At 44.0% G+C, this 576,716-nt stretch overlaps 2 protein-coding genes and 1 pseudogene across 13 annotated transcripts; all 3 read right to left on the bottom strand.

Moving 5' to 3' along the window:
• Positions 1-6,347: 6,347 nt before the first annotated feature.
• On the bottom strand, positions 6,348-473,843 carry FOXN3 (forkhead box N3). Of its 12 annotated transcripts, none has more exons than XM_012453090.2 (8): positions 473,791-473,843; positions 347,995-348,097; positions 269,511-270,067; positions 207,580-207,716; positions 133,297-133,361; positions 41,824-41,889; positions 31,902-32,007; positions 6,348-13,201 (listed from the first exon to the last, which is right to left on the bottom strand). In XM_012453090.2, the coding sequence occupies exons 3-8, from the start codon at positions 270,051-270,053 to the stop codon at positions 12,646-12,648; spliced, it is 1,473 nt and encodes a 490-aa protein (XP_012308513.1). In that variant the 5' UTR covers positions 270,054-270,067; positions 347,995-348,097; positions 473,791-473,843; the 3' UTR covers positions 6,348-12,645. The 12 variants fall into 12 exon arrangements, with proteins under 12 accessions (XP_012308513.1, XP_012308516.1, XP_012308512.1 ...); XM_012453093.2 differs by lacking the exon at positions 473,791-473,843 and adding an exon at positions 434,016-434,035 and having other exon boundaries at positions 347,995-348,094; XM_012453089.3 differs by lacking the exon at positions 473,791-473,843 and adding an exon at positions 355,328-355,498.
• Positions 141,977-144,071, bottom strand: LOC135274187 (adenylyl cyclase-associated protein 2-like; annotated as a pseudogene).
• On the bottom strand, positions 391,160-391,990 carry LOC135274188 (transcription factor BTF3). Its single transcript, XM_064374499.1, has one exon. The coding sequence runs from the start codon at positions 391,903-391,905 to the stop codon at positions 391,417-391,419; it is 489 nt and encodes a 162-aa protein (XP_064230569.1). The 5' UTR covers positions 391,906-391,990; the 3' UTR covers positions 391,160-391,416.
• Positions 473,844-576,716: the final 102,873 nt, after the last annotated feature.

The raw sequence follows: 576,716 nt of genomic DNA on the forward strand, positions 1-576,716 counted from the left end.
GATGAACAGGTTGGCTTCTTGACAGCACCTTGTAAACATGAAAGACGAATGTTATATACAGTGTGTTTATGTTAATATTAAGTTACAAGTCCTTAGATATAGAATTTCTGCTGTTGCAGTGTAAAAAAGTTAACTCAGATGTGAAATATATATCCCTCCTTCTAAATTTTCTTAGTTGCCAATTGACATTTTTACTCCCAAGGGGATTAGTTACTGCCAATAAAGATGGAAAAATATAGAGTTGTTTCCCTGCTAATGGATCTGATGGGTTAGATGAAATTTTTAGTCTAAGAGTAATGGTCTAGGCTGGGCATGGTGGCTCATTCCTGTAATTCCCACAATCTGGGAGGCTGAGGTGGGAGGATAACTTGATGCCAGGAGTTCAAGACCAGCCTGGGCAACACTGTAAAATCCCATCTCTCCAGAAGAAGAAGAAGAAAAGCCAGGTGTGGTGGCGCACACCTGTAGTCCCAGCTACTTGGGGACTGAGGTGGAGAAATTATCTATGTCCAGGTGGTCAAGGCTGTAGTGAGCTACAATCAGGCACTGCAGCACTCCAGCCAGGTGACCAGGTGACAGAGCAAGACTCTGTCTCGAACACACACACACACACACACACACACACACACACAGAGAGAGAGAGAGAGAGAGAGAAAGGATAAAAAGAGAAATGGCCTAGTAGAAAGGATTAAGCATCAAAAAGTCATGCTTTTTGTATTATAGAACTCCTGTGAATCAGCATGCATGAACACATTCCCTCTTAGCTCAGAGCAGAATTTGCTGCCATGGTCCACTTTCAGGTAGAAGGCTGAACGTGATGAGCCCTTCCAGGTCTATGCAGCATGTTCAGTGAATAAGAGTTTTGGAGGAAAAGCTAGCCTGATAATCACCAGAATGCTTCATGCATCTCTCTGCACACCCTTGTTTGCCCATGATAGTGGCAGGAGGGTTATTAAGATAAAGTAAGAGGATCCTCTACCATTCAGCTCCTCCAATCTTTTGCTCTTAGAGCAATTTTGAGAAAGGAGTGATAAAGGGGAGGTGGTGGGGAGAAAAAGCAGGGAGCAGGGCAGGGATGGGAGACAAATGTTTGTTTATAAGCCAAGAACATCAAGCATCGTGCAGAAGAAATGTCCCAGATTCTTCTTATTACAGAGCTGGTGCCAGGGGGCAAGGATTAGTTCATTAAGAAATAATCCACCCATTGAAGGGATGGCTAAGTTTGCAGATATTGAACAGTCTCTTATTCAACGTATCAGCTAACAGAGGTGAGAAGAGGAGAGACTGGCAGGAGAAGAAGACAACAGCTAATTCACCTTTGAAACGAACACACTTATGTCTAGAAAAGACAACTACTGAAAAGTTTGGGGAAGGATATACCAGCTGCTGGTGAGAAGCCCATTAATCAGCACAGCTGGATTTTTGGACATGATCATGCTTGAAGAGCCAAATTTTTTTATCTGCATCCCCAGCACCTGTCAGGATTGTCACATAATAACTGATAAAAAACAAGTGTGAATTGACTATGACAATGAAGGAGAGAATCTATTTTAAAACTTTCCAAACTATTTCTTTATTTATTCTTTTGTGTTTTTGGACAGCCTTTTTAGTCTACTGAAGTTCTGAATGTTTAAATATATATGCCATGTTGGGTAAAGGGCCAACTATCTAAAAATAAATAGGTGCCAGAAGTTACCAAACTCCTAATGATTTTTTAAAGGAGGACAATTATACAAATTCATTTAGCTATAGTTAGAGACTAAGTACTTGCTAAATAGGTCAGTCCCCTAAATAGGCATGTACAGAGTGAAGAAATACTACTAGGCATTATACTGAAACTTCCGAGTTGTAAACAGAAGACAATGTCTACACACTACAGATCCATGTATTAGTTTGTTTTCACACTGCTATAAAGAACTACCTGAGACTGGGTAATTTATGTAGAAAAGACGGTTGACTCACAGTTCTTCAGGCCGTACAGGAAGTATGGCTGGGAGGCCTCTGGAAACTTACAATCATGGCGGAAGGGCAAAGGGAAAGCAAGCACTTCTTCACACAGCAGCGGGGGAGACAGGGAGAGCAAAGGGAAGTGCCACACACTTTTAAACCATCAGCTCTCATGAGGATGCACTTACTATCATGGGAACAGCAAGGGGGAAGTCTGTCCCCATGATTCAGTCACCTCCCACTAGGTCCCTCCTCCAACACTGGAAATTACAATTCAACATCAGATTTGGGTGGAGACACAGAGCCAGATCATATCAATCCATAGCCTCAATGTCGCCCTCTGGGTGATCATCTCGGGTGGATTATTATAAGAATAGTTTGTAAGCTCCTGGCAAGGAAGCCAGTTGGGGCCAAGACAGAGTAAAGGAATGAATGAATTGTGGCTTCTTTTCATGTAAGGGGTATGCTACTCAAGACTTCATATAATACCTACATAAATCAAAGCTAACTCCCCCATAGGAATAAAGTAAAATTTACATTATTTCAATTTTTATACAAGAAGTGAAATTTTATTCCTTTTCATTGCCTTATTTCAAATTTGCATACTTTATATTAGCATACAGTGTGACTTTATTTTCTTTCTTATTAAGGAAGGCTACAGACTTATAGCTGGAGAATGAGGATGTACTTGACAAACTTTTGATTGGATGGAGACATGTAGGCTGCATCTTCAGAAAGGTGCCTGTGTAACTAGTTCAATGATGACTGACTGACAATGAAGGGTGCTGACTGAGATGAAAGTTGACCTACCAGGAGGGCTCCAGACCCATGCCACAGAGCTCCAGCTTTGTCCTAATCAATATACAAAAGACATTTTCAAATTTGTGATCAAATGATACCTGGAAGGAAAGCAAATGTTTTTGATGACAAAATCTGAATCCTAATACCCCCAGCCCACTGCCAATCTGAACTGACTTAATATACCAAATCCAGGGAGATTTGACAGAGAAAATGTAGTCCTACTCTGTGATTCGAAATGGATATCTGGAGAAGAACATCAATAGCCAGGACTTAGTTGTTTTAGTCAACAGCAACTTCAATGTGAATCAGTGGTTTGGTTACAGTAATAGAAATGTAGGATCTAGAATTTGGTGGGGACAGTTTCTCATCATTGAACTGTACCTGGAATTCTGTCATCAGTTCTTCATTCTGATCACAAATGGGAGCATGTTCAGAAGAAGGAAACAGGAGGAAGAATTTGGAATATTTATTCTGAAAAAGACTTAGAAATTATTGTTGTTTGCAACAATATTATTGTTGCCTGTGCAAGATAATTTAAGTTAACATGTTTGTGGCCTTTTAGGATCGTCTAGGCACCTTCAGGTAAAAGTCTTAGGGAGCCAGATTTTGTCTTAATATAAGAACAATTAGAAGTGTCTGAATATGGTAAACACTCTGTAGGCAGCCGATGTGTTTGGGCATCTTGACACCATTGAATGGCGGACTGGGGACATTGTAGCAAGGACTTTATAACTACGAATTCTCTCTTTTAAACTCTTGGAGAGTCAGTCACAGATGATTCTACCAAGATAAATAATAAATGGTCAGCAAACATATAGAAAGTAATGTAATTTTGCTAGAAATTAAATTAAAATTAAAATGGCAACAAAGTACTATTTTTGTCTGCTTGCAAAAATTAAAGTAAAATCATATCCAATACTGGTGAGAGTGCCATGAAACTGGATTTACATTCATTGCTGTTGGCATTGGTGCCTTTTAGAAAGCCTGTGTATAAACAGCTACATCATCGGTATACTTCTGTTTCAATAGTCCAATAGGCAATCTAACTGAAAGACAAGTGGAAAAGACTGTAAATTGCTACACGCCTGAAGATGCTCCTTGCAGTGTTACTTATAATAGAGAAATTGAAACCAATATAAACATTGAAAAGTAAGGCAACAGTAGAAGATGGTAGGACACCCACTCAACAGGATGTTATGCATTATTTCAAAAGATAATCATTTTTCACTACAGCTATATGGAAAATGCATAGGATATGTTAAGTGTGTATGTGTGGGGAATTGCCAGCTATGAAATCCTACCAATCCGATGATTATAATTACATGCCAAACAAATGGATACAAGAGTTAAGACAAAAAAACTTCCTCTCTTTAAGTCCAGCTCTGTGACTAGCCAGGTGTGTTATCCTGGACAAAAATTCTCCTGTGTCTCAGCTGCCTGGTACATAAAGTAGGGAGTTTGGACCAATGGTCTCTGATATTCCTTCCTGTTTTATAATGTGAATAGACTGGACTCATTTAATGAAGAAACTGAATCCTCAGGGGTTAGAAATCAGCCACTATCTTGGTTTTCAGACTTTCCCCACCAGTTATAACATGAACTTCCTCCATATTATATCTTTTTAGAAGTCAGTTTGAAACGTGTAGCAGATGAGAAAAAGCAGAATTCCTGACCTCTCTCAAACAAGTTGCTGTATTTGAAGGAGATTTAGCCATATATACTCCAAATTACTTTATTATGGAGTAACATAAAACAATTCTCATAAAACAGTTACTGAGTCCAAAAATGCCCAAGAATGATTTCAAATTAAGGTAAGACTGCTATGAGCATTATTCAGACACACTACACTAGAAAGGTCTGTTGATACAAAGGGCCAAATTTAGGGCCAAATTTTTAAAAGACTCGAGTACAAGGGAATAAACATATATTTAATAATATTTAATAAATATGTTTATTCCCTTGCACTCGAGTCTTTTAAAAAAATTATCCATAGCTAGCTCACAAACCTTGGCTTTGTATTCTTATCAATGGAAAAAAAAGAGTCAAAACACATTTCTGCTGTGCATATGTAGAACCATTTAATTTGGTGATCTGGAAGTAGGGTAACTAGAACATGAACTTTTAGCTCATAAACAAAAACCTCCTAGTCCTATCAGGCTCCTGGAATTGCCCTCATCTGTTCAGAACTTTCTCGAAAGAGGGTGACTTCCTAGTTCATACTTTCATCAGGCAGTGCAGTCAAAAGGTAAGGAGAAACTGCTTAGGGTCAGCATCACCCCTCACTGGCACGCATCCAGACTCAGCTTCAAGCCCAAAGGAGCCTTCCCAGTCCCTGACACCATGGGGAGAAGTTCCCTGCTCTGAGAACCCACAGGACTTTGAAGACAGTGTTGCCTGATCAGAATTCTGCAGGTGTGATCATTTTGACAGGGCTCCCTCAGATATTCTGATCATCCACGTGGGGTCTCTCCTCTAGTCCCCTTGAAAGTCACTTATTGAAAATAGTTGTTATAGGTGCTGTTTTAAGGCGGTCCCACCTTATATTTGGCCTAAAGCACGACCCAATTTGGATGATTACTTGATTCATCAGATTTAGCTCCCAATAATTTCAGCTCTTCCCCCCAATCAAGTCTCCTTGAATATTGACTTGTACCCCGGGAGGACACATCACAGCTTTGAAAGTGATTCCAACAGTGGAATCAGATAAGGCAGCAACAAGGGCCAAACTCACAGGTGACCACCTTGAGATGTGTAATGGGGAGGAATTTATCCCAGTAGGCTCACCAGGACAGATGGGCCTATGACCTTAAAGTGGCATCATGACCGCAGGAGGACGGGAGACATAGCCCAAGCATTTTGGAGGACAAAGACACCAGTGCACGTGGGGGCCCAGCAGAAGGGTGGTGATAAAGGCCAACTCTACACTAAGGTTACTGTTGATGGCGAGATCTGCAGACACGGCATGCCCTTTTGAAAACAAACCCACCACAAAAGGAACCAGAGAGATGCATGAGAACATCCTCTTCTACTTCTCCAGCACGGTGACTGGTGCCCTGTGATCCATTCCTTGTTCCCACTCCCCTCTCCCATCAGCTTGTTAGCTTCTGGGGGATGTGTGTGCAAGGGTCTGGGGTGGGCACTTAAGTGATGATGTAATAAATCCTGGTAGATGCAGGTCTTAGGGCTAGGAATGTCATCACAAGAAACCCTCAGCATCTGGGATGGGCTGGCAGGTTCCAGTCCTAAAGTACAATTTCAGTTTATTGTTTGACAACTTCCAAACAAAAGGCAAGCTCCGTCTAAACCGCAAGTCTTAAGGCTCATGATGGGAGGCTGGCCAGCCAGCAGCTCTCTACACCAGAGCTGGAATTCTCTTGAGATCCTGGGTAAGCCCAGCTTCCAAATGTGCATTTGTGTTTGCAGAGCAGTGTGTGATGCCCACCCAAACCTAAGCATGCGTGAGGATGGGTACTATAAATGCAGCTGAGAACCCTAAAACCAGACTGCAAAAACGGCACGCACCTGACTGCAGGTAAGAAACAGAAATGTTACGGCCCAGCATCTGTGCAGGGAGACGCAGCATACACAACACTACGTGGTGTTTTTCTTCAATTGATGCAACTCAGTAATTTTTATTGCAACTGGAAGACAATACATCACAGAAACTTTATGATAGGTCTGGGGAAAAGTGTTATTTACAATAAATGATGAAATAGTTTGTCTTTGGCAATATGATTACATACGAAGAATGCAAAATGCAGGTATGGATGCCTTCCAAGCAACACCATCAAGTCCCTAGAGTTCGGCTGATTGCGCCTGCCTCCACATTGTTTCTTTAGGTTCACACGAACATAACTGAACATCACGTTCTTTCTCCTTTATGGTTCTCCCTTTCTATTCATGATATTGGCAGTTTCATACAGAAAATACAGAAAAAAAACTTGGCTTTTGAAAAATTATTACTCTTGCAAATTAATTTGGCCATGTAGGTCTATTGGCCAGCCAAGGTCAGATGACCCTAAGCATCAATAGTAAACCTCTGGGTCTTCTGATTGCTTTATCACTTTTTTTTTTCTGTAAAACAAAACACAACTCAGAAATGTTATAGAATCAGAGTATTAAAAAATGTACAAGTGTATATGCTTCCCAGACACACGTGGATACATTTTTCCTCCACATTTTCACCATGGCAGTATTAAGTAGTGAGTGTGAATGACACAGCATGAAACTGGTTACTGAATCAGCTATGAGCTCAGATGGCCTCAACATACATACTCAAGAAATGTTGCATGTTTAAATAACTGAGAGTGTGCTAAATCTCATCTAAAAAAAAGGAGGAGGGGGCTGGGGAACTCAGGCCACAGTCATAAAAGGATGAATACAATTTCTAGGTTTAATAGGTTCACCATATCGAAGTCTTTGAGAATCCAATATGGAATATCAATTATTTTGCAAAAGGTAGAGAAAGCATTTCTCAACTTTTGCAAATGAAATACAGTGGAAAAACACTGTTGTATATATTCCAAATAAATAGTCTTGATTCCAACGCTAACAAAAAAACAGGAAGGGTACTCGTGAGCATCTCATGGTTAAGTCAGAAATGATCGTTCACACAGGTCTGATTTCAGAAGTACGACAGCAAGATGCAGCACCATAGACACATCGGTTTCGGCTGTTAAAAGATGGATCGTTTTAAAAATTGTGTTTTCCTTCCTTAATTTTTGGTCAGTGAAGCTAGCACTTGTTTGCTGAACTGTGGAAGAACTGCAAGGTCACACACATTATTCATGATAAAGCAACCGAGCTGACGAATCTGTGCTTAATTCAAGAATAACCAGTAGGAGAGAGAGAAAACACAAGGAGTTAACCACCATGGCCGGTGTTCTCTCAAAGGAAGAGGGGTTAACAGATGAATTCACAAAGGTAGGCAGATCTATACAGAACACTGAATGCCATGTGTAAATCCTCATGAAACTCCAGAAACAGGAACACCACACAATGTATATACTTTTACACATTCCGTTACAAAGGAAAAAAAGACACCATTACAACTTTGTAACTGTGTTAACTGCAATATAAACCAAGTCCAGAGTTTGGCAGGTAACTAAAAGAGGGTTATCACTTAGGTTATATAGCAAAAGTGTTGATGTATATTATATATAGTAGTATAAATAATAAAAAAGTATTATTTAAATTAGATCACAGTGCTGCATTATGTGCATAACAGTGTTTGATATAGTATTGGTGGGCTGGGACCTACGACACTAAGGACTTAACTGTCAACACTGGGAAGTCACAATCAAGAGGAAACACAGAGTTCCAATGTTTTCTTTTGGTGGAAAAAAAAAATTCCTGAAGGTGAAAGAAAAATACTTCTCTACAGAAACATAAAAATCAATTGCAACATCTGGGCAGCTGTGATCCACCAGAAAGAAACGAGTCCCAACCTGAATTAAGTTTAAAGGGAAAGAGAAATCACATGGAATTTAATTCAATCTCATCTACAAAACCTTCCCATTTACGTCACTTGTACATAACTCCAATTCCTTCTCCAAGAGCCCTTCCAGTAGAGGCGAAAGGCTCCTGCACACAGAGTGGAGTGAGTAGAGCTTGCATCAGGAGCCCTCGGGTTGGGCAGTCCTGGCGTGGTGCAGGACTCTGGGCTGGACACAGAAGTCATCCTCCTGGTTCTTAGTCTACAGAGCCCACTGCCTGATGCTGTTCCCTCCAGCAGAAACCTCCTTTAACACAACAGCCCCTCCCAGAAGGCTCCGTGGTAGTAACTGCTGTGGCCAGCAAACACTAGACACATTGAGTGCCTCTGCAAAACAAAACAAAAACAACAAAACTCTGTTCTTGGGAAAGGCCTCTGGCACATTCCTTCTTAAAAACTCCCAAGATTGAGACCTGCAACAATCATTTTGGCTATGGTTTTCTCCAACCACCAGTGAAATATGGGTTTGGTTCATTTTAGTTTCAGATAGATGGCTTCACCAAAGAACTCTTGCAAAGAATACTGATTAGAGAGGGGAAGGAAAGTAGGAGCTTATGGCAGATTATAGGCTGGGAAAAATCTATGATGCAAACCCTTTTCACATAGTACTAGATAAAGATAAAAGACAATTATAACAGAATAAAAATAACTATGTGTATATCATTTAAGAAAAAAAGAGTGACTGTCTCTTTCTCTTAAATGTGTCCGAGGGCCAATAGCAAGTAATCGTAGATGTCATGGTGCTGATGTGTTCACGGTTGGTTTCCAAAGCATCTTTAAATATTGCTATAGTTCCCCATTGCCCCCTCCCCCCTGCCCCGTGTGAGTATGTGAGATACTGGAATGACACATGAACCGCCACTTCTCCCAGCAGGAGAAATGAAAGCAAAAACACCACACCTCTTGACGGTGTTCAGGTGATCTGTCAGACTAATGGATACATAGGCTAGTTTGGAAGCTAAAAGAACACCTGGCATTTGGGAAGGAATTCAAGACGAAAGTGAATAACACTTAAGCAAAATATTCTTTCACAAATAGGCTTGTGCTTAAATTCTCTACTGCTCTTGGAGGAGGGGATGAGAGAGGGTGCCTCCTGCCCCTTGGCTTGTTAAGGACACGGACAACCTCATTCTGCAATGAATTCACTAAGAACAGCCACATACACATTGATAACTTTTTGTTTTTGTTCTCAACAATCAAAATACGAAGTCAAACACAATTGAGCCACTGTTTTGGTTATGCATAATGTGTATGCCTCCAAAAACAGAAGAAAAATAGGAAGAAGTACCCTCACTAAAGGTTCCCCGACAAGTCTTCCAGCAGATCCAACGGAGGGAGACTCAGGAAAATCACACTTAGAAAGCTGCCCGATGAGGTATTTATGCAAAAAGAGTGGTTCTGGAGTTAAGAACACACTTTTATAAGATATTTCTCTATTTCTCAAAGAGATCAGAAAAGTAAATCACACACATTGCATTTTATTATTTTCTAAAAGAGGCCTCTGCCCCTTTAGAAAAATGAAATGAGGGGAGACAGCCCACTGTGGCGGGGTGAGGTGGGGGTTAATTGGAAGAAGTCCACGGCCAGAAACAGTCCTGAATGTTATTAACCTCTGCCTTTCAGGAGAGAGGTCTGAACTTTATTGTCTGGGGGGTGGGATGAAGGTGGGAGATTGAGCTGGAGGTCTTTAGGCTTGGTCAGGTGACAACACAAATCAAGGTGCCACTCAGGCTCCATAGCTGTGGATGGCTTTAAGGGTGTCAGATGTTTGGGGAGACGGAGGGAACAGAGCACTGCAAAAAATACTTGATTCCCATCTAGACCCTGAAAAAAGATGCTGGAAGTATTATTCAGCTTCAGGTCATGAATTGGACCTGCTGTATAGAGGTGTAGGTTTTTCTTCAGGTTCTCTCATCAGCAACCCACCAGAAGGTTAAGTGTGGGGAATGCACCAGTTAGTTCCCACTGTCTGGGCTGGTGGAGCTTCTGACACTACCTGACCCTGGCAGATGGGCTTGGCTTTGACCCACAGCAGTCCCCTTTTTCAAAGTTAAGGTCATCTCCGTTCCCTCCCTCTCCTCACGCATTGTATCCTGAGCCACAGTAGTGGGTGTTTGTGTTTTAAAATTTCCCTCCACTTGGATGGAAGATCATATTCTTTTAGAGATTTCTCTTTGGACCGCCCCCAAGAAAATTTCTTAGGCAAAGGTAACAACAGGAGTTTCTGGGCTGCATGACATCGTCTGGTTTCTAGACTCAGCTCTTACAATCTAGGTGGTCTTAATTCCAGGTTGGTCAGTGTGCTGAAGTGGTAGCGACAGCCGGCCCCTGCTTCCTACACGGCATCCTGGCGACAGGACGTCTGGGGCTGGCCTTTCCTACCTCGGCATCGTTTCCTCCTTCACGCGAACCCCGTCTCGTCCCCTCACCCAATAAGGCCCATTAGCACGGTTCCCCTTCTTCTGGCTAATTTGCATAATTATTCACTGCCTTTTTCCTAGAACCAAATCATGGTAATGATTTTCTCAAGTAAGCGTCCCATAATTCTCTTGATTCTATCATACACACTCACTACTAAGTTTGCCCTCAAATTATTGCGTCATGTTAAACATGTACAGACAGAGAAAAAGGACACACTTTTCAACAGAGAATCAGAGGGGGTCGGGGCTGGAGTGCACACAAGGCAGTACAGAGTTCAACCATCCAAGCCCTACCAGAGCGTGAAGATATTTTTATATTGCAGAGTAAGTTCCCCAACAGTCAGAATTTGTCCCTGAAGAAGGTTAAACCTTAAACACCTGCTTCAAAAAACCAAAACAAAATAACCCGAAAAAAAACCAAAACAACAACAACAAAAAAAACCAAAAAAAAAAAAAAAAAAAGGAGAAAAAGAAAGCAAAGAAAAGGAAAGAAAAAAAGAAGAAAACCAAAAGAACCTCTAAGCGTAAGGGCTTAAAAATTAGAGGCATCACCTTTTCTCTATTTTCTATATTTATATGAAAATAATTCATGCTTCATGCTAAATACATTATTTACCTTACAAGAACTTTGTTACTTTTGAATAAAAAAAGTTTGTTTTTGTGATTTTTTTTCTTTTTCTTTTTTTTCTTCAAAGGAATCCATGCATTGTGGATCAGAAATTTCTGCTGGCTACACTGGCTGAATGTGGAAATCACTGATTTTTGCAAAGATGAATCCTGACTGACATTAATTGCAAACTCCATTTTGAGGGCAGTATAGGAGTTATTTTATTTTTTGCGCCATGTTTTACGTTTTCTTTTCTTTTTTTTTTTGTCCGTCAATGTGCCTTTAATCTTTTAAAAATACACCACAATACACATGGCAGGTTCTATAGCTTTCTGTTTATGGTTTTCTTTTCACTTGGATCGGATAGTTTTGACAGAAAAAGATTTATACCATTATTTCCTTTCCTTAACGGCTACTGTAATTTCCTGGACTTGGTTGCTTTTCACTTGGGCAGTTAAGAAGACACAGCTTGTTTTCTGTACCAGTTTTCTCTCACTCTCCTTCTTGTGTGTGGTATGTTGTGTGTGTGTGTTGTGGGGTGTGTGTGTGTGTGTGTGTGTGTGTGTGTGCACAGGGCCAACCTTCAGGCTTATGGCTTTTGGAACATTTTCTTAATTTAATAGAGAACAGAATTCAATGATTAGCAACATCACTAAAAATTTACCCCATTTCTTCTCCATGAGTCACTGACACCCGATGTACATGAACAGTCCAACGTCCACCTCGTAAGACGTCATCGGGCTTCAGGGTTTGGAAGCACGGAGGACTGGTGGCCGGCCCTCTGTGCTTGCCGTGTGACAATTCCAGCGGCTTTCCTGGCACCATCAGATGCCTGGAGCCACAGGCTTGGGTCTGCTCCTAGGGAGACGAGGGGTTCCTCCTTCTCCTCAATTGCTTTATGTGCCTTCACTCAGTGAACCCAATGGGATGGACAACCTGATATTTTAAACCTAAGGGTTGGACCTGGACGATGACTACTTTGCACAGGTGCCTTCTAGGTGCCGAATGTGTGTTCCTGCGACACTGACGTTGACGTCCCTGCGGATTCAGCCACAGGTTTCTGACAAGCTGGAGGAAGCAATGGTAATTTTGGCTTTTTCGGTTTTTGTCTTCAGATAATGAAAAGCTTTTGTAAAACAGCTGAGTGTCAATATGAGTTCTATGGCTTCAATCTCCTTTAAAAATAAAATTCTTAAGGGTCCAAAACAAAGAAGAGGGGGCAAATTAAAAAAATAAAAGGAAAAGAAAGAAAACCAAACCAGAAACAAAACAAGAAAAAAGAAAAATAATTGCTGATATTGCCACAAATCATTAGAAATCTCCTGACATGCTGAAACCAAATGGCCGTAAGTTCAAAACAAATCAGTGACTTGTTTTTAATTTTTTGTGGTTTCCTTTTGCTCTTTCTGCCCCTTTGCCGTCCGATTGGTGATGTTATTCAAACAGGACCGGATCCCTGCTAAGTGCAGGAGCGACCCCGCCGCCTCTTTCATCTCCTCATCGTCGCTCTCGGGGGGCTTTTCGGTGCGTCTCTTTTTGAGGGGCAGTGTGTCGCTGGGGACCCTTCTGGCCTTGGCGAAGTGCTGGCGCTTCTTGTGCTGGGATGCGTACCCGCTGTCCCCCAGAGCATCCTTGGGCTCCTTCTGGCTGTGCTTCCTGTCGTCCTCTTCGGTGTCGCTGTGGCTCTCGTGGCTCCGGAAGCTCCCCTCGCTGCCCTCGCTGCCCTCCTGGCTCCCCTTGGTGGCAAACTCGTAGTGGTCGTCAGCCGAGGAGGAGGAGGAGGAGATGGAGTCGCTGGTGGGCGAGGTGCTCCGGGCATTGGAGGACTTGGCACTGCTGTAGTTGTGATCCTCCTTGGGGTCTCCGCTGACCACGGGGGAGCCGCACGACGGCTCGCTCTCAGTCCGCATCCGGCAGCTGGTGATGCCGTTCCTGCAGAGCGAGGACATTGGGGAAGGACGGGAGACAAAGAGGGGACACAGTCAGACCTCCTCAGATGGGGGCACCCGGCAGCCCACCTGCATTCAAACATCAGCCCCTTTGCATTCAACGGAGCCACTCACAAACCGTGGGGCAACAGGTAGCTCTGCTTTGAAGGCAAGGTCCTAAATCCTGACACCTCAGTCTCCCCTGCTTATCTCCTATCATTGCCAGTTTCACTCCATTTGTGTGGCTGAGACATCAAAACAACAGTCTTCTCAAGTGACAGTGGTGGAGGCTCCGTCTCTTACATTAAACCATAAAAATCAAGCTGTGCTCGGTTCGTGTCCCCGCCAACACCGTGGAGTCAGCCACCGCCAGACGATGTTGGCTGGGTACTTCAGAGAAAAAAGCCTGCTCTTGTCTGAAGCTGCTACATTTGGAGGCTTTTGTCAGAAGACTAAACCAGTGTTCAGCAAAGATACCTGCCATGTGGTGACAGCTACTCACTCACGCATTCCCTCCCTTGTTCATGCAATCTACAAATATTCACTGAGCACCTAATAGAAATGCAATGACCTTAGGGAGGGTCCTGGGGGAGGGACACGGGGTTGGATCAGATATAGACACCGCCACAGCAATGCCGCAGCTGAACAGAAAGGCAAGTCAGAGTCACATCACAGACGAGAGAGCAATAAGCTATGATTTTCCGAACTCAACACCTGCCAGGCACTCTGCTAAGTCTGCGCAGAGGACCGTGTTTAACTCCGTGGAGTGGATATTAGCATCCTTATTTTACAGTGTCTTGAAGTGAAGCCTGGACAGGTTCAGTGATTTACTTAAAGTCACACGGCTAATCACTTGCAGAGTAGGGACTGGAATCAAAGTCTGACTCTCAAACTTGAGGTCTTAGCTACATCACCAGACTCCCACTCCTTTGTGACTTCCTTATAGCCAGGTCCCTGCTACTCATGCCTATCAAGCCTCTGTAGCGCTCATCACACCTCTGATAATTTCTTCGTGCCTTTACATCTGAGTGATGCACTTACATCCCTTGTGCTTCCTTATCGGCAAAGAGGGAATAATAGTAACTACACCTGCTCCCCGTGGCTGCTGGGCTGTGGACACGAGTTAATGCCTGCAGGTGCCTGGACCAGGGCTTGGCCTGAGAGCAACGGCTGTGAAGCTTATTCCTGGTTAGGGCCCACGCTCCTCGGGTCTGGGAGGCAGCTGCCTGACTGGTAGTACCTGGCACCCAGCCTTCAGAGGGGTTAATACTTGCAGGAGAGAAGAGTCACTTATAGCTGAAGGGGACGAAGGGGAGATACCAGGGAACATTCTGTGGAAGACATGGCATCCGACCTCGGATACAGGGCTGAAGATTTGGCAGGGATGAGAACTGTTCCACTGCACCACACTGGTCCGGTTTCCTGTAAGCTCATCTACCTTGTGATCCATTTCGAAGCGTTCTGGGGAACATGACCATACTTTTCCTGCTTAGGTGACCCCAACTGTAAGCACTCTTACTTTCCCTCCATAGAGGGCACTCCCTACCATCATCATGAACTGCGTGGTGATGATGTCCATTGACGTGTCCCATTAGAGAGTTGGATCCACAAGACAGGGTGTGGTTACTACTAGGTCCCCAGTAGCTATCGTTGTGCCAGTACAGTGGACACAACAGATATACTGAGAAGTGCAGCAGCAGGTGGAATTGTATGGCCACGAGTATGAAGCTTGGGAAGTGACTGTGGGTCTCCACCACCATGACTCACTGGTCACTGCCTGAGGATACAGCACTGGTAGAAGGACTGTGGGGTCAGGACCACCAATGAGATAACAGTAGTGATAATCTCTACCCTGGCTTTTCTCCTGTCACCCTCATGGGCCTTGAGGCTCAGGGACACTTCAGTTGTGTCCCATATAGAAAGTGAAAGGGGAAGGGAAAGAGTCCCTGATAAAAGGGGGCGGTAGGGAGCGAGGCGAAGGAGTTGCTCTCCTGGGGTCCCAGGGCCAGTGTCACTCTGCTAAATTTAGACTCCATACCGTTGTGTCCACCAGCAAAACGCATGAGGGTCATTATCAAAACTCAGCCTTTGCAAGATGTCCAAGAGCCTCATGATGAACCTCAGCACTTATAACGTACGCAATTGTAGACTGAAGTCCCAGTGAGTCCCAGAAGGGTCCCAGCTTGCGTCCTGTGCTCTGTGATCCCAGATGCACACCACCTCCCCCAAATCCTTATGGATAGAGCATGGCTTGCAAGCCACACATGCCTGTGCTCATATCTGAGCAGGCCATTTTACTTCCTGAAGGCTCAGCTTCCTCATCTAGCTTATGGGGCTGTGTGAGGATTAAATGGACCGTCCTGAGCACAGAGGAAGGTTCTTTGTGCTGCCTGATCATGTTGACTTGCCGTCCGAATCCTGTGACTTCCTGCTGCTGTGACTTGTTCACTCTGAGCAGTCTTGTTTTCTCTTTCTATTCCGGGCCAGGAGGCGTATGGGAACCCAGCACCAAGTCAGAGGAAACAGGTCCTTCCAGAGGAGTTCCTCAAGGGCTTTTGCCTGTGAACACAGCCGCTGAGCTTGGGGTCTGGCCTCCTCCATATCTGTTTTCTGCAGACTTCCTATTTCTTGGCTGTGTCTTGGGTGCATAAAGATGGCTGAGATAAGATTACTTTGAGGTGTTACCAAATATGAAACTTGGTAAATGTAATTAATCATACAGCTAGCTATTAACAGTTATTAAAGCAAATGAAAACGAAAGTCTCCTAGGGTTCTCTTGATCTTTGTCATTTGAGGGAACTACTGTAAAATACAAAAATAATTCACCCACTGAACATCAAAAAGTTTCATAGTAGATCTAAGTATACTTGAATGAGAAAAGTGGGCTATGTTTAGCTTTTAATAAATCAGTTCAGTTCTGAATGCTTCGTTAAAAAAATAACTTGGGGCTTACAACTCACATCACTACCAGTTAAGCAGAACGAGATCCCCCTCTGAACACAGAGGGGGAGAATCATGAGTGAGAAATGAAGCAAGTGCTCCCCAGTGCTGATTCCTGGTGAATCTAGGTAAATAATCTGTACTATTCATTGTGATTTTCTTTCCCTTTTTTCATAAGTTTGAATATTTTTTAAAATACATAGTTTTAGGGAGGGGGAGAAATACACTAGAACCAAAGCAGTGATGTTCAGCTGAGCTCCACACTATCACAAGAGGAGTGGCTTCCAGCCTGGGGTGTCTCTCTCTTTCTTAAACGGGGACATTAGCAGCATTAAAGAAGTGCTAAAATACATGGTGGATCCAAATGGAAACTTTCTTCTTACAGAGATCCCATGGATTAAAGGGAGAGTAGAAAAAAGAATGCTTCAACAGCCCCTGATGTGATGTTGTGTGGGGCAGAGTCCCTGGTACCACCTAGAATCACGCTGCATGCCAACAGAGGGTCCATGGCCCACCTCTTAGAACGCCGGCCTACCCCACTCATTTCACAGAAATACAAGCTCAGAGAGCCTCATGGTTGTGGAGTGAGGTGGCCCAGACAGTCTCAAATATGCTTCAAGCAGGAATTTTAAATATCTCCCTGTCACTCTCGAAGAAGGAAGTTTACTGTGATGAAGACAGAAAACTAATACATCCACCGACAATATTTCCGGATGAAAACAGGTATACAGACATAACTTCAGGGAGTGAGAAGTAAAATATAAATGTCTCTCTTGCTTCATCTGATGAAATTAACCCTTCCCTGAGATTTTAGCATGGGTTTACATAATCCACAAGTTACGCACAAAACTCAGCAGGAAGTGACAAGCTCCTTCAATTATCAATAACTTGGTGCAATGTTATTCACGATGGTGCAAGCCAGCTGCAGTGACTTGGTGTCAAATGCTTCCCACCACAGGTTCGCCATTATAGGGCGACAAATGCTTACAAGAAACTAGCCATTCTGAACACACTGGAAGGTGAATTTCTAGCCACTTTCTTAAAAATCCTCCATTAAAATGAACGTGATACATCTGAAATGCCTGCAATTTTTCAGTTTTAGCCGAATTTATGTGTAATGATATCACGATTAGCATAAATTAGCATACACCAGAGCCACCTGATTTTAAAAGTTTAAAGCACATGGCTCAGCAAAACCACGTGCTGTTCATCTCAAATAAAACCTGGTATTCATTCTCTTGTCAAATAGTTGGAAAACATCAAACTTTTAGTGAGAAATCACATGAGTTCAGACCCAGAATGAGCAATGCTTGCAACTAACAAGTCAAGGTGTAGGTTTACGACATGGCCATCTGCTGGTTTTTGTCTGTTTGCTTAACCAATTAATCAGGTGTTCCACTACGGTATAACGAGCATGCGTCGTCTCCGCCTCTTACCTGGTGCACTAGGGGTCTCTCTGGAACTAACGGCTCTAAATCTAGAGGATATCATGTAGGGTAGTTGTCCTCCCCAGGGATTTACTCAAGGACTTTGATCTTTTGCCAAATGTGAAAAGCAGATGGAATTAATGGGGTTGTAGAAGTAGGGGACTGGAGCAAGTTCAAAGCTTCTTTTGAAAATCAACTGCGAGCAGACATGGAAGAGAAGAGATGACCAGAGACTTCTACTTCCAGCCAGGTGGCAGAAGAGACGTTTGGAAGGTACTCTTCTGACTATAATACACAAGATCCTAGATCAAGTACAGTAACTTTTTTTTTTGGAGAAGGAGTCTTGCTCTGTCGCCCAGGCTAGAGTGCAGTGGTGTGCAATCTCAGCTCACTGCAGTCTCTGCCCTCTGGGTTCCAGTAATTCTCCTGCCTCAGCCTCTTGGGTAGCTGGGATGACAGGCATACACCACCACGCCCTGCTAATTTTTGTGTTTTTAATAGAGACAGGGTTTCACCATGTTGGCCAGGCTGGTCTCAAACTCCTGACCTCAGGTGATCTGCCCCCTTTGGCTTCCCAAAGTGCTGGGATTACAGGCATGAGACACTGCGCCCGGCCAGTGACACATTTTAAAGACATTGCTGAGTTCACTAGAAAATAAGGGATATTCAGAGACCCACACAGACAAACACGCAAATAAAACATTTAAAAATAACCTGCAGTGTGAGCAATAAGGCAACTAGGCAACCAAGAAAGCCAAGGTTTCTCTACAACAAACGTCTGTCCTTGCAGTGGAACGAGAACCGAAACTCACTCAGTGGGAGGTGGGAAGGGAACAGCAGGAAGATTGATTCTGGCTGCTCCTGGTTACCGTGGATCCTCTAAGAGCGTTAAAGTGGCCTCAGGTATACTGGTTCCCCAGGCTCCCAACCGAGGTTTTAAAAGGAAATCCTCTCTGGAAGAACATACTTTAAACTCAAGACACAAGAGATTTCCATGGATAAGATTTCAAGAACATAGGTTCGTAAAAAACAAAAACAAAAACAAACATTAAACACAACAGGAATAAGCCACCATAAGCAAGAGACAACAGAACAAAGAAATGACAGAATCTGACCAGCAAAGACTACAAATGTTGAAATAATTAGTTAAAGAATGTAAAGTTAGTATGTTTAAAGAAATAAAGGAGGGAATTGGAAAATATTAGGAAGATGAGACTATATTGGAAAGCACTAAACAGAACTTCTAGAGATAAAACCTATATAGAATCTTTGAAATTAAAAACATCAATGCAAAGCGTGGTGGCTCACATCTGTAATCCCAGCTACTCAAGAGGCTGAGGCAGATGAACTGCTTGTGCCCAAGAGATCAAGACTAGCCTGGGCAAATTAGCGAGACCCTGCCTCAAAAATAAATTAATTAATCTACACTGAAGGTGCTCCTAAAAAACTCAATGTAACTGAAGAGAAAAGTTAGTGAATTGTTAGATGGACCTGAAGATACCGCATAAAATGCAGCAGAAAGAGACAATGATAGAGAAAATGGAAGAAAGGCTGGATGAGACGGAACACAGAAAGACGAACCAATGTAAATCTAATTAGAGTTCCAGTGAAAAGAAAAAATGGGGAAGATTCAAACACTTGAATAGAAAATGGCTAGAACTTTCTAGTTTTGATGACAGTACTAATCTTCAGACTCAGAAAGCCAACAAGTCCCATGCGGGGCAAAGAAAATAAAGTCTGCACTTAGAAACATCACAGTCAAACTTTAGAGCACACAAAAAAAGACAAAAAGAAGATTTTAAAAAAGTAGAAAGAAAATGTATCACCTGAAGTACTGATTAAGATAAAATAAGTGAAGCAGAAGAAAGTGGAACAGTATTCTCAAGAGAGAAAGTAACTGTCAATCTAGAATTTTATATCCAGTAACACTATCTTCTAAGGACAAGGCCAGAACATATCTTTACAGGTAAAAATTCAGGGCTTTAACTACAAATAAACCCTCACCATAGGAACTTCTTAAGAATGTATTTCAGGAAAAAGAAAAATGATCCAAAATGGAAGATCTGAGATGTAAGAAGAAATGATCAGTAAAGAAAATGTACACTGGGTGCTGTAGCTCACACCTGTAATCCCAGCACTTAGGGAGGCCAAGGCAAGTGAATCTCTAGAGCCCAGGTGCTCCTAGACCAGCCTGGGTAACATGGCAAAACCCCACCTCTACTAAAAATACAAAAAATTAGCTGAACATGGTGGTGTGTGCTTGTAGTCCCACGTACTCGGAAGGCTGAGGTGGTAGGAACATCTGAAACTGGGAGGTTGAGGCTGCAGTGAGCTGTACTCATGCCACTGCACTCCAGTCTGGGCAACAGGAGTGAGACCCTATCTCAAAAAAGACAAGAAAATGTGGGCAGGTATTGATTGTACAATACAATAATAATAATGACTAAGTGGTTTAAAAAAAAAAAGAACAAAAGTACTGGACAAATGTAGCATATCCATTGGGAGGTGGACAGAACTGAAGTTAAAGCATTCCCAGAGCCCTGTATTGATCAGGAGGTTAAAGCTATTGATTAACTTTAAACAGTTTAAAATATTCATGCTAAAAGTTCTAGATCAACACCAAATGAAGAAAAACAGAATGGGTAACTTCCAAACCATTAGAAGGGGGAAAGAAATGGAATGAGGAGTGGGAGAATCAATTTAAAAAAAGAATCTGAAAAAAGTGGGGCAGACATGAATGTAAAATCAGATAATAGGAACAAACTCAAAAATGTCAATAAAAATGGGCTAAAAATCTTCAGCTAAAAGGTACAGATGAGCTCAAATTTGAAAAAGAAAAAAGAAGCCATAGGCTGTTTGCAAGAGACAATCCTAAACAACAGGACAAAGAAAGGTTAAAAGTAAAAGAATGGAACAAGTTGTGCTATGCTGGTAGAGCAATATTAAAATGAGATCAGATAGATTTCAAGGCAAAAATCATTACTTCAGATAAAGAGTCATTAAGCATTCTAAGGATTTAACCCATGAGGAAGATAAAACAATTCTAAACATGCATAGTGCCAATAAAATACCTTCAAAATATATATGCCTCAAATTGAAAGAGCTACAAGAAGAAATAGTTAAATCCACATTGGAATTTGAGATTTTTAATACATCCCTTTCAGTATACAATTGATCAAGCTGTCTCTCTCTCTCTCTCTCTCTCTCTCTCTCACACACACACACACACACACACACCCCACATAGACACACACATAAAAGTTTAGTATGGAGAAGATTTCACCTAGTGGACATAAACATAGAACATGTGCTAATAATGGAAAAGATATTTTTTGATGCACACATGACATCTTTTTAAGTTTTTATCTACTTATTTATTTAGTTTTCATTTATAACTGATAGAGACGGGGTCTCTCTATGTTGGCCAGGCTGGTCTTGAACTCGTGGCCTAAAGCAATCTCCCACCTCAGCCTCCCAAAGTGCTGGGATTATAGTTGTGAGCCACCACCCCTGGCTGAAATATTTTTAAAAAACTGATATATTCTAGATCATATAGCACGTGTCAACAAATTTCAAAGAAGCAATATTGTACAGATAAATTATCTGACCACATGTATTGAAATTCATAGTCAATGTTGAGAGATAACTAAAAACAAAATTAAAAACAACCAGCTTCTCTTCAGTTTGGAAATTCAGAAAACACACTTTTAAAAATCCTGAGGGGTCAAAGAAGAAATCAAAATGTAATCACAAATAATTATAGCTTGACAATAATTTAAAAATAACAAAGCTTATAGGATGCAATAAGCAGTAGGGTGAGGAAGATGATAACCTTACACTTTTATGAAAAAAGAAGAAAGGCTTGACACAAAAATACCCAATCTAGACAAAGAAAAACAGAATAAATCCAAAAAAGGAATTATAAATAGCAGAAATCAACGGAATAGAGAATAAATGCAAAGTATAGCTAATTTAAAAAGTCAATCCTTTGAAAAAAACATCTGTGTTGAGATTAAGCAAAAAAGAAATGATACAAATGAAATAAGGAATAAAAAAGAGGCATAGTTACAAAAGATGTTTTAAAAGGTGACAAGGTATAGTATGAATAACTCTTTGCCAACGTATTGGAAAACTGAGGTGACGTGGACAAATTCCTAGAGTTGCGAAAAGAAATTCAAAAGGAAATTTAAAAATACAAGTCATCCTCTTATCATTACATAAAATAAATCAATAGTTAAAAATCAACCCAAAAGGAAAACACCAGTGCCAGACTATTTTGCAAGCAAGTTCCAATGAACATTAAGCAATAGGTATTTCCAGTCTTACATAAACTCTTTTGGAGTTTATCTAAAAGAGTGAATACGCCTCAACTCCTTTTCTGAGGCTAATGTAATCTTGGCACTAAACTAAGTAAGACAGAAGTAGAGAAACATGGGTTATAAACAAAGACACAAAATTCATAAATAAAACATTAGTTTGACAACTCTAGTAATACGTAAAAAAAATGTATCATGAGCAAGTATATTCAGAAATGCAAGTTTTGCTCAAAACGACAAATTTATAGTGTAATTCACCACAGTAAAAAAAAGAAAGAAAAATTTTATAGTTATCTTTATGCAAACTTTCTTTGATGAAAGTCAGTAACCACACATGATAAAATATCATAGCAAACTATGAATAGAATAACTTTTTGTTACGATAAAGCATGTTTCATAAGAAACCTTTAACTAATGTCCTATCAACTGTGAATCAGTAACATGTCCATTTAAAATATGAAATAACACAAAGATGCCTGTTATCATCACTTCTATTCAGAGGTCCTGGACTGTGCACTAGGACAGGAAAAAGAAAAGATACAATAATTAGGGGAAAAGCCCCATCAGTATTTACAGAAGATATGATTTGTACACAGAAGAATCTATAAACCGTCAGAGTTACTAATGCACACACTGGGGTCTGTCGGGGGGAAATAGGGGAGGGACAGTGGTGGGTGGGGAGTTGGGGAGAGATAGCATGGGGAGAAATGACAGATATAGGTGATGGGAAGAAAGGCAGCACATCACACTGTCATGTGTGTACCTATGCAACAATCTTGCATGTTCTTCACATGTACCACAAAACCTAAAATGCAATAAAGAAAGAAAGAAAGAAAGAAAAAACAAACAATTGTCTTGGACCACACATAAAATACACTAACACTAATGATAGCTGATATGCTTTAAAAAAAAAAAAAAAGAATTACTAACGCAGTTTATTTTTAGCAAGGTTGCTAGAAAAAAAATAATGTGAGATAAATTGCATTTCCATATATTAGCAGCAAATAGAAAATAATTTGTAAAATTTATAACAGCATGAAAAAGAATCTAGACTGTAAAATAAATCTAATTGAAAAGAACTTTAGGGAAAAGATCATAAAGGTATAATGAGAGGCACTGAAGATTTAAATAAATGGACAACTATACATGCTCATGAATTGAAAGATGCAAAAAGGAGCTGTTTGTTGTTGTTTTAAGAGTCAGAGCCTCACTATGTTCAGGCTGGCCTCAAACTCCTGGGCTTAAGCAATCCTCCCGCCTCAGCCTCCTGAGTAGCTGGGACTACAGATGCACACCACTGCACCTGGCTTTCAATATAGGAGTATTAATCCCCACCAAACTGACCTACAGATTCAATACAATTCTAGTCAGAAATCATAATAGGATGTCTTTTCTTTGTTTTTCTTGTTTGCACCCCGCTTGCAATGTATCAAGCTGATTAAAACATTTATATGCAACTGCGAAGAGCCAAGAACAGCAAAGACACTTTAAAAAGAACAAGGTGAGAGAACATGTGCTCCCAGACTTAAGACTTACAAAGGAATAATAGTTCAGACACTGTGGTATTGCCATGGTACAGGAAAATATGAAATAGGACCAACAGCCCCCAAAATAAACCCACAAATATAAAGAAACCTGACATATATCAGAGCTAGCACTTCGTATCAGTGGGAAAAAGAGGGGCTACTTAATAAGTGATGCTGGGATAACTGATTATTATTTGAAAAAATATTTAAATGTATCTCTGTCTCACACCATAAACTCCAGATGGATTACAGACTCAAATAGTAAGACTTAAATGTGAAACCATAAAAACTTGAAATCTTTTAGAAAAAACTATAGAAGACTATACGACCACAGAGTAGGGAGATAAATTTTTAAGACGCAGATTTCGCCAAAAGTATTGACAGGGCCGGGTGCGGTGGCTCACCCCTGTAATCCCAGCACTTTAGGAGGCTGAGATGGGTGGATCACCTGAGATCAGGAGTTCAAGACTAGCCTGGCCAACATGGCGAAACCCTGTCTCTACCAAAATTAAAAAAACAAGCTGGGCATGGTGGTGCATGCCTGTAATCCCAGCTACTTGGGAGGTTGAGGCATAAGAATCTCTTGAATTTTAGAGGCACAGGCTGCAGTGAGCCGAGATTGCACCATTGCACTCCAGTCTGGGTGACAGAGTGAGACTTCGTCTCAAAAAAAAAAAAAAAGGATTGATAAATGTGATTAATAAGAATGGAAATTGAAGGAGAGTGAAAAGACCATTCACAAACTTAGACAATCTACAACATACGTAACGAATGCCAGATTGATATGTAGACTATATCAAGAACTTCTATGAAGAGAAGGAAAAAAAGAACCCAATAGAAAAATGAGCAAAATTTTAAACAGGAAATTCATAAAATAACATATTCAAAGAGTCCATTAAATATGTGAAAAACTGTGCAACATCTTTAGTAACAAGGGAATACAAATTAAACTACAACGAGATACCATTACGTACCTACTAGATTGGTTGAAATGACAAAGCGTGACAACTCTAAATGTGTGTGATGACGGGGAGGACTAGGGACTATCACACTCTGCTGGTGGCAGTGTAACTGGATAAAGCACTTTACTAAACAATGTGGTATTACCTTGTAAAGCTGAGCATGTACATACCCTATAAACCAACAATTTCACTCCCAGACATCTTAAATCTGAAGACATGTACAAGAATTTCCACAGCAGCACTGTTTGTAATAGCAGAGAGCTACTAATGATCCAAATGTCTTTTTTAAAAAAATGATGGTATAGTCACATAATGGAGTATTATATAGCAGTGAAAATGACTCAGTTACAGCTATATAAAACAAATAAACCTAATAGGACTTTTTTAAAAAGTTAAAAAGGACATAGTATCATTCTAATTATTTAAAAAACTCAGCTGGGCACTGTGGCTCACACCTGTAATCCTAGCACTTTGGGAGGCTGAGGTGTGTGAATTGTTTGAGCCCAGGAGTTCAAGACCAGCCTGGGCAACATGGCAAGGTGCCTTCTCTACAAAAAATATAAAAATTAGACAGGAGCAGAGGTGAGTTCCTGTGGTCCCAACTACTTAGGAGGCTGAGAGGTGGGAAGATCACTTGAGCCTGGGAGGACAAGGCTGCAGTGAGCTGTGACAGTGCCACTGTACTCTGGCATGGGTGACAGAGAAAGACCCCTGTCTCAGAGAGAGAAAGGGGGGGGGGTGGAGAGAGAGAGAGAAAGAGAAAGAGAAAGAGAGAGAGAGAGAGAGAGAAGCCCCTTCAAACTGTAAAGAAGATGAACACTACAAAGAATGATAGGAAATACTAAGGAGCATGCAGAGAATCATTTAATACAAGTTGCATAAAATACTCCTCACCAGGTATCAAATTCTACCTAGGAGAGAGATGCCATTTAGGTCATTAGTTCAACTGATTTAACTTGTTGTTTCCAGTTCTTCCCTACCTTTTCCACAAAATCCTGTCTGATTCTACCTGTGCCTCAGCTGTAAAATCAAGGTGAGGTTTAAGATCCCTTCCATCAGCCCTCAAATTCTGCAGTCTGGCAGATGCATGGCAGAAAAGGTGAAGGATGTCCAGGGACCCGGTGGTTAGCCCTTCCTGGAAGCATCCAGGATCAACAACTCTAAGAGTTCTAACTCAGTAGCAGGGGGACCACAGTTTCCTCCCACGAACTGCAAACTGCTCCCCTAAACCACTGAGATAAACATGATTTCCTTTTTGCGAGAGATCACAGAACACAAATAGGAGTGATCCTAAAACTCTCCTCCATGGATTGTTTTGCATTTAAAACAGTCCAGAATCATTGGGAGTTTGGAGGATTTTTCTATACAACATGAAAAAGAGCCACCAGTACTTTCAAAGGCATTAACCCATGTCATTGATATGAAATATGAGGAGCACCTCTGGAATGTTGATCAAATTTCACAGTTTGCTGGTCGTTGTTTAAATTTCTGGACCAGAAGGTCCCAAAGCAAACACTATGCTTGCTGAAACAGTGGTCCAGGAAGGAATTCAGTGCATGCTGCATGTGACCTGGGATTCTTTTTCCCTTTTCCCTTAAACCTAGCTCTTTCGTATTTTCTCCTCTCCTCCCACTACAAAGCAAAATCTAATACTGAGTTTTGTAATTGCCTTCAAAGACCATGATTTCAAAGACAAAGGCAAACAGGGGCTTGGTCTTTAAATACAGAACAAAATACAACACCAGAAAAGATCAGCAGCCAATTTACCCTCAAGATACATAATTGGACTACAACCCTATCTTAATACCAAAGGTTGCCACCTTCCTAAACTGATACAAACATGTTCTCGAGGGAGGAGACAAGGCAGTTGACCTGGAGCAGAACTTAGGCTGAGATGGGTTTTCCTGATGATTATACGTTGACATGACCTTAAGAATTAATGTTTTCTACCATAGTAAGACCATTAATGCCTGACTTGCTTCACGTTTCACGGGAAGTACAGTTGTCACTTAAGGTTGTTGGAGATCCAAATGAAACGAAGCAGCCTTAGATGGTGATTGCATGAACTCTCATGTAATTTGATAACAAGCGGGGTGGTCAAGACTTGTAGTGCAGATTATGGCCAGCACTCTTCAAAGCCAATGGCTTTGCCAACAAATGTACACTGCGCTGAAGGTGGCATGAGTTCAATCTAAGCCTTCTCCTAAGGTTCCAGTGCTCAGCAAGGAAACCCGGAAGGTCTGTGGGAGACAGGCTAGGTGAATCCATGAGGCTTTCCATGTTCCTAATTTATCGAACACCTACATAATGCTGACTACATGCCAGGCACATAGCTGTTTGTTAATCCTAATAATGCATGAGGCAGACACAGGTTTCCTCTTGAGAAGCCCATGGGTACTTGCTCGAGGTCACATAGCTGCAGGACATGGACCCAGGAAATGTGGTTCCTGAGTTCATGTGTATATTTTGTTGACTGAGTTGCTATAAAACGGGCCTTCCATCAGCTTTCTCCCAATCCTCTAGCAAGCCCTGGACATTTTTTTTCTGCCACCTGATTAGGCACGTAGGGATCAAAAAGAGCCCTAAAGGTTAAAAGCAAGGTGGCCGAGATCCAGGGGGGTTGCTGTGGTCCAACCTGGAGTGAGGGGCAGCCCACGATGCTGTGAATGTAAGAAGCCTGGGGACTCCTCCTTCCCATGAAGGCCAGCAACAGCTCTCCCAGGGCTATAATCATGTATTCCATTCAATGCAATCTCTGCAAGGGATTTCCCTGGGAAAGCAGCCGAAGACACAGGCATAAAACTTTAAGATGTGTGGGTAGTTATTATGAGGATGATGTGTCTTGAGGACTCAACGCCCAGGCAAATTTAAAAATAAGCAGGTTTCTGATGTCTAAGGATGGGCCAATCTTGGAGGTTATTGAGTAAAAAGTCAACACCGTAAAGTCAATTACATTATTGACAGATACTCTTACAAGGAGATTTCACATCATAATTATATGCAAAGGAACCCAGCAAATAGAAGCTGTGTAATGAGCAGCTAATAAAAGTAACACTTCATCTATGTCAATAACAGTTTCAGAGTTAAGACAAACAAACATGGCCTTTGCCACTCAGTGGAGGAAAAAAAAAATCCCTGAAAGACAAATATTTTCACTTAAGGAGAAGTCGCTTAGACTCACAAGGAAAACCTGTCACACAAAGGAAAGTAGGAAACTGGTCTTTAGTGGGTGCTAATGACTCTTCTGCCTGCCCTGGGCCCCAGCTGAAAAGACCGGGGCAGCAACCCCTGTAAACATCTGAGCACACACAGAACACGTGGGCACTGCCACGCCATCTGGGAGATAATATTCTGTGTTGTTCTTGTCTCTGCTGGACTCCTTTCCTTTCAGCCTTGGCTGAGTTTAGGTTCCACTGACATGTGGCCAAATTAAAAAATGTTAAAAGTATGATGAATGTGAAAACGCAAAACAAGATTTTTTTCCTCAAGCACTTACTTCTTAATGGGTTTTACAGACACTGATTAGGCAAATGCCTCCATAGCTATGTTCGCGTTCCTTCTTTCCAAAAGCAGTGTCTACTACTTGCCCTACAAAAAGAGGGCAAAGACATTACAAGCAAGTGCCCCTAATGTTCTAGCGCTTACTACCCCTCTTCCCCTAATTTCCCTTAAAACTGAGGGGGGCAGGTTCAGAATTGGTATTTGGACAACTAACTGCTAATGCACAACGGGGTTCTTTACTGGTTATCTCTATTTTGGGTGGGGATGGACAAAGTTACGCTCTGTCACCCAGGCTGCAGTGCAATGGCACAATTTCGGCTCACTGCAACCTCCACCTCCTGGGTTCAGGCGATTCTCCCATCTCATCCTCTTGAATAGCTGGGACTACAAGCACATACCACCATGCCCAGCTAATTTTTGTAGTTTTAGTAGAGATGGTGTTTCACCATGTTGGCCAGGCTGGTCTTGAACTCCTGACCTCAGGTGATCCGCCCTCCTTTACCTCCCAAAGTGCTGGGATTACAGGCGTGAGCCACCGTGCCCGGGATCTTTACTGATTATCTCTATTTATGCAAATGTAAGTGTTGCATATTTCACCAAAATGATTTTGCTAAAAACTCCTAATGATGCTCAGGAAAGTCACTCTCTAATTAGACTCTACATGCTTGTGTAGTGGTCAGACATGAAGCGAGCTGTGCCATTACAAAGCTATTGCCACTCAGTCTCAAACCCACCCTTCAACTCAGTTTCCCACGCTGGGGCTGGGGCTGGGGCTGGACTTTACCACCGGGCTCCATGTGAGGCTCTGCCACCAGGGGGTGCCATAGAGAGACCAAGAGGGTGGTGGAGAAAGATGGAACTGGCTCCTGCCTGTTTCTTGTTCCTGCACCACCCCAGCAATGCCTCTGCACCTCAGCAGCAGCATCCATTCTTGTAGTTGCCAGACCCAGTTTGAGTTCTTCCAGCACTTGCAGAACTATATTCCATTAGAGGCCACCAGCACCATCAGAGGCTGCTTCCTTCGAGGTCTGGTTCCAAGCCCCCGCCCCCTGTGCAAAGGTGAGTTTCAGCTTCATGGGCAATCATTCCAACCTCTTCCCTTTGTTCCCTCAGCCCTAGAGGCGGTTAGCTGCCTCCTGCAATTACTCTGTCTATGACACCCTGAGTTCTCTTTACCCTTTCTGTTACCTGGTTAATAACTTCCTACTCGGTTCATAGGTTTGTTTTCTTTTTAATCATTTTCATTTTTACATGATCTCACTCTGTTGCCCAGACTGGAGTGCAGTGGAGCAATGTCGGCTCACTGCAGTCTTGACCTCCCAGGCTCAAGGGATCCTCCCACCTCAGCCTCCCGAGTAGCTAGGACCACAGGTGTGTGCCACCACAACCAGGTAATTTTTTAAAAAAGTAGAGACAGGGTTTCACCGTGTTGCCCAGGCTGGTCTCAAGCTCCTGAGCCCAAATGATCCACCTGCCTCAGCCTCCCAAATGTTGGGATTACAGGTGTGAGCCACTGTGCCCGGCCTCAGCTAATTTTTAAAACTTTGTAGAGCTGGGGTCTCCCTATGTTGCTCAGGCTGGTCTTGAACTCCTGGCCTCAAGTGATCTTCCCACCTCAGCCCCTCAAAGTGCTGAGATTACAGGCATGAGCTACCACACCCAGTGCTGGTTAACAGAAAGGCATTAAAATCTCTCTGTTCAAATACCTGGTGTAGTTTCTGTCTCCCTACTGGACCTATCTGATACACAAGTTGGCTCAGAGGCTGTTTTGTTTTCTTTTACTTTGGAAGGAGCCCAGCTGAGGCACTCACTTGACTAGCTGAGTAGCAACTTTCAACAGAAACAAGACTGTGAGGCTCTGCCACCAGGGGGTGCCATAGAGACTGAGAGCGTGGTGGGGAAAGGGCACTGGCTCCTGTGCAGCACTTTGTTATTTTCTAACCAAAAAGAAACCATCAGTTTCTTTTTGGTTAGAGAAACACCTCAAGGGGGTACTAACCAGTAAACTTTGTCATAACAAATGCCATGAGTAAGAATGAAAACAAGAAGGCAGCTCCTGTGGAAGGTCAGCCTGTTTTCTGCCTGGCTTTTCCATGCCCTTCTACAAGGCGTGGCTGGCCCCATAATGAAAACTACTCTTGAAGGCACTAAAAAAAAAGGGGGTCAAGAGGATAAACTGTAAGTCTATATTTAGAATCTGCTAATAAAAATACATTGTTGCTCCAAGCAAAAATAGCCTACAGTCTCCGAGTCTTCTCAACCAAAAAGGTAAACTATGAGGCAAGATGGGAAAGATTTCAAGAAAGAATGAAAAACAGAGTGTGTCTTTTTCAGAGACGTGAGGCAAGAGCATCGGTATTTTGGCTTCATGGGAAGACACTTACCACTTAGGAACTCAAGAATGACTAAGCTAGTAGCCAGGGAAGATGCCAGAGAGGTACGAGAGAAAGATCCTATCCATGTAGTTTTGGAAAATATTCCCTGGTCAGATGAGTAGAAATAAGTGGTTTTATGATCGGTTATTATTCTAATTGCTAACAACTTCCTGCCTTATCAGAAGCTATAGCCTTTGGTCTGCTCTCAAGATGATGCGACTTGGTCCTGATAACAGCAGGAGGAGTTAAAAGGCAAGTTCATGGAGAAGCTGCACACGGCAGGGGAGTTTGACCTTGCTTCTCTCACAGGCCCAGCTAAACAGACTTTCTGAGCTGGTTTCCTTTGGGACATAAGACACTATGAAAGCAAAATGGTCTTCAGTTGCAAACTTGATCCATAAATGTAGAAGGAGAGGGATGGTACCTTCAAGGTTACAGTTCAGTGAGACAGGCTTTTTCTAAACAAGCAACCAGGGCCTGGCACCTGCAATAGTGATGAGGCATCAGCCAACTGGGTGAGACCTAGCCCTCATCCAGGAAACAAAGCGCCCAGGACAGAAAGGGACACACAGAGCAACTGCTACCATACAGGATCACTGACTGAAGGGCTACACCAGAGCCTAGGGCTAATGGGTTCACAGCAAAGAGAAGTTTCTCTGATGCTGGCTCCCAGACCACATTCAAAAAAGCGTTGGGAAGGGATCAACTTTGTGCCAGGTCTTGAAGGACGCGCTGTCGTGCATATGAGGGTGAGGGGCATCTACACCGAGAAAACTGTACGAATAAGATGGGCCAATACTGGGCATATTTGGGGGAACACATTTGGCTTGAGGAGAAGGAAAGACTGGGGGGAATGTCAGGGTGATGCAGGGGCAGTCACAGAAGGTGCTTCTGCAGACGACTGGCAGGGCATCGTGTTGGGAAACTGGTCTGACAGTGGTGGATAGATGGGCAGGGGTGGGCGGAGAAGCAGCTGGCGGATGGGAAGAGGCTCCAGCAATGGTGCCTGTGAGGGCCCCAGCTGTCGGCGGACCCTGATCCGGGGCTGGCAGCGGAGATGGAGAGCATGGAGGAGAGAAATGTCCCAAGGAAGGGTGCGTGCGGTTTGGCAGCTGACCTCATTCTTGGAAGCAGGGGAATGATGCCACTTGCTATTTATAGACCACGTACCAAAGCTCGCCTCACATGTGATTTTGCATTTGATTTTCCCTGCAACCCCTGGTAGGAGGCAGGAGTTTCGCAGATGAGGGAACTGAGGCCCAACAGAGGTTGGACACCAGCCCAGAATCACAGGACAGGGGAGGGACAGGGCTGGGTCTAACGCTAGACCCGTTAGCCTAAAATCCAAGGAACATCTTGACTTCCATTTCCTTCTACCCACCTCTTACTCTGCTTTCTTAGAATAAAAAACTTAATTTAACTTGATCCCATCTCCTCATCTGTAAAGAGACCAGGATCATCGGTGGCCCGAGAAATAGACGGTGGCATTTGGACTGGGAGTTCTTGGGGTTACTTCCATATTTCTGAGCACCCGAACCAGGTTTATTGCTGTCACTAGTTCAAAGTAGAGCCTTTCTGTCTCCAGAAGAGGACCCGTGGACAGAACACTGCCCTTCCCACTCCCAGGCTGGCTCTGCCCAGCACACTCCCCTCTTACCTCATGGCCGCCGTCACCCCAATGGGAGTGATGGGCAGCGGCCGCACGCCAGGAAACAGCCCTCGGCTCAGGACTCGCGCTCCGTTTTGGATCACTCCTGGAGGAACTGCAAAAGCAAAAGGGAGAAAGACACCACCCGTGAATTCAACTGTGAAGACTTCTGTTCTAAGTCAGAAATTCTGGATAGACCAATGAGAGAGAGAGAGAGAGAGACAGGAGAGCAGAGAACATGTGCATGGAGCAGAGACAGAGAGAAATATACATATGTGTGTGCACACAGAGACACAATGTGTGCACACATGCACATACAGACACGCACACAAAGATACACACAAAGATTCATGTGCACACAGACATGAACACACGCACAGTCACAGGTGCACACACACACACGTGCGTATGCCCGCACATACAGGCATACACACACAAGTACACACAGACACAGTCACACACAGACTCCTACACAGACACACCTGCACACACACATGAGGAAAGAGAGACAGAAAGATACACAGAGAGTAAGACAGACAGAAAGATAATCCGGTAAGTAAAAATCAGACTAGTAGCTCACAACCAAAGGATTGATCCCTAGGTTTAAAAAAAAAAAAAGTCTTCAAAAGTAGGCTTCAGATACTGTTTTCTCACATTTATTAAACATAACCTTTTACCTTGTGTCAGACCCTAGCAACATCTCAAAAACCCCAGCACTGTAGGACAGACACCAGGTCACCAAACAAAAGCACCTCCCCATACTTCACGTGGTCAGAAGCTGAGAACACCTTCCCATTTGTCCTTAATCCAACAAGGAGAAAATATGACCAAACTGTCTCTTATAAAAGCCGATTTTACAAGCTACTTGGTACCTCAGCACGCACCACACAGTTCGTCCCCAAGGGGATTTTCGTGGCCTGAGAAAAGGCCCCTCCCCGGGGTATCCCTCTCAAGCAAATCTCCTGAAACAATCTCTCCTCATTCCACCTTCTCCTAAACACACGCATCCCCCAAGCAACCCTAAGTCCCTGCTTTCACCAGAGACTGAGATTTTGTCCATTCTCCATACAAACTCCAAGGATCTCTATACCAATCTAATTTTGTCTGAGGGTTACCTAAGAGGAGAACCGCAGGGAATCCCTGATGTAACGTTTTCTGACCTCCCAAACAGCAGTTTCTTTTGGTTCAAGCTACTATTCTGTCTTCTGCTACATCTACCAAAAATCCTCCCTGCATCTGAGGGTCCAGGGAGCATCACTGAGAACATGGGCGAGCTTTAATCTGAGTTCTCCTTGCATGACTCTGTGCAGGTCTCTGGATCTGTTTCCCTCTCTGAACACTGTTCTCCCAAGACCCTGTCTGCCATCATGGGTTCAAGACTCCCCAGAGCCCTGGCTGTGGCCATGTATTCCCTGGCACAGTCTCAGATAGCGGCAAGGTAGATAAATAGCGCTTTTTCAAACAAAGACCACCGAAAAGGCTCTAGAAAATTCTGCATTCAAAAATGAAAACCACTTTGGACATTAGGTGTGAAAGCCAGTATTATGTAGGTAGAGTAAATGCTTTTCATAAAACACATTGTCATACATACTTTTTACTTACATAATTTTTAGGTGTCTAAGAACATGTTTTCAAATCTTTAATCGAACATCACGTAGGACGAACGTCCACTCTTGAGTATGGGGTAATTTTACAGACTGCCAATTCCTTGGGCATTCTGCACCTCTTGCTAATAATTTTTGCCATTTATTTTCCCGCTTTGTGTAAGGTCTTTGTTTCTAGGTCTTACAAAAGGTGGGATGGGTGACAGAATGGAAACTCTCGTCTAAGTCGGTTCTACTATTACCGTCCAGTGTTCCATAATCTCCCCCGTTACTTACCCTAATTAATTGTGAGAGCAGGCAGACCCAGATTGGTAACTCCTGCCATTCCTGATGATCGGCCTGATTTCTGCTAACAGACCACCTTATCTGAGGCAGTGTCTTTAAATCATGGAACTGTTATAATGTGGTATGCAGTGAATTATCATGCCTTACACAGTTGATGAATTCTCTATAAGGAAGAATGTCTAAAGTTTATATTACCTAATTTATCTTATCTGATTTCAAGACTCCCTATAAAGTTACAGGAACCAAGACACGGTGGTACTGGCGTTAAGTCTAGACATACAGACCAATGGAACAGAACAGAATTCGGAAATAGACTCACACATATGTGGCCAAGTGATTTCTGACAAGGGTACCAAGACAATGCAAAGAGGGAGAAGCGAGTGTTAGAACAACCAGAGATCCATTTGGGGGAAAAAATGAACCTTGAGCCTTACACCTCATGCCACGTATAAAAATTAGAAACGGATCATAAACCTCAAAGTAGGAACTAAAATTATAAAACTTCCAGAAGAAAACACAGGAGGAAAAATAGCAGTAATTCTCAAGGACAGACATATGTAGAAGACAGCAAAACCCTTGTAGAAAGATGCTTTGGATGAAATGTATGTATGTTGCCTAAAACGACAGACTTTTTGTTTGCCTGTTTTGGGGACTGTGGGAGAGGGTTTCCATGATTTCGGTGTACGGCAGTCTCCTAGAAATGGTCGGATAGCCACAGGTTAAGCAGAATTCTGATCTAACATATCTGTCGCTAAGGATCTCAAGTAGAGCAGCAACTTAGTCTGATATAATGAAACAGGCTGATAAACAAATATTTAAAATCTCTAATACAGTTGTAATTCTTGTCAGTAAAAATTATTACAGTCCCATATACAGACACAAAAACGTGTACCAAGTACTTTTCTACATATTAGATGATGGGGATATAAGGTAACTACCAGCAAGAGGGAAGGGGAGGGAGGGAGAGAGAGAGAGAGGGAGAGAGAGAGCGAGCAAGACAGAGAGAGAGAGAGAGAGAGAGAGAGAGAGAGAGAGAGAGAGGAGGCAATGAAAACATACTATGGTAAGTGCTAGGACAGGGGGCCTAGGAAGACATTTTTTTCCCCCAAGACAGAGTCTTGCTTTGTAGCCCACGCTGGAGTACAGTGACACGAACCCAGCCTCCACCTCCCCGTTCCCAGTTCAAGCAATTCTCCTGCCTCAGCCTCCCGAGTAGCTGGGATTATAGGTGTGTGCCACCATGCCCAGCTGAGATTTTTTAACAATGCACAATGTGCTCAAGGAACTAAAACGTTGCTTTGCTACAGCATACAATCCTAGCAGAAATGAGATGTGTTTGGGCTGTATCCCATGGGTATTGGGAAAGCCATTAAGGGGCTTTGAGCAGAGAAGTGCCCCGCGCTGCAGCAGCTGACAGCCAGGCTCTGGAAACCAATCCAGGTCTACATCCCATCTCTGTCAATTACTGACCGTGTCCCCTGAGCGAGCTACTTAAACTCCGTAAGTAAAATGGGGGACAAAAATGATATTTACCCAGGGTCTCTGGAGGCTTCACTGAGTTAATGAAGGCACAAGTCTTTGGAAAATGCATGTTAGCTATCAATATCGTCATCATCGACGTGACCAACATCCACAGAGGAATCCTGAGGCGGCCCAGCCCATGCTTTCTACATTTCAGATGAGCTTAAACCCGTAAGAAACAGAATGAGACAAAAGCCAGACCAGGCTGGAAGAACGTAGCCATCTTCCTGGTGACAGAGTTGCTGGAAGAGCAACAGCTGCTGCTATGGCGCTTCCGTTCCCTTTGTGCATAGCGAGCGTATCGTATCAGAGCCACCCTTGCAGCAAAAACACCCAAGACACTTAAAGTTGGACAAAGATGAGGGAAGCCCTGGAACGGAAACAGAGCAAATGCAAGTTATGGAGCCCATGTTCGTCTTAACCCTGGCACGGCCGTCAAGTCATCTGCCAATCGAGGAAAAATGCAGTTTTGGGGACAGTGTGGCATGACAGAGTCCTCTGCCCAAATACTCAGAACCTGTAAGAACCAGGGGTATGCCCACCATAGAGGAATACTAGGAGAGGAAGCCAGTCCTCACCAAGTTCCTACTGGAGACCATGTGCTTTGGACGCTCCTCGTCTCACAGAACCCTCGGGGAAGAGGTATATTGCAGCGGTTAAGAGTGTGAGCTCTGAGCAACACAGCTTCAGTCCAGCCTTGCCTGGTCACTGGCTCTGTGGCCTTGGCCTAGTGCCTTCACCTTCCTGTGTCTCCATTTCCTCACTGGTGAAGCAGGCTTAAACATACCTTGTAAGATTGCTTTGAGGATGAAATAAGATAAGCTACGTCAATTGCTTAGCTCAGTGGCTGACCCGTTATGTAAGCTCATCATCATCTTCGTCATCGTCACCCTTCCGGCGCCCCACGTCACCTCTCTGGCATCCTCTTACTAATGATCTACAAGGCATAGGGCTGAATGGGGTCAGGACATGGGGAAATACTTTCAGCCCATTATGCTTTTTGTAGTTACTCCTAACTTTGCATTTATCTATTAAAACATCTTCCTGATTAATGAACTGTGTTCATTTCAAAGAGAATGTGATGGACAAAGCTATCTTGCAGCATTAACAGGCTTTCCCTGAGCTATTTCCTGAACCTCACAAGACTTCTGGCACGTAGACTCAGCTCTACCTCTGAATCCTGCAGCTCCTTCTCAAATGAGCTGCAACTAAATGTTGCCTCTGCCAACCCTGGCACCTCTCCATCCTCATCATTGGCAGTGTTCTCCATGGAGAGATGGCGGATGTGCTCGCATTTGCTCACCAGCTGCCAGAAGCCAGCTGTGACACTTAACTGTACCCCTGTCTTTTCTCCTTTCAGTCCCCATTCCCGTTTCAGGAACGTGGCTTCTGAAGAACAAGTCACAGCCAGTCCAAAATGGCTGTGTTGGAGAAAGGCATTCTGAGGTCCCCAGTTCACTACTCTGCATTAGGAAGCTCGGTGGGAATGCGAGTCCATTCTTCAGCCCTTTCTCTCTTTTTTTTTTTTAATTGCATTTTCGGTTTTGGGGTACATGTGAAGATCATGCAAGATTGTTGCATAGGTACACGTGGCAGTGCGATTTGCTGCCTTCCTCCCCTTCACCTACCAGCACATCTACTCCTTCCCTTCCTTTTACTCTCTGTTTTCCTCAAAGCACATCAAGACACAGAAAGACCGAAACCTTTGCAGCCAATCTGCCGCACCTGATGTACTGAAATGCACTGGCCTCCAGCTACGTAAGACATCAAAAGGGCTGGACGTTCAAAGTCAACTTCTCCCTTGGATTTGTGGCTCTCTCCAGATAAGCCCCAGGCCTCCAGCATCATCCTTGTAGGTTAGGCCAGTTATGTATTCATCTTTTAGAGGAGAGGATGTCCACCTCTGAGGCTCTCAGGATGCAGGGACATCAGTGGCAGACTTCCCCACACTTGCCATCAGCCACGTTCTCTGCCATTAGAGAGGAGCTCTAAGCTTTCTGGTTTTAACTAGCAAGAAGGCAACCTTCACACATAAGAAGAGAGCCAAACAGAGCGGCACTGCTCATGGTAGATACTGTGATCTAAATGGGATAACGCAATCCTGAGAATCTTAAAAAAAAAAACAAAGTCTAAGGTCCAAGACAAACTCCTCCTGCTACATTGTCCCTCAGCACTTCCCCGGCTCCCCTACCGAGGCTTGGCTTCCTTGGTTTTTCCCAACTTCTAAAATTAACCTCTGAGCTCCTGCCGAGGGCAGCCCTGGCTAACTCTCAGAGGCCATAAGCTGAGCAGCAGGTGATTCCGCTAATCCTTCCCTTTCCTGAAGTCGGCCATTCCACCTGCTTACTTGGAGGCACACTGGGGAGGGGGCTGGCATGGAGGGACACAGCCTATTTCCTGGTTGTCTTCGTTCTGCTGTGCCCGAGATGTCTGACATATATCCCAGTTCCAGGCAGGGGGAGGAATGCCTGCCCCCAATTCCTCCCCGTCCCTCGTTCCATTTTGTTATTTTGTCTAGTATCTAGAGTTCGTCTCCGGGAACCTTCTAACTAGGGATTATATAAGCCTTTGAAGATGAGTAATGGTGATCTGGCTTCTCCTGACTTAATAACAAGTCCTCCATTGGGGTTAAAGCTGACTCACAGGGCTTGTCAAAGGGGAACTGCAAAGCAGGTACTTGAGGAGATACTAGAAGCTGGAATTAGTCTACATAGCCATTTTGTGTGTGTGTGGGGAGGATGGGGTGGGTGGGTGGGTGGATTTGACTGGTGCATAATCCAAAGTCCAGGAGGTCATGAGCCAGCCGTGCCCCACACTGTTCTGGAAGTCACATCCTATAGAACTCGTGAGACGTGGTGGCTCTCCTTGAAGAATGTTTCCTGTGCTACAAACGGGCAAAGTCTAAAGAGGCTAATGTCACATGCACAGCGGATGCTGCCAGGGGGACACAGTGTTGTAGCCCGAGGTGTTTATTAGGTGCACACTGCCGCTGCACTGCAAGTCAAGCATTCGACTGAAATGAGAGGTGGAGGGACCCACAGGGACTCCAGCCCAAGCAAGATATGGTGTGCTGAGCAAGCTTGGGGCAACACGGACCCTCCAGTGATAAAGGGGCTTGCTCTGCCTGGGGCTCTCACCAGGTCTGAGCCATTTCCTTTGTGCAACCTACTCAGCTTCGACCCTGGACTGTGGCCAGTCTGCGGGCCTCGAGCTAGCTTTACAGATGCTGAGCAAGGGTGGAAGGAAGAGAAAAGATCTAAGTGGCTGCCATCTGGTGACCTGGAGTGGCTATGAAGGGCGAGGACAAAGGAAAAGCCTTCCAGCCATCCAGGCCAGCCTCTATCTGCTGAGAGCGGACAGCAGCAGAGAGACTAGGTTGGTGGCCCCCATGCAAGCAGGGGCATCTAGCAGCCCAAGAGGTGAAAACAAGGGGCTATAAATAGCAGGAGGATGCTCTATAAACAGAGCCCAGCCACAGCAGCAGCCCACGGGGGAATACAGGCAGGCTCTGCACAGACAGGAAATGTGTCGCTCTCGGAAGCCACACTCCCTACTCGTGGGCAGTGGCAGAACCCCTCCACCTAGAGAAGACCTGGGATAGATCCACATGGGACACAGGCACACAAACACCCCTATGCAGGCCACCCACACGCCATCACCGTGGCTGGCTGGCTGTTGCCTTTAACCATTTTTGTGCAGGAATCACCTCTCATTTTTTCCAGGCCTTGGGCAATGCTGGCAGGGCAGGGGATGACAGCCTAATCATTCTGTCCGTAATGCTTCTCCCTTAAGAAGGCAAAGGACTGCCTCAAATCCCAAGGCAAATAATGCTATGCAAGGTAAAATGAAAAGAAAGGTGGCAGGGGCTAGGGACATGGAGAAAGAGTGAAGCCAGAAAGAGCTAACTGCAAGCTGCAGATACAGTTCTCTGGCTGGGTTTATTAGGAGGATCGGCCAGCTGGCTTCCCAAGTGCAGAGAAGACACTCCATGCCTCTTCACTCCCTTGCTAAGGTACTGCTCCAATCCTTGGGGTCTTTACAATCTGCCCCTTGACCATGCTTGCCCTTGACCTCTAGGGGATTGAACCAGGGCTGGTGGGAAGATGGGATGGTGACTCCACATGCAAAGGTGGTGTCCCTCTCCTCTGCCCAGTCTTCCCATTTACTTCTCTGTTACTCCTGTCCATGAGCGGTTCCTTCCGTGACCTTTGTAGGCACCCCGGTTGTTTCCCGCTTCTGTCCTGGAGCCCCGTTCTTGGCTTGGGGCTTTCATGAAGGCTGTGGCTGGATTTCTCACAGAGTGATAATAGCCTTCTAAAAAAAACCTTCTAAAAATGAACCTACAGCTTCAAAACATGAACACTGAGCTTGTAAAACTCAAATTCAGCATTTCAATGTAAACAGGACTATGGCTACCCTGGAAAAAGAAGCATTTACAGTTTGAGTGTTACAGAGATGGAGACGGGAGGCGAACAATGAAAACAACTCACTTGTCTACTCATCAGGAGAAGCCTTTTCCTTTCCTACCTATGGTCAAGAATCCAGTAATCATGGACGTTTATGGAAGCTGCTGAGGATCTGTGAATGATCAATCAGTCCCCATGCCTGGCTTGGTTTCATTTCAAAGATATTCCACGCTCCAGCAGGCCTGCATCACCAGATCATTCTCCAAAATGGCAGCCTGGTGATGAAGTCCCAGAAGAGAAAGAAATTTCTAAAAATGGGTCCTGCTCAGGTCCATTATGGCTAAGCTGGCCCCATGTAGCCTCTTCCAGCGGAAGTCCATAATCCCATTTTCCCTCTCAACTTCAGCAACCAGTTGGAAGTATTTTTGTTAAACTAATGATCACCGTGTAGTGGCTAGCTGCAAAGGAAGGTGCTCGAATCTTACATGGCTCTGATGAAATCAGTATGTTTCCACTGGGTTGAGTTATGCAACTTAATTTTAGAAATCTTTGCAGCCTGGAACTTGATTACAATCTGGTCTGTACTTTTCCTGCAATGCCATCTAAGAATGGAAGTTTATTTAAAATTTTTTAAAAAAACATATATATTTCTCTGAAATATAAAACATCATTTAAAAACCACACTCCAGGTTGACTGCTAGTTACAGAGCTAGGCCAGTGACACATCTGCTTAGCAGGGGTGTTTGCATGTCAGAGGTGCAGGCAGTCCGACATTCCAATCGCTGGAGGCCTGAGTTTAGAAAGAGAGAATCAGAAGTTTAGACCGTTCGGAACAGGTAATGGCAGCTCCAGGCAGAGGAACAAGTCTCCCTGAGAATGTTTAGCTGAATTTCTTGGGTCTTTTAAAGTAGGAATAAGTAAGAGGGGTTGGAGTCAAATATCCTAAAGCTGTCAGGAAGGCTGGGACAAGCAATGGGCTATGAAGGATGGCCTGGAACTCCACACAGTCCACTACTAACAAATGGCACCTGTGTGGGTCTGAGGATGGAGGCTTTCCTGTGGGAAATACCATCCACTCCAAAGGCAGGGACTTCCCACTGCTCAGCAGGCCGTGCAGCACTCAGAGAGGCAGAACCCAAAATGAGCTGAAGGCCTAGCCATAAGAAGGAGACTGGTGGGTGCCAGCCCCTAAGCGGTGGTGTTGTAATGGCATCTGCTGCTTCATGCCACCATTTCCACACCAGTGTGTTTCATCAGTAAGAGGCTATAATGCAGTAATGTCCTGACAACAAGCTGAGCAGACCCTGGGAAATCAGCTGTCTGTGTGTTCAACAGGGTTCTGCCTGTGGCATGTGAGCACAGGTACTGACCTCGAGTTGGGAGGAGGAAGGGACAGATCTCTTTGTTAGAAGTCATTCTTCATCCCTTGGGAAGAGAGCTTTCTAAAACCATGGTAGACTAGCTCCAGAGATGGGAAAAAACCTCAGGTGGTGAAGAGTTGTCTCAAAGTTGACATTGCTCAAGGCCAACAGAAGGTGATGGTGGGAGTCCTGCTGAGCTAAACAGCCCTGCCCTGCTATCTGGGGCAGCCTGGGAAGCTGGGTGGAAACGGTCCAAGCAGGTAGTGTGGTTTCATTTCAAAGATATTCCAGGCACCAGCAGGCCTATTTCACTAGATTCTTTTCCAAAATGGCAGCCTGGTGATGAGGTCCCAGAAGAGAAAGAAATTTCTAAAAATGGGTCCTGCTCAGGTCCATTATGGTTAAGCTGGCCCCAAGCAGAAACTACAAACTCACAGGAGCAATTCCTGCAGGAGCAAGGAAGGCCTCTCCACTGGGACTCATTAAAGGATCTGTTTCCTTTTCCCCAAGTCTTAAGCCCTGAAATCCTACGAGAACTTTCTCATCTTGGAAACACACCTATGCATTCATTCATACATATGCACGGCTACACGTTTATATGCATATGCATGTAATCATGCACGTATGTAGCTTTTAAAGTGACTCTATAAGGGAAGTTCTACTTTAGCATTAGTTCTTCCTATGACCTGGTATATAAATGAGAAGGTTAAATTCACATACTATGGTGCTGTAGGCTATAGAAATATCTACTCACAACCTGCTTGTATCTCAGGGGGAGTATTCAAAAGCATCATGGCACTGGCAGCATCAATGTCAGGATCTGGAAAAATCAACCAATAAATAACATTATTTACAACGGGGCCGGTGTGTGTGTGTGTTTTTCCCCCTGCAAGTTACAGTTTATGAATGCAACAGAGAAAAAAAAATATCCGGGAACTAGATGAGCTAGCCCAAAGGCGACTTTCTTCCCAGTGGGGTTTGAGAAGAAGGACAGGTATTCTAGAATGAGATTTAAGGATCATGTTAGCAAATTTTTTATCAGACAAGCATGGTCTCTTCTCATTTTGTTAATTTTGTAATTTGCACTGTATGTTCCTGATAAACTGCTGATCTATGCACCCTCACAGCTTCTACCCTGGAGTGAGGAGCAGAAGAGTCAGTGACAATAGGAAGTTCAGCCATAGGAATCTTTAATGAACTGGGGAAAGCTCGTAGCATCAAGAAAGCATTAAAAACACCTGCATCTAGTGAGATACAAACAAGACATTTGGTCATTTCCATTTGTCAGCAGAATGTACATTGTGTTTCACGAGGTTATGTTTGTAACAGTGGTGTGGAGGTGGTGAAGGCATTAAAAAACAGCACTTAAAATATAAAGAAAAAATTAAAGTTCTCATGTTGAGAGTACAATGTTTGCTTCTACTTCTATTATTGCTTTTAATATGTGTAAAAAAAAATACTCATCACTTCATTGCCATAATTCTTAATAGGTTTCTGAATCCTTACTGATCCACCGGTTGACAGATGGCAGGTTATATAGAGACAGAGAAAAATATTATCCTTTTATAACTAAATTCATTTTCCTCTGAGAAACAGCAGCTCTGCTGCTATGGAAATGAAGGTCACCATGGCAACAGTAAACAACCCCCAAGAATGGTCACTGAATAGGCTGAAAAGAACATCTGCCCCAGCCCAGCGTCCCAGCTGCCCTGGGGCGAAATTCACTAATAGTGCGATGATGCCGTGTGACAGAAGCTGCCGCCTGTGCCCTGTCCAAATAAATGAAGTGTGCAATTGAAGTCGACATCAAAATGCCTTCCCTTGCAGATTACTGCCTCTGTGTCCGCTAAACTCAGTGACTAATGATGGGGGAGAAGGGGCTCACACTTGTCGGTTTTTGTACAAATTACATACCGAAAAATTCAATTTACTACTAATGGCTCCATGGCACTTTATTTTGGGTATTATGCTAGAAAATTACATTTTTAATGTTAAAAAAAAGTACATTTTTCATACTTTATATGCGTGGTTTAATTCCAAGAGAGTAATACGATGTGGTAAAAAGAGGCCCACAAGCGATTAATGATATGGGCGATGCTGGTTCCAGAAGACAGGGTCTCAAAAAAAAAAGGAAAAGAAGTTGACTCTGAAGAATTTTTTTTTTTTTATTTTGCCTGCAGGAGGCCTGTTACTTACACTCCATAATGGACTAAAAGTTTATTTCATAAGTACATTATATGAGAAACAAGTAAATTCACTTATTTAGCAACTCCAGGAGTGAAATTCCTAAAACAGTCACCATTTCCCACTGAAATTAGTATATATATTATATATGTAAACTTTATATATAATATACTTATTATATTAACTAATATCATTAATCACCAAATAATACATATTAGCTATTATATATAATAATATACATAGTTTATATATTTGGCAACTCTAGGGGTGAAATTCCTAAAACAATCACCACTTCCCACTGATATTTATATTTATATTAATATAATAATTATAATTCACATTATAGTATGTATATTAATATATCTTAAGAAATATATTAACCATTATATACAATAGTATACATATTAACTATTAATATTTACTATTAACTATTATATATAAACTATGTATACTATTATATATAATCATTAACACAATATATATTATAAAACATTATATTATATAAGAGCATAGTTTATATATACTATTATGTGTAATATTATAAACTATATATAAAATATTAGTTTGTAATAGTTGTATATAATAGTATATACTATATATCATAAACTATATAGTTTATATATAATATTATATATAATAGTTAATATAATATGTATACTATTATGTAATAGTTTATATATAAGTTGATTGATTAGTCAAATGATTATATACATTTGTATATAAAATCATTCAACTAAAAAACTAAAAGTTCTCCCCACTGCCCCTGTGGCTCCCTCTGCCCCTGGTTCCTTGGTCCCCCACAGGACCTGCTGCCCAGAAGCAGCACTCACAGCCCCAGCATTCCTGCTGGCTTCTCACAAGTCATGAGAGACACGCAGTTCCTGAGGGGGGCTGTCAAGGACTCAGGCCTTTCCCTCTTGCCCCTCCTTTTAGAAAGGGCCTTTTCCTTTCTCATGGGGTAGCCAAGAAAACACACGACTTTTTCCTGCCAATTAAGCTCTTTGCCATTTCTGAGAAAGCAAGTGCTATAGGTGACCATGGTTGGCCTGGCTACATGGTCCCCACCTCCACGGGTGACTCATACCCAGAGTTTTTCTGAGTGGCCAAGAGGTTTGCTGGGCTCAGAACAAGAGGAAACACAGGGAGGAAGTCTGGAGTCTTTTTCTACCTATACGGCCAGAAAATTAAAGAAAGTATTTCCGTATTCTTCAAAAACACATTAAAGGAAACTGTAGAGGGCTACAAATGAAAAGATAACATAGTAAAAGAAAGAAACAGAAAGAGGAAAAGAAAACATTAAAGGAAAAGTATTCCATCAATAATCACACATGTGGGAGAATCTAAGTGGGGCATTCCCAAGGCACAGCTTGCGGGAGTGCTTTGGATCTGCAGGGCATCCACTTGTGACCCCCACCCCCACCCAGCCAAGCTAAATAAGACACATAAACTCTGAAAAATAAAAGCAGCATGCTGAGGGACATGTCCCCCATCTTCCATCTAACCAGATGTGCCATGCCTGATGCCTCCACAGATAAAAATTCTGATGTGATCATGGAACTCGTGCTGGTCTCCAGGCATTCGGGGCAGGTGCAACACCCAGCCTTCACATGATCTCATTCGTAAAGCATTTCTACAGCTCCACTCTCCCTTCTCAAAGGATCAGGTCCTGAATAAGTAGCGCTATGAGCAGAATGGAGCAGAGAGCAAGGCTTGGGATTCTCCTCTCTTAATATCTTGGCAAGCAAACTGGCAAACACAAGAACTGCAAATGGTGGGAGAAAATGTAAAATGTAATTATGTGTTTATGCACACTGGCATACTACAGTGCCAGCCCTTCCCCAAGGGGATACAGTGAGTGCCATCCTTTCAAAAATCAACTTTACTGAGGAATGATTCAGATATAAGAACATGTGCCCATTTTCAGTGCAGAGTTTTATAAGTTCTGACACCACCATTACCACTATAATCAAGATAAAGAGCATAGCCAAGATACAGATTTCCATCACCCCAAAGTTTACCTGCACCCCTTTGCAGACATCTCTATCCCTGGTCTGGACAATCACTGGTTTGCCTTCTGTTATTCATCAAAGATGTGGTGTCAGTAGTTCACTCCTTATAGCTATCACTGAGTAGTAGTCACTGAATGGATATACCACAATCCATTCATCAGTAGGTTGACACTGGATTGTTTCCAGTTTGGAATATCATGAAAAAGCTGCTGTGAACTTTTATACCTCTTGGAAAATTGTTTTCATTTCTCTTGGAAAATTGCTGGTAAATGTATGTTTGGCTTATAGAGAATTGCTGCATTGTTTCCCAAAGAGGGTGTACCACATAGGAGAGTTCCAGTTGCTCCATATTTTTTTTGCCAGTACTTGAAATTGTCAATCTTCAAAAACATTAGCCATCTAGAGGATATGGAGTGATATTTCACTGTTGTTTTCATTTGTATTTTCCTAATGACAAATAACCTTAAGAATCTTTTCATGTGCTTAATGACCATTCGTGTATCTTACATGAAAAACCTGTTAAAATCTGTTACCCATTTTTAATTAGGTAGTTCAACTCATTATTCAGTTGTAAGATTTTAAAAAATATTCTGAATATAAGTCCTCTGTGAGATACATGTCTTTTCTTAGTTCATGGTTTACTATTCAGCTTCTTAAGAGTGTCTTTTAATAAGCAGAAGTCTTTCATTTTTATTTAGTCTAGTTTATCATTTTGTTCTTTCATAGCTTAGTGTCTTTTGTGTCCTAAGAAATCTTAGCCTACCTTAAAATTGCAAAGATTTCCCAAGTGTCATCTTTTTTGTTTTCGTTTGTGAGGTACTAGATATAACACTTTCTTAGTTCAATATCCAGGTTTACAGGTAAACGAAAATAGAAGTAATCACTCAGACCTCTTTCCTTATCCAGCAAGGAATAAGCAAGACCTAGCACTGTGTAGATCAATGCCAGAAGAACCCTTTTTGGCTCCTGGAGTGAACACCATGCAGCCTAATGAGCCTGACATTCTTCTGTGGAGAAGTGTCCTGCACTCTCTGCTAGAACATCTCATATGCCTTTCTCCTTGTCACACCCTGACAGCCTGTGAGTGCTTCTGTCTTCAGAGCCAACAACCTCCTGTCTCTCCTCTCCAAAGACAAGAGATGCTATAATGCTTATGCTTATCTATTATTAAAATACTTGTTTTTCCCTCTTTTTAAAAATCATGAAAGTAATGTGTGCTCACTGTAAAAAAAAAACAAACCACTAGATAAATATAATTTGACAGATAAATATAATTTGCCTTCCCTATAGACCTACCTTCAAACTCATAGTTTCTTGAATCTATGTCCAGAAATTATTTATGTGAAAATAAGCATATATGTATATATTCATTGGAATACTAACACACACACATACACACACTCTCATGCACACAAATCTATTTTTTAAAAAATAGCTTTATATGGAAAAGAGTTTCTGCAACTTAATTTTTTTTCACTTAACATATTTCATCAGCCTTTTATATTAGTACATGCTATCAAAAGCTTTTCTACAGAGAGATTTTTATGCATAAAAACACTGCACTGTTTGTACAGGCATTCCCTTTTTCTTTAGATTACAGACTACCAGAAGGCAGAAAGAAAGTGTTTGAGCTGATTATATAACTTGTGCTCAGCACGCTACTCCAACCTACAGATTCTGGGGCCCTAAGGGCACTGCCTCTGCACACTTCTCCCAGTCCCCTCACCCAAACACCCCTCCCTTTAATCTCTCTATCCCACCCCTTCTGATGAGGACACAGTGCTGCTCCACTCGCTCCCTCCTGTGCCTCTCTCTGGGGCTCCCTCCCATTCTCTACCTTGAGTAATATGCTGCTTCTCATCAGCACACTCAGGGTCGCTATAGAAATGTCTAAATGTTCTGTGGTCAGGAGAGACTACTGGTAGTTTACCTCTTTAGATAGCAGAGGAACTTTCTGATGAAGGCATGCTATTGTGGTAAGATGCTTCTGACCAAAGACATTGGAGCTTTGTTGCTGGAAGTATTTCAGGGGACTGGGTAGCTGTTTAGGGGGTAGTGGGTGCTTCTGCTTCAGAGGCTTAGCTGATTGTGAAGGATAAAGAGCCCAGGACAAGATCTCTAGGAGGGGAGCAGTGGATTGGCTTTATAGGATCTTCTCTAGATGGTCTAACCCAGTTTATCAACATAAGAAAAGAGTTTTGGGTAGGAACTCTTTCTAGGAATGAAGACCCACTTGGCAGGAGTGCTTCATGTTGTATCTCAGGGGAATGAAGTGAGACAGAAGGGTACAAGAGAATAAGAAGTGCCACCCTTTTAATTTTGGAATGGGGAGGGTCCTCCCATCAGTACGTAATTCAGCATCTTAATTCAGGAACCAAATCATTTATTGCTGGTTAATTCAGTATCACACCAAGCATGCTGTCATGGCTGCTTAACAGAGTTATGACCAACAGAGCCAATCTCAAATCCCATATTAAAAAAAATTCCCCCTTCGCCCATGCTTCTATAACAAATGTTACTTCTCCTCTGGACCGGATCCCGGCAGCCCATTTCAATTCTCATCTGTAATGCAGTTGTCTTATCACATTGCCTCTTCTCTGCAGTACGAGACTGGAAAACGGTCACACATCTTAAAGATGTTTTCAAATTCTCTTCTTTTGAATGTACACATGCAATTATATTATGCTGCAGGGAGACAAACAGGTAACACAGTTTCCAGAACCAACGGTCTAGCTATTTGGGTGAAGAAAAATGTTGAGCCTCAGTTTCTTAAACTGTTGAGATGGTTCCTTCGGTTGTGGAAGAGGCTTCTCCTCGGTGGATAGGACAGGAAAAGCACTGCACTAGACATGAGGATTCTTGGGCTTAAGTCCTGGGTCTGCTGACTTTCATTTTGCTGTGCCTGAGTTCATTCATTTCAACATGATGGGTGGGTGGCTGCAGACTTGGAAAGGGCTGATTTGGTTTTTCATCCCTTTCTACATAGTTCCTGCTCTGTAATGTCCCTTGACTTACTCCTCCCTTTGTGACTTGTGGTTGCCAGAGCTATGGATTCCAAGGAAAGCCTACCAAATGGAGCATCTACTCCAAAGACCTTAGGGGTAGCTAACAGCCTTAGTAAGGTTGGGAGAATACACTATTGCCTCCAGAAAGCCATGGCCTGTCCTGATGGGTCCCTGCCAGGTCTACTTCACAGCAATCCATCAAGCCCGGTGTGGGTATTCTGTGGGTTCCTGGTGTGGTTTCTACCCATGTTTACTCCCCTTCCTCTGGGATTTAGTTTCCAAGAGAAGTGACTTGAAGAGGCCATCTGCTTTAACAAACTAAGAATACAAGGCCAGCAGGAAGCCCCTGGTTCAATCCGCACTGCAATATACACCTGCTGTACACAATTCCTCCTTTGCCCATGCTTCAGTAACAAATGTGAGCACTGCCTTCAGCACCTCTGAGCTGACCGACCTAACAAAATGATGACAATGAAACATTTCCCATAGAAAAAGCCTAAGAATCATAACCATTACCTTCTCAGAAACCATGTGGTTTTCTACAGGGCTAATGTGTTTGTCCAGTTCTCCCTGCTCCCCCTCACACCTGATGGGTCTTATAGGATGATGACATCTCTTTAACTGAATAAAAGAAATTCAAGAAACAAACGAAAATACCAAATAATAGATGACACACACTCAGACAGAAAATGATCAGATATAAGAACATGGGTAGGCTAGGCGTGGTGACTTGCGCCTGTAATCCCAGCACTTTGGGAGGCTGATGTGGCAGATTGCTTGAGGTCAGGAGTTCAAGATCAGCCTGGACAACCTGGTGAAACCCCATCCCTATGACAAATACAAAAATTAGCTGGATGTCCCAGCTACTCGGGAGGCTGAAGCATAAGAATCACTTGAACCCAGGAAGCAGAGGTTGCAGTAAGCCAAGATGGCACCACTGCACTCCAGTCTGGGCAAGAGAGCATGGGTACATGCTCTGATACATACACTAGGGTGTTCCCTGGCACCTAGAACAGTGTCTGAAACATCATGAGTGCTGGATAGTGAACAAGTGAATGGATGGCTTGTCCAATCTGCTGCTGGGTGAAGCCAGCTGGCCGAGGGCCAGCACCCAGCTTGGGGGAGAAGTATTGGATGCTCCTCAGGGCATAAGCCTCCAGATGTGCACTGAAATTCCATGGGAACCCCAGAAAACCAAACATCAGGCCCCATCCTAGCAGACGTCAAGCTTTGTAAAAATCCCTCAGGGAATTCTGAAGTGTGTGAAAGGTGAAGAATGACTGTAGCAGCACAACAAGGATGCCATCCAAAGAAGCCATCAAGGAAGACAAGCGCTCCCGGGTCTGCCGTAACTTTACTTGACTTCTTCACTTTGAAATATCTTTATCAATTTTCTCTAACTCTGCATGAGAATGACACAACTGAAAGCATTCACTAACCCCCAAAATGGAGAAAAAATACAGTCAGCCCTCCATATCCATATCCATATCCGTGGGTTCTGTATCTATGGGTTCCATATCCACAGATTTCATCAGCAAAGGATCAAAAATATTAGGAAAAAATAATTCCAGAAAATGTTACACTGTTGCTGACATGTATGCTATGCAGTTAGATGATGGCTGCATGTGTATTGAACATGTTCAGGCTTTTTTCTTGTCATATTCCCCAAACAATGCAGTCTAACGGTTATTTATATAGTATTTACATTGTATGAGGTATTATAAGTAACCTACAGATGATTTAGAGTATAGAGGAGGATGGGCATAGATTACATACAAATACTACACTATTTTCTACGAAGGACTTGAACACCCTCAGATTTTGGTATCTTACGGGGTCCTGGAATCAATTCCCCATGGATACCAAGGGATGATTGTGCTTGGATAACTTTTAGGGCCAAACAAACAAAACTCCAAGTAAGCTGTGCATTTCGTGGGGAAATGCTAAGTAGATCCACATTTATGTGCACCTTGTATACTAAGCCAGTGTTTTCAACTGTGGGAAATTTTGCACTTCCTTCTTCCAAGGATGTGTGGCAATATCTGAAAATGTTTTTGATTGTCATGACGGGGAGGGAGCTGGAGGGTGCTACTGGCATCTAATGGGTCAAGACCAGGGAGGCTGCTCAACATTCCACAATGTACAGGACAGCCCCCACCACAAAGACTGATCCAGTCCAAAAGGTGAATAGTGCTGAGGCTGAAAAACCTCACACTAAGCTCACATATACATGTGCTATGGTCAAGAAAAGCAGCTCTTCAAACCAAACTATCTCAAACAGAACAAATCAAAAGTAAACAGATACACAATTCACTTTGTTGTTGACGTCTTTCTTTTCCTCCTTTTTGTAAAATCCCTAGGCATCGGTTAAGACAGATAGGATATCTACATTTGTTGCTTTGAAATCACTGCAGTAAGACAGAGCCATACCCTTTGGCTTCTGTTGCAATCAATCAAGATATCTATAAAAGCCGCCTCTGATCCTGAAGGCAGCAGAACACGGGGTGCCGTCAGCTCTACTGACGTCATCTGCCACGAATATTTCTTCCACTTCCCTTCTGGCTGAAGGTTATCAAGAAAGAAGTTGCCCCAGTGAGCAGGAGGGATGAAGTGGGAAAACAGGAGATGGGAATCTCTGTGGACATGACCTGCAAACACCTTAGGGGTTCTTGTCACAGTGAGATAGGAGACAAAGTGACACCAGTGAGCCCGGTGCATAAGCTTCTGATGGACAGGATTTTAGGGAACAAAAATCTCACACTAACTTCGACACCAAGTTGTGATTTTATGCATCATCTTTAGGATGGAAGTTGGAGACAGAGCACACCAAGAGGGGCCTTTCTTCTCCAAAAAATGAATCAAAGAGTACCCCAAACTCTTGCTGCTCTGAAGACATGAGGCAAGCTCAAAGCAATGATTAAGCAAATGAAAACTAACAGCTGTTGGTTAGAATGAAAGATAATCTAATTAAGTTGGTAGGTGAAAGTGGGGTAGGGGGTAAGGAGAAAGGATGAATAATCTATACAAATACTACACTATTTGGCTGAGTGTGGTGGCTCACACCTGTAATCCCAGCACTTTGGGAGGCCAAGGCAGGTGGATCACTTGAGGTTAGGAGTTCAAGACCAGCCTAGCCAACATGGTGAAATCCCATCTTAACTAAAAATACAAAAAGTTAGCCAGGCATGCTCAGGCACCCCGAATTCTAACATGGTGTTAGGATGGCCGGGCTGGAAGCTCTTCGGGCCTCTCACTTCATCTGAGTCAACCACTGTCCCTGCTGCTTCTCTGCTTGAGAAATGAAAGGAGTACCTCGATACTCCCCAGGGAGATGCTTCCATGTTTCTGTTTTCTCTGGGCAACAAGAAATGCTTTAACTTTGATGTCTTCTGAGTCCCTTAATTCTAATGTCCTTTTTGCCTCAGCAGCGAGGTCTGCGTCACATTGCCGTCACATTTCCGAATCTGTGATTCCAAAGCAAGTGAATGCATCGCCACCAGCCCTTTGAAAAAACACTGCCACCTCAGACACCCCTTTTATCTGGCGCTCTAAATTTTCCTACCGATGAGTATTTACTTCTTTAATATCTTTGACCAGTTGATCAAAATCTTTCTAGCAGCAGCCTAGGAGAAAACAGAACCGTGTGGACGGAAACTGAGAGTACAAAAAAAAATCTAAAATTCTAGATTTGAAGCCCAGGGCAAAGGTGACAAGTGACCCAGAACAAGTTATGATCCTGTCCCATGGGTAATAAGACAGAGCCATTATTGAAGAGGCACGGGGTTTTGATTTGCTTCTGTTTGGCTTGTTAAACTGTGCTGGGCTTGTCTGGGGTCAGTTTATGGTTTATTTAAAATTTTTAAAACTTCCTATAGATGAATGAGAAACTACACACTCCTCTTAAGTTCTTTCCCCCTCTGCATCTCACTCACTTGTGAATCTCTGCTTACTGCATTCTCTGATTTCTGCCTCCTGGGTCACCCCTCTCTGGGGATGCTGTAACTCACAGCCATGTGCAGAGGGAACATTCGGGGATGCTGTGGAGGGGATTCTGACCCTGCAGGGGCCGGGGGGCGGATTAATGCCAAAGCCCTTTAGACTCTGGCATTCTTTGCTTTGAAAACGTCCTGCTTGCTCCTGGCTTCTTCATCCAGTGTTACAGCTGGAGGTCACTGCCCAGGAGGGGACTGGAGCCAGCCTCGGGTGTGAGACTTCTACGGGGCAGGAACAGGAATGGAAACTCCCAAGACAGCCCTGAGCACCTCAGACCCTGGCCACACCGGTGTCCAAGAGAAAGGATGTGCCAAGACCAGAAGCCAGAGGTGGGACCAGGAAGCCCCTTGAGACCAGAGCCAAAGGCCCAGGGAGATGCTCAGAGCATAGAGGCCTGGGCACGGCCAGCTGGGGAACACCAGTGCATCTTTCTTGAGTTGGTTTTTCTCCCTCTCTATGCTATAAGGTCATCTTCCCCAATGACTGGCTTTCCCCAACCATCACTTCTCTCCACTTACTGAAGATAGCTCCTGACCAGTTCCCATTCCAGAAGCCACTTCCTCCTCCAGTAAAGGGGTCTGTGGTTGCTGGTAAGCCCTGCATCAACTTTCCCACAGCTGTGGGGGTGCTTGGCTCCGAGCAGGCATGGCAGCGCTTGTCAGTGCTAAGAACTGAATATGTCCATGTGCATGGCATCTTCATTAGCTCTGTCTTCAGCTGGTCAATGTGCAAATAATCTTTTAGAGAAAAGAGTCTATCTCAGAGTGACACTGGCAGGTGTGTTAATGAGAATAAATAGCACTCAGAACCTGCCATCAGTGCTTCAAGGCACACACGAGCTGCATGCCCTCCTCTCCACTGTCTTCCTCCCTAACACTCCAGCACTGAAGAACTGGAGGGTGACTGAACACAGGTTCACTTTGCCTGGGGATGTATGTCTTCTACGAACTGAAAAGAATTTAAAAAGGAACTAAAGAACCAGTGATGTTCCCAGGCCTGACACCTGACTCTCATTATAGAGATACAGGAAGTAGTCTGAGAACAAAACCTCACCTTGTTCTTTCTGGGTAGACTTCTACCATATTGAATCACACACCCGGTCCCACTATGCCATCAACCACTGGTCTGCTGAGATGATCTCTTTGTTACAAAAGGTTTTGCCTTTTGATTTCCTTACTAGAAAGCTGCTTCTCAAACATCTGGAAGGGGATGTTTAATGTGCTACAGTTTAATGTGCTTGACCTCTCTAAAGCTCATGCTGATGTCTGATCCCCAGCACTGGAGGTGGGGCCTGATCGGAAGTGTTTGGTTCACAGGGGAGGGTCCCTCATGAATGGCTCAGAGCTGTCCTGTGGTCATGAGTGAGTTCTTGCTCTATGTATTCCCATGAGAGCCGGTTATTTTTTTAAAAAAAGCCCGGCCCCTCCCTTCCCCCATCTCTCTCATGCTTCCTGTCTCGTCTGTGATTTCGCCCCTCCGCCTTTCACACGAGTGGGAGTAGTCTCGGGTCCTCACCAGAAGCTGCTGCTGGTGCCATGAAGTTGTACAGCCTGTAGAACCATGAACCAGATAAACCTCTTTTCTTTACAAATTACCCAGCCTCAGGTATTCTGTTCTAGTAATACAAAAAAAAAAAAAAACCCACAGGACTTTGGAGCCTAACTCTCTAAGATCATGCTAATTCTGCAGCTGTGAGATGCTACAGCTCTAGGGCAGTGGTTCTTCCCTACAACCAGGGGTGACGCCACCGTTTCCCTTTAACTTCCAGACAGGTCCAGCGGTGCTCTAAGAAACCATCTGCAACCAAGGAATGTGTGTGTGTGTGTGTGTGTGTGTTGGGGTTGGTGGTGAGGAGAACACATTAAAAATAAAATAATTCACCTGTTTATAGCCTATCAAGTAATCAGTTACAGATCCCCAGCAAAAGGGGCACTAGGAGGCTGAAACTCAAGAATGCAATGGTGGAGATGTCAAGGGGAGGGGACTTCAGAGGGATGTGCAGTTTCTCACCTCGACTCTTCCTGCCTGCACCACAGGACTTAAGAACAGTTCAAGCACACATCGCAGAATTCCCTCACCCCGCTACAGCAGACTCCCATATGAAAGTCTAGGATGTTCTTCGGAGAGAGGCCCTGGATATCCAGTCACGACCCAGATCTGTTCTCCCTCCCAAATAGACCGGCAAGCCTCGCAGTGCCCTGTGTCTATGGTACACGAGGGAGGCTGTCTGTCAGGCCACATGTGCCAAGAGCCTGTCCCTCCTCTGGGAAGGGGGGCATGGAGGGCATAAAAACCAGTCCTGACCAGGCTGCCCCACCGCAGCCATGTATTGAGGGGTCAGAATGTTTCAGGAAGGGGTTGCCTGTGGTATGGACAGTTGGATCACGGCACTGGCACAGGGCAGGAAGGTATGCTGCTGGGCTGGGGTTGGACAAGGTGAAGGGCAAGGAAGAGTCGGCAAATGTCACACATTTCTTCAGCTCCTGGGGCTCCTTACTTTAACCCAAGACTCATAATCCCCTACGGTTTTCCTCCAGCCTGTCTTGACAATCCTCATCTACTCTGAGCACCCCACAGAAGGGAAGCTGGCAACTAGCCAACACGGCAGGGATGTCTGCAAGCCTTTAGTGCTAAGAAAGCCAGCGGCAGTGCTCTCTGGCCACTCTGCTTCCAGATTAAAAGTCACAAGGTCACAAGAATAATGTACGACTAAAGCTTGGTTATTTACATCCTGTTTGGACCATCTTATTGCAAGGTCAGAAGTAAATACAGGTATAACCAGGCATCCTCCCTTACACACACATACACACACACCTACTACAACCATCCACAGGAACAATCTCTTTCTCCCTTCAGCCAGGCGCGGTGGCTCACGCCTGTAATCCCAGCACTTTGGGAGGCCGAGGCGGGTGGATCAGGAGGTCAAGAGATTGAGACCATACTGGTCAACAAGATGAAATCCCATCTCTACTAAAACTACAAAAATTAGCTGGCGTTGGTGGCACGCGCCTGTAGTCCCAGCTACTCGGGAGGCTGAGGCAGAACTGCTTGAACCCAGGAGGCGGAGGTTGCGGTGAGGCGAGATCGCGCCATTGCACTCCAGCCTGGGTAACAAGAGCAAAACTCCGTCTCAAAAAAAGAAAAGAAAAGAAAAGAAAAGAAACCTGAGCTTCATACACAAAGGAGAACCAAAGGAGCTGAAAGCACATTTCCCAGTGAAGACTGGGGATACCTATTCTGGCTCCAGTCCGTCCACACTAGGAGCCACACCCATCTTGGGGTAGCTATGGTGCACTCTCCATTGGGAATGATGGTGAGCGACTGGGCTGCCCTCCTCAGCTATTCTTCTAAAGTGAATTCGGGGCTGCTGATTCTCGCAGCAGGTCTCATGGGCACTGAGCTCTGTCCAGGCCTCAGTTTTAACGTTTAGCCTTTTATTCTCTCTACTCAAATTCTTCCTCCAAAAAATAGAGCAAGACAAAAATAGAAAAGCAAATCAAACACTTGTGGTTTTTTTGTAAAAACAAACAAACAAACAAAAAAAAACAACTTTTTTTATAGTTCTCTGAGATGCGTTGATTCAGAAACAACCCTCACATAGTTGAAAAAGCGCAAAAAAAGCATTTACATTTTCCTTTATTTCACATGGGCCCTTCACCCACCGTCTGCCTCACACCTAAAGCAGAGAGCGTGGTTCCTGCGAAGTCCTGTATCAGTACAATGAGAAGGCTATGATAACTAACTGCTATAGCTTTTGCTTTCACTGAATAGTGCATATTCCATTTGATATAAAGAGGCATTGGCACCATCCATCCATCCATCCATCCATCCATCAATCCATCACAGAGAACAAAAAATATGGTGCTGTTAATGAGTATTTCATTGGAGACAATTAAGTATGGAAATGTAGATTCTGGATTAAGACTATTCATAAAGGTATCATGGAAATAAAAGGATTAAGTTTTCCACACAACAACATTTAAGTGCAACACCAAACTACTGAGAGAGGAACAAGAAGGCGCCCACACTGCCCCAGACCTGCAGGAGCTACTGTTTCATCTCAAAGGGCGGGGAAGATCCCTGAACTCAGGCAAGGAAGTTGAGAACAATTAGTTTGGGTTTGAAATTTAGTCTAAACCATAACGCAAGAACTGATTCTCGGGTGAGTGAATGGGAAATGGGTTCTAAAGAAAATCTCCACAGAATTTTCTAGAATGGTTAAGAATGGCTACATACTGGAACAAGTATTCCGCATGTCAGGAGTCTATTTTGAAGGATCCTGCTTTTTTGAATGTGTTTGATTAACAAAAAAGTCAAGCTCCTCACTTTCTAGCCACATGGTCTATGTGGGTGCTATGATCAGAATGTGTGTGTCCCCCAAAATTCATATGTGGAAACTGAATCACCACGGTGAAAGTATGAGGAGATGAGGCTTTTGGGAGGTGATGAAGTCATGAGGGTGGAGCTCTCATGATGATGAGGGGGGCAGGGAAGTGCAGGGTGCAGAAAGTCAGGGTCCCTGCCAAGGGCTCCACCCTTGGGCCTGTGCCCACAGACCTAAATGAGGACAGGCATTTCTGTTTCATGCCCAAAAAGTTGCCTTTTGGCCTGCCACACCCCCATCCTGTGCCCACAAAAACCCAAGACCCTAGTGGGCACAGACACAAGTGGCTGGACGTTAGGAGGAGCAGAACGACACATCGACATGCATCAGCAGGCATCAGCCGGCCCTCGACGATGGGATGATGTAGAATTTGGCTAGGGGTGGTTGGAGGAGAGCCTGGTTGCTGGGCAGCCTGACCCCATGGAAAGACCACCATCTGGGTCCCCATCCACCTCGCTGAGAGCTACCTCCACCACTCAATAAAACCCTGCACCCATCTTCCAAGCCCACATGTGATCTGATTTTTCCAGTACACTAAGGCAAAAACCCTGGATACAAAAAGTCCTCTGTCCTCGCGATAAGGCAGAGGGTCTAACTGAGCGGATTAACACAAGCCGCCTGCAGATGGCAAAACTGAAAGAGCACCCTGTAACACACATGCACCAGGGCTTTGGGAGCTGTAAACACTCAAACCTAGATGCTGCTGTGGGGTCGGAGCCCAGAAATGCTCCCCACGACCTGCCCGTCTGCATGCTCCCCCTAGGTTTTTCAGCAGCGGGCACTGAAGAAGCAAGCCACATCCTTGTCACATGCCCTGGGAGCAGGATAAGGAAACTTCTCCTGTTTCAATGAATGGGATAAGTGCCCTCATAAAAGAGGCCCTAGAGAGCTGCCTGTCCCCTCCACTACAGGAGGACACAGCGAGAAGATGCCCTCTATGAAGCAGAGAGCAAGCCATCATCCGACGCGGAATCTGCTGGCACCTTGATCTTGGACTTCCCAGCCTCCAGAACTGTGAGAAATACATTTCTGTTGCTTACAAGCTACCCATTTTATGGTATTTTATTAGAGCAGCCTGAATGGACTAACACAGTGGGTAAAACACCCAGGACATGAGCACAAATACTAAGTAAGTGCCATGCGGAATAACGGAGGAACAAGCGCTGAGGACCAGAGCCTGGCCAGGGAAACACGCTTTTAAAGGAGGTGAGCTCGGGCCAAACGTGGTCTCCTCTTGTGGATGCTGCATATTCATTCCAGACAGAACTGTAAACGCTAAGCCAAATAAAGCTCTGCAGTTTGTATCTGGGGCATACTTGTTTTTGGAAAAACCAAGAGGGCTCGATGATCGCCAGAAAATATCAGGAACAGACCCAGGCAGATTGGAAGGGCAAGACTGACAGAAGGTGATGGCGTGGACGGGGGCGGTTTCCATTCCCAGTGGGGCGGAAGCAAGGACAAAAACATCTGCAGGAGCTCGGCAGGCGCGCCCCGCAGGCTGGGGGATCGGGTTACTTCATGGCGGCAACGGACTCGTTCTGTACCATGAAAACCATATTTCATCTTTCAATAGGAAAAGAATTATAGCTAGTGTTATACAAGCAAAACTAAACCAAAAAACCCTGGAAAACAGAGAAGGAAAAATCAACCACTGCAACTGCCACCATGCCTGCGGTGTTCTCTCATCCTTTCAACATACTTCTAGAAAGAGTTTCGACTTCTTTATTATTTTTTTTAACTAAGCTTGCTTCAAGCCTAAGCCCTGCCTGGGAGCCTTCAGACTTCGTGCCAGAGGACAGTGTTGGCCACAAAACTTTTAGGGGAAGGGATCTGGAAGGGAGCAGAGGGGAAATAAAAATGAGTATCTGTTTTTAAGCAAACAATTCAATCTCTTCTTTAACAATAAGAACAATAGTCATAGCAGCGGCAAGAAAAAAAGACAGTGGTATATAAATATGGAAGGAGCACTCGTGGTGGTGGGCACCTGTAATCCCAGCCACTGGGGAGGCTGAGGCAGGAGAATCACTTGAATCTAGGAGGTGGAGGTTGCAGTGAGCCGAGATCGCACCGTTGCACTCCAGTCTGGGCAACAAGAGCAAAAATCTATCTAAACCAAACCAGACCAAACCAGACCAGCTCATCCAGCGTAAAAGATACTTAAGGGGCACATCCATCAATTACAACATATGGAACTTTCAGTCTGGATTTTTCAAAAAATGGTTAAAAAATATAAACTTTTGGGGAAATATAACCACTGATGGGATAAATACTAAGGAACTGTTAACACTGTAAGGTATGCTATTGATATTATGGCTCTATGTTTAAGAATCTGCAAATTTTTGAAATACATAATGAAATACAGAAGTAATTATAGGAAATCTGAGGATCTGCTCCAAAATCCTCATTACTTGGGGGTGGGGGAGGTGGTGGAAAGTGGGAGAGATGCAGGTGAAATAAGCTTCGCCAGGATTGATGACTATTGGGTGAAAGGTATACAAGGGTTCATGAGTCTATTTTTTGTGACATATTTGAAATATTCTACAGTAAAAAGCTTTAATGGGGGAAAAAATGGTAGTAAAATATACTAAACCAACTGTACCAGGTGTGGAATGTACCCTTTGTCAACAAAGACAGGGCCCATGACAAGGAGGTCCAGGTGACACTGCGCGCCAAGAATGCCATCAGGGAGACAGGCTAGGTCTAGGCTCACTGAAGTTTTATTTCCCTCTTGCAGATGAGTTAAACTTGACCTTCCACTATAATCAGTGTTAAACAGTGGTTAAACCTGGTGCTTAAACGGCGTGAGAAGCACAGCAGGCCCCAGTCTGTCTGTCTTCAGTGCGTGCCTGGTTGGGTTTGGGGGAGTCGATAGGGAGGGGACAGACATGGGCACCCTTCTGACCCCTGCAGGCAATTAACCGATACTTTCGAGCAGGGAGTGCCATTATCTTTAACTCAGCAGGCATCACTGTACATAATGAGAGGTCATAATTACAGTTCTCTTTTTAAAATGTGACCACAGTATCCAAATTGACCTCTTGTGGCAGCCTGGCTTACATGCTGGGAAGTACAAAAAAAGGCGGGTATGGGCCCTACCCATTGGCGTGACAATGATGGGCAGCCAGGGCCCCTTTGCAACTTCTGAGGTCAGGCATCCGCGCTTATTCCCTGGGGAACTTCAATCTGTTTGGGCTTTACTAATTATCATTTCTCACTGAGTAGCATTTTACTTCTTTAAATAGACACAGACTACCCAGAACTTTATGCGGTTTTTTAAACCATGGAGAAAGGGCAAAAAGCAACGACTCAAATTAACACGCCCGTGATTATGTGCATGTGCTGTCTATCCACAGAATCACCAAGTTGAAAAGATCAATTTCTGATCATTTTTCCACTTTAGTATTTTGTAAAGTTGCTGGAGACTCTGTTACTTTAAAAACGCTGACTTATCATACTATTATACCTTATAATTGGCCCCACCTAGCAATATTTCTAGCTCCTATAGCCTAAACCATTATATAGACTGAATTGTCTGTGGGGAAATCCAACCTACCTGGATTTTCATATAGACAGACTCTCTCAGTTCTAAGCACAGAATAATAGTTTTTGAGCTAAAAGAGACCCTCTGAAATCATCTTACTGATCAACAGTGTGAAAGAGATCTGCTTGAATTAGCGGGCTGGATGCGGCCAACCAGGAGACAGGTTCAGCCAAGGTCTTGAGCCACAATCAGCTCAACCCCTCCACCTGTCTCTTCCACATCAAAGAAGCTGCATCCCAGTGATGCCTTCCAGAGGAAGACAGAAGACCTCTCAGTTTTTCTTTTTTAAGAACATTAAACAAGTCCTCTTAAAGTCCTCATTTCCTGACCACACAATGACAAACACCTAAAATAAAATGAGGTATGCACCTACCTTCCATGGATATGTGGAAGAACAAACTTTTTGTTACTCTAAAACACTCTGGACTCACTGGATATTCCATACATACAAATGATATGAACAAATGTGATGATGAAATCACAGAGGTGAGGAACTCACAGAACCAGCTGTGGTTATCACCTCATTTGGTGGCCATGTTAATTCCAGTTCTTGCTTCCAACACAAAGCCCAGACAGTGAATCCGTGCCTCTCCCATTCCTTTACATATTAGGAGCTTCTGCTACTTAACCTTTCCCCAGTAGCCATTCAGTAACCCTGATGAATGGCCAATGTCTTTCCAATGGTATTTCGAACCCTCAGCCAACACTAGAAAAATTAGAAAAAGAGATATTAGGGCACCAGCTAATTCCTTCCTGGCTGAAAAGAGGGACAGAAAATTCCAAAGTGTGATATAAACAGTTTCAGATAAATAGCAGACAATGTGACACCACAACATTTACACAGCGGAGTGACAATTCCTGCTTGCAGGCATGAGCTTTGAATAAATGGCCCTGAGAAATACGGTTTTTGCCAAAATGCTTTTCTTGAATAGAACAACCTGGGAGTGAATAATGTTCTCTATATTTGTAAAAACTTCTTTATTCAGAAAAGCAAAACTTACCCACTATTCAGAGGTGTCCAAAACTAGAGTTTATAGAAAAGAATAATTGCTTTACTCCTTTTCTAGGCATGTCACTACTAAGAAATATGACTATTTTCTTTTGGTTCAGTAAAACAACACAAAGGAACAAGTCTAAATACATCACAACAAAGGTATTTAATTGAGCCTAGTGCATTTGCATCTCAATGTAAAGTCACTGCATGATATACCAGTGTGGATGCATTGATAAAGTTCATTCCACCATTGTTAATAGATAAGGGGAAACTTTTCAGTGGGAAATTCTTCAAGTTTTACATTATTTATTGGAACATATCATGTAGTTACTTGGCTGAGAAACTCCAATTCCATGCTACACAAGTATTTTACAAAATATGTGCCTATTTTTCACAGTTCCAGAATGGTGGCTGGACACAGAACCTAGCATACTGCCATGGTTTGGATCGGTTGCCCCAAAAATTCTCATGTTCAATTGTAATCCCCAATGGCAGAGGTGGGGCCTGGCGGGAAGTCATTGGATCCTGGCAGTGGATCCTCCAGGAATGGTTTAGCACCATTCCTTAGGTGCTGCTCTCGCGATGGAGTTCTCACAAGATCTGGTTGTTTAAAAGTGTGTGGCACCTGCCCCCTCTCTAATGCCAGCTCCCCCATCACCTTCTTCCATGATTGTAAGTTTCCTGTGGTCTCACCAGAAGCTGAGCAGGTGCCTCCATGCTTCCTGTAAGGCCTGCAGAACCGTGAGCCAATAAAACTTCTTTTCTTTGTAAGTTTCCCAGTCTCAGGTATTTCTTTATGGTAAAGCGAAAATGGACTACTCAAATATTCTACTCAAATAAAAGCATTGATTCTCTAGTGTTCTGCTTTGCTGCTCAGTTAATCAGCTTCTACCATATTTATCCCTAAGTGTCATTTGCAGCATTAATTAACACAAACAAGTCACATATTAAAAGACCATCATTTCCTATTTCAGTTACATTTTGGTTGTGGACTGCACATTTCATTTAGTTACTTGTTGGCATAAGGACAACCTCAGCATCTAGTAATGGAAAGGGTTAAAAACAGGGGTGCTACAGAGTCAGCCCCTTCCTTTGGTGGTTCATCAGACAGGTTATCAAAAGTTTACTTTGATAAGTAAATTCCATCAACATGGTAATATCCTGGCATCTGCTGAGTGGCAAATTTGGCTCACTCCATTTTGCTTTATTTTATTCTCCAAATCAGTTTGGACTAGATAATACAATTAATTTTTACAATTCTCCACTCTCCAGCAGCTTATTTTCTCCATATAGACACGTTGCAAAAACCAAAAACCAAAAGAGAATAGCTAACGAATCCAAAGTGGATTTATTGTATTGATTTCATGTCACATAAAAATGTTAATGTATTCAATTCTTTAAAAAGTTTCACTACTTTCATGTGGAATATACTGTGTCCCTCCCAAGCCAGCTGATGTCACTCTACACATTTCACTCTGTAGTTTTCACTTCTGGAGGGACCAGAGCCCAAACTCGAAGCAATTTTGGAGATTAAGCTTTGCGAGTAAATTCATTTTTATCACAATCTTCATGTTCCAAAGTGGCCAAGTCATCTTGGTCATGTTTATTAACTAAAGGTAATAGGAAAGATTCTAATCAGAGCTTCGGTGTATGCAATTGCACAAACCAATTCTCTCTCTGGATGTGGACAGAAAGTTCTCAGCTCCGACCACTGAATCTCATTAGTGCCCTGGGACTTGATCAACAGTACCGTGGCTTGCTGATGACCACTCAAACAAAAGCCGTTTCTGGAGAAGCAAAGAGTCGCTCGTACTGAAGAACGAGCAGAAAACAGACTAGAAGGATAGACACTTATGGAAGCAGCAGAAAGTACACACAGACACGGGGTTTTTGTTCATGTTTCTGGAAAGGGTCTGTATCCAATTCTTTTAGGAATGGGTTATACAGAAAGGGGTATCACTGGCTTAAGACTCACTCATTATAGGTTGAGTCTCACCCCAGAGTGCATCAACAGAACAGAATGAAATTCTTTCCCCTTGCTAAAAGGAAGCGTGATGATTCTGCGGTCTGGGATGATCCTGAAATCTTTGCTATAATAGGAAAGATGTGTTCTGCTATAAACTGAATGTTTGTATCTCCCTAAAATTCATACATCGAATCCTTGGCCTCCAATTTGATGGTATTTGAAGATAGGGTCCTTTGAGAGGTGACAGAATTAGATGAGGTCATAATCTTCATGATGGGATTAGTGGCTATAAGAGTGGCGTAAGTAGTGACCATATAAGAGAGATCTCCTCCTCCCTCTCCACACAAGCACAGGAAAAAAGGGTAGGATGCAACCAGAGGTAAAAGTCTGTAAACCAGAAAGAGCCCTCACCAGAAACCATCCCCTGCTGGACCTTAACCCGGACTTTCAGCCTCCGGAACGGCGAGAAAATACATTGCTGTTGTTTAAGCCACCTAGTCCGTGGTATTTTGTTATCAATATCACGGCTGGAACAGACTAAGACGTGTTCTTTGGCGAGTGTTAATGTTACCAGAAGCTCATGATTCACAAAGATCGTGTGGGGGGTCACTGTGGATTGTTCCTTCAACCTGCGGAGGTTGCGAAGCTACAGCCTTCATCTTCCAGACTTCCTTGCAGCTGGGGTTCTGCGTGTAAATTTGGTTCTGCCAATTAGATGAAGTCAGGCTGAGGTGAGGCGAGGCCCCCTGTGGCCGTGTGAGTGGCCCGCGATACCGTGACAGGCTGGGTTTTCCTGCTGCGACCTCCCAGTGTCCATTCTCCAGTGCCTAGATGTCGAGAGGCACCTGCAGGGGTGGCAGTGGGCTCTGGATCACAGTCATGAGGCGTGTTCCTGACCACAGAGACCTAGCAACAGCAGCCTCCCTAGTGGCTGGCTCCTTTGGATTCTGGAAATCATTTCTGAAGGGCCGGCCTGGGTTCCCCTCCTTTGGCCCTTGCAACAACTCCATAAATACTTAATTCCGTGTATTGCCTCCCTTTTCTGCCTCAATCCCTTAAACTACTCGTCACTTCTGTATCCCAGACCGCAGAACCAGGCACATCATTATAATCCTCCACGTCTGGAGGGCCCAAAGGGGCGTCTGCCTTCAGGTGGGCTCTGCTGGTTTAATGAGGATCGGATTTGAAACAGCTAAGGAGCAGTTACTTTCTGCAGCTGTTTCTAAAGAGATAAATTTAAAAACTTGGGTCTTTAAGTTGACAGTTTCAAGAAGAAACTCAAAGGTGGACCAGGCCTCTGCAGTTTTACAAGGTTAGTGAAGGGAGGGGGAAATCATCTTTTTTTTTTTTTCCTGGACATAGAAATGCCATGTGGGCATGCTCCTGGCTGCCAGGTAAGGCCTCCCCATTCAACATCCATCTCAGGCACAGGGAAGTGTCAGAGCAGATGGACAGAATGTTACCACACACCTGCTGCCCATCCCTCCCCACCTTCCTTATAGCATTGCCTTGAGACAACCTCAGCTCAGCTCTAAATCCTTGCCTTTCACCAAGGGCCTCAGAAGAAAAGGGTATCTATGGAAACTTCATAACTGTCATTAAATTCTGTTAAAGACATATTTTACCTTACTCATTGGAAGCCCCAAGACAGGGGCTCATTCTTAGCGGCAGGCACTTCACTGGTATGCATGCTTATACTAGAAACAAGAGCTGTGTGTACCACATTTCTCTTTTTGCCTTTGCTGCTAGGAAACTCAAAGATGGGTTTTGAATCAGTCACTATAGTTTCCTTATACCCTGCAGAGTGACTGTCCCTCTATCCCCTTTTTCCCATATAGCTACTGTCTCAAAACCCTACATTAAGGACAGTTGATACCATTGTTTCTTATACTTCTATCATTGTAAGTCACTTCTCTTTTTTGGGAGATAGGTGAAGTCTATAGATAAGTAAGACTTAAATATTTGTTTTGGCTAGCCACTGGTTTGAGAATCCTGCATGGAAAATACTGGAAAACGTAATAAAAAGGTAATAAAGGTAAAGGTAATACAAAAGGTAATAAATAAGGCCCTGTCCCATTTGTCCTGGGGGAGGCAGTAAGACTGACCTTGCCCCAGAGGAAATTTGACGACTATGTTTCTTAAGGAAGGCATGCAATATCAAAAATTGTGGTGCAGTTGCATAAGGGTATACCTAATAATTTATTAAGCTATTGTTTCTTCTAAATTTTATACTCACTGTAACAGTAACACAGACAATACTACCATGTACATTGTTGACACATGGGTCTTTACTCAATGAGTTTTCTCAAGGATCTTTAAAGAGTTTAAAATCTAAGTCTCTTGGGCCAATATGCAAACAAAAAAAAAAGTGGCAAAATGTTCTGGAAGAAGTTAGAAAGTTCCCAAAGATGAACAAATAATTCAGTGTGCATTCTCTCTTAACTTTAATGATACATCTTTTTTTTTCTTTTTTTCTTTTTTTTTTTTGAGACGGAGTCTCGCTCTTGTTACCCAGGCTGGAGTGCAATGGCGCGATCTCGGCTCACCGCAACCTCCGCCTCCTGGGTTCAGGCAATTCTCCTGCCTCAGCCTCCTGAGTAGCTGGGATTACAGGCACGCGCCACCGTGCCCAGCTAATTTTTTTGTATTAATAGAGACGGGGTTTCACAATGTTGACCAGGATGGTCTCGATCTCTCGACCTCGTGATCCACCCGCCTCGGCCTCCCAAAGTGCTGGGATTACAGGCTTGAGCCACCGCGCCCGGCCTTTTTTTCTTTTTAAATACCTACCGACCAGTCTGGGCAGGTTTCCTAGCACGGATGGCCACTGTTTCCTTATCTATTAAATGAGGGAGTTTCCTTAACTGTAAAAGAAGGGGGTTGGACTAAATCTCTAAAATGGATTCTGTCATCTGTGAAGCAGCTCTGACGCCCTCGGCCCCACCTGATGTTGAAAGAGGACCAGATTTGTGTGTGCAAGTCCCTACTAGACACCGGGTCCCTCCTTCCACACCGTGCGGGTGACTGCACTCCCCTGGCTGGACAGAAAGGGCCACCCTTGCCGGGCCTCCTTGTTTGGTTAATCTCTTCACATCTATTTGCTCCGCTGCCTGGACAACTTCACAGCAAACAAAGGCCTAGGCTCCCTGCCGCTCACTCCAAGTTGGGAACCTGCCTATTTTGTTTACTTTGGGGCACAAGGAGGGAGCAAACAGCAGCTTTTGTAAGTCAAGTTGGTGATATTCTTCACTCAGTTACAGCTGTGAAAAGGGAGAGATGGAAAGGACCCTTTCCAGGGCAGGCACTTCATGCTGACCCACCTACCCAAGTTTCCTTTCACTGGCGTCGACCCTGGCGGTGGTTCAACTTTGATGGGAGCTAACCGTATTTTCTGCACTTTGTCAGATTGTTTTTTTTCTCTGCCCAGTGGGGACCAAGTAATGTGACTGCCTTCTATCTAAGCAGAGTATTTTCTTGAAAGAAAAAACACAGGCTACCACTAGCTCCTTGGGAGTAATACAATTCCATTTTCTGATTCTTATCATCAGGCCAGGCCAGATGCTGCTTGACTGTAAAACTATTATTGGGTAAGGTGAGGCAAGCCAAGTGCTTTAAATAAGCAGAATTAAAAGAATTTATCATCAGATGGTTAACAAGAAAAGGGGGAAGTTACATGAGGTAAGGGCAATATATTCTATGGAAAATATTTTGCAAGGCATCTAAACCAGATAAAAACAGGATTGGTTGGTTTATTACATAATTAGACTGCAGTCAGCAATGGGCAGGGTCTCCTGTTTTTCAAAATCCAAACCAGTTATTCAAGCTTTCATTAGATACAGTTTAGAGATTCTATTTGGGAAAGGAACCCAATTTTTTGTTTTTTTTTTTTTTGGTCTGGGTTAGAGTTAAAAAAAAAAAGAAGTGCTGCTTTGCAAATCTGGCTTCTAGTCTCAATAAAACAATCAAAATCCCCTCTTCCTTCCTCAAATATCTTTTTTGCTTCATTTCTTCAGAGTTAGGAGAATAGAGAATTTGGTGGGGGGGGGGGGGGGGCGGGTAGAAAGTCAAAGTAATATCCCAGCAAGATATCTGACTTCTTTACAGAGAGACATACTGTTTCATGTTTGATTTTGATTTTCAAAAGCAGAACAATTTTCACATCATTATATAAAAGGCTTCCACTATTTAAAATGTCATTTCTAAATTAATTTTACGCCCAGAGGCAAAATGCATCTGACCACACTGAATTCTAGCCGTTTAAAGAAGGTGGGAACTTACTGAAAGTGGCAGAAAAACTTTCAGGCTTTAGAACAAGAAGTCAAAGTCAGTTGCTTCTGGAAGCTGGTTTTGTTTTTCATATGGCGTGTCTCCAGTTGTGTATCCCTATCAGATGAAATGCAGAAGAAAAGTGGCTTTTCTGTGCAATTTCTGCAGGGTGGCAGTCAGGAAAATTTGTTGGACCAAGAGACCTACAGCAACATTCCTGCGTCTGGCGGCGGCGGCACGACAGCTGAAAAATTTGATGACTTGCTGTCTTAAAATCTTAACAGCTGGGCAGATGATGGAATAACGAAACGGCTCCTTGTATCTAAAACTCTTCATCTCACCTCAAAGACAAGCCAGCATATTCTTAAGAAAAGAACCTCAGTGACCTCTTGATAAAGTTTATTAATTTGCTGAGTGCTGTTCTAGAGGAATGCCTGTCTTTTCTCATCAAAAGTCAGAAGTAATCAGTTGTGCTGAGGAGCAAAGAGGTAAGGTGAGCAGTCTAATGCCCTACGGGGCCACAGGTGCCTAGGCTGATGTATCCCAGTGATAGAAAAGCTGGTTAACAGGCATTTACAGAGGACTTCCTGTGGACAGGCACACAGGTAGGGCAGGGCGTGGGGAGGGAGGAGGTAGCTCAAGGAGGAATCATTCCAGCAATAAAAGGCTTCTTGCAATAATTGGGTACAAATTTCCCACCACCCCTGCTTGATAAAAAATAAAAAAGCAGATAAACACAAAAACCCAAACGTTTACCCAAGGCAGAATCATCTGCAAGGGATAGGTCAAAGGGGAAAGCATCTCAGTGGGTAAGGAGTTTGTAACACAGTCATCGTACAGATGCATTTAGAATGCATCTAAGCCATTGCCCCACGCTCTAACCCGGGTGCCCAACATTCAGTACCAAAACCTCTGGAGCTACCTTCCAACAGGTCTCCCTGCCTCAGTTTCCCTCCTTTCTATCCCACTCTCCTCATGGGACCACACTCAGGCCCCGCTTTCCTTCTAAGCTTCTGTGGTCCCTTCTCCATTCTTCAAGATGGTCCAACTCTGCTCTCCGGCATCCAAAGGCCACTGGCTTATGGTCCTCCCTGAGCCAAATGTCCCCCAGCCAGGGTCTCACTGACCTCAAGCCAGTTTTGGTCTTAGATGGTTTTATCTATGATGTCACTCATGTAGAATCACTTCCCAGACTTTCTAAGAAAACTGTTCCCAACCCTTAATGAAAATCCACCTTCCACAACCCACAATCCCCATAGTTCCCTGCTGTGTGTGGCCATCATCAAAACCTTCCACAGCTATCTGATTTTCATTTTTATTACCCCACAACGAGGCCAGATGCTTCTTGAGGGCAAGGAGTGTTGGAAATAGCATCTTGTTATTCCCTGTATCTGCCCTTCCCCGAGCCTGGCCCTGTGCCGTGCTGATTCTGTTGAAGATAACTCTAATTTCTCTTTTAGGAGGATCCTGGGTAAGTGGGGTATGTAAATCTGGAAGCTGCTTAAAAAAGAAACAGTTGTGTTAGGAAAATGACAGGAGTGTGAGACCTCAAAATGTTTGTTTTGTTTGTTTTTGAGACAGGGTCTCACTCTGTCATCCAGGCTGGAGTGCAGTGGTGCAATCATAACTCACTGCAGCCTCAACTTCCTGGGCACAAGCAATCCTCCTGTCTCAGCCTCCCAAGTAGCTGGGACTACAGGCACCTGCCACCATGCCTAATTTTTTCGTTTTTATAGAGATGGGGTCTCTCTATGTTGCCCAGGCTGGTCTTGAACTCCTGGGCTCAAGCAATCCTTCTGCCTTGGCCTCCCAAAGTGCTGGGATTACAGGCATGAGTCACTGCGCCTGACTTCAAAGTGTTTTTATGTGTTCTTTGCCTCCGCCACACCTAGCTGCTAGTAAGAAGACTGCCAAAGACTCAGAGTCCTGGAGCCAACACATCTGGGTTCTAACTGGCCATTTCATTCAGTTGTTGTGTGCCTTTGGGCAAGCCACTTCACTTCTCTGAGCTTCAGTTTCCTCTCTAAAGGGGACCATGCATCCCAGTTCATAGGGAGGTGGTAAAGAACTAAATCTTCTTTAAAAGTACAATTAAAAATTATATTTAAAATGATCTTGGTAGTTCCTTTGGAAACGTTAGCTTCCCATGCCCACCAATGGGTCCCAACAGATGACCAAAGGGAAGGAGCAAAGTCCAGTACCCGCCAGCTTTGCAGTGACCCACTTCCCTCCTCTTTGCGCGAGTCCTCCCCAGTGCTGAGCCTGCAGCACTACTGCCGGGCCTGGCTGGCTACGCTGGTGGCTCCCCGAGGTGCTGGTGCACTCAGGCAAAATGAACTGAACATCTGTATTCTATTTGCTAATGAGCAATCATCATTTGTACCTTTCTCCAGCCTGGGATTCAGCTGCTTGGAATACTAATGCCATTAGAAATCGGAATGTTTTTTGAAAAACACATACTAATTTAGCAAAACCCTGTTCCACTCACTGACATTTTTACGGTTCCTGGGTTTCCTTGGCAATTCACTGCTGGTTACAAAGCCCTTAATTCCCCTGGACCCCTCTCCACGTGCCTGCACCTATCTGTGTAATATCTGGGTGTTTGGGTGGGTCTTGGGAGCCCGAAGACTTGACTGGTCCTGGACTTGCCTTTTCAACCAATTCAATGGCTACAATCAGACAGGTCAATGGAACATTCCTTTTTAATCATGTGACTTTTAATTAATCACAAGATTAATACAAGATTACAACTGCTTATTTTAAAATTTAGGCCATCACAAGAGAGGTCACCCAATCCTATTCCCTTGCCCTTTCCCTAAAGGTAACCTTACCTACAAGCTTGGTGTGTACCTGTCCAGAGCTTTTTCTATGCAGATGAAGCATCTGTGTCTTTCAAAATGATACAGTGTTGAGTTTGTGTGTGTTTTACATATGTGAAGACAAACGTACACATTGTTCTACAACTTGTTTTTCTCATTCAGTGATAAGTTTTGTCTTCTATTCATCTGGGGAACAGGATGTGGCTCACGGCTTTCCATTGCTGAAATTCAATCTATTTCAGCATTTCCCTGGTCATGAACATTTTAGGTTGTTTCCAATCTTTGGCTTTCATACAGAATGCTGTAGTGAGCTTCCCTGTACATGTCTGGCTGTGTACATGTGGGGCTGCTTGTCTAGGGAAAGTGACTCAAAAGAGCCTTTCTGGGTCTTGCTTTCCTGATCTGTGAACGAGAAGTCTGGACGGAACAGTCGGCATCATGACCCTACTTCTATTGTACGTTTTGTGGCATCAGGAACCAATGTAGGGAGCCTTTGTTTCTATTCCCAATTCAGCACCTGCTAAGACTTTCCCTAAGCTTCTAAGGTCTTCCACAAACAAAGCTCATTTATTCTTATTTTCTCCTTTTATTGAACAGATTCAGTTATTCTCAATCCTGGGTCTTTGTAAACTCCCTTCTTCCCCTAAGAAATTCCTGCTTAATACTTGACAGGCACCGATATGGTCTGTTTTCCCACCCAATCTCATGTCGAATTGTAATCCCCACGTGTCAGGGGAAGGATGCGGTGGGAGGTGATTGATCATGGGGGTCCCCATCTCATGACAGGGAGTTCTCATGAGATCTGTTGGTTTAAAAGTGTGGCACGTCCACTTCTCTCTCTCCTGCCTCCATGTAAGACATGCCTTGCTTCCCCTTCACCTTCTGCCACCTATGTAAGTTTCCTGAGACCTCCCCAGCCGTGTGGAACTGTGAGTCAATTAAACCTCTTTTCTTTAAAAATTACCAGTCTTTCTAGCCGTGTGAAAACGGACTGATACAGGCATTACTGGAGATGCTCAGAGCTTCTAACTTTGTGCTTGCATACATGTTCTCATGAATGTCAGCCCCATGAGGAAAGGGCCTTGTCTTTCCTTAGCCCATGTTCCCTGGGAAGATGGCAGCACTTGCAGTGGACTCTGGTGAGCAGATGGCTGCTACTCTGACCATATACTGGGAGTACAGCTTGGGGCAAGTTGACATAACCACTCTGTGACTCAGTTTCCTCACCTGGGAAATGTGGTAACAGCACGCTTTTCCCTTACAAACAAGTTGGTACATACAAACAGCGCCTGGTGTGTAGGCATTGTCAATGGACGTTAGCTACTATTACAGTTGTCATTAAAGCTGAGATGGTTGGATATTCCGTTTGACCAAAAGGATACGTTCCCAGCAGCACCCCTGAGATTGCTGGGATGTGGCACTGAGGTATCACTGGGCTAGGTTTGCCAGAAGCTGTAAGAAAGAAGTCTCAGGCAGGATCCTTGCCACTTACAGAACTAATCATCGGTCTGCAGTTTACTATTATTTTTATTATAATGATGTATATATAATTCCATATTGATATCAACTAATGAGCAGAACTTTCTGTTTGCTTTGCTCCGTTCTGCTATGCTTTTTGCAAGCCACACCTTCCTTCTCCTTTCTTCTCATCACATTTTTCTTCTTCCTCTTGCATTAAGGGAGGCCCAGCAGTTCTCCCAGAGAAGCCACATGCTTTGGATTCATTTGCGGCCTCCCTCGGTTCCAGTTCAGATCATGGAAAGTGGCAGGGCAGTTGAGGACGCAGCCTCTGGATTCAGGTGGCACCGGTTCAAAGCCCAGCTCCAGTACTTACCAGCAGTGTGACCACAGTCAAGATACTTAACCTTTTTGTGCTCCAGTTTTCTTATCTGTAAAATGGGTTGAGGATTAAAGGAGCTGGTGTGTAGAATGCATGTAGGAGAATACCTGGCACACAGCACTGAGTAGTGCTGCACCATCCTCAGATCTAAATGACACAACTAAAGCACCGCCATCTTCAGGACCTGCGATGCAAGCTGTGTGCTGGTGATATCACTGGTTCGTCTAAGCTGCGAATATACACACGGCTCTTTCCATACTACCTACTTGATATTACCTACTGTACACCACACTGGGTCAAGAACGTGTATTCACAGGCTAGATTTACAGGAAGAGAGGTGTGGCCGTGACTGTGGCAAAGATGTCTGATCTGGACCCAAATGGAACCCTGTCCTTGGTCCCCCAGCATGTCTCTGCCTGCCAGGCAACTGAGCATCCGTGGTCCTATCAGAAGAATGTCTCAATTGTATCCAAGTATTAATACGTGCTTTGAAAGATGGCCAGAAGGATGCCCTGAGTACCATCAGAAAGCAAAGATTAGCTCCAGGTGAGGCAGTTCTACTACACAGGCTAACGTGATACAGAACAATGTCTGAAAAATGGCCAAGGGAAGCCAACCTTGACAGCAAGGAAAAACAGAAAAATTAATTACAGCACTCTCTGGAGAAGGTGCTCAAAGCCTGAAGCTTATGGAATCAGACCGGTGACTGAAAGTGAGTTTTGGGATGCATTAAAAACAGAGCCTATTTCTACACCAACAAGCAGCAGAAACAATAGTTACAAAACTCTCAAACTAGGCAGAAGCCTGTGTGTGTAATACAAGCCCTAGTATGGTATCAGGGCTACTCGGAATTACCAGTAAATGTAGCGTGGATTTTATTCTTTGACAGTAAACACAGTGGTAACAATGATCATTTTGTTATAATGGTAGTTCTATTCCAGCGAAGTATCTTAGGCTAACGTTTCCTCCCTTCTCTGGGATGGTTTTCTATTGCTATGACAACCAATAACATTTTGCACACCACAGAGCACTATATCATGTATCACCATGGCAGAAAAGGAAATGCCATTCTGTACTTAAAAGCCACCTACTTCTCTTTCTCTCTTTTAAAGTCTGTTATCACTCTCCATGCATTATTCACCACGCCATATTATATATAACCTTTGCTTACAGTCAGATTTGTGATATATGAAGCAAAAAGCCAGAAAGCCTTGAAAATCCCTTAACATTTTCTAACAAATAAAGGATAAGCAAACTGTATTATTCTGATTTTTCTTCAACACAGTCATAAAGAACTTGATTTTACTAACTTCTTCCCCGGATCAAAGACCTTTGTCAGACTTTTGCCACTGTTGTCTTGTGCAGCAAGATCTCTCTCAGTGACACGGCTGGGAAATAAAGTATCCCCTCTAAGAGAACTTTCCAATACAAGAAACATCGCCCCTTAAAATATCTTCTTATTCATTTTAAACATTTTAACAAAATTTTAAAAATCACATCACACACCAACTTCCCCGTCTACACGATCTTTTCTTGAGAACTTAGTTGTCACCATGGAAACCCATCACTGGGCATTGCTGTGGCGCACGGAACTCTCCAGCACTGATGTCACTTGGGAGGTAAGCTGAGTGTACCCACTGAGGGGCTTGGGAGTTCTGGCCAGAGTCAACCAAAGCTGAGACTAAACCAGCTCATTTAAACATCTGTCGGCATTGCCTGGTCCCACAAGACAGGAAATATATGAAAAGCATGCACAATCCCACAGAGTTTCAAGGTCTTTGGACTCTAATGGAAAGGCACTTACATATATTAAGATACAAAACAATATAAAATCCAGTCTAGTGACAGTCTGAGCGCAGGGGACATGGACTAATGCAAGTGGATAGAGAAATGCAGTAATGTTTACCATGAATCTAAGGAACGTAGGCCACATGAAATCTGCCTCTTTATTTTGTGGCCTCATTTGGAAAATGACTATAAAAAGGAGCTCAGCCTAGGAGTCAGGGGCACAGATACCTAGCCAAGCTCAGGAGGACATCTGTTGGTCACCAAGACATCTCAGTAAGCCAGGAAGGCAGCCCCATCTTCCCTCCCAAATTCACCTAGGACGGCAATGCCCCAAACTACCTGGGATGACACAATTGATGGTTTCTTTAGTGAAATAAACAGCATGTTCTTTGCTCTTCTCTCCTACCTCCTTATACCTTTCCTTTAAAAAAAAAAAAAAGAAGAAGAATATAATTGGGTAATTGGGAGCCAAAGTTTTGCTGAGAGTATCTGAGCCATGGAATTTGCCTTTAGTGATTCTGTAGGATTATAAACAATGTGGCCTCAATTTTTTTTTTCTTTTTTTCTTTTTTTAAATAGAGACAGTGTCTCACTATGTGGCCCAGGCTGGTCTTGAACTCCTGGGCTCAAGCAATCCTCCTGCCTTGGCTTCCCAAAAGTCCTGGGAATGGAGGTGTGAGCCACCACACCTGGCCTGGGCTTGGTTTTTTAAAAACATGAATTGGAGAGCCGGGTCTACTTGCTGGTCTCACATTTTCTGCAATCTGACTGTGAGGCTTGTGACTGAGGCACATGCCGAGTTCAGCCGCTCATCTACGAGGATGGGAGGCCGAGGGTGGAAGGGAAGCTGGCGAGGCTGTGTGGGGTGGTCCTGATGTTGGCCTCCAGTGGGAAAAGCACTAGTCCCTGGGAGGGCAGGTGCAGACCACAGGCCGTGGTTCCAGGGCCAGACCCCATGGCCTCCTACCTTCCATTTCCCACAGCAAAGGTCGCCACAAAGACCGGGGGCAGGTTCTCCTGGGAGACTGCTCAGGGTGCAGGTTGCTGATGGCTTCCCACATTTCAGTGGGGCGTGGGGCAGGGGGCGCCTGGTTGTCCATCTTTGTGAGCTTCCTCAGGGTAAAGAAGACTTAGAAATCCCCAGGACTGAACTGCACTCCTGGGAGGCCCCTCCAGGAGCCTCCAATTGCTCAGACTTTCCTTCCCAAAGCTGCCAGAAGTCCCTGTTAGGTCCCTTTCAGAAAGCACCTGATTTGAAATTTCAGGCAATTCTCCCACTGGGAAGTCGAGGGTGAGAAGCAGGCCGGGTGCGGCGCTGGTTGCTGGTGAAAAGAAATTTCCAAAGATCCCTGAGGTGTGGAAGTTAGGGGAGAGGCGTCCTCATGGGAAGCAGGTCTTTCCACGCTTTAGACAATTTGTGTGAGCATCTTTTAACCTCAGGAACATTTAGAATAAAGCAGAGAAATGCTTAAGGAAATCAGGTCTGTAGAATGAATTCCTTAAATAAGAAATCAATGCAGATCTAGTATTTCAAATATCTATAACAATTAAGGGACTCTGCCTATAATATTCTAAGAATAACAGACCAGCCTTGAGACCTAACTTAAAATATGGCATTAAATCATCAACTTAGACTTTGATTTGAAGTCAACATCTCAGTAAGGTAATATATAGTATACAAGAAAACTTAGAAGACCATAAGGTGTGACATACTTATAAGCTTAATTAGACTTACAAGAATTGCTTAAGTGCTCTGAGAGGCTTGTTTGTTGAGTCAGGCAATTGAGTACTTATAAATTTAATAAGTTCGATTTCCTTTACAAATGCAGCTTAAAATGTCTAAAGGAGTTTAATTAACTAAGTTTGCAAATCAGACCAAACATTAATAAAACGGCTCCTTAAAAGTGATTATTAAAAACTGATAGGCTTCTAAATAAATAATGAGATCTGTAATCGCCTGTCAAAAGCCTAAGGAGAGGTGAGATTTTTAGATTTCATAACTTTCATAAAAATTAATTGTAAAGAGTAAATATCAGAATTATCTTTTCTGCCTCAAATGCTGTGGAACCCCACCTTGCCCATATGATGTGATACGTCTTAATTTTCCATCTTCAATAACAACTTACTGATGCACCCACTGTGTGGCAGGAACTGTACTAGGCACAACTGGGCATGTTCTGGCTCTAACAATCCTCTGCAGGGGAGATGTAAATATGTGCTGCATGAAGAACTGCTGCATTAGAAAACGGGTGACAAGGCCGGGCGCGGTGGCTCATGCCTGTAATCCCAACACTTTGAGAGGCCGAGGCGGGCGGATCACAAGGTCAGGAGATCAAGACCAACCTGGCTAACATGGTGAAACGCCGTCTCTACTAAAAATACAAAAAATTAGCCAGGCATGGTGGCGCGCACCCATAGTCCCAGGTACTCAGGAGGCTGAGGCAGGAGAATTGCTTGAACCCAGGAGGCGGAGGTTGCAGTAAGCTGAGATCGCACCACTGCACTCCAGCCTGGGAGACAAAGACAGACTCCATCTCAACAACAACAACAACAAAAGTGGGGTGCCAACTAACTAAAGAAGACTAAATGCTACAGAAATTCAAAGAATATCAGTGAAGGCATCATAATAAAGTCATATTTGGAGGCCAAGGCAGGAGGATTGCTTGAGGCCAGGAGCTCCAGACTGGCTTGGGTAACATAGCAAAACCCTGTCTCTATTATAACAACAACAACAAAACAAAACAAAACAAAAACTTAAAAAACAGCCAGGTGTGGTGGTGTGTGCCTACAGTCCCAGCTACTTGGGAGGCTGAGGTGGGAGGATTACCAGGGCCCAGGAGTTCAAGGCTGCCAGTGAGCTACGATCATGTCACTGCATACCAGCCTGGGTAACAGTGAGACCATCTCTAAAAAATATAAAATACATAAATAAAATAATATTTGAACTGGATCTAGTCTGAAATTTACTTTTTGAGTTGTTCCCCTCCTCCACTGTCGTCCAGCATCATCTGCTGACCTGAGTTTGCCTTACACACAGGTTCATACTTCCGCTCTTTTAATAACTGGAAACTCAGCCTTTAAAACTCTGTTAGGATCATGTGTAACATAAAGGTTAACAGGATGTGATTGAAGGCCCATCAGGCTCTGTGAAAAAGTTTATTTCACGAATCTTTTAACGTCTTTGCTTAGAACTCTTTCTGATTCCTTTGAGACCTTGATTCTCCACTCTCCACCCATCTTACGGGTGAGGTTGTCAGATAATTGGCCTCTGGACAAGTATTCTTCTATAGAAATAGATTTATCCCTGACCAATCTTAAATGAAGAGTAAGAGCAGCTTTATTTCTAAACTTAAGTCCAAAAGGCAAGAATGCCATTCTGGTGAGAAAACAGTAAATTCCCAAGTGATGGCGGTGGGGGAGGGGAAGGAAATCTAGTTGTTGCTGACCATGAATCTACCAAGGAAACTCAAAAGAAGAAAAAAAAAGAAGAAGAGGAAGAGAGAAAGAGTATCTCACTCTGTCAACCACATGGGAGTGTATTTGGTGTGGTCATAGCTCACCGTATCCTCAAGTTCCTGGGCTCAAGTGATCCTCATACCTCAGTTCTCTAGTAGCTGGGACTACAGGCGTGTACCACCATGCCCAGGCAAGCTATAAATTTTTTGTACAGATGAGATCTCACACCACCACACCCAGGCTGATCTTGAACTCCTGGCCTCAAGCGATTACAGGCATGCACCACTGTGCCTGGCCAGTGAGACTTTTATTGACTTGCTATAGTAGTATGACTACTGGGAAAATTTCAAATTATTCTTCATTAAGTATTATTGGTTGACCTGTGCCTCCCCCCTCAACCCCAATTCACATGTTCAGGTCCTAACCAGTAACCCCAGAACCTGGTCTTATTTGGAATCAGGTTGCTGCTGACATAAATAGTTAAGATGGTCATACTCGAGGATGGGCCCTTAATCCAGTATGACCAGTGTCCTTAGGAAAAAGGGAGATTTGGATGTAGACAGAAACACGAGGAAAACACCGTCTGAAGGCTGGAGCTCTGTGGCCACAAGCCAAGGAACTACCGAAAGTTCAGAGAGAGTCCTGGAACAAACAGATTCTTCCCTGGAGCCTTCAGAGCGGGGCGCGGCCCTGCCCACATCTTGATTTCAGACTTCTGATCTCTGGAACTGAGAGACAATAAATCTCTGTTGTTGAAGCCGCCCCATGCCGGGTACTTTGTTACGGCAGCCCTAGCAAACTAACATGCTAAGTAAACAGAGCCAAAAGAAAAAAGCAATTTCAGGAATAGCCTATTACATTATACAAAGACCAACTCCTTCCATTTCAGACTTTTTTATATACCCTGAATTAGACTCCAAGAAAAACAAGAATGATCTCAGTCAACATGCTAGTACCCCTCAGCACCCACGAATGAGGAATTTTAAGCTGTTCTGGGGTCTGGCTGACTTCCATTTGTCCAAACCAGGATTTTTTTATGGCTCAAAAACATAGAGTGAATGAGGCTGCAATATTGACATAAACCATAACACATGTTCGCAGCGGATCTCCTTTCCAACCAACAGCTCGGAATAAGCTCTTTGCACTCATTTAATTCTTCATCAATTGGACTCCCTTCATGGCTTCTGCTCCACCTAGACAAAATAAGACCGATCAATTTTTTCCATTTGGTCATGTTGGGTTTCTTCCTATGGATGTATATAACAGTCCGTGAACTCACGAAATGTGTGCAGAAGGTCAGTCGGGTTGTTTTCAAAGGTTCTAGACCAGTGGTTCTTCTGAACTTTTAGGGGGTGATTGTGGCAGGTGAACATTAAGGTGACCCCCCATGAGTCATGACCTTGTATCATCTCTCTCCCCTTAATGCAACTGGGACCCGTAACTGTCTTCTGGTAATAAAATCTGGCACGATAATACACAGTCACTCTGAGATTACCTTGCATCACAGAAAGCTCCATCTTAGCAGACTGCAACAAAAGAGTCTCCTATGGCCTTGAAGGAATTGAAGGGCTGGTGAGGGCAGGTGCCCCAGCAGCTAAGAACAGCTCCCAGCTGACAGCCACCAAAAAACAGGAACCTCAGTCCTAACAACTACAAGGTATTGAATGTGGCCAATGACCTTATGAACTTAAAGGAAAACCCAAACTTTTATAGAGATGGGGTCTCACTATGTTACCCAGGGTGGTCTTGAACTCCTGGCCTTAAGCAATCTTCCCACCTCAGCCTCTCAAAGTGCTAGGATTACAGTCATGCACCAGCACCGTGCCTGGCCAGGGGACTGTTATTTACTGGTTTCAGCCTGGTGAGACGCTGAGTGAAGGACACTGCAAAGCCGCGCCCAGACTCCTAAGCCACAGAATCTGTTATCATTAAAGTACTGTATTATTTTAAGTTGTTTGCGGTAACTGTTATACAACAAAAGAAACTAATGCAGTGAGGATGTCCTTTGATAGTCTGATAAAAAAGAGGGGATCTCTCATTAGCAAAGCTCAGGAAGGCACATGTTTTGAATATGATTTTAGGGATTTGTCAGACCTTGTAAAACTCATCAATGTACTCTCAAGATGTTCTTCAATGTTCTGGGTAATGAACGTTTCTTTTTGTTTAGTCGATAAAACCTACTGCAAAACTTGGCGATGTCTGGGAAACTAACAAGGTCACAGTCCATAAGAACGGCTTGCTGGGCCATTTCAACAGTTTTCAAATGTAAATTTAAATAATTTGTTTCATTCTTAACCTGAAAGATAGGGCCATATTTTAATATCAGATCATCTTCAACTTGGGTAGAGCAATGAAAGAAAGCATAGGTTTGAAGAGAAGGCAATTTCTTATTTTATTAGAAAGTATCTTCAATCCTGCCTCTTCCAGATTAATTATAGGAACAAAAAAGCCATGGTTTGTAGAAACCATGCGTGTTTTAGAAAGGACATGTTTAGGAAGATAGGCTCAGTTCATTTCCCGACAAAAGAGGACTTGTTCAGAACGAATATAACACCTGGAATAAACTGATTTCCTAATCCAAATGTCTTTTGGGTGATATATTAGAAAAAAAGCAAACAAATAAAAAACTGTAGATTTAAGTCCTTGTTCTATTACTTCCCAGCTGTGTATCTGGGGAGGAAGTTACTTTATTTCTCTGATTCTGTGTTTTCTTAACCATAAAATGAGTTGTCGCTTCCCCGCTCCTGCCCCATTCCAAAGCATGTTGGCTATAAAAATGGGCTGTTTTGAGGACCAGATGAAATAGCAGTCATTGAGAGAGCCTCACATGATGCCAGGCCTCGTAATAAGTAATCAGAACAACCACTGCAGCCCTAACAAATGGGGTTTATTCAACCGCCCCAGAGAGGGAGAAGGGAACAGAGGAGGTGAGGATGGCCACTCTCTGGCACTCATATGTCTAAGGAAAAAGAGGTCTGAGTGGTAGCTGCAGGAACTAAAACAGATAAGAGCGTCACCCATGACAAAATTCATCACACAGATTGCCGGGCCAACACCAAACACAACTGAGACTTAGTCAAAGATTGTGTTGTACAAAAGAACTAGAGAAACAAACAGAACCCTAAAGCAAACAAGCAAAAAGAATCCTATTGCACAAAGTGTTTATTAAGCTCTTGCCACTCCGACCATAGGATTAAAGTAGCTCAGCTGCAAGAACACTCTTCCATCCTGGTGGCTGTGGGATCACATGAGGGAGAGAAAAATACAAAGTTTGCTACAAGACAGTTGGGATCCATATTCACCCAAGTGCACACTGTACTGACACCCTAGTTGCAGAAGTTAGATGAGCTGTGAGGATAAATGTGTTGCTGTTTGGGCAGGAACCAAATGCTACTGACCCTTCCCTCGCAGAAAATACAGTTCCAGTGGCTTTTCTTTAGTAGGCATGCGTCTCCCCAGCCAATCATCTGGGGAGATCATATATCCCTACTCCCTTGGAGTGGAAGACCGTGTGCGGGCCTGGCTACAGGTGGTAGGAGGCAGAGTTTTGTCCCTCTGGTGACACTTGCTGAGGCCAATGAGAGATGAAAGGAGGTAGTGTGACACTCAAAAGAGCAAAGAAGAGCTATAGTACAGGCACTGACCAAACCAAAGGATGTCAACAGGACGTGGGCCAGCCCGGCCGGTGCAGATGGAGGAGGCCAGCTCAGGACAGCAGAAGTCTCTGGCTCCATGGCCCAGAATCTAACCAAAGCAGTGAATGGACCCATTGGCCTCTTGCCCTCGAAGCTCTGCAGTGAGAGACAGGATATACCAGCACTGATCGATGGCCTTCCAAAAAAGGTAAGGCACTCAGTGCCATGAATTCACTAGTCCAAAACCAAAGTGTCATGGAAACCAATGCTTTTCCAATATGGTATCTCCACAGGAAACCGGGGAGGAAGGTATATCCCACCATGCTATCATGTGATTTGCTAATAGGTCTGTGAACCCGAATACTGTAAATACCTCTACGGAGGGACAACACACACCCCTTTCACTTCCGTATCCCAGGAAACTAACTAATGCCAGATCCAGAGCACTCAGAAAACGTCTGCTGAATGCACGATCTCTCTTACCTCCCTCTGTTTCTCTTCCCACATTCTCACCACCTGTACCATCCTCTGCTGAGCATCTGCTCTGATGAAAGCCAGGCTGTGTGAAATGGAATTCCAGCTCCAGCACTCACTAGCTGTGTGGCTTTGGACAAGTCACCTCATCTCTGTGGGGATCACTTTCTCCCAATGGGTAATTTTCTACCTTCTCAGGTGTATGGGATTAATATACATAAAGGGCTTAGACCTGTGCCTGGCACTAAGTAGGCACTATTTAAGCGCTAGCTACTGTTATTATTTTGACGACTTGCTTTTTATTTATGATATTGATTGTTTCTCGTGTATCTCATGCAAAGTTCCACATGAGCAAAGATTTGTGTCTGTTTCTTTATCACTGATGAATCCCAAGTATCAAGAACTGCACCCAGCACATGACAGGCACCACACACTATGTATCAAATAAATTGATGAACTTACGTTCTTAGACAGTAGAAGTCACATCTGCTTTAGGTTACGTTCTGCAACCATCCTCACAGTGTTCAGTCTTCTTTCTCAATGTAGATGAAGGTTTTCATTTTTTGTTGAAAATAATAGCTTTCATTTATAAAGTACTTCATCTGTTTTCTCACTGGAGCCTCACAGCAACCCTGTGATAAATTCCCATGGTGTCTACTGGAGTAGCACATACCCACTAGCTCTGCAGGAACATCAGGACTTGAGGTTGATGATAATGATAACATCCCACCCATCTCACCTGTGACAGGCCATTTATTACTTGATGAGGAGAAGCATGCCTGCCTAATATTTTTGCATTGATTTACCTGGGGTGATTTTGTTGTTCTACTGAAATGAAAAGATGATGTGTTTTTATTTTCCTTATCCAAAACTGCTCTTTTAAAATATACTCTTTTCTTTCTAATGAAAAAAACAGTATTTGTTCACCATGGAAAACTTGAGCAAAAACAGTAAGAGATAAAGAAGAAAATCAAAATCACCCACATCCCGTATGAGGTTAGAACTTGCTTTGCAGGAAATGTTTGCAACAAACAATTCCTGTTTGGCCAAAAGAGACACTAGCTGGCCTGTTGGAGACACAGCATTCTGGGAGTCAAGAGCAGGCCAGGCCTCAGGAGGGGAGAGGGCTGGCAGGAGATAAGCCAGGGTACACAAGAGGGAGGGTGGCTGAGGCTGAAAAGGAATGCAGGGGTCTCAGTCCACTATGGTGGGAAGGGCAGAGTAGGGATATGATCTGATCTGCCAGGCACTATGACAGAGGAATGTGGTTCTGTTGCCTGGATTTCTGTTACAGCAGGACGTGGGCACCAGCAGCTATTCAGAAGGTCTCAGCCAGGGACCTTGAGAACCCACTGAGAGACACACACAGAACTTTCGCATCTGGAGAAACAAGGAGGAGAAGCAAGGGCACGGCTGCCCCATGCGACATCGTGTTCCGAATTGAACCTGCCTACCTTGCAGTGCCTCTGTGCTGGGCCCAAGGCAGATGTGCTCATGGTTCAATCCTTCCAAGACCAAGCAGATGGAAGCAGGTGGGGGCAGGGAACACAGGGGTAATTAATCTCTAGGTCTGCTCAAAGCAATTGGCTGGGAGCATGGCAGGGCAGCAAATTATGGCCACTGAGATGACATTTGCAAGAACTGGGAGGGGCCCCAATGGGAGCAGGTGCCAGCAGCCACTTGCTTCAAGGACAGGTAAGCTCAGTGTTGCAGGAAGGCGTGAAACTAAGCCCCAAGGATACTATCGGCCTTCAGGGTGTCACGTTTCCTAACTGAAACTGGGCCAAGACTAGAAAAAGCCACAGGAGCTGCCTCATGGCAGATGTAGAACTCACTACTTTATTGCACTTTTCTGCCTGCCCCAGGATTATGACCTGCTAGTAACCTGGGCAGAAACCAGAAGGTTCCTATAAGTCAGACTCCAAAGGCCAGTTCTTTCAAATGGCTCATATGTAGGAGGATATATGTGTCTGAAACTTATTAAATTTTCTACATAGACCGTTCGCATATACATGGTTCATTCTGCAGATAGTGTAACTGATGACCAATAGACCCCAAATGCTTTAATCAATGAAATTACTGCCTCGGCGATTTCAGGAGACTATGAACTGTTATGATCTTCTATCCACATTTCAATCGATGTAAACCAGGGCAAGAAAAAACAGGACCCTTAATTACATAACTGGAAAGGATTATATAACAAGGTCCTGATGCAGCTTTAACTGTCTCTGTGCCTGCGCAGGCTGAAACAGCACATGTTTTCAGAGGGAACAGGGGCAGCCCGGAGTTGTGCAAACCATTTTTCAATATTGGTCTAACTAAACCCACTTACTCACCATCAACAAGTCCTCTGCTCTTCTAACCTTGTTTTTCCACAGCCCTGGATGGAGCAACCCCATTTCAGGGTGATAGTTTGTTACAAAGTGACAGCGCGCCAGCCCTTGCGAGACATAATTCGAAGAAAGCTGGCGAGAGCGTCAATTTCTCTGAGAGGCTAGTCGCAGCTATCCAGCATGGCGATGATAATTTCATAATGCTGCTAAAGCCACTTCTGCCATTTCAAAATGGCAGGACACTGATCACTTGTGACAGGAAGCATTTGCACTGAGAGACACTTGAAAGCCACACAGCACTTCTTTGTTGGCGGAACCCAAGAAACAGTAATAGTAACAACAAAAAATAACCACCTCCCCTTCTTCCTTTCAGCCTGTGCTGCCAAGCAAAATGATCCCTCTCCATGTGTCCTTTATGTCTTACTGACAGAAATTACATTCGAGGGCATCCGACACAAAGGACACTTGTGCAAGCATTGTACCTTGTATGTGACATTTCTTCTGAACCCTTAGGAGAGATATTGATTTAAAGCTACCAAGATGCTGTATATGCAATGCTGCTACCATAACGAACCTACCCAGCAGCCCACTCTTGTGATTTAAAGCAAGCCTGGAAAGCTGAAATCTAATTGAAATAACATTAGTTGCTCTACTTCACCCTGCAGAAGGACAGGAAAATCAGAAAAAGGCAAAGAGTGGTTAACGTGGTGGTGTCTGAGGTCATATAATGGCTGTTGATTTTGTAAATTCTACACTCTGTAATACCTAGGAGTCCATGAATGAAGAAGCTAGGAGCTGGAATTTCCCATCCCCTGGGTAAAAAATTGTTTTGCAGTGACACATAATAAAACTAAGTATGTATGAATTTTTTTAGGTTATGTAAACTTGATCATTCTTTCAAATCCCTTTCCTGAGGGTCAACATGTTCCCTTACTTCTTTTTCTTTTTTATAATCTCTGTCATCCTCCTCCACTTCCAGTAAACACAGTCTAATGGTTTACGTTAAAATTCTGTGCCTAAGAAAATTTTTAGAAGTGAGAAACACAGCATTTGGAGTCTCTAGAAATCTCAGGTCTAGATGCGAGATTCAGGATCCAAGTTCAAGTTCTCATTCTGCTATTAGCATAGTGACCTCGGGTAGGTCCCAAGATACTTCCTGGGATAGTTTATCATCTGTCAAAAGGAGGATCTGCAATAAATGAACAAGGCCCTTGGCCTAAACCTCGTGATGCCAGTCTAGCTCACCATTTTCTAATGGGAACCATGTCACAGTTGGGTGGTCCAGGGAGTCCCTGGAGGAATCAGAAAGAGTCGGTGCCTGTTCCCTCCGTCCTCTCCTCACTAGATCACTCTGTCCCTCCTGTAGATCCCAGAGACCTCAACCTACAGGTCAGAAAGCCACAGTGCCCCTCTGATCATCGGATTCTCCCCAGAGGCCACCTAAAGCCACTGGTTGATCTCAACAGGTACATCTAAACTACTCTGAAATACTAAGGGAACCCGATCAAATTCCCCTAGTACCGGGGTACAAGCTACATGTATTTATTCCTAGGGTCACTGCAGCAAGTGCCACAAACGGGGGGGGGGGGGGGGGTGGTGCTGAAAACAACAGAATGTTAATGGCCATAGTTCTGGAGGCTAGAAGTCCAAAATCAAGGTGTTGGCAGGGCCACGCGTGCCTGGAAGCCTGCACCGGGGAATCCTTCCCTGCCTCCTCTGAGGGTCATCCTCAAGCCTTGGCATTCCTTGGCTGGTGACTGCCTCACTCTAATCTCTGCCTCTGCTGTTGATAGGGTTTGAATTTGCACCTCCACCCAAATCTCATGTCGAATTGAAATCCCCAGTGTTGTGAGTGGGGCCGGTGGGAGGTGACTGGATTAATCATGGGGGCAGATCCCTCGTGAATGGTTTAACGCCATCCCCTTGGTGCTGTCCTTGTGATAGTAAGTGAATTCTCATGATACCCGGTTGTTTAAAAGCATGTGGTATCTTCTCTTTCTCTCTCTCACTCTCGTTATCACTCCCCACTCCTGCTTTTGCCACGCAACACGTACACTCCTCCTTCACCTTCCACCGTGAGCGAAACCTCCTGAGGCCTCCCCAGAAGCAGATGCCGCTATGCTCCCTGTACAGCCTGCAGAACCATAAGCCAATTAAACCGCTTTTCTTACAAATGACCCCAGGTATTTCTTTAAAGCAGCATGAGAACGGCCCGATATAAGTGTCACATGCCCTTCTTCTCACGCATATCTCTGTCCAAATATCATTCTTTTTATGAAGATTCCAGTCCTACTGGATTACTGTCTACCCTAACGGCCTCATCTGAACATGATTATATCCACAAAGACCCTATTTGCAAATAAGGTCACCTTCACAGGAGGTGGGTTAGGACTTCAACCTATTTTTTTTTTGTTTTTTTGGTGGGGGCAGGAGAGATCCAATTTAATTCACAAGACTGGCAATTCCATTCCGAAGGTCAACCTCAAGGACACAAATGGATGAAGGAATGGCCCAAGCCCACTTCAGGTAAAGGCAAACAGAAAAACTTCAGCGGAGAGGCATTACGGCTCCAGGGAGAAGACACTGATTTTTCAAGGGTTGGGCAGGTGTGAGCTGGCGAGGAGACTGGAGTTCTCTCGCCAGTCGAGCCCTACACGTCCCTGCATTGTGCTTACCCTGAATACGCTTCTGTTTTCCTGTCTTGGCCCACCCAGTCCTTGCTGCCAGCAGTGCCACCCCATGCCCAGCTGTTGAAGTCTTACTCACCCTATAAGTGCCAGCTCAAATCTGCCTCCTCCTTGCAACCTCCCCAATTCCCCCAGCAAGAAATGAAGTCACCTGCCTCTGACCTTTCCTCGCTTTTGTCTGCTCCTTGATGATACTTGGAACTTCATGCCTTGGACTGTGGTCACTTCTGGCCACTCTCTGGCAACCGCCCCCTGAGAGCTTGGGCTATTTCTTATTCAATCTCTATGCCCACAGGAGGTGGCTGGAAATATGTGCTAAAGTAAACTTGCAGGAAGAGAAGAGGAGGATGGAGAGTAATGTCTGCTGTTTGAAAGACTTCCCCATGGAGAGGGCCCTTTGGAAGCAGGGCCTGTTAGAATCTTGGGGCTTACTGATTCCCTCACTGACTCCTTGAGACCTCCTTCCTCATGCCATGTTGCTTTGAAATAAAAAAAAAAGCTCAGAAGATAAGCTAATCACACAAAGTAAAGAACAAGAGTGTGCCTGTGTGAGGGGCTTATGACGACCCCAATCAGCACCAGCGGCTCTTGGAAACTGTCAGTCATTGTGACCCTGGAGGTTTCCAACAAAGAGGACGACACCTGAACACCCAGCAGGCCTTTGGAACTGTGAAATGTTTCACTGGTGGGGTCTTTCCCAAAGCATGTCCACATCCTGATCTCTGGCACCTGTTAGGTTTCAGGCACGGGGGAATTAAGGTTGCAGCTGGAATTAAGATGGGGACATTATCCTGGATTATCTGGGTGGGCCCAGTATAATCACAAAGGTCCTCACAAGTGAAAGGGGGAGGTTAGAGTGATTTCATGTGAGAAGAACCTTACCTGCTCTGGCTGTCTGTGAAGATGGAGGATGGGGCCATGAGCCAAGGAATGCTGGCAGCCTCTAGAAGCTGCAATAGGAAAGAAAGCAGCTTCTCTTCTAGAGCCTGCAGATGGGATGCAGGCCTGCTGATTCCTTGATTGTAGTCCCAAAAGACCCATTTTGGAGTTTTGATCTCCAGAATTATATTTCTGTTGTTTGAAGCCACTAGGTTTGAGGTGATTTGTTATAGCAGCAGGAGGAATTGAATACAGAGATCATCAACTCCTCCTCCAGATGGAGAAACCGAAGCCCAGGCAGGTTAAAGAGTCTTTGGCTTGAGGCTGCACAACTAAGGAGCAGCAGAGCTGGCATTCACGGCTGGGTCTATGGCTCCAAGTTGAGCAAGCTTTGCTCTACGAAAAATGCATTCCTTTCTTGGGTGTAGTCACTAGGCCCCTGGCTCTCAGCTAAGGAGAAACACATCTCCCTAGAGGCCCATGTTATCAAAGTCTGGTCAGGGTCACAAGAGTGACTGGAAGCCAGAAGGAGCCTTTGAGAGTAGCACGCGGCCAGCACCTCCTCTACCACTGAGGACCCTGGAGCTTTAGAGAGAGCCAGCATCTTGGCAAGGGGCTATGGGAGCTAACAGTAAGCTAGAAGAAGGTTTCTGCTCATTTGTCCCCAGTTTGCACATGCTGATTATAAGCTGAGCCTTTCATTGTCCTGATAGGGAGACCTAATGTTCTCTCTCCCACCATTAAAAATGCTCTGGCCACGGGGATACTCAAAGCCTTTGGTTTTCTGGCCTGGAGGCATGAGTTCCAAGCCTTTAAGATGTTCTACCCTCTGATAAATTCCACCAAGCATTGCATCCTGATTCCAGGAGTGGATCTGGAGAAATTCCAGTCACATGTACCCCACCACTTATCAGCTCTTTTAGCCCAGAAAGAGATTCTCATTGGTCTTCTAAGAACCTATCTCTTCCGTCAGTCACCATCATCTGTCTACATATAACAGAAGACAAATTCCCCCTTTACCTAAGTTTTAGGCCCCCTCTGACACATCATCATTTGGCAAACAACCAAAATAGGCAACTGAGAGCATGTGGCAGGGCAATACTGAATATATACAAAACTCTCATCATTTCAGGGAGAAAAAACAAACATCCAACTAGAAAGTGGGCAAAAGACACAAACAGACATTTTGCCAAACAAGATTTACAGATGGCAAATAAGCACATGGAGATACCTAACCATTCAGGAAATTCACATTAAAGCCACAATGAGATATCATTAAATACCTCCAGAATGGCTACGAAAAAAATAGTGACAATACCAAATGCTGGCAAGGATGCAGAGAAACGGGATCACTCACCCACTGCTCGTGAGAATGTAAAATGGCATAGATACTCTGGAAAATAGTTTTGCGGATTTTTAAAAACTAAACATACAACTAACTTATGAACTAGTGATTGTATTCCTAAGCATTTATCCTCATAAATGATAGAAATGTCCTGTATCTTGACTGTATCAATGTTAGTATGCTGATTGTAATATTGCACTCATGTTTTGCAAGACGTTAGCACTGGGAGAAACTGGGTAATGGGTACACAGGCTCTGTCTGTATCATTTCTTGGATGTGAAACTAGGATCATCTCAAAGTAAAAGGCTTAATCGAAAACCAAAAACTGACCACCCTGCCCCAATTTTTCTTATCACATTGAGAAGTACAAAATAGCACTAGCAAGGATTAACAAAGTAGTACCTCAGCCGTGCTTTATCTTTACTGTGCTGCGTAATTCTTTGTAGCACTCATAGCTGGACGATATTATATTGCATTATATTATATGACATCACATCTGGCTATCTGTCCATGCTGTGCCTTGTTTCTCCCATAGAACTGTATGCTATACAATGGCAGAGCTGTCTAGTTCACACTCTAGCACATTACAGGAACGAAAAAAGTTGTTGAATGAATATGAGGAAGTCAGTAACGTTCCTCCCGCCTTTTAAGTAAGGGTATTTCCACTACCTAAGTTCCCTTAAATCCGATCTCCTCTAAAGAGTTGCTCTTCTGGGGTCTGTTTGGTGGGGGTGGGGGAGGCACTAGGGGAGGGACAGCAGTGGGTGGCGAGGGATAACATGGGGAGAAATAGCAGATATAGGTGATGGGGGGATGGAGGCAACAAACCACCTTGCCATGTATGTACCTACGCAACAATCCTGCATGACCTGCACATGTACCCCAGAACCTAAAGAACAATTTAAAAAAAAAAAAAAAAAAAAGAGTTGCTCTTCAGCACCCTCTACCTCTAAAGCTGGAACCTTTAGTCTTCAGCTCTGCTCTGCACCCTTTTGGAGTTCCCATCCTCATATACTCACAGCACCAGAACTGAGCCCGCCACTGGGAATCCCCACAGGTCAGTTGTAGTCTAGGTTGCTGGAACCTCCCTTTGAGGCACTGCGGCTTCAGGGAAAATCAATGGTCACTGTGTTTAGCTGGTCCCTACAGCACAAACAAGTCTCCCAGTCCCACTGTTTCTTGACCGGATCAATCTGATGTATCTCCAATTTAATTTGCACACAGATCCCAGGGATGTCTGGAGCGAAACTGATAATCTTTAAATTATGTTTTCCAAGTCTGTCTTAGTTGCCATTATCATACAGGAGGACTTAAATGTAAAATAAGAACTTTAATTGCCACTGACTTCTAACTTCTTATTCCTCACAATTACAGTGCTGGTAATAGAGGAGTGTTTAGCAGCCTACAGGACACACAATCAATGTCACTAGCCAGACAGTGGCTTTAGGGGTCACCTGAGAAGTCCCTTTAGTTACACAGAGAAATACAGAATATTTTGTATTTTTATCTGGCTCATTTAGAGATATGTCCTAAGCACCTAGTACATACTGGATGCTCAAGAAATGGTTGTGGGTTTAACGAATTAGCCAATATCCTGAGTGCCTTTCAGTTAGTATACAGTGGCATTTTTGAGCTTAAAACCTCATAATGAATATCAGTAACAATGCATTTACTCAACTACCTCAAGAGTGTAAGTGAAATGTATCCATTTCTAAATGGTTTTGGGGGGAGATTATAAATTACAATTCTTGCTATTGGAAGAATTCTAGCTTACCACCCTTGCCGCCACGGAAATGACAAACAGACAACATAATTGCAGACTGCCAGTAATTAACATTCACCCAGTTATAGCACACACGAACATTTAAAATGAACAATTATATACTAAAAAAGAGACTGTGAATGATCAACTGGGGGGAAAAGGCAGAAATCTATGAATGAGATGGTGTTAAACAGTTAGATGTAATTCACTCCACTCCCCTCCTCCCTCAGAGTTTTTTCAGCAAGGAGCAGAGTGTTTCCTGTCAAGCCAGCGGAACCACAAGAGCTGAATTGGTATCTCCAAGCAGGCAATTTTCCTAGTTGTAAATAACCAGCAGTTTTGTGGGAATCAATTAGGAGGTTCCCATCTCTTCTTTGGAAGTCTTATTTCAGCCATCCATCTTCCTTTGTTAATTTCGTAAGCGGGGTTTAAGAGATCCAGAGAGAAAGATCTATTTTCTGTCCCTCAGATTTCTTGGCGGTGGGAGGAGGAGTTTTTACATCTTTCCCATTTAGAATTCAAGAAGAGCACTTTCAAGTCACTCTCCCTTTTCAAGGCCAGGAAACTGCAGGGGATTTATGTACTATGTCTAGCAACAGAGGCACTAGGCCTGAAAGAAAATTATAGAGTCGCAAGGCAAATGAAATAGACATAGGTGTAAAGAAGCTTTTATTGCAAAGATGCAGATGGCCTGCACATCAAATGGTATCCTCTGGAGCAGGTTCATGAAGTCAAAGTCCAGTATAACATGGTTGCCTCATTAACCAATTGTTCAGTCTTAGCCCAAGTCTCTGCTGTCAATTGTTTTATTTATGGTAATGATAATGACAGTAATAATAGCAACGATAATAACAATGATACTAATATCAGAAGCTACCAATTATTGAAAACCGATCATGTGCTAGCTACTTTAAATACATGGTCCTTCTATTGCTCACAACCACCTTGCAATACCAGTCTTACGATCCTATTTTCTTAATGAGGAGACTGAGACCCAGAGAAGGTCACATGGCCCATAAATTCTGGAGCCAAGAGGATATGCACCCGGGTTTATATCTGGAAGACCAGTGGTTACAAAGACAATCTTGTCCCACAAGGCCATGTTCTCCCTCTTGTTCATCCAGCAGTGACTGGTCAAGGTTCCATTATGTGTAGAGCAGACACATCCCTTTACTACGTATCAAAAGGATAAGCACAGAATGAGCCTTGCTGAAAACTTGCCATGTCACACCTCAAAAACATGGGGAAGGGCCTCTTACTGGGTACCCTGACTTCTTGATGGACACACGATGATTCTCAGCAAACATCTTATCAGATCACTCTCCCCAGATGGGAAAGCAGAACTGGCTAGCACTAGCATCATTATTTCTTTGGAAAATAAGATGCAATAAGAAAAAGCAATTTGATAGGAAGAAAATGAGCATGAGGCATGAACAGAAAATGCACATAAAAAGAAATACAAATGGCCTTCCAGCTCACCCAGTTAAGGAAATAAATAACAACAGAATATCACTTTTAACCAGTGGTGAAGACATTCGTGCAGACACATGCAGGAGTGTTCACTGCAACACTGTCTGTATAATGCCCACCACCAGGGGTGGCTAGAATACATCTGGTATATCCATACGGTGAAATACCATGACACCAATAACAAGGATGAATAAGTCTGTATGCACTGATATAGAGAAATCTACATGATTAAAAAAAAAGTCAGGATAATGCACATGGCCTGTGCCCATCTGTGTAAACATGTACACACATTCAGGACTGTGTAAAGGCATCAGCTGTCAAATGATACAGAGGAAACTGGTCATGGGGGTTACCTCTTGGGAGGAGGTTAGGAAGCTGTACTTCCTTGATAAGACAATGCCTTACTTTTCACTATATATCTTTTTGTACTCTACGTTTATTATTATTATTATTTTCTTTGAGACAGTCTTGCTCTGTCACCAGGCTGGAGCACAGTGGTGCGATCGCCACTCACTGCAACCTCCGTCTCCTGGGTTCAAGCGATTCTCCTGCCTCAGCCTCCTGATTAGCTGGGACTACAGGTGCATGCCACCACGCCCAGCTAATTTTTGTATTTTTAGTAGAGACGAGGTTTCACCATGTTGGCCAGGATGGTCTCAATCTCTTGACCTCGATATTATTATTTTCTTAAACAACATACTGAAAAGAACAGGAGAAAGGGCTTGAGTGGAGCAGTAACCTGCCTGGGGCCCCATGAATGGCCAGGGGTAGGGCTGCGCCTGGCTTTTGGGACCCCCGACTCCCAGCCCAGTGTTCTTTCCACTGCAGCAGCACGTGTATAGACAGTTTGATTTTCTTCCCTCTAAGACTCACTCAATACTTGCCACCCACAACAATCACTCTTGGAAAAACTGCACCCACTTCCCAGTCATTTTATTAGTTAGCAGTGACTGATAAGCCTCAATTTTCCAATTAGCACTACCCACCATATCACTGACACTGGCATCCTCTGAGTGATGCATAGTGGCTGATCCAGACACTCTCTACCCAAAGTGACACAATGGCATTGCTCTTTGATGGCCTATGGCTCCAAGTCCAACCCAAATGTTTAGACCGATTTTAGGTTTCTGTTATAGATGGCTCATGCCAAGCTTAAGTTCACATGAATGTTCACAAATATTATTTAGTCTGTAAATTATTCCCTGCAACGTTTCCATTTCAGGCCAACTTCTTTCTACTCAGCCACTTCCCTATTAGCTACCTACTGCTCTCTGTGCATGTTCATAAGGTGGCTGCCGTGAGCTTGTGAAAATTCAACCCAAAGCCACCATGCTGGCTGAAGGAGACAGACACACGTGGGTTCTGCATTTTGGGGTCAGCCAGCATCAGTGACCCAGCTTCCTCCCTTCTGGCTGTGTGGCCTCAGATGATACACTTACCTTCCAACCTCAGTTTCCTCCTATGTAAAGTGGAGACATCAGTGCCTCCAGAAAGAACCAGAAAGCCTGCTGGTTCTGCAGAAACAGTAACTGGAATTGTTCATACCAATGATTCCTTTTCTTCCACTAGGCAACAGACAGTGATTATAAATAGTTTTTTGGGATTCTCTTCAGAATCCCACACCCTTGCCCTCAGAGTCAACGCTCTGGGATACATCAATGTGGAACCCTGGAGAAGCGTGAGAAGTTACCACTGGACGCTGGATAAGAATCTGGAGTCTCTATCTCTCTCATAAGGACAGAATACGGGGGTCTGTTTGGGGTGTCTACCCTACTCATGATGGGCCTCTTCCCCTTGGAGCTCTGCCTCTTCCCGTCCATGGAGAAAGCCCCTGGCTACTATTTTTTCTCTGTATGCTGCTGTTCCCCTGGACAAGGCATCAGGACCAGGTGGGTCGCATGACTTTAGAGACTCTAGTCACAGAATTTCCGCTGCTCCTGGGAACTGGGCACTGGAACTGGAAGACAGCCAGGCCACCTGAGCTACTATCTTCCATAGAGGATATTTGGCTTGAATGCCACAAGGTGACCAGTGGTCACCCTGCACGCAGCATTAGAGAAAACAAAGAAGACGCAGAAAGTGGCAGAGAGAAGAAGGTATTAGTGGTGCCCGCATTTCTGGCAGCCTTCTGGTTTCCAGTCTTGATGACTGCCAGCTATTATACATGCCTGGTCTTGGGGTCTTGAGACCCACGGTACTTCTGCCAATAGATTCCCCATGCCCATATATATGTATGCATTTCTTCTTAAGCTAGTTGCTTTCTGTTACTTGCAACCAAAAGAAACCTAAAATATTCTGATTCCCATCTGTATAGATCTCCATCAGCATTTGAGAATGGCCTGAAGGTGGCACTTTCTATTCTGAGACAAAGAATTATAAAAATGCCAAATTTGTGGCGTTACCTTTATTTTGCCTGATTGCATTACTCAAACAGAAAGAGCTATGAATAATAATAATAATAACGATACCATTAAAGTAAAATATTTGACACTCACAAGATTAAAAGCTGAATACAGTAATCTTCTCATAATCATCGCAGGCTATGCAGCACTTCATCAACAATTACACTGGGAAAATGCCCGAGACTTGATGCTCAAGTACCGGGAAAAGGCAAAGGAGAAAAGCAGGAAATCAGTGCAAGGGGAGCGAGAAGTGCATCCAATCTAAATACTGCATGTATTACGATAAGAGAGTTCCACGTTTTCCTATCAAGACTCTGCAGAAAAATAATAAAAACAATCCAAGAATACACACCCCAAACCAAAACACTCTCGTGAAAGAGCTATTTTTAAAAATCACTTAGAACAGTCACCTAATGGTGACACAGTCCATTAATCAGGGTGCTTATTTTTTCTTAACAGCTTTATTAAGGTGTATATACTTTATGCCCAAGTTTCTTCCCCCGGTCCTGTCCCCTGAAGGGAGACGGAAGTGGAATGGTCCATGCAGGAAACCAGAGCCTGGTGGAAAAAGAGGCAGCAGTGTGGCAGACTCAGGGAGGAGAGAAGACAGACCCTCTCTCCTAGGAGGGCGGCAGGGGCGCTTATCCCCAAAGGGCCTGCCAAGTGATTATTAGGAAGTAGGTATGTATATTCCTATTCAGAACATTTAAATTTTTTTTTTTTTTTTAAAGCAAAGCCTACACACTAGAGCAAAATATTTCATGACCCAGAGAAAGTATCTCAGCAACCCTGGGAAGTAAGCAACCATTTACAACAGCCCGCAATCTCCTTTGGCTGTCAGATTTTTACAACATGAGTTTTATTTTTAATGTTCTTTTTAAAGAGCTAATTCTTCATTCAGGATGCACCCAATGCAAGCAGCACAAACACCCGCGTTGTATTATAAACAGCTCTTTTAAGGAGGGCCAGGTGGACAGCAACATTTTTTAACCTAGATCCAGTTGTGACAACCCATGACCTCCACACAGCAGCCTTATTGTGTTATTTTATAAAGAATGTATCCTTGATGACTGCAATGATAGCCAATGAGGCCACAGTATGACTTCATGAACACACAATAATGCTGCCCTTTTATTTCCTGAGAGGGTTTATCTTCATTCTGCTACAGGTAAATACAGTAAATCTGACATCATGGAACACAATTGAAGTAGCAAATGATCAATGTCAACCACAATAACAGTGCTTCAAAAAATTACCTCAACAATCCTATTTTACCATTTTCCACGACCTCTGGAAGAGAAGGAGTGCCATGAATGGGCACCCGGTAACTGAGAGGGAAGAATCTAAACATAGCTGCGTCTGCATCGCGCCCGCCAATGGAACCACGTGGGCGCTCTCTCTGGGATACATCAGTTCACATAAGGGCTCCCCTAAGCTCCGTCTCGCAGGAGAACGAAAACAATAGAAAGCTATATTCAGCCCTGGCTACACAAGAAAAGCTCACTGCACTGATGCTAAGGTGGCTTTGCAGAAGAAATATTTATAGACACACCAACCCCCAAAGCCAACTCCTAGTCACCTAATCAAGATATGCATTCAATCTTAACACTAGGGATCTGGGAATCCTCTTTATACAGAACTGAGGTGAAAGCGCCCCAGAGAAAACCAAGCAAAATGAAATCAAGTTTCTGCAAAAGACAAAATATTTCCTTAGACATACATATATTATATTGGTAGTGGCCTTCCCTGCCTTTAAATTTGACCTTATAGTACAAATGCAACCCCAGGCAAGTTCCCAAAATAATGCAGGAGCCTTCAAATATGTCCCCGTCTAAGCCATACCTACAAATGTCATCTATAAGCCCTTCTATCGTGTCGTCAGTAAGCAAAGAGACACAGGAATCCGCTTCTGGCCAAATATGCTCAGAGTTCACCTACCAACTGTCGAAAACCTTGCAAAGTGCAGAGTATGAAAAAGCAAAGCTATTAGACTTTTTCCAGGTCTGTTGACAGATTTCCTATAGGCTCTGGGCATATGCTAATATCGAAGCTGAAATACAAAAAGAAATTGGCCCTTCAGGATAAGACGAGTGTAAGAATTTCACTTCAAACGAGATGAAAGAAAAACCACTTACCTTGTCTTATAGCTACAAGAATGAAGATTCCCCAAACTTAACATGCTTAAGATTACAGAGAAGAGAAACATACCAAAAGTTAAGATCGGGGAATGTGAAAATCCAGTTACCCTTCAGACACATACAAAAAAGTGTCAGTTTCTGGAGAGAGGCTACAGCGGGATGATAAAATGTCAAAGCTAGAGGGCTTCTTAGGAAACATCGAACTTTCTTTCTGCACTGGGCACCTGTGCATTCATTTCCTTCAACTCATATTAACCAAGAAGCTACCAGATGCCAAGCACTGTTCTAAATGCTGGGGATAGCACAATGAACAAAGAAGAAAGTCCCTGTCCTCAGAGCTTTGATTCTAGGGGTATGGTGGGAAGATGGAAAATAACAGAGACACACACTGTCAGGTGGAGGGGAAGAGCTACAGAACACACAGTGGGTGCAGCTGAATGAATTTTACAGATGAGCAAAGTGAAACTTCAAATCACAAAGCTAGTTTGAAGACAGCAGTGGGACTGCACAACCCGTTTTGGGCTTTAAATGTTTTTTTATGCAGAAAAAAAATGCTAAAACATGAATAAAAACAGAGGAAAAATTGAGTACGATGAACGGACTTATATTTTTGGAAGCACATGCAAAAGATATGCAGGCAGGTCATTATGGGTCTTTTCCTCTTTCCATCTTCCTGATGCACCACGGATCTACTGACTGAGAGGATCATTCTCACCTTTAAATATGATACATCAAAAAAGTGTTTCTGCGCACAAAATATCCAGGAATAAGAAATGTTTCTTGGTTTGAACATGAGAAACAACATTTTACTGTAGATTTCTCGGCCTTTTGATGCTTCAAAAAGGCACTGGAGGAAAAAAAAAAAGAAACGGGAGTTTGGTTTCTTCAGTTTTCTTTTCTTTAATTGGTATTTCCTGTAGGTAGTTCTTTTCCCCTCATTTATAGCTTCTCAGCCTCAGGGTTATAAAGTTTACTTCATTACTTATGAAATGAAGTAAAGAGGGAGCCTGTTCCATCTATCAGGATCAGCATTTGGAAAAGTTGCTCAGTGAGAAAGAAGAAATTTTCAGGTAAAAGTGGAGAGAATGCTTCAAAATTCACGTTTTTCCTTTTTCTCCAAAAAAGTGGAGCTTTTTCTATGTGTGCTAAGTGACTTGCAGCCAGAGAGGCGGCCTCATGAGATATTCCAAGCAGGGAGTAGATCAGCGCCCCACCCGCATTCCAGAGCCCCCAGACCCCAACCTGCATCCCCGGCGACACTTGCTGGAAAGCCACTTGGTACTCAGTGAGAATCACAGCTCACTTTCCAGCAGGGCACGACTTGCAAACTTGATTTAATAAGTCATCATTTGGTGTGAGGAGGAGTGATGGCTTAAGGGTACAGGGTTTTCCCTCCCATATTGAGTGATGAAAATATTCTAAAGCTGCTTGTGGTGATAGCTGCACAACTCTGTGACTATATTAAAAAAACAACTGAACTGTACTTTAAATGGGTGAATTGTTTGGTATGTGAACTATATTTCAATAAAACCCATGTTACCCCTAAAAGTTACCATTTTCATCAACTCCAAAATGTCAATGGCCTTTCTTATTACATCATCCTCAAGGTAGAGGGCTAAAGCTGAGAGCTGCTGTTCACATTTTAATTGTGTGACACCTTTAAGTTAAAAGATGTATTTTCCCAGGGCATGATTCCCTCCAGGCCTGGGAAAGTCAAAGGTCAATCAGGAAATGCAGCCTAGGGTAGAGGTCTCTCACCCCGAAACCATGGTTTTCAGCCACAGTGCAGAGCAATTCTACAGTGTGGGCAGAGAATCTCATCTTAGTGCCCGCACCCCGACCTCCTTTCTCATCGTATTTGCAGGGTACAGCTTTATGGCTGAAGAAAAGAGAACGCGTGACATGGTTAGAAGTTCAGATCTGGATTACTAAGAGAATCCAATTAAATGAATAATAACCCCTCTCTCAATTCATCTTTCCAATTTGGGGAAGAGGAGAAAGAGACTTCCCTTCCTCCCTTCTCTCACTCTCTCCTTTCTTTCTTCCATCAAACATTCATCCACCCAAGTCTGTCTGTCCATCTGTCCACTCATCCATCCATCCATCCACCCACCAACCCAACAGTCTGTCCATCCATCTGAACACTCATCTGTCTGTCCATCCACCCGTCCATCCATCCACCCATCCATCCATCCATCCATCCATCCTCCATAATTTCTCAAGATTCTCCTGTGCAAAAACAGTGATACAAATAAAATACTTTCTATAAATTGCAAAGTGTAACCCAAAGCTTAAGTAAAATTATTGTATAAAACATGACAATTATCCTTTTTCCCTCTCTTCTCCATCCCTAGCTTAAAACCAGTCAAAGGTTATTACATACCCAAACCTCGGGACTGAGAAAACTTTGACCAATAAAACTGGGTTGCTAGTGGAGCTTTCTGGAACCTGGGAGAGATATGAGAGGCCAGGGAAGAATTAGTAGAAGATGTTAAACTTAATCTTACTTCTAGCCTCGATTAAATAGACAATTCGTTATGTTTCTATCATTGGCCAGAATTATGATAAGGGGACAGGAAAAAATGTCTAGTGCAAGGTCTTGAATCTCAAAGATAGGACCTTAGAGGTCTAGTGCATGGTCAACTATACCTCACCACTGCAACCACCAGAGTCCTGGTCAAATCATGACCATCCTCACCTAGATGATGATTATAGCCCTGTAACTGGATTCCACACATACCCTGTCCCCTGTCAACCTACTCTGTTTTCCACCCTCCAGAGTCATCTTTATAAAAAGTACACCAGATTAGGTTTTGCCCTTCCTCAAACCCTTCCAGAGGTTTCCCATCACAATTAGAATAAAATCCAGTCTTTTCTTCATGACTTACAATGATGTGGCCTCTGCTAATCATTCCCAATTCCTGTCCTACCACTGTTCCTCTTGCTCTTTCCTCCAACATTACTGTTCTTTCAACAAGTCATGTTTGTTCCCACCACCTTTGCACCTGCTCTCTACCTAGAAAGCTCTTCTTCGTAGTCGCACAATTTCACCTTCTCATCATTTTAGAATTGGTATCAACTCTTCAAAAGGTCTTCCCTGACCACTTTACCTAAAATAACACCCTCCCTCTGCACCAACCCCTCTACCTTCACCTTACTTTTTTCTTCTGTATGGCGCTTCGCTGGACCTGAGGTCACATTACATATTTGTTTCTCTGCCTGTTTGCTTTCTCTCTTCTCACTACAATATAAAATGCCACAAGGGCAAAGACTTCACCGCTTAGCCACTGCTGTCTCTAGGGGCCTAATACAATGACTGATGTGAAATATGCAGTTTACAAATCTGTGAGCTGATAATTTCAGTCTTAGTTCTGCCTTCCACACTTTTGCATCTTAGTATAATTTCGCTTTCCACCAACAGGAGCAAATGATTTTAAAAAATGTCCAGCAGAACAACTTTGTGACTTCATTATTAATACTCTTCCCATCCCTGTCTCCTCTCTTCCCTGGGGACTGGCTTTAGTCAAATTCAGCTGTGAGCTGACATGGGCCAGAGATCCTGAAAATGTAAAAGCTGCTATATTTACAGAAATGATGCCCTGGGGGAAAAAGTCAGAGTTTAAGGATTTTTCTGGAAGAAAAGAATACGCGCGTGCCTACGTGTGCTATGCTACATGAGCCAGTGGAAAACTGCCTGCTTTCACCTGGCAGGGAACAGTCTGAGCTATGAAATCAACTCTACCCACAGGAATAAAATTAGAACTTCCTTCGCTATAGACATGATTTTGATTTGAAGTAAAATGAAAAGGCAAAAACTTCAATTAAGTAAATCTCAAGAGCAAATGATCCAAGAAACAGGTGAATTTTTTAAAAAGCCATTCTAATGGTTTAAACAGCTTATTCAAGTGGAATACTTTAAAATGTCAGGAATTCAACCTCTTGATTTAAGAGCTCTGGAATTCAAGTGCTTCAAATTGAGAAAATAATACACAAGTAAATGGTTGTAATTTCTTGTTTGTGCATCTTGGCATTATACCCTCCACGTATAAAACTCTGTGCCCGCACAAACCAGGCTACTTGAATGCCAAACATCATTCCTGAGTTGAAATTATAAAGAAAGCTCTTGCTTTAAAATTATAAACAAGGTGTAAAATAAGTATTTCAAGGGCTCATTCAAATGAGTCTCTTGAGAGTCTGGACTCAACAGATATGCTGTACTCACTAAAGCTTGCCAACAGTGGAAAGGAACATTCTAGAAATTCCTGCAGAGCTACACAGTGAATTTACAGGCCACCTGTAGCAGGAAAGACTTCTACTGCTGTTGTACCTGTCTCTTCTCCGTCCTCCTTCCCAAAGCCCTTTCCCCTTTCCTCTGACAGTCTTCGCTTACTCACACTCACAGGCACTCAGAGCTTCTCAGCTGAGTAACTCTTAAGAGCAGCGGCTGTCAGGTAAGGAGAATTTATTTACAAGCATCACAGCCTTTGAAATGCTGAGAGGGCAAGTCAGCCACACAGACGCCCTGATACTGCTAAATACCTTCCAGCATGGATCTCTCCAAACAGATGTTGCATTCTAGGAATGAAACAATAACTTCCAAATTTTTCATGTAGACACAGCCATGCTGCAAGTGGGGTAATTACTACACCATTCATTTGGAAGGCATTCAGCAAGCACCTATGTGACGCCAGGGACTCTGGCTGTAGAGGAAGGTCTCATAGTCCCTGTTCATTCAGGAGAGAGAAACACAAATCCAACTGTGGGACAATGCCATAAAAGACGCGGTGGTGTGTAGGACTACAATAGGAACTTGGAGGAAATCCTGTGACTGCAGAGAAGGGACAGGCTCTTCAGCCCACGGGCCAAATCCACCTGTTTCGCATGGCTTGAGAGGTAACAGCAGTTCTATACATTTTTTAATGATTGAAAAAAAGCTCATGACTATTATATGAAATTCAAATTTCAATGGCCATCAGTAAAACTTTTTTTTGGACACAGCCATACCCATAGGTTTACATGCAACCTGTGGCTGCCTGGGCAGATCTGAGAAGTGGAGACAGGCTGTGTGGCCTGCAAAGTCTATCAGACTTACCATAAGACCTTTTCAGGAAAAGTGTGCCAAACCCTGAACCAATTTGATTGAACATGATGGGGGTGTTTTGGTTTTGCTTGTTTGAGATAGGGTCTTGCTCTGTTGTCCAGGCTGAAGGGCAGAGGCGCAATCACAGCTCACTGTAGCCTTGACTTCCTGGGCTCAGGGGATCCTCTTGCCTCAGTCTTCTGAGTAGCTGGGACCACAAGTGTGCACCGCCATGCCTGGCTGATTTTTTAATTTTTTGTAGAGACAGCGTCTTCCAGTGTTGCCCAGGGTAGTCTTGAACTCCTGAGCTCAAGCAGTTCTCCTGCCTCAGTCTCCAAAGTGTTATGCTTACAGGTGTGAGCCACTGCATCCAGTCTGGTTTTGTTTTTGAAAGTTGAAGATAAACATAAGAATAGACAACTCTAGTTGGCCATGTGATAGCCATGGAACAATTCTGAGAGAATTGCAAAAACACCTGTTGGTTATAAAGAAAAGCAGCCTCTGATGGCTCCCAGACCAACTCACATGTTACAGATGAGGAAGCACATACAGAGAAGTCAAGTTATTCTGCCAGGGTCAGGAGGAATGGCATAATCTAGAAGAAAATGTCTCTGCTGTCCCCAAACTCTCATATGTTCTTGATACGGTTTGGCTGTGTCCCTACCCAAATCTCAAATTGTAGCTCACATAATTCCCATGTGTCATGGGGGACCTGGTGGGAGGCAACTGAATCATGAGAGTGGGTCTTTCCAATGCTGTTCTTGTGACAGTAAGTCTCATGAGATCTGATGGTTTTATAAAGGGGAGTTCCCCACACATGCTCTCTCTCGCCTGCCACCATGTAAGACGTGACTTTGCTCCTCCTTTGCCTTCTGCCATAATTGTGAGGCCTCTCCAGCCACGTGGAACTGTGAGTCCATTAATCCTCTTTATAAATTACCCAGTCTCAGGTACGTCTTTATTAGTAGTGTGAGAAGAGACTAATACAGTTCCATAGCACTGACTGAAAAAATTATCTTGGCCAAGAAATGGCTGAAGAAACGGATTAGTGCTGGGTTTATGTTCTGTGTTTTTTCCAACAAAATGCCCCTACTCGTGAGCCACTGTTGCCTTAGAAGGCAGCGTTTCCTCCTTATCCAGCCTCCAGCCTTCTTCCCACATAGCCTACATTTCCCAGACGCCTTCTACAGGCAAGCACTGTCCAGGAAGCACTGTCCCGGAATTCACCCTAGGCACCTGACCTGACTCACAAGACTGCCCCTTCTGCCTGGAATCCTTTACCAAGTTGTTTGACCACCAGGTCCCCTAATTCTGGTGCTTGGGCCTCCAAACCTTCTGCAACCTGTGAAAATTGGTGAGCTCAAAACACAAAATTCACTGGAGAAGCACCTTGCAAATTTGAAATAAATGCTCAGTTAAACGTCTATAAACGTATGTTAACCAATCAAGAGCAACTAAATTCAGCTCTTACATCACTTACATATAATGATATTTAATGTGGGTGTATTTTAGTTAGTTTACTGGCATAAAACAACGCCTCCAAATATTAAGAGTATGTAGACCTAATCAAGTACTTAAAATGTCTGTTTTCCTTCTACATAAAGATCCCACTCAACTGCCATCTCCTTTATGAAATATTTCATTTTAAATTTATTTTCTTTGTACAGTAATACAACATGCTGCTTTGGATTCATAAAATCATTACTATATACAAACAACTTGGCATATTTACAGAATATCAATGATATGCTATGGGAAATGGAAAGTTGTATTTACAGGTGGTCCCCGACCTCAAAGCACTTACAAGCAAGAAGACAAATGACACATCATGAAAAAGCTCAACCTTATCTAACAAATCCAAAGGTTTAAAGAATTCAAAGGCATTAGCTTTGCGATACACTAGCTACAACTGCAGACAGTAAGGTTTGGTTGAAACAGTCGGGGACAGTTTTTTGGAAGAACTGTGTCTTGAATAACAACCATTCATTGTCTACTAGGTACCACTTTTACACTTAGGCATTTAAATGATCATCTTTCATTCTCACGAAAACCCTATGAAGTAGTGATTCTTATGCCCGTTTAACAGTTAAAGAAACAGAGATTAACTTGACAAAGGTTACTCAGCTAACTTGCTAAACTACAAGCCAAATCCAGACCACAGAGCCAAGGATTATTAATACTTTTAATATGTGAGCTTCTCAAGGTGGGCCATATACTGCCCCTGGTACACAGCCAAGGATTATCAATACTTTTTTTTTTTTTTAGATGGAGTCTCACACTGTTGCCGGGCTGGAGTGCAGCGGCGCTATCTCGGCTCACTGCAACCTCCGCCTCCCAGGTTCAAGCAATTCTCCTGCCTCAGCCTCCCAAGTAGCTGGGATTACAGGTGCCTACCACCACGCCAGGCTAATTTTTTTTTTTTTTGTATTTTTAGTAGAGACGGGGTTTTACTATTTTGGCCAGACTGATCTCGAACTCCTGACCTTGTGATCCGCCTGCCTTGGTCTCCTAAAGTGCTGGGATTACAGGCATGAGCCACCATGCCTGGCCAGATTATTAATACTTTTAATATGTGAGCTTCTCAAAGTGGGCCACATACTACCCCTGCTACACAGATGGGTTTTTTGTTGTTCTTGTTGGACAGGGTGATCTTGAAAATTTGAATTCATTGCTAGTACTTAAAAATCAGGAAATTTTACATAACTATCTGAAGGTTCTGGAGTGGAAGAGGTGTGTGAAGATACCTCAGAACTCAAAATGCAAATGGGATATTTTACCTAGGTCTTGGTTTTATATGAAAATCTGGGAAAATAGTTAAAGTATGAAAAGATACTATTATCTTTACAGAAACAGAGATGCAGTGTGAAACAGGACATAAAACTGGCATGTGTTTTCAACTGCATGTGTGGACTACACGGTGGTGCAGGTACTGTCCCTACGGCTGCGTAGATTCGGGACTGCAGGAACCAACTGATTTACCTGGGAAGCACAGTCACTTTAGAGAAAGATAGGAGAGAAGTTGGAGAGCTTAGAAGGGGGTTGTCAAGGGCACTAAGTGTCTGGTGTTTTGCCTCCGTGCTGATCTCGGTGGACTGTGCCAGGGAGAAGAATGCTGCCTCATGATGGTCAGCCTGCAGCCACCACAGTTTAGCTATAAATGGCTCCCTCCTGCCCCAGGTTGTCAGGGCTCATTAAGGCCTGATGCGAGATAGCCTGCGCCTGGGGAGGGGAGCGGGGAACCAAAAATGGAGGGAACGTGCGTTTGGAAACGTCCTTATTCGGGGAGTGCTCACAGGCACTGCGGAAAAGAGCCTCTGGCAGGGATATGGCATCTGCTCTAGGGCATGAAGGTTCTGGAAGAGTGAATTCAAGGAGCTCCCCAGGGAGAGCTGCCCAGAGCTGCACAGGGCCAGCATGTCTTTGCACTGCCTCAAGGTAGAGATTCGGTTCTAGTTTTCACCATTCCGCGTGGCTTGGTCCATCCTGTTTGCCCTGATGCTGCTCACATGGGAGATCAAAAGGCTCTTCCCAACAAATAGTCTGGACTGAAGGAACCTTAGTTGTGAGCACAGAGAAGATCAGGTCTCATTTCACTCCTGGAGTCATTTGTTAAGGGAGAAGTCTGGCTGGGGGGAGCTCATTTCTTTGGGCTAGAGCACCAAGAAAACATATACAAAATTAAAAGAAGAGAAGCAAAATTCAATCCTGTTTCAAAAAAAGGGAATGCACAGACATGTCTGTCTAGGGCCTTCTAATAAATGTTTGGCCTCCTCGTCCTCCCTCTGTAGTCAATCTGTACCCTTCTCACCAGCCGTCACTGGGTTTTTCAAGCCCCCAATCGCCTTCCTGAAATTCCCCAGGACTTCCCAATTCTGCTGCCCTGATGGATTCAGGACTCCAGCTATTGCCTGAGCAGATTCCTCATCTTTCCAAGTCTTTGTTTCCTCGTCTGCACATGGTACCTGTCCCGATGGCTGCTGCAGGGATCTACGGCCACGGCCCATCAAACCACCCAGCACCATCCCTGGCCTCTATCTGCACCCTGTAAGGGTTTTTTTTTTTTTTTTTGGAGACGAAGTTTCACTCTTGTCCGGACTGGAATGCAATGGCACGATCTTGGCTCACCACAACCTCCGCCTCCTGGGTTCCAGTGATTCTTCTGCCTCAGCCTCCTGGGTAGCTGGGATTACAGGCATGCGTCACCATGCACAGCTAATTTTGTATTTTTAGTAGAGATGAGGTTTCCCCATGTTGGTCAGGCTGGTCTCAAACTCTCGACTTCAGGTAATCCACCCACCTTGGCCTCCCAAAGTGCTGGGATTACAGGCATGAGCCACCGTATCTGGCTAATTGTAATTTTTTTTAAATCCCTGGTCAAGAGCACCAGTCCTGGAGCGGCCTGCCTGGATGGAAATCCCAGCTATGTCACATGCTAACAACATGACATGGAGCAGATACTTATCCCTACGAAACTTACACTTCAGTCTCCCCATCTGTACAGCAGGATTGTAACAGCCCCTTCCTCACATGTTTCTGTGGGATGAATGAGTTAAAGCAAGGAGAGTGCTCAGAAGGGGCTCTGTGCATATTAGAAAGGTTCATGTTTTAGCTGCTTAATCACCACCATCATCATCGCCATCGCCACCATGCTCTCCTGCTTTCTGCAAGGCTGCTTGAATTGCCTGAGCCTGGAACGTTTCTCCAACAGAAGTCAGCAAGCTTGACACTCAAATGGCTGAGTGTCTGTAAGGGGGTGGGGGCAAGGGGTGGTGCAGGGAAATGAGCGAGTGGTCAGAACAGCATGCCCAGACAGCTCAGGGTGCGGCTGCTCAGGTCCGGCCAGTTGCTGCCCCGTGGCCAGGCATGCCGATGGCTGCTGCATCTCCCAGTTGTCAAGGGAAGCTAGGGATCCAGATATTTATGCAAAATTTCCTGATTTTTAAAGAGTGGCAATGAATTCAAATTCTCAAAATCACTCTGTCCAACAACAGCAAAAACCCCATCTGTGTACCAGTGCGCTGGCTCTGCGCCCGGGGTCACCAATCTGTGTCCTCTGTCTGGTGCAGCGGGATCACCTACAAGTTCTGCCTCTGAACACTCGTCTCCTCCATGAGGCCTTCCTCGGTGGCCTGAGAAGAGATGCTTGTCCTATTCACCTTTTCAGACCCAGAGCGCTCAAGGCCACCTTTTCTGACCACACCTTTGCCACTGCGGCCCAAGCGTGGACCTTCTGCTGTCCACTCCTCCACTAATGATGCACTTAGAAGCACTTAGCAGAGATCTGCAGGAGAGCTAAGTGCTTTAACGACACTTGTGTATCGATTTAGAGGTTTTTTTTATTCCCCGCAAGGGGACTTCCTGTACACGGCCCATCTGGGGCAGTGTAAATTCTTAGAGGCTAAGTTCCCAGAGGCCAGGGACTACTTTATGAAGCTCTCTCTGGACCCTGGAGCACAGGCCTCAGCATCAGTGAGTCCTTCTTTTGATGAAGGCCAAGAATGCTAAGGACACAATGCATTGTGAAATGTCTTTTAGAAGAAATTCACACATTAACACTTCTTTCAACACCAGCCAGGAGCCCACGTTGCCACTTTCCGGTCTCATTTTCACAAATGCAGCATTTCAACTGATGCCCAAATTTCCAACTGTGTACACTTGAGTCAAACACAAGGAAACTGGTTCTCGTATTTAAATCAGGCACAGGCTGCCCATGAAGATGAATTACTGTTGGTCTGTATTCATTCATTCACTTGTTCACTCATTCATTCAAAAAGCACTGGCTCTGTCAGTGTCAGATGCAACAGTACTGGGCTCTAGGAATGGCAAGAACAATTAGGTACAAAAAATCCTATGGGGCTGGGCTCGGTAGCTCATGCCTGTAATCCCCCGCACTTTGGGAGGCTGAGGCGGATGGATCACAAGGTTAGGAGATCGAGACCATCCTGGCTAACATGGTGAAAAACTCATCTCTACTAAAAATACAAAAAATTAGCCAGGCGTTGTGGCATGTGCCTATAGTCTCAGCTACTTGGGAGGCTGAGGCAGGAGAATTGCTTGAACCCAGAAGGCGGAGGTTGCAGTGAGCTGAGATCATGCCACTGCACTCCAGCCTGGGCGACAGAGTGAGCTGAGGCTGAGGCAGGTGGACCATGAGGTCAGGAGATCGAGACCATCCTGGCCAACATGGTGAAACCCCATCTCTACTAAAATACAAAAATTAGGCGGGCATGGTGGCAGGCACCTGTAGTCCCAGCTACTTGGGAGGATGAGGCAGGAGAATCGCTTGAACCCAGGAGGCAGAGATAGCACCACTACACTCTAGCTTGGCGACAGAGTAAGACTCCGTCTGGGAAAAAAAAAAAAGTCCTATTATAAAAGTCTTTTCTCTCACATCCAGAATACCAGAGGCTAGATGGGATCTTAAGAAATGGCCTCATCCAACACTCTTGCCCTGATGAGGATCTGAGGCCCAGGGAGTTGACTATAAACTGCACACGTCTGTTTGGCTATGAAAGGGTGGTACAAAAGGTGCAAAGATCAAACCCAAAGTCCTTGCTCCTGGCCCAATGCGCTTATCAAAGCAGCATGCAGAACATTCCAAGGGGGATCTAACTAAACCACTAACAAGGCCTGGGGTCAGCAAACCGTGACCTTCCAGGAGAAACCACTGGGCATGCCATTCATCACTGTCCTCGAGAAAAAAGGTCTTCATGGGAGTAAGAAGCAGGAGTGCCACTCCACTCTGCACAGAGACCCCTCCCATTCATCACCCTTCTACAACCAGCCTCCAGTGGTTCTCACACTTGCTTTTTTTTTTTTTTAATGTCCCAAGGCACCTAAGGAACAAGATACCTCCCCATGAGTGCCAGAGGCTCACAGTAAGTCTAGAGGCCAGGACGGAGGCATGTCCGACACTCGGCCCAGGGGCACATCTAACATGCCCTAGTCAAAGAGCTCATGGTGCCAGCAGGGCAGAATGAGTGTGCTGGCACCACCCTTCCCTGCCCGCCACCCTCCTCACACTGCTCTGTCCCCTCAAGGACACCTGTTTTCATTTTCAAGGCGGAAATCGAGTTTTTCATGGAATAACTGGCATAAAAAAGGCTCTCCACACAATGTGCTTCAATTTCTCTCACATGAAAACCAATCAATCAATCAATCAATCAATCAATCAGACCATATCACCGGCAATCAGAGGGGAGAGTTAGGCTTGGACAGATGGTTAATGAATGGCTTAGCACTGAGGGAAGCAGGGACAGGAATCACAGATGTCTCTGAGGACCTACGGTCACACCACTTTCCACGAGGCCAGGACAAACAGGCTGGGTGGACATCTATTTTGGTCACACAGCTGCAAACCTATGATTTATGAAGATGTTTGGCGCCGGCTCCCAGGAGCTTTGCACGTCATGCTATTGGTGTCCCGGCTCTGATGGTTTGCCCGTCCTTCCTCTTCCGACTGAGCAAGGTGTATTCTCAAGCTCTGATCCCTTCTGACTCTTCCTAAGACACTGGCTTTCGTTTCTGCTTTCCCCCATCCGTGAGAGTTTAAGGATCTGCATTATGGAGTTTGGCATCCATTGGCTTCAATGTTCTCTATCATTCTACTGCAAAGCTGCCTCTTCTTGGTGAAATTTAGCTTTATTGATTTCTATTTCTGACTTGCTCGACACTGGCTCATTCATTATTCAGGGAAAATCTGGCTATGAGACCACGGTTTGATACCCTGCCAACAGGAGCCTGAGCAGGTGGGACCTATGCAAGTCTACTTTTCAAAGAATCAGAAGACGCTATAAAAAGCAGTATGGTTTAGATCCCTCAAGATATTCATTGAAGCCCTGGTCATTCTGAAAAGCAAATTATTTTCTGTGTGAGGGGAAGGTCAGCTAGTACAGTGGCATCATTACAGCTCACTGCAACCTCTGCCTCCTGAGTTTAGACGATTCTCCTGCCTCAGCCTCCCGAGTAGCTGGGACTACAGTGCCCCCCACCATGCCCAGCTCATTTTTGTATTTTTAGTAGAGATGGGGTTTTGCCATGCTGGCCAGGCTGGTCTTGAACTCCCTGCCTCAAGTGATCCACCTGCCTCGGCCTCCCAAAGTGCTGGGATTATAGGCATGAGCCACTGGGCCTGGCCCTGAGAAACACTCTATTGTTTAGCCGGAAAATAAACCCCTCCTTGGCCACCTATCCTGCAGGTTGCGGTGAGAGTCCCCCAGGGACAGGGCAGGAAGAGGTGGTCCTATCCACTACCATCAACAACTCATAGGAACACATGGACCTATCCATTCCACCGTGAGGGGCTGAGTCCAGCACTTTCCACGAGGCCCATGGTGTTTGTGGGCCAGGTGACATTTTCAAGGTGTTCCAATAAGATTCAGGTTATGGTGCCATTTGGTTGTTTATTTTCCTCATCACAGAGGACAGAAGTAAAGGAAATTGTATGCAAACCATAAGAAGAGAGGTTCAAATTAGAGAGTGGGAAGAAATTCCTTCCACGAAGTTAGGCTGAAACATACTATTGAAGAAAGTAGTCGAATTACCCTCTAGAGAAATCTTCTAAGAACAGAACTAATTACCACCTGTAAGTACCAATTCGTGTATAATCCAATCCTGTGGGAAGATACTAGATTAGAAAATCTCTCAAAATTCTCTCTGGGCTTCCCCACCAGGTGAATTTCCACCATAAAAAGTCTGGATTATGTCTAGTGGGGTATGGTGGCAACATGCCTGTAGTCCTAGCTTCTTGGAGGCTGAGGTAGGAGGATCGTTTGAGCCCAGGAGGTCAAGGCTGCAGTGAGCTATGGTCATGCCATTGTACTCCGGCTTGGGTGACAGTGAGATCTCGTCTCTAAAGAAGAAAAAATCAAAGTTTCAAGGACTTTGGCTAATTTCCATTTAAGGTCTTGGTGTGAGACTGGCTTGGTCCTAGCTGTCCAGTGGATTTTGATTTTAACCTCAGAGCAATGCAAAGCCAAGTGGCATGGGTGCCTGTGAGCACCCTCTATAGGGTGACATTTCCTCAGACTACACCGATGAGAAGACAATGGTGTGAGCGTTTTTACCAAGGCTTGGGGATGGCATCCTAACAGCAGAGTAGAGCCTTCACGGTTGTTTTTCTGCTTTGTAAAAGTAAAGGAGACATCATAAAGAATGAAACAGGGAATGACAGATCATCCTTGAGTGCGTGCGTGGAGTGCGTGCGCGCACACACACACATAAGCACGCACGCACACACACATGAGCCATGACAAATGCATCACAAAATAATGGCAGGCCACTGCTGTGAGAGGCAGCAAGACCCTGGAGCAGTGGTGTTTGTCTGGCTTTTCTGTGGGGGTTGAGGAAGAAGCTGAGCCAGGGGACCGTCAGCCCCTCACCTCCCTTAGTTTACCCACAATGGAAAACAGTATTTCATGTTCTATATTATTTCAGTTCTATGAAGGGAGGAGAGGAAAGGGGACAGAAAGCTTCACAACCACAAACGGAGTGCCAAGCTTATGAATTCTCTTGGAATGAGTAAATCTGAGTGAGTCCTTGTCATTGATAGGGAGATGATAATCATGACCATGATGATGATGCCACGTTTTTTCCACAGATCCTGGTGAGGCTCAAGTGAAGGCATACAGGTATGTGCCAAGCTCCATGCCTGGAACACAACAGGTTAATAAATGGTAGTCACCTGGACCACTGAAGCTCCAGAAAACACCTCAATCTTATTTTCCAAAATGTAAGCAGCTTTTTTTTTTTTTTCAGAAAATAAATGTAACTAATAGTTACAGAGGTCCCAATTACAGACACATTCAATGTGCTTTACCTTCAAATATCTTCTTCACATGACAGTATGCCTTTCCTATCTATGCAGCTCCTTCTTCTAAACCACACTTGTGAAAGGGATTAAAACAAATATGAAGGTTCTCCCTTGAGAATGTGCCCAGGTTTATTCCTCTTCTGGGGTCCTATCTGGCTCATTCGTCCACACCCCTCTTCCTGTCTAGGCTCACTTCCTCAGTGAGCTTTGCCTCTCACATGCTTGGTTATTCCCCCGTCACGAACAACTCACCAACTCCATGTTTCCAGCTCTGGCCACCTGCCTGGCTTAGTTACCTGTTTCTCACTATCTGAAACAAGCCTGTCTATACAAAAGAATCACCTGGTGGTTTTGAAGACTACAGATTCTGGGCCAGATCTCAGACCCAGTCACTCAGAGCCAGGAAGGCAAAGTCCTGGAACTATCACTGAATAACTGGCTTCTCCTTGTCTGTTGCATTGCTTTGCCTAGAGAGATGTTATAGGAAACTGCCTATGAAACGAGACACATTCTTAAGGATCTGCCTTGTTATATGACTGAGGATCTCTCTCTATAAGAATCTAATGGACGAACATCTCTCAGGTCTTAGTATTAGGGACCTCTGTGTTTCTCTTGGGTAATGAGTCAGTTTTAATCTTCTGAACATTTAAACCACACAGATGATCATGTTTCCCTCTTTGCTCTGGTCACTAGGAAGCTCAGAGCGAAATTCATGACTGACCATCCCACTCCTAAATCAATATCTAGAACTTATAATATTAACTTTTTATATTAATGTTATCCCCTGACTGTATCTTGGGTTTCTTATCTTTATTTTCCCTTTGTTATAATTTCTGCACTTCCTTAAAACAAAAAAAACACCTCTAGGTATCAGCAATTTTGTAGGCCCCTGCAAATTCTTTTTGAAACTAGGTGGGATGTGTTAGATGAATTAATTAAATATAGTCATTGACATGCAGCCCCTCACAGCAGAGCAGCTCTAAAGCAGATGGTAGTGAGCACCAAAGCAGAGACCAGGGCCAGCAGAAACTTCCTGGCTTTGGGGTCACCTCCCTCCACAGAAACCTTCCTTCCAGGGTTCGTTGTCACAGAACATCTGGAGGCCTATCTGAACTGCATATTAACTATGTTTTATGAAAAGATGTAAGTGAAATAAAAACAGCTACATACATTGAACCTCTGGAATCCTGACATTCAGTCTGAATCTACTCTCAACCAGCACATGCAGACAGAACTTCTAAAATTCTGGTCCTTTTGGAAACAGATCAGGTCAGTCTACGGGATTCTCTATAAGTAACAGTGGACAGTGGAAGTCTGCAGCCTCGTGTGACGGGCAGTGGGAATGGATCATTTAGAATACCTGAAAAGTATTCCAGTTGTGTAAAAACACGTAATGATTTTTACAATCCTGGGAACTCCAAATAGCTCACTGGTCCCCACCCTGCACGCTACGTGCTTACATAACTGCTCCTCCACACTTTTAATCTGAACTAACTACCCAAATACTGTGTGTCCCCAAATGTGATCAACAAGATCATAATCTGCCACTGAATTGCTTTCCCTTTTCTCCACGGGGATCTGCCCTCCCAGGCATTAAGCCAGGATCACTCCTGATGAGGCCAGGAGAGAAACCGGGACCACTCCCGACGAGGCTCTGGGCGGGCCTGGCCACTGTGGGAGCCTGCACCAGAGCTCTGGGCTGGCGGAAGGCACCCCAGTGCTCACGATAATCAGTGAGAGGGGCTCCCTCTTCCTAGCACTAACCCAGCCCATCTGTATCAGGTGGGAGGGGACCCGCCAAAGGACTCCTGGCTGGCACAGCCTGGTGCAGCCCGCTCCGTCCCCCATGTGCATGGGCAATGGACCTGAGGGCCGGCTGTTTCTGCCGCTTGCTATTAGTTGTTATTTCTTTCGCCTAACGGCTTAAGGATACAGATCACATTTACTGAAAAGTTAGAATTCTCAGGCACAGGCACTAGGCTCAAAGAGGGGCCCAACTGAAAGCTTCCCTTCCTTCTAATGTTTAAGCAGCCCAAGTGTTGTAATCACGCTGCCAGCTCACATGTTTGCATGCACTGCTCAGATTTTAAAGATCTTACTAACCCTTAACATTACCCTAATGACATAATCGAGCAGCTATAACATTTAGTTTTGTTCTTTTACGTATTTTACTTGTGTAACCAATGTATTTTTATTATAGCAAGTATAAAATCCATTAAAAACTATCCACACAATTCCACAGCTCAAAATAATGACGTTATTTCCATTTTAGCATATGTAAACTGCTGAGTCTTCTACCTGGGTTTGTGTGTATGCACGTGTGTGGACGATCACGAACCACGGGTTGGGCCTTGGGTAAGCTGACCCTTGAGTTGGGGTTATCCTCAGTCACACTCTGGACCACACACATAGCAGTGTGTCGGGGCCAAGCCCAGGCAGACGTGGCTGGGGCCTGCAATGTCCCAGAAGGAACCTAAAAGGAGACAGACCCACCAAATGGTTCAATGGTAGCTTCAAGGTGTGGCGTGCTTCCCGGTACGCCAAGCACGGGAGCAACACCACTGAAGTCTTCCCTGGGACCTATCATGGTGGGTCTGACTTTCCAATTCAAGATAGAGACACTGAGACCCAGAAAGACATACGTGTTACTAGCAAGTAGAAAGAGTGGAACTCGAGGCCGGGTACTGGTCCCAGTCTGATGAGAAAGAAGTTTCAGCTGTACATTCCTGCTTTCATTACCATATACACTGCAGTTTGGGTTTCTTTTCTTCCTTTCCAAATTTAAGAATATATTAAGAGAAAGAGGACCGGGCACAGTGGCTCACGCCTGTAATCCCAGTCCTTTGGGATGCTGAGGAGGGCAGATCGCCTGAAGCCAGGAGTTTGAGACCAGCCTGGCCAACATGGTGAAACCCCGTCTCTACTAAAAATACAAAAAGCCAGGTATGGTGGCACACACCTGTAGTCTCAGCTACTCGGGAGGCTGAGGCAGGAGAATTGCTTGAACCTGGAAGCAGAGGTTGCAGTGAGCCGAGATCGTGCCATTGCACTCCAGTCTGGGTGACAGAGCAAGACTCCATCTCAAAAAAAAAAAAAAAAAATAGAGAGAGAGAGAGAAGGAGAGTTTACTCCAATTTGATGGCTGGAAAAGAGAGCTGAACTGGCCTGGGGAGGGGCAGGTTTTACTACCAGTTTGCCTGTGACTCAGGGCAAGCTCTGACTCTAGGCCCAGCTTACTTGTCTATTCATTAAGGATGGGGCCAGCTAGGTATCCAAGAAACCTCCTCGTTCTGAAATGCTATGACTTAGTCCCTCCACATACAACATACACAAACTGGAGGCCAGTGCGATCTGTGGCACTCTGCTGCTATCACAAAAATAATGATCCCAGACTCACAGGAAATAATATTTAAACTACCTTTTTCCAATAAAACAGTAAGCAAGGCCTTTTTTATTAGACATGGGAGAAGGGAAAGGATGAATTAGAACAGGGAAAACATGCCAAAGAGGAAGAATTCAAGAGTTAAACTAGTCAAAATCAGGACATATGGGTACCTAACCTTAACTAAAAACAGAAAATGTATTATAATATTGTCTTAACTCTTTCGGGAAAACAAATATAGACATATCCGAGATGCCCTGTGCCCCTGAATATGGGGCTATCAGAGTCTTTGGTTCAGAAACATTCTCAAGATAAAATCTATGTTAGAGTATTAATATTAAAGTGATGCTAATTTTTTTATTACAACACATTCTTAAGAGATTTGGAAACTTAAAAGGCAGCATTAACCACTTAGTATTTACAAAGGCCTGATGTATGAAGACTTTCAGTTTAATTGAAGATAACAAATGGTTCCCTGATCTGACAGGCTTTCCTGAACACCTTAATCATTTCAACAAATTCTGCAGAGAAAGAGGATTCTTCTCTAAGTCAATCTCTAAGGTATTGCTATAATTATATATGTTTCCCGATTAAAAAGATCTCGGTTATTCCATATTCCACTGGAAATTACAAATCGCAGTGAAATTGGCCTGCTTGTTTTTAAATCTCCAAAGTTTTCAAGCACGAGGTTTTCTGCACTAGAAAAATGCTTGCTATGAAGTTTCAAGGTTTAAACAATAGTTTGTAAAACAATTACTTCACCGACATACTTAACCATCAAGATATTATGGTGGAATGAGAAACCACTTCTGTCCACATACAATTTTAAAGCTTATATAATTTCCCAATGTGTTTTGGCAAACGCCTCAAGTTTTTGCTAAAGGGTTTTCATTCTTTTCCTAATTTCACTTATAGTCACATAAGTTCGTCTTAACTGATATTTAACATTTAGGAACCTAACTCTCTGGCAATGAATTTTTACAGAAAACAAAAATCCAACCCATTCTTGGGAGAGGCTGACATTTCACTAATCTTTGCCAGCTGGAATGTTCAAAATGGAATCTAAATATTGTATTAACAACATCAATAACAAGCAGGTTTGGGGCGCCTTTATAAAACATGCTTGAATTGTGATAGAAATTCTTGTTACTTTGTGTTTTGCCCAGCTCTCAATTACCACATTGATTTGATAAACTCTATGACAATCCTATTTTTTAATCATGTAAGAATTCTGAGGTTCACTACATGTGCATAATAAAAATCTGAAATCCAATAGGTGTGATGACATCGTAGTTGCCCAGTCATTTTTGAAACTCTCTACTGGAGTAACATATGCCCAGCAAAGTCCTCATATGTCTACAGCTCAGTGAATTTTCCCAAACAATTTACCATGTAATTGCCGGGCACGGTGGCTCATGCCTGTAATCCCAGCACTTTGAGAGGTCGAGGTGGGTGGATCATCTGAGGTCAGGAGTTTGAGACCAGCCTGACCAACATGGTGAAACCCCCAACTCTAAATACAAAAATTAGCCAGGGGTAGTGGTAGGTGCCTGTAGTCCCAGCTACTTGGGAGGCTGAGGCAGGAGAATCTTGCTTGAACCCAGGAGGTAGAGGTTGCAGTGAGCTGAGATCGCACCTTTGCATTCCAGCCTGGGCAACAAGAGCGAGACTCCACCTCAAAAAAAAAACAAATGTACCATGTAATCAGTGGCACCTCAGGAGCCCCCCTTTTGTCCTTCCTAGTCATTACGTTGCACCCTCTATTAGTCCATTTTCAGGCATACCCAAGACTGGGTAATTTATAAAGAAAAGGTTTAATGGACTCACAGTTCCACATGGCTCAGGAGGCCTCACAATCATGGCAGAAGGTGAAAGGGACGTCTTACATGGCAGCAGACAAGAGAGAAATGAGAGAGCCAAGCAAAAGGAGAAAGCCCTTATGAAAACATCAGATCTTGTGAGACTTATTCACTCCCACGAGAACAGTATGGGGAAACCACCCTCATGATTCAATTATCTCCCATGGGTCCCTCCCACCACATGTGGGAATTATGGGAGCTGCAATTCAAGATGAGATTTGGGTGGGGACACAGCCAAACCATATCATATCACAAGGATAACCAGCACTTTGGCCGGTCTTTGTATACTGTTCCTGGCTCGGGGCAACATCCAGTCAAGGTGATCAGAAGAGAATCAGGTAAAGAAAAGCAAGAACACCCTCAGGGCGGGCTCACAAGGAAAGGGCTCCCTGTGAGTTTCCACCATCAGGAACTTAGCTATGAGGATGCTACTCAGTTTCCACAAACAAGTGACACCCAATATCAGGAGGACATTGGTATCACCTAACCCCAAAAGAAACAGAATCAATTCCTTCTCAAGTAGGATTCCATGCAGGTATCTTCATCATCAAATCAAAATTCTCAAAGACTTCTACATCCCTCTCCTATCACTGCTGCAGTAATTCTTACTTATGATGATAACAACGGCTTACATGTATTCATTCCTTACAAGGTGACACTGTGCTAAGAATGTACACATCTTTTCACAGAAGTTCAAAGAGCATGTTATTGAGTCCAAGAGGCACCAGTCACTGAGTTTTCCAAATAATAATAATTCCTTGTGTTCAAACTGCATGTCACAACCTTTGCATTCATGATCTTATATAGAAATTGCATTATGAAAGATCCTACATGGTGTACAGGGCAGATGTGAATAGCTTTATCAGCTAGGAATCTTTCCATCTTAAGCGATTTTTAAAAACCGAATTGAAGAGACTTTATCACCTGTGACTGGGAAAACCAGGAGTAGTGACGCCTTTCAAATGGCACTTACCAAATCCTATTCTCTGTCCCCCAACTCAGCAATGCTGCTGTTGAAAATAGGCTTGGACAGGCTCTCCCGTGTTCACAGGTGGCTGCCAGCAGCCCCTGGGGCTACAAACAGCAGCTCTGAATCTAGCATTTCCCCAGTGTTCCCTGGAAAAGGTCTGAGAACCACTGTAATTAGACCAGCCCCTATCACATGACCACCCAGAAACACCACTAGCCAGAGGAACGGGAGTGACTTAAACCAGGGGTAGAGACATCACTTGGAAGCACAGAGGTGAATGGACTGGCGGGTGGAGGGCTCTCCAGCTGCAAGCCAGGTTAATTCCCAAAAGAGGGAAAAGGAACTGTCCATTATAGCAGCACAACCACTTTTAAAAACAAATCATAGACCCAAAAAAGGTAAAATTACACATGCACATATACAGAGCTAGTAAGTGGAAGGTCTAAGGCCAGACTGCAGGTCTTCCTATTTGAGACTCTTTCAGCTCTCTTTTCATGCTAATTGCTATTATTCACGGGTGTACAGAACTGCCAAGGTCTCAGGGCATACGGTGATGTCGGTCAAGTGAAAATAATTTCCCAGAGGCCCAGAATCTTAGTTGATGATGACATTCACGTTCCCTAGTAGGGTGAGAATGGCTGAAACAGCCTTAGCCAGACTTGCCTCACTGGTGGTGAAGGAGGAGTCGGGGGTGGGACACAGCTGTCCATTACTGCAGATTCATCTTAATCAGCCAACCCTGGGATCTTCCCAAACTACCCTGAGCAGCCAAAGTTGACCCCTACAGTCCCAGCTTTGGGATCCAAGATGCTAGGACACTTGGTAAATGTATTAGTCAGTTCAGGCTGCCAGAACAAAATACTACAGACTGGGTGGTTTAAAGAACAAAAATGGATGTTCTCACAGTTCTGGAGGCTAGATCCGAGATCAAAGAGGTGGCATGTCTGGGTTGTCCTGAGGCTGTCTCCCTGGCTCACAGATGACGGACTTCTCACTGTGTCCTCACGTGGCCTTGCTTCAGTATATGTACACTCCTGGTATCTCTGCTTATAAAGACACCAGTCCTTATAGAAATGCTTCCTTTATGTCCTCATTTCACCTTAATTACCTCTTTAATGGCTCTATCTCCAAATTCAGTCACATGGGGCATGAAGGCTTCAATACCTACATTTCCCAGGGGATGCAGTTCAGTCCATAACGGTAAGTTACATGCATATATTTCACAAACCTTCACTGATTTCCTACCGTGTGTTGGTAACCTGCAAGGTGCTAGGGATAGAGATAAGAAAACTCCAGCCTCAAGGAGCTGACAGTCTGGCTGGGAGACAGAAGTGAAGGGATAACCAAACAATCTTCATGATTCCTCCCCTGATGAACCGGCTCAGATACTGGGGGAAATAGGTAAGGAAGGTATCAGGGACGACTTTGCTGCTTATACAGCGAGAGGCTGCTGTCACTGCATCTCTTAAATCTACCCCACGACCGGCTTGATATGGTCAACTGTGAGCTTCTCCATCACAATGTCACTCCAGGCCCCAAAATAAAAGAGATGCCATTGTATTTGCAGCAGTGGCAAAAGCTCATGTGCCGAAGCTCACCCAGTAATGAAGCTCATACCAAAGGCAAAGCCACGAGTAAATGCACAGACAGCACTTGAGCAGAACGCGTGTGCATTTAAAAGCAAAGAGGAGGCAGGACGCAGTGGCTCACGCCTGTAGTCCCAGCACTTTGGGAGGCTGAGGTGGGTGGATCACCTGAGGTCAGGAGTTGGAAAACAGCCTGAGCAACATGGAGAAACCCCATCTCTACTAAAAATACCACATTAGCCGGGCGTGGTGGTGCATGCCTGTAATCCCAGCTACTTGGGAGGCTGAGGCAGGAAAATCGCTTGAATCTGGGAGGCAGAGGTTTCGGTGAGCTGAAATCGCACCATTGCACTCCGGCCTGGGCAACAGAGCGAGACTCCATCTCAATCAATCAATCAATAAAAGCAAAGGGGAAATGTGATGAAGCAGGATGCAGGTAGGAAGCATCATCACCTTCCTTTTAGGTAGCTTACCTTCTTCCCTACAGGAAAGAAGACAGGGAGATGAAAGAAATGTGTTTCATGCAGTTGAGGTAGCTGTGAGCAGGTCTGACCCTAAGGAGAGGAGGGTGGCTACAGAGTGGGTTCTTGGGGTAGATGGTACAATTTAAATCTTACATTTAACTTAGACATATAAGGAAGAGCTGGGAACTAACATGGAAAACGGTTGCAGGATGGTATGAACTGCATCATGTGATCACAGTGCAAGTTGGCCAGGATCTCTGGCGCTGCAGTGGTCATAGCTGGGCTGATGCTGGAAAGACAGGGAAGCAGTTGCATTCACTGGGTGAGGGGAGGGCAACTCACCAGGTAGACCAGGAAGCAGGGGCCGGGGAAGTGCTCTGGCAAGGGGAGGGAAATGGGAGGATAAGTGAGGTCGCAGAAACTCAGATCTCTATTAGTCTAGCATGCCTTTGCATTTCTCCCATTATCCCATCTACTTAGGAAAAATAATAATAATCACATCTCAAATCAGTATAATTTGAAGAGTAATTGAGTAATGAAAATCCAGTTCAGAACCAAAGATGTAGCCTCTCCAATCTCACTTGCTAGTTCCCAACTTAATTTTTAAAATTAAGACACCTCTAATGAGACTCAAAATTGTTCACAATGAATCCAAAATGTAGTGAGGGGAAGATCAGATGCTAAAAGAGAAAATGTGTTCCATTTCAAAAACGATCAGACCATGCGTGCGTGTTGGCAGTGGGGGCCGTGGCGGGGGGTGAACACAGTTCTTCTCTATATAAGGCCATCTAACTATAAATGGCATTTGTCGGACATGTGAGTCAATGAACTTGGAGGAAATGGGGATTGCCTAAAATAGCATTTGTGCTATAGACCTGAATTTAGCATTTGAGGAACCTGGCTTTGAGTCGTTAACTCTGAATGTCCTTCATAATCTCACACACACACACACACACACACACACACGTGCATGCTCATCACACTTAAACATATATGCACCTACACACACATATGGCTACACATTTACACAAATACATATATGCTGCTTGGCTTAGCCAAATGCTCAACTTTAAGCTTCTGTTTCTTCATCTGTAAGATCAGAAAGATACCACCTACCTCTCAAGAAGTAAATGAAATTACATGCAAGCCAGGTACGGATGTGAGAAGTATTACTACTGAGTCTACTTTCTTTGTTTAAGTCAAGTCATTGCCTCTGAAAACTCTCCAAGCTCACCTTCTCTTCTTTTAAGGGACAGCCAAACCACTAAATGGGGCTCTAAAGACAACAAAGAGGCTGAAATTACATTGACAGGCAGAAATCACCAGTGATGTATACTTAGTTTAACTAACGCTGTTAATTAGAGACATTGTATTAGTCAGGACTCATGACTGTACGTAAGAAAAACCCAAGTCAAGCTGGCTTCAGTATAAAGGAGAATTTATGAGCCCAACAAGTCTAGCCACAGGTAGGGCATGAGAGAGTGGCCCCTGTCTGTGTGTCTTTGTGCTGGTGCCATTTCCAGTGGATTCCACATGCAATGCTTGTGAGGCCAACACATCCTGCGGAGCTCCCAGAGCCAGGATGTGAAGCCCAGGGTGGAACTCTGGCCTGGACTGGGCCACGTGCCCATCCCTCCACCAGTCACTAAGGCCAGGGAGTTCCCGTAAGAAGCTGGCACCTCCCATTTGGAATCTATGGGAAGTGGAAGGGTGGAAAGAGAAAGATATCCTGATAGGGCTACTGGAACCCATACCGCAATTTGTGAGCCACCGCAATTTGGGCCTATGACAGCTGCAAAGTTTAAAAGTGAAAACTTCAACCATAACCATTTCTTTTCCAGGCCAGGCATGGCAAAACACAGAGACTGAAGTCTCTCAGAGCCTGAGAAATACACTATACAAATGATCAGCACAGAATCGACCTTTATACATGTCACAGCCTTCTTGTTTCTTTTCACAATGTCCTCACAAAATCCTTCAAAATGTAAGAAATGAACCCACAAGTAGGATGTTGGGAGCATGTCTACTGGCAGATGTCATCAACACCAAGACCTGTGGTTCTAACTCCTCACTGCAACGTGTGTCAAATTAGCAGGATCAGATCATCCTGATCAAGCCCCACAGGAAATCACAGCCTAGGAAAGAGGGGCCAAGCAACGTGTGCTATGGTGACCATAAGGTAGGGAGGAGTTCAACACAATCCCTTAAATGACTTTGTAAATTTCCGTATCACTGTAAGTATGGCTGGCTGTCTTGCCGTCTCCCATGTTCTCTTAAACTCATGTTTGCAAATGTCTTAGTCTAGTTTGCATTCTTGAAACCAAGGGGTTAATTTGATCGCGTCTGCCTGTACTGCTTGCTTTTAGTCACTTGCTTTTCATTATTTCTTTTTTCCTTTTTCCATGAAGCTGAGGCCTTGCCACTGAATGCTGGAACTTGACCTTCACTGGCTGCTTTACAGATAACATTCATAGGTCACCATGGTAATGGTCGCATCAGTTGTTTTTCAGGAACTTGGGCAAGCTCCTGCCCAGTTCAAACCAGTTAGGACCACTGCTCCTTCATGGGCCTGCCCAAGTGCCGGAGAGGCGGCCTTTTTGACACTGAAGGGCCAAAAGCTCCACCCCTAGATGACGCTAATGCTGCCATTACTGAATATAATTCCTTTGAGATGCCATGGACCCCAACTATGCTTGTACAGAATGAACCGGTTACTTCATTTTTTTCCCCATTGCCAATCACCTTTCCCACACATTAGACCACCCCGCTTCCCTAACACATAAATATCCCAGCCTTATCTTCAGGGAAGTGGATTTAAGAGCTGCTCTCCTGCCTCCTCACTTGGTACCGTTGTGAACAAATCTTTTCTCTTTTGCAAAACCCATGTCACAGTGATTAATTTGCTGTGCTAAGGCAGAACGGACCTGGACCTGGCTGGAAGCATTCTGGCACAATCAGAGGGACAGATCACAAGTAATTCCAGCCCATCTCCAAGGAACTTTCTTTTTCTGTCACATTTCTGCAGGATCTTAGTCACTCAGAAGGGTCAGGAAGAACAGCCAGTCAGGACTCATGTTCCACTCCTCCCATGGCCATCCCCTGGGCATTTGCCTTACATATCAGGAGCTTCAGCAAGACTGAAAACAAACGGAAACATTCCTAAAGGTATCACTTCAGTTCCGCCAGGGAAGAATCTATGTTACTATTGCTTTTGCTGTTGTCTGCTGGGGGTGGAAGACACTGAACATCTTAGGAAACTGCAGAGTATCACAGAAATGCTGTCATAGGCCAGACACGGTGGCTCATGTCTGTAATCCCAGCACTTTGGGAGGCTGAGGCAGGAGGATCACAAGGTCAGGAGTTCGAAACCAGCCTCGCCAATATGGTGAAATCCCATCTCTACTAAAAATACAAAAATTAGCCAGGGGTGGTGGCGGGCAACTGTAGTCCCAGCTCCTCGGGAGGCCGAGGCAGGAGAATCACTTGAACCCAGGAGATGGAGGCTGCAGTGAGCTGAGATCGCGCCATTGCACTCCAGCCTGGGCGACAGAGGGAGACTCCATCTCAAAAAAAAGCAAAAAACAAAAAAAACAAAAAAACAAATGCTATCATAAGCATCACTAATTCTACTTATTGGACACCTAATTATCACCACGCACTATGCAGGTCTCTGTACATACATAATCTTTTAATTCTCACAAAAAAACCATGAAGTGAGTACTACTACCTGTTTGACTGACTGGAAAGGAAAGGGTCAAATGGATTAGATGAGTTGCTTGAGGTCACTCGGCTGGTGGGTGGCAGAGGCTGGCCTTTGAACCCACGGCTGGCCAGCTCCAAGGTCCATCTACTTCTCTCCTACTTATGCTGCCTCCTCTGGAGAGAAGTTGGGCAACGGCACCTGTTCTTGGAGCACCCACTAAGTGCCAGGGATGCCACAGAGACCATCATCAGTCCTCATAGCAATCTTGCAAGACTGATACTTTTTTCATTGTATAGTGACTCAAAGAGGGTTGCAAAACTTTTCCAAAATCAGGTGGCAATTAGAAAGCAAGGCGTGGAATGGACTCAAGGATGCCTGACTTAAAAGCTGAGGTCATTTACCCTATGCCTGAGTGTCATCACTCACAGAGGCCAACAGGAGACCTGGGGAGAAAGAGGGGCAGAGGGATGGCAGGAGAGATTCATTCTGGAAGGTCACACTTGGCACTTGTAAAAGCCTGAGGGCAGGGGCCACATTCACTCACACATGTACACACACCTGCAAACACACACACACTTGCACACATACATGCACTCCCATGTCACGTGCACCGCAACAGGGACTACCCAGAAACTCTTAGCCACGCCTTCTGGTTGTCAAGGGAACCGAAGAAGAACACAAACTCGACCCCTTGCAGTTTATAGGTGGATGATTTTAAGTCCACTTCCGAAACTGCTGTGTGAACAGCTCCCTCAGAATATATTCTAAAAAATCATTCTTCCTCATTAAAGTCTCTTGGTAATTGTATTAAAATATTTCTAGACTTCCAGCTAAGCACAGTTCAACAGAATTTCAAGGGGAATGACTTTTTCAATTGTATTTTAATACTGAGCACTTTGATCAAAGCAGGCTCTGTAGTGCAATGTGATCCAAGCTTGTTTAATCTTTGTATTTTATAATCTAACTGATACAATTTGATAGACAAAAAAAAGTTTAAAGGCTCAAAAATTAAATAAGGAAAGATTCCTATACATGAATTATAATTGGTGCCAAATTACTTGTATCTACATCTGTATATCTACTAATATAAAATTCACATAGACTAAAATAAAATATTCATTCTATTAAGGGATGGGCTCCTCTCATTGTGTTACTCTTTAAATGACTAATTTTAGGATTTCCTTTTTTCTCTATCTAGTTTTTAAAAGTCATAAAGTGAACTATATAAAACAGTCATGGGTAGGAACAAGGAGGGAAAATTAAGCATCTTAATTATTTAAGTGAAAGAAGACAGAGTATTCATTTCCATCTTTTTGTCTTATTGTAAATTACTTATAATCATTATAACAGGATTTGCCCTCAGCCCTAGTCTGCAAATCACTGTAGAATATCCAAATATCTAAAGTGGAAAACTGTTTAGAAATATTTATGCCATTTTGAAGTAAAGACTGGTGTGAGTCCAGGTTTCTGTGACTTGGAGCAGAACAATTGCTTCAGGCCTTATTTTTCCCATCTATAAAACGGGAGTAGCCATATCGAATGCATAAGGCTAGTATGAAAGAATAATACAGGCCGACAGCGGTGGCTCACGCCTATAATCCCAGAACTTTGGGAAGCTGAGGCAGGCGGACCACCTGAGGTTAAGAGTTTGAGGCCAGCCTGGCCAACATGGTGAAAACCCTGTCTCTACTAAAAATACAAAGATTAGCCAGACATGGTGGCGCATGCCTGTAGTTGTAGCTACTCAGGAGGCTGAGGCAGGAGAATCACTTGAACATGGGAGGCAGAAGTTGCAGTGAGCCGAGATCAGGTCACTGTACTCTAGCCTGGGCGACAGAGTAAAACTCTGTCTAAAAAAAAAAAAAAAAAAAAAAAATTAAAATAATCCTAACTTGAGGCGAGAGAAAGAAGCATGCTAATACAAAATCCCAGAGCCCTAAAACTTTTTGCTGAGATTGGCCTCCTATTCTTCTGAGGGGACTCCTGCCCCTTCCCTTTTTGGGAAACTCCACGCCTTTCATTCCAGTGATTTCCCCAGTTTCGGACTGCGCCTCTGCTTCTTCATGGTCACTGCTGTTCACCACTAGTCCTCTCACTGCTGTCAATCTAGGTCTTGAATATGGGTCAGCTCTCTGGACCCTTTTCCTCTTTTCTGTTCTATACCCTCCTGCAAAGCTCATCTATGTCCATAACCTGTGCCCATAAGCTTCCTCCCAGCCCTGATCCTCCTCTTCCAAAGTCCAGCCTCAGTTTCCACCTCCTACTGAACAGTAACCCTGAAACATGAGATTAGGCCCACACACACCCCAGGCCAGGGGGCCTGGCCGAAAGGAAGCTCCTAATGAAGGCTCTTGATTTTCTGATTCCTCTGCTTCTGTTCACAAGACTGCCATTTTCTCAGTGTGCATCGCTGGATTTGGGTTAAAATGGTTACTATAGATGGGTACTGGGAAGATCTGAAATTAAAGTCAGACAGGAAAATACAGGATATCTGACTGGTATTTACCCAGATTCCACACCAGGCTGTAGCCGCTGGGGAAGTAGAGGTAACTGGAGACTGGGCAAATTTGGATTGTCAAGAGACAGCAAAGATCAGAATCAACCAAAGGCTTCTTTTTAAATTGCATTTCCTTGTATTTTTGAAGTAACTTAAGAGCATGTTTTGCATGTTCTCAGTGACCAAGTAAAACCTGAGAGATCAGAACTGCTGACCAGCAGCCCTGCAAATTCACTGCTGATTGTAAGCAAAAGCAGCTAGCTGATTCTATTACTGTAGTTACAGAAATATCTTTACAAATAACTCAGTGCAGAACAGTAAAACAAATGATGCCAAACATAAAGGGCCCCTCTGAAACCAGAGGGCCTCTGCAGGCCGAAAGAGGACAGAAGGCAATTAGGACTTGGGGGTTGGGGGGAATGCAGAGAGGTTTTCTTGTTTTCCTTTTCTGTCATTACTAATTTTTTTAATGGGTATGCCTGAGGGTGAGAATCAGGAGATTTATGCATTAGGTGGATGCCCTCCTTTGCAACATGGACAAAAGAGTCAGCTTGTGGAGCAGATTAGACAGAAGAAGCCAAAGGGCCCAGGGGCTTCAAGCTCCAACCAAACAGGAAAGCAATGAGTGGGCGAGGGTCAGGGCAAATCCAAACAAAACCTGGGATTCATCAGTCCTTACAGAGAGGTAAAGGGTGCCAGACTCCAGATCAGAGGCTGTGGCCAGACTGGAGTCTGGTATCAGAGGGTGACACCAGAAATGGAAATCATCAGAAAGAAAGGAGTTTGGGAAGATGCTCCTTTGGAGAGTTCTGGAAGTTTTTTCACCTGGAATATACCTATGAGAATGAATGATCAGAAACCTGAGGCATGAAACATTGAAGGCTAAAGTTTACTTTTTATGGAGCATTTGTGAGATGTCAGGCACCAGAGTGACTGATATTCACAGTTTCTTAATCTTGATTACAAAGCTCACAAAGACCTTGGGCCTCAGGTTTGATTGAGAAACACATCTCGCAGCCCCATTTTACAGGCAATCAAATCTGAGGCCCAAGGTCAAAGAGCTGGTGCCCAGCGAGGGAGGGATTCAACCCCAGTTTGATGTGGTGCTAAATCCCGTGCTCTTCCACACAGCTACGTGTGCACCTGCTGTGAACACACACTTTCAGAGTACGGAGTACAGCTTGGTACTTGTGAGCTCGGTGAACTTCTCAAAGAAGCAGTCCTATTTATGAGGAATTAAAGGAGTCTGAGATAAAGATATGAATGAATTCTCCTTCACATTTATGTATACATCCAGCAGGCTCTGGGCATCCCCAGCCTTTGCCCCATCCTGAGAACGGCCCCAACAGATGGGCAAGAGTTTTAGCAGGGAAGGTGAAGAGCGCAAGAAAACCACATTCAGAGGATTTTACCCCTATTTTCCTAAGAGTCGCAGTTTTGTAAAACGCTCAATAACTACCCTTGATTGGGAATTTAGCACAAACTGTCCTATGTGCTTGACTAATGTGAATGCACCAAATCCTTGCTAGGACCCCAGAAGACAAGTATTGTCATGACTCCCAAATAGAAGTTAAGCCAGCTGCCCAAGAAGCCAAGACAGGGTTCACTTCCAGGTTGTAAGAATCTATATAATATACAGTATTGCCTCCCTAAGATCCACAAGACCTTCGAAAATCATCTTGTTTGGGCACGGGGATCCTCAGCCAGCCTGCCACCCACCTTGTCCTCTCCTTGTACCCACAGCAGACACAGCTGGCTGAAGGTAACACTCTTTCTCCACTGAGCCAGAGCTAAGCATCAAAATCCGTTCTGACCTTTTTTGGGGGAAGTTGCTAGAGTGGATCAGAGCTGGTATTAGATAGGGCATCTTTGCCATTGCTGAAATCCACTCCTTAATTTGCAAATGAAGCCCTAGGGATGCCACATGGCTTGCCCAAGATCACAAAGTTTGCCAAGTGAAGGGTTGAGATCAGACCAGGTCCCTCGACTCCTAATCTCCAGTGTTCCTTCCACTATAACTTTCACCAAGGTGAGGTATCTCATACATCTGAGTAGTAAAAGTTGATAGCAGAGTTATGGGAGGGGATAAGAGTTGTGGGGCGTGGGTGATACAAGCTATTACTCCCAAATAAGTCTGGACATTAAGCCAACCTAGAACCTGGGACACAGGTATTCCTCAAAGCAAGTCATGTAACAATCATATCAACTTCATGCACATGCACTGGCACGCATGGAGGAACAGCATGCATCTCACAGCAGAAGACCTGGTTTCCTTTTTCCCTATTTAACCTTAGGTTGGCAGGGGGACGGGTGGGTGGGGGTCTATGGCAACACAATCCTGCTCTGTGCCCTGAAAATGTCTTTAAGTCTTTCCATTACATTAGCTCATCCAGTGTGAGTTGTCAGAAATGAATGGATGGCCAGGCACGGTAGCTTACGCCTGTAATCTCAGCACTTTGGGAGGCCGAGGAGGGTGGATCACCTCAGGTCAGGAGTTCAAGACAGCCTAGCCCACACAGCGAAATCCCATCTCTACTAAAAATACATAAAAATTAGCCAAGCATGGTGGTGGGCACCTGTAATCCCAGCTACTTAGAAGGCTGAGACAGAAGAATCACTTGAACCGGGGAGGCAGTGGTTGAAATGAGCCAAGATGGCACCACTGCACTCCAGCCTGGGAGACAGAGCGAGACTCCATCTCAATTACGACAACAACGGAGAAAAAAAAAAAAAAAAACAGAAGTAAACGGAAATAAAATCTGTTAGATAATTTATTTTAATTCTACCGCTGTTGCCTAGGGACACTTAGTTAATCATAATTAGTGGCCTAATACTAGAGTGATGGAGAAAATGAAGAGGGAAGAATGACCAGAGGGGTGTAAGAGTGTCAAGTGAGTCACTGGGAAGGTTTGGTAAACCAGTGGCTTCATCTGTGCTGATGGTGGCTGGGCTTCTTGGAGTGGGTGGGCCAAGCAGCCTTTTCCAAGAAGGGCTAGGACTCCTGGTCTGACCACAGAATGGGCTGTGAGTGGTTGAGAGGGTGGGGCCTGGGCTTCCCCTGGGGATCTCCAGCCTAGCCCAGGGCTGGGCACACAGTGATGTATCATAAAGAAATGCTTGCAGGTGGGGTGGGAAGGGTAGGTTCAGCGAATGCCTGCTCAGAGGAAGAGCTAGAAATAAAAGCAGGCCAAAATGGCCAGGCAGCAGCTCCTCTCTGAACAAGAACAAAACTCCGTGGGGAGCTCTGAGGCCGACAGGGCTTACAAAGGCCAAGAGGGCAGAAGTGGGGAATACAATCAGCATGGCTTGTGACAACTTTCAGCAGAAGGCATGAAGCTAACAAAAGCAGAGGTGCCTGTGTCGTTCTGGGATGAAACCATCAGAGACCAGATGAAGGGTCAGACCAGGGGTGAGGAATGTCTTTCATTATAAATCACTGACTCATTACAACAAACCATCCGAGGGTGATGTTTACATAAAGTAACCTAATTTTAAGTGTGATGGGTAAATGGGATCTGGGGGAGGGGGACAGGGAGTTTGGAAATGGGAAGACATAAAAAAGGCTTTATCCTTTTCATTAACAAAATAAGAGAGATTAGCAAATGAATTAAATGAATAAAATAAAAAACACATTTCAAACACATAGAGACCATAACACAGAGATGCACAGACACAACTATTAGGGACAGCGGGGACACCTGTCAGCTGGCCACGCCTGCAGGGCTCTGAATAAGCCACTCTTCTGTTCAGCACGCCCTGGGTCCCCTTTGAACAATGAGCTTGTCCCCTACTAATGCTCTGCTGGTTTCCATTGTACAAGAACTGAAGTGCTCTCTAGCCTGCTGAAACTGTCTGTAGCAGCCTAAACGGCATTTAAAATAAAGACTGTGAACTGATGAAATGACCAATTATGTTAAGTACCCATGCCTGGTGTAATCCAAACCAAATCTTACCCCATTATCCTCAAAACCGAGAGGTGATTCAGCAGCCCCTCTTGCCAGTGATTCTGAACCAAAATACAGGCACTGCACCCGACATCCAAGAAAGACTTTGAGAACAACCAGTTAGTTCTTGTAATTGGTTTTGTGCTGGGAAAAATAAAGGTACTAAGTTTCCACTCTAAACCAAACAATGATTCCACAATGAAAACTGGTGTCCTGCTGTAACTATCATGTCGTTTTGATGTCAAGTTCATTTCAGGTTTTCACTTTCATTATTTCCTCTTCGGACACTGCATTATTTTTCCCGTCACTATCCAAAGGTGTCTATGAAGTACTCACGTTCCACACTGTTGCTGTGCTCTCTGTGATGCTAAGTTCTCTGGTTGTTGCTCTTTCTTGCAACGACTTTTTTTTTTTCTATTTCCACACACCCATATCTATCTGCTTTTCTAAGGCCTTGCTTAAGTGTCAGTTCTCCCAAGAAGTGACAGCCCCTCTGCTCCCACCCTCCTGACAAAAATAGATCTCCCTCTTCTACATGACAGGGCACCCCCACTGTATTAGTCCATTTTCACACTGCTGATAAAGACATTCCAAGACTGGGTAATTTATAAAGAAAAAGAGGTTTAATGGACTCACAGTTCCACGTAGCTGAGAAGGCCTCACAATCATGGTGGAAGGCAAAAGACACGTCTTACATGGCAGCTGACAAGGGAGAATGGAAGCCAAGCAAAAGGAGAAACCCCTTATAAAACCATCAGATCCCATGAGACTTATTCACTACCATGAGAACAGTATGGGAGAAACTACCCCCATGATTCAATTATCTCCCACCAGGCTCCTCCCACAACACGTGGGAATTATGGGAGCTAGAATTCAAGGTGAGATTGGGGTGGGGACACAGCCAAACCATTTTCCTTTCCATCCAACTTATTTTCCTATCCTGCATTATTGAGTCTCAGTCCCGGGGAGATGGCACCACTGCACTCCAGCCTGGGCAACAGAGTGAGATTCTGTCTCAACAACAATAACAACAACAATGAAGCACTCCACGAAGCAATTTATCTCTCACTGTGTTTCAATTCAGCCAGTCCTGCTAGCGGTCCACAACTCATGACTCATGACTCTGGCTGGCTTCTGCTGGCCAGTCATCAGTCCCACAGAGCCCTCAAGAAAGACTCCTGTGTCACCTCCATGTGACCAAACTGTACCTTCTCCCCCAGAGCTAGGAATTGGCATCTTTAGGGACAGGCTCGTGGTTCTGATTGCCCTCAACTCCAATGCCCGTGGCTGGAACCTACTAACAGAGTTCCCTACTGGTCTGACTATCTAGAAAAATTTCCTTCCACTTGCTATAGGGAAAAGGAAGGGATGTGTGTATGGTTTTTGAAAATAGGAAGTGAGAAATAAAGCTGAGAAAGTGGCATTGAACAGGTACATTTTCTTCTACTTGATTCTGACCCAAACCTTCCCCTGGCATGACTAGACAGTTCCCTCTTTAGGGACTCATATCTTTAATCATAAAACTCTTGCCTGTGGGCATTAGCAACTTTCCCATGGCCCAGTACCACCCACCAGAGGAACACGAAAGTATTAATTAGGAGGAATACCCATATATTCCCAAAAATATTATCACAGCAAAAGTGTCTCCAGAACTCTATACAGACATAGGGAATGAAGAAACATCACAGAAAAAAATGAATGTTAACAAATCCCTGCCCACCCTCCTGAGCTCACATCAAGATTCTTCTGATTTTCAAATGTACAAAATTTTAATGGGTTACATTTAACTGGATGTGGGCTCAAAAAGCATCTGAAATCTGTACCAGTTTAATTCACAGTGCCTAGAGCAATCAGGGGAATTTGTAACCCTATCAGGAAGAGAAAAGATGTCTACACCCACGGGATAGAATCTCACACATCTTTCCACTTCAGAAACATTATTAATATTGGTATTTCCCTCATGTTTTTGCCCCACAGAAACAAACAAAAAAACTAACATGCTTAGAGCAAATCTTACCTAATGCCAAAGTGAATGAATAAAAATCCTGAGAAAAGGCTGTAAGAAAACAAATCTCTTTTCTCAAAATAATCCAAACTGAATGACATTCATATCAGTGCTATAGTTCTAGAGGAAAAATGACACATGTAACTTTGAAACTCACTCGAAAAGAACCCAAAGGCTGATCCTAATCAGTTTCCACTTCTACTATCTGAAGAGAAAACAGAACAGATTTTTTCAAATTATGTGTTAATTTTTGAGAGTGGAGGGACTTCCTTTTGTTTTCTTAAACATTTAGGATATCTATGACAATTATGAAAATTAGAATTAACCAAACTTGCCTGACTACATTTCACCTGTACCAAGCAAAAGTACAAAGAAATGCTTGAGTTCCCTATTTCACCGGCTATTAAAATGACAATATTCGATTGTGTGGCCTGTAAATCAGCACTAAAAATATGATGACGTCTCTCACGAGGATTTGGGCTACTACGGAAACCTGAAGATACATGTCTCTCTTCTTAACCACACTTACATTCTACTCCTTCACACATACGGCCAGCTGTCGGCCTGTACTCTTAAGGGAAAGAGGCTACATAGCACTCAACCAACCAACAGACATTAAAATCTCTCACCATAAGCCCAGTGTAGTTCAAAAGCTCTTAGCACAGCCAAATCCACCTGCTTTTGGCCAGCAGGGCCTGTCGGACTCCTAGCCAATCAACAGAAGTAGGAGGGATAGAAAGCTCCGAGGCCCCTGGGAACCATTCAGTACCATTTTATTTACAGAACAGATATCCAAAATAGCGATAACCCCACAGTCACTTCTAAAAGTATTAAAAACGCACCCTTCTGCTATTTTTAAAATCATTTATTCCTCCTTAACTTTGGTCATTTCAGAAGAAACTGAATGGCAAAAGCAGAGATGAAAGGTCGCTGGAATTCTGTGAGCACACTGGATAGCGGCTAGCATGAGGCAGCTGAGTTGGGCTGGACAACAGCGAGGGGGTCCCCTGCAGGTGACACTTGTGGGGACCAACGTAGGGTGACTGGACTCCGAACCTCAGAACAAACCACAGCCAACCTTCCAGGTACATGTGGACGTTAGGGAACAGCGAGAAACACACGCATCTCCATGATGACAAAAGTGCCAGAATACCCAAACCCTCCTTATTCAGCTCAAGTTTTTGAAGCATGTAAAGTAGTTTGCTTTTATCAGCCTAGTCTGTGTTCCTGTCGCATTCTAATTACAATGTAATTCCAATGTTACCAGAGCAAGCCGAACACTTCCAGAATATGACCAGTGACGGCGGGCCAAAGAAGCAATCTTTAGAAGCCTGGTTTCAGACTCATGATTCACAGCCACCAAGAGACGTGAATAGTAAAAAATAAAGAGAACTGGACAAACAGACCCAACCCACAACCGTCACACTTCTCCAGAGAGGGGCCACTCCTAAACGGGACAGCACTCTCCTATTTGACACCAAGTACAAAGGAGTGGTGAAAGGGGGTGGGAGTGGGGGCGGGTTTGGGGAGAGGAAGGGGTGTTGCTAAGGACCTACCTTGGAGAAGGGCTCCGTTTCTCTTGAAGAAGGTACTGCCCGGCCAGATGGGTGGACCTGATGTGCTGAAAGAGAAGAGAAACTAGCATAAGGCCAAGTTCATCTGCACTCACACACCTGCAACCCCTCCCCACACTTCCCTCAAAACATTTCCCCAAGTATGTGTTATTGACACCCTCTGAAAACGCATCTTCGGAAACCATGAGGTTTGCTTTATTGTAAACAGGTTTCATATTTCACAGTGCAGGCGCTATCCGTGTGAGTATTCTGCTTATCATCTTGACCCTGCTCACACCTGGGCATTGAAATCACCCACAGATACACGAAATGGCAAATTCGCATGGTTTAATGGCATAGCATATAACTTAATATTTGCTAACCTGCTCGTAATTTCATGAACGTATATGGCAAAGAACTCCTAATCACATTTTCTGAGACCAAGCAGGTTTTCCAACACTTTCTTGTGCCATCTGCCTGCTACAAACACAAACTTGCCTTTCTTGGCATTTCTACCACTAAATCCTTAATATACAGACATGACCTTGATCGACTTCCTCCTTCTCCCTCTTCTCTTGTTTCGTATCCTGTTTTCAACTTCTTGGCTTAAAATGTTGCACTCCATACCCTATAAAACATTTTGCAGATATGTTTCCACCTACACTGTGGTAACAGGAGAGGCAAGAAAATAGGAAAGATCAATATATGACGAAGACACTTACTGCATTTAGAGATGAGCGTTTTCACTATTTTAAGCATCTAGTAGAAAACTTTATAACCAAGCCAGTCTTAGTAAAATGTCCTTACAGTGGCAAGTATGTTATATTCTAAATGAAAGATTGGTTTAGATAATGTTAGAAAGTCCTTAGTCAAAAATGTTACTACATCCAGCCCAAGAGGCAGTATAAATTACTATCACCAAAACGGTACATGGCAAATTGTATTGGTTAATGCATTATCAATCACCTTCAATATGAGAAACATAGGTTCGAGTAATACATTAGTAAGTTTGGCAGAAGCAGATACACACACACATACACACACAAACACACACACACACACACACACACACAGAGGGAATCTGAAGAACGATATGGTAAATGCTTCACCAGTCAACCGAGGTCTCTGGTTATCTTGGACAGCAATACTGTTAGCAAGCAGAAATGCCGTGACACATTCTGCCCACTGGAATCTCATTACTGGGGGTACAAATAGTGTAGCAGGTATAGGGACACATTACATGACGAGGAGGAGTAGGGACGAAGAAGAAATTAGCTAGGGCACAAAAATACGATCGATCACACATCAAAATCCTGTCAAATGTGCTAGAAAATACATACTACAAACCTTGATGTTAATGAACCTTTTTGTTTTATTTTGTTTTGGATCCACTATACTAAAATTAAATGAGAATCACGCATCTCAGCTATGGTATTTCCTGCAGCCCTGACTCTCAGCCTGGCAGTTGTGACCACAGAGTGGCCAGGAGCTACCCAGGGTAACAGCAGACCGGACTGGAGTCTCAGGATGATGACACCAGCTGATTGCTCTTCCACTGGATTCCGATCTTACTCTGTTTTGGGGCATTTAAGGTTCAGAGTTGCATGAAGAATAATGTGCATTAAAATACTTAAGATCTTTTAACAATCCAAGCAAGCTCTCAGGATTTTACCATCTTATTTTTATAACAAAGCAGGAAACAGCAAGCTGGCTGTTGCCAATATGGAATCACCTGATTTGTAAAGATATTTAAAAACTGAGGACTTCATTATAGCAGAGTTGGGGTTTCTAGAGAATTCAATAACTGAGTATTACTGCAGGAGCCTGAATATCCACCTTACTTCCAACCAGATCTCTTCTTTATCCCGACCTTGATTTGGCTGAAAACTGAGTAGACACCAGGGATGGAGCAACATGGGGAATGAAGGTCGGATAAATCCAGTGGTTTAGATACGGAAAATTCTTTGTATGATAGACATCTACCTAAAGATTCTTACAACATCCTTTTAATGTACTTAAATCACTGATCAGTGATGTTTTAAGAGTCCTCTATAGTCAATCCGTGTTGCTGTGGAACTTATCTGTACTCTAGTAGTGCAGAGACTTGGACTGGCCACCACCTTCTCATTCCTGGCCCCTGTTGTAACCAATGAATTCACACGTGTTCTCTTTCCAGCTCGAGGTAAGTCAGTTCCTGCCATGCTAGCTGCAAAGCTTTCAAGCTCCTTGGCCCCATATCTACACGATTCTTTTGGCTGGTTCCTCAAAATGACATCTTCTAACTGTTAGAAGATCCAAGGATTTATTAAGCCCCTGTTGAGAATTGTGCTTGGTGTTGAGAAAGACTTGAAAGGAAAATTAAAAACCCTATTTTATGACCTCTAAGAACCTGCTGTCATACTTATCTGGCTCCAAACTCCTATGACTCTATCTAACGAGACCAGCGATGCCTATAGACAAACTCATGGGTATATCTCCAGTGGCTGCAGGTTGGGAAGGCAACAAGTTTGATTTTCCCCCATGATGTCCCTGGATGATTGGCCTTTAAAGCTCAAAGTTGGTTAAAACCACACATAGTACATGAAATTATTTAGAAATGTCTATTCACCACAGTAATTCAGAGACAAAACCAGTGATAGAAGTCTTTGTGGGAGGAGTTGCAAACCACCCATCCTCAGGCAGCTCAAGAGCGGGGAGGGTGGGAGTGGGGGTGCAGGGGAAGAATGGGGTGCTCTCCATACCCAGCCATGTAAATGTCACTGCCATGAGAAATGACCATGAGGACCCCTTCTTAACCCCGAGTGGGTCTTAATCACTTTAAAATGGCATTTGCATTGCTTGGCCCTAGGATCAAGTTAACATTCACTGAGCATAGTCATCAACCCTTTTCCATGGAATCCTCTAATTCTGCACGTTGGGCAGGGCAGAAAACACCTTGTTTGTTTTTTTTTTTGACAGAGTCTCACTTGGTAGCCCAGGCTGGAGTGCAGTGGCATGATCTCAGCTCACTGCAACCTCTACCTCCCAGGTTCGAGTGATTCTCCTGCCTCAACCACCCAGGTAGCTGAGATTACAGGCACCTGCCAGCAAGCCGGGCTAATTTTTGTATTTTTAGTAGAGATGGGGTTTCACTAACTGATTTCAATGGCCAGGCTGGTCTCAAACTCCCGAACTCAAGCGATCCACCCACCTCGGCCTCCCAAAGTGCTGGGATTATAGGGTGAGCCACCATGCCTGATCCACCCATTCTTTTTATTATTTTTTAAAATTGAGACGGGGTCTTGCTCTGTTGCTGAGGCTGGTCTCAAACTCCTAGCCTCCCAGTGATCCTCTCGCCTCGGTCTCCCAAAGCCCTGATAATATGAGGTACTGGCACCTGACTACCTTCCCCGTTCTATAGGGGGACAGTCAGAGGTCCTGAGAGGTGAAAGGACTTGCCCAAGGCACTGCATGACTAGTTAGTGATCAACCCAAGACAAGACCAGGGCTTGCCCACTGTACCATAGAGACACACACATCAACAGCTCCCATTTCGTTTCTAAGCTTCCAGCTTTCCTCTTCTGCTCTTCCAACACTAAACTCTTAGTCATCCTTCCCCATGGAAGAAGGCTGTGAATGGTATTTTGCTAGGACCCTCTCCAAGGCAAAGTCCCAGGCTACAAAAAGCAATCAGACTAACCATATGTGAAAGACACACGGGCTCATATGAGCAGAAACAATACAACGCCGGTGCCACAAATGTCTCATTTCAATAATATGCTAACAAAAATCCCATGACCTTCAGCAGTATAAGCCAGACCAACAGGTTAAGAGGACCTTGCTGGCCAGCAACACACTGTGTGACCTGGCATTTGAGAACATTGATTCAGCTGATCGTTAAGACCACCTCAGAGCCTGCAAATCCCAAGAGGTGACCGATACCGTCCTGAACAGCACACCCGGCGGCTGCCAGAGACCCAGCCCTCAGTCATTCCCCGTACCCCGCACTCTGGGCTGCACTACCTCCAGCTCCCAAGGGGATCCCTTGAGTCAACAAGGTCCGACAGCCTGAGGGTGACTCTCAGGGAGATGTGATCCATCATGTTTTTTCTACACTCAGGAGCCTTAACAATTGTGAGAAACAGCTGCATTCTAAACTGAGACCCTGGGAGGTTCTGCCGAGACCCACACCTATATTTACGAGCTAAACTTTCTGTGGGTCTCCATGAGAAATAAATTAAAAGGACTTTTTTCTAAGATCTCACCTGCCAAATGTGAACTAGGATCTCTAAAACAGAGAAAAGGGCCAGGCGCGGTGGTTCACTCCTGTAATCCCAGTACTTTGGGAGGCCGGAGTGGGCGGATCACGAGATCAGAAGTGCGAGACCAGCCTGACCAACACGGTGAAACCCCGTCTCTACTAAAAATACAAAAATTTGCCAGGTGTGGTGACACACACCTGTAATCCCAGCTACTCAGGAGGCTGAAGCAGGAGAATCACTTGAACCCAGGAGGTGGAGGTTGCATGAGCCAAGATTGTGCCACTGCACTCCAGCCTGGGTGACAGAGCGAGACTCCGTCTCAAAAAAAGAGAGAAAAGGATGCTATAACACGGATGAACCTTGAAAGCATGCTAAGTGAAATAAGCCAGAATAAAGAAAACAAATACCGTCTGATTCCACATAGAAGAGGTAATAGTCAAATTCAGAGAGACAGGAAATGGAACAGTGGTTGCCAGAGGCTAGGGGGAAAGAGGAGTAGGGAATTCAATGGGTACAGAAGTTCAGTTTTACAAGTCATGAGGAGTCCGGGAGGTTGGTTGTACAACAATGTAAATGCACTTAACACTACAGAACTGCATACTTACAAAACAGTTAAGATGGTAAATGATATGTTACATTATTTTACCACAATTTTTTTTTTATTTGCAATGGGGTCTTGCTCTGTCACACTGGCTGGAGTGCCCTCTCAGTTCGCTGCAGCCTCCCTCCACCTCCTAGACTCAAGCGATCCTCCTGCCTCCGTCCCCGGAGTGGCTGGGACTAAGATGCGTACCACCATGCCCAGCTAAGTTTGGTTTTTTGTTTCTTTCTGGAGGACAGGGTCTCACTATGTTGCCCAGGCTGGGCTCAAATGATCTGCCCACTTCAACCTAAAAAAATTTTGTTAATGTATAAAAAAGAGAAGGTAGGGAAGGAAGGAGGGAGATAGGAGGAGGAAGAAAGCAGAGATAAAGATCATAAGAAGAACTCTGAAGAAGTGAATGAAAGCCTAGTTTTCGGTGAGAAGAAAGGAACAATATCCGAATGTCCCCTATGGTGAGCTCTCTGCCACAATGGTCCACAGTGCACAAAAAAGCAGAAAGCCCAAACCGACGGGGAGGGGGCAGGGGGAGAAAATGGGTGTGGCAAGACCAGCCCCATCCTGATTTAGCACTCACGGAGGCCAGAGCTTACCCACTGCTCTAAAGCAACTGAGCAGAGTCCCATCATAATCTTAGTGCTGGGGATGGAATGTGATGACAATCCCTTCGGATGGGTGACATCTACCACCAGACTGTGTTTCCCCAGGAATATAACAGTCCAAGCAGTTGTAACAAAGGGAGAATCCCCCCAAAATGTCCCTGAAATTCCACTGTTTTGCCTTATAAATGGGGATTAATCACCAGGAAATAATAGAAAACCAAATGTGACCTTTGCCACACGGTCACAGGTGCTCTTTGGGTGAAGGATGGCAGTCGTTGGCATTTGGAATGCAGCAACCAGAGCAGGCTGGACACAGACACGTGCGGGAAGCTTCACAAATACCACTCACTGAGAAGCATCACTAAGAGCACAGATGAAAGTTCAGATTCTCAGGGACACTTTTCTAACCTTCCAAATAATAAGCTTGAGTGTCCCGGCAATTTAAAGGGATCTCTGTGGCCACAGGGTCTAATCCAGGGTGGAATAGAGAGAGCATGAGATGTGGACTCAGGAAATCTGTTTAAACACAGACTGAAAGTCTTTTAACTTGTTAAAGTCTCAATTCCATGCCTGAAAGCCAGGGGCAAATGATATCTAGTGTGTGAGACTAAAATGAGATGAATGGGCATGAAAAAATGCTTTCTAAACTGCAAAAATCCCAGAGGTGGTTTTTTTTCTCTTTTTTAGGAGACAGAGTCCTTCTCTGTCGATCAGGCTAGAGTACAGTGGTGTGATCTGGGCTCACTTCAACCTCCGCCTCCTGGGCTAAAGCAATTCTCCTGCCTTAGCCTCCATAGTAGCTGGGATTACAGGCACGCACGACCATGCCAGGCTAATTTTTGTGTTTTTAGTAGAAACAGGGTTTTGCCATGTTGGCCAGGCTGGTCTTAAACTCCTGACCTGAAGTGATCCACCGTGCCCAGCCCCAGTGGTAGTCTTGATTGTAAGAAAACTGTAGTTCAGAGTTGACTGACACGCTCAAAGCCACACAGCAACACTGTGGCAGTTGTTAGCTGGGCACCAGCACTTCCTCCTCGACATCCTTAACTCTCTCAACTGGGCTCTTTTCTCCATTCCTGAGACAGATAAGGTAACTGCACTTTTCTCTTCCTCTTTCCTTTAAGGATTCTTTGAGATGCTCTAATTGCAAATGTTTCTCAGTCCAAAGTAGCCACAGTTACTAAATAGCTGAGAAGCAGCTTCACAGATGTCACTTACTCTAAAGAATGCTTAAAAAAAAAAAAAAAAAAAAAAAAGTAATTCTGGTGGTTCATACCTGTAATCTCGGCACTTAGGGAGGTCCAGGCAGGAGGATCACTTGACCTCAGGAGTTTGAGACCAGACTGAGAAACATTAAAAATAAAACTTTTTTTATTCTACAAAAAAAATACACAGAATTAGCCCAGTATGGTGGCATGTGCCTGTGGTCTCGGCTACTCAGGAGGCTGAGGTGGGAGGACTGCTTAAGTCCAGGAGTTCCAAAGCTCCAGTGACCCTTGATTGCACTACTGCACTCTAGCCTGGGAAACAGAGAAAGACCCTGTCTCTTAAAAAAAAAAAAAAAAAAAAAAAACCACAAAAAAAAATGTAGCTCCATGCAGAATCCTGCGAAGATCCAAATGGGCACGAAATCAAGAGACAGAAAGAGACCATGCAGAAATCTACCAGGAGTGGCCAATTCAGAGGCTGACAATTATTGAGAGGGCATGACTGAAGTGATCACACAACCAGCAGCTAGGCCCACAAACACTAGAACTGAGAGTGTGGCAAGATTACTCCGAGCGAGGGCAATACACCAATCATGGTAAGAAATGGAATTGCTCTGTGAACTTAGCCAAATGTTGAAACTGGAGACTAAACTGACTTCAAAGGTTTAAGCCTGCACATAGTTCCTGTGTGCCCAATACCACCAGGACCCATGAGAATCTGGCAGGTGGCAGCTGCTCTGGAATCAGATACACTGTGCTATTTTATTTTCCTTTTAAACAATTAGAATTCTATTTTATTTCAGAATAAGTTTACAGTTGAAAAATGATGTTTACCATCAACATTATGTGAACACAACTTTTATAGCAAAACCCTAGTATGTGAGCATTAATAGTCCAAATACTATACAGATACAGAAGATATTTTAAAAATGGAAATGATGTACTTCAAAGGCTATAATAGGTACAATATACCTATTACAGCCTTTGGAGACATATATATACATATATATATATATGCTTGCACTGAGTCTGTAAGAACTATACTATAGTTCATTAAATGTGATCCAAGAAGTTGCAGATTTTTCAACACTATGTACTGAAAAGATACAAAGGACTATCATAACTTCTCTTGACATTGAAAACACATGGGGCCAGGCACGGTGGCTCACACCTGTAATCCCAGTTGGCAGGCGGAAGTGGGTGGACATGCCGAAACCCTGTCTGGACTTAAAATACAAAAATTATTTGGGCATGGTAACATGCCCCTATAATCCCAAGTACTCGGCAGGCCTAGGCACGAGAATCGCTTGAACCCGCGAGACAGAGGTTGCAGTGAGCTGAGATCATGCCACTGATCTCCAGCCTGGGCACAGAGAGACGCTGTCTCAAAAAAAAAAAGAAAAAAGAAAAACCATGTACTATCAAGACTACAAAATCAGAGCAGAAAACCAAAGTAACAAATAGTTCCTTAGATTTTAGGAGAAGTAATACATATATGGCTTTTCTCATGTTTATTTTTGCAACTGGTTAGCAAGTATGGTGGTCAGAAGAGGAAAAAACAGACTATAGTACAACATTAGGCCAGGCACAGTGGCTCATGCCTGTAATCCCAGCACTTTTGGAGGCTGAGGCGGGCAGATCACCTGTGGTCGGGAGTCCGATACCAGCCTGACCAACATGGGGAAACCCCATCTCTACTGAAAATACAGAATTAGCTTGGCATGGTGGCATACACCTGTAATCCCAGCGACTCAGGAGGCTGAGGCAGGAGAATCACTGGAACCCAACCCAGGAGGCGGAGGTTTCAGTGAGCCGGGATTGCGTCACTGCACTCCAGCCTGGTGACAGAGTGAGACAGATGGGACTGGAAGGGACAGGGAGGGGTGGGGAGGGAGGAGGAAGAAAGGGGGAGGGAAAGGAGGAAGGGGGGAGGGGAGGGGAGGGAGGGAGGGAGGGAGGGAGGGAGGGAGGAAGGAAGGGAGGGAGGGAGGAAGGAAGGGAGGAAGGAAGGAAGGAAGGGAAATAGAAAATGTAAGCCACTTGTTTCAGTTCAGTCTCTGAAATCACAAAGTCATTCCTGTCCTCTTGGCACTCTGCTCTCCATTTACTTCCTTCCAACTTGAACACGAGTGCATGTTTCTGGGAAGGATGAGGTTTGGGAGATTCGGGACTTGGATGTGGCTTCTGGGGGAGACGGAGTTTGCCCTGTGTGAGCCTGCAGGCTGGGATTCTTGTAGAGGCCTTCTGGTCATCCGTGACGTGCCAGAGCCCTTTCGTAATTGCTTCTCCCTGGTTAAGCCTAGCAAATAAAGTTGAGCATGAAGGCGATGACTCTTGTTTTGTGTCTTCGTTCTCAAAAAGTGGAGGGGTCCCTGGGGGAGGGGGATGTGGAGAAAGCCCAGGCCACAGGAGAGAACAGAAAGCAGTGATGTTGTGGGTGCTGCAGGACCCGTTCTGCTCCACGTGAGGCCCATGGTGTGGTGCTCCTTGATGCGTGCTTGAAACTCACTCCAAATATTCACATATGACCTCACCCAATCCACACGGCGTAAATCACGTGTTTGTAGCCCTTGAAGACACTGTTAGTGTAAAAGGTGGCAGCATCACGTATCTCTTTGACGTAAGGACCAGATTTGGGGGACACGGCTATACAGTCAAGGGCAGGGAGACTTTTGCTGACAGCCGAGAGATGACTAAACAAGTTACTCCCTCGGTTTTCTCTCTGAAGGTTTGGGCTTTTTGAATTTTTCCCGATACGGGTTTCAAAAATGTGGTCAGTATTCTCTTGTGGTTGTTGGTAATGAGATGCCATCAGAAGGAAAGCCCCCGGCACCCTTTCTGCATGAGCCTCCAAGTCACCAGCAAGGCTCCTATTGTTCTTCAAAAACTCGGCCATCATGCTGTTCATCAGCTTATCAAAGGCTTCCACACCTCCACTGACACCCTTGACCCCACAATCGCCAGGGGGCCTGTGGGACTCTACAGACAGCGACTCCAGGCAGCTGACAGCCCACTCCAGTCTTTCCAGCAGTCCCTGCATGTCTGCCATTCTGCTTTGCTGCCAAGGGGTCCTGTCCTCAGCAATGCAAATCTGTGGCTGGCCACTCACAGCGGCTCTTCCTGTGGTCCTTATTGTGTTGTTTTAAATATACTGAAGTTCCTTCACATTCCCCAAAGCACGCCGTGAAGCTGGGGCTTCATTCCTTGAACATGTTGGAGAACTGCTATTGACCTACGGCAGGATTTCTTTTTTATTTTTGAGATGGAGTTTCGCTCTTGTTGCCCAGGCTGGAGTCCAATGGCACAATCTCAGCTCACATGAACCTCCACCTCCCGGGTTCAAGCCATTCTCTTGCCTCAGCCTCCCAGGTAACCAGGATCACAGGCATGTGCTGCCACACCCAGCTAATTTTGTATTTTTAGTAGAGATGGGTATCTCCATGTTGGTCAGGCTGGTCTTGAACTCTGGACCTCAGGTGATCTATCTGCCTTGGCCTCCCAAAGTGCTGGGATTACAGGCCTGAGCCACTGCTCCGCCTGGATTTCTTAACCTCAGCATTACTGACACTCTGGATTAGATAATTCTTGTCCTGGGACGCTGTGCATGGTAAGATGCTCAGCAGTCTGCCTGGCCTCCCACTAGACACCCGTGGCACCCACCTCATCAGCTGTGACAACCAAAAATGTCTCCAGTTAATGCTGTGTGTCTACTAGGGGATAAAACTGCTCCCAAATGAGAACCCAGGTAAGCTGCCCCCAGTCTCTCCACTCATCAAGTCCCAAACCTCCCTCCCCACATTTCAGCAGGACTGTCACCTCCTCTTTCCTAAACCAAGGACATGCCCTTCCTTCCGCCTCAGTTCACTGGCTCCATTATTTCTGCCTGCGTGTTCATCTTCTTACTCGCCAAAGTAACATCTCTATTACCCTTCTTTTCCTCTGGAATCTTCTACCTTGTCTCTACTCACTTCCCCCTTCCCAGGACTGATGATTTCTTTCTTTCTTTTCTTTTTGAGATGGAATTTCACTCTTATTACCCAGGCTGGAGTGCAATGGCGTAATCTCGGCTCACTGCAATTCCGGCCTTCCAGCTTCAAGCGATTCTCTTGTCTCAGCCTCCTGAGTAGCTGGGATTACAGGTGTGTGCCACCATGCCCAGTTAATTGTTTTATTTTTAGTAAAGATGGGGTTTCACCATGTGGGTCAGGCTGGTCGCAAACTCCTGACCTTGTGATACGTCTGCCTTGGCCTCCCAAAGTGCTTGGATTACAGGCGTGAGCCACCACGTCTGGCTGATTTCTTATCTTCACCATCACTGGGGTCCAAGTCCTCCTTTTGGCTCCCATTATTCTGCCCTGCACTCGCTAAGCCCAAGAGAATGGGACCGACAGCCCAGCCTCCACTCCCTCATGTCACCACCACGATCCTCTTCCTGCCAGCGGTCATGGGGTCACCCAATTCCCCAGAAGCTATGGTTTGCATGTGTCCCTCCAAAATTCAGGTGTTGCCAAGGTGATAGTATGAAGAGGCAGGGCCTTTAAAAGGTGATTAGGCCACAAGGTCCCCTTCCTCATGAATGGAATTAGATGCCCATATAAAGGGGCTTAAATGGGGGAGTCGCCCCCTTTTCTGCCTTCTGCCATGTGAGGACGCAGTGTTCCTCCCCTCTGGAGGGTACCAGCGTTCAAGGCCCCATCTTGCAAGCAGCCCTCACCAAACAATGAACCTACCGCAGCCTTGATCTTGGACTTCCCAGCCTCCATCACTGAGAGAGATACATTCCTATTATTTATAAATTACCCAGTTTGTGACAGCAGCACACACAGACTAAGACAAGGGGTTACTGCCCTTGATGTCACTCCAGCCTCTCCTCCCCACCGCATGACCTCCCACGGGCACTCACATAAGAGGACTCTTTCTGGGTTACATAAACTTCCTATTTAGATAATAGCTCTTAAAACTCCTTTCCACCTTTAGCTACAAAACACCCTCCTGGCCCAGGTTCTGCCCCTCCCACTCTTCTTTCCGACTGTCTGCTAGCTCTTTGTCCAGGCACGGCCCCACCATCAGGGCGTTCCTAGGGTTCTAGCCCTCCCCTCTTTTCTCCTCATGCTCTTTTCCTAGGAGAGTTCAGCAAAGTTTGGGTTTTCCACTTCCCCACCAGCTGATTTTGTTTCCAGATGCTGGAGGGTATCTCCAGCAGGCTCTGCACTGAGCAGCTTTCAGCTGCCCCTAGCCCCGAGAGCCGCTCAAACCAGAAAGCAGCTTCCCCTCTGCCTCGCTTGCCGGTTCCCAGGGCACACTCAACACGTTGCCCAGGATTCATCAGTGTCTGTATTCGTTTGCTGGGGCTGCCATAACAAAGTACCACAGACTGGGGGGTGTAAGCAACAGAAATTCCTCCTCTCACAGTCCTGGAGGGCAGAAGTCCGAGACCAAGGGATGAGCAGGGCTGGATCCTTCAGAGGCCTGTGGGGGAGAACCTGCTCCTGGCCTCCCTGGCGGCTGCTGGTGTTTGCTGGCGTTCTCCGGCTATAGAATCATCGCCCTGCCTTCACCTCTACACGGCATTCTCCGTGTGTGCATCTGTTTTCAAATTATTCTCCCCTTTTCTAAGGACATGGTCATGCTGAATCAGGGGTCCACCCCGCTCCAGTGTGACCTCATCTTAACTAATGATGTCTGCAAGGACCTTATTGGAAATACAGGCACACTGGAAGTAAGGGCACATTCTGAGGAACTGGGAGTTCGGACGTCAACATATGAATGGAGGGGGCACAACTCTCTCCAGACAGTGGCTGACTCCCTTTCATGTGCACAGTCTCTGGGCTGTATCAAGACACCTGTGCGCCTTCTTTTCCCGAATCCCTAATACCTACGGCAGTGCTCGGAACCCGGCTGGCACACATGTCTGTCGAGGGAAGTAAAGTTTATCCTTTAATTCAGCATTCCTCAAAGAACAAAACAGGGCTGGGTGCAGTGGCTCACACCTGTAATCCCGGCACTTTGCAGGGCCAAGGCAGGCAGATCACGAGGTCAGGAGATGGAGACCATCCTGACCAACATGGTGAAACCCCGTCTCTTCTAAAAATACTAGAAAAAAAAAAAAGCTGGGCATGGTGGTGCATGTCTGTAGTCCCAGCTACTCGGGAGGCTGAGGCAGGAGAATCACTTGAAACTGGAAGGTGGAGGTTGCAGTGAGCCAAGATCGTGCCACTGCACTCCAGCCTGGTGACACAGCAAGACTCCATCTCAAAAAACAATAATAATAAAATAAAGAAAACAATGGACTCACCCTTTAGTAACATGGCAAATGCTCTAATTCAAGCATCTAGAAACGGGTGTGGTAGCTCACACCTGTAATCCCAGCACTTTGGGAGGCTGAGGCGGGTGGATCACAAGATCAGAAGATCGAGACCATCCTGGCCAACATGGTGAAACCCCGTCTCTATTAAAATAAAAAAAATTAGCCAGGTGTGGTGGCACGTGCCTGGGCATGGTAGTCCCAGCTACTTGGGAGGCTGAGACAGGAGAATTGCTTGAACCCAGGAGGCAGAGGTTGCAGTGAGCTGAGATGCACCAGTGCACTCCAGCCTGGGCAACAGAGTAAGATTCTGTCACAAAAAAGAAAAAAAAAAAATCTGGAGGCTCTGACACCTTCCTCAGCCAGCCCCTGCCTCCAAGCCACGTCTATCCAGGCCCATGCGTTCCTCCTGAGGGCTCCTGCACTTTCCCTTCCTTTCTGTTTCTACTCCCAGGCTGCCCGGGGTCAGCTCAAGTTAAGATGTCCCCTCCTGCATGCTAATAGGCCTCTCTGCCCACAGCAGGCAGCCCTGCCTGACCCCTCAACAGCCTTCTCAAAGCACAGCATCTTCAGGCGCCGTCCCCCGGGTTTGCCAACTTGGAGAGGTGCCCAGGGTGCTATCTGGGGTGGGGGACTGGTGTTACCGGAGCTGCCCAATGTCAACAAAGCACCTCATTTTTCATGTGTCTCATACACCAAGTCTCCATGTACATCTTCATTTGAAGAGTTTGGTGGCTACAGAAGTGTGAATGTGTCAGAGGCGCCTGAACCAGAGCAACTCCATCTTGAATAGGAGCTGGGTAAAATGAGGCTGAGACCTACTGGGCTGCATTCTCAGATGGTTAAGGCATTCTAAGTCACAGGACGAGATGGAAGGTCGGCATAAGATGCAGGTCACAGAGACCTTGCTGATAAAACAGGCTGCAGTAAAGAAGCCGACCAAAACCCACTAAAGCCAAGATGGCCACGAGGGACGTCTGGTCGTCCTCACTGCTACACTCCACCAATGCCACTGACTATTTACAAATGCCATGGCAACATTAGGAAGTTACCCTATATGGTCTAGAAAGGGGAGGCATGAATAATCCACCTCTTGTTTAGCATAATCAAGAAACAACCATAAAAATGGGCAACCAGCAGCCCTCAGGACTGCTCTATATATGGAGCAGCCTTTTGGTTTCTTTCTTACTCAAGTTGCTTTCACTTTACTCTGTGAAATCACCCTGAATTCTTTCTTGTGTGAGATCCAAGAACCCTTCTTGGTGTCTGGATCAGGACCCCTTTCCTGTAACAAATGCTTACAGGGCAGGGTGAGAGGCAGTCAGTTCTGGTGCCCCTCAGAAGCCCTCCTGTTCCTTCCTAGCTTGTCCCTCCGCTCTCAATATCCCCGCCTGGCACAGGTCTCCAGAACACTAGCACCCTGGCGGCTTCCTGGGCCCATCCAAGCCCAATCTCTCCCTACACTGACTGAAACACCCTAGACCTATTTTCTCTTCACCTGTTAAGCCTACCCATCCTTTAAAGTTCAACTCGAATCCCAGGCACCCAGGACACCTTACTTGGTCACTCTCACCCTGAGACCTCTCCCTCCTCTGAATCCTTCTGGCAAATACCTTCTGTGCAGCTCATCTGGGAATTAACTGCACTCTGCCGTGTCTTCCCATAATGCCTTATACCTTTAACTCGCTGCCCACAGGGGTGTGTGTCTCACCTTACTGTGGCAGATGTCACGTGGGCAGAGGCTAACAGTGACTCCTCTCTTAGAACTTAGCCAGGTTCACAGCACACGGAAGATGGTTGTCATTATTCTACTAAGTGATTCTAAAAAACAGCGGGAATGCTACCTGCACCTCCCACATAGAATTATCTCAAACACTAAGGAATTTTTTTTCTTTTTTTTTGAGACAAGGTCTCAATCTGTCACCCAGGCTGGAGTGCAGTGGCACAATCACAGCTCAGTGCAGCCTCAACCTCCCAGTCTCAAGCAATGCTCCCACCTCAGCCTCCTGAGTAGCTGGGACTACAGGTGCATGCCACCGTGCCTGGCTAATTTTTGCATTTTTTTTTTTTGTAGACACGGGGTCTTGCTATGTTGCCCAGGCTGGTCTTGAACTCCTAGGCTCAAGAACTCCTTCTGCCTCAGCCTCCCAAAATACTGGGATTACAGGAGTAGGCCACCATGCCCAGCCAGGACTTTTAAAAAATCTCTTATAAACATAATTAAATCTCTCACGAAGAAACCAGCCTATAGTAACACATCTTTTTCTATCATCATCTCAAATAAAAACTCAAAAATCTTTAAAAATGGGAAGAAAATTATAAATCTCATCATTAACAATAAGTAATAGATACATAATTTGGATTCCTCTTTTCTGCGATGTCTTTATTCGTTAGGAACAAATAACTAGATAAATACATGTATATTTTTTACAATATGGGATGCATGTTTGCATATATATTGAAAAAATTCTGCTTAAAATCGCGGCTACAATTTTAGATGCGTACAGCTTATGATACATCCCATGAACAGATGCAAAGGTGTTTATCATTATCTTTGTGCTACACAGTTTCTAATTTTACATATGAAAACCAAGGCATCATTCACTATAAAGTACATTATTTGCATGATATATTTGCATTTGTAAAACACCCACATTTACTTTTACTGCTTAATGGGTCCTGATTTAAATGGGCCACTCTATATAAATGGAGCACACTGGTTCTCCACTCAATGGTGTTGATAAGAAAACTACTCCTTTTAGATGCAAATGAGTCTACTAATCACAATTAGAATGGTGGAGTTGAGGGAGGCAGAGCAGCTGGGCCAAAAGCTCCCAGTCTAGTAGGGCCAGTTTGGTTCTAGCTTCATCCCTGGAGCAGCAGCTTGGGACTTCCCCAGAGGACATCTGCCCAGGGGCCCCAGGGATACACTCAACCTTTCTCAATGGAATCTCCCTCTGTTGCCTAGGCTGGAGTGCAATGGCACGATTTCAGCTCACTGCAACCTCCACCTCCTAGATTCAAGTGATTCTCTTGCCTCAGCCTCCCAGGTAGCTGGGGCTACAGGTAACTGCCACCATGCCCAGCTAATTTTTGTATTTTTTAGTGGAGATGGGGTTTCGCCATGTTGATCAGGCTGGTTTCGAACTCCTGACCTCAGGTCATCCACCCGCCTTGGCCTCCCAAAGTGCTGAGATTACAGACATGAGCCACTGCGCCCAGCCCAAACTCAACATTTCTAAAGGGGCTGGAGGAGAGGAGAAACAGCTCCAGAATTTGGGCTCGCTGTGCTTGTGTGGATGAGTCTATCCCTGGCCTTCATTATCCCAAACCTGTTCATAGGACCAGATATTAAGCAATACAGTTCAAACATAAGTGGAGTCATAGGAAGGAGAGTAGCATGGGAAAGGCAAGTAAAAAGAAAAGCTAAGTAACTATATAAGACACTACCCAGACTAATGCCACGAGGCAGCACAAGAGACAACCCCTTAAAACGGTGCAGCCACTCTGAAAACCAGTATGGCAGTTCCTAACAAAATTAAACATAGGAATATCCTAAAATCTAACAGTTCCCCTTCTGGATATACACCCAAAAGAACTGAAAGCAGGGACTTGAAGAGACACTTATACACCCATGCTCATGGAAACGTTTTTCACAGCTAGGTGCCCTCACACCTGTAATCTCAGCATTTTGGGAAACCAAGGCAGAAGAATTGCTTGAAGCTAGGAGTTCAAGACCAGCTAGGGCTACATAGCAAGACCCTGACTCTACAAAAAAACTTTTTTAAGTCACCAGGTATGGTGGCACACTTGTAGTCCCAGCTACTTGGGAACCTGAGGCAGGAGGATGGCTTGAGCTCAGGAGTTCAAGGCTACAGTGAGCTATGATCATGCTACTGCACTCTGGCCTGGGTGACAGAGAGAGAGCATGTCTCTAAAAGAACAAAAGAAGAAGAAGAAAAAAGAAACATTATTCACAATAGTCAAGAGGTGGAAGCAACACAACCGTCCCTCAACGGATGCATGGATAGACAAAACAAGAGAATAGTACGCAGCCTTTAAAAGGAAGGAGACGCTAACATATACTGTAACATGAACCTTGAGGGTGTTATGCTAAAAATGCAATAAGCCAGTCACAAAAAAGACAAACACTGTATGATTCCACTTATATAAGGTATCTAGAGTCATTAAATTCATGGAAAATAGAATAGTGGTTGCCAGGAGCTAGGTGGAAGGGAATGCGGGGAGTGGTTGTTTAATAGGTACAGGGTTTCAGTTTTGCAAGATGAAAAAAATTCTGGAGATGATGACAGTGCTGGCTGCACAACAACCGAATCTATTTAATGCCACTGAACCGAGTGCACTTTGGGAGGCCGAGGTGGGCGGATCATGAGGTCATGAGTTCGAGACTGTCTGGCCAACATAGTGAAACCACATCTCTACTAAAAATGCAAAAAATTAGCGGGGTGTGGTGGTGTGCACCTGTAATCCCAGCTACTCAGGAGGCTGAGGCAGGAGAATTGCTTGAACCCAGGAGACGGAGGTTGCAGTGAGCTGAGATCGCAGCACTGCACTCCAGCCTGGGCGACAGTGCGAGACTCCGTCTCAAAAAAAAAAAAGTAAAATAAAATGAAAAATGTAAATGGCTGGATGATACATTTTATTTCATGTGCATTTTACCACAATTTATTAAATAAATAATAGATAGATCATAGACAGGCAGATAAACAGACATTTCCTAATGGCTGGCCAGACAGTACATAAGGCAGGTGACGCTTCTGCTGCTCCACTGCCAGGCTCTAGAAATAAGGGCTGGTTTGCCCAGTTCTTTTCTCTCACTCATCCATTCACTGATTAACATGTTTTTACATTGCTATGAGGACCTTGTGAGGAAATAACCATCCTGTTCTCCACGAGGCAGGGGCATGGACGGCAAAAAGCTCAAGGATTCTGAGACGTATGGAAGAACACATGCAGCTCTGGACACCATGAGGCCATGCCTTTGGATGCCTTGGTTACTACGCCAAGAATGAAACCAGACACTAGAATCTTCTGGACAACGGCCCGCTTGTTGGGTAGAATCCACTGACAATCTCCTCTTCCATGTGGCCCATGCCAATTACTTGACCCTCGTCTGTATCTTCTTGGAGCTCTAAAAGTGCTGCTGTGGGACTTCAATACTAACTGTCCTGCCCGTTCTCCAGCTGCCTCCTGGGAAAAACTACAGATCCTCCAAAGATGACATCCACCTTCTGGGTGCTCACGCCCAGTGTGTGTTCAATAAGTGCTGCTATTATCACAGCCCAGAAAATAGCTCATATGGTTTGGCTTCGTCCCCACCAAAATCTCACCTTGAACTGTACGGGTGGGGTCAAGTGGAGAGAATTGAATCATGGGGCAGTTTCCCCCATACTATTCTTGAGGTAGTGAATAAGTCTCACAAAATCCGATGGTTTTATAAATGCAAATTCCACTGCACAAGCTCTCTTGCCTGCCACCATGTAAGACATGCCTTTGTTTCTCCATTGCCTTCTGCCATGATTGTGAGCCTCCCCAGCCATGTGGAACTGGGAGCCCATTAAACCTCTTTCCTTTATAAATTACCCAGTCTTGGGTGTCTTTATTAGCATCATGAGAACAGACTAACGCAGTAGCCCTTCAGTACATTCTCTTTGGTGAACTCCTGGGGAGCTGAAACCTAGAGGCTTTGCTCCAACCCATGGAATCTCTTCATCTCAGCCTCACTGATCCCCAAATACAGAAGCCGAGTCCCTCAAGGAGTGGCTTATAGGATGCTGGCAAGCCTCGAAGACGGAGATGGTAGAAGGTGGCCCTGGGATACCATCTACACCTCCCCTCTGGCCATTCTGACCCCAGAGAGGGACCAGATGGCCAAGTTTGGACTGGGGGACTCTGAGCCTGAGGAAGCCCAGCCTCTCCCTCCTTCCTTTGGCAACAGTTTCACAGAGGTCTTGACAATGGTACAAAGGGCTCCAGTGTAACAGGTGGAACCAGCTGAGGACTAGACAATGTTAGCATGCTTAGAGTGCTTGACCCAAAGACAGGGATAAAACCTTACCTAAAATCCCCTCCCATCAAGAGCAAACACGCGGTGAGTAAACACATCATTTCACCTTGAACTGAATTGCAAGGAAGCAAGAAGGCTGGGCACACTTGCATCTCCTGTCCTAGCACAGCAGCAGCATTTTGAGGTGGTGACTAACAACCACACACTGCCCATTATACCATGTGAGTAACACGATTCCCTCATTATTCCATGAACTGATACAACATTCGGCGGAAGTACCTCAGTAATAGAGACAAAAGTCACTAGGACCTATTTATCTTTCAGGATTTTAGAGATCAAGAAACGTAATTTTTTTTTTTTTTTAAATGGAGTCTCGCTCTGTCACCCAGGCTGGAGTGCAGTGGCATGATCCCGGTTCACTGCAACCTCTACCCCATGCCACTGTGCCCGGCCAAGAAATGTAAGTATTTTTATCCAAATTTTTGACAGTCTGGTTCCTGGTACTTCCTACGATGCTGAAAACCAGTCACGGACAAGAAAATAACCTATTTGTGGAAAAACTGTGATTTCCCTTGATTATTCATTTCCTCCCTTTGAGAGCTAGTCCCATCCCACAGCCCACCATGAAGATGAGAAACATTAACACTGATTTTGGAAAGCTGATGACATAGAGGGGACACCTCAATCTAAATGCTGTATCAGGAAGACTAAATCCAGGCACTCAGATGCTGAAATTGCATGTGATAGTGCAGATGTTTATTTATTTATTCATTCACTTATTTATTTATTTGAGATGGAGTCTCGCTCTGTTGCTCAGGCTGGAGTGCAATGCATGATCTCAGCTTGCTGCAATCTCTGCCTCCCGGGTTCAAGCAATTCTCCTGCCTCAGTCTTCCAGGAACCTGGGATTACAGGCGCCCACCACCAGGCCAGCTAATTTTTTGGTATTTTTTTAGTAGAGACAGGGTTTCACCATGTTGGCCAGGCTGGTATCGAACTCCTGACCTCAAGTGATCTGCCAAGGGCCTCCCAAAGTGCTAGGATTATAGGTGTGAGCCACTGTGCCCGGCCTCAGATGTTTATTTATTATTTATTTATTTATTTTAAGACAGAGTCTCTCTCTGTCACCAGGTTGGAGTGCAGTGGTGCCATCTTGGCTCACCACAACCTCCACCTGCCAGGTTCAAGTGATTCTCCTGTCTCAGCCTCCTGAGTAGCTGGGATTACAAGCATCCGCTACCACGCCCAATTAATTTTTGTATTTTTAGTAGAGACAGGGTTTCACAATATTGATCAGGCTGGTCTGGAACTCCTGACCTTGTGATCCGCCCACCTCGGCCTCCCAAAGTGCTGGGATTACAGGCATGAGCCACCTCGCCCTACCAGATGTTTATTTTTTATGAAACATTTTTTCTCTGATTTATTAAATCTATTTATGTTTTGCTTCAAAGTGACAAAAAGTGATTTTAAATTTCCAAAAGGTAAGACACACCTATAATACTAACATTTGGGAAGACTGAGGCAGGAAGATTGCTTGAGCCCAGGAGTTTGAGACCAGCTTGGGTAACATAGGGAGATCCCATCTCTACAAAAAAAAAAAAAAAAATTAAAAAGAAAAAAAAATAGCCACGTGTGGTAGCACGTATCTGCAGTCCCAGCTACTCAGGAGGCTGAAATGGGAGGATCACTTGAGTGCAGGAGCTTGAGGCTGCCATGAGCCAGCATCATGCCACTGCCCTCCACCCTGGATGACAGGGTGATACCCATCTTTAAAAGACAAATATGGGTCGGGCACAGTGGCTCATGCATGTAATCTCAGCACTTTGGGAGGCCAAGGCGGGCAGATCACGAGGTCAAGAGAGACTAACCTGACCAACATGGTGAAACCCTGTCTCTACTAAAAATGCAAAACAAAATTAGCTGGGTGTGGTGGCGTGCACCTGTAGTCCCAGCTACTCGAAAGGCTGAGGAAGAAGAATCACTTGAACCTGGGAGGCAGAGGTTTCAGTGAGCTGAGATCACACTACTGCAGTCCAACCTGGGCAACAGAGAGAGACTTCATCTGAAAAAAAAAAACAAAAAATCTGGCTGAATGCGGTGGCTTACGCCTGTAATCCCAGCACTTTGGGAGGCCGAGGTGGGTGGATCACGAGGTCAGGAGTTCAAGACCAGTCTGGCCAAGATGGTGAAACCCCATCTCTACTAAAAATACAAAAATTAGCTGGGCACAGTGGCAGGCACCTGTAATCCCAGCTACTCGGGAGGCTGAGGCAGGAGAATCGTTTGAACCTGGACGACAGAGGTTGCAGTGAGCCGAGATCGTGCCATTGCACTCCAGCCTGGGTGACAGAGTGAGACTCCATCTCAAAAAAAAAAAAAAAAAAAAAAAAAAATTCCCAAAAGTCATCTCTTCTGTCTGCCAAGGCAACAAAGAACTGTGATGGGCATGAGCAACCGAACAATGTCTGTCCTGATGCTTCCCACTGAGCATAAAGGCCCAGCCCTACCTCAAAGGTGCCCTGTCTACTCCCTCCTTTCCAGGCAACCTCTGGCCACCTCCCTCACCACCTGTACCAAGCTTTTGCTTGCTTGTGACTCTTGCTGTTCTCAAACTGTCGCATATGTCCCTCTCTCAGTCCCTCCCTACACAGTGTAGCTCCGGAAAACCAAAAAGAAAACGGATGGGAAGGCCAGTGCATTGGTTCTCTTCCACCATGACATGGGCTGGGGCCTAAGAAACTGATTCTTAGACCCCTAGCACCTTATACCCACCTGATTCTTCGAGAAAACTATAGGAACATCTATTCCTCTCCTTGAAGTGAAGTGAGGCAAATAATATTTCTAAACTTTAATGATAGCATTAAACTCAAACGGAACATAGTTTCAAAAAAGTAATGTCATTTCTTGGCCATATTTATGTAACTATGAGGGCATGTCCACTGAGCTTTGCAACATGTGGTGCACACCGTCCTTCTCAGCACCTTTCTTCCTGGGTATAAGCAGTTAAGGAGATTGTGAGAGGGTTTTGCTTTCGTTTTCTTTGTCCTGCACTTCCTTCTTCTTTGAATTCCCATGGCATGTAAGAATGACCACATAATTGAAGCTTTAAACATAACCCGAAAAACCTTAGTCTCCTGAAACCTTTGGAGGAAACTGACTCACATGCACGGGCTGTGATTCTCGGTGCTGGGTCATGAGGCTCACCTGTGCAAGTCCCCTGACCACACACAGGCCACACACCGCTGCCAAGGCGTGCGCCCTCCTGGCCTGAAAGCTCCTGAAGGATGTGACTTATCCTACAAAGCCACTTGCAGAGCCCAGTACCAATCGGGTCTGAGACGGTATGCTACTTCTCTACCTTCCATCTGCCCTTCCCTGTCCGCCTCCAGCCTCTTCAAAGGCAATGTTCAAAGGAGTCACAGGCCACCAAGTTTCAGTACTGCTCTCCAGCTTAGCCTTTCCGGGAGGACACTTTATGTGTAGGGCATGCTTTGCTGGCACTAAACTGCTACCACTTCATAGAAACATATGCAGGGACTTTTGCTAGCAATGACTCCACTTAAATTTGTGTATAATCCAGTTAATCGTGTGCTCAAAATGACTCCTGGCCCTCTGTGACCTGTGCCACTTCCGTGGTCTTTTTTTTTTTTTTTTTAGATGAAATCTTGCTCTGTCGCCCAGGCTGGAATGCAGTGGCCAGATCTCGGCTCACGACAACCTCTGCCTCCCAGGTTCAAGTGATTCTTCTGCCTCGGCCCCCCAAGTAGCTAGGACTATAGGTGTGCGCCACCATGCCCAGCTAATTTTTTACATTTTTAGTAGAGATGGGGGTTTCATCATATTGGCCAGGGTGGTTTTGAACTCCTTAATTCATGATCCGCCTGCCTCAGCTTCCCAAAGTGCTGGGATTACAGGTATGAGCCACCACGCCCAGCCCTCTTCCACGTTCTTTAGCACAATTGGCTTCACTTGCTCCAGCTTCTCCTGCCATCCCTTGTCTTGCCGTTTTTCTGCTCTGACAATAGCAAGTTGCTCTTGGTCCCCTGGAGCACCAGAACGCCTCTGACCTCTGTCACTGCTCACTCAGTTGCTCCAGCTCGGAATGTCCGTCTCTCCCTTGTCTTCTTTGCAGTCCTGAAAATACTGCTCCTCCTGTCTTCTTCCTGCCTCCCTCCATGCCCAGAGCAGATCCTATGTCTTAGGCGGTCTCCTTTCCACGCACAGTATTATAAGTTATTTATTTATGGAGCTAGACTGTGAGCTCTCTGAAGACACTGACTATCTGATTCAGCTAATGTCCCCAGTAGCTGGCACAGAGTAGGTGTTCAACAAACATCTGCTAAAAAAAACTAGCCCTATAAAGTATATAGGGCTGGCACTGTGATCCTCATTTTGCAGCTAAGAACACTTAATTCAGAAAGGCAAAGTCGCTTAACGAGGGGCGCATGGCTAGTAAGTGACTCATGCTCTCTTCATTGCCATGATGCTTACATAACCACCTCCCACTTCCTGCTGTCTCTTGAGTTTGGTGACCTAGAGAAAAAAGAAAAGGAAAACCGAAGAAACAATACAAACACTTCAAAAGTTTAGTGGATGTTTCTGAGCATCTATACATCGCCTTTTTTTCAGAACAGACACTTAGGACGGTCCTGTAATTCACTAACATCAGTGTATCTACTTTAACTTGGGGCCCAGGCAACCAAGCACTAAATGAACACTACCCTGTCTCTGCAAAGGTGATGGGGGTCTGAACAGGGATAAGACGGCTTATAACTTTGAAGGAGAGATTTACACACCCCTGTGTCTCCCATGTAAACGGACTCAAGAGCTGCAGCAGTGCATAAATGATCCTTTCTTTCCACTGTTGATAGTTGAAAGCAGCCGTTTCCAGCTTCTTGCCAGTGATCACTCTGCTAAAAATAGCTTTGATGCTGTCACATGCAAACTTGAACAGAACCTGAAAGCAGTTCCCCTTTTAGTTCTGAGCTGGTTCAACTTTAAAAGAGAGGCAGCTGTTAACATACTCCAGTGTGTTTACATGATGCTGAAGTAGTTCAGCTCGTAGTAAAAATACCACTGAAAAGGGACAGGCTTGGGTTTGCAGCCTCTGCTGATGACATTTCTTTCTGCTGAGATGGAGCCCAGGGAGGGGTGGTGAGGTTAGCAGGGAAAATGCGAAATGTCCAGTTTGAAGGGGAAAGTGACAGTGAGCAGAACTGCAGTGAAGGCATGAGAGAGACGCTTGCTGAGACGTGAGACTTCTGACTATGCTGGAGGTGCGGGCAGGAGAGGTGGCAAAGATCACATAAAGAGAACTTACACAACAAGGGGTGCTTTTTAAAAATCCTGTTAAAAATATCTAAGGGCTGGTTTTGTAGAATCAAGGAAACAAAGGATGAAATACATTGAACATCTTGGCCACTCATCTGACACCTTATGTTGGTTTGCTGGGCAAGTGGATGATTCTGGATGTGTTCTGAAAACTGGGCCCAAAACCAATGATAAAGCAGAGTATGGGCTTAAAAACCAGAAAAAAACAGGCGTTCAACCCGGCTCCTCCCCATCTGGCCCCTGTAATAAGACTTGGCTTTAGCACTGGTGTCTCCCAAACCTTCTGCACAGAGCTGGGAGTTAAGTGAAAATATACACACCGGAGTGTCTGGTAGAGTGGGTGACCCTGACCCCTAATAGACAACATCCTTTAAAAACATATAACCAGAGGAGGGAAAGCTGACAGTGATCTGGGAACAAATACGGAATACACTGTAGTTTCTTTAAAAAATAAAAATAAAAAAAAAAAAAGCACCAACCAAATAAATGGTGTTTTTTCTTCCTTCTTAATTCTATGTGGCCAAAGCATGACTCACACTGTATTTGCTTATGAAATGAGAATTCATTTTATGAAGTTGTCCTAGAAAACTTACACTGAGCCCCAGCTGATCTGGAGGGGACAAGAGGAGAGGCTGGCCTGCAGCAGGACTGATGACACAGGCTGGGTGCTATTGTCTGTAGCCACTGAGGGCCACTGGGAGATGGGAACTGAGGTCATCGATGGTGAACTCGCGGCTCCTGCTTAAGAACCAGAAACCTGACTTTGGACATTTATGCTGGAGCTTCATATACATTTCATCAACATCATTCAACAAAAACTTGAGATTCTTAAGAGCTCTTGAGAAAATGAAGCCTCTGTGACATCACTGTCCTACCCGACGAGCCTCAGTACTGTAAGCAGATGACATGTGACCCAAGTACCAAGTAAGTAGATTTGTCTAAACAAGGTATAAATTTCAGCAGCACATTGAAGTTATACGAGCATAGGAATTTATCACTTAAGTTATATGTCTGAACAACAGAACAGACTTCATAGGCTGCTGTATCTTTACCAATCATTTTTTGTTAACAAGACAAAAGAATTTACAGTTTCTGCCAACTATTTGTTGGCCCCAATACCATGATTAGCTGTTACCAGGCAACCATCAAGCATGCTTCCTCCCAAATCAGGAAAAGCCACTGCTAAATCTAGACTAATTACAAAAGGGGACAAAATTTTTTTTATTTATTTTTAAATTTTAAATTTTTTTTTTTTTTTTATGAGACAGAATCTTGCGCTGTTGTCCAGGCTGGAGTGCAGTGACATGATCTCGGCTCACTGTAACCTCTACCTCCCGGGTTCAAGTGACTCTCCTGCCTCAGCCTCTCGAGTAGCTGGGATTACAGGCACGTACCACCACACCTGGCTAAATTTTTTTGTATTTTTAGTAGAGACAGGGTTTCACTATGTTGGCCAGGCTGGTCTTGAACTCCTAACCTTGTGATCCACCCGCCTTGGACTTCCAAAGTGCTGGGATCATAGGCGTCAGCCACTGTGCCCAGCCTAAGGCGACAAATATTTAAAAGCTTGACATGTATGAAGGATTTGGGAGGTGTCCTAATAAGAATGATTCTTACTAAACAAATATAACTAAACACAATGCATATGTCTGCAGTGTATTGTCACAGGGTATGCAGAACAATTTAAGAAAACTGAATGTTTCTGCAACTTTTCTAATTTCCCTCAAGAGGATGCTAAACAAAACCAGGTGTTTATAATTTGTAGAAGCAAGTCTTTTGCCTACTTCTCTAAGAGTAAGGATGAGGCCAGGCACAGTGGCTCACGCCTGTAATCCCAGCACTTTGGGAGGCCAAGGCAGGCGGCTCACGAGGTCGGGAGTTCAAGACCATCCTGGCCAATGTGGTGAAACCCCGTCTCTACTAAAAATACAAAAATTAGCTGGGCGTGGTGAGATGTGCCTGTAGTCCCAGCTACTCAGGAGGCTGAGGCAGGAGAATCGCTTGAATCCAGGAGGTGGAGGTTGCAGTGAGCCTAGATCACGCCACCGCACTCCAGCCTGGAGACATAGGGAGACTCCATCTCAAAAAAAAAAAAAAGAAGCAGCTGAGAGACCTAAGCCTTTTAAAATACATATACATTTGCAAAGAAATTATGAGGACACCACCACCAGTTTCACAACCCTTACAGGGATATGTGCATGTAGTGCTCAGCGGCTTTCCTCTCAAGTTTCTGCCTTTGTCTGCATTCTCAGTTCCTTCTGTTTCAAGAGTCCCTCAAAACTCCCTGGGTGGAGAAGAGTTTTGCAGCTCCCGAGGCTAGCCTCCTTGCCATCAGCACTAAACTGCTGGTGACAAAATCTCAAACATCCGTAGTTCTAATGTCTAGAGACCCTGCTTCATCCCCAAGAGAGGAGCTGAAGAAACAGAAAAGCTCAACACACACAGATACACACAGACACACACACACACACACACACACAGAGACACACCCATACCCATTCACACAGACACACATACACATTCACACACACACACCCATTCACACACACACTCAGACTCACACTCACACACACTCAGACACACCCACACCCATTCACACAGACAGACATACACACACACACAGACACACCCACAACAGACACACACACACACACAGACACACACACTCACAGACACACCCACACCCATTCACACACAGACACACACACTCACACTCACATACACACACAGACACACACACACAGACACACACAGACACAGTCATACATATTTTGGTTCTCTTTCATATGCAAAGTGAAGTTTTCTCCCCAAAAGAAAAAATTCTAACTACAAAGACAAAGTTGAAACTAGAACAGGGTTGGCAAATTATGAAGCAAAGTGTACTAGCTGGAAGCTGAGTATGGCTTTTGCATTTTGTAATGGTTGAGGGGAAAAGCATCAAAAGAAGAACAGTATTTCCTGACAAGTGAAAATTATATGAAATTCAAACTTCAGGGCCACAAATAAAATTTTACTGGGACACAACACACACATTTGTTTAGGCATATGTCTATTTTGTGCTAAATAGTTACTATATGACCCTTTATAGAAAAAGTTTGCAGAAGCCTTAAGTGGAAGACAGACTGGTGACATTCTTGTTCTTGAAAAAGAAATTGATTTGGGATTAACTTTAAACATGACCAAAACAAAGCAAATAAGCCGTTTCCCACACAATAGCCTGAAGCCTAGGTTGCCTGAGTGTGTTTTATTCAGTGGCTGCACTACCAAAATTTCCAGAAAACAGTTCCTGTGGAATGCTAATGTAATTATTAAATTTAATAATCATTACTTGGAAGCTTTCTGATTTCACTAACCCAACCCTCTCTCCACCTCTGCACACAAATTTAAAATGTTTTTCTTAGATTGTTTCTCTTCTGTGTTATTAATGGAACAATCTGAGGCACTCATCAGACTGTCTATGTAAATCTACACCTTTTTTTAAGCTGAAATAATTCTGGTTATTAAAAACAAACACTGGTACTGTTTGTAGGTCTGAGAGGAATATGGAATCAATTATATTTTATGCGTAAATAAGGCCGCCCACCAGATAATGCTGGATAGGCTGGAACTTTGTTAGAAAAGTGCTGATGCAGATGAAAATTTGGACATGCTCTCTCGAAAGTCAGAAACACCAAAGGTCTCTTTGCTTTTGCTACGCTCTCCCTTGGGCTCTCCATTTACCGACCCACGGTATTTCTTAAAGCTCACTGGCCGCCTGCGTCTCTGCTTATTCTTGGTAGACACGTGTTTTGCATATTACAACCCATAGTTTTTGCATAACCCTGGTGAGAGGAACCATCCTTCCCAATCCCAACCTCAACCAAAGCTTAGAAAAAGTACCATTTTCAACCTTTCAGAATCACTCATGAGTAAATCCTAAAGTAGTCTCTGTTAACAAAAATTTAAATGTGTGCCCGATACAGGGAACTTTTGTACACTCTGCACGGACATAAAAAGGAGAAGGAAGATCTTCAAGTTTTGTCAGTACATGCTTTTTTAGAAGAGCATAAAAATAACATCAAAATTAGGCTGGGCGCGGTGGCTCACACCTGTAATCCCAGCACTTTGGGAGGCCAAGGTGGGCAGATCATCTAGGGTCAGGAATTCAAGAACAGCCTAACATGATGAAACCCTGTCTCTACCAAAAATACAAAAAATAGCCAGGCATGGTGGCGACGCCTGTAATCCCAGCTACTCGGGAGGCTGAGGCATGAGAATAGCTTGAACCTGGGAGGCAAGGCTGCAGTAAGCCAAGATCGTACCACTGCACTCCAGTCTGGGTGACAGAGTGAGACCCTGTCTCAAAACAAACAAAACAAAAAAGTAAAGAAAAATTTCAAAATTGCATATTTCTGTCCTTTATCCTACAGAATAGAATTAGCACTCCTAAAATGAGCTGGAATCTTCTGGAATTTGTTGGGGATTCCTGCACCATTCTGTGCAGAGGCACACCTTGTTACAGCCACTCTGGGTCCCTAGTCTACTCTGAAAATAATCCCAGTGTCTTCAGGCTGTACCTGGGGAAAGTGCTATTCTGTGAATGAAGTTCACTAGCGGGTGAACTCGCGGGTCTTTGGGAGCTTCAGGCCTACGCTGTCCTTATAACACCTGAGCCCCCATCTGTGGTCAAGGACAACTGGGAAGAAGCGGAATCTGGCCCTAGAACTGGACACAAGAGTTCAAGTAACCTACGGCCTACTTGGCCTGGCTCAAAAGGAGAAGCTGAGTCATTCAGAGTCCCCAAGACTAGACTAGAATTAAACGAATAGACTCTTTTTTTTTTTGAGACGAAGTTTCACTCTTTTGCCCAGGCTGGAGTGCAGTGGTGCGATCTTGGCTCACTGCAATCTCCACCTTCTGGTACAAACGATTCTCCTTCCTCAGTCTCCCAAGTAGCTGGGATTACAAGTACCCACCAGCACACCCGGCTGATTTTACTTTATTTTTGTATTTTTAGTAGAGATGGGGTTTCACCATGTTGGCCAGGCTGGCCTCAAACTCCTGACCTGGTGATCCACCTGCCTCGGCCTCCCAAAGTGCTGGGATTACAGGTGTGAGCCACTGTGCCCAGCAAAGAACAGACTCTTTAAGGAGGAGGTAGGGAAAGGGGAAGCTACTAGGAGGCCAGAAGGCAGCTGTGGCCTGAGCAGATTTAACGCACCATGAACGAATGTAAGGAGGCAGTGAAGGACCCGGAAGCACAGCAGGGGAGCCTAGCTCCTGCAGAGGCTCAAGGAGCACAGGCAGAGGAGGACGCAGAGGACAGGAGAGCAGGTATCTGAAGCCCCTGGGAGAGCTCTTGCATTTTGGGGGTCTCCTGTTCCAGGCACTAGTTCCCTTGAGGCTGGCCGCACGGTGGTCCCCGGCCTAGGTATGGGATTTCCTTGATGACTACAAAACTTTGTTTTGTTTTTTTGTTTCTTCTTGTGGTAGTTTAAATGCTCCTTCTATTCAGAAATCCAAACTATGATACACCAGGTTTGAGGGTCTCCCTTCAACATCACCCCTTACAGGCCATTCAAGGTCTCTAAGGCCTCTCCTCTGTTAAGTGTGACAGCTGGACACGGTGTGCCCTGCGGCCACTTTGGATTAATATTCTAGGACCCCATTTCTATGCCTCCAGGAGTCATCACGTGCCACCGCTTCTCTTTACCCATCGGAACACAGAGATCAGGATGGGGGGGTGCGGGTGTTCTGGGACTCACGCACAGTTACACACTGGGCAGGCACAGAGGGGCACCTGGAAACCAGGTCACTGCTGTTTCCATGACACGGGTGGCCTCTGGTATTAGAATTAAAAATTTATAAACAAGAAATGTTGGGGTGGATTTCACAGAAAAGTCTATGCTTTAAGCAAAGAAAAAGGGTCTCTGGAGTCTGCTCTCTGCCCTCCGGGTGTGCGGTTTAACCCTTTCACAGCCAGCAGAGGCCCGGCCTCTACAGTGGATTCCCACAGAAGTGTGGTGGAACTATTTTCTGGTTTAATACTGAAAATGGCAGGCTTGAACCTCACCTTACTGATTAAAAAGAATCTCACTTAGTAATGAAAACCCAACTAAGCTCTGCCAAGAGTGACCGATGGCCTTGGCTTCCTGGGGCTCTCAGTCCACAGTCACAGACCTACCTGAACGAGGAATTTCGGCTTCCTTAAGTCACCAGAACTGGGTAAGCCCAGATTTCTAAAAACAATTTTGTATCTAAGTCTATCAGTTTGAACTCTTCCCAGTGTGAAAATAAAACGTCGCTAAGTGCCACCCTACCCATGTGGGGGTGGGGGCAGTGACTGATGCTCCTCGCCAGCGAGCACCTATTCCTTCAGCAACAGCTCTCTAACTTCCCCTGGGTGCCAGCACCCTAGTGCAGGGCGAGCATAAGACCACAAGTCAAAAAACGTACACTGTCCTCTGCTACAATTAACAGCTTAGGAAGGGGGATATGTCTTTAGGTCAACAGCAGGCAGGTCTGAATTTTGTGGGAGGAGATCTTCTCTTTTTCCACTGGATTTGAATTCATATGGGATCGGTCAGCCATCCTGCCTCCATGAGGTGACAGTGTGCCTGAGAACCAGGCCAACACAGAGAAGAGATTCTGAAGGATAGAAAGACTGGCTCTGCTGACTTAGAGCCATGAAGTTATGGCTTCATGACTTTGCCTGAAGTTAGACCTACTCCTGGACTTTCCAGTTGGATAAAGCTAACTGATTTTCATTTGCACGAAAGTCACTTTGAGTCAACTTTCTCTCAGTTGCAAAGACAACTACTAGCTAATCCACTGATGATGAATTCCAATTGGAGACGAAGCTCAAGGTTACCTCTCCCACTGCCTTTAAGGAAAGGGTCTGCCAAGCAAATGGAATTATTATAGACAAGGATGAAGACAGAAACAGGGATTCTGCTTAAGAAAAGTACCTGAGGGCCGGGCGCGGTGGCTCACGCCTGTAATCCCAGCACTTTGGGAGGCCGAGGCGGGTGGATCACAAGGTCAAGAGATCGAGACCATCCTGGTCAACATGGTGAAAGCCCGTCTCTACTAAAAATACAAAAATAAGCTGGGCATGGTGGCACGTGCCTGTAATCCCAGCTACTCGGGAGGCTGAGGCAGGAGAATTGCCTGAACCCAGGAGGCGGAGGTTGCGGTGAGCCGAGATCGCACCATTGCACTCCAGCCTGGGTAACAAGGGGGAAGCTCCGTCTCAAAAAAAAAAAAAGAAAGAAAAGTACCTGCTGGCATTGGGCATACACACCGTCACTAACTGCCAATAAAAGAGCCTTACCTAGTCTTATTTGGGGCAGGACGGCCTATCAGTGTTCTACACTTGGCAACCCTTTAGTTAGCATCTAGTTGACATGAAAAAAATCCTTGTATCTTATAGCCGGGCGTGGTGGCTCATGGCTGTAATCCCAGCACTTTGGGAAGCCAAGGCAGGTGGATCACCTGCGGTCAGGAGTTCGAGACCAGCCTGACCAATATGGAGAAACCCCGTCTCTACTAAAAATACAAAAGTAGTCGGGCGTGTTGGTGCATGCCTGTAATCCCATCTACTCAGGAGGCTGAGGCTGGAGAATCGTCTGAACCTGGGTAACGGAGGTTGCGGCAAGCCGAGATTGCACCACTGCACTCCAGCCTGGGCAACAAGAGCGAAACTCCATCTTTTTTTTTTTTTTTTTTTTTAAAGAAAGAAAAGAAAAATCCTTATATCTTTTAAAGAATACCTTTGAAAATACTTAAATACTTTATATCTTTTAAAAAATAAGGTGTATGGGGCCGGATGCAGTGGCGCATGCCTGTAATCCCGGCACTTTGGGAGGCTGAGGTGGGTGGATCACCTCAGCCTCAGTGGGAGGTCAGGAGTTTGAGAGCAGCCTGGCCAATGTAGTGAAATCCCACCTCTACTAAAAATACAAAAAATTAGCCGGGTATGGTAGCAAGTGCCTGTAATCCCAGCTACTCTGGAGACTGAGGCAGGAGAATCGCTTGAACCCAGGAGGTAGAGGTTGCAGTGAGCCAAGATCACATCATTGCACTCCAGCCTGGGCAACAGGGTGAGACTTCCTCTCAAAAAAAAAAAAAAAAAATTTAAAAAATTTGTAAGGTGTATGGTAATTAAAAAGATAGGATCCTAGCATAATACTAGACAGCTAACTCAGTGAAAGTCTAGAAATAGATCAAAGCACTGGTGCAAAACAAGTGTACTATAAATGCAGCATTCAAACCAATGGAGGAGATTTGGACAATTCAAACCCGGATGCAAAGAACCATCAAAAGTGAGTGAGGGCCAGCCGAGCACGGTGGCTTACGCCTGTAATGCCAGCACTTGGGGAGGCTAAGACAGGTGGATCATTTGAGGTCAGAAGTTAGAGACCAGCTTGGCCAACATGATAAAACCCCATCTCTACTAAAAATACAAAAGTTAGCTGGGTATGATGGCAGGCGCCTGTAATCCCAGCTATTCGGGAGGCTGAGGAACGAGAATCACTTGAACCTGGGAGGTGGAGGTTGCAGTGAGTCGAGATTGCATTACTGCACTCCAACCTGGGGGACAGAGTGAGACTTGGTCTCAAAAAAAAAAAAAAAAAAAAAAAAAGAGCCAAGGCCCTCAGACTAAAACCTGGGCCTTAAGAGAAGAATACAGGTGGCCAATCCGCACGGGCAAGGGTGTATATACCTTGGCAATTGCAAAAGTAAGGAAAATCAAGCCCAAAAAATCTCTGTTCATTCGATTAGCAGATACTTAAAAGATTGACAAGACCCAGAGATGACAGGAGAATGGTCAAATATAATAAAACAGGACATCTAAGTTGCTATAACTTGGGGAAGGGGTAGGGAGAGAAACTTGGATAAATATGTCTCTCTCCCTGGTCCACCAATTCACCCTCTAGGAATTAAACTTTACATTCTTACGGTCTGCCAATGTAAGGACTTGGGCTTTGGAACTGGACGGACCTGACTGTGTCTTACAATCCCACCCACCCCTTGCTAGCTGGGAGACCCTGGGAAAGTTACTTATCTTTATCACCTGTGAAGTGGAGATATAAAAGCCTCTAAATCACAGGACTGTTAGAACTGCATTTATGTACTTAGCATAGCACCAGGCCTAAAGACAGGACCACAGAGGTTATGAGCACTCACAGCGATACCCCATCCTCTGTGCTAGAGGCTGCCTCCACTGCCAGCTGCCCTGAAAGCTGGGCTAACAGCTCACAACCACCACCTTCTACAGAAATCCTTTTGGCTGAAGGTCCCAAGAGGCCTGGGATTACAAGATAAATGATTGTGACAAGCCCCATTGCTTTGTCCCAAAAAGGACATCTCTGCCAGTGTGATGATGCTCCAATCAGGCCACAGCAAGACTTTGGGACCTCTTTGCTTGGCCCCTTCCTCATCCTGTTTCCCTCCTGCTCTTCCTCCTGAGAACAGTCTCTCAGCAAATCACTCACACCCAAGTCCCTGTCTCAGCCTGGGCTTCTAGAGAATCCTGCCTAAGACCCAACTGTTAGAATTTTTATTACCAGGCAAGGGTGCAAAGGTCTAACTCTCTGCATGTTTACTGAGGCATAATATTAAGAAATGGAAAACAACTAAAATGTCTATTCCCTCTGCTCCAGATGTTGAAATGCTGATCTGTTCTCAACGCTGTCTCCTGGCACTGCCCTGGGTGGAGGACTTGTGCTGGGGAAGGGGAGATGGAAAGCTCACCAACAGATGAACCCATACAAGGGGACGCTGTACATACGGTAAAAAAGAGTGCTGCGTATCCATATGAACTGACAAGACAGCTGGGCGCAGTGGCTCACACCTGTAATCCCAGCACTTTGGGAGGTGGCGGGGGTGAGGGAGAATCACTTGAGGTCAGGAGTTCAAGACCAGACTGGCCAACATGGTGAAACTCCTTCTCTCCTAAAATACGAAAATTAGCCGGGCGTGGTGGCACATGCCTGTATTCCCAGTTATTTGGGAGGCTGAGACAGAAGAATCGCTTGAACCTGGGAGGCAGAGGTTGCAGTGAGCTGAGATCGTGCCACAGCATCCAGCCTGGGCAACAGAGCGAGAAACTGTCTAAAAAAAAAAAAAAAAAAAAAATTGACAACAGAAGATGTCCATGCATGCTATTGTATGGGGCAGCACATGCAGGCAATATGAGCTCAGGCACAAGTAAAGTTTGTGTGGATAAAGTCGCACGTGAAAAGATATTCCACGTCCACAGCAGCAGTATTCACAGTAGCCAAGAGGTGGAAGAAACCCAAATGTCCCTCGATGGGTGAATGGATAAACAAAATGTGCTGTTATACATACACACAAGAGAGTATTATTCAGCCTTGAAAGGGACGAAAATTCTAGCACATGCTACAACATGGATGAATCTTGGGGACAGCGTGCTAAGTGAAAGAAGCCAGGCACAAAAGGACAAATACTGCATTATTCCACATATATGAGGTACCCAGAGCAGTCAAATTCATAGAAACAGAAAGAATGGTGGTTGCATGGAGCTAGAGAGTTTCGCAAAATGAGAAAGTTCTAGAGATGGGTTGCACAACGATGTGAATATATTCAACCCTACTGAACTACACTTAAAAATGATTAAAAGTACATTTTACATTATGGGTATTTTACCACAATTAAGAATTAAAAAGAAAATTTAAAAAAATTTTTCCTGGCTGGGTGCAGTGACTCACACCTGTAATCCCAGCACTCTGGGAGGCCGAGGCAGGTGGATTACAAGGTCAGGAGTTCAAGACCAGCCTGGCTAATGCGGTGAAACTCCATCTCTACTAAATATACAAAAAAAAAAAAAGTAGCCAGGCATGGTGGCACATGCCTATAATCCTAGCTACTTGGGAGGCTGAGGCAGGAGAATTTCTTGTACCCAGGAGGTAGAGGTTGCAGTGAGCTGAGATTGCACCACTGCACTCTAGCCTGGATGACAGAGCAAGACTGTGTCTCAAAAAAAAAAAAAATCTAAAATGTAACAACATAGAAGTAGGGATACTTTTGTTCAGTTCTTTAAACTGTTTCATTGTTTGACCATTCTACATGAGTATATATTGACTTAATAATTAGGAAATACAGTAAGCTATTTAAGTTCTGAAAAATACTAATCCACTACAAAAAGATAAATGTTGTACTGCACTACGCTGGTAATCTAAGTCATTCAGGGGTTTGGGTTGTTGGCAGTGAGTGTGTACTTGTTTTTAATAGTGTATAAATTTAACTGTGGTCACTTGTTTCATCACCTTCCTCTCATTTCTTATCTCAGCTCAACCGAAGGAACTTAAATGACATCATCAGTCATTGTTCTGTGACCATTAAAATGCCTAGGTTGATTCCAGAAAAACTGCCAACTAAAGATACTTTCAGAAAATTCCCCTTCCAGATTGTCTTGATTCATTCCCTCAACAAATACTTAAGTGCTTAATAAGTGCCATGCCACACACAAAGTCTCAGGGACACAATGGTGGCCAAGATAAGCTCAGTTCATGGATCTTGAACTGGGAAACGACAGACATGAGACGGACAGGGTGGCATGGAGCTCTCCTTGTGTTTCCTACTAGGCCACACATGCACACACAAACACACAGACACAGTCACTTAAGCTGTCTTTCTCGATAATGTTGATGTTAGCCAACTTGGAACCTTCAAAAATCCCAACACAGTAAGAGATTTTCAGTAACTATGACAGTTGAATTTACTTAATCTCAGACATTCTCATAAACTCAGCCTAAAAGAATGGAAATTTCTTTCTTATTCAAATTTAATTACTCTTCCCTGCTTGCAGTAGAGGTCGCCTCCCCAATAATCATGACTTAGAAAGCCTAGTCATCTCCTTGAATTATTTTCCTAAATGCACTTGATAGATGTTCTTTGATACCAGATCCCCCTCCATATCACCTGGCTCAGACAAACAAACAGAAGGGTGATAAATGTGTCTTTGATGCCCAGGGCCCAGCCTCATTCTAGGGCACAAAGACGATCGATCGTTTTTATTCCTTCTACTCATTCTAGACTCTACATCCCAACACCTTTCTGATCTTAAAATCATTTCCTGAATTCTTGTCTCTTGGTCAGCATCACACAGCAGTATCTTGGTGAGACAGTGCAATTAATTGCTAAATATAATCTTTAACGTCAGTATAACTCTGAAAGGATATACAATGAAAATAGGATCTTACAACAAGGATGAACTCAGTCATCATATAGTCCATCAGCTCACCCTTCCACTTGCGCAGAAGATCAAAGGCAAGGGCAGCAAACCAACTAATGCATCTGGGTGTCCAGTCTCCCAGGTATGTCTTTCTCCCCCTTCCCCAAACTCTCCTCCATGGCTCTGCCATCCTCAGAATGTTGTCCGCAGCACGGTTAGAGGAACAAAGAACAGGCAGACCCCAGAACTGCTGTGGAATGGAATGAATATGCAGCTCAGACTCCAGGCTGGCTGAGAAAACTGCAGGGAATTTTAGATGTCCCTCTGCTGGAACGATCTGTGTGGGCTATATTGGATATCAGCTCGGAGTTCCTTTTCTAGCATTAACATCAGATTTGTGCTGATCCAGCAATATTCTCCTGGTGGCTCCTCTGGGACCGAGTGCCCATCAATCTGTGAGCCAGATGGCTGAAACTTATGTGTAGCTGCTGGTCACAGAGGGAGGTGGGGCTAAAGAGGCCCATGCAGACGGTGAGTGGAGCTCTCTAACCACTGGCTGCACCTATTCCAGGCAACTGTCTAAGAACGATGCTGCTTTCCTTTCTCCCAAGGTCCTAGATAAACTCCTTGTTATAAACTACTGCAGCAATGGCCCGCGACAATCATGCTTTCCTGTATCCACACCCTCCTGTGGTCCCCACCAAAAGAAATCTGGCTTGGCCTCATGATTTGCTGTAGCCAATAGGACATCAGCAATATGACACAAGGAGAAACTGTGAAAGTGCTTACATACTGGGGCTTGCTTTCTCGCATTGCTGGGAACCCTTCTGCCATCATGTGAAAAAGCCTGGAATCGCTTCCTGAAGGATGTGAGGCCCCATGGAGACAGGCCCCAGCTGTCCCAGCCATCCCAGCTGAGGTCTGAATACACAAAGGAGCCCAGCTAACACCACGAGGAACAGAGATGAGCCAACGTACAGGATGCTGAGCAAATAAATAATTCTTCTTCTTCTTTTTTTTTTTTTTTTGAGATTCTCACACCCAGGCTGGAGTACAGTGGCATGATCACGGCTCACTGCAGCCTTGACTTCCTAGGCTCAAGCAATCCTCCTACCTCAGCCTCCTGAATAACTAGGACTACAGGCACATGCCACCATGTCCAGCTTTTTTTTTTTTTTTTTTTTTTTTTAAATATAGAGATGGAGTCTTACTATGTTGCCCAGACTGGTCTCTAACTCTGGGGCTCAAGGGGTCCTCCCACCTCAGACTCCCAAAGTGCTGGGATTACAGGCATGAGCCACCACGCCTGGCCAATGATGATTCTTGCAAGCCATTTAGTTTGAGGTGTTTGATCAGCAGCAGGGACTAACTCATAGAACATTCCGTGCATAGAACCTGCACCACAAACCAGGATTCCAAGACTGCAATTGGCTTCAAGATGCAGTTTGACAGGGTGAGTTTAGTGAGTACCTAATGCAAAAAAAAAAAAAAAAAAAAAAGTAAAACAGTAAAAGCAATCTTGACAATACTTTATATTGCCTGACTTCTACAAGTGACTGAGGAAGCTCATAGGATGAAATCACCTGCACGTGGCACAGCTGTTTTACACCTCACAGCAGCTCACTCAAGCTAACTCTTCTCACCAACTCAGCAATGCCAGCCTCGGGCACTGCTACCCCACTTCCTGTGAGATGTTTTAGGAGGCAAGGGTTCTGGGTGTTAGTGCTGGAGCTGACAAGTACTGTCCTCTCTCTAAGAGTTCCTTCTTTCTCTAAGAGCCAGGAAGAAATCTGGACACCCGAGAGAGATCCAAGATGGCTGATCACTAGCAGCTCGGGATTGTAGCTCCCAGTGAAAGCGCAGAGAATGAGAGGACGCCACACTTTCAGACGAATTTTTGTTGCTCACGGACCAGGAGATACCCAGCAGAGGAGCTCCCCAGGTTGCCAGCACGACTCTTGTGGCCAGTGCGGTGGTTTTGCCAGCGCCTCGGCACGGCAGTTCTTGGTGCAGAGTGAGCGGGACTGGGTCCCCTTTTGGCTGACGTTGTTTGGAGCTCCAGGAAGACAGAGTCGCCTATTCAGCCGATTGAAGGATGGACTCAAGAAGGGAGCTAGACCAGATATTCCCAGGCAGAAAAGCACCATCAATCTTAACACCGCTGTTTTGGCCGGCACAGTGGATTGCTCAGATTTCAGCGCTGGGAATCAAAAAGTTGGACGTCCACTCAGAGACTTAATTTGGAAGTTGGTAATCACAAAGACGACAGGTGGATAAATTTACAATGATGGGAAGAAACCAGCATAAAAAGGCTGAGAATACCCAAAATCAGAATGCTTCTCCCTCTACAGGGGATCACAGTTCCTCATCAGCAACAGAACAAGGCCTGATGGAGAACGAGTGTGTTCCATTAACAGAAGTAGGCTTCAGAAGGTGGATGATAAGAAACTTCTGTGAATTAAAAGAACTTGTTCTAACCCAATGCAAAGAAACTAAGAACTTTGAAAAAAGGTTTGACAAAATGCTAACGAGAATAGACAATTTAGAGAGGAATATAAGTGAATTGATGAGCTGAAAAACAACACGAGAACGTCGCAAAGTATGCACAAGTTTTAACAGTCAAATTGATCAAGCAGAAGAAAGGATATCAGAGGTCGAAGACCAACTTAATGAAATAAAACAAGAAGTCAAGATTAGAGAAAAAAGGATAAAAAGGAATGAGCAAAGTCTCCAAGAAATATGGGACTATGTGAAAAGACCTAATCTACGTTTGATAGGTGTACCTGAATGTGACGAAGAGAATGAATCCAAGTTGGAAAATACTCTTCAGGATATCATTCAGGAAAACTTTCCCAACCTAGTAAGGCAGGACAATATTCAACTCCAGGTAATACAGAGAACACCACAAAGATATTCCTCAAGAAGACCAACCCCAAGGCACATAATCGTCAGATTCATTAGGGTTGAAATGAAGGAGAAAATACTAAGAGCAGCCAGAGAGGAAGGTCAGGTTACCCACAAAGGGAAGCCTATCAGACTTACAGCAGATCTCTCAGCAGAAACCCTACAAGCCAGAAATGAGTGGGGGCCAATATTCAACATCCTTAAAGAAAAGAACTTTCAACCCAGAATTTCACATCCAGCCAAACTAAGCTTCACAAGCGAAGGAAAAATAAAATCTTTTGCGAACAAGCAAGTACTTAGAGATTTCACCATCAGCAGGCCTGCTTTACAAGAGCTTCTGAAAGAAGCAACACACATATAAAGGAACAACCAGTATCAGCCTTTCCAAAAATATATCAAAAAGTAAAGAGCATTAACACAATGAAGAACTTACATCAACTAATGGGCAAAACAGCCAGCTAGCATCAAATGGCAGTATTAAACTCATATATATTATTAACTGGATAAAAAGCCAAAACCCATCAGTATGCTGTATCCAGACCCATCTCACATGCGACGATACACACAAAGACTCAAAACAAAAGGACGGAGGAAGATTTACCAACCAAATGGAGAGCAAAAATAAATAAATAAATAAATAAAGCAGGAGTTGCAATTCTCACCTCTGATAAAATAGACTTTAAAGCAACAAAGATCAAAAGAGGCAAAGAAGGACATTACATAATGGTAAAAGGATCCATGCAACAAGAAGCGCTAATGATCCTACATATATACGCACCCAATACAGGAGCACCCAGATACATAAAACAAGTTCTTAATGACTTATAAAGAGACTTAGCCTCCCACACAATAATAGTGGGAGACTGTAACATCACATTGTCAATATTAGACTGATCAATGAGATAGAAAATTAACAAGGATATCCAGGACTTGAACTCACACCCGGAACAAGTAAACTTAATAAACATTTATAGAACTCTCCACTTCAAATACACAAAACATACATTCTTATCACTACCACATCACACCTATTCCAAAAGTGACTAAATAATTGGAAGTAAATCACTCATCAATAATTGCATAGCATTTCATAGGTTTAAATGAAATATTGGTTGGCTACTTGTTTGTTATTTTCTTCCCTTATTCCTTCCTGTCTCCATTGTTAAGCACAATTATTGGCATAAAAGAGGTTTTCAATTCCCGTTTTTAGACTGCATTCTAGCCTGGGCAATAAAGCAATACTCCCATTCTCTCTCCCTCTTTCTCTTCCTCTTCATTTTTTTCTTTCTCTCTTTCTTCCTTTTTTTTTTCTTCAAAAAAAAAAAGAAAAAAGAAAAAGAAATCTGGACACCCTGGAGGGAATCACTCCGAAATCACTAGACAATCATTGTATGCTTGAAAGTGCCTGTTTCTTATTAAGCAGCTCAAAACGTCACCTAAGAGAAAGGCAAATCTCAGCAGGGGTAAAGTGTAGGGTCCCACAGGAAGACTTCACTTACGGGAGTATCTCTTAGAAACACACCGAATCCTGACACTCCTCTGTGTCTGTGTGATCTGAAATGGTGACAAGTAGGAGTTTGGCAACTTTGATTAAACAACTGAATCTGCCTCCTTTCCCACCCCATAGAGATCCCTCCTTTCCCTGATCTTCTTATGGTACCAGTTCGGGCCCTGTTAGGAATGGGGCCACACAGCAGGAGGCGAGTGGCAGGCCTGCCAGCATTACTGCCTGAGCCCCGCCTCCCCCCATCCCATCAGCTGCAGCATTAGATTCTCACAGGAGTGCAAACCCTATTGTGAGCTGCACATGCAAGGGATCTAGGATGCGTGCTCCTTATGGGAATCTAACTAAGGCCTGATGATCTGAGGTGGGACAGTTTCATCCCAAAACCATGCCCCAACCACTGTCCATGGAAAAACTGTCTTCCATGAAACCACTCCCTGGTCCCAAAAAGGTTGGGGATTGCTATATTAAGGCATCTAATATCCCCCAACTAGCCAGTAAGTTTCTAGAGAGTATGAACTGCGTTTTAACCTTCCTCCCTCCGTCCCTTTTTCTTTTCTTTTTATTTCATTTTGAGACAGAGTTTTGCTCATGTTGCCCAGGCTGGAGTGCAATGGCGCAATCTTGGCTCACTACAGCCTCCACCTGCTGGGTTCAAGTGATTCTCCTGCCTCAGCCTCCCAAATAGCTGGGATTACAGGTGCCCACCACCATGCCCAGCTAATTTTTGTATTTTTAGTAGAGACAGGGTTTCACCATGTTGACAAGGCTTGTCTCAAACTCCTGACCTCAGGTGATCCGCCCATCTCAGCCTCCCACAGTACTGGGATTATAGGCATGAACCACTGTGCCTGGCCCTTTTTTCTTTCTCTCATTCATTCACTCAGCGATTGGTTTTTAAAGAGTTATAGCCAGGCACAATGCAGGGAGCAGCTCACAGCCCAGAGGGGAGAGTACCGAGAATAATTATAAAACATCCTCTTGGCTAATAGTTATCAAGCACCTTTTATGGGCCAGGCCATGTTCTAAGGATTTTAAACATTCACTCATTTAATCCTTGCACCAACCCTATGAAGAAGGCACTGTTTTTATCCTCAGATGCAGACAAGGACACTAAAGCAAAGAGAGGTGATATCACCTGTTGTGCACAGCAGCCGGTAAGTGGTGGCGCTGACCACTCAAATCCAGGTTCTCCCTGCCTTCCTGCACTGTGGCCAGATGAAGCCGCCAACCCGATGCACCTGTGTTCTATTTCATGGGTCATGGCGACTCAACCTAGGTTTTGGACTAAACAATGGTGACACGAAACACAGGCTGGAATGGAGAACGGAGGCAGAAACACCAGACAGAGATGCTATTGCAGGTAGCGTGAGGATGAGGCAGTGAGGGCCCAGATTGTGAGGGCCAACAGCGAAGGCCACAGGGGGCCTGGGCTCAAGAGGACACTTCTGGCCGGGCTCAGTGGCTCAGGCCTGTAATCCCAGCACTTTAGGAGGCCGATGTGGGCGGATCACGAGGTCAGGAGATCGAGATCATCCTGGCTAATACAGTGAAACCCCGTCTCTACTAAAAATACAAAAAAATAGCTGGGCATGGTGGTACAAGCCTATAGTTCCAGCTACTCAGGAGGCTGTGGAGAATCGCTTGAACCTGGGAGGTGGAGGTTGCAGTGAGCCGAGATCACAACACTGCACTCCAGTCTGGGCAACAGAGCAAGACTTTGTCTCCCAAAAAAAAAAAAAAAAAAAGAGTTGCTGACTTTGGATACTGGATTGTACTGGGTTGAAGGGAAAGACTTGAGGAGGTAGAAAGATTCAAGAGGCAGAACAGGTTTGGAAGGTGTGTGAGGGGTCCCCAAGACCACCCCCAGGTTCAGGGACTCACTAGGAGGACTCACAGGACGCAGCACAGAGTTATGCTCATGGCTATGATTTATTTCAGCCAAAGGATACAAAGCACAAATAGCAAAGGGAAAAGGCTCCTGGGGTGAAGTGCAGAAGAAGCCAGATGCAAGTGTCCATAGTGGCCTCCCAGAAGAGTCACACAGAACGCGCTTACTTCCCCAGCTACACATCCTGCCAGCACACGTGAAGTGCCGTCCACAAGGGAAGAGCCTCAGAGCCTCAGTGCCCAAGGTTTTTACTGGGGACTACACAGTAGACACCCTCTGCCTGGAGTATACCAAAATGTCAGACTTCTTCCACTAATCACAGTGCTTACACAAACAGTGCAGGCACCAGAAGCCCCTCTTCTAGGTCTGCGAATGCTGAGACCCTCCTGAAATCCAAATTTGCAGACACCAGCCAAGGGCTAACACCTTGCAAGCAGAACTTTCTTTTACATATATATATATATATTTTTGAGATGGGTCTCACTCCGTCACCCAGGCTGGAATGCAGTGGCGCAATCTCAGCTCACTGCAACCTCCACCTCCAGGGTTCCAGCAATTCTCCTGCCTTGGCCTCCCAAGTAGCTGGGACTACAGGCACATGCCACCACACCTGGCTAATTTTTGTATTTTTTAGTAGATAGTGTTTCACCATATTGGCCAGGCTGGTCTCGAAATCCTGACCTCATGATCCGCCCACCTTGGCCTCCCAAAGTGCTGGGATTACAGGCGTGAGCCACCGCACCCAGCCACAAGCAGAACTTTCTAAGGAGAGAGAGCAGCCTCAGGCTTGCTATGTTCAATCTCCTGCACTGGAGTAAACGACGTGGCTACATTTTACACATGGGATGTCTTATATCCAACACCCCAAGTGCTCAGATTTTATACACGATAGCAATTCTTGAGTAATGTTCAGATGATGAAACTTGAGTCAATACTTTTCTCATATTTGAATATAACATCAAAAATAAACAGCATGTTACAAATCACCAGCCAGGGCTAATAGGCCTCGAGGTTGCTGGGACTTCCCTTGCCATCCAGTAAGAGCAGGAGCTCAAGGATGATGCTTTGCATTTCATTATTAAGATAGGTAAACATCAGATCTGCTGCAGAATCAAACACAATTAAAACTTTAATTAACTGAAACCCAACTAGCCCCCATCTTCAAATAAAAAACGTTTGCGGGCGGCCAATAAGGGGAGGACAGAGGTTACAGTACTTCATTTTCAAGAAAAAGGGCCAAGTCAGAAGCTCATACATGGAATTGATTCAAAATAATCACTTCTTGCAGCCTCCCAAATGCGGGCACATATTTGATATCAACATAATTACATCACGAACACAGAAGGGCAAAATTCAGTGTCCTCTAACACATCAAGTATTCATTCAGCATATTCGTTATTGGCAGAACATAGACCCATTAATTTGGAATGAATTTTTAAGACCAGAAGTTTAAACAAAAGGTTTGTAATCAGGGTATCCCTGTTGCCCAAACTCTATGTTAACTCAGGATTCCATGGTACAAAAATCTCTCAAACATTTTCTTCAGAATCACCCACACACTGGTCCCCTCGCTAGAGGTGAAATATACCTGATATCCTTTAAGTTTCACATAACCTGGTATCCTCTTACAAACCTCGGTGAGGCAGCTAATCCCCAATCATCCTTGCAAGAATCAGACCCAAGCATTATCAGCAGTGAGACAAACCCATCACAGGTCTCCTCATCACACTTAGGGAAATGGGAAGTCCTGCTCTGATAAAGGCAAAAAGCCACATCACATCAATACAAACTACAGATAAAGCAGGAAAGCTGATAGCGTGAGGAAGGAGATGCTAACTGAGATTTAGGGTTCAGAGATACCTGGGCTAAGCGCCAAACAAAATATACCCCAGGAAGTATTAGAAGGGAAAAAGGCCTTAAAGTATTAAGAGAACTGACATGCCGGCTAAAAAACCCAACGCAATGGCAGACAGCACGGAAGCGAGAATCTCACCCAGCCGACTCTGTGGGGTTTTCACGAATGGTTTACATGCGGGGAGCTGGGTCAAGGGAAAAGGACCCTTCTTCTAGGGGTTCAAAATTTTTAAAAAATTGGCTAGGCATGGTGGCTCAAGCCTGTAATCCCAGCACTTTGGGAGGTGGACATGGGCAGATCACTCGAGGCCAGGAGTTCAATACCAACCTGGACAACATGGCGAAACCCCCTCTCTATTAACAACAAAAAAACAAAACTACAAGAATATTAGCTGGGCATGGCGGTGCGCATCTGTAATCCCAGCTACTCGGGAGGCTGAGGCACAAGAATCGCTTGAACCTGTGAGGCAGAGGCTACAGTGAGCAGAGATTGCGTTACTACACTCCAGCTTGAGTGACTCTTGTCTCAAAAAAATATATTTTAAAAAATTAAAAATTAAAACGTTGTGGCTAGGTGCAGTGACTCAGCCTGTAATCCCAGCACTTTGGGAGGCTGAGGCAGGTGGATCACTTGAGGTTAGGAGTCGGAGACCAGCCCAACATGGAGAAATCCCGTCTCTACCAAAAATACAAAATTAGCCGGGCATGGTGGCACATTCCTGTAATCCCAGCTACTCAGGAGTCTGAGGCAGGAGAATCGCTTGAATCCAGGAGGTGGAGGTTGAAGTGGGCTGAGTTTGTGTCACTGCAGAACTCCAGCCCGAGCAACAAGAGCAAAACTCCATCTCAAAAAAGAAGTGTGTATTCTGATCACACTTCCCATTCCCTTTCTAGACTTTGGCTTAAAAACACACTGGCCAAAGAAGTTCTTTCAAAAGAAGCTGTCTTTGTATTCTCTTAATAGATCTTGCATTCAGTTTTGTTTGTTTAGAGTACTTGATGATTGAGTTTCTTTTTCTTTCCATTCCTGTCTTTCTTCTTTCCTCAAAAAAAAAAAAAAAAAAAAAAAAACAAGCACAATTACAGAGCAACTTATTTTTAAGTATCCGAAGAGGTGCAGGACATTGATCTACCACTCCAGGCCCTAAACTGGATTGTCTCGCTGCCTTAAAGAAAACCGGTAAATTATTTCCTGAACAAAAGCAAGGATCTTTTAGGTCCTATAATCTCATTTCAAATCCTTTTACCCACTCCCTACTCCTTTGGCCCTGATACTGCAATCCTCTTTGGGTAATCTGAGGTCTGTGGGTGCCAGGACCACAGTTGCCTTAGTGTTCCTCCCGGCTCAGTACCGTTCCTCACTGCTGGGAGGGGCAGTGTGCCAGGGTTCGGGACCCCATAATGGCTCTGCTCTTACAGGGCAACTGTTAATAATTAGCAGGAAGCATTTTGCCTTTAAATCTCACAGCTTGAACAGTAAGATCTTGTAGTGCCAAAGAAACATTTAATTCTAGAGAAGTGAGACTTGCTTCCAACATATTTTGTGTGGTTCTACTCATACAATTAAATGGCTTTGGCCGGGCGTGGTGGCTCACGCCGGTAATCCCAGCACTTTGGGAGGCCGAGGCGGGCAGATCACCTGAGGTTGAAAGTTTGAGACCAACCTGAACAACATGGAGAAACCTCATCTCTACTAAAAATACAAAAAAAATGGCCAGGGTTGGTGGCGCATGCCTGTAATCTCAGCTACTCAGGAGGCTGAGGCAGGAGAATCGCTTGAACCCAGTAGGTAGAGGTTGCAGTGAGCCAAGACTGCGACATTGCACTCCAGCCTGGGTGACAAGAGTGAGACTCCGTCTCAAAAATAAAATAAAAAATAAATAAAAATAATATAAATGGCTTCATTCATCCATCAGTAGATGGTTATTAAGCAAGCTACTCTGTGCCAGGTTCTAAGGTAGAGTTGGGGGCATGGAGGGGAACAAGAGGGGATTAGGCTCCTGCCCTCACACAACTTGGGGTCTACTGAGAAAAGATGGCTATAAAGTAAATGCCAGGACAGGTAACGCTTGGGCCACACAAGGACGGTCTGGAGGGGGTTGCAGAGGGAAGAACATTCTGGAGCAACATGGTGGCATAGTCAAAAACTGAAGGACGTTCAGTAAGGCTGAGAAGGGGACTGGTGGGGCAGTCAAGAGTCATAAAACAAGATGCTTCTCTGCAAGAACTGTCAGGGAAGACAGATATTTCGGAGGAATCACCGGGCTGAGAAAGTACTCTCTGAGTACTGGCCAGGTACAGCTAAGGTACACCAGGAAAAGGCAAGAAGGAGGGCAAGTGGGAGTCAATGGCAGCTATCCAGTTAGAAGGTCATCATCCATCCATCCATCCATCCATCCATCCATCCGTTCAAAAGTACCAACCTAGTGCTACTATGGGCTGGGGACTGTTCCAAATCCTAAGGATACAGTAGAGAACAAAACAAAGTCCCTGTTCTCAAGGAATTTCCAGAAAACAAATACATAATGTGCAATTGGTAATAAAAGCTAAGGAGAAAACTAAGACAGGCAATGGGAATAAAGAATGGCAGTGGGGTGCAGGATGGCATTTTTGATGGGGTGATTAGGGTAGGTGTCTTGGAGAAGGTGACACCTGAGCAAAGACCCAAAGAAGGAGAGGACCTATGGCAGTGACAACATCGATCTAAAGGAGCAGGCACAGTGGGTGGCAGAGGGGGCCACTTCCTGACAGAGAGCAAAGGTGGGTGGGCGGGGGGTGGGGGTGAAGTTTAGATACTGGAATCAAACTGCTGGGGTCCAAGTTTTGGCTCTGTCATTTACTAGCACTGTGACCTTGGATCTGTTTGAGAGACTCATTATAGAGGCAGAGACCTCTAGCACGCTGCCTTTGTGCTTCTGTTTCCTTGTGGTGCCCTGGGCAACTCCTCAGATGCAGCTTAAGTTGCAGCCTACAACAGACATCATATAGATGACATCCGGTACTGAGTCATCACTACATAAGGTCCATGAGCCATTCAAAAATGAAGAGCATCCACTAAAATAATTAAACACAGAGTCCAATTCCCAGCTTTGGCGAATATCAACAATACCCAAGCAACACGCCCATTAGCCAAAGTGATCTGCCCAATGGATATCAAAGAAATCTGCAGCCGGGCACGATGGCTCACACCTGTAATCCCAGCACTTTGGGAGGCTGAGGCAGGCGGATCACCTGAGGCCAGGAGTTTGAGACCAGCCTAACCAACATGAAGAAACCCCGTCTCTAGTAAAAAATACAGAATTAGCCAGGTATGGTGGTGGATGCCTGTAATCCCAGCTACTCAGGAGGCTAAGACAGGAGAATCACTTAAACCCAGGAGGTGGAGGTTGTGGTGAGCCAAGATCGCGCCATTGCACTCCAGCCTGGGCAACAAGAGTGAAACTCTGTCTCAAAAAAAAAAAAGAAATCTGCGAAGTTTTCTGTAACTATTGTTTTTGATGGGTTAAATTAGCACCATTACAGAATAGAAATTATTCATACATTCAGGGAGGTGGGGGAATATTTTTCTAATTTCACTTAAAGAGAAAATGCTACTTATGCTTTTGAAATATTTATCACTAGCCAGAGTGCTGGGAAGCATTAAGAGAACCACAGCCTGAACATACTGATTTGGTTCGAAATAGCTGTGTGTGTGTGTGTGTGTGTGTGTGTGTGTTGTACGCACGCATATCCACATCTTTACTAGTAGAAAAAATAAAGCAGTAGTAGGACACCATCAGAAAATAACAGCAGAGCTACCTTTTAGAGACAGAACATAGGAATACAGAGATTAAGGAGGTGTATGAGGAGGAATAAGCAAAATAGCGTTTCATCCTGAGATGACAGTGACAGAATTTTTATCTTTGATGTCTTAACCACAGGGACCCACACATGAGTCCCCTGAAGACCACAGCAGGTTGTGAGAACAACCGAGAAGGCAGAGGAGACAGCAAGAACCTTCCATCCTTGACCACCACAATTGCCCAGAAGTCTCTGGAGAGAAGCTAAGAGGCCTGAAGGCTGGCTTAGCATTTCTTAAACTCAAACCACCTGGGGATTGTATTAAAAAGTAGGTTCAGATCCAGTAGGTCTGGGGAGATGTCTGAGATTCCCCATTTCTCCCAAGCCCCCAGGAAACATACAGGCTGCACATCCTTGAGTCACAGGAAGGCTCTAGGGAGGCGCTGTCCAACATGGTAGCCACTGGCCACATGGGATTAGTTACACAAAGACTATAGGAAACAAAAAATGCAATTCCGTGGGCACACTCGCCGCATCTCAGGTGCTCAACAGCCACATGTGGCTAGCGGACAGCGCAGACACAGAGCACTTCCACCACTGCGGAAAGTTCTGCTGAGCTATGCTATTCCTGGGGCTCCTCTTCCCATGCCCATGCCAGCACACACACCACCGCCACCACCACCTCACAGGTTTAACCTCTGCACTGTATCATGTCAGAGACCAAGTGACTGAGGTTACTGGGGCTCTTTCTTCTTCCCCATCTCATGCAAGAGTAAGAGGTGAAACAGTTCAGAACGGAGGGTGGAGAACCACTCTCTTTCTTAAAGGGAAACATCACTGGAAGGCAAAGGAGTTGTAAACAGATACATTTATTGAACTATCTCTGTACAGGGGACATTACTTGTGGTGATCTCATTTAACAGCCACCACCCGTTCTGGGTGTAGATACTACTGGCCCAGTTTTACACATCAGTGAACAGAGAACAGAAGAGGTGACACTACAGGCACTGACATCACAGAGCTAGTGATGTGGCGGGTACAGAAGTGCACAAGATGTGTGTGAGTCCCGAGATGATGCTCTGCCCTTGGGGGCTGAATGAGCTGAGCTGGGCATTACCTGTGTCTCTTGGGGACCAAGCCCAGCCCCTGTCCTGTCAAGTAAGATATCATGGCCGTACCTCTTACAGGAGTGGCATCTCCTACCACTGAAAACAGTTCCATCCAAGACATTAATCATGGAGGATTATTAGAGACAGCGGCACAGAGAACTTTAAATTCAGAAAACACTTTTACCAATGATGGAAGAACACTTAATGATGAAAGGCAAAACTACTGCATCTCATACGTTCTCACTCAACATTTACTGAACAACTAACATGTGCCAGGCACTGTGTGGGCTCTGGAGCCAAGTAAAGAACAAACCTACCACATCCTTGCCTTCCCAGAGCACATATCTTTTTTTTTTGAGACAGAGTCTTGCTGTCACCCAGGCTGGAGCGCAGTGGCATGATTTTGGCTCACTGCAACCTCCACCTCCCAGGTTCAAGCAATTCTCCTACCTCAGCCTCCCGAGTAGCTGGGACTACAGGCACCTGCCACCACGCCTGGCTAATTTTTATATTTTTAGTAGAGACGGGGTTTCACCATATTGGCCAGGCTAATCTTGAACTCCTGACCTTTTAACCTGCCTGCCTCAGCCTCCCAAAGTGTTGGGATTACAGGCATGAGCCACCGCATCCAGCTGCACACACCTTTTTTTATATGTGCTATCAAAGAAAATAGATTTTCCAAGGAAGAAAGCTTTACATATTCTATCGATACCAAATTCCAACTCTCTGGATTCTTAAGAAAATATTAAACAGTGAGGAATGAATAAGGCACAAATGTATTTTCAATCCCAGGAATTGCAAAAAAATTTAACTCTGCTTCATGGGCTGCTCTGAGAAGGACAATGATCAAATCAAAACTCTTCTTGAATCAAAAGCGTCCTTTCACCAAGGCTGCTTTAATACTTGTCCATTTCACAATCCACAATCCTTTGGCTGCCGGGGAAGTCATCAGGAGTGGTGCACACCCTCACAGGCCTACTGGACTTTAGTCAAAAGTAATGAATTTTGTGATAGAAAATTGATCTCTCCTGTCCCCATAAAGCAGGCTCTGTCGAGAGAGCAAACAAACAGGGCTGTAATAATTAATTGAAAAGAAAGAGTCTAATTAAATTTTTATATTAGTGTACATAATGGCCAGAAATAGTAAACACTGTTGTTAAAAAAAAAAAAAAGAATCAGAGCTGTAAAAGCACTAAAAGCTCTATGACTCTTCAGACAACCAGCAACCATTTATCAGTCTTCAGTGCAAACACAGCTTCAGCTTCTTTTCCGGCCCGTGGTAAACGGCATAAAGTTGGAAGAATAGAGAACCATGAAATATTTAGCCACTTACAATTCGGTACAATTCAACAACTATTTATCGAGTGCTTCTGGCGCCTGACATTGAGATTCATCTATCCCGCCAACATTTCCTGGGTATGTAATATGCACACACACATATGCTCACACACACACCACCCAACCTGTCCATGGGGTCTTTTCTGGATGATTAGATGCAACCACTGGCTCTAAGAGATGAGTTCAATCCTGTAAGAGAAAAACCACATGTACATACAGGACCACAACATGAGGCCATAATTGCCAACTATCATCTAGGTGGTCCAAGAAGCTCATTCTGACATGCAGTGAGAGATCGTATGATGTTTTCTTGGAAAAAGTGAGATTTATATACAAAGCAACTGAAATATGAAGAAGTATACTAAGTTAAGGAGAGAAGAACGCTCCAATATTTCTCTGCCATTACGGTATGATGTCCTTCATGACTAAAGATCTTATCCCTGACTGGGCACCCCTTGCTAGGAGCTTGGCTGCTGCCATCTTTGGGGTTACCAACCCTGGAATGCTGAGGATGGCACTTACAGAATTGAAAAGTGACAGGTATGGGACAAGGTTTAAACTGGGCAGGAAAGTGATCTACAGCTTCAAGAGCAAAAGGAATGGATGATTTTAACCTAATGGATTTATACAAATCCACAAGTGGACAGAAGGATAATGGTAAAAGGCACCTCTACCCGCAAAAAACCCCGTGAAAGTTGATGGGACTATTTACAGATGGTATTTTTCTTCTGGAACTTCAGGGCAAGACATCTGTTTACAATCGGTTTACCCCTCAGATGGGGTCTCAAAGTGCTGCTAGGCTTCTGACCATACCAGAGTTGCCCAAGTCTCTCCAAGGGCACAAATGAGCAGGGAGGCTACTTTAAAAACTTACCATAGGCTGGGTGTGGTGGCTCACACCTGTAATCCCAGCACTTTGGGAGACTGTGGCAGGCGGAATATGAGGTCAGGAGTTCGAGACCAGCCTGACCAACATGGTGAAGCCCTGTCTCTACTAACAAAAATTAGCTGGGCATGGTGGTGTATGCCTGTAATCTCAGCTACTCAGGAGGCTGACAGGAGAATCACTTGAACCTGGGAGGTGGAGGTTAGTTGAGATCGTGCCACTGAACTCCAGCCTGGGCAACAGAGGGAGACTCCATCTCCAAAAAAAAAAAAAAAACAACTTACAACAACTCCTCCTCACAAAGACTGGCTAGTCTCGAGGTTTCCAATCTTTAAATATTATAATAAGCATAGGTCACAGAATTAGAAGGAACCTGAGAGATGATCTGGCCCAACCATACCATTTTATAAACCTAGGGAGTGAAGTCCATTAAGGTGAAGTGGCTCAGGTTTACCGGAATTAGCACACAGCTAATCAGGGCCAGTGTCAACATTAAAAACCCAGGTTTTCAGACTCCCAAATAGCATTCTCCCAGACCACAGGCTAATGCTTTCCAAAATGTCACCGCTGTGTTTCATTACTTCAGTACTTGGGAAGAGCTTCAAAACAGCCAGGATCATTAACCCATAGCATTTTTGTATAGATGACCGAAAGCAATTCTCAAGTTACGTTAGATTTGTTTATAAGTCCATCTTTCTAACTGGAACGCACGCTCTGATGACAGAAAACATGGGTCAGTCATCAGGGATCCCAAGTAACTCGCACAAAGCATGGCACACAGGAGCTCCAGCAGCATTGGATGAACGACGCAGAGACATTCCCACTAGCCTAGCCTCGGAGGGAAAGGAAGGCTTGGCTTTTTGGAGCATAGCCCTTAGGAATTCATCTGGGGCTCCAGAACAGGTGATTACATCACAGAGAATTCCGAGATCTCAAATAACTGGCACCACCACAAGAGTAGAGCTCGATGGGTGATAACAAAATAAAGAGCAGGTACCATCCTTTAGTTTACTATTATTATTATTATTATTATTGAGATGGAGTCTCACTCTGTTGCCCAGGCTGCAGTGCAATGGCACAATCTTGGCTCATTGCAACCTCTGCCTCCCAGGTTCAAGCGGATTCTCTTGCCTCAGCCTCCCAAGTAGCTGGAACTATAGGCATGCACCACCACGCCCAGCTAATTTTTTGTGTTTTTTTTTTAAGTAGAGATGGGGTTTTGCCATGTTAGCCAGGATGGTCTCAAACTCCTGACCTTGTGATCCGCCCACGTCGGCCTCCCAACGTGCTGGGATTACAGGCGTGAGCCACCATGCCCGGCCACCATCCTCCATTTAAATGTGGAAGAGAAAGACTCAAGACGTGCATTGAAATAACCTGCCCAGGTCATTCAGCCATGGGACTGGCACGAAAAGGAAAAGAGGACCAGCAGTACTCAGATGCCACGGATGCAGGCTTCATCCGTCTCAGCTTACCTCCTCCTGCTCAATTTGTATCCATGCAGGACCTTGCCCTGCCACCCGGGAGAAGCAGCGAAGTCGATGAAATGAGAGAGGCCACAGACCCTCGCCATCGTGCAATTCTTCAGCAGACAGACCACACCAGAAATCATGTTGCCTAAGACATAGCACCCCTCACGGAACAGGCCTAGTACATGGGTAATAGATCCATTCTAATATCAATGCTTGCTGTTAATTTTTCCCAGGCTGTGACGCTTACACGCCCTTTAATACTAATAAAGCAGGAATCGAACCAAAATCCCAAGCTCTTTTTCATTATTATTTCCAGAACAACAATGGACAAAGTCCTCAACACTTAAAACTCAGAACACAGCAGAAGGGATTTGGGGTATGCCCGTGGTCCTCAGCTGGGGCTAGTTTTGACCCCCAGGGAACATCTGGCAATATCTGCAGACATTTTTGATCATCACAACTTGGTCACGGGTCGCGTTGCTACTGGCACCTGGTGGGTAGAGGCCAGGGATGTTTCCAAACATCCTACAAGGCACAGGACAGCCCCTCACCATAAAGAATTCTCAGGCCCCAAATGTCATTAATATAAAGGTGGAAAAACCCCGGGGTGGACCTAAAACTCACAGACTTGTGATCTTGAAAACTAAGAGTTTCAAGATCATTATCACGATGCGTACCAGCCATTCCTGCTTCCCCGTCATTTGTGGTCAAGTTCAGTGTAACATAAAAATAAACTATTTTTGAAGCACTTTCTTAGCTCCCAGTAAGCCTGGTTAACGATTTTCACTGGTCAAGCTGGAGCCACAACCTCCAAGTTTCCTTTAATGCTGCTGCCGACTTGAGGGCTGCAGGGATTCTGACAGGGTGGTTCGAAGCACAAACCTGTTTGTCAATAACAGTGGAGGGGCTAGCAGCATAAGGATGCCTGCCAGGCAGGAAGAAATCTCCGATGCCCTCAAACAGAACCAATGGGAGACTCCTACCTGCCACAACTTGTATGGGCAGAAATTGCCTTGCACTGGGAGTATCGAAAATCTTAAGTCACTTACAAGGAAGAAACAGACATCCCGCTTCTGCCACCCAGCTGCCCAACCTCATTTCTGGTTCACCCCGAGTCTTCTGACTCTCATACCCAAACATGTGAAGCAAGAGTACAGAATGGAACCAGCGTGAATCACTGTAACTTGTAGGTAGGAGCATGTCGCTTGAATTGCCATTTGCAGAGAGCCTGGAGGTCTTGCAAAGAAAGAGGGAAGAGTAAAGACAGAAAAGGCTATTTGATTTGTTTATGGGTTAAGGCCAAAGACCAACTGACGAAAGGGGTGAGACCAAAAGAAAAACCATAAAATATATTTCTCCTTGGCATTCCAAAAGCAAACTGTGGGTTAATCCAAATGCTGCAGTTGGAAAAATCAGAGCTATTAGCACATGAAAGGTCATTGGCTAAGCATCACTTGCCGCTGTAAAACGCATCACCTGTGGAAATGTTAGCAGTCATCACCTGCCAGGGATTCCAGCATTAAGGCCACACTGGCCACAGTCGGCTCCATGGATTCCTATAACCAGGAACCCTGTCCTGTTTGCCTGAGAATCCTCAGGTCCTGGGCCCACCCAGGGGCAGGCTAAAGGAATAAATAGCTGTTCAAATGTAAAATGAGATCTGTCTAAAAGAAATGGTATGTTGTTCTGTTTCTTCTTCTTCTTTTGTGCCTAGATTCATTTTGGAATGTGTGGTAAAATACACATAATATGAAATTTGCCATTTTAACCATGTTTTAGGCGTACAGTTCAGCGGCATTTGGTACATTCACACTGTTGTGCAACCATCCCCACTTTCTATTTCCAGAACTTTTTCATCATCCCAGACAGAAACTCTGAACCCATTAAATACTAACTCCCCATTCCCATCTTCCCCCAAGCCCTGGTAACCGCGAATTCACTTTCTGTCTCTATGTATTTGCCCACTCTAGGAAAACCTCACATAAGTGGAATCATATGACGTTTGTCCTTTTGTATCTGGCTTTTTTCACTGCCCATAATGTTCAAAGTTCATCTATGTTGTAGCCTGTGCCAGAATTTCATTCTTTTCTAAGGCTGAATGATATTCCACTCTCTGTACAAGCCACATTTTGTTCATCTACCACTTGAGGGACATTTGCGTTGTTTCCACAAGTGTCGCTTTGTTTTGTTTTGTTTTCTGAGATGGAGTCTCACTCTGCTGCTCAGGCTGGAGTGCAATGGCATGATCTTGGCTCCCTGTAACCTCCAACTCCCACGTTCAAGCGATTGTCTTGCCTCAGCCTCCCAAGTAGCTGGGATTACAGGTGATTGCCACCACGCCCGGCTAATTTTTGTTTGTATTTTTAGTAGAGACTGGGTTTCTCCATCTTGGCCAGTCTGGTCTCGAGCTCCTGACTTCAGGTGATCCGCCCGCCTCGGCTTCTGAAAGTGCTGGGATTACGGGCGGGAGCCACCATGCCCAGCCAAGTGTTGCTTTTTAAACAGGGTGATTTATGGATTTAGTGAAAGCACTGGTGAAGGGGACTGAGGATGAACAACAGACTCACTCAATCTGTTACTAACTCCCCACGTGATCTTAGGACCTACATGAGTCTCCTCTGCGTTTTCAGTTGTAAAACTGAGGAACTAAATCAGACCAGTCTTCTCCAACATATTCTTGGCCACCAATGACAGTAAGAAATAGACTTCATTATGATTGAGTTCACATAAACATACATACAAAAATGGAACAAAGGTTTCACAAAATCATAACCTCCTCTGTGCAATGCACTCTGGTATTTCTTATCTACTCTATCATTTTTCATATAACAAAAAGATAGTTGCAACCCCCAAACTGATTTCATAAACCATTATGGAGTAGTAATCTTTAGATTACTTATTCCCAAACTGGTGTTCCTTGGAATATGTTGATAAGTGTGCTACGATTTTTAAAAAAACGTCTGTTTGATAAAATGTAGGAAACATCTTAATTTTGGCTTACTACAGAGAAGTTATAATGAGCTGTGTGTTTCCCAGACTTATCGACCACAGGCAACTTCATGTATACTCCAAAGTAAAGTCCTAACAACTCCAGGAAACTATTCACGTATTTTCCTATCTAAGGACTCTAAACTGGGTGATTTTAGATTCTTTTCTGCTCCAATAGTCTATGATTTAAGACACTAATTCTCAACATGTTTTTTCTGTTATATGGTGTATACAGGGGCAGACACCCTGCACAGGTAACTATGACTCACTAAGCCAGTGATTTTAAATACCATATCCAGCTATCCAGGGCCAGAAAAATTATAAATTTTAATAACAGACTTCATTTTTTTTTTTTGAGATAGAGTTTCGCTGTTACCCAGGCTGGAGTGCAATGGCACGATCTCGGCTCACCACAACCTCCGCCTCCTGGGTTCAGGCAATTCTCCTGCCTCAGCCTCCTGAGTAGCTGGGATTACAGGCACGCGCCACCGTGCCCAGCTAATTTTTTGTATTAGTAGAGACGGGGTTTCACCATGTTGACCAGGATGGTCTCGATCTCTTGACCTCGTGATCCACCCGCCTCAGCCTCCCAAAGTGCTGGGATTACAGGCTTTTCTACCGCGCCCGGCCCAGACTTCATTTTTTAAGAGAAATTTGTTGCCCGGGCTGGAGTGCAATGGCTCGATCTCGGCTCACCGCAACCTCCGCCTCCCAGGTTCAACCAATTCTCCTGCCTCAGCCTCCCAAGTAGCTGGGATTACAGGCAGGTGCCGCCATGCCTGGCTAATTTTGTTTTAGTAGATGTGGGGTTTCTCCATGTTTGGTCAAACTGGTCTCGAACTCCCAACCTCAGGTGATTCACCCGCCTTGGCCTCCCAAAGTGGTGGGATTATAGACATGAGCCACCATGCCCAGCCAGAAAAATTTTAAGTTCACAACAAAATTGAGCAAAAAGTACAGCCAGTTCCCATATACCCCTAACACCCATCCCCAGTCTCAGGGGCCTCTCCTCCAGCAACATCCTATATAATTTTTTTTAAGTCCCTCTAGTGATTCTGATATTTCACTCCTTGCCCCTTAATGCTGGTCTAGAGACTTTGTTAAAACAAAATTTTCCCAACAAAAATCTACTCAAGATGGATTAAAACGTTCATTCCACATAAGACTTGAAACTGTTAAACCAGAAGAAAACAAAGGGGAAACTCCATGACACTGGTCTCAACAATGATTTTTTGGATATGACACCAAAAGTACAGGCACAAAAACAAAAACAAGTGGGTCCACATCAAACTAAAAAGGTTTTTGTACAGCAAAGGAAATAAGTCTACAAAATGAAAAAGGCCACCTACAGAACGGAGAAAATATTTGCAAACCACATATCCAATAAGGAGTTAATATCCACAGTAGAATGGCACTCGGACAACTCAATAGCAAAAACAAAACAAATCCCACAAATAACCCAGTTTAAAAACAGGTAAAGGACCAGAATAAACATTTTTTCTAAAGAAGACACACAAATATCTATCAGGTACATGAAAAGGTACTCAACATCACTAATCATCAGGGAAATGCAAATCAAAGCCATGATGAGATACCACCTCACACCTGTAAGAATGGCTACTCTACGAAAGATACTAGGTATTGGCGAGGACGTGGAGAAAAGGGAACTCTTATACATTGTTGGTGGAAATGCAAAATGGTTCGGCACCTATTATAAAGAACAGTATGGAGGTTCCTCATAATATTAAACACAAAACAGCCGGGTGTGATGGCTCATGCCTGTAATCCCAGCGCTTTGGGAGGCTGAGGCAGGCAGATTACTTGAGGTCAGGAATTTGAGACCAGCCTGGCCAACATGGTGAAATCCCATCTCTACTAAAAATACAAAAAAATCAGCCAGGCATGGTGGTGCATGCCTCTAATCCCAGCTACTTGGGAGGCTGAGGCACGAGAATCGCTTGCCTCCAGAGGCAGAGGTTGCAGTGAGCCAAGATCACACCACTGCACTCCAGCCTAAGTGACAATGAGAGACTGTCAAAAAAGAAAAACAAACAAACAGAAAACAGAACCACCATAAGATCCAGAAATTCCACTTCGGGGTATATATCCAAAGGAAATAAAATCACTGTTTCAGAGAGATACTGTATCTGCATGGCACTCTCAAGTTCACTGCAGTATTATTTACAATAGCCAAAATATGGGAACAACCTGTGTCCACTGACAGACGAATGGATAAAGAAAATGTGGTAAATATATACACAAAGGAATATCATTCGGCCTTAGAAAAGAAGGAAATCCTGCCACTTCTGATGGATGGACCTAGAGGACATCATGCCAGATGAAACAAGCCAGACACAGAAAGACAAATAGCACATGATCTCACTTATATATGGAATCTAAAAAGGCAAACTCACAGAAACAGAGTAGAAGCATGGTTAGCAGGGGTCGGGGTTGTGGGGATGAGGAGGGCTGGGGGAAATGAGATGCTGTTGGTCAAAGGGTAAAAAACTTGCAGTTATAAAATGAGTAAGTTGGCCAGGTGCCGTGGCTCACACCTGTAATCCCAGCACTTTGGGAGGCTGAGGCAGGTGGATCACCTGAGGTCAGGAGTTTAAGAACAGCCTGGCCAACATGGCAAAACCCCGTCTCTACTGAAAATAGAAAACTTAGCCAGGTGTGTTGGTGCACACCTGTAGTCCCAGCTGTTCGAGAGGCTGAGGAAGGAGAATGGGAGGTGGAGATTGCAGTGAGCCAAGATCAGGCCACTGCACTTCAGCCTGGGCGAGAGAACAAGATTTCGTCAAAAATAAAATAAAATAAGCCCTGGAGACCTAATCTACAGCACAGTGACTACAGTTAATAATACTATATTGTATACTTGAAATTTGCTAATGGATCTTAACTATTGTAATCATTTTAAAATGTGTGTATCACAACATTACACTGTACACCTTAAATATCCACAATTTTTATTCATCAATTATACTTCAATAAAGCTGGGGGTGTGGAAGGACCAAAAATCCCCCAAGTTTTCCAAGACTGATTTGTAGAACTGCTCAGTGGTCTAGCATATTACTTTCAGTTGAGTCTCTCAAATTGAGTATCATTCCTACACCCGCTTTAATTATCAAAAACATCCTCATATGTTGTGTTTTGCCATAAAGGTCCACTGAACTTGGCACAATCAAAATGACCAACAGTGCTTATCATTCCTATGATCTAACTCTTGCCTCAGCAAATATGCTATTTAAAACACTATTTTGCCAGGCACGGTGGCTCACGCCTGTAATCCCAGCACTTTGGGAGGCCGAGGCGGGTGGATCACGAGGTCAAGAGATCGAGACCATCCTGGTCAACATGGTGAAACCCCATCTCTATTAAAAATACAAAAATTAGCCGAGCATGGTGGCACATGCCTGTAGTCCCAGCTACTCAGGAGGCTGAGGCAGGAGAATCGCTTGAACCCAGGAGGCAGAGATTGCGGTGAGCCGAGATCGTGCCACTGCACTCCAGCCTGGGTAACAAGAGCGAAACTCTGTCTCAAAAAAAAAAAAAAAAAACACTATTTTGATAATCATTTAGAGATTAATTTTTATACACTTGGGTCAACCAGAAATCAGCCAGGCATTTTTGGAAGAATCTTCACTGCTTATTCCTTAACAAATAAAATTAACCCTGTGTCTTTGATCCATTTTATGACATCAATATCAAATAAAAAGATGCTAATTATATCTATTCATTTTTATTTCACAACTCTCTACTGTGTACAACATTGGAGATTCAGGACGGTGGTTAGAGAGGTTTTTATTTTTAAGAAATGTTAACAAAATATATTGCTTTAACAACAATAATTTTTTTTAATCTAAATTCAAAAGATGGTGAGAGCCCTTGTCACTTCTCCCTGCAGACATATCAAAAAAAAAAAAATACAAATAAGAAATGATTAGAAAGATAGCTGAAGTATGGACGCTTATTCCCAAGATGACTGAGAATTTAAGAAGAACAAAACAAGAGAAAACCCTCATTCACTCTAAGAATTCATGGACAAGAAAGTTTGATAATATGGTGAGGTTGGCGAGGTTTGACTTTCTTTTTTCTTATTAAATGACAGTATAAACAATCCCTAAAATATTATTGTGTGATTTTTTCCCCCCACCCTACATTCACTTTTCTATTTTGTCAAAAATAGAAGTGATCCTTACACACAAACACACACACACACACACACATTCATGGCCCTTCGTCTCCCCCCCCATCCTTCTAACTGTGCCTCCATCCATCCATCCACCCACACAGAATCCTCTCTGCTTCCTCTCCACCCCTCCCTCATCAAGTTCCATGGCTCTTGATCCAATTGTCATTGTTCCCTCACTACTCCCAGTTTCCAATGGCAGGAACTCTCACCTCCCATCTCTCTTACCCTCACTATGCTACAAACCCTAAACTCCTTTTTAACCAGCGATATGTCATTCCTCCTTTCCAAAGCTCACTGAAGAATGTTTCCACAGAAGACGGTGACCATGAGGTGGCAAGTTACCTTAAGAAGAACTCAGGCTCTGGGGTGAGAAGAATCAGATGAGGCCGGCTCAGGTCCCAGCTCAGTCATCTGCAAGCTGTGTGACCTGCTCTTTACAGGCATGTGATGGCCTCCCACATGATGTCTGTTATACCAAGTCTGACACACAGTAGGTGCCCAATAAATGCTTGGTTTTCCGCCTCCCAATCAGAATCCAGAATGGTTTAGAGTCTAAAGCAGATGGAATACAATAAATTTAAAATTCTTTACAATCCTATAGTGCTAAGGAGCTTACTTTCATAGTTCATTTCTTAGAAGCCTAGAATATCAGATGGAAACAGATTTTTGTTTTACTCTACATCAAAGAGTTGTATTAGAGAAATTCAGGCTGGTTTTCCTACAACTTTAACTTCAACAACCCTGATGATGGAACACGCCACATCTAAGGGGTGAGGGTAAGAAGGGGTGGTGTTAGAAAGAGGGAACTTCAAAGGGCTTTACTAAGAATAAAATTCCATTGGCGTTACCATATGTCCAATCCTCCCTTTTTCAAGAACAGTCCATCAAAAATCAGGGAGGGGTAACTGCCCAAGAGAGGGGTCCTTAGGTAGTCAGGCCATGGTAGGTGGCCAGAATGCCTCCAGAAAAATCAGGGCCTCTGGCACCACAGATTTGTGAGTTCTGAACACAGATTTGGAAGTACAAAGAATCAAGATCTTCCTCTTTTAGCAGATAGGGAAGGATAGCATTTGGGTGACTTTCTTCCTAAGGGATCAAAGTGCAGCAGGGAGATTTCCTGGGAGAGAAAAGCAAGATTGGGAGCTGGGAGGAGCTGGGCTTTGTTCTCATCAAAGAAGAAAAGAATGTAGGGGAAGAAAACTAATGAGTGACTGCCAAGCGATTTAAACACGGATTATGTATCTGGTAGAGAAAGAACACAATTGAGTGTTTGGGCCGGCCTGGGGTGAAAACTTTTCCCATTATGATTAGGGCAGGGAGAGCTCCGGAGCCTTATCTTTCAAGTGCCCGCTCTGCAGAAATGTACAGAGGAGCAGAGGGAGGCTTCTTTTTAAAGGAATAATGACAAGCTGGAGCAATCCCTGGCCTGCACCACCTTCAGCACATTTGCATTTTCTATTTTATTTTATTTTTTTTGAGACAGAGTCTCTCTCTCTGTTGCTCAGGCTGGCGTGAAGTGGCACAATCTCGGCCCAATGCAACCTCTGCCTCCCGGGTTCAAGCAATTCTCCTGCCTCAGCCTCCTGAGTACCTGGAATTACAGGCACGTGCCACCAAGCCCAGCTAATTTTTGCATTTTTAATTGAGATGGGGTTTTGCCATGTTGGCCAGGCTGGTCTTGAACTCCTGACCTCATGTGATCCACTCCCCCACACCCCGCCCTGCCTTGGCCTCCTAAAGTGCTGGGATTACAGGCGTGAGCCTGGCCCATATTTGCATTTTCTATGGCAGCTGCAAAATGTTCCCTCCTCTGACAATATTTGGTGCCTTGGAGTCAACAGCCTGGAATTTATAACCTTTCTATCCCAGGGCAGCCTGATGGGTCTCTTAGGCTTCAAGAATGACCAGGTCCAAACAGTCTGGCCTCGTGCATACCTAGAGGGACACCTGGACCTTGGCAGACAGATGGGGAAGTAGATGGAAGGTCAGAAACAGCAACACTGCAAAATTGCTAAATTGTCTTTAGAGAGAAGAGGCACACAGTCCAGCTTCTCCCTCCCCCTCCAAACGTCTGGACTTGAGACTACAAAGGGGAAGAGGGTAGCCAATGCTTTCTGGCATCCCTGAGCAACTAAAGGAAAATATTTTGCACTACTCTCATAATCTATGCTATGCAATCTAAGAGAAACCATGAATAAATAATATATTTTGAATAACACCTACATGCAAAGTTTAAAGCACGGGAAGAACTTGCAAAGGGTCCTGGTTTTCACAGATCTTAAATCTAATGGAAAGCACAGAACATAAAGTATAAAAAGATACCTCAATGCAAAACCATACATACGAGGGCCAAACTGGCATGCAGCAGGCTGGGTGCAGTGGCTCACGCCTGTAATCCAGCACTTTGGGAGGCCGAGGTGAGTGGATCACCTGAGGTCAGGAGTTAGAGACCAGCCTGGCTAACATGGTGAAACCCTGTCTCTACTACAATACAAAAATTAGCCAGGTGTGGTGGTAGGCTCCTGTAATCCCAGCTAATCAGGAGGCTGTGTCAGGATAACCACTTGAACCCAGGGGTGGGGGGCAGTGGGGAGGTTGCAGTGAGCCAAGATCGAACCACTTCACTCCAGCCTGGGCAAAAGAACAAAACACGGTCTCAAAAAAAAAAAAGGCAGCATTTGCAGAAACAAGACCATGCAATTTATCAAAAGAGAGTGGCAATGGTGATGAAGGAGAAACCAAATTCATTGACTTTCCCTGGGCCAGGCACAAGGGCTAAGCATTCGGTATATCATTTTACTGAATTTCATCCCTGAAGCTCTCATTTGAGACAAGCATTCTTACGTCACAATGAGTAACAAAACAGGCTCAGAGACCAGAGGTTTCAGGTAACGTCTCCAAGGTCACACAGCTAGTAGTGAGTGACTCAGGTGAGGCTCTAAGCTGAGCCTCTTCCTACGACTTACTGAGATCTGCTCTGGGCCTGGTGCGACAGTGGCTGGGAGGAAGCATGGAGACCCTCGAGTCCCCCTGCCAGCGCCAGGGCAAGTGTGTGGTTCTCAGGTCCTGCTCCTTCCGATGCTGGGGAGGCAGAAGGACCTCTCGGGGGCACTTAAGCTCATGGGAGACAGGCCCCGGACGGAGTTTCTGACACCTGATCTACTGTGGGCAGAATGGGGTGGACGGGGAAGCCAGAGTCATGCTTTGAGAGCTTCAGACTTCGTTTCTCTGCTTCCTCACTGTTTCCTCACACTGGCCTCTTCCTCCTGAGGGTAACACAGCTGCCGGGTCCATCTGCAGCACCAACTTGGGGCCCCTCCCCTGCAAATGGAGGTGGAGCTAAGCCTGGGCTGGAGGCCTGGGGGTGGGTGAATGTACCAAAGCCAGGCCAGAACTCCCTCATGAGGGACTCCTCTGGGAAGCTAGAATCGCAGGGAAATCTCTCCAGGGAAAAGTCTCCATGTCTTTCTCATCAGTAGAAAAGAATAGGAGGGCGGGGCGGGGGGGTTAGCAATTTCCAGTTCGGAAGAATCCTTAGATAAGAAACTGTGCTCTCCTTACAGTTAAAACAAACAAACAAAAAGCTTTCATTCAGAAGCCCACAGCTGCAAAGGGAAAGAGAGAGGAAAGAGAAGGAAGGGGATTGCAGGAGGAAAAGGTAGAAAAAGCTACTAAAATATGGTAATATTTTTCCCCCTCCGAATGAGTTTTCTTCCCATTCATTTTTCTTCTTGCCAAACCGGGTGGGGCATGTGTTCTGAGGGGAGGGGGAAACTAACGTGTGTTAGAGACATATGTTGAAAGAAGCTGCTCATAAACAGACTTTGACCAAAACTTTCAACTTAAAAGTAAACACATGGGAAACATGTCTCAACTTGGACTATGGTGATTAAGCAACTCAATCTGAGAAGATAAGGATTTTTTTTTAACGTGTCTCAATGGTTTATGGAGGTTTTCTCCAGATGACTTAAAAATCAGCAAAAGTTAGCAATTAACGTGGAATCTCTGATGCTTTCCACGCTCTTTCCTACCTCTCACATCCAGAGTCTCTGCGATGCTTTGACAAATAATGCAACACGAACCTTACGTAAGAAAAACAAGATTATGAATGTGATCAGAGACTCTGGCCAAGAACATGTGCTTCTACAAAACAAGGACACCAGTTTGGCTCTTCCATGGAGATTTATGCAAAGGGTGGGTGTTATTCTCATTAATTCAGTGGATAAACAATAGGGGGGAGGTCGGGATGATTTGATGGACAGCTTTTGGAAATGATCTTCTGCTTGGCAAAACACTGCTGTGATCATTTTATTCACATGGAAGGAAATGCAAAAAAGTGTCACTAAAACAAGGGAGGTAATTGTAGGGCATGAATCAAAAAGCTGGATGACACAGAATGAAGAGTAACTGAATTAGTCCCATCACGGTCTTGAAATCTGCACTTAATTTCAAGAGAAGAGCCTGACCTCTCACTGCTGGCACACAAAGCTATGCATCTATTCCCTAATGTTTCGTTTCCACCTTATAAATTACAAACACCATGTTACACAGTGATATCCCTCGACTGGCATGGGAGCTCAGTAGACTCAGAAACAACATCTCAAGAGCCGGTAGGGATAACCCTGCAGTTCTCCAGCAAGAGTGAAATCTTGAGACGACCCTGGCAGCTGGTTGTCTAGCCTCGACTGGCGTCCCTGGGGGTTGCTCATTCTACCTTCAGCCCTTCATCTGTCCATCCACCCATCAACTCAAGCATTTACCCAGCTTCTGTTATGTGCCTGGCACATTGTCAGATGCTGTTCTGTCTTGAGCTCAAATCTTTTTTTCTATAACTTCGATCCATCAAGTCCAAAATCTGTCCTCTCTGAAGGTGAGGATGGCTGGCATACTAACCTTCTGAAGGTGCTCTTCCCCGGGTTACACATTCCCAATTCTTCAACAGTAACACATGGATGTCCCTGTCAGCCTGATCACTTTCCTTATCAATCCCCCATTCTATGTTCCTCAAAGCGTCTATAAATGATGGGTTCTACTGTCCCATCTAATTATACTACACCTCTACTTCTTTTTTATTTTTGAGACTGAGTTTCGCTCTTGTCGCCCAGGCTGGAGTGCAATGGGGTGATCTCAGCTCACCACAACCTCCGCCTCCTGGGTTCAAGCGGTTCTCCTGCCTCAGCCTCCCAAGTAGCCGGGATTACAGGCATGCACCACCACACCAGCTAATTTTGTATTTTTAGTAGAGACGGGGTTTCGCCATGTTGGCCAGGCTGGCCTCGAACTTCCAACCTCAGGTGATCCACCCGCCTCGGCCTTCCAAAGTGCTGGGATTACAGGCGTGACCACTGCGTCTGGCCTAGACCTCTACTTCTTAATCCTCCTCCTTTGTTGATCTAGAAAATCTGGAAGTATTTAGTGTGACCAGAACTTGGAGAAGGCAAAATACTGAGAGCAAAAGTATTCTATGAGACCAACTTAGATGTGCTGGTAGCAGCTTTTTATTTTCTATTATGATGAAAAATTTGCCATTTTTACGCTGCTACAAGACAAAGACAGTGCTGCCTGTTGTTTCACATTGTACATGGTTGATTTCATGCACTTCTGACAGTTCTTTCATATTTCTAACATGAAGATCAATTTCTCCTCCCCTGGGAAGGCAAGGGTTTTGAGAAATATGCAGAATGCAGGTGAGCCCCACTTTGCAGACCTGTCCCCCTCGAACAATGCCTAAGGTGTCGCTGTGCTCAGGAAAGCTGTGCTCAGGAATCCGAGGCTGGCTATCCCGAGGAGCAAATACTCACTGAGCAATTCTGCAAAGACTCCAGGTCCCTACTGGGCCCATCAACACTGCAACTTTCTTCTCATGAGGTATTGGAAACACAGAGCTTCTCTGGTATCCATCATCTCAGGAGTTAGGTCAAAGGAAATTTATCTGTGGTAAATTTAAAGAACTTCTAACGCTCTGGCTATTAAAATACAAACCAGGGACTGAGGACACCCCAGGAGGTCAGAAGATAAAAAGGCAACTCTGAGTGGCTCCCTCAGCCATGAGTTTGACTCAGTACCTGAGTAAAATAGATAAAATCAGCCCGGCTACTTAAACATTCGACTTTCAAAGTGAGTGTGAAAACAGAATGAAATTGGATGACTGGGCACAATATTTATGAGCTACCCCTGATACAAAGTGCTCAAAGATAACAGGGACTGTTTTCCATTTAAATAAAACAACACAGGATTGCCTCAGAATTAAATGTACAATGAACAGCATACCAAAGGCAAAATGCTGAGACCAAAATTATTCTATGAGGCCAACTCAGGAAATATAATGGAAGTCAAAAGATAATATGATTTGATATGAAAATAAAATTATAGCCAACTAATGGATTTTTAAAGCTCCCACTGTAAATGAGCGCTGTATTTTTTAAAGAGTGTGCCCCTACAATTTAAGCCTTTTCTATTCTTCATCCCCTCCAATTTTTTTAACAAAATACAATTTATATTTGGAAATACTATCATTTAGAAAACCCTGGTATTCAATCCCACATCTATTTTACCGCATTAATTTACCACACTCTTCTACCTGTTTAGCACAATGAAGCTTCATATTGATTTTTTAAATTTAATATTCTTTAAAAAATTACTCCAAGCAAAAAGATGCTGTTTAAACATAATCTTTCAAAGTGCATAATGCCTCACGTTTTTAAATTAAACTTATCCAAATAAGTGTATTGAATATGAGGGGCATTTAAAAAACTATTTCGGGTTTCCATCAAATATGTTGCTTTCAAGTAAATATAAGTGTAATAATGAAGCAAGTAATCTAAATCCTCGAGTTCTTTCTTTATGCTTGACTGAATTAACACTTGCAACGACACAACAATCTAACAATTAAACTTCTTCAATATAAGTTAAAACTGATTTCACTGTGGCTTTGCAGGGCTTCTGCCAACTATTAAATGCACAACACTTTGAATAACTGGAATGAAAGATGTCTTATAAATTAAAAAATTACTGGATCCTATCCAAGCAATGAATAAGCTATTCCTTGCTGTGTGCAAATTCAGCATTCTGAGTGGAGGAATTAACACCATTATGTTAACAAGATTAACATTTTAAGAATTTTCTAATCTTCTAATTGTCTAAAAGGATGAGTTCCCTAAACACCCCAGTACCTTCCCCACCTCCTCCCAATACAATTCCCCCATCTACTATTCCCAGATTACAAACCTCACTACAACAGCCAAAGATTATGCCCCTGTTAAAGAATGACTGATAACCTTGTTAATTTGAATACACAGTGACCACTCTGTACAATTTCTGTACCCTTAGCAGTATTACTCTATGGGGACATTTAAATTTTTTTAAAAAAAAAGGGACATCAATAGGGCAGCAGGCAGGATAAAATAGAACTAGCTGAGTCAGCACTAAAATCTGCCATTTTCATTAAGAACCTCGATATCAGAAAGCCCAAAATCTTTGGCGAGGCCATTAATGCATATTTTTTTTTTTTTTTTTTTTTTTTTTGCGGCTCATGAAATTGCTCTAAAGAAGCAAAGAGAAACAGAGTTAAACGAGAAGCTTAAATGTCTAGATTTTTTTTTTAAAGATGAGAGTAAAAGAAACTTTTTTTTGTTTGTTTGTTTGTTTTGAGATGGAGTCTCGCTCTGTTGCCCAGGCTGGACTGAAAAGGCGCAATCTCGGCTCACTACAACCTTCGCCTCCCAGGTTCAAGCAATTTTCCTGCCTCAGCCTCCTGAGTAGCTGGGATTATAGGCGCCTGCCACCACACCCCCACTAATTTTCGTATTTTTTGGTAGAAATGGGGTTTCACCATGTTGGCCAGGAGGGTCTTAAACTCCTGACCTCAAGTGATCCACCCACCTTGGCCTCCCAAAGTCCTGAGGTTACAGGTGTGACCTACCACACCTGGCCAAGAAACTTGCTTGAAATATTCTAACTGAGCAAACTTTATAGTCATCCAAAAAATAAATCTTTAGACCTAGATCAGCAAATGAAAGTCTTGCGGATTTTTCTAACTTTATACATGTTAAGCTACAATCCTTTACACGAAATATAGAGTATGTCATTATTTTTACGTTGAAGACTTTAAAGCAAAAAAAATGGAAGGCTCACAGGAGAACAAAAAACCCTCTCAATCAGTTTCTGACCGTCTAACACCCCAACATGGCCAACCCATCACGGAGACCAAAGACACATAAGATGCTGGGATTTCTTTGGAATTACCAAGGAAACACAAAACAACAGTGGCTCTGGAAAATGATCATCCAGGAAACTCTCCACTGTTTGATTAAATGCAAAACCTGTTCTCCAACCATGGTGAGATAGGATTAAAATGTTTTTCTGGAAACTGACTTTGGATCGGTGCCTATAATAGAGAAGGTATTACATAAACCCATATATATGTCACTCTCTAAAAACAATCTGTTGTCATAAACATTATTATGGGGAGAGCTACTGTTTATAGGGTGTTAATGTAGTGTTATAAAGTTAAAATACCCCCACTATGAGTACCAAAATCACAAAGTCAAGGTCACCCATTGGGGAAATGTCTTTTCATTTAACTATGAGACCTTGAGAAAGGTTAGAAAAATAAGAATTTCCTAAAAAGTTGGTGGGAATGTGGATTAGAACAGAGTGTAAAATCAGGAGGCAATTTGACAATAGCTATTGGAAGCATTAAAACACACATATTCTTTAATGAGAAATGATGCATCTAGGAAGGAGGGCCATAGGGAACATAAACATTCGAACAGCTCAATGGACTTTTCTGAAGAGTTACAGGCAAGCAACCAAATACACCACCCCTCCTTCCACTTTTCGGATCTAGATTCCGAAGGCCACTAGCCAGAGTCTCCTTGGCAAAGGTGTAGATTCCCCAAGCAAGCTGGCTTGGCTCAGTGAGCCTGGGTACCCCGAGCTCAGTCACGGGTACTCTACAAAGCACAGTGGAGTGCCATTTCACAGAACTAATGTTCCAAGAACGGTGGTATCCAAACTACAAAGAGACCCCTCGTATGGCTCAGCAGATCTTCCAGACAATAACGCAAAAGCAAGAGCCCTTAACAAGCAGCTCTTCACTAAAGTAGGTCAGGCAACTCTCAGGGATACAGTGATTTTACTTTTCATTCTACCAAAAACGATTTGGATATTTAAAATTGATCAATTCAATGAGTCTACATTTTGGAGACTGCTTTTTTTTTTTTTTTAAACTTTCTTTTACCAGCAGCTTTTTTTTTTTAACAGAAAAGTTACAAGGACTTAGTTTTCCCTAATGTTAACACCACATATTACTACAAGACACTAGTCACAACACTGGAAGACTACCATTTTTTTATTTCAATAGTTTTTGGGGTACAGATGGTTTTGAGTTACATGGATAAGTTCTTTAGTGGTGATTTCTGAGATTTTAGTGCACCTGTCACCCCATATGTGGTCTTTTATCCTTCATCCCTCTCCGAACCTACACCCACCCCGAGTCCCCAGCGTCCATTGTATCATTCTCATGCCTTTGCTTCCTCACAGTTTAGCTCCCACTTATAAGTGAGAACATACGATATCTGGTTTTCCATTCCTGAGTTGACTTAGAATAAGGCCCTCAGCTCCATCCAAGTTGCTGCAAAAGACATTATTTTGTTCCTTTTTATGGCTGAGTAGTATTCCACAGTGTATATACCCCGCATTTTCCTTATCCAGTCGTTGGCTGATGGGCACTTAGGTTGGTTCGGTATCTTTGCAGCAGCGAATTGTGCTGCTATAAACATGCAGCATACTACTACTACTATTAACTAAACTGCACAGTTAATTCCTATTTCGCAAGTTTTCCCCTAATGTCCTTTAACTGTTCCAGGATCCCATCCAGGACATCATAGGACACATCTGGTCATCATGTCCCCCTAGCCGCCTCTGGTCTGTAACAGATTCTCAGACTTGCCCTGATGACCTTGGGGCTTTGAGGAGTGAAGATCGGCTTATTTTGCAGCATGTCTCTGTTGAAGGACAAAATCACTGTTTGATGTTTTTCCCATGACTAGACTGGGTTGTGTGTCTGGGGAGGAAGGCCACAAAGCTGAAGTGCCAAATTTATGCTGTCCTATGAGAGCTGTCTGGTATCAACAGCACATCACTGAGGATGGCAGCTTTCACCAGCTGGGACAGAGTGTTCACCAGCTTTTTCCACTCTAAACTTCCTTTTCCAACCTATTCCACACTCTCATCTTTAGAAGTAGGTCATTAAGTGCAGCCATTCAGGGAGTGGACAGTTCCGCTCCACCTCCTTCAGTGGAGAAACAGCTACATCAAGCATTTGGAATGGGAAATGTGTCTCTTCTCTCATTTATTTGTTTCGTTATTCAATCATTTATTTACATCAGGCTGGATTCAGGTATTCATTTTATATTTCGAGTTATAATCCAACACTGTTATTGATTTTGCTGCTTACACTGTCCCAGCTTTGGCTACTGGGAGCAACTTCAGGAAAATCCCTTTGACACCCCTGCCCCCAACCCCATCATTTTGTTCTTTAAATATTTCCTTTCTGCTTCTCCATATTTTTATGGAGAAGTATCTCCCTAAGAAGGGTTGCTATGGGGTGCCTTGTGCCTCCCCAAAATTCATATGTTGAAGTCCCAGTCCTCAGTACATCTGAACATGACCTTATTTGGAAACAGGGCCATTGAAAATGTAATTAGTTAAATAGCATGAGCCATTATGGGAGAAAGATAGGCCCCTAAACCAATATGCCCAGTGTGTCCTTATAAGAAGGGAAAATTTGGACACAGGCAACCACAAAGAGAAAACGAATGTCAAGTGAAGGTGAAGGCAGAAATCAGACTGATGTTTCTACAGGCCAAGGTAGGCCAAAAGCATTCCAGCAAAATGCCAGTAAATCACTAGAAGCTAGAAGAGAGGGGCGGAACAGACGCTCCCTCACAGCCCACAGAAGGAACCAACCCTGCTGACACCTTGATCTTGGACTTCCAGCCTCCAGAACCATGAGACAGTAAGTTTCTGTTGTTTAAGTCACTTGGTTTGCGGTACTCCGTTATAGACATTCCTAGCAAACAAACAGAAGAGGTCACTGAGCTCTGCACTTCGATTAAAAACAATTCACAAATTTGGTGTCAACAAAGCAGGTGTGGAAGGACATCCTAACATACATCCAAAAGGGCACGTTTAGAAAACAGAAGCACGGGTCTCCATATCACAATATTTAGCACGGTATTTGAATGTGAGCAAGGTCTGGGCAGTGTTTTCAAATGCCTCGCTTTTCCGCAGCATTTCCAGCCACCTGCAGCTCAGTTCAGAGCGGTATCTGCCAAGCACACCTGCAAGTCCTAGCAATAACCGCCCATCTAGTATAATCACCATCTTCTTCAGCATGCTAAGTACCAGCTCTGTGAAAGGCAAGCACTTCCCAGGTGCCCCTCACAGTGATCCAGCAAGGGGCTGACAGGTGATTCCCTGCCTCGCAGTGGACCCAGCCAGCTCACGTCAATTCGGCATTTTTGGGTCCCCGTTTAATGACTTGCTCTGTTCCATTCCATCTCCCCTAAGTCATGTCAACAAGTGGCCTGATGGCTTAGAATGGCGCCAAATGCCACATCACTGTAAGACACAAAAATATTGTACAGTTACCCGGTGTTCAGTGGCTTCAGTGCAATTTCACACACTAGAAGATCCTGAAGCAAACTCTCAGCTTTCAGATGAAGGGACGACAGTCCCCAGGAAAGAGAATGTGACCTGTTCTCGTGGAGTTAAGGCACGGAAGGTGAAGGCTAGAATCTCATCTGTCATCTCCCTCCAGAGTCAGTGACCTCCGTGGAGGTGAAATCTAAGCACTGCATGGGCAGAGGCAGAAACCCTTTTGTTTCCCCCACTCAGTCAACTGGGGAGAAAGGCTGGAGGTGACAGAGCAGGGTCTGAAGTATTTCTTCAGATATGATTTTCATTACAAAAGCTCTGGTTCGTCTGCATTTTTATGCCTATATTAAAAATCAAATAAAGTTATTAAGCTAAGGCCAGCGCGGAATGCCTCTCGCCTGAATATGCATCCCTGTTCCAACCCCCAGAGCTCCTCTATAATCCTTCGAATTATTAAATAATTACTGTGTTTCCCTCGGGGTCACATTTGGCAACAAAATACTCATCTAAATGAACCACCGACATGACCCAATGAGTTACATTTATGTTCTTAACTTCCTAGAAGCAAAGGGAGACGAAATACTTCCGAGGTGCAAACTGGAAAAGCCAGAGAAGGGTATTCTATGGAGCCTGGAGGGTACGGGGAGTAGAAAGACAAAGAAACATGAGACTCTGGGAAACATTTCAATAATTAGCGTCATGTCCTCCTTCACCAAACCTGGACGTCGGCAATTCTCCACTCCAATCCTGGTTCTCTTCCATCTGGGGAGTGGCTACGGCCACAAGGAGAAAACCAAGCATATGGCTCTGTCCTTCTGGACACGTCTACGATATTGGCTGGGCTGCTCTGGAAAATCCCATTTTCTCTCCTACAGCTATATGACCTCAAGTTGTCATTTCGAATAAAGTATGCTTCCACTGATTTTTATGAGCACAGACAAAAGCTGCTACAACCTTCCCCCGCTCCACCCCACACCAAGTCTTTCAAACCAACTGTAGTTGCTATGTAGGGTTATTTGTTTCTAAGGCAACAGCGTATATCTAAGTACTAATGGCCTGTCCTTTTGCCAGGCAACAAACAGCCTTGTGATGCAACTGCACCTGTCTCGGCTACGCGTTACTATGGAGACGCTCCAGTTGCTATGGGTACCATCACGCTAATCGCCTAGCAAAGGCAGACATACAGCAGTCTTCTCAGAGAGCCCAGCTGTTCCTCCCTGTCTCTTGCTAAAGACTGATTGTCTAGGGCCTGTGATGGAATGCTTCTCAACTGAGATGCACAAGAACTTCATTAATGCTATTTCAGAAGATCATTTTGTGCTCCCTCCTGCAGAACAAACAGCAGACTAGGAAAAGAATCTGCAGAGAAGTGGACTGCAAAATTCCTGAAGCCTATGACACCATGCCATCCCTAATTAACCTCAACTTGCAGTCCAAGGATAATTCCTCTTAACTAGGTGGTTATGAAAGAAACATTTCTATACATTTTTAAATATGTTTTTGTAGAGTTAAGGAATGCATTTCAAACTCAAGCACTGTGTGTTGTTAAAAGTCTATCTTAGAAATTTGGTTCTGATTACTTGGCTCTCTTTTGGAATCTAACATTAAGATACTTTTTTTAAAAAAGTGACAGGCTACTTACCCTCCCTTCCAATGATGTATTTGTAAAAATGGTACCCATGACCTTACTGTCTCAAACAAATGGGCCTGTGAGGAGGAGAAAATGTCTCTATGGTTCTCTGCTGTTCTCCTTGAAGAAGCAAACACCAAGTAACCACAACAAAACGATCACCTGGGAGCACCGTCCACATGGAGACTGCAAAAGCCAACAGCTGAGTGAGCCTCCAGTGGACGTCTGCAGAGACCGGCCAGAGGAAGGGACAACAGAGTCACCGGCTTGACTCATGCCTGTACTTTTATCCCCACAAAACGTGACACACATCGAGATGTGATCTCTGTCCATGTTTCTACTGAGGAAGGTGTTATTTCACCCACTATGAAGCCTCCTGGAAGCACATTCCTCCGAAGCTTCAGAAGCGGTAAGGTTTGTAGGAAATACAACAATGGATATGCCTCCTAATGATACTTAATTTCCTTCTCATTTACCTGCAGTTATTTTTAAAATCTCATATGGCCTATTAATTTCCGCGCAGGTCTCTGCCAAAATAATGCCATTTCAGTAGACCAGAAAAAGAAGTTTGAGTTGCTTACCTTTGATATGCCTGAGGACAGGTGGGAGGTGTATTGAACACGTGTGGGTGTGGGTGATAAGGTGTCTTTTTCAAAGCCTGAATTAGGTTTTGTCTATACTCTGGGTCTATGCACCACAACGACCCTTTCCCAATACTCTGCAAAGAAAATTAAAATACAAAAGCGTTAATACAGAATTATTAAGTACTTCGCAATAAGTAGATGTATAGCTATTATCACTTACTTATTCTTAAAAGCTTTCCATTTATTTGTTGACTGTTTGCCAGCCTTAAGTATCATACTGACAATAGAATTCCATAAAATGCACTTCAGTCTTACTTGTATTACGTTTGATAGGCAAAATGAACATATTATTACCAGATTATGGTGATACAACAATATTGCAATTTTCACATCCAAACTACCAAGAAAATGAAAATCTCATTATTTTTCAGTGCCAACTTTGAAGCACATGTGCATTCTCTTCTAAAGATGAGTTTAACTATATCAGATTTCTAATGTTGGGGGGAAAAAAAAGAGGACTGAGACATCCCAAAGTCCATCTCTGCTGTAAAAATGTAGTTATGTTTAAAACCATATGACATCGGGACCATTTTATAAACACAAGAAAGTAATCCCCTTGTTTTTTTCCAACTTACTCACAAAAGAATGACATTTACTCTTGGGATGGAATTCTGTCATTACCTTCCCTAAGAAACAAAAGAACTCAGGCAACAATGGTGAGGCTAACTCAGAATCCACTATTTATTTTTCGGATTCCTCTGTTCCCAGCAATCAACTCCAGCCGTGAAGAGCTGAATTTTAAAGAAGTCAAACTTTAAAATGCAAATTTTCTAGAACTCTTCGGTGGAGAGAGGGAGGCTTCCTGTGAGGCCCACTTCCTGCCTATTTTTAAAAATGTGAGTCCTTCTTTGAGGCACCCCCCCACCCGGAACTGGCAGCGGGCCCACGGGCAGTCGCTCCTCTGGCTGCACACTTTCAAGTGACCAAATGTACCCAAACTGTTTGATAAGGTCATTTGTAAATATTTACTGATTCGCAGAGAAAAGAAGTTAAATTACATAAACTCGTGCCCACCTCCTGCTTTCAGCCAACAGTAAGATTGATGTTGCCCTCCAACATTTAGAAAGCAAACAAGAAGCTGTTTAACTAGCATGGGGGAAGGGGACAGTGTGAGAAAATCCCATTGAAGGAGCTGTAAAAATAAGTTACTCCTAAAATCTTTTAAAAAAAGTTCAAAAATTCTGTGTCTCAGTCATCAGTTCACCCAAGTCATTTCCTTACAAACCTTATTCACAGAGCCCATTAAAATACTTTACTATCAACAACATCAGCAAGCCCTGCAACTGGAATTAACTCTTTCTGGTGCAATGAGAATAGAGGAATTGCCCCAGCCCTGGAATTGCTCCAGGGGCTGGAACCTCTGACCACCCTAGTCACCCACCCCCACGTGCAGGCCTGACCCCAGACATAGGTCAGGGTCTGGCTGGACACCATGCTTAAAATATCAATGTTCCCAGTTTAACCAACCGGATGTTTAAAGACCTGAAAGAGTTCAACTTTGGAAAATTCAACATTCCTATGTGTTTTTTTCTTTCACACACACATTCTCAAACCCAGAATGATTCAGGGGGAACAGTGAGACTTTCCAAGTAAATTAGGCGGGTCACTCAATAATTTGCCCTGGAATCTTCATCCTCTCCTTTAGAAAAGAGCTGTGCAGAAGAAAGCCAAAAGCTAAGGGGTAGAGAGGTTGGGAGGAAAGAGAGGAGACAGGTAACTATCAATTTGGATAACATAAAACAAACCACCAAGTCCCGTCAACCAACAGTAGGGGTCTAGGCTGATTCCACCAAAGGCTCCTGGTGGAGCCCTGGGCTAGTGGCACCTGCCTTTCTGATCCCTTGCACCCAAGGCTCCAGACCAGCAATAGCTACACTGAGGGCCATGGTTGACATGTGACCCAAACATTTCTGCAATGATATTATCTCAATTCTGGAAACCCAATGGCTTTTGTTCTCATCATGGTGGCTTTCAGGGTGGGACCATTTAATCTTACCCTAAAAAAAAAAAAAATGCCAAATAAATGAAGGACAACCAGTTGGCCCTCTCAAGGAAATAACCGTAAGTCAAGAATGTGGTTTCTCCTAATCCTAACCTAAGTGTCTTGTTTACTGTACCCTTGTATATCCATATTAATGTATGCTACCATTTAAAAGCTAAGCAGATTTAACCTAGGAGGCAGAGGCTGCAGCGAGCAGAGATCGTGCCATTTGCACTCCAGCCTGGGCAACAACAGCGAAACTCTGTCTCAAAATAAATAAATAATTAAATAAATAAAAACAAAAGCTAAGCGGAATAAACCCCCAGGACAGTGCAGGACATTTACAAGGTAATTGATCCAGGTGCAGAGAGACAAACTGAAGAATAGTAAGCACAGGCAGTCTGGAGCCACACAGACATTTCCCGAGTGGCCCCGCACAAATCATAGCGCCATGGAGAGTCTTGGCTTCCTCACTGGTAAATCAGTGACCCACTTACAGAGAGGTGGGAGGCTCAGAGATGGCCTAACATAAAATACCTTGAGCAGCGGCCATACTACAGGTGCTCAATAAATGGCAGACAGCATCACAAAAATCTCCCTTTGGACAGAAGAAAGAGAACGAAACGGGCTGTACAATGTCTTTCATTGAACCAAATCTGATTGATTTTCAACTCCAACAGCGGCAGTGGGAAGGGCCTCCAGCAAACAGATGGGGTGAGTTAAGATAAAATGATCATCTATTCGAATGCACTGGTGGTCCTGGCTCAACAAATTCACTGGGAAGAGTTTTTAGACATTCTAGGCTCCTCCTCCATTTTTTCACTCCCTCCATCTGCTTTCTATGATCCCCACACCCTACACTGACTACCGGGACGCCTCCCTTGCTCAGGAAGCTACTACCACCGACTCATGACTACCTGGCTGCTGAAAGTCTTCTGCCCAGGTCTCTGCACTGTCAACATCAAACTGAGGTTTAATTCCAAACTTAGTCATTTCATTGTGGCCATCTCCCTACATTTACTTTTGAGACAGACTCTCATTCTGTCTCCCAGGTCGGAGTGCAGTGATGCGATCTCGACTCACTGCAACCTCCGCCTCCCAGATTCAAGTGATTCTCATGCCTCAGCCTTCCAAGTAGCTTGTATTACAGGCGTGCAACACCATACCTGGCTTTTTTTTTTTTTTTTTTGAGACGGAGTTTCGCTCTTGTTACCCAGGCTGGAGTGCAATGGCGCGATCTCGGCTCACCGCAACCTCCGCCTCCTGGGTTCAGGCAATTCTCCTGCCTCAGCCTCTTGAGTAGCTAGGATTACAGGCACGCTCCACCATGCCCAGCTAATTTTTTTGTATTTTTAGTAGAGATGGGGTTTCACCATGTTGACCAGGATGGTCTTGAACTCCTGGCCTCAAAGGATCCACCCGCTTCGGCTTCCCAAAGTGCTGGGATTATAGGCGTGAGCCACCGCGCCAGGCATCTCCCAACATTTATTAACTGAAGAAATTTTCTCAGGCTTGGATCAAAAGGCTCCGACCATTTGGCATTTTACAAAAAGAAAGGTCTGAAATTGCTGATAGTTTTTTTTATAAACCAGACACTAATTTCAACATATCTCATACTTAGCAGTGCTGGCATTCCAAAGGGGAAACAAACAAACAAAACACATCTCCAGGACACACCCAAGGGAGCCCAGTGGGTGCCATCAGGGACTACACAGGACGGTGTCAGGCTGAGCTTGGAAGGATCACGAGAGAGGCGGAGAGAGGCCGGCACCACATCTCACTTGCAAGCATTTTTCTGGGTTTCGTGTAACAGTTTGGAGCAGTAAAATGGTTTACTTGAAAACTTTAAAAATGGAAATACAAAAAGGAAAGAATACTCAAGTTTCTTAGGCCAGGAAAAATTACATTTAATGTTCCTAATAGGAGAGAGAAGGCTGTAACTTGATTATAGTTGTGTAGTAAGTTTGAGAGTTGGAGCTTTTTAGAAAAACATCTGCATCTCATCTGAAGACAAGAATACGAAGTGCTTTTTTAAAAAAACAGAAATAACTGTGAGGGCCATGTACCATTAAGTGTTTAAGTGTTAAGGAATTCAAAATAATAAGGGAAGAATCTTGATTTATAGAAATGTGTGCGTGTGTGTGTGTATTCACATCCACATTTTTGTGTGTATATACATATATACGCCAACACCCCCAGGAAAGAAAACTAATGAGAAAAATTACATGGGAAAATGAGTAAAAAAAATAAATAAATGAATGAGGCCAAGTTTGTTTGTTTTAAAATTAAAAAGCACCTAGGAAATAAAAATCAACTCCCTGTTAGAAATAAAAAACATCAATGCACAAAAAGAAAAGCAAACAAGAGCCCATATTATAGGAAGAAATAGTAAAAGATGTATAAACAACAAAAAAGGTAAGTTAATTAAATCTGCTTTTTCTTTTTTTGAAAAGGAGTCTTGCTCTGTTGCCCAGGCTGGAGTACAGTGGTGGGATCTCAGCTCACCGCAACCTCTGCCTCTCAGGTTCAAGTGATTCTCCGACCTCAGTCTCCCAAGTAGCTGGGATTACAGGCACCTGCCACCATGCCAGGCTAATTTTTTTTGTTGTTGTTGTTGTATTTTTAGTAGAGATGAGGTTTCACCATATTGGCCAGGCTGGTATTGAACTCCCGACCTCAAGTAATCCGCCCACCTCGGCTTCCCAAAGCGCTGGGAATACAGGCATGAGCCACTGTGCCCAGCCTGTACTTTAAACATTATTATTCAAACTGTGGGCCAGATACATTCATGGGTCATGAAATTAATGGAATGGATCATAAGTAGTACTGTTTTAATGGAACAGAATGGAACAAACTAGAACCAAATAGAATAGACTACAATACATCTGCAGTAATGTATAGTGAAATCTGTATTTGTATAATCGTGTGTACACATTTGCGGATCCCCAAGAAACATACACTTCTTACTGGGAAGCTGAGTCAACAACATTTGGTAACCGCTGATCTAGGACAGTAGTGTCTGGTTATGTTTTTTCCCCCTTCTCACCATTTGTGAGGAAGAAAGCCCCCTGTTAGCAACCATGGGGGACTTACACACTGCACGTGACGCTCTGGGGCCGTGTCTAAGGAACGGGGATAAGGAGGCAGGCCCCATGTCAAAGTCGAGCAGGCTCTACCTCTGGCCAGGCCTGTCCTGCCCTGGCCAGGGAGGGGTAGCCTGTAACAATTTCAGTTTGTGCAGAACATCCAGGTATGAAAAGAAAAACAAAGAACAAAAGGACCAAAAAAAAAAGGTATGATTTTTAAACTTCAAAATTAAAGCAGGCTGGCTGGGAGCACTTTGGGAGGCCGAGGCAGGCGGATCACCTGACGTCAGGAGTTCGAGACCAGCCTGGCCAACATGGCGAAGCTCTATCTCTACTAAAAAAAAAATACAAAATTAGCCGAGAGTCATGGCAGGCATCTGTAGTTCCAACTACTCAGGAGGCTGAGGCAGGAGAATTGCTTGAACCTGGGAGGTAGAGGTTACAGTGAGCCAAGATTGCACCACTGCACTCCAGCCTGGGCTACAAGAGCTAAACTCGGTCTCAAAGGGGAAAAAAAATAAAACAGGCTGGGTGCAGTGGCTCACTCCTGCAATCCCAGCACTTTGGGAGGCCAAGGTGGGTGGATCACCTGAGGTCAGGAGTTCAAGACCACCCCGGCCAACATGGTGAAACCCCATCTCTACAAAAATAGAAAAATTAGCTGGGTGTGGTGGCACACGTCTATAATCCCAGCTATTTGGGTGGCTGAGGCAGGAGAATCGCTTGAACCCAGGAGGTGGAGATTGCAGAGAGCCAAGATCATGCCACCGCACTCCATCCTGGAGGTCAGAGCAAGTCTCTGTCTCAAATAAGAATTTTAAAATTAAATTAAAACAACACTGAAAATTTAACAACCTTATTATGCAGATGATATCTGAACTTCAGAAATACTTAAGACAACTGTAACCTTGTAAAGCTGATAAGATATTAAAACAAGACAGAAAACAAAAACAAAAATGAAATGGAGTGGGGAGCTGGGTATGTGTCGGTGATCTTGAAACAATACCTTTTGATGTTTCCAACACACCATTTTGGCAGATGCTTCTAACACTACCCACCTTCATTCATTCCTTCATTCATTTGCTCATTCATTCATTCATTCCTATGGTACCTACTACATGCCAGGCACCATGAAGGATCCATTTGTGAATACAAAACAATACAAAAAGGAGACAGCCCTCCTGAAGCTTGGATTCTAGAAAGGAAAAAGCACAGTAAGTAAAGAAATAAATAAGCAAGATTATGACAGACTGTAATACCTGCTAGGAAGGAAATAGAATAAGAATGAGTTAGAAGGGAGGAAGTTGCTGCTGTGTGAGAAATAAACGGGCTGGAAGTGGCAAGAGCACCTGCGGAGAACCGACGTGGCAGTCCGGGCCCGCGACGACCATGGGCGTTGGCTCAGGAGGCAGCAGCGAGATGGTGAAAGGAGAACAGCTCCTGAATGTACTCTGAGGCCAGGTGGCGGCTCACACCTGTAATCCCAGCACTGTGAGAGGCCGAGGTGGGCGAATCACCTGAGTCCAGGAGTTTGAGACCAGCCTGGGCAACATGGTGAAACCCTGTCTCTACCCAAAAAATACAAAAATTAGCCAGACATGATGCCACACACCTGTAGTCCCAGTTACTCAGGAGGCTGAGGCAGGAGGATCACTTAAGCCCAGGAGGCAGAGGCTGCAGTGAGCTGTGACTGCACCACTGCACTTCAGCCTGGGTGACAAAGCAAGATCCTGTGACACACACAAACACACACAAAACAAAAAACATGAACAAAAGCACACATACACACATAAAGAATGTACTTTGGAGAAGCAGGTGGACCTGGCCGTGGATTAGAGGTGGCAGGTAGAGGAGAGAAAAATCAAGCTTTAGTCTGAGCAACTAACCAGGTTGAAGATTGGGAGATGGGAAAAATCCAGCACTCTTTTGAACATAGAACCTTTGATGAGACTGTCTATTTACTGACATCTGCTGATTAAGGTACAGCTAGTCATGCAATGCGTAGTGACGTTTTGGTCAACAATGAATGCACATAGGATGCCGGTCCCGTAAGATTAAAATAGAGCATATATAGAATATGGCCAGGTGCAGTGGCTCACGCTTGTAATCCCAGCACTCTGGGAGACCAAGGCAGGAGGACAGCATGAGGCCAGGAGTCTGAGACCACTCTAGGCAATACAGTGAGACCCTGTCTCTACAAAAAATAAAAATAAAAATTAGTCAGACTGCTGCTTGAGCCCAGGAGTTGAGGTTACAGTGAGCCATGATTGTGCCACTGCTCCCCAACCCAGGCAACAGAGCAAGACCTGATTCTTAAAAAGAGGAGACAGAGACTGGGCGTGGTGGCTTACGCCTGTAATCCCAGTACTTTGGGAGGCCAAGGCGGGCGGATCACGAGGTCAAGAGATCAAGACTATCCTAGCCAACATGGTGAAACCCCGTCTCTACTAAAAAATACAAAAATTAGCTGGGCGTGGTAGCGCGTGCCTGTAGTCCCAGCTACTCAGGAGGCTGAGGCAGGAGAATTGCTTGAACCCGGGAGGTGGAGGTTGCAGTGAGCTGAGATCGTGCCACTGCACTCCAGCCTGACACCTGGCCACAGAGCAAGACTCTGTCTCAAAAAAAAAAGAGAGCAGGGCACGGTGGCTTAAATCTGTAATCCTAGCACTTTGGGAGGTTGAAACCAGTGGGTCACCTGAGGTCAGCAGTTCAAGACCAGGCTGATCAACATGGCGAAACCCCATCTCTACTAAAAATATAAAAAATTAGCTGGGTGAGGTGGCGCGTGCCTGTAATTCCAGCTACTCAGGAGACTAAGGCAGGAGAATCGCTTGAACCTGGGAGGTAGAGGTTGCAGTGAGTTGAGATCACGCCACTGTACCCCAGCCTGGGCAACAAGAGTGAAATCCGTCTCAAAAAAAAAAAAGAGAGAGATAGAAACCTGATAGACAGCACTTGACACTGGCACTGCATATCAAGCAGGAGAAGTAATTGATGTTCAGTGATGGTGTAGGATCGTTTGATTTCCATATGAAAATATATGTATATAAACATATACACTAACTAGGTTTGTGTACATATACTTTGTAATGTTCTTATGATCACTCAATTGCCTAACGATGTATTTCTCAAAATATACTGCCACCATTAAGCAATGCATGACTGTGCCTGGAAGAACTGACTGCACACAAGCCACCTCTCTCCCCTCTGCTATACCCTCCGTGACCCCAAGCTTTATAGCAGAAGCTCAGGAATGTCATGGTAGACCTGAGGTCGTCTGGCTTTAGAGGTTTAACATCAGCTGGTTCCTCTATAGCAAGGGTTAGTAATTTCTTAAACAACTTCTCTTTCCTTTGCCAGCCACCTCTAATGCATGGCCAGGTCCAACGGCTTCTCAAAATACATCCTACAGTCTTTGTAGGTCACACGGTCTCTGTTGCAACAACCCAACTCTGCCATCATAGTACAAAAGCAACCATCGATATAAACAGATAAACGTGGCTGGGCTTCAGGAGGACCTTACTCACAAAAACACTGTCCATAGTTCACTGCCCGCTGCCCTGTAACTCCAATACTCACACCCAGGGTTCACACTCATGACTCCCAGTTTTAGGAATCTTAAAAACGAGAGAAGGGGTTTTCAGGGCTAAGGGATTTAGGCTGGGTCCTGTGGGATGGGTGGGGTGTTGATGATGGTCTAAGTCAAGTGCTCCAAGGTAGGAAAGGAAGACCCCAGTGGGGGCTACAAACACAGACTGAAGTAAGTTACCCCATCCGTAGTAAGACACATGCCTGGTTGGGCTGCAGCTACCATCGCTGCCTTGAGAAATCACTGAATACATGCAGCTCACGTCCCCACCTCTGGGTCTCAGTTTCCTCATCTATAAATTAGGTGCTGAGATGAAATCATCCCCAAGGCCCATCAGTCTATGCTTTGGAAATGTGTTATTATAGATGAATTAGAATACATGGTTTCTCATGTCTCTATCTCCTCCCCAGTTTATCAACATGGCCAGATTTCTGTTCTAAGCCAGTACTACCCATTTGTGGGCTGACATGGACATTGGAGTCAGAAAGACCTGGTTTCAAGTCTTCTTTCAATTCTCAGCTGTGTGGACTTGAGCAAAATGCTTAACTGCTCTGAGCTTCAAATTTTTCATCCATAAAATGGGAATGACTTAGTAATACCTGCTTCACAAGATTGTTGTGAGGATTAAATGAGATAATATTGTGCTTGTTTGGCACATAGTAATAGCTCAGTAAATATCAGCTCTTGAACCAGGCATAGTGGCTCATGCCTGTAATCCTAGCACTCTGGAAGGTCAAGGTGGGCGGATCACCTGAGGTCAGGAGTTCAAGACCAGCCTGGCCAATCTGGTAAAACCCCATATCTACTGAAAATACAAAATTAGCCAGGCGTGGTGGTGCACCTCAGTAATCCCAGTTACTTGGGAGGCTGAGGCAGGAGAATCGCTTAAACCTAGGAGGTAGAGGATGTAGTGAGCCGAGACCATGCCACTGCACTCCAGCCTGGGCAACAAGAGTGTGAATCTCTATCTCCAAAAAAAAAAAAAAAAAAAAAAAATCAGCTCTTGTTATTATGATGGTAAAAAAAAAAATTAAATAGTCAGCTTTCCTTGACACTGAGCCCCAAACCATTCAGTCCCTGCTCTGATGGAATAGGTACTTGTCAAATTGTGAAATCATCCCGATTTCATCTAAAAAAAATGCACATGACTATTTGTTTTCCATATTCTGATGTTACTTTCCTTGGTCCAAAGGAAGCGTTTTGTCTCAGATGTGTTAAGTTGGAGGTGGAAATGGAAGGATCAAAATAGAACAAAGCACGAAGCCTGCCGCTGGCGTCATGCCAAGAGGGACGTGGGACTTTGAGAAAGCCACTTGTTCTGAGTCATGTCTATACGCACTGAGAGATGCTGCGGCCAGTACGGCAGTCCAGGGCATCCTAGAGAGGTCACCGCCCCAAGGGGCTCACCACCTGCCACCTCCTTCCTTGAGGAGGAGCGGCCCTGCCCTTCACACTGCACGGGGGCAGGACAGGGCAACAGCCTGACTCAGAGAATAAAGCTGGAGTGGGCAGAGGGAGATAAGAGAAGGGTGGACGGGCGTGGTGGCTCATACCTGTAATCCTAACACTTTGAGAGGCCAAGGCAGGCGGATTACAAGGTCAGGAGTTTGAGAAATGCCTGACCAACATGGTGAAACCCCGTCTCTACTAAAAATACAAAAATTAGCCAGGCATGGTGGGCGCCTGTAATCCCAGCTACTCAGGAGGCTAAAGCAGAAGAATCACTTGAACCCAGGAGGTAGAGGTTGCAGTGAGCCGAGATCACGCCAGTACACTCCAGCCTGGGCAATACAGCAAGACTCGGTCAAAAAAGAGGAGGGGAGGGGAGGGAGGAAAAGAAAGGAAAGAAAAGGGAAGGGAAAGGGAAAGAAAGAGAAGAGTCAGCCAGGCGCGGTGGCTCATGCCTGTAATCCCCGCACTTTGGGAGGCCGAGGCGGGTGGATCACGAGGTCAAGAGATTGAGACCATCCTGGTCAACATGGTGAAACCCTGTCTCTACTAAAAAAAAAATACAAAAAATTAGCTGGGCATGGTGGCGTGTGCCTGTAATCCCAGCTACTCAGGAGGCTGAGGCAGGAGAATTGCCTGAACCCAGGAGGCGGAGGTTGCAGTGAGCCGAGATTGCGCCATCACACTCCAGCCTGGGTAACAAGAGCGAAACTCTGTCTCAAAAAAAAAAAAAAAAAAAAAGAAAGAGAAGAGTCTCCCTGGCTGGGCCTCTGAGGCCACTGTTCTCTCAGTGGAAACAGCGGATATGGTCCACTACTCCCTCATCACCAAAAGACACCTGCAGTTTTATAGAGAAGTGGCCTCTGGTTGTCTCCTCATCAAGCTGTCATTCTGTCCGGCATATCCCAGGATCTGGCAGGCTTGAAGGCTTCTCCTGGAAACGGCCTAGGTTTATTTCACTGAGTGTCCAGCTAATTCCCTGGGGCCCCTGCACATTGGCCCTGCGATTCTGCCCCCACTGCACAAAGTGCCTTCCCCTCCAGCCAAGATGGGCTCCTCCTCTACTCTGGACCTGGCTGGGCTCAACTCCTCAAGGCCTGGCTGCCCTTAAAGGAGGAAGGAGAGAGGGAAAGAGGGAGGGACAACAGAGGAATAGAGAGGGTTGGAGAGAGGAGGAAAGAGAGAGAGAGGGAAACAGAAAAGGAGAGAGAAGGAGGAAGAAAGAGAGGGAAAGAGAAGGAGAAAGAGAAAGGGAGGGAGGGGGGGAGAAAGAGAGGGAGGGAAGGAGGGAGAGAGGTAACAAGAGAGGGAGGAAGGGAGGAGGGAGAGGGAGGGAGGAAGAGGAGAAGGAAAGAGGGAGGGAGGGAGAAAGAAGGAGAGGGAGAGGGAGGAGGGAGACAGAGCGAGAAAGAGAGAAGGGTGAAGGAAGGCGGGAAGGAGAGAGAAAGAGGAAAAGGGGGAAGGAAGGAAGGCTGGGGCAAGAGCTGACAGGCTCACCCCTGCAGGTTCCCCTGGTTTCCACAAAATTCATTCTCAGCCCCCATCACTACCACCACCACCGGGCCAAAATGCAGACTTCTGTGAGTCACGAACCCATTCCAACTTCCCAGGGCCTAACGAAAGGTGATCCTTGGGCCTGATTTTGAAGCAGGTCCCTGAACAGCGCTTTGAAGCGCTAGCAGCACAGGTGTTGGGCAGGGCCCTGTGACACAAAGCCAGGGTCCGGCTCCTTAACGAGGGGAACCTCTAGAGGACACAAACAAGAAGCGATTACGAAGGATTACACAAGCTGGCCAGCAGGCTGCCAGACAACAGAGGCTGAGAAAGACAAGCTCTGGGGGAGGAAGGGGTTAAAACTCACATGTGGGTCAGGCGTGGTGGCTCAGGTGGCAGGAAAAACAGGGTTTCCTTGTGCTGTGCTAAGTTGCCACATGCACTGGAATTTATTAACCAATGTTTGGGCTGGGCGCGGTGGCTCACATCTATAATCCCAGCACTTTGAGAGGCTGAGGCGGGCTGATCACAAGGTCAAGAGATCGAGACCATTCTAGCCAATATGGTGAAACCCCATCTCTACTAAAAATACAAAAATTAGCTGAGTGTGGTGGCGCACACCTTTGTAATCATGGCTACTTGGAAGGCTAAGGCAGGAGAATTGCAGAGGTTGCAGTGAACCAAGATCACGCCATTGCACTCCAGCCTGGTGACAGAGCAAGACTTTGTCTCAAAAAAAAAAAAAAAAACTTACACATGCACATGTGCACCAGCTCCTCCTGGGGCCCACAGCCCTGAGGGCTCATGCCCCTATTCAGGAAGCCCCGCAAGCTCCCACCTGGGCTATCCCTGCAGGAACGCCCCCAGCCTCTTAGAGACTGGGTTCTTACCATCACACCTCCTCTGGCCTTCCCACCAAAGCTTGGCATCGGGTCCAAGTTCCGAGGGTCACGTGTCTCTTTCAAGATAATGAAAGACAAATATTACAAACTAACCCATGCCTATGAGCCCATCAGGGGCCACAGGCAATGCCAGGACTTTCCCAGAGAACATTCCAGAAAGAATCTCCACGTGTGGCTCCCAACAAGGGGATCAACTGGTATGGTTCTTGTCTGCACTGCTAACCTGCTGAGTTACTGGGAACACACTACTTGTCCTCTCAGATTCATCATCTCTTAATCTATATATTAGCAATAATACTATCTTCTCCAAAAGTCATGTTGGGCTTAAATGGGATGATGATGATGTGTGTACCTAACACTATACTCGGCATGGGAAACGCAGTTAATCCACTGAATTATCCTCTCTATCAAAGGACGTCACAGTAGAAGTTAGGTAGTACCAGCAGAAAAACAAATAGAACACAGCCAAGTCATTCATCGTGACTTCGCGGCCTCTGCTTCAAAATACATAAGGAAGGAAGGCCGGGTGCGGTAGGAGGCTGCGATGGGAGGACTGCTTGAGCCTAGGAGGTCAAGGCTGCAGTGAGCTATGGTCAAGCCACTGTACTCCAGCCTGGGTGACTGAGCAAGACACTGTGTTAAATATAAATAAATATATAAATGAATGTATACACACACACACACATTCTTCCATATCAAAATGTTTAGCAAGTGATTGATTCCTAAAGGCCCTTCACATTTTCTAAAATTCTATCATTTACAGTCTAAAGACATTGAGGAAATTTTTAAACTTCAAAAGTTTAAAAAGAAAACAATCTGAGGAACCAGCCAAGTACATAAGAAGGAAGAAGAGAGGGAGAAAGAACAAAACTGATTACAAAGAATTTTTTTCTAGATACCTCATTGTCTATTCCCATAACAAAATAGACAATTAATCCAGCAGTTTAACATTTAAAAAAAAAAAGATTGCTGTAACAACTGTTAGAGAAAGTTGCAGTTTTAAATGTCCAACCTTGCATAGCAGGGTTTTTTTTTGTTTTTTTGTTTTTTTCTTTTTTGCATTAGAAAAGATGGAAAGGAGAAGATACAATTTCGTTTTCGAGATCCTGGCCCCATGAGCCTCAGTGTAACCCTAGTTCCTAGGAGTAGCACCAACAGGCAGAGAAGAGAGGCTCCGGCGCCCTGCAGACAGTGCCAGGTTCTTGGCATCAGGAGCTGGATACAGAGTCCCTGACAGTCCCAGCCACAGAATATTTCAAACTCACCAACATGCCCTCTAAACATCAGATATGAAAAGGACTCTGCTCTTGCACCTGTCTTGCTATTATTTTACAGATGTGTCCCAAAAGCTATAAAGATGGAAATTATTATTAATGTGTCACTTATATGATATTCAGACACCTAAGCTCTTTGATGATTTTGATGTTCCATAGGACTTTCAGAAATGCACCTCTTATATCTTGGAACACCCCTCCATCCAAAAGAGAACGTGTGTGGAACATGTGGAGAAGGAATTCTTAGGCCCATGGTAGAATGGCAAGGACTCTTTTAAATGTTTATCTGTAGTAGAGAAGTTGGACAGTATGTGTGTGTGCTTATGTGTGTTTCAGTGGACGTGGGAAAAATCAATAATCTGCTAGCATCAACACCTAAATAAAACCAAAATAATCCCATATTTGCCTAAAACCAAATTAATCTCTAGGAAAAAACTGCCCTGGGAGAGTTGTGTGGGGGTGGGAATTACAAAAGAAAAGCAGCATTTCCCCAAGCTTCAGCTTTGCAGGAATCTCTGTTCCGTTACTCACTGCTTTGATAGAGCCCTGCTTCTTCCTCCTTCTCACCACCCCACATCAATGTCATTTTCACGGGGGGAGGCTGCAGGAAGCACACATCTGCAGCGTGTCACCTCCCGAGGCTGACGGATCTACTCAGCGTTTGTTTGGGTTGAAAAGAGTTATTTTTTGCACTCTCTACACTATTGTTTCCCAAGTGCCAAAAGCAGTCAAGAGCTAGCACGCTAACAACAACCCATCATAAAATGATCATGAAAACATCCAAAATACATTGACTTCGAAATACTGTCAAACCGATACCGGTAAATTCTAACAAAGAAAAGGAAACAGAAACACACCCCTCATACTCCAAGTCAGAAGGTCAAAGAAGTGGCATCTTTAAAATCACTATCTAGCTAAATCATTTTTATCCAACTAAATCTTGGGATTCTTTCAAATTAGTTTTACCACTCTGTCCTGGGACGGCCTTTAGCAAATAAGGGTTAACTCTTCTCCTCTACCTGAAACCTCATAGTATGACATAGGCTGGCTAAAAAAGGGTAAAGGCACAGAAGCGTTTTTTTAAAAACTTCAAACACTTAGAAAACACACAGGAAGCTAAAAAGCAGATCGTTTTATATACTTCTAATAGCTGCCATGCTATGCCACTTCAAAGAGTCAAACTATTATTCAAATGAACTCAATAGATTATGTGGCATGAAGCCAGAAACTCACGTGTACACACAAAGTACACATGGATAGATTTTAATGTTTAACATGAAAGTTAAATAATTATTACAGAAAAACATAAAGTAACTAGAGTAACTAAAGTAACTAGAGTAACTAACATTAAGTTACTCTGTAATAACTTTATTATAGAAGAAAAACATGCACATTTGAAAGGTTTCGTCTCCTGATAGGAAATAGGAATGTGCAGTAGTGTGTCGACTTGTCTGGAACGTGGGCACGTTCCTTTTTTTCTAACAGTTGTTTGTATCACACCCACAAGGTTAAAGTCAAAATAGTATAAACGAATTACAAAGAGGATAAATGGTAAAGTAAAAGACATACATTAAATTGCCCTCTTCATGCCTTTTTTTTTTTGAGGCTCTCTCTGTTGCCAGGCTGGAGTGCAATGGTGCAATTTCGGCTCACTGCAACCTCCTCTTCCTGGGTTCAAGCGATTCTCCTGCCTCAGCCTCCCAAGTAGTTGGGATTATGGGCGTGAGTCACCACGCCCAGCTCATTTTTGTATTTTTAGTAGAGACAGGGTTTCACCATGTTGGCCAGGATGGTCTCGATCTCGACCTCGTGATCCACCTGCCTCAGCCTACCAAAGTGCTAGGATTACAGGAATGAGCCATGGCGCCAGGTGTCTTCATGCGTTTTTTTTAAAAAAAAGTTTAAAAGGCAAGCTGACAGTGCTAGTAGAGATGAGGGGAAATAAAATTCACCACTCATCACATTTACATAAATAATGTGTTTAAATACGTAAATATTCATTTTTAAAGTTCAAGGCCTAGTAAAAGAATTTCTAAGCATATTGAATGAAGCGGAAAGGAGAAGCTGACAGCCAGCTCTAACACCGAGCTGCACCTGGACGGGCACTCCTTCCAGCACCTCCCTTTCATTAAGGTGATTCACACGCTGCACATGGTAACAAACGCAGTCATGTTTTATGGACGGCAATAAAGGGAACATGGGCCTGACACATGGACACCCTTGGCTGGATTACAACTGGCCCACCTAGTGCCACTTTATCTTCTGGTTGTCCGTAGTTACTCATCTATTTTTAAATGCGCCAATGTGATCTTATCAAATTGGCACATACAATTTGATCACCATATTTCCATAACTGAAAGTTGTTGAAAGTACCTGGCCAGGTAACAGTTACAGGGTGTGTGCACTAAGCCAGACAGCTCCACAGTTACGATTTTTTAAATAAATAATCATAAGCCCTCCCCTCTCTCTCTCTCCCTCCCTCTCTCCCTCTCTGACACTGTGTTGTTTGGTATTTGTTCCTGTGGAGTGGCCATTGGCCATGAGATCACTAGTCACCCACTCTCCCTAATTTTCAACAGGGATCCCTCCTGGGAGTTTCTGGGTCGTGAGCCCAGCTTTTAGCCACAGCATCGAGCCAACCGACTCATCCGCTTTTAAGGAGACACTGCCTCTACAGCGCCTCTCCATGCTAGCACAAGTACTCCAACCACGAAGGAGACCCCTTTCAACAAAGGGTGTCTGACACAGACTGCACCCTGATGTGGCAGCACCGGGCTCCAAAAATAAATCCGAAACCAGCCCCGACCCACGTGAGAAGCTGCAGGGACCAAATAACATTGTCAGTGTTATCGATTCCTTCAGCATTCTTGTCAGCACTGGTCAAGATACGGACAAAGCGCCCTGCGACCCACGTGCCCGAGGTTGCCAGGGAGAGGACGGGGGTGCCAGGAAAACTACAGGTAAGAGACTGCCACACCAGTGCTCCAGCAGGAACAGAGGGTCAGGGAGGTCGAACAGGGGTTGGAGGCGGAGGATAACTAAGCACTGAGTTACGGGTAGGGGATGGAGGAAAAAATTAAGGAAACAGAATCCACCCAGAAAGACTAACTGACCTGGTCCCTGGGAACAGCAGCAGCAACCACGTGGAAAAGGCAGTGATGCCTGAGCTACCTGTCCCAGCAGCTGCGCAGAGAGCCAGGGCTCAGCAGGCCGGGCTCCTGCCCCAGAAAACTTCCCTCATCTCCCAGAGGCCCATGGTGGAGAATTTAAAAGGTAAATCACTCAACCCCAGTATTATAACTTTCTCTATCCCAGCATCTCCTGCTCCTCACAAATGGCTGCTGACCTCAGCAGGTGTATGTCTCCCTCAGAAACTGCTGAGTTCTGCTATCAAAACTGAATCCCAGGCCAGGCACAGTGGCTCACGCCTGTAATCCCAGCACTTTGGGAAGCCAAGGTGGGAGGATCACTTGAGCCCAGGAGTTCAAGACCAGCCTGGGCAACATGGTGAAACCCCATCTCTAAAAAAAGTACAAAAACTTAGCCAGGCCTGGTGGTGCATGCCTGTAGTCCCAGCTACTCGAGAGGCTGAGATGGGAGGATCACCTGAGCCCAGGGAGGTCAAGGCTGCAGTGAGCCATGATTGTGCCACTGTGCTCCGGCCTGGGTGATAGAGTGAGACCCTGTCTCAAAAATAAACAAAAGAAAAACCTGAACCCCAGTCACTAATTCACCTCAGATAGTACAGTGACCTAGAAGATTCATATAGGGTCACAGGGCACCTGGGATAGCAGCCCTGTTTCTAACGCCTTCTCAGCTCACCTGAGAACTCACTGAAACCTGGGCCATAGAACACAAAGGACAGTCCTCATGACAGACAACCCGAGGCTCATCCAGTTGATTAATAACTGACAATTACACAGGGCGACGTGACAGCCAACGAGAGGGCAGTGGGAGAGAAACTCCACCAGGGGTTAAGAGTTACTTGATTAGGAAGCATAGGGGAAAAGATCCTGGGCTTAACAAACACTTTACACAGTGCATTTCATTTGACAGTGCAGAAATGCCCTCTGGTTACCACGTCATGAGTCCCGAGCTGGGCCTCAGGAAGGACTCTAGAGCCACTATACCAATCTCCCCGGGGGAGAGGAGAGACAGAGAAGCTCAATGCGTTACCCAGGAACACATAGGGATACTTCCCAAATACACTCTCAGACCATGCTTCAATTATGGACTAAGATTTCCAAAAACAGCCAGCTTTTGATTGTTCATGAAGATTTTATACATAAGAAATGTTTAACTCCCTCAGTATACTGCTGAATCACCCAGCCTAAGTGTCAGTCCAGCTTGGAACTTAGAGTAACACAAACATCTTTACTAGTAGTGATAGTAGCAGCCACAGCAGCAGTAGTAACCATTCATATTAACTTAGAACTGACCACGGGCCAAGCACCAGCTCAAACATTTTCATGTACATTATTTCACTTTATTCTCCCAACACACCTACAAGAGAAATAGTATGTTATGATCCTATAGATAAGCAAAACGTATCAGTCCATTCTCACGCTGCTGACAAACACATACCCAGGACTGGGTAATTTATTTTTTAAAAAAAAAGAGGTTTAATGGACCCCCAATTCCATGTGGCTGGGGAGGCCTCATGATCCTGACAGAAGGCAAAAGGCACATCTTACATGGCAGCAAACAAGAGAGAATGAGAGAGCTTGCGTAGGGAAACACCCCTTTATAAAACCATCAGCTCTCGGGAGACCTATTCACTATCGTGAGAACAACATGGGAAAGACCCATCCCGACGATTCAATTACCTCCCCCCCCGCGTCCCTCCCACAACACATGGGAATCATGGGAGCTACAATTCAAGATGAGATTTGGGTGGGGTCACAGAGCCAAAGCACATCAGAAGGTTCAGACAAGTTAACGGATCTGGTCTAAGGTGAAATGCAGGCGGTGTGATTCCGGAACTGATAGACCCCACTGCAGAGCTGCAACGAAAACTGTATCACTTCCAAGTCAAATCACGAATGATTCTGGATGATCCAATTGCACTAAAATGTACATCCTTGAACAGGAGTGTCACAAAAATGCTTTCTAATACTGTGTGCACACACACATTTTTTTAAACTATTCATTTCAGCTAAAAATGAAAGTCAAAGTTACTACTGTCTTTATTACAACTTTGTATGCTGGCATGTGACCATATATGCAGAAAAAACATCACCTTTTTGTTTGTTCAGCAAATTTCAAAGCGTGATCAAATATCTCAGGTGGCCCTAAACAACTCAGTGAAGGAATTTGAGATTATTAAAGCCATGTATAGCCACAAAAAATGGTTTCTGAAAGGACACAGGCTCAGTCGGGCGCAGTGGCTGACATCTGTAATCCTAGCACTTTGGGAGGCTGAGGAGGGTGGATCACCTGAGGTCAGATCACTGTTCGAGACCAGTCTGCCCAACATTGCAAAACCCCATCTCTACTAAAAATGCAAAAAATCAGCCAGGTATGGTAGTGGATGCCTGTAATTCCAGCTACTCAGGAGGCTAAGGCAGGAGAATAGCTGAACCCAGGAGGCGGAGGCTGCGGTGAGCCAAGATTGCATCATTGCACTCCAGATTGGGTGACAAGAGCGAAACTCCATCTCAAAAAAAGAAAGGGAAAGGGAAAGGGAAAGGGAAAAAGGGAAAAAGGGAAAGGGAAGGAAAAGAGGACATGGGCTTTCCCTGGATCACAACCAACAAGAGGTAGAGGCCAGGCTTCAAACCTGGGTCTTTGTGGTTGCCCCCATGAGAAAATCCAGCTCCCTAGAAATATTTTCAAATAGGTTGGATGGTTCAGAGGGTTCCCACAGCTGGACAAAGGGCTGTACCAAAACACACAGAATCCCAAAGAGGGGGAAACTCGTGAACATCTGTGCCTGTGCGTACAGACTCCCCAGCAAGCGGAAGCCAAGGTTTCTGAATTCACTTGGCAAGAAGAAGGTTCTTCAAAGTGTGTGCTACTTTAGAAACGTTTAAAGGGAATAAGCAGAGGAAGAACTTCGGTTTGATGGGCATGTTCCAAAATGAATATGAGAAAACTAGAGCCCAATGTCATTCTTCTGGAATTATCTACACTGGATTTATTTGGCAAAACACACAGAGCCATAAATTACACTCAACTCTGGATAGGGTCTACATAGCCTGTGGGGTCCATATACCCCAGTGAGATCAGAACTTAAATTTCTGGTAAGTTACCTCCTTCTAAGTACATAAGGAAACTTGTAAGTGCACAGAAGGCACCATTATCAACCTTTTAAGGCAACAGAAAGGAAAGTACTTTGAGTTTTCCAGCTGTGCTGCGGTTCCCCAAAACAACAACAAAATAGTACGTCTATTTCAGCACCACTGTCTTTCCCCACGTGGCAGTCCTAAGGACAACTCACAGCTTGCTGTATTCTTGAACAGTGAGCCGCTTTCTTAGAAGGTGTTGACGTGTTGATTTTTTTTTTTAAGAGTTCACTCTGATCATTGAAGCCTGAGTCAATCTGAATGGTAGCACCCAAGAATCACCAAGCTCAGAGAGGCTGCCAAGAGGCTCACTGCTCAGAAAGGCCAGCTCTGTCCTCTTCATGCCCAAAAGAGGCCCTGTGAGGAAGGGAGGCTCTTAACTTTGGGAGGGATCTCTTCTGATTCTGTACCCTCTTCCAATGATGGGAAAGGAACAATCAAGTGCTTGAAAATAAAGACTATCAACCGGGCGCAGTGGCTCACGCCTGTAATCCCAGCACTTTGGGAGGCCGAGGCAGGCAGATCGCGGGGTCAGGAGATTGAGACCATCCTGGCCAACATGATGAAACCCCGTCTCTATTAAAAACACAAAAATTAGCCAGGTGTGGTAGCGTGCACCTGTAGTCTCAGTTACTCGGGAGGCTGAGGCAGGAGAATCGCTTGAACCCAAAAGGCGGAGGTTGCAGTGAGCCGAGATCATGCCACTGCACTCCAGCCTGGGAAAAGAGTGAGACTCTGTCTCAAAAAAAATAGAAATAAAGACTATCAGAATACAGCTGAGAAGAGTCTGGGGTTTTGTTTAGGCTTTCTAATTAAAGAAAGATCCTTAGATATTAAACCAACCAACAAACCAGAAAAACCTCCCATCATGATCTCCTTGGCCACCAAAAGCCTCATTCATCTTGTGTGTGCCCAGCATAAGCATACAAATCTACTAGATGCTCAAGGCACATGGGAACTGCTGCAACAGCTGTTGGTCTCCCCACCCTGTATTATGTATGTGTGCTGGATATATTCCACCTGCCCTGCAGAGCACCTCTTTAGCCTCCTCCTGACTGCTCCTGGCCCTAGGAGACTGACATTTATGGATGCATCTGCAGGCTCCCTTGCCATGGACCTCCATCAAGCTCCACCAAAGGGAGGCACCAGTGCAAGAAGCAAGGGGAGGGGGAGAATGAGGACAGGAAAGTTATCCCCCAACTCCCTTCCTGCTGGGCTGCAGTGAGTGAGCTGCACCCTGCTATTAAGGACCACGACTCCCACGAAGCAACCATAAGCCCAGCTACTTTCCCCTCTGGCATCTTTTATCTGCTCTTCTCCTTCACCCCTTCAGATCCTGGAGGGATGAAGTTCCCTGGTGTAGCCTGCCATCCTCATCCTGGGGGAGTAAGTGCACCCCTGCTTTGCTGGCTTCTTACATCCCTGCCCACCACTGAGAAGTTGTCCTCGCCTCGATTTCTTCTTTTTGAGTGTGCCATCTGTCTTCTGCCAGGACCGTGACTGACATAATAAAAAACGGAATTGATTACCCTAGAATTTCATTCTTGGAATCTACATGCCACAATATGTACATAATAATTCCCTTGCAATTTCCCCAAGTCATAAAAGATAGCAATCAGGCAGGGAAAAAAAATATGCCACCAAAACTACCATGATAATTTACTATCCTGCATACCTTGAAAGAACACAATTCATCTTCCAAAAAAGTAAAGTAAGCTTTGAAACATGAAAACTCAATTACAGTATTAGGAAAGTATGGAATTACTAAAACTATTCTCTGTAGAATTCCATATAAGTGCATCATCAATGGCTGCTATTATGTTTCCGACTCAGTCTAACTGCACATAAAAATTGCAAATAGGACAACAGTGTTAGTAAGTTTCCAATTTGACAACAGCAGACTGAAACTAAATCTTACCTAAGCCACTATATAGAGTTGATATTAACTACATTTATTGTAACAAGAATTCATTTATAATAACAAGAACACCATACAATCAAACTTTCTAAAAGTTTAAGACTTAATAGTCAACCTCATCCTGAAGACCACTATTGTTTTATATTAGATCAGGGTAACCCATAGGAAATTAAAACAGGAAGCAAAGTTTCAAACTTTAAAACTATGAGCCGTCTCGTGGGGAAAAAAACCAAAACAAAACAAACCTCTCCACCAAACCTACAAGATATAAAGCAAAACAAAAACAAAACACGCCACACTGTTAACATGCACACTGATACGCTTTAATCGTGAGGAAACTAGTCAAATCTAGTTCAATATCACAATGTCAAAAACAAAATTTTAAATGGCTTTCAACAAACTAAACGTAGGCTGGTGCAGTGGCTCACACATGTAATTCCAACACCTAGAGAGGCCAAGGAGGGAGTTTCGCTTGAGCCCAGGAGTTCGAGACCAGCCTGGGAAACATAGGAAAATCCCATCTCTACAAAAAATTTAAAAACCAGCTGGGTGTCATGACACATGCATGTGGTCCCGGCAACTCAGGAGGCTGAAGTGAATGATCACTTGAGCCCAAGAATTCAAGGCTACGATGAGCCGTGACTGCACCACTGTACTCCAGCCTAGGCAACAGCCAGCCCCTGTCTCTGAAAAAGAAAAAAAAAAAATCAAACAATTAAATATAGTTTCAATCAGGGTTCTATAAGGAACAAGTCCATAAGACTTCTTCATCGAAGGCCGGCTGATCAAGTGAAGGCTATCAGAGCTTTCCAAGAAGACCTGAGTTCTAGAGTGGGGTGCTGGTTACTTTCCCAGGGTCTGGCCTGTTGCTACATGTCCTGGAGTTACAGCATTTCAGAACAAGTATTTTGCAACAAGTTTAGGAAGCACGAAAGCAGAAAGTCTTTCTGGGGAGTGGGGGAACCATGATGAGATCCAGATTAACTGCAGCCTTAAATCTTGCTGTAGCTTTCCTACACAGCACAAAGCAGTGGCGATGTTACATTTATCTGTGAGGTTATGTGACTAATGTCTATCTCCTGTAACTAACACGTAAACTCTGTGAAGGTAGGGGCGGTCTCCGTGTCTGCTCATGACCCAGGCACTAACACAGTGCCTGGCACATAGTAGGTGCTTAACAGACTCTCCAGTTATCTAAACCACACGTTCAACAATAGGACTGAGAAAAGTTAAAGTTTGATAGGTCACTACATATACTTTTTAAGTGAATTTTGTCTTTGGAACTAGTAAACGTTTTACTATTCAAACTAAGAATTAAGTCAAAGGTAAATAATACAAATCAAAATAAGATACAACTATATACCAGGAATGGCAAAATTAAGAACAGTGACAATACAAAGTGCTGTTCAGAATGTGAAGCAACCAAACACTCACAAACAGTTAATAAGAATGTAAACTAGGGCCAGGCGTGGTGGCTCATGCCCGTAATCCCAGCACTTTGGGAGGCCAAAGTGGGAGGATCGTTTGAACCCCGAAGTTCGAGACCAATCTGGGCAACATGAGGAAACTTCATCTCTACAAAAAATAAAAAAAATAACTGGGCATGATGGCGCCCGTCTGTGGTCCCAGCTACTTAGGAAGCTGAGGTGGGAAGATCACCAGAGCCCAGGAGGTTGAGGCTACAGTGAGCTGTGATTGTGCCACTGCACCCCAGCCAGGGTAACAGAGTGAAACCTCGTGGAAGGGAAAGGGGAAGGGGAAGGGGAAGGGGAAGGGGAAGGGAGAAGAGGAGGGGGGAAAGGGAGGAGGGGAGGAGGGGAAGAGGGGAAGAGGGGAGGAGGGGAGGAGCGGAAGAGGAGAAGGGGGAGAAGGGGAAGAGAAGGGGGGAGGAGGGGAGGGGGAGGGAGGGAGGAAGGAAGGAAAGAAGGAAGGAAGGAAGGAAGGAAGGAAGGAAAAGAGTAAAGATGTAAACTAGTACAACCACTTTGGAAAACAGTTTGACAATTTCTTATAAATTTATACACATATTTATATGACCCACCAATCCCACTCCTGGGTATTTCTCCAAGGGAAATGAGCTCACATATCCACACAAAGACTTGTAAAATAATGTTCAGAGCAGCTTTATTCATAACATCCAAAAACTGGAAATAATCCGAAATCCATCATAGGGCAACTAGACAGACAAATTATGGTATGTCCTAAAATGGACTACTACGCAGCAGTAACAAGGAATAAACTCCTTACTGATACATACAACAAGTATGATTCTCAAAAACATTATGCAGAGTAAAAGAAGTTAGATATAAAAGTGTACTGTTCTATGATTGCATTAATAGGAAATTCTAGAAAAGGTAAAACTAATCTACAGAGAAAGAAAGTAGTCCAACCACTTCTGTGGTTGCCTAAGGGTTTTGGTGGAGAGGAAGGAGATTAACAATCAACTACAAAGGAACTAAAGGAAACTTTTTGTGATGAAACTGTTCTATATGTTTATAGTAATTGTGGTTACACAGATATTAGTCAAAATATTTTCAATGGGTGTATTATTTTTCACTAATCCCTCTGTTCATTGTCAAGGGTATATTGTGTGACATGTAAATTATGCTTCAATGAAGTTTTTTTTAAAAGAGCAAACCACAAATTTAGTTTTTTTAAAAAAAAGCAAACAAAACAACCTAATTAAAAAAGCAAGTTTGCAACATAACCTCACAAGAAAAAGAATTCTTTCACACATTTTAATTCAATACTGATTATGTATCCCAGTAGACATACATCCATATACTACAGACAAAAGTGAACTAAAAGAAATATTGTTTCGGTTAGACTTGTATTACTAATAGCAATAGACAGAATAATTTTGGAACTATTTTATGCATATTCTAGAATAAAGCAAATAAATGTGTTCACAGCATTAATAGTATTAGGAACCAAGCAAAGAGATATAAATACAAAATCAAAGATCACTAAGAAAAAATTCAGTAATATTAAATGTGAATTGGAAATAGCAATATAAATTCATGAAAATAATAATACCCCAGCTACAATGAATACACTCAGTGTCCACTTTCAGGTTTTTTTTTTTTTTTTTTTTTTTGAGACAGAGTTTCACTCTTGTTGCCCAGGCTGAAGTTCAATGATGCAATCTCAGCTCACTGCAACCCCCTCCACCACCCCACACCCGACCCCACTGGGTTCAAGCGATTCTCCTGCCTCAGTCTCCCAAGTAATTAGTATTACAGGCGCCTGCCAACACTCCTGGCTAATTTTTTGTATTTTTAGTAGAGATGGGATTTCACCATGTTAGCCAGGTTGGTCTCACACTCCTGACCTCAGATGATTCCCCCTACCTTGGCCTCCCAAAGTGCTGGGGTTACAGGCATGAGCCACTGCACCCGGCCTGTAGTTTCAGTTTTTAAACACTATTTTCCACTAAAAGGAATCAGGGCTTTTTGGAGAAATGGATGATCCCATGTCTGGAAGTGAAAAGTATGAGTCCTGAACTTTTTTGTTCAAGAAAGCACTTACAGACTAGGAGTATGTTCAAAGGACGTAAGAGGCAGCTTAAAGGGCCTCAATGGCCAAATTTGGGATAATTGGAGCATCAAAACAATGATTATAATTGACTGTAAAACAAGTGACTAAGCAAAAACCCATGAGTACATAGTAATAGTCACAGAGAGATATTTATTTGCCACCACTAGAGGCAATTATTACACCAACCCTTTTTTTGTAAAAATTGGTCATTATAGTTCCTTTTCAGGAATATCAGCTAATGATAGAATTAGAAAAATCACCATTTTGCAACTTTCGGTAAAATAATTCAAGCAAGAAACGTCAGTGGTTATGCACACAGTGCCCAAGCATCTCTCCACAGATGATGTGCTCACTGTCAAAAACACACCATCCAATGGTGAGATCAGCATGACCACCCTCGGCCGCTGATCAGACTTAGCGTCACTAACAGTGGATAACCTGGTGGGACATAATGGTTTAAGAAGCACCCAGCATCGCCTAGCAGCTGTTTAAATAAGCTTGACCCTACATAAGCATTTGGATCTGACTTCCATGGGACACAAGGCAAAGTGAACGACATCACAAAGAAATAATCAGTCAAATTCAGGACGTGGGCATTCCACAAAACAACTGGCCTTGACTGTCTCAGAAAAAAAAATAAAAAATTGGTGTCATCAGAGGGGGAGAGGAAAACAGGAAGATCATTCCAGACTAAAGAGACTAAAAAGATATAAAAGCCAGCAGCAGTGCGCACACCTTCATTAGATGCTGGTTAAAAAAAAAAAAAAAAAAAAAAAAAATTTTTTTTAAAGAACTTGGAGGACAACTGGAGAAATCTGAATATGGACTAGACGACAGACACCAAACTGAACTATCTGAAACTTTCTTAGGTGTGATAATAGTGTGTGGTTATAGAAAAGGATGTCTTTATTCTGAGCTTCACGCTGAAAATGTTACAGGTGAAGTGCCGTGATGCCAACAACTTTCTTTTCAATGGTTCATATAATCTACACATAAAGAAGCAGCAAATATAACAACATGTTAACAACTAGTTCTTACTGTTCTTGCAACTTTTCTGTACCTTTGAATTTTTTAATAAAAAATAAGACGGGAAAAGAAAGAAGTAGAAGATAATGACCATCTATAAAGCCTTATTGCAGAGAGGACCAGCACTCTACCCATCTCTGCAGGTGTTACAAAACGAACTGCATAACTCATGTGTTAAAATCAATTCATATGTTGAAGCCCCATCTCAGAGTACCTCAAGTGTGACTCTATTTGAACACAGGGTCTTAAATAAGTCATTGGGAAAATGAGGTCATTAGGATGTCCTCTAATCCACTCTGAGTGGTGTCCTTCTAAGAGGTTTGGACACAGACATGCACAGAGAAGACCATGTGGAAGACACAGGGGGAAGGCAGCCGTCTGCAAGTCAAGAAGAGAGGCCTGCAAGAAACCAACCCTGCTGACACCTTGATCTTGGACTTCCAGCTTCCAGAACTGTGAGAAAATAAATCCCTGTTGATTAAGCCAAGCAGTCTGTGGTACTTTGTTATGTCTGCACTAGCACAGTAACATCATGATGGGGAAGATTTCTGGGAAAAGGAGAAAGACTGTTCCCCTAATCCAAAAGGAAGAACAGTTTCTGCCACCTCGTGCATATTATCCATTCATTGATACAGAAAATCAAGAGCTCTCAGGATAGTGTGTGAATGTGTGTGTAGGGGGTGGGAGCTAAGATAGTGACTCAGGATGATGTCACATCTGCACCATCAGCTGGGAATACCCAGACATGCTGGAATCACAGGCTCTCTCTCATGTACCCACAGGACTCCTTCTCTCAGAGCCAGACAGGTCTGCAGACAGCCCTTGCTGCCTGGATGATATCCTGGGAGACATGCTTAAAATGCCCAAGTCTGTCTGCTGTAAGTGATCTGACATTGGATTTTTCATCACTGAGCAGAAGCGTTTCAAATACATATTAAAGTCATTCCTCTTCAACATAAAAGAAACATTCTCAGGCTTATCATCATAAGAAGGGACAATTTAAATATTTCTTTAACTGTGTGCAATTTCTACCTTTTGGAACAAAAAAATGCAAGTAAAAACTAAGAAGAAAGGAGAAAGGCAGAGAAAATGAGGTCACATTGAATCTCTTTTCACACACTTTTTTTTTTTTTGAGACAGCCTCGCTCTCTCGCCCAGGCTGGAGTGGCGCAATCTCAGCTCACTGCAAACTCCACCTCCCAGGTTCAATTGACACTCCTGCCTCAGCCTCCCAAGTACCTGCGATTACAGGCACGCACCACCATATCCAGCTAATTTTTGTATTTTTAGTAGAGACGGGGTATCACCATGTTGGCCAGGCTGTTCTCAAACTCCTGACCTCAGGAGGCTGAGGTGGGAGGATCCCTGGAGCCCAGGAGTTTGAGGCTGCAATGAACTGTGATCATGCCACTATACTCCAGCCTGGGCAACAGAGAAAGACCTTGGGGAAAAAAAAAAAAAAGGAGGAGGGGAGGGGAGGAAAAGAGAAAAGAAACAAAGAGCTGGCAACGCCCCAGGCCCTTTGCTTGATCCTCTCAACCACTCCAAAACCTTGATCTGCAGCCCACACATCTGCCAGTCAATTGGTCATCCTTTCTAGATGACTCTTTGGCCCCTTGAGTCCATTATGGCCAGACCATAACCCATTCATCACCCTACCCCACTGCTTGTCAGACCAAATCCATTCTCCTCCTTATTCCCCTCTCTTCTAAGCAGACTTAAACCTGGATTCTTACTTCCCTTCCTTGTCTGCCTACCCCATGACTCCCACAATTATCATCAGAGCCTGCGGGTTCTACCTCTGTGACAGTTGGTCTGGTGTCACCAAGTGTAGACCTTGCTGCCAACCTAATCCCATCCATCATTATACCCCGCTGGACTGCTGACCCATCACGCTACTTCCTTATACCTCAAACCCCACTCCTCCCACACTCCATGCCTCTCCATGCTCCAAGCCTTCAAATGTTGCCCAGTAGAGACACAAAACACCCTCACTTCCAAGCCTGAAAGTCAAGCCCTTCCCAAAATGGTACCTTCCTATCTTTCTGGCCTTGTCTCACGCTATCCCCATTTCTGTTTCCTCATGTTCTCCTCTTCCACAAGTTTTCTCTCCAAATGCATCTATACTCATCTGCATTGGCTCAAGCCACTGTCCCCTACCTGGCCCACAAATGCCCCTTGAGGTGGGGTAGGAGGTAAGTGGGATTGGGAATGGGAAGGATCTGAGTTCAGATTCTGTTCTGCTGCTTCCTAGCTGTGCCACCTGTGATTAGTTACCTGATTGTCTCTCTGACCCTCAGTTTCCTCATCTATAAAACAGAACAATAATCGCAACTTTGTAGAGTGTTGAGATCTTTAGATAACATATGAAACCACCTGGCAAAGAGGAGGTGGTGTCTGAGGCATTGAAAACATAGACAAAAGCTTGGAGGTCTCTTTGAAGAAGACAGGTATGTGAAAGGGACAGTAAAGAGACTCCCCAGCTGGAGAAAGTGCCCTTCCGGGTCCAAGAGGGGGGAAGCGGTAGGCGGAGTTTCCTCAGCAGGGAACACCATTCCCTCAATACCCTATTGCTCAGAACACTCAAGCAGTTTTGTGTTTGGAGCACAGTTTGGGTTTTGTTTTGTTTTTTTTTTCGCTTTTGGCTAGAGTCAGTACCATCTGTGAATTACACTGCAGTGGCCAGGTTTTTGATAATTTGAATAAGACCTCAGGGAGTCTGAACTAAACATATGTCCCTCAAAAATATAAAGTAATTTATATGCTTTCATCTATTAATTGGGAAAATGAGCTTTTTATCAATGTCTAAATGTTCATGAACAGGCAGAGCAATGTCAGTTTTCACCACACGTGACACAGCAAAAAAGACATCTTCCAACACATGAGGCTTCTCCAGGCAGACGTGAGCAGGGACTCAACTAGCCTGATGGAGCAGGCAAACAGACGACAAAAATCAGAGGTGAGTGTATACTATTATGTTGGCGCAAAAAGTAATTGCAGTTTTTGTCATTACTTTCATTAGTTTCTCAGGGCTGCCGTCACAAATTAACACAAACTTGGTGGCTTAAATCAACAGAAATGGATTCTCTCACAGACCGGAAGTGTGCCATCAAGGCGCCGAGAGGACCTAGGGAACATCCTTCCTTGCCTCCTCCTGGCTTCTGGGGTCTCCCAGCTGCCCTTGGAACTCCCTGACTTACAGCTGCACTGGTCCAGTCTCTGCCTCTGTCATCTTCCCCAGGTACACTTCCTTTCCTCTCCTCAGGATACTAGTCCATGGCTTCAAAGCCCACTCGAATCCATTTGACCTCATCTTAACTAATTACATCTGCAAAAATACTATTTTTTTGTTTGTCTGTTTTTGAGACAGAGTCTCACTCTGTTGCCCAGGCTAGAGTGCAGGCGTGATCTCAGCTTACTGCAACCTCCACCTTCTGGATTCAAGCGATTCTCCTGCCTCAGCCTCCTGAGTAGCTGGGATTACAGGCAAACGCCACCACGCCTGGCTAATTTTTTTATTTTTAGTAGAGATGGGGTTTCACCATGCTGGTCAAGCTGGTCTTGAACTCTTGACCTCATGATCAGCCCACCTCAGCCTCCCAAAGTGCTGGGATTACAGGTGTGAGCCACCACAACCAGTCCATTTTTATTTTTATTTATTCATTTATTTTTTTTTTGAGATGGAATCTCACTCTGTCACCCAGGCTGGAGTGCAATGGCACGATCTCGTCTCACTTCAACCTCTGCCTCCTGGGTTCAAGCAATTCTCGTGCCTCAGCCTCCCAAGTAGCTGGAATTACAGGTCCCCACCACCATGCCCAGCTAAAAAACCCTATTTTAAAATAATTAGGTCACTAAGTAAGACCAGGTGGACATGAATTTGGTGGGGGGAACATTTCAGCCCACTACAATGATAACAGAGAGCATCAGCGGATATGCTACAATCATTAGAGCTAAAAGAACCTCAAAGGTAACCTTTTCCACAGATGTTAAACAGACTTCTTCTCTGATGCCAGCCCCAAGGGACTGGCAGTGGCTTCGGAGAATGGGACTCACAGAAGCAGCTGAGGATGAGGGCTATATGGCCAGCAATGGATGGAGGCCCTGGGCGTGGCACGTGGGACAGGAGACGAACTCCCTCCTCTGCACCCGCCAGCCTGCTTCACTGTGCTCACTTTGCAGATGCAGAAACTAAGTCTGTGAAATGTTCAAGTTGTAACTCTACTTAGTGGAAGAATCAGGACCAGAACCTAGGTCTCCTGAGTCCACATCTGACAACCAGTTCTTCCAGTACGTACCAGGAATGCACAGTTCTGATCACAGACAAGCTACTTACTATTGTAACCGGGTTTCTTCTTGGATGTTGTGGGTTCTTGGCCTCCAACCTCTTAAAGAATAAGCGGTGGGGCCGCTTCAGCTGCACTGTATGCTCGCAAAGTGAATATCGGATCCAAAAAGTGTTGCAGAAAGTTTATTTTATTTAGGGAGGGAAAAGAGAAGGAAAGGAGACGAAGAGAAAGGCTTCCACGAAGAGATGTGGAAGGGGAATCCAGAGGGAAAATCCCGGAAGGAGCTCCCACCGTGTGGGAGGGGATTCCAGAAAGTTGGAAATTGGGCGCAGGTGAGGGAGCACGGACTTTTATCCTGAGTGAAACCCCCACCTTCTCCAAAACCCTGGGCCAATGAAAGGAGTTCCTTAGAACTTCCGCTGGAGTGATTGACTTTCAGTTTCCTCCCGCGCCCGCGAAATTCAAACGTAAACTGTTGAATCTCCTGGATGGAGAGAGAGATGGGAGTGGGGCATGGTGCTGGGAAATTCTTGCCCTTTAAGCTACGCCCCCTCATGGACCCGGAAAGAGGATACATTCCCTCCTTATGGGCAGACACTAAAAAACAACTAATGACTTTAATTCATATAACGTGGTTTCATCCACTTGGAAAACTGTGTTTCTAATCTAGATAAAAAAACTTCATTTCTTCAACGAACATGAGCCCCATACCTACCACAATACTAGGAATGAGTTGTAGGAATGCCTCATCTAGTTACAAAGGACAATATAAAGCAATATAGAGGTGCAGAGATAAAGATAAGCCCTGTCTTACGGTTCTAGTGAGAGGAGGGGCATGACCCAGCCTGGGCAGGGAGAATCATGGCAGACTTCTTGGAAGAGATGATTGTTGTCAAAGTCTACAGGATGAACAGGTATTAGCCAGGGGCAGAGAAGGATAAGGTCATGACTAACAGCATGAACAACAGCCTTGATCGCTTCCCAAACTGGAGCTAAGGTTGCTGTACGTGTTGTAAATTACACGGTTTTATATCCAGTGGAGGAACAGCCCCACAATGAAATATTTTTGTGAACTTGCACCTGGAAATTACGTCTCTCTCCTAAGCTGGTATCTTACCAGGGAAAGAGAATTATGGAATCTGCCGAGTTTCCATTTTTGCCTTGGTTGTCAAGGCACTCAATCTCAACAAATACATTAGCTCAACAATTTGGAATATTTGCTTTCCCCTCTCTCTACAGCATTTGTCTAATTTCAATTTTTATCTTAACAGCCTGATCATGACATATTTTATATGTCTTATGGCAAGCCCTATGAAAACTATAATTTACTTCTGGATTCCCTAGCTTAAAAAGAAAGAAGAAAAAAAAGTATAATTATAAATGCACCATAAATGCAGTATAAATTAAAATGCGCTAATAATAAATACTGGCCAATATCTATATAAATGTGCTAATAAAGAATACTGGCCAATATCTATACAGAAGGTCTGGGAGGTCTAGAAGCTATAACCCTATCACCTTGAGCCTCAGTTAGACTCCTCATGGCTCATCTTTTGAAAAAGTCCAAACCCATCAACTTCAGAGAGGAAAAAGCTTAATTAATTACAAGTAAAGCCATCTGAGTCCTGAGGCCGATGAGGCCAATTTCTCTCTGAATAACAAAAGCTGAGGCAAATTTAAAAAAAAAAAAAAAAAAGACGGCTGGGCACGGTGGCTCACACCTGTAATCCAAGCACTTTGGGAGGCTGAGGCAGGTGGATCACCTGAGGCCGGAAGTTCGAGACCAGCCTGACCAACATGAGAAACCCATCTCTACTAAAAACACAAAATCACCTGGGCATGGTGGTGCACCCCTGTAATCCCAGCTGCTCAGGAGGCTGAGGCAGAAGAATCGCTTGAACATGGGAGGTGGAGGTTGCCGTGAGCCAAGATCATGCCATTGCACTCCAGCCTGGGCAACAAGAGCAAAACTCCATCTCAAAAAAAAGGAGTTGATTAACATTCCCTCAGGCCTCTTACTCTGAGTATATATTATAGGGAGAAAAAAGCAAAAGAGAAGAACCAGATGAGAACTACTTATGTAACTGAGGTGTCAAGACGCTGGCTGAAGGCCATTCTCACAAAGACTCACATCTACTCACAGAGAGAATAAAAGAATTGCAGGTTCAGACTCACAAAGGTTCTACTATCCAACAACTGAAAACTTGATCTCTCTTTGCTTTCGTCAACTCAGCAAGTTTATGGGTAGGCTTGACACGCAAATGCCTTTGCTGACAGCAAACAGCTCAGGGGATGCGCACGGGGAGCTCAGGAGGGTGGGTGAAAAATTTCACTCTTTCTCCAGATGGAGGAGGATCTAAGTGTTTGGGGAAAATTAACCAACCAAAAATTATTTTTTAATTGCTTCCTGTGCACACAGCACTTGCAAAGTGCCACCAGAAATAAAATACAAGTTATCTCCCCTGACATCGAGGAGTGCATCGACTGCTCTCTGGTGAAAAGCAGGAGCACTAGCGTCAGGGACACACATGGTCTCCCATCTGTCAAGGTCATCCATGGACAGCCACAGAGGCCTGCCCTGCACAACTGCAGGAGGTGCCATTTCAAGAGCTGCAGCATGAAGTCATAGTTCTAATCCTGGCACTACTGGGCTAGGGGAACCTGAGCAAGTAACTTCACCAACTTCTAAAGTGGTTTTGAGAATTGAGGATTAGACAGGTCAGATTAAATAAGATAGTGCCCAACACCTAATAAGTGCTGAATCAACGACACCTCAACAAATCATTATCTAATTAGAGCAAAAGCGCACTGTATTAGCTCAGGCTATCAGAACAAATGCCACAGACTGGGTGCCTCATACAACGGAAGTTACTTTTTCACAGTTCTGGAGGCTGGGAAGTCCCAGATCACAGTGCCAGCAGATTCAGTTCCTGGTAAGGACTCTCTTCATGATAAGAAGATGGCCGTCTTCTCGCTGTGTGCTCATGTGGCCTGCCCTTGGTGTGTGTGCATGAATAGAGTGATCTCTCTTCCCCCTCTTATAAGGCCACCAATCTAATTGGATTAGGACCCCATCCTTATGGTCTCAACCTTAATTAGCTCCTAAAAGCTGTGTATCTTAATTCAATCACATTGAAGGTTTGGGCTTAAACATATAAATTGGGGAGAGCCAGGTGTGGTGCCTCAAACCTGTAATCCCAGCACTTTGGGAGGCTGAGGCGGGTGGATCATTTGAGGTCAGGAGTTTCAAGATCAGCCTGGCCAACCATGGTGAACCCTCATCTCTACTAAAAATACAAAAAATTAGCCAGATGTGGTGGTGCACCTGTAGTCCCTGCTACTTGGGAAGCTGAAAGATGAGAATCACTTGAACCTAGAAGGCAGAGGTTGCAGTGAGCCGAGACTGCGCCACTGCACTCCAGCTTGGGCAACAGAGCAAGATTCTGTCTCAAAAAATTAATTAATTAATTAATTAATTGGGGAGAGACATAATTCATCTACAGCACCAACGCAAAGGAAATGACCATCAGTATATTTACTGAGTGTGTACAATATTCCAGGAGTTGTATTATCATTATTTAATCTTTAAACAACCACATGCGAAAGGCATTATTCTTCTCATGTCACAGATGAGAACACAAAGCTCATTAACAGTAATTAACTTGCTGAAGGACACACAGCTAGCAAGTCATGAAACTGATTTAGCCCTAGGACTCTCTGACTCCAACCTCCACGCTCCTGAAACTCATCTGCTCTGCTCCTTATTTCATTAGATGGCAGACTTTATTATAAAGTTTATTATAAACTATATAGACAGACTATAACTGCCAAGGGCCAGAGAGAGAGAGATTAATAAGATCAGGAGTAGATTCCATTAAGGAGATGGGCTTTAAACAGAGCCCTGAGGACAGAGTTGGTCTGGGGTATACAGAAAGAAGAGGGAGGAGGAGCAGGTAAAGCCAGCATGAACCATGTGTACCCTGCAAGGTGAATTCTGCAGAGCAGGGCAGGCACCCACCTATGTCTAGCAGTAGCTCACTGCAAAGAAATAACATGAAATAAGATAGCTAAATGGAGGTCGGTGCAGTGGCTCATGCCTGTAATCCCAGCACTTTGGGCAGCCCAGGTGGACAGATCACCTGAAGTCACGAGTTCAAGACCAACCTAGCCAACATGATGAAACCCTGTCTCTACAAAAAATACAAAAATTAGCCTGGTCAAGGGGGTGTGCACCTGTAGTCCCAGCTCCTGAATCGCTTGAACCCAGGAGGTTGAGGTTGCAGTGAGCCAAGATCACTCCACTCCACTTCAGCCTGGACCGACAGAGTGAGATTCCGTCTCAAAAAAAAATTTTTTTTAAAGATAGCACTCAAATCCAAGTCACTGAATCAAATAAATAAATAATAAATAAATAAATAAATAAAAGATAGCTAAATGAGCAAAGACACACTGCATGGAACCTAAAGTCTGGGAGGAGATGAGGACTCACTTCCATGGATGACAGCAACCAATGAGGCCATCTGAACAAAGGATACAGTAATGACAGTGCTTAGGCTACCGGGACAGAGCCTGGATACAGTGAAAGCTGCACCTGCAACTCAGGGATGGAAGAGTGAGACCTCTACAAGCTGCTGGTGTGGGCCACGGGGCCTGAGGGCTGGGCTCTGCTCTTAGCAAGTTATCGGGGTCAGCGCCATTCACTTATTAGGCAGAACTTCTGGAGCCTCCTATGCACAGCATTGTCCTAAGCATTGGGTAAGACTGACTGAAGCTTACGTTTAGAGGAGACACATGGTGAACAAGTAACAAATAAATGTGTAAATGCACCTGAAGCTAAGTGTTCCTGGAAGGCCAGCAGGAAGGCTCGGAGAAGACCTCTCTGAAGGGGTGTCATTAGAGCTAGACCCTGATGAATAAGGTGCCAGCTTGAAGAGAAGCAGGAAAATCAAGAAGATGCATGAGAGGCCAACAGCAAAGCCCCTGTGCAGAGAAGACCTGACGACACTGGATGGATCCCAGATGCTGGGGGACAAGGCTGCTACCAGTGGCTCCACAGTGCAGGCAGAGCACAGGCCCCGTGCTGTGACCCCAGGCAGAGTTCAGCAAGGGATCCCAGACAAATGAAGTCCAAAGTCAGGTGATCCAGAAAGAGAAAATTGGGCCATCTGAGACTCTTGGACGGAGAACTCAGGGATTCAGGACATAGCACAAGGGCTAATTTGAAGACTGGGTGCTTGCTCTTCTGAAAAGGAAATACTTATCCAGGCAGATTCCACAGAGAGAACTGCAGCCTGGGGGAAACTTACGGACCTGTTTGAGAGGAATTTGCCTTTATGGGCAATTCCCTTTTTTCCCATCTCTGATTCCTTCCTGAAAATGAATTTGAAAGTAAAATGTATGAAAGTGAAAAAAACTCACGTTACAATGTGCACCTCTGAAGTATGAAGGACTATTTCTTTTTTTAGAGTGCTTAAAACAAAAAATAAGAAAAGAAAGATTGTAAAATTTCTAAATATACCTAATGTTTCAGACTCAAACATCCACAATTCCTTCTCAGCATTTCACAAACACCCTTTCACAGGGGTGGACTCCCAAGGCATCCAATCAGGACCAAAGGTTCACGCCAAATGATTTCCCTCTCTCTTTCTCAATTGATGTGTTTAGGATTTTTATGCTCTTCATAACTCTGATTATTAACCTTTTTAATTTGTCACTTTCATTTTAATAAAACAAGGGCAAAGCACATAAACAATTCAAATGATTGCACAAATAAAACGTGCTATAAAGATAAAGATGGAAAAGCTGTTGAAATTGATCTGCTGGCTGGCAGGCCATGGTGGGAAGGCTAGAAATACTCACCTGTTGATGTGTAGGTAGCCAAATTCACCATACAAAGGGTAGTTTGTGGGTATCGATATATGATCTTAGCATATCCACCACAGACATCTCACAGAAATGACCCAAACTGGTCAGAGGCGACTCCTGTCCTTCAGCCCAGAGCAGAGGGCTGGACTCAAGGAACAATAAGATTCTTTCCAACTACATAATTTCATGAAATCAATCCTTGCTTCTCACTTTTGTAAACCATAAAAAAAATTCTGGCCAGATACGGTGGCTCACACCTGTAATCCCAGTATTTTGGGAGGCCGAGGTGGGCAGATCACTTGAGCTCAGGAGTTCAAGACCAGCCTGGGCAACACAGTGAGACCTCATCTTTACAAAAATAATAATTATTATTAGCCAGGCATGGTGGCCCAAGCCTGTAGTCCCAGCTATTTGGGAGGCTAGGGTGGGAGGATCACTTGAGCCTGGGAGGTTGAGGCTGCAGTGAGCCATGATCATGCCACTGCACTCTAGCTAAAATGACAGAGTGAGACTCCCTCAAAAAACAAAAAACAAAAAAAAAATTGCACTGGGCATGTTTTCGGTCATATGTTTCAACAGATCTCTCTTGTTCTCTTCTCTTCTCTCTCTCTCTCTCTCTCTATATATATATAAAATATATAATTTTATATATAAATATATATTATATACAATTTAATACATATATATAATTTTTTAAGTAAGAAAAACTATTACTTTAAGAAAATGATAAAGCAGTGAAATCCACTAATACATTTTTCAATCCGAGACTATGTTCAGGGATTTTCTCTAAGCTGCGTTTTTTTTAAAAAAAAAGTAAATCTCAACACACAGAGCAGACAATTTGCTTTTTCTTCAAACTGACAAGCAGTATCATTTCATATCGGATACTAGAGAATTCTTATTATTGAATGCGCCTTTATTCTAGGGGGGAAAACCTAGCAAAATAAAAGAGCAGGTATTACAGAAAATAAATATGGCCCAAGGAAGCTCCAAAGTAATTGAATCTACTTGTATGACCAGAAACTCCCGAAACCCTTCCGGAAAGTTCCTTCCCCTCCCCTGCAGGTGCTGCAAGAGGCGCGCGGGTTGAAGCCGAGGATGAGAGCCGCCCCCGCAGCTTGCAGGAGGTAAGATCCTCTCCAAGGCCAACTTCAGGCTTAGTCCAGTTTCTCCCAACAGTTCCTGTACTTATTACTTAGGAATTAGAGTCACTGAGAGAAGCCCAAAGCCTCAGAACAGATGAGTCGAAGACAGTGTAGGCACACAATATCTCCAGAAAGTCCTCTCTCCAGCTGCTAAGGTTAACGGTGGATCCAGCCTGCCACAATCCAGAGGTGAAGGGGACCGGCGTACAGACAACTCTCTTTCCTTATTTATGTGTGGTCTTCTGAGGCCAATTACAGAGTGTGAAAACTTTGGAAGAGAAAATCACCTTGAACTCAAGGAACAGTCCGAATGCCCATCACCAGCCCCAGACTGACCTTGGTTTTTCAAGGGCGGTGAGTGAGTCCTCCTCCTCAAAAAGACAGCCTGCATTAAAGGGCACGACTGTTTCTCAGAAATAAAATATTGTTACTTTGGGCAAATGGAGGACACTTGACAAAAGTAAAGTAAAACCAAGGTCATACAAACATTGAATCATTGTGAACAAAGTAGCCAGTCATACTTCCACGAAATGCATCCCGTCCCTCTGCCTCTGCACCAAGAATTCAGCTAACTTGGGCATTCACAGTTGTGCAGACCGAGTCTCGTTATTTCATGGTTCAACCAAAAGGATCTGCTGCGGTCGAACACGCTCCCCCAAACAAAGCCTGCTGCTTCCCAGTTCCAGGTTTAGCCAGGCCCTGAGTAAGGAAGGTTGGGCAGGTATCACATCTTCTTGTACCAATGCAAGTTTCAGCAGCAACGGCGTGAAAAACAAGCAGTAGTCCCCAGATAAAGCCCGGTCAGTTGTGCCACTGTGCTCTCTGCTTGCAGGCTATGTAGCTAATAAAACTGGAACCCTATAAACCCTTCCCATTTTGTTGTCAAAATCTGTGATCCCTTCATTCCCCATCAAAAAATGGAGAGGAAAACAAACCCGAACCATCTGCCCCTAACAGTTAGGTTTCTAATGTGCTCCCACAGGCAGCATTAGGAGGGAGAGAAGTTCTAAGCCCAGGAGACCCGAGTTCTGGATGCAGACCTATCACCAGCCCCCACCGCGTGGCTGTGAGCACCTCTCTGGTTCTGAGTTCCCTCCTCTGTAGAAGGACACAATCCCACTGCATATTCCTAAGTACCTTCCATTAGGTTTTATTCCTGAAGTCTCTCGGTGTAGGCAGAAACTCGTAACTCACTGCGACTTCTTTCTGTTGCTCTGTCTCCCAGAGCTGCTGTAACTGAGTGCCACAAACTGGATAGCCTGAACAACAGAAATGTATTTTCTCACTGTTCTGGAGGCTTGAAGTCTAAAATCCAGGGGTCAGCAGGGCTGGTCCCTTCTGGAAGCTGGGAGATAGAATCTGTTCTATGCCCTCTCTGGTGATTGTCAGAACCCTTGCGGTTCCTTGGCCTACAGAGCCATCACCCCAACCTCTGCCCTTACATTCGCAGGGGGTTCTCCCCCGCACATGTGTCTGTGTCTCTTCTTCTTTTTTTTTTTTTTTTGTGATGGAGTCTCGTTCTGTCACCTAGGCTAGAGGCTGGAGTACAGTGGTGCAATCTCAGCTCACTGCAACCTCTGCCTCCCAGGTTCAAGCAATTCTCCTGCCTCAGCCTGCTGAGTAGCTGGGATTACAGGTGCACACCACCACGCCCAGCTAATTTTTGTATTTTTAGTAGAGACAGGATTTCACTACGTTGGCCAGGCTGATCTTGAACTCCTGGCCTCAAGCAATCCATCTGCCTTAGCCTCCCAAAGTTCTGGAATTACAGGAATGAGCCACCCCGCCTGGCCTCTTCTCTTCTTTTGATAAGAATGCCAGTTTTATTGGATTAGAAGCCACCCTAATCCAGTGTGACCTAATTTTAACTTGATTACATCTTTTCCAAATACGGTCACATTCATGGTACCAGAGATGAGAACATCAACATTATCTTTCTGAGGGATACAACTCAACCCCAAACACCTGCTTAGACAGGAAACTCACAGAGCACCACAAGACATCCAGCAACAGGACTGTGAGAATAAGCCGCCATTTCTGAGCAGATTCTCTGAAAACATCCATGGCTATCTCTGAATTGCTGAGGGTGAGCGTTGTCGTCGATTTCCCATGGCCACATGGCATCCAGAAGCGGGGCTTCCCCACAAACCACCACGCCTCAGCACCAGGGTAAACAAACGACACAAACTGTGCACGCCAAACATTTCACAGAGAGGGAAAAAAGATCAGCTGGGCTTACATTTAATAAAACTCAACCACCGCTAACAAAATAACCAGCTGGCAATAAATCACACCTGCAGAGATGGCAGGCTTGTCCAGAGTGAGGCAGAAACGGCACAGAGACAGTTACAAGGGGCAAAAGTGGAGGAGAAAGAGCCCAGAGGTACATCTTACCTAGAGCAGGAAACTGGCTGGGGACAAAGGGATAATAAGGAAGATCATACTCTTCATAGCCTCTGACTTCATTGGGAGTTGTGGGTAATTTATAAAGAACACAAATTTGGTCTGGGCACAGTGGCTCATCCCTATAACCCCAGCACTTTGGGAGACCAAGGCAGGCAAATCACAAGGTCAGGAGATCAAGACCATCCTGGTTAACATGGTGAAACCCCGTCTCTACTAAAAATACAAAAAATTAGCCGGGTGTGGTGAACATGCACCTGTAATCCCAGCTACTCAGGAGACTGAGGCAGGAGAATCACTTGAACCCAGGAGGTGGAGATTGCAGTGAGCCGAGATCATGACACTGCACTCCAGCCTGCGCAACAGAGCGAGACTCTGTCTCAAAAAAAAAAGAACACAAATTTGTGCCTCACCGTGTGGAGGCTGGGAAGTCCAAAATGGAAGGGCTGGCATCTGGTAAGGGCCTTCTTGCTCCATTATCCCATGGTGGGAAGCTGAAGGGCAAAGAGGGGAGTGGGAGAGAGAGAAAGGGGGCCAAACTCGTCCTTTTATAAGGAATCCATTTCCACAATAATGGAATTTATCAATTCATGAAGGTGGTGCCCCCATGACCTGAACACCTTCTACTAGGCCCTACCTGCCAACACCACCACACTGGGGATCAACTTTCTAATACATGAAGTTTGGGAGACACATTTAAACCACAGCAGGATTTTACTAAAGCTTTTTGATAAAGGAAATGATATCATCAAGAGAAGTGTACAGAGAAAAAGAAAAAAAAACAGCAATACTCAACATGGACACGCCTGGCCTAAGGCATCTGGCCAGATACATGCGTGTGCTGAGTGCCCACACAGCCATGAGCACACCTCGGATTCCAGGAATAGAATACTTGAAGTTACTGTTCTCTAATCCCAGGGTCCCATTAGCATCCAGGGAAGGGTCAGAAGAGCTAGATCCCAACTGCTGTGAGACACAGGAAAGGATGAGGAACCTAGTGGGCCCCAGGGAGACAGATCACCTGAAGCACAGCTAGTGACTCCCCAACTAAGTGATCTCCTAGGATTTTAATAACAGCACAGGAAAAAGCTTTGAAGATCACACACAACCCATTCAGGTTGTTCTCCTATGGAAAGGCTCTTGTGCAGAGTTAGAATTATGGGGACAGGATTTTATTCTGACACTTCCCCAAAGCCTTTTGGAAATCACACGTTCATGTGCAACACTGTTATGTAAGCTGCCACATCTAGTTCCTTTGCTTTGGGCAGGAATATGCTCAACACACCCTATGGACACTGGTTATCTGATGCTGGTCAGGGCCTGTGGCTGATGCTCATGTGTCTAACAAAAGCACAGAAGAGGGAGGAGAATAAAAGAGTCCCCCGTGGCAAGTAGTTTAGGAACATGTGTCCAGGACAACTCAGCTTACAGATGAATGACTAATTAAACATACTGAATGAACACAGTGGGCCCACAAGAGAAGGTTTATTGAACTGAATGGAGGAATCTAAGGTTCAGAGAGGTACACAGCTGGTTAGTAACCAAATTAACAATAAAACCCAGATCTCCTAACACTTAGTTCAATGCTTGGTGCAGCATCCAAGCTTTCTCTCTCAGCAATTTGTGTGAAACCAGGCAGCACTCACACCCTCTCCTGCCCAGCACAGCACCTCATATGCATGACATACACCAAGGTGTACAATGACTATTTCTTCATGTGTCCATCTCTCCCACTAGACTGGAAATTCCTAGAGGATAGGGACTATACCTTCATCATCTGGCTTCCTTGGTGCCTAGCATAGGAAAGGCTGGCGGTGGGGATGTTTTAAAATAAGTCAAAGAACCAAAGATAATGAACACAGAGTTTATCAAGACAGACAGTTAAGTAAAAAATCCTCTAAGAGTCTTGCAGTCACACTTGTCACTGCTGCTGGGAAATAAGCAAACTCTCCACATAACAGCAGCACCAAGAAGCAGGGTCAGGTCCTTTGCTCACCAGGAAGGATCTGTGTGGATTTCATCAATGGCTAAATACTAAGAAGCAGGTAATGCAAAATAGTGTCCAGAGGCTCATTCACAGGCTAAAATTCAAGGACATTCTGAGTAACCAATGAAACAAAAATTTGATAGGTTAAAGCATATTCTCAAAGACTTAAGCAATTTTCAGAAGTTACAAACAGAAATGACAAATCACTTATAAAGACTGAGTATATTTAGTGACCTAAAATAAGACATAAGAAGGAAAATAAATCCCACATAAATAACACCAGTTCATGTCCACTTCTGGTTAATCAGAGTCCTTGAAGAACTTTATTTTCTGAAGCAATAAACTGATGCAGAGAATGAGCAACGGGCCAAGAGGTAGCTGACCAAGGCTCTCGAAACAGATCTGCGGGGTTTACCAAGTCACTTTCACTGTCTGGACCCCGGATGCTTCATCTGTAAACCAAGATAATCTTCCAGGATCCCAGCACAAAGGAACTCTATCAGAGTATGATGGGAACCACATCAGTCAAGAAGCCGCTGCTGTGCTCAAGTCCACTTTAACAAAAGTGACATACTATTGGGTGTCATCTACAATTAAGAACATTGCAGCCAGGTGCAGTAGCTCACGCCTGTAATCCCAGCACTTTGGGTGACTAAGGCAGGTGGGTCACCTGAGGTCAGGAGTTACCAGTCTGGCCAACATAACGAAACCCGGTCTCTACTAAAAATACAAAAATTAGCTGGGCATAGTGGTGCACACGTGCAATCCCAGGTACTTGAGAGGCTGATACAGGAGAATTGCTTGAATCCTGAAGGAGGAGCCTGCAGTCAGCCGAGATCATGCCACTGCACTCCAGCCTAGGCAACAGAGGGAGACTATGTCTCCAAAAATAATAATAATAAATACTCAGTTCCAAAAAGCTGAATCTTATGATAAAATATTTGAACTGGTGACTTACCGCTTGTCCATTCTGTCACTGTTTCATGAGAACCTACCATATACCAGACAACACACCGGTCTCAGGGGATGCAAAAATGGGTAAGACGTGGTCCCCACCCTCAATTTCAGGGTGGTGAGAGAAGTGAAGGGAGGATGATGGTCAGGGATAGATACTAAGGAGGTAATTACAGTGCGAAATAAGTGTTATAAAATAATGGACAAGGTGTTTGGGAAACAAAATTTTAAATAGGATGGTTTGGGGAATTTGCAGAGCTGCAGGTCAGCTGGGTCTTCTAAACTGAGAAGCAGCATCCAGAGGAGAAAAGAAGAGGAACAGCATTCTAGGCAGAGCGAACAGTGCATGCAAGGGGAGGTCAGTATTAGAGCATACGGCCTTTCAGGGGAAGTAGGGGTCCCAGGGTACAGCTGCTGGACTGGAGCATCAGACTAAATAGACAAGAGGAGGAAAGGGAACACGGCTTCCTTTAAATGGTCTGGGGAAAAACTAGAAGGGAACGGAGCAAGGAGCATAAATCAAAAAGAGATTAAGAGGTACATCAATCAAATGCCACAGACAGACCTTCTTTGGATTTTAATTTGAACAAACCACTGAGAATTTTTTTTAATCAAATAAATCCTAACACTAACTGGATTTTGAATGATAATAAGAAATTATGATTAAATGGGTTTTAGTTGTTATAAGGGTTTTGTGTGTGTCTGTGTGTCTTTAAGAGTCCCTATATATTAGAGATATATTCTGAAGTATTTTTAGATAAAATAATATGATGCCTCAGATTCACCTTAAAGAAATCCAGCAAGGGGAGTGAGGTGGGGCAGGGGAATATTAAATGATACAAGAAGGGTTACATGTTAATGATACAGGCCACCTATGGACTCCCATGATGGTTCTATTACCCCTGATACATTACATATGCCTACCTATGATGATTACATTGTACATTTTAGGTCATTATACTACTCCACTGAAATCTTTTTTTTTTTTTGAGACAGACTCTTGCTCTGTCACCCAAACCAGAGTGCAGTGGCATGATTGTGGCTCACTGCAACCTCCACCTTCTGGGTTCAAGCAATTCTCCTGCCTCAGCCTCCCCAGTAGCTGGGATTACAGGTGCCTGGCTAATTTTTTTTTATATTTTTAGTAAAGACAAGGTTTCACCATACTGGTCAGGCTGGCCTCTAACTACTGACCTTGTGATCCACCCGCCTCAACTTCCCAAAGTGCTGGGATTACAGGTGTGAGCCACTGCACCTGGCCAGAAATCTTCTATAATAAGGCCAGGCAGGGTCTGGCTCACGCCTGTAATCCCAGCATTTTGGGAGGCAGAGGCGGGTGGATCACTTGAGGTCAGGAGTTTGAGACCAGCTTGGGCAACATGGTGAGACCCCCTGTCTCTCCCAAATATACAAAAATTGGCCAGGCTTGGTAGTACATACTTGTCATCTCAGCTAATTGGGAGGCTGAAGAGGGAGAATCGTTTGAACCCAAGAGGCATAGGTTATAGTGAGCCAAGAACTTGCCACTGTACTCCCACCTGGGCAACAGAGCGAGACTGTCCAAAAAGGAAGGGAGGGAGGGAGGGAGGGAGGCTCCCATAATAATATGGGAAAGAGATTTTATAAGCCCTGCTGGAGGGTTTCTGTTTGGTCTGCAAAGCCTCGCTTCTCAAATTTCAATATAAAGAATCATTTGAGAATCATCTGCTAAAATGCAGCTGAATGAAAAAAAAGAATAGATGAAATCACCTCCCAGACCCCGTTTCCTACAGACGAGTTAGAATGGATGAAATCACCTCCAAGACCCTGTTTCCTATAGAAGGGTTAGAATGGATGAAATCACCTCCAAGACCCCGTTTCCTACAGACGGGTTAAAATTACTGTGTTTACTCACAAGGCCAAAGGGGAGATGTCAGTCACCATTTCAAACATGAAGAAAGAAAAATCCCTCCCAACACCTAAAAACTACCAAATCCAAAGGCCAGCACAGAGGAGGTAGGTCACTCACTTCATTTCTCTCTAAACTGCAGAACTTCTAGGACAGTTAAGATGTAAGAATCGGTGGCACCAACGAGTAAAAGCAATGGCCAATTAAAACAAGATTCATACAAAAATAAGAACAAGGCCAGGTGCGGCGGCTCACGCCTATAGTCCCTGCACTTTGGGAGACTGAGGCAGGTGGATCACCTGAGGTCAGGAGTTTGAGACCAGCCTGGCTAACATGATGAAACTTCGTCTCTACTAAAAACACGAAAAATTAGCCAGGCGTGGTGGTGGGCGCCTGTAATCCCAGCTACTCAGGAGGCTGAGGCAGGAGAATCACTTGAACCGAGGGGCACAGGATGCAGTGGGCTGAGATCGCACCACTGCACTCCAGCCTGGGTAACAAGAAAGAAACTCCATCTCAAAAAAAAAAAAAGCAAAACATTTAAAATGAGAAATATGTTGCAGTAGACTTTTTTTTTCTCTTATTTGTTAGTGCATAAATCTGGTCCAAGTCAGTTAAAGCTATGGAAAACCAGTGACAGCTGTAGCCTTTTTCTCCATAAATTTCTCAGCAGCATGAATCTCTGCTGTGACTATTCACAACAGCAAAGTCATGGAATCAACCTAAATGCCCATTAATGACAGACTGGATAAAGAAGATGTGGTACATATACACCATGGAATACCATGCAGCCATAAAAAAGAACGAGATCATGTCTTTTATGGGAACACGGACGCAGCTGGAGGCCATTATCCTTAGCAAACTAACGCAGGAACAAAAAAACCAAATACTGAATATTGTCACTTATAAGTGGGAGCTAAATGATGAAAACACAGGAACACACAGTGGGGAACAACACACATTGGGGCTTTGGAGTGTGGGAGGAGGGAGAGGAGCAGAAAAATAAAGGCTTATGACCTAGGTGGTGAAATAATCTGTAGAACAAATCCCCATGACATGAGTTTATATGTAACAAACCTGCACATGTACCCCCAAACCTAAAATAAAAGTTTTATTTATTTATTTATTTATTTTTAAAGATGGGGTTTCACCATGATGGCCAGGCTGGTCTTGAACTCCTGACCTCAGATGATTCACCCACCTCAGCCTCCCAAAGTGCTAGGATTACAAACATTATTTTTAAAAAAAGAGAGAATTTCTGCTGTGGAGGCCGGGACTCTGCAAGAACCTCTAGGCAACAGAAGGAAGCACTTGATTCCTCTGTCTGTGCTGTGGCTAGGCTCAGAAACATCTGAGGGCCCCCTACCACCTTAGGGGGAAAGTCGGGGCTCCTTGGCACTCAAAACCCCACAGGTCTAGCTCAGCCTAACTTCCCAAACTTACTTCCCTCCCTATCCCACAGTGACCCTTTGCTTTAGCCAACTAGAGTAAAGGAAGAGCAAGGAAGTGTCAGACCTTGACTAAATATCCGACTGTGTCAACTCAGCAGGCCACTGAACTTCTTAGCCTCAGTTTCCCCATCTGTAAAAAGCATATAATACCTGCTTTACAGTTGTTAAAAAGATGTCAGACCACAGATACAAACGCCTCACATGATTCCAAACAGCATCCAACTAAGGTCCTATGGAAATGTCACTTCCCCCTTAGGCATGCCTACCTCTGTGTCCAAGCCACGTCTGATGACCCAAGGGACCTCGCTCTCCCTGTCACCAGACCCAGTCTGACTATCCTGAAGGAACCAGCTAATAAAATTCTGTCTTCTCTTCAGGATTCTTCCAGTGGCAATGCTAAACCTTAGGAGTCCCTTTCTCCTGTGGCTTCCCCAACCACATAATTCTGGCCATTGCCCAATCCCTTAGCAACTGGCAGAAGCCACTCTGTAATCCTTCCTGGTCTCTTTTTATTTTGGTGAGTATCCTCCACCGGAGTTTTGTCATCTTCAGTCCCCAGGATAATTACATTTTCTCCCATTTTGAAAATAACAATGCAATGATTCGGGCTAGTGCACAACAGTTAGCAACAACTATTACCAAACCTCCTGATCTTGACTATTAGGACAACTTGTATTGGACAGCTGACATTTATTTCTGTCTGGATCAGGGGCTGGAGTTCATAATTTCTGGTAATCACCCAACCCTGTGATTATGGGCACTCTGAGGGCAGCCCACAGGAAGAAGTAGCCACTAAAGAAAAATTTTTGCTAGTTTGGGAATTGTCAGCCCCCAGTCTATAAACAGGAATGAAGGAAAGATGAAGGCACCATGGAGATGACAAGAAAAGGGAGGTTCAAGATAGTCCCATTGTTCTCTGGCAGGTTAATCCTCATCACCCAGAAGAGGCACTCTGAGGGGGCAGAGGGAAAAAGAAAGCACAGAATACTTTAAAGTTCCAGGCCGGGAGCAGTGGCTTATGCCTGTAACCTCAGCACATTGGGAGGCTGAGACAGGTATCACGAGGTCAGGAGTTCAAGACCAGCCTGACCAACATGGTGAAACACCGTCTCTACTAAAAGTACAAAAAAAATTAGATGGGCACGGTGGCACACACCTGTAATCCCAGCTACTCAGGAGGCTGAGGCAGGAGAATCACTTGAACACAGGAGGCAGAGGTTGCAATGAGCTGAGATTGCACCACTGCACTCCAGCCTGGGCGACAAAGCAAGACTCTGTCTCAAAAAAAAAAAGTACTCGAAAGTTTCTTATTACTTTTCATTAGTGAAATGTCTTCAAATGATCAAAGGCTTTCCTGAATTTTTTTTTTTTGTTGCAGATATATTTCCGGCCCAAGCCCCCGCCCAGCCCCAGAGGAAGGGATCGTCCAAGCAGCTATCTTGATCCAGGGGACCTGCCCCTGTTTTGACCAGGGCTGAACACCTGGCCCAGGAAAAGAACAAGTCCTAGTGTCTAGAATGATGACAAAGACAAGGCACAGAGATGATGGTGCTGACACCGCTGGGCACTGGGACAATCACATCACAAGGACTGGCACCAACATCCCAGCAGAGCACGCCAACGGCATGAGAAGGCAGGAATCAAGATCACACAGAGGGAGCCAGGCTGCAAAGACGAGGCTGGAATAGATCATCAGAGAAAAGCAGAGGTAAGCATCCACGTGGCTGCAGAGGAACAGAGGAGGCAGTTGTTCCAACGGCCGTGGACCCGAGATGTGCTTTGTTGCTCCCCGACACTGCTCCCGCTCCGTGGGATTATTATGTCTTTGGGATAAGTACTCTTTTACTGAAGCCAACTCAGTGGCTTTCTTGTCCTTGCAACCAAATGTACCCTTGACAACAACATTCTCCTTTAAGCTAAACTAAATAAATTCTGCCAGGAGATCCCCCTTATAATCTATTTCAACTGACAGCGACTACTTTTGTCTGATTTATTACAGCTGTAAGCCCTTCCTTCTGAAAGGGGGAGGGGCTGAGATCTCTTTTAAAGCTGGACCAATTTTACACTGGCAGGGCCCATAATGTGCAGCTCTACATTACAGCGCCCTACAGGATGCATCTAAACTAGTTTGGTCAGCGTATCCATTCCCTGAAAGCAAGGGAGCTGCCACATCAGTAACTCCGTTCCTAAGGAAACTGCTTACTTTCCATATCAACTGCAAACTCGTTGCTATGGAGACGCATATACAAGAAAAATTCCTCTTTCCAGCCAGGGACCAGATGGCAGGGAACTCGCAGAAGCCATGGGTTGGGGGCTTTGCTAAGTGAGATGTTGACTGGAGTACATTTCTCTCCTGATATCAGAGATGCGGCTGCCCCGAGCACATTTAGAAGTTGCACTCTTGGTGCAAAAGTAAAGGTTTATTCTCTTCTGCCTACAAAACCACAGCCAGTAACTAGAGGTAAGTCATTGTTGAAATAATTCTAAGAGGGTCTCCCTCTAAATGTAAATCTCTTTTGTTTTTATTCACCATGCTGAATATACCCCAGAATGAATCTCCTAGTCAAACATTAATGGAATATAATTTCCTGTAAGAACTGAAATAGAGATATAATTTCACTTTCTTTTTTGATTGAGAGGTAATCCAGAAATCTCTTTATTTTCCAACATGTATGCACTGCGTTTCAGATTTATACCTCTACCCGAACGTCTCTACAGAGGTTGAAACTCATAGCGACTTCCTGACAGCTCCACTTAGATGTCGGCAAACCATCTCAAATTTAACATGGTCAAAATAGAATTTTGGCACTAATCCCCATCCAATTTCCCAATCCAAATTTGCCCACACATTCTTCATCAGCAACCCCTGACCCTGGTTTTAGCTGGCATCGCTCCCACCATCTTTCTTTTGCACAACTAGAAACAAGCCCGAGAGGTATTTCTCCTTTCTGTCCTTTTAAATGTAACCACATTCTCCCTTCTCTTTTTTTTTTTTTTTTTTTTAAGACAGAGTTTTCACTCTTGTTGCCCAGGCTGGAGTGCAACAGCACAATCTCGGCTCACCGCAACCTCCACTTCCAGCGTTCAAGCGATTCTCCTGCCTCAGCCTCCCCAAGTAGCTGGGATTACAGGCATGCACCACCACACCCGGCTAATTTTGTATTTTTAGTAGAGACGGAGTTGCTCCATGTTGGTCAGGCTGGTCTCGAACTCCCGACCTCAGGTGATCCACCCATCTCAGCCCCGCAAAGTGCTGGGCTTACAGGTGTGAGCCATCATACCCAGCCTCAGTTTTGTATTTTTAATAAAAACGGAGTTTCTCTGTGTTTGTCAGGCTGGCCTCCAACTCCCGACCTCAGATGATCTACCCGCCTCCACCTTCCAAAGTGATAGGATTAAGGCATGAGCCACCGTGACTGGCATTCTCCCCTTTCTAACACACTTCCTGCGAGCTTTCTTTCTGTTCCTGGGACATTTTGAGCCATTGCCACCTCATGGCCTTTGCACTTGCTGTTCTCTCTGACCAGATCTTTGCATGGCTGCATCCCTCTTGCCATTCAAGGCATAGCCTAGTCAGAAGCTCTAAGAAGCCTCCCACCTTCCTCCCCACTCCTCTCTAGTACATTATCCTATTTTCTTCACTGCACGTAATGCAATCTGGTACATTACCTACCCTGCCATGTAGGTTACTACCATTTATCATGCACCTCCTCCTCCTCCACTCCCACTGCTACCCTGTGGCTGGTCCAGGAGAGCCTGCCAGAGGTCGCCACTGTATCCTCAGCACCCAGAACAGTGCCTGGTACTCCACAAACAAGGGTAGGAAGAATGAACCACTGCTGAAAAAGCTTCTAAAATGACTGAAACCACTTCTTTTCATAAATACAGGGCCCAGTTTTTACCTTGCAAACTAGGGGCTGGGCACAATGGCTCATGCCTGTAATCTCAGCACTTTGGGAGGGTGAGGTGGGCAGATCACCTGAAGTCAGGAGTTCAAGACCAGCCTGACCAACATGGAGAAACCCTGTCTCTACTAAAAATACAAAAATTAGCTGGGTGTGGTGGGGCATGCCTGTAATTCCAGCTACTCAGGAGGCTGAGGCACAAAAATCGCTTGAACCCAGGAGGCGGAGGTTGCAGTGAGCCGAGATCCTGCCACTGAACTCCAGCCTGGGCGACAGAGTAAGACTCCGTCTTTACAATGACAACAGAAACACCAGGTATTCTGCAAGACCTCAGAACTACAGCTGCAAACACTAGTTCTCAACTCAAAGCAATTCAGCATGCAGAGCAGTATTCCGGGAGTACCTACTGTGATGCCGTGCCTCACCTGTGTGCCAGGCTGCCTGTACCTTGATTCCTGAAGATTCGGGATCTTTTTCCCCCCCGACTATAGCCAGGATCAGAGTCAGCTTACATGACTTGGCCTTCTGGAAACAAAGCATGTGCACACGTTCGGCTAGGTGGGTGTTTTCTGTCTAATGACATTAGTTAAATCACTTATCGGCCCTGTCCCTAGAGAAGGACAGTCACAGCTTTCTATGAGGCACTTCACAGAACTCCAATAAATAGAAGGAGACACTGAACTTGACCCCATGGGGCCCAGAGGGAAATCCCACACACCCCATGAGGACCAAAGGAAGAAAAGGAAGGGTAATTGGAGAGCTTTTTCCCCTGGGAAGCGTATAGCCACTCTGCCTGTATTTACTGTCTCCTGCTGAGTTCACAAGCAAAGGTACTCAAACAAGCACGCACACACATACACAAATCAAAGACTTCATTCTGTTCATAGAACTGTCTGTAATCTTACATAGCAACCTATCAAGTTATTACTAAAAGAACGACTTCACACTACCCTCTATCTTCAGCTATGTCTCCCTGCTTGCTTTCTTATCATCCTTGGCACACACTACATCTTCACCTCAATCAAGCTATTGCTTTTGATGATATTAAATGCAATTTAACCAGAATATCTTAAAGCAAAACCTTGGCTATTTGGAAGGTTGAAAAAATGGGTCAGCATCTCTGCTTTGCTTAAGTTACCAATGCAATTTAAAGTTTTCCACTTAGCATCCTAGCTCTTCCAACAAGTCCCTATCTTTATTTACATAACCTTCCAGCCACCATCTCCCTCCGTCCTTTTCTCAGACACTGTTCTGACACATCCTTTGGGTCCAGCAACATTGGTCTCCTAAGCATCTAAGACCTTTGTCACTGAAAACTCTAAGTTTGCTTGGCAACAGAACCAACATTTAATTTGGGGTTGCAATGGATCAGGCAAAAGAGTCCATTTCCCAGACTTCCTTGCATCTAGAAGTCATGTGACCAGGCTCTAGCCAATAAGATGAAAGCAGAGAATGGGGTTTCCAGGAAATCCCCTTAAAATCAGGAAGTCAGCAAGACTCCCTCCTGTCCGTCCCTGTACTCCTGTCTGTCCCTGTACTCCCCTTCTTGCTTCCTAAAATGAGAACCTGCTAGCTGACACCATCTTAGACCATGAGAAGACAGAATGGAAACCCGCAATGCCCTAAGAACAGCAGAGAAGAGGGAATGTGTGTCTCTGCCTAGCTCCTCAAGACTTATTTCATGTAATGGAGAAATACGCCCCAGCTTGTTTAAATCACTGTTACTTGGTTTTTCTACAATGAACAGTCAAGCTTCCTTCTGATCAATCCATCCGTGGAGGTCTAATGCTCATTCCCACACTGCAAGAATGCTTTGTTAACAGCTTTTTCAAGTGAACATAAGGAACATTCAAAACTCACCCATCATACCTTTTAGCTTCCTAGTGCCCCTCTTTGGGGAAGGGAAGCCGCCCTGACTAACTTTGATGATACCAACCTCACACTGATCAGCACACTTCCAGTACTTACGGTAACTTATTCTCTTTTATTTTGCATTATGTTTCCTGCTTCCCTGGAATGTAAACTACTAAGAATACTGAACGGCAAGAAGCAAATCGTACTCTTTTTTGCCGTTGTTGCTGTTGTTGTTGACATGGTCTCACTCTGTCACCCACGCTGGAGTGCAGTGGCGCAATCACGGCTCATGGCAGCCTCCACCTCCCGGGTTCAAGATTCTCCAGCCTCAGCCTCTGGAGTAGGTGGAACCACAGGTGTGTGGCACCACGCCCAGCTAATCTTTGGATTTTTTGTAGAGACAGGGTTTTACCATGTTGCCTAGGCTGGTCTTGAATTCCTGAGCTCAAAGAGATATGCCCCGCCTTGGCCTCCCAAAGTGCTGGGATTACAGGCCTGAGTCACCGTGCCTGGCCCTCAAATCTCACTGTAGCCTTTGACATAGCCAAATAATTCTACTGAAAACACTAGTAAGCAGAGGGCCCTCGAAGTCCCTGAAGTTACAGGAAATGAGATACTGATGGCCTACTAATATGAAAGCACTCCCTACAGGCACAACTTGAATAAATTTTTCCAGTCTGAAAACTTGAGGCCAGTGTTGAAGCCAATGTGGCCAAAGGATAAACACTTCCAGGGCTAGTTAGATATATTCACTGAGAGAAGCGGCAAACGAGCTAAAAAGACAAGGGGCCGGGCACGGTGGCTCACACCTGTAATCCCAGCACTTTGGGAGGCCAAGGTGGGTGGATCATGATGTCAAGAGATCGAGACCATCCTGGCCAACATGGTGAAACCCCATCTCTACTAAAATTACAAAAATTAGCTGGGTGTGGTGGCGTGTCCCTGTAATCCCAGATACTCTGGAAGCTGAGGCAGGAGAATCACATGAACCCGGGAGGCGGAGGTTGCAGTGAGCCGAGATTGTGCCACTGCACTCCAGCCTGGTGACAGCCTGAGCAAGACTCCATCTCAAAAAAAAAAAAAAAAAAAAAAAAAAGGACAAGGGCAGGGTCCACAAAACCAAAATCTGTCACAAAAGCCCCACCTAATAAACAAAATGCATCAAAACAAACATGGCATTCGCTTTTAAATATGTATGTGTTCATAGGCCAGTAGGCCAGGCACAATGGCTTATGCCTGTAATCCCAACATTTTGGGAGGCCGAGGCAGGAGGATCATTTGAGCCCAGGAGTTCGAGACCAGCCTGGGAAACATAGTAAGAACCTGTCTCTACAAAAAATAAAAAAATTAGCCAGCCCTGGTGGCCCACACCTGTAGTCCCAGCTACTCAGGAGGATCACTGGAGCCAGCAGGCCAAAGGCTATGGCGATCCATGAGCCATGACTGTGTCACTGCGCTCTAGCGTAGGCGACAGAGCAAGACCCTGTCTCAAAAACTAAATAAATAAACAAACAAACAAGACATATATATATGTGTGTATATATGTGCATGTGTGTATATATATACGTATATATATATGTATTCATCTTCTGTTTCAAGTGAAAAAAAGAAAAAGTCCACTGGAAAGGTAGTAACATTTCCTATAAAATCTAATACATCCCACCATCTCACCAAAACTTACGAACATTAAGATAGCCAGGGCTCCATGAAAGAGTATGGATTAATCCAAGCGACTAACTGCTGTTGTGAAAAAAAAGGCAAAACCCATAACTGTCTTTTTTTCCTGCCCCCGGTGATGGAGTCTCCCTCTGTCACTCAGGCTGGAGTGCAGTGGCACGATCTCGGCTCACTACAACCTCCACCTCCCAGGGTCAAGTGATTCTCCTGCCTCAGCCTCTCAAGTAGCTGGGACTACCAGTGTGTGCTACCATGCTCAGCTAATTTTTGCATTTTTAGTAGAGACGGGGTTCCACTATGTTGGCCAGGCTGGTCTTGAATTCCTGACCTCGTAATCCACCCGCCTCGGCCTCTCAAAGCGCTGGGATTACAGGCGTGAGCCACCATGCCCGAGCTAAACTCATAACTTTCAAATAGGAGGTCAGTGTGCCAACTTCTTATATTATTTACTGCAGAGAATTATCAATAAAAAGTAATTTCAAAGGAAAATCCCAGCCCAGCGGGGAAGGTTCTTCTTACCATCCTTTCTTGCTGGTTGGATATACAGGCAGTACAACAATGAAGTATCTGGTAGACTTATCCAGGTGCCACAAAGCCCCACCAAACAGAATGCAACATTTTCTCAATAGGGAGCAGGGGAAGATACTGGACAGATACATTGATAGGGCCCTCGCCAGAGCAAGACAACAGAAATGTGCCCCCAAATAAGACACCTAATTGCTGGAAGGAAGGCAAGTACAGTCTGGAAGGAACAGATTGGCAGGATGGGTCAGGGAGCCTTGTCAAGGACAGTGTTGCAATTTCTTGGGATCACCGAGGATGCTGGTATGATAGCCTTCCTGTTCCAGGGCCTGTGACAAGGCGGTATATTTATTTCCGGCCCCTCAGAGACCTGATAAACTCTGAACCTTCTGAGGTGACACAGTCTATAGCACAGACAGCAGAAAGCAGCCCACCTGGCAGTGGGCGCCAGTGAGGAAGAGCCCATCTTCAGGCAGAGCAGTTTCCGATGCTGGGCAAGGCAGCCCCAGGTAGCGGATGAAGAGGATCGTCACTTTACCCAGAGACCACAGAAGAATGTCACACACGTTACAAAGTTACACGTTCCACCCACCCAACGTTACCCTAATTCTTAGGAATTCAGACACCAGGACCAGACCACACTGTCTTCCAATGAGCATTATTTATCCAAAAAAATGTAAGTCATCTCTTCCTCCTAAAAGGACCACCAATGAGACAGGTAGGTTGACTGGTGTCACGGGAAGGGGAAATGCTCTTGATTCTGTGTTCACAACACCAGGAAGAGGAAACGAGAAGCAACTCCTTATGTGGGGTGCTGTCACACAGAGATGCAACCTCAGTTTCTTCTGTTGTTGTTGTTGTTTTTCTTTCTGAGACAGAGTCTTACTCTGTCGCCCAGGCTGGAGTGTAGTGGCGTGATCTCAGCTCACTGCAACTTCGGCCTCCTAGGTTCAAGCGATTCTCCTGCCTCAGCCTCCCAAGCAGCTGAGGCAGGAGCCCAGGATGGAGCCTGGAAACCAGAAGCTGAGCAGGCAGTTGTGTACTCTGTGCAGATGCAAGAACTTTACGTGTGCCGACAATTTAGCCCATCTCAACAGTACAAAAATATTCTCTATATTTGTCTTTCTCTATCCTGTACCCTCAGAGTTAATTTTAGGTTTATTTGGGTCTTTTCAATCCCTTATAACCCATATTTATAGGATATTTAAAGGAAGCACAGAGAGATCATCTGTGATGTCTTATGTAGCGTGGTTGTTACATAAGAAATTGTCAATTACTCTTACCTATACTGAAATGTTTGAATTGTAAATGTCATCTGCTTCAAAATACTTCAGCAGGGCTGGATGCAGTGACTCATGCCTATAATCCACAGCGCTTTGAGAGGCTGAGGGGGGAGGATTGCTTGAGGCCAGGAGTTTGAGACCAGCCTGGGCAACATGGCAAAACCCCATTTTCTATGAAAAATACAAAAAAAAGTTTAGTCTCAAAAATAAATTAAATAAATAATTTTAAAAAAAAGAATTGGAAGGAGTTAGGATGAACTCACGATCTTCACTTACTAGCTGTGTAGCCTCTAGCAAGTTACTTAACCACTCAGAGCTTAACTCCTCATCTATTTTAAGAAGGAAAATAATAGGGCCTACTTCATAGGGTTTAGTAAGGAAGAAATCAGATACTGCATATGGAAAGCACAAAGCAAGCATGCCTATATTTACAAGCTAAAACTGTGTTTAAAGCACTCGGCTCTGGATATAATAAACATACTTTTGTACAGTGTTTCCTTTATAAACCCTTTGATGACAATGTTTTTTGTTCAAGTAGCAAGAGGAAAGGTTACAAAAAAAAAAGCACAGAAATAGAAATACACACATACTTTCTAATCCAGTCTAGAAAAAAATGACTGCATTCTACTTCTCATTTACGAATAGGTTAGTACACACCAATCTTATACTCCTAGGTAAGACCTGTATTTAGGGAGGGTAAAGCTTAATCCCAGACATTAAAACTCTACCTTAATTGATTTAAGCACAGATCATCAATAGACAAAACAGAAAAACAAACAAACAAAAAAACTGAGGAACTTTATAGAGTAGGGAACAGTGACCTCACATGAACCCATGGCTCAATCTCAGCTTCCCCAAGAGAGGGATGACCAGGAAGGACACAGGACAATCCGGAATGTGACCCAGACATAAGTACTTCCTTCCATTTGACAGGAAACAGAAGGGGAGGGAGAAGCAAGTTACATGAAATCGCAAGGAAGTAAACAGAATGCAAGCAGTCTGCAGCATAAGCCATGGGTGTCTTTTAACAAGGAAGGGAATGAAAAAGGGAAGAGGACATAGGAGTGCTACAGACGGACACAGACAGGAAACATCACAAAAGGCACTGCATGAACCACATTTGGACCCTAATTCAAATATTTTGTAAACAGGGATATGTGAATATGGACCTGGTATTAGGCAACACCAAATAATTGTTCATTTTGCTAGGCGGGACATTAGCATGGTTGTTACGTAAGAAATCGTCAATTACTCTTACCTATACTGAAACATTTGAATTGTAATTGTCATCTGCTTCAAAATACTTCAGCAGGGCTGGATGCAGTGACTCATGCCTATAATCCATAGCACTTTGGGAGGCTGAGGTGGGAGGATTGCTTGAGGCCAGGAGTTTGAGAACAGCCTGGGCAACATGGCAAAACCCCATTTCTACAAAAAATACAAAAAAAACTTTAGCCAGACATGGTGGTGTGCGCCTGTAGTCCCACCTTCAGAGTCTGAGGCAGGAGGATCGCTTAAGCCTGGGAGTCTAAGGCTGAAGTGAGCCATGATTATGCCACTGCACTCCAGCCTGGTCAAAAGAATGAAACTCTGTCTCAAAACAAAAAAACAAAAAAACAACTTCAGAAACAGCAACAACAAAAAAGAATAAATAAAATAAGTGGGACCAACCCTTGTCAACTACTGAATTGGGATGTGTGTTATGTGGGTATATCAAATCATTATACTATTCTAGTTCTGTGTATGTTTGAAATTTTCCATGATTCAAAAATAAAAATAAAACTCTTATCTTTTGAAATCCTTTCAGAGATAAAATGAAAGCCAAACTGTCAAACTGTCTCTTTTGCCTTGACTTACTCATTCATGAGAACATGCTCTTGATGAAATCTCAGCAACTGGAAAGACCTCTCGAGGGCACCTAGTTCAGGGATTCTCAAACCTGGCTGCTTGTTGGAAACACCTAGGAAGCTTAGCAGAACGACCAGTTTTCCCCATTCCACTTCACACCTAATGAATCACAATCTCCAAAAAGAGGCCCAAGAAAATGGAATTTTTTTTTTTTGAGACAGGGCACCCAGCCCTGCTGAAGTATTTTGAAGCAAATGACATTTACAATTCAAACATTTCAGTATACTTAAGAATAACTGACAATTTCTTACGTAACAGCCATGCTAATGTCCCACCTAGCTCTGTCACCCAGGCTGGATCTTGGCTCACTGCAACCTCCACCTCCTGGGCTCAAGCCCTCCTCCATCTCAGCCTCCCAAGTAGCTGGGACTACAGGTGCATGCCACCATCCTCAGCCAATTTTTTTGTATTTTCTGTAGAGACAGGATTTCACCACGTTGCCCAGGCTGGTCTCAAACTCCTGAGCTCAAGTGATCCTCCTGCCTTGGCCTCCCTAAGTGCTGGGTTTACAGGTGTGAGTCACCGTACCCGGCTGAGAATTGCTTTTGAAGAGCCACAGGTGATTCTGATGTAATCTAGTATGTTCCTTCCTCAACATCCCAGCCAAACTGTTGTCCAGCAGGGCATGTGTTCCAAGCCCTCAGGGACAAGGATCACCCAGGATCCCACACTGTCACTGCCACATCAGGCCTAACCGTATTCTTCACTTTCAGAAGAAAATTTAAAGTGGGATAGCTAATTCACTACATAGAGCTTGCAAGGCTTCAAATTTCCCATTCAGTTTAAGGTGTTTCTCACCAAAATTCAGGTGCATTTAGTCACTGTGCCGAAGCCAACTTCAGCGTGGGAGCTCCCGCCAAATAAAATCTCCTGGGAATAAACAAGTTTACCCATAGAGTTAAAGGAGCTTTCACTGGGCAGAGTATCAGGGAGAATGCCATAGTAGCAAACCCCAAGTGACTGGGCCAGGTCAATGCCCTGGAAGGACCTGGGTATACCTGAGCACACCTGGGCGTCGGCGCCTCTCACAGCAGCCAGCAGCTGGCCCGGGGGAACCCAAGAAAGAGGAGAAAAGTGGAAAAACTCACACCCCTTGCTTTGTTCTCACAAAATGGCAAATGCTGGGAACAAACTCCCAACCACAAAACTGACTGGCATTTGATCAGAAACATGTCAATACAGGTCAGGATGGCTGGGAAGCCAGAACTGAACGTTTCATAACATTAACAATCCCAAGTCTTTAAAATATTCTCTTTCAACAGGTGATATCCTCATTTATTTGGATTGACAACCTTCACCCCTGGAACACATGACTCCCAGAATCCAGTGGTGGGGGGTCACATGGGGGAAGAACAGCTCCTCCCAGCACATCCAACACCCACTTGTCACTCCCAAGGCTGACTGATGAATAATCCTCCTAAGTCTTGCTGCACGCTTTGGCGTTGGTCTTTTCTAACATTTCAGAGTAAGCATTTGCTAAATTACTTTTATGTGGACCGGCATTATGTCAAACACCAAGACTCAGGCATGCAGGAACTTGCAGACTCGTTTCACACCAAACTAAACACCCTGTTTGTTGCTTTATCACTGCTACGTGGCTTTGGGGGACCTGAGCAGTTCTCTGTCTGGAATTGCTTTCGAAGACTTTCCCTTTCTTGTCATAAAGATCCACCTATATAGAAGCTTTAAATACCACAGACTTGGTTCTTTACAGAAGAGCAGTGAATGTCCTCTAAGCTCAAAGAATAATCTTAAAGCACTCAACAAAGCCAACTCCAGAGGTGGCTCTCCGAATGCCCAACCTGAGATACGGAGGGAAGGAGACAGCACTTCGTGGTCATGGAAATTCCTATCCCTGATTAAAGGGACACACTTTGATGGTTACAGCTACACAAAAATAAGGACCTAGGGAGGAGGGGCCCAGTAACTTATAAATATTCACATCTGCACACTTGACCCAGGCATCATCTGCACCAGTGATCAAAGTAAATCTCTCGTTAGTGCCCACATCTTTCCTCCCAGGCAACACCCCTCCCCAAACCCTGCTTCCCCACCCCCCATCTCAAACAGAAACTTTGAGTGAAGAACATTTGCACGCAAACACGTCCAATTTGAGCAAGGAGAAATACGGCTGGGCCACTTCCTGATTCATACTCTGCCATGCCAAAGACAAGGAGAATATTCTCAGGCTCAAGATTCTACTTGAAACAGTGACAAGCTGCCAGAGAGAAAGAAATTAAACTCCCCAGCCCCGCACAGCCACTGACCCCACACAGTGGTGGTCCTACACCCAAACCTGAACTGCAAAAAGAGGGAGACCCAGAGCCCCAGCTGCACACAGCAGCATTATTCACACAACACACAAAGTGGGAAAACGCAGTCACACGAAAACTTAGCAGAGGGAACGTTTTCTGGCAGTTTATCTTAACTGTAGCCGCATCACTTTTCAGGACTCAAAGTCAGAGCACAATTTTGTTTTCCACTTCTTAACAGTTGCCCAATTTCTACTGAACCTATTATATTCCTTAAAATAAAAATAGGCCAGGCGTGGTGGCTCATGCCTGTAATCCCAGCACTTTGGGAGGCCAAGGTGGGTGAATCACTTGAGCCTTGAAGTTTGAGACTAGCCTGGGCAACATGGTGAGACACCATCGCTACAAAAAGTATAAACATTAGCTGAGTGTGGTGGCGCACACCTGTGGTCCCAGCTCCTTTGGAGGCTGAGGTGGGAGGATCACTTGAGCCCAGGAGGTCAAGGCTGCAGTGAGCTGTGATCACACCACTGCACTTTAGCCTGGGTGACAAAGCGAGACTCTGGTCTCAAAAGAAAGAAAAGAAAAGAGGCCAGGAACGGTGGCTTATGCCTGTAATTCCAGCACTTTGGGAGGCTGAGGCGGGCGGATCACGGGGTCAAGAGATCGAGACCATCCTGGCCAACATGGTGAAACCCAGTCTCTACTAAAATACAAAAAAAATTAGCTGTGTGTGGTGGCATGTGCCTGTAGTCCCAGCTACTTGGGAGGCTGAGGCAGGAGAATTGCTTGAACCCAGGAGGCGGAGGTTGCAGTGAGCCGAGATTGCGCCACTGCACTCCAGCCTGGCGCCTGGCGACAAAGCAAGACTCTGTCTCAAAAAAAAAGAAAAAGAAAAGAAAAGAAAAGGAAAGGAAAGGGAGAAAAAGAAAGGAAGAAAGAAAGAAAGGAAATTATTAAAATTCACTGACCATATATAAATTTCACTGACCATGAAGTGCAAACTAAGGCTTTAAAGCAGGGTTCCCAACCAGGGGCCGTGTACCAGTCAGTGGCCGATCAGGAACTGGGCCACACAGCAGAAGGTAAGCATCGCCTCCTGTCACATCAGCGGCAGCATTAGATTCCCACAGGAACACGAACCCTTCTGTGCACAGGACAGATCTAGGTTGCGTATTTCTTATGAGAATCTCATGCCTGATGATCTGAAGTGGAACGGTTTCATACCAAAACCATCCCTCCTGGCCCTCCACAAAATGGGATCCTAGTGCCAAAAACACTGGGGACTTCTGCTTTAAAGTCGATATTCAACCTTTTTAAAGTCACCGTCTAATAGGACCCTTACTCTGAGCCAGGAGTTTCAAAGTTGTCACTTATACAGACACCAGATTTCATGACAGTCACCCGGGCAACTTATGTCTGTTTGGTCTTAGAGTATAAGTATGCTCAAGTCTCTTCCCAACGTTCTTCACTGTCCACTTATTCCAGAACACTGGAGAAATTTCCCTTCTCCTAGTTCATATTTAGGGAAAAGAAGAAACACCATTTTTTTCTAGCCCGTGGTGGCAATTTTTCTCAAATATATATATACACATACTTCATGATTAATGGCTGCCCTTGGAATACCGACCTTTGTTAAGACTCTAAAACCAAAGTGACCCATCCACATTGAGGGATGATAACTGACAACCAATCAATTCTGCAAACCACCATTTTATCGTTATGGAAACCCTATCATGGGAAACCCTCAAATAGTACAAACACCAATAAACAGTACATAACTCATAGGCTTAGGGAAAGGAAGTTCTTCAAAATCATCTAAATGAATTAAATAGAATAAAACCTACTTACAACTGCTACTGCAATGTAGCGAACAGAAATTCATTTTTAATAGAGAAAAAGTAAAAAAAAAATAAAGCCTTGGGTTCTAGACACAGAGGCTTACCTGACTCCTCTCCTTGTCCACTTTCTTAAAACACTTATTCAATGACAAATTGTGTCTCACTGAGTTTTTCCACCCAGTAGGTGCATTTGCAAAATACGGAAAATGTTCCAAGATCCAGTTGTAGATATCCTTCACTGGCAGGCGCTTGGTTGGAGAGTCCTCAATGGCCATAAATATGAGGCAGCTGAAGGAGTAGGGGGGTTTGCAGTTAGGGTTCTGCCTGGCATCGTAGGGCATGTCAGAGTGGGCGGGGGACGGGGGGGTGTCGTCGTCCAGGTCCTGGACGGGGCTGACACTCCTGAGGACCGACTCCCCAAAGCTCTTCAACAAGTTCTTGCTCTCGTGCAGCCAGTTCAGGTTGGTCAGCTCTTCATCTTCCATGGCCCCCTCTTCTAATCGGATGTCAGGCAGAGAAAAGTCGAGGTCATCGTCTTCTTGAAGGGCCTTGGAGAAACCGCTGCCCCGGTAACACTGACTCAGTCCACTGGAGACACTAATTCCTGAGCTTTCTGGCTTCTTACTGGGAGGCATGACTGGACCCATTTACGTGAAGGCTCCTAGTAAAGACATCACAAAGAAATGATGAGCTGGTGAGGCCCAAAACAGAAAGGCAGACCATGCCCCTCTGATGCTGTCGCCTCCCCCCGCCGCCTCTATGGAACCCTGGCTGCACAGGAACACCACCTTGTGACTCCCACACTGAGCAACACAACCCCACAATTCCACCGAGAGATATGCTGATGAGAAAAACCAGCCCACCATTCATCTGGCAAGGTGGCCTGATGCCCCTTAAATAAGACAAGACTGATAACACGGCCAGGCACGGTGGCTCACGCCTGTAATCCCAGCACTTTGGGAGGCCGAAGCAGGAGATTGCTTGAGACCAGGAGACTACTATTAAGCTACATTAAATTTCATTGCAATTTTTTTTTCTTCGAGAACAGAAGAAAAGCAAGTAACTTCAGGCACCACACCAATACATGGAAACATAAGACAGGCCATTAACTGAAATTAGAACTGGTGAAAAAAGTCAGGAGAGCAACTGCCAGTTTTAAGACAGGTAGACAAATTCAACAAACATGCCACAGAATTCTATCCCTCCACCCCTACCCGCCACCATCCCCATTGTTATCAGTGACCTAGAACATGGAGTAAAATAACATCTGATGAGAAAAGAAAACGGGGAGGTGGTACGTTTACAAACAGAATGACCCCTACAGACACAAAGCATGTTCAACTCTCCAGCACCGAATGTAACATAGAAAGAACAGTAAAGATAACCAAAAAGGTCTCCCACTCTCTGTAGCGCTAAAACAATATGCTCGGTTTAAGAGTGTTAGGTTTTAATTCCTCCCACAAACAACCAGTAAGAAAATCAAGCATCTTCTTAGAAAACGAATGAACAGTCTAGGCAGGATGGCTCATGCCTATAATCTCAGCACTTTGGGAGGCCAGAGGCGGAAGGATCACTTGAGTCCAGGAGGTTGAGACCAGGCTGAGCAACATGGCAAAACCCCGTCTCTACTCAAAATACAAAAATTAGCTGGGTAGGGTGGCATGTGCCTGTGGTCCCAGCTACTTGGGAGGCCGGGTGGGAGGACTGCTTGAACCCAGTAAGTTGAGGCTGCAGTGAGCTGTGACTGCACCACTGCATTCCAGCCTGAGTGAGAGTGAGACCCTGTCTCACATTTTTTAAAAAGAAAGAAAGAAAATGAATGAACATATTTAAAACCAAAGACATAGGCCAGGCACGGTAGCTCATGCCTGTAATCCCACCACTTTGGGAGGCCGAGGCAGGAGGATCCCTTGAGCTCAGAAGTTCGAGACCAGCCTGGCCAACATGGTGAAACCCCATCTCTACCAAAAAAATACAAAAATTCACTGGGTGTGGTGGTGTGTGCCTGTAGTCCCAGCTACTTAGGAGGCTGAGGTGGGAGGATCACTTGAGCCCAGGAGGTTGAGGCTCACTGCACTACAGCCCAGGCAACAGAGTGAGACTCTGTCTCAAAAAAATAAATAAAATTAAAAAGGCAAAGACATGACCCTTCTATGTCTCTTAAATGTCTATTAACACCACATCTAAAACAACTGCCACTTCAGCTGGGGAAGTTCTATTAGGGAATTCTAGAAGGCATAATCCTGGGCACTAACCAACCAGCCAAGGGTGCCTGTGAATTACAGCACCTTCCCTCTTCCAACAGGTAGAACCTGCTACATGCAAGGACTAAGGGGGAGTTGATGTGAGATGCCCAACTCTTCAGGAGAGAAAACTTCATGAGGCATCGCAGTACAAACCAGGCAGGATGCACAGCGAGTATTTCCTTCTGTCAAATAAGGTGATTACTCCGACACATTTCAGAGAAAAAACAAGCTAGGATCTTTAGGCTTGAGAATACAACAGAGTCTGGTCCCATCCTACTTTTAACTTCTTTATGAATGAAATAAAGCACCACTTGTCTTTCTTGAAGTTTCCTCGGATCCCATCAGAAAATTTTCTGATGACCAAAATATGCACACAGTAGAGTATAAAAGAAAACTACCCAGCTACTGAAGTCAACTTTAGCTCCAAATGAAAGTTTTATGTCTCCTGAGCTTCCAAACAGGAAAATTATATCATGGCTGACAGTAAAGTAATTTAATTGCACTGTTGCTATGACAACATGCTGCTCTCTTTCTTTTTAATTTGCTTATTTGTCAGTAGCTTCCCAGAGGAACTAACACACTATTCTCCATGTTTCCTTTTGTTTTAAACAAACACTGCCAGTAATATGGTTTTAGAAGAAAAAAATGGCATTGTCAAGAAGAGAGGGTTATGGGAGTTCAGCACCCTTAGATTGTGTGCGCACTTTGTGCTGGGTCCCCGTGCCATCCAACTGCTCACTGCATCCCTATAAATCCCGCATTTTATAGCAACAGTGTGAAGAGCTGCTGATCACTACAGTTCCATGTTAAAAAAAAAAAAAAAAAAATACAGAAACAAACAAAAAAAAACAGTTCCCAGAAACCATAGCTGAGGAGTTTTCCATTATTATACTCTAACTACAGAATTCGCCAAATCTTTTTCTCCTCCTGTTTTAGAGGGGGAAAAAAAAAATCTGGATCATGTGAGTTGCAGTTAAGCAAACATTTTTAATCTGCTGCCAACAAGGCTGCTCCACCAGATACGCAAATAGTTATTCACTGGTGACCTCCTTACAACTTTTCTCTACACACACACACTCTCTCTTTTGTTTTTTTTTTTTATAACTTGCTGTGTTTTGTTACCCTTTTTATTTTTTTAAAGGAGAAAATACGGCAGGAAAGCTTAGTTTCTCGCCTAGCAATCAGAAGGTCTCCAAATAACTGACAAAGCCATTACTGGCCCAGCTCTGAACAGATGTTCGATGCGAACTTTTAAAAGTTAAGAAATCCTCGCAGAGCGGAACAGTGCAGTCGCGAGTTTGGGGGGGCCGGGTCCCCCGCCTCCCAGGACGCGCGCGCGCGCACGCGCTTCACTCTCATCTACTGTACTTGTCAAAAACATTTCAAGGGGACCTGCGGGAGCGGCGATTGGCTGCGCTCCGCGTCAATCAGCGGCGTTGCCAGGCAACGGGGGAAACTGCTCTTCTCCGCGTATACAGGGCAATTGGGAGCTCGCATACCTTCACTGCCGGTCAGATGTCATAAACCTTTTATTGGCCGCACCGCGGAGAGCCTCGAAAACAAATCAATAAAAGCTCGCCGTCCCCCAACTTATCCACGGCCCAAGGAGGGTTTCCAAGAGGGCCGGGATGAGGGGGGTCGGGCTTCGGGGGTCTCCGGAGACGTTCGTTGCGTGTGCCAAGTCTGCACAGTTTGGGGGGGGGGAATCTTTGTTAGGAGCCTGTTTCTCATCTTGGGGTCTCCTCTTGATCGGCACCCCCTCCCCGGCCCGGAACGGCGGGGACCCCGTCCTCTGCAGACAATACCAACTCTGTTCCTTGCGGGCGTCTTTTCGGAAACCGAGGCACCGGGAAGCATCACGCACGTCGAGGCAGGAAACTCTTCCGACCCGGCAACTTCCCGGCTCGGGGGCTCCCGGGACCGCCACCCGGCCCTCCCCTCAGGACCTGAGGGGTCCCTCGTCTTCCAAGAGCCTCGAGGTAGTCTCCAGCACCGTCTCAGACGCGCCCTCCGCCCCGGGTCCCCCCGGGCCCACGCGGGAGCCGGCGGGAGCGGGGCGCAAACTCACCTGGCCGGAGCGGGGCGCGGGGGCGCGGGGGCGCCGCTGCCCTTCAGCGGGAGCCGACAAACTTTCGCGGGCGCCCGGCGGGCATCGCTCGGTGGCCCCGCTAAGGACGCGCGGGCGCGGCGCGGCGAGCCCGGGGCGGCGGGCGGCGGGGGGCGGCCGCGGGCACGGGCGGCAGGGGCGCGGGGGTCGCGGCGCGGCATGGGACCTGCGGCGTCCGCCGGGCGCGCCGCGCGTCCTCCCGCCGGCCCCGCCGCTCTCCCCGCCCCGTCCCGCCTCCCGCTCGCCTCCGCCGCGGCGCGTCGGGCCGGGGCGCGCCGAGCGGCGAGAAATTGTTTCCACTGCAAACAAAAAAAGGCGACACATGACCAGGCAGGAGGAGGGGAAGCGCGGGGAGGGAGGAGGGCGGAGGGAGGGACGGAGCGGAGGGCGGAGGGAGCCGGAGAGAGGGAAAACGTGGGCCTGGCCGCCAGCGGCCTGGGGCGCGGGGCATGGACCCGCCGGGGCGGCCCCTGCCCGCGCCCCCCGCGCCCCCTGGGCGCAGCCAGGACCGAGTCGCGCGGCCTCGCCTCCTGGGCCCCGCGGGGCGGGGGGGTGACCGGCGCGGGTCCCGCGACCCGGGGCGACCGCGACCGTGGGCGGCGGGGCAGGTGGGGCAGGCGGCGCGTGCCCTCTCCCCTCCCTGGGCTCCGGCCACACGGGCGGGCCGGCGCTGCGCTGCTGGCAACGTGTCGCGGGAACGCTCCTACCCCATCTGCATGCCTTACATGGCTCGAAAGTAAAAATAAAAAGAATTACGATGCGGGCGAGGCTTGTAGGGTGAGAAGAGGAGATTCCACTTCTCCCCAGTGCTGCGTCCTGGTAGGACCCCCGGGGCCTTCAGATCCCTCTCCCAGCGCCCACCCCGTGCTCCGAAGGTAGGCACCGCGGAGTCCCACCCAGGTGGCCGCGTGTCTCCCGAGGGAGGGCGGGTGGCCATTACAGGGCAAGAGGCACGTCCTAAAGGCCACGCCGGTGGGGCCTCTCCAGTGGGTTGTGCAGAACGCCCCGGCCGGCCTAGAGCGAAAACAGGTCTCATTTCCATCTCATTTGAGCTCTCAGGAACCAGACTGACAATTCGCAAGCCACCCAGCGAAACGGTGAAGCCACCACTCTAAGCCTCTAGGCAGCTCCAAAGAATAGCACCCACTGGTAAAGCCAAACCAACCAGCCGCCTTGGGAGAGGATGAGAGGAGAGAGTCCAACAGGACACCCTGGTGGTGACAAAAATAAAAGTGTGATTGCACATCTCTCCCAGGTAGCCAAATTGGTTGTTTCCTCTACAGAGGAAAAGCCCAAGGCACCCTTCCTACCACCCACTCCTGAGCCGGTGGACAGGACATTGTGAGCTATCTGAAAACTGCAGAAAAACCAGCCAGTGGACCTGGAGTGAAAGCTGTCTAGCATGCAGTACTTTTAAACCTAGCCAAAAGGAGGGGTGAAGGGAAACACCAGCTAGGCTTCTGAAAATTTTTTCTATCTCAAAAAATAAGCCCCTCCATCTGAGATTCATTCCCCCTACCAAAGGTTCAAGATGGCAGGTGGCAGGTCTTCAGCGAGGATGCGCCTTTCAGACTCACCAGAGACCTTACTACTTCCAAATATTGTGGCATCTTTCCATCCAGAGATAGGTGGGTGGTGGAAGCCCAGGGATGGCCTGAGGTCATCCAGCCCCACCCCTTTGATTACTGAGCACTTGATGTGACCTACCCAAAGTCACTAAGCAAAAGGCGCTAGATGGCAGAGACAAGTGAGATGATTTCTGAAGTTTCACGCCAGAGATCCTCACTCAGGGTTAAAAGTGGTAACAAAGCCAGGATGAGACAATGTGTACCCTGCTCTCCTGAGGCTCTGGCTAATGCAGGTCCCACCTTCCATCAGGCATCAGTTGAGGGTGCTTATTCTCCACCAGAGGAACCAAGGCCAGAGAACTTTGTCCATGCCCTTGCTGGCCTGGAGAGAACGAAATCGCCTTACATCTTTCCCTTCCATCCCCAGCTCCCAACACCGTCCCCCGCCCCGTCCCCTAACCATACTCAAACAATAGCCAGAAATCTCTTTATATTAAGTAGAGGTGGCACCTTATTGTTCATCCACCCCAGTCCCCTCCTGCTTTCTCAGAGTTCAAAAAGAGGGGCTGTGCACACGGAATATGTCTTTTTTTTTTTTTTTTTTTTTTTTAAGAGACAGGGTCTCACTATGTTGCCCAGGCTGGAGTGCAGTGGCAATTCACAGGCGCGATCCCACTACTGATCAGCATGGGAGTTTTGACCTGCTCCGTTTCCGACCTGGACCGGTTCACCCCTCCTTAGGCAACCTGGTGGTCCCCTGCTCCTGGGAGGTCACCATATTGATGCCGAACTTAGTGCAGACACCCGATCGACATAGCGCACTACAGCCCAGAACTCCTAAGCTCAAGCGATCCTCCCACTTCAGCCTCCCGAGTAGCTGGGACTACAGGCATGTGCCACAGAGCCCGGCTTTTTTTTTTTTTTTTTTTTTTTTTTTTGAGACAGAGTTTCACTCTGTCACCCAGGCTGGAGTACAGTGGAGCATTCTCAGCTCACTGCAACCTCCACGTCCAAGATTGAAGCAATTCTCCTGCCTCAGCCTCCCAAGTAGCTGGGATTACAGATGTGCACCACCACACCTGGCTAATTTTTGTGTTTTTAGTAGAGACGGGGTTTCACCATGTTGGCCAGGCTGGTCTCAAACTTCTGACCTCAGGTGATCTGCCCACCTCAGCTTCCCAAAGTGCTGGGATTACAGGCGTGAGCCACTGCGCCCGGCCAGAGTATGTCATTCTTAAACCTCTTCGCCTCCAGTGTCTGAACCAGTCATCTCAGGTGAACAAAAATGACAAGACATAGGCTTGGGCCACAAGAAGCCATAAGCAGTCGGTGGAGTAGGTGAAATAGCCTACTTTAATTGTCTTGCCTCTCCTTCCTTCAGTGTGGTTTTGCTTCTTGCATTCTCAGACATTTTTCTTAATTTCTCTCTCCCATTATAGTTGCAACAAGAGATGTGAGAAGTGTCACCCTGAAGAGGAAATGGTAGACCAGCCCTGCTTGATGTGGACAGCAGAAGACACATATCTGCCTGTCTGTCTGAAATGGGGGATCCAGACCTTTACTGAAAGCCAAAGCAGGGCTTCTTGTGGCCTTTTCCACCTTCTAAATCCATAGAACCTCAGCTATGCGGCATGCTTCCTGACCTAGGGTGCAGGGACCAAATTCATTTAGGAACAACCCCATTCGCAATTCCCTCATGAACTTTCAGAAAGGACCCTTGTGTCTTAGATCCTGAGAAACCACAAGTAAACCAGTGGAATTGTCTAAACCATTATCTTATCTACACTGTTTTACAAACACATTTAACAGCAGAATCCTATATGTGCCCTAGAAATCGCTTTGAGAAACACTTATTTCCTTACTGGGGACTAATGGGACCATTCTGCCAACCCATCTGGGCACGGGCTGGAGAGCACATAAGTATCTGGGAGCTGGAAGACCTCAATTCTAGGCTTATACCCCCGTCAGCGTGGGACCTCAGTTCCTCCTCCAAAGAGAATGTCCCTCCCTTGATGTTTTGTACATTCTTTTGCTAAATGTTTCCCTGATCAAGGAGGTTAATTCCCCAGCCGGGCGCAGTGGCTCACACCTGTAATCCCAGCACTTTGGAAGGCCAAGGCGGGTGAATCATCTGAGGTCAGGAATTCAAGACCAGCCGACTGACATGGTGAAACCCCATCTCTACTAAAAATACAAAAATTAGCTGGGCATGGTGGTGCATACCTGTAATCCCAGCTACTCGGGAGGCTGAGGCAGGAGAATCGTTTGAACCCGGGAGGTGCAGGTTGCAGTGAGCCAAGATCATGCATTGCACTTCAGCCTGAGCGACAGAGAGAGACTCCATGTCAAAAAATAAAAATAAAAAAAAGAACATTAATCTCCCTACACACACAGTCACTGTCACTATTGGTTATTACAGCAGCATGGCTATTTATGGAATAGTCAAGTATAAAACCCGATACACCCCATCCCCCTTGAGATAGTACAACTAAGTGAGCAGACGCAGGCAGGAAGACCTGAGAGACTGTCCAAAATGGGAAGAGTCCCAGGCAGGCCTGGACAGACAGTCTCCTGGGGAGGGATCCTGCAAAGAGACTCCAGTACAAAGGATACATGAGAGGAAATACTGGGAGCTGGGCAGGCACACACTGCCTGGCTTCAGGGAACCCTCTGACTTTCCTGCTTCCCTCTATAGCTCTGCTCCACTCCCCGCCCTGCAGGTTGGCTTCCTCTGCTCAATGATAGCCACACAGGGCTGCCAGCGCCAAGCCCTGAGGCCTTCGGACTTTTACCACCCACCACCTTCAGACTGCCTCAAAACTTCCATGACATAGTTTAACTTCTCAGGAAAATAATGTGATTGGGCTAGACTGAGTCACGTGACTCCCCTCCATTCCCCCCCCGCCCCCAATACTTCCCCGCTCTGGCTAACAGCTGAGACAAGGGACATGGTGTAACATCTGGGGAAGGGAGGGGAGATGACTTTGGAAGCGGGATATCTAATAAGGGTGGGTTGGTCTTTAACCTGTGGAAATGGGGAAGGGGTGTTCTTGACCTGAGCTGCTCACCCGGGGATGCCTATCAGAACCATCCAGAAGCCACACCTAACCAACTAGAGTCTTCTAGGATGGCACCTGGGTATGTGCATTTTGAGAAAGCACAAGAGATGATTCTGCTTACAAACTGCTCTTCCAGAAGAAATCGATGGCACAGTTTTATCAAATCTGACTTGATTATATTAGAAGAGGAACTCGTTCACTGAACAAATATTTGCTGAGTGCCTACCAAGTGCATGGCATTGTGTTAGGTGCCAGAGATAGACAGCCTTTGTCCCTACAGAGCACACAGATTAGGGGCTAAGAGTGCAAGCATCGTATCGCCAAACTCCTTGAATACCAGGGTGAGCAAAGGTGGCTCACTGAATATTTTTGAGCTTAGAAGTTGTACTATCAGAGATATGATTTAAAAAAGAAAGATAAATGGGGATGGTGGATCCAAGGTGAATTTCGGGAGAGGAAGGGAGAAACTGTTAGATCAAAGGCCCGCAGAACAATTCAGAAATCGCTGCAGTAATTCATACAAAACAGAATGAAGACTAGTTTTTTTAAGATGTGTTTTTAAAAATTGGGAAAAAATGCTCAAATAGTGGTTTCCTCTGAATGTTAGAGTTATGGGGTACTTTTTTGTGTGCTTCTTTCATACTTACCTACATTTTTCAAATAAACATCCATTACATACATACATACATACATACATAAATTTATTTGACAGGATCTGGCTGTATCATCCAGGCTGGAGTACAGTGGTGCAATCATAACTCACTGCAGCCTTGAACTCCTAGGCTCAAACAATCCTCCTTCCTCAGCCGCCAAGTAGCCCAGACTACAGGTGCATGCCACCAGGCCAGGCTAATTTTTGTGTAGAGATGGGGTCTCACTATTTTGCCCAGGCTGATCTCAAACTCCTGGTCTCAAGCAATCTTTCTGCCTCAGCCTCACAAAGTGCTGGGATTATAGGCATGAGCCACTGCACCTGGCCCATTCCAGGTGCAGTGGTTATAATGTTATAAGGAGTTTGGGGTGGAGGGGGCAGGGTCTATTGGAGCAGTGATTCTCAAACTTGAGTATGTATCAGAATTACCCAAAGGGCTTGTTAAAACACAAACTGCAGGCCCCACCCCCAGAGTTTCTGGTTGGGGAGGTGTGGGCTGGGCCCGAGGATCTGCATCTCTCACAAGCTCCCAGCTCCTGCTGGTCTGTGGACCCACTTTGAGACCCAGTGAATCAGAAAAGAGTCAGTGAGACTGGAAAAAATGAATGTATGAGAATCTTCAAAGGAAGAACCAAGAGGATTTGTCAAACGATTGAATATGAGAAGAGAGGGGGAGATTATGGTCAAAGATAACTCCTTAATCATGGGTTGACTAAGAGTCACTTTGAGATAAGATCTGAGAATGCTGTTTGTAAGAGTAAAAAAAAAAACTCCTCACTTTCCCTCTGTGGAAAAGAGAGAGAGCCCCTCGGCTGGCAGACTCTTAACATCTTGGTGAGTGTAAAGTCTTGGTCAAGCATCATTTGAACTTTCTGGTCAACATCTCTTGGGATTTTCCTTTTGTGCCTTCTTGCTGTTTACTTGACAGATTCTGAAGGATGGAGCCTGGGAAAGGACTTATTAGAATTTCTCCAGCAGGGAATGAAGCCAGGAGGCTTACTTGAAGAGAGAAGAGGGGTGTGTGGTGAGGGAAAGTGCAGCTGAACTGGTAGGGTGAAGTTCATCAGCTCAGGTGCCGCCGCCAAACCTGAGCTTATCAAGCTGTCTGCTGGAGGCAAAATGGAAATATAGAACCTGTCAACTCCTCTTTGAGCATAAACACAAATGTAAGCCGATGATCTAGAATCCGGATTTACTCAACTCATTCCGTCAACAAATATTTATTAAGGATATAGCTCCTCGACGTCCGGTACAGCGTGGAGGGGACTGGGAAGAAGGGAAGAAGTCAGGAGAAACTGAAGACATGGCACCTGCCCTCAAGGTTGGGAGTAGGTCTATGAGCATTTATAAAGCAATGAGAAATAAGCAAACATACACACAGAGTCTAACACCAAGACCAGCGGTGGCGAGGCGCAGTGGTTCGATACAGACCAGTTTCATGCTCTGACCTTACCACTTACTAGCAGGTTAACGTTAGTCACGGTTCTTAACTTCTTTCTCTCTACCTAGTTTTCACTACGTAGGGCTGTTGTGAAGATTAAGTAAATTAATCTTTGTAAGGAACATAAAACAGGGCTCTGGCACTTAGAAAACACTCTTTTTGTTAAGCAAACAAATCAAAAGAAAAATCTTGACATATTAGACTGCATACCAATTTAGAATTGAATGCAAAATCAGGAGTCATAAATAAAATTTAAAAACAAATGAGGAAATATTGGCCATGCAGATGAAACAGGGTTAATATTTTTAATTTATAAATCTTAGAACTCAATGAGAAAAAAAATTATCACTCTAATTAGAAAAAGGGCAAATTCCTGTAATCCCAGCTACTTGGGAGGTTGAGGCAGGAGAATCACTTGAATGTGGAAGACCGAGGTTGCATGAGCGGAGATCATGCCACTGCATTCCAGCCTGGGCGACAGAGCGACACTCTGTCTCCAAAAAAAAAAAGGAAAAGAAAAAGGGCAAATTCACTAAAACAGAAACAAAAATGAGACTCTCCCCATGAAAAGATGCTCAAACTCGTTACAAATCAAAGAAATGCGAATTAAAGCAGTTGTGATGTCTCATTTCATCTATCAGAATGGCAGACTTGAAAGAACTAACCATCCAGTCCAGGCACGGTGGCTCACGCCTGTAATCCCAGCAATTTGGGAGGCCGAGGCAGGCGGATCATGAGGTCAGGTGATCGAGACCATCCTGCCTAACATGGCGAAACCCTCTCCCTACTAAAAATACAAAAAAATTAGCCGGGCATGGTGGCATGCTCCTGTAGTCCCAGCTACTTGGGAGGCTGAGGCAGGAGAATCACTTGAATCCAGGAGGCGGAGGTTGCAGTGAGCTGAGATGGCACCACTGCACTCCAGCCTAGGTGACAGAGCAAGACTCCATCTCAAAAAAAAAGAACTAACCATGCCAATGTTGGTGAAGGCACTGATGGGAAGTGGTGTAACTTTTCAAGAGGACAGTTGTAAAACGAATTAAAATTTAAGAGAACATAGACAGCCACTGATCCTAATTTCCAACTTGTGGGAATTTATCCTAGGGAGATCCTAGAATAAGAGAGTTAACTTCCCCACCAGACTGCCTACTGGAAGAGGCAGTAAACCCCAGGAAAGCAGGACTCCAGCCTATTAGATTCGGCAGTGCACACCTGGCATTTATGCCTAGTAGAAGACACTCGATAAATAGGAATAAATTAACTGAAGGATGCACCAATGTATTTAGGAGGATTTTGCTGGAAAGTTGTTTAAAGATCCCAAAAACTTGGAAATTGCCAAAATAAGAGGCGAGAGGCATATTATTACATTCTGTGGGCCACAGTGGGGCCCTGTTCCCTTTGTTCCCTTTCATTTGCATTTTCTAGTAGTTTTAAGTGAGGCTTTCCCTTTTCTGAACCATTTTCACATTCTCAGAGACTGTACATGTGAAACAATTTGCAAACATTTCATAAAGTAAGAGTTTAGGGAAAATGAGTATGTTGGCAAAGCATTTCACAAAATTAAAGCATTTCGTGATCTTTTCAATCAGGAGGGACAAAACGATCCCCTTCTGAAAAGCCTGGTGCTCTGAGCAAACAGGAGAATTGCTAAGTACAATAAACATAATATCCTGTGTTATGAGGTCTATTGTCTGGCCGTGGGAAGTCTTTTGGTTTATAGGTTTTGAATGTCAAACTTTCTCTACAAACTCTTTTGTAGGCTCCAAGATTCAAGAGTTCAAAATACTCTTGAATTAAGAATTTGTGGGGGGCGGGAGGCAGGTGTGGTGGCTCACACCTATAATCATAACACTTTGGGAGGTCGAGGCAGGAGATTGCTTGAGCCCAGAAGTTCAAGATCAGCCTGGACAACATAAGGAGACCTGTGACTCTACAAAAAACAAAAACAAAAACAAAACAGAAAAATTAGCCAGGCATGGTGGCATGCGCCTGTAGTCCCAGCTACTCAGGAGGCTGAGGTAGGAGGTTCACTTGAGCCCTGGAGGTTGAGGCCGCAGTGAGCCGTGATCATGCCACTAAATGTGGTTAAAAGTTATTTTTATTTTTCAGATCTGATAGAAAATCTGTGCCTAGCTGAGTTACCCCACATAACCAGAGCTGTTAATCCTTCTCCTGCACCAGGGATATTCGTGACGCTTATCTAATATGAGAGGAAACCACTTCTCTGAATTCTTGAACTCATTTTATCTACAGTTGATTGTTGTTGTTATCTGTTTTGCTTCATTTTGTTTCATTTCGTTTTTGAGACAGAGTCCGGCTCTGTTGCCCAGACTGGGGTGCAGTGGCTCGATCTCGGCTCACTGCAATCTCTGCCTCACCAGTTCAAGTGATTCTTCTGCCTCAGCCACATAAGTAGCTTGGATTATAGGCTTGTGCCACCATGCCTGGCTAATTTTTATTTTATTTTATTTTATTTTTTTAAATAGAGACAGGGTTCACCATGTAGGCCAGGCTGGTCTCAAACTCCTGACCTCAGGTGATCCACCCATCTTGGCCTCCCAAAGTGCTGGGATTATAGGTGTGAGCCACCACACCCAGCCTACAGCTGATTATTTTTATTCATGGTAGTCGCATTCTATAAAGTGCCACAAACACTGAATTAACAAATCCTGAATCATTGCTCCTAGGGGAAATATGGGATTAGATTCCTGTAAGCCTCCACTCACAACACTTTCATCAACCAATCAAAACATCATTTTATTGATATATTATAGCATCATAATTTTATTGATATTTATTTTATCTGTGTTTCCATTTAAGAAGCTTTTTGAATATATATGTTGCTTCATTCACAATGAACTATGCCTGAATGATGCTTATCTAATACACATTTTATCCATAAGGCACATCATAGCTTTCCTGCACTTAGAAACACTAGATAGCACTTCAGCAGTACTTGGGCTCCGCTTTAAACGCAAAATCAACAAAAATGCAAAAAATGTGGTACTAAACAGACCACAAAAAGGACACTTGGAAAGCCAGAATGAGAGGGGAGAACGTCGCCTGATTCAACCTCAGCTGGGAACGTGCACATTCAGTGACTCATTTGTACATGTCCATGAGTGACCACAAAAGCACCAGGGGTCCTGTTTTCTTGGTTTTTTTTATGGAGACATCTGTGGCCCAGGCTAGAGTGCAGTGGCGCGATCTCAACTCACTGCAACCTCCACCTCCCGGGTTCAAGCGATTCTCCTACCTCAGCCTCCTGAGTAGCTGGGATTACAAGTGTGCACCACCACGCCCAGCTAATTTTTGAATTTTTAGTAGAGAAAAGTTTCACCATGTTGGTCAGGCTGGTCTCAAACTCCTAACCTCGTGATCCGCCTGCCTCGGTCTCCCAAAGTGCTGGGATTACACGCATGAGCCACCGTGCCTGACCAGGAGTACTGATTGTGAGATTACGGGTGAATTCTACCAAGAGGGTGAATTTGCAAATACAAAATCTACCAACGATGAGGACTGACTGCATTTAACAAACTTAACACTTAACTGGGTGCCAGACAGTGTTCTAAAGCTCTGAAAATATTTACTCATTTCAGCCTCACATTAATTGTGTGAAGTAGGTACTATTATTATCCCCATTTCATCAATGGGGAATCGGAGGCACAGAGAGGTTTGGCCACTTGCTCATAATCACACAGCTGGTAAATGATGGAGCTGAGATTTGAACTCACACAGTGAATTTGGGAAAGCTTCAGATCAATCCAGAACACTTGGCTTCTTAGAGAACCTTTCAGGGGTTCAGAACATGAAGGATGACACCAGTGGGGCTCAAGGGAGAAAAAACTGTGACCAAGAAATAGAAGAGGAGAGCCAGGTGCAGTGACTCACACCTGTAATCCCAACACTTTGGGAAGCCGAGGTGGGTGGATCACTTGAGGTCAGGAGTTCAACACCAGCCTGGCCAGAAACCCTGTCTCCACTAAAAATGCAAAAAAAAAAATTAGCCAGGCATGTTGCCGGGTGCCTATACTCCCAGCTACTCGGGAGGCTGAGGCAGAAGAATCTCTTGAACCTGGGGAGTGGAGGTTACAGTGAGCCAAGATCGTGCCACTCCACTCCATCCTGGTTGACAGAGTGAGACTCCACCTTGGGGGCAGGGTGGGGGGCGGTGAAGAAATATAAGAGGAGGAAGGAAAAGGGGATTTTTTTCAATTCTCCTGCCTCAGCCTCCCAAGTAGCTGGGATTTACAGGTGCCCCCCCCACCACGCCCAGCTAATTTCTGTATGTGCGTGTGTGTTTGTGTGTGTGTGTGTGCGTGCGCGCACGCGCGTTTAGAAGAGACAGGATTTTACCATCTTGGCCAGGCTAGTCTTGAACTCCTGACCTTGTGACCCACCTGCCTCGCAAGTGCTGGGATTACAGGCATGAACCGCTGCGCCCGGCCAGGGCTTTTTAATGGAATGAAAAGGCTCTACTTGCAGAATCTCAAAGTTCAGCTTCTATGTCATAATCAACAGAGCACAGTGTATCTTTGTATAAAAAATAAATAAGCCGGGCGCGGTGGCTCATGCCTGTAATCCTAGCAATTTGGGAGGCTGAGGCAGGCGGATCACCTGAGGTCAGGAGTTCAAGACCAGCCTAACCAATATGGTGAAACCCTGTCTTTGAAAAAAAAAAATAAATAAATCAACTAGATACTGAACATCACCAACAGACTGTAAGTGCCTTGAGGGGCAAGGAACTCTGTATTTTCTTCTGCTCATGGCACGTGGCACAGTGGTAATAAAAAACATCGATCACAGGAGGCCGAGGCGGGCAGAGCACGAGGTCAGGAGATCGAGACCATCCTGGCTAGCATGGTGAAACTCTGTCTCTACTAAAACACAAAAACTTAGCCAGGCATGGTGGCACACACCTGTAATCTCAGCTACTCAGGAGGCTGAGACACAAGAATCGCTTGAACCCAGGAGGTGGAGGTTGCACTGAGCAGAGATCACACCACTGCAATCCAGCCTGGGCGACAGAGCAAGACTCCATCTCAATAAATAAATAAATAAATAAAACATTGATCACTTAACAGGAAAAAAAGTCTCCTTTTTATCCCTCTCTCAAGCTAGCATCTGTTAACTCTACAGATTAGTCAAAGAAAAGTAGCCTCATCAACATTTTCGTCCTCCAAAGTTTTTAGGAGATTTTATTGTTTTCCTCTCTTGAGTGAGTACATCAAGTACCACAGTCTCATGGGTTTCGGTGGCTAAGTCTGCCAAAGTCTTAGCCATGCCAAGAAATAACTTCTCTCATTTCACTTTTTCAGAGAGATGTGAAAGAAAACAATTGAGTCTTCTCTTTACGATAGTCTTTTGAAAACAAAGTAAGAGCTCCGAATTTGAGGAACTCTCTGAGAAACAGAATATAGATTAAATTATTACTAATCTATTTCCTTGCTGCACAAAGTTCTTTTTTGGAGATTAGCAATTTATTCCACTTATTACAACAGCCAAACCTGAAGTCTCTTTTCATTGACTAGTGAAGTTCACCAACGCTTTCTGTTTTGAAATCCCCACTGTCTCCCAAAATAGTGTATCTTTTGCCTTCAATATTGAGATTGAGGTACAGAACAGTGTCCAGAAATTGTGAGATGTGACTGCATGTGAGTACTTGGTCTTCATGTTTTTTTGTTTTTGTTTTTTGAGATGAAGTCTCACTCTGTCACTGAGGCTGGAGTGCAGTGGCATGATCTCGGCTCACTGCAACCTCTGCCTCCTGGGTTCAAGCGATTCTCCTGCCTCAGCCTCCCAAGTGGCTGGGACTACAGGCACCTGCCACCACACCCAGCTAATTTTTGTCTTTTTAGTAGAGACGGGTTTTGACTATGTTGGCCAGGCTGGTCTCGAACTCCTGACCTTGGGATCTACCCACCTCGGCCTCCCAAAGTGCTAGGATTACAGGCATGGCCCACCACGCCAGGCTCTAGTACTCAGTCTTAAAGGGGTCGGGGTTGGAAAGGAAGCAGGCAGGTGAATTGCTAGCTCTCTCTGTGGGTACATTCAACAGCACCTCACTTCTCTGCACTCAAAGACATGTGATGCCAACTGGTTTCAAAGATTTGGCCCCCAAACAACCAGGAGTCCTTTTGAAGTTGGCATTTCTTCCAGAGAGGAATCCTGAACATGTTTCCTCTATGCCTCACACAGCGCCAGGCCAGCTGTCTAACAATATGGGTCTCGGAAGGGGGTGCTGCCCACACTGGTAACGGCAGCCATGAGTGCCTGTTGCTCACAGTAGACATCAGAGAGACCTCTGCGCAGGGTGGGGGCGGAGGGAAGTCCAAGCACCTGGCCAAGGCACTCTGCTCAGGCCTCCATGCCCCATGAGTGCCTGCAGAGGCTACCTGAGGACCAAAGCGGGCATGCTACGGTGTCCTGGACTTCCGGATGGAATCCAGTCCCTGGGAGTGAACATCATAGCTCTCCTGAGGCTGCCCAGGCCAGGTTCAATGGGAGGGATGAACTTCATGACATCCGTTCCAAAGAAATCCCACCTGCTACTAGCATGCCTAGGCTTGTCTTCCCCACATACCAGCCTCCCAGGCACGTCTCCAAGGGCTCAGTGAAGAGGCAGCTGCAACAGTTCGCTTCTCTTAATGATTTGGAGAGGGAAGGCACAGAGACAGGGAAGAAGTAATGACCATTCCCAGTGATCCTGGACCTCTGTGTTGGCTGGGATAGTAAAAGTCATCTGGTCGACCCTTTTGTAGAAAAAATGTGAGTTTCTCTGTCCCTGGAAATCTGGCCTCAAAGGTTTATTTGCTGTAGCAAGTTTCTTTCTTTCTTTCTTTCTTTTTTTGAGATGGAGTTTCGCTCTTGTTGCCTAGGCTAGAGTGCAATGGCACAATCTTGGCTCACCGCAACCTCTGCCTCTGTGGTTCGAGTGACTCTCCTGCCTCAGCCTCCTCTGTAGCTGGGATTATAGGCGTGTGCCACCATACCCAGCTAATTTTGTATTTTTAGTAGAGGCAGGGTTTCTCCATGTTGGTCAGGGTGGTCTTGAACTCCCGACCTCAGGTGATCTGCCTGCCTCAGCCTCCCAAAGTGCTGGGATTACAGGCGTGAGTCACCGCGCCCGGCCTGTAGCAAGTTTCTTTATCCTCATCACACTGATGTTCAGAACTGAAACAATTCAAACCTACCCCGAAACATCCTTTTCCTTCCAAATCCCAGTGACATCCTCGGCCTAAAACGCCTGGCACCATGTAGGAGCCTGGCTCCGCTGCTTCACAATCCCCAGCCTGCTTTTTGCTTGTGAGTAGCTTGACTATCAAACCAAGCACAAAGGGAATCATAACCAGGAGTTGCTGGAAAAAGCTCATTTCAATAAAAAAATAAAAAATAAATAAAAAAATAAAAATTTAAAAACAAGGAAGAAAGGAAAAAAAAGCTCATTTCATCTACCTCATTCCCTTATGCTCTCTGACAGACACAACTGATTATATTTTTTTAAGCCTGAAAAACTTCTCATTGAAACTTGGGGTGCAAAAGGCATGTGAAGTGGGAGAGCTCCTGCCTGGACCAGCGCAGGGTTAGCCAGGGAAGGATTCAATGAAATACAAAAGCCAGCGCAGACCTGAAGGGGAACAGGCGGCCCCAGCAACCACTGCCAAACTGTCATTTTGCTCGGCGGCTGAACAGAAGGCTCGAGTAATGACAACCACAAAACTCATTTGAAGTCTGAAAAGGTGACTAATGAACTCATTCATGCTGGCTATAAATTATTCACTACAACACTGATCCCACTCAAGACAAACGGTAAAGTAAACGCTAAACACAGGCATCGCTGGCCTTCCAAAGTGGAACCAGTTACGTCCGTAAAAGTTTTCACAATGAGAGAGATACTTGTTTCTCCCTTGTCGATTGTCACATTCGTCCTTCTGTTTACTTTTTTTTAACTGCCTTTAATCAAGTTTAAGCAGACACAGCTGTTACACATTTATTTCTCTGTCGAGTTTTTTCCATTAGTTATTACAAGCAATCATGATGCTCTAAAAATAGCAGCAAATTATATTCTCTAGAAATTGAAGGCTGACCTTAAAATGAAGCCCAGGTCTTCAGGAAGAATATTCATATGCACATGTTGGATAAATGACAGCAATGTGCAAAGGCAAAATGAAAGCACAAAGCATTTTCCACTCTTTGAGAGGTTTTCGATTTGCTTCCAAATTTCCTTTCATTCTGGTGGAAACAGGTTGCTTCAAAACCTTACCATACAGAATCTGCTTCCAGTGATCATGAATCGAGTTTGAAGGATTTTCCTTCAAACTTACCATCTTAAGTCAATCAAAAAAGAAATGTTTGATTCAGGCTTTTTCAGCAGCAATTAACACAGCAGCAGGTTACTGAAAACCCAACACATTGCTGCAGACTACTTTCAGTTTCCTGTTTAATATTAAATAAAGAAGTTTAGCTCTTCTGTTTTTATAAACTGTGCTATTTGCTACTACTGTCGCTACTGAAAGCATTATGTCTGGCTGGGTAAGGAGTCCCATGATTTTCAAACCTTTTCTTTAATCTCAGTATCTATTTTGAAGACATCATAACAGTTAAGAGTTTCAAATCTGTTTAACTGATTTTTTACTTTTAAAAATCCCCAAATAAGTACTTACATTAGCTCTTAGATCGCTGACATTATGTATTTTTAAACCGCTTTGAATACTTTGAAAAGGGCCACAGAAAACACTCATATTCAAATACCACCGGATGGAGGTTCTGCCTAACCAAAAGTAAAAGAAAAGTTTAAAGTTGAATTGTGCCCTGCACACACCTTGAGATTGTGGGGGTGAAATGAACGGTCTTGGCCCGGGGATCTTGCTAAAGGCATGATAAATCATGCATGGCAGGCAAATTAAGACCCAGGCTCTAACTTGAACCTGAGACTGGGCCAAACTCCATCTCCATTTAAGGAAAATCTTTCACATGGTTTTCACAGTTTCTTGCACATGAGCTAAAGGCCTGACCAGCCATTTCTGTTGTCTGAAATGCAAAGCAATTTTTTTTTAAGTAGAGAAAGAGGAGTCCTGAAATATTTATAGGAAAGTGCTTTGCCACCTACCGACAGCAATGTGGTTGGTCTCCACGTGTTTAGCATGTTTTTTTGTTTCTTTGAGACAGACTCTCGCTCGGTCTCCCAGGCTGGAGTGCAGTGTCCTGATCTTGGCTCACTACAACCTCTGTCCCCCAGGTTCAAATGATTCTCCTGCCTCAGCTTCCTGAGCAGTTGGGATGACAGGCACCCACCACCACACCCGGCTAATTTTTGTATTTTTGGTAGAGACAGGGTTTCACCAAGTTGGCCAGACTGGCCCACCTGGGCCTTCCAAAGTGCTGGGATTACAGGCGCGGTCACTGCGTCTGGCCAACACTTTTTAAATCCACGCTTCTGTAGCTAGTCAAAAGCCATTCTTTTGGTCCTCTGTGCAAGACAGTTTTTGTTTTTCTTGTGTTTTTTGTTTTGATAGGTTTTACTTTTTCAGGGCAGTTTAAGGTTCACAGCAAACTTGAGTGGGAGGCACAGAGATCTCTCGTTACCTCTTGCCCCAGCACAAGCATAGTGTTGTTGCTGTTGTTTTGTTTTTGTTTTTGAGATGGAATTTTGCTCTTGTTGCCCAGGCTAGAGTGCAATGGCATGATCTCAGCTCACTGCAACCTCCACCTCCCGGATTCAAGCGATTCTCCTGCTTCAGCCTCCCAAGTAGCTGAAATTACAGGCACCTGCCACCATGCCTGGCTAAGTTTTGTATTTTTAGTACAGATGGAGTTTCACCATGTTGGTCAGGCCGGTCTCAAACTCCTGACCTCAGGTGATCCACCCCCCTCAGCCTCCCAAAGTGCTGGGATTACAGGCTTCAGCCACTGCGCCTGGCCGTAGTGGTGTTTTTTATGATCAAACAATACGTGATGTAAAAACCCAATTCCAACCAAAGAAATAGGAAAGTCATAAAGAGCATCGCACTGCAATCTCCACTGCTCTACAACTTGCCACTAACTGGATCCCTGTCACCTCTCTGTGGAAGGGTTTAAAGAAAATCTTGGTTTGAAACTGAGCCAAATGTCCCATCTTTTCCTAGCAAGGTGTCTGACAGGCAGAGTCCACCTATCCATTTATGGGTGGGAAACCTGGAGTGTCCAGAGACCGCCCTAAAACCACCCTGCTCCTAATTTTCCTAAGAAGGACCAAAGGTGATGTCAATTTTGCCTTGAGGACATTCAAGGCGCTTGAACAAGAGTCAAAACAATGAATACCAAGTACCCAATGACTAAGATCCAAAGGATTATAAAACATGCATAACAACAAAAGCTTCCTGCAGGCCAGGCACCACGCCAAGACCTTTACCTGCATTATTTATTCCATCCTTCACTACCCTAACAGGACAGGTGCTGTCATCCTCATTTACAGATGAGGACACCGAGGCTTAAAGAAGCCAAAGCGTTTGCCAGAAGTGAGAGGCCAAGTGAAGACCCTATGTCTCTCTGGCCTGCACAGCCCACCCGCTTGACCACTACTCACCTATCTAGTTTATTCTCCAAAATCTAATTTCCAAGATCACAGAATGTAACTTGCTGCTGGTCATCTACTTCTTAGCCTCCTTTTTTGCGTTTTGGGTTTTTGGGAGTTTGTGTTTTGTTTTGTTTCTTTGCATTTGTTTGGTTTGAGTTTCGCATAGCATTTTTCATTTTCTTTTTATTTATTTAGCGATAGGGCAGAGGGGTCTCACTACATTGCCCAGGTCGAACTCCTGGACTCAAGCGATCCTCCCGCCTTGACCTCCCAAAGTCCTGGGATTACAGGCGTGAGCCACCGAGCACCTGGCCTGCGTAGCATTTTTCAAGGGCTACTAATCATAGTCACCCTTTCTACCCTCACCATTACCTACAAATGCTCACATAGAAACAGGCACATTTGCCAGGCACGGTGGCTCACGCCTGTAATCCTAGCACTTTGGGAGGCTGAGGTGGGTGGATCACCTGAGGTCAGGAGTTCAAGACCAGCCTGGCCATCATGGTGAAACCCCATCTTTAAAGAAAAAAAAGAAACAGGCACATTTGGCTGGGCACAGTGCTCATGCCTGTAATCCTAGCACTTTGGGAGGCAAAGGCGGGTAGATCACCTGAGGTCAGGAGTTCAAGACCAGCCTGGCTAACATGTTGAAACCCTGTCTCTACTGAAAATACAGAAATTAGGCCAGGCACTGTGGCTCACACCTGTAATCCCAGAGCTTTGGGAGGCCAAGGCGAGTGGATCATGAGGTCAGGAGTTTGAGACCAGCCTGGCCAACATGGTGAAACCCCATTTCCACTCAAAATATGAAAAAATTAGCCAGGCATGGTGGCAGGTGCCTGCAATCTCAGCTATTTGGGAGGCTGAGGCAGGAGCATTGCTTCAACCCGGGAGGCGGAGGTTGCAGTGAGCCAAGACCACGCCACTACACTCCAGCCTGGGCAACAGAGCAAGACTCTATCTCAAAAAAAAAAATAGTTGGGCACAGTGGCAGGCACCTATAATTCCAGCTACTTGGGAGGCTGAGGCAGGAGAATCGCTCGAACCCGGGGGGCGGAGGTTGCAGTGTACTGAGATCACATCACTTCACTCCAGCCTGGGTGAAAGAGCAAAACTCTGTCTTAAAAAAGAAAGAAAGAAAGAAAGAAACAGACATTTTCATTAAATAGACAAACACGTCTGCCAAATACTGAACTATCCAGGGTAATGGTCGCACACAAGTATTGTGCGTGCTTTCATCAGAATCTTAAAACACAAAGGTTTTTTAAGAAGCTCATGATCACTCTGGAGCACAGGCCTGAAACTCCAAGTCCATCTCCATCTCGCATCTGAATCCTTGCGGGGAACAAGCAGCTGCAGAGGTGCTCATGTGGCAACTCAGAATAATTGTGTCTTTCTCCAATCTTTACCCTATTGCCTGCCCCAAACCCACCAAATAAACCTCCTTTGAATGTCGTACTACCACAAGGACAAAAATCTGATGGATTCACCTGAAGGTAATGCTTCTAAAGCACAGACATTTGACAAGAAACCAATTTTGAAACTATTTATCTTGTTCATTGCACTCCAGTAGTTATTGTTGGCCATGTTATACATACATATCCTTTTTTCTTCCTTCTTTCTTTCTTTTTTTTTTTTTTTTGGAGAAAGAGTCTTGCTCTGCGGCCCAGGCTGGAGTGGTGGCACGATCTCAGCTCACTGCAACCTCTGCCTCCTGGGTCCCAGTTCAAGCAATTCTCCTGCCTTAGCCTCCTGAGTAGCTGGGATTACAGGCACGTGCCACCATGCCCAGCTAATTTTTGTATTTTTAGTAAAGACAGGGTTTCACCATATTGGTCAGGCTGGTCTTGAACTCCTGACCTTGTGGTCCACCCGCCTCGGCCTCCCAAAGTGCTGGGATTACAGGCGTGAGCCACTGCACCCAGCCTGTTGGCCAGTTTAGAAACACCATTGACCACCACACCAGAACTATTTTCCAAAAGCCGTATTAAAGAGAATTATTATAGATAAAGTCACAGATCAACCTTGGTCAATTCTGTATATACATTCAATAGTTAGCCAAGCACAATTTGAATACACTGTACTACTAATCAGATTAACTTTCCCCCATATACCCTAGACAAGAAGTAAAACTCTCTTACTAAGGCAGCTTGGGGCCAGACACAGTAAGCCCAATACTTTGGGAGGCCGAGGCAGGGAGGATTGCTTGAACTCAGGAGTTGAAGGCCAGACTGGGCAACATAGCAAGACTCCATCTCTACAAAAATTTTTTTAAAAATTAGCTGAGCATGGTGGTGCACAGTTGCTACTCATGAGGTTGAGGCAGGAGGATCACTAAGGCCTGGGAAGTCAAGGTTGCAGTGAACTATGATTGTGCCACTGCATTCCAGCCTGGGTGACACAGCAAGACCCTCTCTCTCTCTCGCTCTCTGTTCTTTTCAGACAAAGTTTTGCTCCTGTTGCCCAGGCTGGAGTGCAATGGCACAATCTCTGCTCACTGCAACCTCCGCCTCCCAGGTTTAAGTGATTCTCCTGCCTCAACCTCCCAAGTAGCTGGGATTACAGGCATGCACCATCATGCCTGGCTAATTTTTGTATTTTTAGTAGAGACAGGGTTTCACCATGTTGATCAGGCTGGATGGTCTTGAACTCCTCACCTCAGGTGATCCACCCACCTCAGTCTCCCAAAGTGCTGGGATTACAGGCGTGAGTGAGCCACCATGCCCAGCCAACCCTGTCTCTTAAAAAAAAAATGGCAGCGCAATACCCTACAGGCCCCCAGAGCCTTCACCCAAGCTGTATACATGAGAGACAGTTAGCTCATTGCCATCTCCACATCCACGTCATCTTCATGTCCATGGCACTCCCAGATAGACTCTGGTGCCACAGTCAAAGCATTCGCTCCCTCACAAACCAGCCCTAGATGCTTTCTTGAAAGCTTCCCTGGTGCCACCACTAGAATCTCAGGACCAGCCAACGGCTCCATAAAAAGGGGATGAAGTAGAAAGCTGAGGTCTGTGGTTTCATTCTTGAGAAACCTTCAGCTGTCCACAGGGATCTGATTCCACTGCCATTTAGAGTGACTCTGGCTTCTACCAACACCAGCTCCCTTTGAATCCAAATTAAACTTCTTACAGATTTCCCGTGACACCAGCCTTACAGCAAGGCCTCCTAATGGTTACAGTCATACAAACAAGCCCTGCCCAGACCTTCCTGGATCTCCTCTGAATGAACAACCAAATTGCATTGGTTGTCAGAAGATAACACTGACTACCGGCATGGCAGGTGTTATGTACTCCGTTTCCTGGGGCTCCTCCACACGTCCTTCATCATACATTTTTCCTTATTATTATTGTTATTTTTAAAACAGATAGGGTCAGGCCAGGCGCAGTGGCTGACACCTGTAATCCTAGCACTTTGGGAAGCTGAGGCAGGTGGATCACGAGGTCAGGAGTTCGAGACCAGCCTGGCCAATATGGTGAAACCCCATCTCTACTAAAAATACAAAAATTAGCTGGGCAAGGTGGCGGATGCCTGTAATCCCAACTACTCGGGAGGCTGAGGCAGGAGAATCGCTTAAACCCAAAAGGTGGAGGTTGCAGTGAGCTGAGATCACGCCACTGCACTCCAGCCTGGGCAACAGAGCAAGACTCTGTCTCAAAAAATAAGAGAGATAGGGTCTTGCTATGCTGCCCAGGCTGGTGTCGAAATCCTGGGCTCAAGCAATCCGCCTGCCTTGGCATCCCAAAGGGCTGCAATTACAGGAGTGTGCCACCACGCCCAGCCTGTAGATCAAAATCTACAACTCAAAGGTAGGAAGAATGTTACTCCCCACCCCGCCCCCCCTACCCCCCAAGTCAGAGTCTCGCTTTGTCTCCAGGCTAGAGTGCAGTGGCATGATCTCAGCTCACTGCAGCCTCCACCTCCCTGGTTCAAGTGATTTTTCTGCTTCAGCCTCCCAAGTAACTGGGACTACAGGCATGCGTCACCACACCCAGCTAATTTTGTATTTTTAGTAGACAGGGGGTTTCGCCATGTTGGCCAGGACGGTCTTGATCTCTTTACCTCATGATCCGCCCACCTCAGTCTCCCAAAGTGCTGGGATTATAGATGTAAGCCACCGCACCCAGCCAGAAGAAAGCTGCTAATGCTGACTGCCCTGACTTATCATTTAATCTAAACAGAGCTATTTATTTACTAATTACATTCTTGGTTTAACAGCCCTGGCCAGAAAAGGTTTGTTTATTCATTTAAAAACCAGTTAATTTATAAAGAAAATAAAAACTACAAGGTTAGCCTTAAGAGGACTTTTAGTCACAGTGTCATTAGTGCCAGCCACTAATTTAATGAAGCAACTGTGACCCAGGAAAGTGAAGTGACATAGGGCCACATGTTAGGATGCACATTTGTGGTTTCCTCTCCAGTATCTATTTTTCTTCTCTCCCTTTCCCAGAGCCCCCCAAGTTTCCCAGCCTTGTGGTCCGGGTGACACTGACCCCATCATCTGCATCGGAGGCACTGGGTTCATTGGATGGGCAGCCCCAGCTTAGGAGTCAGTGCACAAACCAACAAACTCCCCCTGTTGCCTAGACAGCCTGAGTTGGCTTTTCCGTCACTTGCAGTCAAAACATCCAACAGACACTCATGCAGAGGTAGTGGTGGATCCAGTTTCTTTTCTTTTTTCTTTTTTTTTTTTTTCCTAATTTTTACTTCAAGATACCTTCAAAGCTAGGATCCAGTTTCTTAACTTCCTGTTCACATAGTAAAGCCTTTAACAGTAAAAAAAACAGAGAAAGCCATATTTTGACAAGTTTAGAGACAAGATTTGATAAGAATAAAAAGATTTGGGCTGGCTCCGTGGCTCACACCTGTAATCCCAGCACTTTGGGAGGCCGAGGCAGGTGATCACCTGAGGTCAGGAGTTCAAGACCAGCCTGGCCAAGTTGGTTAAACCCCATCTCTACTAAAAATACAAAAATTATCTGGGCATGGTGGCACACGCCTATAATCACAGCTACTCCGGAGGCTGAGGCAGGGAGAATCACTTGAACCCGGGAGGCAGAGGTTGTGGTAAGCCAAGATTGCACCACTGCTTTCCAGCCTGGGCAACAAGAGCAAAACTCTGTCTCAAAAAAAAAAAAAAAAAGATTTGGGCCAGGCGCAGTGGCTCACGCCTGTAATCCCAGCACTTTGGGAGGCCGAGGATGGCGGATCATCTGAGGTCGGGAGTTCAATTAGAGACCAGCCTGACCAACGTGGAGAAACCCTGTCTGTAAAAAATTAAAAAAAAAAAAAAAGATTTGGGCAAAAAGTACTAAATTATACATTATCACTGAACACTTTAAAAGTATGGCTTAATGTCTCCATATGGACATGTTAATAGAGTATTGTTGATGAATGGAGAATTCATGAGTGGAGATTAACCGTAGGGAATCCATGGTTAATGGAGAACGGCCAGGCGCAGGGGCTCATGCCTGTAATCCCAGCACTTTGGGAGGCCAAGGTGGGCGGACCACGAGGTCAGGAGATCGAGACGATCCTGGCCAACACGGTGAAACACCGTCTCCAAAAAAAAGAGAACAATTATGTTTAGAACCCAAGGCAAAACATGACACTCGATGAGGTCTCTGACCCTAACCTGAACCTGTGCCCCTCTCTACCTCCGAGGGGGACAAATATCTCAACCTTACATCCCCAAGAGCCAGTCTGAGATCAGGTGCTGATGGAGAGATGATGGTGGTCATGACAGAGGCCTGTGAACCAGAGCAACTCCATCTTGAATACGAGCTGGGTAAAATGAGGCTGAGGCCTACTGGGCTGCATTCCTAGACGGTTAAGTCGTTCTAAGTCTTAGGATGAGATGCAAGGTCGGCACAAGATGCAGGCCATGAAGACCTTGCTGATAAAATAGGTTGCAGTAAAGAAGCCAGATAAAACCCACCAAAACCAAGATGGCGACGAGAGTGACCTCTGGTCACACAGTGAGGACTGCCATACTCCTGCCAGCGCCTTAACAGTTTACAAATGCCATGGCAACATCCAGAAGTGACCCTATATGATCTAAGAAGGGCAGGCATGAATAGTCCGCACCTTGCTTAGCATATTATCAAGAAATAACCATGAAAATGGGCAACCAGCAGTCATCAGAGCTGCTGTCTATGGAGTAGCATTCTTCCATTCCTTTACTTTCCTAATAAACCCGCTTTCACTTTATCAACTCACCCTTAATTCTTTCTTGGGCAAGATCCAAGAACCCTCTCTCGGGGTCTGGATCGGAATCCTTTTCCTGTCTGTAACAGTGATAATGGCTAAGTTTATTGAGTTGTTACTACATGACAGACGATGAGCGAGGTGTTTCATCTGCTTTATGTCACAGAATGCTCCCAACAATCGAGGCGAGGTTGGTTGATCAAAGCAGATGGTTAACAAATGATAATGAAGGAATGACTGCTGTACAAATTTAACTAAGATTATATATTTAGCATGTATAAGAACACATTCTTTAATAATACCAAAATTACAAAATTAAAAAGATGAGTGTCAATAAAAATATAATTTAGTTAATGTTTATTGAGAACTGGCTTACAAGAGGACTGACCAAGAGACTTTGAAGCTGAAAGTTCAAGGCCCCTCAGCCCCACTGGCCCCTTCTCGGGCCCTGGATTGGGTCTGGATTGGGACCCCTTTCCTGTGGGCCCCAGCAATGTACCGAATGAGCATCTTCAGTAAATAAGATTAGTCATTGTACAAGAATACTTAAAATGCCATAAAATCTGACACCTCACATATGAAAAAAACTTAGGGTCTTCCCAAATTTGACAATAGTCCTAAACGTTTACATGGCGTTACCAACAACTAGTTGTGAAGCTTACAAATTTTTTCTTAGCTATTGATAGTGAAGAAAAAAATCCCAACATTCCATTCTGGAGGAATAAGGAAATTATCTTCTGTTCTCTCTAGAGACAACAGCATTCCAAACTCATTGTCATTGAAGAAATGATCAGAGTACATAGCCTACAATATCCAGGGAGAAAAATGATGTAACACATGATGCATAATCATAGTTTATTTTTCTGGATTTTGTGATGTCAGTTTTTTAAACATATACTTTTTTGTGTTTTCTTTCATTATTTGAAATATATGCTCACTCTAATGTCTAGTTCTGTATTTGTACTGTTACATTCTTTTTACACCTCTGACAAATTGAATAGGCTTTCAGGCCATACAAAGCCTGCATCCAACCCTGTATGTGGCTTCTATATACTGGGCTGTAGCTTTACACAGACCAGCTCCTCTAGCTCTGCCAACAGCTCTTTGAGTTAGGTACTCTCAGAGGTGTGTAAACCAGAGCAACTCCATCGTGAACAGAAGCTGGGTAAAATGAGACTGAGATCTACTAGGCTGCATTCCCGGATGATTACGGCATTCTTTTTTTTTTTTTGAGATGGAGTCTCGCTTTGTCACCCAGGCTGGAGTATAATGGCGCGATCTCGGCTCACTGCAACCTCCGCCTCCCGGGTTCAAGCAATTCTCCTGCCTCATCCTCCCGAGTAGCTGGGATTACAGGTGCCTGCCACCATGGCCAGCTAATTTTTGTATTTTTAGTTGAGACGGGGTTTCACCATTTTGGCCAGGCTGGTCTTGAACTCCTGACCTCATTATCCACCTGCCTCAACCTCCCAAAGTGCTGGGATTACAGGTGTTAGCCACTGAGCCCAATGGATAGTTAAGGCATTCTAAGTCACAGGATGAGACAGGAGGTCAACACAAGATGCAGATCATAAAAACCTTGCCGATAAGACAAATTGCAGTAGAGAAGCCAGCCAAAACCAAGATGGCAACGAGCATGACCTCTGGTCGTACTCACTGCTACATTCCCACCGGCGCCATGACAGTTTGCAAATGCCATGGCAACATCAGGAAGTTACCCTATATGGTCTAAAAGGGGGAGGCGTGGCCGGGCACAGTGGCTCACACCTGTAATCCCAGCACTTTGGGAGGCCAAGGAGGGTTTATTGCAAGGTCAAGGGATCGAGACCATCGTGGTCAACATGATGAAACCCTGTCTCTACTAAAAATACGAAAGTTAGCTGGGCGTGGTAGTGCACACCTGTGGTCCCAGCTACTCTGGAGGCTGAGGAAGGTTAATCACTTGAACCTGGGAGGTGGAGGTTGCAGTGAGCGTAGATCACGCCACTGCACTCTGGAGATTGAGGGAGACTCTGTCTTAAAAAAAAGGTGGTGGTGGTGGGGAGAGACATGAATAATTCACATCTTGTTTAGCATATTATCAAGAAATAACCATAAAAATGGGCAACCAGCAGCCCTCAGGGCTGCTCTGTCTATGGAGTAGCCATTCTTTCATTCCTTTACTTCCCTAACAAACTTGCTTTCACTTTATGGACTCGCCCTGAATTATTTCTCGTGCCAGATCCAAAAACCCTCTCTTGGGGTCTGGATTGGGACCCCTTTCCTGTAACAGTAGTAGTATCCTCATTTTACCTACGGGGGACGTGGGCCTCAAGCAAGTTAAAATGACCTGCCGTTGTTATCCCGCCAAGAGGTTAAAAGGACCTGCTGTGGTTATCCAGCTAAGAAGCAGACCTGGGACTACTCCCACCAGTTCTGCTTCTTGGCCTGCCTACTCCCACTAAAGCCAGAAAAGGAAAAGACCACCCCTTCTCTGATCTAGGGGTGCTTTCCTGGCCTCCGGCTGCAGCAGCACCTTCCTGGTAACCCTTATAGGCCTTGGAGATACCAGAGGATCTCAAACTCATGGAGCAGAGACCCCTGTTTCAGTAGACTGCAAAGCAGAACCTTCGACCCTTGTCAACCTGTCAATGGGCAATAGTGGGACTCTGCAGTGGGTCAGTGACAGGCTCTTTGATGTTATTTATGGTTTCAGGTGATGCTGATTAGGCTGTAGCAAGGCAGAGGTGACGGCAACGGTGGGTTCACGTGTCCAAGCCACAAGGAGGGCTGGATGCTGACCTCTTTAGGAAAGTGGACGGGCACAGGACTCAATGCACCCATGGAAACCCTGAATTGAGTGTAAGAAGTGGCTGAGGATACTGCTTCCCTTCCTCCCGAGCCCTGCCCTTCCCCAGAGTCTTATCTCGGCCTTCAGGCCAACTCCCCCGGAGGCCTTTGCACTTTCCCAACCAGCTAGACCCATTCCCTACTCCCTGCCTCCATTCAGAATGACAACAACTGCATCTGCATAAAGCTTTGTGTCTGAAGAGCTCCCCAATGACTCCATTCACCAGCACCAGTCCCTCCGGGAAAACCCTCCTCCCCAATTACCTGAACCCTTTGTAACCCATCTTCCATGCAGAGACTTGAACCTGTTAAATTTTTCATACCCTTCACTTTATGTTAAAAAGGATGAAACTGAAAGGGAGTTTGTGATTTACCTTCTTTGGGCAGTAATAAGCCGGGCCAAGAGGAACACAGGGAACCAACAGAACACATTGCCTTTGTCTTATACCATTAGAATAGCCTCACTGATCATTACAGGTGTTCTTTTTTTTTTTTTTTTTTCTTTTTGAGACAGAGTTTCGCTCTTGTTACCCAGGCTGGAGTGCAATGGCGCGATCTCAGCTCACCGCAACCTTCGCCTCCTGGGTTCAGGCAATTCTCCTGCCTCAGCCTCCTAAGTAGCTGGGATTACAGGCATGTGCCACCATGCCCAGCTAATTTTTTGTATTTTTGGTAGAGATAGGGTTTCACCATGTTGACCAGGATGGTCTCGATCTCTTGACCTCATGATCCACCTGCCTCAGCCTCCCAAAGTGCTGGGATTACAGGCTTCAGCCACCGCGCCCGGCTTACAGGTGCTCTTAATCACTCTTACGGTCTAGGCTCTGCCTGAGACACCCTCCTAGCTTGAACAGAAAGGGCACAACCTTCTGCAGGGTTAGACCAACAGCTACTAGATTGGGATATAGATATGCAAGTGCCTGAGAAAGAGACAGGTCCTAACCTGCCAAGTGGACTGCGCTAACATATCTATGAAATAAAGCATCCTCTTGACAGGAGAGAGTGGGGTGGAGGTGGGCAGGAAGTTGGGATCTAGGAGGGTCCCTATGGATTCCATACAGGTGAGAGCTCTTCCAAGCCCCACACAGCACCCTGGCTTGTGGTCAGGGTCTCAGCACCAATGCTGAGATGCACAGGGGGCTGAAATCGGCTGACACTCAGTCATTTTCTAATGACACTCAACATTCAAATCATCCAACCTTCCCTTCCCGCTTCCCACACTCAACCAAGCCTCTTTCAAGCAGTAATCGTTGTCACTGTAAATTAATGCACAGGCTTTCTGATTTGCTACACCTGTCCCTGAACTTAGTTAACAGGTTCACCCTTGAAAAACAGGTCTGCTGTCTGGGCTGAAGACAGTTCATTGCAGTGAGTGTCACATGCTGAGGTCTCCCACACCCAGTGCTGCCATTAGCCAAAATGACTCCTATCTTCCAAGCAAGTTAAACAGGCATAGTCTGCCCAGCAGCCAGTAAGTCTTAGAAATCTTTGCCAAGTGAGAGACTGATGGATCTGCTCTGGGAAACAATGACTCCCTGAGTTGTATACAGTGTGTCCGCAACAGGTCTCCCTTGTGACCACGGCCCATGGGATGACTAGCTGTCTATTGCTTGAAGATCCACAGCTTCCCAGCTTTTCCCCAACCAGCCATGGATGTAATTTACACATTAGCCTACACCCAACTGCAGGGTCTGCTCAGTGTTCAAACTGAAAACGCTGAACGGTCTCGGGTGCTTTCACATTACAGTGTTAGAATACTATAGTGACAGCCGAGACCATATAGCCTGCAAGCCTAAAATATTTATTCTCTGGGCCTTTACAGAAAAGGTTTGCTGACTGGGCATGGTGGCTCATGCCTGTAAACCCAGCACTCTGGGAGGCCAATCAGACTGGGCGGATCACCTGAGGTCAGGAGTTCGAGACCAGACTGACTAACATGGAGAAACTCCATCTCTACTAAAAATATAAAATCAGCCAGGCGTGGTGGCACATGCCTGTAATCCCAACTATTCAGGAGGCTGAGGCAGGAGAATCACTTGAACCTGGGAGGTGGAGGTTGCGGTGAGCCACGATGGCGCCATTGCACTCGAGCCTGGGCAACAAAAGCAAAACTCCCTCTCCAAAAAAAAAAAGTTTGCGGCCGGGCGCGGTGGCTCAAGCCTGTAATCCCAGCACTTTGGGAGGCCGAGGCGGGTGGATCACGAGGTCAGGAGATCGAGACCATCCTGGTCAACATGGTGAAACCCCGTCTCTACTAAAAATACAAAAAATTAGCTGGGCACGGTGGCGCGTGCCTGTAATCCCAGCTACTCAGGAGGCTGAGGCAGGAGAATTGCCTGAACCCAGGAGGCGAAGGTTGCGGTGAGCCGAGATAGCGCCATTGCACTCCAGCCTGGGTAACAAGAGCGAAACTCCGTCTCAAAAAAAAAAAAAAAAAAAAAAGTTTGCCAACACCTGCTCTAAAGGAGAGAGAACATGTGGGTTCAAGTGCTATTTCTACCAATGGCTTGGCAAATCACAAACTGTAAATAAGCAAAATAGAGCCCAGCAAGCAAAATATTTGTGAGGTAGCTACATTAAAGCCCCTTACCGACAAGAAAAAAAAAATTTGTGAGGTCAGGCCGGGCATGGTGGCTCACGCCTGTAATCCCAGCATATTGGGAAGCGAAGGCGGATGGATCACTAGGTCAGGAGTTCAAGACCAGTCCAAGATGGTGAAACCCTGTCTCTACTAAAAATACAAAAAAATTAGCCGGGTGTTGTGGCAGCTGCCTGTAATCTCAGCTACTTGGGAGGCTGAGGCAGAGAATTACTTGAACCCGGGAGGTGGAGGTTGCAGTGAGCCAAAATTGCACCGCTGCACTCCAGCCTAGTAGACAGAGCGAGACTCCATCTCAAAAAAAAAAAAAAGTATGAGGTTATGCCAGTATTTTCATTTCTCTGCTTCCATTTCATTCATAAAACAGGATTAGTCATGAGTGGCAACTGCATGACAAATAATTAGCTAATACCCCAGAATATGCATTTTATTTTATTTTTATTATTTTTTTATTTTTTTGAGACGGAGTTTCGCTCGTTAGCCAGACTGGAGTGCAATGGCGCTATCTCGGCTCACCGCAACCTCCGCCTGCTGGGTTCGGGCAATTCTCCTGCCTCAGCCTCCTGAGTAGCTGGGATTACAGGCACGCGCCACCGTGCCCAGCTAATTTTTTGTATTTTTAGTAGAGACGGGGTTTCACCATGTTGACCAGGATGGTCTCGATCTCTTGACCTCATGATCCACCCGCCTCGGCCTCCCAAAGTGCTGGGATTACAGGCGTGAGCCACCGTGCCCGGCCCAGAATATGCATTTTAAATGTGTAACAGGAAGAACCAGCTATTTGTTTTCTGAAGGCTAACAGGTCCTCTCTTGGTATAGCTGTATTTATGGCTCCTTTTTAGCCAGCTGTACTGTGCATATTGTGTTCATCGGCGCTTACTGAGCCCCTGTAACAGGCGGGACACTGAGCTAGTTGTGGCCCTCCAGGACATGGGACTCCAATTAAGGATAGTATGTGATAAGGGAAACTGGGATCATCACCACAGGCTGAGATATTCAAGGAATGTTTTGGTTTCTCCAAAAAGGAAAAATACAAATAGTGCCTGGGAGGTGGGTGGAACTTCAGAGAAAGGAAAGGGAAAGGGAGGATATTCTGCTGTGCGCTTTACTGGCAGGCGCAGTAAAACAAATGCTCAGCGTGAGGAAACCTAAGAGCAGACTCAGAGAACCAAGAAACAAAGCAATTCATCTGAGCAGGAGAGTAGGAGTCACTCATGGGAACGTCAGGGAAGACGGCTGCAAAAGCTAAATTGGGGCCAGGTGCTCGGTGGCTCACGCCTGTAATCCTAGCACTTCAGGAGGCTGAGGCCGAATCACCAGAGGTCAGGAGTTTGACACCAGCCTGACCAACATGGAGACCAGCCTGACCAACGTGGAGAAACCCCATGTCTACTAAAAGTAGAAAATTAGCCAGATGTGGTGGCGTATGCCTGTAGTCCCAGCTACTTGGGAGGCTGAGGCAGAAGAATTGCTTGAACCCGGGAGGCGGAGGTTGTAGGGAGCCAAGATCACGCCATTGCACTCAAGCCTGGGCAATAAGAGCAAAACTCGATCTCAAAAAAAAAAAAAAAAAAAAAAAATCAGTAAAGTTGGAGGCAGACTCTGAAGGAATCTGAAGTCTAAACCCATAAGTTTGTATTTTATCCTAGATAACGAGGAGCCATTGAATGTTCTAGAGAAGATGGGAGGGAGAGGTGAAAGCATTATGAAAGTGTTATTACAGATTAATCTGGTCATACTGTGTAACATGAATCTGAAGAAACGGAAATATAGAGGAATTGAAATTGAAACACAGGAAATAGCTGTCACACTGGGACATTCTTTTGATGGGGGGAAAACCCCATTCTTTATTTTAACTTAAATTTTCCTAGTATCTCTCTCTTTTTTTTTTTTGAGATGGAGTTTCACTCTTTTTGCCCAGGCTAGAGTGCAATGGCATGATCTCGGCTCACTGCAACCTCAGCCTCCCTGTTCAAGCAATTCTCCTGCCTCAGCCTCCCGAGTAGCTGGGATTACAGACATGCGCCACCACACCCGGCTAATTTTGTATTTTTAGTAGAGACGGAGTTTCTCCATGTTGGTCAGGCTGGTCTCGACCTCTTGAGCTCAGGTGATCCATCCACCGTGGCCTCCCAAAGTGCTGGGATTACAGGCATGAGCCATTGTGCCCAGCCATCTATGTTTTACTATCTGTTAATAACTGCTAAGTAAGCAAAATGGAGCCCAGCAAGTAAAATATTTCACATAAAAAAAAAAAAAAAAAAACAACATAGGTCAAGCCTTAGTGTAAGTTATCACTTTTTGGAGAGATATAGGTTTATAAGGTGTAATAGTTGGCCTTTGACTTGAAATCACAAGCAGGAGAAAAGGTTATTATAGTGAGCATGAAGGTGGTTGTATCTCTCTCTGTGAAAACCCAATTTTATCATTTACAACCCCCCAGAAAAGCAGCTAAAGTAGCTTTCTCTGTATCAGGTTTCATCAGAAATAAGATTCTGCCCTTCCTAAGTCTCTACATTCCGCAGGTTCCTGATGTTCTGTCACTTGCTGGATGACACCGCCCCCTCACACATTCCCTGGCTTTAGACAGCTGTTTTTATGGCTGCAATGGAGCTTGCTTCTTAGTCTGGGAGGCAGTTCAGAACAGAAATGTTAAATGTTGCTTCGAGGCCAGGTGCGGTGGCTCATGCCTAGAGTCCCAGCACTTTGGGAGGCCGAGGCAGCAGGATCCTTTGAGCCCAGGAGTTCAAGACCAGCCTGGGCAACATAGGAAGACCCAATCTCTAGGAAAAATACAAAAATTAGCTGGGCATGATGGCACATGCCTGTGGTCTCAGCTACTCAGAAGGCTGAAGTGGGGGATCGCTTGAGCCCAGGAGTTCAAGGCTGCAGTGGGCCATGATTGTGCCACTGCACTCCAGCCTAGCTAGGTGACAGAACAAGATTCTGTCTCAAAACAAAACAAACAAACAAACAAATGTTGCTTGCAAGCAGACTAGGGTTTGAAATCCAGCCTCTGTTACTCAAATATACCTCAGGTAAACCTGATTTCTGAGCTTGAGTTCCCCATCTGTAAAATGGGGATGGTGACTACCTATTTCAAGTAGTGTCGTGGCCCTTAACTAGGAAAATGTCCCCCAAGTACAGTGATGGGCACTTATGTAAGGCTCAATCCATGGAGCTGCTGTCATTTTGTTTGCCTAAGGTGCAGCGAGATTTGGGTGACTTGGGCCAGGCACACCAATCATGCCTTGTTTTTATTTGCTGCGTAAGAGGAACGTCCTTAATGTAATTATCATATGCCTAATACAGGAACTCATTTTCATTTTCCCAGTTAAATGTATCACCAGATTCCTGGGGGACCAGGGCCCTGGAGACCAAAAGGACCCAGGGATTAGGGCTTCAGCATGGCAGCCTGGCTGCTGTCCTGCCTCCTAGGGAAAACTCTGGGCCTTTTCACACTGCAGCAAAATCCCCCAGGGTCCTTAGAAGAGACAGAGTTGGCCAGGCGCAGTGGCTCATACCTGTAATCCCAGCACTTTGGGAGGCCCAGGTGGGCAGATCATGAGGTAAGGAGATAGAGACCATCCTGGCCAAGATGGTGAAATCCTGTCTCTACTAAGAATACAAAAATTAGGCCGGGCGCGGTGGCTCAAGCCTGTAATCCCAGCACTTTGGGAGGCCGAGGCGGGTGGATCACGAGGTCGAGAGATCGAGACCATCCTGGTCAACATTGTGAAACCCCGTCTCTATTAATACAAAAAAAATTAGCTGGGCACGGTGGCGCGTGCCTGTAATCCCAGCTACTCAGGAGGCTGAGGCAGGAGAATTGCCTGAACCCAGGAGGCGGAGGTTGCGGTGAGCCGAGATCGCGCCATTGCACTCCAGCCTGGGTAACAAGAGCGAGACCCCGTCTCAAAAAAAAAAAAAGAATACAAAAATTAGTTGGGCATGGTGGCACGTGCCTGTAATTCCAGCTACTTGGGAGGCTGAGGCAGGAGAATCGCTTGATCCAGGGGGTTGGAGGTTGCAGTGAGCTGAGATGGCACCACTGCACTCAACTCCAGCTTGGCAATAGAGTAAGACTCAGTCTCAAAAAAAAAAAAAAAGAAAGAAAGAAACCAGAGTCTGAGATCGATCTCAGAGCCCTGGACTGGAAGCCCCAGAGGCCTCTCTCACTGTGTGGAGGAAATGCAGGTGGTCCTCTGACTCATTCAAAGTCTCACCACAAGTTTAAGGAAGATGGCTGGGCATGGTGGCTCACACCTATAACCCCAGCACTTTGGGAGGCCCAGGTGGTAGGATCCCTTGAGTCCAGGAGTTTGAGACCAGCCTGGGCAACATAATGAGACCCTATTGCTACAAAGAAATTTAAAAAATTAGCTGGGGGTGTGGTGGGGGGTGGCAGGGGTGGGGGACATGCGCCTGTAGTCCTAGCTACTTGGAAGGCTGAGGTGGGAGGATCACTTAAGCCTGAGAGGTAGAGGCTGTAGTGAGCTGTGATCACACCACTGCACTCTAGTCTGGGTAACAGAGTGAGACCCTGTCTCAAAAAGAATTTTTTTTTTATTTTGAGACAGAGTCTTGCTCTGTCGCTAGGCGCCAGGCTAGAGTGCAGTGGCGTGATCTCAGCTCACTGCAACCTCTGCCTCCCGGGTTCAAGCAATTCTCCTACCTCAGCCTCCCAAGTAGCTGGGACTACAGACACCTGTCACCACGCCCAGCTAATTTTTGTATTTTAGTAGAGACGGGGTTTCACCATGTTGGCCAGGATGGTCTCGATCTGTTGACCTTATGATCCACCCACCTCGGCCTCCCAAAGTGCTGGGATTACAGGCGTGAGCCATCGCACCTGGCCAAGAAAAATATTTTTAAGGAAGAGTTGGGTTGGCCAGGCACGGTGGCTCACGCCCATAATCCCAGCACTCTGGGAGGCTGAGGCAGGCAGATCACAAGGTCAAGAGTTCAAGACCAGCCCAGCCAATATTGTGAAATGCTGTCTCTACTAAAAATATAAAAATTAGCCGGACATGGTGGTGGATGCCTGTAATCCCAGCTACTCAGGAGGCTGAAGCAGGAGAATCGCTTGAACCCGGGAGGTAGAGGTTGCGGTGAGCCAAAATGGCACCACTGCACTCCAACTTGGTGACAGAGAGAGACTCTGTCTCAAAAAAAAAAAAAAAAGGAAGAGTTGGGTCTAAAACCCAGGTCTGATTCCTTCTTTTTCTTTCCTTTCTAAAAGTCACTTTTTTCTTTGAGACAGAGTCTCACTCCATTACCCATGCTGGAGTGCAGTGGTGTGAGTGATTCTCCACCTCCTGGGTTCAAGCGATTCTCCTGCCTCAGCCTCCTGAGTAGCTGGGATTACAGGTGCCCACCATTATACCTGGCTAATTTTTGTGTTTTTGGTAGAGATGGGGTTTCACCATGTTGGCCAGACTGGTCTCAGATTCCTGGCCTCAAGTGACCTGCCTGCTGTGACCTCCCAAAGTGCTGGGAATACAGGAGTGAGCCACTACGCCCGGCCCTAAAAGTCACTTTTTAAAAAAATTATAAAAATCATAATGACCACTGCAGACAACTTAGATAAGAATTTTTCTATTTATATAACAGCAGTGGGGTCACACTGCAAATACACTTAGTACTCCACTTTTTTCTACTTCATATTGTATGAAATTTGTTTCTATAACAAGACTGTGAGCACCATGTGGACTGAGACCATATCTGCCTTGGTTGTCACTATACACTTTACACCTACCAGATGCTGGCACTAGTAGGCATTCGGCAAACTGCAGAGTGAGTGAATGACCCATGGCATGGCCATTCTCCACTTTGTGGATATTTAAGTTACTTGCAGTTTTCAGCTACTATGAACAAGGTCAAATGAACAGCCAGATACATTCATCTATCTGTACAGATCTCTATTTCCTTAAAATGAATTCCTAAAAGCAGAATTGCTAGGTCCAAGGGTATTCTTGTTGTAATGCCTTGGATACCTGATGCCAAATTGCTCTCTGGAAAGGCAATCTTCATTTCCATCCTCCACCAGTCGTACAGGAGAGTGAACGCCTAGTGTTCTCCATGGAGATGAGTATATGAGTTAAGAAAGTGGGAGGAGGATGGAACTGTGGAATCCTTCAGCAGGGGTTTTAGTGAAAAGCTGAGGGCTAGACTTGAAGTTCACTCTGATATGCAGCAACCCCACATAGGATAAAATGTCTTTCTGAACTTTCACCAACCTCCCTTTGACATCCTCTCTGTTGAAAAACACTGTGTGAGATGATGGGGGTGATGGATGCAGCAAACCACCATGGCATGTGTACACCTGTGTAACAATCCTGCACAATCTGCACGTGTATCCCAGAACTTAAAGTATAATAAACACACACACACACAAAGGAAAAAATAAAATAAAAAGAAAGACACTGTGTGGGACCTCATATTGACACAAGGAGAAGAACCAACTCCCACCATCCAAATATATACTCTACTAGGAAACACACCCCATGCCTAGGAACCAGGTAGGCTCCCAAGGGCACAGCACAGGAAACCCAGTCTTTCCACATAAACAGTGACCCACACCAAATCTGTGTTTCTCTGCTACCACGTCTGTTTTGCTTGACTTGTCTGTAAATATCTGCAGTTGAAAGTCATCATCTGGCCAGACGTGGTGGCTCATGTCTGTACTTTGGGAGTACTCCCAGTACTTTGGGAGGCCAAAGTAGGCAGATCACGAGGTCAGGAGTTCGAGACCAGCCTGGCCAACATAACAAAACTTGTCTCTACTAAAAATACAAAAATTAGCCGGGTGTGGTGGCGTGTGCCTGTAATCCCAGCTACTTGGGAGGCTGAGGCAGGAGAATCACTTGAACCCGGGAGGCGGAGTTTGCGGTGAGCCAAGATCTTGCCATTGCACTCCAGCCTGGGCAACCAGAACAAGACTCCATCTCAAAAAAGAAAAAAAAGTCATCTTCCACAGTGGTTTCCCGATGCCTTTCTTCTTACATGTACATGTTAAAGATCTGTAGCCTCAAAACACTTTATTTTTTCTTTTTTTTTTTTTTTTTATTTTGAGACGGGAGTCTTGCTCTGTTGCCCAGGCTGGAGTGCAGTGTCACAGTCTTGGCTCACTGCAACCTCTGTCTCCCGGGCTCAAGCAGTTATCTGCCTCAGCCTCCGAAGTAGCTGGGATTATAGGTGCCCACCACCACATCTGGCTAATTTTTTTTGTATTTTTAGTAGAGATGGGGTTTCACCATCTTGGCCAGGCTGGTCTTGAACTCCTGACCTGGTGATCCTCCCGCCTTGGCCTCCCAAAGTGCTGGAATTACAGGCGTGAGTCACTGTGCCCAGCCTAAGACACACTTTTTGTATTTGTTTCTTAGAAGACGTCGGGTTCTTCCTCATATAAAATTAGCTAAATAAATCCAGATGAATGTATCCATCAGAGTTCATATCACTTCCCCTGCACCACCTCTTGGTCAAGGAGGTGATTTGTGAGAAGAAAATTGAGCACTGTAGATGCTGAAGCTGAAAGTCCCCAGCCAGGATCTGCAGAAAGTGAGTGCTCACTGGGAAGCCAGCAGAACCATCTCAGCAAGGAAAAGGCTCCAGCACCCGCATGCGCCCTCCCTGCACCACACCATCCTATACACAAGGCACTTGGGATACGATCATGATCATCACCTTGATCCTCCTCCCCCTCGCCCAGTGCTTCTCCCTCTCTCCTCCTACAAGGCTGAGAGTTGATTGCCCTGGGAAATCACTGACTTCTCACCATGATCCTATCAGACAGTGCAAAAGATGAAAAGTTACTTATATTCTCTACCTAAGAAATCCTGGGCCAGGTATGGCGGTTCACATCTGTATTCTCAGCACTTTAGTAGGTCAAGGCAGGAGGATGGCTTGAGCCCAATAATTCAAGACCAGCCTGGGCAACATCAAGAGACTCTGTCTCTACAAAATATACAAAAACCAGCCAGATGGGGTGGTGCGGCGCCTATAGTCCAAGTTGCTCAGGAGACTGAGGTGGGAGGATCAATTGATCCTGGGAGTCAAGGCTGTAGAGAGAGCTGTGATTGCACCACTGCACTCCAGCCTGGGCAACAGAGCAAGAACCTTGTCTCAAAAACAAAAAAAATTCCTGGATTCAAATCCCACTTCTATCACAAAATTACTGGGTGAAGTTACCTTCTGGGTCTTCATTTCTCCATCTTCAAAGTGGGATGACTTCTGCATTTCTCTTGTGTGTTATAGGAACTTTCCAAGGAATTAAAGCACAAAGATCTTTCCTGTGTTCTGAGAGACAAAGTACCTCTTGAAATTCAGTGTATTCCTTTGTTATGAGGGCTGCTTTCCTGGCTTACTGATCGAACACAGCTCTTCTATCCAACCCTTCTCCATACCTAAGTTTCTGGCGGCAATGTCAGCAGGCTATCTCCTAACCTTCTGAACCATCTGTGATGTCTTAAAAGTCCATATGGCTCTTCAAAATCAATTAATATGAGCTTCCCTTTACCTTATATCTTCTTATTATATTTATACACACATACCCACACAATAGGGCAGTCCAAATTCTTTCCTTTGTCTCAAACTCCAAGTCTCCAGTACTCAACAGATAAAAATCTCCAAGCCTATGTTCACATTTATCCATGAAAGAAATTTAATAGTTCAACATGTCACACAGCAAGTCAATCAGAGGACTGAGAAATAAACACAGAAGTTCTGAAGTCTATGTTTCCAGTTTTCTTGTGATAGGAACAAGACAGAATTTATTTGAGAAGAAAATGCCAAGGTGACATTTGGAATTACCACGTTTGTGGGGGGCAGGAGGCCAACTTATAGGACATTTTGCAATCTCGTTTGGACCAGTAGGTGAGTAGCTTGCCAGATCCACAACCCCATATGCATGCAATTCAGCCAAGTCACCATGGAGGTCTGACAGCTTTGCCTCCCTCCCTCCGCAACTGAAGGGGAGTTTTCCATCAGGCAGCCTCTAGGAACTGGGAGCTCATGGGGAGACCCAGAACACTGCCCTTTTAAAGAAACCCAGCTGGCCTTAGGTCAGATTTCTCCAGTTAAAGGGAAGCGACAGTAGGGGCCAGGGGTGGGAGTGGGTGGTCCAGAAAGAGGACAAAGCAGAAGAACAAGAGGGCATCTCTGTCACTCAAGCTGCACTGGCCAAGCCACCTTTTCCTAAGCCACCAACAGTGCTGGTGGGACCCACTTGTTGCATGGGGGCAGAGCCAATGGCCTGTCCACTCCATTTTCTACCCTGTAGGGACAATGGCATTGGGCCAGGCCGGGCAGCGGAGTCACCTGCAGCTCTTGACCCTCTCCACTCTTGCAGGTCTGCCTTAGAGCTCCATACCCTCGGATGAGCCTTGGAACCGCCTGCACTTAGGTGTCCTCATCTGCCAATGAGGGGCAGGAATAGCTCTTCTTTAAAGTTCCTTCCGGCTCAGAAAACGAACAGTCTCAACTTTATCTTTGCTCCCTGTGCCTTGTATGGAAATAACTTTTAAGACTTGCCTGTTAAACTAATCTGGGACATGTGGCCTGCCACGGAAGTCCCCCAGGGTGAATTCCTTCCTAGGTATCCATGGGACACTTATCCATTGCCTAACCTGGAGGCAACATCCTCCTAGCACTAGTTTAGAGAATGACCGCCTTAGTTTCCCCATCTGCAATCTGTTGGGCAGCCTGTAAATCCAAAGATGTCTTTCAGAGTGAAGTGTCAAAATTCTGCAAGTAGAAATCTCAAGCTAATTGGCGCAGGAAAGGAAGAAAGAAAAGCCAGTGTTGGCCTGGCACAGTGGCTCACGCCTGGAATTCCAGCACTTTGTGAGGCCGAGGCGGGCGGATCATGAGGTCAGGAGATGGAGAATATCCTGGCCAACATGGTGAAACCCTAAAACACAAAAAAATTAGCTGGGTGTGGTGGCGCATGCCTGTAATCCCAGCAACTCAGAAGGCTGACGCAGAAGAATCGCTTGAACCCGGGAGGCGGAGGTTGCAGTGAGCCAAGATTGCACCACTGCACTCCAGCCTGGCGACAGAGTGAGACTCTGTCTCAAAAAAAAAAAAAGAAAGAAAGAAAGAAAGAAAAGCCAGTGTTGATTGAATACCCCAAATCAGACACATACCTTAGCTGTCTCTCGTTTTGTTACTGATGTAAGGACACGGACGACACCTGTGGAGTTGTGGGAGCCGGGTCCCTACCATCAGTCCAGCCCTGGGGGCATCCAGTGTGACTGGTTACCACGGGGTGAGGCAAACACAGTTTGGTAACAGGATTCTCTGAATAACCCGCCTGATTGTCAGGAAATCTAACTCCTCAAACCAGGGCTCTAGCCCCAAAAATGACCGCTGGCTACCTGCCTACGGCCCCTTGGTCAACATTTCTAGAAATGGAGCTTCTGGACCATGTTAAAATGTACCAAGGCATTCCTGAGGCTGGCCTTTGGATTGATATGTTTTCAGTTCTTCGTGTTACATGTCAGTAACTTGTCACCTTGCAGATGTCAGCCTGAGAACCGGTCAGGATGACAGGGATGCTGCCGTGTCTCTGTGTTCATTCCGGAGAATTACCGCAGCTGGAGGGTGACAGCCCCACGAGTTAAATCTTCATCACCCCACCTGCCTGTCTTAACACCTCAGATTCACTTTTTTATCTTCGACTGTATTCACTCACTACCCATTTGAAAATTGTTGAAGCCTTGTGTGTGTATATTACATGGTTTCCATTTTAAAAGCTTTTAAAAGATACCAGTTCATTTTTAAATGTTGTCACTCCATCATGGTGCGGGAGGAGAGGGACGGCAGCATTTCCCCAATCATCTGGACCCAGAGGAGGGCACGACTCCACCTCCTACCCTGTCTCAACATCTCAGCTGCCTGAGTTCACCATAGCCTCGGGAGAGAAGCACATCCCTCGAGTGAGTTCAGAGAGTAAGAAGGAACCACAGCCTAAAAGCCCCCACCTGAGGTTCAATCCTTACCCTCTATTCTCTAGAGTCTAAAAACCAGTATCTTGGCCGGGCATGGTGCCTCACACCTGTAATCCCAGCACTTTGGGAGGTGGAGGTGGGCAGATCACGAGATCAGGAGTTCAAAACCCGCCTGGCCAACATGGTGAAACCTCATCTCTACTAAAAATACAAAAATTAGCTGGGCATGGTGGCACGTGCCTGTAATCTCAGCTACTCGGGAGGCTGAGGTAAGACAATTGCTTGAACCTGGGAGGTGGAGGTTGCGGTGAGCCGAGATCGCGTCATTGCACTCCAGCCTGGGCTACAGAGTGAGACTCCATCTCAAAAACAACAACAACAACAAAAAACAGTATCTTACGTTCATACTGGCGTGTCAATGACTGATACCAGGGTCATGCCCTAGAACAGGCTTGGGGGAAAGCAGGGAGCCTATGCCCCAGGATGTAAACGTGTGTTGTCAGGGTGCATCCCAAGGGGCAGAAGGACCAGACACTTCGAACAAGGAGGTCCCTGCACCATCTCCCCTACATGTGGTCTTGCTTCCTAATTTGGTGCTGAATCAAGGGGCATCCCCTAACACGCCTTCCAAGGAAATATAACATCTCCACCCTTGGCCTGGCTGGTGCCTGAGTGGAGCTGCTGTCAAAGGCTCCCTTGCCAAGCCCATCCGCATCTCCCCAGCACGCCGGGGGAGGGCCGGAATGAGCACAGCTGAGACCATCATTGACCATCACAGGAGCAGTGCTAATGTGGACACAGGAGGTGCAGGCTCATTCTCCCCCGCCAGGTGTCCAGGCTGTGAGGCCATCTGGGTTAGGAAATGCGTTCTCTAAAGCCTGCTAGGGGAAGCCCGTTTTGATGGGAGCTCAGCTTAAAATCAGCCACCTTCGAGAAGTTTCCCCAGCCCTGGCCCCCAGCAAGATGGGGGTCTTGAGAGGAAATTGGCTATTTCCCCCCATGGAACCCTGAGAAAACTGATGCACCCACCCAACAGCCTATGGACAAGGGTCCAGGAAAGAAATCACCAGAAAAGGAAATGATGGAAAATGTCAGGAAGGGATTAGACCTCAGGTTTCCAAAAACCTGAACATAGAAACCAGAAATAAAACCCTTTCAAAGATGCCTATCTAAAATGTAACTACCACACCTCAAACTCTTTGTACCCTGGTGTAAGAGATAACAAACACTTAAAAAATGAACTTAAAGGCCAGGCACGATGGCTCATGCCTGTAATTCCAGCACTTTGGGAAGCCGAGGCAGGCAAATCATCTGAGGTCAGGAGTTCGAGATCAGCCTGGCCAACATGGTGAAACCCCTTCTCTACTAAAAATACAAAAATTAGCTGGGCATAGTGGCGGTTGCCTATAATCCCAGCTACTTGGGAGGCTGAGGATGGACAATCACTTGAATCCGGGAGGCAGAGGTTGCAGTGAGCCAAGATCGTACCACTGTACTCCAGCCTGGGCAACAGAATGAGACTCCATCTCAAAAAAAAAAAAAAAAAAAGAGAGAGAGAGAGAGACCAGGGTGGCTGTGGCTGTCTGCAAACAAAGAGAAGAGAGTCCTCACCAGGTAGCAAACTGGCCTGCATTTTTGTATTGGACCTGCCAGTTTCTAGAACTGTAAGAAAAAAGGGTTTATGGCTTAAGCCACCCAGTTTATCGCATTTTGTTAATAGCAGCCTGAGCTGACTAAGACATATGCAATTGTGTAAAAAGATGCATGTATAAGGATTATTCCAGATTCATTTGTAACAGAGAAAAACTCGAAGAAACTTCACGTCCGGTGAACAAGGGATCATTAGCTAAATCCTGGTCCATTCACATAATGGAAACTACAGCTTTTAAATGAAAGAAGTAAACTGAGCTGCTGATAGAAGTGCTTATCATGGCAGGTTTAAAGTCTCGAACGCAGAGTTTTCCACGATAAGCACTTCTGGACTGGATAGGATGTTCTTTTTAACATTAAACAGTAACTTATGGCTGGGCGAGGTGGCTCACGTCTGTTATTCCAGCATTTTGGGAGGCCGAGGCAGGTGGATCACCCAAGGTCAGGAGTTTCAGACCAGCCTGACCAACATGTCAAAACCCTGTCTGTACTAAAAATACAAAACTGTTCTTTTTAACATTAAACAATAATTTATGGCTGGGCGTGGTGGTGGGTACCTGTAATCCCAGCTACTTGGGAGGCTGAGGCAGGGAGAATCACTTGAACCTGGGAAGTGGAGGTTGCAGCGAGCTAAGATCGCACCATGGCACTCCAGCCTGGGCAACAAAGTGAGACTCCGTCTTAAAACAAAAACAAAAACAAAACCAACTTATAATCAGAAGGAAAAAATGAAGTCCATCCCTAACCCAAGGTCATCCTTATCTTACCCCGGAGAGGGAGAGGGAGTGGCAGTATGCTTCCTATATGTTCCAGAGAATAATTCCATTGGATAAATGGCATGAAATCCCAACTCTTCAGATAATCCCTCAACTCAAGATATTTTGTGCTTGAGAAATGGCAGTATAGTGGACAGAATGCAAGACAGTGACTCAGGAATGTTCGCTCAGGCAGGCTTTCTTCCTGTGTTCCAGTTCCTCATCAGTGAGATTAAGGGCCTGATGAGAATCATCTCCAATGTTCCTTATAGAAGACCCTGACCTCTCCCTGCCGGGACCCTTCGTGGACAGAATACTCCATCGGCATTTGTGGAAATCCTGGAGGACAGAGACGGGCCTGAAGTTGGGAAACAGTGGGAAAAGGAAAATTTGAGAAAAGCTCCGCTAGCATCATCTGGAGTTAGAGTCAGCCAAGGGAAAACAGTCAAAGAGTTTTTGACAAATATAAACCCATTTTAGGGCCTCAACTGGAGAAATGAATGCTGTTATTAGGGGGCTGGTACAGGAACAGGGAAGGGAAGGGGCAGATACTATCACCATCTAAAGGGTGGGGGCAGAGATGTTAACCTTGCTTCAAAGGACAGGTGCACTTCACACAAATTCCACCCTAAATGCCTGCATCGCCCTGTGGAGTAATACCAAGGGCGCCTGCTGGATTAATAACCGTCTGAATGAGCCGGGCACCTAGTAGGCAGTCTCTTTGCAGTATCAGCTTCTTATCTGACAGCAGGGTGGGGCCAGACCTAGGGGCTGGGTGGGTGTAGAAGGAAAGCAAGGAGACAGAATCTCTAGGAGATGGCCCACCCTCTGCAACCTGCTCCCAAGTCAACCCAAGTTTTAAAACTGCAAATTGCCTAACTCCAAAATGGCCCGTTCTGGATCTCCTACCATAATTGTACTTCTCCATTAATAAATATTGATAAGTAATTAAGCTTCCTTAAAGGATCCAAATCTCAACAGTTACATCCCAGATTAAAAACTAGCCACAAGGCCGGGTGTGGTGGCTCACACCTGTAATCCCAGCACTTTGGGAGGCTGAGGTGGGCAGATCACGAGGTTAGGAGTTTGAGACCAGCCTGGCCAACAGGGCGAAATCCCATCTCTACTGAAAAAATACAAAAATTAGTTGGGTGTGGTGACGGGTGCCTCTAATCCCAGCTACTGGGAAGGCTGAGACAGGAGAATTGCTTGAACTGGGGAGGTGGAGGTTGCAGTGAGCAGAGATCGCGCCATTGCACTCCAGCCTGGGCAACAAGAGCAAGACTCCATCTCAAACAAACAAACAAACAAACAAAACCAACCACAGAGGAGGCTGTGGGCCCTGCAGGTTCAGGACCTTCATATCAGGTCTTGGGCAACGTGCCCCTACTCTCCTAATTTATGCGGCTATCCCAGGCCCATTTATACCAGGCTGCTGTTGCCTGGTATAAACTGCAGAAAATAGAGACCTTGTCTCTGTCTCTCATTATATCCCATGGCGTCTCCAGCAATGAGAACAATACTTGACGCATAGTAAGTGCTCAATAAGAATTTTTTTCTAAAATAAATAAGTGAGGCTGGGCGCAGTGGCTCACGCCTATAATTCCAACACTTTGGGAGACCAAGGTGGCTGGATTGCTTGAGACCAAGAGTTCGAGATCAGCCTGGGCAACATGGCGAAAGCCCATCTCTACTAAAAATACAAAAATTAGCCAGATGTGTGGAGGTGGGTTCCTGTATCCCAGCTACTCAGAAGGCTGAAGCACGAGAATCGCTTGAACCCAGGAAACAGAGGTTGCAATGAGCCAAGATTGCACCACTTCACTCCTCTAGCCTGTGTGATAGAGCAACACTCTATACAAAACAAAACACGCCAGGCGCGGTGGCTCACTCCTGTAACCCCAGTACATTGGGAGGCTGAGGTGGGGAGATCACAAGATCAGGAGATCAAGACCATCCTGGCCAACATAGTGAAACTCTGATTCTACTAAAAATACCAAAATTAGTGGGGCGTGGTGGCGGGTGCCTGTAATCACAGCTACTCGGGAGGCTGAGGCAGGAGAATAGCTTGAACTAGAGGGGTCGGAGGTTGCAGTGAGCCGAGGTCATGACACTGCACTCCAGCCTGGCAACAGAGTGAGACTCCATCTCAAAAAATAATGAATAGACAAATACAGTGGATGCAAGATGCAGTGGGAAGAGCCTAAGCTGAGGAGTCAGTCGGAGATAGGTTAACTACAGGCTGTGTGGACATGGCAACTCACTTAGCCTTTCTCGGCCCAGGTCCTCTATGAAGGGGAATAAAAATAACCACCTTCCAGGGTTCGGGGGAAGACTGGAATGATGTATGGGAAACATGGAGTATGAGCTACCTTATTCACGGAAAATGGGAATAAATTTGTATCACCATTATTAACGATTCAGACTCACACTGGAGCCCATGCTGTAATCACAAGTGTCACATAAAATTACACAATTCAAGTCTACAGCTTGACTCTGGGAGCTACTCGTCTCTCCACGCATTGGGCCCTGGCGTGCAGCCACAATGCTCAGGATCAAATCCTGGCTCCAGCACTCTTACCGTGTGACCTGGGGCAAGCTACTCAACCACTTTAAACTTCAGGTTCTCATCTGGACAATGGGGAACAACAGTAGTACCTACTTGAAGGGAAGAAAGCAAGTGGGATATTGTATTTTTCCTGCTTTGTGAAAAACCATGGAAATCAATCAACCCATCTGCAGAAACCGTACCCGGAGGAGTCCTCTCCATGAAGGCTGTCTTTCCCATTTTTTCCCATTTTCAGTAATCAAACAATCATTTGGGAGAAATTAGAAGTGGGCATGGGTTGGTTCATAGAGTGCTGTGTCTTACCTGCATGAACATTACTCTTGATGTCAGAGTGATCAGGATATTTGGAGAAAGGAAGGTGGTGTGGTCAAACATCAGATGAGAGGGAAGAGTCGCTCCCAGCACTTCTCCACCCAGGCCCTCTAAGGCTTTTTCCCTTAAGAAATATCTGTAGTTTTCAGTGTCTCTTGTCATCTGAATCATTTCCCTCTGCCTTGCCCGGGGCTCTCTGTCTTGACCTTGCAGGCTCAGCTCCCCTTGCCTTATCCTCGTATTAGAAACACATAAGGTGCACTTTTGGAGGCAGCCACTTGGACAGCCAGCCCCTCCTGTGTGTCCTGGGTTCTCTGTTGAAGGACTTCATTTCCTGGGATTAGCACATTGTACTTCCTCAAAAACTCAGTATGTGGGTAATCCGTGGATGCCAGCAGTCTTTGTGATGCCCCTTTACCAAGTATTTTACAATGCAGTTCTCAGGAAAACGACCCCACTCCTTCTGTATCTCAGCAGGGAGATACAATGTGAACTCGGAGCTTGGCAATTATACTTGTGAATAATTTGGGTTTCAACTTGGGTTTCAAGAACAGCCTTGGCATGGCTGAAAACAAATGATTACCAAAAAGCCATCCAGCTGCCCTCCCAACTCTGCACGCTATTTTGCTGTGGGTGTGGAGCCCTCTCTGCTGGTTCCATGTGAGTCTCAGCAAACAGAGCAATCAAGACCCCCTCTAGGTCCCAGTCAACGACACTCCAGCCACAAGTTTTGGACGGTCCTGCCCGGGAGAAGATAAAGCCCTTAAATAAAGATTGCCACGCTCAGTCCAGCTCCACTCACAGCCAAGAGTCAAAGTCGATATTTGCTGAGTGGAAAAGGACAAAGGGAAACAAATTCATCTGCAAGCTCTCCAAACAGACTAGAAGAAGTAATTCCCCACTGCTCACCCCGTCCGCTCTTAAGAAGGCTAAGCCAATACATCCTGAGTTTGCAGGAATCTCTATATTTTGGTCTCTGAATCACAAACTAGCATCACAAAGAAACGTGCAGAATGCATCCTTTAAACAAGAAACAGGGCCTGTGCTTGGTGAATCAGGAAAAAAATAACAGTAACAAAGAAAAAAAGTGGAAAAAACAACAGAGCCATTTTAAATGACCTTATGATGACATAAAATGACAATATTATGACACCGACGCAACTTCAAACCAGTAGGGGCTTGGGAAACCTTGAAGGAAACTCCTAAAAGGTCACGTTACTTCTTGACAATCCACTGAGGACCTGGGTCACTAAAAGAGCCCTTATCATCAGAGTTAATTTAAATCTGCACCCAAACCATTAGCCTTTCCGGTACAAGCACAGCATATTAGCATTAGAAGTAACTTTAGGATCTAGTACCAAAGCAGTTACTTTACACGTGGGGAAAACGAGGTCCAGCGAGATTATAGGACGTGATCTAGAGCCTGCAGTGGACTGGAGCTGAGACTAGAATACATTGCTCGGCCCTGCCTAGGCAGCTACGGAAAGCAAATGCTTTTGCTAGTGGAACTCACTTCTTGCTCATCCAGCAGGGCAGAGAGGATAGCTCCAGAAGAGAGGCTGGGGCAGATGGAAGCATACCCATTCTCACTCCTTTGGGCCACAGCTTTCATGACTTCCCCTGTCTTTGTGAGTGATAACTGGATTTAGAAGGCAGGTCCTCAGCTGCATGCATAAACCCAGAACCCTTTGCTAGGAAGGTGATTGCCTAGCTAGTACAGAATCCCCACTGAGGCCAATATTCCAACAATGGCTGCCCAAGGCCAGACAAACAGCTCAAAGACGACTGTGGGATGCTAACAGCTTAGCAAGGTCAGCCCTACAGCAAGAGGGGAAAACAATAGGAACTGTGCCCGACAGTGGCTAAGGAATGCCAAGATGTGCCCCTGGAAGTCTGGTCCATGCTGGAATTCTCCTGGGATTCCTTGGCACCCTATCTGGAGTTCACTGTTCACTTTCCTTTCTCTAGAAAGCCAAGCTACTTCTTGATGTGGGGAAAGCAAGGAGCTTCTTTTTCTTGCATTTTGTTCTAAAAGACAAGGACATCCTAGTTACACCTTTTTTTTTTTCCTGAGCGTTCCGGGGAAGGCTGGCAGGCTGTGTCTAACAGAGCTGCTGCCCCGAAATGACATCCTCCAAAGGTCAGAGCCAAATACTAAGTGCTTCAATTAAATGTGAACATTCCCTTTCTGACGCATGGGTGCTGTTTCATCTGTGTGGGATCTAGTAACCAACAGGAATCTCTCTCTGCTCCAGAAAACTCAAGGAAACATCTAAATAACATCCCACACCTAGTTTCTTCTGGCGTAACAAATGCCAATGATATGCAAACACAGGCACTTAGCAGCGAAACACTGTCAGAGTGCATGGTGAGCAGGCTTCATTTGTCCAGCTTCTTTTTTTTTTGAAACAGAGTCTAACTCTGTCACCTAGGCTGGAGTTCAGTGGTGGTGGATCTTGGCTCACTGCAACCTCTGCTTCCTGGGTTCAAGCAATTCTTTGCCTCAGCCTCCCGAGTAGCTGGGATTACAGGTGCCTGTCCCAGTGCGTGGCTAATTTTTGTATTTTTAGTAGAGACGGGGCTTCACCATCTTGGCCATGCTGGTCTTGAACTCCTGATCTCGTGATCCACCCACCTCGGCCTCCCAAAGTGCTAGGATTACAGGCATGAGCCACCAGGCCCGGCTTGTCCAGCTTCTTGTTCCTCTCACTCTGCCAGGGAGGAGGAACTTTGCTAGGCTGCATCCAGGAGTCACTCCCAGCTTAGATCTGCACACAGTAGGAACATTGCCTTTATCACTCCAAAGGATGGAACATGGAGAAAATTAATTAAATAGAGTTATGAATCAATCAATCAATTATTCTACAAATTCCGGCCTTGGCTAGGCACTGGGGAATCCACAAAGAGGCATCTCTTTGGTAAAATAAATAAAGACAAAAATAAAAAAGCCTGGTCACTATAATCCATCCTTGCACCTATAGTATGTAACACAGAATTGCTAGGTTCTAGGTGTTCAACTAGTGTTTGTTGAATAAATCTAATAGTTTAAAAGAGATGAAGAAATTTACACATTAAAAATGGACCAGTTGCTGGGTGTGGTGGCTCATGCCTGTAATCCCAGCACTTTGGGAAGCTGAGGTGGGCAGATCACGAAGTCAGGAGTACAAGACCAGCCTGGCCAACATGGTGAAACCCTGTCTCTACTAAAAATGCAAAAATTAGCCAGGCGCAGTGGTGGGCACCTGTAATTCTGGCTACTCAGGGGCTGAGGCAGGAAAATTGCTTGTACCCGGAAGGCAGCGGTTGTGGTGAGCCAAGATCACGTCATTGCACTCCAGCCTGGGTAACAAAAGCAAGACTCCGTCTCAAACAAACAAACAAAAAGGACCAATCATGCTCACATGCATGTGATGAGGGCATTGTCAACACCAGTGACATTCTCTAAATGAAGGCTGTGGTTCCTAGTATTGAACCAATGTCAATCTCTTGGTTTTGATAATATACTATAATTATGTAAGATGTCATTATTGAGGGGAGCTGGAGGAAGAAGACCAGGGTCTTCCTGTACTAGCTTTGCAACTTCTGAGTCAAAATTGAAAGTTTCAAGAAACAGATGAAACATAAAAGGCAAGGTGTCCCAAGTACATATGAACAGTGGAGGCAAAGACTTTTCCACCCTCGCTGCAAAGGCCCTGCCGTGTTCACACACTTGACTCACTCCCGAGTTAGGAACGATTCCCATCATTTCCTACTCCCTTCTCTTCCTGAAGTCTCAACTGAAATGTCCTCCCCTCTAAGATGTCTTCCCAGACCACCAGTGCCCTGGCTCTTTCTCACATCACTTCTTTACATCATTCAGTACACAGCCCATAATCAAAAATCTCTCAGTCTGTCCGCTGTCTGTCTTTACCTACCAGAATGTATGCATCACCAGAATATACGCACCGGGAGAAGAGGGAACCCTGTGGCTTGCTTAACACTGCATTACATCAGGGCATTTCCCAGCCCATGACATGCAAAGAATATTTTTTTGAATGAATAATGAATACCCTAATGAACTAACAAAGAAAGCATATCAGAACACCAATGTTGAGAGTAATATTATCCTTGAATCCATTTCAATTCGAAACATAATAATAAAAAGCAAGTCCTTTGTGAAATATCACACAATAACTATGATTTGTAGGAAATTACTTGAAATCTACAACATGATTTCTGGAGTAGGAGGCAGAAGGAAAATGACAGCCCCAGAGCTGGTTTAGTCAGAAAGAGCATCCAGTGGCAACAATCTCGACAGATTTTGAAAGACAGGTAGGATTGGCCAGGCACAGTGGCTCACACCTGTAATCCCAGCCCTTTGGGAGGCCAAGGCGGGTGGATCACCTGAGGTCGGGAGATCGAGACCAGCCTGACCAACATGAGAAACCCCGTCTCTACTAAAAATAAAAATTAGCTGGGCGTGGTGGCGCGTGCCTGTAATCCCAGCTACTTGGGAGGCTGAGGCAAAAGAATTGTTTGAACCCAGGAGGCAGAGGTTGCGGTGAGCCGAGATCACACCATTGAACTCCAGCCTGGGCAATAAGAGTGAAAACTCAATCTCAAAGAAAAAAAGAGAAAAGAAAATAAAGACAGGTAGGATTTAAGCAGAGAGCAAACTAGAAAAGAGGAGAAAAGGGTGTTTCAGAACTTGAGGACCAGCATGAAAGAAAGCCTTTATAGCACCCAGACATCCAATTCTTAGGGATTCCATATCCTATCAGGAGCAGGACTAGGCATAGTGGTCGTGGCAGTGAATGTGACAGGCCCCTTCTGTGAGCTTCCACTCCAGCTAGTAAAATCAGGTTTGTATATATTGACTGTTGCATCAATAAATATTTCCTGATTACATGGTAGGAGCTCTGTTTACTTGCTGGCTGGAAGAAAATCCAGAAGACCATTTAAAATTGATTACAAAGTTGAGGCCAGGCTCGGTGGCTCATGCCTGTAATCCCAGCACTTTGGAAGGCCGAGGCAGGCGGATCACAAGGTTAGGAGTTTGAGATCAGCCTGATCAACATGGTGAAACCCCATCTCTACTAAAAATACAAAAAAAAAAAAGAAAGTTGGCTTTAAGTGGAAGCAGGAATCTGCCTTTGGGGTAAACCCCTCTATTGTAGGAAGGGCCACCCTGATGGGCTTTCCCAATTATGCCGATAAAAGTCATGTTTCTCTTCTTCTTCCTTAAGGGAACTTCCGATATTGGTAATGTCTTCCAAGGTCAAATACACAGGACTGGGATGTTGAGGAATCTGGCTACTGATGTCAAAAGCCACCTCACCAGGAGTACATCATTCTAGTGTAATTTCTTTATTTTAATCATGCCTCCTACCTAACTGAGCCAGTATTATTGGAGAATATATCTGGCAAGTTATTAGGAAATACATAGAGTATAGGATCTTACTCTATTTTCTGTAGCTTATAACAGAATACCTGAAACTGGATAATTTGTAAAGAAAAGGAATTTCTTTCTTTCTTTCTTTCTTTCTTTCTTTCTTTCTTTCTTTCTTTTTCTTTCTTTCTTTCTTCTTTCTTTCTTTTGACAGGGTCTTGCTCTGTTATCCAGGCTAGAGTGCAGCAGTGCAATCTCAGCTCACTATAACCTCCACCTAAGTGATTCTCCTCCCTCAACCTCCCGAGTAGTTGGCATTACAGACACGTGTCACCACACCTGGCTAATTTTGAATTTTTAGTAGAGCCAGGTTTCACCATGTTGGCCGGGCTGGTCTTGAACTCCTGACCTCAGCTGATCCTTCCACCTTGACCTCCCGAAGTGTTGGGATCACAGGCATGAGCCACTGCGCCCAGCCTGGTAGTGGTCTCTTAGCCCACTGTTCCCTGCCAAGGTAGTGCAGATGGAGTGGATCCCAGTCTTCTCCAGATTTATCAGCTGAGTAGAGATTTCACACAAAACAATAAGGAAGCGTCACGTATAAGAGGGGCCATGAGATGCCTCTACCTTCTTTCTGTTTCCCAGACCTGCCCCATTTCCTAAATCTGGGAGTCCCTAAGCTAACTTGGAGTTTAGAGGCAGGTTAAGTGCCCACTCTACTTGGAGATAGCCTTCCTCTGATTCATGGCCAAGAGCACCCATCCTCTATCGCTCCTTGAAAAGTAATCCTGGTGTCATAGACACGTGGCCATAGTATCAAGCTACCTTTTCAGCAACAGCAGGAAAACTTCTGAGTGGTTCCACGTTCCCAGAAACCTTTGCTGAGAAAGCTTCCTTTAAAAAAATTTTTCATTTTTTAAAATTTTCATTTATTTATTTATTTTTTATATAGAGAGGGTTTTACCATGTTGGTCAGGCTGGTCCCGAAATCCTGACCTCAGGTGATCCACCTGCCTTGGCCTCCCAAAGTGCCGGGATTACAGGCGTAAGCCACTGCGCCCGGCCGGAAAGCTTCCTTAACTTTGTTTATAAAGTGGGCTCTATCATTTTACTTAACTTTTCAGTAATATCTATGATATGGTTTGGCTGTGTCCCCATCCAAATCTCATCTTGAATTGTAGTTCCCATAATCCCTACGTGTCATGGGAGGGACCAGGTTGGAAGTAATTGAATCGTGGGGGTGGTTACCCCCATGCTGCTGTTCTCATGATAGTGAGTTCTCACTAGATCTGATGGTTTCGTAAGGGGTGTTTCCCCTTTTTGCTCAGTATTTCTCCTTGCTGCCGCCATGTGAAGAAGGATGTATTTGCTTCCCCTTCCGCCATGATTGTAAGTTTCCTGAGGCCTCCCCAGCCCTGCAGAACTGTGAGCCAATTAAACCTCTTTCCTTTATAAATTACTCAGTCTCAGGTATGCCTTTATTAGCAGCATGAGAATGGGCCAATACAATCTGGAAGGAACTTTTCAAGGGGATCCCACAAGGTGTGTTTTGTACCACTGACCACATCCAAAAGAGACTCCCCAAAACTCACAAAGTTCAGAGTTGCAAAGAATGTGAGGTGTGATCTAACATCTCCAATTTGAGCTATTTGTCATTTCAGGTACTGAGAGGCTACATTACATTCTCTCCAGTTGATGAAGATTTGTTCTTAAGCATCAACTGAGAGAGAAGACACCTAGAATTTTCCACTTAAATCTCAACCCGGGAGCTTTCTAGATGCAGTAAACTGGGACATCATTCTGGATTAATTCAAAAGTTGGTTCCAGTTTTTAGGTTTACATAAAACAGTGTCCTTCAAGACAGGCTGATTATTTGAATAGAATATTGGGGTCATTCCCATCTCCATCTCATTAGTTCTATTCAGTTATGCACATACGCACACAAAGTATCTACCAGCTGCCCCCCAAATAAGTCACAGTGTGCTCAGCTCTGAGCACGTGGGTAGGGAGGAGTCAGCAAGCAAGCACAGGGCTGCCCCTCCAGGAACTTCCTGGTATTGTAGCCTCCAGCAACTACTGAGTGCCTCTAGTCTGCAGCTTCCACTTCATTTTCTTCCTTTTCATCTATTTTCCATTAGTATCTCCGCCTTCCTAAATTACAACTTGGTTGTCTAAGGCATTCAAGTTCATCTGCTTAAGGCAAACCGAGATGTGAGTAACCAATACGTCCAGACCTCCCGGGGGCCGCCATATTGCTAACAAATATGACTTTGCCACAAACTAAATGAAGCTCCACTTCTCGTTTTCATCCGCTTCCCATTGACGGCAAATGCAGGGGATATGGTTTTTGTGCCAGCTGCTTTCTAGGGCCTCTTGACTGTTCAGATAACTGTTTTGCCCAAGAGCACTATCCCTGTCCATGTTGGAAACGTGCTTGGAGTCCTAATTTAGCCAATTCTAGGCATTTGGACTTCAGAGATGAATCAAGACCTTGCCCACCAGGAACCGACAGCCTAGTGAAACACACCACCCGTAGCAGCGGTTACAACGCAGGAAGTGCTGCAAGGGAGGTGCGAACAGACTCTCACCAGGAACCGCAGGCTACAAGGCCTCCCTAACTAAAGCAACCCCTTTAGCACCGCAGAGAATTACATGGGGTTTGGGGCAGCTGACTAAGGACCTGTACCACTCCCTTTGAGTTTTACGTTTCTCTTGAGGGTTTTCTCATTTCAATTACTGTTCCAGTCACCACACGGATACCCTGGGGTCTATGGCATGGTGGGGGCACACTGCTTCCATTACTGAAAAACTAAGGCAGAAGAAAGGGAGATCATCTGAATCCTCATCTATAGAATAGAGAGAAAAACAGTAGCTACAGTGTCTGCACATAAAGAGGTGATCACAGTGCCTGGCACAAAAGCAGTGTTAGCTCTCGTTGTTGGGATCCATCACTGCTGGCGATGGTAATAATCATGAACTCAGATCCAGTCCGGGACGGAGTCTGCCGGAGCCTGCCTGGGACTCCCAAGCACAGGCAGCTGCACGTCACACCCGCTTCTCACAGTGGCTCTCACTACCCGGACGCAGACACAGCTCTCTGCTGGGGAAGAAAGTGAGGGCTGGTCCTGCAAGACAAGCCCACGTCCAGCAGAAACTGGTGTTATCCCACGACTTCACCTGTTCCTGGGGTGCGTGTCACCATCCACCACCACCTGCTCTAACTCTGAGAGCCTTGTGGGCAGGAAACATGGCTTCATTACATGTTGTAGAAAAGGGGCTGGGTACATGAGAAATTTCTAATCTGGAAGGGGTTCTTGGAGAGAGTTATGTCCAGCTGTTTCACTTTGAAATACAATTATTGATGAGATATTTTTTAAATACCAAAAAATTTAAAGAAAATTTAAATGGTCCACCTAATCCCTGATATAAGCAGATTAGCCCCATATAAAAGTTTTTGTTTTTTTTGGGTTTTCTTTTGAAGACAGAGTCTCACTTTGTTGCCCAGGGTAGAGTGCAGTGGGGTGGAGTGCAGTGGAAAGATCTCAGCTCACTGCAACCTCCGCCTCCCGGGTTAAGAGATTCTTCTGCCTCAGCCTTCCGAGTAATGGGACTACAAGCATTTGCCACCACGCCTGGCTGATTTTTCTACTTTTAGGAGAGATGAGGTTTCACCATATTGGCCAGGCTGGTTTCAAACTCCTGACCTCGTGATCTGCCCTCATCAGCTTCCCAAAGTGCTGGGGTTACAGGTGTGAGTCACTGTGCCTGGCCATACATGTTTTTTTTTTTTTTTTTTTAAAGTGATAAACACGTCCTTAAATAAAAAAGGCAAAACAGCACAGGAAGGAAGAAAATTAGAGGTAAAACATTTCATTCCCTCCTGCCATTTTTTTTTTTCTTGGTGCCGTTTTTTTTTTTTAACATATGGGGTCTCACTCTGTTGCCCAGCTGCAGTGCAGTGGTGCAATCATAGCTCTCTGCAGCCTCAAACTCCTGGACTCAAGCTTAGGCAGTCCTCCCTCCTTAGCCTCCCAAGTAGCTGAGACTATGGTATGTGCCACTGAGTCCCCAGCTAATTCTTCTTCTTCCTTTTTTTTTTTTTTTCCTGTTGTAGAGATGAGTCTCACTATGCTACTCAGACTGGTCTCAAACTTCTGGCCTCAATCCATCCTCCCACCTCAGCCTCACAAAGTGCTGGGATTACAGGCATGAGCTACCACTCCTGGCATTTTCTTCCTGCCCTGAACCCCCAATCCTTTCTACTTTTTTCTTGTGGATTCAGCCAAACATAATGATTAAAATACGAGCATATATATACATGCACAGCTATATACACATCTACATGATTTGATATATATATATATAAATGATCCCATTTATACATATATATAAATCATATATATATATATATATATGATCCCATTTTCCTGCAACTTGCTTTTTTTGTACTTAAGGCAATAAGCAAAATTCTGAGGCCAAAATGTTTGGTTTACAGGCCAGGCCCAGTAGCTTACTCCTGTAATCCCAGCACTTTGGGAGGCCGAGGCAGGTGGATCACTGAGGTCAGGCCTGGCCAACGTGGTGAAACCCCATCTCTACTAAAAATACAAAACTTAGCCAGGCGCAGTGGCTCACGTCTGTAATCCCAGCACTTTGGGAGGCCAAGGAGGGCAGATCATGAGGTCAGGAGATTGAGACCATCCTGGCTAACATGGTGAAACCCCTTCTCTACTAAAAGTATAAAAATTAGCCAAAGTGGTGGCAGGCACCTGTAATCCCAGCAACTCAGGAGGCTGAGGCAGGAGAATCGCAGGAACCCAGGAAGCAGAGGTTGCAATGAGCCAAGATTGTGCCACTGTACTCCAGCTTGGGTGACAGAGCAAGACTCTATCTCAAAAAAAAAAAAGAAAAAATGGCCAGACCCACAGCACCAGGAGGCGTTTGTGACAGCCACCAGCCAACCCCTGCCTCCTCCCCTCTCCAGGGCACATCAGTTGGGTTAGGGTGACCAGCAATCCCAAGGAATGCAGAAGTTTCAGCTCCGTCCTTGGTCCAAGAAGCAGGGTTAAGGGGCTTCTCCAACTGAAGGCTGCTGCCTGCAGCCAGTAGATAAGAAAAGCCTTGTCTCCACACTGCCTGAGGTTCAAGGGTGTTTTTCTCTTATTCCTGTTATCTCAAGTGTCTGTTGTCTCAGAGCAGAGAGTTCATGTTGTGACTAGGCCTTCGCTTTCTTTCTCCACCTCCTCTGTGGACCTGGACTTCTTTAACTGGGAAACAAAGCTCCTTGGAGTAGGGAAAGGGTGTGTTTTGATCACTCTCTGGGTGCTTTGCCCCAGTGGATGAATGGCACAGGAGCTGATGGACTGGCACTGGGGGAGGCAGAAAGAGGTCTAGGTGATGGGCTCTGCTACTCCCTGGTGCTGTGTCTTTGGGTAAATACCTCTAAGTTTCACTGTCTTCATCCTAAGGATAGAAAAGGCACCTGCCTTGCCTAACACGCAGGATTGTTCCATGCACACGTCTGTGCTTTGAAAACTGGCAAGTGCAACACACACGGAGGATCCTGGTGAATGTCAGCAGGTTGGTTGCCACTGGCTTCCATGCAGGTGCGTTTCTTTAAGAGGCAACCAGCCTCAGTCGTGCAGGCGGGGCCTGCCCCTGTTTTGAGATATTCCTGAAGTCGTCCACCTCCCACCCAAGCAGGCCAGAACCAAGCTGATCATCATAACACAGACTGAGTCGTGGTTTCATCTTGATTGGGCAAAAAAGTATTTCATAAGCGTCTATTTATACACCAGCTAAACTAGATGTTCAGCAAATCCTCATTCGTTTGGCAGAGTCTGGAAGCTCTGTTCTACTTAGTGGAATTTCTCAGCCAACTGATACTCATCACACATTAGAATTAGAAAACAAAACTGGCTATTTTGAAGGGAATCATCCTACAATTATTACATATTTCTCTCCGACTTTCTAAAAAAAAAAAAAGAGCAATACGTGCAGGTCTACCCGTTTTCTTATCTCACTGCCACCACCGTAAACACCGATTATCCTGCAGAGTCGAGAGTCGTAAGAGCCTGGACTACCACTCATCGCTTTGAGACTCTAGGCAAATTATTTAACCTCTTTGTGCCTCAGTTTTCTCATCTATAAAAGAGGATCAGAAAACCAAGTTAATTAGGAAATGTGGCTGCAATGAGAACACAAAACCAGCAATCTACTTAAAATTTAGTGCATGGATTTGGAGATAACTGTTTTTCTCTCTGAGATACTTTTTGTTCCTACCCAACTCCTGGCTATATTCCATATAGCTGAATTTGCTGGCAAAGTAAACCTCTCCTATGTGGACATAAATTTCTTTTGGGGCCTTAAAGAACATAACTAAGGCCCCCATGGAGTGCATTATGCCAACAAGCCGAGCACAGACACAGGCATTCCTTGCCAAGCAGGGAGGCTACTGGAGCAGCCCAGTAGAGCTAACTTAAATGAACAGAGAGAACCGAGTCAAGGAAAGCAGAAGCTTCCCTGACCTTTTCTACTAGTCAACAGTAAGCAGAGACCAATGTCCAACCCAACTGGGCTTTGGCCTTGTAAGGAGAAAAGTGCAGATGTCCACTAGGGGAAATGAAATATAAACACTTAAAACACTGGGACAAGGTCGGGCGCGGTGGCTCACACCTGTAATCCCAGCACTTTGGGAGGCTGAGGCGGGCGGATCACAAGGTGACGAGATCGAGACCATCCTGGCCAACATGGTGAAACCCCATCTCTACTAAAAATACAAAAATTAGCTGGGCGTGGTGGTGCGTGCCTGTAGTCCTAGCTACTCAGAAGGCTGAGACAGAAGAATCGCTTGAACCTGGGAGGCAAAGGTTGTAGTGAGTCGAGGTCATGCCACTGCACACCCCAGCCTAGTGACAGAGCAAGACTCCATCTCAAAAAAACAAAAACACTGAGACAGTACACAGTGAACATCCAGAAGGGGAAGCTAAAGCCCTGAGGTCACTTCAGTGTTCTATCTAGGAGGAGCATGAAAGTGGCCTTCTGCCAGGTGTGGTGGCTTATGCCTGTAATCCTAGCACTTTGGGAGGCCGAGGTAGGTGGATTGCCTGAGCTCAGGAGTTCGAGACCAGTCTGAGCAATACAGTGAAACTCCGTCTCTACCAAATATAAAAAATTAGCCGGGCATAGCGGCATGTCCCTGTAGTCCCAGATACTCAGGAGGCTGAGGCAGGAGAATTGGTTGAACCCGGGAAGCGGAGCTTGCAGGGAAAGTGGCCCTCTGGTTGGCCAGAAGGCGGAAGACTGCAGGTTTCCATGTGACGCTGCACATACATAGCAAGCGTGCAGAATGTTTGCTTGAGTGGCTTATCATTTTGAGCAAAAGAGAGATTATAGGGGCCTACCTATACCCCTGAGCCACCCCATGGTTCAGACCCTAGAAAGGATAGTACTGAAGAGCTGAAGCAACCCTACCTGAGAATAATCCATTTTCCTCAGGAGGATGTAAAGAATTCTCTTGAGCGGGCTGTGGTGTGGCTCATGCCTGATGTCCCAGCACTTTGGGAGGCCAAGGTAGATGGATCACTTGAGCCCAGGAGTTCAATACCAGCCTAGACAACATAGCAAGACCTGTCTCTAAAATTTCTTTTAATTAGCCAGGTGTGGTGGCATGCACCTGTAGTCCCAACTACTCAGGAGGCCAAGGTAGGAGGATCACTTGAGCCTAGGAGGCTGAGGTTGCAGTGAGCCGTGACCACATCGCTGCACTCCAGCCTGGGAGACAGAGCAAGACCTTGTCTCAAAAAAAGACTTTAAAAAAAATTATCTGGCTTCAGTTGAGCTAGGTCTCTGGAGTTGTATCTACAATGCTGAAGACACATACTACAGACATCACAAGGACATTTATAAATACTTCAGCCCTCTCTCCTTCAAGTACACAGTTGTATTACATTCCCCTGCCTGTCTGAAGTTAGGGATAGCCAGCTATGACCAATACAATGTGAGCGTGACACGTGTCACTACTGGACAACTTTAGGAACCAGCACCTGCTTCGCCACTTTCACCTTTCCCTCAGTCATGGTGATGAGGAGTGTCCCATCAGCCTCAATCCAGGAATGGGAATAAAGATGACATGGAACAGTCCTCATCAGTCTTCGACAGAAATATAGAATGAGCAAGAAAAGAAACTTCCGGTCGGGCATGGTGGCTCATGCCTGTAATCTCAGCACTTTGAGAGGTCAAGGCAGGTGGATCACCTGAGGTCAGGAGTTTGAGACCAGCCTGGCCAACATGGCAAAAACCCGTCTCTACTAAAAACACAAAAATTAGCTGGGCGTGGTGGCATGTACCTGTAATCCTAGCTACTTGGGAGGCTGAAGCAGGAGAATCACTTGAACCTGGGAAGTGGAAGTTGCAGTGAGCTGAGATCATGCCACTACACTCTAGCCTGCGTGACAGTGAGACTCTGTCTCAAAAAAAAAAAAAAGAAAAGAAAAGAAAAGAAACTAACTTATTTTATGCCACTGAGTTTTAGGGTTTGTCTGTTACCCCGTAACCCAGCCAACTCTGAGTGGTACATGTCCACAACTTAGCCACCCAGAAGTGACCTTCTTCTTCCAAATTGGTAATTGTCAAGTGTTTAATTGCATTAAGATAGATTGTACATCCATACAGTACACAGTACTAGGAACCCTGATGGTCATTATAGTTGTAGACATAATTTTTAATTATTAGATGCGAGGCTTCTTTCCAAAAGGTAAATTATAAAGCTGAGCTCTCAAACAATTTGCATAACTCCTCTGTGAGGTTAATTTACCCCCAATTCCTTTCCTGAACCCAGCAAACACATTCCCAGGGGCAAAGGTCTTAATAAAACCTGCTCCAAATGCATTACCCACCAACAGAGGAGAAGGTGATCATTTTAATAAATTCCAATTTCTGATATGGAAGATTTACTCCACAACACTCTTTTAATTTTTATTTTTTTCCTTTTGCCCAAGTTGGAGTGCAGTGGCGTGATTGCAGCTATCTGCAGCCTCGAACTTCTATGCTCAACCGAACCTCTATGTGGTTCTCACACTTCAGCCTCGAAAGTAGCTGAGACCACAGGCACATACCATCCTACCTGGATACTTTTTTTGTAGAGATAGGGTCTTCCTATGTTATCCAGGCCAGTTTCAAGCTCCTGGACTCAAGCGATCCTCCTGCCTTGACCTTCCAAAATTCTGGGATTACAGGCACAAGCTGCCACACTTGGCCTCCATGACACTCTTGACCAACAGCTACATTCACCGTTGTAGATGTCAGGATGGGCTGACAAATGAGAATTATTTTCCCTGTTAAATCCAGAGTTTTAAAACTCCAGATGTTCTTTGAACGTCACTATGGGTCGACACCCACTAGAGTCCAGTTCAACACCATTATCTCATTTCTCCAAAGGCACATTTCAATTCATCATTTTATTTAATACACAAAACATAAATTTAGGACAAAATTTGTAGTATTCTCCTACACTAAAAAAAAATCCACAAATTAAGTTTTTCCATAGCAAAATATATCAAAACACATATGTCTTTCACAGTTGCAATGCAGTCTAAGAAAGTCCGCTAAGCTGTGACTGATAACATCTTCATCACTGCGACAAAACAGACTCTACAGACACAGATGCTGTTTACACAAACCTACTGATTTCCCCATCTGAGGTCAGATTTACTGTTTTAGCCATCATTACTTTTTTCCCTTATAAATCAGAACCAATCTAGCCATTTTAATGGCCAAAATAACTATACCATGATGTCATTTCTTAAACTGTTTAAAAAAACCCAGATCAGAGTCACTGCTGGTGAATCAATAAAATGCTTGGAAATAAATAGGGGGGAAAAGACATGACCAACCAATTGGCTGTCAAGGTCAAAGGACCTGCCTGCCACCACATCCTCACCCCAAGCCTTGTAATTTACACCTACATTCTGATATTCCAAGGTGCCGAGGGGCAATCTTTAAGTACCTTGATGTATGTGTGGCAGAACCATTTGGTTATAATAGTCAATTAAATTATTATTATTATTATTATTATTTTTGAGACAGAGTTTCGCTCTTGTTACCCAGGCTGGAGTGCAATGGCGCGATCTCGGCTCACTGCAACCTCTGCCTCCTGGGTTCAGGCAATTCTCCTGCCTCAGCCTCCTGAGTAGCTGGGATTACAGGCACGCGCCACCATGCCCAGCTAATTTTTGTATTTTTAGTAGAGACGGGGGTTTCACCATGTTGACCAGGATGGTCTTGATCTCTTGACCTCGTGATCCACCCACCTCGGCCTCTCAAAATGCTGGGATTATAGGCTTGAGCCACCGCGCCCGGCCTTATTATTATTATTTTAAGAGACGGGGTTTCACCATGTTGGCCAGGCTGGTCTTGAACTCCTGACCTCAGGTGATCCACCCGCCTCGGCCTCCCAAAGTGCTGGAATTACAGGCGTGAGCCACCGTGCCCGGCCGTCAATTAAATTATTAATGAAAGAACTGTACAAATAAAAGCATCATGCTCTTTTATGGAGTAATAATTATTATTGTAAGCAATGCAAATTGAATAATAAGAATCGTCAGGACAGTTCAGTGATAAGCTAACAATTTGCGGCAATCAGACCAAACATCTCTGCTCAAGCTGTTTAATAAAATAAATAGCAGCTTGTTGACATTTTTGTTCAGTTGAACACACAGACATCCAGAGGCTACTTGTATGCCTCGGGTAGAAGAGCCAAGAAAAGAAGTGGGGACTGAATGATACAAAAGTGGAACCAGGTCTAATGGTGGTAATTTAGATGTTTCCATATCTTAAGGAAACAACGAATCCTATAATGTGTCCCAGAATCAAATGACACAGTTTATTTATACACAGTCATACATATAGACATACATATTTACTCATACATATGCATTCCATGAATAGACCTATATTTAAAACAATAGAAGCTGGGCATGGTGGCCCACACCTGTAATCCCAGCACTTTGGGAGACCAAGGCAGGTGGATCACCTGAGGTTAGGAGTTCAAGACCAGCCTGACCAACATGGAGAAACCCCACCTCTACTAAAAATATAAAATTAGCCAGGGGTGGAGGCATATGCCTGCAATCCTGATCTCGGGAGGCTGAGGCAGGAGAATGGCTTGAACCCGGGAGGCAGAGGTTGTGGTGAGCCAAGATTGTGTCACTGCACTCCAGCCTGAGCAATAAGAGTGAAACTCCGATTCAAAAACAAACACAAAAAACAATAGCTTATTGTAACTAACTATAATGTTGCAGTTACAGTGATGTAAAGAAGTAAATCAAATGCTGTGGTAAAAATAGGCCATCCCTAGTTAGAAGTAGTAGTTAGAATAGTACATCATCACTGCCAGGAGCAGTGGCTCAGGCCTGTATTTCTAGCACACTGGGAGACTGAGGTAGGAGGATCGCTTGAGCTCAGTAGTTCAAGGTCAGCCTGGACAACCTAGGGAGACCCCATCTCTACAAAAATTAAAAAATTAGCTGGGCATGATTGCACATGCTTGTAGCCCCAGCTACTTGGGAGGCTGAAGTGGGAGGAATCACTTGAGCCCAGGAGTTCAAGGCTGCTGGAGTTCAAGGCTCCAGCCTGGGCAGCACAGTGAGACCCTATCTCAAAGAAAAAAAATAAATATTTAAAAGTAAAACAAAATAGTTATCAAGCACCTAACGATCTACGACACAGCCTTGTGCCAGTCTGTAAAAGAGCAGCCAGCAGGCTGTTCATTTCCTTATGTACCTTATAGGGCCCCGATGGGATACTGTAGAATCACACAGTCCTCAAACAGAACTTAGTATTGCCCGATTCTCTACCAGTTTATCCAAGACTGATCCAGGAGAGAATATGTCAATATACCAGATCCAACAACACAGGGAAAATCTATTAAACTTGAACAGACCGGTAATGTGGACCTCTTGGTAGCTGCTATGACCAATTTCCTGCCTCTTTTTGTTCACCTGGAAAGCTATGTATCACTGTGAGATAAAGATATCCTGTGGTATTCGGGGTGGGGGGTGCTGTGGGAGGGGTAAGCAAAGGCAATGAAGTCTCATCAGCTTCCAGAAGGACTAAATGCCGGGGAATGGGCTTAAACTTCTTGCTACCAGACGTGTGCATCTCACAAACACACATCTTTTGTACTAGAGTCCTAGTGTTAGCTAAAAGTCTGGCTGTTAGCAGGGTGCGGTGGCTCATGCCTGTAATCTCAGTACTTTGGGAGGCCAAGGCGGGAGGATCACAAGTTCAGGAGTTCAAGACCAGCCTGACCAATATAGTGAAACCCCATCTCTACTAAAAATACAAATAATAAGCCAGGCGTGGTGGCACACGCCTGTAGTCCCAGCTACTCAGGAGGCTGAGGCAGGAGAATCACTTGAACATGGGAGGCAGAGGTTGCAGTGAGCCGAGATCACACCACTGCACTCCAGCCTTGGTGATAGAGTGAGACTCCATCTCGAAAAAAAAAAAAAACCCCGTTGTTCAGAGGCCATCTGACTGCACTTTTGGGGTGAAATAATGCCCCTTCCAAAAGCCTCTCCCCTCCTTCATCATGAGCTGACACATTTGTCATACTGACTGGGCCAATTTGAATGCCATTCTCCTTCAAGAGGTCCCAACTTCAAAACAGCCCTTCCTCCTCAGACTCCCTGGCAGATGCCCCTGCTTGGACCCCAGCTGTTCCTCTGAGCCGAATTCTGCCCAATTAAAACAAAATGCTCTCACATGTACCTCATTGACACGACCACTGAGGGAGCTAGAGCTCTGAGCAGAGTTGAGTTTGGGCTCAAATAACTTGATCTCTGGTTAATGCTCAAATACCCATTTTGGGAGTTCATATGCACACAGCAGAGTGAGAGAGAAATCAGCATGGACACATAAACATACCCACTACAGGGGAACAGCACAGCATCGTATTTTCCATGGTGATTAAGAGTCACCGCTCACCCTCTGCCTTCGCAGGGGGTTGGGTCCGCCACATTTCCACCAGAAGATAAACTTGGGTGACCTAGAGTGCTACAGACAGATGCCTGCTTATCTTTTCAAATGCTATCCCCGCCACCCCCAGCTTAAACCAGGAAAAAAGTCTTCATTGCTGGTATATCTTTAACACTTGCTAATCTTCTTTTTAATAAGAAGGATAAACCACTGTCTTCAGACTTGCAGTAAATGGTAGTAAGGCGCCAGGAGGGAGAAAAGAGGGGCAAGAATGATACCCAGGAAAAGGGGCAAGAGAACCCCGGGCAAGGAGGCTCCGGGATCTGGATTTCACACAGCAATAAAATTTCAAAAATAGTTTCGGGGACAGGCATACATGGCCAACTTTTTGTTTTGCCAAGTAAGAACTCACTATCTTGAGCTTATTTTTCTCATTTTGCCTCAGATCGGGGGGAAGTTCACGTTTGAATACCCACCTGTGCATATCTGTGTACTGTCTGTGTCCCCTACCCCCTTAGACTAAGCCCAAGCACAGCACCTCGGAACTCCCTCTGCCTCCCACACAGAGACTCCCTAGGGTCCAGAGACCGCTGAAATAGACCAGACTGGATCCCTGATCTCAGAAGTATTCCTTATTTCTCCTTTCACTTGAGAACGTTTTACACTCCTTATCTTCCTATCTTCCTTCAGAGAATTTCTATGAAACATCTTTCTAGGGTGTGAGAAAGCCATCTTATAAAAAGAAATCAACACTTTCTCCACAGGAGTCACTTCAACCCTTGATAAGAAAGCAGTCTATGTGCTTCTAAAGGGAAGGAATTCTAACTAAAAGGGGCATTCCCACTTTCAGCCTGGGGGCCTGACCTGCAACAGTCAAGAACACAGCCACAAAGAGTGCCAAGGCCTCCTTCCTCGGGCAGAGCAGCCAAGGGGCAAAGACTTTCCATGCCTTTGTCTTGAGAATAGCCTCAGCCAGCCAGGATGACTGGCCTGAAGGAACCCACTTGAAGGCTCTGGGCCAGACCCAGGGCTTTCAGCAACAAATAAGGATTTAGATCAGCTTAATTTCTGAATTCTTGGAAGACAAAGACCATGTATATTAAAGTGGCCAGCACGATGCCTATTCGCCATGTGTAAACAGGCATCTAGTCAATTTTTTAATGTAATCCTGACAATGTGGATGAGAACAATGGAAGAAAATAAAACAAAAACAAACAAAATAACCAAAGTCCTTTATCCCTTGAGAGGAGACTGTATCTGGCCTCATGACCCCTCACAGGTTACACCAAGAGCTGCCATAAGGCCTTCAATGCTGATAGAGTTTGGATATTTGCCCCCACCCAAATCTCATGTTGAAATGTAATTGCCAGTGTTGGAGATGGGGCCTAGTGGAGGTGCCTGGGTCATGGGGGAGGATCCCTCATGAGTGGGTTGGGCCATCCCCTTGATAATAAGTGTGTTCTTGCTCTGAGTTCACATAAGATCTAGTTGTTTAAAAGTGTGCAGCCTCTTCCCTCCCCTCTTGCTCCCATTCTCCCCATGTGACATGATTGGAAGCTTCCTGAGGCCTCCTCAGAAGCAGATGCCACTTTGGCTCCTGTACAGCCTGCAGAACAGAGAGCCAGTTCAATCTCTCTTTTTATAAATTACCCAGTCTCAGGTGTTTCTTTATAGCAGTGCAAGAATGGACTAACATAAACAAGAGCTGTTTGTTGAATGAACAATGAATGAATTCTCATATTCATCTTATCTTTTGGAACACAAAAACAACCGATTTAGAAATCTTTTAGATTAATTCTCACTTAAATAAAATATATACTTAAATCTCACTTCTAATTATCAATCAGGATCAGACATTCTTGGGTAATAACAACTGTAATAGTAATTTTAAGAGCTGCCACAGAATGAGTGTTTCCTATCTTCTAAGTGCTGGGGCCAAGTATTTTATGAGAATGATTTTATTTAATTACCACAACACCGGCTGGGCGTGGTGGCTCACATGTATAATTCCAGCACTTTGGGAGGCTGAGACAGGTGGATCACTTGAGACCAGGAGTTCGAGACCAGCCAGGCCAACATGGTGAAACCCCATCTCTACTAAAAATACAAAAATCAGCTGCACATGGTTGTGCATGCCTGTAATCCCAGCTACTTAGGAGGCTGGGGCACGAGAATTGTTTGAACCCGGGAGGCGGAGGTTGCAGTGAGCCAAGACTGCGTCACTGCACTCCAGCCTGGGCAAGAAAATGAGACTCCATCTGAAAAAAAAAATTACCACAACACCTCTACAAGATAAATATTCTTATCCTCATTTTACAGATGGGGAAATGGAGGTTCAGACAGCTTACATTATTTTCTCAGAAATCACTTCTCAGAAATCCCATTCTAAGTCATTCAGCTGGAAAGAGGAAGGACTGGGAACTGAAACTGTGGCTAACAGTCTCACCCTCGCATCCCCTGCCTCAGCCTGCAGAGCTTGGGCTCCTTCATTAAAACCCACCCTACTGCCGGGTGTGGTGACTCACGCCTGTAATCCCAATACTTTGGGAGGCCGAGGCAGGTGGATCACCTGGGGTCGGGAGTTCGAGACCAGCCTGACCAACATGGAGAAACCCTATCTCTACTAAAAATACAAAAAATTAGCCGGGCGTGGTGGCACATGCCTGTAATCCCAGCTACTCGGGAGGTTGAGGCAGGAGAACTGCTTGAACCCTGGAGGCGGAGGTTGCACTGCAGCCTGTGCAACAAAGGCGAAACTCCATCTCAAAAACAAAAACAAACAAAAAAAACCCCACCCTATTGTGAAAAAGCTACAGCTTTTAAGGTACATACACTTTAAGTGGAGCTGCTGAAAACCCAGGCCAATCCTCTTTCCTGGAAGCCTGCGTTGTTTTCATTCAGTTTGAAAGCCCGTTCAGCCTTTATACCCTCTCTCTTGGGAGCCCTCACTTCAGCCCCCAGGCCTTGGCACCACTGCAGCAAAGGATCCTGTTGCAAAGTCATTCTGCTAGATTAGACAAACCCATTTCTCTCAGGATAGTTAGTGCAATTCCAAAATGGCTTATGATGGGCCAAAACTCTCAACTTGCTTTAAATAAAGCAAGCTCTCCAGAATCCCAGAGCTGTAGTCGGTGGTGGCGGTGGGATGAACTCTCGTGTGAATCTGTCCTTCCATTCTGCAGATGTCTTTCTCTGTGATCTCTGTGGTCCTTAGTTTCTCTGTATTCAGAATACAAACTCTTACCTACCTCACAGAAATGACTGTAACAACCAATTGGGATAGTACAAGTACTTTTTGAAAAACATTAAATGCCTTCTACAACTGAGATGTTAACATCAGACCTTTCCAATAGGACAGGTTATGAAAAATTCTACTAGGCATTTAGAAGGCAAAAGCATGGATCCAGAAACTGGCTCCGATACATATATGGGGATTTCCATTTAATTAGCTGCTTCTGGGGAATGCCTAGAGCCATGATCAAAGGTGCTAACTGGGCAGCCAATGGGAAAACGCCTAACAGGTCTATGACTCAATCCTTGGGAAAGTTTTTGTCTTGTGTTTTAATATTCAGGCTCCATTTATGACTCAAATATAACTTTCCTTGGTATTAAGTAACAAGGAACTGAGATTAATTGCCCAATTTTTAACTATTTTGGCCTCTTTGCATCCCATGTTGTAAGCACCTTACTAGGGCTGTAAGAATAAGGAATTTGTCACTGGCTATTGTGAAAAGCTCAGGTGTCTGAGCACTTTATGATCACTAAAATATAGGATTCTAGCCTCCTAAGAGGCGGGCAATCATGAGGTCAGGAGATGGAGACCATCCTGGCTAACAAGGTGAAACCCTGTCTCTACCAAAAATACAAAAAATTAGCCAGGCATGGTGGCACACGCCTGTAGTCCCAGCTACTCGAGATGCTGAGGCAGGAGAATTGCTTGAACCCGGGAGGCGAAGGTTGCAGTGAGCCAAGATCGCACCACTGCACTTCAGCCTGGGCGACACAGCGAGACTCTGTCTCAAAAAAAAAAAAGAATCTCTTGTCTTTAAAAATTGTTTGAGAGGCTGGGTGCAGTGGCTCATGCCTGTAATACCAGCACTTTGGGAGGCTGAGGCAGGCAGATTGCCTGAGGTCAGGAATTTGAGACAAGCCTGGCCAACATGGTGAACCCCTGTCTCTACTAAAAATACAAATATTAGCCAGGCATGGTGGCAGGTGCCTGAAATCTCAGCTACTTGTGAGGCTGAGGCAGGAGAATCACTTCAACCAGGAGGTAGAGGTTGCAGTGACTGCAGACTGTGCCATTGCACTCTAGCCTGCGCAAGAAGAGCAAAACTATCTTTAAAAAAAGGTTTGAGAACATCACAGGAATCCATGCTGATTTGAGCGTGTTACACCCTATAACCTGGCCAGCTGGCTCTGCGTCTTGAGGCATCAGACTCTATTTGAACATGGATTCCTTTTTTCCTTTCCAGAGTCCTTATTTTCTCCATTGTATTCATTCAGTGGGGGGGAAAAAAGACCTCATAAATGTCATTTCATATTCCAAGCAATTTGCTATAGGCAACTACACCATTACTTTGTACAAATAAATTTACATAAATCATTATTAGAATGTTTTATCTTGGCAACATTATTTGGTTCCCAGAACACAAATTAAATGCATGCTTAAAGCAGAATATTTTAAACTTATTCCTATATTGTTTATGAGACAGGATTAGAAATTTCCATCTAATTTTTCTTTCATAATGGAATTCCTTTAGTTTTCTTTGTACATTTAGAAACCATATATATAATTTTCTGGGGGGTTTCTTGAAGCCAGCCATGCAATAGATGACTGTGTTTCGTTTGGTTTATTTTTTAGCTGCTGTTCCTTTTGATTTCGTGGGTACGGTTTTGAACACTGATTAGGAAGGCCAGGAACCAGGGGAATTTCAATACAGTCTCATAAGTAGATGGCTTTTTGTTTGATAATATTCTGCACGTAAACTGGTCTTTGATTGTGGTTAAGCTTTATTATTATTATTTTTTTTAAAATAAACAGATGTATAAATAAACTCCCTGCCCTCAGTTTCTCCTGGCTCTTTGGGTTGGGAAGGGGCCTGTTTGGATTCTCTGCACAGCACATGGCAAGTCTTCACTCGCTGGAGTTTTACTCCACCCTAGATTTCAAAATAAAACCTTTTCCATGTAGAATGCAGCGCCCAGTTTCAAAACAAGCTGGACTTGTCAACATCAGGGTAGGGAGTGGTGGCTGGGGACCGGACGGGAAGTCAGGAGACACCCACGTCAGCGACGCCTGCTGTTGCTGGCTCTGGAAAATGACGTCGTGACTTCCCAGCTTGTCTTCTCATTGGTGTCACAAAGGGCTGGACTCCTGGCTCACGGCTGTAACTTTTTACCAGTATGTGGTCTGAGAACAGATTCCAGGGCCACTGTCAGGGAAGTGGGGCCCCATGAGGTCAAGGGTGCAATACTCAAAAATGGGGAGTGAGGCAGCCCCGTGGAGGGCTAAAAACATGGACTCCCAGCATGATCAACATGGAGAAACCCCATCTCTACTAAAAATACAAAATTAGCCAGGTGTGGTGGTGCATGTCTGTAATCCCAGATACTTGGGAAGCTGAGGCAGAATCGCTTGAACCTGGGAGGCGGAGGTTGCAGTGAGCCGAGACCGTGCCATTGCACTCCAGCCTGGACAGCAAGAGCGAAACTCCATCTCAAAAAACAAACAAACAAAAAAACACAGATTCGAAACACACCGAATCAACCACTTGCTACCTGTGTGACTGTGAATAATTCAAACCTTTCTGCATCTCTGTTGCCTCATCTGAAAATGAAGAGATTATGCACACGTATATAGCAGGCTTATTTTGGGGATTAAATGAAGCAACACGGCAAAAAGCTGAGAACAGTGTCTGATTCTTACAACGGGTTCAATAAACAGTAGCTAACATTAATCTTAAAGCATGACCAGTGGAGTCAAGCTAGGGTGATCATATCATTTATGGTCTAAACCAGGATATTTCTGGGTGTGAAAGGGAAGACTACGGTAATTATATTGACTGGCATATGCTAGGACACTCCCAGGCATATTAAGACTGGTATGGCTACTCTGCCCCTAGCCCAGACCATTCAAGACTCAATAAAGAAATTTATTTTTTGCTTACAATTACATATTACATATTTTACAATTTGTTACTGCTTTTAAAGTTCTTTCATATACCTTATTTGAACTTTTCTTAAAATGTGGGAAAATATAGAACTGAATTGCCCCTTAATAATAACCAAACAAAGGCACAAAAAAGTACAGACTTTTCCTTAGTAACCAAGTACTGCTGAGCAGTGGGGACAGTATCCCATGAGTGCCTCCATACTTCCTGGCCTCCATCCAGAGAGTCAGGGTCATGTGACTAGTCCTGACCAATGGCCTGTCACCTCCAGTCTTAAACACTTAAGAGTGTGTGTGCAACTGGTCACGTTGCTCACACCTGTAATCCCAGCACTTTGGTAGGCCAAGGTGGAAGGACTGCTTAAGCTCAGAAGTTTGAGACCAGCCTGAAAAACATAACAAGACCCTGTCTCTACACAACATTTTAAAAACTAGACTATAGCCTACAGTCCCAGCTACTCAGGAAGCTCAGACAGGAGGATCTCTTGAGGCTTGGAGTTCAAGGCTGCAGTGAGCTATGATCATGCCACTGCACTCCAGCTGGGGAAACAGAGCAAGACCCTGTTTAAAAAAACAAATGAAGCTGGGTATGGTGGCTCACGCCTATAATCCAAGCACTTTGGGAGGCCGAGGCCAGTGGATCACTTGAGGCCGGAAGTTTGAGAGCACCCTGGCCAACATGGCAAAACCCCATCTCTACTAAAAATACAAAAATTAGCCAGGTGTGGTGGCAGATGCCTGTAATCCCAGCTACTTGGGAGGCTGAGGCAGGAGAATCGCTTGAACCCGGGAGGCGGAGGTTGCAAAGGGCCTAGATCGTGCCATAGCATTCCAGCCTGGGTGACAGAACGAGATTCTGTCTCAAAAAAGAAAATATAATGGGTGTAAGTTCTCAACTCTTTCCTTTACATGTTGCAGCAGCGAGGAAGCCATGTTTTGAGATGTAGGTATCACAAGATGGAAGAGGCCTGGGACCTCAAAATACTGGATGCAAGAGAGCTGCAACTGGCCCAGTCTAACCCCTAGCAAATGAGAAATAAGCTTTTGTTGTACCAAGCCCCTGAGATCTGGGAGGTACTTTATTTTTTTTTTTTTTAATTATTATTTTTTTTTAGACAGAGTCTGGCTCTGTCGCCCAGGCTGGAGTGCAATGGCCCAGTCTTGGCTCACTGCAACCTCTGCCTCCCAGGTTCAAGCAATTCTCTGGCCTCAGCCTCCTGAGTAGCTGGGATTACGGGTACCCACCATCGTGCCTGGTTAATTTTTGTATTTTTGTAGAGACAGGGTTTCACCATGTTGGCCAGGCTGGTCTTGAACTCCTGACCTAAGGTGATCCACCCGCCTCGGCCTCCCAAAGTGCTGGGATTGCAGGCGTGAGCCACTGCACCCGGCCTGGGGTGAACTTTTTACCCTAATATACTACTGCCTGCCCTGGCTCAGCCAGTTAGTAAGATTAGAACCCGCATCTTTTACTATAGTTTTCATTCAACAGTATCATAAAATCCTACCAGATTGGGAAAAAGCATTGCCAAGATTAAATGCCATAGCTTACTCATGGTAAGCCTTCAAAGCTTACTTGATTTAAAACAAAATATTTATTTGGTTTAAAATAAAATCGTTCACACCCAGAGCCAAGTAAAAAGAAAAAAGTTCCAAAATGCAAGGTTTGTTTTAACTTAGTGCTGATTTATTCCAACATTTAGGTTAATCCAAGAAGTCTGGATGCCTCATCTTACAGACAACCCCAAGATGAAATGGCCTCATGTTGCATCTAGATTTTATTTTAAGTTAAAGGGCTGAATGGAAATATCCAACTAGAGTGTGACCAATTTGCTGTCTCACTCCAGAAAATCCCTCCCTTCCTCTCTTTCCTATTCTAATCCTACTCATCCTTTCAACTCCTTTTCTTAATGGGGAGAAAGCTCCACACATCAAATTTCACAAACACTTATGTCACACAATTGCCTAGGCCAGGAGTTGGCACGCTTCTTCCATAAAAGACCATAGGGTAAATACTTCATGGTTTCCTTGCATTTATTTAACTCTGCCATTGTAAGGGCAACAACTGCCATAGATAATCCAGAAATGAACAAACATGGCTCTGTTTCAATGACATTTTATTTAGGGACACTGAAATTTGCATTCCATATAAATTTCATGAGGCACAAAATTTTATTCTTCTTTTAAATTTTTCCCAACCACTTAAAAATGTGAAAACCATTCTTAGCATATTGTCAATACACAGACAGGCAGCAGGCAGTACTTGGCCCCTGGGCCGACTGTGGTTTACCAGCCCCTGGCCTGGGCTTAGGAGGGGTGGCAACAATCTCTTAGGCAATTTCTGCAGTGGGTGGAGAACACAAGTATTGCTATTCTAGTTCTTCCACTTCCTGGTGACTGGTGATCTTGGGCTATGATTCCAGAAGGCCTGAGTTCCTGCACACCTGTGTGCAGGAAGGCAGATGGTACGTCGTCAGGCAGGGCCTGACAGGCAGTGAGGGGGGTCTCAGCTGGCAACTCTCAGTAGTACCTTTAAGTCCCAGGACAGGCCAGATATGGTGGCTCATGCCTGTAATCCCAGCACTTTGGGAGGCCAAGGCAGGTGAATCACTTGAGGTCAGGAGTTCAAGACCAGCCTGGCCAACATGGTGAAACACCATCTCTACTAAAAATACAAAAATTAGTCAGGTGTGGTGGCAGGTGTCTGTAGTTCCAGCTACTCAGGAGGCTGAGGCAGGAGAACGGTTTGAACCTAGGATGCAGAGGTTGCAGTGAGCTGAGATGGTGCCACTGCATGCCAGCCTAGGTGACAGAGCAAGACTCTGTCTAAAAAAACAAACAAAAACCCAGGGCAGTGAAAGCCACCACTGCTTCCACCAGCTTAACAAAGGACAGGCCTGGGGAAGAGGGGGGTGGACAGGATCCACTGCACCATCCCCAAATTCATCAGGGCACTTGGCTCCCAAGCCCTGACTGCAGCCCCAGCCATCCACCTTGAGACCCTCCCTGAATTCTGGCTTTCAGAACTCTCTGGATGCGCTCCCAGCAGTAATTTATTAATGCGTGTTCTTAACTTATGCCTCCTCCCCTGCAGCTCCACTACTCAGAATCGCCCCTTGTGAATCACCAGGTACTAACCTCACAGAGCTCATCCCAGGGCCCTGACAAGCCCCCAAAGCCAGGCAGAGCTCAGAGGGGAGGATGGCAGGTGTGGGGAGGAGGAAATAATCAGGTAGACAGGCAGGGCAGGGTGTGGATAGGCCCAGAGAAGCAGAAAAGATTCGCAAAGCCGTGGCCAAGCCAGGGTGGGGGCAACAGGAACCACTGTCCTCAGCAGGACACCATCAGCCAAAGCTCTTCTTCAAAGGGAAGGTGGAGTTTCTCCAAGGGGCTCCACTCCAGGATCCTTAAGGGACCCCTGATGGGGAGTCTGGCTCTGGGTGGGGCAGAGGATCTGGATCCTTTAGACCTTCTGATGGAGGCAGTCAGGCCCTCACTGCCGGGCTTCACGGTGGGTTCACGCCTGTCTTCCCTCAAGGCTCCATGCCACCCCTCTTCCTTCTGCCTGGCCAAATGATCCACAGCAACAAAGCCCACCTGAGGCCCTTCTGGTCCATGAATTCCTCCCTAATCATTTCAGTCCCAATCCTCAAAGCCGCTCCATCCCCTGAACCAGGGAACTACTGCTGGTGCCTAGCCCTGGCCCTGAGCTCAGCGCCACCATCTGCCATTTTCTTTCTTTTTCTTTTTTCTTTTTTTTTTTTTTTTGAGATGGAGTCTAACTCTGTCACCCAGGCTGGAGTGCAGTGGTGCGATCTCAGCTCGCTGCAACCTCCACCTCCTGGGTTCAAGTGATTCTCCTGCCTCAGCCTCCAGAGTAGCTAGGTCTACAGGTGCGTGCCACCACGCCCAGCTAATTTTTGTATTTTTTTGAGAGACGGGATTTCACTATGTTGCCCAGGCTTGAACTCCTGACCTCAAGTGATCCACCTGCCTCGGCCTCCCAAAGTGCTGGGATTACAGGCATGAACCACCATGCTCGGCCCCTTTTGCCGTTTTCTTATGAGTGAGTCAACTTTGCCTCAGCTGTGGGCTCCTTGAGGATAGCAGCCAGCCTCCCACTTTTTCATCCCCACCTGTCCCAAGAACACACAACAGATACTCAATAATACTTATTGAACTTAACTAAAACCACATTAGAAAGATTAACACAATTAAAGTAAAACATGAGATTGTGGCAACAAAAATTATTTAGAAGCTAATTTCTATGTGAAAATTTCCAGCAATCTTCCGGTGGCTTTGTATTTCTACGACTCGCACCAGAATTTTAAATAAAGATGTGATTCAATGTTTTTAATCATCTTAATGCCTAAATTGGATTGACCACATTGTCAAGTCTGATCAGCTGCATAAATTGATCATTAAGAAGATTCGGGGGAGGCGGGGGAAGATACCAGTTGATGGAGAAATAATCAATTTGGCATTTGCATTTAAATATAGCTACGGCATTTTATTTATTCAATGCAATCTACGTAAGGCATGGCGAGCTGGGGAAGGCAGTGTGATTACCTGAGTCAGAATGGGTCCAGGAAACCGAGGTCAGCATTGCTCCCGTCACAGAAAGGACAGAGGGGCCTCCATAATCACGAGAATGCTGGTCTTCTAGAGGCTGCTGGAGAGGAGCAGTAGGAAGTCAGAATTAAGCAGAAGAGGCAGAGAGAGCCCTCGCAACCACAATGGATGTCATCTCTGGCCTGACTCTAGAAAATGACGCACTTCAGTGAAAAAGCCAATTGTAACAGTACCTCTTTATTTCTTGGATCATTATTAAAGGACCTGATCTTTCACGATGGAGTGTTTTTGAAACTGTCTCATGGGGCATAAAAAGACCCAGAAATTTGAAAATACATGCCATCTCAATGTGAGATGATTTGATTTTGCTACAACTGCCACTGAGACATTTGTGAGATCATTTTATGTACTACAGCTGCTACTCAAACACTTGTCTACATAAAGGAAAACATCAGAGCACCAACAAGCGCTCAAGGCATTCCACCCCACGGACCAGCCTTGATCCACTGGGCAGGCCAGGTATGCAGCCTGCAAAGTCGACGACTCTATTTTGTTGTTATAAAATGCAATGTCTCTGGCTCTCGTCCTCCCTAAATGGGCTGCAAGTTATCAGGCTATGGTTAACCAATAATCTTGCAAAATAGGAAAGTTGGTACATGAGACAGATTGCTTAATAATCTCTGATGGAAGATAGCTTTTTAATCCGGGTCTCAAGGATAACAAATCAATGAACTCTCTAATGAAAAGAATGGTGTTAACCTATGCGCTGTAGTCTGAGAATGTCAGGAGTATATTAATTAGATCGGTGGTTCCCAAACTGTGGGCCCTGGAAGAGCAGCACCAACGCTGACCGACAGCTTGTTGGAAATGCAAATTCTTGGCCCCTATCCAATATCTACTGAGCCAGAATATATAATGTGGAATTAGGGCCCAGAAATCTGTGTTTTAACAAGCCCTCCACGTGATTCTGATATGCCTTAGATCATTAATTTATCCACTCATACAAAGACATTCTGTTGTAAAATAAAATCATGCTACCCTACTTTGTGTTTAAGCTCCTATTAAGGACAAAGCATAGAGCTAGGGACTGGGGAGGGATGAAGAGTCGGAGACGATAAAGAACCTGCCCTCAAGAAACATATTGTCCACTAAGGAAAATAAGACACTTGCACAAGGGCAGGTGGCTCACGCCTGTAATCCCAGCACTTTGGGAGGCCAGGGCGGGCGGATCACCTGAGGTCAGGAGTGTGAGACCAGCCTGGCCAATATGGTGAAACCCCATCTCTACTAAAAATACAAAAAAAATTAGCCAGGCCTGGTGGCAGGCGCCCGTAATCCCAGCTACTTGGGAGGCTGAGGCAGGAGAATCACTTGAACTTCGGTGGAGATTACAATGAGCTAAAATCGTGGCCACTGCACTCCAGCCTAGGCAGTAAGAGCAAAACTCCATCTCAAAAAAAAAAAAAAACACATACACAAGCAACTCAAATACTGGCAGACCGTGTTATTTCTTCTAACGGCTGGAGAGTGTCAGACAAAGGAGACATTTGTTTCTGTTTGGGGTGAGGAGTGGGGGATGCCATGAAAAGAAAGCATCATGAAGACTATAGTAACGGCCTTGAGATTAGGGCAGGATTTTAACTACAGCAGCAAAATAACAGACAGCAACCAAAAAGAAGGCCCAGAGGTTGCAAAGCATGAGGGCTATCTGGGGCACGGGGTAGCCAGGTCTGGCTGATACATGAGAAACCTGAAGGTGATCTGAGTGAGACAAGGTTACTTCCAAATGCAGACAGGTAAGAGCTAGGGGCTCTTCTTCTTTTTCTTTTTGACAGAGTCTCTCTCTGTTGCCCAGGGTAGAGTGCAGTGGTGTGAGATCTCGGCTCACTGCAACCTCTGCCTCCCAAGTTCAAGCGATTCTCCTGCCTCAGCCTCCAGAGTAGCTGGCATCACAGGTGCCCACCATCACACTGGGCTAATTTTTGTATTTTTAGTAGAGACAGGGTTTTGCCATGTTGGTCAGGCTCCTCTTTTCATGTAAAGACGACCCAGCAGGCACCAGTGGCTTATGTTTAGAAATTAATGTCCGGGCTGGGTTTGAGGGCTCACACCTGTAACCCCAGCACTTTGGGAGGCTGAGGTGAGCATATCGCTTGAGCCCAGGAGTTCAAAACCAGTCTGAGTAACAGGGCAAAACCCCACCTCTACAAAAAATACAAAAGAAAACAAAAAAATCGGCGTGGTGGTGAATGCCTGTAGTCCCAGCCACCTAGGAGGCTGAAGAGGGAGGATCATCTGAACTTGGGAGGTCAAGGTTACAGTGAGCCATGATTGTGCCACTGCCCCATCTCAAAAAAAAAAAAAAATTCTACATCCAATTTACTTTTCTGTACCTTTGGCAGTGCATTTTCCAAAGGGAAGAACCTCAATTGCTTCAAGGATTAACAGCAGAGCGTTTGTCCAGGAGGAAGAACGCATATGCAAAATTTTAAAGCAGGTACAAGAATCTGGAAGTTACAGTCGCCTCGGGCCATTCTGCAAAGGGGTAAAATGTTACCACCCTCGACAGCCCCTGAGGACATCTCTGGTTTTAGCTTTTAAAAAAAAATACTGTCACTCAGGTTGAGAGGGGTATGACTTAGTCACCAAAAAAGTTAAATTAATACTCAACATCTCCAATTACAGGAAAAAATACTTTTCATGATCAAGTTAGTATGGCTTTGCATCTAGAAAATGGACAGAAATAGAAGGTTTTATTTCTTGATGTTGGTAGGTGAAGAAGGGGGTACTGAAAATGGTTTTCATGTCACCCCAAGGATTGGATTGAAATGAAGCTGAATTCAGAACTGGCAGTCTCTGCTTACCCATGCCAGCTTTGCCATTCCTTTCTGAGTCATTATGGACAAGCCACTAAACCCCTTCAACCTCGGTTTTTCATCTATCAAGAAAAAGAGTCACTGACCTACCCCACCTTCTTGGAAATCTAAATAAGAAAACCAAAATGAAGTTGCTGTGAAAATTATAAAGTGCCATACCATACACAGGTACCGAATTATCTTCCTCATCGAGGCATTTGGCTACTAATTAACACTGGTTATCCTACTGGCCTTTGAAAATATAAAAGCAATGTGTTTCTGATGCCCTTGAGATTCTCCTTTTAAATATTTGCAGATACAGCAGTTCTGAGGAGCAAACTTGGCATCAGCCAAACCATTCTCCCAAGAAGCATTTCAAGGTAAATCTTTTACTTGTAATTAAAAAAAATTTTTTTTTTATTCCTCTAACCACGATAGAGCATCCAGTTATCTTTTAGCAGCTCCTGGTGAGCACAACTCAGTCTTCAGCAACACCGACATATACGATGGCAATAATTTATCATCTCTGCAGTAGTTTAGTCCCAGATGGACCATTTACTAATTTATTTCCATATGTAACTGGCAGAGAGATTAATCAGGCTTCCAACTCGGAAACCTGAATTGCGCTTTATTCCCTTAACAGGCTAACTCTGGGCAAGAAGAGGCATACATTTACATGGAAACCAAGAGTTCCTCTTAAAAAGCCTGTCAGCCTCAGATGCAAGCCTTTACACACACACACATGCACACACATCTTTCCTGAGACAGCTCGCTCCTATGTCAGCTTGGAGGGCTGGTTCTTTCCTCAGATCCTCAAGGACTTCACACAGGAGCTGTGTCTGATACGAGTGCGGGCAGATGTAAAACGTAATGCCAAATGCAGTAAAGTTGCAGCCACATTCCCCTCCCTGTCTGCAAGGTCAGGGGCTCGGATTTCTGAAAATGAAGAGATCTTTTTGCCACAGTGCTGCGCCCAGCTGGCCCGGCGCGCGGTGCCCAGGCGCTGGAGGTATGTGCTTTCTTTTTTCCACTCTTTTTAAGGGTCTGAACTTGACTGAATTCAGCAGCTGCCGTGTCCTCAGCGACGGCTAATGGATTGTTAGCTTTGCTCCCGGTTCCCCTGAGCTCAACTCCCAGGCCACTTTTGTTTTTAATTCTATCCCAGTGATATCAGCGTTTAGCCAAGAGTGGTTAACGGTTGTCGGATGACGGTGTTTACATATAGAAAGCAAGCCAGACATGGGCAGAGAGCACCAGCTGATCCCTGATGCCTTAAGCGGAACCCAAGGCCATGCCAAGAAGGCTCCGCAGACAGGAGCATGTAGAGCTATTGCCAGCTAAGCTAAGTCCACACACCTGGGCTGATAACGAACTCTGTTGCTTTGGAGAAGTCATTTGACAGTCAGTTTTAAAATTCTCTCCTCTATAATATGAATTTAGTTCCCTGAGGTCCCTTCCAGCTCTAAAATCTAATGATTCTATGAATATGAAAAGGATCAGCCATTCACCTGGTTTGTTCCGTGTGCTCAGCCGATGCCAAACAGCAGGAAGTTTGGAAGCATCTGAAAGAGGCTGAATGGGTCCAGATGCTTGCTGCTGTGACAGACACAGCCTTAGGAATCTCAGTAGCCAACAAACTCCTTTTGCTCAAAGAACATGAGCATTTGATGACTGGTCAGCAATGCATATCTTTACAAGGTTTTAAAAATTCAATTAAATCCAACAGTTCCATTACAGCATTGTTCTAGGTATGGCAAATCCTACAAAAGGACATCCATTCATGGCCCTTGTCTTTAATACACTTACATGTTAGTTTAGGAGATACACGGCTAACCTTAATACAATGAAATATGTGCTATAATCATTGACAAAGAAATGGTTAAGTGAACATGAAGGATGAAGAAATCATTTCAATGGAAGGGGGAGATCGGTTAGGTTTTACAGAGGAAGCAGAATTTAAGCTGGGCCTTGCAAAGTAAAGATGGGGCTATAAGCAACTGGACAGAGGTAACAGTGAGAGCAAAGGCCTGTATGCTTCCAAGCGTGGTCAGGGCACAGCATTCAGGACTCAAGGACAGGGGCACAGGATGCCCAAGGAAAAGAAGACACAGTGAGACGAGAGGCTGGAAAGGAACTCAAAGTGGCAACCTGGCTGCCAACCTTTCATGCTGTGGTCTCTGGGAATCTGCAGAAGTCCCCGGGCAATAGAGACTCCAAATGAGCTCTGCCTCGGGAGGTTTATTTGGACAATTTTACCACCATTTATGACTGGGAATAAGATCCGTCTGTATCTTCATTTTTCTCTTAGTCATTCCACCTTGCCACTATTTGGGAATCTCTCAAATTTATTTTTTTCTAAATCAACTTCCTGGCCCTTTGAAGGCAAGCAATTGAGTTTCCTCTAAGTACTGCCAAGATTTCACATTCCAATGACGAGTTCGGCCTAGCGCTTTACATTCAGGTTAACGTGTTTTTCTACTCTTACGGAAGAGTTAAAATAGCATGACATAGACGGGTATTTTGTTTTGGTTTGCTTCTACACCGGAAAATATTTCTGTCTGATGAAAAAAATACACAAACATCCTGACTGTTGGAAGGGCCTGCTCCACCACTCCCCAAAAAATAAAAGTTGAACTTGTCATCCAAGTAGTTCACTGAAACCTTTTGATCTCAGAGTCAGAGTTCCAGGTTACTGATCCCAAGTTTTCCGAGGTCCTTCAGACACAATAACAGCACGTCACGTAAACTCTCTCCTTCCAGTGCTATTTGGTCCCCTCGGCCTGGGGGACCAAGAGCAGGTGGTATCATGCAGCTAACACATGCAGAAGCCCCAGGACACATGGGCCACACACCAGGCAAGCCAGGGCATGGGGACAGGGTCTGCCCTCCCATCCACCCCAAAGATAGGTCTTAACACCCCACTGAAGTGGGGGTACAAGTGGGCAGAGCAGCTCGTCCTCTGAGAAAGGAGCTGCCTTCAGTATGAGCCACCATTAAAAGTTTCCCAAGGTTTGCATCTATAATCTCAGCACTTTGGGAGGCCGAGGCGAGAGGAACGCTTGAGCCCAGGGATTTAAGCCCAGCCTGGAAAATATAGTGAGATCTTTTAGTCGGGCATGGTGTGTGCCTGTAGTCCTGGCTGCTTGTGAAACTGAGGCAGAAGGATCACTTGAGTCCAGGAAGCAGAGGTTGCAGTGGGGTGAGATAGCACCGCTGCACTCCAGCCTGGGCAGCAAAGTGAGACCCTGTTCCAACAGAATAAAATAAAATAAAACCAAAAAACAACTCCCATAGAAGACACAAACTTCGCTTCCCATCTCTGGACTGCTCAGACTACGCATGGGCATATATGGAAAGCTCCAACGTTCATTTCATTTTGGATCACCTTATTTAGAAAGGCACATTGTGTCTACCCACTGGGGTGTGGTGCATTCCAGGGTTCAAGTCCCTGGTTTATAATTCAAATCTCATCCTAGCCCTCCACATGCATGGGTGCTCGGAAGCTCTGAGCTCAGAAGCTCTGAGTATTCTCTTAACACCTAATCAAATAATTACTATGAAGTATAATATGCAGCACATACTGTAGATAGTTCCCTGTGCACATGAAAAAACAGTCTCATACAGACCCAAAGAGCCGTATGCATTGCTTTTTCTAAAAGTCCACCTATGGTCGGAAAACTAACCTTCTTCAAATGAATAGATTAGCTTAAATTACCATGCCATTTTACAATCTCTTCACTGATACAAGAATAATAAAACTATGAGGTAAATGTAGGCTTAAACCAAATAATGGGCATAAATTTAAAAATTTTTTGACATTAAAAACTCAGTATAAATTGAACTACAAGATACTTGAAAGCTCCCACAATCATAATGTGCACATTGAAATCCATTAACCTAATACCTAGGCTGCTATTCCAAAGTAGGGGTCTAGCAGGCAAATAAATACTCATTCGAACACTCCTCCTAAATTGCTGTACAATTTGGTTGCTAAGTCACACACTTACAAAGTCTATCATCTTTACTCGGTTGCTCTCTAACTAACACTGAAGTCATATAAGGTTACAATGTGGCAGCATGAGATCAGCACAGATACCAGCAAATGGTACTAAAAAGTAGCAGCAAATGTCAAAGACAAACCAGGGTCAGCTTGGAGAGAATGAGATATTTACATAAGCATCCAGAAAAGACAATGGAGCCCCGATTTCCCCTTAACTGCACACCTAAACAACCTCTCTGCTCCTCACCTGATCATTCTGATATAAAAGCAATTTCTACAGTAATATATTCAAAGACCTTAGTTGCCATAAACTCAGCAGCTGTTAAAAAGATTCTGTTGCACATTCGATTTGCTTTAAGACTTAGCTGTTTCCAACCAAAGCTTTCATTTCTTATCCGTCACTACCCCCTTCCAAAAAAATTAGCTTCATTAATATCCTTCTTTGATAAGTAATTTGCCAAGGCCATTTTCTTACCTTTTTACCTCACATTTTTTTTTTTCATTTGAGGATATTTACCCAAGCAAGGACAATTGTTTGACTGGAATCTTGCAACTTTCAACTTTGCCCAGATTTTGCCATCGTGCAGAAGGGGAATGCCGCAACCCCCGACACATCGCTCGGTTGAGCTAATACACATCTGAATCCAGAGCTATATTTTAAATTCTTTTACACTTACTTAATATAGTGCATGCCGCCTGTCCACTGATGCGATATCAGAAACCTGCAAGCTACTATTTCTGCAACTGTGTCACTGTAGATAGTCTGAAACATGTACGTAGCTGTTGCCATGGAAACAAACACAGCTAGGGTAGAGTGCCACGCTGTGTTAATTCCTTCACCCATGAACCCCAGGGGAATGCTAACATTCATCTTCTTTCTCCTTTAGTCTCGCACTGCTTTAATATTTTTTTAGCATTATCAAATGATGTACTAAATACATATGGTACACCTGAAAATATGGATGGCTGAAATGAGCCGTGGTACCAACCTAGCATGCCGGCTGTCTGCTCAAGGTGGTGCAGCTCTGCAATGGATGCTTTCCTGAACTTCTCCCGTAAGAAATAAGGAACTTTGTCTTTCTTTTAAAATGGTGTGGGAAGGACGGAAAAGGTGAGCATCTTGTCTGCCCTAAGAAGAACAGTTATCCTGGAATTGTACCGGGATAAAGATGCTATCAGAAATGTGCCTTCACAGTTCTCTGAAAGGCAGGGGGAGGCCTTGCAAACTTTCTAAAGTGAATCCAAGCTAAGAGTTATTCTCCCTTGCAAGTAGAGCTGCATTCGAAGGCTATAAACCCGATACTTTTAATTAGGCAAAAGCATAAACCCTTAACAAGGGATTCATCTGTCCCCACTTGGTCTTTATTCCTAAACCCACGCAAGAAGGTATTAAAATGAGTGAGTACGCAATGAGATGGAAATCTGCCATAATAAGAAAGAAAAGTGATTTTCCTAGAATTTGAACATTCTCTTTTTTGCTTCAAGTTCCTATCTCTGACCTTATCAATGCTTGGACCTGTGGAGAAAAGTTGAACTCTTTCACTGCACCTAAAAGCCAAAATGTATGGCTATTGGTGCACTGGGCCCTTCTCATTATTCAACTGATAAGCCGCTTTAAATATTGGGGTTATACTCATCACGGTAGACAAAAGTAAGCTGTTCAAAATCTTAATTACATCATATCCCTTGGGCTGGTTAATAATATTCAATCTAGATGAAAATGGCCACGTTTTAGATTTGCATGCTGATGTGTTTCACTTGAATACAATTTTCGCACTAAACAATCAATTGTAGGCTTTAAAAGTGCAGCTCTGTGACCCTGAACTGGTATATTTTAAAGATACCACTACTTTATTTGTGGGGGTTATGGCAAAATTAGCCTACAAAAGATGAGCAAACTTTTCCTGTTATTTTCCTAAATTGAATCATGCTTGGCTATTTACTACCATCATCGTAATAAACTCATTCCTAAATAAAGCAAAATGGAAAATGGATATACACACCTTACTGGTTAAAGACATTTGTCACTTTTTAAAAGCAATCTAAAAATGATGTTGGGGTCTGGTAGAAAGCCTAGTCTTCAAGTATTAGCAGGGCAGGTAAGGATTACCCTTTAATCATGACCAGTACTCATAAACTTTCACAGCAATGAAAACTGCAGTCCCTTCCATTAACTTTGCACTTCTGCCTCTGATTTGCTTCAAGTTCAAATCTCTGCCCTTATCAATGTCCTTACATTCCTCTAGGATCACAAAGCACTCTGACATTGGCTATTTCATTTGATGTCATGAGAGTTCCAGGAATTAGCTTGGCAGGCATCATCAATCTCATCTCACAGAAGATACACTGAGGCTCCAAAAATCAGCGACTGGTCCGAGGCCACATGGTTAAGTGTCAGAAGTTCGCCTGGGTCACCTGATACCATGCTCTCTGTAGGGGCTGTGCTGCTCCTAAGCATGCTCACAATGCAGTTGGCCGCCTGTATTTCTAGCACTCTGGGAGACCGAGGCAGGCAGATCACCTGAGGTCAGGAGTTCGGGACCAGCCTGGCCAACATGGTGAAATCCTGTCTCTGCTAAAAATTCGAAAATTAGCCAGACATGGTGTCGGACGCCTGTAATCCCAACTACTTGGGAGGCTGAGGCAGGAGAATCACTTGAATCCGGGAAGTGGAGGTTGCAGTGAGCCGAGATTGCACCACTGCACTCCAGCCTGGGCAACAAGAGCAAAACTCCATCTCAAACAAACAAACAAAAAAAGTACTTGACTAGAGTAACAATAGTTACAAAAGGATAGATACTAAGTATCGGATTCATTGGTCTGGGGATTAACTATGGCTGGTGGTGGAAGTTAGGCTAATGCTCCTCTTTGTCCTCAGCCTCCCATTCTCTTCTCCCAAGGCTTTAGGCAGAGCGCAGCAACCACCTGCAGAGCAGATCATCTCAGCCTGTTGGAAACATGCCAAGTCACCGTTTTTCCCAGGTGTGTCAGCCCTAAGTCCTGACACCAGGCCTCAGAGAAGGCCCTGGAGTGGAAAGATGCCAGGGGGGCGGGGGGACCTTGGGCTTTGGAAGTCAAAGGGGGATTGGGAACAGCAGTAATTATTGTATTTAGCCTCCCTAAGGAAGTAAGCCGTTCCAGATGCTGGCTGTCCTCCCCTTACACCCGCAGTGTTTTTATTGTGGTAAATTACATACAGACGACATAACATTTACTATCTTAACCACTTTTAAGTGTACAGTTCAGTGATATTAAATATATTCGTAATAATGTATAACCATCACCACCATCCATCTCTAGAACTCTTCATTTTTTCCAACCAAGACTCTGTACCTAGCACACAACCACGCCCCATCCTCCATACCCCCACCCCAGCCCCTGGCAGCCATCATTCTACTTTGTCTCTACGATTTTGACTCCTCTACTCATAAAAGTGAAACTATGGAATATTTGCCTTTTTGTGACTGGCTTGTTTCACTCAGCATAATGTCCTCCAGGTTCATCCATGCTGTAGCCTGGGTCAGAATTTTCTTCCTTTTTAAGGTTAATATTCTACTGTACAGATCTACCACATTTTATGTATCCATTCATCTGTCAATGGACACTTGGGTTACTTCCACATTATACCTATTGTGAATGACACTGCTATGAACATGAATGAATAAATATCTCTTTGAGACCCTGCTTTCAGTTCTTTCGGGAAAATACCGGAAGTGGACTTGCTGGATCATATGGTAATTTTATGTTTAATTTTTTTGAGGAACTGCCATACTATTTTCCAGAGTAGTTGTACCACTTTAAATTCCTAAAATAGTGTGCAAGGGTTCCGTTTTCTCCACATCCTCACTAACACTTGTTATTTCCTGTTTGTTTTGTTTTTTAAATGGTAGCCATCCTAATAGGTATGAGGTAGTATCTCACTGTAATTTCGATTTGCATTTTTCCCCAATGATTAGTGACATTGAGCTTTTTTAACACACCTACTGGCTATTTGTATATCTTCACTGGAGAAATATCTGCTCAAGTCCTTTGCCCAATTTTGAATTAAGTTGTTCTTGTCAAGTTTTAGGAGTTCTCTATATATTCTGGATATTTATCCCTTATCAAATATATGATTTGCAAATATCTTCTCCTATTCTATCTGGCTGCTTCTTAACCACACTTACATCCACTAGATAACTGAAAGTGAATTTCATCACAATTTGGGTTATTCATGATTTCCTCCCAAATTACCCTGGATATTGAGAACTACCTGGATTTAGTCATGCTACCTTTTGGTGAAAGAGGGCTTCCTAGAAGTGAATGTTTCCAGAACACAGAATTGTTTCTAGGTTGGTCTGGGGTGTTCATGCCGCTGCAGAGGCATCCTATGGCAGAGTTCTTGGTGGGTGGGCTGCACACAGAGGGTGGGGGGAACTGGGTGCTTTATAAGGATGCTCCAACTCACGAGTCAATGACTGGATCCTTTTCAATGATAAGCTTTTTAAAACGGATTGTATACGAAAACAATGAATGGGGCAAAGTCTGCGGCTCATGATTTAGCCTGTTACCGATTTTTTTCACAGCTTTGCTGGCTTTATGAACCTCTGCCCATTATGATAGAGAGGCGATCTCACAAGCCATGGCAGCTACAGGCGGAGGAGGAAGAGGCCACCCGTCCAGGAAAAGGCCCCACACTAGGGTGATTTCCTAATCCTCATATTTACATTTTAATATTCTCTGGCCTCCTCCCACCCGCCCTGCCTGTCAGGGTATCAGCTGCTCTTCTCACTGTGCAAAGTGGCCTGGCTCCCATAGTTCCCTCCTGTTTTGATTCACATCTAATATGCCAGGGGCTGAGAAACCAAATAATAGAGTTGATTAGAATTTTGTCTGAAATAAGATGAATACAGGCCTGAGAAACTGTCCCTGAGCACTAAAGTGCCGACTTTTGGAAGCCGTTGACTCTCGGTCAATTAGCCTAAAGCCAGTTGCCTAATGAGCAATTTGCCTATAATTTAAAACCTTTTTGAGTGTTTTAACATGGGAATGTCCTTTGATTTTTATTATTCTTCTTATTATTTTTTTGCCATCTCTTTGGCATTATAAGGTTCGTAAATCAAGCCTTCTAAGGGCATACCCAGCTTGTTTTTAAACTTTAGTTTATGCTTAATTTGTTTCTAAATTAATTTTTTAGATACTGGCAGAGAATGCAAAAGACACTCAAAGTGGAAGTGAATTTCTGATGAACTGGTTATTAGGTAAATCGATATGAACTGGTTTTAAAGAATCTTTTACATGTTAAGTTTCATTGTTTAGGTTGCAAAAAACTATCAAGGGAACTGTGACATCAAGTCAGACTAGAGTGTGCAACCTGCTTCTCGCATGTGACCTATGTCTCTTTTCCTTTCTTGTCCTGTGACTGCACAGGACTCTCCCAGTTGGGGTTGCAGCCCCCCACGGAAGGGGAATCATTTTGTATTGTTTGGCTTGGGGCTTTTGTTTTGTTTTGTTTTGAGACAAAGTTTCGCTTTTGTTGCCCAGGCTGGAGTACAGTGGTGCAATCTTGACTCACTGCAACCTCCACCTCCCAGGCTCAAGTGATTCTCTTGCCTCAGCCTCCCGAGTACCTGGGATTTCAGGTGCCAGCCACCATGCCTGGCTAAGTTTTTATGTTTTTAGTAGAGATGGGATTTCACCATGTTGGTCAGGCTGGTCTTGAACTCCTGACCTCAGGTGATTCACCCGCCTTGGCCTCCCAAAATGCTGGGATTACAGGCGTGAGCCACCACGCCCAGCTGGTTTGAGTTTTTTATACCATGAATTTCTTTTATGGGAACTCTTCAGCAGAGCTCAGCTTGCCTACTCTCATGCAGAGCAGTGCTCTCCTTCCCACTCCTTCCAGGAGTCTCCGTTGTGTGTTTGGAAGTCATCGGCACAGATGGTGAAAGAGGCTCCTGCGATCTTTGCAATGAGGCAATGAATCAATTGTAGAAGTCTGAGGACCACTCATCTGAAAACCCAATTCTTATTTTTTTTTTGAGACTGAGTCTCACTCTGTCATCCAGGCTGGAGTGCAATGGCACAATCTCAGCTCACTGTAACCTCCGCCTCCCAGGTTCAAGTGATTCTCCTGCCTCAGCCTCCTGAGTGGCTGGAATTACAGGTGTGAACCACCACACCCAGCTAATTTTTGTATTTTTAGTAGAGATGGGGCTTCACCATATTAGCTAGGATGGTCTCGATCTCCTGACCTCAGGTGATCCACCTGCCTCCACCTCCCAAAGTGCTAGGATTGCAGGCATGAGCCACCATGTCCAGCTGAAAACCCAATTCTTAATACAAGGAGACTGGGAGAAGCTTCGCCCAAGGTCAATGGTCATCTGGCATGATCGAGACTGATGACACCAACCTCATTCAATAGGAGAGGTCAGGGACCTTCAGCAATCTGTTTAAAGTACCATTTGAGAGGGAAACCAAAGAACAGACCTGCCTTTAAGGCCAGAAGCCAAGCTGACCTGTGATATCAGGACCATGCTGGGGGTGTGCTCCTATCCAACAGCATCGGGGCTGGAAAAGGGGACCGGAAAAAACTGGAGATGGTTCTTGTTACCCACCAGTGGCTCTGACCAGCAGCTATCCCTCTGGGTAGACCCCCTGAGCCACTTATTCACTCCGCAGAAAGCAAGTATTGTAACCAGCCTGGTACCGTGACCTTGCCCTGCCAGCTGGTGAGAGTTGGCTTTTATCCTGGAGCAGCCATCCCGCAGTTTGTCCTGCAGGCGTGGGAGTCACGGGGCAGCCTCCCAGAGGAGGGAACTTGACCAGGAAGACCTCAAGCTGAAGATGCTTCCATAGATGCTCAGGCAGGATTTGGGAAGGAAATTCTCCTAGGAATGAAACATCTCCTTTTTGTTCTGAAATTATCACAGTGGAGTTTGCTTTGAATGTCTCCTGTTGAGGACTAAGTAGCTAACTGTCCTCAGCATGCACGAACTCCCTCTGTCTCTGCATTGCAAGATCGTGAAGGGCTCAGATCAATGTGCCCTTCATGGAATTCTGTTGCCTGAAGGACAGGACACAGATACCTAGCCATCAAGGTGGCTGTAAAATGTATTTTTTCCCTTTTCTAAATCTGAGGATGTGTTCAACTGTACACATGTATCTTATGCTAATCCTTAAGAAAAAATAAAGTTTTTAATATAAGTCACTAGTAATGTGCATGATCAAAATATAAACCACTTATATTCATTGGAAATTCTTTTGTGTGTGGCTGTTTTAATACAGAACCAATAATACTGGCTTAAATAAAAATGTGTTTGTTGGTTTGTTTACCTCTCACGTAGCAGCTCACAAGCGTGGGCAGTCAGGTGGAGAGTGGGACAAGCTCGCACTGTGAAGGCAGAAACCAAGGGTTTTTCTACCTTGTCGCTCCACTATTCCCTCGTGTGTTTCTCACTTCTGCATGGTCATAAGTAGCTCATAACCACCTCGACCCTGCCCTAATCAGAGGGAAGGAGGAAAGAAGATATGAAGGGTTTGCTCCTTCATTTTAAAGGAAAAACCCAGAAAGCGTACCCATCCATTTCACATCCACCCATCAGCCAGAAGCTGTCACTGAGCCAGCTCTGGCAGGTGTTGTCCATATAAAGCTCAGGGGTTCTACTATTCAAAGGAAGAAGAGGGAACGGATACTGGTGGAAAGCTAGCAGGGTTTTTAAAACACTAAATATGGGGAGGCTGAGGCAGGGAATCGCTTGAACCCAGGAGGTGGAGGTTGCAGCGAGCCCAGACCTCACCACTGCACTCCAGCCTGGGCAACAAGAGTGAAACTCCATCTCAAAAAAGGAAAAAGAAAAAAACCACTAAATATGGCCAGGCACGGTGGCTCACGCCTGTAATTCCAGCACTTTGGGAGGCTGAGGAAGATGGATCCACCTGAGGTCAGAAGTTTGAGAACAGCCTGACCAACATGGCAAAACCCCATCTCTACTAGAAATTTTTTAAAATTAGCTAGGCAGGGTGGTGCGAACCTGTAATCCCAGCTACTTGGGAGGCCCAAGGCAGGAGAATCGCTTGAACCCGGGAGACAGAGGTTGCAGTGAACCGAGATCGTGCCACTATACTCCAGCCTTGGCGACAGAGCGAGACTCCACCTCAAAAATAAAAAATAAAAACATCAGCCAGGCACGGTGCTCACGTCTGTAATCCCAGCATTTGGGAGGCTGAGGTGGGCAGATCACAAGGTCAGGAACTGGAGACCAGCCTGACAAACATAGTGAAACCCAATCTCTACTAAAAATACAAAAATTAGCTGGGCATGGTGGCACACACCTGTAATCCCAGCTACTCAGGAGGCTGAGGCAGAAGAATCACTTGAACCTGGGAAGCAGAGTTCGCAGTGAGCTGGCATCGCGCCATTGCACTCCAGCCTGGACGCCGCTGCACTCCAGCCTGGGTGACAGAACGAGACTCTGTCTCAAAAAAATAAAATAAAATGAAATAATAAAAATAAATAAATAAAAACACTAAATATGTGTTTAATGGATATAAAGATATACAGTCAAAGTTTACAAACATGGATGGGAATTACAGGCACCAAAGTCAGGATGGTGTTTCCATGGGAGCCTGAAGGTGAGACAAGTTCCAGGATTAGGGAAGGACCAGGGCCTTCAATTATGTCTTCAATGTTTTATTTATTTTTTATATTTGAAGCAAATATTGAGCTCTGCCAAAGGTGGGTAGCAGGTACGTGGGCATTTCAGCTCTGTCCATGTTAGAAATGGATCATTTTTATGAAAAATCAACAACATTTGGCATTATCTCAACTACCCAACTGCAACTCACCTCATTATATATTTCACCAATTATAAACTGCATGTTTTTCTGCATATGAACCCTCTGAAATAAGTGCATCCATTAGGCAGCAGTTTTTTCTCTTAGTGGTGCATAAAATCATGTTACAGTTTACAACTGATGGTGACTTAGATTTGAAGATGTACACTGTATAAATTATATTTCATGGGGACTGTGGTGTATTTTAATATGTGTCAGGGGGAAGAAGGGGAAGTGTCTCAAAGGGGGCATCCCAAGGCCTGCGAAGCTTTTAGAGCTTCAGGTGACCTCAGGGAAAGGTCACCTGGGCCCCTCATTATGGGTCAGTTTTCTGACTTCCAGGCCAATGTTCTTTCTACTCTGTGTTGGTGTCTCTGACAGAGGTCACGCAAAACACAAACTTTCAGACTTATTTTCTCTGAAACTGAGGAGAGCCAAGCAAATAAAAGCCCTCTCTAGTTCTAAAGTGCTTGAAAATCCCTTACATGGTGAGAAACAAAAGCACTGAACGGCATCTGCAAACTCAACTCAGCCCCAAGCGGGAAGAAAATGGAATCAGATCATTTCTGGATCAAAATTTTGGACAAGCTGAGAGGACACAGCAGACATAGCCGTTTGAAGACGACGAAGGCTCCTCCCTCCACCCAAAGCTACATCCTGCTCCCGGCCAGCAGAGGTGGCCCAAAGACCTCCCCGACCCATTTTCTTTTCAAGTCTGATATATGCTACTGCAAACTCTTTTGCAGAAAATTAGCTAGGAATACACTGGGAACATTGTTCCTTCTATAGTATCAAGATGCAAATCAACCAAAATGAAGGGGGAAAAAAACCCCATACAGCTGGGTTATCTGAACACAGAAAAATAAATCACCATTTATTTTTAAAAAAACATTTATGAAAGTTTTCTTCATTTCTCACATTCAGTTAGTATACAGTTGGCATTTTCAAAATTCAAACCTGGTGTGGATTTCGAATTCAGTGAAGCACATGGAAGACAGCTGAGTGAAAAAAGAAAAGTTCTAGCCATATGCTCCTGGTGCATGAATTTGAATATTTGAAAGGTAATCTAGAAATGAGAATGCTTCCAATTCTCCTTACCAACACCGGTAATTCATAGCAACCACACGTTTTATAGACAGAGCCACTTCCCCATCTGAGAGACAACAGTAGGACCGAGTCAGGGGCTGGGCTTCGAGCACAGCCTGGCTCCATTACAAGTGTGTGATTTTCACTACATCACTTGACAGTTCTGCAGCTCTGTTTGGTCACTGGTGAAGGAGAAACAGTGATTCTTGTCTCACCAGGCATATTAACACATAAGAGGGTTTCTAAAATAGTCAAGATTGGTTAGCAGTTGGAGGAAAAGTCAGATCACATATAATGGCTGCTTCCAAAAGACAGATGCAATGCCATGAAACAAACTCTAATATCAAGCCCATCAGATTTCCCCTGACTTCTATTTATCTACATAGCCAGAGCCAAACCAACAGCAGGGACTCTCCTCCTCACCTTGCTCTGACTCTTATTAGAACCCTGGACTAGGAAGGCAGGAGCCCCCATGCCGCAGCTGGGAGGGTTCCCTGATGGTACCCAGCCAGCTTTGCTCATCCTGTTCCTGGGGCAGGAACTGGGTCACTCAGCCAGAAAATATACAAACCAAGTAGTCATGTGCATTGCTAATCCACTCACATGCATGCAGGGGACACCAACCTCCAGAAGACCAAAATCCATAGCATTATGCCAGCTCACTTTCCCAGGCACGTGTCAGAAATCCAACCCACGTGTTTGCAGGATGGCTGCATTGCCGTGGGTAAGTCCAAACACTGAATGTTTTGATTTCTATGCACTTGGAAATGGGAAGTGGATGGCAAGGCTTGTGAGAGAAGTGAGCAATCTTTTATCTCCTTGTTGGTGAGATGGGAGAACAAAACAATAGCCTTTCTTCTGGATCCATACCGGCAATAATTCCCAGTGAACTGATCCTTCAAGCTGTCGCAGTTTGTGTAGAGTTGTGCTCTTCCCAGGGGCATTAGAGAAGGCCAGAGCAAGGCCCAGAAGCACAGTCCTTCCGGAGGAGAGTGTCTAGAACAGCCCATTCCAGGCACCGATGTCTCCACCACTTCCCCACCAACCAAGTCCAGATTTTAATCCTAATCAAAGCTACAACTCTGGGAGAATCTCCGAGGAGCGGCTTCACAGTGATTAGCAGAGACCCTCTTCTTGGTATAGACTTTTGGTAAGATGGCACATCACAATCTTACCACTATCATCAGAGACAACTCCCTTAACAGCAACCACAGCCCCCAGGACCAGCTGTTACCACTTCCCCAAACCCAGTTAGTCTGTCTGGAGACCTGATGCCCAGACCTCTTGGATCCATTCCCCATTCACCCAGGAACTTCTAAGCCAGATAGGAGCTTGTCATGAATACTTTCTTCCTCAACAGAACTTCATGCATCTTAGAGATGCAGAATGAGAATGATCTCCATCCCGGGCAGCGAAATACAACATAGGATGGGACAAAGGATTGAAAAAGATGCATGCTCTGTGAATTACTTCCCATGTGGTTTCTGCCTAGCTGAGTTATGCTGGTCAAATCTTATCTCTGCAGCCTAAACTAGATCAGAGATGCAGCATGACTGAGGGAGTTTTCGTTGTTGTTGTTATTGTTGTTGTATAGTTCTTTGCTTTAGTCTGTAGGTTGTCTAACATTACACAGCTAATGAAACACTATCCCTGAACCCATCCGCCCTACACAGCATGGACAGCAGCTGATTAAGCAGTCAATCAGTTTAGCCTAGAAAGCCACCTAGCAGCACAATGGCAGAGACCTGCAAACAGTAAACACTGGGCTAATCTGGAATTCCAAGGTGGTAAGGTAAGATGCAGGCAATCGGAGCTATCGAGTGGCCCCGCCAATGGAAAATAGCAGTGACAAATGGAGACTGCTTTCTGTTAGAGTCCTTAGCAGGCCAGGTAACACTTGAGAAATTTGAGAATTTGGCCACAACGAGTGTTCAATAATCACTCCACCGTTGAGCCGGGCTTGGCTGAAAAGGTCTTACTGTTTGATTGCAAACCATACATCAACTTGCCTTAACTTTATTGTAAGGAGAAATCCAAAACATATTCTGAAAGAGATCAACCCTAACTTTATTTAGGTCATGCTGCTGACATACACAAACAATGGGAAATGTGTGAGTAATTCAGAAACAGCAAGGAAAGGTCAATGCCCAGTTTATTTCTTAAACCACAGTAATCTGTGAGTAATATCAACAGGCATTTGCCACTACCTGCTCATCAATGCTGCAGTCTAAATGAACAGAAGCAGGGAGACAATTTCACACTCATTTTAAAAAAAAGGTATGATACTATGTAGTGACTTATGCCTGGAAATCACACATTTAAGGACAGCTCTCAAAAGCATTTAGACTTTGGGAGGCCGAGGCGGGTGGATCACGAGGTCAAGAGATCGAGACCATCCTGGTCAACATTGTGAAACCCCGTCTCTACTAATACAAAAAAATTAGCTGGGCATGGTGGCGCGTGCCTGTAATCCCAGCTACTCAGGAAGCTGAGGCAGGAGAATTGCCTGAACCCAGGAGGCGGAGGTTGCGGTGAGCCGAGATCGCGCCATTGCACTCCAGCCTGGGTAACGAGAGCGAAACTCCGTCTCAAAAAAAAAAAAAAAAAAAAAAAGCATTTAGATAATGAAGCCTCAATAACTTGTGAAGTAGAAATGACTGCAACTGTTTTTATCAATAAGCAGCCTGATATTCATGCATGCAAGGTGATTCACCCCAAGTCCCTCAGGAGTTAATAACAGTTAAGCCAAATAGTTAGACCTGGAAACTCCAGGCTCTGTACCCAGGCCACAGGGCTGTGTGTTTTGTTTTAGAAGGGTGGGCTGACTATATGATGCCCGATCCTAGCATGAATCAGTCAATACAATGCAATATCTGTGCTTGTCATGAAAACAGGCATTTCCATCTACCCTCGAAGGCAACCAGCCTTCCTTCATCTGGAACCACTGGGCCCATAAGGGACCTGGCAATAATTGATGGGAATTTGGTCTATAGGTGAATCACCAGGCTTGTGGCTCAGCTCAAAGCATATGCCCTGCTGAGCAAAGAAGTAACATTATGTGCACATAGAGAAGGCAGTGCCATTCCCTGTCATGATATAGACTTTGTACATTTGTAATACTCTACTACAAGGAAAGAACATCTTCTCTGAGCACACTGAAGAAAGACAGCCTAGAAATTCCACAGAGCCAGAGTATCAGCTCCCAGAGGCACCTTCCCAGTCTACACCACCCCAGAGAGAGTTTGGTCTGATGGATGGGGAAAGCGGTGTTGAAAGTGGCACTCACTCAGAAAAGCATCAGAGGAGCTTGGGCAGAGCGGAGAATGTCAGCATCATTCTCATCTCCTTGCAGGTGAAATTCCAAGAAAACTGAGGCCAGCAGGCAAGTGGACAGGTCTGGAGTAGCCCCAGGGCTTCTGATGCCCAAAGGCACACTCCACAAACAACGTTGCTTCTCCAGCGCTTGTGGACCATGGATCACCGGCAGGCCCTGCGAGATGCAGGTTCTGGTCCAGCAGGTGTGGGGTAGGGCTGGGATTCTACATTTCTAACAAGCGCTCAGGGGATGCCAGTGCTGCTGGCCCTGGGACCACACACTGAGGAACAGGATCTAGAACAGCACCACACTGCCCTTATGATTTGAGGCCTTTCCTGCCTTCCACATGACAGGCTTTGCATGTGGCAAAGAATAAAACAATCTCTATGGATTGGCCCTAGGGAGGGATGTCATAATCACCTCCCTGGACACCCTCTCAGCAGTTTTACATCACCTGCTGTCTACCCTAAGCTCCAGCTCTACCCCCACTGATACTGCTCTGAGCGAGTCTCCAACTTCCCTCCCTCTCACTCTGTTCCACCCACCCTGACTTCTTTGATAGTCTTGGACAGGACCAGGTCCCCATCAGCACCTCCATACTGGCTAAGCATCGACCCACCACTTTCACTCCCCTCCATCGGTGAGGGAACCTGCCCTGCCCCTCTGGGTCAAAGTTATAGCACCCATGCTTGCAACTCCTGAACCTCGTTCCCTGCTTAATCTTTATCCATAGCACTTATCACTATTTGCAAATTACATAATTGTTTTTTTTTAAAGACAGAGTCTTGCTCTATTGCTCAGGCTGGAGTGCAGTGGCATGATCTCAGTTCACTGTAACCTCCACCTCCTGGGTTCAAGTGATTATCTCTTGCCTCAGCCTCCTGAGTAGCTGGGATTATAGGTGCCCACCACCACGCCTGGACCATTTTTGTATTTTTTTGTAGAAACAGGGTTTCATCATGTTGGCCAGGTTGGTCTCAAACTCCTGACCTCGGGTGATCTGCCCGCCTCGGCCTCCCAAAGTGCTGGGATTACAGGCATGAGCCACCGCGCCCGGCCTATATACATTATTTATTTTACTTGTTGCCCATCTCCCCACTAGCATGCCAGCCCCAAGAGGGCAAGGATCTGGTCTGTCTCATTCACTGCTGTATCCCAGTACAAGGCACATAATAGGCACGGAAATATTTGCTGAATAAAGAAACAGTTTAATTTTTCATGAAAACTGTAAAGCGCCAACCATCATCCCGAAGGACACCAATGAATGTTTGCTTACATCTGATATAAATAGTACTTTTTTAATCTGAAGAAATGACTTCTTTGAGATTTCAAAAGGATCCGTAGTCACAGATTGCAGGAGATAGTTTTATCCCATCATGCAAGTATGGACGTCATGGGGAAGGCCACTCCCCATGTTTCCCAGCTCTCATTCACCAGTCAGCTTAGTGGGATTCCCCGTTCCTCCCCATAGCACCCACACGAATGAGAGGCAGACGGAAATCGGCAGGCAGGCCTCCTCCTGGGAGGGGCATCTCCCAACAAGGGGGAAGATTTGAGAAAAGCAGGAAGCAGGAAGGAGAATTCCTCCATGGTGCACATGAAGACCTCGAGGCTCAGGGAAGCTGAGTGACTTGCACAGGGTCTCACTGCCAGTGAGTGGCAGGGCTGGGACTGGAACCCACACATCCCTCCTAATTGCCAATACGCTGTGTACGCCGCTTCTCTTAACAGGCAGAGTCTGCGACTGGTTTGAGAACAGCCTCAGCTCCAAAACTCACAAAAGGAATTCTGAATAAATCATACAACAGCCGCAGAACCACAGAAAGTCAGATCTGCCAGGGAGCCAGTCCTGCGTATGTCCTGAGGGCAGCCACAGGTAAGCGGTGAGGGGCGTGTGTCCATTGCAGCCCAGGACCCAAGCTGCCCTCTAACCTGACTGTGCATCTCCCCAGCACACATTGCCAATCACACGAGACCAGTGTGGGGAGCAGGTGGGTAGCTCCACCCTGACTCTCAGAGGAACCACGAGCGCAGTCACACTCAGAGCGACAGGACATTATCAGAGTTTACAGACTGCAGGTTGAAAAGAGTAACCAGACTGGGTGCAGTGGCTCACACCCATAATCCCAGCACTTTGGAAAGCTGAAGTGGGTGGATCACTTGAGGTCAGGAGTTCGTGACCAGCCTGGCCAATATGGTGAAATCCGGGCTCTAGTAAAAATACAAAAAATAGCCAGCCATGGTGGTGTGCACCTGTAATCTCAACTACTTGAGAGAGTGAGGCATGAGAATCACTTGAACCCGGGAGGCGGAGGTTGCAGTGAGCTGAGATCGCACCACTGCACTCTAGCCTGGGTGACAGAGTGAGACTCCATCTCAAAAAAAGAAAGAAAGAAAGGAAACAGTAACCAAATTCATCACCTCCTGCCTTTTCCCAAAGGCTTCTCCTGTTCCATCCCGGAAGTGTACACCTGACCAAAGCAGGCGTTCATGGGTGTCCAGAAGGTTCCTCAACTCATATTCATATCGTCCCAGGCGTAACGGATCTCAAAAGACCTGCCTGGTTTATTTATTTATTTACTTTTCTTTTCTTTTTTTGAGACAGTCTCTCTCTGTTGCCTAGACTGGAGTGCAGTGGTACAATCATGGCTCACTGCAGCCTCAGCCTCTGAGCTCAAGCAATCCTCCATCTAAGCCCCCTGAGTAGCTAGAACTATAGGCGTACACTACTACAGTCATTTTTAAATTCTTTTGTAGAGATAGGGTCTCACTGTGTTGCCCAGGCTGGCCTCAAACTCCGGGCCTCAAGTGATTCTCCCACCTCAGCCTCCCAAAGTGCTGCGATTATAGGCTCCAGCCACCGCATCCAGCCGACCTGGTTTATAACTCACATTATAACTCACATTCACTCCAAGACCAATTTGCCCTGAAGCCTTGAGGTTACCCCCTACAGGACTGCACCTGAATTAACCTACGCTCCGTGAGGTTTTTGCAGTCGTGATATGAAGGTATTGTATTAGTATGTTCTCATACTGCTAAAAGGACACCTGAGATTGGGTGATTTATAAAAGAAAGAAGTTTAATAGACTCACAATTCTGCAAGGCTGGGAAGACCTCAGGAAAGTTACAACCACGGTGGAAGGGGAAGCAAACATGTCCTTCTTCACATAATGTCAGTAATGAGAAGAATGAGTGACTGCCCAGTGAAGGAGGAAACCCCTAATAAAACCATCAGATTTTGCCTGAGTGCGGTGGCTCACGCCTGTAATCCCAGTACCCAAGGTGGGCAGATCACGAGGTCAGGAGTTCAAGACCAGCCTGACCAACATGGTGAAACCCCATCTCTACTAAAAATACAAAAATTAGCCAGGCATGGTGGCACATGCCAGCTACTCAGGAGGCTGAGGCAGGAGAATCACTTGAACCTAGGAGGCGAAGTTTGCAGTGAACCGGGACTGCCACTGCACTCCAGCCTGGGTGACAGAGCAAGACTCCATCTCAAAAAAAAAAAAAAAAAAAAAAAAAAAAAAAAATATATATATATATATATATATATATATAAAATATAAAATAAATAAATAAGTAAAACCATCAGATCTCATGAGAACTCACTATCACGAGAACAGGATGGGGAAAAATGCCCCTATGATTCACTTACCTCCACCTGCCCCCTCACGTGACACATGGGGATTACGGGAGCTTCAAGATGAGATTTCGGTGGGGACTTAGCCAAACCATAAATATGGACCCTTAGAGGCAAAAAGGACAGGTTACTGCTTTCTCAGAGGGCACACCTCTGTTCTCAACTCTTTCCCTACAACTCTTTCCCTTGTCCCTTTTCTGTGTCCCTCCAGAGCGGGACATGAAGCCACGGTGAGAAGAAGTATGACCAGCAGCTTGGAAACTGAAGGGGAAGAGACTTTTTCTCTAGCTTCTATGGCCGGAACCTGTGAATTGAACTGATGAAAGACTGACAGTAGAAAAAGCATACGAATATTTATTGATGTTAACATTTTTATATGGCATAGGGTAGAGAGAGGGGCTTCATAGAAAGACTTGAAAACCCCAAGGAAGGGGTCAGTTAAATATATCATTTTAAGAAATAGAAATAAATTGTGGAGATTGGTCAAGACTAAGGAAAAGAGGGTTTGGGCTAGGGGCAGAAAACTGTGGGAAAGTGACTAGGAAATATACGAGGGAAACCCATGGAAGGTAAGAGTTATTCTAGTGAGGTTTGTTTGTACAGACTCATCTCAGCATCTGCTCCCTAGCTCCAATGATAAGAATGTTCTCCTCTTCCTGGTACAGGGAGGTCATCTTTCTCATGGAGAATTTATGCCTTGCTTTTAGGTAGAAAAGGGCAGGGCAACCTGCAGCTGCTGTTTCTCAACTGCCTTCGGCTCAAAATAATTAATATGCTAAAGAGACATATTTTGGGGTGGCATGTTCTGATCCCCATTGGGACTGTGAAGCAAGCACTGTCAGGTGGTGTGGGGGCACACTTTCACATGTCAAGAGTGATAAGAGTGAAATATAAGGAAGAACTAAGCAGTCGCAGCCTCCCCAAACTACTTCCCAAATGTGACTTCCACAGTCCCATCCTGTTTCTTTTTTTTCTTCCTTCCTTCTTTCTTTTTCTTTTCTTTTTTTTTTTTTCAAAACAGGATCTCGCTCTGTTGCCCAGGCTGGAGTGCAATGATACAATCATAGCTCTCAGCCTCCTGAGTAGCTGGGACTACAGGTGTGCACCATCATACCACCACGCCCAGCATTACTTTTTTAGTAGAGATAAAGTCTCGCTATGTTGTTCAGGCTGGTCTCGAACTCCTGAGCTCAAGTCATCCTCCTGCCTCAACTTCCCAAAGTGTGGGGATTACAGACATGAGCCACTGCTCACTATGTTTCCAATACTACCATTTTTGAGTTTGTTTTTAATCTCAAAACCTATTCACTGTTACACCAACTCTAACAGTCTCTCTCTCTTTCCTTCTCTTTCTCTCTTACACACACACACAGACTGTCTCTCTCTCTCTCTCTCTCTCTCTCTCTCTCTCTGTCTCTCTGTCTCTCTCTCTTTCCCCCCTACACCTAGAGAAAAGTTGACAGCATTTTCAGGTGAAGTAGAAGGGAAGGGCATTGCTCTTTGTTTCTTCCAGGATGCAAGCGGCTAATGTTGAAGGGCTGCCAGAAAACCAGGTGATGATGCTCATCATGAGAGACAAGATAATAAGGGGACAAGCCAGAGCAAAGAAGATACTAGAAAAAGAAGAAAATGAGCCAAGCACAGTGGCAATCCCAGCACTTTGGGAGGCCGAGGTGGGTGGATCACAAGGTCAGGAGTTCGAGACTAGCCTGACCAACATGGTGAAACCACATCTCTTTTAAAAATACAAAAATTAGCTGGGTGTGGTGGTGCCTGCCTGTAATCCCAGCTACTCAGGAGGCTAAGGCAAGAGAATTGCTTGAACCTGGAAGGCAGAGGTTGCAGTGAGCCAAGACCACGCCACCGCACTCTAGCCTGGATGACAGAGCCAGACTCCATCTCAAAAAAAAAAAAAAAAAAAATGGTGAGGGAGAAGGAGGGTGGAGAGTGGGGAGAAGTTGTCCTAAGGGCTGGGAACCAAGCCCTCCACTCCCGCTGCACAGAGCCAGAGCTTGCCAGAACATGGAGCAGCCTTCTGCCCCAGTCATGCTTCTCCACTGCAGGTCTCAAAGGGAACTGGCTATTGTAAATGCATTTGCCCTTGGCCTCCCCGTCAATCACACTTGAGACCTTAGCGTCTGTGATGGTAAACTGATGTCCATCCACACCTCCTTCCCGGGGTGAACCTCTCTGTAAGTCACATGCCAAGACAACAGCAATGTTACCTCAATGAAGTGCAATTAAATTGCCCAGGAAAGTTCGTTATCAGGGACTCTTAGAGCTAGAGCCTTAGATTTTAGACACAGACATTATCTACTGTGACCAGACTTTACTGATGTAGAAACTGAGGCCCAAGGAGGTTGGTCAAGGTCGTGCACGTTATTAGGAGCAGAGCTTGCCCCGACTGTCAGGACGGCACTCTTTCCACTACTCACTGCCTAGCGCAACTACATTTAATTTTAGTTCATCACACATTCAGCCTGTGCTTTCGAGGAATTTTATAGTCCTCACTCCATCTGTGCATCTTGCCATTCTACCAGCTTCCCTTCACTCAGTGCCTCCCATGTGTCTCTCTGTGGCACTGTCCTGAAAAGAAGAGGAGAAGAGGTCCAGGAGTTTAAACTGATCGCCATCTGTGTGTCATTTCGACAGCATTGAGATGGCTAAAACAACCACAGCTGAGAATGCTCCATTCTCTTTTTTTTTTTTTTTTTTTTTGAGGCGGAGTCTCACTGTCACCCAGGCTGGAGTGCAATGGCGTGATCTCGGCTCACTGCAACCTCCACCTCCCAGGTTCAAGCAATTCTCCTGTCTCAGTCTCCCAAGTAGCTGGGATTACAAGCACCCACCACCACGCCCAGCTACTTTTTTTGTATTTTTAGTAGAGACGGGATTTCACCGTGTTGGCCAGGCTGGTTTCAAACTCCTGACCTCAAGTGATCTGCCCACCTTGGCCTCCCAAAGTGCTAGGAATGCAGGCGTGAACCACCATGCCTGGCCAAGAATGCTCCATTTGCTTCTGAAGGGCCAATTCTGGATCTACAGTCCACTTCAGACAAGGGCAGGAAAAAGATTGACAGCCACTAAGATAAGGCCACTGTTGTCAACTTATGGTACACACTGTCATTTAGAAAAGTGTTAGGTGTTTTGTTTGTTTTTCTGTTTTGTTGCACTTCAGGTTCTGGGGTACATGTGCAGAACATGCAGGATTGTTGCATAGTTACATACATGGCAATGTGGTTTGTTGCCTCCATGCCCGTCACCTATATCTGGCATTTCTCCCCATGTTATCCCTCCTCAACTCCCACCCCTGCTGTCCCTCCCTTATTTCCCCCCAACAGATCCCAGTGTGTGATGCTCCCCTCCCTGTGTCCATGTGTTCTCATTGTTCAACACCCACCTATGAGTGAGAACATGCGGTGTTTGATTTTCTGTTCTGTGTCAGTTTGCTGAGAATGATGGTTTCCAGGTTCAACCGTGCCCATATAAAGGACACAAACTCATCATTTTTTATGGCTGCATAGTATTCCATGGTGTATATGTGCCACATTTTCCCTGTCCAGTCTGTCATCGATGGGCATTTGGGTTGGTTCTAGGTCTTTGTTATTGTAAACAGTACCACAGTGAACTTACATGTGCATGTGTCTTTATAATAGAACGATTTATAATCCTTTGGACATATGCTCAGTAATGGGATTGCTGAGTCAAACGGATTTCTATTTCTAGGTCCTTGAGGAATTACCATACTGTCTTCCACAATGGTTGAATTAATTTACACTCCCACCAACAGTGTAAAAGTGTTCCTATTTCTCCACATCCTGTCCAGCATCTGTTGTCTCCAGACTTTAATGATCACCATTCTAACTGGCATGAGATGGTATCTCATTGTGGTTTTGATTTGCATTTCTCTAAGGACCAGTGATGGTGAGTATTTTTTTCATATGTTTCTTGGCCTCATATATGTCTTCTTTTGAAAAGTGTCTGTTCATATCTTTTGCCCACTTTTGAATGGGTTTGTTTTTTTTTCTTGTAAATCTGTTTTAGTTCTTTGTAGATTCTGGATATTAGCTCTTTGTCAGATGGGTAGATTGAGAAAATTTTTTCACATTTTTTTTTTTTAAGATGGTATTTTGCTCTTGCTGCCCAGGATGGAGTGCAGTGGCGAAATCTCGGCTCACCACAATCTCCAGCTCCTGGGTTCAAGTGATTCTCCTGCCTCAGCCTCCTGCGGAACTGGGATTACAGGCATAAGCCACGCCTGGCTAATTTTGCATTTTTAGTAGAGATGAGGTTTCTCCATGTTGGTCAGGCTGGTCTTGAACTTCCAATCTCAGTGGGATTACAGGCCTGAGCCACCTCGCCCAGCGGTATTAAGTTTTGCTTTTCAGAAGTCCTTACAGTAACGTTAAACTGCCTTAGGTAGAAACCAACCAGTCAGAATGCATTCAAATGTGGCTGGGCACAGTGGCTCATGCCTATAATCCCAGGACTGCGGGAGGCTGTGGCGGGTGGATCACCCAAGGTCAGGAGTTCAAGACCAGCCTGGCCAACCACGGCCAACATGGTGAAACCCTGTCTCTATTAAAAATACAAAAATAAGCTGGGGGGTGGTAGCAGGCACCTGTAATCCCAGCTACTCAGGAGGCTGAGGCAGGAGAATCACCTAAGCCCAGGAGGTGGAGGTTGCAGTGAACCAGGATCTCGCCACTGCACTCCAGCCTGGGCAATAGAGGGAGACTCAGTCTCAAAAAGAAAATAACAAGAATGTACTCAAATGTGCACAGTCATTAAAATAACACGTGTGGAAAAGTTAAAGGCTTGGTTTTCAGATTGCCAAATGATGAAAGCGAAGGGTGCTGAGCTGCAGCATGAACCATTCCTGCTGCCCTTGGAACCTAAGGAGCATTTAAAGGACCATCATTGTGACACTGCAGTTGCCTCTGGAACCCAGAAGCAGGTGTGCTCCTCATCTCTGCTAGGGCTTCAGTCAAAAGCTACACCACTCGAAACGACTGTAGAGTTTTCAAAATGCCAACAGGTGTGGAGGGAAAAAAAGCAATTAAACATTCAAATTGTTAAAGAATAATCATTTGTTTCATCCACAAGTTGTGCATCTCGGCGAAGTACCGTACATAGCATTATTGTTTGTGAGACACCAACCAACACCAGAAAGGCATTTTATTTGTGTGCAGACACTATATGTGCAGAGATGCCTATCTGTGAAGATAAATGCTTCAGGGACTTTCAGCTTTAGAAAAGTGGGATCTGGCTAAAGTTTCTCCTCTCTCTGCTTTCTCTGTGCTTTAATCTTTTATATCCTTACACAGACCAGATGGAAACGGAAGCTTCCACTCACCTAAGGTGTAGAAGTAAATAAACCACCAAAATTTCATGAATGAACACACGTGGTACTCTACATGCAATAACGTGTCTTTCTGCTGCAACATAAGCTCTGACTTCTGTGGTTAAAATGCCATGAAGGACTCCAGAAAACACATGTTATTTAGTGACTTTCCAGCACATGCAAAGGTCTTTGCTAGGCACCATGTTTCAGGCTACCTGAAGTTTTTTTTTTTTGAGACAGGGTCTCACTCTGTCACACAGGCTGGAATGCAATGGCATAATCATGGCTCACTGCAGCCTCAATCTCCTGGACTCAAGCTATCCTCCCACCTCAGCCTCCAGAGTAGCTGAGACTAGGCGTGTGCCACCACACCTTGCTAATTTTTTTATTTTTGTAGAAACAGAGTCTTGCCCTGTTGCCCAGGCTGGTCTCAAACTCCTGAGCTCAAGCGATCTGTCCACCTTGGCCTTCCACAGTGCTGGGCTTACAGGTGTGAGCCACTACATCTGGCCCCAGTAGCTTTTTAAAGCAGACACCCTGTGGAAAAGATACTGTGGCCAATAGTCACTGTTCTTTGCCTCAGTCCTGAACTGCTCACCTTGACCTGTCTGTCCAAAACACTTGGCTTCTCTCCTCCACAATCTCCCCAGAACTGACTCGGATACGTGACCTCCTGTTCGTGCTGTGTCTCTCCAATTGAGCACATTTAGTTGCCTCTTTGGCCACCACCATGGCTTTCTTGAAAAATGACTGCACTTCTAGACTCTGCTCCACCCAAGGGCCAGGTTCTCCTACCTCACACCCATCCCAACCAGACAGATGAGTGCTCACCACTCCCCAGGCAGGACAGGACTCTAATGAGGCAAAAGGTTACAGAAACGGACGTCATACATCCCAAGCCTTCAAGAAATGTCTGATCTGAGCAGGGCTACAATCACAGCCATCCAAGATGGCAGGCATCAAAGGAGTGATACGGGAAGTATACTGGAGCCTAGAGAAGAAACAGATGAAGAGCAGCCAGGGAAAGCACAAAGGGAGACGCCGTTGCATGAGTAGGTTTTAGACAGGTGTGGGGCATTTCAGAGAAACAAACATGATTTCGCATTTATCATGTGCAGCAAGTTTACTTTAGGTAATGCAGAGATAAATATTAATAGGTAAACCAAGAAGCTTACATGAGGTGCTATACATACCATATTAGAGCGTTCTCGAATTGCCATAAATACCTGAGACTGGGTAATTTATAAAGAAAAAAGGTGGGCCGGGCCTGGTGGCTCATACCTGTAATCCCAGCACTTTGGAAGGCTGAGGCAGGCATATCACTTGAGGTCAGGAGTTCAAGACCAGCCTGGCCAACATGGTGAAACCACATCTCTACTAAAACTATAAAAATTAGCTGGGCATGGTGGTGCACGCCTGTAATCCCAGGTACTTGGGAGGCTAAGGCAGGAGAATCACTTGAATCTAGGAGGCAAAAGTTGCAGCGAGCTGAGATCACCACTGTACTCTAGCCTAGGCAACAGAAAGAGACTCTGTCTCCAAAAAAAAAAAAAAAAGGTTTCATTGGCTCACAGTTCTGCAGGCTGTACAGGAAGCATGATGGCTTCTGGGAAGGCCTCAGGAAACTTTCAATCAAGGTGAAGCAGGCTCATTTTACATGGCAGAAGCAGGAGGAAGAGAGAGGGAGGGAAGGTGCTACACACTTGTAAACAATCAGATCTCGCGAGGTCTCACTCACAATGACAAGAGCAGCACCAAGAGGGAAATCCAGCACCATGATCCAATCACCTCCCACCATCCAGCACCACGATCCAATCACCTCCCACCAGGTCCCACCACCAAGACTGGGGATATATTTGACATGTGATTTGGGTGTGGACATAGATCCAAACCATGTCACATACCAGCATCTTTAGTCTTAGATGATTTTGAGGAGGCTAGAAGAGCAACTGCATAGACCTTGACTTTCTTTGAACTGTCTCCTTCTTTCAGCTCCCCTCCCCAAGATCAGAGGGATGAATCTGGGTGTTATCTAAGTGAGCAAAAGATGGCCCATGTGTATTGCCTGTAGTTTGCTTACTTCTTCACTAAAGGCTGAAATCTGTCAGATCAAAACTCTGTTGGTGCCAAACTCAAATTTGTACATGTCCAATTAGTTTTAAAAGAGCCAAAACAAGCAAATCTTTGGCCATTTAGAACCTGCCTGCAGACTCCACAAAACTACAACCAGCATCTTCTGGCCATTGACAAGACAGAACCTTGTGGTTTTACGAGCCTAAGCAGCTACTGCCTTCAGAGCATCTGACCCAGAAGCTCCCTGCCATGCTGCTGAGTGACAGACAGCGCCTTGGCACGTGTAGGCCCCTCTTCCCTGGAGGGTTCCCTTGCCCTCCTTCTGACCTTCCACAGTCTCCTGCCTGAGGGACTTTCCCACACGCAAACCTGTCAAAGCATTGCCCAATAAAGTTTCTATGTGCTTCTGCTACTTTGTGGTCATATCATTTTCTCCAATCAGCCCCAAATCCCTTGAACCTTCCATACCAGGCTGCCAGGTTTATAATCACGTGACCTCGATCTCCTGACAAGGCTGATTGAAGGAGGGGTACACACCTATCCCAAGCCAGGCCAATCAGATTACCTTTCTTGGGAATGTACAATTGGGATTTAGAGAATGGAAAACAAGTTAGATAGCCAAGTATCCTTATACTCTGTTCTCCTTCCTCCCTCCCTCCCCACTTTTGTAAAAAAGAAAACTGTGTTTGAAGAGGGTCTCTATTGCTTGCAATAAAACCATGTTAACAACTTTAAAAAATTTAAATAAAAGGGCTCAACATAAGGAGAGATGAATTTCAACCACTGGTTATCAGAAGAGATTTCATGCAAGAAAAGAATTCTGGAACTGGAATTGGGCCTTAAAGAATAAATTCTTCCATGCACTCATCTACAGAGCTATGGATGAGCACGGTGCGCCTGCTCTAAGGGAAACCGAGCCAGCCTGAAGGACACCGTCAAGCTGGAGGGGTGGGGAGAAACAGAGGTCAGATGGGTGTGCTGAGCCCCAGCTGCAGGTGCCTGTGGTAGCTCAGGCTGCAAGCTGGGGAATCCCAGTATATCTGAAGGAAACTGTGTTTTCATTTCCCTGCCATCCAGAGGTGTTTGAGAGACATGCCTGCTAAGAGAAAATTCTTGGAGGGGGGCTGAAGCAACAGGCCTCTGTTCATGTCACCTCCTTCACCTTCAGGGAGGCTGGAAAACCATGAAAAAAGGGTTGTAGACAGGGCGTGGTGGCTCATGCCTGTAATCCCAGCACTTTGGGAGGCTGAGGCTGGTGGATCATGTGGTCAGGAGTTCAAGATCAGCCTGACCAACATGGTGAAACCCCATTTCTACTAAAAATAAAAAAAATTAGCTGGGTGTGGTGGTGGGCACCTGTAAGCCCAGCTACTCGGGAGCATGAGGCAGGAGAATTACTTGAACCCAGGAGGTGGAGGTTACAGTGAGCCGAGATTGTGCCATTGCACTCCAGCCTGGGTGACAGACCGAGACTCCATCTCAAAAAAAAAAAAAATGGGGGGTTATTAAAAAGAGTGTGAGGGCCACTGGCTTCCAGAACTACTGATGTACCATTATGTACAAGTGAGAAGACCCCTGTCATGGTTCACGGAGAGCCACTGGAGCTGTGTGGGTGCAGTGGAAATGGTGGTGGTATTTTAGGAAGTCTGGGACAAAGGTATTGATGACGATTTGCAGGAGGAGAGCCTGGAGCCAGAAGGTCAGATGTGAATGGACAGAAACCAGTCCTAAGATGACGATGCCACCAATAGGAATAGGGAGACGAGTCCCACTGTCCCTCAAGGAAAAACCAGAGTCAGGACTATCACTGACTGGGATGGAGGGGGACAGTAACGCCTTCAGGCTGTAGGACGTAAGCTTAGGGAGAGTCAAGAATCTTGGGCCAGGGATTCTATAAAAGGAAAGGAGGGAAGGGTTTGTTTGTGGTGATAGCAGTGTACTTTCTCTTGCAGATAACAGCTACCTACCTTAGACTAAAAAACACTGCCTGAAGGCACTGTGGAATACAAAAGTAGCAAAAACTGTAGAGGAGTCTACCTTTGAAAGAAAGGAAAAGCACTGCGTGAAATGTCTGGGTTTTTCTTTTTTTTTTTTTCTTTTTTTGAGACAGGGTCTTGCTCTCTCACCCAGGCTGGAGTACAGTGGCACAAGCGCGGATCACTACAGCCTCCACCTCCTGGGCTCAAGCGATCCTCCCACCTTAGCCTCCTGAGTAACTGGGACTATAGACATGTACCTCAACATTCAGTGACATTTTGTACTTTTTATAAAGATGGATTTCGCCATGTTGTCCAAACTGAGTTTCTCTTTCTTTTCTTTTTCCTTTTTCTTTTTTAGACAAGGTCTCGCTCCGTCACCCACGCTGGAGTGCAGTGGCGCGATCATAGCTCACACTGCAACCTTGACCTCCCAGGCTCAATGGGTTTTCAGAAAAAGACTTTTCACTAGTCAGTGCCACATGGGACATTTAAAGTTTGGATAGAAACCCAAGGTCTTACTGGTTTGGAAAACCAAAGGACAGAGTTTGGGACAACCACAAAAGTGAAAGATGAAATCCCAGAAAACGGAGTCTGAGAGTGGAAAGTCCCAAGTTTTGTGTAAAAACTGCTGACATCTGGCTATACATATGCAGGGAAGATTGTGCAGACAAGCTAAGGCTCAAGAAACTAAAAAGATATTTACCTGCTGCTCACTGCAAGAAAGACAGGAGTTGCAATTAGAGTTTACTAAAGATAACCACTTGAAACAAATCAACATTTTTCAAGAATAACAGAATCCAGTCTTTACAATGTATCATTCACAACAACCAAGTTACTATCTAATGTAACTAGACATATAAAGACATAAGAAAATAGAGCCTGTACTCAAGAGAAAAGCCAACAGCAATCAGAAAGACTGAGCCCAAGGTGACCCAGAGGTTGTAATGATTTTAAACACCCATTAAAACAATGCACATGATATTTTACCACCAAAAAATCATGCACATGACATAAAATATGTTCATAATAAACCAGAACTAACTAGAATATCTAGAACTGAATTATGAAAGTCTGAAATTTAAAAATTTCCTGGTTGGGCACAGTGGCTCACACCTGTAATCCCAGCATTTTGGGAGGCTGAGGTGGGCAGATCACCTCAGGTTGGGAGTTCGAGACCAGCCTGACCAACGTGGAGAAACCCCGTCTCTACTGAAAACATAAAATTCGCCTGGTGTGGTTGCACATGCCTGTAATCCCAGCTACTTGGGAGGTGGAGGCAGGAGAATCACTCGAACCCAGGAGGCAGAGGTTGCAGTGAGCCAAGATTGTGCTACTGCACTCCAGCCTGGGTAACAAGAGCGAAACTCCATCTCAAAAAAAAAATTTTCCTGAATGGGTTAAAGAAAATGGTGAATCTTCATAGATGATAGGTAGGTAGGTAGGTAGGTAGGTAGATAGATAGTAGAATAAAAAGGACAGAAGAGAATCAATGAATTTGAAGGTTCTAAACAAAGGTTTACCTAATCTGTAAAACAGAGAGTAATAAAGACTGGAAAAAATCAGAACGTTAGATTCCTGTGAGACTATTTATCTATCCACATATAGGAATTAAAGTCTGAGGAGAAGAGAGGAAAGGAAGACAGAGAGGGAAAGAATGAGACACCAAGTTAATTTGAAGAAATAATGGCCACAAACTTTCCAAATTTAAAGAAATGTATTTTCATGTTTAAGAAACTCAGTGAAACACCAAGCAAAATACATGCAAAGAAAACCATACCTTATATTATCATCGTCAAATTTCCAAAAAAAAAAACTTCAAGATTGAAACAAAAAAAAAAAATTGGTGAATTTGCCAAGGGTTAGAAAACACATTATGTACAGATCACTTGAGCCCAGGAGTTTGGGGCCAGCCTGGGCAACATAGCAGGACCCATCTCTAAAAACATATTAGCTGGGCATGGTGATGTGCACCTATAATCCCAGCTACTCCGGAGGCTGGGGGTAGAGGTAGGGTATCCATTGAGCCTGGCAGCCTACTTCAGTGAGCCATGATCACACCACTGCACTCCAGCCTGGATGACAGAGTGAGACCCTATCTGAAAAAAAAAAAAAAGAGAGAGAGAGAGAAAAGAAAAGAAAACTAAAGACAAAGATAATGGCAGACTTACCATCATCAGAGACAATGCAAATCAGAAGTCAGTAGAGTTATATCTTTATTGCTCTGAAATTTAAAAAAAACTTACGATGCTGAAAGAAAAACTGCCAAATTAGAATTTTATACTCAGTGAAAATAGCTTTGAAAAGCAAAATGAAATAAAGGCTTTCAGACATACAAAATCTGAAAGAATTCATCACCAGCAGACCTTAATAAATGTTAAAAGAAGTCCTTCAGGCAGAGAGACGGTGATACCAGACGGAACTCTGCATGCACACAAGAGAATGAAAAGCACCAGAAATAACAATACAAGTTAATATAAAATAACTTTCCTTTCTTATTATTTTAAAGACCTTTAAAACAAAATTGGCTATTTAAAGCAAAAATAGTAACATGAATGGTGGGGCTTATAAGCAGTATAGAAGTAAAACATACGGCAGCAGCAAGAGCATAAATGCCAGGCGAAATCGCAATGTCTTCTTTTAAGAGTCTTATACTATAAATTAATATAACATAATTCAAAGGTAGACAGTGCTAAGTTGAAGATGCATACAAGTATAAGGCAACCATTAAAATAATACACAAAGATACAGCTATTAAAGTAGACAAAGGGGATAAAGTCAAAAAAGAATAATCCAAAAGGAGGCAGAAAAGATAGATTGAGCCAATATAAATCAAACAATAATTTAGTCAGTTTAAACCCAATCAAAACAATAATCACATTATATGTAAATGGTCTAAATACCCCAGTTAAAAGACAAAGATTGTCAGATAAGATTTAAAAAAAAAAAACAAAACCCACAAGACCGAACTATATGTACTTATAAGATAACCACTTAAATAAAAAGCTACAACTAGGTTAAAAGCAACAAAAATAGAAGAAGAAATATCACACTAATATCTACCAAAAGAAAGCTCGAGCTGGGTGTGGTGGCTTATGCCTGTAATGCCAGCACTTTGGGAGGCTGAGGCAGGCGGATCACAAGGTCAGGAGTTTAAGACCAGCCTGACCAACATGGTGAAACCCCATCTCTACTAAAAAATACAAAAATTAGCAGGGTGTGTTGGTAAGTGCCTGTAATCCCAGCTACTCAGGAGGCTGAGGCAGGAGAATTGCTTGAACCCAGGAGGCAGAGGTTGAGTGAGCCAAGATGGTGCCACTGTACTCCAGCCTGGGTGACAAATCGAGACTCCACCTAAAAAAAAGAAAGCTTGAATAGCCCTATTAATATCAAGGTAGATTTTAAATCAAATAATATTCAAAGAGTAAAAGGAATAATTCTATAATGATAGAGGGATCAGTTAATCAAAAGAACATAACAACCCTAAATGTCTAGAACCTAATAACAGAATGTCAAAATATCTGAAGAAAGGTAACAGAATAGCAAGGAAAAACAGACAAATCAACAATTATAGACTGAGATTTCAGCAACCTTCTCTAGGTATCTGATAGAACAAGTAGACAATCAGTAAGGATATAGAAGACTTGAACAATACTATCAATCAAATTGAGCTAATATCAAAAACACGACGCTGAACAACAGAAGACTACATATTCAAGTGCACATAGAACATTTAGCAAGACAGATCCCATTCTGGCCATAAAACATGTATCAATAAATGTAAAAAGGTTAAAGCCATACAAAGTATGTTCTGTGATCACAACAGAATCAAATTAGAAATCAACAGAATGATATTTGGAAAATTCTTAAATATTTGAAGACTAAATAACACATCTCTAAATAATCCATGGATCAAAGAAGAAACCAGAAGAAAAATCAGAAAGTATTTTTAACTGGATGAAAATGAAAACACAGCATATTAAAATGTGTGGAACGCTGCTAAAGCAGACAAAGAGGAAAATTTAAATATCTATTTTCAAAAAGGTCTTAAATAATTTGAATTTCTTCTACCTTAAGAAACTAGAAAAAGAACTGCAAATGAAATCCAAAGCAGGCAAAAGAAAGGAAATAATAGAATGGAAATAAACTAAATATAAAACAAACAAAAACAGGGAAAACATCAATAAAAACAAAAGCTGGTTCCTTGGGAAGATCAATAAAACCCTCATCAGTTTTACTAAAAAAAAAAAAGGAGATAATACAATAAATGACAAATATCAGGAATGAGAAAGGTGATGTCACCACAGTCTACAGATAATAAAAGTACAGGAGGACATTATCAACAATTTTATGCCTATAAATTTAATATATAAATTATGTTGATAAATTCCCTAAAAGATACAAACTAACAAAAATCAATTTTTAAAAACCCAAATAGGCTTACATCTATTAAAGAAATTGAATTTGTAGATTAAAAACCTTCACATAAAAAAGACTCCAGGCCAAGACTGTTTTTTTAAATTGAATACTTACTAATCTTCCAGATACCACCTTTTGTCAGAACTTGGAGTTATGAATATCCCTCACCCTATTGACGATTTCTGACTGAGCTCCTCTCTACCCCAAATACAAGGGACCCTCACAGTTAGGCAGGAATATCATTACCCCTGTTCAGCCTGATAAAGTTACAGAAGATGCATCTTCGTTCCTCTACAACCCTTAGAACTAAGAGTTCTCTTATAAAAGCAGGGCGGGTGGAAGGGGGATATGTCAGAGGTGTTCAAACCAAAGCAAGTCCATCTTGAATACAGGGTGGGTAAAATAAGGCTGAGACCTCCTGGGCTGCATTCCTAGGAGGTTAAGGCATTCTTATTCACAGGATGAGACAGGAGGTCAGCCCAAGATACAGGTCATAAAGACCTTGCTAATAAAAGTTTGCGGTGGCCTGGCGCAGTGGCTCACACCTGTAATCCTAGCACTTTGGGAGGCCATGCATCACGAGGTCAGGAGATCGAGACCATCCTGGCCAACATGGTGAAACCCCAGCTCTGCTAAAAACACAAAAATTAGCCGGATGTGGTGGAGCATACCTGTAATCCCAGCTACTTGGGAAGCTGAGGAGAATGCATTGAACCAGGGAGTCAGAGGTGGCAGTGAGCTGAGATCACACCACTGTACTCCAGCCTGGGAGACAGAGCAAGAGACTCCGTCTCAAAAAAAAAAAAAAAAGTTTGCAGTAAAGATGCTGGCCAAAACCCACCAAAACCAAGATGGCCACCAAAGTGACCTCTGGTCATCCTCACTGCTTATTATACACTAATTATAATGCATCTAAGAAACACTCCCACCAGCTCCATGACAGTTTACAAATGCCATGGCAATGTCAGGAAGTTAACCTATATGGTCTAAAAAGGGGAGGAATCCTCAGTTCCAGGAATTGTCCACTCCCTTCCCAGAAAACTCATGAATAATTCACCCCTTATTTAGCATACAATGAAGAAATATCTGTAAGTATCCCTAGTCCAGCAGCCCAAGCTGCTGCTCCGCCTGTGGAGTAGCCATTCTTTATTCCCTTACTTGCTTTCTAATAAAATTGCTTTCACTTAAAAAAAAAAAAAAAAGACTCCAGGCCCAGATAGTTTCAGTAGGGAATTCCACCAAACATTTAAGGAAAAGTAATACTAATTCTATACAAATGCTCCCAGAAAACGGAAGAGGACAGAGTGCTTTCAGCTTATTCTATGAGTCCAGGATCATGGCAATACCAAAACCAAAGATACACAAGAAAAGAAAACTAGAGGCCAATATCTCTCATGAATATACATAAAAAAAATTCTTAACAAGAAAAGCTTAGCAAATCAAATCCAATCATAAAGGTAAAAGATCATACATGGCCAAGTGGGGTTTATTCCAGGAGTGCAGGGTTGATTTAACATTCGAAAGATCAATCAATATAACGGACCATAGTTAGAACTAAAAAAAAAAAAGGCAAATGATCATCTCAATAGACAGGAAAAATATTTGACAAAAATCCAACATCTACTCTTGATAAAGCCTATCATCAAACTAGGAATAGAAAAAACCTTTTCAACTTCATAAAGAGCATCTGTGACAAAAAGCACCACAGCTACTACTATATCAGGACTGAATGATTCCCCCTCTAACATTAAAAACAAGGCAAGATTTTCTGCTCCAATCACTTCTATTTAACATTGTATTGGAGGTTCTAGCCATTCAATCAAGCAAGAAAAAATAAATAAAAGGTAATCAGGTTGGAAAGAAAGAAGGAAAATTGTATTCAAAGATTATGTCATTATCTTTGTAGAAAAATCCCAAAGAATCTACAGAAAAGATCCTAGAACTAAGTGAGTTCAGCAAGATTGCAAGATACAACATCAATATACAAAAAGCAGCTGTATTTCTATATCTTGGCAAACAACAATCAGAAATAAAAAAATATATAATTTACAATAATATAAATAATTAAAATACTAAAGGATGAATCTGGCAAAAGATATACGAGACCTGTATGCTAAAAAGTACAAAACATTACTGAGAGGAATTAAGGACCAAAATAAATGGAGTAACATACCATGTTCATGGAAGACTCAATATTGTTTAGATGTTAATTTCCCTCAAATTAATCTAAAGATTCAAAATATTCCCAACAAAAATCCTAACAGGCTTTTTTCTAGCAGTTGCCAAGCTAATTGACAATTCATATGTAAGTACAAAGGACCCAGAATGGCAAAAACAACTTTCAACAAGAAAAAATTAGAAGACTTACACTACATGACTCTAAGACTTGTAACACTACAACGATCAAGACAATGTGCTATTGGCATCCAGACAGACAAATGGATTAATGGAACAAAATAAGAGTCCAGAAATAAACTCACATATATTTGGTCAACCAGTTTTAAACAAATAAAATAAAATAAAATAAAAAAATAATAATTTAGTAGAGAAAGGGGATTTTTTATACTTTTTTATTTTTGAGGACAGGAAAGGAGAAAGGGAAGGGGAGGGGAGGAGGAGGAAAGAGAGGAGAGGAGAAGTGGGCTGAGGGAGAAAAGGGGGAGAAAGGGATTTTTTCAAAAAATGCTTCTGTGACAATTTGAAATTCATATGCAAAGAAAAAAAGAACTTCAATACGTATCTCGTACCGTATACAAAAATAAATTCAAAATGGACAACAGAATTAAACATAAAACTATAAAACTGTTAAAGGAAAACATAAGAGAAAATCATTGTGATCTTGCATTAGGCAAATACCTCTTAGATATAATACCAAAAGCACAAACCATAATTGAAAAAGTTGGATAAATTTGACTTCAAAATTAAGAATGTCTGCTCTTTGAAAGATACTGTTAAGAGAATGAAAGTAACAGACTGTAAAAAAATATTTGCATATCACACATTTGATGAAGAACTTATATCTATAATACCATAAAAACTCTTGAAACGCAATGACTAAATAACCAACCCAACAATATAATGGGCAAAAGACCTGAACAGGCGCTTTACTAAAGAAGACAGCTTAGTGGCAAATAAAACATAAAAAGTTGCTCAACCACAATAGCCATTAAGGAAATGCCGATTAAATCTACAATGAGATATTACCATTACATTCCTATTACAATGGCTATTTTTTTTTTTAATAGGGAGTCTTGCTCTATTACCCAGGCTGGAGTGCAGTGGTGTGATCTCGGCTCTCTGCAACCTCTGCCTCCTACGTTCAAGTATTCTCCTGCCTCAGCCTCCCAAGTAGCTGTGATTACAAGCGTGTGCCATCACACCCAGCTAATTTTTGTATTTTTAGTAGAGACGGGGTTTCACTATTTTGGCCAGTCTCAAACTCCTGACCTCAGGTGATCCACCTGCCTCAGCCTCCCCAAGTGCTGGGATTACAGACAATGGTTAAAATTTAAAAAGCCTGGATCATACCAGGTTTTAGCAAAGATGTGAAGCAACTGAAACTCTCATACACTGCTGGTAGAAATATAAAATAGTAAAATAGCACAAATACATTTTAGCAGTTTCTTAAAAAGTTGAACATATATCTACTATATGACCTAGTCATTCCGATCTTAGGTATATATCTGATAGACATGAAAGCATATGTTCTCCATACAGAGACTTGTACACAAAGGTTCACAGCACCTTTGTGATAGCCCTAAACTGGAAACAACTCAAATGTCCTTCAAAAGGAGAATGGAAAAACAAATTGTGATATATCCATATAATGGAATACTACTTAGCAATAAAGAGGATGGAAGTGTTAATCCATACTCAACATGGATGAATCTTAAGTATGCTGAATGAAAGATCCTGGACACACACACATGCACCCCTCAAAAAGTACACGCTATATGATTCTATCATATAAAATTTTAGACAGTGCAAAGTAATCTACAGTGACAGAGACAGAATAGGGGTTGCTTGCATACTTGTTGGAGGGCGGGGAGGAATGAAAGTAGAAATGACAAATGCAAATGAAGCAGTTTTCTTCATTATCTTGATTGTGAGGATGAAGCCACAGATGTACACAAACATCAAAACTACACACTTGGAAAATGTGTAGTATATTATATATCAATAAAGGTTTTTGTTTGTTTTTTGAGATGGAGTCTTGCTCTGTCGCCCAGGCTGGAATGAAGTGGCTCTTGGCTCACTGTAACCTCCACCTCCTGGGTTCAAGCGATTCTCCTGGGTAGCTGGGACTACAGGCACGTCCAACATGCCCTGCTAATTTTTTGTATTATTAATACAGACGGGGTTTCATCACATTAGCCAGGATGGTCTCGATCCCCTGACTCTCGATCCACCCGCCTCGGCCTACCAAAGTGCTGGGATTACAGGCATGAGCCACCACGCCTGGTCCAATAAAGGTATTTTTAAAAAGACTACCTGATATGTTAAGATGTGCTTCTTAAAGTTTTCCACCAAAGTATCCCTACAGAATAAAACTCCAGCGGTCTAGAGCTATAATCTGTAAGCCACCAATCATAAAACCCAAATTTCTTTAAGTCTCATCCTAGCTCCTAAAAATCATACATATGAGGTTCCTTCCGAGTCAAAAAACAATTCGTGCTTGTGTGTGTGTGTGTGTGTGTGCAATGTTTAAAATTAATTACTAGTTAAAATGTATAACATTTTACCCAACAAATGTTTAAACAGATGCCACAGAGGATGTACCCTATTTGCTCTGTGGCATTCCTGACCCCTAGCACACAAGAGAAGCATAAAAACATTTTAGGCAGCACGATTTTACTGTTATAAAAACATTTTAAGCAGTACAGTTGCAAAGTCTAGATGCTTTTACTGTCTTCCTATAGTGTTTCTCTCTCCCTGCTCCTCTTTTTAACTTGTAATTTCTGGAAAACTGGAACAGAAAATATATTTGCCAGTATTAAACATTCTTTTCCTCTTTTAAGGAAGCAGTGCCTAAGAATTTCAAATGTTTATCATCTAAATGATTTGAAACAAGCAAACAAAAAATTAGACTTCTATCCAGGAAGGGGGCATTTTTGGTTCTGATTAACTGGATATTCTAGATATTGCAGAAATCTTGTCGTTTTCTTTCCATTGGATTATACAATGCTTCAGGATCATAATTACGGCCTTTAACTGGGCATGATGGCACATACCTGTAGTCTTGAGACTTGAGAGGCTGAGGTGGGAGGATCCCAAGCCCAGGAGTGTGTGAGGTTGCAGCGAACTATGAGTATGCCACTGCACTCCAGCCTGGGCAACTGTATTAGTCAGTTCTCATATAAATTACCCCGTCTCTTTATAAATTACCCCGTCTCAGGTATGTCTCAATAAAGACATAAATTACCCCGTCTCAGGTATGTCTCAATAAAGACATACCTGAGACGGGGTAATTTATAAAGAAAAAGAGGTTTTTTTTTTTTTTTACTACACTGTGATTTTAAATCTTTAATCAAATTCCAAAGGTTATCAGCCATATTACATGCCATGATTAGCTTTCTATAAGCAATTTTGTTTACTGTGTACAGATTGGTGTCAATGAAATAAAAAATAAAACTGAATACTAGGCAAAGAACTTTATTAACCTGGTTTCAAACTTGATTCCCAGGCTTCTTCGGCTTAATTAGCTGCAAAGAATGAATTGCATATAAGCAAAAAACTGAAAAGAGCTGCAGTGTCCAAGGGGCTTGGGCTTAAAAATATTAGAGATCTAGATTTTATCAGATCCATAAACAAAAATTTCTTAAAAAGCAGTCATAATATAAAATAGCAGCTCCCAGTAACTTCTTCAAGTTTTATCTTCAGAAGTTGACTCAATTCAGTTTGCCTCATTCTTGGAAGCCTCATCAAAATTCTCCACAAGATCTGGAACTTCATCATCATCCTCCTCTCCAGTAGCAAGTGGTGCTTTTCCATCCACAGATTGTTTGGGCAGAGCTTCAGCCAGTCTCCTTAAACTAGTCAGACTGTCTGCCCCAAGCTGGTTTAAGATGCTGGGTAGCATTTCTGTCAGCTGCTTTGTCTCAGCATGGCCTGTAATGGTGAAAGTGTTCGCTGCCAGAGATGCCTGAACTTTAGGGTTGTTAAAGTGGATCACTGTTCCTTGGTTTGTAAACATATTCACCTCTTCAATACCAGAGATATTGTTTACCCCTAACTTCTTTAAGGAGAACTGAAGTTTTTTATCATCTGCTGTAGCTGTTCTATGAACCACCTTCTTCTTTCTGCGAGCAGTTCCTTTCCCACCAATGCGCACTTGTGCCTGCAGTTTGGCGAGTTTTTCCTGGTTCATGATTGTTTCTTTCATCTTGTCGGAGCGGATAAGGGGTCGCGCGGGGGACTAGGGCTGGTGCTCAGGGGGGCTCGGGTGGACCAGCTGAGATTAGGCGCACACACGCCAGAAAAAGAGGTTTAATGGACTCACAGTTCCTTTAAACCTAGGGAGGCCTCACAACCACGGTAGAAGGCAAAGGAGAAGCAAAGGCACGTCTTACATGGTGGCAGGCAAGAGAGCATGTGTAGGGGAACTCCCCTTAATAAAACCATCAGATCTCCTGAGACTCACTCACCATCACCAGAACAGCACTCCCATGATTCAATTACTATATATATATATATATATATATATATATGTATATACTTTTTTTTTTTGAGATGGATTCTCACTCTATTGCCCAGGCTGGAGTGCAGTAGTGTGATCTTGGCTCACTGCAACCTCTGCCTGCCCAGTTCAAGCAATTCTCCTGCCTCAGCCTTCCAAGTAGCTGAGATTAGAGGCACTCACCACCATGGCCTAATTTTTGTATTTTTAGTAGAGATGGGGTTTCACTATGTTGGCCAGGCTGGTCTTAAACTCCTTCAAGTGATTCATCCGCCTCAGCATCCCAAAGTGCTAGGATTACAGGCATCAGTCACCATGCCCAGCCTCTATTTTATATACATATACATACACACGTATATATGTATTTCATATATATACATATATATACACACACATATATATATGTGTGTGTGTGTGTATGACCTTCAGGTTTCTTTATGCAGTCCTGTGGCTACAGAGAAAGGCAGAGAAGAATGTGCACTGTAGGAGCCCTGTAAATAAATCTCTCAGGTCTACAGGCTCATCCCTTTGCTACTTTGATAAACAATTTATAATTTCATGATGCTTTATAGAAAAGTGGTTTAAAATAAATACATATTTCATTGTCTCCAGAATTCAGGAACTAATTAAAAATTTCTTTTTGAACAGTACAGAAGTTAACTCATCTAAGCAAATTCAAATAAGGTCAGACTGACATCAGCTTGCCAGAGAGAATGTCGTCTGAAAGAATAAGTACATAGGAGTTCTAATTTCTTTAGGACTTTCTCTTTCTCTCTTGCCTCAGCACTTGTGGAATCCCAGTGCTATCACTGGAGCATTCATGATGTTGCAAGGAGCTAAAAGCAAGGTGTCTCAGACTTCAATGTGCAAACAAATCACGTGGGGGATCTTGTTAAAATGCAGGTTTGGATTTGGCAGGTTTGGAATGGAGCCTGCATTTCTGCATTTCTGACAAATTTCCAGGTGATGCATCACTGAAGTACAACATCTATGTTGCTGGTTCTGGACAACACTTAGCAAAGACTAAACTCTAGTGGTTTTTTTGTTTGTTTGTTTGTTTTGAGATGGAATTTCACTATGTCGTCCAGGCTGGAGTGCAGTGGCACAATCTCGGTTCACTGAAACCTTCCCCTCCTAGGTTCAAGCGATTCTCCTGCCTCAGCTTCCTGAGTAGCTAAGACTATAGGCATGAGCATCGCGCCTGGCCTTAAACTCCAGTGGTTCTTAAATTACGGTACTTGGAGTAGGAGCACCAATATCACTTGGGAACTTGGGGGAAATGTCAGTGTTGTGGCCCTACCCTGGACCTCCTGAATCAGAAACTCCAGTGGTAGGGCGTAGATGTCTGTTAATAGCCTTCCAGGTGATTCTGATGCACACTGATATTCCAGAAGCACTAGTTTGAGAATGAGGAATAACTGTCTGCAGCTGCTGAAAAACAGCTCAATTTCAAAAGTTCTGCAATGCTAAGAGAAAGCCATGGAAACTTTAGGAAGAAGCGTAGTTATGGAAGAATATTTTAAACCAGACTGTTTTAAGTCTTCCAAGAGACATCATCGGTTCTAATTTTTTTAAAGAAAGAAAATACCACCTTAAATACACAAACATAAAAGCTTTCTTGTTGACAAGGTACAATATATATACCACCAGCATAATCACAAGCTCCATTTTCTCATGTTTATAATAAACATGTCACAACCATATTTTTTAAAACCCTCTTCTCTCCAAACTCTGTTTAAATTTGAACACATAAAACTACATCTATTCTTAAACTTTACAAACCTTAAATAATGTGTGAGAACATTACAAAATGATCAGAAAAACACCACACAGCCACTGATTTACTGTGACAAAACAAAATCTATCAGTTGGGCAAACAATATAATTAAAGGATCCTATTTAGAATGATGTTGGCAAGTTGATTTCACCCCAAGTTTAACCAGCATTTCCACTGATCACCAAATGAGAACAAGGTCAACCAGATGATTATTTTGAATAATTGTGCCACTTAACATAGTTTTTTTTTAACCCCACTTTTGTAGGCACCATTTAAAAGAGAATCTGTATAGCTATATATGTAGGTAACAAAGGTATAGCTGTACATATAGGTAACAAAGACTTGAGAGATACATTAAACTGAATCACAAATAGAAAAAGGTAGGAGGTTGACATGCCAGAATTCAATAAAAATGGGAAGAAATTGACAGGGAATAACTAAACTGTTACACTCAGGTTCCCCCAAAGGTCATGTGGAGAATGAAAAGTATATAAAAATTAGTATCGACAAAAAGGGCAGTTGAGAATGTAAATAGGCACTGATTACGCCAAGTTGTTTGGGGTCATAAACTCAAAGCTAAAACATTATTGTGCTTTGGCTTCACTCACGTCATGCATGGAGGAAAGCCACACACAAGGCCCCTCGGCCCACGCCGTCTTTCCCCTTCGCTCTCCCCAGCTGACCTAAGAAAAACCTGAATGCCAGCTGATGACACTCATTAACTGCCCTGCCTCTCAAAGTGCAATCCAGGGGCCAGCATCATCATCACCTGGGGGTACATTTGTCAGAAATGCAGATTCTGGCCAGTTGTGGTGGCTCACGCCTGTAATCCTAGCACTTTGGGAGGCCAAGGCGGGAGGATCATCTGAGGTCTGGAATTCCAGACCAGCCTGGCCAACATGGTGAAACCTCCGTCTCTACAAAAAATACAAAAATTAGCTGGGCATAGTGGTGCATGCCTATAATCCCAGCCACCCAGGAGGCTGAGGCATGAGAATCGCTGGAATCTGGGAGGCGGAGGCTGCAGTGAGCTGAGATCGCACCACTGCACACTAGTCTGGGTGACAGAGCGAGACTCCATCTCAAAAAAAAAAAAAATACAGATTCTCACTCTACCTGTTGAATCAGAATCTGTATTTTAACATCTCTAGGAGACTTGTGGGCATATTCAGTTTGCGAAGCACTGCTCAAGCCTGTCTTCAGTCTCTTGGATCCACCTAGATCGCCTCCACCCCTCGGACTTCCTGACTTTATTCCCAGGCCTTTGACCCGCAAGCCTCCTCAACGGATCTGCGCGCCACTTCAGCGATGGTGGTGCTGAACCACCCCAAGCTAACACATCAGCTTGGGAAGAAGCTCCTTGTAAGGAATTAAATGTCCTCGATCAAACTGTATCTCATCTTGGAGAGGAAGCTAGAAAGGATGGTACTACTCTGTTTTACAGATTGACAAAAACCAGTCTCTTAACAGTTAAGTGAATTATTTAAGGTCAAAGCTTATTATTAGCAAAGTACTGACTAAAAGCCATGTTTCCTCTTCCTTATGTTACAGCATACTGCCTGGTCTTCCCTGGAAATCCTGAAGAGAGACAAGAAATCTCCCACTGAAGTTGGGATGTGGGATTCTGGTGGTCTGATCTATAATCAAGAATGTGACTCTATTGTTTCCTTTCTTCTTTCTTTGTTCTTCTTTTTTTGTTTGGTTGGTTTTTGGCTTGTTTTTTACAGCAGCAAATCAGGGTCGACTTTCATTCCCCAAGAAGACTTGGTAAGTGTCACCTCACTAATCATCCCCTTCCTGGGAATTCTGCCTGACCAGAGATGTGCTTTTCTCCCACCCCACTACTATGGAATTCAGATAGAATATAATCATGCATTCCTTTATTTTATTTATTTATTTATTTTTGTGAGACAGAGTCTTGCTCCATCACCCAGTGGCTCAATATCAGCTCATTGCAACCTCTGCCTCTTGGGTTCAAGCGATTTTCCTGCCTCAGCTTCCCGAGTAATTGAGATTACAGGTGTGCGCCACCATATCTGTAATCTAAAACATTTTTATACTTTTAGTAAAGACAGGGTTTCACCATGTTGGCCAGGCTGGTCTGGAACTCCTGACCTCAGGTGATCCGCCCACTTCGACCTCCCAAAGTACTGGGATTACAGGTGTGAACCACCACACCCTGCCCTATGTATTCTTTTTTGATGGGAAAAACTTTCAAGACTCATTTTTGAAAAAAACATTGGAATTTTAACTTTTAGACCTTAAAGAAAGGAAGCTATCTAAACAGACTTAGTCCAGGGTTTCTGCTCCAACATCTTCTGGCACATGCAATCTTCCAGCCCAAGTCCCTACAGCAAACTGCCCTAGCTGCAAGGAACACATGAAGGAAAAGAAACCAGTCATCTTCTAGACCAGTGCTCAAATTTTGCCGTACATTAGAATCCCCTGGGGAATTTGGAAAAAATCTCTATGCCCAGGCCATATCCCAGACCAATTAAGTCAGAATTTCTGGAGGTGGAATTGGGCATCAGACGTTTTTCAAACTTCCCAGGTTTGAAACATTATTCCAATACGCATCAAGGTATGAGAATGGATGCACTAGGCGGTGGCCTCCACCAAGTCTCACTTTGATGCCATGAGGCCCGTTCTCCTCCACTGCCCCACTCCTCCATTCTTCCCGCATGCCAGGCAGCAGAATCTCAGGGGATATATTTCTGCCCACGTCTCAGAATCTGCTCTTCCAAAACAGCTGCTTCAATTGAAGATATATTTTGTGCAAGGCTCTTCCATTTAATGAAGACTTTTTTTTATCATTCCCTTAATATTCCTTCCCATTAAGACATAACCTACAAACAGCAGATGAATTACACTTAAGCAGTGAATATAAAGGACAGCTGTTTTATCTCAATGGAGCATTTTCTCTTTATGATTTCATTATTTTACTCTGGCATGACATGCCTAATGGTTTAAGTAAGGCACAGCTTTCCTTTTCTTCCCTCCTTTTTTTTTTTTAAGTTAAGGTGAAATTTCAGCTAGAAATCTACTTTAAAAGATCTTCAAGAAACAGTCGGTACAAGAACACGGCAGTATTTATTTTTTATGAGCAGCTGAAGGTTGATCAAAACATTCCTCCCAAGCCACAAAATGTGTAACCCTGGCATTTTCCAGTACTATTCCTTGGCACACTGAACACAGGTCAAGACATGGAACAGCATTTTATTTTAATTATTATTCTTGAGCTTCCTGAATCTTCGAGCAGCAATACTTAAAGACGCCCATTCATGGTTAGCAGATAATGCAGCCTTTTTTTCACCCAGCAGTGACCTAGCACAGAGAAAATCCAGTGAATAAACTTTTTACTAAAGCAGTGCTGTTAACTTGTCCTTGGATTGCAACTGCCTGCATGTGAACTTCTAGAATATCTTCCAGACTGTCTTTTCAACAAGCAGAGCTTGCTGAGTTTGCCAAACCTACTTCCTTACCTTTGTCTATTCTGTTCTTTGGCAGCTCTTCTTAACAAGCCTACCCCATTCAAGATCTTTCCCCTGCTCTAATCCGTCTCATTATATCCTCTACAATTTCACTTTTTACCTATTCATAATATGGATCTTCAGAGGAACTCCCCAAAAGGATGAAGTCAGAGTCACAATTGATTTTCTGTTAACACTGGGAGGAAGATTTATGTATATGCCCATAGAAACATACGTCGGTTATAACACCCAGATAGTACAAAAGAATTAGTCGTATATTCTACTCCGTAAACTGGGTTCTATTGAATGATAAAAGACTATATTATTAAAGACAAAGATTAAACAGTTGTAAATAATGGCACATGTGTTTGAGCTGATCTTGAAACTTTCCAATACATCACCACTCGGCAAAGGTCACTGGAGGCAAAATAAAGTCACCAGCCAAGATGTTTCAGGTGAGAAATGAAGCACAGATTAAAAGCCTTGTCAGCGTCTTTTTTTTTTTCCTTTTTGTGGAGAATGGGGTCTCCCTATATTGCTCAGGCAGGACTTGAACTCCTGGGCTCAAGCTATCCCCCCCGCCTCTGCCTCCCTAAGAGCTAGGATTGCAGGCGTGAGCCACCATGCCCGGACAACCACCTTGCCAGCATCTTAACAGCACTGCATGGTGGCTATGAACATGGGGACTCCAAAATCTGGTACACCTGGTTTCAAATCCTGGCTATGCCACTAGTCCTAGCTGTGTAGCCCTAGGTCAGGTTTCAGCCTCTGTAACTATCTGCATTGCTAAAATATAAATAATAGCAATAATAACCTTCATGAAGTTGCTGCGAGGATTAAAGTGCTTAGAAAGTACATTGCAGCACTGTTTACAATAGCAAAGACCTGGAACCAACCCAAATGCCCACCGACGATAGACTGGACAGGGAAAATGTGGCACATATACGCCATGGAATACTATGCAGCCATCAAAAACGATGAGTTTGTGTCCTTTGTAGGGACATGGATGAACCTGGAAACCATCATTCTTAGCAAACTGACACAAGAACAGAAAATCAAACACTGCATGTTCTCACTTATAGGCGAGTGTTGAACAATGAGAACACATGGACACGGGGCGGGAGCATCACACACTGGGGTCTGTTGGGGGGAAATAGGGGAGGGACAGCAGGGGGTGGGGAGTTGTGGAGAGATAGCATGGGGAGAAATGCTAGATATAGGTGAAGGGGAGGAAGGCAGCAAATCACGCTGTCATGTGTGTACCTATGCAACAATCTTGCATGTTCTTCACATGTACCCCAAAACCTAAAATGCAATAAAAAAAAGTGCTTAGAAAGTAGTGAGTGCACGCTAGCTATTTTAATTGCATTTCACAGATAAATGTAACCCAAAGAAACCCATGACCAAGAGAAGCAGGTATAATTTGTGTCTGTCTTCTAGATGTGAAAAGTGAAGCTAATAAAGATTAAATAAGGTCATCCTCCAGGTTTATCTTCCAAAAACATAGAAATGGCTGTGCTGTTCTCTGTTTTAAAAACATCAGTGGCCCCATCACTAGGAAATTACAAATCAGTATAAAATCCAAATTCTTTAGCATGGCATAACCCCTTGATTATGTCTTATTTTTCTTAACTCAACTCAACCCAAGGCCAGTTCTGCCACAGAGCCTCTCCAAAGCACCACAGAGCATACTGCTTCTCTCTCCTCTGGGCTGCCATTCGACCTGGACACACTTCTAACGAAGCACCCATGGCATTTCTCTGAGGGTGTTGGTTTATGTGTCTGAATCCACACCCTTAACAGGAAGTTCCTTGAGAACAGAGACAATGTCCTATTCATCTTCGTAATACCAACATCTAGCCTGGTGGGACTCCACAAAATGAAGGATTCCTGGTGGGTTCCATGAAATGTTTGGTGGATGAATGAGTGGATGGATGAATGGATAGATGGACCGTCCTATCTAATGGATTCCATGGAATGTCTGATGGATGAATGGATGGACTGTCCATCCAATCTAGAGGATTCTATGAAATGTTTGATGAATGGATGGATGGATGAATGGATGGACTGTCCAATTTAGAGGATTCCATGAAATGTTTGCTGGGTGAGTGGATGGATGGATGGATGGATGGATGGACTATCCAATCTTGTGGATTCCATGAAACGCTTAATGGATGAATAAAATGGATGGATGAGTGGATGGAAGGATGGACTGCCCAAAGCCATGCAACAAGTAAATTGCAGAGCCAAAGCAGCTCCCATATCTTTCAACCTCTTGTTGGGCCATGGTTCCCTTGGTTCCCTCACTGCCTTTGCCAATGTGGGGGGAACAACTCTGAAAAGACTGGTGAATAAATCTCTAGATCCAAAATGAACTTACCAAACAACCTGAGGCCATGTATTTAAGAAAAAACAAACAACAAAAATGTGTGCCTCAATTTACATATCTATAAAAGAGGTTCATACTTTTTTTTTTTTTTTTTTTTTTTGAGACAGAGTTTCGCTCTTGTTACCCAGGCTGGAGTGCAATGGCGTAATCTTGGCTCACCGCAACCTCCGCCTTCTGGGTTCAGGCAATTCTCCTGTCTCAGCCTCCTGAGTAGCTGGGATTACAGGCACGCACCACCATGCCCAGCTAATTTTTTGTATTTTTAGTAGAGACGGGGTTTCACCATGTTGACCAGGATGGTCTCGATCTCTTGACCTCGTGATCCACCAGCCTCGGCCTCCCAAAGTGCTGGGATTACAGGCGTAGCCACCGCGCCCGGCCGAAGAGGTTCGTACTTAATACTGGAGTTTAGAATACATGGAGAGGTAAGGGAGGAACAAGAGGGCAGCCTACTAGATAACATCGACAAGTTCCTTCTTCAAAAGAACCTCAATTGAAAACTGCCACAATGGTAAATATAATTAGATAACAATAATAATACCATATACCACAGTTTATTACTATTCTTTCTTCTGAGGCTTTCAGCTGGAACTGAAAACACAATTACTAATTAAATGAGACAACAGGAGGTATCATTTTCCAAATGGAACCCTAGTGATATAAATGAGTTACTGCAGCTTCTCAAATTTCTCACTGTCACCCAGAGAGGGTTAATCACTTGGCTAGAGTTAACTCAGAAAAACAGATCCACGTAATGCATTTGCTCTTCTACCCAAAACGCAATTCATTTATGCATTTCCTAAGTAGTTACTGTGGCCACTGTAAGGTCACAAAGATGGTAAAGCCCAGTGGTTCCTCCCCTCAAGGAGCGCAATGTACCCACGTGGGTAGAGAAGCACATGGATGGCACGAAATCTAGCCAGGACTTGGATCAAAAAACAAAAGCCTCTGGGTAGGAGATAAGAAACAGGGGACTCATATTCCTGGTCTTGGAGGAGTCCGGGTAAAGAATAAAAACAGAATTTTAAAGTGAAGACAGAATGAAGCAGGAGGCTGAGATCTCTAAGGGACTTCAAAAGATTGTTTTCCTTTTTCCCCTTTTTTTTGAAAAAAAAAATTAATTAGTTAATTAATTATTTTTGAGATGGAGTCTCACTCTCACCCAGACTGGAGTGTAGTGGCATGATCTCAGTTCACTGTAACCTCTACCCCCTGGGTTCAAGGGATTCTCCTGCCTTAGCCTCCCGAGTAGTTGGGATTATAGGTGTGCGCTACCACACCTAGATAATTTTTGTATTTTTAGTAGAAACAAAAATTTTTGTATTTTTGTATTTTCACCATGTTGGCCAGGCTGGTCTCTAACTCCTGACCTCAAGTGATCCACCTGCCTCGGCCTCTCGAAGTACTGGGATTACAGGTGTGAGCCACGATACCTGGCCACTTTTCTTCCTTTTATTTTTAAAATTTTAGTTGTGTAATACCAAGTTCTTCACTTGTCTTTCAACTGAAACCTTTCCCATTTTGTGCTTTTAAAGGGATTTGAAGACAAAAAGATTATATAGTCAAATGGAAATTTGAGAAAACTAAATAAAAATAAAATAGCATCTCCTAGCAAAGGATATAATGTGCAGTTTTGACCAAATTAATTTAACGTTTATTTTTCTTACTGGCGAGTGTTCTGAGAAACACAGAAAATACCCATCCAGTGAAAATGATACATAAATCACTCCTCCGTTTTTATTTTGCCTTTGTCACCATTTAAAAAAAAAAAAGGATGTCTATAATAGAGAAATAAAGCAGGGCTGATAGCTAGGGTCGACAGCGGACTTCAAAATCGCATAAACATAACCTTGGGTCCTACTCACACCACTTACAATATGTGACCTTGACTTAAAAATTGCTCACACTTTCTCAGTCTCCGTTTCCATATCAGTCAAATGGGAATAATAACATGAACTGCCCCTTAGGGTAAGTAGCTGTATTGATTGAGAACTGCAGGCCAAATCATCCAGCAGAGTACTTAGCCCAGAGCACACTTTGATGGTCGGGAACCACTGCATGAAACACTGATGGGTGGCAGAGAGAGGCCCATTAAGGTTAGTCCACGCAGTGGTGCCTTCTGATGCTAAAACGAAAATACATTCAACTTGAGTATGCTTGAAAAACTAGATGTGGGCTGCATGGGAAAAGAAAAAGGAAACATGCCAAAATGGAAGAGAAGTCTGAAGAACTCTCATCTCAAGCCAGATAGATTTTCAAGGAAATGAATTTAATATGAAATTACAAAAACAGTGCCCTCGGCTGTTTCTACTTTTCTAAGAAATCCGATAGCCAGATATCACGATGTAACAGGAGAACAAAGAAAATGCAAAGAACAGCAGGGTAAATATGTTTAGTTGTTTTCTCACACCGCTCCTTCAGATTGGTGCTTGGAGCATGGTAGTAGAAGGAAATGCAATAACCATGTGAAATTTATGGCAGACTTTAGGATCCTGGGTATTTCTGAGCAAATAGAGATAACAACAAAAACCAGGAACAAATGACCATGGGGTATGCATAGATCAAGACTTTGAGAACAGATGATTTCCCTAGCCAAGTAAGTCAACTCTAAAGACACGCTTAACATAGACCTAAAACTTAAGCAAGTCCTTACACTAGAGTTTCATAGCAGACTTTAAAAATCTTGCATATAAAGTTGGCTGGAGACCTAAAGCGAACAGTTAGAAAGAAAATGAATGAGCTATGTGCCTTTAAAAATCAAGTTATGTTAGGATAAAACATCCAAAGACTGCTGCTGCTAAGAGAAGTCGATATGGAATGTTCCTTGATACAAGTGACTCAGATCGGGACTTAAAAATACTTTTGTTGTGCAGAGATTTGCTGTAGTAAGTAGGAAATGTCTAATAAGTGTTTGCAACATGAAGGAATTGAATGAATGAATAAATAAAATGGCTGAGTCAGAGTATCTTTGGCTGAGTCACAGTATGTTGGAATTGGAAGACTTCTAAGATTCTTACCGATGCTGATTTCAATTTGTACACTGTGTCACCGGAAGCTCAGTACCTCACCAGACAGATCTCTCACAAATATGTCGGATAAATGAATGGCACGAGAACTGCAGACACAGGTAATTTTCCTTCCTCAGTTCACTTCAAACACATCACATGTGTGGTGCTGTCAGAGGCGTTTGAACCAGAGCAACTCCATCTTGAATAGCAGCTGGGTAAAATAAGGCTGAGACCTACTGGGCTGCATTCCCAGATGGTGAAGACATTCTAAGTCACAGGATGAGACAGGAGGTCGGCACAAGATACAGGTCACAAAGACCTTGCTGATAAAACAGTTTGCTGTAAAGAGGCCGGCCAAAACCCACCAAAGCCAAGATGGCTACGAGCGTGACCTCTGGTCGTCCTCACTGCTACACTCCCACCAGTGCCACGACAGTTTACAAATGCCATGGCAACGTCAGGTAGTTACCCTATACGGTCTAAAAAGGGGAGGCATGAATAATCCTCCCTTGTTTAGCATATCATCAAGAAATAACTATAAAAATGGGCAACCAGCAGCCCTTGGGGCTGCTCTGTCTATGGAGTAGCCATTCTTTCATTCCTTTACTTTCTTAATAAACTTGCTTTCACTTTATGGACTCGCCCTGAATTCTCTCTTGCATGAGATTCAAGAACCTTTCTTGGGGTCTGGATTAGAACCCTTTCCTGTAACAGTGCTACGGCTGGGATTTTGCCCCCTGCTCTCCACTTTGGACAGAGCTGTACATCCTCGAGCAAACTTTCTCACTTCTTAGATTTCCTTATTTATAAAACTGAGCGTGTGGAACTACAAAGGTCCATCGCATTGGTAATATTCTAAGATTACTCAGGAAAATATAAGCCCAAAGACCTGAGTTAAAGGAAAGGGGTTCCAATCCAGACCCCAAGAGAGGGTTCTTGGATCTCGCACAAGAAAGAATTCAGCGCAAGTCTGCAGTGCAGAGTAAAACCCTAAGAAAGCAAAGTGGCATGCAGGGCGCGGTCACTCATGCTTGTAAACCCAGCACTTTGGGAGGCTGAGGCAGGCGGATCACCTGAGGTCAGGGGTTCAAGACCAGCCTGGCCAACACAGTGAAACCCCATCTCTACTAAAAATACAAAAATTAGCTGGGCACAGTGGTGGGTGCCTGTAGTCCCAGCTACTTGGGAGGCTGAGGCAGGAGAATCGCTTGAACCCAGGAGGCAGAGGTTACAGTGAGCAGAGATTGCACACAGCACTCCAGTCTGGGCCACAAAGCTAGACTCTGTCTCAAAATATAAAAAAAAGAAAGAAAGTTAAGTGGCGAAACAACAGCTACTTCATAGACAGAGTAGGACATTCCTGAAAGTAAGAGGAGGAATGCATCCAGCCTAGGTATAATACTTGTATGTATGGGGAGATGTGGTCTGCTACGAGGGTTTGTGATAAAGGATTAATTTTCTTAATTACTATATTTTGCAAGAATCGATATTATCTTTAAAGCAAAATTAGGTGTGCCTTTGTTCTCCAGATATTGGGATATCTGGACACTCCCAAGTCTGGGTCTGTTTAGTAAACATTATTAATTTGTTCCCTTAACCATAAGCATCTAGAGGCTAGAAATGCCCGACTTTTTGAGAATGCAGCCCAGCAAATCTTAGCCTCATCTTCCTAGCCCTCACTCAAAATGGAGTCACTCTGGTTCGAAGGCCTCTGACAGTTATCACAATTAATAAAGTTCAGCATGATCAGAACAAATAAACACAACCTGGGGTTAGTCAAGTTTCGTCATCGCTTTTGTCAAATAGCTCGTTTCTCTACCAAACCACAAACTACTTTCTGTATCTTTTCTACATCTGTGCCTTAGAAAAAGTAGGACTGATGAGATGGCTTGGAGCAACCCTTCCTTGTCTACCCAGAGAATTTCTGAAGCCTATTAAGGAGATGTATAATTTGAGATGCAAGCGCCATTTAATTAATTAGCATTCTTGGAGATTTTGATTTTCTCCTGCCATCAGTGGGTTAATGTGCTGAGATCTTCTTTTGTTTTACAAAGGGACAAGGAAACACATTTGGCTGATATAATCCATTATTAAAATTGCATTTCAGCAGTGGCAAATAACTCCAGCCACCTGACGCTGGGCTTAGCATCATCTTCCTGTGCTACAACCCAAAGCTATTACATTAAGAGCATAAGCAAAACAATGGGGCTGACGGCAGCGCAAACTCCCCTGGTAGAAGAAAACCATCAATCCTGCCGGTGAAGTATTTAGCTACAAAAGGAGAAAAGACATTCTTTGATTGAAGTGTAAGAGGAAGGAATACACAGGCACTTTTCAATCAGAGCTAGATCACATATACTTGAATACCAGCTTCAACCACCAGATAAGTTTGCCTCTGGAAGACACAGCCTGGTGAGGACTTAGAATAAGTATGGGGGCAAATGAGGTCACTCTTCTCTGCTCCCCTTCAACTTGGTGCTCATGGTCCACACCCATTGCCTGTGAGGTAGTTTCTACAGAAATGAAACAATGAGCTTCCTTAGGGGCAAAGGAGGCACGAGACTGACCTCTTTAGCTTCTACAGTGCTAAGTAATATTAATAAGCTCTAAGTCTTTATGTAGAAGTCAATGAAATCAGCAGTAGGGTTTAGAAGCCAGAAACACGGTGCTGGGTTATTAAAAAAACAAAAACAAAAAAACCTAGACCATTCTTTTCAGCTAAACTCCAGCTCCAGTTCTCTGGGCTAGAATAGTAGTGTTAATAGATTCCGCCTCGACTAAAAAGGGAGCCAGTGGCAGAAAATCTATTCCTCCGGCAAGGTTGCTGGGCAACCAGCAAGCTTTTGGCATGTGGCTGATGTCTCCAGGCAGCCCGGACTACACAAAGTAAGCTCTTCCATCACTTACAACTAACTTGATTTTGATGGATTAAAACCGAATCAAAATGTACTGTAACTCACTCACTTCCAAATTCAGAAATCGGAGAGAGACAGAACATACCCCAACACCCAACTGAAGACTAACTTATCAGAAACACTAGGATTCACTGAAGTTCATTCTACTGGGTGATAAATCTCTCCTGCATTCTAGTATGTAAGTGATTTGGTTTTAAGATCAGAATATTCAAAACCAATGGGGGAAATAAAAAGCGCTCAAAATATTTTGGAAAAATATTAGTGTTATGAAGATGGAGTGTTGATGTAATGCATTCTGAAGTCAAATGCATCTTTATGGCTAGTATTTTGTTTTTAAATTTAATTTTGTATTTTTGATTTTAATGGGTATACAGTCTGGTGCTATTTTGCTGCATTTTTTTAAAGAGATTGTTTTTTTTTTTTTTTCCCCCCAAAAGACAGGGTCTTGCTCTGTCACCCAAGCTGGAGTGTAACAATGTGATCACAGCTCATTGTAACCTTGTAACTCTGGGCTAGAGTTTAGCCACAATTATTTAGCAACATCTTTTGCAAACATCTGAGGACAGGACATCAGTCAATAATCAACAAACCCTTACTAAGAATTCTGAGGTCCCAACTGTATGCTTTAGGGCATAACAGAGAAAGTTAAGACCTTGGGCGAGGCCTTATTTAGAATAGATTTACTATTAGGACATAGAGTAAGATGGCCTCTTCTCATCAGCTACAGTAGTCCCTCCTTCTCCATGGGGGACAAGTGCTAAGATCCCCAGTGGATCCCTGAAACCCCAGATAGTAGCAAACCCTGCACACCTGTGTTTTCTCCATCTAACGGAGACAGCTACCGAGTGACTTACAGATGGGTGGTATATACAGTGTGGAAATGCTAGACAAGGGATGAGTCATGTCCCAGGCATGACAGAGCGAAACAGCGCGAGATTTCATCACAATCCTCACAACAGCATGCAACTGAAATATAAAGTGTTCATTTTTGGAATGTTCCAATTAATATTTTCAAGTTGCAGTTGACCCCAGGTAACTCAAAGCACGAAGAGAACTGTGGATAAGCGGGGACTACTTCTTCCTCAAAAGGTTAGTTTGGCATTTACTATGTTCATTTCTGAAAGCTGCCTGAACAAGCTGGCTGGACTCTAAAAGTGGTCAGTTTTTCCCAGGGTTCTGGAATGAAGCAGGCCTACCTGCCAGGGCTCTGAATGCCATAAATACCTTCATATCTGATCTCTAACTTTTCTTTCTCTTTGAGAAGCACATGCTTGACAGCATTCGTAATGAATCATCACCTTCAGTGAGAGCATCTTCAAAAAACTGCACACACTTGCATGGGCAGGACATTTCCTCTTCTTGTGCAACCCTGAACCTGGGATCTCATTCATGGGTCCGGGGCCACCAGAGGGGAGACTGAGGGTAAATGCCACCAAACCAAGGAGACGAGCAATTGTGCTCACATGTCTAAGAGTATCGAGTGAAACCCAGCTGTGCCTACTGGCTTCTTCTAACATGGAGAATGCATATGATTTCTAGAGAAGCACTTTCATGGTCCGGTCATAGCATGTCCCGTTCGTGGCCTCCCCAGCTCCTGGTCCATTACACTGTTAGTCATTTTCCATGTTTCTTGCAACACATTAAAATGCACTGCAAGAGCTAAAAGCAGCCTCCTCTGAAACCATTATAATGATAAAATGTAACTTGATGGAAACTGATAAATTATTATTGCTCCCTAACAAGACGTATGCCCTCAGGTAACAAACAGTTGTTAATTTTAATATGAAAAAGAGGCCTAATGGGTATCCTCAGGAGCTTGTCAAGGTAACTGATCTGTGGGGCAGGGCTAGTCTCAAGTGTAACACTGGCCACCTTCAAAGTCTAGTCCAAATGCCACCCCAGAAATCCTTTGCTGAGCCACTACTCGCCAAACTAACCTTTCCCTGTTACCTATGTTCTGCCTGTGCACGGAACCTTTTCTACTTCATAGGCTTTCTTTGCCTACTACTCTCCTCTCTCCAACCATGTATACGCGACCCGCGTGCAGTCCTATGGTCTTATTCACAAAGTTAGATGCTCGGTCAAGGTTAGATGATTTTGTTTTTCCCTGGAGAAGAACAAAATGACATATAAACATAACTCCTGAAAAACTAAAACTGTTTAGGTTTCTGGATAATTTGTGTTATCTGGTCAACCTGTTAGCTCCAAGACGTAGAAAGAAGAATTTACAGTGTGAATATTAAGTCAGCCAAACAGCTTTACCCTTTCTATGGGAGTGCCTTTTGCTTCCTGTAAATAATCCAGCAAATGGTTGTTTTGCAGAAAATTATTCAGTAAGGAGAGGCCATGGAAAAATTAAGAGGCAACGATTTTTTCCCCGATAGCTTCTTTTCTTAAAATAATTTTTGATATTATAAAAGCAAACCAAATTTCCTGTATAATCTGTGACCTTTTCACATATATGTATATACACACAGGTATATATACACATATGCATACACATACTCACACACATATACATATACATATGCAAACATACATATACACACACAGAGTCTCGCTTTGCCACCCAGGATGGAGTGCAGTGGCGTGATCTCAGCTCACTGCAACCTCCATCCACCTCCCGGGTTCAAGCAATTCTCCTGCCTCAGCCTCCCAAGTAGCTAGGATTACAAGCGCGCACCACCACACCTAGCTAATTTTTTGTATTTTTAGTAGAGATGGGGTTTCACCACGTTGGCCAGGCTCAAACTCCTGACCTCAAGCAATCCACCAGCCTCAACCTTCCAAAGTGCTGGAATTATAGGAGTGAGCCACCACACCCAGCCCTGACACTAGGTAATTTGAAAAAAACAGAGGCTAGGCAGGGTGGTTCACACCTGTAATCAGATTGCTGGTGGGAATGTGAAATTGTATAACCACAGTCATTGTATGTTTTGTGCTGCTGTAATAGGATACTGGATACTAGGTTGGTTGGTTATTTATTTATTTATTTATTGAGATGGAGTCTCCCAGGCTGGAGTACAGTGGCACAATCTTGGCTCACTGCAACCTCTGCCTCCCAGGTTCAAGCTATTCTCCTGCCTCAGTCTCCCGAGTAGCTGGGGCTACAAGCATGTGCCACCCTGCCCGACTAATTTTTTTTGTATTTTTAGTAGAGATGGGGTTTCACCCCATTGGCCAGGCTGGTCTCAAATTCCTGACCTCAAGCAATTGTTGATTGTTGATTCCAATTTGAATTTTCACATTGTCTGATGAGTTTGCCACATTGCTTCTTTCAGATTGATTGATAACAGCGGCCCATTTGTTTCCTATCTAGAAATTATCATTATTTGTAACCAATTATTTATTTCCTAGTTCGCCCATCTCCCCAACAGACTGTGAGGTCCCACAGGTAGATACCATTTCTATCTTACCCTCTGTTGCATCCCCACTGCCCAGCAAGCACCAAGGCTGATGTGAATGTTTGTTGAATGATCACTGCCTGAATTAACTGATTAATTAAGTAATGCCTAACTGAAGTTCTAGCTTGGTTGAGGGTCTTCGAAATAAGGCTGGTGATTTAGCAATTTTCCAGGAGATTTTGCTTCAGAGAAACCCTTGCAAACCAGAAATCCAGAGCTAGTTCTCTAGGGAATCTCAGGGAGCCAGTTTCTAATCCTAGGACAGAAAGTAGGAGGTGGAAGGTGGAACTGGCAAAGGGAAAAGACTTGTTCAAAATCTTGTTCAAAGAAACCATTCACAACTGGACATACCTCTGTTCAATTATTCATGATAGAACACTTGAGTTGAAATAAAAAATATATATGTGTTTTTAAACACAGCTTTGGAACAGCAAACACTCCATTCACTTAGAGTAAAAATCATCGTTCACTAGCTCACTTCTGCCTGTGCTTTCTCTCCCTCCCACCCTTAATCTTTGCCCTACATATTCCCAAGATTTTCTCAGATGGTATTTTATATCATTTCCTTATTATTCCTCACGTATAAATTCATGTTTGTCAGAATATATGCATGTATGTGGCTGGGCTACTCTACATGTATGGTGATAAGATGTGTACATATCATCACCGTGTTGTTTGTTTACTCTTGCTAATATAATAGCTGGGTAACAGAGACAGGGAAAACAATCAAAGAGGTAGATAATTTAAAAATTATTCATATTTGACTCTAGGACACCAACAATTTACTTAAACACTAGACTTCTATTCCTAATTCCATTTAGCTTAGGCTATTAAGACTATGTTTCAAAGGCACATACTAATTGTACGGGATAATGTATGTAAAAGTATTCTATAATTAAAGGCTTAATGTAAATGTAAGTTATTACCATAATAATGATGATTTTTCTTTTCAATTTATAAAAATGTATGTATATATGCCTAAATATGACACGATCTAGGTAGTCTAATATAATTGCTTTCAAATACCAGCTCACAGCCAATACTGGTCAGTGACAAAGTTTTCAAAATGAGAAATATCAGAACAAGGTATTAAGTTTTTTATAATGTTAAATGTATTATATTTTTTAAATGCTCTTCATTCTGAAATTAAATTCTTACTCATGTTTGTTTGAAAGGCCTTTTGTTTTATGAAATTATAGTGATAACACAGTAATTTTTAAAGTTTTTATTTGTTAAAAAAAAAAAAAGTAAAGAAATGTTAACTAATCCATGGAATTGAAAAGTCTGTTAAAAGCTAATTCTGGCAACAAAAACACCAACACATGTCCACGTTCCATTTGAGAAAAGAAAGCAAGGCTCCTCTTAGCCTTCAACAATCCCAATCACAATGACATTCGAAACATCCAGAAAGACCCATCCTCTGAGCAGAGCCCTCCCTGGCCCCAGGCACTACTGCCTCATGTGAGTTCACTTCCTACTCCCCAATATCCCCCGAAACAGAAGCACCACTTCAGAAGAAACCCCAAATCTTATTCTAGTCCAAGGTGGGGGCAGGGTGAGGGAGGAATTGAATCCAATTTATTATAGGCAAAGAGACTTCAAAGTCTCCATCTGATGGTTCAAACATCCATAACAGAATTGGTACTTCTTTTCTGATTCAAGGCATGGCCAAGTCGCACACGCTCACTTCAGGGTCCAGTTTTCATCTTGGAGGCTGCAACCCAAGTGAGCTCCCTGCCCTTTGATCTGGATGGAGCAGAGTGTTACAAATATGCTTGTATTAAGCTAGCTCCAGTCTGCCTGAGGGCATCAGCCTGGAATTCGAGGATGGGAGCTTCTGACTGTGAAGTTCCCAAGTCTTCATTCACATTACATTTCTTTCTGGCAGGCCGGCTAATGCTCCTTCAGCGTGATGCCTGTGAGCCATGGTAATGCATGACAGCATCCTAAGCAGGACTAGAGAGTTTTGCCTCCATCCTCTGGGCCGGGAATTCAGGTAAAGAACAGGAGAACTACAAGCAAACACCAGGACCCTAAATTATACTTTTATCATGCAGCCGACAGGCACTGACTGAGCACCCATGAGTTCCAAACACTATGCTATGAGACACAAAGGAAGCTTCGTGGTCTTCGGTCATCAAAACAACCACGTTCCGTCACCCTGCTCTGGAGTAAACGAATCCTTACAAGGATCCCATCCCCTTCCATTCTGAGGCCTTATCTTCCTAGACTTGACATGCCTTCATTTTCCAAATCAAAATGCATGAAGAACTTGTTATAACTGGAAGACATCCTGAGTGAAAGAATGTACAGTGCACAGCAAATACTCTCAGCAGCACTGCCGGTCCTTCCCCATTTCCTAGATAATCTACTGAAAAATCCTCCACTCCTTGTTTCACAGTCGAGGGTGTCTGCCGGGCCAGACTGTCTGCTGGTGACAGAGAGAAACCAACAGACTCTGCATTGCCCAGGGATAAAACTGAAAAAGAGAGACAGATGTCCCTGACAAACAGCACACTCTGCACTACACCTGTGTGACTTGTCACCAAGAGATGTCCAACCGTGGATGATCAGAGATGGGGAGAAAGCAGCTCACTTATTTTTCACCAGCTCATACCACACCAGTCATAATTCAAAACAAAAATCAAGAACTCCTGAGTCCTCAGGTGACTGCTTCTTGCAAACACAGAAATGGTACAACTGCAGACTCTTCTACAGACAGAAATGTACTGTTTTTTTTTTTTTTTTTTTTTTTTTTTTTTTTTTTTTTGACGGAGTCTTGCTCTGTTGCCCAGGCTGAAGTGCAGGTGGCATGATCTCTGCCTTTTGAGTTCAAGCGATTCTCCTGCCTCAGCCTCCCAAGTAGCTGGGATTACAGGCACGCGCCACCACACCCAGCTAATTTTTGTATTTTTAGTAGAGACAGGGTTTCACCACATGAAACAGGATGGTCTTGATCTCTTGACCTCGTGACCACCCACCTTGGCCTCCCAAAGTGCTGGAATTACAGGCGTGACCCACCACACTTGGCCTTAATTTTTGTATTTTTAGTAGAGACGGGGTTTCACCATGTTGTCCAGGATGATCTCAATATCTTGAACTTGTGATCTGCCCACCTTGGCCGCCCAAAATGCTGGGATTACAGGAGTGAGCCACCACGCCTGGCCAGGTACTGCTTTTAATACCATGCTTGCTGGACATCCATGATCTGAAACACAATGCACTCATTGTAAGCCGGAGCGAGCAAGAGACTCTATTCTGTGGGTATGAGTGGGCAAACTAGAGCCTCTGCAGACATGCAGGAAGAAACAGTCTTCTACTTCTTGTCGGAATAATGGTGGGACGCGCACACAAATGTTTCTGGCTGGCCTTAAAAGAACTCTTTCAGAAAGCAGAGACCTTAAAAATCTTATCAGCCTTTGAAGTTATGCACAATGACATCCTTTGGTTCCTTGCCCGGGACAGAGCTTTAAGCTTTAAGACTCCATTTACTTACCAAGAATTGTAGCAAAGTTTTCACTGCAGCACAAGGCAAAAAAGCTGACTTATTAAACAGCAAGTGATAGGATGGTGAGGTGGAGGACAACATCCTTTACAGGGGGCACCTGTCTGTGCTAAGGGGCTCAAGAGCTGTGGGTCTAACTTTCTGGGGTTCATTTCCTTGCTTTTCAGTCTTGTGCACAATCAGATCAGTTTTGTGAGACTAAAGCCAAAATCCTAGAAGCGGAATAGGTTCTGATGCGTCCACTCTCCCTCCAGCCCGTCCTTGGTCGAACCTGTCCTACTAACACTTGTCCTTTCTCCCAACGCCCCTAGATCCCTACAATCCATCTCATGCCCCACGCCCCCCACAAAAAGCTCACAGCACTCAGCTCTCTCCAAGGTACAGAGTTCACAGTGCTGGTATCTCTTCCCATGAGGAGCCAGGAAAGGAGAAGGGCATGTGCCAGCTGCTGCCCCACACAGGGCTCTAGGGCTTCTGGACGAGTGTGTAGTCCCTCATGGCAGGTCCTGTCATCTGGCAGACCACTCTATCCCTGCCCACTGTGTCTCCAGCCAGCACAGTGTCGAGTACCTAGTGGGTACTCATGACACGCTTGTGGAACAAAGGCCTGCTTGCCCCCACCCCTACTGTTCCCCTTTCCTTTCTGCTAGATACCCACCTAGGGGTACGCTCTATTTATAGGGCCTCACCCGTGACTCAATCCCAGACATCAGAACTGCTTGTCAGAGCTGTTTGGTCTGTTTTTGTTTTCATCTCACGCCACAGCAAAAATTCTCATGCAACACCCCCGCAAAAGCTGGGAACCCAGAGATTCCAGGAACCTAGTACCAGTCACCTAAGAAAAGGTAAGAATATCATATGCTGCTATTATCATGGTTTGATGATCTCTGTAAAATTAATTACTGAATTGGAGCCAAACACTTGAAGGAAAACAGAAGGAAATCTGTTGCCTTGAGATTTATCTTTCTTCTTCAAAGAAAAACGTACAGTTGCTTCTATAGTACATGATGTTAAGATAGGCCTTGGGCCAATCATTGTAAAGAGCATCTGAAAAATCACTCAGAATTGTGTGTTCAGTTGTTTTGTGAAGGATATAACTATTTGTTTGCTTAAGTGCGGCTGTAAGGATTGCCAGAAAAGTTCTGTGAAAGTATCAGCTAAACTCAAGTCCCTACCAGCAAACACAAGCACGCAGTTCACATATGCGTCACCATCACGTGTATTATGTCTGACTTATACATATGAATAATGCATAAATAACCTGAACCCATTCAAACAAGCAAATGGTTTTCATTTGCAATAGAAACATAAACATAACCCTCGGTTTAAGTGAGCTTTTTACTCCAAATTGTCTATGTACACAATAAAAGAGACTCCTTGCAGGAGCCTGGCAGGTGTCTCCACATAGGTTATGTGAATTCTCCTAATCAAAAGTGTTGGTGAGGCTGGGTGCAGTGGTTCACACCTATAATCCCAACACTTTGGGAGGCCGAGGCAGGCGGATCACCTGAGGTCGAGAGTTGGAGGCCAGCCTGGCAAACATGGCAAAACCCCATCTCTCCTAAAAATATAAAAGTTAGCCAGGCGTGGTGGTGTGCACCTGTAATCCCAGCTACTTGAGAGGCTGAAATAGGAGAATTGCTTGAATCCAGGAGACAGAGGTTGCAGTGGGAGGTGGTTGCAGTGAGCCAAGATCGTGCCATAGCACTCCAGTCTGGGTGAAAGAGACTCCATCTCCAAAAAACAAAAAGGGATGGTGAGTCAACATGGAGGGGCTCTTTCATACACCCCATTTGACAGGCGTTTATGGTGGGCCTGTTTGTGTGAAAATGGTCAAGACACTTTGGGAGGTCAAGGTGGAAGGATTGCTTGAGCTCAGGAGTTCAAGGAAAGCCTGCACAACCTGGCAAAACCTTGTCTCTACAAAAGATACAAAAGTTAGCTGGGCATGGTGGCGTGTGCCTGTGGTCCCAGCTACTAGGGAGGCTGAGGTGGGAGGATCTCTTGAGACGAGGAGGTTGGGAATGCAGTGAGCAGTGATGTCGCCACTGCATTCCAGGCTGGCAACAGAGCGTGACCCTGTCTCAAAACAAAACAAAAAACACACAAAAAGACAATTGTCAAGAAATCATTTCTGGTGTGTAGAGGCTACATTTGGCCTTCATAGCCAAGAAGCCGCACAGTTCCCCATAATTACACAATGAGGACGGTCTGGTAGGGAAAACTATAAAGTAGTGCTTGTGGGTTAATTGAGTTAAAAGATGAGCCTTGTACTCAAGTAACATGAAAGTGAAAAAAAAAAAGCATAAAATAGATTTAGAAAGCAACACTCAGGAGGTAAAAATGACCAAATACGAACTTTTCATTCCTAATGAAGCAGGAAGGCAGAAGCTGAGTCAGATCTTAAGATGTCTGACACCCCAATTAGGGTCCTCAGCCCCTAGGCAGCTATCTAATTACCCTGGAGATGAATTCCCCAGGCAGCGGGCCCCAAGGGCCTTTCCAGCCAACTCCCTCGCTCATCGGGAAGTCAGGGAAAGGGAATATCTAGGTTAGGTTTGATGATCACAACTTCTCAAGGATTACTCAGATCTCAGAAATAAAGACTGGCAGATCAAGGGGAAAACGCAGTCAGGACTTTTTGGTTCATTAGAACGGTGAAAATAAAATCACTTTTTTCAGCTGTAAGGAGTCAACACAGGTTCATTTTCCAGAGCCTAAATAGTAAAAGGAAAATAGCCTTACCCTAACAAACACAAAGGCATACGAAAGTCAAGCAGGACAGAGAGCAGAAAGAATAAAAAGAGACTAATTTCCCTAAAAATGACTTTCTTCTTCATTTTTCTTTTTCTTTTTCTGAGACAGGGTCTTACTCTGTCGCCCAGGCTGGAGTATAGTAGTGCAATCATGGCTCACTGCAACCTCCCTGGCTCAAGCGGTCCCTTAGCCTCTGAATAACTGGGATCACAGGCGTGTGCCACCATGTCCAGCTTATTGCTGGCCTGTTTTGTAGAGATTAGGTCTCACTATGTTGCCCAGGCTGGTCTTGAACCCCCGAGCTCAAGCAATCCTCCCGCCTAGGCCTTCCAAAGTGCTGGGATTACAGGCATTACGCTACCATGCATGGCCTCTTTCTTTCATTTTTATCTTATTTTAATGGAAAGGAAGAAGGAGAGTTGGGGCTTTTTCTATATTTGTTGTTGTTCACTTTTGGTTTTCCGTTTACTTTTGTTCTGTTACAATTTTTAAAAATGGTAATGTCTGCATATGGTAAAAACTTCAAAAAGTTATCCAGAATATGCAACGAAAATTTTCTCACCTCTGTGTCCAGCCACTCAACTCTTTTTTTTTTTTTGAGACGGAGTTTCACTCTTGATACCCAGGCTGGAGCGCAATGGCGCGATCTCGGCTCACCGCAATCTCCGCCTCCTGGGTTCAGGCAATTCTGCCTCAGCCTCCTGAGTAGCTGGGATTACAGGCACGCGCCACCGTGCCCAGCTAATGTTTTGTATTAGTAGAGACGGGGTTTCACCATGTTGACCAGGATGGTCTCGATCTCTTGACCTCGTGATCCACCTGCCTCGGCCTCCCAAAGTGCTGGGATTACAGGCTTGAGCCACCCAGCCACTCAACTCTACCTCTCAGCAGGAACGAAACAAACAAGAAACAACAAATACTACCAGAAAAGCAAAAACGAAAGAAAGACAAAAACCTAACAATAATTATCTAAATCTGCGGTATCATTTCAAATACTAGCATTTCTTTCTTTCCTTTTTTTTTTTTTTTTGAGACGGAGTTTCATTCTTTCGCCCAGGCTGGAGTGCAGTGGCGTGATGTCAGCTCACTGAAACCTCCACCTCCCAGGTTTAAACGATTCTCCTGCCTCAGCCTCCCGAGTAGCTGGGATTACAGACACCCACCACCATGCCTGGCTAATTTTTTTGTATTTTTAATAGAGACAGGGTTTCACCATGTTGGTGAGGCTGGTCTTGAACTCCTGGCCTCAGATGATCCACCCACCTTGGCCTCCCAAAGTGCTGCGATTACAGGCATGAGCCACTGTGCCTGGCCAAATATTAGCATTTCTTTCTTTTATTAAAATAATGTTTTTGTGTAAACTGTTCTGCACTCTGCAGTTTTCACTTAACATACCTCGGAGATCATTCCCTATCAGTATATATAGAGCTGCCTTACATCGTACAAGTGCAAGTACATCTGTAGGATAAATATCAAGAAATGGAACTGCTTGGCCAAATGTATGCATTTTCAGTTACAATTAATATGATCAATTTGCTTCCCGTGGAGAATGTATCAACTTATACTCCCATCAGCGACAGGTGGAGTCTCGGCTTCTCAGCTCACCCGTTCCCCTCAACAGTAGTCCTTTCCATAGAAACATAAGAGTGTTAGCAACTTCACTAATTGGACAGGTAAAAACAATCTCTTAAATCTAGCTTTTGTTTCACTTATTAGCAATGAGGATAAGCATCTTGTCATATGCTTAAGAGCCATGTATATTTTCTGTTGGCTGCATGTTCGTATCTCAGGTGATATTCTGTAACTTCCTGTTCTTTATTAAAGGCAGTCTCTAGGAAATAATATCTAAACTGGTCTTTTGGGCAGTGCTTTCTAGTTTTCTAAGGCCATTCATTCATCCTAATTTAATAATCACAATACCCTAGTAATGAAGGATAAAATATTATTTCTATTTTATAGCCGAAAGAGTCAAGGTTTAGATGGTTAGGAGATTTGACCAAAGACCCCATTGTAAGTTTGTAGCCAGGACTAGCATTCATAGAGCTTACTTTCTAGTTTATGATGTGTGTGTGTGTGAGTGTGTGTGTGGATGTGGGTATATGTGTGGGTGTGTGGGGGGTGTGTGTGTGGATGTGGGTGTATGTGTGGTGTGTGTGTGTGGATGTGGGTGTATGTGTGGGTGTGTGTGGCTGTGTGTGTGGATGTGGGTGTATGTGTGGGTGTGTGTGGGGTGTGTGTGTGGATGTGGGTGTATGTGTGGGTATGTGGCTGTGTGTGTGGATGTGGGTGTGTGTGTGTGTGTGGGTGTGTGTGTGGGTGTGTGGGGTGTGTGTGTGGATGTGGGTGTGTGGGGTGTGTGTGTGTGGATGTGGGTGTATGTGTGGGTGTGGGTGTGGATGTAGGTGTATGTGTGGGTGTGGGTGTGTGGGTGTGTGGGGGGTGTGTGTGTGGATGTGGGTGTATGTGTGGGTGTGTTTGGGGTGTGTGTGTGGATGTGGGTGTATGTGTGGGTATGTGGCTGTGTGTGTGGATGTGGGTGTATGTGTGGGTGTGTGTGGGGTGTGTGTGTGGATGTGGGTGTATGTGTGGGTATGTGGATGTGTGTGTGGATGTGGGTATATGTGTGAGTGTGTGTGGATGTGGGTGTGTGGGGTGTGTGTGTGGAGGTGTGTGTGTGTGTGGGTGTGGGTGTGGATGTGGGTGTATGTGTGGGTGTGTGGGGTGTGTGTGTGGATGTGGGTATATGTGTGGGTGTGTGTGGAGAGTGTGTGTGTGGATGTGGGTGTGTGTGGGGTGTGTGTGTGGATGTGGGTGTATGTGTGTGTGTGGAGTGTGTGTGGCTGTGTGTGTATGTGTGGGTGTATGTGTGGGTGTGTGGGGTGTGTATGTGGATGTGGGTGTATGTGTGGGTGTGTGGATGTCAGTGTATATGTGGGTGTGTGGGTGTGTGTGTGGATGTGGGTGTATGTGTGGGTGTGTGGGGTGTGTGTGGATGTGGGTGTATGTGTGGGTGTGTGTGGAGTGTGTGTGGCTGTGTGTGGATGTGGGTGTATGTGTGGGTGTGTGTGGGGTGTGGATGTGGATGTGGGTGTATGTGTGGGTATGTGGGTGTGTGTGTGGATGTGGGTGTATGTGTGGGTGTGTGTGGAGTGTGTGTGTGGATGTGGGTGTGTGTGGGGGTGTGTCTGGATGTGGGTGTATGTGTGGATGTGTGAGGGGTGTGTGTGTGGATGTGGGTGTATGTGTGTGTGTGGATGTAAGTGTATGTGTGGGTGTGTGGGTGTGTGGATGTGGGTGTATGTGTGGGTGTGTGGGGGTGTGTGTGGGGATGTGGGTGTATGTGTGGGTGTGCGTGGGGTGTGTGTGTATGTGTGGGTATGTAGGGGGTGTGTGTGGATGTGGGTGTATGTGTGGGTGTGTGTGGGGGGTGTGTGTGGATGTGGGTGTATGTGTGGGTGTGTGTGGGTGTGTGTGTGGATGTGGGTGTATGTGTGGGTGTGTGTGGGGGTGTGTGTATGTGTGTGCGTGTGTTGGTACTACACTGAAATGCATTTTAGATTATAGAAAAGATTAGAAAGAAAATATTCTCTTTTTCTCTCTTGATGAATTTATACTTTTTATTTACCTGGCCAGTTTTCATCATGTAACAAGCAAAGTTTAAGGGATACTAAAACTTTATTTGCTCTCATTTTGTCATTTGGGCGAAAGCCTAAAGACAAGCACCAGACTCAATATGTACATCATCAATGTATTAACCTGTTCTCACTGAGTGGGCAGGGCATTGAGGGTGAAGAGCAATTAGGAGGGACTATCTGCATACCTACCCCAGGAGGTCTGGTATCTTGGACAGGCCTTCTAATACTGAATGATGTGAAGGAGAGAATGAATGAAAAAATGAGTGCACTAACTCCTAGGAAGGGGTAGAGGGAGGAGCCTCCCAGAAGGGCAAAGAATGCACCCAAAGGAAAAGGGTCACAAGTCACATGGGCCTGCCACGTTTTGGCTACTGACAAGGGATGCCTGGGGGTTCAACCTAAGATATTGATTCCCAAGCGGTCTCCAGCCTGTCCCTGGGGATCTGGTCTCTAGTCTACCAGAGAAGGGCTGTGGGATGGAAAGTGCCCTGCTGATTTGGGAAAGGGGATGGGAAAAGCTGTATTCTAGTCTACCTTATGGGGTGATAGAGCAAGGGAGCCAAATGTATAGATGATGGGGGTAAAAACAGAAAGAGGCAAAACATAATCAGAGCTGCCTCTGAGCACCTGGGGAACAGACAGACACCGGAACTTGTCAGGTGGGAAAGAGCTTGGGGAGTGTGGCAGTTTAGTGATCGAAGCTGTGGTTTAGTACTCTTGTGCTATTAACAAATGGGATTGGCATTTAGACCCAAAACCCAGTGATGGTCACCAAGCTCTTGACTGTCCTCAAGGCCAGTGTGGCCAGAATATATGATGAGCGATATTTCATAAACCTGAACTCACACCATTAGCAAAAGGTGCCAGTTTCATCCTTTGGTTAGTACATTAATCGGTTCATTCCCCTCAAGACTAGTCCTTTCCATAGAAAGATAAGAAAAAGTCTTCTCCCAATTCCCACTCCTATTGAAGTGTTAGTATGTTCTAGATTTCATTAACATGTCAGCATGTTTCAGAGACTCCCTTACAGTCTGATGGTGCGCCTGTCCCATACATAAGGAGGTGAGATGTGCCAATTCAGCACGATCCTTGAACAGGGGATCATTCCAAGGGAATCTAATCGAGCTCTTCGGGACACCTAAGAGCACCACTTCTGGTTTCAGCCGACCAGCCCCAGGAGCTGGTCCATATCCTGAACTACAGCTTGACCTCGCCTGGTTAGCTATAGAGAAGGCCTATTGGTGAGGCTTCAGCAGAATTGCCCACTGGGGTGTGGCAGACGATGAAGGCACAGATTCCATTGCAAGCATCCAAAGGAGGTTTCTGATATCACACAAGAAAAGAGGTGGGTCTCATGTTATGCAAGAATCAGGTACTAAAGGCGGGGTGCGGTGGCTCATGCCTGTAATCCCAACACTTTGGGAGGTTGAGGTGGGTGGATCACTTGAGGCCAGGAGTTTGAGAACAGTCTGGTCAACATGGCAAAACCCCACCTCTACTAAAAATACAAAAATTAGCCGGGCATGGTGGCAGGCACCTGTAATCCCAGCTACCCCATCCCTGAGTTACCTATAGAACTCAGTCATGATGTGGAAGCTCTGGACAGCAAACACCTACCCCTGGAATACACTGGCTTTATGAACAGTAGTATATTTCGTTACTAATTTTAGAATTTACTCCACAGCCAATTTACAAATCTGAATCTCATTACTTTACAATGGCTTATCGATATGGACCAAAAATTAACATTACCCAGCAACTATTACCTGCTTTTCAAAGATTTAGGTTTTGCCATCCCTGAGGATATTCAAAAGAAAAGTAAAAGAAAATGTGGGCCAGGCATGGTGGCTCACGCCTGTAACACCAGCATTTTGGGAGGCCGAGGTGGGCAGATCACAAGGTCAGGAGACTGAGACCATCCTAGCTAACACGGTGAAACCCTGTCTCTACTAAAAATATAAAAAATTAGCTGGGCGAGGAGGCACGGGCCTGTAGTCCCAGCTATTCGGGAGGCTGAGGCAGGAGAATCGCTTGAATCTGGGAGGCAGAGGTTGCAGTGAGCCAGGATTGTGCCACTGCACTCCAGCCTGGGCAACAGAGCAAGACTCTGTCTTAAAAAAAAGAAAAGAAAAGAAAATGTACACTACATGGCCAGTTACTGGCATAAGCACTTCACACGCAGCCACATAGCTCTCAGAGGAAGTAACTAACATCCTCAGAGAATCTGCAAGTCAGTCAACAAGCTGACATTGGAAATCAGGTCTCCCTTTGGTAACTCTGCTTTGTGGCCTCTAGATATAGCCTCAATAGAGGTGTTCCAGGTTACTTAAAACAGGTAGCAATTGCCACACTCATTTCTGGACCAACTGGAAAGGATACTGGCAGTCAAGGACAGGTAAGGGAGTTTGGGTGCCTTCCGGTGAAGCCTCAGCTGAGATGACTGGGAATACAGAACGCTTTTACCTGGAGCAGAAGACAGAGCTCCGTGCAGTCCTGGAGAGAAAGTAAAAGAAGATGCATGGCTGGTGTGTATCACCAGGGGGTGGCCTCCGTGATAAAAGTGTGAGGCCTCACAGTGGCCTCTGGACACCTCCAAAGGCAGTATTTAGTTTCTTTTTTCTTTCTTTCTTTTTTTTTTTTGAGACAGAGTTTCACTCTTGCTGCCCGGGCTGGAGTACAATGGTGCAATCTCGGCTCACTACAACCTCCGCCTCCCGGGTTCAAGCGATTCTCCTGCCTCAGCCTCCCAAGTAGCTGGGATTATAGGCATGCGCCACAACGCCTGGCTAATTTTTTGTATTTAGTAGAGATGGAGTTTCACCATGTTGGTCAGGCTGGTCTCAAACTCCTGACTTCAGATGATCCACCTGCCTCAGCCTCCCAAAGTGTTGGGATTATAGACGTGAGCCATCACGCTCAATGAGTACTTAGTTTCACAGACGTTAGGGAAACATGGTAGCAGAGGAGGGAGGTCTTCCAAAAATACTTGAAAAAGACTTACATGTGCAATAGTGAACAGCGGCATTTATGAGAAAGATGGTCTATAATAATTACGATTGCTCTGGTTTTACCTTTAGGTTGATGTGATCCTGAAGGAAGTACGTGTGTGTGGGGGCGGGGGACGGAATTTCTGGGGGATTATGTTAATTTACAATCATATCAAAATAACATGACTCTTTCTCCTCTCCCTGTTAGCTGTACCTAGGAAGCAGGAGTTTCCCCATTCAACCTCTTACCAGAAAACTACTCCTAAATAAACATCACTAATTTTGCTGCCACATCACTAATTCTTGACAAAATTATCCAAATCATATGTCCTAGGAAGAAAGTCAGTTGTCAAGAGATTTTGAGCATCGGTGCCATTCTAGGCATCACATTGGTATATGAAGAGAAAAAAATATATTCGCTCCCAAAGGGATTTCTATATTTATATCCACGTAGAAAATAGGGATGGGGAGACTTGGACTTGGTGAGGAGAATGTACTGGTAAGTAATACCCAAAGTCAAATGGAATTCATTCAACAAGCTTGCTAATATCAAACAGCACATAGTTGGCAAATTTGGGTGTGTGTGTACACAGATCGTGCCAAGTATTTTAAGCAACATACCAAAATTTCACTTCCAAGTCGTCATCTGCAGTGGTTTTTCATTTCTTCTTATTTATCCACCTTTTTTTTTTTTGAGACAGTCTTGCTCTGTCACCCAGGCTGGAGTGCAGTGGCGCAATCTCGGCTCACAGCAACTTCCGCCTCCCAGGTTGAAGCAATTCTCGTGTCTCAGCGTCCCAAGTAACTGGGATTACAGGCATGCACCACCACGCCCAGCTAATTTTTGTATTTTCAGTAGAGACAGAATATCACCATGTTGACCAGGCTGGTCTCAAACTCCTGACCTTAAATGACACACCCACCTCGGCCTCCCAAAGTGCTGGGATTACAGGTCTGAGCCACCGTGCCCGGCCTATCCACTATTATTTACTCTACACAGGATAGTGGGACAGAATACTGTACCAGAAACTGCCCCACAATTTGTAGAACAATTCTGGCCTCATGTAGGCTTTCAAAGGGTTATTACAAGGACATCACACAAACCTCGATGCTGTCAAAACTACAATCAATTAAACTAATAGGAGATATTCTATTTCAAAACATACCCAGGTTACGTTCTCATGAGGAGGTATCAAAAGAAAATGAATTTTGCGCCACTTTTAAATGATGACATCTGCGTTACCACAGCAATTCACCTACCAAACTCATTTAGGTTTACAGCCAAAATCAACACTGCTGTCAGAGAGTTTATTTCTATTCATTTAAGACCCTCCAGGTTAAAGAGTGGTCAGTGAGAATTTTAATGTCTTGGGAAAAGAGAAAAATGAGAGTCTACGTACTGCACACAGCAACAAGAATGCGACTTGCAATTTACCCAGCAAACGGACCAAGCAGCTATCCTACACATCGAAGAGATGCCAGAACACAACCTCTGTCTTAAAGGGGCTTACGTCCTATCTGCAAAGACATTGACAACATAGATGAGGATACACAGATGACAGCTAACTATTACTAATGACTTTCTATAAGGGAGGCTGTCCTATGTGCTTTATTAAATTAGTCCTCACCAAGTACTATCCCCATTTTACAGGCGAATAAATAAAGGCACATTAAGTAACAAATATTTGAATAGGACTTCTCATAGATGAGTTGCCAATAAATACGATACTCTATCTCATCTGATTCTCAGAACCACAGTGAGGCAGACAGTATCCCAAGCGTCCCACAGCCACACAGAATGGCAATGGCGGAACCATGATGGCAGGCAGGCCTTGCGGCTGCTAATCCACTTCTGTAGATGGCACTAAAAGGCAGGCCTGTGAGATCCAAACGAGATACAGACAAGGAATTCTACAGACCTTCACTCAGGAGGAAATCACTTCCTGTTTGGGTTGTCCAGGGTGCATCCACAAAGAAGGGTGATGAATGCAAGCCTTTGAGGGGTAGGTGTGTTCAGATGGGCAGAAAGGGAAAGGAGCCAGAGAAAAGTACGGAGGGGGCAGGTATGAGGGACATTTGGGCATCAGAAAACAGATCTGTTTGGTTTGAGGGTCAATGGGGCAACTGCAGGAGACGATGACAGCAGGAAATGGTGCAGCCCATTCGCCCAGCATGATAGGTTGGGAGAAATTAACATGGTAAAGCTTTCCAGAAGGTGAATTTGTTTTTTGAGATGGAGTCTCACTCTGTCCCCCAGGCTGGAGTGCAGTGGCTCCATCTCAGCTCCCTGCAACCTCTGCCTCCCAGGTTCAAGCAATTCTCCTGCCTCAGACCCCCAAATAGCTGGGATTACAGGAGCACGCCACCACGCCCAGGTAACTTTTTCTGTATTTCTTTTTTTAGTAGAGATTAGGTTTCACCATGTTGGCCATGCTGGTTTCGAACTCCTGACCTCAAGTGATCCACCCACCTCAGCCTCCCAAAGTGCTAGGATTACAGGCATGAACCACCGTGCCTGGCCCAGAAGGTAAATCTGAAGTGAGGGGATAGTGAAAAAATAATAGTTAAGGAGAAAGGATCATTGTGATTGCTGAACACATTATAGAATAAATAATATAGAATAATCTAAATTATAATTATCGAATATATGTAAAAATAAATAGAATCAACTCTCCACATGGAAAGGCTTTAATGCTCTTGGCAGAACCCAGAGAATCTCTACAAATAAATGCCCACAACTCAAATCTTGTCTCTAAATTGCTTCTAACTTTACTTTTTTTTTTGGCTAATCCTCAAATTGACTCACATGCTCTCCTTCTGTGCTAAAAGTGAAAGCTACATATCATCATCATTAATAATACGTGGACGGGACTCAGGTTCCTCACTTGACAGGAAAAGCATCAAGACAGAGCAAGCTCTGAAAGTACAGTTGAAGGTGGTAATGATTCACTGCAGTTTAAAGTCTCCGGAAACCCTCCATGGAAAAACCGTACCCGACCTCACCTGGTATGCACTGAATTGTGTCCTCCCAAAAAGATCTGTTGGAAGTCTTAACTCTCAGAACCTCAGAATGTGACCCTATTTTGGAAACAGGATCTTGAAGATGCAATTAGTTAAGGTGAGGTCATCCTGGAAAAAGGTGGGCCCTAAATCCAGTATGTCCTTATAAGAAGAGAAGATGCCAGGCACAGTGGCTCACGCCTATAATCCCAGTATTTGAGGAAGCCTAGGTGGGCGGATCACCTGACGTCGGAAGCTTTGAGACCAGTCTGGCCATCATGGCAAGACCCTGTCTCTACTAAAAATACAAAAATTAGGCCGGGCACGGTGGCTCAAGCCTGTAATCCCAGCACTTTGGGAGGCCGAGGCGGGTGGATCACGAGGTCAAGAGATCGAGACCATCCTGGTCAACACGGTGAAACCCCGTCTCTACTAATACAAAAAATTAGCTGGGCACGGTGGCGCGTGCCTGTAATCCCAGCTACTCAGGAGGCTGAGGCAGGAGAATTGCCTGAACCCAGGAGGCGGAGATTGCGGTGAGCCGAGATCGCGCCATTGCGCTCCAGCCTGGGTATCAAGAGCGAAACTCCGTCTCAAAAAAAAAAAAAAATACAAAAATTAGCCAGGTGTGATGGTGCACGCCTGTAATCCCAGCTACTTGGGAGGCTGGGGCAGAGGGGTTGCTTGAACCCAGGAGGCGGAGATTGTAAGATTGAGCCACTGCACTCCAGCCTGCGCAACAGAGGGAGAGTTTGTCTCAAAAAAAAAAAAAAGAAAAGAAAGGAAGAAGAAGAGGAGAAGAGACATGAACAAGGAGACACAGGGAGAGCACCCCATGATGAGGGAGGCAGAGACTGGGGTTATGCTACCACAAGCCAAGGAACGGCCAGAGTTGCCAGCAACATTGGAAGCCAGGAGAAGGGCATGGAACAGATTCCCTCCTGGAGCCTTCGGATTTTGACTTCTTGCTTCCAGAACTTGTGAGGGAATAAGTTTCTGTTGCTTTCCTACCCAGTTTGTGGTACTTTTGTTATGGCAACCCAAAGAAACGTATCCACTGGCTTCATTTCCACTTTTAAGAGGTAGGACAGAAAAGGAAAAACACAGACTCACTCGGGACCTGGGAGATGTGATGGAGCTCCAGGCTCCCTCTGCAATCCCTGCCCCGGCGGCGCTCTCTGGGCCCACCGTCCTCATCTTTGACACGAGGTATCTGGGCTGGGTGAGCCCTAAGGCCTTTTTTTTTTTAACTTTAAAGCTCTAGGATTCTATCACATCATAGCCAAAAGAGGAATTTGCTCTCATATCTACGGAAGGGGAGATGAAAAAAAATGAAACCACTTTCAAACTCCAGAACCCTACGCTCACAAGTAAAAGTCAAGGAGAAAGTGGAAAGAAAGAGTAATTAGTGGTGGTGGCTGCATTTACCATATGCCACATAATCATTCCATCTTCACGTCAAATCTGGCCTGCAGCCCTCATGCCATTGCGACTTAATACAAAGAGACGCTGGGAGCTGCCAAACGCGGAAAATTAATACGAGGGATACAACGAGAATCTCTGCAACTACGCCTTATTTCCCAAACCTACTCGTGTCAAGGTCATTTCGCCCCGGAAATATGAAGCCTGCTGTGTGGAGAAGGGGAAAAAGAAAGAAAAGGAAGCCCAGCAGTTAAGCTGTCCCTGTGTTCCTCGCCCCAGAATATCACTTACTTCTCATCTCACATAATTCCTGGCCGGTGAGTTCCTCGGAACTGCTGGAAACTGGTGATTAGTAAAACAAATCCCATGAGTAAAGACCAACAAGAAATTCCTGTAAAAACCTCACCCATACACACTGTACTCCTTTACCTTTTTTTCAGAATTAAATTGCGGCTGTCAAATGACACCCTTTCATTACTGTCACTGACTCTCTTAAGAACGGCTAATCAGAAAAGCCTACAGAGGTATTTAATCAGATTTTTTTTTCTTCAAATGACCTATGTTTTGGTATGAGACTGCTGCCAGCTCACGCTGGGTGGAAATTTAGCACTGTCAGCATTTAATTATTATTTTATCACGGATTTCTTTACTTTCCTACAGAGAAGAAATAACTTAAATTTTTTTAAAAAAAAATGCAGCAAGTGCTTAGCTTTTAAAATCACAAGACACTGGCTTCCTTATTGTGCTTCATCAAAAATGACTAGCTCAGGACGTGGGACATATCAGGAAATGCACTTTAGGTTAATAAGTGGTACTGCCATCACTGTTCAATCTTCCAGGACACCGAAACTGGGAAGTGAAAATTATGTTTGTTGTGTTGGTTTTCAGGAAATGAGATTATTCTAGACTCATTCATGTTTGTGTGTCACAGCAGCTGTATATTCTCCTGCCCCTAGGACACCTGGATGAAGCCTGTGGCTTTACCATTCCCTCCTCCTCCTCTTCCTCTTCCTCGCCGTACCCCCTCCTCCTCCTCCACCCTCCTCCTTCTCCTCCACCTCCTCTTCCCCGTCCCCTCCTCCTCCTCCGACCCCTGTCTTTCTCTTCCTCACCCTCCTTCCCCCACCTCCTCCTTCCCATCCCCTCTTTCTCCTCCTCCCTTGCCTTTTTTCCTCTCAGGTGGGAATAAGAGAGTGGAGAGGAGAAAAGGAGGAACAACGGAAAGAGAAAGAAAAGACAGGTGTGTACGTGTGACCTCTAGCCGACAGCTGACCCAAGGCTACAAGTACATGGCCAATAATGGTGGCACATGGACCAGACATCTAGGTGCGTTCCCCAAAACTAGTTTCTCTTTCATTTCTTCCTCATCATTCAGCTAAAATCTCTTTTTAGAAAAATACCCATCAACACCACAAAACCCTCAACTCTTCATCTGCCTCTCTTCCCCTTTAACCAGTTCCCTTTTCCTTGCTTTAGAGTCAAGCTCTAAATAAGCTGGAAATGTTTGGTGCAGGCAAGTCAGTAACAATTCTTTCTTGAGCATCTACTGCAAGCAGATAATTGTGCTCACTCCTGAGGGTAGGATGGGGTATAAACCTAAGTACAAAGCGGTACTAAGGCAAGACTGTACTAGGTACAAAGTGGTACTAAGGCAAGACTGTACTAGGTACAAAGCGGTACTAAGCCAAGACTGTACTAGGTACAAAGCGGTACTAAGCCAAGACTGTACTAGGTATAAAGTGTACTAAGGGAAGACTGTACTAGGTACAAAGTGGCACTAAGGCAAGACTGTACTAAGTACAAAGTGTACTAGGGTAAGACTGTACTAGGTACAAAGTGGTACTAAGCCAAGACTGTACTAGGTATAAAGTGTACTAAGGGAAGACTGTACTAGGTGTAAAGTGGCACTAAGGCAAGACTGTACTAAGTACAAAGTGTACTAAGGTAAGACTGTACTAGGTACAAAGTGGTACTAAGCCAAGACTGTACTAGGTATAAAGTGGTGTTAAGGTAAAACTGTACTAACTAAAAAGTAGTACTAAGGCAAGACTGTACTAGGTACAAAGTGTACTAAGGTAAGACTGTAAGTGGTACTAAGGCAAGACTGTACTAGGTACAAAGTGGTGCTAAGGCAAAACTGTACTAGGTACAAAGTGGTACTAAGGGAAGATTGTACTAGGTACAAAGTAGTGCTAAGGCAAAACTGTACGAGGTACAAAGTGGTACTAAGGGAAGATTGTACTAGGTACAAAGTAGTGCTAAGGCAAAACTGTACTAGGTACAAGGTGGTATTAAGGGAAGATTGTACTAGGTACAAAGTGGTACTAAGGCAAAACTGTACTAGGTACAAAGTGGTACTAAGGGAAGACTGTACTAGGTACAAAGTAGTGCTAAGGCAAAACTGTACGAGGTACAAAGTGGTGCTAAGGGAAGACTGTTTATTTACTGGGGCATGATGCGATTAATAAGTGGCAAGGACAACGAAGGTTACAGCTACTTATCAGCTTCAAAGGTGTCTTGTGCCACCAAACAAATCTCGTTAAAAGAGAACTTGAGACTTCTCCCTAAGACCTATCCTTTCACTGCCCCCCAACTTTCTTCATTTTAGTAATTGTCACCTCCTAAATGTCAGCATCCAAGGACCTTGTTTCTCTCACTGCTTCCATTCTAATGCACTAGAAAGTTCTCTTCATCTTCACCACTTCTGTACTTCACCTTAGTCCAGGGACTTTGTTCACCTGGTCTCCGTGACTGCACTGCTGCCCATCTCTGAACCATTCTTCATGAAACAGCAAAAGGGAGGTGCTGAATAGAAACCCGGCCGTGCCGCTCTCACGCCTGAAACTGGCCAATGGCTTCCCACGAGAACTGGAACAAACCTAACCTAAACCCAACCTCTTCCCCGCCCGACCACCTCCCGGCACATCCACGCCACACTCCCCTCACAGTCGCTCCCTCCGCCAGCCCCAGGGTCTTTGCATGTGCTCTGCCCTCAGCATGGAAGCCCTTTCCACCATTTGCACAGTGAGCTCCTTTGGGATTTTTAGGACTCTTTGTACGTGTCACCTCCTCAGGGCTGGCCCCTGACATTTGAGTCCTTTATTGCTTCTTACCACACAATTTGAAATTGTTCCACTTGTCTGTTTACTCACTAATTATATAGAAATTCCTTGCTGGCTAGGGCCCCCTCTGGCCTTCTTACTTCCATAACCCCATCAGCTAGCATAATGTTTGGCACAAATGAGAAATTCAGTGTTTCTCACAATGAATAAATGAAATGCTTATTTATTTCCCAACAAAGTCTGTGTAACAGGAGGAAGTTCCTATATGTATTTACACATGGTTTGGATCACGGATGGTTTTGCCCTGTCTTAGATAAACTTCAAGTTGAGTTGTATATTATGTTTAAAAGGCACCATTTCCACTTTCTTACCCAGATTACCCATTGACAGCAGAAGAGCAAAACGTATGGAGGGTAGGGGTGGGAAGAGTCAGGGAAAGTATCTACTACATTGGTGGTGGGTAGTCATGGTGGTCCTGGGTGAGCAGCAGGCTATAACAGGTCTTCCCAGTAAGATCTCAGCCCAGTTCCGCTGAGCTGCGGCTGTAGCCTGCCTTCTATTTCCACGTCCTAAAGGCAACGCTACTTCCTCCATGAGGTGGCTGTGTTTTCACACTGAGCTCTGCATGGTGAACCAACTTAAAACGTATGGCTACTATAGAGGTCTACCTAGACACACCACTGGCATAGATAACCAACCTCAAAGAAACCTTCATGCCACCGGAAAATCTTGATCATGACAAATCAATCCAACATATATTTGTTGAGGCCAGACATTATTCTAGGCAATGGAGAATGATAGCTCAAATGAAAAACTAGTTGCTGCCTTTAAAGGATTTACAGACCAGAATAGAGGGAGTCATTTAAAGAATATCTGTATGTCTATGGCCTGAGATCCATGCCTGCCAAAAGGCACCACCATCAACACCCGACAGGGACCCATGAATGTCTCATCCTGCTCTCGCCCATCACCCTGACTCCTCTTATCACCCAGGGTGCTATCCACGAGGAACGAGGGCCTAAAAGGAAACCCGATTTAACTATATCAAGAGCTGAATCCAGTGCAGAGCTCTGGCACAGGGAAGAGAGGAAACACGTGGAGTCACTTGATAATTTTTTTTTTTTTTTTGAGACAGAGTTTTGCTCTTGTTGCCCAGTCTGGAGTGCAATGGCACTATCTCGGCTCATCACAACCTCCGCCTCCCAGATTCAAGCGATTCTCCTGCCTCAGCCTCCTGAGTAGCTGGAATTACAGGCATGTATCATCACACCCAGCTAATTTTGTATTTTTAGTAGAGACAGGGTTTCTCCATGTTGGTCAGGCTGGTCTCGAACTCCCAACCTCAGGTGATCCGCCAGTCTCAGCCTCCCAAAGTGCTGGTATTACAGGCATGAGCTACTGTGCCTGGCTCACTTGGTAATTTTTAAGGCACAGTAATCTTGCACAACATTGCTTGTGGCCCATTTCAGGTTCTATAATTTGGCATATCAGTTTAATAACTGTTTCACCTAAGCAGTGTGGAGGGCAGTTGAAGGGTGAAGCTAAAACACATGGTGTCCCTCGCAGCAAATCCCATGATGCATCAAGAAGCTCTCGCATGGCTGGCATGGTGGCTCATGCCTGTAATTCCAGCACTTTGGGAGGCCGAAGCAGGTGGATTGCCTGAGCTCAGGAGTTCAAGACCAGCCTGGACAACATAGTGAAACCCCGTCTCTACTAAAATACAAAAATTATCCAGGTGTGTGGTGGGTGCCTGTAGTCCCAGATACTTGGGAGGCTGAAGCAGGAGAATTGCTTGAACCCAGGAGTCAGAGGTTGCAGTGAGCTAAGATCGCACCATTCCAGCCTAGGCAACAGAACGAGACTCCGTCTCAAAAAAAAAAAAAAAAGAAGCTTTCCAATTTTACAGATGAAAAAACAGGGGAAGATAAAGGGATTAGATTGCTAAGGCCATAAAGCCATGGGATAGCTGAGTAGGATCTAAAACCAAGCTTGTCCAACCCACGGCCTGCCAATGGCATGTAGCTCAGGACGGCTTTGAATACAGTCCAACATAAATCTGTAAACTTTCTTGAAACATTATGAGATTTTTTTGCAATTTCTTTTTTAGTTCATTAGCTATCATTTAGTGTATTTTATGTGTGGCCCAAGACAATTCTTCAATTGTGGTCCAGGGAAGCCCAAAGATTGGACACCCCTGATCTAAACGCAGATCTTTGGACCTCAAGTTCAGTTGTCCACTTTTGCCTTCAAGCTAACCATAGTAGCAATGCATAACCACTGTCAGCAAAATAAGTAACATTTCTAGACTTTTCAAGCTGTGTTGAAATTTCAACTATAACTATCCAGAATGACCTAGACATTTAAATAAGAAAGGAGCCCTAAGTAGCTAAAAGCCCATGCACTCAGCACTGCACTCAAAGACTGTCCCCTCACACTTTTGTTCAAAACCTACAGACTCTTACTTTGAACCTAATTCTAATCAGGTATGCAGTCTGGCTTCTTAACCCCTAGACAGGTAGAGGTGGCAAATTATAACAAACTCCTGGAGGGAGAGAGGGATTGCAATGAAAAGTGATAGACTGGCTGGGCATGGTGGCTCACGCCTGTAATCCCAGCACTTTGGGAGGCCGAGGTGGGTAGATCATTTGAGGTCAGGAGTTTGGACCAGCCTGGCCAACATGGTGAAATCCCACCTGTACTAAAAATTAGCAGGGTGTGGTGGCGGGCCCCTGTAATCCCAGCAACTTGGGAGGCTAAGGCAGTTCGAGACCAGCCTGGACAACGTGGTGAAACTCTGTCTCTGCTAAATTGCTTGAACGTGGGAGGTGGAGGTTGTAGTGAGCCGAGATCACGCCACTGCACTCCAATCTGGGCAACAGAGTGAGACTCTGTCTCAAAAAAAAGAGAAAAAAAAAGAAAAGAAAAGTGATAGACTGAGAATGAAAAAAAGAATGAAGGTTGGCAAATTTCTTATATAAAGGTCAGAAAGTATTTTAGACATCACGTACCACACCACCTCTGTTGCAGCTACTCAACTCCACCACTGTAGCTCAAAAGCAGCCACAGGCAATACCTAAACAAATAAGTGTGGCTCTGTGCCAATAAAACTTTATTTACAAAAACAGGTGGTAAGCCAGATTTGACCTACAGGCTATAGTTTGCCTACCCATAAAACAGAGGAAAGCTTCAAAGCCAACACAGTGATGGTAGTTTGGAGCCGTATCATTAAGAAACACCTCAAAAGCCCTTCAGATACCTCGTATTACTGAGTAGCATGGCCCTTGATCATAAAATTATAGAATTTTAGAAATGTCAACAACCTTAGGAGTCTTATGGTCCAATTCTTCATTTTTATAGATGAAGAAATAAATGCTCAGAGATGTTCAGAGACTTGCTAAAGGTCACACAGTGAATTAATGATTAAACTTGAATTAGAAGTAGAGTTTTGATTCCAAGTTTAGAACTCTTTCCATTACTCCATGTCTATTATTTTAGCCTTTCAGTAACAATGGAATGGAGGAAAAGCTCATTTAATTAAAAGACTACACCCTTGAGATTGTTAAGATTCTGGAATCACTAAAGTATACAGTTCTAGATGTTTATAAAGATGATTTTAAATCAAGTCAAAGGTTAAATTAGGTTTAATATACTCAGAGAATGTAACTTCAGAAGCAGTGCTAAAATATCACATTTCAAATAATTAAAAAATTAATATATGTGGAAATTTGTATTCTCCCTTGTGCTTGGGAAAATGAAGTCTCACTGTCTATTAGTATAAGAAGAAAAGCTGGCCTCTGAAGTTGATACGTTTAGACATGCTCATATGAATAAATTCTGACCGGTTTCAGGGCAGCCCAAGAATTGCCAGGCACTGGCTGGCCCGAAGTAATTTCTCTAATTGCTGGAGCCACATATTCATTCAATTGCCTCATTCAACTGAAAAATAAAAGCCACCCCTGGTCCCTACCTTTCTGATCTTTCCTTTTCCTATCATTAGCAATGTCTTCTGCTCCTTTTCTGAATTAATTAGGAAATAAAAATAGAACCCTGACATGTTTATAAAGATGCACAGTGCTGGTTAAACATCAAAGAACAGAGGTTGGGGACATGGAGGTGACAAATTTTATTTCTGTGATGACAAGTTAGCGTCCTCCTGCCAGCTGGCCCTTGCCACAGCCAGAAGTATGCACCTGTCTACAGAGAAGTCAGGGAACAAGAGGGAGCTGAAAAAGACTTGGGGGCCCCCCTTGGCCTTGCATGCCATGCAAATGAGTTCTAATTGCTCAGGGTCATTGAACAGGGTTCCATGTGGTGCTTCCATGACAGCTCCTGGCAGAGAGGGAGGCAGGGAGACAAGTTCTGTTAGCCTGACTACAAAAGTGGTCCTGTTTCTGCTTAGACCCTAGAGCAGGACTCTGGTTTGGGGAGTTCACCTCTCCCTACCTTCTGCCGTACAGGAAAAGGGAGAAGGGGGACACTCACATCACCTGGTGCTTCTGAGTGTCCCCGAGATGCACTTCTAGTTTGACAGTCCTGCCAAAGGAAATGAGAAGCGATAAGTGATCCAGCCCCGATTAGATCAGCTGCCCTGGGAAAGGTGCTGAGCCAGAGATATTTCACTGAAATAAGGAGAATCTTGGGAATAGATTTCTGGCAAGCAATCCCGAAGCAGATATGGTCTGAATTGGAAATAGATTTCATGTGCAGATAAAGTCTAATAAATGGCAGGTCACTCAAAAACTGTATATCATCAAGTCTCATACAGTGTCTGTGAAGTTTGTTATCAATAATTTAACACGAGAAGAGCCTAGCCCTTAGCAAATATTTAATTTCAAAACATACCTACTGATTTACTCAGATACAGCATACATAGTATATTAAAAATATATTGCAAGACTCCAAACGCCAATAAAGCTTCACTTAGAAGACTAGCACGCTTTTTGCTTTCCAAATCCCGTTAAGGAGGGGAAGGGCCTTCCCTCCGCAGAGCTAGTCCAACGGCAGTTTTTAAATTGCACTAGAGAAGAAATTTGCACATAGACAATACCTGAGCCCCTTCATTCCCAGGTCAAGCAACATGCCAGATAACACATGTACAAGTACTGGGGACAACAATTAAGGTCCCCATCAGACTGTGCATGCTTTGCCTAAGGGCCATAAGAGGATTAAAGCAAGGTCATGGCCAGGCGCATAATCCTAGCACTTTGGGAAGCTGAGCATCACTTTAGCCCATGAGTTCAAGACCAGCCTAAGCAACATGGGGAGACCCTGTCTCTATTTTAATTAAAAAAGTTAGCAGGGCTTGGTGTGGGGGCACCAGTGGTCCCAGCTACTCAGGAGACCAAGGCAGGAGGATCCCTTGAGCCTGGGAGGTCAAGGCTGCAGTGAACCATGATTGTGCCATTGTACTCCAGCCTGAGCAAGACCCCATCTCCAAAAATAAAATAAGGTAAAAATAAAGCCAGGTCCTTAGTAGCAAAGAGGAGTCATTTTTTAAGGAGATAGGAGGCAAAGGGAATTCTCTCCACGGCCACTGTTTGCAATTATTGTTGTTCTGAGCCACTCTCCCTTCAGCCCCTACTCAATCACTCACTCTATTCCAAAGCGGATCCTCACCTCTTCCTGGCAGAAAAGTGCCACCTCTGGGCAGCAACATCAACAACAAGGGTTCTAGGAAAATGGATGTCTTCTAAGAGAATGGTAGTTCATTGCCGGGCGCGGTGGCTCACGCCTGTAATCCCAGCACTTTGGGAGGCTGAGGCGGGTGGATCACGAGGTCAAGAGTTCGAGACCATCCTGGTCAACAAGGTGAAACCCCGTCTCTACTAAAAATACAAAAAATTAGCTGGGCATGGTGGCGCGTGCCTGTAATCCCAGCTACTCAGGAGGCTGAGGCAGGAGAACTGCCTGAACCCAGGAGGCGGAGGTTGCGGTGAGCCGAGATCGCACCATTGCACTCCAGCCTGGGTAACAAGAGCGAAACTCTGTCTCAAAAAAAAAAGAATGCTGGTTCATTTAACCAAGTTAAAAACCGAGGCATGGTCTAATAAGGACACATTCATTCCATGGTTGTCACTTCCCAAATTAAGTTTCCAGTCTTCTCTGGTGGGGCAGTGATAAAGGCCTGGCAGGGACACACTTGGTGACTGGCAGGGAGAGAGTAGAGAGAGAACCAAAGGGTGCCTCCAATCATCTTCTACCCATGAAATGGGGAGGGGACCACTGAACTGAGAGCTTGAGGGAGCTTGGTGCCACTCCCAGCTCTGCCCCCTGCCAAGTCACAGCCCCAGGATTCCACTCACCATCTCAAAGGGCCCTTCCCTCCCATAGTGTTGGAACATAACTGTTATCAGCTCTCAGCAGAAGGATTTCCTACCACTTTCCATCGCCATACTGGAATCTCAATGGGAAGCTTCTCTGATCGTCCTACAGGCAGTGGCTGGAACAAGAAAAGAAGACTGAGCCAAACGTCAGGAGACCCGGCTCTTAACCTCCGAGCTTATCTAGACATGCAAAGACCTCCGAGGCTCCTCCAGTTCTTAAAATCTCTTCCCTATGAAAATCAGAATTGCCTTTACAGCTTTAAAAAAAAATTATAAATGTCTAATTCTTCTGTATGTTGTTGTGCCTTTATAGGGGAGGAAGGGTATACTGGAACTCTAAAACATTCTACCACTACCCCCACCAGCTGATCTGTATGCAAACATACCTAACAAGGCCAGTGGAAAGCTTAAGCAGATTCAGGTAAGAAAATCACAAAGTTCTCTAAGCCAGAGTGAGGTGTTGACAGCAAGGCTGTTTCTACTGGCTCTGATGAAAGCTAACTCAGACTCAAAGTTTCTCCTTCATAAACTGCAATCATCCTTCCTCCTCTGTTTTCTCTGACAATATCCCCACCTTTCTGCCAGCCCACAAAGGGGACCCCCAAGAGATACCGACTCTAGAAGGCCATAGTTAAGATCACTCTAGTAATGACCTTGGAGGACCTTGCTAACTGGGTAGGCTCACAGGTCAGCTGGTGACCAACCACTTGACCCTTGAGATTCATGACAGAGATGGCATAAAGGAAACTGGGAGGTCGTTTTGGGTCAGTAAACTCTGGCTGGGGCGGGGATGATAGGGAGAAGGGATGAACCCTATAGTAAACTCAAGCAAGGGGCGCTGGAGAAACTGCCCACTCCCTGCTTTTACCAAAGGCAGGTCCTCTCCAAAGCTGGTGAATTCTCTGCAAAGCAAAAACCCAGTCTGCGACTCATTGTTACCGCCAAACACAAAGCACGGCTCCAGAGCACACAAACCACCAACTATGTACAAGTCAGCATTTTGGAAGCAGAAGGAACTGCCACACTCAGGCCCTTGGAGGCTGCTTAGGGGAAGCTCTTTTCCTCTCTCGTGGCATCTCTTGATTCAAAATTCAACTTAGGTCCCAAATCAGAGTATACTGATGGTCTGTAACAATTGTTTCTTATTTAGGGTTAGTAACCCCAGTTCATGCTTTTGTCTACTTTGAGAAGCACTAGGCAAAGTCGTGGCCACAAGATTGGCTCCCGATGCTGGCCTGGGGCTGGCAACTGCTCTCCAGCCTCCACGGCAGCGCCTATGAAACTCTTCATTCAGCAGAACTGGTGACCAGATGCTTCCACGCCTCACCGATAAGCTCCCCACTCTGAAGTCAGGCTAAGTAGAAGAAGAATCGGGTCTTTGATTTTTGCACAAGGAAAATTTTTGCACAAGGAACCAAATTCCATGGCTGACACCGTAAGCGGCTTGTTTTCGGTCGGTTCGACACCTCTGGTGGCTCCCAAGTTTATTTTCCAGAGACACCCATCTTAGGCAATTCTGGGCGCCCCAGAGGGGAAATGTTAGAAATATCAAAACAGCCACGCACGCTCGCATTTAGCACATTGTAGAACAATATAAATTTAGGGCATTTAGACCACTTTATATTAACTAATTTAGAAAAGGTTGCTTTCGCAGACTTTGCCGGCTGCTTTTCACTGCCAAACCAAATACTCCACTTTAAAATATGCCCCTGCGTACTCATGTGATTTCTCCTTTTAGGCTAGGAATGTAATGTTGACATAAATGTCAAATAAAATTAATGAGAGAATGGGCCCTCAAATGGTACTCCTGTGAAGGGAATTTGTTAGACTGGGACCTCTGAGCCCAAATATATATATAATTATATAAGACTCAGACAAGGAAAGAATCTGAATGTTAAGCTTTAGCAAATTTATCACCTTTATCAGAAATGCTGTTACCTACGGAAGAAAAAAAAGGCAGGTTGTAAGTAAGATGAAAATACCATCAGATTAGAAGTCTGTTACGGCAAGCTACTGCAGAATTAGAAGGGTGGCCCATCTGCTGGGTATCGAATCCTTCCCTTATCTGTATAGAATTCGGATCAGATGTCTTCTGTTCCCCAAACACTTCTGCTGTTGACTTTGCAAATGGACCTCCTTCTGCCCAACCCAGCGCCTTGTTTCCCTCTTCCATCTCTCCCAACTGGCCACTGTAAAAATGGCAATTAGAACAGTAACAGCTATTTTTACTCAATAGTCAAAGAACTGGATACTAGCAGAGTGGCTGACTTCATCCATGTGCTGATATAGAACTACTTTGTCTTGTATTTGTAGTCTCAAAAATCTTCCCCAAGTATAGTAGAATCAGAGAAAATCGCTCTAATCTTTGAAAAAAGCCCTGTGTTGTGTAAAGCAGCCAGTCTTCTCTTGTCACAGTAATAGACTCGGAGTAAAATTTCCCATAAACACAGGGGAAGCCTAAATTTACCCACATGCCAAGGAAAATGGCAAGAAAGACACACGTGCAGCCAGAGAAGAGTCTCTGCAGAGGTTCTGTGAATGTCTGGGGTGTGAGTTAATGCCTGGAGGGGTGGAGTTTCCAAGAAAACAGCTATGGTGCTTTTCACACTTCAGAAGTGAATCCTAAGGACTGGACTCTACTCATCGCATTCCTTTTTCATACACTGATCTCAAGTACAATCACATAATTTTGAAAATTCACGATGTCTTCCCTGAATAAAATTATAAGGATAGGTTTCTATTTCCTTCCAGTTACCTAGATACTTCTGTCTTCTGGAAAACCCCCAAAAGACCAGTAGATGAATCATGAAGGTCCTAGGAGTGACTCCTCCAATGGTGGGAATCATAAAGGGATCAAAAACCTGCACATTCATGGCAAATGACATCATGATGAAATGACGCCACACATCTTCGCAAAATTCACAAAATCCATATATCCCTGGGGCAGTCACAGGGAATTTCTAATTAAATTACAGGGAGGGAAAGAGAAAACGTTTAACTACCAGCTTCAAACACCTCACACTCCTTCTGTTCACTAGGAAGTCATTCTTACCCCGGGTAATGTGGAATGTCTCCTTCGGACCTGGAGAAATTTCTCCATTTCCTCTTTCTTTTTCTTCAGGCCATCAGTTCATCATGAACAAATATGGAAATTTTCCTGAGGAGGAAATTCAACTACCAAAATAACTCCTTCATAATTCACACGTGCAATCACAATGGTGATTAATAAAAACCTGAAACAGCTCCTAAAAGCCTAAAGCATTAATTACTCTGTTAGATGTCAGGACTCTATGAAAACCTATGACAGCAGGTTACTCAGGCAAATTAAATCATGTGAACTTACAGTGGAAAAAGAGAAATCTTCCCTTGGTGGATTTGCAACCTAGTAAATGTATGCTTGCGAAGAGAGGTGACCAACCCACAGCTCTTCAGGGCTCTATATTTCAACCTTGAAAGACATATGAAAGGGAAAAAATGCCATTGCAAATTGAATTTATGCTGGGATGAAAGGTAATATAATATCCTTTGAAAGACCTAAAATGGATGAATGATACTTTTCCATTAAAGAAGAAACTAACTCTCTTTGAATGCCTAGTGCGTCCAGCCCTGGGCTTTTGCAACACCAGATGCCCACTTCTCTTCCAGCAACTTCAATGAGAGTTCCTTCTCAGCAATTTTTGCTAGCTCATCTTTTTGCAACTCATCTTGACATTTTAGTCCTCAGGACTCTGTCCAGGCACTTCTATCTCTGCCATACCTTCTCTCTGAATGATCTTGCCCAACCTTCTAGCTACAGATACCACGTCCATGCTGATAAGTCCGATTCTCCATGACTCTGCCCCTGAGCTCCAGATGGGTACATCCAGCTGCCCCCCACCCCGACACATGCAACAGGCATCTCAAACTTAGGCTGACCAACACAGAATTCTTGTTCTCCACTTCCCCACCCAAAACATGTTCACTCCAAGTCTTTCCAATCTCAGGAAATGATACCACCTTCCAAAATTCTAAAATAATCCTGAGCCTCTCTTCTGTTTGCCATTCCGCGTCCTCACTCTAGCCAAAGCCCCCTTCTTCTCTCCTAGACACTGTCACTCCTCATAAGTGGTCTCTCTAATTGCATCCTCCACACAGTAGCCAGAATGAATGTTTTGTTTCGTTTTGTTTGAGACAGGGTCTCTCTCTTTTGGCCAGGTAGGAGTGCAGTGGCAAAATCACAGCTCACTGGAGCCTCAACCTGTTGGGCCTAAGTGATCATCTCACCTCAGCCACCTGCCAGGACTACAGGCACATGCCAGCACACCTGTCGAAATATTTAAAAGTTTTTGTAGAGATGAAATCTCACTACATTGCTCAGGCAGGTCTCAAACTCTTGGCCTCAAGTAATCCTCCCATCTTGGCCTCCCAAAGTGCTAGGATTACAGGCATGGACCACCATGCCTGGCCTTTTTTTTTTTTTTTTTTAAGACAAGGTCTCGCTCTGTCACCCAGGCTGAAGTACACTGGCATGATCATGGCTCACTGCAGTCTCAAACTCCTGGGCTCAAGGGATCCTCCCATCTCAGCCTCCCAAGTAGCTTGGACCACAAGCACATGCCACCAGGCCTGGGTAATTTATTTTATTTATTTTTTAATGTTTTAAAGATGGGGTCTCGTGGATGAACCTGGAAACCATCATTCTCAGCAAACTGACACAAGAACAGAAAATCAAACACCACATGTTATCACTCATAGGTGGGTGTTGAACAATGAGAACACATGGACACAGGGAGGGGAGCACTATACACTGGGGTCTGTTGGGGGGAGGGGGGGACAGAGGGGGGTGGGGAGTTGGGGAGGGATAGCATGGGGAGAAATGCCAGATATAGGTGAAGGGGAGGAAGGCAGCAAATCACACTGCCACGTATGCACCTATGCAACAACCTTGCATGTTTTTCACATGTACCCCAAAACCTAAAATGCAATAAAAAAAAAAAAATTCTCTTTAGTGAAACTAAAAAAGTTGTGCTAATATTTCTTTGGGAAATTGTACCCATTTGTTTGACTGCAGTTGATGGTGCTGTATAATGAATCTGCAATTGAGACCATTAAAAAAGGCAAAAATTTGTTTGTACAAATGAAGACATTTATATCCTAATGTATTTTATTTATAACTTTTAATAAAAGTAACAAGTAGAACCCTGAAAAAAAAAAAAAAAGATGGGGTCTCACTATGTTGCCCAGGCTGGTCTCAAACTCCTGACCTCAAGTGATCCTCCTGCCTCAGTCTCCCAAAGTGCTAGGATTACAGGCATGAGCCACTGTGCCCAGACAAAATATTCTTTTAAGAATATAAATCTAATTCAGTGACTTTGCGTAAAGTCCTCTAGTTGTATCCCAATATACCGGCAATAAAATCCACATTTCTCTTGCCCATAAGCCTTGAGGTGATGGGACCCTGCCATTTCTCCTCCCAGCCATTCCACAACTCACCAACCTCCAGCTACACTGTTCCTTCTTCCTGTTCCTCAGACATGCAAGCTAGTCCCACCTCAGGACCTCTGCATGTACAAGGCTGGCGTCTTATCTGCAGAGAACCCTTATCTGGCCACCCTTACCAAATGGTGCCACTACCATTCTTTCTCATTGTTTTACCCTGGATGGTTATTTCATACCCCATAGTATCTTTTATATTTATTTGTTTAGCTGTTCGTTATTTCCTTGTGTCTTCAACTGAATCATGGGAGAACCCTTACTAGCTCACTGCTACAGAGTATATACCCAATAATACTTAATAAATACATAAAGGAATAAATATATTTCTCTATATTTTTCCCTAACTTTATGAGATAGCTTATTCCTATTCTGAAAAGAAAAAAAAAAAATGAAGTTCCCAGAGTTCAGTGCGAAGTTATAGAGGTAACTGGAGGCAAAGCCAGAATTTGAACCTGAATTCATCTGACTTCAAAACTCATATTTCTAAACACCAGATTGGTCTTTCTAGCAGAGTCTAGAAAATCAGTCAAGAGCAGTAATTTTCTTCCTAAGATTCTCCAGAAATAAGTTGCCTGGGAACTTGTATTCAGCTCTTTAACCACAATTACCTCATCTATAAAATGGATGAACTAAATGAGTTTCTTACAGACATATTAGGAGGAATAATTTCCTTCCAGATTACAAGGTGTTCTGTAAACTCTCAGAGGATGGTTTTCCAGGTACCATGCTGAGCAGCTTTAGCCAAAACCTGTTCTGTGCTCAAAGGAAACCACCGCCAAGGGCTCTCAGTCAAGCTGGGCTAATTGTATAAATACAGTCAGGAGTTAAGGACCACATAATAGTGCCATATATGGACTCCACTTTCTCAAAACCTTTGAGGGGATGCAGTGTCATCCTACTAGAAAATGCTAGGCAAAGGAAGGAAATAGATGATTTCTAGATGGTCCCCCACCTCTGCCCAACTTCCATCTGTGTGATTCTTTGTACTAACACCTGATCCCCCTCCAGAATTGAGACAGCTCTCCCTGAAATATGTGTTCCCTAAGGATCTTGACCTGGTTTTATTTCTAGTGGGAATACATTTGCTCCATAATTGATGCAAGTTGAGGGCAAGGGACATGACATTACTTTATTTCTTCTAAATCAAATTAAATCTGAATCCCAAAGCCTCACTTAATGGAAATTTAATTTCAATTATGTTTTTAGGGAATTTTTCCCCTTCTGGGGTCAGAGGGACATCTGGGGGCTTACATGGTACCTAGAAAATAAGGGGAAATGGCCAGGTGTGGTGGCTCATACCTGTAATCTCAGCACCTTGGGAGGCCGAGGTAGAGGAATCACTTGGGCCCAGAGGTTCAAGACCAACCTGGGCAACATAGTCAGACCTCGTTAGACCTCATCTCTACCAAAAAAAAAAAAAAATATATATATATATATATATATATATTAGCCAAGTGTGGTAGTGCATGCCTGTAGTCCCAGTTACTTGGGAGACTGAGGTGGAGGGATTACTTGAGCCTGGAAGGTCAAGGCTACAGTAAGATGTCATCACGCCAATGTACTCCAGCCTGGGTGACACAGTGAGACTCTGTCTCAAAAACAAAACCAAAAAAGGCCAGATGCAGTAGCTCATGCCTGTAATCCCAGCACTTTGGGAGGCCGAGGCAGGAGGATCACCTGAGGTCAGGAGTTCAAGACCAGCCTGGTCAGTATGGTGAAACCTTGTCTCTAATAAAAATTTCAAAATTTGCTGGGCGTGGTGGTGTGTGCCTGTAATCCTATCTACTCAGGAGGCTGAAGCAGGAGAATCGCTTTAACCTGGGAGGCGGAGGTTGCAGTGAGCCGAGATCATGCCACTGCACTCCAGCCTGGGCAACAAAAGCAAAACTCTGTCAAAAAGAGAGAGAGAGAGAGAGAGAGAGAGAGAGAGAGAGAGAGAGAGAGAGATTGAATAGGAAAAAAGCACGTGGTTTTCAGTTCCCAGGGTCACTTGCATGATACGTGTCATCGGACTGTTCCCCACTACCCACTCTTTTCCCTCCAAACCAAGTAGGACCACAGGAGGGCTTGGCTGTGGCTCCCAGGGCCATGGTGTTTCATGTTAAGTTCTTCCAGCATCCACATGCTACCTTATCCCAGAGTTTGGTACATTCTGGTATGCCACAGACAGTTGATATGGGTCTCTTCCACTTCAGGGATTCCCTTCCTAGAATCAGAGAAGTCCAGCAGCCCCGCACAATCTCCTATCATTCACACTGAACCATTTTGTATTCTCAGTTCCTAGCATCTGCCTTCCTCAAATCCTTGACTTTTATCCAATTTCCTAACAAAAGTCTGAGTTGGGGTTGAGTTCTAGGTATCTGGAAACCCAACATTCAGCCCCTGGACACAAAGTTGTAGCATCTCTCTGAGGCAAGGGATTCCAGATTCAGAGTTCAAACATTTCACTGTTTTATTGGGAAGGGAAGAAAAATAATTCTTTTAGGTCTTCTGCAGCAGTGAGAATAAACACACTAATGTGTTCACCAAGTGTCATGCCAAGGTTCCCCATGTTCTCCTTTAATAATCTTAATAAATCTCATGGCTCCAACAGTTCTCCTCTCTGTGGGAAGCATGTAAATCATTACATCCACCCTTGTTCCCTTCCCAAGCATGTCTTGGTATTTTCAACTGCTTGCTACTCATCTCTCCAGAAATAAGCTATTAAACCACTCAATTGCGACTACTCTCCCCAATCACGATTCAAAAAGTGTGTGTTATCTGAAGGAGACTGATGAAAAGGTACACTGGTTTTTTGTTTGTTTGTTTGCTTATGCCTCTATCTAAGAAAATATTTCAGATGGCTTACTCAATGCAGGGGATGCGGGGCGGCAGATTCAAACTAAACAGGCTCACCAAACACTCGCCCTGACAAACCTCAGGTTCTGATATTCCCTCCCACCATTTCACTAGTGTGCCTTTACTACTGGTGAAGTGCACCCATCAGGATTTATTTGCTAAAAGACACAGATTTGATTCTAAGCTTTTCACATTGATGCAAAAAGGGAAACAGTTTCAATTACATGACTCAGTATCCATAAGATAAAAGGAAATCAACTGTTTGTCCCTGAAGGTCTTTATAAAGAGCTCACTATAGGTATTAGGCAGTATATCCAGAGAAACAGAACAGTAGATGTATGGACATTTATAGAGATTTCTTTTAAAGAACTGGCTTGCACAATTATAGGGGCTGGTGACTCCAAAGGGTACACTGGCAGGCTGGAGACCCAGGGAAGAGCTGATGTCGCAGTTCAAGTCCAGAGGCCATGTGAAGGCAAAATTTCTTCTTTCTCAGGGGAACCTCAGTCTTTTTCTCTTATGTTCTTCAACTGATTGGGTGAGGCCCACCCACATTATGGAGGGTAATCTGCTTTATTCAACATCTGCTAATTTAAATGTTAATCTCCTCTAGATAATCCCTTCACAGCAACATCTAGACTGGTGCTTGACCAAATATCTGTATATTGTGGCCTAGCCAAGTTAATACATAAAATTAACTACACTGTCTAAAGCAGGATTTGCAAATTCAAATGCCCACAAGAGCAAGGCAGACAAAAAAAAGTGAGTGAAGCCAGTGTCAGTGATAGAGAAAGATAAGGACTGGGGTCATCTAGAAGGCATATGCCTCATCTAAAGGCAATGACATTGAAACAAATTTAAAGCACTGTGTGTGAGAAGCAACATTTATCTCAGGGTAAGAAAGCCCAGGAATCAGGCCAGGCACAGTGGCTCACACCTATAATCTAAGCATTTTGGGATGCAGAAATGGGCAGATCACTTGAGGTCAGGAGTTTGAGACCAGCCTGGACAATATGGTGACACCTCGTCTCTACTAAAAATATAAAAATTAGCCGGGCATGGTGGCAGGTGCCTATAATCCCAACTACTCGGGAGGCAGAGGCAGGAAAATTGCTTGAATCTGGGAGGCAGAGGTTGCAGTGAGCTGAGACCACACCACTGCACTCCAGCGTGGGTCACAGAGCAAGACTCTGTCTAAATAAATAAATAAATAAATAGCAAGCCCAGGAATCATAGTTTAGGTAAATTAACAGATACGACAACGGGTATATGGGGCTTTTTTGTTTTAGCATCTGATATAGTTTGGATGTGTGTCCCCTCTAAATCTCATGCCAAATTGTAATCCCCAGTGTTGGAGGTGAGACCCGGTGGGAGGTGACTGGATCATGGGGATGGATTCCTCATGAAAGGTTTAGCACCATCCTCTCCATGCCGTCCTCACAATAGTGACTTCTGGCGAGACCTGGTCATTTACAAGTGTGTGGCACCTCCTCCCTCTCTTGCTCCTGCTCTGGCCATGTGACGTGTCTGCTCCCACTTTGCCTTCTGCCATGATTGTAAGTTTCCTGAGGCCTCCCAGAAACCAAGCAGATGCCAGCATCATGCTTCCTATACAGCCTGCAGAACCGTGAGCCAATTAAACCTCTTTTCTTATAAATTACCTGGTCTCAAGTATTCATAGCAATGCAAGAATGGCCTAATATAGGGCAATAAAAGCCCAGAAATCATGACTTGGGTAAAGTAAAAATTCAGCAATGGGTGTAAGTAAGCTTTTCTTTTTTAGCATCCAGAAACTTAGCAACCATCAACACTGCCCAATGACACCAAGATAAAGCACAATTCCAGGAATGCTCCAGGCTAACATTATGTTATATAGAGAGATCTCAAATGGCCAGGTTAAATTCAGGAACAGGTCGGATAACCACCAATCTGCCATAGATACCACCATGCCTAACCAAATATTGGAAAGGTATTGGGTAGCAGTACATTTGTGGTTAAACTCCTGGTTGGCACCTGGACTGTAGCTCTCCTGTATAGCTAGTTCAGTATAAAGATATGTGATTTAAGACATAGTAAGGGTAGGGCTGCTGTCTTCATGAAGAAGGATTTGGCAAAGACAGAAACCCAAGGCATTCGGTACCCATGGGCAAAGCCAACGCTCCTCTGAAAAAACAATGATTTCAGGATACTTTAGTACACAGACAACTGGAGCATCAAGTTCCCATGACTGAAACACTTCTAGCCTAGAATTTTGTGAAACCTAATCAAACACACATTTTTTAAAGGGTGTACAATGTCTTGCTTCTGACCATGCAACTTCTTAGTGTGGCCGCAAAGATTAACTAGTTGCAAAACGTATGCCACAAATCAAGTGACTTGCTGTATGTTATTATTAACTATAAGCCAAGTCAAGGTTGGGAAATATCTACCAAAAAAAATTAAATATTTGAACTGCAGTCATTTTTTTCTGATAATAATTAACCAGCACAGCTGTTTACCATGTGCACTCTCGAATCATGAGACTGAAACACCCTTGCCCTTGTATGAGATGATGTGTTCTTCTAATATCTAGAAAAGATACACCCTTCTCTCCAGACCACTACCCAGGCTTACAAAAGAATTTCAGATTTGCCTATAGCTGTGAGCCACTTAGAAACACAATAAACTTGTTGGAAACTTTTAATAACTTCCACAAAATCAAATCATTGATAAAGTCAAATCAGTCTCATCTTGAAAAATCTCAAGATGGCAGAAGGCACCACCAGTTCCTTGAGCCTGGTTGTGGCACTCTTCACAATTTGAAGCCCATGCCAGGCCTCAGAAAAGTTTCCTATTCCCAACTTTGACTGCATAAGGGGAAGAGGAAGAAAAAGCGCACCCAGCCAAGGTCTACAGGCAACAGTTGTGGCCACACTGTGCAGCATGAATTTGAAATGCTGCGAAGGCAGCCCAGGATTGGAAGTCGGATGCTTTCTACCCTGAAACCACTTAGCAACAGTCAAGATGCAGCTTCTTAAAATCAGCCATGAGAATGAAGTCGGGGGCGCCTATTCCTAGTGATTTTTATTTTCCATAATAAGCAAATCCTGAGAAGGGCTGTGTGGCTGTATTCACATCACAAAGCTCCAAAGGCTATTTTAAGAGCACCATGTTTCTGCTTAGGAGAGGAAGAGAAACTCAGCCCCTTCAGGCACCTCAGAGCTGTCCCAACTTCCCCTCCTGACTCCTCCGTTCCGAACAGTTTGCAAACAAGGCAGCTTGGCCAAAGAGAGCAGCAGTGCTTGGCACAGGGGATGGACTGATGCCCGGCAGGGCCCAGGTTTCCTGGGCATCTAAACAGCCAAAAGGAGGAGGAACTTACTAGGGGTTGGATATAGCACCAAGTTGATGTTACCATTTGTATCTACCTGCCTGCCAATGACAAACAATAGAGAAGATTTTTTTAAAGCTCAGAAATGGAAAAAGGGCAGAGTATTTCAATGATGATGGAAATGGGCAAACCAATCAATGAATGATTCTTAAGCCCTCATGCTTGACCTGTAAGTAAACTGAAGATGTGCAAGTCATCCTTTCTGTCCTCGGAGGGTTAACATTAACCCGCAAGGACAATGAGATGGCGAAAGGAGACCACAGCAGATGAGGAAGATGAAGTAATTTCTGGAGACTGAGGGTATATGGAAAAGTGACAGCTGAACGCAGGCAGAAGGAGGAAAGCTGACACTCACATTCCAGCAGAGGGGAGAATGGAGCAGAATCAAGTGCACTCACCCCATTGAATCCTAAGAAGGCTCAGGAATTGGAGGCATCAGATATAGACAAAGTGGGGATGAGGTGTGGGTTAGACTTGTTGGGGCTCAGAAAACAATACAACAAAGTGGAGGCTTCAGAAGCAAACCCAGAAGCAGAGTCTCTCTCCGACTTCCTCCTGTTCTCCTGCCTCTCACCCCTCAATCTCCCAAGGCAAGCCATAGAAACTAGAATTCCTCTTCCCCAAAGCAGGACACAGAAACCAGAACCCCTCTCCCCAGAGCCAGCCATAAAACCTACAAACACAACTCTAACCTTCCCCTTCTACCTTGTCTGATAGTAGGTCATAAGACCCTCATTCCAGGGAAGGTCTACCCCATAGCTGGAGTGAAAGAAAGTCACACAGAGAGCCCAGGAAGAATCTGAATGATCAGGCCTTGCTGGGATCATTCTCTCCTCGTCCAATCACAGCTCTACACTACTGTCCATTCTTCATCAAATTGAAGCATCAAAATGGATAGTTTTCTCTGTATCTTTAGGTCTTCATTCCAAAGGCTCTTGTGTCACATAAAGCTATGATTAAGTGAATTTGCCACAGCTTTCTCTTGTTAACCCCTCTTTTGGTAAGGGAGTGTCGGCCGTGAACTTTATGACAGGGAGAAAAGGGATCACCCCCTATTTCGAGCCTACAGAATCTACAGTGAAAAGTTAGATCTTCATATTCTCAACCCTGGGAACCACAGCTTGGAAGAGAGCAGAGATGAGACATCAGACTGAAAAGCAGAGGGTAAAAGCTAAACTCCATGCACTGAATGGTAAGAGCCCATGACCCCTTGCCCACCTGGCTCTCATTTATATTTCCCTGAAGACTTACGAAGTTGAACAGCTTTTCACATGTTTATCCGACATTTGAATATCCTCTTTGGTGAAGACCCTGTTTAGGACTCTTGTACATTTTTCTGCTGGGCTATTTTGTTTTCCTTGAATCGATTCCTAGGAATTCTTTGTATATCCTTCATATAAGCCTTTCGTAAATTATAGATGTTGTAAATATCTCTTAATTTGCCTTTCATTCTCTTAATTGTATCTTTTGATGAACAAAAGTTCATTTTAGTATAATCCAATTTTATCTGTCTTTTCCTTTATAATTGCTTCTTTTGGGTCCTGCGTAAAATTATTTTCCTAGCCAAAATCAGGAGTATATTATCCTATATTGTCTTCTGGATATTTATTGTTTTGCTTTTCATATTAGGTCTAAAATTCACCTGGAATGGGTCTGGGTATATAGCGTAAGCTTAGAATCAAGTTTTATTATTTGTCTATATTGATATTCAATTGTCCCAAGACTGTTTATTTAGAAGACTGTCCTGTCCCCACTCCTCTGCACTGCCAATTTTGTCATTAATAGTATGTCTGCTTATACACAAGTCTGTCTTTGGACTCCATTCTTTTTCACTATTCATTCATCTCTGCACCAATGCAATCCTTCATCAATTACTCTAGTATAAAATAAATCTTAATATGTGGTGAGGCAAGTCCATTTATCTTATTCTTCTTCAAAAATACCTTGCCTAGGCTGGGTACGGTGACTTGAGCCTGTAATCACAGCACTTTGGGAGGACGAGGTGGGTGGATCACTTGAGGCGAGGAGTTCAAGAGCAGCCTGACCAACATGGTAAAACCTCCTCTCTACTAAAAATACAAAAATTAGTCAAGTGTGCTGGCGTGCACCTGTAATCCCAGCTACTTGGTAGGCTGGGACAGGAGAACTGCCTGAATCCAGGAGGCACAGGTAGCAGTGAGCTGAGATCCAGCCTGGGCAACAAGTGAGACTCTGTCTCAAAAAAAGTACCTTTTCTACTCTTGGCATTTTGTGTTTCCATATAAATTTTAGAATTGGCTTCTCAATTTTCACAAAACCCTCAGGATTTTGATCGGGATTACACTGACTCTATACATAACTTTGAGATGAACTGACATTTTTAAAAAATTAAGTCTTTCATTTCATAAACAAGATAGGTCTTTAATTCTCTCAATAGTGTTTTATGGTTTTCAGTATAGGGGTCTTCATATCTTTTGTTAGATTTATTCCTAGGTAATTTGATTATTTTTATTCTAACGTAAATTCATATTCTGCTTATTAGTGATAAAGAGAAATACAATTTATTTTTTTCATATTTACCTCTTTCCAGCAAACCTGCTAAATTCATTTTAGTTCCAACAACTTAACTGAAATTTATTTTGAATTTTCTATATACCCAGTCATTTAGTCTCCAATAATTATAGTTTTATTTATTCCTTTCTAATCCTAATACCTTTATTTCTCTTTCTTGTCTCATAATACTACCTAAGATCTGCTGTGCAGTAATGAGTAGAAGTGGTGATAGATAGCAGATTTGTCTTTTTTCCTACTCTCAAAGGGAAAGTTTTAACATTTTACCCATTAAGTATGTTTCTTACTTTTTAATGATGTTGGTTATTTTTTGTATATATCCTTCTTACAGTAAGAAAACTTCCTTTTTATTAGTTTGCAGAAGAGTCTTTTTTTAAAATCGAGAATAAATGTTAGATTACATCACATATATTTTCTACATCTACTGAGATTATCATGATTTTTTCCCCTTTACGCTGCGAATATACTAAGTAACACTGACTGGTTTCAAATATATTACCCTAACCTTACATTTCTAGAAGATATCATAATGGAGTAATTTATTGCTGGATTCACACTGCTAATATTTTGTTTAGGATTTTATTTTATTTTATTTATTGAGATAGTCTCGCTCTGTCACCCAGGCTGAAGCGCAGTGGTGCGATCTCGGCTCACTGCAACCTCTGCCTCCCCAGTTCAAGCGATTCTCCTGCCTCAGCCTCCCAAGTACCTGGGATTGCAGGCGCTTGCCACCATACCCAACTCATTTTTGTATTTTTAGTAGAGGCAGGGTTTCGCCATATTGGCCAGCCTGGTCTCAAACTCCTGACCTCAAGTGGTCCTCCCACCTTATCTTCCCAAAGTGCTGAGATTACAGCCATGAGACACCATGCTTGGCCTTGTTTAGGATTTTAAAATTTATATTTATGAGTGAAACTGGCTGGGAATGTTCCTTTCTTATTTCAGTCAGGTTTTATATCAAAATTCTACTGGCCTCTTGAAACAAGTTGGGAGTATTCCTTCTTTTTCAATTCTCTGGTGGAGAGTTTGTGGAAAATATGTGTTATTTCTTCCTTAAATATTTGGTGAACTCAAAAGTAAAACTATCTGGGTCTGAAGTTTTCCTTATGGGAAAGTTTGTAATTACATATTCATGAAGAGACATAGAGCAACTCAGCCTGTTATTTTTCTTATAGCAGTTTCAGCAAGTGGCATTTAAGAAGTTTTGTCCATTTCCTCTAAAATGTCAAATATATTGTCATAAAGTTTTTCATAATATTCTCTTACTATCATTTAAATATAATTATACCCTTTTTTCATTCCTAATATTGATTGTCTGTGCTATTTTTTCTTGATTAGTCTCACCAGGATTTATTGATTTTATTAGTCCTTTGGCTCTGTTGATTCTCCCTAAGGTAAGTTTTTTATTATTATTATTTCATTACTTTTTCTCTCATCTTTATTGTCTCCTTCCTTCTATATTGTAAAAAAATTTAGTTGTTGTTCTTTTCTAACTTCTTGAAATTAATGCTTAGGTTATTTATTTTTAAACCTCTCTTCTTGTCTATTATATGCATTTGAGGCTTTAAATGTCTCTGCAGGCATCGCTTTAGATGCATCCCACAATTTTTGGTATGTCACATTTTCATTGTCATTAGTTTCCAGATATTTTTGACTTTTCATTGCCATTTATTCTTTGACTTGTGATTGCTTAACTTCTAAACATATGGAAATTTTTCAGTTTTTTTTGTAATTGAGTTCTAGCTTAATGTCACTGTAGTTGGAAAATATACTCTATGATTTCCATCCTTTGAAATGTGTTTAAGAGTTGCTTTATGACTCACCAAATAGAGAACACTGGCAAAGATTCTATGTGTACTTGAAAGGAATGTCCATTCTGTATTTGTTGAAATTTTAAAATTTCTAACTATATATATATATATATATATCTGTATTTCTCCTTGCAGGTCTTATAATTGTGTGTGTGTATGAGAGAGAGAGAGAGAGAGACAGCACTCAAGTGAGCACAGTATAAGTAAACTGAATCTTTCTTATTATGAAAAATCTCCATTATCTCTAACAGCATTACTTGCCTTATAATCTTTCTTTGAGTTAGCTATGCAGTCTTTCTTTTGCATGGTATATCTTGCTACATTCTTTTATATCAGGCTCTTCTGTATGTTTATAAGAAAGGTATGTCTCTTTAAAGCATAGTTTTAAAAATCCAATCTAATAATCTTTTGACTTTTAAGTTGACTATTTAGTCTATTTATCTTTAATATAATGGCTGATATTTAGATACAAATCTATTGTTCTACTATTTTTTATTTGTCTCACCTAGGATCCTTTTTCTCCTATTTTTCACCTTTGTTTGAATTTCTTAAGTATTCTTTATTATTCTATTTTCCCTCTTTCTTAGCTTGTTATTTATACTTTCTTTTAAAGATTATCTAGAGTTTAAAACATGCATCCTAACTTATCAATGACTAACACAACTTGGTTATCACTTCCTGTACACTACAAGGAACTTAGAACAATTTAACTTCATTAACTTCTTTGGATTTATGTTCTACTTGTACTGTGTATGTTATTCCCTACATATTTTAAACTCCACAGTACATAATTATTATTTTATACAATCAGTACTTATTTCTTATTTCTATTCTAATTATTTCTATTGCTCTTCACTCCTCCTTACATCCCTGAGCTTTGATCTGGGATAATTTTCCTTCTGTCCAAAGGATACTCTTTAGGGAATATTTCCTTTAGTATAGATCTGTTCAGGACTGTTTAAAATTATTTATTCATTTATTTTTAAATAGAGACAAGGTCTCACTACATTGCCCAGGTCCTGGGCTCAAGAGATCCTCTCACATCAGCCTCCCAACATGCTGGAATTACAGGCATGAGCCACCATGCTCAGTCTAATGATAATTTTTTAATATCTTTAATTCTGCTTCATTTTTGAAAAATATTTTTGGTAGAGATAGAATTTATAGTTAATAGTTGTTTTCTTTCAGCAATTTGAAGATAGTATTCCATTTCCTTCTGATATCTACTGTTTCAGTTGAAAAGTCAGATGTCAGTCTTATTGTTCCTTTAAAGATAAGAGGTACCCACTGCCCAATCCTGATGCTTTTCAGCTTTTCTCTCTGTTTTTGTTTTATAAAAGTTACCATGTTGCCCCTATGTTGTTCTCTTTGGTTTTGTTTTCAGAAATTTTACTATTTTGAATCTTTGTATTTATCCTGCTTGGTGTCCTAGGGCTTCTGGATTCTGTGGCTTTGTGTGATTTGTTAGTTTTGGAATCATCTCAGCTATTTTTTTCCAATTATTTTTATGTCCCACTTTCTCTCTCCTCTCCTGCTGAATTTCCAGTTACATGTATATTAGGCCTTTCCACCATGTTTAATATGTCTTTCACAATCTGATATTTATTTTCCAACTGAAACCCTGTAAATGCTTTATCTTTAATATTTTCTTCTGCTCTACCTTCTAGTTCACTAACTCTCTCTTCAATTGCATCTGCTCTATTGAACCCATCCATTTGGTTTTTTAAAGCTTAACTTTTTAAGTATAATTTACATACCATAAAATTCACCCATTATAAGTGCACATTCAATGGTTTAATTAATTCAGTTATGCAACCATAACCATCACCACAATCCAATCTTAGAGCCTCTCCATCACCCAAAAAAGTTCACTCATTTAGATTTTAACTGCAGTAATTGTATTTTTCAGTTCTAGAAGGTCCATTTGGTCTTATTTACAATTTTCAGTTCTCTGGCAGGGTTTTCAACTTTATCTTTTAATTCTTCAAATATATTAATCACAGTTATTGTAGGGACTATATCTGATTAATCTATGATCTGGATCTCTTGTAGGTATATCTAATTTGCTTATTTTTATTGGTTTTTTATCATATCTGGTCTTCTCATGTGTCTATTATTTCTACTGACTGACAGATACAGTACATGAAAAACTATAGTGATGACATGAGGTTCTGGGAAAAGCATCTTCCTCCAAATAGAATTTTTACTGTAGCTTCTGGCAGGCATCCAGGCTAGGGGCACTAATCTGAAATTATTTGGGATTTGGATTTAGTACCTATATTTTGTTTCTGATTCTCCTAGACTTAGGGTTGTCAATGAAAGTCTAGATTGTTTACTAGGGCTTCTGCTCCTTCATAGGACCTAAATACAATTACCATACCCTCAACCCCATGAACTCATTGAAAGCTCTGCTAAGTTTCTTAATCTCTTAGCCTCTACTTTTTGAACTGAAATTTTTCTCAAGAAGATAAAACTCAAAAGCAGAGTTCACCTCTCTGAGTTTTCCACCACCCCTTACTCACCCCACCAACCTAGATTTTGGTTCCACAAGTCCCCATTGCTTTGATGGCTCTCCAATTTTTCCAAACTGAATGTTTTTTCCTTTTAATTTTGAGCAGGTTTTCTCAGCAGAAGAATTGATCAGAACAAACCTGATCTACTATTGCTAAATATATGCACTACTACTGTAAGTTAGGTGACCGTAATTTATCAAACCAGGATGTTCTTGGAAATGAAAGTAGATACTACTAGTGATTACATAGAGGCAGTAGGCATACAACAAATCTATCACAAACATGTCAGACTGTATGGTCACCCCAATAATAGTACATGGAATAAATGAATTCTCTTAACAATCCAGAGGGGTCAGAAAGGGCTCATTTCAACACAACATTTCAGAAGAAACAACTGAGACAGATTAATCTGATGCCCCATGGAAATTCCACTGTTGTTTGTAGGGCCCCTTCTAAGCTCCTTTAGGGATTTAGCTTTTTCTCCATTTTTCTTTTTTGAGACAGAATCGCACTCTGTTGCCCAGGCTGGAGTGCAATGGCGCAATCTTGGCTCACTACAACTTCTGCCTCCTAGATTCAAGCGATTCTCCTGCCTCAGCCTTCTGAGTAGCTGGGATTACAGGCACATGCCACCATGCCCAGCTAAGTTTTATATTTTTAGTAGCAGCAGGGTTTCACCATGTTGGTCAGGCTGGTCTTGAACTCCTGACCTTGTGATCCACCCGCCTCAGCCTCCCAATGTGCTAGGATTACAGGCGTGAGCCACCGCGCCTAGACTTTTTCTCCAAATTTTTATTTTGGGCAAATAAAATATAAATTTTTTTCAAATTTTTATTTTGCCTAAACAAAAATAAATCAATTTAAGAATCACATTGGCCACATCAAGAATATGGAGGTCCGGTCTCTTCCCTTTGTGGTGACTGAATATTTGGTTTTAAGGACAGAAGTAAACCCTTACTCATTGTGGGAAGAGACTACTCAGGGGCTCATTGCATTAACAGAGGGAGTTAACTATTACTGCCTGCCAGTTCCTGGACCCTATATACTATTAATGCCCTTGGCTGAGACTTGGTGCATTCATGTAGTTTTGGAAACTCCTTTAAGTAAGAGAGATTTTTTCCTGAAAAAAATAGAGAAGGCTTTGACTTGAAAAGAAAGTGAGTACAATTCGCAAGAAGAGCACTGCACCATGTTCCCTTTTCTATTTTATTAGAAATGCTGTATTTTACTCTCATTTAGCAGAAATTCTATCCCTTGTTCCATGAAGGAAATAACATAATAAGTAAAGGGCTTGCTCTGTCTTGGCTTCTGAGAGAGCTAGATTTGCCTCCTGGGTCATCTTCTTAAGTGAACTCCTTTGGGCTGGAGAGCTGTTCTCTGATTAATGCCAGAGCCAAGCCCAGGGAGATGCTCAATCAAATAAAGTAGCATTGATGCCTAATTATAGACTCACCATGTCTTGTATTTTGCAGCCTGACCCTTCCTGGAATTTTGACGATGCTATTCAGGATATCACTTCCTATTCTTAATCTGCATATTTTAGATGGCTTGATTCAAAACAATGTTTTGGATACAAACATTCCAACTTTCCAAAACACAGGCTTTATCAGCATATAAAGTAATTTGCCACATGCATTGTGTTTGCATCCTAGCAAGTGGATAACAGATTAGAGTTACTAAAATGTCCAGTGTATTTTCCCATCCATAGTACACTGCGGTAAGAAAGAAAACCACTCAATGAAAAGAAAACAAAATATGATTCCACAATTTAACTCAGGTCCATATGCCATTGTCATTTATTAAGACCAGTAACAACAGAAAATAAAAATGAGGCATTGAATACACTGTGCCTAGCAACAAAGCACTGAGTGAAACTCAAGTACAAGGTGATATTGAGGCCAATAACCCAGGATCTGGTTCAGCTGAGATTATCTATGGTCCTGGGGAATATTCAAGAGCTAAACTCCTCTGCTTGTTGATTTGCTAAACACTGGCCTAGAGACAGGTCAGCCTCCCTATGGGAGGCCTAAAGCCAACGAAAAAATGAGTGCAAGGTCCTCTCTTTTTTTTTCCTTTTTTCTGCTTCTCCATTGTTTGTCGACACTCCTTCATCTAATCCTCTGTAGGGCAGGGTCTTACCTGCCTACACCCAGGCCCTCAATTTAGTACTTGCACTCTGTAGACCTCAACAAATATTTCCAGGTGGAATAAAAGAATTCTCCTAACAATTCAGATAGAGCAGAAAGGGTTCATTTCAAGATAACATCTCAGAAGAAACAACCGAGACAGACTAATCTGATGCCCCATGGAAATTCCAGTATTGTTTGTAGGGTCCCTTCTAATCCCCTTCAGGGATGCAGCTTTTTCTCCAAATTTTTATTTTGGTAACTTTCAAACCTAAAGAAAACCTGAGCCTGGGCAACATGGGGAAACCCTGTCTCCACAAAAAATATAAAAATTAGCTGGGCATGGTGGTGCATACCTGCGGTCCCAGCTATTGGGGAGGCTGAGGTGGGAGAATCACTTAAGCTTGGGAGGTGAAGGTTGCAGTAAGCCAAGATCGCACCACTGCACTCCAGCCTGGGTGACAGAGCAGGACCCTGGTTCCAAGAAAAAAAAGAAAGAAAAGAAAAGAAAGAAAATCTGAAGGAATAATACAACGAGTAAGAGGCAGAACATAAATATGGTCTGCATCCCTAAATAGTTAGTAGGTATCTCCTTAGAACAAGAACATTTTCCTTCATTCAGAGGCTTAATTTTTTTAAAGCACACTGTCCATTCAAAACTGAATGGTAGGTGATATTTTCAAAAGTCCAGCACAACATTCACACCTTCAAGGAATGTATTATACAGTTGGTGACTTAGATTGTACAAACATAAAATGACTTGGGTAATTAAATCTTAATGTTGATAGTGCTCTTTTTAAGTAAAATAAGAACTCAGAGAAGTGAAAAGTAAGTGTGGATGAAGTTTCCAAGGAAATATGGGACAAAGGTGGGCTAGGTGTTTATCCAACCTGTTTCTTCTTCTTCCTGGGCAAACACCTAAGCCACCTTCCCAGCAATCTCCCTTGCAGTCAGATGTAGCCACCTTGCCAAGTTCTAGCTAATGGAAAGTGGGGAAAAAAAAACCATGCCACAACTGGGCCTAGCCAATAAAAACCAGCCACTCATGAGCCTCCACGTGCTCTTCCTTTTTTTGCTAATATGATCCAAATGAGCACCGTAATCTTGGAGCCATGGGTTGAAAATGACAGAGTCCTAAAATGCCAAGTAGTTGGCTCTCTAAAACCTGAAAGAGAGGTATCCACTAAGCAGATCGCCCATTTTGGGTATGTAAGAAACAAACTTCTATTGTTTTGATTCATGGCACTATTTTGGTTTTGTCAAAGAAGCCAGCATTACCTCAACTAGTATGTTGGAACTTAAAATACTCCCGAATACGTGCAGAAGGAAGTGATAATTTGAAAATAAGGAATATACTTTTTTCTCTATTGCTTTGTGCACATATGATCTGTACCCTAGTTGGCCAAAGGCATTCATGTGTTTCAGGGTATATTAATATTATTAAAGAAGGAATACGAAGAGAAAGAAGGATGTAGGTTTCTTTTCTGGTGGGACTGTAGAATAAGTACCTGTCCAATCCTCCTACTGAAAACAACCAAAAATGCTGGACAACATATTTCCTCAAAAATAGCTTGAAACATATTCATGAGCTCACACAAAAAAAATAAGGCACACTCAGAACAGAACAGGTATATTAGTTTTCACTTTGAAGGCATTTAACAAAGTGGGAGAACCTGAGCTTCTGTTTTTACAACTTAGCAGGACACAGGGGAAAGCAGATAAACTTAGTGACATTTACAAAGGCCCACCAAGGTAGAGTGTGTAATAGGCATCCAGCTACAGACAGGACTTTAAACTGCCTGTCTCAAAAATAAGTGCTAAGTAGAAACGGAAAAGTCTTTACTAAAAATATGTAACCACAAGGTAGTCCTTGCAAGAGTTTACAGGACAAATTGATTACCTGTTTTGTCCCCAAAACCTCAAGTTGAGAATTTTAAGTCCTTGGTTTGCAGGTTGGTAATGATCCCAGGAACCTGGCAAAAACAAACACAAACTCTAGAGAAACTCACTTTCAACTCCAACCCACTGATAACCCACTAATAAAGTTTCCAAAACACACACACACACACACACACACACACACACACACAGCACCATGAACAACAACCAGTGAAAGCAATAGAGAGGAGAACCAGGCCAACAAAGACTTCAAATTTTAAAATTATTAGACACAGAACATAAAATTTTGTTTAAACAGGTAAGAGGAACAAGCATATAAGAATTGAGCTAGATCAGATAGATTAGGCACAGGAATCCAGAGAAAAAGACTGACCAAATTATCTAGACTGCAGCACATAGAAATATAGAGATAGAAGAGATGACAGAGAAGCCAAAACATAGAATAGACAGAACAAAGGTTTAACATATGCTTAATTTGAAATCTGGAATTAGATGAGAAAGAGTATAGAGCAGGAATAACAGTCTGAGAATCTTCCAGTTCTGGTGAGAAAGCCAATCTACAAAATCAGAAAGCCCAAAAACCTCCAAGCAAGATAAACACATAAAAATAAATTGACATCTGAACACTTTATGATAAAATTGCCAAACACCAAAAACAAAGAAAATATCTTAAAAACAGTCGTTACTCCTGAAGAAATATCTTCAACATAAATGGCAATAGGACTTAGCATTGATTTCTTAACAGTGCAAGTCAGAAAACAAGTGAACATATTTAATATCCTGAGAAAAAATAACCATAATTTTATACCTGGCCAAAAAATATTTTATACCTAGCAAGATTATATTTTAAGAACAAGGGAGAAATGGGCATTTTTCCAATGAACAATAGCTGAAAGAGTTTTCCATCAATGTATCCTCACTAAATGAAATCTAAGAGAAGTGATAAAGTGGGTGGGTTAGGGGAAGCAATTATAAGCGAAGAATGTGGTAAACATATGGGTAAATCTGCAAAACCATTTCTGGTTTAAAATAATAATATGTAATCTGTGAGATTACAAAAAAAAAAAGATAAAACTAAAACACTGGGCAAAAATAAACCTAAATTGGCGGAGCAAGGATTGGAGCAAAGTGGTCTAAGGTCCTTGCACTGTTTGGGAGGAGAGGAAACATACTGATTGGCTTTAGGCTTTGATAAGTATGCATGCTAAAATTTCTAAAGAACCACTAGAAAAGGATCTAGAAATAGAATATCTAGAGGATCACTAAATGAATCATAATAGAGTATAAAACTTCCAAACTACTATAGAATATATAAAATAAGACAAAATAATTAAATCAAAAGAAAGCAAGAAATAAAAAGAGCGGCCGGGCGCGGTGCCTTAGCCCTGTAATCCCAGCACTTTGGGAAGCCAAGGCAGGTGGATCACAAGTTCAACAGATGGAGACCATTCTGGTCAACATGGTGAAACCCCGTCTCTACTAAAAATACAAAAATTAGCTGGGTGTGGTGGGTCACACCTGCAGTCCCAGCTACTCGTGAGGCTGAGGCAGAAGAATTGCTTGAACCCGGGAGGTGGAAGTGGCAGTGAGCCGAGATCTCTCCATGGCACTCCAGCCTGGGCAACAAGAGGGAAACTCCATCTCAAAAAAAAAAAAACAAAAGAAAGAAAAAGAAATATGGAAGAGGTAGGAAAAATGTAAATAAAATGAAGAACTAAATTAGAATATACATGTAATTACAATAAATATAAATACATTATGTATTTCAGTTACAAGATAATTATTTTCAGACTGCACAAAAACACTAGCTACATGTCATATATAAAAGATGTAGCTTAAATATGAGGACACAAAGGTTATTTTATTAGAAAAAATATATGATGTTTTTATTAACATACTATAAATGAAAATTTGGGCGGTGGCTCACACCTGTAATCCCAGCACTTTGGGAGGCCAAGGCAGGTAGATCACAGGGTCAGCAGATTGAGACCATTCTGGCCAACATGGTGAAACCCTGTCACTACTAAAGTACAAAAAATTAGCCTGGCATGGTGGATACCTGTAGTTCCAGCTACTTGGGAGACCGAGGCAGGAGAATCGCTTGAACCCAGGAGGCAGAGGTTGCAGTGAGCCGAGATTGCGCCACTGCACTCCAGCCTGATGACAGAGCAAGACTTTGTCTCAATAAATAAATAAATTAAAGTTTTATACTCTATTACTTTATACTCTAGTAGACACAAAAGAGTAAGTAGAATAAAGATACAAGCAGAAAGTAAAAAGAGGCTGAACGCAGTAGCTCACACTTGTAATATCAGCATTTTGAGAGAGAGTGCAGGACAATCACTTGAGTCCAGGAATTCAAGACCAGCCTGGGCAATATAGCAAGACCTCATCTCTTCTAAAAAGTAAAAAACTCACCAGGTGTGGTAGTGCACACCAATAGTCCCATATAGTCCCAGCTACTTGGAAGGCTGAGGTGGGAGGATCGCTTGAGCCCTGGAGGTCAAGGCTGTAGTGAGCCGTGATTGAGCCACTGCCCTCTAGCCTGGCTAGATACAGTCTCAAAAAAAAAAAAAAAAAGAAAGAAAGAAAAGGGAAGGAAATTAAACAGAAAGAGAGACCATGGAGAAGACCCAAGAAACTAAAATTTTCTTGGAAAACACTAATAACAGTAACAAAATTCTGGTTATACTGATCAAGAAAATGTAAGATATTACAAATGAAAAACTGATGGCACAGAGATTAAAAATAGTAATTAGAGGCTATTATAAACAATCATTATGCCTCCCAAAGTTAAAACCAAGATGAAATCAACAGATTTTTAGAAATGCATAAATTGCTAAAGTGGATTCAAAAAGAAATAGCACACCAGATTAGTCTTACTATAAAATAAATTGAATTAGTAGTTGCAAATCTTCCTAAAATACCACTTCCAGGTAAACAGATGACTGCTATCAGCAGGTGACTACTGTTTGGAGGTATACGTAATTCTAGTCTTATGCAGACAATTCCAAACAATAGAAAAGCTCTTTGGCTTATTTTAGGATAGAAAAACATTGATACCAAAATTTTATAAGATCAAGGTTGAGCATTGAAGCCAGTAAAAAAGAAAAAAAAATTTGATAAGAAAAGAGAATTATAGGACTTCTTATGCCTGAACATATGTATCTAAAAAATGTGCAAAATTTGGAGAGTGTGTGTAGTATAAAAATAAAAATATATATCTACCTCACACTATATACAAAAAACAATTCTGGGTGGACTCAAGACTGAAATAGAACACGCAAACAGATACTTCACAAATGAAGAAACATGTATGACCAATAAACAAATGAAGAAACATGTATGACCTATAAACATAAGATCCTTAAGCTTATTAATAACCAAGAAAATTAAAATTAAAATGAGATTATTTCACACCTACTAAATGGGCAAAAATGTTAAAGTCTGACAATATTAAATGTCAGCGAGAATATGAAACAACAGAGACTTCATGTTGGTAAGGGTGTTAACCGGTACAGCACTTTTGCAAACAGGCATTAAGATGCCGGAGAGCAGTGAGAGTGCCTCAAGATCGGTTGTGGCCAGCAGAGGGGACCCCATGCAAAGACCAGCAGGTCAGTGGCTGGATGGAGGGAGTGGCTAAGACTCAAGTTTGGGCCAGGCCTGGGACTCACGCCTGTAATTCCAGCACTTTGGGAGGCCGAGGCGGGCGAATCACTTGAGGTCAGGAGTTTGAAGATCAGCCCGGCCAACATGGTGAAACCCCCGTCTCTACTAAAAGTACAAAAATGAGCCAGGCATGGTGGTGCACACATGTAATCCCAGCTACTCAGGAGACTGAGGCAGGAGAATCGCTTGGACCCGGGAAAATGGAGGTTGCAATCAACCGAGATTGCCTCACTGCACTCCAGCCTGGACAACAGAGAGACTCTGTCTTTAAAAAAAAAAAAAAAAGACTCAAGTTTGCTGCCCATGGACACAGAGGTGGGTCCGAGTCAGCAGGGTGTGCCATACCACGTTCTGATAAAGCCAAGAGGACGACGGAACTGACATACTTTGCAAACTGTGGATCACTTATTGGAACCCAATCTTTCTTTCCTTAACTAAAACAGAATAGGGTAGGCCAATATGGTTTAAGTGTAGCAGGAATGAGAGAATCTTGTAAAATGTATGCTTCGACCATACATGCTATCTTACAAAAACTTTTGTTTCATCTATCCACAGCATACATATATATGTGGTGTACGATGTATCTACATCTTACTGTGGGTCTTTGAAAACCACTGGATTAGACTACCTGTTATAAAACCACAGACTTCAACTGCTAGTATAGCTAATAAGCAGCTCCCAGAAGGCAAGAAACCTTGCCTCCAAGAGCAGAGGCCACCGAGCCTACGAACCCTGAGTTTGTTCCTCCTTCATAACAAGTAAACAAAAGGGCAAGGTCGACATTCCTTCCCACATACACTATCGTAGGCCAAGAATTGGGGATGGGGTAGGCAAGACAACCTGAGGGAATGAGCGTTGTTTCCCTGGAAAAACTAGAATTATCTTAAGGAACTGTTTCGATTAGCAGATCCAACTAAGTTTTTTAATGGGTGTGATCCAAACTTATTCTTTCTCTGATGATCGATGGGTGTGTGCTGGGGAGGAAGGCTCACTGTAGAGAGAATTAACAAACTGTATTTCCTCTACACATGGAGTTTTCCAGTGAATCAAAGTGGTAATTGTACAACATGGAGGAGGAAAGTTGTAGCCAGGGAACCAGATGCACAAAGGCTGGGAGCTTGAAGGACCACAGCAAGTTCAGGGGTGAATAGACGTCAAGTAGATCCTGGGGCATTCTCTAAGCAGTAAAATAAGTAAAGCAAGATTATAAAAGAACTTGAGGCCGGGCATGGTGGCTCACGCCTGAAATCCCAGCACTTTGGGAGGCCAAGGTGGGTGGTCGTGAGGTCAAGAGATTGAGATCATCCTGGCCAACATGGTGAAACCCCACCTCTATAAAAAATGCAAAAAATTAGCCAGGCATGGTGGTGCATGCCTGTAATCCCAGCTACTTGGGAGGCTGAGACAGGAGAATCACTTGAACCCAGGAGGTGGAGGTTGCAGTGAGCTGAGATCGTGACATTGCACTCCAGCCTGGTGACAAAGTGAGACTCGGTCTCAAAACAAACAAACAAACTTGAAAGTTAGGCAGAAAAAGAGAGACTTGGTAGACTGGGCAATGAAAAGCCATCGAGCTTCTTTTTTGAGACAGGGTCTCGCTCTGTCACCCAAGCTGGAGTGCAGTGGCGTAAACATGGCTCACTACAGCCTCAACCTCCCAAGCTCAAGTAATCCTCCCACATCAAGCCTCCCTAGAGGCTGGGATCACAGGTGCACACCACCATGCCCAGCTAATTTTTGTATTTTTTGTAGAGATGGGGTTTCGCCGTGTTGCCCAGGCTGACATCAAGGTTCTTAGTAGACAAGGAACACAGACAGCAACATTGAAAATGTAACAATAAAAATAGCTACAAACATTTGAGTTGTGCCAGGCTCTATGTCGAGTGCTTTTCACGGACTCATGATTTAGCCCTCCCAATAATCCTTTCAGGATTTCCACATTACTGAGTTTTATTTCCATATTACTTATGGAAATATTACTTAAGACTTGGGTCTTAGGATAAGTAACTTGCCTAAAGTCACACAGCTGTTAGGTGGCCGGGAGGGCATCTGAGAACACAAAGTCTAGCTTCACAGCCCATATTTCAAGACGGTTTTAGGGACAGAAGTCTTCCAGAGCATGGTCAAGGTTACCTGTAGTTTTTTTGGAGTGAAGCATCCATAAAAGTTGTGGAGATGAACAAGGGGTGGATTTCAAAGAAAGTAACAAGAAGCCCTGGTGATAAATTAGATACATGGGATGTAAAACGAGGGGGTGGGGTGTCCAAATTTTCTAGCCTGAGAAGTAAGGATAATGGTTGTAACTGAGGGAGAAAAAATGAGGGCCCTTATGGATAATTTCTGCCTAAATGTTTAACCTCTGAACTTACAGCATTCCTCTTGTTCCCATTGTTCAGACTAAAAAACCACTCTGCCAGGATCATCATGTTGAAGTAAAGGGATTATTAAAAATTATTATTCTGGCCGGGCACAGCGGCTCATGTCTGTAATCCCAGCACTTTGGGAGGCTGAGGTGGGTGGATCGCCTGAGGTCAGGAGTCCGAGACCAGCCTGACCAATATGGTGAAACCCCTCTCCACTAAAAATACAAAAATTAGCCAGGCATAGTGGCGTACGCCCGTAGTCCCAGCTACTTGGGAGGCTGGGGCAGGAGAATCGCTTGAACCCAGGAGGCGGAGGTTGCAGTGAGCAGAGATCTCGCCACTGCACTTCAGCCTGGGTGACAGAGAGAGACTCTGTCTCAAAAAAAACAAAAAAAAATTAGCTGGGTGTAGTGGCACATGCCTGTAGTCCCAGCTGCTGGGGAGGCTGAGGCAGGAGACTTGCTTGAACGTGGGAGGCAAAGGTTGCAGTGAGCCAAGATCGTACCACTGCACTCCAGCCTGGCGACAGTGTGAGACTCAGTCTCAAAAAAAAAAAAAAGATTATTCTAAAACATGTGTAGTTCCAAGACTGTAGAAAGAGCTGAAGAGTAAAGAGTGGTAACAGAAGCTGCTGATGACCTGGCCACGTGGCTTTCAGGCCTTACCATCTCAGGGCATGCCAGCCCAACCACCAGCTGCTCCCAATGGCATCAAGAAGTCCCTGAGAACCTTCTCTGGCTGAAGACTACTCTGACAGCTTTCACAGATCTCAAGTACTGGTATCAACACCCCCTGAGAGTGGTCTTCAATCCAAAAGCAGCGTGGCTGGCAAAGGTGCCCCGTGTGCCCCAGTGTGGCTGAGCTCCACCGCCCACAATGGGGTCTGATGGGATAACTCACTATTGGCTGCCTTCCCTTCCTCATTTCCCTCTCCTGCACCTACTGGTGTCTTCCTGGGACGGTCTCCCAAGTAAACTCTCCACCCTTCAATCCTCCTTGCAGGGTCTGTTTCTAAATTAAAACCAAAGCCTTAATATCACCAGGAACCAGCTCAGGAGGGTGGTACTTCAATCTGTCTATATTTGCTCAGAAGATGAACTTCAAAAGAGCCACATTTGGGGATATTTCCAGTCAAGAAGCCTATTAGAGTTACAGAACAGGTTATAGTCTGTCTGGGAGCGATTTTTTCACCCTCATATCCCTTTCATAGGGCACAGTTCCTGGTATGCAGTAGGTGCCCAATAACTGCGTACTGAATGAACGTGCGGATGATTTGTTTCCCCAATTTGTGCATACGTCTTTGGCATTTCCCTTAATTCTTTAAAATGATTTCATACATGTGAAATAAGTGAAATCAGGCTTGTGAAATATTAATTAGTTCCATCAAGTTCTGATCAGTCACCTGAACTCTTTAAGAGAATTAGAAAAGTAGCGAACACATGTTTGACCGAGAATGTCTACATCTGTTCTATTGCTAGTTCTAGCTGGTCACACATATACTAGGCACAGTGGCGTGCCCAGCTGATGATTTAATTTTCAAGTTCCCCCTACATTCTTGCAAGAGCAGAGCTCCTGCTTAGATGAAAAAATCAAGTTGAACCCCACCCTAACTTGGTCTCTGTAGACTTTGTATGATTTAGGGGCATGGGGGAGCCCCAAAAAGAAGACACTGAATAGCTTGCTGATCTGCTGACTTAAGCCAGTTCTTTCTTATTCTGAAAGAAATCAAGGACATGTAAGTATATCTGCACACCTGAGTTTGTTGAGCCTTTCAGACCAAGTGTAAACGTGAGTGCTGTCTAGGAAATCTGTTTTGTGAGTTAGACATAATGCCAGCAGTTAGACTGGGTATAATCTTTGGGTAATTCTGGAATTAGGACTTTGCATTTACCAAGTAGGTAAATGTGCTCAGGGGTAGATGAAGAGAAAGCCAAAAGGTGAAGACAAATAAAGAAAAATAATCACTGACAAGGGACCCAAAAAGCCCCTGCCATCACTAATGGTCACATGTGAGAACACAGAATGTCAAGAAGCAAAATCCTATTTCCAGCGGGAATTACAGCAGATATTCCCCAACCCACCCTGCATTTTTCCCCCCAAAGGGAACTCCATTTTAAGGGTGGAAGGGGAAGTCTTCAGCCCTGGGATAGAAACAGGAAGAGGAACAGTTGTGAGATGGTCAGTCTCAGCAGAAAGCCTGGGATTTGGAGTCAGGAAACTTGATGGTGAACACTAAGTAGTTGGGTACCAAAGAACGTGTGACTCTGGGAACACAGTTGCCTTGGTTTCTTCAACTGTAGAATGGGACATTAATGCATATTATCATTAGATATTAGTAGCAGTATTACTAAGTTAATATGAGACGCAAATAAAATACTGTAGAGAGTACTATCTGATAAATGAAGGCCCCTCGCCAGTGTGATGTGATTTTTCTGTATCACCCAATACTGCCACACTTCCCCAAAAGTGTCAAGAGGCCATTCTAAATGCTAAATCTAGTCACAAGAAATAACATGATGGTCTTAATTTAGTGACATTTATTAAATAGTCATTATAGAGTCATTGTTTTATTTTAAAGTCTGCAAAAGTATTCAGTTTGCTGATTAGGAAATTTCAGAGTGCAACGAGGTCTCTTAAACTGACTGGGTGCGGTGGCTCACACCTGTAATCACAGCACTTTGGGAGGCCAAGGTAGGAGGATTGCTTAAGCTCGGGAGTTTGAGACCAGCCTGGGGAGCACAGGGAGACCCCATCTTTACAAAATTAAAAAATCAGCCGGGTGTGGTGGCACACATCTGTGGTCCCAGCCACTCGGGAGGTTGAGGTGGAAAGACTGCTGGAGCCCGGGAATTCAAGGCTGCAGTTAGCCATGACTGCACCACTGCACTCAACCTGGGTGACAGAGTGACAGAATGAAACCCTGCCTTGAAAAAAAAATTAAAGAAAAGGCCAAGTGCAGTGGCTCACGCCTGTAATCCCAGCACTTTGGGAGGCCGAGGCCAGTGGGGTCACGAGGTCAGGAGTTTGAGACCAGCCTGGCCAGCATGCGGAAACCCCATCTCTACAAAAAATACAAAAAATTAGCTGGGCATAGTGGTGTACACCTGTGGTCCCACCTGCTTGGGAGGCTGAGGCAGGAGAATTGCTTGAACCCGGGAGGTGGAGGTTGCACTGAGCTGAGATCGCGCCACTGCCTTTTTTTCTTGAGACAGAGCAAGACTCTGTCTCAAAAAAAACAAAAACAAAAACAAACTCTTACATTATCTAAATCTAAGCTTGTATAATATACTAAAATCCCGCTCCAAGTGGGACCTGCTACTCTCTGAACCTTAAGAAAGTGGCATCTGCAAAGGCACTGCAAAGGTACCAGGCACACATTTGGAGAAGCCGTCTGTTAGCAACTTCGGCAAGGTCCTGGTAACTGGCATGTATCCTTCAATTCAGAAAGAAAGTCCCCCAAAGCATGGGCACTTAGTGCTCACTCCCAAAGAAGCCCTGCTCTGTTATCATAAATACACCCTGGGATGGTTCTGTTGGTTACACACTCATTCTTTTTTGAAATGCAGGTGGGAGGAGGAAGGAGATAGCTTTAAACAGCCTCAACATGAAAAGCGTCAGTCAACACAATTCAATAGTTAACCACGATCATTTCACCGTTATCACAGCCAACTATTTGGTCCTTATGCCAGTTTCATCTTTGTAAAGGAAATATTATAAATAAATAAATATATATATATTTCCCAGCACAAATTGTTAGAAGATGTGTGGCTTCCTGGAAATCTTATTATTTTAATCATCATTTCTAACCCCATGCAGGTAGTAGAAACATGGCAAGCACAATGAAAGTAACAGGAAAGTGTACAGAAGGGTCTGTCCTTTCTATTTCCACAGACTCCTCAACTGAGCGCCTCTGAGAAACGATGCAGAGGGGTTGGCCGTGGCCAGGAGAAGCACAGTTCTGCTCTGGTTTGCCTGAATGAAGAGTCTGCTGATCTCTCACCTCCATGCCAGGCACAGGTGAATCTAGTGACTGTGAAAATCAAGAGTGGAACTGAAGGGGATTCCTCTGTCTGCCACCCCTAGAAATCCTCAATACTGATAGCTTCTGGCATGTGAGGGGGAAAACTGAGTCTGATCTCAATATTGCCATTTCAGAACAATCTCATAATTGAGGAGATAATGTGAATATATTTGATGATATGCAAATATCATCTGTGTGTTATCATTTTACTCAACACTCAAAACACTACTGAGTCTGCCAAGCAGATTTATATAGCTTGGCAAATTTTCATTTCATGAATGACACTTCATATGAAATTATTTTCACTGACTAATAAAATAACAGTGATAGAACAGAGATCTTGAGGTGGTAATAGAATAAACCATGCATTCCGGCAAAATTATCTGCAAGGAAAGGGAGCCCTGGTTTATAAGTAACCCCTAAAAATATTATTTCTCTCTCTCATTATAGACTGGGCCAGGGCTCTTTCATGCTTGTGGTCAGTCATCTTTTTCTATATGTATGTAGGCTTCCTAAGGTACACTGTATTACATTGCTAATTGCTGCCTTTTTCCTACTCAAGTGGCCTCTTAAATTGTCAAGCACTTTGAGAGACCGAGGCGGGAGGATCACAAGGTCAGGAGTTTGAGACCAGCCTGGCCAACAGGTGGTGAAACCCTGTCTCTACTAAAAATACAAAACTTAGCCAGGCATGGTGGCACACACCTGCAGTCCCAGTTACTCAGGAGGCTGAGGCAGGAGAATCGCTTGCACATGGGAGGCGGAGGTTGCAGTGAGCCGAGATCGTGCCACTGCACTCCAGCCTGGAGATAGAGTGAGACTCCATCTTAAAAAAAAAAAAAAAAGTTCTCTGTTTTGCTAAGAGGTTCCAGGGTCCTGCAAACAACTCCCCAAGGTCTTCTTCAGAGAATATTTTAGAAGCAGTGCTTTTCAAACTGCGTACACGGCAGCACTGGGTTCTAGAGTGTTTCCTGGGCATAGCCCAGATGACAATAGCAGGATCTGGGCTTCTGGTTCCCTCAGAGTAGCTCTGTTTTTATTTGACTCATATATTAGGGTCTTGCATAAGATTCTATTTGGTACTAAGTATAAAACAAAAATGATTTCTACAAAAATGTGTGAAAACCATTGCAATAAACGGTTCTGTCTCCCTCAGACACTCTTACCCTCCCTCACCAGGCTGCTTTCTGCAAATGGAGGTGGAAGCACTTATTTTCCTTTAAAGAAGCTTTCCCTTTTCTCCTCTTCCCGAATTTGAAACATCTAGGAATTGAAGCAATTAAATACACTTATTTTCAACATTCAAAAACTAATCCGGACTTCTGCACAGTAAATCCTTTCAAAGGTAAAATTTGTTTTTCTCATGTGTACTATAAACTGGATTTAGCCTACCCATCCCCAAATTCGATTTTTTTTTTTCTATCAGCAAGGTTGGCATATAGCTGACATGTATTCTTTATGGACCTTTTGTTATAAGCAATGAGAAGAATGAAGCTGTCTCTTTCTCTTTACCTCTCTACACTAATCCAAAATCAACACCGGCATTTGGTTGGTATTCTTGAATAATTATTAGAAATTTGGCATAGCCATCCAAAAACAGCAGCTTCAGTGAGTGAGTAACTAGCTGACAACTGAAAATGAATTGGAATTTTATTGAACATCTTGTTCATTTGTATTAGTAAAATAAGTTGCGAATGATCGTACCATGATCAATTCTCCTAATTCCAAAACCAGAAAGAAAGAAATCTAAATGCTACAGGTTTGTAGAGAATGAATTGTACCCCTCCAAAGCCCCTTTAGAAATGAAGTGTTCTGAGCCAACTATTTGAAAGACAATAGAGAATGAAGGTAAATTCTAGAAACCAACAAATCCCATTCATTTCCTTCAGTTTGTAAAAACAAGCAACTGACATGTTTCCTGCCAATGAACACACTTGCAGATAAGAAAGCTCCTACAGGAAATCCTTGCTAAAAGAGACCAGTTGTGCCATTAAACTTAATCTTCTTTACCAAGTCCCAATCAGTTAAATATCTGGGTGATTTAGCATACATTTCATAATCCCACGTTGTCAAATATTTAACTTCTAAAGTATTTATTTCTATGACATACATGCAGGATATTAAATGAACATTCAAATAGAGTTAGGACTCTTCTCTCCACTCCCCACGAAATTAGTTGATGAAAACAAGGGAAATTTGCTGCCTTTCAAAAAGATCAAACTGCTAATTGAATAAGTTTTAAAACTGGCCATTATCAATTAAGATAAAGCTATTCAATGCTTTAAATCGTCATGACTGGAAGGAAGACATTTCTAAGTGTATATCAAGAACGTAAAATTTGAAGACTGCCATTAACAAGATTAGAAAAATATAAGAAATGCATTTGCTTTATTATTTATAAAGTTCAATGACTGGGCCTCTTGGCTTATTTTTTGCTTAGCAAAATGAACTGGATTGGGGGTGGAGGGGAGGGGGAGGAGAGGTCTCCAAACTTTTTTCTTTATAGTCCTCATGGAAATCATTACCAAGATACCGGAAATATTTGCAATTTTGATATTGGGAATGTCTCAATTATCCTAAAAACAAAAGCACTCTTCCCCATCCACGAAAGAGGAAACTTTTCTATTAAAAGTCAACTGGATAATAATAATTGCAGTTTTGAAACAGTTCTTATTTTCATTTAGGAATTTTCCTTTCCCTGGTTGGCTTCAGAGAACACCCTCTTTTATATTTCCCAAACTACCAGGCAACCTTCATCTCTCCCCTTCATCCCCGACCCCCACAGCCCCCACCCCCCAACACACAAATGCAGCCTTAGAGTAGGGTTCTAAAATGCCACCAGTCATAAGTTCAATTGCTTGAGTTCAACTTTGAACCCTCTTATAAACACAAACACCTCATTATAACTTCCCCAGATAACTCGTCATCCACAAGTAATATTCTAATCTTTCTGGCTCTCAAAAGAGTCTTGTTCTAACAGTAGACACACAAATCAGTCTGATTCCACAATTAAGTGTTCAAATACATTTTCGTAGCCTTCCCTGGCACAGCTCAGAGGTAGCAAAATGCAAGGTAAGCCTGAGGGCTCATCCTTGGTGTAAGGCTCTTTCCTCAAATATTTCTAATAAAAATACGGTTATGAAATCTAGGAGACCACATTTTTGGTTGTTGTTGTAAAATGACCTTGATTTGACAGGCACGATCTCAGGTTTCAGCAGATGCCGTGGGAAAGCTCACAGAAGAAGCCAGCATGTTCTCCAGGCATCTGTGATGACATGCAGGTTTTGTTTTTGTTTTTGTTTCTTTTTAAGTGGTGGTCATGGTAGAGTATGTATGTGTAGTGGGGGTGGGGTGGGGTTACTCTTCTCGGTTTCCATGACAACCATGTCTCCACTCATCGGTCATTAGATACAATCCACTTCCTGTGTCTAAATTTTTAAGCCAATCAGAAAAGTGTTTATACGTTTAACAACTTCTGGGACAGTGCTTCTTTAATGAAATCGCTTTAAAGGCTCAAATGAAGATGTGCATGGGCTTTACAGTATGTCTTGCAGATACAATATTTCACAGTGTTTACTAATTCATATTCCTATATGGTGCAGAGTGCCCTTCTTCTTGGATGTGAAGTGCATTTTCCTCAAAGCAGACACCACAATCTCTTAGAATGGTGTGCAGGCTGATTTTGATTGTTTGCTTTTCGTCGTCTTTTCCTTTCACTGTCACAGTTTTAGACTTAGTGCATGAAACCTGCTAATGCACCAGGCACTTAAATTATCAAAGTAATGATACAGTTAAGCATCCATCTACTGATGGTGCTTTTTAACGAGTTAGATCCAAAACCGGTTAGGAATCATTATTCTAAGTTGAACAACTTTGCATTCTACAACTTACGAGCAGAAATCACTGAGAAGGTATTGTAAAGTGCTGTATCTATACATGTAAGCTAGTAGCTGACGTCTGCAAAGAAATTTGTCACCAAAATGGCCTACTTTATCTGGATAGAAACAACAACAAAAAATTAAACATAAAGGTATCTCGAGCAGACTGCGCCCGAATGAAAAATCGACCCTGCAGAAATCTGTGCACAAGAGGGCGAAGCTGAAATTACAGCACGATTTTAAAAGAAGGTTTTGGGTGACTGTTTTCCTAAGTCTCAATCTAACTGACCAATCAGGGTGAGAGTTAAAGTGGGCTCTAGTCATTCGTGCAGCCTTCAGAGCTCTGCACCCTCCGAGCTGCTCTCCTCTCCAAGGCAGAGCCGGCGATCAATGAAAAACAGGGAACAAAAGGAATATAACAGGATGTCTTCCTTAGCTAAGGAAAACGATTCCCTTTTTCCTCAATGAGCCAGTCGCACCCTGCCTACGACAGCTCCACATGAGAGCTTCCAGCAGACCAGTCCTTTCGGGTGAGACACATTTTACATTTGCAATCATGTGTCCCAACTGCTAGCAAATGTGTCACCTTAAGCACAGCCTGTGACGGAGGGCTCCCCGAGTCCAACCAATTGAAACTAATAAATTAAATAAATTAATAATCCCACAATTAAAAGCTCCCGAGAAAAGACTGCATTTCTCTTCCCCAAATGTCATCCCGGGAGCATAAACAAAGCATGAAAAATAGTCTTTCAGCCTTCCCAGCCGGCAATCATGGTTTTCCCTTCAAAACAATGTTTCTCAAAAAGAGAAATCTTCTTCTTGCCCTCAGTGGGAACTCATCTGTAGATGTCATATCAGGATAACCAGTTACAGTATTTGAAAAGAAGCTGAAACTGCCCATAAATTTGACACTGTTTATAATTGATAGCAAAACAGTTGCGACAGCAATGCTGTAAACTCTGCCCAGCCAAACAAACTCCACATTTAACACGTTCCTTCCTTGAAAATAAAAGTAACGCCCGGGGAGCCCACAGAAGTGGGCTTCCCTAGAAATAATTAAAAGAATTGCACCAATTATTTGATTATTTTTATAAATATCCATTTGTCTGAGTTTTTTAAAAAAAAATTTTTTAAAAAATGACTATCCACACATTCCTGAGAAACTTTTTTTTTTTTTTAATGAACTTACTTTTGAGACAAAACTAATGAAAATAAGCAACTTGCCATGGCTGGATCTTTCCCATAAGGGCTGCAAGCTATAAATCAATCTGCAACCAGGTGGAAATAGGGGGGCGGACACCTTAAAAAAAAAATCAAAGGGTGCCCCAAAATGCAGCAGCCTGAACACGGAGGGCTTCTCGTGACAATGCTAAACCCGAGCAGATCAGGAGGCAGGAAATGAGCCCCATTTTCGTTACCTTCGATCGCCTGCCCCCCCAGCTGCTTCTCGCGGCCGCATTGGGGGGCTGCGGCGACGCTGGACTCGCGGGTGGCCCCGCCGCCGGGTCGCGCCGTCTCCCGGCCGAGCTGCAGCCGATCGCGGCCGGAACCCCGGCTCCTGCGCCCGGCGCCCGCCCGGGGTCGGCGGCGCGGCTCCCACCCGGGCCTGGAGCCCTGCTGGGTCCTAGTGCGCGCCGCGCGCCCGCCTCGCGGCCCGGTCTGCAGCCCGCACCGAGGGCAGGCGGCTCCCAGCGCCGCGAGTCCCCGAGCGAGGCCGCCACCCCCTCGGCCCCTTGCGAAAGCGGCCGCGGGGCGTGCGGATGAACTGGAGCTTAATGTCAAGTCCTGGCACACGATGTTCAAAAGAAAGACCTTGGCTCCCACTGAACTCTTAGAAGGCAGATGCCAGGATCTGCAACCCCAGGGTAAGAGCAGGGCAGTACCTGGCAGAGAGGCTTGCCTGGTGCACTCGTGACATTGGCGGTTCACAGACGGTGGGAACGATACGGGATCGATAAAGATAGGTTTCAAAAATATAACGCTAAAAAGTAAAAGGGTTGAAAATGTGTGTATTTAAAACAATGTTTTAAACTGTTTTTTTTCCCCAATATTTTCCCCCTGTTGACAGGCCCTTTTGCATTTTGCTTTCTTTTACTTTATAATATGCTCTTTTAAATAACAAAGCCCCATATGGCTAAACATGTAGTCATTTGATTTTCAAAAGACCTCAAAAATTGCATCAAAATATGCACTCATGTATCTCCTAAGAAATCAACGAGAAAGAATTAATGGTGGCATATGGTGTGCCTCATAGAGAAAACTTAATTACAAATTAAAACAAATGTGAAAATTCACAAATTCAGTAAACTGAAAGTAAATGATGATCCTAGATGTATACACAAATCAGCTCCTGTACAATTAGGAAGACTGTAAATTCCAGCTTTCTCTTTCACAAAGGGCTTTCAGCAACCTCTTGGCACATTCATTTACTGCAGCCCACCTGGAAAGCAACTTTTAATCTTGCAAGTGCTCATTTAAGAGGACAATTCTATTAGCCCTTAATTCAAAATAAAAGTGCTTTAATTTGAAAAACCTGTTTGAAAGGCTTCACGACTGGGAGTTTTCTTTCAGTCTTTGATATCACCAAGTTTGAAGGTCACAATTCTGTAGAACTGCTAATAACAATGGCACTGTGGTTTACACCATAAGGAAAATCAAATATGTGCTTTCTGATTTCTATTTTTGAAGCAGAAAAAGTCCCTTTGAAAAGTACTCTTGCCCTCCCCCTTTCCAATTTTAGCTAAACAGGTGTAATGGAAGATTTTTAGTATTAATTAAACATCAAAGGCACTTTCTCTAATGCCTTATATCCACGCAAAGAACTAGTTGTCGTATGTTACACTTGTCAATCTTAAATTACTCGCACATTCATCTCCTGTGATCTTTACCACACCTCTGGGAGAAATCAGATACAATAATCCGCAATTTTCAAATGAGGAAGTGGAGGTCCCAAAAGGTAAAGTGACTTGTCCAAAAATCACACGGCTGGTGAGCAGAGCAGCTAGAATCCCATCCTATCTGCTTCCAACAAGCCCTGTTTTTCGAGTGCATCACCTGGCCTCCCAACTATTTCTCTGTAACTACTGCAGAAAATGAAGTATCCGAAACAAAAAAACGCAGGTAGGTTTCTTTAGCCATCATTTCTTACTTGTCTCAGAGCAGCAATTGACCAGCAAGGAAATAGGAGGCTTGTTGGAAATACGTTAGTCTCTACTAAAATGAGAAGGATGGCTAGGAAGACCCACCCACAATGGTCAGATTTCTGTCCTGGAGCTACCCAGGGCAACCTGGCAGACAGAAAACTTCAAACTCTGAGGCTGAGCAATGCGTCATCCCCCATACGTCTTTTGCTCTTTATCAGAAATTAAGAACTGACTCCATTTGACACATGGAGGAGTAAGTTTTTCTCAAATTGAACTTGGGTTTCTATAAGCAGTCCCAGAGCCAAAAGGCCTCAAAAACTCTTGAAATTCAGATACAAGATGGCCTATTAGTGGGATCCAGGTATCTCTGTCCACATCTGGTGACCCCTGGAACTCTGATGGGTCTCCAGGACATCCCTTCTCAGCCCTCCTGCACCCCTGGTAAAGTTACCACCCAGTTCTGTGTGTGGCCATCCCCTTCCTCCTCCTCTGTGCCAAAAGGAAATGTAACTTTTCTGATGATGTGTCCCTAAATACCAGCCAGGTCACGGGCTGGGTGACATTTAACTGAAAAAAAAAAAAACAAAAAAAAAAAACAAAAACATTTCATTCTGAAAAGTGATTCTTTCCTTTTCTTGTGCATTCACAAGGACAGGGCTAGGCATGGCTATATCATTGGAAAATGCATATGACTTCCCTAGAAGGATTGGAAGGATTAATGCAAGACTTACTTGATGAATTCATTTGATCCCTTTGTTGAAAACTGGTCTAATTACTTTATAGTCACACCATCCATGTGGCTGGCAAATGTTGCAAATGCTAGGCTCAAAGCAATCTTAGCACCAGGAGCAAATGAAGAGAATAAATGCTGGTGGTGAGCTCAGTTCACCTCTATCTCAAAGCTAGAGCACACCAGAAGAGGTACTGGTCGGGGGAAACTGTCATTCATTCATTCATTCATTCATCCATTCATCCAATTGTGTATGTATCAAATGTTGAGCAAGGTACTGTTCTAGGCTCTGGGTAGAAAAACTAAAGCTCTCAGGCACTCCTAATCATATGGAGCCCACAGACAGGCAAACAATTGTAGTGCAGTGGTATCAGCAGAGCAGTAAAACCATGACACTGGGGATATGAGGGCAATCTGGCTGCGACATCTGTCACCCCATTGATCTCCAGGGTTGATTCAGCTGATCTGGCTGGCTAGGCAGGTGTCCGCTTTCTCCTTCACTGCTCCATCTGCATCCCTCCTGAAGCTGTGTGCTACATCCAAGAGGATGACTATCCCTGAGAGGGGAGGACCAGTCTTTGGTCAAAGGTATACAAGTAGCTGTGCCCCCCACTAGAACCTCCAAACAAGCTCTCAAATCACTGGTGCTCTGTATTCAAACGCCAACTGTCCCAGTCCTGGGCCAGCTGTCTTCTAAGCCATTCCAGGCCTGCCCCTTGCTCTGTATTGCTAGGAGCTGTCTCTGGCAGGCTGAGTTTCACAGACTCTTGGGTCAGTTGGTCAGTGGCTGGATATGGCCAAGGAGGGGCACTGGAGGAGTGGAGGATGGTAAGAAGCAGCCAGGGGACATTGGTGTGTCGCTCCTGCCTCTGATGGCATCTCTAGCAGTGGCTGCATCAGGCTGAGGCTTCTTTCAGGTGACTCTAGGTCCTGGCCTCAGGTAACGCTGCCACTTCCTGTTAACTGTCCAGCGTGGGGACATTCTTGACTCTCTGTTGGGATTAGTTTCTGGGTGACTTCATCGAGATACATATGAGAGTTGGGAGAAGGAAGTCCCCACTGGAGAGGATACCCTAGTCACTGGCAAAGCCGTCAGGGAATGAAGATGTGAGGGCACTGCCTGGGGAGCAGCGAGGCTAAAGTGGAGGCTTCGGATGAGAAGGTGTCCACAGATTCTGCTGGAGAGGCCAGCAGGATCCAGAGTCCACTGGGGTCTGGACGTGATTGTGATTTCTACATGGCAAACCCCTTTATCTCCTTTTAGCCTTTGCTTAAATGTTCTCTTCTCAGTGTCTCTTGTTCCTCCTCATCCTGCTTTTTTCCTTCTTCCCTTTCCCTTACCACTTTCTAATACATCACTATTTACTTAGCATTTTTGTTATTCATTATCTGTTCCACACCACACACACACACACACGAACAAAATATTCATTATCTGTTCCACCACACACACACACACACACACACACACACACACACGAACAAAAGTTCTACAGGGCCAGGAATCTTTGCTCTATTCAATGATAATTTACAAGAACATAAAAGAGTGATTGGTACATAGTAGGTGCTCAGTAAATTTTTTAAATGAATGAATAAAGTTAGTAAGTAAAAAGTTATTTGTAGTAGAGTTCTCCAGAGAAACAGAATCAGTAGGATGTATTTATTAGAGTGAGAGAGACAGAAAGGATTTATTATAAGGCTTTGGGTCATGTGATTAAGGAGGCAGATAAGTCCCACGACTTGCACCCGGCAAACTGTAGACCGAGGAAAGCCAATGGTATAGTTCCAATCTGAAGGCCAGCAAGTTCAAGACCCAAGAAGACCTGATGTTTCAGTTCGAGTTTGAAGGCAGGAAAAAACCAACGTCCCAGCTCGAGGTAGGGGGACAGGAGATGGTCCCTCTTACTAGAGGGAGGGCCAGCCTTTTGCTCTAGTTGGGCCTTCAACTGATTGAATGAGGCCCACTCACATTAGGGTGAGTGTCTGCTTTCTTAATCTACCTATTCAAATGTTAATTTATTATTATTATTATTACTATTATTGAGACAGCCTTGCTCTGTCGCCCAGGCTGGAGTGCAGTGGCGTGATCTTGGCTCACTGCAAACTCCGCCTCCCAAGATCAAGCAATTCTCTTGCCTCAGCCTCCCAAGTAGCTGGGATTAGAGACGTGCACCCTCATGCCTGGCTTATTTTTGTATTTTTAGTAGAGATGGGGTTACACCATGTTGGCCAGGCTGGTCTCGAACTCCTGGCCGCCTCGGCCTCCTAAAGTGCTGGGATTATAGGCATGAGCCACTGCACCTGGCCTCACATGTTAACCCTATCCAAAAACACCCTCATGGACACACCCAGAATAATGGTTGCCCAAATATGTGGACACTCTGTGGCCCAGTCAAGTTGACATGTAAAATTAACCATCACATTGTAAAAAGGTCTGTGTTTTATCAGGATCACTCTGGAAAGTGTATGGAGGATGATTTAGATCCAAAATGTTTTAGATATCAGAAGGCAGGGTGACTTATTAGGAGGTAATTATCCTCATTCAGATGCAGACCTGAAGAAATTCACTGTTGGTGGCTTCAGATAACCCTTCAGTGACCCATGGGTGATGTGTGATGTTACACACACCAACGGCATCACACAGACACAACTCTAGGAGGAATCCATCCAAAGTGCAATGCCCAGAAAGGGACACAGTGAGTAACTGTGGGTGGTCCTGGCTGCCCTGCAACAGGCTGAGGACAACAGTGTCTCCTGGCCACTTTAACTGCTCAGCTGCAGTAGACACAAAGCGGGGTGGCCACCCGGCTCCTTTGAGGGGGAGATTTCTCATTCCACACTATGGTCCTGGTGTTGAGTGGGAAGAGGCATCTTATAGCATGACCATAGGATCAGGCCCAGGGTGGGCACTTGACCCCATGCCAGGATGATTAGAGTCCTCTGAAGTTCTCTAACCAACCCCAGGGGAAGCAAGGATTCTTCTCTTCACTTGAATTGCCAAGCTTGGCTGCCACCAGTAGCCCCATCCTCAGTTTACAGGCTCAGAAGACAGATAACTGCACAACTATGAGCCACAGCAGGACGTTAAAACACAACCAAAGCCCAGTATAAACTTTGAATTATCCAAACTTTTTTCCCCTCTATCATCATTAACAGTTTAGAATAGGCTGGCATACACACAGGATGCACAGAAATCCTCACTGTATTGGGAAGATCCCCAGAACACACGCTAGCTTTCTAGATATAGGTGGTATCAGGTTATACTGAAAGAAAGATTTTCTACTTGCTTCTGTGTATGCTTCCAATGGCAATAAAATGCCACCCGCCTTCACCCTATGAAGTCACAAGCCTTGACATTCCCCATGAAACCGATAGCCTCACCCTTTTACTAATGCAGGCTTAGGAGACGGTGAGATCGCACGTGACTTGGATGTCATTATTTTTACCCACCATTTTATAAGAGATTTATTGCCTCTTAGCGGTGACAGCACTAAATCAGTCCTATGAATCTATGCTTGTCAAGAGGAATGGACAAAACTCACTTTGATTCATTTGTCTCTCTGATATCTATCACATTTATTCCTTCATTGACCAAACCCAATCCTCTGCCCCTGGGCTTGCTTTGGCAATAGTGGCGAATGGGGGGCATCTCATCCCCTGCTCTTACAGAGCCAGTCATGGAACTGGCCACCGTTTGTGTTTCTCAGACCTCCTTCTCAGTTCCGGCTCAGGCCCTTTAGGAATCATTTATCCTGGGGTCTGACTCCCAAGCAGGGCTATGAAGTAGGCCTTGAGAGGAAAGCGTGGGGCAGACCGCTGCCAAAAAAACGGCCCAGTCTGGCTCTCGGCCAACCAGCTGGCTGCTGCGCGAAGGCCTCTCCCAGCCTCTCCAGACCTCTCTTTGTCTCCCTCGGCCTCCCTTTCTCAGCTGTCTCGCCTCAGGTAATCATCCACACTCTGCACTTCCCCGGCTCTTTTTATTCCCGCATTTCAGATCACTTTACACACATTAATTAAGCCTTAAACCACTCAGGAAAGAAAAGCAAAAGGCGCGTGGGGATGTTTGCACTGCGCTCCTCCCAGCTGCTCCGGCTCAGGAGCAGGCCAGCCGCGGGCCACCCCACACCCACCCCAGGAGAAAGAGAGCCGCAGAGGCTGCCGGAGACCAGGAGGGCTTTCCCTGCAACATGCAGGGTTAGGGTGTCAAGGGTGGAAATTGACTCCACACATCACAGAACATCCCGTTTCATTGAGAGGCACATGTCAGTGTTAGGGACAACCTCCCACGTAGCGATCACCTGCCACAGTTGATCCAGATGACCCTTGGAAGGTGGGTCCTGGGCAAGAGTGCTGGTGGAGAGAGGCGGTCTCTGCATCACACCTGGGTTAGGCGCACTTCAGTCTGTACTGCTGTGGTCGTGGTCGTGGGTTTTTGAATCAGAGACGTCTTAGTTCACATCTGGGCTCTGTTGCCTCCTAGCTCAGCTGTCTTCCACATATTGCTTGGTATCCTAGGTCCCAAGGTCTTATCTGCAAAGTGGATCTGATAGTATCCACTACCCTCCCCTACCTAGACTTCTGTGGAGGATGAAATTAGATCATGCATGAGGAAGTATTGGCACACAAAGTGGTAGATGTTAGAGCCTTTTTGAGCCACCTCTGTATTTAGTCCCAGCCAGTCTGAATAATGCAGTTCTGCTATGGCAGTTTGGACCCTCTAGCTCAAATTCGTGCTAATGTCTCTCATTCACAAGAAATGGTGGGGAAACCCAAATGAAGCCTGTAGTTTAGTTAATAGTCTTTACCAGTGATAATTTTTTAGTTTTGGTAACTGTGTCACGGTTACTCGAGATACTAACATTACAGAAAGTTGGGTGAGTGGCCTGCAGGAACTCTCTGTTTTTGCAGCAAATGTTCATCTAATGATAATATTATGAAAATACATAAAAATTAGTAATGGCTACACAGTGAGTGTCAAACTCTACCTGACATGGTTAGGCCTTGTGTCCCCACCCAAATCTCATCTTGAATTGTAATCCCCATAATTCTCACAATCCCCACGTGTCAACGTAGAGACCAGGTGGAGGTAATTGAATCATGGGGCGGTTTCCCCCATGGTATTCATGTCATAGTGAGTGAGTTCTTAGAAGATTTGATGGTTTTATGAGGGGCTCTTCTGCCTTCACTTGACACTTCTTCCTGCCACCTTGTAAAAAAAAAAAAAAAAAAAAAAAGGCCGGGCGCGGTGGCTCAAGCCTGTAATCCCAGCACTTTGGGAGGCCGAGGCGGGTGGATCACGAGGTCAAGAGATCGAGACCATCCTGGTCAACATGGTGAAACCCCGTCTCTACTAATACAAAAAATTAGCTGGGCACGGTGGCACGTGCCTGTAATCCCAGCTACTCAGGAGGCTGAGGCAGGAGAATTGCCTGAACCCAGGAGGCGGAGGTTGCGGTGAGCCGAGATCGCGCCATTGCACTCCAGCCTGGGTATCAAGAGCGAAACTCCGTCTCAAAAAAAAAAAAAAAAAAAAAAAAAAGGTGCCTTGCTTCCTCTTCGCCTTCTACCATGATTGTATGTTTCCTGAGGCCTCCCCAGCCGTGCTGAACTGTGAGTCAATCCAACCTTTTTCCTTTATAAATTATTCAGTCTCAGGCAGTTCTTTATAACAGTAGGAAAATGGAATAATACATTACCTATATTTTTAGTGTACTATATTAAGATACCTCCATAGTGACCAAAACCATGCCAAGTCTTTGTTACCAAAATAAGAGGCAATTTATGTTATCTCTAGCTGTTATCACCACCAAGAATAATCCCTCGAGTTTTCAGTGTCTACAAGGTACCATATTGAAGCTTAAAATAGCAAATATTACTATCGGGATAAAACCATCACCTGTGTGGTAGTCATTTTAAAGTAGCTGATTGGATGTGAGATACTTGATAACTTTACCATTTAAGTAAGTGCTTCTCTCATTTCACAGAAAATGAATGGCTTGCCAGTCAATCAGCTCTGAGTTTTCTCTTTTGGTGGGTGGTGACTGGGAAGAGCAATCTTGTCAAATAACACCGTAGATTATATCCGCTTGCCATTCTGAGTAGTTTTTGAGAGGTTTGTCTTAAAATGCTGAGGATATCTTTTCTCTTCCTAACTTAATAGGGACCAGATGATTTAAATGCTTTTATGTCCTCATTTTTTTTTAATACTGTAAGGGTTATTGCCGAGTTTAAAATGAGGAAACTGAGGCCAGCACAAGAATATCCAATGCGAATTTATTCAGCTCCTGGGCGAGGTTCTGCGGTCCGACAGGAGGGGCCGGAGAAGTCGCAGGATGCCTCTCATACGTGGGGTTTTATAGGGAGTGGAGGCGTTCCGATTGGCTGTGGGAGAGCAGGATGTGGGCGGGGCAAGCTGCCATTGGCAGGTAAGTGGGATGCACAATGCTATTAGGCAGATTTACATGGCTTCTTTTGCATTTTGGTGGGGTTTTCCAATGACTGGCTAGGTGCTGAGTGCAAAGCCTAGTGCCGAGTGCAGAAGTGGGCATGGGGTGATGACGTAGTTTCTAGGCGTGGAGAGGGATGGGCATGGCCGAGCTCCTGGAGGTGGGCGGGGGGTGTCCAAGCTCCTGGCAAGGCGACCGGCCTTACAAATACTATGAAAACGGTACTCATGGAGGGGTCAGAAGGAGATCTTTCTTTCTTTCTTCCTTTCTTTCTTCCAACAGGGTTTTGCCCTGTTGCTCTGAGGCTAGAGAACAGTGGCTTGATCATGGCTCACTGCAACCTCAAATTCCCTGGGCTCAAGCGGTTCTCCTGCCTCATTCTCCAGAGTAGCTAGGACTGCTGGTGTGTGCCACCACACCCAGCTAATTTTCCTCATTTTTTGTAGAGACAGGCGTCTTGCCAAATTGCACAGTCTGCTTTCCTGGACTTAAACGATCCTCCGGCTTCGGCCTCTCAAAGTGCTGGGATTAGAAGCATAAGCCACCGGACCCAGCCCAGAAGGAGATTTTCATTGAGTAAATGGTGAGTTTTATTAAGAGCCTCACCATCCCTCTCATTACAGAATGTGAATAGGATATGGCTACATTAAGTGAGTTCTGCGAGAGTCACAGCTTTAAAAAGCAAACCCTCTATCTTGTCAAGTTGCTCAGCTTTCCAGGTGATTAGTGATCTGTGATGTGTAATTCCTGAACGCAGAGGAGCTACACCTGGACATTTGATTGTGCCTGCTGGCTGAGCATTCGTAATCAAAGTTGGGTTGGCATCTGCTACCTGCAGGGCATTAATGGATCTGGGCCTGTGAAGAAGGTTAGGAGATAGCCCCAGTTCTCAAGTATGAGTGACATTTGTCACTCTTTTTAGTTGCCCAGGATGTGACCTCTTCCTGTACCCAGGGAATCCCCCATCTCAGGACACAAAGCCACCCCCGCTAAAACTGGAAATGGCACCGACCACATGGCACCGACCACATGCCCATGCTTTCTTGCAGTTGAGAGTACAAGGGGCATAACCTACGTTCCCCCAGCAGCTGGGGATGGGAGGGAGTAGAGCAGTACTCATCCAGCAGCCGGAGAAGCGGCAGCAGCTTCTACGGCAGAGCGCAGCAGCGTTGGTGTCCACAGCAGGGCCATCACCTGCCCCATCCGCGGCAAGAATTTAATTTAGGCCTTGATCCAGGCTGCAGCCTCTTGGAGCTGATCCCCTAGCTCTCTTAGGGATCCTTGTGAGCCACCCACCATCCTGTAAATAAATGGCCGCCTTGCTCAGATCAGCCATGCTCAGCTTCTGTTGACTGACACAGGAGTCCCCTCTCAGAGTCTCTATCTTGGATATCAGTTGCACCAACAAGCCATTATTCTAGCAGTGGTCTGGTGTTCCTGCTGATCCCTCACTCATCAGACTCCTCCTGTCATGACAACATACACTTAGGGATGGGGCATCTGTGGCCACGGCGTGACATTTCACTAGCACCTTGGTGGTTGGTGCTAAGTGAATCAACCAGAAATGTAAGCAGATTTAATCTCAAATACTTTTCTGCATGGGTAAGATGGAGCACATGTTGAGACATGTTTCTGGTAACACTGATAGGAGTCTTTCCTATGATACCAGAGAAACAAATACACTAGAGCTTTGGCCAAAAGAAAGAAATGGCAATTACAACAATAGCCCCAACAAAACCCTCCATAATTACGGGGAAAACATTTTTTGCTATTTTTTAGTAGAAAAGCAACAGTTTCAATATTCCATTTTATCTTCTTTATCCAGCCTCTTCTTTTTGTGTTGTAGAAATCCCATTGTGAACACTTGTACTTCATCCATTGACTCTTCTAGATGACACTGAACTTCACGATAGGAAACTTTCGGTGTGAGATGGATCATCTTGTTGCAAAAAGCAACAAACTGATCCCTGAAAAGATTGAGAGAACATGAGCTTCCATTGATAAAAACCAGGAATACAGGTTTTTCGTATTCTCCCAGCAAGTTAAACGTGGAAGTAGAATAATTTCTTCCAAAACAAGAAGACAAAGATATCATTAATCCTTTCAATTGCATTACTTTTAGCAGCCGTAAAAATAAGCCTGGCAACAAATACTCAGGATCTTAAATGAAAGCAGAGTGGATTTGAGAGAATTGGAGCGGAGGGCACGATGAAAAGCCTTTTGCCTTTCATTCTGAATTTTTTGTGTGTTCAGTTGTCCAGAGACCGTGACTCCATGAGGGAGGGTGGTCATCCCTGCACAGCTGGAAAGGGTAGGGGCCACGGTTTCCACCTCTTTTCCTCCCACGCCTCTGTCAATCTGGCTTCCACTGAAATCACTTTCACTAATGCACTAATAAATCCCCAACAGCTTAATCTACCTATCTATGCTGTGTCACACTGCTACTTTGATTTTCTCGCAACTCTTGCTTTTACTGAGCTCTGCATTCTTCCTGTTTTCCTTCTCCTTTTCTGACCAGTCCTTCTCCATCTCTCCCACTGGCTCATCCTCCTTTCCCCGCCTCCCAAGGCTGCGGTTCTCTCATGGTTTCTTTTCTGTTCCATTCCACGTGCTTTTTCTTGGTGATCACGTCCATTTTCATGCCTTCTGATGATCACCAGTAACCAATGACCAGCACCCACATACTTACTCAATTCCAAATCCCTGTCTCCAATAAGCTCCTGGACCTCTCCACCTGGATATTTTGCTGTCACCTCAAATTCAAATTCAATGTGTCAGTCTGGATTATTTATCTTTCTGCTCCAAACCTCCACTTCTTTTCTCTTTTTTTTGAGACAGGGTCTTGCTCTGTCCCCCAGGTGGAAGTGCAGTGGCGTGATCATGGCTCACAGAAGCCTTGACCTCCCAGGGCTCAGGTGATCCTCCTACCTCAGCCTCCTGAGTAGCTGGGACTACAGGCACACACCACCATGCTTAGCTAATTTTTTGTAATTTTTGTAGAGACGGGATTTCTCCACATTGCCCAGACTGGCCTAGAACTCCTGGGCTCAAGCGATCCACCCTCTTTGGCCTCCCAAAGCACTGCAATTACAGGCGTGAGCCACTGCGTCCAGCCAAACCTTCACTTCTTGTATTCCTATATTTATTGCCCAGAAAGCTCAAAATTATCCTTAACATGCCCCTCCCTCCTGTTCCACACTCATTCACCAAATCCTGTCTTACACCTGGCCCTCCTCTCCATCCCTCTGGCCTCTGCCTCGGCGAAGCCCCTTCCCCTATCTATGGCTTCCGTCCCCCAAGCATCCCCACACTGCTTCCCAGTTATCTTGTGCCAGATGAGACAGACTGCTTGGGCAGCCAAGGGAGGAGAGCTCAAGCTGACCTGGGAGGCCTGAGCAGATGGGAGCCAGCAAAGGAACAAAGGTTATTCACCGGGTCAGGACCCTGGGGCATCCTGAGTCTTGAATGGAAGCTATAGTTCTGCAATTGCAGCAAGTCCTGCCTCCAGCAGTGACCAAGCTGATCCCTAACTCCTCTGAGGATGTGGCCGCCTACCTCCACTGCTTCCTACTGCCAGGAAAGCTGCCCATGGCCATAGAACTCATTACCCTAAAATACCACCTCAATTCCATCGCTTCCCAGTCCCCAGTTTTTGATGACTCCCCATCATCCACAGAATCCACAAAGTACACTTTCCACTCCCCATCGAGTACTCCAGGATCCCATAATTGCTCATGCAGCTTTGCTGTTCAGTGTGTCAATTGCTCACCTGAATCAACCATTCCCCTCTCACACTTAACTATTGACTTTGATTTTCCAACCTCTCAAATTTGCCTGTGCCTTTTCTCCTCCTAGAACCCTGTCCTGTAAGTCCTCGAACCTGTTTGTTTAGATCTTATGTGGTTTTTCACTTGTTAAACCAACACGTATTTAGATCCAACTAGGGGCCGCACCGATTCTAGCAAAGAAGACTACATCTCTCCCCTCCAGGAACACTTAGTCCACTGGGAAATGTGGACAAGGAAAAGGAATTTGCATTACAATGTGATAAATTCCACAGTGGTGTTGCCATATGATGTCCTGGGAAAACCTTTCTGGGAATCTCTCAAATCTCATCACCATAGAGATATTCACATTAACTTACAGAAAACCCATTTCCTGTCTTTTGAACTCCGGGGCTATGATTCTCAACTTTGTTGTACAAACATTCATCTGGGGCGCTTTTAATGTTACACATTTTCCAAAGCCACACTTTCAGAAATTCTGATTCAGTAGACCTGAGATTGGGCCTAGGAATAAACACTTTCAATAAACTCCTCAGTGATTTTAATATAGGTGAGGCCACTGGTCACACTTAGCACCAACATTGCTAATGCATTTGTTTTTGCAATTCACACACCATACCAGATACTTTCCTGTAGTCTACGTGCTTACATGAATGGCTTCTCTAGTTTGCTCAATAACAGGTCTTTAAAAGCAGAATCTTTTACTTTTACATCTTTTTTTGTTTTGAGACAGGGTCTTGCTCTGTTGCCCAGGATGGAGTGCAGTGGTATGACTGTGGCTCGTTGCATCCTTGAACTCCTGGGCCCAAGCAATCTTCCCACTATAGCCCCCAAGTAGCTGGGACTACAGGCATGTGCCACCGCGCCTGGCTAATTTTTTAAAGTTTTAATAGAGACAAGATCTCACTATGTTGCCCAGGCTGATCTTGAACTCCCGGGCTCAGGTGATCCTCTCGCCTTAGCCTCCCAAAGTGTTGGGGTGACAGGCGTGAGCCACTGCACCCAGCCGCACTCAGACTTCTTATACATCTTTATACTCCTTCATGGCATAAGAATAGTACATGAGTAATTGCATATCTTTTGTACTTCATAAATCCTTAACAATTTTAGTAAAGTCATATTTTGTGTTTCAATTTTTATAACTATATATTGATTTCATAGTTTAAAATATATTTTTAAAAAGATTGATGTGAGGATGTGTTGCTGCTGAGGGGCTGAGAGGTGCTAGTGACAAGGTGGGGTGGGTATGGGAGGTGCTGTGCTCCAGAGGCCCACACTCTCAGCTGGGGGCGATGCAAACAGGACGCCTGCTACCCAGACCAGCTCAAGGAGGCCCAGGCTGCACGAACATGATGCTGAGAGGATGTCTTAGAAAGGTGCCATTGGGCCTTCATGAGTGGTGTCCTTTTCTCTTTAATTAATTTTTGTAGAGACAGGGTCTCACTATGTTGCCCCCAAGCTGGTCTTGAACTCCTGAGCTCAAGCCATCCTCCTGCCTCGGCCTCCCAAAGCACTGGGATTACAGGTGTGAGTCACCATGCCCAACCTAGAGGTGTGTTCTTTAAAGTCAAATCTGAGGCTGGGCATGATGGCTTGAGCCTGTAATCCCAGCACTGGTGGGCTGAGGTGGATGGATAACTTGACGCCAGGAGTTCAAGACCAACCTGGCCATCATGGCGAGACTCCATCTCTACTAAAAATACAAAAATTAGCTGTGTGTGGTGGCACACACCTGTAATCTCAGCTACTCAAGAGGCTGAGGCCCAAGAATCTCTTGAACCCAGGAGGCAGAGGTAGCAGTGAGCCAAGATCGCGCCCCTGTACTCCAGCCTGGGCGACAAGAGTGAGATGAGACTCTGTCTCAAAATAAAATAAAATAAAATGTCAAATCTGATCTCCTACCACATCCCACAGTTGTGTCAAACCATTCTTTCAAATGATGTTTCCAGTGGCATTTTCAAGAAAATGCAGAGAGAAGCCCGTGAAGCCCAAGATTCCTGGTCCAGCTGGAGGCTGCTCTGCCTTTGCTTGTGGCCTCCATCAAGGCACCGTGCCTGGCCACACTTGCCTGCAAAGTCTCTAGGGCTTGCAGGACCTCTGGTGCTGCTGTGCTGAGATGTGGGTCTCAACCATGTGGGTACGGTTCTGCCCTCTCCATGCTCGGACTAGATCTCTTTCTAGACATAAACGTAACTTCCCCTGGGCGGGGGGTTGTTGCAACCTCCACAGTTGTGTTTCCTGGACCACCCTCTCAGCAGCATCCCAGACAGTGAACCTGAGCCCTAGTTGGGCCTGGAAATCACTGGAAGAGAAATAAAAGAGGATTAAGCTGGGATTACTCTTCTTTCTTATTTACCACTCACTGTGAGCTCTTCTTCCCCAGCCTCTGCAGCTGGCCTCTCTTCACAACTGAAACTACCAACCCCCCTCCCCCACCCCATATAGCATTAGCCCTACTTCAGTCTTTCTAGAAAGTTCTTGTTCTAGAATCCAGAACAAGTCCACATATTGAATAACATATTTTGGAGCTCAGGATCCAGTGGGATGCAGCCTAGTAGCTGTAGCAAAACAGAGAAGAGTAATTAGAATCGGACCCAGAACTAGACCAGGATGGAGCCCATCTAGTCCCAGGCGCCGTGATGGCATGCACTGCAGTAGTGCCGTCATTGGGCATACTCACATGCCCTAGTCCATGCTCAGGGACAAATGGAGCAAAGCAACTGGGACCTGGAGATACAGTCAAATAGAATTAAGCTATTTGACTACTGGTGGATAAAGGGTCCCTAACCCCTAGGCTGAGTTTGAGGACCTTTTCTTAGGGGGCACTGCACTGCCACGTAATTTAGCAAAATAGGGAAGCAATGCACGAATCCAGCTATCAGATCTGTGAGTCAAGGAACATACTACGACTTCTGAGCAAAACTAGTTTTGATATTTGAACAAAACTAGAGGGAAGAGGGCTGAGGTTTGGAGACAAGTTTCAGGAATCATGCCTGCCTGTGATTCTCCTTATAGGATTCGGAGGAGTAAACAAAGCCCCATGCTAGGACTGACATAGAATGCAGAGAGGGTAACCCAGGCAACCCAGTACGCTCCTGGGTTCAAAGGCCAACCTTGGCCTTCAACACTGCAACATTTCTTTACTATACACGTGATATCCTTCATGCTCACATGTCATGGTTTATGCTATCTAAAAATTAGAATTGACCTGTAGTCCCAGCTACTGGGGAGGCTGACGTGGGTGGATCCCTTGAACCAAGGGGGTCAAGGCTGCAGCCAGCCATGATCAGGCCCCCACACTCCAGCTTGTGCAAGAGTAAGAACCCCATTCTAATCCTATTTCCCCACTTTGTGAGGAAAGTTTCCCACATGTGTGCCTCTTCAGAATATCTGGTATGCAAACTGGGGAAGCAGGATTAGAAACAAAGTTAGTATCTTTTTTTTTTTTTTTTTTTTTTTTTGAGACAGAATCTTACTCTGTCACCAGGCTGGAGTGCAGTGGCATGATCTTGGCTCACTGCAACCTCCGCCTCCCAGGTTCAGGCAATTCCCCTGCCTCAGCCTCTGGAGTAGCTGGGACTACAGGTGCGTGCCACCACACCCAGCTAATTTTTGCATTTTTAGTAGAGATGGGTTTTCACCATGTTGGCCAGGATGGTCTCAATCTCCTGGCCTTGTGATCCACCCATCTTGGCGTCCCAAAGTGCTGGGATTACAGGCATGAGCCACTGCACCTGGCCATATCTTTCCTTTTTATAGGAACTTAGTGGAAGTGAGAATCTTTAGACCTTCCATCTATTCCAACCTACTGATGTAAGCTAGGATTCTGTAAAGTCCATTATATTAATTTCTAGAGAAGAATTTCAGGGGCAGATATATTGATATTGCCAAGGAAAATTTAAAAATGAAATGCTTATCACTTCTTGGTAGACATTTGTGAAAACCTCATGATATACTTTACATTTTTTATTGGCAAGAGGTAATAGAGGCTAGATCATGTGGTGGGATTTGCTTTTGTTAACATCAAGGGAGGAATGCTAGCTAATTTGTTTCGATGGATGTGTTCTAACATTGATCTAAAAATTATTGCTGGGCATACTAGGATCATACTAGGATCTCTGTCACCAGAAAAGCCCAGCCTCACTGTCCTTGGTAGCTCACTCCGTGGTCATGGGACTCATGGATTCAGAAAGCTACACCCACCTATTTTCCCACTGTCCATTTTTGCTCACTATACCTTTTTTTTTTTGAGACAGAGTCTTGCTCTGTAGCCAGGATGGAGTGCAGAGGTGTGATCTCAACTCACTGCAATCTCTGCCTCCCGGGTTCAAGTGATTCTCCTGCCTCAGCCTCCCAAGTAGCTGTGACTACAAGCATGCGCCACCATGCCCGGCTAATTATTGTATTTTAGTAGAGATGGGGCATCACCATGTTGGCCAGGATGGTCTCGATCTCTTGACCTGGTGATCTGCCCACATTGGCCTCCCAAAGTGCTGGGATGACAGGTGTGAGCCACCGCGCCTGGCCACTCACTCTATATAAGCCACTTACTCACCTCACCCCTTCCCTATTCAATAGCCATAGAGAGTGTCTGGTCATTCCTTTTCCTACTGTATCTTTAAAATTCTATCAGTGTGGTTTTTACATTCCATTTCCTTTAAGATGTTTGTTTATGCTGAAGAACTCGTACAGAGATTTTTTTTTTCTCTCTCTCTCAGGGGATTAGCATTTTAGTAAGAGCTGAATAATAAAACTAGCCTGTAAAAGCCTGTCAGAAATGTAGTGGTGCATGTCTTACTTCTCATAATTGCCTGGGAATGATTAGGATTGAACTTTGTTGTAGTTGTTGTTGTTTCAGAGTGAAAAAAGGGCCATTTTCCTCTGCCAGATCACAAGGATGGGTGTTGAAGGGGAAATGACCTGTGATACCGTATGAAACAGAAATTCCAATTTTCTAGATAGAAAGGAAGACGTAGCACAAAGCGAGAAGGAGTATCAGTGAGTGGACCACCAGAACTGCTTCGAATGTTTTTCAACTTCTGGTAGGTCTCATACTCTGTTGAAAACTTAAGGCAAACACATATGTGCACAAAGACATATAAAACATGGCAGTGATTTCAAAGGAATTGTGGACTCCATGGCTCTTGGATTAAAGAAAATCCTTGGCTGGGCGTGGTGGCTCATGCCTGTAATCCCAGCACTTTGGGAAGCTAAGGTGGGCCGATCTCCTGAGATCAGGAGTTCAAGACCAGCCTGGCCAACATGGTGAAACCCCGTCTCTACTAAAAATACAAAAATTAGCTGGGTGTGGTGGTGGGCACCTGTAATCCCAGCTACTTGGGAGGCTGAAGCAGGAGAATTACTTGAACCCAGGAGGTGGAGGTTGCAGTGAGCCAAGATTGCACCATTGCACTCCAGCCTTGGTGACAAGAGTGAAACTGCATCTAAAAAAAAAAAAGAAAGAAAGAAAGAAAAAGAAAATCATCGTGGGGTCATCAACATGTTTCCTCTATCCTTTGGGTTCAACTTTAACCCAGAAGTTAGAATAAATGGATGAAATTTAGATTTCAATCAAGAAATGAATATACACAATTGACTGTTAAACAACATAGGTTCGAACTACATGGGTCCACTTTTACATGGATTTTCTTCCATCTTCGCCACCCCTGAGACAACAAGACCAATCCTTCCTCCTCCTCAGGCTACTCAAGGTGAAGACAACAAGGATGAAGATATTTATGGGGATCCACTTCTACTTAGTGAATAGTAAATATATTTTCCCTTCTTTATGATTATAAAATATAACTTATAAAATATGTTAATCAACTCTATATATTATCAATAAGGCTTTCCATCAACAGAAAGCTATTAGTAGTTTTGGAGGAAACGAAAGTTATATGGAAATTTTTGATTACGTGTCGGGGGGTTTGTACTCCTAACTCCCACATCCTTCAAGGGTCAATTAATTATGCTTAGTGTTGTGCTGGGTATGAAAGAACCCAGAAACGTTGTAAGAGCTCATCCCTGCCTTCCAGCGCTTTGGGAAGACTGCACAAACTCACATGGGGTATCTTTAAACAAGACAGTGTAGAGTTTAGTGCTAAATTGTGTGGTGTGGATAAAGAGTGCTGCAGGCTCTCAGGAGAGGGGAGTCAATAGTTTAGACAAAGAAAATTTCATAAAGATAAAAGGATTTCATTTGTACTTGAAAGAATCTCTAGGGCTTAAACAGAAGAGACACGTGGTAACATTCTGTGGAGACAATATAGCTCAGGAGAGAGAATACGGGTTTTGACGTGTGGCACGTCTAGTTTGAATCACTGCTCTGTCCCTCATAGGCTCTATAACTGTGCTAAAGTTATTTAATATCCCTGAATTTTAGATTCTTTATCTGCAAAATGGGCATTTTAAAAGAATGAATGGGAGTAATCAATTAGATAATTTTGTAAAAGTACCTAAGACAGAGCCAAGGAAGCAAATGTCTCTCTTGTTCAGGAACACAACTCAAGAGTATAATTGGTATAGTCAGTGCTCATGCTCCTTAGTATTTATCCAAAAAAGTGTTACCCAGGGGCTGACACATAGAAGGTGCTTGAATGAATGAGTCAATGAGTCAATGAGTCAATGAATAAAAAAAATATGTTGAGGAGTAAGCAATAATGATGAATCTGATGCGTGGCAATATATAATTTCTTCTTTCAAATATATTGTGATAAAATCAAATTCTATCAAGAAAATAAAAGGCTAAGCCATGGACCAGGAGACAATAATCACAAAACACATATCTGTTAAGGGACTGTTGTCCAAAATATACAGAGACCTCTTAAAACTCAATCATAAGAAAACAACCAACCACTTAACGAATGGGGCAAAGACTTTACCATACACCTCACCAAAGAAGATACACAAACGGAAAATAAGCATCTGAAAAGATTTTCCACATCGTATGTCACCAGGGAAACACAAGTTAAAATAACAATGAGATCCCACTACACACCTGTCAGAATGGCCAAAATCCAGAACACAGACAGCACCAAATGCTGTTGAGGATGTGGAGGAACAGAATCCCTCATTTATTGCTGGTGGGAATGCAAAATGGTATAGTTATTTTGGAAAATACTTTGGCAGATTTTTTTTAATTTTTATAAAACTAAACATACTCTTACAGTATAATCAGTAATCATGCTCATTATTATTTATCCAAAAAAGTTGAAAACTTATGTCCACGCAAAAACCTGCACACAAATGTTTATAGCAGCTTTATACATAATTGCCAAAACTTGAGAAGTAACTAAGCTGTCCTTCAGTAGGTGAATGATAAACTATTGTACAATGGAATAATGTGTGGCAATATATAATTTCTTTGTTCAGATATATTGTTTATAAAAGCAAATTATATCAACAGAGTGCAAAGATAAGCTATAGACCAGGAGAAAATATTTTGTGCATCTAGACAATGTAATATTACTCATTGCTAAAAAGAAATGAGCTATCAGGCCATGAAAAAACATGGAGGAAACTTAAATGCCTATTACTAAGTGAAAGAAGCCAATCTAAAAAGATTACATGCTGCATGATTCCAACTATATGACATTCTGGAAAAGGCAAAACTATGGAGACAGTCAAAAATTCAGTGGCGGCTGGGTGCAGTGGCTCATGCCTGTAATCCCAGCACTTTGAGAGGCCAAGGCGAGCAGATCACCTGAGGTCAGGAGTTTAAGACCAGCCTGGCCAACAGGTGAAACCCTGTCTTTACTAAAAATACAAAAATTAGCTGGGCATGGTGGCAGGTGCCTGTAGTCCCAGCTACTCAGGAGGCTGAGGCATGAGAACCTTTTGAACCCATGAGATAAAAGTTGCAGTGAACCAAGATTGTGCCACTACACTCCAGCCTGGGGGACAGAGCGAGACTCTGAAAAAAAAAAGGTTCAGTGGCCACTGGGGGTTAAGGAAAAGAGAGGGACAAATAGGCAGAGCACAGAAAATTTTCAGGAAAGTGACACTACTGTGTGAGCTACTATAATGATGAATATATGTCATTGTACATTTGTCCAAACCTATAGAATGTACAATACTGAGTGAACCCTAATGTACAAACATTTTTATTCAAAAAGTCAAATTATAGCTATAGCTATAACTAAAATGCATTCATATTGTGTTCTAGGTTATTCAAGGACAAACTCCCCACTTTCTGGGTTATCTGGGTTTTCTGTAGCTTTATCTCTAGCTCCACAACTCTGATTCTAGTATTATTTCCCTTTGTCTTTCATTTTCAGTTTTCAGCAGTGTAATATAATGTTCCTATGTGTGGTTCCTCTGTATTTATCATACAGGGGTTCCCTGAACTTCATGAATCTGTGGGTTGATGTTATTCATCAGTTTTGGAAAACACCAGCCATTGCTCCTCAAATATTTCTTCTGTCTTATTCTCTATCCTTTCCAAGTATCTAATTGCCTATATGTTAGACCTTTTCACTGTCTCTAATATCTTTTGTCCTCTTGTCTATTTTTTCCTCATTCTTCTTTCACTTGTGCTTCAGTTGATCATTTTCAATTAACCTGTCTTCTAGTCACAAACTTTTCTTCTGTGTCTAATCTGTTATTAAACTCATTTAATGGGTAAGAGCAGATTTTTCCACTCGATGATTTTTATATTATTCTCTTTTATAAATTTGAAGTCTTTGGTAAAAATACCTATTTTTTTCTATTTTCTTGAACATGTTAATCATAGTTATTTTAGAGCCCTTGTCTTTTATGTCCAATGTCTGGATTACCTGTAGGTCTGTTTCTATTGCCCATTTTTCTCTTAGTTTTCAATCATATGGTACTCATATGGGGCTTATAATTGCCATGTCATTTTATGAGACCAATCCTATTAGATGAATCCTTAAATGAGCTCCAGATAGTTATAATATGTTCATAAGGCAGATGCTTCTTCCACAAATCACAAAGATATCTACTTATAAACAAATACCTAAAGAGACAAACATCACTATCTGGTTTACACCATTTGGGATTCTTGAGATTCAGGAATTTCTAGCATTCAACATTCATTCAACAAGTACTTGAGATCCTATTTTGTGCCAGCACTGTTCTAGTGCTAGGGATGTTTGGTGATCAATTAAGGTCTCTGTTAATTGCAATTTGCATTTCATTGAGGAAAGACACAATAAATAAATAGCAAGAAAATAAGCAGATTAATCATGAGTGCTGGGCTGATAATTAAAATAGAATGACATGATAAAGAGTAATGTGATGACTACTTCACATTGAATAGTTAGGGTAGGATTATTTCGGGGAAGGTGACTCCAAAGATGATAATTTAATGACAAGAAGGAACCAGCCAAGTGATTATGGAAAAAGCAGTTAAGGCAAAAGAAAGAACTAGTGCAAGATCCTAAGAGAGGAATGAGGTTGGCACATTCAAGGAAAGGAAAGAAGGTCAGAGTTACAGGAGTAAAAAGGTTGAAAGTCAAAGAATTGAGTCAATAGACAGGAATCCTATCATTTAGGGCTTTATATATCAGAGTAAGGTCAGATTTATCCTAAGTGTGATAAGAAGCCACTGAAGGGACTGGGCACAGTGGCTCAAGCCTATAATCCCAGCACTTTGGGAAACCAAGGTGGGTGGATCACCTGAGGTCAGGAGTTCAAGAGCGGCCTGGCCAACATGGCGAAACCCTATCTCTACTAAAAATACAATTAGCCAGGCATGGTGGTGTACGCCTGTAGTCCCAGCTACTCAGGAGGCTGAGGCAGGAGAATCACTTGAACCCAGGAGGTGGAGGTTGCAGTGAGCCAAGGTCACGCCACTGCACTCCAGCCTGGGTGACAAAGTGAGACTTGGTCCCTTCCCCCGCCAAAAAAAAAAAAAAACCCACTGAAGGAATTTAAACAGGAGGGGAACAGGATTTGCTTTTTATTTTGAAAAAAAGTAGTTTTCAGAAGAGCAAGACTGGAAATTGAGAGATAAGTTAGGTGCTAATTGTACTGGTCCAGGAGAAGAATGGCGAGGGCTTAGATAAAGTTATCCTCATCCAATCAGCAAAGATGAACACCTAGATTTGAAAATCATTTGCATGTAGATGCTATTTGTAGATGCCTTAGGACTAAATGAGACTCCTGTATTCCTTAGCCAAGTTAAGTATATAGAAACATGACATCCTGGTACCGAAAGAGACATTAAAGATCCTTTAGGCCAATCCCATTGTTTTACAAGTAGGGGAATTGAGGCCTAGTGAGGTTAAGTGCTTTCTTCATAGTCAAATAGTTCATCAGAATCTAGGATTTCCTTACTTAGTTCAGTGCATTTTCATTACCTTCTGCTTCTGAAAAAGTACAACTTAGCTTTAAAGTTATGGTAAATATTTGTTGAAAGAAATAATTATACTCTGTGCAATATTGGATTTTAAATGATCAAAAAAGTTTTTTTAAAAAAGAAACCACAAATGCACTGCTTAAAAATATGTCACTATCAATTTGAATTCAAATAAAGCAGTTTCATTGGCAGACTAGTTGGCTCAGTGAAAAATGAATTAGCAGAAACATTTTTATCCAAATTATTGTAGCTGATGCAACCTTATTTTTAAAAGAGTGTTTTAAATTAAAAGACCAATCGTTTATTCATCATCTAGAGGGGGAAGAAACTTGTAATGGAAAATCCCATTTACTGAGTTGTTAGCTAGGATGGTAAAATTCCTCAGACCTGGGTTTACACACACACACACATATGCACACACATTTACAATTTTATTGCATAGGAAGCAAGTATGTGTCTTGCTGTTACCAAAGCAGTACGAAAGGAAGCTGTGAGAGTCAAAGGAAAACCCTGTCCATGTGTGTTGACACAGAGTAAAGTGAAAGAGTCAAAGGTTGAAACCAATACTAAGACTACTATCAGATTTAGCAGAGAAGAGCTAATCAAGGTACTGCAGATAAAATAATATGCCAATAACTGATCGATCATTCCTTTTATGAAAGTACCGCTGAGTTGTTTGTGAAATCCTCAGTAGCTTTAAAAGATACGCCAAATATCATATCACTGATACTGTTCCACCTGTCTTTTCTGAAAAAGAAGCAACAGCTGTACCTTTCTCCAGTGACCATGTCCAGTAAACTCTTGGCAACAATATTATAGACAACATTTAGCACTATTTAACCTCTTTGAGCCTCTATTTCCTGATGAGTAAAATGAAGCAGGAGATCACTTGGGAATCCCCTGGAGTCTTTGAAATCATAATTCTAAGCTTTGCCAAAGCCGAAATCAATAAAAAGAAGAAAATAAGTTCTAAGATAGCGTGAGACTAGCTTTATTTTTTCTACGTTTGGGCAGAGCTGTGATCAGCCACCTGGAGCGTCATATTGGATTTTGACTCCCTTTCTTTCTGCCCCAAATTAAAGTACCTTTTCTTTGGTATTTTATTGAATCTTTAAAGTAGTCAATAGTAAACATCATTTTGTAATATTACTCATTGCTAAAAAGAAATGAGCTATCAGGCCATGAAAAAACATGGAGGAAACTTAAATGCCTATTACTGAAAGAAGCCAATCTAAAAAGACTACATGCTGTATGATTCCAGCTATATGACATTCTGGAAAAGGCAAAACTATGGAGACAGTAAAAAATGCAGTGGCAGTAACTCATCTGGTAACTACAAAATATAAATCTATCTTCCAGACACGATCTCAGATGAATTCTTCAATGCATATAGAAATGATTTTTTTCTTGAATGTATTATTAAGAGATGGTAGATAAGTAGCCTAATGTGAAGACCTGATGTAGTGCTAGGTCAGTAGACAAAAGACCACCTGTGAACACCGAGGGTTTTACCCTTTTGGTAAGGGGAAGCTTGTCTCCTGTTGGTCTAAAACCAGTTTGTGAGGTCTTTGCAGGAGCTGATGCCACACCAAGGAATGTCAGCAGACGAGTGGAAAAAGTCTTCAGCTTGCTGATAGCCCACTCAAGACCAAAGCCTCTCTTCCTGCATCTTGCTTAGTTTAGCAAATTCTCTACATTTGGAAAAAAGAAATCAACTCAACATCAACCTTGATTCCCTCTATTGCCAATAAATGTTGACCCCATTTAAAGTCAACTCAAGTTGGAGACATGTTATGGTAAGGAGCTTCTGTATGTTCCAGGATTTTAGGATCCTGGTGGTAGAACAGGAAACAGTCCTCGTATTACTATCATTTTTCCTTTTAACAACTATAGTTACTTTATTATTGTATCCCCAGCACCTAGCACAGTGCCTGATAGGTAGTAAGCACACAGTCTTTGCTGAAAGCTGAGCAAATGAATGAATGAACAGATCTCCTTACAGTCTGGTGAGAAACTTTATGAGACTTGAAGGTGGAGAGAAGAAGTACATTTACAGTTCACTTAAAAATTTCCCCACTGGTAGGTGCTCTTATTATTAAAATGGCTCCCTCTCCAACACAAGGTAGGTTCCAGGTACTTCTCTTCTTTCTGTTTTGTTTTGGGGCCTTTAAAAATCTTCTTGGCCTGGTGTGGTGGCTCACGCCTATAATCCCAGCACTTTGGGAGGCCAAGGTGGGTGGATCACCTGAGGTCAGGAGTTTGAGACCAGCCTGACCAACATGGAGAAACCCTGTCTCTACTAAAAAAAGGCAAAATTAGCCGGGCTTGGTGGTACACGCTTGTAATCCCAGCTACTGGCCAGGTTGAGGCAGGAGAATCACCTGAATCCTGGAGGCGGAGGTTGCGGTGAGCCAAGATCGCACCATAGCACTCCAGCTTGGGCAACGAGAATGAAGCTCCGTCTCAAAAAAAAAAAAAAAATCTTCTCATATTTGGCCTTCTAAAGCTACCACTTTATCTTACCTTTCCTTTGTCACAATCTTTCTTTTGACTCTGCTCTTTTCTTTCTACTCACAGCTTTAGACTTGGTACTTCAAACTCTTTGGGGGATTCCAGAGCCCACTTTCATGTAAGCAGCTATTTTATGAACATTATCTCATTAATTATTTTCTCCATTTTACAAGTAAATAAAATTAGACTATGAGATGTCCCACAGGGAGTAGAAAAGAGTAGGAAGTGGCTGTGCAGTGGCCGATGCCTGTAATTCTAGCTCTTTGGGAGGCCAAGGTGGGACGATTGCTTGACCAGCCTGGAAAATATAGCTAGACGGTCTCTCTACAACAAAGCAAAATTGGCCAGGCACCAAAGTAGCACATGCCTGTAGCCCCAGCTACTCAGGAGCCTGAGACTGGAGGATTGCTTGACCCTAGCTAGGATCACGCCACTGAACTCCAATGTGGGTGATGAAGCTATACCCTGTCTCTAGGTAAGTAAATAAATTAAGATCAAAAAGTAGAAAGCAAAAAGATCAGTTTTGCTCCAAAACCTGTCTTCTGTCCATTTCACCTTATCGCCTCCATTATCCAGAAGCCTAAAGTAAATTACATCCTCACCTCTTCTCGGATGGAAACTACTGAACATGGAACAACCTTGATGACTCAAAGACATAGTGAGAAACATGATTTCCAGGGTAACGGAGATTACTACAGTACGTAGGACTGGTTGACCAAACACAAAAGCCCCTAGATGCTGTAATTTTTGAATCTTTGTGTCTGGCTCTTTTTTCTTTTTTGATTGTCTCCTTCATTGCCAGCCATCCGGTCAATTTCTAGAAAGTTCTTGATCTCCTTTGAATTAGTTGTTTCTAATCTGTGGGCCAAGAAACCAGCTAACCAGATTTATTAGGATCGTGTCTAAAATGGGAGAAGACAGTTGCTGAATGACAAAGTAAGAAGATGGAAATAAAGTACATGAATAAAGAGCTTAGTGCATGAGCTCTATGGCATTTATTCTTATTTCTCAGAGGCCTTTTTCTTTGAACTGTGTTCTCTATGACTGAGATTATTGGAAAAGTGACCTCTGGGTAGGTGAGTTATTACTGCAAAAAGACGTTGTTTCCTTTCAAATGAATAAGAATGGCAGCTAATACTGTATTCTGTTTTCTTTGTAGAATGAGTTCTTTGTTTAAAAATAAGAGAACCAAAAAACCAACAATAAAAAAAGATAGAGCAATATACTCCAGGAAAGAAGACCTAAAGTGAGTCACATTATATGAATAGCTAGGTTGATAGGAAAATAAATGTTGTTTTGCTTATAACACTGAAAAGTCAATAAGCAGCAAATGAACTTTGGAGCAGCCGGGCCGATATTCATTTAGATGTCCTTCGTAATTAAAAAACAACGCCCAAACAAAACAAAGCAACAGCAGTAAACACAATGCCTACTGGGGTCCCATCTGCAGGTGAGCAAACTGGTGTACAAATACATTTGTAAAACTTATTCATGAGACATCAATAGCTTATTAATGAAAAGGATAGGGGAGGGGTTACTTTATTCAGAGTGGATATGCAGTTTAAATTATAGTAAGGAATTTGAAATGGAAACTGCTGGTAAAAATATTTAGAACACCAACATGGCAAAAAAAAAAAAAAAAAAAAAACTACAAAAAAAAATACACCTCGTATGCTCTTGATAATTGTTCAATAAATATTTAATGGCCTTTATCTGGTTCTAACACTGCCCATTCTTCACCTGCCTCATGACAAATACATCTCCTTTACCCTTGCCTTCAGAGTTTCTTAAGACTATCTTCAGGCAGCCATGAAGCATAAAGAATATTTTATTGATGAATATAAACACTTTTGATATTTTAACCACTATCTTGGACTCTAACCCTAGTTTGTGTACCAGAGATGCTAAGTCGGTTTTATCTTGTGTGCCAGCTCCTATCATTTGATTGTGCCTTCCTACAGTGTTACGATGAGAAAGTTTCTGAACTCACATTTGTCCTCAGCAGGAAGAAATGTAGTGGTTGATTGATGATGTCTGCCATGGGCAAGATAGAAATGATGGAAATATGTATGCCAAAAAATTACCATCCCTGTCCCGGATCCTGCCTACAGTGAGCTGAGAGACACCTGGTTCCTGCTGAATTCTTTCTTTGGCACTGGCTCAGTTCCTTTTATCCAATTCCTACTTGTAGAAAATCCAAACGTTTTGTTTCTGCATTGAAAGAATATGAAGTATATATGGATTTATTTGTTGGCTATGTGGTGGGTAGATTATACAAATCATGGAAATAATTTAAGGTGGTTGAAGAGATTTTAACAAAAATATGCTTTCAATATGACCAACACAAACACACACTATGAAAGAACAAAAAACAATGTCTCAATAAAGGTTTTCTCAATTTCTCAACCTAGCTCCTGATAGAGTCAGAATCCCTTTCTTGTGAACATTTTTTAAAAAATTAAATCAAAGAGAGTAAGTTTTTAACCAGATTATAGAAGGAAAAAGATTAACAACATTGATCAACAGGAAATGTTATGATTAATGTCATAGCAGCAAATTATTTATATAATTCTATAAACTTGAATATACTTTTGACTGAGAAGTAAATGGAAGGAGGGCAGCTCTTTAGAAGAAATCGTAAGAGGAAGAAAAGAAAAGGCAGAAGAAATGTTGTATTCAGATATTCAGTCATTCAAGGAATGTTGGGCTCCTGCCCTCAAGGAGCTTACAATCTAATTTAGATTGGTGCATATATGTACCTATGCCACATGTCTGGAGAACTACCAGCTAGTGGATGCTTTTTTGCTGGTAAGAAAAATAAAAATAAAAAGATCAGGCATATATCATGATGTCAAATATCCTCTAGTAAGTAGAAGGTCCTCCAGAATCCTAGCAGCCTATTATTAATATCTACTAACATTGCATCTTTTGAAAATCAAAAAACTGCAGAATAACTACATAAGTGTATAAGTATTTAAGCAAATTAAATACATCAGAACAGGGTCTCTCTCTAACTTACCTTTGTACAACTTATGCAATGACTACAGTGGAATGATAGTTGAATGAGGAAATGAAAACAAATTTTAAAAAATGTAGAAAACCATCATCTTTCTCTTAACTTTCAACCTGCATTGTCCAGTACAATAGCCACCAGCTACTTGCGTCTATTGAACGCTGGAAATGTGGCTAGTCTGAATCAAGGTGTGCTGCAAATATAAAATGCACCCTGGATTTTGAAGACTTAGAATGAAAAGAGAACATAAAATATACCATTACTAATTTTATCTATTGATTCCATGTTGAAATGATAATATTTTTGATACATTGTGTTAAATAAGAGATCTTACTAAAATTAATTTCACCTGTTTCTTTTTACTTTTTTAGTGTGGCTTCTAGAAAACTTAAATTTGTGTGCCCTCAGTTTTCTTGGCCAGGTGTGGTGGCTCATGCCTGTAATCCAAGCACTTTGGGGGACTGCTTCAGCCCAAGAGTTCAAGACCAGCCTCTACTGGGCAACATAGCTAGACATTGCCTCTACCAAAAACAATTTTTAAATTAGCCAGGCATGGTGGCACAAACCTGTAGTCCCGGCTACTTGGGAGGCTGAGGCGGGAGGATCCCTTGAGCCCAGGAACTGGAGATTACAGTGATCTGTGGTCAGGCCACTGCATACCAGCTGGAGTGAAAGTGAGACCCTGCCTCACTTTCCATGTTTATATAAAATAGTGCTGCTCTAGGCAATTCTTTCCTTAAAACATTCAAGATGGATGGTGGTGTAGTTTATTTGTAAAGATTCAGAGACTGGTAAATCGTTTATGTTAATTTATTCTTTGAGTCCAGAAAATTATTCCTCTATCTATCTGAAAGAACAAAAATGTCATGAGTGTCTATAGCAGGCAGGTCACAAACTTTTCCTCTGCAGGGACAGATAGTAAGTATTTTAGGTTTTGAGGATTAAATGGCCTCTGTTGCAACTGTTCAACTCTGTTCATATAGTGTGAAAGCAGCCACCTGCCAACACCTAAGAGTATGGCTGTATTCCAATCAAACTCTATAAATCAGGCAGCCTTGCAATTAGTCACTAGGAGTTTCTCAGTACATAATTATACTGGCAGGACAGAAATACACCAAAAGATAAGAGGATTTGACACAAGTGGTCAAATCCTGTTCAAAAACACACATTGTCATATTTACCAATTATAGGACTAATTTGGCATAAGGGAGATACCACCTAAAATCATGAAAGTATTCAAATAAAATAATTTTTAAGTTTATGCATACTGCATTTAGTGTACTGCCCCCTATACTAATTCATTATAAAGCTATTTGTCTCTAAAATGATTTAATATTTGTAATTTTAAAGGAAAAGCAAGTATGTCCATACACAATCCTTTGCAATCTATCCTAATGTCTGTTTCCCCCAGGTTTTGAGGAGATCCTGAGCTCTCAGCCAATGAGAGAGAATATTACAGACTATGCTGTATGCTCCTATCCAGTGAGTATTACTGTACTATACGGCATATACTCTCAACCACCAATCAGCTCTTTGCTGTGTTACTTAAGTCAATTTTGTAACATGTTGTTTAGCTTGTGACCTCTCTTTTAGCCGCTTATCTTGTGCTCTGGTTAGTAGTTTTGACCTATTAATGACTAACAAAAGTACACATGTGATAAGACTAGATGTGATTTCAAAGGAAGAGTATCACGAGGGATTTGAAAAGTTAGTTTTATGGCTAGGCGTGGTGGCTGGAGCCCATAATCCTAGCCCTTTGGGAGGCGGAGGCAAGAGGATTGCCTGAGCCCAGGAGTTTGAGAGTAGCCTGGGCAACATGGTGAGACCCTCTTTCTATTAAAATACACAGATACATAAAAGAACAAAAAGTTTTGTGATTGCTTGAGGCACCGTCATGGACGGCATGGACATAATTGTGAAACAAGAGTGAAATCAGCAAATGCTTGGGATTGGTAGGAGTCATTGGATGCTGGGAAGGGCATCATGAACACCCTGCAGCCCCGCATGGGGAGAAACCATAGTGGGAAACCTCTGCCCTTTCTGAGGATTTGGAAATAGACATAAGATTGGTAATACAGCAATGTGGGCTGGTGGGCACACAACCCCACAGGGACAGGGCTTTAATAGGCTCCTACAGTACTGGTTTGAGTAGGGGGTCCCATTTCTGGAAATGCATGTCCCCCAGTAAATAAGTTTATGTGCAATATAATAATTCAAACTACATTTTTTCCAGTTTGTTTTGACAAATAAGGTATCTTTGGACCTGCTTTAATAAGTCTATTTTAAAATGTAAGGTAACCTACATGTTTCATTCATTATATATCAACCATGTAAATATCTTGAAAACAGTTTATTTTTCAAATATTTTTAAACCATTACATTTCCCTCCAAATATGTTTAAACCATTAATTTCCATGACAAACCCTGTGATACAAAAGTAATCTCTGAGCCTATCTCTGACCATATCATCACAAATTCTAAATCGGTACCATCTAAATTAGAGCACCCACCAGCTAAACAGCAGCATCTGTCATTAATCTCTTTGTAAACTTATTTTTCTGTTCAAAAAGAGATATTAAAATTGTGCTTGTAAGTTAGGGTTTAAAATTGGAAAGGGATATATGATTCCTTTAAAGAAGATAGTCTGCTTCAGAAAGCAGTTTGTATTCCATTCTGGGTTAGAGATGGTTACCAAGGAGACCGCTCAACTTCATCAGTAGGCTTCTAGGATTGGGAATCTAGTGGGCTCTCAGGAAATATTTGTAGAAAGAAAAAGAGGGAGAGAAAGAGGAAAGGAAGAATGAAAGGAAGGGAGGGAGGACAGGCCTTCTCCTATTAGAAAATAACACCGTGATGGTTAACTTTATGTATGAACTTGGCTAGACCACAGTACCAAGGTGTTTGGTCAAAATTATTCTAGATGTTTCTGTGAAGGTAATATTTTTAAAGATAAAATTAACATTTAAATCGGTAGACTTAAGAAGAGGGCATTCTGCAAGCAGACTGCTTTTGGAGTCCAACTGCAGCAACAATGCTTTCCTGGACCCTCACTGCTGCTACACAACCTTCTTTCCAGTCTGCACCTTTGGCCTCATGGGGCATTCCCTGTGATTAATTAGAGGAAGAGAAAACTGAAACCTGGATTATAATTGTTCTATGAGATATGCAGGCGCCACCGAAATTAGACAGCTTCAGCATGACAGGCCCTTTTGGGGGCATCCCTGAAGGACAGTGGTGAAGGGAAATCTCCCACTGTGGGCAGGACTTTGAGCAGTGCACCTGGTTGTTCATTGTGCCTAGAAGGCGAAATGACCACATAAGCAATTATACACCAGCTCGTGAGCGATAGTCAGTGGTTTGGCTGGACGGTCAGGGACTTGGAAGGAGCATGTTTAGAAAATCGATGACAAGGAGGTCTGGGGAAGAGATATGTGGAGAGACCTCTCCGGATGGATGAAATATGTGAAGATATGTTTGTCTTGTGTGAATTCTCACTAAAGGGTGACCTCAGCGGAGGAGAACTTAGGTAGTCAAGTGGATAAGATGACCCATTTTAGTTTTGTTTTTAATTTTTTAAAAAACCGGTCAAATGCAGTAGTGAGAAGCAGGGAAAAATTAGAACAAGGAGTTCTATCTGTAACTGACTGCACAATCCATTGAGATAACTCACTATCTTTGGACCGGCTACGATGGCCCATGTTGTGAATACCAGTCAGCCTCTTTCCCCAGCCACCTGTGTCATTGCCCAATGGGCTCATGAACAAAGTGGCCACAGCTAGTACCCTGTAGTCCTAGCTACTTGGGAGGCTGAGTAGGGAGGATCACTTGAGCCCAGAAATTTGAGGTTGCAATGAACTGTCATCATGCCACTGCTCTCCAATCTGGGTAACAAAGTGAGACTATCTCAAAAATAAAAAATTAAATTCTATAAAAGACTGAGATCTTCCAAGAAAGAGGGAATTGCGTCTCCAGACTGTTTTTGGACTCAAACTACAACGTGGACTCTTCCCTGGGTCTGTAGCATGCGGGTATACCCAGCAGATTCTGAATCTGACAGCCTTCACAATCACTTGATTCAATTCCTTAAAATCTCAATCTCTCTATCTCGTGTGTGTGTGTGTGTGCGTGTGTGTGTGTACACACATGCAGTAGTTCTCTTTCTCTGGAGAACCCTAACTCAAGCATAATATAAAGTCACATTGTGGTGCTGATATAAACTCATCCTATATATCTATAAGTGCTTTCTGTAATGATTGCTGTTACATAGAAAGATAGATGATGTGACACAAAGCTGGAAGACAAGTGAGGTTCCCGGTGAATGTCGCAGTAAATAGTCAGAGGTGAGGCTCTCCTGATAAGAGCATTCCAACCCCCCACTGAAGAAAATCAGGATGGCTCTTCGATTTTTTTTTTGTTGTTGTTTTGAGACTGAGTTTCGCTCTTGTTGGCCCAGGCTGGAGTGCCATGGCATGATCTCAGCTCACTGCAACCTCCGCCTGCTGGGTTTAAGTGATTCTCCTGCCTCAGCCTCCCAAGTAGCTGGGATTACAGGCATGCACCACCATGCCTGGCTAATTTTGTATTTTTAGTAGAGATGGGGTTTCTCCATGTTGGTCAGGCTAGTCTCGAACTCTCGACCTTAGGTGATCCACCCGCCTTGGCCTCCCAAAGTGCTGGGATTACAGGCGTGAGCCACCATGCCCAGCTGAGTCTTTGATTTTTAAGCAAAGGGGAGATGAGCCTGATAGTCTTAACCTTGCAGTGGGTAGGTGAGAACAGAGGAGCCAACTGTCCTGAGAAGTCCATTTGTTTGATGAATCCCACCAGCCATACAAGCAGATCTAATCCTAGTGGCTCTGAAAGCCAGGAGCTTTGGGGAAAGTTACAGCGCTAGCCAGACAGAACAGTCAGGGGCTGTGATTAGAAGTATAATGATTTCAATGCTGAAAACAAATTTTTCTACAAAGCTTTAAGACAAAAACAAAGATTAAACAATGACTGATAAGATTTAAGGATGGGTGAAAACATAGCAAATGTACTTAGGCGTATGTTTTCTTTAGTAATTTGCTCGGTGGAGCTATCTTCTTTGCTTTTTAATGTTTGTTATCTGTTTTAATAAAGAGATCTCTCCTTTGTAAAGGATATTATAATTAGGTTGTAAAATAAATTAATCTTTCGGCTTATCATACCTTTGGGAGATCTGGGTGTTTTAGACTGTAAAGCTCTAATGTAAGAATCGTCACTTACTTCAGGGCCACTACCCTAATCATATGCAAATACTAAGAGGAACTAAACAATCTCTTGAGTGCTGAGCTTACAAACTCAACCCCAATAAAGAGAAAAAAATATCAGAGGACCAAAACAATATTAAAATTTCCATGTGTGTGTGAACCTCAAATGCAGTACAAAGTCTCCTGAGACTGTCAAACGTCAATAATAATTTTAACAAAGCGGCATTCTAGGCACCTAATCAATGGTTTTGAACTTTTTCAAGATGAGAACTCCCTTATGGTATTTTCAAAACTTCCAGTATCCCCTTTAGAGTGGTAGTTGTATTTTAGTATCTGATGCAAAAATAATGAGACAGTGTTACCAAGAATTCGGAAGTCATGGCCAAGTGCAGTGGCTCATAGCACTTTGGGAGGCCAAGGTGGGTTGATCACTTGAGGCCAGGAATTGGAGATCAGCCTGGCCAACATGGCAAAACCCCATCTCTACTAAAAATAAAAAATTAGCGGGGCATGGTGGTGGGCATCTGTAGCCCCAGCTATTCTGGAGGCTGAGGCAAGAGAATCACTTGAGCCTGGGAGGTGAAGGTTGCAGTGAGCTGAGATCATGCCAGTGCACTTCAGCCTGGGTGACACAGCAAAACCCATCTCAAAAAAAAAAAAAATTGGAAATTATTATTTTAAATGAATGTGTAAAATATTACTCATAAAAATGTATATGTTGAGAACAATAGTTCACGTGTATGAGCTCTATGATTTTTATTTAGCCTAGGTGTGTAAATGGATTCATAAGTCCTTTGCATAATTCCTTGGCAGCCTCTTTAGCCATTGGTTTAGAAAATGGGGTGTGAAGCCTCTCAACAACCTAAATGTCTTTAAGGACCCTGCATGTCAGAGCAAATGCAAGGTCCTCCATCTGGATGCCATGACTAGGCATGCCTCGTACTTTATCATGCTTGATCACGACTTATCATGGCCCCCACTGACACAGTAGCTTCCTAACTGTCTCACTGCCTCTACTCACCTCCACTCCGTCTCCCAGTTCTAATTCACCCTCCATATCACAGCCAGAGCCACCTTTCTAAACATCCAGATGTGCCCCCGCCACTTCCCCACTCAAACCTCTTCATGGCTCTTCATCACCAAGAGCAGCCTTCTCAGATTTGAGCATGCATCAGACTCCTTTGGAAGACTGTTAAGACACACATGATGGGGCTCCATTCCCAGGATTTCTGACTCAGTAAGTGTGAGGTTGGAGCTAACGATTTGCCTTTCCAACAGGTTTGCAGGTAACGGCGATGGTGCTGGTCTAGGGGCCCCACTTTGAGAACCACTGCCCTACGGTACAAAACCCAGACTTCTTAGTATAATGAAGTATGTCCTTCCTGGTCTGGACCCTGACATCTCTCAAATTTTGTTTCCTGCCTGGTTTGCTCTTTACCCCTTATCCACTTATCAATTTCTACTCCTCTTCAGCTTAAGCATCATCTTTCTCTCAGAGGGCCCTCTGGGCAAAATTAATGGATTCATCTTTCATGTTCCCATTGACTTGGTTCACAGCTTCGTCTGGTAGCATGCACCAAATCTCCTTGTAATTACGAGCTTACACACGTCTGCCTCACCCTGCAGATTGAGGGCTCCATGAAGACAAGGATCTAGTTGTCCGTCTTAGCATTCCCAGCACTAGAGCACAGTAGGTGTTTAATAATCATTTCTGCATGCTTTTGAACCAGTACAGATAGCAAACACAAAACTTTTTCAAGACACGTTCTCTAGGGCAGTTAGAAACCCTGTGCCCTGTTGGTTCACATCCTTAGATTAGACTGTTGGAAGAGTTCAAGACTCAGAGTTCAAATGCTGCTTACAGCAAAGACAGTAATATGCTAACACCCTGCAGCTATTTGTGATCCTGATTTAAAAGGACACATGTGGTCAGGTGCAGTGGCTCACACCTGTAATCCCAGCACTTTGGAAGGCCAAGGCGGGTGGATTGCCTGAGCTCCGGAGTTCAAGACCAGCTTCCATGGAGGTCTGGGCTCCATGGAGACAGAGTGTGGAGAGCACTGCAGCTTCCCCAGGGCAACATGATGAAACCCCATCTCTACTAAAAATACAAAAAATTAGCTGTGTGTGGTGGTGCATGCCTATAATCCCAGCTATTTGGGAGGCTGAGGCACAAGAATTGCTTGAACCCGGAGGTGGAGGTTGAAGTGAGCCGAGATCACACCATTGCACTCCAGCCTGGGTGACACAGCGAGATTCTGTCTCCAAAAATAAAAATAGAAAGGGATACGTATACACACATATGTTAGGCATGCAAATAAAATTAAGAAACAAATGAAATCTTTATTGGAATCCAAGACAGACTAGACTGACAACAGACCAAACACTTGTGTTTGTCTCTGAAATTCTGTATGGTTCAATGAGAATCAGAGATGGTTTCACCTTCACCCCAGCAACATAGCACTAAAGGGCTGCAACAATATTTCAGTGACCTTTTCCACAGGCCTTTTACAAACGCTGCTGAGGACTCCCCAACAACACAGTATCTGGAGGATGGTCATGAGAGATGGTCAGGGGTCGGTTAAATGTTTGAGATTGTGCATGGTCCATGAGGTAAAGAGAAAAGAGAGAGCTTATAAGAACATCTGACGTGGCTGCAAATACAAAGTGGATGTTATGTGTACTGGGTCTTAAGACTATTTGTACAGTTGCCTCTGGAGAGATAGCTGCACAATTGGAAAGCAGCACCTTCCAAGGTAAACAATGCTGTTATGTATACAGAGTCTGTCATTCTATTGCTGGCTCCTACATGAGGCACATTCTGGTTAATCACACATTGACTAGTAGAAGAGTTTGTATTATAGTTCCAAGGATCAGTCTTAGGATACCTGATCTCTAACTGCCATAACCTGTCAATTCTCCTTCCCTCTCTCCCTTCCTTTCTCCTTCCCTTCTTCCCTTCTCTCTCTCTCTCCCTTCCTCTGATTCCTCTGTTTTCATATATACACATAAATTGTTAAATGTATGTGTACACACACACCCTCCGTTCTTCAATTCTCATGACTTCCACAAATAAGTTTGTTAAATGATACTTCCTCATGCTCTGATAATAGCTATCAACTCTTGCTTAACTTTTAATGATCTGTCATTGGATCCTGTTCATCAGAACATATTCAGCTTTAAAAGATGTTCTTCAGACATTTTATTCATTCATTTATTCAGTAACTAAGGGTCAAAGGTACTGTGACACAGCAGTACCTTTATATAAGTACCTTTATATAAGAACAAAATAAATATAAATCGTGACCTCACAGCCTTGTGGGGAGAACAGTAGGTAAATGATATGGTTTGGCTCTGTCGCCACCCAAATCTCATCTTGAATCGTACTCCCATAATTCCCATGTGTTGTGGGAGGGATCCTGTGGGAGATAATTTGAATCATGGGGGTGGTTTCCCTTATACTGTTCTCACAATAGTGAACAAGCCTCACGAGATCTGATGGTTTTAACAGGGATTTCTGCTTTTGCATCTCTCTCATTTTCTCTTGCTGCCGCCATGTAAGAAGTGCCTTTCACCTCCCACCATGATTTTTAGGCCTCCCCAGCCATGTGGAACTGTAAGTCCAATTAAACCTCTTTTTTCTTCCCAGTCTCCGGTATGTCTTTATCAGCAGCCTGAAAACAGACTAATACAGTAATCAAGTAATCTCACAAGTAAATACATAATTACCAAGTACCAGTGCCTGGTATTTTCCTATGAGATATTGAGTGTGGGATCTAATCTGAATGAAGGAGATATGGAAAATTTCATCACTGACCCCAATTCTTCCCCTTTCCCTGCATCCAAGCCCTTTGCCATGTGACGTGCAGCCCCTCCCACAGAAGGAGTAGTATCCTTCCTTTCTAACTCTGGCTTTGGCTTTTGCCATTGCCATAAGAAAGGCACGTCCAGGTGATAGGGTTTGGATCTGTGTCCCCACCAAAACTCATGTTGAATTGTAATCTCCAGTGTTGGAGGTGGGGCCTGGTGGGAGGTGACCGGATCATGGTGGTGGATTTTGCACGAATGGTTTAGCACCATCCTCTTGTTACTGTCCTCTCAATCATGAGTACACTTTTGTGAGATCTGGTCATTTAAAAGTGTGTGGCACCTCCCCCTTCTCTCTCTCTTGCTGCTCCAGCCATGTGACATGCCAGCTTCCCCTTTCACCATGATTGAAGTTTTCTGTGGCCTCCATAGATGTCAAGCAGATATCAGTATTATGCTTTCTGGACAACCTGCAGAACTCTTTTCTCCATAAATTACCCAGTCTCAGGTATTTCTTTACAGCAATGCAGGAATGACCTAATACACCAGATTAGCCTGCTGGTCTTAGTGGGAGGATGAGAGACACATAGAACCAACCTGTCCCTGCTAATGTACTCTAGCCAATCCTGCGTTAAAGCACCTGTAGTCCCGTCTACTCTGGAGGCTGAGGTAGGAGGATCGCTTGAGCCCAGGAGTTTGAGTCTAGCTTGGGCAATATAGTGGAACCTGTCCCAGAAAAAAAAAAAAAAAAGCAGACCCTCCAGCCATTTCACAGGCACATGTGTGAAACAGGCTTAAATGCAAGAACTCCAATAATACATGTTTTGAGTTACTGAGTTTTGGCATAGTTTGTTACACAGCAATAGCTGATACAGGACACCAAGGAGTTCTTCTACAAGAAAGTAGTATTTGGACTGAGACTCAAATGTTCAATAGGTGTTAGACGGATGAAGAATTCAGAGAAGAGTGTCCTGATGGAGGGAGAGGCATGTATGAAAGACTTCAGGTGAGAAAGAGCTTGGTGCACACAAGTGACTGGAAGAAACTCTGTGGTTTGGAGAAAGGAATGAGCTGAAGCCAGAGAGGGAGGGAGCAGGGCTGGATCATGCGTGGCTTCTCATATAGTCTTCTTAGAGATTTTAAGATTAAGCTTCAAAAATTGAACTCAGAAGAGAGCTATTTATGATCAAAAACATTAAACTCAAAGGATTGTGATTTTCATTATTATTAATTTAGAACTGTGCTGTCTAGTAGGGTAGCCATTAGCCACTATAAGTACCTAAGCTTAAATTAATTAAAAATATTATTTTTAAATTTTTTTTAAGACAGAGTCTCACTCTCTCACCCAGGCTGGAGTGCAGTGGCACCATCTCAGCTCACTGCAACCTCTGCTTGCCAGGTTCAAACAATTCTCCTGCCTCAGACTCCTGAGTAGCTGAGATTACAGGTGCCTACCACCACACCCAGCTAATTTTTGTATTTTTAGTAGAGATGGAGTTTCACCATGTTGGCCAGGCTGGTCTCAAACTCCTGACCTCAGGTAATCTGCCTGCCTTGGCCTCCCAAAGTGTTGGGATTACAGGCGTGAGCCACTGCGCCCGACAATTTTAAATAAGATAAAAACTTCAGTTTCTCACTTACACTAGCCTCATTTCGAATGCTCAGTAGCCCCATGTGGCTAGTGGCCACCATATTGGCAAAGCAAATACAGAACGTTTTCATTAACATGGAAAGTTTTGTTGGAGAAGGCATTTGTTTCTTACTGCTGCAGCATGAATTACCACAAAGGTAGCATCTTAAAGCAACATAAAGTTATGATCTCGTAGTTTCCATAGGTCAGGAATCTGGGTACGGATTAGCGAGGCCCTCTACTCAGGGTCTCACCAGGCTGAAATCGAGGTATGAACTGGCATCTCTCTCTCAGGCTCAGGGTTCTCTTGCAAGTTCAGTAGTTCTTGGCAGAATTCATTTCCTTGCATCTGTGTGACCAAGGGACAGCTTACTGACCCCAGAGGCCAAGCTCAGGTCCTTACCATATGACCTCCTCTTCTCACAACATGAAAGCTGGCTTCTTTTTTCCAGAGGCCAGCAGCGTATATTCTCTCTGACTTTCCGTTTCTTTTAGAGGGCTTTCGTGATTAGATCAGGCCCACCCAGGAAAGAGCTCCCTTTTGGTTTACTCCAAGTCAACTGGTGAGTAGCCTAGTCAAGGGGGTGACATCTCACCCCATTCCCTGATCCTTCCACATTCAAGGGGAAGGAACTATAGGGGGTCTGTCTACCAGGGGGACAGAAAATCTTGGTGGCCACCTAACATTCTGTCTACCATAACATCCGTGACCTAGAAAGTAGAGAGAGGTTAACTAAATGAATCAACTGGGAAGGCAAGTAGTGGGAGAATTTAGAGTGATTAGTACAGGGCTTAGAGTACAGGGGCAATTGCCATTTAAATAATCTCTACATTACGGAGGTCTGTAACAGCATTCTTGTCATTGAAGGCTAGCTTTAGCTAGGATCAAGGTTTATCTACAGCAGTTTCACTCTTAAAGCAGCTGTAACCAGGACCCTGCATGGTGCCGTGGGGAGCATAAACAGGACCCCGAAAAGCAAACACAAATAGATATTACCTTCAGGGCTGACACGCCTACATTCTATTTCCTTGCTGTTACTTTCCTCCTGGAGTTTCTGACCTGATATTAGTCTTGATCTCCAAAACCCAATCGCTGCTTCTCCGATGAACCAATTTACGGGCTTGACACACCCTGGCTTTGGCCTGAACTCCCTGGCTTCCAGATCTTGGCCGTCCCAACTGCAAACAACTGTGGAGCTTCCACCCTCGGCCAGATACTCCTGGGCACAGTCCTCATGCCTCACAACCCCTGTTTGGCTGCCCCTGTGACTTGGGGTTCAGGGAAGGAGAGGATCTGAAGTACTGATTTTCAGGGGGAGTGAGCTGGTAAAAAAAAAATCATTTATACCATTAGACTTAGTTGTCCTGAATGTGAACTTCAACCCCTAATTATAAGAACTCTGTGAGGCTAAGTATTAATTTTAAAGAAGTGCTAATTAGAAATCATGCAAGGAATATATTTATCATTTTGATAAAGTTATATCTACATCATTTAAAATTTTACAAAGAAACTATTCGTTAAGTGTTGCATGGCATTATTTTAAGAAATTCTATTTCAAAGTTATACCTGATTCTGAAATGGCCTCTATAGTAGCACTTCCTTTTTTTAAGAATAATGGTTCTTTCTCACAAGTGAAGAATAAGTGTTTGCATTCTAACTACAATCAGTATTTCAACCGAGTGGAGATATTTTAGTGCCTTCAGTGGGCATTTATCTTCTTGCCATCAGCACAATGGAACAAAAATGTACCCATATTAGCATTAATAATAAAACCAAGTCCATTATGCAGACTTTCTTGTCAGTTAAATTTGTTGCAGGCACAGTTTTGGATTCAGTTTCATCCATTTGGAAGTACTTTTGCTGTCAAGCAAATTTTTGTTTTATCATTTTAATTTTGGAGGGTTTTATTTATTTATTTATTTATTTTTGCGCTCCTGTGTCTGAATCACCTTTTTAGAGGTTGGAAAATGGTTCTTCCCCACTGATATAAGAAGGAATTGATTTGGCAAACTGAGATATTTTCCCTGCGATGTGAATAGAGTTAATTTTAACAGAGCTGTTTCATTTGAACAGCCTCGACTTGCACAGTGTGTGTCATGCCAAACAGCTTTGTGTATCATCATCGACTGATGTCAGCACAGTTCTAGAAATAGTATTTGATAGTTAACAGCTGCCACCGAGCCAGAAGGGGAACACGAGACATTGTGTTTCAGGAGGGTTCACAAAAACTCGTGGCTATTGTTTTTATTTATTTATTTAATTTCTTGACAACGAAAGAAGAGCTTAAAATACCAAGTGTCAGCTTTTAAAAAAAAGACTTATATTCCTCCATAGGTCAGGTGACTCCTAGGACCTTGATATCATGGGCAATATACATATTGTGTTCTGAACTAAATATATGACTCATTTAATATAGTTTTTTACTCATTTTACAATCATGTATTTGGTCAACAGGTATAGAACAAAGGTTTGCCTTTAGACCAAAAGAGATGGTGAAACCTTATCTTTTTTGCTTGTTTGTTTTTTTTGAGATGAAGTCTCTCTCTGTCGCCCAGGCAGGAGTGCAGTGGCATGATCTCGGCTCACTGCAACCTCTGCCTCCTGGGTTCAATTCTTGTGCCTCAGCCTCCTGAGTAGCTGGGATTACAGACATGTACCACCACGCCTGGCTAATTTTTGTATTTTTAGTAGAAACGGGGTTTCATCATGTTGGCTAGGCTGATCTCAAACTCCTGATTTCAAATGATTCTCCTGCCTTGGCCTCTCAAAGTGGTGGAATTATAGGCATAAGCCACCATGCCTGGCCATTTTGTTTTGTTCTGCTTTTTTGTTTATTTGTTTGTTTGAGATGAGTCTTGCTCTGTGATCCAGGCTAGAGTACAGTGGCACGATCACAGCTCATTGCAGCCTCAATCTCTCTGACTTAAGGGATCCTCCTCCCTCAGCCTCCTGAGTAGCTGATACCACAGGATGGCACCACCACGCTGGCTAATTTTTTAAATTTTTTGATGGAGATGAAGAAGTCTCACTAAGTTGCCCAGGCTGGCCTTGAACTCAAGAGATCCTGCCACTTTGGCCTCCCAAAGTGTTGGGATTATAGGCGTGGGCCACCACACCCAGCAAAAACTTTTCCTTAAAAAGCCAGATAGTAAATATTGTAGGCTTTGTGGGCCATTTGCAATCTCCATTGCAATTATTCAGTTCTGCTGTGGCAGGACTAAAATAGCCATAGATGATATATAAATACACGGGTGTGGGTATGTTCTGATAAAACTTTATTTACAAAACAGGTGATGGGCCAGATTTGGCCATGAGCCATAGTTTCCCACCATTGCTTTGGATCATAAGTGGCAGATGCCACATATTTCCATGTAGCATGCCATAAAGGTGAAAGGTACTGACACACTCTTATAAGCTTGTGAATCAAGTTCCACGTGTGCTCCCTGTGGAAACACAGGCAGTCTTTAATGGCCACAGAGGGGCACTTAATTATATACATATATGTGCTCTACAACCACTCTAATAATGGTATGAGAGTAACTGAGCAATAGATAAGCTTTTATGAACTGAGAGGATAAAGATCATGATCTCCGGTGTACAATGAACCTGATTTTTCTTCCCTTTCTTATTTTATTTAAGTTAATATCACCCTCAAAGTTTGAATTATCCTGCAAGAATGCAGGTTCATTAACTCCTGTTCAGCTTGTGCATCATCTTAATGGGACATATTTTGTAATGATGTGAATCACAAAACAGTCCTGGGCTCCAAAGGACCTAAATGTTTCATTGAAGTCGTTATAAGCATTGCATACTAGGAAGGAAAGGGATTTTATTTTTTAAAGATAACTTACACAGGGGGAAAAAAAAAAAAAAAAAAAAAAAAACCAATCCTAGGAAGAAAAGTTGAAGCATAGCCTGAAAAATAAAAAAATTTTAAAAAATCAAAGAGCATACTGCTTGTAAAGTGCTATCGAGACAGCCTTTCCATGGCCACTCTGTGCCAGCTCTCAACCACAAATTTATTACCATGAGTGGGGGGATGTAACAATGCCTTACCTTTTGTGCGTTTTTTGCATTCATGTATCACAGTTGATACTTCTGCCTTTGAGATGCCATTTTAACCCCTGGCATCTCAAAGGCAAGTGATGGTCTCACCCCCGGGAATGTCTGCTGACGTAGGATCACATCTGTTAGCAACTTCCCAAAAGGTGGTCACTTTTTCCAAACATGCCTCTAGCTCTATGCTACGTTTTCTTTTCATAGTGCGTGGTTTTTTTTAAAATTTTTGTTTTACAACAGTTCTTTTTTTTTTTTTTGAAATCTTTCCTTCTCTTAATGTTACTGTTGGGGCTCAGACATCGACACCCTAAAATCTGGTGGTCTGACATACTGAACTGAAGAAGCCTCAAGGTCTCTCTGACCTTCTTCACCCCATTGTCTCTCCCGAAATCTTTATCTGCCTAAGATCCAGACCCACCAAAATGAACAGTTCCTTCTTCTCCTCCCTGTAAGACCAAGAAGGTAACCACACCTAAACAGACCCTTTCACAAGAAGATGCACAAGTTAATCTCTGTTCCCTCATCCAGTCCTTCTTCCTAGTAATCCCCTCAGCCTAATTCCTCTTCACTCCCTTCCCATCACCTGTTTAGCCAGGATGGCATATACGCTTCCAAACTCCGTCTCGGGGTGGATCGTTCCTGTGTGGCTCTCTCTGTGTGTATGTGTTAAATAAATGCCTTTTCTCCCATTAATCTGTCTTTTGTGAGTTGATTTTTCAAGGAAATCTTCAGAGGGTGAAGGGGAAGCTCTCCCTTGACCCTACGTTGCCTTAATCTCTTGATTGTCTTGTCTGTCCTTCTTGTTTCTCCTATTTGTTACTTTCTGGAGATGGAAAAGTCATCCATCTGTCTAATGGAGTTCAGAATGATTTTAATACTGTAGCCTCTCTTTTTAGCTTGGTCTGTTACTGCCTTTAATAACTACGCCTCATAACACTATAGTGTTGCATCATGCTAAATGTTATGATGCCATCTTTTTCTTTAAAGGGTCATTCTCATAGCAATTTAAGTTGAGTAAGTAAATCATTACACTCTTAAGTTATTCCTATCAGTGTGCATAGTTTATAAAAACTAGGCCTGCTACTGCGTTATTCATTATCCTAATTGGGTTAGGTCCATCTGTAGATCTCCTTGGCTCTCAGTTATCTGGTTTACCCTCATACCATCATGAATAAACATCACTGGTCTCAATATTGATTACTAGAATATCTTAGCCCTAACTTCATCATCACACTCTTTAAATGGCATGGAAGTGGTTTTACGGGCACTCTTTTCTCTCCCAAACCCCTCCATTTCATCATCTGGAATCCCTATAAAATGCTAAGTAAATTTTCTAACATATTCCATGGCTTTACCAAATGTTCCCCCTGCTCCCTAATTATAACTGAAGCCTGCTCTCCCTTGAGGACGTGCAGAGAGCTGGAGTTGGAGTGAGAGCAAGAAGAGCTCTGTATTCTCTTTTTTTTTTGAGCTGGAGTCTTGCTCTGTCGCCAGGCTGGAGTACAGTGGCACAATCTCAGCTCACTGCAACCTCTGCCTCCCAGTTCAAGCCATTCCCCTGCCTCAGCCTCCGAGTAGCTGGGACTACAGGCACGTGCCACTATACCTGGCTAATTTTTTGTATTTTAGTACAGACGGGGTTTCACCATGTTGGCCAGGATGGTCTCGATCTCCTGACCTCATGATCTGCCCTCTTTGGCCTCCCAAAGTGCTGGGGTTACAGGCACGAGCCACCGAGCATCGTATTCTCTTATCTTCTCATCACAGCTGCCAAACTATCATATTTACCTTCACGTAGACATCTCTTTCTCCGTACCCTTACACCGTCCAACTATGTAGCATCTTACAGCTCCTCATGGTTGTCATCTGCTGGGACAGAGGCTAACGTGGGAGAAGTGCTTCATGAATAGTCAAGGAATTCATGAAATAATGCATATAATTTCTGCTCATTTTCTGTATTCATCAAAAATGGCTCAGCCTTCCCCTCTCTGACAGGTCCCTGAGTCATTTCCAGGGTCTTCGAACTTGTTTAAATCCTTCACTCTTTTTTCACACCTCTATTCCAGTGGCTGTTGCCTCCACATTCATGAGTGTACCGAGTTCCACGTCATCTATAGCCCTATACTCACTCAAAAATCTTAAAATTCTTGAAGTTCATTACCAGTCTCTGACTGTCTTTACTTTTCTGCTGATTAAACCATCTATGTCAGTGTTTCTCTGAATTTTGATGTCCATAAACAACTTTGTGGCTATTTAGAACATGTGGATTTGCCATTGTAGATAAATTGGTTTTTAAAAGATTATTGAAACTGTATGAGTTCCTTTGTTTCCTTGAGGCAGAAATTAGCAGACAGGGGATTTATTTGAGGAGTACATTTGAGATTAGCATCTGTAGGGGGAAGGGAAAGAAGGAACATCGGGAAAAGGGAGAATTAAGCTGCAGTGTAGTCACTGCAAGGCCACAGTGAACCCCTCGGGGAGCTCTTTCAGCATTAGTCTGAACTGGGGCATTGGGATTGAGCCTCCATACAATGGCAACTGATCATTGGTTGCAGGCTATCCTAGAAAGGGGGTATGTCCTTGGACAAGGTAGCTTTCTTCAGCCTAGGCTGTTCCCAAAGAGGATTGACAGCTGAGAGCTGTCATCCTACAACCTTCCCAGTACCTGGGGCAAAGATCTCTGAGTCTTAAAGCCGGGGATGTGGGTAATGCAGCTCAACATCGACGGCAGACACTCACTCAGGTTCAGGAGGCACACTGTTCATCATCTGCTGTGCTCTGTGGATACAGCAGGGCCGGGTCAGCCTCTAGACTTTCATCTGACTTACTGTGATTATAGGTGGTGATCCATTAATATTGAATGCAAATATTTGCCAGTATACATTAGGGCTTATGGAGTGTCTTATCTGCCCAAATATAAGGCAGTTATGTACATAAGACAGTAGCCCCATGAGAAAATACAAAACAAAAGCCTCTTGGACAGTCTGAATATACATGCATATGATATGATTTGGCTCTGTGTCCTCACCCAAATCTCATCTTGTAACTCTCATAATTCCCACATGTTGTGGGAGGGGCCCAGTGGAAAGAACTGAATCATGGCGGCGGGTCTTTCCTGTGCTGTTCTCATGATAGTGAATAAGTCTCACTAGATCTGATGGTTTTAAAAATGGGAGTTTCCCTGAATAAGTTCTCTCTTTGCCTGCTGCCATCCATGTAAGACGTGACTTGCTCCTTCTTGCCTTCCACCATGATTGTAAGGCTTCCCCAGCCATGCGGAACTGTAAGTCCATTAAACCTCTTTCTTTTGTAAATTGCTCAGTCTCAGGTATGTCTTTATCAGTAGCATGAAAATGGACTAATACAGCATATATGTATAAATGTGAGTGTATTTAGAGACAGGGTCTCACTCTATTGCCCAGGCTAGAGTGCAGTGGTATGATCATGACTCATGTAGCCTCAACCTCCTGGACTCAAGTGATCTTCCCACCTCAGCCTCCTGAGTAGGTAGGACCACAGACACACACCACCACATCTGGCTAATTTTTTTTTTTTGGTAGACACAGGGTCTAGATATGTTGCCCAAGATGGTCTCGAACTCCTGGGCTCAAGCTGTCCTTCCGCCTCTGCCTCCCAACATGCTGAGATTACAGACGTGAGCCACCATGTCTGGCCAATATATATAAGAGAATGTAGATGAAAGAGCCATATGTCTACTTATAATATTTACTTAGTCATATAACATTATGATATTTAAAATCTCATGTTATAAACTCAGATTTCAGGCAACAATTTTATTGTTCTCATGTACTTTGTCATATGTCATTATTAGAGTCACTTTATAAGTTTTCTTCTTTTTTTCTTTTTTTGGGACACAGTTTTACTCTATCACCCAGGCTGGAGTGCAGTGGCACCATCTCGGCTCACTGCAACCTCTGTTTCCCAGGTTCAAGCGATTCTCATGCCTCAACCTCCCTAGTAGCTGGGATTACTGGCACGCACCACCACACCAGGGTAATTTTTGTATTTTTAGTAGAGCTGGGGTTTCACCATGTTGGCCAAGCTGGTCTCAAACTCCTGACCTCAAGTGATCTGCTCATCTTGGCCTCCCAAAGTGCTGGGATTACAGGCATGAGCCACTGCAGCTGGCCTCACTTTGTAAGTTTTCTAGAGTTTTTCAGAACACATCTAACTTATTCAGAACTTATTTCCATCTAAGTTGCTTCAGATATAGCACCTTTGAAATCTTTATATAATAATGACCCTTGATTCTCAGTCAACAAGAAAAAATAAAAAATACTGACCTTGAAAACTGTATCCTAAGCTACTTGGGAACGCCACAATATAATCACTTATTTTATTGCACCTTAAAGTGTTTTCAGAAGACTTGTTCTCAACAATTCCCAACACTTGTAATTGAGAGGTCATTTTCCCATTAATAATTACTATATCTCTGTTAAAAGTTTCTTTTCTTTTCTAGACATGGGGTCTTGCTATGTTAGCCAGGTTGCTCTTGAACTCCTGGCCTCAAGCAATCCTTTGGCCTCAGCCTCCCAATATACTAGGATTACAGGTGTGAGCCACGGCGCCTTGCCTAAAATTTTGTTTTTCTTTAAACTGATGCCATAGCTTACTAATGTAAATATAAAACTAGCACTGTCTTCTCCCAGTGGAATGTATTGTTCAAAATAAAGTAAGAGGGCATCCTGTAACATGAGTGAGTTTGTAAAGATTTTAACTTATGTCAACAACGTTTCTGAGAGACTATATTGGGGTTGGGGTATGGGGAGAGACTTTGCATTATATTTGGGTGTATGCAGCAACCACAGTGAAAAACTTTTCCGCTATATCATGATTTCCAAAGATAAACAGGGTGAGAACTGCCTCAATTTCCCAGTCTCCACTCTTCAGTTTATCTGCATTACAGCTTCTCTCTAGCATCAGATGAAAGTTACTAAAGGTAGGAAAAAGAAAATACAGAAGCATCGTTCAAAGTTGTACATGATGTGGCTGGGCACAGTGACTCACACCTGTAATCTCAGATTTTGGGAGGCCGAGGTGGGAGGATTGCTTGAGTCTAGGAGCCTGAGTCAAGACCTGCCTGGGCAACATAATAAAACCCCATCTCTACAAAAAATATAAAACTAGCCAGTGTGAGTGTGGTGCCACACACCTGTGGTCCCAGCTACTTGGGAGGCTGAGGCAGGAGAATCGCTTGAGCCCAGGAGGCCGAGACTGCAGTGAGCCGAGATTGTACTACTGCACTCCAGTTTGGGTGACAGTGCGAGACTCTGTCTCAAAAAAATAAAAAATAAATATCAAAGTTGCACACATGTAGCAAGGATAGATCCCAGTCACATTATTGCAGAGTAACTGGGAAGCTGGTAGAGTCAAATTAAGCAGCTGGGAGTGGTGGCTCACGCCTGTAATCCCAGCACTTTGGGAGGCCAAGGCAGGTGTATTACCTGAGGTCAGGAGTTCAAGACCAGCCTGGCCAACATGGTGAAACTCCATCTCTACTAAAAATACACAAATTAGTGGGGCGTGGTGGTGCGTGCCTATAATCCCAGCTACTTGGGAGGCTGAGGCAGGAGAATCGCTTGAACCCTGGAGGCAGAGGTTTCAGTGAGCTGAGATTATGCCATTGCACTCCAGCTTGGGCAACAGAGAGAGACTCTGTCTCAAAAAAAAAAAAATCAAATTAAGCAAATGACAAATTGCTCAGGAACACAACAAAGAATGTGCTAGTGGCAAAAGTCCTTTATCAAAGAAATCAGTGGATGTGGTGTGATATCAGCTACCCTCAGCATGGCAGAGTCCTGGTGACCCTGGCTGGGTTTAAGCCCATTTCTCCTCCTGGGCCCAAATCTCTTCCACAGCTACATATTCACAGATACTCCTCTTGTAGCAGTCTGTGTGCCGCCAACCCCCACCCCTGATGCTAAATCCAAAAGACATTTATCATCCCTCCTGCACTTGACCTCTCATGCCCCTCCTCTGGAAACATGCTCCTCCCTTGGAATGACTAACCCAACTTCTGCACAGCTTTCCTTTCCTCTCTCTGAACTCCCCCTACTTAATCTTTATCAAGGAAATCTCTGCTCACAAATGATAGGTAAATGTTCCTGTTCTGTAGAGTTTCACTGTCTGCCCTCTGCTTAAACCACATCCTCTGCCTAAGCAAACTTACTTATCCCTGTCGCTTTATTTGTTACCTATAAGCTGAAAGCTTCCAGTCAGACCGTTTGGGTTGAAATCCCAAATTAGCCACATTCTAGCTGTGGAGTCTTGGAAAAGAGTATAATGAAAGACTAATCTCACAGGACTGGCTATTTAATGATTAAATGGAATCATACATGTAACATACTTAGTACAGTTTCTGGCACATGGTGTAACATGTTCAAATGTTAGCTGCTTTTCTTAGCATCTCTATTTCCAGCCTGTATCTGAATTTGGAATTACCTTGTATAGATTCATTTAGATTTCCTATAAACACTGCAAACTCCACAGGCCCAATTTTAAACTTACCATCCTACCCTACTCATTCCACTAACACACACATACACCCCCCTACCGAAAGAGAGAGATTTATTTTAAGGAATTGGCTCATGTGATTGTGAAGGTTTGATAAGTCCAAAATCTGCAGGGTAGGCAGACAGGCTGGAGACCCAGGGAAGCATTTCAGTTCAGTCCAGAGGCTGTCTACTGGCAGAATCCCTTCTTGCTGCGGGCAAGTCAGTCTTCGTTCTATTAAGGCTGCCAACTGATTGGATAAGGCCCATCCACATTATGGAAGGTCATCTGCTTTACTCAAAACTCACTGACTTGAATGTTAATCTCGTGCAAATAAAACAAAAACCTTCACAGAAACACCCAGAATAATGTTTGACCAAATAAGTGAGCCCTGTGGCCCAGACAGGTTGACACGTGAAATTAGCAATAATGTTGTCTTCATTTGGGCAGAAGCTGAGACAATGATTCAGGGGCAAGTGGTTGATACAGAACTGCAGGAGGCCAAGGTAGGGGTGCGGGAGGTGGTGCAGGAAGGGAAGGAAGCCATGGAGGGAACTTCACCAAGCAGTTACCACTGTGGACAGCTGGGGCACACGAGGGGCTCATTGGAAAACCACATCCGCATGGGGCCTCCAGTCATTCCGGCTTGCCTCCTGAGCAAGAGTGGGCTCTTGTGGCCAAAGAAAGCCCTCAAGCAAGAGGGTACAGAGGCCGGAAGATGAATGTGGCTGAACACCAAGAGCGCCAACTGCACCCAGCAACCTCTTCACAGAGAGGAAGCTCAGTGTCTTCTGGTGTCAAGGCCTCTCCCAGCATCCTACATGCTGATGGTCAGTAGGATCCTTGCAGGTGGAAGGCTCATTTTTAATATGTAATTTTGTTAAATAAATTATGTGGGAACAAAAGATGACAGCAAGAGTTCAACCAACTCTTACCAGTGGTGTAAAATATTGTCATATATGCAAGAGGGATGTGAACCTTCGGGAACATGCTGGGGCCTTCCAGGAACCATCCAGGATTCCAGTCAATAACCAGACATCACTGCAGGGTTAAGTGTCCACTGGAGTGGGGCAATCAGGCCTATAGACCCTCAACTTGACCTGAAGTAAGAAGCAATCAGAAAGCTCAGATGGGCCGGGCGCAGTGGCTCATGCCTGTAATCCCAGCACTTTGGGAGGCCAAGGTGGGCGGATCACTTGAGGTCAGGAGTTTGAGACTAGCCTGGTCAATACGGTGAAAAACTGTCTCTGCTAAAAATACAAAAATTAGCCAGGTGTGGTGGTGCACACCTGTAGTCCCAGCTACTCAGGAAGTTGAGGCAGCAGAGTTGCTTGAACCCAGGAAGCAGAGGTTGCAGTGAGCCAAGATTGTCCCATTGCACTTCAGCCTGGGCATCACAGCAAGACTCCATCTCAACAACAACAAGAACAACAACAACACAACAACAACAACAACCCACAATAAAACAAAAAAAGAAGACGACAAAGGCTCAGATAGGCTCCTCAAAAAGTTAAACACAGAATTATCATGTGAAGACCTGGGCTTGGTGGCGTGCACCAGTAGTTCCAGCTACTTGGGAGGCTGAGGCCAGAGGATTGCTTAAGCCCAGAAGTTTGAGGCTGCAGTGAGCTATTATTGCACCACTGCACTCCAGCCTGACAGAGCAAGACCCTGTCTCTAAAAATAAAAAAATAAAAATAAAATTAAGTTGAAATTTAAAATAATTCTATGACCCAGGAGTTGTACTCCTACTTATATACCCAAAATAACTGAAAAGAGGAACTCAAACAGATACTTGTACACCAATGTTCAAATGTTCATTGCACCATTATTTGCAACAGCCAAAAGGTGGAACAATCCAAGTGTCCATTGACAGATGAAGGTAGAAGCCAAATGTGATAATATCCACACGATGGAATATTCAGCTGTAAAAAGGGGTAAAGGACTGACATCTGCTACCATACGGGTGAACCTCCAAAACTTGATGCTAAGTGAAAGAAGCCAGGCACAAAAGGCCACACATCGTATGATTCGGTTTATATGAACTATCCAAAATAGGTAAATCTATATAGAGAGAAAGTAGACTAGTGGTTGCCAAGGGCTCCGTGGAGAAGGAAAGGTGGGGTCGTTGATTAATGGGTATGGGAATCATGTCTTTTGGGTGATGAAAAATGTTTTGGAACTAGATAGAGTGGATGCACAGCATTGTGAATGTACTAAATGCCCCTATGTCTCTAGTTCATAAAGTTCGTGTCAAGTAGTTACTGGCATTTCTGCCAAAATACCACATATTAATAACATGTACAGGTCTGGGCATGGTGACTCATGCCTGTAATCCCAGCACTTTGGAAGGCCGAGGCAGACGCATCACCTGAGGTCGGGAGATTGAGACCATCCTGGCTAATATGGTGAAACTCTGTCTCTATGACAAATACAAAAAATTAGCTGGGCGTGGTGGCATATACCTGTAATCCCAGCTACTCGGGAGGCTGAGGCAGGAGAGTCGCTTTAACCCGGGAGGCGGTGCTTGGGATGAGCTGAGATCACGCCATTGTACTCCAGCCTGGGCAACAAGAGTGACACTCTGTCTCAAAAAATAAAAATAAATAAGTAAAATGTACAGTTAGTAATTGCACCAATATTGCTAATGCATGTACAATAAAGAGTATATGCTGAATCTGTTTATCTTATTTTTATGTATAAATGTATACATAAACTGATTATGTCTATTCAAATGAACAGTATGAACATTTCCTGAAAGTTTGTTGTGGGCAAGAATTCTAATAAAAAGACAGCCCGGCATGGAGGCTTACACCTATCATTAATCATTCATTTAAAAATGATTAATTTTATGTAATGTGAATTTTACCATAATAATAATGATAATTATCTTTTTTTTTGACATGGAGTCTTGCTGGGTCGCCCAGGCTGGAGTGCAATGGCGTGATCTCAGCTCATCCCAACCACCGCCTCCCGGGTTAAAGCAATTCTCCTGCCTCAGCCTCCTGAGTAGCTGGGATTACAGGTATATGCCACCGTGCCCAGCTAATTTTTTTGTGTTTTTAGTAGAGATGGGGTTTCACCACGTTGGCCAGGCTGGTTTTGAACTCCTAACCTCAAGTGATCCACCCAGGTTGGCTTTCCAAAGTGCTAGGATTACAGGCGTGAGCCATTGCGCCTAGACCCTAATTAATAATTTTTTAAAGCAAAGAAATAAAAGAGCTCAGAGATAGAGATGTGAGCAACAAGAATTCAAGGCAGCCCACAGCACCAACCCAGGAGCAGAAAGTAGGATCTCAATGTGAACCTCATGCACCCTCCAGTCTGTATCTTCTGGAGATGACTTTAAAACAAACAGGCAAACATATTTGTAAAGATGGGGTCTTGCTATGTTGCCTGGGCTGGTCTTGAACTCTTGGGCTCAAATGAGCCTCCCACCTCCACCTCTCAAAGTGCTGGGATTATAGGTGTGCGGCATCTCGCCCTGCCTAACTTCTTCACTTTTACATCAGTTTTTCTTTAAATGTTCTTTTTCAACAAGTAAAGCATGCTCACTGAAAAAAAGTCTCGATACAGAGTTGATACAACGGTATCAACAGTTCATCAATAGTAAAATCAGAGTCTCACCCCTCCTGCCCCCTGTCCCACTCCCAGTCCTTGTGTTAGGAATACTATGAATGATTTGGAGAGTAGGACCTGTCATCTGATTTCCATTATGACTTCCATTTCCCAGGCGTCCTGCCCAGGAGTTTCACTCTCTTTCTCACAGCTTATCTCCCCCAGGCTCCCTCCGCCTGACCTCCCTGGCCCTCTGCCAGATGCTCCTAGACATCCTCCTGCTTCCCCAGAACTTGCATGTGCTATTTCCACTCCACACCCCTCTCCCACGCCGGCAGGCATATGGACCCTTTGGGTCCACGGGGAAGTTTTCCTGGACATCCTCACCCCCTGACCACATCAGATCCCCTCACACGCCCTGGGCATATTTGTCTTCAGAGCACTTCAACTGTTTGAACTTTGCATTTCTGTGAGTGATTATTTGACTATGGCCCAGACCATAATAAACATTCCAGAAAGTCAACAATTATGTCTTCTTTAGGTTGCTATATCCCCAGCACTCAATGCCACATTTGATCTCAAGGTGTGCCCTGTTGGCTGGACCTTCACAACACATCCAGGATCTAACCATTTCTCACGGCCTTACCAGGCATCTCTCAATCCAGCATCGGGACTATGACCATAACTCTCCGTGGTCTATGTGAGGAGGACAAGGACCCTCATGTCATATGCTTCATTACATACCCAGTGCTTTATCTTTGCCCAGCACATGGGCACACGATTAATATTTATTGAGCTGCATTAACCAGAATTGTTACTTTATTTTCTTAATCTCTATTTCAGCCATAGTTATAATATTCATTCACATCCATACATATTCTTACCACATATTTGAGCAAAGTTGAGGCCTAAGTAATAATTTATATGTATTCCAGCACAAAGATATTGCAGTATTTAGTAAATGACATTATTACTATTTAAAGTAACCATTTCACCATTTTTATCTTTACACTTTCACCTATATACTTATCTACCCTATACACCAAGGATAAGGCGCATACCTCTTTAGAACACTGTTTTCTTATCTGTAATAAAAGGGAGTTTGGAGCTGGGCGTGGTGGCACGCACCTGTAGTCCCGGCTACTCCAGAGGTTGAAGTGGGAGGATTGCATGAAGCCAGGAGTTCAAGGTTAGCCCAGGCAACATAGCAAGACCTGTCTCTTAAAAAAAAAGTGTGGACAGGGGATGGTGTCTTTTGACTCTATTTCTGGGGTCCTATGTGATGAGCTGCATAAGCACCCACCTCTTACTCATCTTTGCACCCCCAGAACCAGCCCAGGTCTGGCATGCAGCAGGAACTCAAGAGCAGAGCCCTGCGGTGGGCTGTCTACATTCAAACCAGCCATGCACTGTTTTGGCTGTACAAACTGGAAATTACCTTAATCCCTCAAAGCCTCAGTTTCTTCCTCCGAAAAGTGAAGATCGTAAGATAATGCTTGCAAAGAGCTGGGCACAGTCTGACTCACAGTCAGCTCTCATGGAATGTGCATAAATGTATGAGCCAGAGAATCTAGGATTCTAGACAAATTGCCTAGATTAAATGGCAAAGTGTGCATTATTTCTTTGGTATCATATTCTCTAAAATATTGAATGGTTAACATAACTGTTTCTACTCTCTAGTTCATAAAGTAGATGTAAATTAGTCCCTTGCATTTGTGCTAGAATACCAAATATTAATAAAAGGTACAGTTAGTAATTGCATTGATATTGCTAATGCATGTACAATAAAGGGCATATACTAAATCTGTTTATCTTGTTTCTATGTATAAATATGTACATAAACTGAATAAGTCTGCATTTAAATGAACAACAGTATGAACATTTCCTGAAAGTTTATTCTGGGCAAGAATTTTCTGTTTCTATTATAACAAAAAGACTTGGTCAAGTGTGGTGGCTCACGCCTATAATCCCAGCACTTTGGGAGTCTGAGGCAGGTGGATCCCTTGAGCCCAGGAGTTTGAGACCAGTCTGGACAACATGGTGAAACCCTGTTTCTACAAAAAATACAAAAATTAGCCAGGGATGGTGGGGCACACCTGTGGTCCCAGCTACTCAGGAGGCTGAGGTGGGAGAATGGCTTGAACCCGGGAGGCAGAGGCTGCAGTGAACTGTGATCACACCCCTGCACTCCAGCCTGAGTGACAGAGCAAGACCCTGTCTCAAAAAACTAAAAATAGAAAATAAAAAAGACCCACTTGATTATCATATTGTTACCTAATTATGCCCCGAACAAAATAAAGTCTGGACTTTTATTGGGTTAAATCAGAGCTCGGGAATTACATTATCTTGCAAACGAAGTTTCTGACTGTCTCATTAAATAAAAGAAGGTGTAACAACAAATTTAATTATCAATGTGACTTTTTCTGCCAATTTTTTTCCCTCAACTGTTTATGCTGTTGGTTTAGCCCATCTGGTTTTTATTTGAGAATAGAAATCACAAATCCCACAAACCATCCACTGATTCCTAATCCTAGAAAAGACTGGTATTACTTTAGCAGCATAATATGTTTTTCTTTCCTCTGGTGGAAATAAATGTGCAGCTTTATAGTGGATTAAAAAAGACAATTGAGAAATTTCCTATTATAAACATGTATGGTATCTTAATTTCCTAGTATAATAGCAAGCTGACTAACATAATTAATTATATTTTAAATGCAAATTGTTGACAACGGTTCATCTGGTTGAAATTATTTAAGCCATATCAACTCTAAAGAAAGTTCTGCTTTCTAACTCCTAATTCTTTTTTTAGAAAAATAATTCCATATTCTCTCCCATGCCCAGCAATCTCTTAAAAATTTCACATGATATTTAAAGCACCATCAGTGTAACCCCATAGAGACAACTAGGCAAATATAAGTGATTTATATGCAGATTTCAACCTATTTACCGAGCTTAATAGTAAGAGACAAAATATTATATGCAAAATGCGTTCATTTAAATTTTTGATCAGATCTTTCTGCTGCTTGATGGAGCAAGCAAGTTATATTGGTATAGAAGCAAGCACATTTCAGAATAGAAGTCTCAAGCCAAGTTCATCTGCAGTGAGAGACCTGGACAACAATATGGCTAGATAATCCATTAGTTTCACTCATCTTGACTGACAAGTATCACTGAAATGTGAATCAACCCTGAAATTTCTACAGGAAGTACTAAAGTCGCTGAGATAATGACAGCTCTCAGACCAACAGTGCTGTGGGACCCACAGGGATCACCTTGCTCTATGTTTCTGAAAAGGCAGGATGCTAGCCACGTGTGGTATGCAAGATAACTTTAGGAAGCACACACACATTGGTTAAATGTACAGTTCTGTTTGCATATCAACATGCATTAGAACAAACAACAAACATTGAAACTATGATTGAGGCTGGGTACAGTGGTTCATGCCTGTAATTCCAGCACTTTGGGTGGCCGAGGCAGATGGATCACTTCAGCCCAGAAGTCTGAGCAACATGGCAAAACCTCATATCTAAAAAAATAAAAAAAAAAAAAACTAACTGGGCGTGATGGTGTGTACCTGTAGTTTCTGCTACTCAGGAGGGTGAGGTGAGAGGATCGCTTGATCCTGGGAGGTCGAGGCTGCAGTCAGCCATGATCGGGCTTCTGTGCTCCAGCCTGGGCAACAGAGAGTCAAAGAAGCAACCTAGAATTTTACAGATGTTACTAGTAGTTAAGTAAAAGGAGGTGAGTTGATTAAAGAAAAATATTAAGAAAATAATAGGGCAGGTAGCATATGCAAATAACGAAAACCATGATGGTCATAGAACAATGAAAATTTGGACAACACTGACCCTAATTTTATAGGTGAGGAAAATGGAGCCCTGAGTGGTTTCAAAGGTTTACCCAAGATCCTATGGCTTGTCAGTGGTAGAACAGACTCCATAACTGATTGTTCCACGTTCTATTTAGACTATTTCTGACTCACAAAGCTTATGGGCTTTTTTCTAGACACATGGGTCAATGAGAAGTTCAGATAAATTCTCAAGCTATTTGTGTATTTGCCATTGTTTCTTTTTATGGAAAAACAGTGGTATAGTTGTCATTTGACCACAATAAAAAGGTGCTAATGAAAGCTGATCTCATGTTCAGCTGTGTTTAAACAGAGTAATATTGATTAGATCTGTATTGTTAATTATAGGTATAGATGTGAAATAGAAAAATGATAAATTTATAACCATTTTTATATTTTGTTAAGCTAACTTCTGCACCTTCTTAGTAAATGCATCTATGCTTAAAATGACACTTTTATCCAACACACTGAGGCCTTTGGACATTTTTGCTTTTTATGTGACAGATAGTCTATGATATATTCTATAGCAGAGATATCCGATCTTTTGGCTATCCTGGGTGATAGGGTTTGGCTGTGTCCCCACCCAAATCTCATCTTGAATTGTAGCTCCCATAATCCCTATATGTTATGGGGGTGACCCAATGGGAGGTAATTGAACCATGAGGGCAGTTTTTCCCATGCTGTTCTCGTGATAGTGAATAAGTCTCATGAGATACGATGGTTTTATAAAGGGCAGTTCTTCTGCACAGGCTCTCTTGCCTGTTGCCATGTGAGACGTGACTTTGCTTTTCCTTTGCCTTCCGCCATGATTGTGAGACCTTCTCAGCCATGTGGAACTGTGAGTCCATTAAACCTCTTTTTCTTCATAAATAACCCAGTCTCGAGTATGTCTTTATTAGCAGCATGAGAGCAGACTAATACGCTGGACCACATTGGAAGAAGAAGAATTGTCTTAGGCCACACATAAAAAACACCAACACTAATAAGAGCTGGTGAGCTTTAAAAAAAATTGCAAAAAAAAATCTGAGAAAGTTTACAAATTTGTGTTGGGTCACAGTCAAATCCATCCTGGGCCACATGTGGCGTGTGGGCCGTGAGTTGGACAAGCTTGTTCTATAGATTCCTGGAAATAGAAAACAAAAGTCCACATATACTTCCCTACACCCCAGTAATGTGAGGGAGCCATCTCCCACCAGATTACAAGCTGATCTTCCCACCGCCTTGTTCAGTGACTTCTCCTTGGTAACTTGAAATCACTGGCTGTGGCAGAAGTATTTACACCACAGAAATAGGCAAATGGTACAAATCAGGGCTTCTTCCTCCATAGAGCTGATTACTAAACACTTTACCAGCACACCACTTCTTTGAGCTGTTTTGAGGGTGGAGAGAAGGCAAGCCCTTTTTAAATGAGGCTTGGGAACTTTAGGGAATAATATGAAAATTAACTTTGATACCAGGAGAAAGCTTCCTAAGGAGTACAGAGAGGCATCCCAGAGGTTCTAGGGAGCAGATAAGCCATGGAATGCAGAAAGCATTTGGCTCTGTTTTCTTTGCTTACTAGGGACTTTAGTACAGTTTGAGCCTTAAGGAAAAACAGGTCCAAATAGTCAGAAATGGGCTTTCTTGTTATACTGCTGACTAGAAAGATACTGCCTAAGGCTCTTTGGAAAGTTAAGATGACAGGTGATACCTTCTTCAGAAAGACAGATTTCTACATAAAAATTCTCATGAATGGGCTAGATAGGTGCTGTCCAATAGAACTTTCCATAGTGATCAAAATGTTCTTTATGCTGTTCAACAAGGTAGCCGCTAGACGCACACTGCTATTTAACCCTCGAAATGCTGTAGCCTGAATTGAGATGTGCCGTAAGGTAAAATGCACACTGGATTTCCAAGACTTAATAAAGGAAAAAAGGAAGGTAAAATATCATATTAACATGTTTGTATTGGTTATATGTTGAAATGATCATCTTTTGGGTACGTTAATTATTAAATAATATACTTGTTTATGTTTACTGGGTTTTTTTCTTTTCTTTTTTTTTTTTTTTTTTTTTGAGACAGAGTCTTCCTCTGTCACCCAGGCTGGAGTGCAGTGGCACAATCTCGGCTCACTACCTCTGCCTCCAGGGTTCAAGCGATCCTTCTGCTTCAGCCCTCCGAGTAGCTGGGATTACAAGTGCCCGCCACCACACCTGGCTAATTTTTTGTATTTTTAGTAGAGATGGGGGTTTCACCATGTTCACCAGGCTGGTCTTGAACTCCTGACCTCAAGTGATCCACCCACCTTGGCCTCCCAAAGTGTTGGAATTACAGGCATACGCCACCGCACCTGGCCTCTTTTACTGTTTTTAACGTGGTTACTAGGAAATTTAAAATTACACGTGCACAGCTCTGAGCAACATAGCAAAACCCCAATACCTACACAAAAAAAAATACAAAAATTAGCCAGGCATGGTGGCATGTGCCTATAATTCCAGCTACTTGGGAGGTTAAGGTGGGAGGGTCACTTGAGCCTAGAAGGTCAAGGGTACAGTGAGTTGAAATTATGCCACTGCACTCCAGCCTGAGCAACAGAGTGACACCCTGTCAAAAAAAGAATTACATGTGTGGCACACACTATATTCTTATTAGACTTTACTGGGCTAGATCATGTTCAATAGAACTTTCTATAGTGATCAAAATGTTCTATACTTATGCTGTCCAATGAGGTAGCCGCTAGACACATGCTGCTATTTAACCCTTGAAATGCCATAGTCTGAATTGAGATGTGCTGTAAGGTAAAATACAGCTACTTGGGAGGTTGAGGTGGGAGGACTGCATTTTGAATCAGGTGCTGGAGAAATCAGAAGAGTATAGGGAATCAAAAGAGATGGGCAAGCTACAAACGCAGCTTAATTTTTACACAGCTCATAAGACACATTTTGTAATGCAATCTCCTCATCTACATGGAGGGTTAGAATGCCAGGAAAATGCCTAACAAATGCCAACATGTTGTACAGGCAGAGAGGACAACACACCCAAATATTTGAAACTGTGAGCTGTAAATCTGAATCTCAAGCACAATCTAAATTTCCCCCAAACCTTCTTCCTTTGGTGGACAGGATTATGACACGGTTGAGAAGGTGCTCTGGAATTCTGTGAGAAACTGGGGTCAAATTTTTAGTCCTGCTTCCAATATATATGTCCTCCTTCCAGTCTCAGCCAGAAAAAGAACACTATTGTGCTTGAAAATTTATGTCAGATCACTATCCACCTTGAAATCCAGCACATTTTTTCAGATGGAGAGCCATAAGGCATAGATTAAAGTGTAAGCACCCCCTGTAAATCAGAAGGATGGCCAAGCCTGGACAGGACTCAGGTTTCATTATTGTAATTTCTGGTCTTCAGTTTCTCAAGGAGCTTTAAAAAATGCAACACAATAATTCAAATATACTCGATGTTGAAAATGTTTTTTCCCCCCCCATTTCTCAGAAGTAGGCTTCGCTTCTGAAGCTGTCATCAAGGCATCTCATTGAGGACAACTGCTACAGCCAGTGGGGGAAAAAAAGTGTTTGATTTCAGCATTTAAAAAAAAAGGAGGGGAGGAAGAAATTCACTTTTTCTTCCAAACCTTCAAGTCTTCACCTGGAGGATATCCACTTTATTGGCATCCTCTGGGTTAAGGAGACAAAGGTCCTGTTCTGATGAGAAAACTCAGATCAAGCATAAGTGAAGGAAGTTTCCACCGCCCACGTCACCTGCAAAACCACCACGTAGGAAGCACACTGTGAACCCCTGAGAGGGAGCGTGGCTGGTACATAAATCCTTGCTTTCCCTGCACGCTCCTTCTGGGACTTTAGCATTCACCGCAGAGAGTGGGAACTGTAAAAATAGACTATATGTTTCTGAAGAAGTGAAAGACTTATTGCATAATGGTGGTAAACTGTGTCTACTAGAACAGAATGACTGTGCATGCAAACATAAAACTCAAAAAATAGCTACCATTCCAGACAAATTTATTTTTTTTTAAATATTCAGCCTAAAGAAAAATACGTGGCTCTATGAGTGGAGTAAAATCTTTGCTCCCTGACATTGGGAAAATGGAGCGACATCAGGTAGAGCAAAAATCTGGCCAACATATCGGGCTAATTTACATTGACCTCTTCTCAGCTGTAAGTTTCAGGTTATTTCTCTCCTCTTTACTTCCTTTTCTCTTTGTAAGACCTATACAAAAATGGAAAGGAAATAATTTGGAAACAGAAAGTATTGACTTTTGCAGAAGCCCTGTAAGGCACAAATCTACCACTTCCTTCCTTTTCATCCCTGGGAACAAGAAGAATGAGAAAAACATTCAGACAGGCACAGCTGTCAAGTAGAAGAAGAGGCATCTCCTCAGCCCTCGCCTTTGCTCCCTGCCCTCCTCTTTTCCCACCCTTCCTCTTGCGCTTCTGCAGGGACTCTGTGGATCTCTGCTGAACCTGTTCTCCCTTAATAACTTTTCAGCTGTGGATTTGCCAATCCATACAACAAATATTTATTAAGCAACTAGAATGCGCAAGCCTGGGCTAGGTCCTGGGGGATGGGAGACCATGGCAAGTGAGAGAGAGAGATGCAATGATAAACAAGACATGAGAACTTTCTTAAAGGAATTTGAAATCCAGCAAGCAAGCTGGGCCTGGTGGCTCATGCCTATAATTCCAGCACTTTGGGAGGCCAAGGTGAGAGGATGGCTTGAGGCCAGGAGTTTGAGACCAGCCTGGAAAACATAGTGAGACTTTGTCTCTAAGAACAGTTTTTTAAAAATTAGCTGGGCATGGTGCTGCATACCTATAGTCCCAGCTACTCGGAAGGCTGGGGCAGGAGGAAGGCTTGAGTCCAGGAATTTGAGGCTGCAGTGAGCTGTGATCATGCCACTGCACTGCAGCCTGGGGGTCAGAGTGAAACTCTGTCTCTAAAAATTAATAAATAATAAAATAAAATCTAGTGTTGAGGCACCGAATGTATTAAGTGTTATGTTAGCGTGGTATGAAGCCTCAAAAATGCCCTTAGGAGGGGCCTTGTCTTGGAATGTCTAGAGGCTTCTGTGGGGTACACCTGGTAGAAGTCTATGTGCCTTTTGGGAAGTGAGATACTTCCCCTACTTTGTGAAGGAAGTGAGATACATAAAATCATTGCCAATTCAGTGCTTCAGGTCAGAGTAGATGAGACAGGCTGAGCACTACCTGGCTTTCGGCCACGTCCCTGAGTCTTAAGAGAAGAGGCCCAAATGGACAAAATCTTTCCGTCAATAGCCAGTCCATTGGGTATCTATTACCCAAGGTCTCATGGTTCCCTGGCTGGTGGAATGGGTTCCTTCTCTCTTTGGGTTATTTTTGGAGTCCATATGGACATGGCACTAATGTAGTGTTTTATGCAGCTGGACAGTCCAACTAGAAGTCAGATCAAAGAAGACATACGAGAGGACAATGTGTGTCTGCCATTGTGACCACCAACAGTATCCTGGTGGCCTAAGAAGTTAGAAGCTCCTTTGAATGGCTTCTCTTCAGTAGATGTAGGCAATCTCATCTTCACAGCAATGGGGGCATCACAGGTCACTGACCAAGAGGGAGGAAAATGAGACACACTGAAGGCAGAGTTTATGCAGATCAACGAACCTGAGGTGTTACATGGAGCCTGTATTCATTAATGTTCCCAAGGTTTATTGAGCATTACCTACCTATGTGCTGGCACTGGGCTAGATGCCAGATGTACAATGACCAACCAGTCAGACACTGGCTCCTGCCCCAAATGTCTTTGGTCTGCTTGGGGCAAACAGAGGTTAACTCATACTTGTATCAGTGATTACTTCATTGGTTAAGTCCTATGAAGGAAAAGTACAGGATTGAGAAAGCATAAACAGGTGTTAAGGTAGTCTGAGAAGTTATAAAATGCTTCCCTGGGCAAAGGGAACTGGATGGAAATGTTCTTACAATTGCAGGTATGGACAGGACTAGAGAAAAGGTGGTTGTGACAGCTTTTATGGCTCTGTTATTACTCCAAGTCTGCATGCCGTGGAAAACCTAGGTTACAAAATATATAAATAGAGAGCTCTGGGAACTGATGAGAAATTGACTTTCAAGACCTGGGAAGGCCCAGCACATAGGTGAAGAAGCTCAATAAACACAGGGGCATACATGAACACAGGCTTTGTGAGGTGCCTCAGGTTTGTTTTGGGGCAAGGAAAATATTTGGTGGCTTTGTAATTGGGCTTTGAAATACAAGTAGGGATTCTTTACTCCTTTACTTACTTTTTTTTTTTTTTTTTTTTTTGAGACAGAGTCTTGCTCTTTGGCCTAGGCTGAAGTGCAGTGGTGCCATCCCGGCTCACTGCAACCTCCACCTCCCAGGATCTAGTGATTCTCGTGCCATAGCCTCCCAAGTAACTGGGATTATAGGCACACACCACCATGCCTGGCTAATTTTTGGATTTTTAGTAGAGATGGGGTTTCACCATGTTGGCCAGGCTGGTCTTGAACTCCTCACGTCAAGTGATCTGCCTACCTTGGTCTCCCAAAGTGCTGAGATTACAGGCATGCGCCACCACACTTGGCCTCCTTTACTTTTTAAATAAACTTGCTTTTGCTTTACTCTGGATTCACCTCAAATTCTTTCTTGCGCAAGTTCCAAATAATTTGGAAACAGAAAGTATTGACTTTTGCAGAAGCCCTGTAAGGCTTCTGGATCAGAATCCCTTGGGGTCTGGATCAGGATCCCTTTCTGGTAACATCTTTCTGGCAAACCCCAAAGAGATGATACTGATGAGACTCCCAACACAAAGGAAATAGACTGTAGCACTGACTAGCCAACTTTGAAGTCAAGGAAACTTTTCTTTTGAGCTATTGACAGCATTTCACAATTGAGTAAAGTACAATTCTGTCAAAATTTGAAGCGTATTTGTTTCCCTCTACCTGATTTCTCCAGAATTGAAAACTGTTTGTGAGTATTCTTAACTTATGGAAACAGTTATTTGCATAAGTGCAATAAGAATCTGTTTTCTTTTACAACAGGACAGAATTGGAGAAACTGGTTATTTTACCAAGGCTTTAACTAGAATGGTGTGCCTTCCTTTAAGGAATCAAATTTGACTTATAGAGCCAATAAAAGCCCCTTGGAAAAGCTGGCCTCATACTTTGTCTGTAAAGGCCCTGTACAAGGTTTCTGACCTGTGGTAAGTAAAGAATTACTACAGGGTCAGGATCCCCAAGTTATCTTAAGACCTCAAGAGGAGAGGAATTTACTCAACTCATAGGTATTTAAGGGTATAAACCTATGACTGGGCTCAGCTTTAAAAAATGTCTTACTAAGATACCTTATAGAACAGAGTTCCATCAAAGCCAATTTTAAAAGCCTATATGAAAAATCATTATTCTTGTTGCATTTTATACAAATAATCAGGCCAAGTATAATAAAGTAAATCTGTCTTGCCACAATTTGTCTTTAGTAAAAATAGGAAACTGGGGAGAGAAAAATTATGTTTCAAGAACAGGTACACTTGTTATTAGATTCCAGTCTCATCAGTTGTTTTTGAGTTTTTTTCCTGTGATTTAGACTGACCCTGCTTATTCATGTGAACCCCTCGGTGATCTGTGATTGCAGTTTAGAAGAAGCAAGGGGGATGTGTAATATAAAAAACAAAAACAAAATGGGATCAGTATTCTAATCTTGGCACATATTGGAATCAGCTAGCGACTCCATATCATCTTGGTTCCAACAGTTGCCCAGTTCATGAAAAGCCTTCTTAGTTTGCTTGGGATAGTATTACTTATTATTTTGTTTTACTATTGTGGAATATATTGCTGTTGTACTTTCTGTGTAGGAATGCAGGATACGTCTACCAAATGTTTTCTTAAATTTAACATTTATCAGTCTTCCAGATATCACCTTTGGTTGGAACTCAAAGTTATGAATGGCCCTTAACATACTGATGCTTTGCGACTGAGCTCCACTCTACCCTGAATACAAAAGACCCAATAATTAGGCAGGAATATCACTGCCCCTATCAGCCTGAAGAAGTTATAGAAGATAGATCTTCATCCCTCTGCAACCCTTAGGATTAAGGATTCTCTTATAAAAGTGAGTGGGGAAAGGTCAGAGGCATTTGAACTGAGCAACTCCAACTTGAATAGGGGCTGGGTAAAATGAGGCTGAGACCTACTGGGCTGCATTCCCAGTAGGTTATGGCATTCTAAGTCACAAAATGAGATCAGCACAAGATACAGGTCATAAAGACCTTGCTGATAAAACAGGTTGCAGTCAAGAAGCCAGCTAAAACCCACCAAAACCAAGATGGCAACAAGAGTGGCCCATTTTTTGGTCTCTATGATTCTATGAATTCTTTCAGATTTTTAAAGAAGACATTGAATAAACCAGCATAGTCTTTGTCCTCTTGTCCTGGTAAAAATGCTTAAGAGAATTTGCTTTCTAAGCAGACGGCTGGAGTGAGGTGAGATAGGGCAGAGAGCATTCCTGTTTGGATAAGCCAAATATCCCTTACATTAAGGAATTTGATATTTATTCTGTAGAAGATAAAGAGTTATCAAAAGCATTTGGGCAGGGGTATGATATTATCAGCTCTGCATTCTAGGATAATTTCAATAGCAATATGAAGGAAGGTTTAGACCATTCATATATGTTATTTCATGAAAACTTATCTGTTTTTCTTTAATTAGTACAAGGGTGATACATATTATAATATAATAGCTATCTTAGTTACTTATACCTAGTCACTAATAAAAGTTAAATTTAATGGACTTTAGTTGAATGTGAACAGTTCCTATAAATGGAATGACAACCCTCCAAAAAAACACCTGGCTTTATTTTAGAGATGGGGTCTTGCTCTGTTGCTCAGGCTGGAGTTCAGTGGCATGATCATAGCTCACTGCAGCCTTGAACTCTTGGGCACAAGTGATCCTCTTGTATTAGTCTCCTGAGCTGCTGAGACTATGGGCATGCGCCACCACACCAGACTAATAATTTTTTTTTTTTTTTTGGTAGAGATGGGGTCTCACTATGTTGTCCAAGCAGGTCTTGAACTCTTGGCTTCAAGTGATCTTCCCACCTCAACCTCCCAAAGTGTTGGAATCACAAGTGTGAGCCACCACACCTGGGCCAAAGCTGGCTTTCTTATGGAGGGTATTTCAAGTTCTAGGAGAAGGGAAAGAAGAGAAACCATTTTGGGGGAAGGAAAACATTTGGAGCCAAAGCCACCACCCAGTAAGTCAGTCTTTGCTCTTGCCATCCACGTGCTTTTCCACAGCTACAGATCCCTCAGATAGATTGGCTTCTGTAGGTGATAGTGTGTTCACTTGAAAATTTCCATTTAAAAACAACCAAAATAGATTTTTCCTAGAACTTTTTCTGGGTTAAGTTTCTGGAAAACACGGCTTTTCCTGTATTTAAATCAAGTTGCTATAACTGAATGCTTAGATGTGGCTCTCAACACTTCCACATTTCACAGTTTTAACTGGGACTGTGACCACTCAGCGCTGACATATACTTTGGGCAAGAATCTGTACAGCAGCTCTCTCAGTGAAGGGTGAAAAATAGATTTCACTTCAAGGCTTCTCCCTGTTTAAATTGTTTGGCGTGTTGGCTTTTCTTGTTTCTTACTTTGTGAAACCTGCTTACCACCTGCTACCTTTTTTACTTTCATTCTTTGAATATCCATTTCATTCTTTCATTCAGTTGTTCATTTAGCAAATATTGATTGACGTATATCATATGCCAGGTATTGTCCTAAGAACAGAGATAGTGTATTAGTCTGTCTTCATGCTGCTGATAAAGACATACCTGAGACTGGGGGTAATTTATAAAGGAAAGAGGTTTAACGAACTCAGAGTCCTACGTGGCTGGGGAGGCCTCACAATCATGGCAGAAGGTGAAAGGAATGTCTTACACAGCAGGCAAGAGAGAGAAATGAGAACCAAGCAAAAGGGGAAACCCTTTATAAAACCGTCAGATCTCATGAGACTTATTCAGTACTATGAGAACTATATGGGGGAAACTGCCCTCACTATTAAATTATCTCCCACCATGTCCCTCCCACAAAACATGGGAACTATGGAAGCTACAATTCAAGATGAGATTTGGGTGGGGACACAGCCAAACCATATCAGGTAGGGAAGGGCCAGTACCTGTCATCAAGAGCTGTGCCGTCTCATGGGGGAGAGGATGTGAGGGAGCCACAGAGAGGCTGCAGAAGCTCAGAGGAATCAGGGTGGGGGGTAGTTTTCAGAGGAAGTGGCATTGAGCTGGGTCTTAAAGATGAGTAGAGCTTGGGATGTCAAGAGGAAGAGGAAATTCCAGGCAGAGGCAAGGAGATGCATTTCTTCTCGTCTCTTTCAGCCTCTTATCTGTCCACATCTATAAATTATATTTATCTTTTTAAAAACCAGTCACCCAAAGTGGATAAAGATGGTGGACAAAAACACTAGAAAGTAACAAAAGAAAAATATTTTTGAACATGCTTTTGTCAAATGCTGAAAGAATATGTAACTCTCTGTGCACCCATAAAGACCGTAAGTGGGTGGAAGGTTGGGCTTTGTCTTTCCGTATCATGAGGAATTCTTGGACCTGCCATGAGTTTTCATTTCTCAAACCAGAAATCTTTGTATGTGTGTCCAATCGATAACCTGCCTTGGCAGTCATATATTCTTTGTTCTACGTCTTCTGTGAATGCTTTGATTTACCATTCAAGGTATTGTCGATGTGACGGCGAAGACCTAATGGAAACCATAAGGGAGATGGGCAGGCCGCAGAAAAGAAAATGGCGTTGCATTTCTCAGCACAATTCAACAACACACACATGCTCTAAAGGCATTAGAAAGATCAGCTGGCTTTGGGGGAAGGTGCGGAGGGGTGTGGAGGGAAGGTGATGTTATTTTTGTAAAACGGGCAAGGCATTTACTGTTAGTGAGTTCCAGAATTGATCCTGATGATAACCCTGCGTCTAAGCCTCTTAGAACTGATGATAAACCACACAGCACTTTAGAGGGGGACCAGGCATCGATTTGCATACGTGAAGCAAGCATAAGTGAGGCAACTTTGCTATTTAATTTTTTTTTTAATACACTATTTCTTAGGTGTTTTCTTTAAAGAAACACTAACTGATATACATAAATAATTGTTTTAAAATGCTTAAAAAAAACCAGTTGTGATGCTTTTCACCATCAGCCTATACTAAAAGATTCATAGCCACATTGATTTTTCTTCCCCCAAAGACATCTCAATTTTCAATAAGCCTTGAAGCCTCTCTCTTCCCATACAATCTGCTCCTTGCTTCCTCTGCTCTCTGCCCTCTGGCCACCTTCCCTGACAGTCCATTTTCCAAACATGTATGTTATTTTAGGGACGATAACCGTTTGAGATATTTTATTGCTCAGTTCCTCTGTGAGGTTGTGTTGCAGATATTTGGGGATAAATAGGCAACATTAGACATCTCTGTATATGAATAGACCTGAGCCTGCCCATGATGACTCACTAATGTGGCTCAATGTTCTGCTAGAATTAGAGAGAAAAGCAGGGGAATTGGGGTGTATTCTTAGAATGTCCCAGTGAGAGCACAGAGAGGTAAAGTTTGTCTTCAACACCTTCTCCCCTCACTACTTGGTGTCATTCTGTCTCTCTGGATGAGGCATTCTTTTTTTTTTTTTTTTTTAAGCTGGAGTCTGGCACTATCACCCAGGCTGGAGTGCAGTGGCACGTTCTTGGCTCACGGCAACCTCAGCCTCCCAGGTTCCAGCAATTGTCCTGCCTTAGCCTCTTGAGTAGCTGGGATTACAGGTATGCACCACCACGCCCGGCTAATTTTTGCATTTTTAGTAGAGACAGGGTTTTACCATGTCGGCCAGGCTGGTCTCAAACTCCTGAGATCAAGTGATCTACCTGCCGTAGCCTCACAAAATGCTAAGATTGCAGGTGTGACCACCGCACCCAGCCTGGATTAGGCAATCTTGTTCCCCAACCCTAAACATCTAAACCATTTCAGAGATTAATCTTGTTTCCTTACATATCTGGTTGGAAAGCAATTCCTGATAAGGTGTTAATAAAACAAACAAATAAACCACAGTAAGTACAAAAATCAAAATCATAACCACAAAAATTCTCTTAAAGGTATCTGCAACGTGATTCATTCATTCCCTCCACAGATGGCTGCTGAGTACCCATGGCGTGCCAGACATGGTGCTAATTAATGAAGATGAAACAATGAATGTTCAGAACGCGGTATGTTAATGCTATGATAGACTGCATGAGATGCCAGGCAAGCTAAAAAAAAAAAATCAAGCATTTTGTGCCAAGTTTGTGTGCATTGTCTCATTTCCTTCTCCCAACCATCCTAAGAGGTAGATGGTATCATGACCCTCATTATACAGAGGAAAAATGAAAGTTAGGGAGGATACATAGGTTGCCCAAGGTCACATGGTTAGTACCTGCTAGAACTTGACTTAAATCTTTACCTGGTTGACTCCAAATCCATGTATCAAGCTTTAGCCAGGCTGTTTCCCTGTGTCTAGCAGAAGATGCATTCAAAGTCAGTTCAGTGAAGAAAGGGAGGCACATTTCCAGGTGGAAGGAATAGCACGTTTGAGGGTTCAGAGGCAAGAGTCGTGGCGAGTTCAAAGAACCCCATCTAGATCATATGGTTGAGAGCGATCTAAGGAAAAGAGCAACAGGTCAAAGGTAAGCCTGGAGAATCCCAACATTTTAGCATAAAAGGGCAAAGAGGAGGAAGCAGGAACTTAGCAGAATGAGGAAGGAAAACCTTCAAGCCGCAGGAGAGCGAAGGGTGGGATTTCGGGCACATAAATTCCAAGGTCCAGAAGAGATGTTTTAGAGCATCTTTTAGCAACTTACATAAAGATACACTGCATAGGTCACCATCTGTTTCTCCCACATAACCCAATGAAAGGATTAACCAGCTGGGCACGGTGGCTAATGCCTGCAATCCCAGTACTTTGGAAGGTGGAGGCGGGCGGATCATGAGGTCAAGAGATCGAGACCATCCTGGCCAACATGGTGAAATCCTATCTCTACTTAAAATACAAAAAAATTAGGTGGGTGTGGTGGTGTGTTCCTGCAATCCCAGCTACTTGGAAAGCTGAGGCAGGAGAATCACTTGAATCAGTGAGTCGGAGGTTGCAGTGAGCCGAGATCGTGCCACTGCACTCCAGCTTGGTGACAGAGTGAGACTCAGTCTCAAAAAAAAAAAAAAGAAAGAAAGGATTGACCATGGGTGAACTGGCTGATGGATGGAATCACACAATTGTAGAGATGGGCCTTGGGATCATTTAATTTAGCCATCTAATTTTCCACAAGAGGAAATGGAAACTCTATGGTGGTTTTCCTAACATTGCATAGCTAATTAAGAATACAGTTATGATTAGAATTCAGATAATCTGACTCTAGCTTAAAAGGAAACATTTCTGACATATATTCTATGCAAAGGACATGAACAGACAATCCACAAAGGAAATACAAACGGCCAATAAACACGAAAAAAATTGTTTAACTTCTCTCACAATCAAAGAATCCACAAGAGTATTGGGAAACAAACACACTTGTGTATTGCTGGTGGAAATTAAATCGTAATACTCTTCCGTGGATATTCTGGCAATATGGAAGTGGCAATATAATATAGTGATTAAGAATATCAGCCTTGAAGTCAGATAGTCAGGCTCAAAGCTAGGTCTGCCAGTCACTCTCACTTATTAACCATTTTCTAGGTATAAGCCTCAGTTTCCACTGGAAATTGTGTATATTAATAGTACTTATTTCATAAATTTGTTGTGAAGATTAAATGAGATTATTTTTATAAAGCATTTATCACAATGCCTAGAATATAAAGAGTCCAATAAATGGCATCCTCAAGATCATTATATACAAAAAGTTGTACAAATATTCACATTCATGGGCCCAGCAATTTCATATCTTGGAATTTATCTTACAGAAATGATCAGAACTTAGCACAAAGATTTATGTACATGGACATTCATCACAACATTATTTATAATAGTGAAAAATTGTAAACACAAATGCCCAACAATAGAGTGGGTAAATAAATGATGGTTCATCTGGTTGATGGAATACCATGTAGCCATTAAATGTCATGCTGTAAAAGAACACTTAATCATCTGAGAAAGCATCCATATCAAGTGACAAAAGCGGGTTATACAGCATTACATAAGCATAATGCCAATTTCATAATAAAACATATATACATGCATGTGTTCCACCCACATAGAAAATAGTGAAAGGCAACTTGGTGGAAGGAAAGAACCCCGCCATAAATCCATGCTGGTCATACAAATGCATGTCTGTAGGATACCCCTGCTCCCTGAGCTGAGGAAAACCTAGTTCAGTGGATTGTGTTGTAAACTCTGTTAACAAGATTAAGATTTAAAAAATAATAAACATCAGTTCCTTTTTCGGATACTATCAAAACTATATACATATTTGAGTTTAACAAGCCATTCTCCACCTTTCGGGTTTGAAAAGACCTGAAAGGAAATTATATTTTACAGTTGAAAATGTATCTCAGCATGTTGAGATTTCTATATTTAACTTCTATTAATGCTTTTCAATGCCAGCATGAAAACATGTACCTTAGACAATCGTCCTCACTGGTATTTTTTATGGGAAGCTGATTAGACTAAATAAAATAACGTAGCAAACTAAACGGCAAACCTCTGTGGAGAAACAGTGAAAAAGAATGTTAGAGTTGATTTCTTTACTATTTGCTTCCATCAATATATCTAAGGAAACCTACAGAGGAATTATAGTACAAATGAGAAAAATAAAGAACACCAAGGAATAAATGATCATTTTTCCACCCATATGAGTCCAAATAGTTCACTCTAATAGGCTTTGAAAAGAGTAGTATGCATTCTCAGCTCTAACTCAATTATCTGCTCTTTCTAGCTGTCCATTATTTGTGTAAGGTTTGGAATGTACACGTCAAACAGGTCTTACAAATATAAAGGTCCAACATTCTTGTGTTTTGGGGTTTATTTATTTATTTATTTATTTATTTTGAAACACAGTCTTGCTCTATCACCCAGACTGGAGTACAGTGGCACAATCAAGGCTTACTGCAGCCTCCTCCTTCCTAGCTCAAGCAATCCTCCTGTCTCAGTCTCCTGAGTAGCTGGGACTATAGGTTCATGCCACCATGCCTGGCTAATTTTGTTTTTTTTGTGTGTGTGAGTGTGTGCTTTAATTTATAATATGACTCAATTATAAATGTGTTCTTAATAACATGCCTTTGGATAAGTCACTTAACTTTTCAAATCCTCAGTGTTTTCATTTATAAACTTACAGTATTGAACACAATGATTTTTAAGATTACTTCTAACTCAAACTACACAGCAAATTACGGCACAAAATTAAATTAAATTTTAAAAACTGTGCTTCCCCTGGGAAAGAGGTTGGCCTTATTAAAAATTCACGTTGAAACTGTAGAAATTATAAAATGTCTATGTTAGTATTTTCAATGTTAAAGAGACAAATTTCTGAGTATTATAGTAATTTTAAATCTGATTACCAGAACACCAGAGATTAGTTACAACCAAGACTTAAATTATTCAAGTGATAAGTATGATAAGAAATTATTTTTTAAAAATTTGTTTTGAGACAGGGTCTTGTTCTGTCGCCCAGGCTGGAGTGCAGTGGTGGGTGCAGTCATGGCTCACTGCAGCCTCGATCTCCCAGGCTCAAGCAATCCTCCCACCTCAGCCTCCCAAGTAGCTGGGACTATAGGTTCACACCATCATGCCCAGCTAAGTTTTTAATTTTTTTGTACAGACAGTGTCCTCTTACTGTATTGCCCAGACTGGTCTTGAACTCCTGGGCTCAAGCATCTTCCCGTCTTGGCCTCCCAAAGTGCTGGGATCACAGGCATGAGCCACCACGTCTGGCCTTCAAAATCCTTGTTACATTTTATGGACCAACAATTTGCGTAAGTGCCTTTATACTTTGGTTTAGATAATAATACTCTAGTTTTGAAAGATGCTTTCTAGTTTCAATGTACATTTTTATGTAATGTCTCATGTGAATATTATAACAAATGTATGAATGTGTTTGATTATATTTTTTATTTACAAAGATCAACTATTTTTGTAATAATAAACTATTTTCCCCAAGTAGTGTAGTTACTTGAGTAGGAGAGCCAGGACTGAAAACTAGATCTCAACCTCTAAAACCCCTCTGGTTTCTGCTACATCACATTGCCTCCAAGGCCATAAAGCTCATTTAAAAGCAAGTTTTTAGATATCTTTGCAGGTGGCTTTTGTGCACAACCAAGATTATTCAGTGGTTACATTTTTTTTGTTTTGTTTTTGTTTGGTTTTGAGACAGGGTCTTGCTCTGTCTCCCAGGTTGGAGTGCAGTGGTAGAATTACAGCTCACTGCTACCTCTGCCTCCTGGGCTCAAGCGATCCTCCCACCTCAGCCTCCTAAGTAGCTGGGATTACAGGCCCACGTGCATGTCACCAGGCTTGGCTAGTTTTTGTATTTTTTGTAGACATGAGGTTTCACTATGTTGTCCAGGCTGGTCTCAAACTCCTGAGCTCAAGTGACCCACCCACTTCGGCCTCCCAAAGTGCTAGAATTACAGGCGTAAGTCACCATACCTGGCCAACAATCATTTTTAAGGAGACTTTTATAAGTTCAGTTAAAACTCCTTTAAACATTTTTAATTACATTTATATATTTGAAGTATTAGCTTTCCTTTTAACATAACTCAGGTGTCTATCTTAACAACAATTTCAAAAATATCCCAAGTATTTTGTATTCTCACAAATCTAATAAAACATGTTGAAATATATATATATATAATTTGTTACTATAGGCAAGGCATGCCTGTAATCCCAGCACTTTGGGAGGCGGAGGCAGGCGGATCACCTGAGGTCAGAGGTTCAGGACCACCCTGGCCAACATGGTGAAACACCGTCTCTACTAAAATTACAAAAAATTAGCAGGGCATGGTGGTGGGTGCCTGTAATCCCAGCTACGTAGGAGGCTGAGGCAGGGAGAATTGCTTGAACCTGGGAGGCGGAGGTTGCAGTGAGCCTAGATTGTGCCACTGCACTCTTGCCTGGGTGACACACTGTGACTCCATCTCAAAAAAAATAAAAATAAAAAATAAAATAAAGTTTGTTACTATAAATGTATAACTATGTTGTCTTAACTTCTCTGAAGTGTTTCAATACTTTGTATGAATGTGGAAAGATTTCTATCTAGAAATCACCAGCCTAAATCAATTACGATTTTTATTTAGAATAACTAGACTGACTTGTTTAATCAAGATGTGAAATTCTCTTTAACAAAAGTCACAAATATAAACAGATTCCTTCTTGACATAAAATATAAATATTAAAGGCTTGATCTTCTTACATGTTTATGTGCTTAAGTTTAAACCACCTCAAACTTTGGGTTTGGTTGACTTAGAGGTTTGTGGCCTCAAGGGAGGCGTGTTTCCATCAGGGAACACATGGGTGCCACAGGCTGGGAGCTGAGCCTGCCATCTGATCGTTGGGCTTCTCATGGTTGCTCCTGAATATCAGGGAGAATTAAAGTTGCTGCTTCACAGCAAAGGCCAGCAGATTCTCTGGAGTGCCTCTTGGTACTGCCACATCCAGTGGCCAAAGTTAGAAAAGACCATCATCCCTAGAACTTAGACACTTAGACACCTCAGGAATAAAGGTTTAGGCCATGTCCCCAGGCAAAGAAGTCTGGCCCACTGAGTAACTGGCTGGGAGCAAAGACTACACCGAATGGGTCATAGAAGAAGGAAGTTATAAAAACCAATTTTGAGTTGTGATCAATAGCAAAAATGAGGACTGTGGTAGCTATTCACATATCTCTATTTATATAGGTATATGAGTATCTATTTACCTATCAACAGTCAAGTATCTATATATATAGGAGTATATATATGTCTCTCTCTCTCTACATATATATACACACACACATATATATATACATACGTGTGTGAGTATATACATAAACACGTGTGTGTGTGTGTGTGTGCATATATATTTGTTTTTGGTTTTTTTTGAGATAGGGTTTTGCTCTGTTGCCCAGGCTGGAGTGCAGTGGAGTGATCACCGCTCACTGCAGCCTCAACCTCCCCAGGCTTAGGTGATCCTCCCATCTCAGCCTCCTGAGCAGCTGGGATAACAGGCACACACCACCATGTCTGGCCAATTTTTTTGAATTTTTTGTAGATATGGGGTCCCGCTATATGGCCCAGGCTGGTCTCAAACTCCCAGGCTCAAGAGATCCGCCTGCATCAGCCTCTCAAAGTGCTGGGATTACAGGCCTGAGCCACTGTGGCTGGCTGCACCTTTTTTTTTTTTTCTTAAACATATATTAACTACTTTCCTTTTTATTTCTTTCCCCTGGCCCCTAATATTTTATACAGTGGTTTTTGGTCAGATTTACTTGATCATTTAGACCACAGGCTGTGGGACATCAAGACTGGGTTGCGATTGGGCTAAAGAAAACAAATAAACATTACCTAGATGGAGAAGTGCTGGTCTCCCTGTGGGGAGAGGACAAGTGCATTCTAATGTTACTGAGGATCTGTTGTTGTTATTGCTATTACTTGCAAGCTTAAATTTAGGAAAAAGAGTGTATATGAACACTTAGCCAAAGATGTGGTCTGCAGTGAACAAGGTGGATTAGTGCTCATCAGCCATTCTGACACATTTGGTGTGTCTTCCACTACTGCAGAGGTGGAACACCATACATTCCCTTTCACGCTTCCTTGAAGAGAGGTTCTGAATATAATTTAGGTTCTCACGATGTGCTAGCTTGGTTCCAGCTTCACTTTCTGCTGCTTCTGCTATTTCTACTGGCAAGCTTGGTCAAGGACTCATTGAGTGTTTCTTCAATAGGGTTAACAAATGTCCCAGTGTGCTGTCACTAGCCTTGTAGGTTTCCAAAGAGGATACGGGGCATCCATTTCACTGGTGTAGATTTCATGAGGGTGCCATGACTCTGGTGCTGGCAGCTGTAGGATCATAGGGCCTTCCTAATGGTGGTGCTTTCCTAATGGTGGTGGATTTCTGATCATGGCTGTGGCAGTGTGGCTCCCAACTCAGCAACTGTAGTAACAGCTTCACAACGTGGTAGGCAGTTTCCTGTTACACAAAGGCCCCAATCTGGTTCTGTGTGATGGTTCGGACAGTCATTTTCAAAGTTCAGCCTACAAGGGTTGTTTTCCTCAACCCTAAAAAAAACAAGTCTGAAAGCCATTTATCATCCTATAACAAATTTCCTTCTGCTTAAACTCCCTAGAGAAGTGATACGGTTTGGCTGTGTCCCCACCCAAATCTTATCTTGAATTGTAGCTCCCACAAAGGGAGGGACCCAGTGGGAGGCAATTGAATCATGGGGGCAGGTCTTTCCCATGCTGTTCTCATGATAGTGAATAAGTCTCATGAGATCTGATGGTTTTATAAAGGAGAGTTTCCCTGCACAAGCTCTCTTCTTTGCCTGCTGCCATCCATGTAAGACGTGACTTGTTCCTTCTTGCCTTCCACCATGATTATGAGACCTCCCCAGCCATCTGGAACTGTGAGTCCATTAAACCTTTTTCCTGTATAAATTACCCAGTCTCAGTATGTCTTTATTAGCAGCATGAAAATGAACTAATATGAGTAGATTCGGACCTGTGCCAGGAAACCCCAATTGATTAAAAAGGTCTTCCCACGTAGGTCTATGTCTTTTGAATTCATCAGAATTCTCCCTTTTGAAATATTTTTCCTATATGGCAGGTTTCACAGTCTTACATGTATTTAAACATCTTGTCTCTCATGGCTTTGTCTGACTATGTCATGACTAATTTTAGGAACATTATTCTACCATCAGCTTTGACTATTTTTCATTCCACTTCATCATTTTAGGTGACTAATGACCCATGCTGTGCATGAGCTTCCTGGGATACCCATGTACACTTCCTTCTACCTGCTGGCCCATGCTCCGAACTGTGCCCTTCTCCTTGAACCCCTCTCCTCCTTGGTCAAAATGTCTGTTTTATGTCCTGTCAGAATCCTGTTCCTCTGTGGGTAATCTAATAAATGAATTCAGGCTGAGGTAAGTGGGGGACCATGAATATAATGTTCTAATATTAATGATAATAATAATAATCACAGCCACTGCTGATATTTCGTGTTGACTGTGTGCCAAGTACTTTTCAAAAATTATCTGATTTACCTCTTAAAAGTACCCAAACTTAATGAGCTAAGTCCTATCATCCCCATTTTACAGATGAGGAGCCTGAGGCCTAGAGAAGTTAAAAAAAAAAAAGATGATCAAAGTCGCAAAGCTAGTAAGTGTTAGAAGGAGGACTCGAATCCCTGGTTGAGTCCAGAGTCTCTTTTCTTAACTGCCACATGACATTTCCCCTTCAAATGCAAAGGAGTGCTTTAAGAATTTTAGGTGGCTTTGCAACTTGATGGGAAAAAATTATTTTAGGATTTTAGGATGATGGAGGCTTCTACCAACAGAAGCATTTGTATTTTACTGAGATCAGGAGAGCTAAATATAAGACAGTAAGAGCTAAACAAGAAGAGTCCATATTTTGTGGGAACACAACCATTTCTGTGGTAACAAGATAAGCATTTGGGCTTATATCATTGTATATAAGGAATGAAACTGGGAAACATAAATATTTAAAGAAGGATAAAGGCATACAGGTAAATGAGCAAAAGTAGAGAGATCTGGGAAAATCGAGAAAGGTTAGTTTATTCTTATGATAAAAATATTTCATTAAAGAGTCCATATTATGATAAGCTTCTAAAAGATTAAAGTGGTATAGATAAAGCAGTAAATCGAGTTTAATGCAGGATTAGATAAGAGGCTGGTAGTCTGTAATAACGATAAGATGCTTAAAGCTTAAGGTCACTGATTATTTGAAAACGAGGAAAAGGTGAGCATGCAAAATGGATCTCGTGTTTGATAAATATTAGGTTCCCGAGGTAACAATAACCATAAATGATAAGGCAGAAGCCTTGCGATCCTGGCAGCTAACTGGAACGGCTGCATGGAGATCATTTCCACATTAGGAAATTATGTGGAAAATCTAGTGAGGTTGTCAACATTCCAATATTATTAATAAAGCAGGGCATGCATAAATCCTATGGGCTTCTCTGGTGTCTATTTAACTCTCCAAAGTGGTCACTGAAGTATAGGGAGTGAAGGTTGGGCTAACTCACGTGTGTAACTAAACCTCTGTCTAGAGAGACCAACCACTTAAATAGCTGATCTGGGCAATTCTATTTGCAGACACTTACGGACCCTTACCAATAATCTGTGGCCAAGTTGTTCTGGGCTCAATCTGACAATAACCTCTGTGGAAAGAACTTTAGGATATAATAAATGAATAATCAGAGAGGCTACGAAAGTTTCCAAATAAAAATTCACGTATGCAAATACCCATATTTTACTGTAAAATTCACTTTTATTGTTTTTGCTATTCTAACCTTTAAAAAACATTTTTTTGAGACAGGGTCTTGCTCTGTTTCCCAGGCTGGAGTGCAGTGGAATGATCACAGCTCGCTGCAGCCTCAACTTCCTGGGCTCAATGGATTCTCCCACATCAGTCTCCCAAGTAGCTGGGGCTACAGGCACATGCCACCACACCTGGCTAATTTTTGTATTTTTTGTAGAGACAGGGTTTCACCATGTTGTCTAGGCTGGTCTCGAACCCCTTAGCTCAAGCAATCTGCCTGCCTCAGCCTCCCAAAATCCTGAGATTACAAGAATGAGCCACTGTGCCCAGACGTATTATAACATTTTAATTGCCAAATGTAAAGTAAATTAATTTAGTGATTTGCCCTTTGCACAGAAAGTCATTATGTATACATAGTTTCATCGTTTTTTTCCCTTCTAGTGCTAAACATAAAACTATTCTGTTCAGACTTTCAGTTTAGCTTTCTGAATTTATCCTCTACTCACCACCATGCAAATTAAAGGTTCTGTTTTGATACTGGGAAAACATGATCTAAGGTTAAGAGGACAGTGTGTGTGTGTGTGTGTGTGTGTGTGTGTATAATTTTATATGATCACTTGTCCAATCACAATCACGTTTTCAAACTACGAAGTGTGTCCAAGTGATTTTAGAAGAAATTTAATAGTCTGGCAAAATGAATAAAAAGGTTCCAAGTGAATGATCCTTTGGAGTGGAAAAAGGTTAGCTGTGAATATGCTTTTGAAATATACTATGGAGGATTCTCATCCTAAGATTATGGTTGTTCATGCCTCTAGGTTTAAGTGTTGCTCAATCAGCAAGGTGCTCAATTCACAGTGATTGCTGTGCATTTCCTTGTTGATCAAGAAAATGCATAATCTCAGCCCAGACACATTTACCAGCACATTTACCATAAAAATGAATATAAGAAATAGGATTTTGATTTAAATTTTCTAGTTGCAGCAGATCAAGAAAAATATATGCAGGAGAGGATTCCATTTGAAAAGCTCTGATTCAAATAAGTCCAAAGAGAATGCATCTCTATGTACCTAATGTTGTCTCGAATTAGATAGTAAGCTTTTCTCGCTCAGAGCCCTTGTCAATTTGATTAAACTCACAAACATGTGACTGACTCCGCCTCTGTTAAAAACACTCAAGCCAGAGAACAACCGAGAAGCGTGTGGCTTTGTCTTTGTGAGTGGGTCTTTTGGCCAAGCGATCGTTACACTAGCTAAAATGGTGTACGGTTAAATTTAATACCCCACAACTGAATTCTCCAATCGCAGCACATTGCAAAAAGGAATTTAGAAGAATGCAAATTCGAGTCCAGAATCTAGAACACCCTTCCAGGCACGGTTTTCCGTTTAAAATGGCCCTCGGGAAATATACTGATTTTCAGTGACGTTTAAAAAGACAGATTTTGGGAGCCGCTCCGTCTTCTGCATACTCTTTTTCCAAGATTAAAGAACCTTCAGGTGCCAACACTTGGGGTAAAAGGACGGGACATCAGGCCCCAGACGTGCGTGTGTGTGTGTGCACGCGCGTGCAGTCCTACGTAGGTGTGGAAAAAAGGTCCCAAGAGCTTCCAAAACCAAAAAAATTCCCTCCGCCTAACCCCCGGCCCCGACGACCGACTCTGACCCGACGAGACAAACAGGAAAGTCTGCAAGCCCTCAGCCGGCCCCAGTCGGCGGGGCAGTGAGTGGGGCCGATCGGCCTTGAGACCCGGCCACGTTTGGGGCCACCCCTTGCACCACTTAGATCTACATTTCTCCACGGATACCCCCGGGCACGAGGTGTGGCCCGGACCTCAGCGGGAACGAGGCGGCAACGCCACCCGGCCGCCCACTCGGGGCCCCAGGCCCGCGTTTCCCGCAGGCGCCGGCGGCGTCGGGCGCGGCAGCCTGGCTGCCATGGCAACGGCGGTCCCCCCGCTCCCCTCCCCGCTTCCCGGCGCCAGCGCGCCAGCGGGGCGGGGCGGACGTTGCTAGGGAACGGGCGGCGGGCCGCCTCCGCGGCGCGGTCTCCCAGCTTCCACCCTTCACCCACTTCCCCTGCGGGGACGCGTGGGGGAGGGTCGGGGGAGGCCGTCGGGAAGCCACGTGGTGGCCGGGGCCTCGGTGCTCCTTCGCCGTCGCGCCGTCCCTTCCGGGTCGAGTGACGGCCTTTTCCCCCTCGGTGTACAAGTATTGAGTCCCGCGCCCTGGGAGGGAAACGGCGGCGCTGAGCAGATTTGGATGAACGAAGCACTTCAACATGGGCTCTCCACCTCTGGACCCCATCCCCTGCCTGCTCCATTAGGACAGTAAAGTCTCAGACTCCACTGAGGCCTCTTCACCCACTGTTCTTCCCCCTCAGAAGGAACCATCTCTTGAACTTCACGAAGTCCAAAAGCAATGCTAAACCTTTTGTATACATCACCTCATTTTCAATCCTATGAGGTGGGAGCTGGGAACTTCATTTTAACATGAATAAAATGTGGCCTACAGCTGGTTGGGGTGGAGCCAGGACTTGAGGTCCGGTTGTGCCTAACTTCAAGGTCTCTGCCTTTTTATAATGCTCATGTTCCTCCTCTCAGCTGCCCCCTGGCTAGCCCAGCGTCCCCCCTTTGCTGTCCAAACGCCCACACCAGCTGGGACACGCTGTCTGGAACGTGGTCTGACAAGGGGATTAAAAACTTGAAATCAAGGTTGTCCAAAAAATCTGGGGCCTACGGTTTATGTTGATGTATCATTGATAATTTACAGATGTCCCACTCTGTAATGTACTACCAGAATAACCACTTACGATCATCAAATTCTTAAGAAAAAAAGAAAATCTAAACCAAAGACAGTGACTCATGGTAGGTACTCCATTCTGGGCTTTAACTTTTTTTTTCCTTGTGAACCATAGCTATTCACTAAGTGTTTATTTTTTTCCTTATTTCTTTGTCACTGACTTGAAGCTCAAGAGTGTATTTTCTACTAGGGAACTGTCCTGGGTTGCCAAGGATTTGTGTGCAAGCAATTTATTAAGGAAGTGCTTCCAGGAGAAACTAGAAAGGGAAGCAGAATAGGAAAGAAGTCAAACAAGGGAGCAATTTAAGGTGAAGTTCCAGCCCCAGCGAGATCCCCAGCTAGTTCTGGAGCATAAATTAGAATGAGTTATCCAAACTTGAGGCAAGGGAGCTGGGGTTTTTGTAACTCTGCACCAGTTAGTCACTGTCTATAGTCTTTCCTGGAAAGGGTCGGGGGGCAAAAATACCTAGCACTTGTGGTTCTGGGGTGAGTCTGGGTGAGACTAGGCACTTAATTTAGACGCATTGAGTGAGTCTAGGCACTTAATACCACTTCTGCAGTGAAGTGGCTTCTGTAGATTAAGGGAAGGAAGGAAGTTCTCTGAAGGGAGTTAGGGGTGTAAACCTTTAGGAGTAAACCACTTAGAAGCTGGGGGCTTGGGGCAATGAACTGGAAAGGTGGGTACGAAGGGTTCTGGGCAGAGCACCAACAATGTCCATGGCAGTCCACCCCTTGCACCACTTAGATCTACATGTGCATCAGTTCGTTCTCAGGCTCCTATAAAGAAATACGTGAGACTGCAAAATGATAACGAAAAAAGGTTTAATTGGCTTATGGTTCTGCAGACTGTACAGGAAGCATAGTGGCTTCTGCTCAGCTTCTGGGGAGATCTCAGGAAACTTTCGATCATGGCGGGAGGTGAAAGGGAAGTAGGTACATCCTCCATGGCCGGAGCAGGACCAAGGGAGAGAAGGGGGAGATGCTACACCCTTTTTTTTTTTTGAGACAGAGTCTCACTCTGTCACCAGGTGCCAGGCTGGAGTGCAGTGTCGTGACCTTGGCTCACTGTAACCTCCGCCTCCCGGGTTCAAGCAATTCTCCTGCCTCAGCCTCCTTAGTAGCTGGGACTACGGGCATGTGCCACTGCACCCAGCTAACTTTTTTGGTATTTTTAGTAGAATTAGGGTTTCACCATGTTGGCCAAGATGGTCTCAATCTCCTGACCTCATGATCCGCCTGCCTCGACCTCCCAAAGTGCTGGGATTACAGGTGTGAGCCACCATGCCCAGTCCTCAAATAGCCCTTCTGTCAGTGTAGGTGGCTTGCCCAGCGAAGTGACCCAAATCTTCATCTTTGAGGGATCTGAACTCTGTACTACCACGTCTTCATTAGGTAATGGTTTTTGAGTGCAATAATATTCCTCTCCGCCCCATTATGTAGCAGCAGCCCTGCCTCCTTATAATAAAGGTCAGTTACCCCTGCCTTTTATGTAACTGCTTTTTTGTGTGTTTTTTTTTTCCCCACCTTTGTGGAGTCCAAAATAGGACAGTAGCTATAGTTTTGTTTGGTGGGACTCTTGTCGTGCCCACTAGTACAAAGCATTTTTCCTCTAGGAACTAGAACCTCTAGACCCAATGCTCTACAATTGTGAGGACAGGAAGCATACATTCCCCCAAGAAGGTCTCTGAGAGTGATGGTGAGCCAGTCTACTCCTGTTTCCACCCTTTGCTTCCCAGACCCATGCACTCAACTCACTAGAGTTACAATATAGTATAATAGTTATTGGTTTAAGTCACATACTGCATCCTGAAGCATAGTGCCCCAAACTCATACAGTATCATTTCTAAGTTAGTGCCTAGCTATGCCTTCCAAAAACGGTTATTATATTATCAGGTTAGCTGTTTCTCAACGGTGTGATATGTTACGGGACCAGTGGATCTCACAGTTATGTGACTACTGACATACTTCCTTTACCAAAAAGGAAAAAATGCTTTGTGGATCCTATGTTAGTAAATCAGACATTCTGAGTCCTAGATTAGTAGATCTTGTCAAAGCACTGCAAGCAGGAAGGGCAAGTCTATGCACAGAATTTGCAATAATTCCAGTCAGAACAAAATGCTGTCCATTCTTTCCAGCATGAAAGAAGTTCTACTGGTCCGGGTATGGTGGCTCACACATGTAAGAAGCGGGCAGATCACCTGAGGTCAGGAGTTCGAGACCAACCTGACCAACATGGAGAAACCCTGTCTCTACTAAAAATACAAAAAATTAGCCGGGCATGGTGGCGCATGCCTGTAATCCCAGCTACTCAGGAGACTGAGGCAGAAGAATCGCTTAAACTTGGGAGGCGGAGGTTGCGGTGAGCCAAGATTGTGCCATTGCACTCCAGCCTGGGCAACAAGAGCGAAACTCCGTCTAAAATAAAAAAGAAGAAAGAAAGAAGTCCTACTTAATTAACTTGGCACCAAGTCTCTGGTTGGTATCCTCAAGGAATGGTCCCATACTGGGGACTCAGAGTCAGTCTATATTATTGATAGATCAGAACATTTTGTGGGGGGAACTGAGTCTTGCTCTGTCATCCAGGCTAGAGTGCAGTGGTGCCATCTTGGCTTGCTACAACCTCTGCCTCCTGGGCTTAAACAATTCTCATGCCTCAGCCTTCAGAATAGCTGGGACTACAGGTGCACACCACCATGCCCGGATAATTTTTCTATTTTTAGTAGAGACAGGGTTTCACCATGTTGGCCAGGCTGGTCTCAAACTCCTGGCCTCAAGCAATCCACCTGCCTTGGCTTCCCAAAGTCCTGGGATTACAGGCATGAGCCACCGTGCCTGGCCAGATCAGACATTTAGCAGTGGCAGTGGCTCCATCAGCTATGGTGAGAAGTTCATGCTTTTGGACTCATGCATAGCTTTCATTTCTATCACCATAGCTACTACATTCATGAACCTATTGGGCAGGAACTAGGGTAGCAGCTGAAGACAAATGCTGGCTGATACCTTCTGGGTTAGTCACCATGTCTACCTGGTCACATAATGCCTCTTCTGCAGTGAATGCTCTCTGGTAGGCATTAATGTGCAATGCAAGAATCTTCATCCCCATTATGCCCAGTCCTATAGATCTTCCCCCAAAACTCTCTGCCCCCATTTTCTAATTGTGCACCTTCCAGACCCATGACGCATCAGTGGAGTCATTTGCTACTGCCCATGAGTCTATATATATTCTGACTTTGGGCCACTTTTCTCTCCATGCAAAGTGGATGACCACATGCAATGTCCGAAATTCTGCCAGCACAGTGATTTATCCTCACTGATCTCCTTAGACCCTAGCTGCCGCAGGGAGACCCAAAGTTGGGCATTAGATTCTAGCAGGTAGAGAAGACCTGCACACTGATAACCATACACAGGGTGGGTATGCTCAAGCCTAAAGACCAGCTGCAGAAAGCTTGTATTTGCTATCTATTGCTGTGTAACAAATTGCCACAACTTAGTGGCATAAAACAACGTACAGATATTATCTTACAGTTAATGGGGCTATAAAGTAGCAGCAGTTCATTTTCAGTTTGCACCAATATATTCAGCCACCCCAACTGTGAACCAAACTTGGGAGGTTTCCTCTATCAGCTGGTCATAGGGGACTCCCTGTGAGACCATAAATATGAGCAGGTGGAGATGCATTGGTTGATGGATGGCAAAGCGGGGTGGGCCTCTGCTTCACGCAGCTTATTTACATGCTCTGGACCTGCACAAGCCCAATTCCACTCAATTCCCTGGTCCTTATAATTGCAACATCCTCCATATTTCTCAAAGCTAGAGATATTGCACAGCCAGTGCATCCCCTTCCGTCTGTATCCCATCATGATCTACCAAGGGTGAAAGTCTTAGGAACTGCAATGAGCCAAAAATCAGAATGCCGCAATTAATGATAGCTACATAAGAAATTCTGCTTTTTTGATACGTCATCATATAGTACTAATTAAAGGGTTATTTTTACATATGTCCTTAAATGATTTATTACCATACGCAATTGTCTTTTATATAATGAGAAGATATGCCACATTTCCAATAAATACCAAAAAAAAAGACATAAAACAACATCTCCTGCCAGGGATGGAGTTCCCATTTTTATCTTGCTGATGAATGAGTGGAACCAGAATCCCATTTTTTTTTTTTTTTTTTTTAAGAGTATCTCTCTGTCATCCAAGCTGGAGTGCAGTGGCACGATCTCGGCTTACTGCAACCTCTGCCTCCCAGGTTCAAGTGATTCTCCTGCCTCAGCCTCCCTAGTAGCTGGGACTACAGGTGCATACCACCATGCCCAGCTAATTTTTTGTAGTTTTAGTAGAGGCAGGTTTCATCATACCGGTCAGGCTGGTCTCGAACTCCTGACCTCAGGTGATCCACCCGCCTCTGCCTCCCAAAATGCTTGGATTACAGGTGTGAGCCAGTGTGCCCAGCCTAGAATCTCATTCTTAAACTGAGCTTCCTAAGACTGCTGTCACCAAATCTAACTGAGTCCGTTTGCCTAGGTGCAATGGAAAGCCAAGCACCAAAGCACTGGGTTTTTGCAGAAAGAAAGGTTTATTGCAAGTCAATTGGCAAGGAGAGAGAAGGAAATGCTCTAATTTTGTCTCCCTGAGCTGGGGGTGGTTTGGGTTTCATAAGAATAGGATAATAAGGTGTGATCTGATTGGATCTTGCAATGAGGTGATGCCTCAGTAGACATGATCTGACTGGATCCTGTCATGGAGTGACCCCAGGGCTTGATCTGATTGGATCCTGGATCCTGTCATGTGGTATGTACATCTTAATCATTGCCCCTCCATCCAGGCACTTAGGTTCCCCCTGTGGTTGCACTCTTGGTTCATCTGGGCATGACATGACCTTCAACCTGGGGTTCTACAGCAACTGAAAAACAACTCACAACTTTGTTACACAAAAGCTGAACCAGATTGGTCTGATGTAGTTACACTACTTGTGGCCTCAGCTCTCTTGAGCAGATTCCCCAGCAGCAGATCCTGAGGAGAGGAAGCGTGTACAAGTAGTTTATTAAGCAAGTTACCCCAGGAGAAATTGGTAAGGGAGCAGGAAAAGCAGAAGAGAGAACAAAAATAAGCTAAGCGTCTTAGTCCATTTGGGCTGCTGTAACAAGATACCATAGACCAGGTGGCTTACGGACAACAGAAGTGTATTGCTCACAGTTCTGAAGACTGGTACATTAGTCCATTCTCACAGTGCTATAAAGAACTACCTGAGACTGGGTAATTTATAAAGAAAAGAGGTTTACTTGACTCACAGTTCCACAGGCTATCCAGAAGGCATGACTGAGGAGGCCTCAGGAAACTGACAATCCTGGTGGAAGGGTGAAGGGGAAGCCAGCATGTCTTACATGGTGGGAACAGGAGGAAGAGCGAGTGAAGTGGGCGGTGCTACACACTTTCAAACAACCAGACCTCATGAAAACTCTTATCACGAGACAGCACCAGGGGGATGGTGCTAAACCATGAGAAACCACTCCCATGATCCAATCACCTCCCACCAGGTCTCACCTTCAATACTGGGGATCACAATTCAACATGAGATTTGGGTGGGGACATAGTCAAACCATATCAACTGGGAAGTCCAAGATCAGCCTAAGGTGCTGGCAGATTCAGCACCTAATCTGAGGGCCTGCTTTATAGACAGCCATCGTCTCACTATAACCTCACATGTTGGAAAAGACTAGCTAACTCTCTGGGGCTTCTTTTATAAGGGTACTAAGCCTAGCCTTGTAGGGGGAGTCCTCATAACCCAAGCACCTCCCATCTTGGTACTAGGATGTCAACATACGAATTTTGCAGGGACAGAAACATTCAGTCTATAGCACCAAGCAAGGTTGTGAATTAAAGTGAAGTTCCAGCCTCAACCTTACCCCTTAGGAGCTTTTGAGAATAAATTACCTAGGAGTTTGTCCTACCTGAAAGCAAAGGGGCTAGGTTTTTATACTCCCACACCAGTAAAGAATATATAGGCCACCATGGTGGTTTGTGAGTTCCCAGACATTTTTGGTTCTGGAAGCATCTGAGTGAAGAGGTTCCAGGATACCAAGAGGAGTCCTCTGAAGAGAACTGCAGATATTAACTCTTGGGAGTAAACCTGTAGAAACTGCGAGATGGGTATACTGAACCAATTAGGAGATTTTAGGGTATCCAGACAGAATACCACAACTATTAAAGAAGCTAAGAGTAATATATAGGTAGCTGACAGAGCTTCTTACAGCTGACAAAATGGTAAACTAACCTGGGTTTCTGACTTCCCCTACCTCCCCAGAATCTAGCTCTGAAGAAACCACTGGGGAGACATAAAGATGTTGGGTCCCCATGTGTGGGTTGGTGAGGGCACTGTGCATGACAGCTCTGAGCATCACAGAAACAGTTGCAATGGAAAGATTCTGAGTAGACCATTACCTTTTGTGACTGGGTTATAGAAGACTGTGACTTCCATGTTGCTCTATTGTGTTGTTGGCTTGCATGCTTTGATATAGTGAGCAGCTTTACCAAAGCATGAAGCCTCAGAACACAGTGCTGCAGAGGCCCACGTGGCAAGGCAATGCAGGAAGCCTCCAGCCAACAGCCAGCAAAGAACTGCCCCCCTCAGCCCAACAACTCTCAGGAAACCGAATTCTGCCAACATGAGTTAGGAAGAGGATCCTTTTCCGAATTCTGCCAACATGAGTTAGGAAGAGGATCCCTTCCAAAGCAAGCCTTCAAATGATAACACAGTCCTGGTCAATAACTTGACTGTGGTCCATCAGAGACCCTGAAGCAGAACATCTAACTAAATCATGCTCAGATCTGTGATCCACAGGAACTGTAAGATAATACCTGTAAGATGCTTTAAGCCACTAAGTTGTGGCAATTTGTTATACAACGATAGATAGCGAATACAAGCTTTTTGCAGCTGGTCTTTAGGCTTGAGCATACCCACCCCGTGTATGGTTATCAGTGTGCAGGTCTTATCTACCTGCTAGAATCTAATGCCCAACTTTGGGTCTCCCTGCAGCAGCTAGGGTCTTGCCCTGCACATTGTAGGCACACAGTAAATGATTCCTACACAGGAACTCCAGGCCTAAATACCAGGCATTTATAATAACGATAATAACAAGAAATGATTTACTTACTGCCTGCCAGATCTTGTTCTAGGCCATCTATAAATCATCATTAACTAATTAAAAAATATTATTATCATTATTATTTGGGATGGAGTCTCGCTCTGTCTCCAGGCTGGAGTGCAGCGGCGCAATGGCTTACTGCAACCTCTGCCTCCCAGGTTCAGGTGATTCTCCTGCCTCAGCCTCCCAAGTAGCTGGGACTATAGGCACGCACCACCACACCCAACTAATTTTTGTATTTTTAGTAGAGATGGGGTTTCACTATGTTGGCCAGGATGGTCTCGATCTCTTGACCTTGTGATCCACCTGCCTCAGCTTCCCAGAGTGCTGGGATTACAGGCGTGAGCCACTGCACCCAGCCTAAAAAATTGTTTTAAAGATAGGGTCTTGCTCTTTTTAAACATAGGGCCAGGTGAGAGTGCAAGATCATAGCTTACTGCAACCTGAAACTACTGGGCTTAAGTGATCTTCCTGCCCAACCTTCTGAGTAACTAGGACTACAGGCACGTATCAAACACTGGGCTAAATTTTTAATTTTTTTGTAGAGATAGGTCTTGGCATATTGCCCAGGTTGGTTTCAAGCAATTCTCCTGCCTCAGCCTCCCAAAGTGCTGGAATTACAGACATGAGTCACTGCATCCAGCCAAATTTTCACACTATTTAATCCTCAGGATCATCATATTAAGTAGGTTCTATTAGGACTTCCATTTCTCTCTCTTTTTTTTTTTTTTTTTGAGACAGAGTCTCACTGTGTCACCTAGGCTAGAGTGCAGTGATGTGATCTCGGCTCATCGCAACCTCTGCCTCCTGGGCTCAAGTGATCCTCCTGCCTCAGCCCCACAGGTAGCTGGGAGTACAGGTGTGAGCCACCACACCTGGCTAATTTTTGGTAAAGACAGTGTTTCAGCATGTTGCCCAGCCTGGTCTCAAACTTCTGAGCTCAAGCAATCCACCCACCTCCGTCTCCCAAAGTGCTAGGATTACAGGTATGAGCCATTGGGCCCAGCCAGGACTTCCATTTTTATGAGAAACAAGAGGTTCATAGTAAAGAAAGAACTTGCCAAAGTCTGACACTTGTGACTGGGTGAGCTGGGAGGTAAGTCCTGGCTGGCCTGGTTTCAGAGTCTGTGCTGCCTGTTAGAATTGAGAAGAGATGGAGATCACAACCACATAAACATTGTCCATTTCTGAAGCACCATTAAAAATTCCAACTCCTCAGCTACCTGTCAGCTGTTGAAGGGCAGGATTGTACCTTGTTTGACATGAAATTCCACCATTAATATTCAAAACACAAATGCAGTAGGAGCCTTTAAAAATCAATTGAATGAGTGAATAAATGAATGAATGAATGTGGCGTCTTGAGTAGGATGTGGAGTGGAAAGAAAAGAGAACATATAGAATGTTCTTTTTCTAGATATTACAGTAGCAGAATCACATGGCTCACTCCAACACATTTCTGTACAGTTGTTATCAATATTAGCTCGCCCGGTACTGATCTGATAGCATGAGTCAGGAAATATGGTGCATTTTTCTTGATTTGAAATTGAGAGCAGAAATAATTCATAAGAGGTAAGTGGAAGGCAGTTATTGTCTCTAAAAAATGTGTCTATTTCTTATTGGTCTATACACGTGTGCACACACAGAGAGCCCTGGATAGATCTGATTCTGCATTCATAGTAGTCTATTACCTGCAGGGATAAGTGAGGTTATATAATGGGCTAGTTCAAAGAATGTGCTTGCTTATATATGCAAATATCTGTCTAAATTGCTTAAAATAACAAGTTTCTTAACACCCTAAACTGGGGGAATTCGGTTTGAAATGTTTAGACATCACCCCTCATTCGGCCTGCCTACTACAAATACATGAAATGAAAAATGGCTCCTTTCAATGCCAAGTTCCTTAGCCACGTGGTGGCTTTAGAGTAAAGGAAGAAGTTAAAGTCTTTTCTCATATTTCATTTACATTTTAAGTACTTGATTCAAGATAATAATTTTATTTGTTAACAATTTTTGGCTGGGCACAGTGGCTCACGCCTGTAATCCCAGCACTTTGGGAGGCCAAAGCAGGTGGATCACCTGGTCAGGAGTTTGAGACTTACCTGGCCAACATGGTGAAACCCCATCTGTACTAAAAATACAAAAACTCAGCTGGGTGTGATGGTGTGCACCTGTAATCCCAGCTATTCAAGAGGCCGAGGCATGAGAATCACTTTAACTTGGGAGGCGGAGGTTGTAGTGAGCCAAGATTGTGCCATTGCACTCCTGGTAACAGAGTGAGACTCTCTCTGTCTGAACAAAAAAAAAAAAGAACAAAAAAAAATTTTATGATTAGGCTGCTTTGGTTTCTTAACACAGACACAAAATGTATGATAGAGTTCCACTAACTATACGGTCATCCTCTATTTACTAGAAGTGCTGTTTTTATTTTATTTTATTTATTTGAGACAGAGTCTCACTCTGTCACCCAGGCTGGAGTGCAGTGGCATGGTCTTGGCTCATTGTAACCTCCGTCTCCAGGTTCAAGCAATTTTCCTGCCTCAGCCTCCCAAGTAGCTGGGATTACAGGCACATGCCACCATGACCAGCTAATTTTTGTATTTTTAGTAGAGACAGGGTTTCACCATGTTGACCAGGCTTGTGTCGAACTCCTGACCTTAGGTGATCCTCACACCTTGGCTTCCCAGACTCTGCTGTTTCAGGTGGTGCATTCTGCTCTCTAAGAAAACTAGGTACACCTAACTGAGGTGCATTTTCTTGGGCTTTCTTTTGCCTTTCTCTGTTCTCTGATTGTCATCCTGACTGTGGCACACAAAGCTGGTCACACCAAGCCCTGGTTCACACCTTTGACTGACTCTCCTGGTCTCCTCAAAATAAAGGGCACAGTCCTTGGCCCAACCTTCTGGCTTTTGTGGTCCAGCCCCTACTCCTATCACTGACTTCATCTCCAGAGGTTTCTCCCACTCTCCAGCCTCCATCTTTCTTCTCTATTTTCAGTTTCTCAAATTTTCTCTTGACTTTCAAAGCATTTAGGCCTTTGCACACATGATTCCATCTGTCTTGTTCGCCTTTCTTCCTCCCTCCCCAGGTCTTGACTGACTCTTGGGCTTCCTGTCAAGATGTCATCACCATTGAAGCACTCCCTCTGCTGAGGTTGAGTGCTGTATTAGTCTGATAAAAACATACCTGAGACTGGGCAATTTACCAAAGAAAGAGATTTAATGGACTCACAGTTCCAAGTGGCTGGGAAGGCCTCACAATCATGGTGGAAAGTAAAAGCGCTTTCCCCTTGAAAACCATCAGATTTCCTGAGACTTATTCACTGCCATGAGGACAGTATGGGGGGAACCACCCCCATGATTCAATTATCTCTCACTGGGTCCCTCCCGCAACATGTGGGAATTATGGGAGATACAATTCAAGATAAGATTTGGGTGGGGACACACCTAAACCATATCAGGTGCCTTCCTCAGGGCTCCTGTGGATCCCAGAAGACACTCTGCCGAGGGCCCCCTTCATTCATATTGTCCAGCTCCCTGCTGGCCCATGAGCTCCTAGAGGACCGGGACCCTGTAGTGTTTGCCTCAGTACCTGCACAGGGGCCTGAGTCATGGAAGAAATTTTAAAAACATAAAAGGAAAAAAATCTGCTAATGAATGTCCTCCATACTCTCCAGTAACTTTTGTTTTGCCACTTTGAGGGAATCTAAATTGCAATTAGCACAGTTAGTAGAGTTTGTAAATTTCATTTCAATTGAATGACAGTTTAAGTAAAATAAAAGCTGTTAGCAAAATAGAAAATTTTTTTGAAAGCAAAATTAAATTTGGAAATTTCAATCACATGAAATTAATTTCTATAATTTAAAGCTCAAATTTGAAAAGTAGCTTCTCAGATCTTAGACTCAAGCACTGCTTCTAACTCAATCTATTTTCAATGCTCACAGACCCCCATCACTGTATGAGAATACGCCCATAAAGGCGATGCTGCCTCTCACCCTCCCTCGCAACTTTTCTTAGAAAGCGTGACACGCAGTTTTTTTTTTTCTGCTGGCATAATAATGAAAGGAAGGGTAAATATAGTAAGATTTTGCTTCATGTAGTGCTATAGGACATAAAAATAGATAAGCAGGTCTAAAGAGCTGCCCTAAAATATAGTGTTTATGAACGAAATTGATTTTTATTTAGAAGAGAATTCTCTCCGTGCCATGCAGACCATTGTTGCCTTTGGTATCTCCCTGGTATCATTGGCAGTAATAACAGTTTCACCAAAGAGAAGGGATGTAACTTTGATAATTTAGGAGTGTTCTCAATCAGGCCCCAATGCCCTCCTAGATGGAATTGCCTTTAAAACTGGTGCTGAAAGTTGATAAAGTCAAAGCTTTATTTTTACTGTAAAGATTCTGATGGGCCTTGTTCTAAACTCTTTGTAAACTATACATCACTATTAGAATTTTATTTAAAACTGGTGCTGAAAGTTGATAAAGTCAAAGCTTTATTTTTACTGTAAAGATTCTGATGGGCCTTGTTCTAAACTCTTTGTAAACTATACATCACTATTAGAATTTTATTTAGAGTCTGAAACTGCCTTTATCAGTTTGAATTTTTACAGCTAGTGGCTGAATTTCCTATTCATGTACATCATGTAGCTCTTATTATAGGAAAAAACTCCAATGACATTCTTGTTCAGGAGAGGGAAGTAAGCCTGTCCCTATGTATCAAGACTGACTTCTTAGGTTTGCTGAAAAGACATTCAGTGGCTCACCAGGCAAGTCAAGAAATGAGAACACCACCAAAAGAGAGCACAGGATAAAGGGGGTGTCTCCGTCTGTTTGGGCTGCTATAACAAAACACCACAGAATGGGTAATTTATAAACAACAGAAATTTACTGCCCACAGTTCTGGAGGCTGGGAAGTCCAAGATCAAGGCACCAACAGATCTAGTTTCTCGTGAGGGCTCATTCCTCATGGATGGTGCCTTCTATGTGTCCACACACGGGGGAAGGGACAAACAAGCTTCCCGGGCCTCTATTCTAAGGGCACTAATCCCCTTCATGAGGGCAGTATCCTCATGACCTAATCACCTCCCCCACCTCTTAATACCATCACTGTGGGGGTTAGGTTTCAATGTGAATTTTGGGGGGACAGAAAAATTCAGATCATAGCAGAGGGTGTATTCACTTCTTAGGGCTGCCATAACAAATTGCCATAAGCTTACAAAAACAGGTACCTATTCTCTTATAGATCTGGAGACCAGAAGTCCAGGATCAAGGTATTGGCAGGACTGGTTCCTTCTGGTGGCTATGAGGAAGAATCCATCCCATACCTCCTTCCTAGCTCCTGGTGGTTGTCAACAATCCTTGGTGTCCTTTGGCTTGTAGAAGCATGACTCATCTCTGCCTCCATCACAGGCCTTCCCACTTTGCGTCTGTGTCCCACATCTTCCCCTTAGAAGGAACCCAGTAATTGAATTTAGGTCCATCCTAAATCCAGGATGACTTTATTTAAAGATCTTTAATCACATCTGCAAGGACCCTATTTTTTTTAAGTTCTGGGGTACATGTGCAGGACATGCAGGTTTGTTACATAGGTAAATGTGTGCCATGGTGGTTTGCTGCACCTGTCAACCCATCATCTAGTATTAAGCCCCAAATGCATTAGCTATTGATCTTAATGGTTTCCCTCCCCACAACCCCATGAAAGGCCTGGTGTGTGTTGTTTCCCTCCCTATGTCCATGTGTTCTCATTGTTTAGCTCCCACATGTGAGTGAAAATAGATGGTGTTTGGTTTTCTCTTCCTGTGTTAGTTTGCTGAGGATAATGGCTTCCAGCTTCATCCATGTCCTTGCAAAGGACACGATCTCATTCCTTTTTATGGCTGTATAGTATTCCATGGTGTATACTACATTTTCTTATTAATTCAGAAATTTATAAGAAATTCACCGGTACCAGAGGCTACGACATAGACTTATCTAATGGGGGAACATAATTCAACCGACACTAGAGAAGGAAAATTCACCTAGGTAAAAAAAAAAAAAAAAAAAAAAAACCCTTGCTGCTTTGACCCTCTCAAGAGCTGTCTATATTTTGACCTTCTGAATTTTCTCCTCCAGCCACTGAGGCTAAGCCCTGCCTCTTTTCCACAGTGTTTACAATAAAACCAGAATATGACATATCATTGTGAGGAGAGCTTGAAGACTGAAAAAGAGAAAAGTAACCAAGAAGCAAGGAAGGAAGACTGGTTTTAAAATCCTAAAAGATCCAAATATAGAACTAGTGATACAGAACGTGATCTCTTTTTTTTTTTTGACAAAAATTAATTGCATATATGCTGAAAGGGTATGTGCCAAAGTACACAGGGATTCACTGGGTTTCAGGAGGACAGAATCTTAAATTCCTTCTTTATGTGTATTTATATTCTATAACTTTATGTAATTTAAAAACTTTTTTTAGACACAAGATTTAATTGTTTATTAAAAGATATGAAATCTGCTGGGTCTCGTGGCTCATACTTGTAATCCCAGTGATTCAGGAGGCTGAGATGGGAGGATCACTAGAGGCCAGGAGTTTGAGACCAGGCTTGGCAACACAGTAAGACATCATCTGTAAAAACATTAAAAAACTCAGCTGGGCATGGTGGCATGCACCTGCAGTTCCAGCTATTTGGGAGGCCCAGGTGGGAGGACTGCTTGAGTCTAGGAGCTCGAGGCTGCAGTGAACTATAGTTGTACCATTGCACTCCAGCCTGGGCAACAGAATGAGACCCTGACCCTTTAAAGAAAAAAAAAAGATAATGAAATTCTAGTATCTTAGTCTATTTAGGCTGCTATAACAAAATACCACAAACTGGGTGGCTTTTAAGCAAGAAAAACATTTCTCACAATTCTAGAGGCTGGAAGTCCAAGATCAAGGCACCAGCAGATTTGACACCTGGTGAAAGCTCATTCTCAACTTCATAGACAGCTTCTCTTGCTGTGGCCTCACGCGGTGGAAGGGGCAAGGCAGCTCCCAGGGGCCTCTTCGATAAGGGCACTCATCCCATTCATGAGTACTCCATCCTCATGATCTAACCTCCCCCAACAGCCCCTCCTTCTAATGCCATCATGTTATTGATTAGATTTCAACATATGAGTTTGGGAGGACACATTCAGACCACAACACCCAAGACGGCAGAGGATTATTCACCTGGTCTGGTCTTTCCAAGAGGCAATTACTCTGAGGCAAGTAGAGAAGGTGGGACTGGAGTCAGTTGGCACCTTTCCCTGAATATCCCTTTATAACTTCCACACATCCTATCCTGGGGTTTGGCCACTGTCTAGATGATCTTACTGAACTGTAGGTGTGAGAGCTGGAAGAAGCCTCACAGATAAACCTCCTTATTTTATAGACCATGAAAGAGAACCCTAGAGAAGGTAGCAGGCTCTCCCAAGGCCCCATGGACAGATGTAGAGCTGAGACCAAACCCTAAGAATTGCATTTCCCAAGTGGAGCTTCTTCTAGTAAATGCAGGTAGCTGCTGTCAAGGTCTTGTGCATGAATCAATGAATGAACATAAATCATAGTGTCCATTTCCATTTCAACCTCTAATGAATACATCACATATCTACACCACTACCCGGTGGACAACAGTTGTTAAGACTTATTCATAAAACTATGACTAACCACCTGTATCCCATCCCAGGCATTATGCCAGTCACTGGGTAATAAACACAAGTAGGCACATCTTCAGGATGCTACCTAGTTAACAAGAAATTTTACCCTAAATGTCCCAGGACTCACCAGGTTGTGAGTACAAATGAGACCGTTTTAATATAAAGACATAACTCTCTGTGACTGGAGTTCCTAGCTGCTGTCTTGGAATTTCAACACTCTCACAAATCCCCACCCTGGTTATTTTAGGGAGTCTCAGGTTGTAGGGATGTAAAGGTTTGGGGTTTGCTAGTGGTGTCTCACAGACACTCAGCAGCAACTCTGTTCATGACCCTCTCAGGGCCTCATCTGGGAAGTCAATGGTCCAAAAACTATTTGAGGAGATATGCTTGTTGATTTTAGGTGTCAACATGGCTACGTCATGGTACTCAGGTATTTGGTCAAACAATTCTAGATGTTTCCGTGAAGATTTTTTAAAAGATAAGATTAACTTTGAAATCATGGGGTGTGGCAGATCACACCTGTATTCCTAGCATTTTGGGAGGCTGAGGCAGGTGGATTGTTTATGCTCATGAGTTCAAGACTAGCCTGGGCAACATGGTGAACCCCCGTCTAAAAAAAAAAAAAAAATTAGCCCGGCGTAGTGGTATGTGCCTACAGTCCCAGCTACTTGGGAGGCTGAGGTGGGGGAATGGCTTAAGCCCAGAAGATGGAGGTTGCAGTGAGCCGAGATTGTGCCACTGTACTCTAGCCTGGTCAACAGAGCCAACCTTGTCTCAAAAAAAAAAAAAAATTGAGACCAGATTAACATTGAAATCAATAGACTTTGAGTAAAGCAGATGACCTTCCATAATGTGAATGGGCCTCATCCCGTCAGCTGAAGGCCTTAATAGAAAAAAAGACTGACCTCTCTGGAGGAAGAGGGAATTCAGTCAGTAGACCTGGCCTTTGGACTCTTAACTGCAGTACCTCCCTGGGTCTCCAACCTTGCTGGCCTACTCTATAGAGTTTGGACTTGCCAGCCTCTGTAGTCATTTTAAGGGCTAATTCCTTAAAATCAATCAATCTTTCTCACATCTATACAGATTTTTTTTTTTTTAATAGAGATGGGGGGACTCCATGTTTGGATCCCCTTCCACAAACACTCTTGTACTCGTGGAAGCTGTTTTTCTCTAACCTGGATTTTCCCTATGGGGTCCCCTTCCATGAACACTTCCTTCGTGGAAGCCTGTCTTCCCCTCCTAAACTCCATCTCTCGCTATTCCCTTCCACTCAGTGTGGAAGCGGCTTTCCTCTCCTGGTTTCCATCTTTCTGGATTCTCTCATTTAGTGCGAGAGTTAGCTGTTTCTCTTTCCTTCTCCTTTGTCTCCCTCTAAATAAATCACTTTCTACAAACAAAAAAATAAATAAATAAGATTTAAAAAACAATGAAAAAATAAAAATAGAGATGGGGTCTTGCTATTTGCCCTTGATGATCTCGAACTCCAGGGCTCAAATGATTCTCTTGCCTGCCTCAGTCTCATAAAGTTCTGGGATTACAGGTGCAAGCTACCATGCCTGGCCTGTACATATCTCATTGGTTCTGTCTCTCTGGAAAACCCTGGCTAATGCAGAAGACTTAACCATCGCTGTTAGTGCCAACCTCGAGAACCCTGTTTCCTTGACATTCTAGTCACCAAAACTGTGTGGCTTCTTCAAAGCCCCCACAAGACCTGCTGTTTGTTCTGAGAAGGAAATGAGGGGACCACCATCCTCAACTCTGTCAAACTTGCTAGCTAGAGGGTGGGTGCAGTGGCTCATGCCTGTAATCCCAGCACTTTGGGAGGCCAAGGCAGGCAGATCACTTGAGGCCAGGAGTTCAAGACTAGCCTGGCCAAAATGGTGAAACCCTGTCTCTACAAATAAATAAATACAAAAAGTATCCAGGCATGGTGGCACATGCCTGTAATCCTAGCTACTCCGGAGGCTGAGGCACGAGGATCATTTGAACCTGGGAGGCAGAGGTTGCGGCACTGCAGCCTGGGCGACACAGCGTGACTCTGTCTCGAAACAACAACAACAGCAACAAAAAACTTGCTAGCTAGAGCCCTGAAGCAGCTGATAGAGGATAAAAAACAATAATGCCTATGAAAAAAAGAACTCATAAATAAAGACATTTTTACTAAAATAAAAGCACAAAGATAGCAAACTAAATAAAAATAATACTAACAATATTTATAGATTGAAAATTAGTAATACATAGTACGGCGTATTTTTCCATTTCCCAACTTTTACCGTCTGAACAGTTTTCAGGATTTGCCTTCCCGATAGTTGCAGTAATGTGCTTGTCGGTCATAGATAACACACATGTTAAAACATTTTTTCTTCTTTTTTGAAGGGAGGGGACAGTGTCTTGCTCTGTCACCCAGATTGGCATGCAGTGGTCCAATAACAGCTCACTGCAGCCTCCACCTCCCAGGCTCAAGCAATCCTCCTGCCTCAGCCACCATAGAAGCTGGGACTACTGGCATGCACCACCATGCCCAGCTAAGTTTTTGAATTTTTTTGTAGAGATGGGGGTCTCCCTATGTTGCCCAGGCTGGTCTTGAACTCCTGGACTCAAGTGATCCACCCACCTCAGCTTCCCAAAGTGTTGGGATTACAGGTGTGAGCCCCCGTGCCTGGCCCAGTTTTTAATTCTGTGTCTGAATCTTCCTGCACATATCGCATGTGTTTTGTACTTTCTGGAATGGAGGTGTTGGTTGTCTTGCTTCTCATTTTTCTATTGTGATCCCAGAGGTGTGGGATAGCTTGAATAAAACAGTACCATCATCACCTATTATGTGAAGAAGGCATTATTATTCCTATGGTGCAGAAATGGAAACTGAGGCTCAGAGATGTCAAATCATTCTCTTAATGTCAATCAACTAGATTGTGTCAAAGTTGGCCCTAAGCCCAGGACTGTGTGACTCCAAGTTGACATTGCCTTTTTGATCAAGATGCTTTGAGTAATTTTTATCTAATTGGATTAATATAGCTGAGTAGTGATTTGCCAAATTTGTGCCACCACATAGAAGGTTATATAGGTCCTTATTCATAAGCACCATAGCCTAATGTCATTGCTTGTGCTGTCTGCTCCTCGCATACGTGACCCTGTTTCTTCCCTTCCATCAACACAGCTGGCTGTTCTCTGGCCCTTGGCTACCAGCTCTCAGCTTCCTTGATCTTTTCCGAGCCTTCAGTGCAAAGCATCTGCTTCTTCTCTGCCTTCTGTTGCATCTCAGTTTTCTATTCTGCACTCCTAGTTGGCCCCCACAAATTAAAAAAATCTAATTATTCCTAACACAAATGAGTTTAATGTATATGGAGCAAATTTCTCACAGTTGCAAATAAAGGGACTATACTCGTTAGTACAAGTGACAAAAATCAAACTCAATCAGCTTTAAGGAGTTAATTGGCTCATGTACCTGGGAGGTCTGGGGGGCGACCACCTTCAGGCATAGCTATATCAAGTGGCTCAAACAATGACAGGAGGGCTCTATCTTTTGACTTGGATTGACTTCACTTTCAAGTAGAATCTCTCCAACACAGCTGCAAGGACTCCCATCTGGCATCTTCAGACTCCTATGTTCTTTAGATCTCTGCATCCTAGGACAAAGGAAAGGACACTTCCCTCCACCCTCACCACTACCCCCAGGTCTCATGCAAACGCCCTATAATGATTTTGATTCACTTTGCTTGGGTTGCGTTATCCCCCAGCAATGGTGTGGGGTCACACTGTTGACAGCCTTGCCAACATTGCACAAAATGGGTGAAGGGTCATTACCTTCAGATAGAAAAACAGGAGACAGAGTTGCATTCCACCTCACCATGAGCTTTCCCTGAGGGACTCTCATGACAGCAGAAAGAGGGAGCATGTGTCCTCGGTCTAACCACTATGACCACCATAGGCTCATTCAGCAAGATTGACCCCCACCTTCCAGTTGGCCTGGGCTGAACAGATATCTTACTTTTTGTACTTTTTGGAATTGAGTCCTTGGTTGTCTAATGCTCAGCATTAGATCCAGAAGCCAGGAGAAAACAGCTGGATGCAACAGGAGCACCCAACAGCCACCTGGTCTGAACCACCCCAGGCCCTGCCAGAAGTATCTGTGGAGAGGTGGTATGGAGGGTGTCCAGTCCCTTTCTCCATTCCTAGACCCCCAGAGCAACTTCAGGGACTCATCTCAACAAGTATTTTCCCAATTTATTTCTTTTTTTCTCCCAGATCTAAATGATCATGATGATGGTGATGGTGGAAACAGTGATGATGATGATGATTATGATGATGATGTCATAAAACTAAAATTATTAAGCACTGAGTACTGGTCAAGATGTTTTAGAAACATCAGTTCATTGAATCCTCTCAACAACCTTGTTTTACAGGTGAGCATTTGAGGATGGGCAATATGGTTTGGCTGTGTCCCCACCCAAATCTCATCTTGAACTATAGCTCCCATAATTCCCATGGGTTGTGAGAGGGACCTGGTGGGAGATAATTGAATCATGGGGGTGGTTTCCCCCAACTGTTCTCGTGGTAGAGAATACGTCTCATGAGATCTGATGGTTTGATAAGGGAAACCCCTTTTGCTTGGCTTTCATTCTCCTTCCTGGCCTGTTTGCTTCCCCTTCTGCCATGATTGTGAGTTTCCTGAGGCCTCTCTAGCCACACTGAACTTGAGTCAATTAAGCCTCTTTCCTTTATAAATTACCCAGTCTGGGGTAGTATCTTTGCAGCACCCTGAGAAGGGACTAATACAATGGGGAAATTAAGAAATGTGCCCAAGGTCACATCTAGTGAAAGAAGAACAGGGCTTTGCACTCAAACAGTTTCTTAACCAATGGTGAAAATTCTTATGATGTGCCCCGTGCTTTACATGAATTATCTCCTTTAACGTTCACAGTGGCCCAACAACAAGCATCATCCTTGCTTCATGAAGAAGAAAGCAAGGTTTAGGAGGGTTAACCGGCTCAGTCAACATCCCTGAAGTGCAGCGCAGAGCTTGGCCAACCCCACAGTGGGCGGGCTGCTGCTAGGCAGTTGGGAACCATTGCCATCTCCAAACAGCAGGAAGAGATGCTCCAAGCTGTGTTTTTGGAAAATCAATCTGGCAGTAGTGGAGAAGATAGACTGTCTTTTCTCAGCTCAGCATTACCAGTTGGAAGGCCTAACCACAGAGCCGGCAGGCGGCAGAGCTGGGGTTAGAACCCACGTCTACCTGATTCCAGTGCCCATGCTCGAATCCCCCTTGCCTAGCTGCCTGAAGCCAGATGAAGGCTCTCGGCTCCACAAGTGCCCTTCCTTCACTGTGAGCGCATTGGCACCTCACTTCCTTGCCACACTTCCTCTTGTTTTGAACCACTATATTGGCTCATCTCAGCAGCAGACAGTTCCTCTGAATAGAATATGCCCTGAAAAGTCAAAATCTACCACCAGCTGGAGCTGGTACGGCTGCAGTACTTCCTGTTGAATCAGGTCCTGGGGCCAGAAACCACAGTGTTATTTATATCCGAAGCTCTTTATTCATGGTGCCTTACAAAACACAGAAGGGGCAGCCCCCTGTCTTATGGAGCCAGCAGACCGCAGAGATACAGAAGACAACTGACAATAATAAGCCCTCTCCCCTCTCCTTAAGCTGCAACTTCCATTCTGCCTGAACAGACCCCACCACTGCCCCTTTTGTTTCTTCTATTACCTTCCTCTGAGCAGACTTATTATGGAAATAGACTCCTAATTAACACATCAGGTTTCTGCTTTTCCAAAAAGTCTCTGAAATTGGCCCGTTCCATGATGTTGTTCACTCCAAACACCCCCTGCTATCTTTATTTTGTTCTGCTTTCTGTCCTGGCTTATATCATTTATTTCTTTGTATTGAAAGCTTGTCAACTCATGGGACCTGGCATGTATTAATTAGGAGGATGGTCTGGAGCCCAACACAGCTTGATGGAAAGCCAGTCTGAGTGGGGAATTGGGCAGAGAATCAGAAAGAAGCTGAACCAAGCAGCAGAGGGGAAGATGGCTTAAGACCATGACCCAATTTTCAGACCTAAGGTGACCGATCGTCAGTCTTCTGGGCTGGGATTCTTCCCTTCAGTTAAGACAGTCTTCACTTTGTGCTGTAAGGGTGCATGTCAGGTCTCACCTCTGTGCCTTTTGCCCAATGTGTAGCCCCCTGCCAGGATGGTACTCTTTTCTATCTACTCTTTTCTACCTACTAAGCTCTACTGCTTTTCAAGGCCAAAATGAAGTCCCATCTCCCCCAAAAAGCCTTCCGCGGCTCCTCCAGCCCTAAGCAAACTCCATTTTCATGATACTTTTATAGGATTTGTAGCACAGAATTTAGGCCTTGATTATGTAGTCTTCTTCTTCTTTTTTTTTTTTTTTTTGAGATGGAGTCTCACTCGGTCATCCTGGCTGGAGGGCAGTGGCACAATCTCGGCTCACTGCAACCTCTGTCTCCTGGGTTCAAGTGATTCTCCTGCCTCAGCCTCCTGAATAGCTGGGATTAAGGCACGCACCATCATGCCCAGCTAATTTTTTGTATTTTTAGTGGGAACAGAGTTTCACCATGTTAGCCAGGATGGTCTTGATCTCCTGACCTCGTGATCCACCTGCCTTGGCCTTCCAAAGTGCTGGGATTACAGGCTTGAGCCATCACACCCGGCTGATAACATA

Source organism: Aotus nancymaae, unplaced genomic scaffold (assembly GCF_030222135.1).
Source record: "Aotus nancymaae isolate 86718 unplaced genomic scaffold, 86718_ANA_hifiasm-v0.15.2.pri h1tg000011l, whole genome shotgun sequence".
In the NCBI taxonomy this organism is placed as follows: domain Eukaryota; kingdom Metazoa; phylum Chordata; class Mammalia; order Primates; family Aotidae; genus Aotus; species Aotus nancymaae.

Excerpts from the sequence above, each read along its gene's own strand:
- FOXN3 (XM_012453090.2), bottom strand. The coding sequence starts at position 270,053 with ATGGGTCCAGTCATGCCTCCCAGTAAGAAGCCAGAAAGCTCAGGAATT. Across the intron at positions 133,362-207,579 it reads TGTCCTCAGGCATATCAAAG|CACATCAGGTCCACCCATCT; the intron begins GTAAGCAACTCA and ends CTTCTCTTTCAG. Across the intron at positions 32,008-41,823 it reads CCCTGAGATACAAGCAGGTT|TTCCTCCAGGAGTGATCCAA; the intron begins GTGAGTAGATAT and ends TTGCTTTTGCAG.
- LOC135274188 (XM_064374499.1), bottom strand. The coding sequence starts at position 391,905 with ATGAAAGAAACAATCATGAACCAGGAAAAACTCGCCAAACTGCAGGCA.